This window comes from Musca autumnalis, unplaced genomic scaffold (genome assembly GCF_047663935.1).
Source record: "Musca autumnalis isolate F117 unplaced genomic scaffold, ASM4766393v1 scaffold_3, whole genome shotgun sequence".
NCBI lineage: Eukaryota > Metazoa > Arthropoda > Insecta > Diptera > Muscidae > Musca > Musca autumnalis.
The window spans coordinates 30,473,186-31,049,901 of NW_027411866.1; the positions used below are offsets into that span (position 1 = coordinate 30,473,186).

Below are 576,716 nucleotides of genomic sequence, written 5' to 3' on the forward strand. Positions count from 1 at the left end.
GAATACAGAGGAAGCAGCACCAGATAACAGAGGTATCTATGTACATATTTGCGTTTCTACATCTGTAGCAGCAACGTTTTTAGCAGATCCACATAAAAAATATTTGTTTTTCTTTACAAGGATCCATTTATTTTTTAACATTTTATTAATTTTGAAAACAAAAAAACAAAACATAAACAAAACTTGAAGTTTGTCACAATTGGCAATTTTGAAAGAAAGCGGGCATAGGTGTAGGGTTGATTTTCTATAGTTTTTATGAACCTGTTCTACCTTCCTTATTCTACCATGGGTGTATGTACACTTTTTCCCTATTAATTTTTTAGTTTTTATAGAATTTACCGTTATTCGTATTATGGAATATATTTTTGTTGTATGTAATATTGTTTATTAGGGATATGAGATAGAACTATGTACTTGGATTTTCATAAAAATGCTCCCTTACCCTTAAAACCCGAGATTTATAGGGTGTATGTAGACTTTTTTGGTTGACTGTATTTATTATATAAGCACAAATTTATTATACAAACACAAACTTAAAAAAGTTTTCATTAAATTCAATCACATTTCAGCTTAAAGGCCTGTGTACATAAGCTGCTCTGCCTGATTGCCTTGCTTTTCTGCTTCATTTTTGACATAATAAAAATAAAAGAATAAAGAAGGCCGAGGAAATTTCGAACTGGGTTGCCCTTTTCTTTTTTTATTCTTTTATCAGAAGTAAGCAAGGTAAGCAGGCAATGCATCTTATGTACGCAGGCCTTTACTTCCTTCGTTCTCAATTTAATCCAAGCGCATCTGATTTTGCTTCATCATCCAAAAGGTTTTTTATGCTGCCTTGCCATCACTAGTTCAGCTTTCGACATGAACTCCAACTCCGCTCCATTAAAAATTTCCGTCTTGTGAATTACCGCAAAAATGTTCGCAACTTTAGTTTTTATTTCTTTATTTTATAACAAATTCTCCGAAATGTATACACTCTTGTTTGTCTTTTGAAGAAATGTGTAGGGGTCAACCAACTGGTTTTTTCTGTAGGGATCTCTACAACAACTGCTTAAAAAATGTATCGAACGAAGTGCATTTTTCATAACTCTGTTGGACTACATCGAAAGATGTTGTGAAATCATAACTACAATTGCACAACTTCCAAATTTTTTTGCTGGGAGGGAGCGCGCAGCTAGGATGCACTCCATTTTCGATCCAAATCACAGTTTTTAATGAAGTGTTTTGGATTGAATTTAAAGGCACTCCTCGGATTGCATTTTTAGTCAGTCTAAAGATGCAATAAAAATGCAAGACATTGCGAAATATCCCAGAATAAAGAAAATGCATTTATTATTTATGTAAAACAATAGGTCTGTACGATAACCCAAAAGTTTGTACAAATTTGTAAAAACTTTTACAAAATGCTGTTCGATAACAAACTTGTAAAGTAAAAGAGAGCGAATTTGGAGAGAATTGTGAGGGAATTTTGGAGAGTTTTGGAGACTTTTGTTACTGAGAACTTACAAGCTTTTGCAAAAAAAAAAAATTCCTTGTAATAGCCCATTTAGATATGACTCCATTAGCCGGATTTAGCACATTATCAGGTTTTATTTGCTAAATCCAGCCAAAATCTACCAGATTTCTCATATAAAAATTAATACTCCTATTGAGTGGATTTCTTAAATCTGGCATAAATCCTCGTATACAACTCTGTTTTTTGCAACATGTTGCTAGAAAATACAAAAAGTTGCAAGCTGCCACAAGAAACAAGGTAGATGTATCGGTGAATTGCTACACTAAAAATAATTTAAAATGTAAACATTTGTAAACAAGGCGGAAAAAATAAATTTGTTTTGATGTACAAAGTTGATTTTAATCAACCAATACTAATATTTACGATGTTTAAACGATAAAAATAATTCGTTTATTTATTTTAGATGGGAAAACTGCAATAAAATAATTCTTTATTTGCTCTTTAGTTAGCATAATGTGCTGACATTTTCAGTATTAAACAATAAATTTGTAATTTGACGTCTGTTTTTTGAGACGAATTCAATTTACAAAAAAATCTTTTGACGTTTCAAATTCTATCAGATGGGCTGATGCATCTACCTTGGTAATTGTGCTATGAACAAAAAATAGCTGACTGCCATTTAAATCCTTCAAAATGTATATCTAAATGCAATGAGATTTGTACTAGATTTATTAAATCCAGCCGAGGATTTATGGCTAGTCTAAATGAGCTATAAGTTTACATTTACGAAATCTACTCGATTTCAACTGTCAATTCCATAGCTCAAACGTCAAATGAAATCTCATCTCGATTTCATTTGACGTTTAACCTATGGATTTGACAGTTGAAATCGAGTGGATTTCGTAAATGTAAACCAAGCATTAAATTCGAATGTTTTTCATTGAAAAAAATTGCATGAAATTATGCGTCTCTAGATCGACCTCCATGGTAGAGTAAAATCATAAAATTGCTGTAGTGGGGAATTCGATTTAAGAATACCTAATTTCTTGAATAATTTTAAATGAAATTCACGCTATTGTGGACCGGGACTTATACCCTGGTTACACTATTGAAGGTTAACCCACTGGGTTTAATAGATCCAGTGGGTTAATCTTTGCTGGTTACACTTAGCTTTTCGAGGATATAAACTGTCAGCTGATGATTGTTTACGTATACATACAAAATAACTAATAAAGTCGTGTGTTACACTTTTACAATTTCTCGTATGAGATATCGTCCCCTTTTGCTCATATCAGTATATTTTACACACAGGGATACAGTTTTGTATCATGGCATCAAGCGTACTTTTAGTTAAAAAAGTGCCTAATGAAAAAAATAAATAATTTTATGATTTTCAAATAACTTTAGATTTATTAACTCCATAAAATCTCATGCGACCAATCGTAAACGTGTAAAACACGACAAACTCTGTTGCAAAAACAGTTGCAACTTTTGCTACTTTTTGAGTAGAGTTGGATTTTTTTGCACAAATACCGAATACAACACTGTATTTTTGGTGGATTTGTGCCGGATTTAAAATAAACCCAGTCGTGAGAGGATTTAATTTTGTATGGGAAATCTGGTCATATTTGACCAGATTAAGCAATAAATCCTCATGAAGTGGGTTAACCCGGCAAAAAGCTGTAGTGTAAACGTACTATTATTAAAATAATTACAAGATAAAAAAAGAGAAGGAATAACTAAATAAATTATGGAAAACGACTTATTTTGTAAAATAATTTATTTTGTAGTTTCCCAGCAAAATTTTTTGGAAGTTGTGCAATTGGAGTTATGATTTCACAACATCTTTCGATGTAGTCCAACAGAGTTATGAAAAATGCACTCCGTTCGATATATTTTATAAGCAGCTGCTGTAGAGATCCCTACAGAAAAAAAACAGTTGGTTGATCCCTACACATTTCTTCAAAAGATAAACAAGAGTGTATACATTTCGAAGAATTTGTTATAAAATAAAGAAATAACAACTTAAGTTGCGAACATTTTTGCGGTAATTCACGAGACGGAAATTTTTAATGGAGTGGAATTTGAGTCCATGTCGAAAGCTGATCTAGTGATGGGAAGGCAACATACAAAAACTTTAGGATGATAAAAGAAAATCAGATGCGCTTGGATTAAATCGAGAACGGAGGAAGTAAGCTCAAATGGGATTGAATTTAATGGAAACTTTTTTTTAATTTGTGTTTATACATATAATAAAGTTCTTTGTGTTCTTATTTTACACAAATAATAAATGCATTTTATTTTTTAGACTGATTAAAAATGCAATCCGAAGAATGCATATAAATTCAATCAAAAGCACTGCATCTTAAGCCGTGATTTGGATCGAAAATGGAGTGCATCCTAGCTGTGTGCTGTGGAAGCAAAATGGAGTGCATCCTAGCTAAGCGCTCTCTTGTAAAATTCATAAGTGAATTTATAGGAAAAGATGTACTCCAACGGCAAATGTACCGTACACTTGTAATGATTCAACTGCATCCGCGGATGCAAACTTTTTGCTGGGATTATTTTTATAGCAATGGAAAATCAAACAAAATTCGTAAACAATCTTCGACTGTTAAATTAAATCTTATCCGCCAATCTTCTTGTTTGTCAAATCAGCTGACTTCTTGCAAGTTTTTGCAAATTGTTGTTCGATAACATTCTGCAAATTTCGAGAGAGTAAAATAAGTGGAGAGAAGTAACTGAGAACTTGCTAATAATACAAAGTACTTTATTATAGCATGTTCACACGAGCGTTTGAAGCACGTTGTTCGCTCACCGAACAACGTACACGAACTAGCCCGTTTCCACGACACGTTCTTAATTAATTTTGACAATCATTATTTTTTTCTGTTTCAAATTAAGTCTGTCTGGTTACTTTCCCAACAAGAACTTTCTCAGAGAGTAAGGGGTTTTTATTCTCTTTTGCTAGACAATTTTAAAAAGTAAACAGACACCTTCACATCAAGAACCAGCAAGCAATCAGCTGGCTTGCCAAAACAGAACAATTTGTCCGTCAATAAAGGAAGCAAACACGTTTTATTTTATTACAAATAAAAAAGAAAATGAAACAAAAAGTATTTTTCCACTTTACAAATTAGTTCTCCATAAAACAATACAATTAGACTATAGCTTTGTTCCTTTACTTTTTTAATGGCAAGCGTGGTAAAAGAGAAAAGTGTCAAAATTGCTCTCTCATTACCAGAAAAGTAAAGGAACGGAAAAATGGTAGATCTGGCAGCAATGTCAAAAAGAAACATAAAAAATCAATTTTTGTCTTTTATTTCACAGGTTTTAATTTAGTTTTGTCAGCGTTCGACTTTTTCTTCTGTTTTTCATCCATTTTCTTTTTCATTGTGAAATAATCGTCACACAAAAGTCGAAAAATCAGTTCTGCCATTTTTTACCTGCAGAAATTTTGCTGGTAGTCTGTGGTAGAAGAGAAAGCCATTTTCGCTCTCTCTCCACTCTCACTCTCTTAAAAATTTCTTCCAGTTTTGCCACTTTTCGGGGTTAAGGAACGCTTTGCAGGTTAAAAATGATAAAAATGGTAACCTCAGGTAAGTAAAGGAACACAGCTTATTTTCCACAATAAAATAGTTTTCATTTTCGAAAACATAAAGTTTTGACTGTCAGTTTTGCAAATAATCAGTTGCTTGCCAGTGCGGCCGTTCATTTTTGTCAGTCATCAGTCAACCACAAAATATTTTGTGGTTGCAGGACAGTTTGACATTTATCAATATTTCCGAAAAATCGACACTCAAAACTGATCGTGTGTACCCCGCTTAAATCAACCGAAAACTAAAAACAGATGATTGGGTGTTTTCAGCAAGAAGAAGAATTGCTAGTGCTTGCTAGAAGAAATTTGTCCAGCAAGAATTTGCAAACTCTCAGTGAAAGAACTGTCAAAATGTCTCTCTCGAATCGCTCTCTTTTGCTGGTTTTATGTGTTAACAGGCGACTTCCAGCAACAATTGGAATAAGTTTTAGCGTAACCAGACAGACCTATTGATTATACACATTTTTCCGTTACATTTTTTTAAATTTAAAAAAATATATTTTAAAATGGAAGAACTTGACAAAAAAAAAAGGTAAGTTCAAATACAGAAGAAAGAAAAAATGTGAAGAATAATTATTTATTCCTTTTAGGAAATCGAACAACTCCAAATAAATGGAATTTAACAAGCGAAAGAGTTTTGTTGGATATCTGGGATCTTTATATGAGCCAGCTACGTGGATGCCGTAAGAATAAACATTCTGCAGGAGATGGCCGCCGAACTTGTAAAACACACAGCGGCAGAACTAAAGACAAAAATGCACAATATGACAGCAAGATATAGGTTAGTATTTTATCAATCACCATGAAACAGTTAACTCATGCGCGATTGCTGTTATGGGCCCAAAAAGTTTGGGCCTTGTCAAAAGGGATAATTTTATGATAATTATACCTCGCAAACCGTTTCTGAGACAATGTCCATATTTACATTAGGCAATTTTCCTTGCGGTCGTATACCCAATGGAATTGACATTTGAAACCCGGTTATATGTAAACGTACTATTATAAGTGAGTTTACTATGATATAAATATGCTCTAAGAAATCAAATTTCTAAATATTTTGCGAAATATCAGCCTTATAAAATCCCCTTTGATAATAAGGCTCCAAAACAAGTGCATAAGTAAGGGAAAACGAGGAGAGATTTGTCTTTTCCTGTGTTTTCGTTCAAGATATTACGCATACGTTGACTTGCAAAACGTCAGTAGCAATGTATAAGTCAGTATTTTTGTTGCGTTTTGGAAGCTAGCCATACAACTTATATGAAAATAGGATATTATGAATGACTGTGGTATACATATGTATAACAATAATACCAACATAAATACATTGAAAGGGCTGTCATTATTACATCTGCGTTTTGGCCGCTAATTTGATCCGCTAGGGTCACAATATCTTCGGGGTAGTATCGATTTCCCTCAATTGATTCTAATGCTTGTATCCAATTGTCTTTAATAACATCATTGTGCTCGCTGAGAAAATTATGAAGGATTAAACCACTGCGTTTATATGCTTCAGCGCATTATCAATGCCTTTTCCGATTCGCCTGAAACGGGCTTTGAGGTGCCCAAAAGCATTAATTTATCACTTAATTTGAAAGCCGAGTCGCCTATGATAAAGGCAGGAACTTCAACACCTAAAATATTCCTTTGAACTGCCTTTAAATGACTGCATTCATTCAGCTGTTGCTTTAGAGAAGATGATTCAAATGTTTGGGAGTCATTACAGCGGCCATGGCTTCCACAGCTGACATAAATAAAACGACATCTGAAAGCAGTAAATTAATATTTGGAAAATATATGTATGTCATGTGTGAGCCCTTACCTGGCATTTACTGAAGCAAACAGTACAACTGAGTACCATCCTTTATAAATACTTAGTTTAAATTGCAAACTAAGTTGCTTAACTTACTTTAATTTTTTAATTAAGTTACCGAGGGCTCCTATACATTGGGGAAATCCCAGAATATCGAACTCTTGACATAGGGCCTCTACCTTTTCCCTTGTTAAGGGAAAATTTTTAAGATATTCTGGAGCTAAAATTTTCCAGACTTCATTGCAAAAGTCCAAAAGTATTTTGCAAACGGTACTCTTTGCAATGCCAAACATATTACCAATTGTTCTGTATTCAGCGGAAGATCCTAATGTATATAACGCAATGGTATTGCTTCACGCATTTTTGTGTCTGATTTCTGCAGTCCATTTAATAATTCGCATAATATGTTGAAAACTTCTCGACTGACCCGAAAGTTATTTTTGAAGGTTGATTCATCCGCCTTTTGACAATCTATCTCCCAAAAGTATTAAGATCGATACTAAAATTAAAATTACATACATATATTGGCGTCTATTTTCAGGATTAAATGCCTTATAGCACGGTTACACTAGTTTTTTGTCGGGTTAACCCGCTTTATGAGGATATATTTGACATTTGCGCTATGGAATTGACATTTGAAACCCAAACCCATTGGGTTAATCCGGTTAAGTGTAACCGGGGTATTAAGCCGAAGTTGCTCAAAAAAAAAAATGTTGTCCATATTTTTACAGACGACCAAGGCAATATGGATATAATTTTGAAATTTATATTGTTATACCCAAGACCACAAGGTCTGTCTGTCCGTGGTATATATATCAACATGATCCGGAACCGGTCCGGACTTAAGCCTTACCCTTTTCCAACACAATCTCTCGGAAGCGTACAGTATGTTGTATTCCAAGTTGCTCATCAGCGTTAGCAGTGTTCTTTTTTCGGAACTGGATTTCTTACATAATGAGAAAGCTCCAAGTCTCCTCCGGCTAATAATTAGTTTTCTTACGATCTCCTTTTCCATTTTGTGGTATAATTGATTTATTGTCCTCCTTGTCTCTTTTATCAAATATTTATTCCACTATCGCTGTAAAAAAGTACATTGTAAATCTTATATGCCATTTAGATATGACACCATTAGCCGGATTTAGCCCCTTATCAGGATTTATTTGCTAAATCCAGTCAAAATCTACCAGATTTCCCATACAAAAATAAATCCTTCTATTGAGTGGATTTGTTATAAATCTCGCATAAATCCTCGTATACAACTCTGTTTTTTGCAACATGTTGCTAGAAAATACAAAAAGTTGCAAGCTGGCACAAGAAATAAGGTAGATGCATCGGTGAATTGCTACACTAAAAATAATTTAAAATGTAATAATTTGTAAACAAGGCGGAAAAAATAAATTTGTTTTGATGTACAAAGTTGATTTTAATCAACCAAGACTAATATTTATGATGTCTAAACGATAAAATAATTCGTTTATTTATTTTAGATGGAAAAACTGCGATAAAATAATTCTTTATTTGCTCTTTAAGGGTTGTTTACACCATCTATCAATGTCGTATGAGATGTCAAATTTTCTACCTGCGAATGTTGTACACATAGTGTGACCACTATGAAAATTTTCATCTATCAAAATGATTTGGCAACTCATATGTAAATTTTTCATTTAGGGAGCGCTCTATTTGATACGGCATTCTTGTATGTAAACATAAATTTATCAGCTGTTTTCTGGCATTCTCAAAAAAAAAAAAGAAAAACAAAATCTTTTAAAAAAGAAAATGGAAATAAGTATATTTAAATATTTAGAAAAGTAAACAAAGGGTGTTTATAATGTAATTTTCAGATCGATTGGTCGAAAGAAGCAGTCTTGGAAATGATTGCTTTGTGGCAAAAACATAAATGCCTCTATAACCCCAAAAACCTATTCTACCACAACAAACATGCTAGATATTCATTTTCCTTCAACCAAAATTAAAATTTGCGCAAATTTGCAACTCAACAATAAATGTAAACAATGACAAAAACAGCTGTTTTTATATTTATAGGTTATGTCATACGAAAATAACACTTGTAGGTATGAACGCACAAATTGAAAGTTGTATGGATGACGTCAATTTTAACAAACATAGAGAATGTCGAATGGGTGAAAGAAATGACAGCTCATATGACATTGATAGATGGTGTAAACAGCCCTTTAGTTAGCATTAGTAGCATAAGCTGTGTTCCTTTACCACTTTTTACCACTTTTTACTCGAAAAGCGTTCCTTTACTTCAGGCACAATACAATTCATATGGGAGCAGTTTACAACTTATACTACTTTTGCCGGTTTTACCATTTTCAAAAGTAAAGGAACAGACCAATAATGTGCTAACATTTTCAGTATTAAATAATAAATTTGTAATTTGACGTGTGTTTTTTGAGACGAATTCAATTTACAAAAAATTCTTTTAACGTTTCAAATTCGTTCAGATGGGCTGATGCATCTACCTTGGTAATTGTGCTATGAACAAAAATCAGCTGACTGCCATTTAAATCCTCCAAAATGTATATCTAAATGCAATGAGATTTGTACTGGATTTATTAAATCTAGTCGAGGATTTATGGCTAGTCTAAATGACCTATTACCCTGCGTTTACAAATGACAGGACAGTTGACTTCACGTATTGATTGTCAAAATCGCACAACTTGCCTGTGTGACGTAGGCGTCCCGACAACTGCAAAAACAGTTGTAAAATTTTGAATGAAAATCGTCGATTTCTTTTTGTTTTCCGTCCAAATATTTTGTTTTTGCTCATGTTCTTTTGTTTTTAACACATTTCAATTGTTATCTCACTTATTTTTACAAAAATGTCAAAAATTTGTATTCCCTACTGTCTGTGAAAAAATGATGGACAGCTGGGAGACAAACGACAAATGTATGTATGTGTTAGTAAATCAGAGTTGTATTTGAAGACAAACTGTCTGGTGTAAACGCCTAGTTAGATAAAACAGACTCAAATCAATTAATACACACTTACGTTTATTATTCACAAATATCTTCTTTACTTAAAAATACATATTTATGTATATTTACATATGTTTACTTTTTATTTATTTTTTTTTTCTTTAAAACACACACGATAGGGGTTTTCGAGATTTTCGTTATTTTGCCGGCACCAAATTAGTTTATATTTTTCTTTTCAGTTGTTTTGACAGCTGTTCACTAAATATGTCAACATTTCGATAAATTCTCTCATTTGTTATTTGAATAATGTTTTTAAATTCCATTTTCAATTTCATTAAAATATTCACCAAAATAAGAGATATACGATTTCGATTTATGCCAAAACGAGTCGAATCGTTTTTCATCACATACCTGATATTTTATCGTCGTTCAGACAGTATTTCTACTCGAACAATGTAGAAAAATCATCGTACGTTCATAGAATTTTGTGTGGGGAATCAAGTAATTTATTCGTATTTGACTGCTAAACATAAATAACGAACGGACGTACACAAATATTTCACCTTTCTACCACAACAACGCTCTCTGAGCGTCCGTATTACCCAAATAAGTTGAGTATAAAATCACATTTAAAACACCAAATCCGCGACCAAAACTTATTTAAATGTTTTCATTCGTAAAATAAATAATTTTCCTTTGCAACTAATTGGATTTCAGATTTTGTTGGGATTTTGTTTTCAAAATACAAAACACACACATACATGCGTACAAAACGTTCTGTCATAATGTATGTTCGTTTACTCAAAATTTGTACAAATTGTTACTGAATGTAGTTCGTTTACTCTACAGTACAATAAAAAAGACCTTAGCCGATTACAAGAAGTTACTGAACTTGTACAAATTTGTACAAAAAGTATACGCTCGACGTATTTCGGTAGTTCTCATAAGAATACATGTGTTCTACTTTTTTCACCGCACACGCCCTGGGTATACGGACGTATATAGGTATGGGCCTGAGGTGTCAAACAACGAATAGAGAACGAACGACGTACTGTGGAAACGGGCTATTATATAAACACAAATTCAAAAAGTTTCCATTAAATTCACTCATGCTAAGTTTACATTTACGAAATCAACTCGATTTCAACTGTCAATTCCATAGCTCAAACGTCAAATGAAATCCAGATGAGATTAACCTATGGATTTGACAGCTGAAATCGAGAGGATTTCGTAAATGTAAACCCAGCATCACATTTGAGTTTACTTTCACCCATGATACAACAAGAAAGGTAGTTTCATGCTAACAACTGATTTCAATTTTTTTTTAAATTTTGAATGTGAAGTACATTCATTGTCAAACTGAATTTGACACAGAATATACATGTGTGTGCGTGCACAAATAAATATTAAAAATTCATTTGACAAGATGCTCGTTACAGCCATCTGCAATAAGAAGGCTTTTGAATCCATGTTGGTTCATAAAATTAAATCTGGTGAATGTTCCGTTTGTGCTGTTGTCATAGATAATTTCAACGAAGAATCCCAAGTTTGGATGACGTCATGAAAGCGGATAAGATGTGTTTTTATAGAAAGCGGATAATATGTGTTTTAATAAAAAACGGATAAGATGTGTTTTAATAGTTTGTACTTTAATGAGGTTGAGTTGATGATGTTATGCCAAGTTTACACTTGCGCTCCAAAATCCACTGGATTTCACGAAATCCTGAAATACACCCCGGTGTTTACACTTATTTTTTGTTGATTTCAAACATATCACAATGATCAAGGTAGATGCATATGCGCAGCTCATCGAACATTAATTTTCAAAACAAGTTATTGTAAATTGTATTAGTCATCAAAAATATACGACAATATATAACTTTACAACTTTATTTCGAAAATTATCGTAAAATTATCTATATATCGTATTAATTGTGTATGGTTCCAACAAATGGAAAAATAAAAAATGATTTTATCGTTGAAGCATCATAATAAATTTTGATCGATAACAGTTGTGTTCTTCTCCTGATTTCTGCCATACAATTTTGGCCTAGTAGAAACTAGCAGCAAGCATGATCATGGTATGATTGCTGATACGTTGATTTTGACATTTATGCTGGAGTTTTTGCAATTTCCGTCATTTTTCCGTTCCCGGAATTTTTAATAAATTTTTGACAATTCGCTTTTTTCTAACATTACCATTAAAAAAGTACGGGAACACAATGAAAAATAGCATTTAAGAAAAGTAATTTAATATTTTATTCACATTGTTTACAAATTTTGATACTAAAATTTTTTGTTGCAGCAATTGACCATCTACCTTGTTTATTGTGATACGTGAAAAGTGTTGCAACTTTAGGTACTTTTTTAGGCAAACACAGGGTTGTATATCATGTGTACTGTGATTTCGATGTTGATTTCGCTGAAATCACGAAATGAGATGATTTCATTTTTGTATGGGAAATCATGATAAATTTTGCATGATTCCGCGCGAAATCACGAAACGCCTTCGAAATCACGAAACGATGCCGAATGTAAACCAGACATTATTGTCAAAAAGACTAAACCGTATATATAACAGATTATGTTCTAAGGAGTTTTTATTAATAAATCACAACAAATTAACAATATTTTTTATCTATAACAAAGCTAATGATGTCGGGAACTGTCTGTTTTGGGAAAACTTTTCAATTTGGTGTACTTTTCAATTGGTATTATTTTCATTAAATCTATACATTTGTGACTTCGGTTAGAGCAAATCTATAAACTTTGCCAGGAACTACGTGGCTTGGTTGAGATACAAAGTCCACCAGCTTGGGATACATTTGACTTGGCCATTGTGAAAGTGGCCATGAATGTTTGTGTAGGTATTTGTTATTAAAACTATGATTGTTGTTGATTCGGAGCAATGTTGATAACAGGCGACTGCTGCTGTTCAAAAATTCATTCTCCTTCCATCATCAATGACTTCAGGAAAGGGACGCATTTGTTGTAAATACATTCGACGCTCTTGTAGGTAGGTCCTATTGTTATTGTGGTATATGTTCGAAATATCGTTGTTCATCATCATCTATATGTGTGGTATTGTTGAGACTAGTTGTTGTCTGGAAGTGGTTTTTATAACGAAGTCTTACCAGTCAGAGTATTAGCTGAAATATTCTATATTTCTTTATTTCACAACACGCAGAACCTAATCATAAAAAAATGTATAAATATTAGCTGTGTCTTTTTACGTGATAATCTATATATATAAAAGAGCTTAGTGATGACTGAGTGAGTGAGTTAGTGAGTGACATGTATATCATCGCCCAGACGAAACCGCTGAAGCTAGAAAGTTGAAATTTCGACTGTGGGTTGCTGTTGGTGTGTAGGAGTGAGATAAGGCTGGGTTTTTGGAAATTCGAACTAGAAGGGTACGAAAAGTACTAAAAGGTACTAAATATGGTACCCTTTGTATTAGGCAAACGGAAAGAGCTAGAATTCTGAAATTTGGAATGAGGGTAACTGATGGAGATTTAGAAAGATGTACCAAAGGGTTTTGGAAAATTCGACCTCTAAGTGTACGAAAAGTACAAAATTTAGTACCAATTGTGCATTTTGAACGGGTTTAGCTAGAAACTTGGAATTTGGTATGGAAATGAAGGTTGGGAAGTGGTGTTTATAAAAGGAAATGGTTTGTGAAATTCGTACTCATGTGTACGAAAAGTACTAAATGGTACTAAATTTAGTACAATTTGGATTTGGGTGAAAGGATAGAGCTGGAAATCTGAAATTTATAATTAAGATTACTGACGGAGTATAGGATTAAGGTATAGGGGTAGTTTTGGAAATTCGTACTTATGTGTACGAAAAGTACTAAATTTAGTACAACTTGGATTTGGGTGAAAGGATAGAGCTGGAAATCTGAAATTTGGATTTAAGATTACTGACGGAGTATAGGATTGAGATATAGGGGTAGTTTTGGAAATTCGTACTCATGTGTACGAAAAGTAGTAAATTTAGTACAACTTCGGTTTGGATGAACGGATAGAGCTAGAAACCTGAAATTTGGAATTAGGATTACTGACGGAGTATAGAATTGCGATATGGGGGTAGTTTTCGAAATTTGTACGACAAGTTCTAAATGGTACTAAATTTTGTACAACTTGGATTTGGGTGAACGGATAGAGCTGGAAACTTGAAATTTCGAATTAAGATAACTGTTGAAGTGTACGATTGATATATGGGGTAGTTTTAGTACTTATGTTTACGAAAAGTACTAAGTGGTACTAAATTTGGTACAATTTGGATTTGGTTGAATGAATAGAGCTGGAACCCAGCAATTTCGAACTTATTTCGTACTAAATATGGTATCAATGGTATTAGGCAAACGGGAAGGGTTAGAATTTGAAATTTGGAACGAAGGTCACTGATGATAAGTGTACTAAGTACTGAATGTTACTAAATTTGGTACCAATTGTATATTTTGAGCGGATATAGCTACAATCTTCAAATTTGGTATGGGAATCAAGGTTGGGAAGTGGTGTTGATATAAGGAAATGATTTTGGAAGTTCGTACTTATGTGTACGAGAAGTAATAAATGGTACTAAATTTGGTACAATTTGAATTTGGGTGAACAGATAGAGCCGAAAACCTGAAATTTGGAATTTAGATTACAGTCGTGAAATATGGAGGTAGTTTTGGAAATTCATACTTATGTGTACGAAAAGTACTTAATGGTACTAAATTTGGATTTGGATAGACCTGAAAAACTGAAATTTGGAATTAAGTTTACTGATGGAGTGAAGGACTGAGGTAATTTGGAAATTCGTACTTATGGGTACGAAAAGTACTAAACGGTACTAAATTTGGTGCAAATTGGATTTGGGTGATCGGATAGAGCTGGAATCCTGAAACTTTTAATTTATTTACTTTTGGAGTGTAGGATTGAGGTAATTTTAGTAATTCGTACTTATGTGTACGAAAAGTTGTATACGGTACTAAATTTGGTACAATTTTGGGTGAACGGATAGAGCTGGAATGCTGAAATTTGGAATTAAGATTACTGATGGAGTGAAGGACTGAGGTAGTTTTGGAAATTCATACTTATGGGTACGGAAAGTACTACATGGTACTAAATTTGGTACAATTTAGATTTGGGTGAACGGATAGAGCTGGAATCCTGAAATTTGGAATTGAGATTACTGTTGGACTGTAGGATTGAGTTAGTCTTGGAAATTCGTACTTATGGGTACGGAAAGTACTAAATGGTACTAACTTTGGTATAATTTAGATTTGAGCTGGAATCCAAATACATTTTAATACGATGTCGTTCTTAATTATATGACCGCCACTGTATGTATACGAAAAATACTAAATTGCGTTTGGGATTTAGTTTTGGATAAAAGGCAGTAGTTTTTTAACTTATATGTACATATTATAAGTACTGAATTTGGTACCAGTTTGGAGTGGCTTGAAGGGATAAAGGTGGAGTTTCGAATTGTTGTATGAGGGATGGTGTTGGTGTTTAGATAAGGATTTTTTGAAATGCATACAAATTCTGGCTGGCTGAATTATTGAGAAAGCTGGGATTATATAATTAGTGTGTGCAAAGTACAAAATTGCAATAAATTTGGTATTGGGCTAAGGAGTAGAAGTGGAATTCTGGTATATTATTTATTTGTCAGGTTCAATGTTAAAAGTGGTCGTACAATAAATGTACTAGAAGTATTAAGTGATACTAAATATTGAAGCACTGGTATTGAGTGAATCGATAAATAAAATTTTATTGTGAGGATCACTGTTGAGATTGGATGAGAATGTTTATTAAAATCCACCTTTAAATGTATGAAAGGTTTCTACAAGGGAGACTTCTCTCATATCAATGAGTGCACCCCGATTCACATTAGCTCAATGATATGGGACCTACTGGTTATCGCCGAGTCCGAACGGCTTGCCTTACGACACCTCTTGTAGAGAAGTTTTACATGGCTGAAATACTCAGGAAATGTCGCCAACATTACTGTGGGGTATTTTGCCACCGTCGAAAATTTGATGATGCCTGACCGGGGAATCGATCGGTTTTCTACATTTTGATATCACAAATTCCAAAATTCGGTTGGAAAATGTGGGTAAAATTTTCAAAGTACCCATACCGTTCTAATAAAACATGGACTGAAATTTAAAATGTAGGCCGCTGTTGAAGTTTAGAGTTCTTTTTTTGTGATTCGAACAAAACGTGTACGAAGTGTACTTGAAAGAAATTATATATCAATTCAAATAGGTATTAGTACATAAAACTTTTCAGTGATCACCATATTAAATATTGTTTATTTGAATATTATTACCTTTCCGCATACGAAGTAGCGGGCATTTTGCTAGTTAGTAATATTTATTACTAATGTTGCAGATTTTGACAGTTTTATAACTTAACAAGTAAAAAAGCATTAAGTTCGGCCGGGCCGAACTTTTCATACCCTCCACCATAAAATATTATGAACTAAAATGGAATAATTAGTTTTCATTCCTGTGCCCAACTTTAAATAAGTACGTTAAAATGTCAGATAATGTACATAAAATGCTTCATTATTATGGTGCCTATATCTAACTATGTATGTTGACAATTTTTGGTGGGCTAGAAATTGGAAGGTACCGTTATATAGGGGTTATAATAAAAAAACATGGACCTATGTTGACAGTTTTTGATGGGAGCCTTTAATGTCAAATAACTCCTAATTCGGTTAAAAATTGCAGCTAGAAACCTCAAAATACCAAAAATCGGTACATAACGTGGGAACTTCAAAAGTCGAAAATATGAACTTAAATGAACAATTTTTGTTGCAGAATTTTTGTTGGCTTTTAAATTTCAAATTACAGAAAGTTCGTCCAAAAATAAAGCTAAGGTAATTGTTGATGCAGATGTGTGGTGACCACTACAACCTTCAAATGTCAAATTACATTTTGTTCGGTTAAAAATTGTAGCTAAAATTGCAAAATTACTGAAAATTGGGAGAAACCGTTATATGGGAGCTATATCCGAACATGGACCTATGTTGACAATTTTTGATGGAGAGGTCTTGTGACCACTAAGAACATCAAATGTCAAATTACTGCTAGTTCGGTTTAATATTGTAGTTAAAATCATCAAATTACTGAAAATCGGGAGGTACTTTTATATGGGAGCTTTATCAATACATCGACCTTTCTTGACAATTTTTGGTGGAGAGGTGTGGTAACCACTAAAAATTTCAAATGTCAAATGTTCAAATTACAGATAATTCGGTTAAAACTTGTAGGAAAAATTCTCAAAATACCGAAAATCGGGAGGTACCGTTATATGGGGCTATACCAAAACATGGACCTATGTTCATAATTTTTTCGAATATAAGTTTTTTGGTCACTAAGAACCCTAAACATCAAATTATAGCTAATTCGGTCAAGAAATGTGGCTTAAAACGTCAAAATACTTGAAATCGGGCGGTAACGTTATATGAGGCTATTCCAAAACATGGACCTATGTCCACTAGTTTTGTTATATAAATTTATTGAATCAGTCTGAAAATGTAGGTAAAAACGTCAAAATACCGTAAATCGGGAGGTACCGTCATAGGTGGACTATACCAAAACGTGGACCTATGTCCACAACTTTTGTTATATAAGTTTATTGACACTTAAGAACTCTAAATGTCAAATTATAGCTACATCGGTCTGAAAATGTAGCTAAAAACGTCAAAATACCGTACATCGGGGGGTACCGTTATATGGAAGCTATACCAAAACGTGGACCTATGTCCACAAGTTTTGTTATATAAGTTTATTGACACTTAAGAACCCTAAATGTCAAATTATAGCTAAATCGGCCTGAAAAGGTAGCTAAAGACGTCAAAATACCGTAAATCGGGGGGGGTACCGTTATATGGGGGCTATACCAAAACGTGGACCTATGTCCACAACTTTTGTTATATAAGTTTATTGACACATAAGAACCCTAAATGTCAAATTATAGCTAAATCGGTCTGAAAATGTAGCTAAAAACGTCAAAATACCGTAAATCGGGGGGTACCGTTATATGGGGGCTATACCAAAACGTGGACCTATGTCCACAACTTTTGTTCTATAAGTTTATTGACACCTAAGAACTCTAAATGTCAAATTATAGCTAAAGAGGTCTGAAAATGTAGCTAAAAACGTCAAAATACCGTAAATCGGGGGGTACCGTTATATGGGGGCTATACCAAAACGTGGACCTATGTCCACAACTTTTGTTATGTAAGTTTATTGACACTTAAGAACCCTAAATGTCAAATTATAGCTAAATCGGTCTGAAAATGTAGCTAAAAACTTCAAAATACAGTAAATCGGGGGGTACCGTTATATGGGGGCTATACCAAAACGTGGACCTATGTCCACAAGTTTTCTTATATAAGTTTGCTGGCACTTAAGAACCCTAAATGTCAAATTATAGCTAAATCGGTCTGAAAATGTAGCTAAAGACGTCAAAATACCGTAAATCGGGGGGTACCGTTATATGGGGGCTATACCAAAACGTGGACCTATGTCCACAACTTTTGTTATATACGTTTATTGACACTTAAGAACCCTAAATGTCAAATTATAGCTCAATCGGTCTGAAAATGTAGCTAAAAACGTCAAAATGCCGTAAATCGGGGGGGTACCGTTATATGGGGGCTATACCAAAACGTGGACCGATATAGCCCATCATCGAACTAGACCTGCCTGCAAACAAAAGACGCATTTTCCCAAAATTTCAGCGTCCTATCTGTGGATGCTAGAGTGATTACCACAGACGGACGGACGGACGGACGTGCACAGATCGACTCAGAATTTTACCCTGATCAAGAATATATATACTTTATAGGGTCGCAAATGAGTATTTCAATGCGTTACAAACGGAAAAACAAACTTAATATACCCTCCATACTATGGTGGAGGGTATAAAAATTAGCTGAAAAAAAGTTTCAGTAACATTTAGTAAGTAAAAAGACACCCCTATTGTTTTGTTATGAAATGTCATGCCGTATTATTGTTGTTCTGTTTTTGACACGTTGAAGTACAGACATACAGAGTTGCTTTTGCATACATTTGACAGATGCGACTAGCTTTATTAATTCTACCTCGACTTTCGCCGTTCTCCAATTAATCCAAGGGCATCTGATTTTGCTTCATCATCCTAAAGGTTTTTTATGTTGCCTTCCCATCACTAGTTCAGCTTTCGACATGGAGTCCAACTGCATTCCTTTCCATTAAAAATGTCCGTCTCGTGAACTCCCGCAAAAATGTTCGCAACTTAAGTTTTTATTTCTTTATTTTATAATAAATTCTTAGAAATGTATACACTCTCTCATGGTATAAGTAAAGAGGTAGATTTAAATGAAAAAAATCTATAGAACCCTTGTTTTTCCTGAATTCCTAAAACTTCAAAATTAAGCAACAAGTGGGATTGTTTACAACACCAATTTTGAGCATTTTATAAAAATCGCGAAAAATGAACGAAGGACCAATGTTTCTCCGCATAATCAAGTTGTGGATATGATAAAATGTTTGTTTCAATGATAACCTGACGAATTATTTCCATACAAATGTTCCAAAAATAATTTTAAAAATCATTGAATTCGATTGTTTTTAAAATTGTTTGGCATTTTATTCAAACACCACACACACATACACAGTTTGTGTTTATTGTTTTGAAGTTTTAGGAATACTCGAATGAAAAAATTTAAATTGACATAAAGCTTTGGCTAACCTTTCTTATTAAACCATGCACTCTCTCTTATTTTTAGAATAAATGATTTCGCCAGCCAAAGATGTCAATATTAGCTTTGTTCCTTTCCAATTTTCGTCTTTTATTTCACAGTTTTTAATTTAGTTTTGTCAGCGTTCGACTTTTTCTTCTGTTTTTCGTCCAGTTTCGTCGTTAATCGTCAAACAAAAGTCGAAAAATCAGTTCTGCCATTTTTTACCTGCAGAAATTTTGCTGGTAGCCTGTGGTAGAAGAGAAAGCCATTTTCGCTCTCTCTCCACTCTCACTCTCTTAAAAATTGCTTCCAGTTTTGCCACTTTTCGGGGTTAAGGACCGCTTTGCAGGTTAAAAATGGTAACAAATGGTAGAAATGGTAACCTCAGGTAAGTAAAGGAACACAGCTATTATAAGATAGGAAAAGTCAATTGTGAAAAATTAACTGTAGAGGGAGTTAACCTCTGTTGCTACGATATCATAGCAACATTCTGTTATGCTAAGTTTACATTTACGAAATCCACTCGATTTCGTCTGTCAATTCCATAGCTCAAACGTCAAATGAAATCTCATCTGAAATCCACTGGATTTCATTTGACGTTTAACCTATGGATTTGACAGATGAAATCGAGTGGATTTCGTAAATGTAAACATAGCATTAAACGAAAACTGTTACTCATTGGAATATTGACAAGAAAAACATTAAAACTCAAATTTTACGGCGTTGACTTTTTTTTTTTTGTTAAATAAAAAATAAGAAATAGTGAAGAAATAAATTTCAGCCACAAAACACGACGTTAATGTTTTCTGCCGCGATAAATGGGAATCAAAAACGATTGGCATTGCTGTTATCAATTCCAGTGAGTTGTGTAGCCATCTGTAACCAAAATGTGGAACTATTAGCATATGTTTTTGGAAAATGCATTTCTTCCAGTCTTTACTTCTCTACGTTTTTGCGCCAGCGGTGGGTAGGCATCAACCAACTGTTTTTGTTTTATTTTTGTAGGGATCTCTAAAGCAGCTGCTTATAAATTGTATCCAAAGGAGTGGATTTTTCATAACTCCGTGTGGACTGCATCGAGGGATGTTGTGAAATCATAACTCCGCATGCACAACTTCCAAAATTTTTTGCTGGGTACATAAGCTGACTCGCCTCAAAAAATTTGTACAAATTGTTGAGTAAACGAACACACCTAATATTGAAATCTTTGCTCGCCTGATTGCTAGAGTTGTGTAGTTCCGGAACGAACTAGTTTCAATGAACTATTCCGGACAAGGAACTATTGGAACTGGAACTATTTTTATAGTTCCTATTGTTTCAGTTATGCATATAATTCCTTTCAATTATATAATTAATTTTTTTAATTTAATTCCACACTCACTTATCTTTCACGTTCGATTCCCTCATCATTCAGATGCGACCACATTGTTAAATAAACAAATAAACGTAAATCACATCCTCGTCACATCGCTGCAATTTTTTATTTTTATGTCAATTCATCCACCAAAAGATGAAAATAAAAAGAAAGATTAGTTAAACTACTTCACTCTCGGAACTATTTGGAACGAAGGAAATAAAAATATCGATACTATCGTCCTTTTGTGTCAACACACAGTGGAAAGAGGTGACAAAAATATGTGTGTTCGTTTACTTACAATTTCTACAAATTGTTACTGGATGTTGTTCGTTTACTCTACAGTACAATGCAAAAGACCTTAGTCGATTACAAGAAGTTACGGGACTTGTAGAAATTTGTACAAATTATTGAGTAAACGAACAGACCTAATATTTGCAGATCTTAAATTTCCAGTATTGGTTCCTGGTGAAGAAAACCCATTAAAAACGCAAAAGTCAACTTTGTAGGTCCGATTTTGGTTATAGTTCCCATATATAGGTTCCGCATGCTAGAGGTATTTTGAGCTGTTTAGACACATTTGCATCTACTAAATTTTACTATTTTTTCGATAACATAAAGCAAAAAATATTATCGTAGTAAACATTTGGTCCGTTCCAGAACTGCAAGAATCTACTAATTTTTACTATTTTTTCCAATAACATAAAGGAAACAATCTTATCTTGCAGGTTCTGGAACAGAGCAATTAGTAGCTTTTTGTTGGTTCTGGAACAGAGCAACGAATTATAAAGAACAAAAATTTTGTCGTAGTAAAAATTACCCATTCTTCGTCTGCTCTACTACTTTGAAAATCTGGATCTCAAAACACTGATATGCATTCTGATGTTGTCTTATAGTATGTTTATATTATAGTTTTTTACCGGGTTAACCTTCTTTATAAAAATTTGAAACCCAGTGGGTTTATTAAATCCGGTTATATGTAAACGTACTATTAGAAAACAATTGAATACTAACATTAGCTGTGTTCCTTTACTACCAATTTTACCATTTGTTACCATTTTTAAACTGCAAAGCGTTCCTTAACCCCGGAATGTGGCAAAACTGGAAGCAATTTTTAAGAGAGTAAGAGTGGAGAGAGAGCGAAAATGGCTTTCTCTTCTACCACAGGATACCAGCAAAATTTCTGCAGGTAAAAAATGGCAGAACTGATTTTTCGACTTTTGTTTGACGATTATTTCACAATGAAAAAGAAAATGGACGCAAAACAGAAGAAAAAGTCGAACGCTGATAAAACTAAATTAAAAACTGTGAAATAAAAGACGAAAATTGATTTTTTATGTTTCTTTTCGACATTGCTGCCAGACCAACCATTTTTCCGTTCCTTTATTTTTCTGGTAAAAATGTTCATGAGAGAGCAATTTTGAGCAATTTTGACACTTTTCTCTTTTACCACCCTTACCATTAAAAAAGTAAAGAAACAAAGCGATTTTGGTTTACATCATTGATGCTCAAAATAAAAAAGAGAGTAAAGTAGTGAGAGAAACACAACAAAGTTTGTATCAGCATTCATTGGTTGTTAGAACTGCAACCAGTAAACATGTGGCGGGTGTGTGTGGTTTTGTTCACTGTCCCCACTAAAATTATGCGTATATCCATGCACATGTTTACTTGTCGGCTGCTCAAAGACGACTGATTGTTATTCTCACATACGTTAACGTATATGGATGATCTTGGCTGGTTTACATCATGGATACTTCATGAATTCTAAATAAATACCATGGCGGAGTGATAAATACCCAAAAATACATTGTAAATTTAGCCAAATCAGTTTTGTCCGATAATATCGATTGAAAAAACTATCAATCGATAGTGACATTCAAAATAAAGTATCGATATTATCGATAGTGTCATCGATTGTTTGCCAGCTCTATTCATTTCTGACATAATAAAAATAAAAGAATAAAAAAGGCCGAGCAAATTTTGAACTGGGTTGCCCATTTCTTTTTTTTTCTTTTATCAGAAGCAAGCAAGGCAATCAGGCCAGGCAGCTTATGTACCCAGGCCTTTAATGATCTTTAGATTACTACTCGATAACACAGCGCCATTAAATCCCGTAGGCATAGTCCCCGCATGGAAATTTATGTCTTCACGCTGAGCAGACGAACGAAATATTTTTGTATAGAGGGCTTTGACATTACATATACAAACAGCAGGGGCTCAATTCTGTTTCTATGAAAAGTGAAATGAAAAACTTTATAAAGGAAAAAAAACTGTCAAATGAAAAAAATGTTAAAGGAAATATTTTTCATTTCAAATTTCAACAGAACAAGAATCCAGCCCCTGGTGTGATACGACTACTTGCTAATTGTGCCTTGATACAACCCTTCTCTGTATAAATTTACTAACAGCTGATAGAGTTGCCGTTGCCTAAAAAACACCAACTCAACACCAACACAAACTGTCAACAACGGCACCGCGTGAAAGTAATTTCTATTTTTGGTGTTTATTTGTTGCTGGAATTTATTTAGATTCAGCTATTATTAAAACTGGTAAAATAACTCGTCGCGCAGTGAGAATATCAAATAATCTAAACATTTTACAATTACTTGTACAAAAGCCCACTGAAAAAGTACAATTTAAGTGATAACGATGCCAAGCAACAAAAAGCACAATAAAAATAAACATAAAAACAATGCCGGTAGTAACAATCAAAACAATATCAATAACAGTCATGCTAGTCGCCAATTTGAACAGCCAAAGAAATTAAATTTATCCCAGCAAGCACGTACTGAATTACACGACTTAGTTGGCCTGCTGTTGAAGACAGTCTATGTGGAGACATCCAATCCAAAAGAAGAATGGGAACAATATTTAAAAATACAAGAAATACTAAAACGCATTCAGGAATTAGAGGAGCCTTTGAAAAAGCAATGCAGTTTGAATGTCAAGGCCAATCGTTTGGGAAGCATTGATAAATTCTATCAATGGGCCAAGGAAAATGGTTTACAATATGAAAATGTTGAAATTGCAGAATTTCCTGGTTACGACTTAGGTCTCAAGGCCACCAGAGATATAAAGAAAGATGAAATCCTTTTTGGGATACCCCACAAAATGGTACTGTCAGAGGAACATGAAGACTGTGCATTTGTACGAGATTTCTTCCAACCCTCCAATTTGAAACTGGCATTTTTATTAATGGTTGAAGCCCTTAAACCAAATAGTTTTTGGAAATCATATATTGATCTATTGCCGGAAACTTACAACACGGTATTGTATTTTACTGTTGAAGAAATGACTCAGCTAAAGGGTTCTAATGCCTTGGCTGCAGCTTTAAAACAATGCCGTTTGATAGCACGTCTTTATGCTGTCATCTATCACTGGCCATCTAGTCAAATACCTATGACTGATTTTAAGGAACTGTTTCACTATGATTTGTATAGGTAAGTGAAGGCTATTTGGAGTTGATTTGATGATCAATTACTTATGTTTTATGTAATCAACAGATGAGAATGTTAAGTGTTTATAACATGGAATGCTAGATTATTGAGTTTTATGGCAGGCAATTCCAATGTTTTGTCCATATACATATAAGTGACATAATGTAATTATGTAATTCATAATGACACAAATGTTTTCCAAATACCTCAGGTACTCATTACTGACATCAGTACATGATACAATAAGAAGGTAGCATTATCAGCCCAGCTGGAGCCCAGCTGATGGTAACATAGTGTGTCAATTGCATTGAATTTATGTCAAATTTTGACATCTTATGTTACTAAAAACGGCAGTTGCTGCTACCTTCTTATTGTATCATGCATCAGTACAACTAGAATGTTTAAATTTCATTACATTATGGATATATGATGGCTAGAAATAGAAACAAAATACAGTTGAAAGTGCGGAGCTTGTACGCCATTCTTCAGTGCAGAAGTATGTTACTGCCGCATGTTACAGCCCAAGTAATTACAAAATCCTCACCAAGATTCATACAAAGACTTCGGAACAAGTCTACTTGAGGAGTGGCATTTTGATCGTTTGGATTAAAGAAGTTACCTATTACTAAATCCAATACTGGCTGTACTTACAAAAACTACATCTTAGTTAACGTATGTAGAATAAACTTCCACCAAACAAAATATATTATATTAAGATCACCTAAAGAAAACCCGTAAGTATTAAACGTTTCAAAATGATCTGATTGGATCCCAATATCTGGACGATAGTGATCATAAAGCTTGTGTCATTTCTCAGCACTTCCCCATTAAAGATGTATGGAACAAAGAGGCCTACCTCTTGTGAAAATATCATGGCAATACGTGTGATGCCTTTTAGAACACCGTCAATTGCTGAATTAAAAAGCCGCTCGCTCATCTCTAAGCTTAATAAATTTCTTAACCCGGACAAAAATTTGTAACTCTATTAAAGCTTTCATGGCAATACGGTTGATGTCCTTAAACCTAAACATATGGGGATAAGTGCAAGCAAATTCCTCTCCTTTGGCATTCGGAAAATTTACCGAATTTTAAAATAGCTAAAAGTTCTGGTCCCGATTTGTAAAACAAATCATGGCAAAACGGATGATGGCCTAAACTTGAACTTGCCATAAATAGGTGAGAACTAATATAACAAATTTCGTTTCGCAGCACATGTACTTCCTCTTAAAATATGTATATCATTGTTTTCTTGCCGATCCAGTTGGTGCACTTTAGTTAAGGTTAGACTATATTATGTTGCCGTTCATTTTTGGCAGTCACTTCACTCGGAGATCAGTGGTCCATTATGCTCATCCTGAAAAGAGATAGAAAAGACAGGAAAGATGTAGGAGGGGATCAGTAGTGGAAATCGGTAACTCATTTTTCGAGCAACCGACAAATCTCGGTAAAATTGAAATACTTAAAATTTCGGCAATTAACGAACATTTCGATAAGTTAACAACCAAAATAAAGCTGCGGGCTCATGCCGCACTTTAGGACCTTGTTCCTACTTTTCAGTTTGTCGCAGATAGCAGTGGCGCACCATCGACCACGACCACGACATTCAACTCTCTTCTATACTGCGCCGTCCATGTGGCGAACAGAGTGGACGTAGATTTAGTGGCGGATATCTGCATATTCCTCGCGTGGAAAATGGTGGTAAGAACGGCTAAATAGGAGTTCAGTCTCTCACAGATGTCATCGGGGTAGGTACCTGACGTCAGGATCGTATAATCATCCGCATACGTTACGATCCTCTCAATGTTGTCGTGCTGTGCTGCCTACGGAATCCATGCTGATGATCGGTAACTGGATAGCTATGTCTGATACTGGGGTGGACAAAGGCTTCAATGGGCGAGAAAAAACAAAAGCGAAATCGGCTTGTACTATCCACTTTTGCTGGCATCCTTGCCTGGCTTCAGTAGCGGAACCACCTTGCCCATTTTCCAGACTTCGGGAACAATGAGGGTGGCTAGTGGCAAGTTGAGAACTTTAGTGAGATACTCCATTCCCGGTTCATACAACGCTTTGGATAATTTAGCGTTCCTGATAACATTCGCAACATCATCCATTGTAAGCTGTGGTGGTTCATCTTCGCCAGGAAGGTATCTGATGCGACGTGATACTCTTCTCTTCGCGAAAAAAGATCTACAGATCCCTGGAACGTGTAGACGTATTTTTCTTGAACATAAAAAAGTTTTCAAACTAAAGTTAATTTTCTGAGTCAGCAGGCATCGTAAATGCAATATATTGCAGAAATGATGCCTGCCAATTTACCGCCAGATATGGATTTGGATGTTGCTGAAGAGGAAGTAGCTACAACATCAAATTCGAAGGTGATTGCAGTTACAACAACAAACACAACAAGTGTTAGCCACAGTAACGATCGCAAAAGGCAACGTTTGGAGAATTTAAACATAGACATTGATATCTCTGAGCTGTCTAAACGGTTATCAGATCACAATCCTAAGGATGGAAATAAATATGGCATCTTAGGAGTATTGGCAGAGGCCGACATTGAGGAAACATCTCCCGCACAAAAGGATAAAATGTCAAACAACAACAACATCAACGCCAAGAACACAGAGCAAGGCAAATCAAGGACAAAATGGTGCCCGCCAATATTTGTTTATGATGTCAATATAAACATTCTTATTGACAAATTGAAGGAATCAATACCAGAGTCCTCCTTTAAAATAAAAAACGTTAATAAACGTAAAAGTAAAATTTATTTTACAGACTACGCGGTACATTCCTCAATGATGGCTATATTAAAAGACAAGAATATACACTCATATTCATTTACGCCTAAAGAGCTCAAACAAGTCTCAGTAATTCTGCGTGACGTACACCCAAACACAGACGTCAGTGATATAAAACAAGAATTGGATATTCTTACGCCAGATACGGTTGCAAACGTAACCAAATTCAAAACCCCAAGATCCATCAAGAAAAACACTGACACTGGTCTTTTTTTGGTATCTTTATTACCTGGAAAAAACATCGGCGATATTGCCCACATTCGTTTCATAAACCGACAATCTGTTTCATGGGAAAAACCTATAAAGAAAAACAGTGACATACAGTGTCGTAGTTGCCAGCGATGGGGGCATATTGCGCGGAATTGCAATTCTGCTTACACATGCGTCAAATGTAATCAGAAACACAGCCCGGGCGAATGTCAACGCACTCGTACGGATGATTCTGCCCCGTACTGCGCAAACAGCGAAGAAAATGGTCATCCTGCTAACTGGAAAGGTTGCCCAATGTATAAAAAATATATCGCGGGACGTCAAAAGAGAATTTCCAATGCAAAGGAAATCAATGCCGAAGCCAAAAACAACTTAAACAAAGCTCTGGGTTCATCTTTGGTAACCAGTAGTAAATCATTTGCCGGTTGTCTGAGACCAGCTCAAACAAATGTCCGTCAACAAAAACCCCCAGTGGTTGAAGAATTTCTTAAGTTGGCCAATCATTTCCTAGTTCCGGAAGAATTATCTTTAGAAGAAGAAATCAGTCAATTCCTTGTAGATTATGCTAAATTGTCTAAAAATGAAGCCAAGGCAGAGTTCTTGCGACTTTTTTACAAAATTAGACAGAACTATGGACCATAATTCCTTAAATATTATCACGTTCAATGTCAGGTCGTTGGTTGATAGAAGCCGGCAAATTGATCTATGCAGAATTTTATCGCAGAACAAAGTAGACGTCGCGTTTGTACAAGAATGCCACCTAAAAAAGAATAAAGTAATTAAAATACCAGGCTTTAACTTTATATATGACAACTCTCCTTTAGGCGTGGCTGTGATCATCAAAAAACCGATTCAGTATAACCGCATATTTCTCAATAACGTTGGATTTAGATCTTCTTTAGTCCAAATAGAGATAAATCTCAACAGCTCCACCAAGAAATACATTGTTGGGTCAATATACGTTCCTTGCAGCTCATCCACACAAAGTCTGGAAGCAGACCTAAACAAATTGGGTGATATGATCCTAAATTCAGATGGTTTTATTCTTGGAGGTGACTTCAACTCAAAGAGTCCGGTTTGGGGAGATAGCATGGAAAACTCAAACGGTCGTATATTTAGCAAATGGCTAGAAGACAATAGTCTAGATATTAAAAGAATATGCGATATTTCACCGTCTTACCCCAATGGCCCATCCTACCTGGACCATTTTTTACTAAGCTCCAATCTTACTGGGAGTAATATGATTAACTGTGTGGTGTCTACATTACCAACGTTCTCAGACCACTTTCCACTCAAATTAAAGTTGAATTTAAATCATTCTGGTTTCGTCTTGAGGCCACCACACGTCTACACTTCATACAAGAACACCAACTGGTCAAATTTTCGCCAAGATATGGATATTGCGTCGCAAAGGTTAATGCCTCCATCTAACATAAGCATGGAGAACGATCAAATTGATGCACTTATCAGTGATTTTAATGATTCTTTCGCAACAATACATGCGGAGCATACCACGAAGAATGAAGTCAAGGACTTTAAATTCCCGCTATCTGAAAGAACACGGAAACTGTATGAAATGAAACATTCCTGGCAAAAGGAGCTCAAAAAAATATTCCACAGGACAGGGAATAGAACCAGCCGTGAGTATTCTGTCCTATCAAAACAAATACAATTACTCAAAATAATTATAAAAGAATCTATTAACATTGAACAAGCAAGAAATTTCAGTAAGAGGTTAGAAAATATAAAACCAGGCCCTTCTGCCTTTAAAGAAATCTCACAAATAGCTGGAAGAGGGAAAAGGCCATACTGCAACACTCTCCATGATAATGAAGGAGTAATTTCCAATCCGACCGTAATTGCGGCACGATTCAAAACACACTACTCTTCAGTCTTCAGACATAGATCACCGATTCAACCAGTTGAAGATCTAGATTCCCGTGCAAATTCAATCATAAATTTGACACCTCGGCGTATCTATTCATTTAATGACCAGTTCAACGCCATTGCTAATCTGGATAACCATCATTTCACATCTACTGAAATAGTAAAACAATTAATTCAAGGTATAAACAGCAAAAAGTCCTGTGGAACTGATGAGATTTCCAACTTCATCATCAAAAAGTTCCCAGAAAATACATTGAAATTACTTACCCTTTTATTCAACAATTGTATTAACAATGGCTATTTTCCAATGGCGTGGAAAGTGGCGAAAATCATTCCAATAAAGAAGAAAGCCTCCAGCGAAACTGTATCGGACTTCCGTCCCATCTCTATGTTGTCAAATATTGGGAAAGTATACGAACGGGTGCTGAAAGAAAAAATTGAAAATGAATTTGTAGTTAATCCAATATCAAATTACCAATTTGGTTTCAAGCCAAATCACTCTACCCAACATGCTCTCATCAAATTCCACCAAGATATTACTACAAACCTAAGAAGCCAAACTTGCACAATTGCCATATCGCTGGACATTGCAAAAGCATTTGATTCAGTTTGTCATAGTGGAATATTGTATAAACTGGCTGATCTTGGAATAGATCCCTATTTATTAAAAATAGTTCATAGCTATTTGTCAGGCAGGACTTTTACTGTACAGATCCAAAATGCTTCCTCTGAGCTCGGCGTAGTAGAAAGTGGGGTTCCTCAAGGAAGCGTATTGGCACCGTTTCTCTTCAACCTCTTCTTAAATGATTTTCCTCATGTGATCCCAGACTCACAAGCGATTCTTTATGCGGACGACTGCCTCATATACGCACATGATGTCTCACCTGCTCAAGCTCTTCAAAAAGCCAAACATCATTTGAACATCATTCATGATTATTACAGAAAATGGGGGATTGAAATAAATGCAGCGAAATCAGAAGCAATATGCATAAGAAACGCCTCCGGCAAATGTCCAAAAAAGGTTGTACCAGAGAGTAAAGCACTTCGTCTATCGCTGGATGGAATCAACATACCATTTACAACAAGTCTCAAGTACCTGGGAATAAATTTCGATAAATTAATGAAATTTAACACACATGCACGGTCCACTTTATTAAAAGCAAAGCAAATAGCGGGATCATTTTCTCATCTTTTTAGCAGCAGTCATCTACCGCAAAAGACAAAACTTCTGCTATATAAGGTGGCTATAAGATCGGTATTGCTTTATGGATTTCCAATCTGGTTTACTATCTCACCGATAGTAGCCAAAGAATTGGAGATCTTTGAGCGTAGAGTCATTCGAAGATGTATAAACAAACATTATGTGAACCCTACTAAAAAATACTCCAATAACTTCATCTATGAACAATCTGGAATACAGCCCCTAGGTGTATATGCACTTCGCCTTCAAAAAATGTTCGTTGAAAAACTTGCCTGTCACGAAAATGATATATTAAAAGATATATATGACTCTGAAAATTCCATTTGTTGGTCTGAATCCGCATATCTGTCACCGGTGGGCATCGTGAATGAAACCGTCGACGTTGTTGATGATTACAACTTACCACTGTTCTACACCAGATCGACACCGTCCTCAAATAGAGGATGAAACTTATACAGCACTTTGTTATTCTACATACTCGTATACAACAGGCTTGTTATTTATTTACCTTTATATCATAGACTAATGAAGGTGTAGACGAAGAATTGTTCTCAGCATGTTAGTTAGTATGCTCTGTAATAGTTAGATGGCGTTAGTAGTATTTTTTTTTAACATTGAGCTAATACACGACATATTTGAGTGAAGACCATAGCATATCGAGAACATATTGAGTGGAAGGGCAACATCTATAAAAAATAAACACCTTAAAATTCTCTAACTATAGATTATTTTGTTTATGGAGCTACTACACGACATATTTGAGTGACAACTTCAGGATATCGAGAGCATATTGAATGGATGGGCGCCATCTATAACAAACAAGCACACTACAACTTTCTCTGTCTATACGATTAATTAGTCTATGCTTTATATCCAACGATTTTATGTTCAATCAGAAGTATTTGAACGCTCGAATCTTTATTCCATTTTATCTGTAATCATAACACTGTGATATTTACATTTTGATTAATGTTTTCGATTACCTTAATGTTATGCAAATTCTGTTACCATCGTATTTATCAGAACCCCATTTTTGTTATTTATTTTGTTAATTAGTTCTAGGCCTTTTATTTATTATTAAGCAGATCTGATGCTCTGCACGACAACGTAAAGGTTACGAGCAAGCCTTGGCTTAATTGTTTAACTAGAAACAAATTTCTTTGTATTTACTTATGTTTATTTTTGCAAGTAGCACATTACCTTCTTCACTGTAAATAGAATAAGACAACAACAGTTCTATGTTTTATCATATGTTAACATTCGTTATCATTTCACTTTGTAACACTGAAAAGAAGAAGACTCGAAATAAAATTTACTACTACTACTACTACTCTTCTCTTCGCCCTGTCACTCTCGAGGTGCTAGACAAACTGTCGATTGAAATAACTTGCGCACCTATTCGGGTCAGTCCTATCTTCCCTCCTTCCAGGGTTCGAGAGTGACTTAACCGTTTCCCACAATTCACTTATAGCGGCTCCAATGTTGCAACACTTCAGATGATTTAACCACTTGTTCCGCTTATGCTCGCCGACCAGCCTGTTAACTTCCAATCCCTGACTCTGGGGTCATTTGGGTTGGCTCAACGAAGCTCATCACGCTTATTTGCATATGTACTTATGTCCGTCTGTTCGCAACACACAGGTCGCATTCATTGTCCGATTCAGCTGAAAATTGGGGAATTTCATTTGTTTTAGCTATAGGAAACACGCTATTGCTTTTGCCTAAAATCGGTTTAGATTTGGTTATAGCTTCCATACATATTTTCGGCCGTAGAAAACTCGGAAAACTCCTTTTCTTAATATACGCAATAGGGTCTTTCATTTCCAAAGGGAATTTTTCCATCCCCCAGAACTTGACTTCCATTTTATGTTACAGTGTAATCAGTAGGATTTCCCATAGAGACCACAATGTCCTTCATAGGATTCTAACAGGTCCTTTAATAGAAGAAATGAATGAAGACAAGATGATAGGACCAGTAGACCTTTGGGGGAAAACCAGTAGGTTTTCTGACAGAAGTTTGCAGGACTTATATAGAAGACGTTAAAGGTACAATCACAATTCGATTGTCATAGAACTATACTTTCACTTGCAAAAATTTAACGGATCAATTGGGCCAAAAAATGGGAAGGACTAGACTTCAGAGGATAGTAAATATCCTGCCAATCGTCCTCTAACTTAATATAATATACCGTTTGCTTATATGTTTATACCCTCAGCATTTATGCTAACGAGGGTATACACACTTTCATACGGGCAAAATGTGCCTAATCGAAATAATGGTTTTAGACCCCAAGTATGTTTCAGACAATTTGGAGTTGATTTAGCCATGTCTGTCCGGCTGGCTGGAGTGCACGATAACTCTCGAACGGATCAACCGATACGATCCAATATTTGGCTTTTGTAATATGTATATAATATCCAAACTTAGTTCCAGTTCGAAGATGGGTTATATCGGTCCAGTCCTTCGGGTACCTCCCCCACAAAAGTTCGAAAATGTTCGGAAAATTTGTGCGCATGATAACTCTTGAAGGGAGTAACCGATGTGATCCATACTTTGCACGTCGTGAAATTTCTACCAGACATAGATGAGTTTCCAATATGGTGCACTCGCTCGGGTACCTCCCACACAAAATTTCGGAAAAGTTCAGTTGGGACCATCTCTCGAATCGCTTTGATTTTTGTTGTAACAACTTGTATTCACCGCCCCCATACGACGGTACAAGTTCCATCTGGGGCAATTCCATACTTCCTGAGAAAATAGCCTGAAAATTCTGTAAAGACCATAAATACATTCGAGCTCTCCTTAGATGAAGGTAAAGCCGACTGATACTTTTTACTTGGAATCTTTGCAAGATATAGACTCCGAAACCCTGGTTTTTACTCAAATCTTAACCCAACCAAATGAAATACAACTCCCCCAACAATTTTTTATTAAACATTTTTATTGAAAATTATTTTTGTTTTTATTCTACATTAAATGTAATCATAAGTGTTATATATTAATAATATATATATAAATATACATATAGTGTGTGTATAATATTTGTGGTTGTTGTTGTTGTTTTTGTTCTCGTACTTGTTACCATTGTGTGGGTTTTAGTTTTAAAAATCTATGAAAATGTTAATGGTAATTTTTTAAATAAAATTAGATTTCCAAAAAATAATTGAAATTATTTATATGAAGATAGAACGAACAATGACAAAAGCCATATAACAAATATAAACAACAAATGAACAAATTAAACTATAAAAAAAATTATAACAATTAAAAATAATAACAATAATTGATATATAATAACAAACAAAACAATACAATACGAAGTGATAAAAATAATAAATTGTTTTTTTTTTGTGTATTGAAAATATAATCTACCAAAATGGATTAGGGTATATAGAATTAGGTCAATTGGAAAATTTTGCCCCAATTTTATTTTGTTGGTCAAATCTAAAATTAATTGATATAAATTTATGAGTTGAGTCAGTGGTGATGATAGTGAGTCATACATAATTTCCATTTAAGTTAAAAAGAGTTTTTTTTCGTTTTTTATATAGTTTTTATTTTTTGTGTGTTTTTTCCCTTAGATTATTGTCACGAAAAATATCTTGTATGTGTGTATTTGTGGGTCTCTAAATTTTTTAACACAAATTTTATTTTAAAAATATTTTTTTTCTATTTATAATATTCTATAATTTGAATTTAATTGACACAGAAAGTTGTGCCCATTGTGTCCTTCGCTCTCTCTCTCTCTCCTTCTCACGTTCTGTGTAGTTAATTATGGAAACCCCTTTCGCAAAATCACCAAACTATTTTTAGGGATTCTGTGTTATTTTTTATAAACTCCAATGACAGAGATAGATATTGTTTCTAATCTTCTTTAGAATTAAAATAAATTATAAAGATTTGAAATATATTCAAATAATGTGGATAGCTTCGAGTTTCATCTAAAAATGCATTAACCGAATCAATACTCAGGTTATATAACGTTTGTGTAGAAAGCTCCTTAAGGAATGGACCTACACAGTCCCTCTTGGAATTGGATATAATTTTGGGAGTCATTCCTTTCGATAGTTTTCGTGCCAACCAACCACTTTAGTTAGTCACTGTAGAATTTTTTGGTCTTTTGGGTCACAATATAAGTAAGCATGGACTTGCAAAGGAAAAAACATTATATCGTTGTCCTATATAGTCCACCTTCGAATTTGTTTATTTTGAAAGAAAGTTTGGAAGTTTAGGCCAATGTCAGTCACTCTTTTCGATAGTTATGACGTCCAACAGTCATTTTAGTTAGTCACCGTTGACTTTTCAGAACCTTTGGGCCATTATATCAGAAGCATGGACTTGCAAACGGTACCTATGGTAAACATTTCGAACAGCTCCTCAACTGCTCTCAACCGAAAGTCAGGGAGGTCTATAGACCTCAAATGGTCTTTAGAATATCTTTAGAATACTTTAGTAGGTCTTTTGTTGTCTACAGAAGAACTCAGGTGGTCTGTTTAGAGGTCTTCTTTGTCTAAAGAATACCTCAAACAGTCTTCATTTGTCTATATAAGACTTCAACAGGTAGTTAGTCGTCTATAGAAAATCACCTCCTATAGTGGTATTCGATATAGACCCTGTTGAAACTTGTTGAAATTAACCCATACAGTTTACTTCAAAGAAAGCTTGGGCCAATGTCAGTAAGACCGACTTCCTTATTGTCAGTTGCTTTGTATTTGTGCATGAAACTAGGAGTTCTTCAATCGATTCCTCCACTACTGCAATTTCATAAAATTACTCCAGTATGGAACTCGATTTAAGAATACGGAAGTCAGCCTCACTCTCGATAGTTATGACGTCCACCAGTCATTTTAGTTAGCCACCGTTGCATTTTCAGAGCCTTTGGGCCATTATATCAGAAGCATGGACTTGCAAGCGGTACCTATGGTAAACATTTCGAACAGCTTCTCAACTACTCTCAACCAAAAGTTTCTTCTGTTAGGGAGGTCAATAGAATGCCTCAAGAGGTCTTATATTGTCTATAGGAGACTTCAAGTGGTCTAATTTTGTCATTAGAATACCTCAGGAGGTCGTTTGTTGTCTACAGAAGAACTAAGAAGGTCTGCAGTTGTCAATAGAGGCCTTCTTCTGTCTAAAGAATAACTCAAAAAGTCTTAAGCTGAAAACACATACAACGTTTGAGTAAAGTTTTGCTTTGGGCGTTGACAAAAAAACAACTACAACAGGGCGACGCCGACATCAAAGTCCGGCATTGATGTGTTTGCCGGCATATATTTCAAATGAATTTGAATTTTTCGGCATCATGCCCAACAGTGTAAAAACGGCCAAAACGACACCAAACTTTACTCAAACGTTGTATGCGTTTTCAGCTTTAATTTGTCTATATAAGACTTCAACAGTAGTGCGATTCTCTAACTCATTTTTTGAGTTACCGACAATTATCGGTAAAATTAAAATGCTTTTAATTTTGGTAATTACCGATGTTTTTCGGTAAGTTAGCGACGAATAAAAAGCAGTCATAAAGTTCTACAGATAGCAAGAGTGTTGTCAACTTTTCATTCATAATTTTGCGTTTTAATTTGACAGATTTTTGTCGTGAAAACACATCCAACGTTTGAGTAAAGTTTTGTGTTGGGCGTTGAGAAAAAAAAACCAACAACAGTGCGACGCCGACATCAAAATCCAGCGTTGATATGTTTGCCGGCATGTATTTCAAATGATTTTGAATTTTTCGGCAGTGAAAAACGGCCAAAACGACACAAAACTTTATCCACACGTTGGATGTGTTTCCAGCTTAACTCAAAAAATGAGTTAGAGAATCGCACTACAGGTCTTTAGTCGTCTATAGAAAATCACCTCCCTATAGTGGCATCTATAAATAACACTGTGCGAAAAAAATGGCAAGGAAAATCGAGTAGATTATGAAAGTAGCGCTAAAAATATGAGACACGTGTATCGGCCTTTTTTAAGTTTAAATCGGAAAGTAATCAAAGTAGACGAGGCAATTTCAGCCCATTTCTAGTTTTTTTTTCGAAATATTCGAGTTAAAATATCTTGGAATCTTTGCATTTTTGGTGTATAGTGTCTTTGGCAAATTTACTGAGGAGTATGTGGGAAATATTTTTGTTAAAGAATTTAACCCTCATGTGGTTCATCAAAGGAGTCTTTTTTGTCTTTTTTTTGAAAGTCTTTCAAAAACTCCCTTAAAAAAGTGGGCATATCAAATCCAAATATTATACAAAATTATTCGTCATAAAATAAAGCTTTCAGAATACACCAAATCTATAAATCTTATCCAATCGCCAGCAATCGTTAAAAATGAAAAACACGTTTTAGGGTTAAAGTCGGACTTCATCTGAGTTTATTCAAAACTGTCCCACAAAACATAATTTTAGAGAGATGACACTCAAAGACAAAAATAATCTTCGTCAAATTTCACTATGGGTTACCAAAGAAATATGAATTCATAATGAAAAAAAAACAACAATCACAACGACAATCTGGCTAAAAATTGTAAAATATGGCCCTAAAGCCTATGTCAAAAATAAGGTCTGATAAGAATGTTATATTTTATGGTTACGTATTTCTTTTATTCAGAGACTCATGGTGAAATTTGATTCGGAACATTTCTTTTTTTAACATTATCCCCAAAAAGTGAAGGATTTTTTTTACATTCTGATCCAGCATGGAATTATGTAAAATGAACAGTCCAAAATTAAAACAAATAATTTCATCCTAAATTATACAAATTTGTAATTTGATTTTTTTTTCCAAAAAAAAAAAAAAAAAATGGGCAGTATTTTCATGTTTATTCAGCAAAATTGATACAGATATTTTCATGATCTATAATGTAAATAGACATTTCATTTCTTTGGTGACCCATAGTGAAATTTTACGAAGATTATTTTTATACCCTCCACCATAGGATGGAGGGTATATTAAGTTTGTCATTTGGTTTGTAACACATCGAACTAATCACTTGCGACCCTATAAAGTATATATATTCTTGATCAGGATAAAATTCTAAGATGATCTAGCCATGTCCGTCTGTTGTAATCACTCTAGCGTCCGCAATAATTGAGATAGAGTGCTGAAATTTTGCACCCGAGGGTATTTTTTCCATAGGCAGGTCAAGTTCGAAGATGGGCTATATCTGTCCCCTCTTTGGTATAGCCCCCCTATAACGGTACCTCCGGATTTGAGGTATTTTGACGTTCTTCGCCACATTTTCAGACCGAATTAGCTATAATTTGGCACTTAGGGTTCCTAGAGATCATAGGGCATAGGTCCATGTTTTGGTATAGCCCCATATAATGGTACCTCCCGATTTTCGGTATTTTGAGAATTTTAGCCACAATTTTTAACCGAACTATCTGCAATTTGACATTTGAGGTTCTCAGTGATCATGAAACATCTCCACGAAACATCGTCAGTATAGGTCCATATTTTGTTATAGCCCCCATATATCGGTACTTCCCGATTTTGGGTTTTTTTAGAATTTTAGCTACAATTTTTAACCGAACTAGCTGTAATTTGCCTTTTAAGGTTCTCAGTTGTTATGAAATATCTCCACCAAACATCGTCAACATAGGTCCATGTTTTGGTATAGCCCCCATATAACGGTACCTCCCGATTTTCGGTATTTTGAGAATTTTAGCCACAATTTGTAACCGAACTATCTGCAATTTGACATTTGAGGTTCCCAGTGGTCATGAAACATCTCCACCAAACATCGTCAACATAGGTCCATGTTTTGGTATAGCCCCCATATAACGGTACCTCCCGATTTTCGGTATTTTGAGAATTTTAGCCACAATTTTTAACCGAACTATCTACAATTTGACATTTGAGGTTCTCAGTGGTCATGAAATATCTCCACGAAACATCGTCAACATAGGTCCATGTTTTGGTATAGCCCCCATATAACGGTACCTCCCGATTTTCGGTATATTGAGCATTTTAGCTACAGTTTTTAACCGAAATAGCTGTAATTTGACATTTGAGGTTCCCAGTGCTCATGAAACATTACCACCAAACATCGTCAACATAGGTCCATGTTTTGGTATGGCCCCCTTATAACCGTACCTCCCGATTTTCGATATTTTGAGCATTTTAGTTACAATTTTTAACCGAACTAGCTGTAATTTGACATTTGAGGTTCTCAGTGGCCATGGATCATCTCCACGAAACATCGTCAACATAGGTCCATGTTTTGGTATAGCCCACATATGACGGTATCACCCGATGTTCGGTATTTTGAGAATTTTAGCTGCAATTTTTAACCGAACTAGCTGTAATGGTCGGTATTTTGAGAATTTTAGCTACAATTTTGTCTATTCAAAAATAATTGTCAATATAGGTCCATGTTTTGGTATATCCCACCATATAACTGTACCTCCCGATTTTCGGGAATTTTCAGTGGTCACGAAATTTCTTCACTAAAATTCGTCAACATAGGTCCATTTTGGGGGTCTACATTGTTTTGATGAAACTACCCTCAATTTGACTCTTGAAGTTCCCTGCAGCTACATTAGATAACACTGTGCAACAAAATGGAGGTGAAAGTCTGGGAAAATTCCTCTTGGGTAAGAAAGGCCTCGGTGAGTATATTATGAACCCCGAAGGACAGATCCGCCGTGAGTCGAACTTCCGCGTTATGGCGTGATGAAATTTTTGTTAGAGAACCTGTAGGACATCAGGAATTAGCGTTATATATTTGTTCACTGTTTCTTAAGTGCTCTACAAAAACAACAAACAAATATATAATGCTAATTCAGCCATCATGAACAGGGTCTCTTGTAAAAACTTCATCACGCCATAACGCGGAAGTTCGACTCACGGAGCATCTGTCCTTGGGGTTTTTAACACACACCAAGGGCTTTCATCTCCAAGAGGAATTATCTTTGCCCCAACATTTGTGTTCACAGTGTAATTTAAGCAATATTGGGAGGCAGTAGCAGTCTATCCATTGACGAAAAGTCGTTACACCTAAAATTGTGAAAGGACCCTAATTATTCCATTTTAATTAAGACTATTTTATTGTGGAGTGTATAAAAAGTTCGGCCCGGCCGAACTTAACGACTTTTTACTTGTTGTCCTTGACGTCGTCTCTCTAAAATTATGTTTTGACTTTTGGTATTGAAAGCGGGCTATGTAGGTCTACGCTTTCGTATAGCCCCCATACAAAATGACGCGTCGTCGTTTTAAGGAATTTTTAAGATTTTTGTCCCATTTTACCACCGAATTGGTTGTAATTTGGTATTTTGTGTCTCCAGAGGCCAAAAAACATTCCTACCAAAGTTGGTTTATATAGGTCCACGTTTTGGTATTACCCCCATATAACGCCCCATATAAAGTACGCGTCATTTTAATATATTTTGAATGTATTAGTCTCATTTGACAACAGAATCGGTAGCAAATTTGTATTTTGCATTTCCAGAGGCTAAGAAACATTTCTACCATAAAATGTTTATATAGGTCCACGTTTTGATACAGCCCCCATAGGACGATATCTGCCAATTTTCGGTATTTTGAAGGTTGTGGCCACATTAATCCACCGAAATGACTGAAATTTGTGGTTGAGGGTATAAAAAGTTCTGCCCGACCGAACTTAACGCCTTTCCTACTTGTTAGCTCTACTTTCATAATTAAATCGGGTTTTCCTATCATTTTTAGAAAAATTGAAATTGTTTCAAAGTGTAATCCAAGGACCAAATTAACCCAAAGAAACCCCCATCTCTTTACTTTTTTGGAGTTTATAATTAATTCGACCAAGCCGAACCTGCTTATACCGCTTTCATTTATCTTTTGTAATAATATTTTCTATATTTTAAATCTTTTTTTTTATGTTAAAATCTACTAAACCTTGTTAAATTTGTATATTTATATTGTGTTGCTGTTGTTGTTGTTGAGTTTCAGAAAAAAATACCACAGAACAAAAAAACAATTCGTTTTTCATGTTTAGAGTTTGCAAAAATTTATCTCATGTTGTGTCATAACTTCCTACGGTTGTTGTTGCTGTTTTTTTCTAATTCCTATTTAAAATGAATTCCTTAGAGTATCGAAGAGATATTCTTGCACTTCAGGCGAATTGGCATCCATACTATTTATGTGTGTATTGGGAATGTTGTGGCCACTGGTCAATGAAAAACTCAGCGATGTCGTTGAACCTCTTAAATCATTGGCACTGGTTCTCCTCAGGTCCGTGAGATTACAATTGCTCAAAATGGCCAAATTTGTGGGCTGTTGATGCTGCTGCTGCTGTTGGTGGTTATGGTTGTTGTTCGGTGGTGCACGATGAAATAGCAAAGAACTTGGGCGCTGCTGCATATGCTGGGTGGTGGTTGTTTGTTGTAGTGGATTATATTTCCTACTACTTGCACGCAATAATTGTTGACCACCACCTACACCTGAATGTTGTGATGATGAGGATGAAGTTGCTGCCGGCGCCGCCGCTGAGGTACTTAGGGCCACCGTTGTTTGTGATGTACTGGGTGAGGGGGTATTTGGCACTCCGGTCGTTGTGGTTGTAATGGTGGCTGCCACTGATAGACCACTACCACCCAATAAACTATTCATTTCTCTCAGCGAAGGATGTCGTGTACATGAGGTGCTAGCCGTTGCATTGGCTCCACCAGCCAGCGATGCTGAGGCAGCTGTTGCTGTCGTCATGGCTATGGGTGGTAATTTACTTTTCATGGCATTATAGGATTTCATAATGTTCGACATGCGACTGTGTTTCTGTTTCCAACGACATACCGCAAAAATAACCATGAATGTAACAAGAGCTGTCATTACTATGGTGGCACTGGCCACAATGGCTGACTTAATACCGGCAGGCATATTTGCATAAAAGTTTTTCTGTTGATTGTCACCGGCCAAGGCACCAGCTGCCATTGGACTACGCTTGAAGCCGTGACCTGATAATTCCAGGTCAACTAAATCATGTGCCTGCTGTTGTTGTTGCTCTAAATTATCGCCTGCCGGAAGATTGTTTGCACCGGCAACACGTACTGCAGCCTGTACAGGAGATTGGGGCCTATAGTCGACATCAGAATTTGATGAATCTGCCGCATCGCCATCACCATCATCACTGTCACTGTCGTCGCTGTTAATCAAGACCAATTGATTTTCTCGAATTTCATAATCATCTTCATCGGAATTATTGTTCTCCAATAGCATTTTAGGTTGGGCTAAGTAGTAGGGTGCCTGTTTGGGGCTTTCCTTTTTCGTTGTTGTAGTTGAGGCCAAGGAGGCCAATGCTAGAGTTTTCCAAGAGGGAAAGAAACCCAGTGATTTATCAGAACGGTCGGGTAGCAGGGAAACTGCAAAGAAACATAAGAAAATTTAATTTTAGTAAGACTTAGTTTTATTAGATTGAAAAATCAGGAATTTATGACCTTCATACTACTTCCTAGGTAGTTATTTGACGTATTTATGTCTTTCAAATAGTTATAACCCCAATATTTGTGGCTATTCCATTTATCACTATTTTTTGTTTAGCCTTTTATGCATATCCACAAACTTATTTTTTTTCCGCTCTAAAAGTATGCCTATTAAACATAAATGGTCCTTCGAGATGACCTTAGATACGAGAAATACATGCATTGAGGTAATTTGGTTCTTCAAGTTGATAGTTTGGTGTTTCAAGTCATTCAAGTGGCCCTTGGGGCGTCATAATAGACTATTATAGGTGCTTTAAAGCATAAAGATCTCTCAATGTGATATAAAGAAAAGTAAATATATGTTCCTGGCACTTTGGTCCCCCTATTTTATTGTTTGGGTCTAGAAGAGTCATAAACGATCCCTCAAGGTGATATAAAGAAAAGGAAATATATGTTCCTGCGACTTTGATTCCTCTATTATATTGTTTGGATCTTGAAGAGTCATACAACTAGTGCTTTTAAGTAATAAAAGATTATCACAGGTCTAAAAGAAAGCCTATTAAAGATACTTGGTCCCTTGAGTCGATATAAAAAGAAATAATATCTGTACCGAACACATTCGTCCCTCGAGTTGATTGTTTAGGGCTTGGAGTCATATATATTGTCCTTCGAGATAATAAAAGATCGTTACAAGTCTAAAAGTGTATCAATAGAACGTAGTGGACCCGTAAAGGGAATTAGAAAAGAAAGAGAATATACAAAACAGTGTCGAGTTTGTTTTTTGTGACTTGGAGTTATATAAATGGTCCTTCGAGTTAACAGATGATCTTTTCAAGTCTAAAAATTTATGTATAAAACGCCGTAGAACCTTAGAAAGGACTTTAAAAGAATGGGTATATATGCAAGTTTGTCCCTCAAGTTGATTGTTTAGGGCTTATAGTCACATAAATGGCCCTTTAAGACAATAAAATGGAAGAAAAATGTACCAATAAAAGATAAATGGCCCCTCAGAGCGATATCGAAAGAAAGGGATTACATGTAGCTGACTAGTTGGTCATATAAATGGTCCTTCGAGGCAATAACAGACCATTAATGGAAGAAAGGTATGCCTAGAAAACATAAATAGCCCATCGAGGCGATATAAAATTGAAGGGAGTACATTTAACAGAATATTTGGTCCCTCAATTGATTGTTTAGAGATTGGAGTCATAGAAACGGTCCTTCGAGGCGGTAAAAGACAATTAATGGGAAAACTGTGCCCATAAAACATATATGGCTCCTCGAAAAAGAGAATACCTGTAACAGACTATTTGGTCTTGGAGTCATATAAATGGTCCTTCGAGGAAATAAAAGACCATTAAAGGACGAAAAGTATGACTGTGAGACATAAATGGCCCCTAGAGATGATATCAAATGGAAGGGATTAAATGTAACTGACTATTTGGTCATTCGAGTTGATTGTGTAGGGCTTGGAGTCATAAAATGGTCCTTCGAGGCAATAAACTACCATTAGTGGAAGAAAAGTATGCCTAGAGAACATGAATGGTCCCTCGAGGCGAAATAGAAAGAAAGGAAATACAGAATTTTTGGCCCTTTGAGTTGATTGTTTAGGGCTTGGAGTTATATAAATGGTTCTTCTAGGCAATAAAATTCCACTAATGGGACTTGATTGTGTAGGACTTGGAGTCATAAAATGGTCCTTCGAGGCAATAAACGACCATTAGTGGAAGAAAAGTATACCTAGAGAACATGAATGGTCCCTCGAGGCGAAATAGAAAGAAAGGAAATACGGAATTTTTGGCCCTTCGAGTTGATTGTTTAGGGCTTGGAGTCGTATAAATGGTCCTTCTAGGCAATAAAAGTCCACTAATGGGACTTGGAGTCATATAATAAATATAATATATTAATAAAATAAATAAAATAACCATTAATGGAAGAAAAGTTTGCCTAGAAAACGTAAATGGTCCCTCTAGGCGATATAAAAAGAAACTATTTGGTCCTTCGAGCTGTTTGTTTAGGGCTTGAGTCATATAAATGTCCTTCGAGGCAATAAAAGGCCATTATTAGAAGAAAAGTGTGCCTATGAGACATAAATGGCCCCCGAAGGAATATAAAAAGAAACTATTTGGTCCTTCGAGTTTATTGTGTAGTGATTAGAGTCATATAAATGGTTTTCTTGAGGCAATAAAATACCATTAATGGAGGAAAGGAATGTCTAAAGAACATAAATGGCCCCCCTAGGGGAAATAAAAATAAACTATTTCGTCCTTCGAGTTGATTGTTTAGGGCTAACAGAAAGGAAATATAATGTTATTGCTAGTTTGCGCTTCAGTCTGTCTACAAAGAACTCGCATCTGCTCACCTATGTACCTATATGCCACATTATCTAATATTAAGTCAGTACAGGTCTAGAAGCATGCCCAAAAATCAGGGAATACATGCTACAGACAATTCGTCGACTCTAGAGATTGGCTGCAGTTCATCTAAACAGACTTGCCTAGACTTGCCTTAGTTCTTCTAAAAACACGCGCTTTTGCTTGTCGATAAAGAGGCGCATTTGGTCGTCGATAAAGATGAGCTTCTGCTTGTCGATAAAGTGGTGCGTCTGGTCGTTGATAAAGACTGATGCTAGTCAATAAAGACGCGCTGTTCATCCATTATGAAGCACTACACGCACATATGTGCAAAAAATGTTATAATCTGTTTTAAGTTTTAAAGATACTTTGGGAAGTCTTTTATAGCATTGACGATCCGCGAATATCCTTCTTATTGTTAGAAGTCGTCAACGGGATTCCTTAATTATATAGATGTCACCAACGGACTTCTTCTATGTTAAATAAGTCGCCTACGGGAGTCTTTTATGTTACAGAAGTAGCCAGCAGATGTCTTCTATGCTGTAGAAGCCGCTATCGGGCCACCATTATTTTATAGAAGTCGCCAGGGGCGCCTTCGTTTCTATAGAAGTCCCCAACGGGAGTATTTACTTCTATAGAAGTCGCCAACGGGCTTCTTCTATAATATAGAAGTCGCCAACGGGCGTCTTCTATGCTATAGAAGTCGCCAAAGGGCGTCTTCTATGCTATAGAAGTCGCCAACGGGCGTCTTCTATGCTACAAAAGTGGCCAACGGGCGTCTTCTATACTATAGAAGTGGTCAACGGGCTTCTTCTGTACTATAGAAGTCGCCAACGGCCTTCTTCTCTACTATAGAAGTCTTCTATACTATAGAAGTCGCCAACGGGCTTCTTCTCTACTATAGAAGTCTTCTATACTATAGAAGTCGCCAACGGGCTTCTTCTATACTATAGAAGCCGCCAACGGGCTTCTTCTATACTATAGAAGTCGCCAACGGGCTTCTTCTATACTATAGAAGTCGCCAACGGGCTTCTTCTATACTATAGAAGTCGCCAACGGGCTTCTTCTATACTATAGAAGTCGCAAACGGGCTTCTTCTATACTATAGAAGTCGCCAACGGGCTTCTTCTATACTATAGTAGTCGCCAACGGGCTTCTTCTATACTATAGTAGTCGCCAACGGGCTTCTTCTATACTATAGAAGTCGCCAACGGGCTTCTTCTATACTATAGAAGTCGCCAACGAGCTTCTTCTATACTATAGTAGTCGCCAACGGGCTTCTTCTATACTGTAGAAGTCGCCAACGGGCTTCTTCTATACTATAGAAGTCGCCAACGGGCTTCTTCTATACTGTAGAAGTCGCCAACGTTCTTCTTTTATACTATAGAATTCGCCAACGGGCTTCTTCTATACTATAGAAGTCGCCAACGGGCTTCTTCTATTCTATAGAATTCGCCAACGGGCTTCTTCTATACTATAGAAGTCGCCTACGGGCGTCTTCTATTCTATAGAAGTCGCCTACGGGCGTCTTCTATTCTATAGAAGTCGCCTACGGGCGTCTTCTATTCTATAGAAGTCGCCTATTCTATAGAAGTCTATTCTATAGAAGTCGCCAACGGGCGTCTTCTATTCTATAGAAGTCGCCTACGGGCGTCTTCTATTCTATAGAAGTCGCCTACGGGCGTCTTCTATTCTATAGAAGTCGCCTACGGGCGTCTTCTATTCTATAGAAGTCGCCTACGGGCGTCTTCTATTCTATAGAAGTCGCCTACGGGCGTCTTCTATTCTATAGAAGTCGCCTACGGGCGTCTTCTATTCTATAGAAGTCGCCTACGGGCGTCTTCTATTCTATAGAAGTCGCCTACGGGCGTCTTCTATTCTATAGAAGTCGCCTACGGGCGTCTTCTATTCTATAGAAGTCGCCTACGGGCGTCTTCTATTCTATAGAAGTCGCCTACGGGCGTCTTCTATTCTATAGAAGTCGCCTACGGGCGTCTTCTATTCTATAGAAGTCGCCTACGGGCGTCTTCTATTCTATAGAAGTCGCCTACGGGCGTCTTCTATTCTATAGAAGTCGCCTACGGGCGTCTTCTATTCTATAGAAGTCGCCTACGGGCGTCTTCTATTCTATAGAAGTCGCCTACGGGCGTCTTCTATTCTATAGAAGTCGCCTACGGGCGTCTTCTATTCTATAGAAGTCGCCTACGGGCGTCTTCTATTCTATAGAAGTCGCCTACGGGCGTCTTCTATTCTATAGAAGTCGCCTACGGGCGTCTTGTATTCTGTAGTCGCCTATGGGCGTCTTCTTTTCTCTAGAAGTCGGCTATGGGCGTCTTGTATTGTATAGAAGTCGCCTATGGGCGTCTTCTATTCTATAGAAGTCGCTTACGGGCGTCTTCTATTCTATAGAAGTCGCCTACGGGCGTCTTCTATTCTACAGAAGTCGCCTACGGGCGTCTTCTATTCTATAGAAGTCGCCTACGGGCGTCTTCTATTCTATAGAAGTCGCCTACGGGCGTCTTCTATTCTATAGAAGTCGCCTACGGGCGTCTTCTATTCTATAGAAGTCGCCTACGGGCGTCTTCTATTCTATAGAAGTCGCCTACGGGCGTCTTCTATTCTATAGAAGTCGCCTACGGGCGTCTTCTATTCTATAGAAGTCGCCTACGGGCGTCTTGTATTCTGTAGTCGCCTATGGGCGTCTTCTTTTCTCTAGAAGTCGGCTATGGGCGTCTTGTATTGTATAGAAGTCGCCTATGGGCGTCTTCTATTCTATAGAAGTCGCTTACGGGCGTCTTCTGTGGTATAGAAGACGCCTATTGTCGATAGAAACGTGCCATATGATTCTATTCTATACATAGAAGTCGCCTATGAGCATCTTCTTAACATTCTATACCTACGTCGCCTACGGGCGTCTTCTATTCTATAGAAGTCGCCTACGGGCGTCTTCTATTCTATAGAAGTCGCCTACGGGCGTCTTCTATTCTATAGAAGTCGCCTACGGGCGTCTTCTATTCTATAGAAGTCGCCTACGGGCGTCTTCTATTCTATAGAAGTCGCCTACGGGCGTCTTCTGTTCTATAGAAGTCGCCTACGGGCGTCTTCTGTTCTATAGAAGTCGCCTACGGGCGTCTTCTGTTCTATAGAAGTCGCCTACGGGCGTCTTCTGTTCTATAGAAGTCGCCTACGGGCGTCTTCTGTTCTATAGAAGTCGCCTACGGGCGTCTTCTATTCTATAGAAGTCGCGTACGGTAGTCTTCTATTCTTATATTCCATAGAAGTCACCTACGGGCGTCTTATGCTCTATAGAAGACGCCTAGGGGCGTCTTATATTCTGTAGTAGTCGCCTATGGGCGTCTTCTTTTCTCTAGAAGTCGGCTATGGGCGTCTTGTATTGTATAGAAGTCGCCTATGGGCGTCTTCTATTCTATAGAAGTCGCTTACGGGCGTCTTCTGTGGTATAGAAGACGCCTATTGTCGATAGAAACGTGCCATATGATTCTATTCTATACATAGAAGTCGCCTATGAGCATCTTCTTAACATTCTATAGAAGTCTCCTATGGGGGGTCTTTATATGAAGGATCCGTACTGAAGTCGTCTGTGCTATAGAATATGCCTGTACCAGAGGCGGGCCTACGTCGCCTACGGGCGTCTTCTATTCTATAGAAGTCGCCTACGGGCGTCTTCTATTCTATAGAAGTCGCCTACGGGCGTCTTCTATTCTATAGAAGTCGCCTACTGGCGTTGTGGCCAACTATTGTCCAAACTAAGATACATTTGTTTGGTCCTTCGAGCCAAAGAATGAACTAATTTTCCCGTGTTAGTGTTTGCAGATGAGACTTTACTGACTAAGCGGTTATATCTCGCCTATAAAAACGGACTAAAACTTGTATATAAATATGTGCTCCTGTTCGTGTGTAAAGACTAAAGTATAGTACACATTGACAAGCAAAACTGACAGTCATCGAAGTCTATTTCGTGAATATCAAAGCCTAATTGAAAAATTTCGTTTATAATCTCTAAATAATACCGTAAATATTGTATTTCGAACGTTTTTATCTAAATAAAGGTTGTTATTTGCCGGAAAATTGTCCTTAAAGTACGTTGACTGTCAGTTTTGACTGTTAGTGTGTACTCCCTACTCATCAAGGCATATTTATAGAAGGTAGAAGTGACAATCAGCTGTACTCTTACTTTTTTTGTAAATTTAATTTTCAAAATGTAATAGGGTCTACTCAAGAAATTTGAAACATCGAAATTTGTTACCGTAAAATACTGTTTCTCTTCCTAAACGTGTAATAAAAATTACCTACGACAGTTCTGTAGTGGGATTCTGTAACTCATTTTTGCTGTTATCGATAATTGTCGGTAAAATTAAAATGCTTATAATTTCGATAATTAACGAAATTTTTCGGTAATTTAACGATAAATAAAAAGTAGTCGCTAGCCTCTACCGACACAAACAGTGATGCCAACGTTTCTTTATGTTCTTAGTCATAATTTTGTGATTTAATTTTACCGATTTTTGTCGGTAACAGCAAAAATGAGTTACATTTTTGGAACGACCCTATTATTCAATATTTTCTTTGACAATTAATTTTCAATAACAACCATGTTGTTTTTGTAAATTTGATAGTTGTTGGAATTCATGCATATACCTTCTATAAATTTACCTTGCTACTCATCAATAAAAAGAAGCTTATATTTGTCGATAAATACGGTCTTCTTTTGGTCGATAAAACCATGCTTCTTTTCGTCAGCAAAGACACGCTTTAGTTCGTCGATAAAAATGTGTTTAACCATGTTGCTAAAAACACGCCTGTTATTGTCGATAAAGCAGCGCTTTTATTCGTCGTTAAAGGCGCTCTCTGTTCGTCGAAAAACTTATAGAAAACAACATCGTTTATAGTTTGTACAGTTCCGATAAAAACCTTTTTTTAAAGGGCCCTAAAGTTAAAGTTTTTGGTCCTTCGAATCATATGAAAATAAAAAAAAAAAACTTACTTGCCTTAGTATTAGTGATTAGAAATCTTGAAGATGAGAGCTTACTGCTGCTTTAGCGGCTTCCAAATGTAGTTTAAAATTAATTTCGTTAATTTGGATTTTCGATGTTTAATTCGAATTTGCGTAAGCCAATATTTTTGTTTTGTTTTGACAACATTTGACAACCGCCTCAGCAGCAGCAGCATCAGCTCCCATGTGAAAGTTAATTAAAAAAGGAAAATTAAAGATCTCCCTCCAAAGACTCCCAAAATAACTTTCTTCCTCTTCTTTTCTTTTCCTGGCTTACTGCCTGTCCTCCCTAACTTTGGGATAACCACGATATAAATGTCTGGAAGAACCCCGTAATTGACGTCTGCGATCCACACGATTATTATAAAGATAACTGTTGGACGCACCTTTTTCAGTGAGGCCTTGAGGTGATGTTTTGCCATTCTTAAAGATCTCATCTGTGGGTTCGATGTCAATAATCGATGTAAAATAACTGGAACCTTGAGAATCGGTTTTTATATCATCCGGTTTGACACTTTTCAAATTCAATAAATTGAAATGGGGAAAATTTTCAAAGGCCGTAACAATATCCATGTTGTCCTGTAGCAAAACTTTCTTATCGGGATAATAGCGGGAGGGAGTTTGTACAATTGTGGCCAAGTGTAGTTGACTGGAACCTCGCTTGCGGTGTTCAATTAACTCATCCAATGTCATGTTACGTTGCTCGAGCACTTTAAAGAGTCTATTGCCCGAACGACGATCTTCAATTAGCTCCAAAAGATCTGTGCGATCATCAACATTATCATAATCGGGAATGATGTTGGAAGTTTGCTGGGTAGATGGCGGTATAGTTGTGGAGCTGGGTACTGTTGAGCTATACTGTTTCATTCGTGTGGTTATGGTAGAAGTTTCCAGCTGGTTGGAGTTTTTGGGCTTTACCGTTTCTTCAAAGAAATTTTCCAAATCATCATCTGCATCTTCCGCCGCCTCCTTGGAGGCATAGGTTTGCTTTTTGTAGGATTGTTCTTTTTCGATAAGATTTTTAAGCAATGTCTCTTGGATACGCTCTCGAATATCATCGGTGTTGAGATTCAAGTTGGCTCGTGGTGTTAAATTCATGGTGCTGCTGCTGGCGGTTGTTGTCGAAGTTTTGGTTGTAGTGGTTGTTGTCTGAGTTGTGGTAGTTGCCGGATTTACAAACGTTGTGGTGATTGGTGGCTGTGCGGTGGTACTGCTGGTGGTGGTAAAACGGTGTGAGGCTCTACTTGTGCCTCGCGTTGTTGAATGCATGCGGCGTGTTGAACTTAACTCCTTGAGGGAGTTTGCCCGCTCTCTCAAAGTGCTAAATTTGGTTATGGGCTTTGCTGTAATTTGTGTTGGTAGAGGTCGTCGTGTTGTGGTTGTGGTAGGTGGTGTTGTGGTTGTGTCCATTCTCCAGGTGGTAGATTCCCAGGTTTCCATGGTGGTTGTGCTATTTTCCAAATCGTCTTCATCAAAATCATCATCTTCATCCTCTTTTGAATTTGGTTCCATAGCCATGGTGGTGGTGGCATGTTCAGGTTCCGCACTAGCTGTGGCCTGGGAATTTTTCAGCAAGAAAGCTGGCCTCAAGGTAGATCTCTGATGCAGAAGTTTCTTGTATAAAGGTATGCGTGTTGTGGGTGCTGCCGTGGTGGTAGTTGTGGTGCTGGTGGTAGAGGGGCTTGGCTCCTTTTTCCTTGTTGTCAAGTGATCTACCAAGCCCACTTGGGAGCCCACAGGTCTAGAGGCAGAACCAAATAATTTTAATTTCTGCAAGGCCGTCAGTTTTGAATGTTCCTTGCCTTCATGGTCCCCGGCAGGTTTCACCGAAGGTGAACTCAATTTAAACTTGGGTTTGGCCGTATAACGAGAACCCTGATCTTTGGTAGAGTTGTGGCTGACTGTAGTGGCCGTGGTCTGCAGAGCTTGCAAGGCATTTTGTTTACCCTTGAGAAGATCATCGAGTGACAGATTCTTTTGTTGCAAAATTTCACTTAAACTTAAGCCACCGCTATTTTTCAAAATATTTTTGACATTTTCGGAATTTCGATTGCCCGAGGAGTGACCGTTTTCCTTGTTTGCAGATGTTCCAGTTTTGGTATTACGCAATTCATAAAGTTTTTGTTCTTTTTCCAAGGCCGAAAACGGTTCTCTGATGGTAGTGGGTTTCCTTCTTCTCCCAGCACCTCCACCCGCAGCTTGAGAAATTGCAGATCTTCTTTCTGCCACACCGCTTGGACTTACTAATGGCTTAAACTCATCTTCGGTATTTTCTTCACTTGATGGAACACGCCAATAAGGTGTGGGACGGGGTGCGATTGCTACTGTAGCCTCTTCTTCACTACCACCTTCATTTACCACCTGAGGTCTACGCTTGCGTTTGCGATTACCCGGTCGTCGTTTTACTGTTCCACTTCCAGCTCCTTCACTGCTTGGTTTGCCGTATTGCGGTTGTCCCCTCAAGGCATCAGCTTGAGGTACCATCTCATCCTGGACAATAAGAGAGGCGGCTGTCTGCAGCATCTGCAAAGAAACAGGGAAAACCTGTTGAACATTTTTTATCTTGAATTGAAATGGGTAATTTTTTCTAAATTTTGTCGATAACAAAATTTATTTTCAGAAAATGTTATCGATAATATTTTTTTTTTCTAAAAATAAGTGGTCGATAACATATTTTATATATAAAAAATGTAGATAACAACTATTCTATAACGAAAAGTTGTCGATAACAACTATTCGATATAGAAAAGTTGCCTATCAAAACTATTCCATAAAGAAAAGTTGTCGATAACAACTATTCTATAAAGAAAAGTTGTCGATAACAACTATTCTATATAGAAATGTTGTCGATAACAACTATTCTATATAGAAATGCTGTCGATAACAGCTATTCTATACAGAAAGGTTGTTGATAACAACTATTCTAGTCGACAACAACTATTCTATATTCTATAAAGAAAATTTGTCCTTAGCAACTACTCTATAAAAAAAAGTTGTCCATAACAACTATTCTATAAAGAAAAGTTGTCTATAACAACTATTCTATATAGAAATGTTGTCGATAACACCTGTTCTATACAGAAAGGTTGTCGATAACAACTATTCTAGTCGACAACAACTATTCTATATAGAAAAGTTGTCGATAACAGCTATTCTATATAGAACAGTTGTCGATAACAACTATTCTATATAGAACAGTTGTCGATAGAACAGATGTCGATAACAACTATTCTATTACGAAAAGTTGTCGATAACAATTTACGATATAGAAAAGTTGTCGATAACAACTATTCGATATAGAAAAGTTGCCTATCAAAACTATTCTATATAGAAAAGTTGTCCATAACAACTATTCTATATAGAAATGTTGTCGATAACAGCTATTCTAGTCGACAAAAACTATTCTATATAGAACAGTTGTCGATAACAACTATTCTATATAGAACAGTTGTCGATAACAACTATTCTATATAGAACAGTTGTGGATTACAACTATTCTATATAGAACAGTTGTGGATTACAACTATTCTATATAGAACAGTTGTCGATAACAACTATTCTATATAGAACAGTTGTCGATAACAACTATTCTATATAGAACAGTTGTCGATAACAACTATTCTATATAGAACAGCTGTCGATAACAACTATTCTATATAGAACAGTTGTCGATAACAACTATTCTATATAGAACAGCTGTCGATAACAACTATTCTATATAGAACAGTTGTCGATAACAACTATTCTATATAGAACAGTTGTCGATAACAACTATTCTATATAGAACAGTTGTCGATAACAACTATTCTATATAGAACAGTTGTCGATAACAACTATTCTATATAGAACAGTTGTCGATAACAACTATTCTATATAGAACAGTTGTCGATAACAACTATTCTATATAGAACAGTTGTCGATAACAACTATTCTATATAGAACAGTTGTCGATAACAACTATTCTATATAGAACAGTTGTCGATAACAACTATTCTATATAGAACAGTTGTCGATAACAACTATTCTATATAGAACAGTAGTCGATAACAACTATTCTATATAGAACAGTTGTCGATAACAACTATTCTATATAGAACAGTTGTCGATAACAACTATTCTATATAGAACAGTTGTCGATAACAACTATTCTATATAGAACAGTTGTCGATAACAACTGTATAGAAAAGCTTTCGATGACAGCTATTCGATGTAGAACAATGCTATCTAGAACTTTTATCGACAACAACCATTCTTTATAGAAAAGTTGTTGATAACAATATATATATATATGTTGTCGATACTTTATATGTAATGTTGCATGGAAAAGTTTTGCTAATAACGTTTTGTGCCATGTTTTCCTCTCTCCCTCTCGTTCTACCACCCAAATTACTTCTAAAAGTATGCAGGCCTTTTCAATTATTTACAGTTTTGATTACAATTTAACATCCGTTACATTTTTAAAAATACTTCCGTGATAATATTTAAGCGGAAAAACATGCACTCACACACATTTGACCACCATGCCAACAAACACACACACATTTACATACACATGTACGTATTGATATCCAATAATTCTATTGATTATAGGTTTGAATAAAATATTTTATTCAATTTTTGTTTTGTTGGGCAGTTGTAGGTCAACCCAAAATAAACGTTGTTCAAAATATTGTTCAAATATTATATCGATTCGCATGAAGAAGAATACAGTTTTGTAATAATAGCTATTTCAAGTGGCCCAATGGCATAAAATCATAATATTTATAACTTATTCAGGAAAATTCACATCCTTTGTCATGGAATTGAATCAATGGTACGTACCATTATCTATTGCTTGAATTCCCATTATCCAAAGCAATTTCAAATTGTGCTTTGAAAAAACAAAGCAATTATATGCCCAATATCATCATCAGGAGCATCATCGTTAGTGGTAGCAGCAGCACCAAGTAGGCCAGCATACTTGATGAAAATGTTGTTATGATAAATGAAATGAGAAACATAGAATTGAATAGACTTTGGCTGGGTATCATCAGTCAATGAATGTTAGTTGGATTGATGTGAGAATATTAAACAAAGATAGAAAATTGTATTTGTTTTGGCATCAGATGCAATCTAATTTCAATTTAACGAGATACAAACAGAGAAGAGCAAGTACATTATGACAAAGGAGGAGAGGATAATGAGAATTTGAGCACGACTATTAGGCAAAGAAAGTTGTTATCGATAAGTTTTTTTATGAGAAAAGCTTGCTATTGATTACTTTTCTATACAAAGGTTGTTAATGACATTTTTTTTTATAGAAATAGGTAGTTATCAAAATTGTTCCTATAGGAAAATGCTTTTATCGACAACTTTTCTTTAGAAAAAGTTTGTTATCGACAACTTTCCTACAGAAATAGATGGTTCTCGACAATTTTTCTATAGAAAAAGTTTGTTATCGACAACTTTTCTATAGATAAAGTTCGTTATCTACAACTTTTCTATAGAAAAAGTTTGTTATCGACAACTTTTCTACAGAAAAAGATTTTTATCGACAACTTTTCTACAGCAAATGATTTTTATCAACAAATTTTCTATAGAAAAAGTTTTTTTTTTTATTGAAAACTTGTCTATTGAAAAAGTATGTTAACGATAACTTTTCTGCAGAAGACGTTTGTTATTGACAATTCTCTATAGAAAAACATTTTATCGACAACTTTTCTATAGAAAAATTTTGTTATCGACAACTTTTGTATAGAAAAAGTTTGTTATCGACAAATTTTCTATAGAAATAGGTTTTTATCGACAACTTTTCTATAGAAAAAGTTTGTTATCGACAACTTCTCTAGAGAAAAACTTGTCATCAACAAGTTTTCTGTAGCAAAACTTTGTCATCGACAACTTTTCTTTATAAAATATTTGTTATCGACAACTTTTCAATAGAAAAAGTTTTTTATCGACAACTTTCTATAGAGAAGGTTTGTTATCGACAACCTTTTTATAGAAAAAGTTTGTTGTCGGCAACTTTTCTATAGAGAAAGTTTGTTATCGACAGGTTTTCCATAGAGAAAGTTTATTATCGACAACTTTTCTATAGAGAACGTTTGTTATTGACAATTTTTCTATAGAAAGTGTTTGTTATTAACAACCTTCCTACAGAAAAAGTTTGTCATCGACAATTTTTATAAAGAAAAAGTTTGTTATCGACAACTTTTCTATAGAAAAATTTCGTTATTGATAACTTTTCTATAGATAAAGTTTGTTATCGACAAATTTTCTATAGAAATAGGTTTTTATCGACAACTTTTCTATAGAAAAAGTTTGTTGTCGACAACTTCTCTATAGAAAAATTTAACTTAATTAACAATCATTCTATAGAAAAATTTGTTATCTACAACTTTTCTATAGAAAAAGTTTGTTATTAACAACCTTACTACAGAAAAAGTTTGTTATCTAAAACTTTTGCGTAGAAAAAGCTTGTAATCGACAATTTTTCTATTGAAAAATCATGTTATCGACAACTTTTCTATAGAAAAAGTTTGTTATCGACAACTTTTCTATAGAAAAACTTTGTTATCGACAACTTTTGTATAGAAAAAGTTTGTAATTGACAAATTTTCTATAGAAATAGGTTTTTATCGACAACTTTTCTATAGAAAAAGTTTATTATCGACAACTTCTCTATAGAAAAACTTTGTCATCAACAAGTTTTCTGTAGCACAACTTTGTCATCGACAACTTTTCTTTATAAAATATTTGTTATCGACAACTTTTCTATAGAAAAAGTTTGTTATCGACAACTTTTCTATAGAAAAAGTTTGTTATCGACAACTTTTCTATAGAAAAAGTTTGTTATCGACAACTTTTCTATAGAGAAGACTTGTTATCGACAACCTTTTTATAGAAAAAGTTTGTTGTCGGCAACTTTTCTATAGAGAAAGTTTGTTATCGACAGGTTTTCCATAGAGAAAGTTTATTATCGACAACTTTTCTATAGAGAACGTTTGTTATTGACAATTTTTCTATAGAAAGTGTTATTAACAACCTTCCTACAGAAAAAGTTTGTCATCGACAATTTTTATAAAGAAAAAGTTTGTTATCGACAACTTTTCTATAGAAAAATTTCGTTATTGATAACTTTTCTATAGATAAAGTTTGTTATCGACAAATTTTCTATAGAAAAAGTTTGTTATTAACAACCTTACTACAGAAAAAGTTTGTTATCTACAACTTTTGCGTAGAAAAAGCTTGTAATCGACAATTTTTCTATTGAAAAATCATGTTATCGACAACTTTTCTATAGAAAAAGTTTGTTATCGACAACTTTTCTATAGAAAAACTTTGTTATCGACAACTTTTGTATAGAAAAAGTTTGTAATTGACAAATTTTCTATAGAAATAGGTTTTTATCGACAACTTTTCTATAGAAAAAGTTTATTATCGACAACTTCTCTATAGAAAAACTTTGCCATCAACAAGTTTTCTGTAGCACAACTTTGTCATCGACAACTTTTCTTTATAAAATATTTGTTATCGACAACTTTTCTATAGAAAAAGTTTGTTATCGACAACTTTTCTATAGAAAAAGTTTGTTATCGACAACTTTTCTATAGAAAAAGTTTGTTATCGACAACTTTTCTATAGAAAAAGTTTGTTATCGTCAACTTTTCTATAGAAAAAGTTTGTTATCGACAACTTTTCTATAGAAAAAGTTTGTTATCGACAACTTTTCTATAGAGAAGACTTGTTATCGACAACCTTTTTATAGAAAAAGTTTGTTGTCGGCAACTTTTCTATAGAGAAAGTTTGTTATCGACAGGTTTTCCATAGAGAAAGTTTATTATCGACAACTTTTCTATAGAGAACGTTTGTTATTGACAATTTTTCTATAGAAAGTGTTTGTTATTAACAACCTTCCTACAGCAAAAGTTTGTCATCGACAATTTTTATAAAGAAAAAGTTTGTTATCGACAACTTTTCTATAGAAAAATTTTGTTATTGATAACTTTTCTATAGATAAATTTTGTTATCGACAAATTTTCTATAGAAATAGGTTTTTATCGACAACTTTTCTATAGAAAAAGTTTGTTGTCGACAACTTCTCTATAGAAAAATTTAACTTAATTAACAATCATTCTATAGAAAAATTTGTTATCTACAACTTTTCTATAGAAAAAGTTTGTTATTAACAACCTTCCTACAGAAAAAGTTTGTTATCTACAACTTTTGCATAGAAAAAGCTTGTAATCGACAATTTTTCTATAGAAAAATCATGTTATCGACAACTTTTCTATAGAAAAAGTTTGTTATCGACAACTTTTCTATAGAAAAACTTTGTTATCGACAACTTTTGTATAGAAAAAGTTTGTAATCGACAAATTTTCTATAGAAATAGGTTTTTATCGACAACTTTTCTATAGAAAAAGTTTATTATCGACAACTTCTCTATAGCAAAACTTTGTCATCAACAAGTTTTCTGTAGCACAACTTTGTCATCGACAACTTTTCTTTATAAAATATTTGTTATCGACAACTTTTCTATAGAAAAAGTTTGTTATCGACAACTTTTCTATAGAAAAAGTTTGTTATCGACAACTTTTTTATAGAAAAAGTTTGTTATCGACAACTTTTCTATAGAAAAAGTTTGTTATCGACAACTTTTCTATAGAGAAGGCTTGTTATCGACAACCTTTTTATAGAAAAAGTTTGTTGTCGACAACTTTTCTATAGAGAAAGTTTGTTATCGACAGGTTTTCCATAGAGAAAGTTTATTATCGACATCATTTCTATAGAGAACGTTTGTTATTGACAAATTTTCTATAGAGAAAGTTTGTCATCGACAACTTTTCTATAGAAAAAGTTTGTTATCGACAACTTTTCTATGGAAAAAGTTTGTTATTGACAACTTTTCTATAGAAAGAGTTTGTTATTAACAACCTTCCTACAGAAAAAGTTTGTCATCGACAATTTTTATAAGGAAAAAGTTTGTTATCGACAACTTTTGTATAGAAAAAGCTTGTTATCGACAATTTTTCTATAGAAAAAGCTTGTTATCGACAACTTTTGTATAAAAAAATTTTGTTATTAACAACCTACCTATAGAAAAATTTGTTATCGACAAATTTTCTATAGAAAATGTTTGTTATCGACAACATTTCTATAGAAAAAGTTTGTTATCGACAACTATTCTAAGGAAAAAGTTTGTTATTGATAACTTTTCTGTAGAAAAAGTTTGTTTTTAACAACCTTCCTATAAATAAATTTGTTATCGACGACTTTTCTTTAGAAAATTTTTGTTATCGACAACTTTTTTTTAAAAAATTTGTGCTATTGACAATTTTTTTGTTTACAAAATGTGTGTTATCGACAACTTATCTATAGAAAAAGTTTGTTATCGACAAATTCTCTTTAAAAAAAAGTTTGTTATCGAAATCTTTTCTATAGAATAGGTTTGTTATCGTCAACTTTTCTATAGATAAAGTTTGTTATCGACAACTTTTCTATAGAAAATGTTTGTTATCGAAAACTATTCTATAGAAGAAGTTTATTATCGAAAACTTTTCTATAGAAGACATTTGTTATCGAAAACTTTTCTGTAGAAAAAGTTTGTTAATGAAAACGTTTTTATAGAAAAAAGCTTGTTATCTACAACTTTTCTATAGAAAAATTTTGTTATCGACAACTTTTCTATAGAAAAAGTATATTATCGCCAACTTTTCTATAGATAAAGTTTGTTATCGACAACTTTTCAATAGAAAAAGTGTTTTATCGACAACTTTTTTTGTAGAACAAACGCGTTATCGACAAATTTTCTATAGAAAAAGTTTGTTATCGACAACTTTTCTATAGAAAAAGTTTGTTATCGACAACTTTTCTATAGAAAAAGTTTGTTATCGACAACTTTTCTATAGAAAAAGTATATTATGGCCAACTTTTCTATAGATAAAGTTTTTTAGCGACAACTTTTCTATAGAAAAAGTTTGTTATCGACAACTTTTCTATTGAAATTGGTTGTTATTGGGAACTTTTCTGTAGGAAAAATTGTTATCGTTAATTGTTCTCTCAGAACATTTGTATAATCGACAACTTTTCTACGAGACTATCAACAACAGTTCTTTAGTTAAGTTTTTTTAATAACTTTTCTTCCGACAATGTAAGTTATCGATAACATTTCTGTATAAAATAACTATTATCGACAGTATGTCCATATTTATATTAGGCAATTTTCCTTGCGGCAATTGTCAGTTTGTAGGTGAGAGATGGTGTTGTGAGGCAAAGGATTACAATATGCCTCACCTCTCTCTCTCCTTCAAACTGACAATTGCCGCAAGGAAAATTGCCTAATATAAATATGGACTATGTGTTTAGAAAAATGTTGTTATCGAAAACCTTTCTATAGAAAAACGTTATTATTTTTATAAATAAATAAAATATTAACAAACAATTTGTTACTGGCATCCCTTTAAGTAAAGAAAAGTTTGCTGTCAATTTCAAATGAAACTGCAAATAATTTCATTCACAGTACTTCAAACAAAGAATTTGAAACACACAAGAGAATGTAAAATAATTAATGTAAACAACACTAATTATGGTCATAATATTCCATCTCTATGATTCTAATGGACATAATGCCAATGTCAATGGTCCTGACTGGAGATGCAAAAGATTTGATAGTCTCTTATACTAAAAGTACACGGTAATGGACACTTGTAAGCATATTAAATGTTAAGTAGCCTCTTTGTGCTTTTTATTTTACGAAGTAAGAAAGCAAGAAGAAAATAAAACAAAAATGTAAGTTTGGAAGAAAATGTCATTATGACATTAAATTCAACTCGGGATTATTTTAAAACATGACATTAATTTTAAAAAAGAAATTATATTGTCAACTTTTTTATACAGAATTCATCTTATCGAATATATTTCTATTTGGAATAGATGTTTGTTATCGACAACTTTTCTATAGAAAAAGTTTGTTATCGACAACTTTTCTATAGAAAAAGTTTGTTATCGACAACTTTTCTATAGAAAAAGTTTGTTATCGTCAACTTTTCTATAGAAAAAGTTTGTTATCGACAACTTTTCTATAGAAAAAGTTTGTTATCGACAACTTTTCTATAGAGAAGACTTGTTATCGACAACCTTTTTATAGAAAAAGTTTGTTGTCGGCAACTTTTCTATAGAGAAAGTTTGTTATCGACAGGTTTTCCATAGAGAAAGTTTATTATCGACAACTTTTCTATAGAGAACGTTTGTTATTGACAATTTTTCTATAGAAAGTGTTTGTTATTAACAACCTTCCTACAGCAAAAGTTTGTCATCGACAATTTTTATAAAGAAAAAGTTTGTTATCGACAACTTTTCTATAGAAAAATTTTGTTATTGATAACTTTTCTATAGATAAATTTTGTTATCGACAAATTTTCTATAGAAATAGGTTTTTATCGACAACTTTTCTATAGAAAAAGTTTGTTGTCGACAACTTCTCTATAGAAAAATTTAACTTAATTAACAATCATTCTATAGAAAAATTTGTTATCTACAACTTTTCTATAGAAAAAGTTTGTTATTAACAACCTTCCTACAGAAAAAGTTTGTTATCTACAACTTTTGCATAGAAAAAGCTTGTAATCGACAATTTTTCTATAGAAAAATCATGTTATCGACAACTTTTCTATAGAAAAAGTTTGTTATCGACAACTTTTCTATAGAAAAACTTTGTTATCGACAACTTTTGTATAGAAAAAGTTTGTAATCGACAAATTTTCTATAGAAATAGGTTTTTATCGACAACTTTTCTATAGAAAAAGTTTATTATCGACAACTTCTCTATAGCAAAACTTTGTCATCAACAAGTTTTCTGTAGCACAACTTTGTCATCGACAACTTTTCTTTATAAAATATTTGTTATCGACAACTTTTCTATAGAAAAAGTTTGTTATCGACAACTTTTCTATAGAAAAAGTTTGTTATCGACAACTTTTTTATAGAAAAAGTTTGTTATCGACAACTTTTCTATAGAAAAAGTTTGTTATCGACAACTTTTCTATAGAGAAGGCTTGTTATCGACAACCTTTTTATAGAAAAAGTTTGTTGTCGACAACTTTTCTATAGAGAAAGTTTGTTATCGACAGGTTTTCCATAGAGAAAGTTTATTATCGACATCATTTCTATAGAGAACGTTTGTTATTGACAAATTTTCTATAGAGAAAGTTTGTCATCGACAACTTTTCTATAGAAAAAGTTTGTTATCGACAACTTTTCTATGGAAAAAGTTTGTTATTGACAACTTTTCTATAGAAAGAGTTTGTTATTAACAACCTTCCTACAGAAAAAGTTTGTCATCGACAATTTTTATAAGGAAAAAGTTTGTTATCGACAACTTTTGTATAGAAAAAGCTTGTTATCGACAATTTTTCTATAGAAAAAGCTTGTTATCGACAACTTTTGTATAAAAAAATTTTGTTATTAACAACCTACCTATAGAAAAATTTGTTATCGACAAATTTTCTATAGAAAATGTTTGTTATCGACAACATTTCTATAGAAAAAGTTTGTTATCGACAACTATTCTAAGGAAAAAGTTTGTTATTGATAACTTTTCTGTAGAAAAAGTTTGTTTTTAACAACCTTCCTATAAATAAATTTGTTATCGACGACTTTTCTTTAGAAAATTTTTGTTATCGACAACTTTTTTTTAAAAAATTTGTGCTATTGACAATTTTTTTGTTTACAAAATGTGTGTTATCGACAACTTATCTATAGAAAAAGTTTGTTATCGACAAATTCTCTTTAAAAAAAAGTTTGTTATCGAAATCTTTTCTATAGAATAGGTTTGTTATCGTCAACTTTTCTATAGATAAAGTTTGTTATCGACAACTTTTCTATAGAAAATGTTTGTTATCGAAAACTATTCTATAGAAGAAGTTTATTATCGAAAACTTTTCTATAGAAGACATTTGTTATCGAAAACTTTTCTGTAGAAAAAGTTTGTTAATGAAAACGTTTTTATAGAAAAAAGCTTGTTATCTACAACTTTTCTATAGAAAAATTTTGTTATCGACAACTTTTCTATAGAAAAAGTATATTATCGCCAACTTTTCTATAGATAAAGTTTGTTATCGACAACTTTTCAATAGAAAAAGTGTTTTATCGACAACTTTTTTTGTAGAACAAACGCGTTATCGACAAATTTTCTATAGAAAAAGTTTGTTATCGACAACTTTTCTATAGAAAAAGTTTGTTATCGACAACTTTTCTATAGAAAAAGTTTGTTATCGACAACTTTTCTATAGAAAAAGTATATTATGGCCAACTTTTCTATAGATAAAGTTTTTTAGCGACAACTTTTCTATAGAAAAAGTTTGTTATCGACAACTTTTCTATTGAAATTGGTTGTTATTGGGAACTTTTCTGTAGGAAAAATTGTTATCGTTAATTGTTCTCTCAGAACATTTGTATAATCGACAACTTTTCTACGAGACTATCAACAACAGTTCTTTAGTTAAGTTTTTTTAATAACTTTTCTTCCGACAATGTAAGTTATCGATAACATTTCTGTATAAAATAACTATTATCGACAGTATGTCCATATTTATATTAGGCAATTTTCCTTGCGGCAATTGTCAGTTTGTAGGTGAGAGATGGTGTTGTGAGGCAAAGGATTACAATATGCCTCACCTCTCTCTCTCCTTCAAACTGACAATTGCCGCAAGGAAAATTGCCTAATATAAATATGGACTATGTGTTTAGAAAAATGTTGTTATCGAAAACCTTTCTATAGAAAAACGTTATTATTTTTATAAATAAATAAAATATTAACAAACAATTTGTTACTGGCATCCCTTTAAGTAAAGAAAAGTTTGCTGTCAATTTCAAATGAAACTGCAAATAATTTCATTCACAGTACTTCAAACAAAGAATTTGAAACACACAAGAGAATGTAAAATAATTAATGTAAACAACACTAATTATGGTCATAATATTCCATCTCTATGATTCTAATGGACATAATGCCAATGTCAATGGTCCTGACTGGAGATGCAAAAGATTTGATAGTCTCTTATACTAAAAGTACACGGTAATGGACACTTGTAAGCATATTAAATGTTAAGTAGCCTCTTTGTGCTTTTTATTTTACGAAGTAAGAAAGCAAGAAGAAAATAAAACAAAAATGTAAGTTTGGAAGAAAATGTCATTATGACATTAAATTCAACTCGGGATTATTTTAAAACATGACATTAATTTTAAAAAAGAAATTATATTGTCAACTTTTTTATACAGAATTCATCTTATCGAATATATTTCTATTTGGAATAGATGTTATCGAAAATATTTCTACGTAGACTTGTTGTTATTGACAACGTTCTATTAAATGGTCTGTTCCAGTACTGCAAGAATCTACTAATTTTTACTATTTTTTTCGATAACATAAAGGAAAAAATGTTATCGTAAAAAATAGAAGCTTCCTGCAGGTTCTGGAATAGAGCAAAAATTATAAATGTCGTTGACTGTTTTTCCATGTCGAATAGCTGTCAATCGGAAGTAGAGGAAAGATGAGGACTCAGCTTTTTAGGTGCGCCATCTAGATGTCAATAGCTGAACATAACTGATATTCAACTTTTGGATTTGGTCTGTACTATAGCGTTGGCAACACTGTTGGTAACACATACTTTTGGTTTGTGTCTTCGCTATGCCGCTATATGTCGCACCTAAAAGCTGAGTCCTCATCTCTCCTCTACTATCGGACAGCATTTCTATGTTGAGTAGTTGTTATCGACAACATTTCTTAATTGTTATCGACACTTTCTCATACAAAAATGTCGTTATCGAACATTTTCCCATTAGAAATATTGTTATAGACAAACTGTTTTAAGTATAAATGTCGTTATCGATAATTTTCGATATCTAACCCATATATCGGTAAATGTATATTACAATTAGAAAGGTTTATATTGATTGCAATATACATTTACTGTTGTATGCTCTATGCTAATTACTTCGTATCCATTGTCATTCTACTTTAGCCATAAAATTAATTACCACTTTATGTTATCAATTATACAACTGTGCTTCTATTACAGTATGATTGTATGGAACGGAGAAGTCCTCATATTTATTTAAACCTTCTTCTGTAGATGTGAAGAAACACAGCTACACACACCTATTATTATCATCATCATGAAACCAAGGCACATTTATATAAGGTAGAAGTGACAATCAGCTGTATTTTTACTTTTTTTTTGTAAATTTGGTTTTAAAACTGTAACTGGTCTACTCATTAAATTTGAAACTTCGAAATTCGCCACCAAAAAATACTTCTTTTCATTGTAACCGTGTAGTAAAAATGACCTACGAAAGTTCTGAGTGCTTTATATTTACATTTTGATTCAAATTTTTTCTATTTTAGAGGATTTTCAAAATGTGTTTATATTTTTCTGAGAAAATTTTCAGAACGACCGTATTATTCAATATTTTCTTTGACAATTAATTTTCAATAACAATGTTGTTTTTGTAAATTTGTTAGTTGTTGTAATTGATGCATCTATCTTATATAAATGTGTCTTGCATGAAACCAAATATAAATTTAATAACTTTGCAAACCTTTGGTGTTGTCAGAGTAAACATTTTGAAATGAGGTGTTAATGAATGAATGCATTTTGTGATACATTTTCAATTTTCTCTTAATCAATACGAATTTACATTTTAATTGAAATTTTATCGAAATGTTTCTTTCTATTAGTTAACTTAATCTTAATGCAATCTCTGTCAATATTCGTAATGAAACCAAATTAATAATACAGAGAATTTACACCTTCGACACGGATTGTTTGTTGTGATAAAGAATGCACAACATTTGCCTTACTTTTAAGTAGGTGTTATCTCTAGAATATGTAAATTAAATGTAATTTGCATAATTGTGTTTGAGATACAGGCACGATAGATGAGTAAGAACGCATCAAAGACTTTTACATAATGAAAATTAGAAATACAAAAAATATAAATATAAAAGTTATTAACGATCTATATAGGAAAGTTGTTATCAATCGCATTTATATATAGAAAACATGTTATTGATGATTTGTTATCGCTGATTTGTCTATATAGAGAATTAGTTATCGATTATATTTCTATATAGAAAACCTGTTGTCGAAGAGTTTTCTATAATAAAAAGTAGTTGCGGATAATTTTTCTTTACGAAAATGTATAAAAAGTTTTATTCTGTTCTTTTCTGTATAGACGTTTTGTTATAGATAATTTTTTTACATAGAAAAGTTGTTATCGAAAAATTTTTAAATAGAATAATTGCTATCGACAACTTTTCGGTATGGATAGTTGCCATTGATATAGACAATATATCAAAACCTTCCCATATAGAATATTTGTTACCGACAACTTTTATATATAGAATAGTTGCTATCGACATCTTTTCTCTGTTGTTCAACTCTATACTCGTAGAACAGTTGATATCGGTAATTTTTCTCTTTATAACAGCTATTATACCGACAAATTTTCTATATGGAATTGTTGATAGTGACAACTTTTCTATAAAGAATGGATGTTCTGTATAAAATTGTTGTTACAGACTACTTTTCTCTATAGAATTGTTTTTAACAACAACTTTTAATATATAAGAGATGTTATCGATAATTTTTCTGTATGAAATAGTTGTTATAGACAATATTTCTATATGGAATAGGTGTAATCGACAACTTTTCTACATAGTAGTTGTTATCGACAACATTTCTACATTGTAGAATAGTTATCGGCAACTTTTCTATATACAACAGTTTTTAACGAAAAAATTTTCTACATAATAGTTGTTATCGACAACTGTTCTGTAGATAATATTTGTAATCGACAACTTTCCTATTTAGAATAGTTGTTATTGACAACTGTTCTGTATAGAATATTTGTTATCGTCAACTTTTCTATTTAGATTAATTGTTATCGACAACTTTTTTATGAAGAATTGTTGTTATCGGCACCTTTTCTATACAGAATCGTTGTTATCGATAACTTGTATATATTGAGTAGTTGTTATCGACAACTTTTCTATATAGAATAGTTGTTATAGACAGAATTTCTACATAGTATATTTCTATATAGAATAGTTGTTATCGACAACTTTTCTATATAATAGTTGTTATCGACAACATTTCTATACAGAATAGTTGTTAACGACAACTTTTCTATGTAGAATAATTTTTATCGACAACTTGTCTACATAGAGCAGCTATTGTCGACAACTTTTCTATATAGAATAGTTGTTATCTTGTGACTTTTCTATTTAGAATAGTTGTTATCGACAACTTTTCTGTATAGAAAAATTGATATCGGTAATTTTTCTATATAAAATAGTTGTTGTCGAAAACTTTTCTATATAGAGTTGTTAATTTTGAGAATGTTGCTATAAAGTATAGTTGTTATCGAAAACATTGATATAAGGAATTATTGTTTTCGACAAGTTTCCTATATAGAATCGTTGTTATCGACAAGTTTTCTATATAGAATAGTTGTTATCGACTGCAACTCTATTTCGTTGTTGTCAATGACGCTTCTATTCAGACTAATTGTTATCGATAAGTGTTCTATATAGAATCATTGTTATCGACAACTTTTCTATATAGAATATTTGTTATCGACAACTGTTCTGTATAGAATATTTGTAATCGACAAGTTTCCTATTTAGAAAAGTTGATATCGACAACTTTTCTATGTACAATAGTCGTTATCGACAACTTTTTTATGTACAATAGTTGTTATCGACAATTTTTCTTTATTTTTCTCTATATATGTAATAGTTGTTATCGACAACTGTTCTGTGAAGAATATTTTTTATGTAGAATAGGTGTTATCGACAACATTTCTATGAAGAATAGTTATATCCGCACCTTTTCTATATAGAATAGTTGTTATCGACAACCTTTCTATATAGAGTAGATGTTATCGACAAATTTTCTATATTGAATAGTTGTTATCGACAACTTTTCTATACTGAAGAGTTGTTATCGAAAACTTTTCTATATGGACTAGTTGTTATAGCTTCCATTTTTACATAGAGTAGTTGTTAGCGACATTTTTGTTACATACATATCGACAACTTTTCTATATAGAATAGAATGCATTTTTTATATAGAATAGTTGTTATCGGTATCTTTTTTTATAGAGTGGTTGTTATCGACAAATTTTCTAAATAGAAATAGTTTTTATCGTTGATAACAACTATTTTATTTAGAATAGTTGCTATAGATAACCTTTCTATACATAATAGTTGCTTATAACTTTTCTATCTATATTTTTCTGTTGCATATTGAATAGTTGTTATCGGAAATTTTTCTTTATAGAATAGTTGTTATCGACAAATTTTCTTTATAGATTAGTTGTTATCGACAACTTTTCTATATAGAATAGTTGTTATCGACAACTTTTCTATATAGCATAGTTGTTATCGACAACTTTTCTATATAGAATAGTTGTTATCGACAACTTTTCTATATAGAATAGTTGTTATCGACAACTTTTCTATATAGAATAGTTGTTATCGACAACTTTTCTATATAGAATAGTTGTTATCGACAACTTTTCTATATAGAATAGTTGTTATCGACAACTTTTTTATATAGAATATTCGTTTTTCGATATAGAAAAGTCGTTATCAACAAATTTTCTATATAGAAAAGTCGTTATCGTCAAATTTTCTATATAGAAAAGTCGTTATCTACAACTTTTTGTATATAGGAAAGTTGTTATCGACAACTTTTCTATATAGAAAAGTTTTTATTATCGACTACAAATCTATTTAGTTGTTGTCGATAACTTTTCCATTTAGAAAAGTTGTTATCGACAATTTTTCTGTATGAAAACTTTAATATCGGGAAATTTTCTCATGAGAATAGTCATTATCTGCATTTTTTTGTATAGAATAGTTGTTATCGGTATCTTTTTTTATAGAGTGGTTGTTATCGACAAATTTTCTAAATAGAAATAGTTTTTATCGTTGATAACAACTATTTTATTTAGAATAGTTGCTATAGATAACCTTTCTATACATAATAGTTGCTTATAACTTTTCTATCTATATTTTTCTGTTGCATATTGAATAGTTGTTATCGACAATTTTTTGATATATTATAGTTGTTACGGGTAGAATATTTTTTATCGACAATTTGTCTATATAGAATAGGTTTTATCGACAGCTTTTCTATATAGAATATTCGTTTTTCTATATAGAAAAGTCGTTATCTACAACTTTTTTTATATAGAAAAGTTGTTATCGACACCTTTTCTTTATAGAATAGTTGTTATCGACAAATTTTCTTTATAGATTAGTTGTTATCGACAACTTTTCTATATAGAATAGTTGTTATCGACAACTTTTCTATATAGAATAGTTGTTATCGACAACTTTTCTATATAGAATATTCGTTTTTCTATATAGAAAAGTCGTTATCGACAAATTTTCTATATAGAAAAGTCGTTATCTACATTTTTTATATAGAAAAGTTATTATCGACAACTTTTCTATATAGAATAGTTGTTATCGACATCTTTTCTTTATAGAATATTTGTTATCGACAAATTTCTTTATAGAATAGTTGTTATCGACAACTTTTCTATATAGAATAGTTGTTATCGACAGCTTTTCTATGTAGAATATTCGTTTTTCTATATAGAAAAGTCGTTATCGACAAATTTTCTATATAGAAAAGTCGTTATCGACAAATTTTCGATATAGAAAAGTCGTTATCGAAAAATTTTCTATATAGAAAAGTCTTTATCTACAACTTTTTTCTTTTTATTCTTTTCTGTATAGAATATTCGTTTTTCTATATAGAAAAGTCGTTATCTACAACTTTTCTGTATGGAATAGTCGTTATCGACCGCTGTACTATTTAGAATTGTTGTTATCGACAACTTTACTATTTTGTGTAGTTCTTAGAAACTTTTCTATATTTAATAGTAGTTATCGACAAACTTTCCATATATAACGTTTCTTTATAGAATAGTTGTTATCGACCACATTTCTATATAGTAAAGTTGTTATCGATAAATTTTCAATATAGTAAAGTTGTTTTCGCTAACTATTCTGACTATTTTCTACATACAATAGTTGTTATCGACAACTTTTCTAAATAGAATAATTGTTATCGATAAATGGTAGATTTCTCAAAAAATACATATGTTATAAATACTTCTCTCTAAAGTGCAGTACACATTGTCAGTTTTGAATGTCGATATTTCGCAATTATCGATAACTGTCAAACCGTCCAGCAACCACAAAACATTTTGTGGTTGCATGGTGAATGATGAAAATGAACGGCCACACTAGCAAGCAACAACAAAGCTGTCATTCAAAACTGACAATGTGTACCCAGATTAAAGAAAACCATTATATCTTCTCTGAAAATTTTGCCTTTTAGGGCGAAAATCATTTTTAATATTAATTTTTAATTAATTTCTCGATGGAATCGAGCTTAATGACCTGTAGTGGGATTCTCTAACACATTTTTTGAGTTACCGACAAAAATCTGTAAAATTGCAATGCTTATAAATTCGGAAATTAACGATATTTTTCGTTAAGTCAGCGACCAGCAGAAAGTAGTAAATTTCTACCGATAGCAACTGTGTTGCCAATTGTATTTTAACTTGTCATTCATAATTTTGCGTTTTAATTTTACCGATATTTATCGGTAACTGAAAAAATGAGTTAGAGAATCGCACTACTGACCAATGATGCAAGTGAAAAAGGAAAGCCAAAGGTATTAATTTTTAATTAATTTCTCATTGGAATCGAGCTTAATGACCAATGATGCAATTGGAAAAGGAAAGCCGAAGTCTTCTTCCCTTCTACCCCGTTTAGGTAGATTTAGGTTGTCATTTTCATAAAATATATGTCAAATAAATCGAGATAATGCACTTAACCATCGTATAAGTGTATAGTCTAAACTGAGTTTTTGTTTTACTACAATTTATTTTCGTTTTCCAGCAATCCTGTAAATATTGTGAGAAGAAGCCTCTTGATTACCATTGATGTGATTCCTCTTTCGTCCGCTCCGCTAAATTAGTAATTATTTTCATTACTCTTGAGAAAAAATTTCAACTGTTCTATAAATTATTGCTTTGTTTGTTTTGTTCCACTAGATCACAAACATTGCTTACTGTTGTATAACACAGAAATCTTGACATAATTCTCTTAAGAGACTGGGAACATTATGTTTGTTGTTTTTCATTGAATGGTAAATGGAATGAATGAAAACAACATTTATTTGTAGGAAAATTATATTGCAAATAATAACAAAGAGTGATGAAAAGGGCACATAAAAGTGGGAGTTATGGAAATCACGCTATACAACTTATTTTCTGAACTATATATAAAAACAACATCAATGTGTGTTATTTTTTTCCCCATTTACTCAGTTTTCCAATTTTCTACTAAAGTTATGGGGGTGTAAATGATTATTTGCTTTTTTATCAGGTTAAGAGTTGAATGTTGTGGCAGCATCAAAAATTTTTTTATTTGCCTCCTCCTTTACATGCAAATACTTGTATAAATTTCTTCTCCTCTTGTGAATGTGAATATTTTTTTTTGCCAGAATTACTGGTAATCAGAGTAATGCTTTTTGTTGTAGTTTAATGAATATAGGCCGTAATAAACTGTCAGATAACCACTTAAGGTTAAAGTGAAAGCCTAGAAAACCACCAACTAGCTCTTCTAATATTTATGTATTTGTTGTGAACATTGCTTCTGTGTTTTTGTATTAAACATAAATCAATGAGGGGTAGTAGTCAAACAGAATCGAATCAAAGACCTCAGATATATTTCATAATAAAACCTTTGAGCGACATTATTGTCTTCAAGCAGTCATTGATTATAGTAATAAATGGCTTTGATAAGTAATAGGTCTTGCTTTATTTCCAATATATGCCTTTACACACTGACGACAAGGAGCTTTGAGTACTTTGAATTGCAAATAAACCAGTTAAGTGATTTATATTATCATTGTCTATTAATGTGTGTCAATATTAATAAAAAAGAAGAAATACCAAAGGATGTTAATAGGGATAATAAAATAGTCATTTATATATCTAACTATGACAATTTGGTCGATAATTGTTCTCTATAGATTTAAAATGCAAGTTTTATTTATAGGAAAGTTGTCGATATCAAATTTTCCTCATATAAAAGTTGTCGAAAAAACTTTAATTTAATTAAATACATTCGGAAAAGAACATAGCTCTTTAAGCATTTGTATATTTTCAAGAATTTGTGTAATTCAAACAATATTATTCCTCGTTGTTTGTACTGTTAAATTGCTGTCTGTTTTCCCCCATACCGAATTGTTTGGTGGTTGGCTGTTAGTTGATGAAATCACTGCTGTAATTGTTGCTATTCTCTTCTATGTGTTGCCACTTTTACACTTCATCTATTGACTTAATAAAACAACAATATAAACAAAATAAAAAAACAATAACAAAGCAACCACTTTATAAAGATAAACTTTAGACAAACAAACAAGCGGTAGGATATGTATGTAAGCTACAAAGGCAACCATAAGAAACACCAATCATTGAAAACATACAGCGGTAACACAACTAAAAAGTACATAGATACACTTGTATGTACATATGTAATATAATGTATGCATGTATGCAATGTATCACTCACTTTATATCCACAGGAAATGCGTTGCTTTTTCAATGAACTTCGTGTTATTTCAATTTGTTGCTACTACTTTGCAACTAGACAAGTGTGCATGCACATCCATGGTGGTGGTAGTAGTAGTGGCAATAAAAACTATCAAATACAACTCTTCACTATTCATATCATTCTGTTGTGAAAAATTATAAACTATTCTCTTAATAGGTCTGTACGATAACTTTCCCAGCAATAATTACTCAGCAAGTTCCAGTAACTTCTCTCAGTGAATTTTACTCTCTCAAGCAAGAAAAATTGCAGAAAGTTATCGAACAACATTTTGTGAGAACTTGCAAGAAAGTCAGCTGTTTTCGAAAATGTATGAAACATTTGGTCTGTTCCAGTACTGCAAGAATCTACTATATTTTACTATTTTTTCGATAACATAAAGGAAAAAATATTATCGTAGTAAAAAGTAGTAGCTTCTTGCAGATTCTGGAACAGAGCAATTGATTTTGTTTCTTTTTATAGTTTAAACCAAATGGAACAAAAACATAAATTTTAAAATAGTATTTTACTTATTTAAAGCAATAATCCTATTCACAACGCTTTAGAATCTAAAAGAATGTGAAATTGTGAATGAATTTCGCTTAGTCAAAAATGTTAACATTTCTAGTTGTTTACATTGAACAGCTGATTAAAAATCAGCTGGCAAAAGTTAAACATTTTTACGGAACAAATTTTCCCAGCAAAAATTCACAAGTTCTCATTGGAAGAATTGTCAAAAAAATCTCTCTCAACTCGCTCTCTTTTCCTGGACAATTTTGTTATCGAACAACATTCAGTAAAATTTTTTACGAATTTGTACAAATTTTTAGGTTATCGTACAGATCTAATGTATACGCATTCACGCGTATACATTACGCACAGAGTAGTCATTCATTCACACACAAAGAAAATTAGTTATGATTCATATGCAAAGTTATTTGCTTTATGAACTTTTGCAATAGACTATACATACAAAAGTGAAAACAAAGATTGGTTTTACATAAAAACAGTTGTCGATGAAAATATCTCTATAGAAGTTGTGGATAACAACTTTTCGAAATAGATAAGCTACAGATAACAGTAAGTGTGTAAAGAAAATTTATCGATAACAATTATTTTATACAAAAAGCTTGATTTTAGTAACAGTTCTATATAGAAAAATTATCGATAACAACAGTTCTATATAGAAAAGTTATCGATAACCACAAAATAGTTGATGATTGAAAAAGTTGATCAATAACACATTTCTATCATGGCACAATTACCAAGGTATATTAAAATTTTGAATATGTTATGTTATAAATGTCTTTATGTTGTTGCGGGGAATTACTAGACAAATAATTTTTTCATAAAGGGATTAGACTTTTTATATTCGAACAGCTGGTGTGACACCACTACCTTGTCGATAACAACAATTTTATATATAAAAGTTGTCGATAACAACATTTCTATATAGAAAAGTTAACGGTAACTTGTATTTTATAATGGAAAGTTGTCAGTAACAACTATTCTATACAGATATTATATCGATAACAACTATTCTATATACAAAAGATGTCGATAACAATATTTCTATATAGAAAACTTTTAGATAACAACTATTCTTTAAGAAAATTTGTCGATAACAGCATTTCTATACAAAAAAAGTTGTCAATAATAAAATTTCTATAGAGAAAAGTTCTCGATAACAACACTTCTATATAGAAATGTTGTCAATAACAACACTTCTATATAGAAATATTGTCAATAACAACACTTCTATATGGAAAAGTTGCCGATAACAACTATTCTATATAGAACATTTTTCGATAATATCTATTTTATATAGAAAATATGTCGATAAAATTATTTTATATGGAAAATTTGTCGATAAAAGTTATTTTATATAGAACAATTTTCGATAACAAATATTCCATATAGAAAAAATGTCGATAACTACCGTTCGATATAGAAAAATTGTCGGTAATAACTATTCTTTTTCTCTTTGTCAATAACAAATTTTCTATATACAAAAATTTATCGATAGCAACTATTCTATGCTGTCGATAGCGTCTATTCATTATAGAAAATTTGTCGATAACAACTATTCTTTATAGAAATGTTGTCAATAGCAGCTACAAAATATTGATAAGTTGTCGATAACAAATATTCTATGTCGATAATAACTATTTTATATGGAAAATCTGTCTATAACAACTATTCTACATCGAAAAGATGTCGACAAAAATTATTCTATATAGAAGAGTTATCGATAACAAATATTCCATATTAAAAAGGTTCCGATAACAGATATTCTACGAAGAAAAATGATCGATAGTAACATTTCTATATAAAAAAATGTCGATAACAACATTTCTATATACAATGATTATCGATAACAACATTTTTATATACAATGGTTATCGATAACAGCTATTCTATATAGAAAAGTTGTATATAACAACTACTCTCGATAACAACACTTCTATATAGAAATATTGTCGATAACAACTATTCTATATAGAAAAGTTGTCGATAACAACTATTCTATATAGAAAAGTTGTCGATAACAACTATTCTATATAGAAAAGTTGTCGATAACAACTATTCTATATAGAAAAGTTGTCGATAACAACTATTCTATATAGAAAATATGTCGATAAAATTATTTTATATGGAAAATTTGTCGATAAAAGTTATTCTATGTAGAACAATTTTCGATAACAAATATTCCATATAGAAAAAATGTCGATAACTACCATTCGATATAGAAAAATTGTCGATAACAACTATTCTTTTTCTCTTTGTCAATAAAAAATTTTCTATATACAGAAATTTATCGATTTATCTCAATAACACATTGTCAATAACAACACTTCTATATGGAAAAGTTGCCGATAACAACTATTCTATATAGAACATTTTTCGATAATATCTATTCTACATAGAAAATATGTCGATAAAATTATTTTATATGTAAAATTTGTCGATAAAAGTTATTCTATGTAGAACAATTTTCGATAACAAATATTCCATATAGAAAAAATGTCGATAACTACCATTCGATATAGAAAAATTGTCGATAACAACTATTCTTTTTCTCTTTGTCAATAAAAAATTTTCTATATACAGAAATTTATCGATTTATCTCAATAACACATTGTCAATAACAACACTTCTATATGGAAAAGTTGCCGATAACAACTATTCTATATAGAACATTTTTCGATAATATCTATTCTACATAGAAAATATGTCGATAAAATTATTTTATATGGAAATTTTTTCGATAAAAGTTATTCTATGTAGAACAATTTTCGATAACAAATATTCCATATAGAAAAAATGTCGATAACTACCATTCGATATAGAAAAATTGTCGATAACAACTATTCTTTTTCTCTTTGTCAATAACAAATTTTCTATATACAACAATTTATCGATAGCAACTATTCTATGTTGTCGATAGCGACTATTCTTTATAGAAAATTTGTCGATAACAACTATTCAATATAGGAATGTTGTCAATAGCAGCTATTCAATATTGATAAGTTGTCGATAACAAATATTCTATATAGAAAATATGTCGATAACAACTATTCTATATAGAAAATATGTCGATAAAATTTATTCATTATGTAAAATTTGTCGATAACAACTATTTGATATAGAAAAAATTTTCGATAACAACCAGTCGATATAGAGAAATGACCGATAACAACTATTCTATGTACAAAATTTGTAGATAGCAAATGTTTTATAAAGAAAAGTTGTCGATAGCAAGTATTCCAAGTAGAAAAGTTGTCGATAGCGACTATTCCATATGACAAAATTGTCTTTAACAACTATTCTGTATTGAATTGTTGTCGATAACAGCTATTCTATATTTATAAGTTTTCGATAACAATTATTGTGTACTTATAATAACTATTAATAACTATTTTATATAGAAAAGTTCTCGATAACCACTATTCTATATGGCAAAATGGTCGAAAAAAATATTCTATATAGAAAAACTCTTGATATTCTGTATAGAAAAGTCGATAATAACTATTCTATATAGAAAAGATGTTGATAAAAAGTACTCTATTAAAAAGTTGTCGCTAAAAACTATTTTATATAGAAAAGTTCTCGATAACATCTATTCTATACAGAATGTTTGTCGATAACAACCATTCTATATAAAAAAAGTTTTCGATAACAATCATTCCATATAGAAATGTTTTATATAACAACTATTCTATATTGTTAAGTTGCCGATAACAATTATTCTGTATAGAAAAGTTGTCGATAACAAGTGTTCTATATAGAAAAATGGTCGATAATAACTATTCTTATATGTAAAATTTGTCGATACAACTATTGGATATAGAAAAGTTGTCGATAACAACTATTCTATATAGAAAAGTTGTCGATAATAACTATTGTATAAAGACAAGTTGTCAATAAAAACTATTTTATATAGAAAAGTTGTCGATAAAAACTATTCTATGTAGAAAAGTTGTCGATAACAACTATTCCATACAGAAAAGTTGTCGATAACAACTATTCCATATAGAAAAGTTGTCGATAACAACTATTCCATATAGAAAAGTTGTCGATAGCAACAATTCCATACATAAAAGTTGTCGATAACAACTATTTCATATAGAAAAGTTATCGATAAGAACTATTCTACAAAGAAAAGTTGACGATAATCACTGTTCTACATAGAAAAGCTACATAGAATTCACACCTATTCTATATAAAGGTTGTCGTTAACAAATATTCTCTTTAGAAAAGTCGTAGATAACTATTCTATATAGAAAAGTTGATAGCAAGTATTCTATATCGAAAATATGTCGATAACAACATTTCTATATAGAATCGTTTTTGATAACAACATTTCCATATAGAAACGTCAATCATTTCTATATGCAAAAGTTGTCGATAACAACATTTCTACCTAGAAAAGTTGGCGATAACAATTATTCGATATAGAAATTTTGTCGATAAGAATTATTCTATATAGAAAAGTTGTCAATAGCAACTATTATATATAGAAAAGCTGTCAATAACAACTATTTTATAAAGAATGGTTGTCGATAACAACTATTCTTTATACAATAACTACCGATAACTACCAATCTATATAAAAATTGTGGATAACAACCATTTTATATAAAACAAATTCGATAACAACAGTTTTATATATAAATTTTGACGATAACAATTATTTTATATAAAAAGTTGTCTAAAAAGAAAATTTTTCGATAGCAGTTGTTCCATATAGAAAATTTATTTTATTTTATGTAAGAAAGGAATTTATGACATTTATTATATATAAAAAGGTAGTCGATAACAACTATTCATTATAAAATCCTGTTGATAACAAGTTCTCTATAGAAAAGTCGGCGATAACAAGTTTTTTAAACAGTAAAGTTACTGATAATAAGTTTAACGTCACTTGCAGTTCATCATTCATATTAAAAATCAATACTTTGACCCATTTATGAGTTTGGTAGACGCCCCCATCACAATCGATTGGTTGTCATGACAGAATGGTAAATCATCTACACAACACTACTCACATGTATGTATACGATACCACCTCATTCAAAAGAGGTAAATTCGTATCTCTAACATGTTTACCATAACAGTTTAGCTTAAAGCAATTGACAAGTGACGGTTATCAGGTTAATAAACGCTCATGTTGAGGCAGAAAATTTTAGGGGGTGGTAAATTGGATTTATGGAATGGGTAAATTAATGCCATAAAATCGATAACTGATTGAGAAGACAACTACACCCTTAATTGTCTCCTTCAATGTGCATTCACCGCAAATGGTGGAGATAAGGATCTAAGCGCTTAAAATGTCAATAGCACAAGTAAAACTTAACTATACAGATTGACGTTCTTCTTCTTCTTCACAACCAGCTGTGTTCTAAGTTTTTTTATTTACCACCTAGGAGATTTGTAAATTAAACTTTCGTTACACTTAACTTCTTCCCAACCACAAGATAGCTATGTTACACATTAATGCTTTGCAGTTATGAGCTATGAAATGCAATTATGTTTGAGAGTCACGTAGTAATTTATCCTTCGGCATGTTCAACAGATATTCTTGTTCTTAAAACACGAAAATGCGACCCCGTTAACCGCACAAAACGAAAGATAGAGAGAAAGAAAGAGAGAAGATTTTTAAACCACTCAAGCCAACCCATCCAAACTTGCTAGCAACACGACATTACTAATTGATGAAGTAAGTTCAAGTGAATCTGTGGGATATGATACTGTTGTAATATTAGAATTTTTCCTTGCTGCCTTACCAACACTTGTTTTCCCCAGTGTCTGTGGATTTTTTCGCTCTGTTCTTCTTTTAGAAAATTCATCTTCCTCTGCATTCCATTCTCTAGTTCAGCTCATCTTCATGGGAGATTTTAGTTTGCATCATGCTTGTCTAAGCATGAGGGCCAAAGCAAGTAAGCGAGTAAAAGTTGTTGTAATTGAATAATCAGTATTTTAATAAAGTTTGCATCATAGTTTCCAAGTGGCGAAGTTAACTGCCATTTGAATGATTTCGTACGCGGTGTGCCACAAGAACTCAAAAGTTTTGCTTTACCTTGAAACGTTGTCGATAACATACATCTTTTAATTAAAACGATAACAGTCAGTGCTATGGCGAAGCTGTCGACTACAGCATTTTCATAAGGAAAAGTTTTTGTAACACAGCGAAATATTGCAGATAACAGATTTTCTGTATCAAAAATTTGTCGATTTGTCGCACTTTTGTGTATCGAAAAGCAATCGATAACAGTTTCTAAATTCTTTTTTACGGAGAAAAAAGGCATCGATAACAAAACTTTTCTCAACAAATCCTCGATAACAATTTTTATACCCTCCACCATAGTATGGAGGGTATATTAAGTTTGTCATTCTGTTTGTAACACATCGAACTAATCATTTGCGACCCTATAAAGTATATATATTCTTGATCAGGATAAAATTCTAAGACGATCTAGCCATGTCCGTCTGTCCGTCTGTCCGTCTGTCTGTCCGTCTGTTGTAATCACTCTAGCGTCCGCAATAATTGAGATAGAGTGCTGAAATTTTGCAACCGAGGGTCTTTTTTCCATAGGCAGGTCAAGTTCGAAGATGGGCTATATCGGTCCACTTTTTGGTATAGCCCCCATATAACAGTACCTCCGGATTTGAGGTATTTTGACGTTCTTCGACACATTTGCAGACCGAATTAGCTATAATTTGGGATTTAGGGTTCATAGTGATCAACAAACTTATATCCCAAAGGATATGGGCATAGGTCCATGTTTTGGTATAGTCCCCATATAACGGTACCTCCCGATTTTCGGTATTTTGAGAATTTTAACCACAATTTGTAACCGAAATATCTGCAATTTGACATTTGAGGTTCTCAGTGGTCATGACATATCTCCACCAAACATCGTCAACATAGGTTCATGTTTTGGTATAGCCCCCATATAACGGTACCTCCCGATTTTCGGTATTTTGAAAATTTTAGCCACAGTTTTTAACCGAACTAGCTGTAATTTGCCATTTGAGGTTCTCAGTGGTCATGAAACATCTCCACCAAGCATCGTCAACATAGGTCCATGTTTTGGTATAGCCCCCATATAACGGTACCTCCCGATTTTCGGTATTTTGAGAATTTTAACCACAATTTGTAACCGAAATATCTGCAATTTGACATTTGAGGTTCTCAGTGGTCATGACATATCTCCACCAAACATCGTCAACATAGGTTCATGTTTTGGTATAGTCCCCATATAACGGTACCTCCCGATTTTCGGTATTTTGAGAATTTTAGCTACAATTTTTAACCGAACTAGCTGTAATTTGCCATTTGTGGTTCTCAGTGGTCATGAAACATCTCCACCAATCATCGTCAGCATAGGTCCATGTTTTGGTATAGCCCCTATATAACGGTACCTCCCGATTTTCGGTATTTTGAGAATTTTAACCACAATTTGTAACCGAAATATCTGCAATTTGACATTTGAGGTTCTCAGTGGTCATGACATATCTCCACCAAACATCGTCAACATAGGTTCATGTTTTGGTATAGCCCCCATATAACGGTACCTCCCGATTTTCGGTATTTTGAAAATTTTAGCCACAATTTTTAACCGAACTAGCTGTAATTTGCCATTTGAGGTTCTCAGTGGTCATGAAACATCTCCACCAAGCATCGTCAACATAGGTCCATGTTTTGGTATAGCCCCCATATAACGGTACCTCCCGGTTTTCGGTATTTTGAGAATTTTAACCACAATTTGTAACCGAAATATCTGCAATTTCACATTTGAGGTTCTCAGTGGTCATGAAATATCTCCACCAAACATCGTCAACATAGGTTCATGTTTTGGTATAGCCCCCATATAACGGTACCTCCCAATTTTCGGTATTTTGAGAATTTTAGCTGCAATTTTTAACCGAACTAGCTGTAATGATCGGTATTTTGAGAATTTTAGGTACAATTTTGTCTATTCAAAAATAATCGTCAATATAGGTCCATGTTTGGGTATATCCCCCCATATAACTGTACCTCCCGATTTTCGGGAATTTTCAGTGGTCACGAAATTTCTTCACTAAAATTCGTCAACATGGGTCCATTTTTGAGGGTCTACATTGTTTTGATGAAACTACCCTCAATTTGACTCTTGAACTTCCCTGCAGCTATAAAACTTTTCCGCCAAAAAATTTAAAGATAGGTTGACTCTTTGATATAGCCCCGTAGGTGGTACCTTTCACCTAGCTGAACACATTTTTTTAGATTAGATTAGATAACACTGTGCAACAAAATGGAGGTGAAAGTCTGGGGCACGGAAAATTCCTCTTGGGGAAGAAAGGCCTTGGTGAGTATATTATGAACCCCGAAGGACAGATCCGCCGTGAGTCGAACTTCCGCGTTATGGCGTGATGAAATTTTTGTTAGAGACCCTGTGGGCCATCAGGAATTAGCGTTATATCTTTGTTCACTGTTGCTTAAGTGCTCTACAAAAACAACAAACAAAGATATATTGCTAATTCATGATGGCTTACAGGGTCTCTTGCAAAAACTTCATCACGCCATAACGCGGAAGTTCGAATCACGGCGCATCTGTCCTTCGGGGTTTTTAATATACACACACCAAGGGCTTTCATCTCCAAAAGGAATTATCTTTGTCCCAACATTTGTGTTCACAGTGTAATTTAAGCAATAGTGGGAGGCAGTAGGAGTCCATTGTCGAAAAGTTGTTCCACCTAAAATTGTAAAAGGACCCTAATTATTCCATTTTAATTAAGACTATTTTATGGTGGAGGGTATAAAAAGTTCGGCCCGGCCGAACTTAACGACTTTTTACTTGTTTTATATAGAAAAGTTTTCGATAACAAATTTTCTTTACAGGAACGTCGCTAAAAACAGCTAATTTATGTACAGAAGTTGGCGATAACAATTATTCTATCGATAACACCCATGCTATATAGAAAAGTTGTCGATAACAACTGTTGTATATAGAATATATGCCGATTAAAAATACTTTATAAGAAAAGTTGTCGATAACACCATTTCCGTATAGAAAATTTGTCGATAACAAATATTATCTATAGAAAAGTTGTCGATAACAAATTTTCTTTACAGGAACATCACCAAAAACAGCTAATTTATATACAGAAGTTGGCGATAACAATTATTCTATACAGGAACACTGACGATAACAACCATTCTATATAGAAAAGTTGTCGATAACAACTGTTGTATATAGAATATATAACGATTAAAAATACTTTAAAAGAAAAGTTGTCGATAACACCTTTTCCGTGTAGAAAATTTGTCGATAACAAATATTATCTATAGCAAAGTTGTCGATAACAACTATTATATATAGAAAGGTTGTAGGTGGCAATATTCTATATGTAAATGTTGTCGATTACAACTATTCTAAATAGAAAAGTTGTCGATAACAAGCATTCTATAAAGAAAAGTTGTCGATAAAAACTATTCTATATAGAAAAGTTGTCGATAAAAGCTATTCTATATAGAAACGATTTCGATAAAAACTATTTTACACACAAAATATGTCGATAACTCCTTTATTATATATTCAAAAGTTTTCTATAACAACTGTTCTATGTATAAAAGTTGTTGATAACAATAATTCTATATAAAAAAGTTGTCGATAACAACAATTCTTTATAGAAAATTTGTCGATAACAATAATTATATATAGAAAAATTGTCGATAACAAATATTGTATATAGGAAAGTTGTCGATAACAACAATGCTATATAGAAAAGTTTTCGATAACAACAATTCTTTATAGAAAAATCGACAAAAAACGACAATTATATTTAGAAACGTTGTCGATAATAATTACTGTATATGGATAAGTTATCTGTTACAAATAATTCTTACAGAAAAGTTGTCGATAACAACATTCCTATATGGAAAAGTTGTCGATAACAACATTTCTATATAGAAAAGTTGTCGATAACAAAATTTCTATACAGAAAAATGTCCATAAAAACTATTATATATAGAAATGTTCTTTTTTACGGAGAAAAGACATCGATAACAACATTTTTCTCAAAAAATCCTCGATAACAATTTTTTATATAGAAAATTTTTCGATAACAAATTGTAGGTGAAAATATTCTATATATAAAGGTTGTCGATCACAACTATTCTATATAGAAAAGTTATCGATAACAAATATAATATATAGAATAGTTGTCGATAACAACAATTCTATATAGAAAAGTTGTCGATATGGAAAAGTTGTCGATAACAACATTTCTATATAGAAAAGTCGTCGATAACAAAATTTCTATACAGATATTTATATATGGAAAAGTTGTCAATAACATTTCTGTAAAGAGAAATGTCGATAAAAACTATTATATTTAAAAATGTTGTAGGTGACAATATTCTATATAGAAAGGTTATCAGTAACAAATATTCTATATAGATATGTTGTCGATAACAACTATTCTGCATAGAAAAGTCGATAATAACAACTATTTCGTTTACAAAAGTTGTCGATAATAACTATTCCATATAGACAAATATTCGATACAAACTATTCTATATAGAAAAATTGCCGATAAAAACTATTCTATATAGAAAAGTTGTCGATAACAACTATTCTATACAGAAATTTGTCGATAACAACTATTCTATATAGAAAAGTTGACGATAACAACTATTCTATATAGAAAAGTTGACGATAACAACTATTCGATATAGAAAAGTTGACGATAACAACTGTTCTATATAGAAAACATGTCGATAACTACTATTCTATATAGAATAGCTGCCGATAACAACTTTTCTATGTAGAAAATTTATCGATAACAACTATTCCACATTGAAAAGTTGTTGATAACAACACTTCTACATAGAAAATTTGTCGATAACAACTATTCTATGTAGAAAAGTTGTCGATAAAAACTTTTCTATATAGAAAAGTTGTCGATGACGACTATTCCACATAATAAGTTATAGATAACAACACTTCTACATAGAAAATGTGTCAATATCAACTATTCTCTATAAAAAAGTTGTCGATAACAACTGTTCTATATAGAAAAGTTGACGATAACAACTATTCTATATAAAAAAGTTGACGATAACAACTATTCTATATAGAATAGCTGCCGATAACAACTATTCTATGTAGAAAAGTTATCGATAACAATTATTCTATGCAGAAAAGTTTTCAATTAACAACTATTCTATGCAGAACAGTTGTCGATAACAACTATTCTATGCAGAACAGTTGTCGATAACAACTATTCTATATAGTATAGTTATCGTTAACACTTCTTATATATAGAAAATTGTCGATAACAACTATTCTATATAGAAAAGTTGTTGAAAACAGCTACTCTATATAGAAATGTTGTCAATAGCTGCCATTCTATATAGGAAAGATGTCGATGCAATGTGGTTGCTTTAATTATTACATTACCTCTCGTTATTCAATGCTTCCAGCAAATGCCATGCCATTAAAATCCTTAGCATTTATAATTTAATTTAAGATTTAATTATGTTAACGTCACATTCAGGCAACTGGAAATGTGAACCAGTTATGACAACTGAGAAAGCAAGCATCCGTTCACATAACTCCTTGCAAGAATGTAGTAACTCAGTTGTTGTGTCTGTTATTGAGATAGTTGCCAAGCACAAGTCAACATAAGATAGGTTGGATTAAATATTTCTTCCAAAGTCTTTAGCCAGAATTTACAAGAAATGAAGGTAAGAAGATAGTGGGTGAAACATAACATAATAAAATCAAACTTTAAAATGTAAAGGAAAAGTATGCTCATTTTATTTTCTTCTCTTCTGCTATCTGGTTTCATTTAAATTTTTAAAGACTTTTTAAAGGAAAAACAACCAATTAAAAGTCCCAAATGTTATTTTTTCATTTTATGTCTAAGAATTACTTTTTCCTTTCTCTCTGCCCCTAGTACATTTGTCCCACTTTGTGTTTGTCTTTTTTATTTACTTTTAGATTTTCTCCATAATTAAATTTTGCCACACCGAAAAGGGAGCCAAAAATTTAATTTTGCTAAACTTTTACTTCATTTCGACCCCCACCATGACAACTTTGCGACAACTCCATTGTCACTTTTTCCGGCCTCGTTTTCTCAAATCTCCTTTTGCTCAGGTCAAATGGAAATTGTTAGTGATTGTTAGTCTTGCGAAACTATTAGGGGGAAGAGGTCATTAAATTTGTATTTTTGTTGTAGAAAAACTTGATGAATTTTTTAATGTGGGTCACTAGAAAAATGATTACGCAAAAACAGCTACCAGCCTCTTTCACTTACCCGCCACGTATAACCGGTAACTGCGATCTCCAACTGACATTTTGCGGTCTTGTAAAAATTGGCGAAAATGAGAATGTGGCATACCTTTTACTTATGTTGTTATGTACATAATTGTTGCATAGTTTAAGGCATGTTTTGTTGTGTGCTTCTTTGCGATAGGAAAACAAAAACTGTGGTGCCTTCTCGTCATGAAAAGAGTAGGTTAAGTGGTGGCAGACATTGGCCTTCTTTTGTTTGTTTGTTTTACGTTGCTTTCAATTGGGTGTTTTATTAAATGTTAAACAAAGTAAGGGATGTGAAATGTAGCTTAACTGTGGTAATTTTGACAAAGTTAACAAAACGAAAAGTTATCAATAAGAATTTTTTAAAGCGTCGGTGACAATTTTTCTGTAACGAAATTTTGTTGATAAAAAATTTTAAACGAAAAGTTGTCAATAAAAAATTTTTATAAGGAAAAGTTGTCGGTAATCACTTTTCTATAACGAAAAAAATGTTGATAACAAAATTTCTACAACATAAAGTTGACGATAACAATTCTTCTGTAACGAAAAGTTGTCGATAACAACTTTACTATATCGTAAAGTTTTACATACGAATTTTTCTATAATTAAAAGTTGTCGATAACAACATTTCTATAACGAAAAGTTGCCATAACAAATTTTCTATAATGTAATGTTGTCGATAACAACTTTTCTATAACGAACAGGAGTCGATAAAAAAAATTTCCATAACGAAAAGTTGTCAATAACAACTTTTCTATAACGAACAGGAGTCGATAAAAAATTGTCTATAACCAAAAGTTGTCGATAGAAAATTGTCTATAAGGAAAAGTTGTCGACAACAACTTTTCTATAAGGAAAAGTTGTCGACAACTACTTTTCGATGACGAACAATTGTCGATAACAACTTTTCCGAACTTTTTTATAACGAAAAGTTGTCAATAACAACTTTTCTATAAGAAAAAGTTGTCGATAACAACTCTTCTATAACGAAAAGTTGTCGATAACAACTTTTCTATAACGAAAAGTTGTCGATAACAACTTTTTATAACGAAAAGTTGTCGATAACAATTTTTCTATAAGGAAAAGTTGTCGATAACAACTTTTCTATAACGAACAGGAGTCGATAACGAAAAGTTGTCAATAACAACTTTTCTAACGAACAGGAGCCGATAAAAAATTTTCTATAACCAAAAGTTGTCGATAAAAAATTGTCTATAACGAAAAATTGTCGATAACAACTTTTCCAAAACGAAAAGTTGTCAATAGCAACTTTTTATAACGAAAAGTTGTCAATAACAACTTTTCTTTAAGAAAAAGTTGTCGATAACAACTCTTCTATAACGAAAAGTTGTCGATAACAACTTTTCTATAACGAAAAGTTGTCGATAACAACTTTTTATAACGAAAAGTTGTCGATAACAATTTTTCTATAAGGAAAAGTTGTCGATAACAACTTTTCTATAACGAACAGGAGTCGATAACGAAAAGTTGTCAATAACAACTTTTCTAATGAACAGGAGTCGATAAAAAATTTTCTATGGCGAATAGTTGTCAATAAAAAATTTTCTATAACGAAAAGTTGTCGATAACAACATTTCTATAACGAAAAGTTGTCGATAACAACTTTTCTATAACGAAAAGTTGTCAGTAACAACTTTTCTATAACGAAAAGTTGTTGATATCAACTTTTCTATAACGAAAAGTTATCGATAACAACTTTTATATAACGAAAAGTTGTCGATAACAACTTTTCTATAAGGAAAATTTGTCGATATCAACTTTTCTATAACGAAAAGTTATCGATAAAAACTTTTATATAACGAAAAGTTGTCGATAACAACTTTTCTATAACGAAAAGTTGTCGATAACAACATTTCTATAACGAAAAGTTGTCGATAACAACTTTTATATAACAAACAGTTGTCGATAACAACTTTTCTATAACGAAAAGTTGTCGATAACAACTTTTCTATAACTAAAAGTTGTCGATAACAACTTTTCTATAACGAAAAGTTTTCGATAACAACTTTTCTATAACGAAAAGTTTTCGATAACAACTTCTCTATAACGTTAAGTTGTCGATAATAACTTTTTTATAATGAAAAGTTGTCGATAACACATTCTCTATAACGTTAAGTTGTCGATAATAACTTTTTAAATAACGAAAAGTTGTCGATAACAACTTTTCTGTAACGTAAATTTGTCTATAACAACTTTTCTATAAAGAAAAGTTGTCGACAACAACTTTTCGATAACAACTTTTCTATAAGGAAAAGTTGTCGATAACAACTTTTCTATAACGAAAAGTTGTCGATAACAACTTTTCTATAACGAAAAGTTGTCGATAACAACATTTCGATAGCTAACATTTGCCAATAATCGATATCTTCACTTTTCTATTATGAAAAAGTTGTCGACATTAACTTTTCTATAAATAAAAGTTGTCGATAACAACCTTTTCATACAAAAAGTTCTTTCCATGTTCCGCAGAAGGACACTGATCTTAATTATGAGCATCATGATGTTATTTAGCAGCGTTTGTTTGTGGTTTAAGGATTAGTTGAATTTTCAAAGGATAGTTAAGCTCATTTGTAATGACACTATGGAGGGCTGTGGCCAGGAGGTGGATAACGACTTTTTGGCTGCTGATAAGAGTGGGCATTGCAGTACTAAAACTATAAATTCTTGACTATGAACTCGTCCATCATCATCATGCTAACCCATCATTGTTTAGCATGTTGATGACGAGTTTAAAACTTTTATTCATCGTTTGAGTGTTCATGAAAGGATGAAAATAGCGGCGATGTCGTTGCTGTTACAAATTTTTGTTGATGGCAACTTTTTCACCCCGTTTTCTTCCCTTGTAACATCATCACAGTCATCACTAGGCAGTCTTTTGATGACTGTTAACACTCAAGTTCTTGTTGTTGTTTATTTTATTACGATGTTTTGTTGGTCTCCAACTTACAACGTCTCATCCTTTTGAAATTTGTACGTCGAATATTGTGGTTGTATCTTAGAGCTATGCGCTCGCTCTTGTTTTTGTGACCTCAAAAGTATGGTTTTAAAAAACATTATTCAAGTGTAAAAAGTTGAAAAATTACAGCATAGTTTTAGGCATTTTTATGAACTCAACAACAACAAACACAACACTTTGATGGTTTTAACTTTCAAGTAAGACCGACAAAGTTTGCTTGTCAGCTTCAGCGAGAGAAAGAGGATAACGACCAAAAAACAAATTGTTTTGGTCTTAAGCGAATTTTGGATGGGGTAATTAATTTTAAATTGGGTTACGAAATGTGACCTCCCTTGGCAAAGGAATTTACAGTAATTTATTATTATTATTGGCTGAATAAGTTTCTGATTTGTTTTCGTTTGTTGTTTACTTTCAGATGGGCAGTTTCAACCGTCATGACCCGTGAAAATCTAATACCTCGCACCAAACCCAAGCGTGAGGGTGACTTATCGGATACAATAGCCGCCTTGATACCCTTCTGGGATATGGCCAATCATCGTGATGGCACCATTACAACTTTCTTTAATATGGAAACTCAACAGGTTGAGAGTAGCGCCCAGGAGGACTATAATAAGGGAGAGCAGATATTCATTTACTATGGTGATCGTACAAATTCGGATCTGATGATTCATAATGGGTGAGCAAGGTTTTATCTAAATAAATTCTTTCGAGTAATTGATATCGAAAAAAGGAACTATCGATAACACTTTTTCCATGGAAAGCTCGCTATCGATAGTGTTTTTTTTCATAGGAAAACTGTTATGGATAAAATTTTTCTAGTTGTCAACAAAAATTTTTCTATGTAGATACGTTGTTATCGACAACTTTTCTATATAGAATTATTGTTATCGACAGCTTTTCTATATAGAATAGTTGTTATCGATAACTTTTATATAAAAATGTTGTTATCGACAGCTTTTATATATAAAAATAGTTGTTATCGACAACTTCTTCCCCTAAAATAGTTGTTATCGACAACTTTTCTATGTATATAGAGTAGTTGTTATCTACAACTTTTCTATATAGAATATTTGTTATCTACACCTTTTCTATATAGAATAGTTGTTATCGAAAACTTTTCTATATAGAATAGTTGTTATCTACAACTTTATTATACAGAATAGTTGTTATCGACAACTATATTATATAGAATAGTTGTTATCGACAATTTTTATATAGAATAGCTGTTATCGAAAAATTTTCTATAGAGTATTGTTTTTATACACAATTTTCTATATTGAACACTTTTTTAAACAATTTTTCTGTAGAGAATTTTTGTTATCGATAGTTGTTCTATATAACAAATTTGTTATCGACAATTTTTCTATATAGAATAGTTATTTTCGACAACTTTTATATAGAGTAGTTCTTATCGACAACTTTTCTACATAGAATAGTTGTTATCGACAACTTTTCTACCTAGAATAGTTGTTATCGACAACATTTCTGTATAGAATAGTTGTTATCGACAACTTTTTTTAATAGAATAGTTGTTTTCGACAACTTTTCTATATAGAATAGTTGTTATCGACAACATTTCTGTATAGAATAGCTGTTATCGACAGCATTTCTATATAGAATAGCTGTTATCGACAGCATTTCTATATAGAATAGCTGTTATCGACAGCATTTCTATATAGAATAGTTCATAACGACAACTTTTCAATATCGGGCAGTTGTTATCGACAACTTTTCTACATAGAATAGTTGTTATCGACAACTTTTCTATATAGAATAGTTGTTATCGACTACTTTTCTATATAGAATAGTTGTTGCCGACAACTTTTCTATATAGAATAGTTGTTATCGACAACTTTTCTATATAGAATAGTTGTTATCGACATATTTTCTGTATAGAATAGTTGCTATAGACAACTTTTCTAAATAGAATAGTTATTATCGACATCTTTTCTATATAGAATAATTGTTATCGATAAATTTTCTCTATAAAAGAGTTGTTATCGACAACTTTTCTATATAGAATTTTCGTTATCGGCAACTTTTTTATATAGAGTATATTTATCTACAATTTTTTTATACAGAATACTCGTTATCTACAACTTCTCTATATAGAATAGTTGTTATCTATAACTTTTCTATTTAGAATAGTTGTTATCGACAACTTTTCTATATAGAAGTGTTGTTACTGACATCTTTTTTATGTAAAATAGTTGTTATCGACAACTTTTCTGTATAGAATAGTTGTTATCGTCAACTTTTCTGAATATAATAGTTGTTATCGACATACATATTTACTTTTTAGAATAGTTATTATCGAAATTTCTAGATATAATAGTTATCGGAAAATTTTCTATATAGAATAGTTGTCGACATTTTTTTAATAGAATAGTTGTTATCGAAAACTTTTCTATATAGAATAGTTTTTATCGACAACTTTTTTATTCGGAAACATTGTTGTCGGCAACTTTTCTGCATAGAATAGTTCATATTGAAAACTTTTCTATATAGAATAGTTGTTATCGACAACTTTTCGATATATAAATGTTGGTATCGACAACTTTTCTATATAGAAATTCTGTTATCGATAAAATTTCTATATTGAAATGTTATCGACAATTTTTATAGTGAAATTTTGCTATCTACAACGTTATAGAATAGTTGTTATTGACAACTTTTCTATATAGAATAGTAGTTATCGTCAACTTTTCTATTTAGAATAGTAGTTATCGTCAATCTGTGTTATCGATATATTCTTTATGTATTTTCTCATCAATTGCTTATTAATCTTGCTTTCGTCTTTCCGTTTTTCTTTTTCTTACAGTTTCATTAATCCCTCCAATCCCAAAGACAAGGTGTCGATTAAACTCGGCTTAAGTCCCTCAGATGTTTTATTCGAAAAACGTGCCAAACTTTTGGAACTGCTAAAGATACCAAAGAATAGCGAATTGAAAGTACTGCCATCACCAGATTTCATTTCACCTGAACTATTGGCATTTGTACGTGTTTTCAATATGAATGAAGAGCAGTTGGATCATTGGATAACATCAGAACGAGCTATGGATTTATTGCATATTGATTGCGCTTTGGAAACAACATTGGAAACGAAAACATGGCAATATCTGCAAACACGTTTGATGTTGCTGTTGCGTGTCTTCCCCCAAACACTGGAAGAAGATGAACAACAATTAGCCCTCGTAAAAGAACAAAAATTGGCAATGAGTTCAAGAGCAGCAATGATACTGGAATATCGTGTGCTTGAGAAACGTATATTGGCAGCGGCCCTTGATTATGCCAAACAAAGGACAAAAGCCTAAAAGAAGAAGAAGAGAGAAATAAACGAATGAACGCACAGCGACAACAAAGTAACTAAAGTATGCAGGTCGGTTTTTGAGGACTCGAACAACAACAACTATCACCTTTTTCCTGTGTTCGTTGTGATAGTTACCTTTAACAAAGTGAAAGTCCTTAAAAATGAGCTTGCAGTTTTGTCTGTCTGTGCGTGCCAGAGACCTACAAACAATTTTTTATTTTTTAAGTGTTTTTGTGTTCAATTTTTGCTTTATTTTGTGTTGGGTTTTTTGTGTTAAAGAACTCTGAGAAAAAAAGTCCTACGACAACCTGGTAGAGTGGCCATATTAACGGTTTCTGTTTCAGTTGTATTTTACTTTCTTTTTCCATGTTAAAATAATTCTTTATTATTTTATTTTCATGGTATTATATATAGTTTGCCAGAGGACATTGTAGAAGTGAATAAGAAGATGTCCAGCAAATGACATACCAACTAACTAACCAACCAAAGGACCCTTGACAAAAGTTTTTTTCTTTTCTATTTTGGAATTTCTCTCTCACATTTTCCCTTTTTCATTGTTCATGTTTAAAGTTGAAAACTGTTACCGCATTACACAGTTCAAAAAGTCAAAATCATTCGGTTTAACTTGTGCTTCTTCTTTTCTCAACTTCTCAAGAGAGGGTTTTTGTGTCATCGTTAAGTATTCTTTATGTTTTTATATAATTATGGTATTTCTTATACCATTTGCCGCTGCAGTTGTTACTCCCTGCTGCTTCTTTTGGTATAATTACTTATTATTTAAGCTTTCGGTTTCTTTCTGGGCCCTTATGACCAAGCTATTACCGTAGATTTACAGTTATGTGTTGTTTTTGTTTTCTTTCCTTACTTTGAAACAGTTGTGTTTTCCTCACAGTGCTAACAAAGATTGTTGTGTTAACAAATAATATGGAAGATAAAAAAAAACTAATTGATATTTTTATGAAAATATTTTGTACTAACCAAGAAATTGAAACAAACTCGAAATTGAATTTTATTTGTTAGTAATAAAAGAAACTTAATAAACATTTATAATTTATTTGAAATAATAAATATGATGAAGTTTTATTTTAAGTGTAGAAAGTTGTCGTCACCCTTTTTGGTACAGAAAGTTCGTTATTGTCAAGTTTTCTGTAAAGAAAGTGTTATCGACAACTATTCTTAGCATGGACATGAAAACTGCCGGTACAGACACATAATGTGTGGCTTGCTAGACAGTTTTTTGTGGCCTGCCATTTGTTAGGTTAAATAAACTACGTAATTGTGATGTAGGATAATCCTCCACGACATATTTGGGTGGTCCTAACACTCTTTAGCGTATGTTAGAAAATTATTCTCTCAGAACAGGCACATGATGTGTGGCATGCTGCAATATTTCTTTTGGCTTGCTATCTGCTACGTCAGTCTACTATTTGATCTTGTTGTAGAATTCCCCTTCGCGACGTATTGGCGTGATTTTTAAATTGCTATAGTTGAATTTTATTTTCGAACTAATAAATCCTCGTACATGAATAAAACTTATTCGACCAAACTGTTTACCATCGACAGCTCTCTACTGATGGTTTTCCCCATCCACCTCAAGGAGTTAGAAAAAATTCTGTATGTCTATGAACAATGCAGCTTCCTTAATCTAGTTCCAATAATTCTTGGGATTTAATAAAATTAATTCTCTAAAGGTACGTGCCCGTCTAAACGTTGCAAATAAAGTGCGAACAGACTCAACGCGGAAATTGGACATCGATAGGCTGCAAACACAACAGATAGCCACAGCATATTCCACTCAACTAGCCCAATTGCTTAACGCGAGCACTCCTTGTCCCGATAACATAACAACACAATGGCAACATATTGCCCACTCCATGCAAACAGCCGCAAAATCCATACTTGGATTCCAGAGACATCCACAAAGGAATTCATGGTATGACCAGGAGTGTCGTGCTGCTACCGCAGAGAAAAGAGAGCTACTTTGCAATCAGTAGCAACGCGTAGCGCACGAGAGAGATATCGGGAGAAAAGGAGAGAAGAGAAACGGCTTTTCCGCAAGAAAAAGAGAGAAATGGAAAAGCGGGAGTGTGAAAAAATCGAGATGTACAGGAGACAGAATTAAGTCCGAAAATTCTACCAAAGAGTGAAACATCAAACAGATGGCTTTGGTACAGGTACATCCTCCTGTAGAGACCAGCAAGGTAATCTGGTAACAGATACAGATAGCGTGCTCAGGATATGGAAGGAACATTTCTCCAATCTGCTGGTATCCAATAGTAGCGAAGACGATGATACCACAGATCCAATCCCAGAAGATGGTATAGAATGTATACCACCTGGCCAAGATGAGGTAAAAACAGCAATCAACCGGCTGAAGAATAATAAAGCAGCAGGAGCCGATGGCTTACAAGCCGAGCTGTTTAAAACTGGAGCGGACACGCTGATAAGGTGTATGCATCAGCTAGTTAGCACCATTTGGCAGGAAGAACGCGTACCCGACGATTGGAACCTGAGCATCCTGTGTCCCGTCCACAAGAAAGGAAATAAGACTGTATGCTCCAAATATAGGGGCATAAGTCTTCTCCCTATTGCCTATAAGATAGTGTCAGGGATATTGTGCGAACGACTAAAGCCAATGGTCAACGAAATAATTGGACCATATCAATGTGGCCTTAGACCTGCCAAGTCCACCATTGACCAGATATTTACCATGCGGCAAATCCTTGAGAAGACCCAAGAGAGAGACCTTTTTGTCGATTATAAAGCAGCATTCGACAGTCACCTCCGATCAAAGGTATTCCATGCAATGTCTGAATTTGGTATACCCGCAAAGCTCATCCGGCTTCATAAGATGACTTTAACTGATACTAGGTCATCAGCTAAATTGGAAAGAACCTCTCCGAAGAATTTTGTACCAAAAGAGGTTTCAGAAAAGGAGACAACCTTTCGTGTGACCTATTCAACATTTTGTTGGAAAAGGTAATACGAGATGCAAATGTCAAAAGAAATGGCACAATTTACACCAATAGCCACATGTTACTTGCGTATGCTGATGACATAGACATCATGGGACGATCAGTAAAGGAAGTAACTGATACCTTTAGGAAGGTCGAAGCAGAAAGTGGTCTGGCGTTAAACGGCGAAAAGACCAAATTGATGGTGTCGACGCGCAAAGCGTCCATAGAGCTCGGACCAACTGTGGAAGTTGGTACTTACAATTTTGAGGTAGTTAAAGACTTCGTCTATTGGCCAACAGATGCTACTATGGTCTAAGTAAGCAATTTATAAACAAAGCCACATTTCGTCAAACAAAAATAACACTATACAAAACGCTGATACTACCCGTGCTAATGTATGGCTCCGAAGCATGGGTACTTGCGCAAGCAGATAAGGCAGTGCTTGGTGTGTTTGAGAGGAAAATTCTTCGAAAGATCTACGGGCCGATTTGCGTTGACGGTGAATATCGACGTCGTATGAACCACGAGCTATATAAGCTATACAAAGACATGAATATAGTTAAACGTATCGAGATGCAACGATTGCGTTGGCTAGACCATATCATGAGAATGAGCGATGATGAACCCGCTAAAAAGGCGTATGAATACATGCCCCATGGCGGTGCACGCAGAATCGGCAGGCCTAAGCTTCGATGGAGCAAACAAGTGGATGAAGAAATGGAAAGGCGCGGTATTCCAAAAAGTCAAGCGAAAAACAGAGAGGAATGGAGATCTTTTCTTAGTTCGGTCTATGGAACAAATGTTCTGTAATGGGCCAACTAAGTAAGTAAGTAATCCTCTAATAATTTATCCTGACAAGGCGTTTAATATATATGCCCGTCTCCCTTATTGAAGTTTATTAGCCCGAACTAGGAGTCATGTACCCCAAATTAGTACGAATTGATCTCGTTTAAAGGTCACAAATCACTTGTCGTCATAGCTGGTGGGTTCAAAACTTCTTGAAGAAGCTTTATAAACTTTTGATATAGGGACCGATATCAACGTATCTTCAGTCCTTGGTTACCAATTATGTGGGCACAAATACCGTTTGAAACTAACTTCTGGTATATGGATAAGAGAAATTGTCGACCAAACTGTGGCAATTGAAAGCTCTTAATTTTTTGTCTAAGTTTTTTTCTAATGGTCCCGATTATAACGAATAATTTTTTTTACTGGTTACTGAGATAATGTAACAAAAGCACTAAGACCCTGGAGGATGCAAATATAATGACTACTGGTGAACACTGGATCGAGTATCAGGGGCCTAATTACGACATTCGATTCGATCGAGTATTTGCTAGTGAATGGAAAAATCGAACTATGAAAACCTATTCGCGCCACCAACCGTACATTTACGAACTTACAACAATGTCAAAAAGTTTTACAAAAATAAATAATTTCGTACATTTTTCTAGCACAACTTCATTCGAATGAACAATTGTTCAACGATTTCAACAAATATTTACATTTTCATTCATAATTTTGTTTTTTAGTTTTTGTTTTAAAATAAACGGATTTTTTCCGTCCGGTTTTCATAGTACGATTTGTTCATTCACCAGCAAATACTCGATCGAATCGAATGCCGTAATTAAGCCCCAGATTTGCTTCAGAGTATTAGTCCATACTTTTATTAAGATTGAAGATGGACTATATTGACCCACTCCTTCGGGCGCCTGCCCTACAAGAAACCAAAACCATAATGTTTTTCCAAAACTTGAATCAAGTTTAAAGATTAACAATATCGGACAACTTTACTTTAAAGTGCTGTTCGAAGATCGTTTTGAAATTTTCACCGAAAATTTTCTCGGTGGTGCTGATTGCAAGGATATAATTTTATTTCTTAAAAATTATACGGTGACCAACAAAAATGGATGGTGGACGGCACCATAACTATCGGAGCAGTGATTGTCATTTGTCCAACCTTTGCATATCGTAATATTTTTCTCAAAGATAAATCAAGTTCGAAAAAAGACTACATCGGACAACTGATTCGAGTGTCTCTACCAAAAAAAGTTAAAAAAATTTCCTTTCGTAGGAAATCCCTTCTTGCTGGTTCAAACCAATTGCTACAATGACCAACTAAAATGGCTGGTGAGCACGATAACAATCGAAAAGAGTGACTGACTTTGGTTTAACCTTTGCGCATAGTGTTACTTCTCTCAAACTTTAACCATGTTCGAAGTTAGACTATATTGTGCAAATCCTTCGAATATCTCCCTCTTAAAAGTTCAAAATTTTCGATTTAACCCTTTCGGCGCTTCTTTTTATACCCTCCACCATAGTATGGAGGGTATATTAAGTTTGTTTTTCTGTTTGTAACACATCGAGCTAATCATTTGCGACCCTATAAAGTATATGCACATATTCCGCAATAATTGAGATAGAATGCTAAAATGTTGCATCCGAGTGTAGACAGGTGAAGTTGGAAGATGGGCTATGTAGGTCCTCTCATAGAAGGGCAGGACGTCTCCTCATAGAAGGCCAGGATGTCTTCTCATAGAAGAGCAAAACGTCTTCTCATAGAAGAGCAGGACGTCTTCTCATAGAAGAGCAGAGGGTCCTCTCATAGAAGGACAGGACGTCTTCTCATAGAAGGGCATTAGGTCTTCTTATAGAAAAGCAAGAGTTCTTTATATAGAAGAGCAGGACGTTTTCTCATAGAAGAGCAGAAGACCTTCTTATAAAAAAAAACAGAAGGTCTTCTCATAGAAGAGCAGGAGCCATTCTTATAGAAAAGCATAAGGTCTTCCCATAGAAGAGCAGGAGGTCTACTTATAGAAGACATGAAGGATTTTTTATAGATGATTTGAAGGTCTTCTTTTATAAGATTTGGGGATCTTCTCATAGAAGAGCCGAAGGTCTTCCTATAGAATATCTGGAGGTCTTCTTTTAGAATATTGAAAGATTCTTATAGAAGACCTAGAATCTTCATATAGAAGATCTGAGGTCTTCTTAAAGAAAAGCTGTAGGACTTCTTATAGAAGACCTGACTGCCTTATAACAGATATGATGGACTTCTTATACAACACCTGAATGTCTTCCTATAGAAGGCCTGGAGGTCATCTTGTAAAAGACTTGGAGGTCATCTAATAGACGATCTGGAGGACTTATTTATTAAGGCAATGATAATCTACTAAATTAATTACAAAAAGTGAGCCAAGAAACTTCAGAGAAAAATACAAAATATTAAAAAAAAATTTACTTACTTAGCTGGCCCATTACAGAACATTTGTTCTATAGGCCGAACTAAGAAAAGATCTCCATTTCTCTCTGTCTATTGCTTCTCTTTCTGCAATACCGCGCCTTGTCATCTCTTTATCCATTTGTTTGCGCCATCTATTCTTTGGCCTGCCAATTCTGCGTGCACCGCCAAGCGGCACTTATTTAAACGCCTTTCAATACATTTAACTTCACCGTCAACGCAGATTGGTCCGTAGATCTTTCGAAGAATTTTTCTCTCAAACACACCAAGCACTGCCTTATCTGCTTGGGCAAGTACCCAGGCTTCGGAACCGTACATCAGCAAGGGTAGTATCAGTGTTTTGTAGAGCGTTATTTTTGTTTGACGAGATGTGGCTTTGTTTTTAAACTGCTTACTTAAGCCAAAGTAGCATCTGTTAGCCAATACAATTATTCTTTTTATTTTACAACTGATGTCGTTCGTTGTGTTTACGGAGGTGCCGAGATAGACGAAGTCTTTTACTACCTCAAAATTATAGGAACCAACGTCAACAGTTGGCCCGATCTCTATGGACGCATTGTGCGTCGACACCATCAACTTAGTCTTCCCGCCGTTTACCGCCAGACCCACTTTAGCAGATTCTCCTTCGACCTTCGAAAAGGTATCTGTTACTTCTATTACTGATCGTCCCATGATGTCTTCATCATCAGCAAAGCAAGTAACATGTGGCTATTGGTGTTGATTGTGCCACTTCTTTTGACGTTTGCCTCTCGAATAACCTTTTCCAGCAGGATGTTGAAGAGATCACACACACAGAGGCTGTCTTCTTTGCCTGAAACCTCTTTTGATACAAAATTCTTCGGAGAGGTTCTTTCCTATTTTAACTGAGGATCTCGTGTCAGTTAAAGTCATTTTACAAAGCCGAATGAGCTTTGCGGGGATACCAAATAATCGACAAAAATGTGGTAGGTGTCGATCTGCGTCTCGTGGGTCTTCTTCAGGATTTGCCGCAGGGTAAATATCTGGTCAATAGTGGACTTCCCAGGTCTAAAGCCGCATTGGTATGGCCCAATTATCTCGTTGACCATAGGCTTTAGTCGTTCGCACAATATCCCTGACACGATCTTTTAGGGAAACGGGAGTAGACTTACGATATGCCGTTATAGTTAGAGCATACAGTCTTATCTCCTTTCTTATGGACGGGGCACAGGATAATCAGGTACCAATCGTCGGGTACTCGTTTTTCCTGCCAGATAGTGCTAACTAGCTGATGAATACACCTTATCAGCGTGTCGCCTCCGGTTTTGAACAGCTCGGCTGGTAAGCCATCGGCTCCTGCTGCCTTATTATTCTTCAGCCGGTTTATTGCTGTCTTTACCTCAACTTGGCTGGGCGGTATACATTCAATACCATCTTCTGGGATTGGATCTGTGGCATCTTCGTCGTCTTCGCTGGATACCAACAGGTTTGAAAAATGCTCTTTCCATATCCTGAGTACACTATCTGTATCAGTTACCAAATTACCTTGCTGGTCTCTACAGGAGGATGTGCCTGTACACAAGCCATCAGTTTGATGCTTGACTCTTTGGTAGAATTTTCGGACTTCATCCTGGCTCCTGTACATCTCGATTTTTTCACACTCCCGCTTTTCCATCTCTCTCTTTTTCCTGCGGAAAAGACGTTTCTCCTCTCTCCTTTTCTCCCTGTATCTCTCTCGTGCGCTACGCGTTGCTACGGATTGTAAAGTAGCCCTATATGCCGCATTTTTCTCTTCGGTGGCAGCACGACACTCCTGATCATACCATGGATTCCTTGGTGGAGGTCTCTGGTATCCAAGTATGGATTTTGCGGCTGTTTGCATGGAGTGGGCAATGCTTTGCCATTGCGCTGATATGTTATCGGGATGAGGAGTGCGTTGATTAAGCAATTGGGCTAGTTGAGTGGAATATGCTGTGGCTATCTGTTGTGATTGCAGCTTACCGATGTCTAACTTGTCGTGTTGTGTCTGTTCGTACTTTGTTTGCTACGTTTAACCGGGTGCGTACCTTTGCTGCAACTAGGTAGTGGTCCGAATCTATGTTTGCTCCTAGGAACGAGTGCACATCCAAAACGCTCGATGAATGTCTTCCATCTATCACAACGTGATCAATTTGATTGAGACAAACCAGGTGCACTTATGGATGTCGAGATGTTTAAATCTGGTGCTGCTAACTACTATGTTTTTTTGCCGCTGCGAAGTCTCTTGCCATTGTCAGATGTATCATTGTGGAGGCTGAATTTTCCGACTGTTGGGACAAAGATATTCTCCTTTCCAATTTTGGCATTAAAATCGCCTAGAATAATTTTAATGTCATGGGCAGGACAACGTTCTTATGTTTCTTCTAAGCGTTCATAAAATATATCTTTGGTATGTTCGTCCTTGTCTTCAGTGGGAGCATGAGCGCAAATAAAGTTGATATTGAAGAATTTTGCTTTTATTTGAATTGTAGCAAGTCTTTCATTCACGAGTGTGAAGCTGGAGACCAGGTGTTTTAACCTCCGATCAAGTACAAATCCGCAACCAAACTCATGCTTTATGTCATGGCAGGTATAATACAGTGAGTCACCTTTAGGTGTTGTTGTGACGCCTTTCCCGTTCCATCGTATTTCCTGTATGGCAGTAATGTTGGCCCTGTACTTTTCAAGTACATTTGCCAATGCATAAACTGCACCTTCTCTATAAAGTGTGCGAACATTCCAGGTGCAGATTCGCAGATCATGGTCCTTAAACCGTTTGTGGCAGTAATGTTGGCCCTGTACTTTTCAAGTACATTTGCCAATGCGTAAACTGCACCTTCTCTATAAAGTGTGCGAACATTCCAGGTGCAGATTCGCAGATCATGGTCCTTAAAACGTTTGCGGGGTCGTCAACTTAAGAGGGATTTGTTTTTCTTTTCTTTTGTTTTTTCATAGTAGGCTGCATTTTCTAGGGGAGGGTTACTAACCCGGCGCCCAAACCCAAGTTTTTAACGTTCTTATGGGTGAACGCGCGGCACATGTTAGCTCACTACCTTTAACGGGTGTTAAAGGCAGCTCCCCAGGTGACATCACGGGGAGGTCAGTGTCCACTTGAGATGAGAGAGGGACCAAGATAAATCCTGGACTTTTGCCATATTAAAGCCGGTCAGGACCGTTCCTTGGTACCTCTCATCACCTACGTCATCTATTAAAAAAAGTACCCGTAAGTATTTTGCCTTAAAACGGGCTATGCCATAGAATCACCGAAAGGGTTAAAAGCGTTTACGAGCTGTTCAAATATCGTTTTGAAATTTTCACTGAAGGTAGTCTTTGTGATACTCATTACAACGATATAATTTTTTCCTGGATTAGTTCTGAGATTGTAGCCCGAAAGTCCTAAAAATGCTATGTTTAACATCATAAGAGGCTGACGGACACGATAATGTTCGTAATACCCATAGCACAAACGACTAAAAATTTACACTTGCAAAACTTTTCCAATCAAAACTTTAATGCTATCTTTACGAGTAGAAAACCTGAACGACAACAACAATCTTACACGAATAAAAATAATAACCATATTAGTGGTACTTAGACGATTATTATTTAATATGATAATTAAGTAAAGTTTTGGGGTTTTTCAAAACTTTCCACGTATCATGTAGTCGCTTGCCATGTCCCTACTGCTTAAGGTAGTGTTTTGCTTTTAATGATTATGGCTAAAAATGGCAAATAACAACAATATCAGCTGGGAATATTCACATAAAATTAATTAGTTTTTACACCGCGACTCTAAACTTAGGGACACAACATCCAATAAAAAGTAGTAGAGTAAAATTTCGTGGCCATAAACAAAAACAACGGTGAGTGTTTTAACAGCGCTGAGCTTTCGAACTCACCTCTGAAGGATGCACTTCAATATGGATTGGCAAAATGCCCAGTTGTGTGTATTACAGGGTGACCTTTCATGGGATGGTTAAATGTAAAGAATTATGTTGTGAGGGCAAGATTAAGAAGTTATATTTGTGAGCAGTTCGATTTTAATAGAAAGATTTAAAAGGGAAAAAATAAAATCCAAAAGTATGGCAAAAGAAGACCGCTCTGCAGCTACAAATTTATTTTTGGCCATAGAACTAGCTGCCCTAAGTATTCTATTGTAACTAAGTGCATAAAACAAATATTAATTTAATAAAATCAGAAATAAATTCACGGAAGGTCGGCGTTGCTTATCATTTCTGAATTTGTGTTGATTGAATTTACTCGCGGAGACACTGTACCACATTGTGCCTTATAAATCACCGGCACCGAATGGTATAATACCCACAATGCTACAGAATGTGACTGAGCCGGCGCTATCAATCCTTGTTTATTGTTATCGTACATATGTACCTGGTCTGTGGAAGGAGGTAAAGGTGACCTACATACATTCCCAAAGCGGGGAAGTCAAGTCACATTCTACCAAAGGACTACAGACCAATTAGTCTTTCTTCCTTTCTTTTAAAAACGTTAGAAACGTTACTGGATCTTGAAATTAGAACACAATTAAACCTCAATAACATCAGCAAATCACAACATGCCTACGCTAAAGGCGAATCAGTGGAGACTGCCCTGCATGAGGTGGTCGGGCATGTTGAGAAGCATATGGAAAATTCAGGCTTCACGCTGGCGGACTTCCTCGATATAGAGGGGGCTTTCAATAACATGAAGCTTGAATCAATCCACAATGCTCTCAGCAACACAGGCATTTCCTCCATCCTTGTGGAATGGATTGATGAGATGCTGAAAAGTAGAATCATCAACTCATGCATAGGAGAGAGTTCCGTGAGGAAATCGGTTAACAGAGGCACTTCGCAGGGAGGAGTTCTCTCACCCCTGTTATGGCTTCTGGTAATAAATGAAATACTTGTGTGCTTCGACCGGCTGAAGATCAAGGTGGTTGCCTATGCTGATGATGTGGTTGTGCTGATAAGTGGCAAATTCCTGCGAACCCTGTCTGAGCTCATGCAAAGAGCCTTAGTACAACTTGCAAACTGGGCCCAGAACAACGGTCTGGGAGTAAACACGGGAAAAACAGAGCTTGTACTATTCACTAAGAAACGCAAAATTCCCAATTTCGAGCCTCCAGTCCTGGACGGGGTGGCCCTGGAACTTTCTAAATACCTCGGCATAATTCTGGACCATCGCTTGTCATGGAAAAGAAATGTAGAGGAGCCAACGAAGAAGGGACTCATGGCACTCTACTCCTGTAAGAACTCCATTTAGAAAAGCTGGGGATTGAGACCACAGATCATACACTGGCTGTATGTAACCGTGGTCCTGCCCATACTTACCTATGGTGGACTGGTCTGGTGGCAAGCTCTTGGGAACAAAGCGTTACTCTCCAAATTATCAAGTGTACAAAGAACCGCGTCGCTGCCGATTACCCGATCGATTAAAAGCACTCCTCAAGCTGCTTTAAACGTCATCCTGGATCTCCAACCTTTGGATATCCTAATCCAGTTTCAGGCGGCGAGAACTGCTTTTAGACTCCGGGAGTCAGGGTGTTGGCGTGGTGCACACTTCGGACACTCAAATGTTCTAAAACTAATTGATAGTCGACTTGAGTTAGGTAACAATGGTTGCGTAAGCGACTATATGCCTACCTCCTTCAAGTTTGACTCCTTAACCGTTATCTTCCCAAGCAGAGACGCATATCTCCACTGGACGGTCTGGCAATTTACACAGACGGGTCCAAGATGGAAGAAGGTACTGGCGCTGGCGTCTACTGCGAGAATCCACTAATTAAGAACTCATACAAGCTCAACGATAACTGTAGTGTTTTTCAGGTGGAGATTCTTGCTATCAGGAAATCAGCTGAATTGGTGAAAGGGCTTGAAGGCAGCCTTACGGGACCGGTGACTATATATGTCGATAGTCAAGCGGCCCTCAAGGCTATCAAATTCAAGAGCTATTCTTGATTGTAGGAGAGCTTTTCAGGATATACACCATATCGTAAAGCTATGTTGGGTTCCGGGTCACAGCAACATTATGGGAAACGAGGTAGCAGATGAACTGGCTATAGGTGGCTCCAGGTCTATCGACTTATCAGTTGATGAAACCGTTCGACCACCGATGTGCCAATACATCGGCAAACTTCGGGAGATATTCAATGAGAGAGCACATCAAAGATGGCTATTGGAACCTGGTTGTAGGGTATCCAAGGCAATCTGGCCTGTGGTTTCTCGTCGAAGAACGACTTCCCTCCTCTCACTTGATAAGTTAGGGATGAAAATCGCGGTGGGACTTATAACAGGTCAATGCAGAGTTAGATCTCTAACTTCAAAATGGGACGACAGTGGCACTGACTACTGCAGACTATGTGAAGATGCGGAGGAGATTGAGATTGTCGAACATCTGCTTTGTAGGTGCCCCTTGTTGCAAACAAGGAGATACCGAACACTAGGTAGATATGAGATAAACACTCTGACCTTCCTGTCTAACATAGATCGCATCGTCCTACTCAACTTTGCCAAACATCTATCATGGCTTGGCAAATGTCCATAAAAACCAATAGTAATCAGACTCTTTTCACTCTTCCAGAACACTTTTATCTATACATTGGCATCACTCTCTACATCTCCATCCTATCTGTGCTGCACCATCAACTCAACATATCCTACACTCACCATCATCTCATCACCTCTACCCTATCATCCTCATCTCCTAAACTACATCAACACTCTAAATCTTCAGCAATAGCCCACACAGCATGAACACAATGGACCAACGGTCTCCGAGTGGAGCAGTCACCTTTACCACTAGATGGCTGCACATGCTTAAACCTAACCTAACATTGTGCTAGAAGTAATGCATTATTTTAAATTATTTTAGTATACTTTTAGAGTACACAATTACAAATGCTCTTCTTAGGCATGCAATACATTTTTTGTAAATTAAAACAAAATCACCCTATTTTTAGCTAAAAATATATCCCGAAAAAATAAACTTTTAACCGAAATGTGTTTAATGGTCATTCACATTTTCACGACAACACAATGTGGAAGAATAAAAAAAGAATCAGAATGACAAACATCATTTGCTGGAATGAGGCAAAGTAAACACCATAAAAAGCAATTGCTGAATGTTCGAACCACCAGTGAAAAGGAGGAAAACCTTAAAAATTGTAGGATTAAAATATTCAAAAAATTATTTTTTGTATGTGGTATGTTGTTGATGGCGTTGTTAATCCAATTCTAAGGCTCAAAATTCATGTTTCAGGCTCTAACAAAGTTGCAGGATGTGTGAATCATCAACGTATTTGCCACACATTAAATCGATTAAATTCATATAGTTTAGTTTCAGATTTTAGATGAAATGGGTGAAGCAGGGATGTGCTAACAAAAAGTGACGATTTCAGGAGTCAAATGCCAAACTGTTTTTAGATAAAAAAGATTAATATTGAAAAATGATTTATGGAATAGCGATCTGCCAAGAAATTGGTGTGTTGGAATAACCCCGGCAGACATTTTTATACCCTCCACCATATGGAGGGTATAATTAAATTTGTCATTCCGTTTGTAACACATCGAAATATTCGTCGAAGACCCTATCTATATATATAAATGAGCTTGGTGATAAGTGACTGACTGACTCATCATCAACACCCAGCCAAAACGGCTAAAATTTTACCAGTGGGTCACTGTTGATGCAAATGTGCGAGATACGGCCGGGTTTTAGAAAATTTGTCCTGGAACCACAAAAAATAACAACAACAAAAATCCTTATTTTTCATTATTATTACGAACTTATTCACTTAGTTGGCCCTCTGCAAGACATGTGTCAAATTAACAATGCTATAACTTCTTGATACCGTAAACGATCACACATAATTTCAATTTTTTTAGTTTACTTCTAGGCGCACTTATTTTATCGTAAACCACTAAATAATAGAAAGAAAAAGACAAACCGATCCTGATTTTGTTTTCACATAACAGGTGTCGCACAAAAGATTTTCATTCGTTAAAATCCAGTTAGATTAGATTTTCAATTTAAAATTAAAACAAAAATTCTTTCAATAAATGATGTTGGGTTTGTTGAACAAATGAGTTGCTATTGAAGACAACATTAGGGGAATAAATTCAGAAATCGGTCAGAAATAACAACAACTAAAAACTGTATGGACTTGACTTTTTGGTAATAACTAAATGTTTGCAAATCAATGAAAGTGCAATAAAATTGTGCATATTACCACGATTTATTTGCAATTAAGAATTTTATCGTATATGGAGATGTACAGTCATAACTATTCAATTTTCAATTTCAAAATCTGTAATTTGAAGAAATCGCTAAATAATTAATGAAATCAATAACAGGCCCCAAACCAGAGACAAAAGATTGGTTCTGTAATTGAAAACGATTTTGAAGTATGTGTGTTACGTGAAAAAGGCAGAAAAGTATTACATAACAAGTATTCATCACGAAGGGTTAGGAAAAAGTTCTCTCCCCGCAAAATATAAAGCAACGAATCAGATTTGCTACTAAGAAGATTTCAAGCCCGTTAAAGTACTTTGATGACGTTATATTTTCTGATGAGATGAAAATTATGTTGCACTATTACGACGGAACCCAAAAAATATGGCGCAACCCTCTCACAGGGCATAGACAAATGAAGTGTATAGACAAAGCATTACTCATGTTGAGTGCTGTCAACAGACTCAAACCAAAATACTCAACATTTTTCGAAGTCGATTTTTGAGAAAAATTGCAAGATTTTCTTTTATATCTGAGTATGTAGATTTGGTCAAAAACTAACCCCATACAGTTTTTGTTAGAACAAAAGTGTTTTTTAAAATTGTGTTTTTAATTGAGGTGTTCTGAAAACGAAATCGATGTTAACAAATGAATCGTATAGACAAAGGATTACTCATTCGATTTGTTCCTAGGTTTTACCATTTTTGAGATATAGTTTCAGTTTTAGGTTTTTTGTTAGGTTTTCGCGAGTTTGCTTGAAAACGGCAAGCATTGTCGAAATCGGACTAAAAAAATCTTATAGCTGTGAAAATTTCGTAATTTTTTCCTGGGTTGTACCATTTTTGCGATATATAAGTTAAAGTAGGGAAATTGCAGTCATGACATTGTTTCATATGGAGACGATACAGTCAGTGAATTGTCCTAATCTGAACATCTATATCTTAAAAATTGTAAAACTTACAAAAATATCATAAAGGACAACTTTGTAGAGAAATTTCGATGCTACAATAATTTCTTTATTCCATTTTGATGGGGCATGAAAACCTAAAAACCCCCCAAAAATGTGAACTTTGACCGTGATTTATTTAAAAAGCGCTCAGGCGATTTTTTTATTCCCAGGTGTAAGTTTCTTTCATTTAATGTTGTTTCAAGAGCACCGCATCATGTTATTTGCTGTTAACCGACCCAAACAAAAATACTCAACGTTTTTCGAAGGCGATTTAAAAAATAAATGCAATATTTTCATTTATACATTTATCTGAGGATGTAGATTTCTTGAGGAGCTTGAAATTTTACCAGTGGGTCACTGTTGATGCAAATGTGCGAGATAAGGCCGGGTTTTAGAAAATTCGTCCTGGAACCACAAAAATAACAACAACAAAAATCCTTATTTTTCATTATTATTACGTACTTATTCACTTAGTTGGCCCTCTGCAAGACATATGTCAAATTAACAATGTTATAACTTCTTGACATAATTTCAAATTTTGTAGTTTACTTCTAGGCGCACTGATTTGATCGTAAACCACTAAATAATAGAAAGACAAAGACAAACCGATCCTGGGGCTCAATTCTCTTTCTATGAAAATGTGAAATGAAAACTTTTATAAAGGAAAAAACTGTCAAATGAAAAAAATTATAAAGAAAATATTTTTCATTTCAAGTTTTCATAGAACAAGAATCCAGCCCCTGATTTTGTTTTCACATAACAGGTGTCGCACAAAATATTTTCATTCGTTAAAGTCCATTTAGAAAAAATGATTACAAACGATGCATTTGTAAAAATTTTGATTTTCAATTTAAAATTAAAACAAAAGTTCTTTCAATAAATAATGTTGGGTTTGTTGAACAAATGAGTTGCTGTTGAAGACAACATTAGGGAATAAATTCAGAAATCGGCCAGAAATAACAACAACTAAAAGGATTACTCATACGATTTGTTCCTGGGTTTTACCATTTTTGAGAGAAGTTCAGGTCACAGTTTTAGGGTTTTTGTTAGGTTTTCGCGAGTTTGTTTGAAAACGGCATGTATTGTCAAAATGGGACTTATAGCTGTGAAAATTTCGTAATTTTTTCCTAGGTTGTACCATTTTTGCGATATATAAGTTAAAGTAGGGAAATTGCAGTCATGATATTGTTTCATATGGAGACGATACAGTCAGTGAATTGTCCTAATCTGAACATCTATATCATAAAAATGGTTTTACCAATATCATAAAGGACAATTTTGTAGAGAATTTTCGATGCTACAACAATTTCTTTATTCCATTTTGATAGGGCGTGAAAACCTAAAAACCCCCAATAAATGTGAACTTTGACCGTGATTTATTTAAAAAGCGCTTAGGCGATTTTTTATTCCCAGGTGTAAGCTCCTTTCATTTAATGTTGGTTCAAGAGCACCGCATCATGTTATATGCTGTTAAGCGACCCAAACAAAAATACTTAACGTTTTTCGAAGGCGATTTAAAAAAATGCAATATTTTCATTTATACATTTATCTGAGGATGTAGATTTCGTCAAAAACTAACCACATACAGTTTTTGTTTGAACAAAATCTGATTACAATTCGTCGGTGTCATGCTTAAGTGTTCCATACGCCATTTTTGACTTTTTGAGTTACAGGTGGTTTCTAGGGTTTTCCGGTATGCTCTTTCTGAATTTCTAGTCGGCTTTCTCCTATCTGCTCTAGTTTCCGAGATATCCACGCCTCGACGGGAAAGCATTAACTTTTTTCAGTTATGAAATTATTATTTTAAAAACTTGCAAGTTTAAAAACACAATCAGAATTTTAATTTTTGAGTTAGAAGTATTTAGTTTTTTGAGGCAAAGATTGAAAATTGTTTTGTCACTTTGTTCCATGTGATTTACAATATTTCACATTTGTGTCATAAGAGCGGATATGGAACAAATCGACAAAAATTCTTTTTCTGAAAAAATCTCTATAACTTTTATATTCCAATATATATTCCTCTAAATTTTTGCAAATATGTTCTATATACTATTATTAATATTTCAAGTCAAAAATATAGATATTTGCTTTAGCCAGCTCCACACAGTTGTGACGCAAAGCTTTAAAATGCGATTATCTCAAAACAGGCAAATGGCGTATGGAACACTTAAGCATGACACCGACGAATTGTATTTTTAATTCAGTTGTTCTGTCAACAAACTCAATGTTAATAAAATTGGTGAGAGCAGTCCTTTGTCTATACAATCCGTTTTTCTGTGGCATGGGGTTGTATATAAAGCAAGGGCTTTGGTAAAACACGGATTTCGGAGGAAACATTGAACAATTATTTAATCGACAACGTCAAAATTGGGTTTTTGGACACTGAAAATTATAAATTATAATATAAACTCTACCAATACAAGACAGTCTAGACCAGTGTCGACCACAATATTTCCATCAATACTAAAGCATATGCCTATGCATGGGTGAAAAAAACAACAACCACATGAGAGAAGCAAATGCAAAAACAACTCAGTGGGCGCCCTCACTATACAAAAAAGCAAAGAAGCTCGCCCCTGGTCTAGACAGACGTAAATTGTATTTACGTAGGACTTGGTTGTTATACAACTACAACGAAGACATCGACACTAAAGTCCAAAGTCCAAATATTAACCCCATTGAAAATTTATGGATTCATCTGAAGACAGAAGTCGGGAATAAGACAGCCCACTAATATGATAGACTTAATAAAGATCAATGACGCAAATACCAATAAAATATGACATTTCGAATTGTATTTTTTTAAATCCCAGGGGTTTACAAGCTGTTATTGATACCCAAAGTAGGTATACGTTATATTAAGACCAACTTTTCCTGAAAGTCCCGATACGATAAATGTTATACAAATAACATTTAGATAACTAAAACAGTCAAATGTATTATACCTTATTTTTATTTGAAAATTTTGCCTATTAGGCGAAGGTTTTTTTTTATTAATTTTTTAATTAATTTCTCGTTAGAGACGAGCTTACTGACCAAGATGCTTTTTGAAAAAGGAAAGCCGACGATACGAACCCACACAATCACCACTGTGTGACATGAATGTTTCGCCTTTGGTTTAGGAAGGCTCCTCAGACACATCGACTGTGGGGCGGCTTCGCTATCCTCTAACTTATTTCCTCTTTCAAATGCAAGTTTTTTTTTTTTTTACAAAGTTGTATTTTTTGTTCAAATCTTTGTATGGCTTTCATGACAAACGCTTAGCGTAGCCTTTGAAAGTTATGAGTTTGGTTCTGAACATTAACACGCCGTGACAACACTTTTTTCCATGTGTTTTTCAAGGACGTGGATTCGAACCCCAGCCTGGCTCAAGCTGATTTTTTTTATTTTTATTTGCAAATTTTGCCTATTAGGCGAAGGTGATTTTTTTTATTAATTTTTTAATTAATTTCTCGTTAGAGACGAGCTTACTGACCAAGATGCTTTTTGAAAAAGGAAAGCCGACGATACGAACCCACACAATCACCATTGTGTGACATGCATGTTTCGCCTTTGGTTTAGGAAGGCTCCTCAGACACATCGACTGTGGGGCGGCTTCGCTATCCTCTAACTTATTTCCTCTTTCAAATGCAAGTTGTTTTTTTTTACCAAGTTGAATTTTTTTTTCAAATCTTTGTATGGCTTTCATGACAAACGCTTAGCGTAGCCTTTGAAAGTTATGAGTTTGGTTCTGAACATTAACACGCCGTGACAACACTTTTTTCCATGTGTTTTTCAAGGACGTGGATTCGAACCCCAGCCTGGCTCAAGCTGATTTTTTTATTTTTATTTGCAAATTTTGCCTATTAGGCGAAGGTCATTTTTTTATTAATTTTTTAATTAATTTCTCGTTAGAGACGAGCTTACTGACCAAGATGCTTTTTGAAAAAGGAAAGCCGACGATACGAACCCACACAATCACCACTGTGTGACATGCATGTTTCGCCTTTGGTTTAGGAAGGCTCTTCAGACACATCGACTGTGGGGCGGCTTCGCTATCCTCTAACTTATTTCCTCTTTCAAATGCAAGTTGTTTTTTTTTTACAAAGTTGAATTTTTTGTTCAAATCTTTGTATGGCTTTCATGACAAACGCTTAGCGTAGCCTTTGAAAGTTTATTATACATTTTTCGCAGAATACTTTCTTCGGACATTCTCAATATGTACATACAAAATGTATATGCAAAGTTTCAACACATATGTAAAAACATATCGTGTAAAGTATCCATTACATATGTATATAACACATATTTAAAATTACAACGAAAATAAATACAATCTGCAGAAAAATTGCAATTTTCAATACATTTACTATTCAGTGAAAAAAATCTGCGTTTTTGAATAATTGAATGATTATAGTATAGTAGATTACTATTAACGCCGAATATTTTAAGACAAAATAATTAATTAATGGCCTGTTTCTCTAAGATGATTCGAAATCAAATCCGTTCGAATTACTACCAATCAAACTCCTGTTGTTGTAGAAAATATTTGTTTGACTGAAAACAAACATGACTCATAAATTTTTATATATTTTTCAAAAAAAATGTTTGGTAGTAGTTTGAACGAATTTGTATATGTATCGTATTAATTAAAGTTTGTCGATTTTAGAATTTTTTGTTATACCCTACACCACACTGTGTTAAGGGATATTATCAATTTGTGCATTTGTATGTAACATGCAAAAGGAAACGAAATAGGTCAATGGTTCCTTTCGATGATCTACATAGCATCACATTCTGAGTTAATGCTCTTTTGTCGCATTTATTATCCTATCAATAAAGCAAAATTAACACAAATCGATTAATAGATTTATGTAGATCTATTTGAAAACCACAGGTATGATTTTTAGAAAGAATATGTGGCAAAACCTTAAACTGTCGTACTTTACTGGATAAAGAATTTGTAAATAGGAACGGGTGAAACTATACTCTGCATTTTAATTTATTTTGAAGCAATCCATATTTTAATAATTACACTTTCATGCCCTCTACATTTCAATAGTAACAATTTTCATAGTTTTGTACCTTTGTCATTGTGAGTTTGTAAATATTCCAATTTCCCATTGTGATTGATTCATTGTATTTTAAAGTTAACTGACAGAATGCAACTATGTAAATAATTTATTCTACTACTCTTGTAAAACAACCCATTAATTACTACTTTCGATATACCATTTTATGCAACTGTAAACTATTAACGCCCTACTATTTCTTCTCACGATTAGTACTTAGGCTAGAACAAAATTCAATAAAATCTCTCAGTTTGTGATCTACAATCTAACGCGTTACATAACCATCAGATAAGATCACAAGGGGTGATCTCCATTCTAACACGTTATGGTAACTATCAGATAAGATCACAATGAGACAATTTGTCCATCCGGCAGTCTACATCAATCATCACTTGTGTTTTCCTGAACAATCGACACCAGAGATTGTTATAATTTATTTATTATCCTCCTTTATATTCGTGTGAATTCTCCGCTAACGAAGTAGCGGGCACTTGCTATAAAGTATATATATTATTGATCAGCATAAAATTCTAAGTCGATCTAACCATGCCCGTCTGTCCCTCCGTCTGTCTGTTGAAATCAAAATACAGCTTGCAATTTTAAAGATAGAGAGTCAATATTTGGTGCAGAAGTTTTTATTACTAGCAGGGTGGTTGGTATTGAAAATGGGATATATCGGTCCACGTTTTGATATAGCCCCCATAGAACGGTACCTCCAGATTTTCGGTATTTTGAAGGTTTTAGCTTCATTATCACTTAGTCTACGTTGGTGGTATACAACTTTCCCCCAGAACTTTGTCGGTATCGGTCCATGCCTTCATATAGCCCCCATAGAACGGTACCTCCCGATTTTCGGTATTTTGAACGTTGTGGCCTCAATATTCCACCGAAATGGCTGAAATTTGGTATTTATACTTCGTTGGGGGTACTCAAACTTCTCCTTTAAATTTGTCGGTATAGGTCCACGCCTTCATATAGCCCCTATGGAAAGGTACCTCCCGTTTTTCCGTATTTTGAAGGTAGTGGCTTCAATATTCCACCAAACTGAAATTTGGTATTTAGTCTTAAATGTGATATAAAACTGTTCGCCAGAAATTTGTCTGTACAGGTCCACGCTTTCATATTGCCCCCTTAAAACGGTACATCTCGATTTTCGTAATACTGAAGATTGTGACGTCAATATCCCACCGAAATGGCTAAATTCGTTATTTAGTCTTCCAAGAGTTATAAAATATTCCAGAAGAGTATTATCAGTATAGGTGCACGTTTTCCTATATCCCCATAGAAGCGTACTTCTTGATTTTCGATATTTTTAAGTTTTAGCCACATTCTCTTACCGAAATATAGGAAATTTGGTTTTTAGTCTTCTTTGAGTCTAAATACTTTCCGTCAGAAATGTGTCCGTATTGATCGACGTTTTGAAATAGCCCCCATAGAACGGTGCCTCACATTGTTTTACCGAAATCGCTGAAATTTAGTATTAATTCTTCTTCATACACGAAAGGAAACTAATTATTCCATTTTACTTCAATGATTTTTTGGCCATTGTTCATGTTTCCGGTAAATACAACGGCTTATGAGCTAATTGAATGTGAAAGAAGCTGTACATACACATGAAATCGGACGGATTTATATCTTAGTAATATTAACTTATTTTAATAGTTCAGTATTGCTATAGACCGCTCGCTTTCTCTTCGAATTTCATAATAAACATTTACATAAATAGCGTGTTTTTTGGTTACTTTATGTTTGGTCCCAATCCCGTCACTTACTTACTTAGCTGGCCCATTACAGAACATTAGTTCGATAGACCGAACTAAGAAAAGATCTCCAATTGTTTAGTGCTTCGCTTTTTGGAATCCCGCGCCTTGTCATCTCTTCATCCACTTGTTTGCGCCATCTATTCTTTGGCCTGCCAATTCTGCGTGCACCGCCATGTGGCTCGAATTTATACGACTTTTTAGCGGGTTCATCATCGCTCATTCTTATTATATGACCTAGGCAACGCAATCGTTGCATCTCGATAGGTTTAACTATACTGATGTCGTTGTATAGCAGATACAGCTCGTGGTTCATACGACGTCGATATTCACCGTCAACGCAGATCGGTCCGTAGATCTTTCGAAGAATTTTTCTCTCAAACACTGCCTTATCTGCTTGCGCAAGTACCCAGGCTTCGGAATCATACATAGTATCAGTGTTTTGTAAAGCGTTATTTTTGTATGACGAGTTGTGGCTTTCTTTTTGAAGTGCTTACTTAAGCCAAAGTAGCATCTGTTGGCCAATGCAATTCTTCTTTTTATTTCACAACTGATGTCGTTTGTTTTGTTTACGGCGTTGCCGAGGTATACGAAGTCTTTTACTACCTCAAAATTATAGGAACCAACTTCAACAGTTGGTCCGATTTCAATGGACGCATTGCGCGTCGACACCATCAGCTTGGTCTTCTCGCCGTTTACCGCCAGACCTACTTTAGCAGATTCTCCTTCGACCTTCATAAAGGTATCGGTTACTTCTTTTACTGATCGTCCCATTATGTCTATATCATCAGCATAAGCAAGTAACATGTGGCTATTGGTGTAGATTGTGCCACATCTTTTGACGTATGCCTCTCGTATAAACTTTTCCAGAAGGATGTTGAAGAGATCACACGAAAGACTGTCTCCTTGCCTGAAACCTCTTTTGGTACAGAACTCTTCGGAGAGGTTCTTTCCTATTTTAACTGAAGATCTTGTGTCAGTTAGAGTCGTTTTACAAGGCCGAATGAGTTTGCGGGGATACCAAATTCAGACATGGCTTAGAATACCTTTGAACTCAGCGGGCTGTCGAAGGCTGCTTTATAATCGTCAAAAAGGTGGAAGGTGTCGATCTGCATCTCTTGGGTCTTCTCCAGGATTTGCCGCACGGTAAATATCTGGTCAATGGTGGACTTGCCAGTTCTAAAGCCGCGTTGGTAAGGTCCAATTATTTCATTGACCATGGGCTTAAGTCGTTCGCACAATATCCCTGACACGATCTTGTAGGCAATAGGGAGTAAACTTATGCCCCTATAGTTAGAGCATACAGTCTTATCTTCCTTCTTGTGGACGGGGCACAGGATACTCAGGTTCCAATCGTCGGCAATCGTTCTTCCTGCCAGATGGTGCTAACTAGCTGATGAATACACCTTATCAGCCTGTCGCCTCCGGTTTTGAACAGCTCGGCTGGTAAGCCATCGGCTCCTGCTGCCTTATTATTCTTCAGCCGATTTATTGCTGTCTTTACCTCATCTTGGCTGGGCGGTATACATTCAATACCATCTTCTGGGATTGGGACTGTGGTATCTTCGTCGTCTTCGCTGCTGTTGGATACCAACAGTTTTGAAAAATGTTCTTTCCATATCCTGAGTACATTATCTGTATCAGTTACCAAATTACCTTGCTGGTATCTACAGGAGGATGTGCCTGTACCAAAGCCATCAGTTTGATGCTTGACTCTTTGGTAGAATTTTCGGACTTCATTCTGTCTCCTGTACATCTCGATTTGTTCACACTCCCGCTTTTCCGTCTCTCTGTTTTTCCTGCGGAAAAGACGTTTCTCCTCTCTCCTTTTCTCCCGATACCTCTCTCGTGCTCTACGCGTTGCTACTGATTGTAAAGTAGCCCTATATGTCGCATTTTTTTCGTCGGTAGCAGCACGACACTCCTGGTCATACCATGGATTCCTTGGTGGAGGTCTCTGGTATCCAAGTACTGATTTTGCGGCTGTTTGCATGGAGTGGGCAATGTTTTGCCATTGTCCTGATGTGTTATCGGGCCAAGGAGTGCTCGCGTTAAGCAATTGGGCTAGTTGAGTGGAATATGCTGTGGCTATCTGTTGTGTTTGCAGCCTATCGATGTCCAACTTCCGCGTTGTGTCTGTTCGTGCTTTATTTGCAACGTTTAGACGGGTACGTACCTTTGCTGCAACAAGGTAGTGGTCCGAATCAATGTTTGCGCCTCGGAACGATCGTACATCCAACACGCTGGATGAATGTCTTCCATCTATTACAACATGATCAATTTGATTACTTGTTCTTTGATCTGGAGACAGCCAGGTGCCCTTATGAATATCGAGATGATTAAATCTGGTACTGCTAACTACCATGTTTTTTGCAGCTGCAAAGTCTATCAGCCTCATACCATTGTCAGATGTTTCACTGTGGAGACTGAATTTCCCGACTGTTGGGCCAAAGATATTCTCCTTTCCAATTTTGGCATTAAAATCGCCTAGAATGATTTTAATGTCATGGGCAGGGCAACGGTCGTATGTTTCTTCTAAGCGCTCGTAAAATATATCTTTGGTCTGTTCGTCCTTTTCTTCAGTGGGAGCATGAGCGCAAATAAAGCTGATGTTGAAGAATTTAGCTTTTATTCGAATTGCAGCAAGTCTTTCATTCACTGGGGTGAAGCTGGATACCAGATGTTTTAGTCTCCGACTAACTACGAATCCGCAACCAAACTCATGCTTTACGTCATGGCAGCTATAATACAGTGCGTCACCTTTAGGTGTTGTTGTGACGCCTTTCCCAATCCATCGTATTTCCTGTATGGCAGTAATATCGGCCTTGTACTTTTCAAGTACGTCTGCCAATGCGAAGACTGCACCTTCTCTATAAAGAGTGCGAACATTCCAGGTGCAGATTCGCAGATCATGGTCCTTAAAACGTTTGCGGGGTTCGTCAACTTTAGAGGGGTTTGTTTTTCTTTTCTTTCGTTTTTTCATAGTAGGATGTTTTTTCTAGGGGAGGGTTACTAACCCGACGCCCAAACCCAAGTTTTTAACGTTCTTATGGGTGAACGCCCAACAACATACCTCCATCATCTTTAAATCATCATCTCCATCATCTTTAAATAGCCTACACAGGATGAACACCATGGACCAACGGTCTCCGAGTGAAGCAGTCACCTATTCTAATAGAGGGCTGCGCATCCTTAAACCTAACTTAACCATCCATGTTCTGAACTATTTTTGTTAGGTATTTGAAAGATATTAGCCACATTTGTTGACATCTGAGGTTCCCAGCAATCGCAATACTTCTCTAATAAAAATTGTCAACATAGGTACTTGTAGGTATTTTGTAGATATTAGACACAGTTTTTGTAGTTGTAATTTTACATTTAAGGTTCTCAGTGGTCAAAAAAGTTCCCCACCAAAAATTGTCAACATAGGTCCATGTTCTGCTATAGCCCCATATAATGGTACCGGCGAATTTTATATTCACGTTTTGATATGACCCCAAAAAACCGATTTTAGTTTTTATCTACATTTTCGGGCAAGATTTGATGTCCGTGGTATTAATGGTTTCCAGCGGTTAAAAACTTCTCTATCAAAAATTTTGGACAAACTCATGTTATGGTATAGCCCCCATATAAAGGTACAGCCCTATTTCAGGTATATTTAAGTTTTTAGCTGACCGAATTAGTTAGAACTAGATATATGGTGCTCACAGTGGTCAAAAAACTTCTCCACCTAAAATTGCGGGCATTGGTACTTTCGTAACAGAAATAAAATTTATTATTCCATATAAATTCAGAATATTTAGTGGTGGTGGTTTGGCCAAATTTCTCCATGCTCTACTTTTCAGTGTCGTTTTAAATATACATATAAACTTCTTGCTAACTCCTTCCTCAGTTACATGTAAAAGTGCCAATTAACAACATGTCTGTCAAAGTACAAATTACTGTTTCACTTAAAAATTCTTTTCCACGTTTTTGCATTGTTTTTGTTAAGGTAATTTTAAGAAAAGATATTCCAACAAGTTTTTCCACTTTAACATGTTGCACACTTTAAAAACGAAATAAAATTTGTGTAACAACATAGCAAAGCGAAAGAAGCTGCGGGCTGAGGTTTCTGTGAAATATGTTCATTTATATGAAGTGAATGAAGGCGTATGCTAAATGAAGAATGTGGAAGAATAAAGGATATTTATCACAAAAACTTTTCGAAAATTATATTTTAAGTATTCCAGGGAGTTAGTCGGTCTATCTTGCCACGTCTCGTCTCAGACTGCGAATAGGGAAGTCGGCTATCTTGCCACGTCTCGTCTCAGACTGTGAATAGGTAAGTCGTATGAAGATAAAAAAATGTGCAAATACATTTTTTCCATAGAACAATTAAAGGTAACAATTTTTTTTTCAGTAGAAAAATTATCGATATGTCTTCCTAGGCAAGATTTCTCCATAGAAAGGCTTTCGATAACAACTTTTTTCATGGGAAAGTAACATTTTATTCAATAATTTTAATTCCCTGGCCCTACCATTGCCTTAAATTATTTTAATTTGCCACTTCCAAAAAACTGAATTCACTACCTTTTCCCTTCCCGTGCGGCTGTCGTTTCCAGTACAAAAAGGCCAAAGAGCAATGATGTGTCAAATTTTCATTCAAAATTTATTACCATTTAAAAGCATTTTCATGTGAAGACATTTGGCCAAATTTCATTGCTGTGAGTGGTTGAGCGAGGTTAAATAAATAAGTGTTGCAGCGTTTTACTTCACAAAGTTTGTAGCTTTGAAAGATGTCCTATAAACATTTAGCAGGTCGGTAGGAAAAAGAAAAGAGGCAATACGTTATTTCTCTCTTCCTCCTGTATGGCCAGAATTAGCTAACGCAAAAAAGCTAACTTATTTTTGTTTTGTGGTTTCAACTTGACTCGTGCCGGAATTTTTTAAATGATTTTGGAAAAATCGAAACATCAAGTGGAATCTAGGGAGGTAGTTGGAGAAGGTTTTTCCTTCTTTATTTAAATTATGATTTGTTTTATGGGCTTATGGGTCATGTCAATCAGTGGTGGGTATCAACATATTTTATGATTGCTTTGATATTGCTTGTAAACTCTTCTCATTCTTTGTGTTATTTGTTTTGTATTTTATGTTCACTGTTCCGCACAAGCATTGAAAGAAAATTGAATTTTTTTATTCCCTTGCCAAGACCAATTTTCCACAAGTTGTTTCCGGGAGAAAATGGTTTACATTGAAAAAAAAAATCCCAAAGTAAGGCCACAAACAATGTTGTGTCTTAAGTATCCGAATTTGTGGAAATATCCTCAAGTAAAAATTTTACTTGTTGTTTGTTTGAGAACTAAACACATTGATGTGTGATATTTGTAGGGGATAATTTCAACATCGTACCTTAAGGACATTGTAAGAAGAAACTTTGTTTTCACACCACATTTGTTAAAAAGAAAATGTTGAATGTTTGCATAAGAGATTTAAAATCAAACAGGATACGCTTTCTTCACGAGCCAATGTGATAGGGATTTGGAAAGATTTTTTTGTTTCCTTATAATGTGGTGTGAAATTTGTTAAACAAGAAAAGCTTAATGTTTCCTTAAGAGATTTGAAATCTGAAGGTTACGTGTTTTTCATAAGCGGTAGTTAAAGTGAAGATAGTTTTATTTAATTGTTTTTGTTTTTTTTTTAAATCCCCACATTTTTTGGTTTTCGTGATTTTGCTTGGAAACAACAATTCCTATCGAAATGGGACTAAAGAAAATGTGTTAGCTGTGAACATTTTCTAGAGGATTGACCGTTATGATTTGTTCCTAGTTTTTACCATTTATGGGATTTCGAAGTTCAGGTCACATTTTTGGTTTTTTTTTGTTAGGTTTTCACGATTTGCTTGGACACGGTAAGCCATATCGAAATGGAACTAGAGAAGATCTTATGGTTGTGAAAATTCTGTACAAGATTGGCTTTCGTAATATATTCGTAGATTGTACCATTTTTGAGATAGATAAGTTTAAGTTGGGAAATTGCAGTCATGACATTGTTTTATAAGGATTTGAACTTCTATATCTCAAAACCGGTAAAACCTAAGAAAATATCATAAAGGACAATCTTGTAGAGAATTTTCACTGCAACAACACTTTCTTTAGTTTCATTTTGATAGGTCTTGCAGTTTCCCACCAAAATCGTGAAAATCTAAAAAAAAAAACATAAAAATGTGAACTTTGACGCGATTTTTTTTTAAAGCGCTCAGCCGATTTTTTTTATTTTTCTTATCTATGAACATTGCAGTTTCAGAATCTGCAAAAATGTCCCAGGTGTAAGCACCTTCCTTTTTATATTGGTTTAACAGCACCGTTCTGCTTTTTATGTATAGTATGGAGGGTATATTATGTTTGTTTATACTCGTATATATTCATGATCAGAATAAAATTCTGAGTCGATCTAGCAATGTCCGTCTGTTGTAATTACTGTAGCATTTGCGATAAATGAGCTATAACGCTATATTTCGGCACACCAATATCATAAGCAGGTCAAGTGCGATTTTAGATATTTTGAGGAAATTAAATACATATAGCTAATTATGATCGTACACGCGGATTTTCAGTATTTTGTGGGTTTAAACTACATTTTTGGGCTGAACTACCCGTGATTTGACATTCAAGGTTGCCTGTAGTTATGAATCTTCTCTGATATAGCCTCTATATAATGGTACCTCTCGATTTTCGGCATTTTGGAGATTTTAAGTACATTTTTTGACTGAAGGAAACTTATCCACAAAAAATTTTTCAATATGGGACCGTGCTTTGGTATATCTCGCATATAGCGGGTGCCTTCCGATTTTAGGTATTTTGAGGATTTTAGCTAAAATTTTTAACCGAACTAGCTGTAATTCGACATTTGAGGTTCTTAGTGGTCAGAGCTGATCTCCACCAAAATTTGTCAGTATAGGACAATGTTTTGGTATAGCCCCCATACAACGAGTACCTCCCAATTTGCGGTAATTTGAGAATTTTAGCTACATTTTTTTACAAAAATCACCTTATTAGATATTTTAGGTTAGTAGTGGTCACATAAGATCTTCACTTAAAATTGTCAAGAAAGGACCATGTCTTTGTGCCTCCCGATTCTTTGGCATTTTCAGGAATTTAGCTACAATTTAAGGTTGTAAGTGTTGTTACTTCTCGATCAAAAATTGTCAATGTAGGTCCTTGTTTTAGAATGTACCCATAGAATTTAGATACATTTTTGACAGAACTATGTACCTGAAATTTGACTTTGAGAGCCTAGTGGTCACACAACTTCTACACTAAAAATTGGGTAGAAACTACCTACGGAGGCCTTCTATTCTATAGAAGCTTACTACGGAGGCCTTCTATTCTATAGAAGCCTCTTATGGAGGCCTTCTATTCTATAGAAGCCTCTTATGGAGGCCTCCTATTCTATAGAAGGCTCCTATGGAGGCCTTCAATTCTATTGAAGCCTCTTATGGAGGCCTTCTATTCTATATCAGCCTCTTATGGAGGCCTCCTATTCTATAGAAGGCTCCTATGGAGGCCTTCTATTCTATAGAAGCCTCTTATGGAGGCCTTCTATTCTATAGAAGGCTCCTATGGAGGCCTTCTATTCTATAGAAGGCTCCTATGGAGGCCTTCTATTCTATAGAAGGCTCCTATGGAGGCCTTCTATTCTATAGAAGGCTCCTATGGAGGCCTTCTATTCTATAGAAGGCTCCTATGGAGGCCTTCTATTCTATAGAAGGCTCCTATGGAGGCCTTCTATTCTATAAAAGGCTTCTATTTTATATAGAAGCCTCCTATGGAGTCCTTTTTTCTATAGAAGTCTCGTATGGAGGCCTTCTATTATATAGAAGCCTCCTATGGAGGCCTTCTATTCTATAGAAGCTTACTACAGAGGCCTTCTATTCAATAGAAGCCCTTTTATGGAGGCCTCCTATTCTATAGAAGCCTCTTATGAAGGCCTCCTATTCTATAGAAGGCTCCTATTCTATAGAAGCCTCTTATGGAGGCCTTCTATTCTATAGAAGCCTCCTATGGAGGCCTTCTATTCTATAGAAGGCTCTATGGAGGCCTTCTATTCTATAGAAGCCTCCTATGGAGGCTTTCATTTTAAAGAAGCCTCCTATGGAGGCCTTCTATTCCATACCAGCCCCCTATGGAGGCCTTCTATTCTAAAGAAGCCTCCTATGGATGACTTTTATTCTATAGAAGCCTCCTATAGTCCATAGAGGCCTTTTATCTTATAAAGGCTATCTACGAAGGCCTACTATGGAGGCCTCCTATTGTATAGAAGCCTCCTATTTTTTTTTTTGGTCGGGGAAAATCATCGAAAGACTCTGGCTACCTGGTTTATGATTTCGCCAGGTGTGCGAGACTTTAACACGCTAAAATAACCCCTTTACTCTGATCCACCATCCCTGCGTACCGCCGTACAGGCATTTCGTCGCAGGGGGGAATTTTCTATAGAACACTTCTATTTGTTATTCTTCTTCGAATATCGTCTTGCCTCCGTAATTCCAATATTATTGTCTTTACGTACTCACATACATACTCCCAATTGCTTAGAGACGTCATCATAATTTCGATTATGTTTTCTACACATATCTCACTACCAACTTGCCGCTCTAAATTTATCCTCTCTTCACTGAATCGCGGGCACAGAAAGAAAACGTGGTATGGGTCTTCTACATGTTCCACGCAGCAGGGACAATCAGGGGAGCAGTCAAGTCCAAAACGGTATAAATAGGACCTGAAACAGCCATGTTCGGAGAGAAATTGGGTGAGATAGAAGTTTAGATCTCCATGTCGCCTATTTGACCATGTGTCCACATTTCTTATCAGAGAATACGTCCATCCGCCTTTTGTAGATGCTGACCCCCTACTTTGCCATTCGGTAATGCTACGTCTTCTTGCGACGTCGGATTCATTATCTATTTCCTGTGAGCTTCTTGAGTTGTATACGTATTCTGATTCACTTGCAAGAATATCTATGGGAATCATAGCTGCGATAACATAGGCTGCATCGTCAGAAACAGTCCTATATGCACAGCATACACGTAGTGCTGCCAGTCTGTATACTGTACCAATCTTTTCGTAATAAGTGGCATACCTCAAGGATTTCGCCCATATTGGTGCTGCATAAAGAATAATATTTTTGGTAACTCCTGCCAGAATTTTTCTCTTTAAGTATCTCGGACCTCTTGTGTTTGGCATTATACGGCACAGCTCTTTACAAGTGTTTCCGGCTTTCGCCTTTACGTAATTCAAATGCTCCTTGAAAGATAAACGATTGTCTATAATAACGCCTAGGTATTTCAGGCTTTCCGCTGTTGTGATTGTACATTCTTCGATTTGAATATTTATCCTTTCTACAGTTCTGCGGCTTGTAATTAATACAGCTTCCGTTTTTTTGATCGGCTAATGCTAGGCCTTGTGAACACAGCCACGATTTAACCAACTGTATGCTGACTTCTGAGACATTTTTTGCTTCTTCGGTTGTTTTTGCAACTATAACTAGCGCAATATCATCTGCAAATCCAATAATATTTGCTTTCTCTGGGAGTTTTAGCTTTAAGGCACCATCATACATCACGTTCCACAGAAGAGGTCCAAGAACAGATCCTTGCGGTACTCCTCAAGATATTCGGTATTCTTTTAAACCCTCCTCAGTTTGGTATATTAGTATTCTGTTGCGGAAGTAGTCCTGGAGTATAGCCACAAGATATGCCGGGACGTTTAACCGTCTCAGAGCATTTAGAATATTCTCCCAGTTAGCTGTGTTAAAGGCATTTTTAACATCTAGTGTTATGACAACACAATACTCTTTTTTCCAGCTTTGGCCATTTATTGCTTCCCTTGCGATATCTGTTACCATTTTTATTGCATCGATTGTAGCGGGCGGTATGATGAAGGATTTTTCAAGGGCTTGCCGTTTTTGGGCAATAGGACTAGTCTTTGCCTTTTCCATAACGATGGAAAGGATCCATATTCTAAGCAGGAGTTCAGTAATTTAAGCATTTGTTCTCCACAGCAACTTATAATCTCTTTTAGAACGTAGTTGGGAATTCCATCGAGACCAGGCGCTTTAGAGTCATCGAATTTAGAGACGGCAATATTTATCTCCGCTGGTGTAACCGGGGGGTAAGCAAAATGTCCCCCAGGGTCAAAAGTTGCCCATGATGTTACAGCTTGGTGAGGAAAAAGGTGATTTACAATGTTATCTAATGTTTTAGCATCCGTAGGTGTACTTGAGCCGAAGCATTTCAGTTTCTTAGTCACAATCTTGTACGCGAGTCCAAACGGCTGGGATTCTACATCATCGCAAATAGCGAGAAAACACGATCTTTTGCTTGCATGAATGGCTTTTTGGAGGGCTTTCTTCTTCATCTTGAGAACCTGTCTATACGCTTCATTGTCTTCTCTATCACGCGTTCTTCCAAAACGTCTTCTAGCACGAAGACACTCTTTACGTAGTTCAGCTATTTCAGCGTTCCACCAATTTACTGGGGCTTTGTTGACACCCCGCTTCCTTTTTTGCATCGATGCGTTGCATGCTTGTGTTGCTCGAAGAATAAGCTCTTCCGCCATATTTTCGGGGGTTCCCTGCAGTTCTGTGTCTTCCATACATAGCGCAAATATGTCTTTATCGAATGAGCTTTTTTTCCAACCAGATATTTCAGGCGTTCGAACCGATCTGCTTACTGTTGCTTACTGTCGCGTCATTACGATTAATGATTATAGCCTGATGATCACTATAAGTGAACATATCACTGATTTGCCAGTTAAACTGATTGAAGATGTTAGTACTGACAAACGCAATGTCGATTATGGAACTCCCACCATTTCGACTGAATGTTGGATTACTCCCCGAATTCAAAATTCCACATCTAATTGGGCAAAGGATTCTAACAATATTCGGCCCCTTTCATTTGTTCTAGGGCAACCCCACTCTGTGGCCCAGGCACTAAAATCGCCCGCTATCAAAATTGACCCTCTGGATGCGGCATCATTTGTTAAGTCAGTTATAATTCTTCTGTAATCTTCAATATCATATCTTGGTGGTATGTAGCAGCTGTAGACTGTTAATCCGGCGAAAGTAGCGCGGACAAAACCAGTTGCAGAATTCAAAGCATTTTGTATTTGTTTGTTTAAGGACCAGATCGAGGTTGTGCCGGACTTATCACATAACCCACGGTGCTCTTGAATGTAATTTAAATGGAAGGTCCTTACACCTGGGAAGTTTTTGCGGATTCTGAAACTACAATGTTCATAGATGAGAAAAATCAAAAAACAAAAAAAAAAAATAGCGATTCAAGTTGACATTTTTAGGGGTTGTTTAGGTTTTTGCGATTTTGCTTGGAAACCGCAAGTACTATTAAAATGGGAATAAAGAAAATGTTGTAGCTATCAAAATTCTCTACAAGATTGAAGTTAATGACATTTTCGTATATAGAAGTTGATATTTTGAGATATAGAAGTTGAAATTGGGACAATTCAAATTCAATTTAATTCTGTATCGTCTCCTTATAAAACAATGTCATGATTTCAATTTCCCAACTTAAACTTATATATCTAAAAAATGGTACAACCTAGGAAAAATTACATAAGCCAGTCTTGTAGAGGAATTTTCACAGCCATAAGATTTTCTCAGGTTCTATGCCGATAAGACTTGACGTATTCAAGCAAAATCGCGAAACAATAACAAAAAAACCTAAAAATCTAAGATTCTTTATCTCAAAAATGGTACAGCCTGAGAACAAATCATAAACATCAATCCCGTAGAGAATTTTCACAGCTACAACATTTTCTGTAGCTTTATTTCGATTGGACTTGCGTGAAAACCTAAAAAACACCTAAAAATGTGAATTTTGACCGCGATTTATTTAAAAATCCCTACAGCGATTTTATTTTGTTGTTGGATTTTTCTCATCTATGAACATTGCTGTTTCAGAATTCACAAAAACTTCCCATGTGTAAGCGGTTTTCATTAAAAGTTAGTTAAGGCGCACCCTTCATGACATTATTTTATGAGGGGGCGACACAGTCAGTGCATTGTCCCAATTTGAACTTCAATATATCAAAAACGGTAAAACCTACGAAAATACCGTAAAGGTCACTCTTGTAGAGAATTTTCGTAGCTACAACATTTTCTTCAGTCTCATTTTTATAGGACATGCTGTTTCTAAGCAAAATCGTGAAAACCTAAACAACCCCTAAAAATGTCAACTTGAATCGCGATTTATTTAAAAAGCGCTCCGGCGATTTTTTTTGTTTTTTAATTTTTCTTATCTATGAACTATGTAGTTTCAGAATCCGCAAAAACTTCCCAGGTGTAAGCACCTTTCATTTATATTTGATTCAAGAGCACCGTGAACCAATTTACTGAGCTTATGTTCTTGTAGGGCTCGCTGATAATTGCTAGATCGACCTCTAGTTTCCGAACTGTCTGTTTTAACAAATCTTGGGCAGCTTCACAATGATTTAAATTTAATTGTATAAATTTCATTAAGATCCTCTAAGTTGGCGTAGAGCTTCCTTGTATTTCGGACACACAGTCGACCCAGTGATGTGGCTACGATCTGTTGATGGTTCATTGCATAGCATACACTTGGGGGGTTTTTACAATTAGCAACCTTGTGACCCGCTTCTCCACAGCAAATGCAGCGACCTGAGTTGTCGTTCGGGTTTTTACACCTAGCTGCCGTATGACCAAAATCCAGACATCTAAAACACCTCCTTGGTATCAATTTTTCGCGTATACGGCAGTCCGCCCATCCTATCCGTACTATTATTTTCTCTAAAATAATATTCGCAAGCAGAGAGCTTATGGAAACTGTAGCAGTTTGTGTACCTTGATATGCCTTTCGTATGGATTCCATTGCTGATGCTTTCAGTGCTTTAAAATCGTCCGAAACTTAGCTAATAGCCTGGAGAATATCATCTATAGTAGACACCCCATCAATATCTTTAATTTCCAGTTGCACTTTTTGGGTTAAGGCACGCACTTCAGCAGCTGGGCCTAATATATTTTCAATGGCTTCCCTAAATTCATTTGTGTTCTGATGTGCTGGTTTATTTAGCTCTGTTTTCCTAATTGCTTTCACATTTTGACCTAGGACAGCCAGCTTAGCTTCACTCTTCACTTGCCTCAGAATGTCTGAATATGAAGAATCTCTACAGGTTTTTATTATTAAAGCATCTGGTTTATTGGTTTTCCTTTTCCTTCTGGACCTTGGTTGGACTTCCGGAACATTTATTTTTAGGCGTGCCTTCACATGCATTGTTAGATGTCACCATCACAATTATCTTCCTAATGGGGAATCTACACCTCCCATATTTTCAACTCGTAGACCGAGCATCTTCCCAGTGGGGTTTCTTTTTGTTTCTTGGTTTTCTTCGTTCATTTTAGGTTTCGTGGTCCCAACTCAAAGCCGCTATCTCCGCTCGCAAAATGTGCAGTCACGTTAAGATCCCATGGGACCCTATTTCTAGGTCCATGGGAGGGTTGACGCGAGACCCTTATGAGATCTCCCGTTCAGAGCCAGATCCGTGTTAATCGGGAGTGTGCATCCGAACCTACACTGCCAACTTAATGGGACGAGCATTGGTGAATTTTGTAGAAGACTCTTTTCTGTGTAAATAGAGTCAGGTAGATTTCTTTGTAAGCATGTCGTCTAAGAATCTATGTCTAAAAATAATCAACTGTCGGCCATAAATAATGGAACAAATGTCGTACCCAAAATAGTAAAGATAGCGAAGGGTCGGTAATAAAATATGTATTTTCCATTATCGGCGCAACGTGTGTGTGCACGGCGTCATAATGTATTTATAGATGCAGCGTGCATTTCTAATGTGCGTCCAAACGGAATGTATGTGTATGTGTGTTATTATTAGATTTGTAAGATTTAGGTTTAAAATATTTTGTAGGAAATAAAGAGTCTCTCTAAAGCAACGAAGCGAACAACATCGTTCGCGCGCGTTTTCCTTTCTTCGGTTTCCTTAGGTTAAATTTAGTGATGAGATTAGGAGTCGGTCTCATCATTTGGTGACCCCAAAGTGATTGTTTCGTGTATAGTAAAGACACGAGATAGTTTCACGTGTAGTATAGCGACGTGATAGGCGCGTAGTGAAAAATAACTCGTTAGGCCTATCCGTGTTTAGTGTAGTGACGTGTTAGGCTCACATTTTTAAAAAAGAAAAGTGCTGTAGTTTTTCCGTCAGTGTGATAACGTATTAGACGCGTAGTGAAAAGTGACTACGTTAGGTTTAGTCGTTAGGTTATAGAAAGGCGCACAGTCGAAGCAAAGATTGTGTTAGGCCAATTTTTATAGCTACTAATAAAAAATAAATAAAGTGACAAAAAGTGTATTTCGTGAAAATGAATTTTCAAGATTTCATCCAACATCAAAGGGTGTTGGGCGAATACATTGTTTCGCTTTATTTAGAACTGAGCAAAATTGCTCAGAAAAGTGTAACCAGGGAAACAAGGGAAAAGTTGTTTAAAGTTGGTAGTTCCTTCACGGAATCCAGAAAGGATTTTTTAGACAATGATAGGGAGCTCCAGCATATGGGAAAATTTCCATATGAAATGCATAGCATATTCGCCTCAGGTGTGCGATATGCAATAAAAAAGTTCGACTATTTAGATCGTCAGATTAGAATAGATTTGGGCTTAGAATCAAATAGGGATTCGTCGGAGTTGCGAATTCTTTCTAGATATAAATATATAGCTGAGATGGACAGCTTAAGTCCATTGGAACAGTATGAAAAAAGAAACATACTGCGCCATTCAAAAACATTAAAAGGAGGTTTAATTAGAGAGTTTGAATATTCATTAAATGCGCTGGAGACTGAGATAAGGAATGAGTTTCTAAGTGTAGAAGATGTCAAAGACAGATATGATATTGCGTCATCAGTACTGATGCAATATTTGAATGAGTTTCCTAAAGAGGATAATCTCGTAGAGAATTTCAATTTTTTACAAATTTGTTACCGCATGGTGAGATTTGGGAAAATTTCTAGAGTAGCACCTAAAGAGGTGAAGGTAAAAGATTATGAAGAGATCAATGGCAAATGGGTTCCCAAGATAAATACTAGACAGGTAGATAGTAATTCAATTAGGAAAGTTGAAAATGTGACTATTCCTGAAATTAAGAAAATAGTAAAGTTTACAGGTAGTGTAGGGGAAACTACGGAAAGGAAAAACGAAAACGTTCGCGCTGATGTTTCGCTAAAGTTCGAAAGTGAAGTCAACCGACTGCGTGAGAAAAATGAGCAGTTGAAGGCCAGATTGGAGCAAACAACCAAGGACTGGCAAATTGCTGAGAAGAAGGCTCGTATGTACGAGTCACGAGCTGCTGATCTTAACGCCAAATACGATGCTGCGACTGCTTATACGAAGGAAGCCGGTGTTGAACTCTGTGAGGTGCATGCAGAATTGGAGCTTCTACGCAAACAAATTAAAGAGGATGCACAGGCACGTATTGAGTTGGAAGGCAACTTACAACATCTGCGTAACGAACTGACCTTCAAGGAAAAATTTCACTCAGAAGAAATTAATGAATTACGCACTGGTCTCTCTAAACAATATGAGACCATATTACAACAGTCGTTGCAAGAGTTGCGTGAACAACACGAAGGAAAAATGCGTAAAATGAAAATGCTGTACGAGCAAAAGATTAAGGATCTCCAAGCAGAAGCCAATCGTGAGTCCGTTGCAGCTTCAAGTGCTATCGAAGAATTAGATGTCTCTCATCAAAATATTGAAAGCCTGTATATTCGCATTAGTATGTTGGAATCTACAAATGCTGCATTGAATGGCCGAAATTGTGATTTGGAAAAATTGCTCGCCAATGAAAGAAGACGCCACGCTTCTGAGATTGCCAAAGTGGACGCCGAATTACAACAGCTACAAGAAAGTGTTGTCTACGAAAAACTATTGTATGACGAAGAAGTTAGTAGCCAAACGGAATGGGCTGTAACTAGCAAAGAATATGACATCGAAATTTCCAAAGGTGATCCTAAAGCAAGGGTACAACAGAAAGGTACCAATGAAGTGCAAAGCGATGACGGTGCTACCGTATCTCAAAGGTTTGTAACGGATACAGCACAAGAACCACCAACAAAAATAATGATGAAGCCACGAAAATGGAAAAGTGGAGAAAACATAAAGACAACACTATATAATGCCAATGAAGAAGTTGCCGGTGCAGATCGTGTCAAGCGTAGAATTATACATCATGTGTCCAATCATAGTATAATTAATGAAGAAAGTTCTAGTGCCGAGAAGAATCCTCCAAGAAGAAAATGGATTTACCACGTCTTTCATCGAGGGAAAAAAAGTCATCATCCATACTGGTTGCTGAAGGTGTTGGGTGCCATCACCTAGAATTAAGTCATTATAAGTCTTTATATGTTGTTTATTATTAACTTAGAAAATAAGTAATGAAAAATATTACATTATGATAAGGATTATGATAATATTCCTCTTTAGTAAAAAATAACATACATACATTTTAGTTAAAGAATTAGATTGCTTTAAGACCAGAAACTGTTTAGTTCTGTATCTAAATTAGTCTATGTAAATGGAGTCAGATAGCAAGCAAGAAAATGTTCAATGTCCTGTCCTAACAGTTAAAAGATTAGGATCTTTTAAGGCGGGGAGAATGGTGAATTTTGTAGAAGACTCTTTTCTGTGTAAATAGAGTCAGGTAGATTTCTTTGTAAGCATGTCGTCTAAGAATCTATGTCTAAAAATAATCAACTGTCGGCCATAAATAATGGAACAAATGTCGTACCCAAAATAGTAAAGATAGCGAAGGGTCGGTAATAAAATATGTATTTTCCATTATCGGCGCAACGTGTGTGTGCACGGCGTCATAATGTATTTATAGATGCAGCGTGCATTTCTAATGTGCGTCCAAACGGAATGTATGTGTATGTGTGTTATTATTAGATTTGTAAGATTTAGGTTTAAAATATTTTGTAGGAAATAAAGAGTCTCTCTAAAGCAACGAAGCGAACAACATCGTTCGCGCGCGTTTTCCTTTCTTCGGTTTCCTTAGGTTAAATTTAGTGATGAGATTAGGAGTCGGTCTCATCAAGCATTGAACGTACTTTGAGACTTGCCAAGTTTTAACGGGACGGAGGCAGCTGTGGCATTAGCCTGAAAGCCATTTCTGTAAGGTTCCACCCCGACATACTCAGGTTCCAGAATACCACAGCCGTCAGCCCAGGGTTCATCAATTCCAAATCGTAATCAAGATCGTGCTTGCTTGATCTTGATGCCTTTCTGCAGGATTTTAGTATCTTCCATGAATAGGGTTTGACTGGGGATAACCACGGAGTCGTCACCTACTTTCCTAACCTCTCTTGAGGCATTCCCTTATGGAGGCCTTCTATGCAACAGAAGGCCTAGGTACTTCTGTGGCCATATAATGTCTAAAGGGCTGTTAATTTTTCGGCGACCAACTGATATAACTAGTGGACGAAACATTTATCGAAAGGAATGACTTCCCAAAAAAGATCCAAATGGACAATGCGGTCCATTCCTTCAGGTACGTCCTCCTGAACCCTTTGGAGATTTACTTCAAATTCACAACTTTGTCGGGTCACAAAATTCTGAAAATCTTCTAAATACATAATTTTAGGAAAAAGAACTGCCAATAGAGGAACGTTTCAATTTACACAGGCTAAAGATGCATCTCTGTCGGCAAAGCCGACTGATACTTTGTAACTTGTTTCTGCATACATCCCTCGATAATTGCCCTAAAGTTTTAAAAAATTCACTCAAGAGGTGTTTGTGAAATATATTTTTATGAAGGATTATGAATTTGATTCGTTTATTTATTTGGAGCTATTATTGAAATAATTGGATACCTACTCCACAAGCGTCAAAAAATGTAGTCTAGAAACTTCTAAAACATCTTCTATTATCAAGGAAATGCAATTTCTTTTTTAAAATTAGGGATATGTTGTTGTTTTTGAGGTTATTTAGCTTTCTGTAATGCCGACTGCTTCTTTTTCTACTTGCTGAACGTTCGACGAAATTTGTGACAATTAAGGCATCTATGACTTGGCTTCCAGATAATTGCGAAAATACTCCTCAGCATAATGTTGGCGACATTTCATAAAATATTAATCGTGGTTAAATGGTTTATTTAAAATCCAATTAATTTATTAACAATTCATAAACAATTAAATCTCCTCCGGGTATTTTCAATTTATTGTAAAAGTGTATATTGAAATTCAATTCATTACTCGAAAATATGTTTTCAACAAAAACCTCTGACTTTGCATACATATCCAAAGCCCACCAAAATCCAAAGCCAAATGCCACAAAAACTCTGTCCACTTTAAAGCTTTAAAAAAAAATGATGTTCACCACAGAACCTGTGGAATAGTAATACCCTCATACACCTCTTCATGCCTTCCTCATTGTCATTACAAACACATAAAATCTGGGGCTTAAGGTTTGCCAAAAAAGAAAAAAAATATTTGTGTTTTTTCTGGGATGGTATTTTTTCTCAATATTGTTGAACAGCTTGAATGAAAAAAAAAAACGGAGAACCTCCCCAAATCGTAAATCGACAATCGAATAATAAAATTTGTTCCCAATAAACAAGTATGTAACTGTTTGTTTGAAGAGTGTGATGGTCCAAAGTTCAGGATTTCAGTTTTATTGTGCTTGTTTCTTCTTCCATTTTATTGGCAGTGACCATCTGCTTCAAATAAAAATAAAACAAGCCCTTCATTGTTCGAATTTAAGCTTAAACAATCATATGTTGCATGGAATAGGGTAATATGACTTTGGCAACAGAGAAGGTGTTTTCATGACTCAGTGGAGGTGTTTTTTAAGGACAAGTTTAAAGAAGATTTTTTCATAAAAACACAAGGTGACAAGTAAGACCAGAAGGACACCTTGTAGCAGTTAAAAATAAACGTATTCTCATAAAAGATCTAAAAAGAGTTTTGTAAGCAAAAATTCCTTGTAAATCTTACATTTTAGGTACTTAGTACCTTCAACAATATTACTTGCATCCTTACAAGGTACATTTATGTGAAAAATATTAACCCTCTAAAGTCTCAATGAAGGTACAAAGTAATTCCTTGGTTTAGTTTCGCGTACAACGTAGCGTATGATTAGTATCATCAGTTATACGCCACCTTTTATCCACAAAAATATTTTATTATTTAAATTCCCCTCACTACAATCCGTCTTCCCTATTAGTAAATACTAAACTTTATTTACATAAGGCTTAATCCTTGTATCCGGCGGAAATGTAAATTTTAAATATGTACATACAACATGTGTTATTTTTAAACTAAAAAACATGCTCATGAAATTCTTTGTTAAATGTAAGCAAAAAAATTTTCCTCTCATTCGCAATATTGAGTATGTTTTCTGAATTGTTTTGCGAAAGGGGAGGAAATGTTGTTCAAAAAATTTTGGCACCATTGTGTTTGTCAGTTCAATCTGTTGTCGTTTTAAGTGAATGATGAGCTTCATTCTCTGCGATATTATAAATAAATTACTGAACGTATTGGGGTGCAAGAGTCTATTTGTTTGCTTAAATTGGATCTTTTGTCGATGGGCGCTTAAAAAAGAAGTGGAAGTACATTTGTTTGTATATTGCTTTAAAGTAAATTTGTTATATATTGGAAAAAGTATTCGAAATACGTATAAATTACATATTTTTGGTTCATTGGTGTAATAAGCAAACCAAAAATGTTTGTAAATCAACGACAAATAACAGAGGAGAATGTTGGCCTTGTTTGCAAACACGATTGCTCGGGTTGTATGGGGAAAATTCACAATGAGATTTTTTTTTATTGGCCACACTTACATTTCGATCGAACGATTGATGTTTAAAAATATGTTTTGTTGAAGAAGATTTTCAAAGATAACTTAACTTCGGCGGAGTATATCCGCCAAAAAGGTAAGGAACTGATGAGAAACTGTGGAGAGCTTCGAAACTACAGTCTTCCCTGTCTTATCCCTTGGAGAACAATGCCAAATTTTCTCCATTAATGAAATAGTTCTTTTAGTAAAATAATAAAGCAAAAAATAAAAAAACAAGTAAAAAGTCGTTAAGTTCGACCGGGCCGAACTTTTTATACCCTCCACCATAAAAAAGTCTTAATTAAAATGGAATAATTAGGGTCCTTTCACAATTTTAGGTGTAACAAGTAGAGTATATATTAAAAACCGCGAAGGACAGATGCGCCGTGAGTCGAACTTTCGCGTTATGGCGTGATGAAGTTTTTGCAAGAGACCCTGTAAGCCATCATTAATTATCATTATATCTTTGTTTGTTGTTTTTGTAGAGCACTTAAGCAACAGTGAACAAATATATAACGCTAATTCCTGATGGCCCGCAGGGTCTCTAACAAATATTCCATCACGCCATAACGCGGAAGTTCGACCCACGTCTTTCGGGGTTCATAACATACTCACCAAGGCCTTTCTTCCCCAAGAGGAATTTTTCGTCCCCAGACTTTCACCTCCATTTTGTTGCACAGTGTTATCTAATCTAAAAAATGTGCTCAGATAGGTGAAAAGTACCACCTACGGGGCTATATCAAAGAGTCAACCTATCTTTAAATTTTTTGGCGGAAAAGTTTTATAGCTGCAGGGAACTTCAAGAGTCAAATTGAGGGTAGTTTCATCAAAACAATGTAGACCCTCAAAAATGGACCCATGTTGACGAATTTTAGTGAAGAAATTTCGTGACCACTGAAAATTCCCGAACATCGGGAGGTAAAGTTATATGGGGGAATATACCAAAACATGGACCTATATTGACGATTATTTTTGAATAGACAAAATTGTAGCTAAAATTCTCAAAATACCGACCATTACAGATAGTTCGGTTAAAAATTGCAGCTAAAATTCTCAAAATACCAAAAATCGGGAGATACCGTTATATGGGGGCTATACCAAAACATGGCTATACCATCGTTGGAGATGGTTTATGACCACTGAGAACCTCAAATGGCAAATTACAGCTAGTTCGGTTAAAAATTGTAGCTAAAATTCTTAAAATACCGAAAATCGGGAGGTACCGATATATGGGGTCTATACCAAAACATGGACCCATATTGACGATGTTTCGTGGAGATGTTTCATGACCACTAAGAACCTCAAATGCCAAATTACAGCTAGTTCGGTTAAAAATTGTAACTAAAATGCTCAAAATACCGAAAATCGGGAGGTACGTTTATAAGGGGGCCATACCAAAACATGGACCTATGTTGACGATGTTTCGTTGGAGATGTTTCATGACCACTGAGAACGTCAAGTGTCAAATTGCAGATAGTTCGGTTAAAAATTGTAGCTAAAACTCTCAAAATACCGAAAATCGGGAGGTACCGTTATATGGGGGCTATACCAAAACATGGACCTATGTTGACGATGTTTGGTGGAGATATTTCATGACCACTGAGAACCTCAAATGTCAAATTGCAGATAGTTCGGTTACAAATGGTGGCTAAAATTCTCAAAATACCGAAAATCGGGAGGTACCGTTATATGGGTGCTATACCAAAACATGGACCTATGTTGACGATGTTTGGTGGAGATATTTCGTGATCACTGAGAACCTTAAATGACAAATTACAGCTATTTCGTTTAAAAATTGTAACTAAAATGCTCAAAATACCGAAAATCGGGAGGTACGGTTATAAGGGGGCCATACCAAAACATGGGCCTATGTTGACGATGTTTGGTGGAGATGTTTCATGACCACTGAGAACCTCAAATGTCAAATTGCAGATAGTTCGGTTACAAATGGTGGCTAAAATTCTCAAAATACCGAAAATCGGGAGGTACGGTTATAAGGGGGCCATACCAAAACATGGACCTATGTTGACGATGTTTGGTGGAGATATTTCGTGACCATTGAGAACCTTAAATGACAAATTACAGCTAGTTCGGTTAAAAATTGTAGCTAAAACTCTCAAAATACCGAAAATCGGGAGGTACCGATATATGGGGGCTATACCAAAACATGGACCTATGTTGACGATGTGTCGTGGAGATGTTTCATGACCACTGAGAACCTCAAATGTCAAATTGCAGGTAGTTCGGTTAGAAATTGTGGCTAAAATTCTCAAAATACCGAAAATCGGGAGGTACCGTTATATGGGGACTATACCAAAACATGGACCTATGCCCATATCCTTTGGGATATAAGTTTGTTGATCACTAGGAGCCCTAAGTGCCAAATTATAGCTAATTCGGTTTGCAAATGTGGCGAAGAACGTCAAAATACGTCAAATCCGGAGGTTCCGTTATATGGGGGCTATACCAAAGAGTGGACCGATATGGCCCACCTTCGAACTTGACCTGCCTATGGAAAAAAGACCAACGGATGCAAAATTTCAGCACTCTATCTCAATTATTGCGGACGCTAGAGTGATTATAACAGACGGACAGACGGACATGGCTAGATCGTCTTAGAATTTTATCCTGATCAAGAATATATATACTTTATAGGGTCGCAAATGATTAGTTCGATGTGTTACAAACGGAATAACAAACTTAATATACCCTCCATAGTATGGTGGAGGGTATAAAAAAAAAAACTAGTGACACTGTCAAAGGCGGAGAAAGCTTTTTTTTAAAAACAAGTAAGAACGGCGTTAAGTTCTGCCGGGCCGAATTTTTTATACCCTCCACCACAAGTTGTATTGAAGTAAAATGGAATAATTAGTTTCCTTTCGTGTATGAAGGAGACTTAATACTAAATTTCAGCAATTTCGGTAAAATAATGTGAGGCACCATTCTATGGGGGCTATTTCAAAACGTCGATCTGTACCGACCAAAGATTATTAAATCAAAGAAGATTAAATACCAAATTTCCTATATTTCGGTAAGAGAATGTGGCTAAAACTTAAAAAATACCGAAAATCAAGAAGTACGCTTCTATGTGGATGTAGGAAGACGTGGACCTATACTGCTAATACGCTTCGGCAATATTTTATAACTCTTGGAAGACGAAATAACGAATTTCAGCCATTTCGGTTGGATATTGACGTCACAATCTTCAGTATTACGAAAATCGGGAGGTACCGTTCTATGGGGGCTATATCGAAATGTGGACATATACCGACGAATTTTAGTCAGAAATGGGGCAATATGAAAGCGTGGACCTGTACAGACAAATTTCTGGCGAATAGTTTTATATCAAATTGAAGACTAAATACCAAATTTCAGCCATTTTGGTGGAATATTGAAGACGCAGCCTTCAAAATACGAAAAATCTGGAGATACCGACAAATTTAAAGGGGAAGTTTGAGTACCCCCAACGAAGTCTAAATACCAAATTTCAGCTATTTCGGTGGCATATTGAGGTCACAACGTTAAAAATACCGAAAATCGGGAGGTACCGTTCTATGGAGCCTATATGAAGGCATGGACCGATAACGACTAAGTTCTGTGAGAAAGTTGTATACCACCAACGTAGACTAAGTACCAAATTTAAGCCATTTCGGTGTGATAATGAAGCTAAAACCTTCAAAATACCGAAAATCGGGAGGTACCGTTCTATGGGGGCTATATGAAGGTGTGGACCGGTACCGACTAAATTCTGGGGGAAAGTTGTATACCACCAACGTAGACTAAGTACCAAATTTCAGCCATTTCGGTGTGATAACGAAGCTAAAACCTTTAAAATACCGAAAATCGGGAGGTACCGTTCTATGGGGGCTATATGAAGGAGTGGACCGATACTGACAAAATTCTGGGGGAAAGTTTTATACCCCTAAAGAAGACTACGTACTAACTTTCAGCCATTTTGGTAGGATAATGAAGCTAAAACCTTAAAAATACCGAAAATCGGGAGGTACCGTTCTATGGGGGCTATATCAAAAGGTGGACCGATATATCCCATTTTCAATACCAACCATCCTGCAAGTAATAAAAACTTCTGTACCAAATTTTGACTTTCTATCTTTAAAATTGCTAGCTGTATCTTGATTTCAACAGACAGGCAGACGGACGGACGAACACACGGACATGGTCAAATCGACATAGAATTTTATGCTGATCAATAATATATTTATTGGGTCTCCGACGAATATTTCGATGTGTTACAAGCGGAATGACAAATTTAATTATACCCTCCATATGGTGGAGGGTATAAAAACAAGTCAAAAGTATCAATCGGATTTGCCCACAGAGATATACCCTCAGCCTGTGTGGATTCGTCTGCGAGATATATATAGATATTTTAGCGAATATTTTCGAACTTTTATGGAGGAGGTACCGGAAGGAGTGGACCTATAAGCACCACCTTTGAATTTCATCTAATATTCGAAGAAATATTACGATGTCCAAAGTGTGGACGAACGCAGTACTTGGTTCGAGCTCTCAATCCGCTACATGTAGTGCTATAGGGATTTTTTACATCTTTCGAACTGTTTTCTCAAGAAGTATGGACTTGCCCCTAAAAAAACGTTTACTGTCGTAATTGAGGAAGCGAATGCAAGTTGCTTCAACAAATATCAAAATGATTCGAGAGCAGGTCTTAAAGTGAATTTATCAAAAATTTTGTGTGGGAAGTACCCGAAGGAATAGACAAATATATATAAATATTCGAACCTGATCTATATCTGGTAGATACATTAGGATGGGTAAAGTATGGACCAAATTGGTCACTCCTTTGAAGAGTTATCGTGCGCACAATTTTTCCGAACATTTTTGAACTTTTGTGGGGGAGGTACTTGAAGGAGGCTTATTTTCGAACATAAACTAAGTTGGCACAAAATATTATGAAGGCCACAGTTTGGACCTAATCGGCAGATCCGTTCGAGAGTTATCTTGCGCTCCAACCACTACACACGGGGTCATAGGCATTTTTTACAACTTTCAGGCTATTTTCTCAAGAAGTGTGGACTTACCCCTGATGATTTTTGTACCGTCGTATGGGGGGCAGTGAATACACGTTGGCACAACAAAAATCGAAGCGATTCGAGAGCAGTCCCTAAACTGAACTTTTCCGAAATTTTGTGTGGGAGGTACCCGAAGGAGTGGACCGATTGAGTCCCTATTGGAACCTCATCTAAGTCTGGAAGGAATTTCACAATGTGCAAAATATGGGCCAAATCGGATACTCCCTTCAAGAGTTACCGTGCACGCAAATTTTCCGACCATTTTCGAACTTTTGTGGGGAGTTACCGGAAGGAGTGGACCGATATAACTCATCTTCGAACTTAAACTAAGTTTGGACAAAATATTGCGAAAGCCAAATTTTAAACCGCATCGGTTGATCCGTTCGAGAGTTATCGTGCGCTCCAGCCAGCCAGACAGACGGACGGACATGGCTAAATCAACTCCAAATTGTCTGAAACACATTTCGTCCAAACATACTTGGGGTCTAAAACCATTATATCGATGTGGCACATTTTGTGTATATACCCTCGTTAGCATAAATGCTGAGGGTATAAAAATGGGATTGAGACAGACAATTTTAAAAGAAGAAAAAAATAAAAACAGAACATTTTTAGAGCTAATGCATCGTTAAGTTCGATCGCGTCGAACTTTTTATGAAATATTCTTAACCAAAATGGAATAACTTGTTTCCTTTCGAACTTGTTTCCTTTTTAAGCACGTATAACCCCGATAATTTCTTCAATCAAAACATGGACCTACTGGTAACTTCAACTTCAATGTCAAATTACCGCTATTTTGCTCAAATAATGTAGCTAAAATCCTCAAAAGAACCTTAAAATAGCGGGTACCGTTATGTGGGGACACCAAAACAAGAACCTATGTGATTACTTGGAACCTTAAATATGAAATTACAGATAGTTCGGTCAAAAATGTAGTTATATGGGAGCTGTACCAAAACATGGACCTGTGTTGACTTGAAAATCTTTGATGGAGAAGTTTTGTGACCACTGGGAACCTGAAGTGTCAATTAACAAGTGGTTTGTTAAAAAAATTTATCTAAAATACCCACAATACATAAAATCGGAAGATACAGTTATATAGTGTCTATACCAAAACATGGACCTGTGTTGATAATTATCGGTGTAGAAGTTTTGCGACCATTGGGAACATCAAATGTAAAGTTAGCGCTATTTTGGTAAAAAATTAGCAAAAATTCTCCAAATATCGAAAATCGGGAGGTACCGTTATATGGGGGCTGTACCAAAACATGGGCCTATGTTCCCAATCTTTGGTGAAAAAGTTTTGTGTTCATTGGGAACATTAAATGTCAAATTACACGTAGATCAGTCAAAAATCTTAACTAAACTCCGCAAAATACCTAAAACCGGGAGCTACTGTTATAAGGGGACATATGTTAAGAGTTTTTGGTGGAACGGTATTGTGATTACTTCAGCCCAAGCACCATAGAACCGATTGCTGAAATCGGTACCAACTAAGATTATGAACACGCATTAATTACTTCAGGCCAATTACTATCGGGCATGCATATTACCTTAAATTTTTCCTTGATATTTTGCCTGTTAGGCTGAAGATCATTTTAATGTTAATTATAAACTCAGCATTTATGCTAACGGGTGTATATCACTTTCATACGGGCAAAATGTGCCTCATCGAAGTAATGGGTTTAGACCCCAAGTATGTTTGGACGAAATCCGTTCCAGGCAATTTGGATTCGTTTTATCAATCTCCGTCCGTCTGTCTGTCTGTCTGGCTGGAGCGCACGAAAACTCTCGAACGGATTAACCGATTCGGTCCAAACTTTAGCTTTCGTAATATTTTGTTCAAACTTGATTTAAATTCAAAGATGGACCATATCGTAGCACTCCTTCAGGTACCTCACCAACAAAAGTTCGGAAAAATTGTGCGTTGTGACCTATTTGATCCATACTTTACACATCGGATATGGGGTTTCGGATACGTTCACTTTAAGACCTGCTCTCGAATCACTTTGATTTTTGTTGAAGCAACTGGCACTCGCTGCCTCACATACGACGGTAAAAGCTTTTTCAGGGGCAAGTTCATACTTCTTGAGAAAACAGCCCGAAAGGTGTAAAAAAACCCTTTTGCGCAATATGTAGTGGTTGAAAAGCACGAAAATTTCGAACTGATCAACTGATTTGGTCCAAAATTTGGCCTTCGTCATATTTTGTCCAAACTTAATTTCAGTTGGAAGATGGATAATACCGTTCCACAAATTCCGGTACTTTCCTCCAATATTTAAAAAATTGCTCTAAAATGGTATGCACGATATCTCTTGAACGGGGCAACCAATTTGGCCCAAACTTTGGATCTCCTACTATTTTTTTCCAAATTTTGTTAAACTAAAATGACCCATATCGGTCCTCTCCTTACGGTACCTACCCAAAAAGGTTCTGTTCGAAGATCCTTTGGAAATGTTTACCGATGCTGTTCGTTGTGTTTACAGCCATATTATGTTTTCCGTGAACGAGTCCATGCTTTTGGCAAACTGGTCCAAAAGTTATACGATGATAAAAAGGCTGTTTGCGCCGAAATTGCGTGAAAATAAAAGTAAAATAAAACACGAACGTTTTCGATATTAATTCAAAACCAAAGCAGTTGCTTTATTGAGGGAAATAAGTAAAAATATATTTACAAGAGAAATAGGGAGAGATTGAGAAGTTAGATTACCTGGTTTCGTTGGTAGGCGAGAGATGAGTCAGAATAATAATAATATTGAAAAGTGGCGTTGGCGGTAATTCGATACTCGTTAGAATCTGCATTTTGACAGTTCAGTTGTAATAAAATAGGATTAAAATTAATTCACATAGGCTGAGGGTATATCTCTGTCGGCAATGCCGACTGATACTTTTTTACTAGTTTATTTTACCTTCTACATTTTGGTTTTGAATATTTTTGAAAACAAATTGCATATCCATATATTTTGACATGTTTTTTCTTCAAATCAAATTAGAAAACTAGCATTACACTGTGCAAGATTTTCAAGGTAATTTTGTGCAAATATAGACAAAAACGCTCTTTGAATTTTGTTTTGTTAGATCGGGTTCGGATTTTATGGCCCTATCTAAACATGGCTAAATATTGACTTTTTAAAGGAAATGGGGGCTATATCTTTGAAACCAATACGAATCTTTCCATGACATCCGCAGCAAACTTGTAGATAAGAACAAGAAGAATGTATTTGGGAACATAATGAACACGAATAACCTCAAATTTTATAATATATCTAAAATTTTCGTGATTTGTATATATTTCTCAGCGTATCTCCGAAACCGTCAAATTTTTCTTAATGTTATCTTTGGGGAATATTTGCTGGAAAGTAATACACAACTCTTCAGAACATATCATTGTTGTAAAATTCCTCTATCGCGTTGTTTCTATCATATTTTTCAACGACAGTTTGATAAATATATCAAAAATACATTGAAATTTCAAATATGAGGAATGAACAGCCTGTGTGAACGTTGTTTGAAATAGGTTTTTACAAAGTATGATATAAAATACCGCCTAAAAAACATGAAATAAGTGTTTTAAAGTTTCAGAATGCTCTAAAGAATTGCTGAGGACATTATTTGGAACATTTTTGCTAAATGCTACTTTGTTCATCTCTCAATAGTTTGGCAGTTACTGACCATAATTCCAGAAATTATGTAATCTTTCCTATATTATATCAATTTTGATGCGCTATAGCGGTTTTATGTAGTTCGTCTGTTCGACATATAATTTCTACTACTTTAGGACTACAATATTGTAGAAGACCGCAAAGTAAAATTCTTATTAGTTTCCGAAATAAAGCACGGATCAATTGAAAAATGGGTCGTTTTAGCCCGGTATAGATGAGGCCATAAAATCCAAACCCGATCTAAAAACACGAAACCCAACTAAGGGTTTTGTAGTCTTCATATGTACTTTCAGAAAATGCCCACTAGAAGTTGTTTGCATTTTCAGTGTTGCACAGTGTTAGTAAAAGTTCAAAAATCGACTTTTTGTCTAAAAGCCTGGTCGAATTTTTAGTAGATAAGGTGTTTCACCACTTGGACCCCTAAATGCTAAATTAAAGGTAATAGGGTCAGAAAAGGTAGGTAAAAACTTCAAAATACCTGAAATCTGTCTATACCGTTATATGGAGGCTATACCAAAACATGGACCAATGTTGTCCTTTTTTGTTGGATAATATTTGTGACCGTTGGGAAACTCAAAAGTTACTGATAGACGATAATAATTTAGAATGATGAAAAATATATTCACTAAAAAATCCACGTTTGTTGGTCTGATGGAAAAAAAAAATATTATTTAAAAATCCACGTTTGTTGGTCTGATGAAAAAAAATATGCTTTAAAAATCAACGTTTGTCGATCTAATGAAAAAAATATTCTTTAAAAATCCACGTTTGTTGGTCTGATGAATAAATATTTTTTAAAAAATGTACGTTTGTTGGACCGATGAAAAAATATTCTTATAAGAATCCACGTTTGTTGGTCTGATGAAAAAATATTCTTATAAGAATCCACGTTTGTTGGTCTGATGAAAAAGTATTCTATAAAAAATCCACGTTTGTTGGTCTGGTGAAAAAAATATTCTTTAAAAAATCAACGTTTGTTGCTCTTATGAAAAAAATATTCTTGAAAAAATCCACGTTTGTTGGTCTGATGAAAAAATATTTTTTAAAAAATTCACGTTTGTTGGTCTGATAAAAAATATTCTTTAAACAATCCACGTTTGTTGGTCAGATGAAAAAATATTCTTTAAAAAATCCGCGCTTGTTGGTGGGATGAAAAAATATTCTTTAAAACATCCACGTTTATTGGTGTGATTAAAAAATTTTCTTTATAAAATTCACGTGTGTTGACCTGATGAAAAAATATTCTATAAAAAGTCCACGTTTGTTGGTCTGATGAAAAAATATTCTTTAAAAAATCTACGTTTGTTGGTCTGATGAATAAATATTTTTTAAAAAATTTACGTTTGTTGGACCGATGAAAAAATATTCTTATAAGAATCCACGTTTGCTGGTCTGATGAAAAAATATTCTTTAAAAAATCCACGTTTGTTGGTCTGGCGAAAAAAAATATTCTTTAAAAAATCAACGTTTGTTGCTATAATGAAAAAAATATTCTTTAAAAAATCAACGTTTGTTGCTATAATGAAAAAAATATTCTTTAAAAAATCAACGTTTGTTGCTATAATGAAAAAAATATTCTTTAAAAAATCAACGTTTGTTGCTATAATGAAAAAAATATTCTTTAAAAAATCAACGTTTGTTGCTATAATGAAAAAAATTTCTTGAAAAAATCCAAGTTGGTTGGTCTGATGAAAAAATATTCTTTAAAAAATCCACGTTTATTGGTCTGATAAAAATATTCTTTAAACAATCCACGTTTGTTGGTCTGATGAAAAAATATTCTTTAAAAAATCCGCGCTTGTTGGTGTGATGAAAAAATATTCTTTAAAACATCCACGTGTGTTGGTGTGATTAAAAAATTTTCTTTATAAAATCCACGTGTGTTGACCTGATGAAAAAATATTCTATAAAAAAATCTACGTTGGTTGGTCTGATGAAAAAATATTCTTTAAAAAATCCACGTTTGTTGGTCTGTAGAAAAATTTAGTTTAAACCCCTTAAAATACCGAAAATCGGGAGATACTGACATATGGGGCCTGTACCGAAACATGGACCTCTATTAGCAATTTTTGGTGGAGCGGTTTTGTAACTTCTGGAAACTTTAAATGTTAAATTACAGCCACTTCGATTAAGAAATTAGCTTATATCCTCAAATAATTATAATCTGGAGGTACCGTTATATGGGGGCTATACCAAAGCGTAGGTAAAAATACAGTCAGTGTAGCGTTCTGGCTCAATCATTGTGGACTCTAGAGTGTTGATAAATGGGTTAAAAGCGTATTTATACACAGCCGGAAAAAAATATTTTCAAAGTGCGGCGAATTAATTCACTTGACATTAAATCTCAGTTTAGCCGAAAGGTCCAGTTTTACTCGAACACGATTGCCGACGATCCAACAGTATTATGTTATTCTTCGAAAGTTGTTTAGATTCTACCAACTTGCAAAGAATAATACCATACGTGATATGGATATGGAGAAAAAAACATTCAAATTATAATTGTAATATGAACATCATGAGCTCGTTGCGCCTTAATTAACTTTAAATGATAGGTGCTTACACCTGAGAAGTTTTTGCGGATTCTGAAACTACAATATTGACAGATGAGTAAAAATCAAAAGAGTTGAAGAGAGCTCTTGGTAGAAGTTACCACAACTATATTTCAATTCCCTGAAGATGATTGGAGAGTCCAATCGAAATATTGGAAAATAAAGCTTCAAAATCAGAAAATTGGAATTTTATTTATGAAAAGCCTACAGCCAAACAATTCTCAACAACAAATAAAAAACGCCAGAAGGATTTTCGAATAAATAGCGGCAAAAGTTCACATTTTTAGGTTTTTTTTTTTTAGATTTTAACGTCTTTGCTTGGAAACCGCAAGTCTTATTGTAATGTGACTAAAATGTTGTAGCAGTGAAAATTCTATAGAAGATTGACCTAACTTTAAATGAAAACCGCTTACACCTTGGAAATTTTTGTGGATTCTGGAACAGCAATGTTCATAGATGAGAAAAATCTAAAAACAAGAAAAATTCGCTGGAGGGATTTTTTAATAAATTGCGGTCAAAGTTTACATTTTTAGGATTATTGCACAGTGGATCCACCTATTGGCCAAAGATAAAAAAATGAATGTCAAAATTTTGGTTCAACATCTGGCAACTCTGACAGCTATGACATGGACCTTTTTAACAATATATTCATTTTTGTTTCATTCGAATGCGATCTTCTTAAGAATAGCTTCGAATGTCGGAACATTTGGCTAATATTTTTTGTTGTGAGTACAACCTATATTTTAAGTGCAAGTAAATATATTCAAAATATCGCGAAACTAATACGTATACCAACATATTATAGTGAATTTTGAAGGAGGAGGTAATAGCTTAATTTTTATTAAAGAATAGTGTCTTAGCGTGTTGTGGAATTGTAGTTAGCTGCATATTTTCTTAGTGTATTTTGTAATGCCAATTCGATCATATACTTAAATTTGATCTAAGGTTTTAGTCATGATGCCCACCAGTGCCCACCTCGGGAATAATTTTCCAAAGTAGGTCATGGGTTTAAGATTATTCAGTATTAAAACCAGCTGCCATCTAGTGCCAGACTATAAATGGTGGGTCGCTGACTAAAGCTGCCCTAGAAAAGGGGTTTCTATGGATATATTAGCGTATAATTCTGTTATCTGACCACGTACGTTAACATAATTGGCATCAGTGGCAAGATGAAGAAATCTTCTTCCAAATTAGTCTTACGTTGGGAGTATGTGCCTTCCAGGAAGAACGCTATAAGATCTATATTAACAATTTTACAAATTTTTAGACAAAAATATTGATTTTTTTAATCCGCTAAATTGGTTGGATTTTATGTGGTTTTGGAGATTGTTTTGTTTCCCCAAGCTTATTTTTGCATAATAAGATAATCAGGACCTTTGTTCATGTCATTTTGTATTAACAGCATAAAACAATTCTTACCGTATACCCCCTCCAGAGGGGAGAGGGGGAGAATGTCACGCTCGTGGTTTCCTAAAACACTCTTCGCAGTAGCACAAAGCTGTAACCGGCGCATTGCCTTGATTTTTATACCCTCCACCATGGTATAGAGGGTATATTAAGTTTGTTTTTCCGTATGTAACGCATTGAAATACTCATGTGCGACCCTATAAAGTCTGAGTCGATCTGTGCACGTCCGTCCGTCTGTGGTAATCACTCTAGCATCCACAAAAATGGAGATAGGACGCTGAAATTTAGCTATAATTTGACATTTAGGGTTCTTAATGGTCAATAAACTTATATAACAAAACTTGTGGACATAGGTCCACGTTTTGGTATAGCCCCCATATAACGGTACCCCCCGATTTACGGTATTTTGACGTTTTTACCTACATTTTCAGACCGATTTAGCTATAATTTGACATTTAGGGTTCTTAAGTGTCAATAAACTTATATAACAAAACTTGTGGACATAGGTCCAGGTTTTGGTATAGCCCCCATATAACGGTACCCCCGATTTACGGTATTTTGACGTTTTTAGCTACATTTTCAGACCGATGTAGCTATAATTTGACATTTAGGGTTCCTAAATGTCAATAAACTTATATAACAAAACTTGTGGACATAGGTCCAGGTTTTGGTATAGCCCCCATATAGCGCTACCGCCCGATTTTTAAATTCACAGTTCTAGACCGAATTAGCTATAATTTGATATTTAGGGTTCTTAGTGACCAAAAAACTTATATTCGAAATAATTATGAACGTAAGTCCATGTTTGGGTATAGCCCTATATAACGGTACCTCGGTATAACGGATTTCGGTGTCCCCATATAACGGATTTTCGGTATTTTGAGAATTTTACCTACAAGTTTTAACCGAATTATCTGTAATTTGAACATTTGACATTTGAAATTCTTAGTGGTCACCACACCGCGCAGTAATTTGAGATTTGAAGTTCTTAGTGGTCACAACACCTCTCCATAAAAAATTGTCAACATAGGTCCATGTTCGGATATAGCTCCCATATAACAGTACCTCCCAATTTTCAGTAATTGGCAATTTTAGCTAAAATTTTTAACCGAACTAACTGTAATTTGACATTTGAAGGTTGTAGTGGTCACCACACATCTGCATCAACAATTTTTAACATAGCCCCAATATAACGATACTTCCCGATTTTCGGTACTTTGAGGATTTTACTTAAAATGTTTAACCGTGTTTTGGTATAGCCCCAAAACAAACCTCCCGATTTTCCGCACCTTAGCTTTATTTTTTGGACGAACTTTCTGTAATTTGAAATTTAAAAGCCAACAAAAATTGTTCATTTAAGTTCATATTTTCGTATAGCCCACATACCTCCGAACTAGCTGTTAATGACATTTGAAGTTCCCACATTATGTACCGATTTTCGGTATTTTGAGGATTCTAGCTACAATTTTTAACCTAATTAGGAGTTATTTGACATTAAAGGCTCCCATCAAACACTGTCAACATAGGTCCATGTTTTATTATAACCCCTATATAACGGTACCTCCCAATTTCTAGCCCACCAAAAATTGTCAACATACATAGTTAGATATAGGCACCATAAAAAAGGGCCTATCGAATAAAACATTTTATGTACATTATCTAACGTACCCACATAAAGTTGGGGACAGGAATGAAAACTAATTATTCCAATTTAGTTCAGAATATTTTATGGTGGAGGGTATGAAAAGTTCGGCCCGGCCGAACTTAACGCTTTTTTACTTGTTACACTCTAAATACTTTTGGCCACTTTCTCCATACAAGTGGATCCACTGTGTATTGTAGGTTTTCAGGATTTTGCTTGGAAGCGGCTCAATATTATTGTTGTTAATATTCTTCTTATTGTTAATACCTTTTCATATTTACGGATAATTTGAGGGAAGCCTTACCTGAAAATATATAAACAAATAAAATAATTTATTATAATATGTCAATAGTTGTATGTATATGCTAAAATATGAAGGAACTAGTTTTTGTTTCTAGTGTATATCATAATAAACTAATAACCATTAACGATTTGTTCAATTTATCTAATTATTCATTGGAATTTTTACAACTTTGTGCATAATGGAACTATTCTGTTGTTCACCAATGCGTATAATTGTTGTTAGTAATCATATGTCCCCTTAAGTTAGAAAAATAGAGATAGCGTATGATTGTTGTCAGTACTAATACGCTCAAATATATTTGAGTACCTCGCACCAGTTGTGGAATTGTTAGTGGTATAATTAAAACTCAAAATTATTTATGAAAACTAATACAAAAATAAAAGTTAATAACACTCTTGCTATGGGTAGGACTTAGCGACAACTTTATTTTACGGATTTTTGTCGTTAACAAAAAAAAAAAAAAAAAAAAAAAAAAAAAACAAGTAAAAAAGCATTAAGTTCGGCCGGGCCGAACTTTTTATACCCTCCACCATAAAATATTCTGAACTAAAATGGAATAATTGGTTTTCATTCCTGTCCCCAACTTTAAGTGGGTACGTTAAAATGTCAGATAATGTTCATAAAATGCTTCATTCGGAAGGCCCTTTTTTATGGTGGCTATATCTAACTATGTATGTTGACAATTTTTGGTGGGCTAGAAATTGGGAGGTACCGTTATATAGGGTTTATAATAAAACATGGGCCTATGTTGACAGTTTTTTAATGTAGCCTTTAATGTCAAATAACTCCTAAATCGGTTAAAAATTTTAACTAGAATCCTCAAAATACCGAAAATCGGTACATAACGTGGGAACTTCAAATGTCATTAACAGCTAGTTCGGAGGTATGTGGGCTATACGAAAATATGAACTTAAATGAACAATTTTTGTTGCAGAATTTTTCTTGGCATTTAAATTTCAAATTACAGAAAGTTCGTCCAAAAAATAAAGCTAAGGTACGGAAAATCGGGAGGTTTGTTTTGGGGCTATACCAAAACATGGACTTATGCGGTTAAACATTTTAAATCCTCAAAGTACAGAAAATCGGGAAGTATCGTTATATTGGGGCTATGTTGAAAATTGTTGATGCAGATGTGTGGTGACCACTACAACCTTCAAATGTCAAATTACAGTTAGTTCGGTTAAAAATTTTAGCTAAAATTGCCAATTACTGAAAATTGGGAGGTACCGTTATATGGGAGCTATATCCGAACATGGACCTGTGTTCACAATTTTTTTATGGAGAGGTGTTGTGACCACTAAGAACTTCAAATGTCAAATTACTGCTAGTTCGGTTTAATATTGTAGCTAAAATCATCAAATTACCGAAAATCGGGAGGTACTTTTATATGGAAGCTTCATCAATACATTGACCTTTCTTGACAATTTTTGGTGGAGAGGTGTGGTGACCACTAAGAATTTCAAATGTCAAATGTTCAAATTACAGATAATTCGATTAAAACTAATAGGTAAAATGCTAAAAATACCGAAAATCCGTTATATGGGTTACCGAAATCCGTTATACCGAGGTACCGTTATATGGCGCTATACCAAAACATGGACCTACGGTCATAATTATTCCAAATATAAGTTTTTTGGTCACTAAGAACCCTAAATACCAAATTATGGCTAAATCGGTCTGAAAAAGTGAATTTGAACATCAAAATACCTGAAATCGGGCGGTAACATTGTATGGGGGTATTCCAAAACATGGACATATGTCCACATGTTATATAAGTTTATTGACATTTAAGAACCCTAAATGTCAATTTATAGCAAATCGGTCTGAAAATGTAACTAAAAACGTCAAAATGCCATAAATCGGGTTACCGTTATATGGGGGCTATACCAAAACGTGTACCTATGTCCACAACTTTTGTTATATAAGTTTATTTACACTTAAGAACCCTAAATGCCAAATTATAGCTAAATCGGTCTGAAAATGTATCTAAAAAGTGCAAAATACCGTAAATCGGGGGGTACCGTTGTATGGGGGCTATACCAAAACGTGGACCTATGTCCACAACTTTTGTTATATAAATTTATTGACACTTAAGAACCCTAAATATCAAATTATAGCTAAATCGGTCTGAAAATGTAGCTAAAAACGGCAAAATACTGTAAATCGGGGGGTACCGTTATATGGGGGCTATACCAAAACGTGGACCGATATAGCCCATCATCGAACTTGACCTGCCTGCAAACAAAAGACGCATTTTCCCAAGCGTTCTATCTCCATTTTTGTGGATGCTAGAGTGATTACCACAGACGGACGGACGGACGGACGTGCTCGAACCGACTCAGAATTTTACCCTGATCAAGAATATATATACTTTATAGGGTCGCAAATGAGTATTTCAATGCGTTACAAACGGAAAAACAAACTTAATATACCCTCCATAATATGGTGTAGGGTATAAAAATTAAATTGGAATGGGAATGCTTGCTTGTTTAAAATCTAACTAATTGCAATAGATAACTTGCAATAGTGACCCAAAATTATTTATGAAAACTAATTAATGTATACAATTTATTATCGGTAGGACATAGCGACGACTTTAATTTACCGATTTTTGCCGGAAACAAAAAATATAGATTAGAGAGTACCACTACAAATATGTAAATTTATATCGCTAAGAATTTCTCACTTCAAATATATTTCTCTACAAAAAATTTCCTCTCTTTACACATACACATGCCCTATACCCTTCATGAAGATACTAAAATTCTATTCTGAAAGTATTCATCCGGAAGAATCTAACATCCTTCGAGAATGTTTCTTATCTTCAGATTATGTTAAATTTAAAAGTAAAAATCAAATTGAAATGGGGATCATCATGCTTGTTTTTTCTAATGTTAATTTTAAATCTTGGAAGACACTAGTATACTAGTGTTTGTCCTTTAAAATCTAACTAATTGCAATAGATTACTTATACTAATGACAGTGGTGTAGATTACCACCCCTTCCGCTGGTCACTTTTAAATAAAATATTTGTTTCGTCATAATTTATTTATTCACTTAATTGAATTTGGCACATTCAAATCAATTTTCATGTCATTGAATTTCATTGCATCGATTGCCTATAGAATAACATGTCATTGATTAATGACATTAATCGCGAACATCAAACAGGCTATAAAAATGGGGAAAATAGATAACATAAATTGTCGAATTCGTTGAAAAAAAATCAAATTTATCTATTGCTTGTGAATGGTTAGAAATTCAGTTTTGGGTTGCATGTTATTCAATCAGCTAGACAGCTGACAGCCGAAAAACGGCTTAGTAAAATAAAATCAATATTTATAGATTTAGGTATAAGCGAATAAAAAATTTTAAATTTTTAGGATAAAAATAGCTAAAATTTTAAAATGTAAACAAAAGATTTCAAATGTAAAGTTTCTCAGCATTTAACAAAATATATTGTATCCTGTGGCGTATAATTTGTTTTAATTTTTTATTCAATCTATTCACGTAACAATCATACGCTTCAGTGTCCAGTGTAAATGAAGTGTAGAATAATCGGCTTATTGTTTTCTTCTGCTTTTTTTGTTTTATATGTAATTGGAAAACTATTAAATATTGGTTTTCCTGCAGTTTCTGTTCACTTATTTTATTCATTTTATTCCAACTAAATGGCATCAGCATGCACAAACATGGAGACGTTAATTGAACAAATTTATAGTTTCAGGGTTGACAGGATGTCGATGGGCCATAGAATTGCAAATAATAGAAGTAAAGAAAAAATTTTATGGCTGCGGATTAGTTTTAGAATAAATAAAAAGAGCTATGCAATGGTCAACTCAATCAATTGCAGGTGGAGTTAGGCAGGGCGATAGAAATGTACATTCAATAGACATTAATTGAGCGAAGCAGGACATGTGTGTGAACAGCATTAAGAAATTTTGGAATAGTTAATTTAAATTTTAAAATAAATATCCAAGTCTACTGGTTTGCATGCTTACGAAAAAGATATTCTTTAACAAATTTTAGATTGTTGGTCTGATGGATTACTTTAAATTTCCATTATTGGTAGGAGGTTTTAGGAAAAATATTCTTTAAAAAATCCACGTTTTGTGGTCTGATGAAAAAGTATTCTATAAAAAGTCCACTTTTGTTGGTCTGATGAAAAAGTATTCTTTAAAAAGTCCACGTTTTGTGGTCTGATAAAAAAGTATTCTATAAAAAGTCCACGTTTGTTGGTCTAATGAAAGAATATTCTTTAAAAAATCCACGTTTGTTGGTCTAATGAAAGAATATTCTTTAAAAAATCCACGTTTGTTGGTCTAATGAAAGAATATTCTTTAAAAAATCCACGTTTGTTGGTCTGATGAAAATTTATTCTTTAAAAAATCCACGTTGGTTGGTCTAATGAGAAAATATTCTTTAAAAAATCCACGTTTGTTGGTCTAATGAGAAAATATTCTTTAAAAAATCCACGTTTGTTGGTCTAATGAGAAAATATTCTTTAAAAAATCCACGTTTGTTGGTCTAATGAGAAAATATTCTTTAAAAAATCCACGTTTGTTGGTCTAATGAGAAAATATTCTTTAAAAAAATCCACGATTGTTGGTCTAATGAGAAAATATTCTTTAAAAAATCCACGATTGTTGGTCTGACGAAAAATATTCTTTAAAAAATCCACGTTTGTTGGTCTAATGAGAAAATATTCTTTAAAAAATCCACGTTTGTTGGTCTAATGAGAAAATATTCTTTAAAAAAATCCACGTTTGTTGGTATAATGAGAAAATATTCTTTAAAAAATCCACGTTTGTTGGTCTAATGAGAAAATATTCTTTAAAAAATCCACGTTTGTTGGTCTAATGAGAAAATATTCTTTAAAAAATCCACGTTTGTTGGTCTAATGAGAAAATATTCTTTAAAAAAATCCACGTTTGTTGGTATAATGAGAAAATATTCTTTAAAAAATCCACGTTTGTTGGTCTAATGAGAAAATATTCTTTAAAAAATCCACGTTTGTTGGTCTAATGAGAAAATATTCTTTAAAAAATCCACGTTTGTTGGTCTAATGAGAAAATATTCTTTAAAAAATCCACGTTTGTTGGTCTAATGAGAAAATATTCTTTAAAAAATCCACGTTTGTTGGTCTAATGAGAAAATATTCTTTAAAAAATCCACGTTTGTTGGTCTAATGAGAAAATATTCTTTAAAAAATCCACGTTTGTTGGTCTAATGAGAAAATATTCTTTAAAAAATCCACGTTTGTTGGTCTAATGAGAAAATATTCTTTAAAAAATCCACGTTTGTTGGTCTAATGAGAAAATATTCTTTAAAAAATCCACGTTTGTTGGTCTAATGAGAAAATATTCTTTAAAAAATCCACGTTTGTTGGTCTAATGAGAAAATATTCTTTAAAAAATCCACGTTTGTTGGTCTAATGAGAAAATATTCTTTAAAAAATCCACGTTTGTTGGTCTAATGAGAAAATATTCTTTAAAAAATCCACGTTTGTTGGTCTAATGAGAAAATATTCTTTAAAAAAATCCACGATTGTTGGTCTAATGAGAAAATATTCTTTAAAAAATCCACGATTGTTGGTCTGACGAAAAATATTCTTTAAAAAATCCACGTTTGTTGGTCTAATGAGAAAATATTCTTTAAAAAATCCACGTTTGTTGGTCTAATGAGAAAATATTCTTTAAAAAAATCCACGTTTGTTGGTATAATGAGAAAATATTCTTTAAAAAATCCACGTTTGTTGGTCTAATGAGAAAATATTCTTTAAAAAATCCACGTTTGTTGGTCTAATGAGAAAATATTCTTTAAAAAATCCACGTTTGTTGGTCTAATGAGAAAATATTCTTTAAAAAAATCCACGTTTGTTGGTATAATGAGAAAATATTCTTTAAAAAATCCACGTTTGTTGGTCTAATGAGAAAATATTCTTTAAAAAATCCACGTTTGTTGGTCTAATGAGAAAATATTCTTTAAAAAATCCACGTTTGTTGGTCTAATGAGAAAATATTCTTTAAAAAATCCACGTTTGTTGGTCTAATGAGAAAATATTCTTTAAAAAATCCACGTTTGTTGGTCTAATGAGAAAATATTCTTTAAAAAATCCAAGTTTGTTTGTCTAATGCGAATATATTCTTTAAAAAATCCACGTTTGTTGGTCTAATGAGAAAATATTCTTTAAAAAATCCACGTTTGTTGGTCTAATGAGAAAATATTCTTTAAAAAATCCACGTTTGTTGGTCTAATGAGAAAATATTCTTTAAAAAATCCACGTTTGTTGGTCTAATGAGAAAATATTCTTTAAAAAATCCACGTTTGTTGGTCTAATGAGAAAATATTCTTTAAAAAATCCACGTTTGTTGGTCTAATGAGAAAATATTCTATAAAAAATCCACGTTTGTTGGTCTAATGAGAAAATATTCTTTAAAAAATCCACGATTGTTGGTCTGACGAAAAATATTCTTTAAAAAATCCACGTTTGTTGGTCTAATGAGAAAATATTCTTTAAAAAATCCACGTTTGTTGGTCTAATGAGAAAATATTCTTTAAAAAATCCACGTTTGTTGGTCTAATGAGAAAATATTCTTTAAAAAATCCACGTTTGTTGGTCTAATGAGAAAATATTCTTTAAAAAATCCACGTTTGTTGGTCTAATGAGAAAATATTCTTTAAAAAATCCACGTTTGTTTGTCTAATGCGAATATATTCTTTAAAAAATCCGCGTTTGTTGGTCTAATGAGAAAATATTCTTTAAAAAATCCACGTTTGTTGGTCTAATGAGAAAATATTCTTTATAAAATCCACGTTTGTTGGTCTAATGAGAAAATATTCTTTAAAAAATCCACGTTTGTTGGTCTAATGAGAAAATATTCTTTAAAAAATCCACGTTTGTTGGTCTAATGAGAAAATATTCTTTAAAAAATCCACGTTTGTTTGTCTAATGCGAATATATTCTTTAAAAAATCCGCGTTTGTTGGTCTAATGAGAAAATATTCTTTAAAAAATCCACGTTTGTTGGTCTAATGAGAAAATATTCTTTAAAAAATCCACGTTTGTTTGTCTAATGCGAATATATTCTTTAAAAAATCCGCGTTTGTTGGTCTAATGAGAAAATATTCTTTAAAAAATCCAAGTTTGTTTGTCTAATGCGAATATATTCTTTAAAAAATCCACGTTTGTTGGTCTAATGAGAAAATATTCTTTAAAAAATCCACGTTTGTTGGTCTAATGAGAAAATATTCTTTAAAAAATCCACGTTTGTTGGTCTAATGAGAAAATATTCTTTAAAAAATCCACGTTTGTTGGTCTAATGAGAAAATATTCTTTAAAAAATCCACGTTTGTTGGTCTAATGAGAAAATATTCTTTAAAAAATCCACGTTTGTTGGTCTAATGAGAAAATATTCTTTAAAAAATCCACGTTTGTTGGTCTAATGAGAAAATATTCTTTAAAAAATCCACGTTTGTTGGTCTAATGAGAAAATATTCTTTAAAAAATCCACGTTTGTTGGTCTAATGAGAAAATATTCTATAAAAAATCCACGATTGTTGGTCTGACGAAAAATATTCTATAAAAAATCCACGATTGTTGGTCTGACGAAAAATATTCTTTAAAAAATCCACGTTTGTTGGTCTAATGAGAAAATATTCTTTAAAAAATCCACGTTTGTTGGTCTAATGAGAAAATATTCTTTAAAAAATCCACGTTTGTTGGTCTAATGAGAAAATATTCTTTAAAAAATCCACGTTTGTTGGTCTAATGAGAAAATATTCTTTAAAAAATCCACGTTTGTTGGTCTAATGAGAAAATATTCTTTAAAAAATCCACGTTTGTTGGTCTAATGAGAAAATATTCTTTAAAAAATCCACGTTTGTTGGTCTAATGAGAAAATATTCTTTAAAAAATCCACGTTTGTTGGTCTAATGAGAAAATATTCTTTAAAAAATCCACGTTTGTTGGTCTAATGAGAAAATATTCTTTAAAAAATCCACGTTTGTTTGTCTAATGCGAATATATTCTTTAAAAAATCCGCGTTTGTTGGTCTAATGAGAAAATATTCTTTAAAAAATCCACGTTTGTTGGTCTAATGAGAAAATATTCTTTATAAAATCCACGTTTGTTGGTCTAATGAGAAAATATTCTTTAAAAAATCCACGTTTGTTGGTCTAATGAGAAAATATTCTTTAAAAAATCCACGTTTGTTGGTCTAATGAGAAAATATTCTTTAAAAAATCCACGTTTGTTGGTCTAATGAGAAAATATTCTTTAAAAAATCCACGTTTGTTGGTCTAATGAGAAAATATTCTATAAAAAATCCACGTTTGTTGGTCTAATGAGAAAATATTCTTTAAAAAATCCACGTTTGTTGGTCTAATGAGAAAATATTCTTTAAAAAATCCACGTTTGTTGGTCTAATGAGAAAATATTCTTTAAAAAATCCACGTTTGTTGGTCTAATGAGAAAATATTCTATAAAAAATCCACGTTTGTTGGTCTAATGAGAAAATATTCTTTAAAAAATCCACGTTTGTTGGTCTAATGAGAAAATATTCTTTAAAAAATCCACGTTTGTTGGTCTAATGAGAAAATATTCTTTAAAAAATCCACGTTTGTTGGTCTAATGAGAAAATATTCTTTAAAAAATCCACGTTTGTTTGTCTAATGCGAATATATTCTTTAAAAAATCCGCGTTTGTTGGTCTAATGAGAAAATATTCTTTAAAAAATCCACGTTTGTTGGTCTAATGAGAAAATATTCTTTATAAAATCCACGTTTGTTGGTCTAATGAGAAAATATTCTTTAAAAAATCCACGTTTGTTGGTCTAATGAGAAAATATTCTTTAAAAAATCCACGTTTGTTGGTCTAATGAGAAAATATTCTTTAAAAAATCCACGTTTGTTGGTCTAATGAGAAAATATTCTTTAAAAAATCCACGTTTGTTGGTCTAATGAGAAAATATTCTATAAAAAATCCACGTTTGTTGGTCTAATGAGAAAATATTCTTTAAAAAATCCACGATTGTTGGTCTGACGAAAAATATTCTTTAAAAAATCCACGTTTGTTGGTCTAATGAGAAAATATTCTTTAAAAAATCCACGTTTGTTGGTCTAATGAGAAAATATTCTTTAAAAAATCCACGTTTGTTGGTCTAATGAGAAAATATTCTTTAAAAAATCCACGTTTGTTGGTCTAATGAGAAAATATTCTTTAAAAAATCCACGTTTGTTGGTCTAATGAGAAAATATTCTTTAAAAAATCCACGTTTGTTGGTCTAATGAGAAAATATTCTTTAAAAAATCCACGTTTGTTGGTCTAATGAGAAAATATTCTTTAAAAAATCCACGTTTGTTGGTCTAATGAGAAAATATTCTTTAAAAAATCCACGTTTGTTTGTCTAATGCGAATATATTCTTTAAAAAATCCGCGTTTGTTGGTCTAATGAGAAAATATTCTTTAAAAAATCCACGTTTGTTGGTCTAATGAGAAAATATTCTTTATAAAATCCACGTTTGTTGGTCTAATGAGAAAATATTCTTTAAAAAATCCACGTTTGTTGGTCTAATGAGAAAATATTCTTTAAAAAATCCACGTTGGTTGGTCTAATGAGAAAATATTCTTTAAAAAATCCACGTTTGTTGGTCTAATGAGAAAATATTCTTTATAAAATCCACGTTTGTTGGTCTAATGAGAAAATATTCTTTAAAAAATCCACGTTTGTTGGTCTAATGAGAAAATATTCTTTAAAAAATCCACGTTTGTTGGTCTAATGAGAAAATATTCTTTAAAAAATCCACGTTTGTTGGTCTAATGAGAAAATATTCTTTAAAAAATCCACGTTTGTTGGTCTAATGAGAAAATATTCTTTAAAAAATCCACGTTTGTTTGTCTAATGCGAATATATTCTTTAAAAAATCCGCGTTTGTTGGTCTAATGAGAAAATATTCTTTAAAAAATCCAAGTTTGTTTGTCTAATGCGAATATATTCTTTAAAAAATCCACGTTTGTTGGTCTAATGAGAAAATATTCTTTAAAAAATCCACGTTTGTTGGTCTAATGAGAAAATATTCTTTAAAAAACCACGTTTGTTGGTCTAATGAGAAAATATTCTTTAAAAAATCCACGTTTGTTGGTCTAATGAGAAAATATTCTTTAAAAAATCCACGTTTGTTGGTCTAATGAGAAAATATTCTTTAAAAAATCCACGTTTGTTGGTCTAATGAGAAAATATTCTTTAAAAAATCCACGTTTGTTGGTCTAATGAGAAAATATTCTTTAAAAAATCCACGTTTGTTGGTCTAATGAGAAAATATTCTTTAAAAAATCCACGTTTGTTTGTCTAATAAAGAAATATTCTTTAAAAAATCCACGGCTTTTTGTCCGATGAAAAAGTATGCTTTAAAAAATCCACGGCTTTTGGTCTGATGAAAAACTATTCTTTAAAAAATCCACGTTTGTTGTTCTAATGAAACAATTTTCTTTAACAAATCCACTTTTGTTGGTCTTATGACTGATGGAAAAATAATTTAGTAAAAAATAGTTTGATAATGCCAATTAATGGTTTACATCCACTACTATATTTAAATTAAAATAATGTATACGCCATAGGGTTCGGAGGATGTGGATAGAAAGTACGTCTCAATATTTAAAAAATATTTTATAATTTGCAAGAAAACATTTTCACTTTTTATCCAATCCTCATAATTCATTTTTTCCTGTTAAATACTTTTGGGCATCTATACAAAAATTACAACCATTTACCAATAGTTTAACTTAATCAATATTGTTTTTGTTATATCCAAGTAAATAAAACTTAAATCCATTTAAAGCCGCAAAGTCAGGTAGGTTAAGCAAAAAATGTCATTATTGTATAGCTGAAACTTGTGGTTTGTTGATATCAATATTATGTGTGTCCACTCATACATATGTCGGTATGTATTAACAATATGACGCACTCAAGGTATTTTGCATTGAATATTCATGGAATATTTCCTATATCGACATCTCCAAATAATAGTATGCTAAGTCTAAAAAGTGAGTTTTGCAGGAGAAGCTCTCAATGTTTGGAAGTTTTTTTGAACTTCAGTACTATGCTAAGTCAATATTTGTTTATAACTTCTGTTCGGATTGACCGATCATTACCAAAATTAGACAGAATTTAAGTTAAAGGACGTTCGACACCTCCAAATAATAGTTTGCTAATTCTGGAAAGCGAGTTTTGCAGGACAAGCTCTAAAAGTTTGGAAATTTCTTTGACCTTCAGTACTATGCTAAGTAAATATTTGTTCATAACTTCTGTTCGGATTGTCCGATCATTACCAAAATTTGACAGAATTTAAGTTAAAGGACGTTAAATATAAAAATGTAAAGAACTTGAAAACATGCTAAGTCGACTTAGCATACTATTATTTGGAGGCGTCGATATGTTATAAACAAATTGCTAACACACTTTTGTTGCTTTCGTTATGACCCATGTTTAATAGCGTTTTTTCCGCTATAATAAATTTCGCAATGTAAGTAAATAAGTCCCATGCTTAATAGGGGATATCATGTGTTGCTGTTCCTTTTTTGTTGTTATTTGATAAATATGAAAGAAATATCAGTCATCTGTACAATGTACATCCACCAGTATGAAATGGAAAATGGAATTTGCTAAAATAAAGCACATTGACGAGATTTTGTGTTGATCGTAAATAAGATTGAATGACATACATATGTTTATAAACGGAAAATATTAAATATATTAGTTATTTACAGTGATCAACAATTTGCCAGGGAGGATTTGCATATGTTAACTATTATTAGGAGAAACAATTGCAAATTATGTAGCTAAACAAATATTGACCCCTTATGAAACAAGTAAAAAGGAATCAGTCGGCTTTGCCGGCAGAGATATATCCTCAGCCTATGTGAATTGGTACTTTCATCTACGGACAGATCGAAAGTATTTAGGGTCTTTTTAGAATTTTGTGGCACTTTTTGGACATTTGAACTTGCCGACAAAAATGTGGATTAGGATAAAAAATCAAAAGTTTTGCGGAAGGAATGGACCGATATAGTGCATTACGGAAGTGGATATTATTTTCAGAGTCATATATTTTCGATAGATATCGCGCCCACTAGTCATTTCAGTGGGTTGGACCAGTATGCCAGGAAGCATGGACTTGTTCACGAAAAACATAATATGGCTGTAAACAGGACCACTAAGAACATCATCGGTATAAATTTCCAAAGGATCTCCGAACAGGCCCTAAACTGGACACAATTGTTGAACTTTTGTGGGGGAGGTATCCTTAGGAGAGGACCGATATAGCCCATTTTAGTAGTTAAACTAAGTTTGGACAAAATATGACGAAGGGATGAAGAGTTATAGTGCTCTGCAGCTACTACATATGGTGTCATAGGGTTTTTTCCAAACACTACTCACGGTGTCATAGGGTTTTTTTAACCTTTCGTGTTTTTTTTTTCTCAAGAAGTATGGTTTTGCCCCTGAAGAAACGTGTACCGCCGTATGGAGGGCCGTGAATACAAGTTGTTACAACAAAAATCAAAACGATTCCAGAGCAGGTCCTAAACTGAACTTTTCCTAAATTTTGTGTGGGAGGTACCCGAAAGCGTGGGCCGATTGAGTCCATATTGGAACCTCATCTAAGTCTGGTAGAAATTTTACGATGTGCAAAGTATGGACCAAATCGGTTACTCCGATTTGTGTGGGAGGTACCCGAAAGCGTGGACCAATTGAGTCCATATTCGAACCTCATCTAAGTCTGGTAGAAATTTTACGATGTGCAAAGTATGGACCAAATCGGTTACTCCCATCAAGATTCATCGTGCGCACAAATTTTCCGAACATTTTCGAACTTTTGTGGGGGAGGTTCCGGAAGAAGTGGACCGATATAAACCATCTTCGAACTTAAACTAAGTTTAGGGAAAATATTAAGATACCTAAAATTTGGTTCGAATCGGTTGACCCGTTCGAGAGTGATCGTGCTGATCGTGCTTACCAGCCAGCCCAGACAGACAAATTGTCTGAAACCCATTTCGTCCAAACATACTTGGGATCTAGAATCATTATTTCGATGAGGAACATTTTGCCCGTATGAAAGTGTATATACCCTCGTTAGCATAAATGCTGAGGGTATAAAAATATTAAATCATGAAATTAATAAATATTACAAAATGGACGTATAATTTATATTAATAGCTATACGCTCCAGTATAATTTACATATCGTCTGCTCCGTCGGAAAAGGTCTTAAGTCCCCTTTTTTGGAAATCGCGTTTTTGTTACAGAATCATAGTACAAGTCAAAACACGTCGTATGATACAAAGAAAGTGGTAGAATGTCGCGGTTTTCTATAGGTTCTGCCCTTGTCGGAAAAGGTCAAAAGTCCACAAAACGTACAAATTTGAGTACGAAAAGGTTGTAAGTCCACAGGAAAATGTATATTTTAAAAAAATACTACAGCTAATGTAGTTCAGATATAATGTTTTACGTCATCTATGGTTGGGGTACAATGCAAAGAACTAGCTTACACCTATGGATTATAATTGGATGATATTTGGCGGAGCCAGTGGACCAAACTTTTGAACAAAAATCTGATCATTTCTATATTGCAACGAAAATTTACATTTGAAATCTATTTTCCTCTATAAGAAAACTAATTATGAAAGATGGACTTCTGGCCTTTTCATTGATACTAAGTAGGATGCTGTATGTGTTCAAATACCTCACATTTTGAAACATTTTTAAAAAATTTAAATTTATATGAATTTGGAATGGAATTAGACGACGGTGAAATGAGTCTTTGCTTTTCACAGTGATTCTGAAAGCTCTGATGATGAACTTCCTAAACGCAGGAAGAGATTTCATGCTGAAGATTCTACATGGTTTGTAGACAAAAACAAAAGATGCAGGGAGTTGGGACAGAAATTCTTGGGAAGACAAACAAAGGACACTATTCAGGATTACAATGTAGCAAAGAAACTACGTACATTAACCCTTTCGGTGCTTCTTTTTTGTTTTTGATCTGAAAAATAAATTTTTCCAATTTTATATATACTTAAGCCCACTATATAAATAATCAAAACTAATTTTTTAACATTTTGTTTGGAAAAGTGGTTTTTGGACACTATGCCATATGGCATAGAATGTATTTAAAGGGAAAAAAACCAAAACTAAAATATTCACGTTTTTAATTAAATTTCATCTTATAGAAGACCAGGAGGCTTTAAATAAGAGGAAGAGGTCTTCCTATAGAAGAGCAGGACGTCTTCCCATAAAAGAGCAGAAGGTCCTCTCATAGAAGGGCAGGATGTCTTCTCCTGGAAGAACAAAATGTCGTCTCATAGAAGGACAGGATGTTTTCACATAGAAGAGCAGGACTTTTGCATATAGAAGGGCAGGAGGCCTTCTTATAGAAGAGCAGGAGGTCTTCTTATAGTAGAGCAAGAGGTCTTCTTATAGAAGAACAGGAGGTCCTCTCCTTGAAGAGCAGGAGGTTCTCTTCTTGATGAGCAGGACGTTTGCATATAGAAGGGCAGGACGTCTTCTGATAGAAGAGCAGGACGTCTTTTCATATAAGAGCAGGACGTTTGCATATAGAAGGGCAGGAGGTCTTCTTACAGAAGAGAAGGAGGACTTCTTATACAAGAGCAGGAGGTCTGCTCATAGAGGAGCAGGGCGTCTTCTCGTAGAAGAGAAGGACGTTTGCATATAGAATGGCAGGAGGTATTCTTATAGAAGAGAAGGAGGTCTTCTTATATAAGAGCAGGATGTCTGCTCATAGAAGAGCAGGACGTCTTTTCATAGAAGAGCAGGGCGTTTGCATATAGAAGACGGGAGGTATTCTTATAGAAGAGAAGGAGGTCTTCTTATACAAGAGCAGGAGGTCTGCTCATAGAAGAGAAGGACGTCTTCTCGTAGAAGAGAAGGACGTTTGCATATAGAAGGGCAGGAGGTATTCTTATAGAAGAGAAGGAGGTCTTATATAAGAGCAGGAGGTCTGCTCATAGAAGAGCAGGACGTCTTCTCATAGAAGAGCAGGAGACCTTCTTACAAAAAACCAGATGGTCTTCTCATAGAAGAGCAGGGGCCCTTCTTATAGAAAAGCATTAGATCTTCTCATTGAAGACCAGGAGGTCCACTTATAGAAGACATGAAGGTTTTTCATAGAATATCTGGTGGTATACTATTAGAAGATTTGGGGGCCTTCACATAGAAGGTCTTCTTAAAGAATATCTGGAGGTCTTATTTTAGAACATTTAAAGCCTCTTATAGAAGACCTAGGGTCTTCTTATTGAAAACCTAGGGTCTTCATATAGAAAAGCTAGGGTCTTCTTATAGAAAACCTAGGGTCTTCCTATAGAAAACCTAGGGTCTTCTTATAGAAAACCTAGGGTCTTCTTATAGAAAACCTTGGGTCTTCTTATAGAAAACCTAGGGTCTTCTTATGGAAGATTTGAGGTCTTCTTATAGAAAAACTGGAGGACATCTTATAGAAGACCTGAATGTCTTCATATAGCAGATCTGAAGGACTTCTTATAGGACACCTGAATGTCATCCTATAGAAGGGCTGGAGGTCAGCTTGCAGAAGACGTGGGGGCCATCTTATATAATATCTGGAGGAGTTGTTTTAGAAAATCTGCAAGAATTGTTATACATCATCTGGAGGTTTTCCTATGGTGGATCTGGAGGTTTCCTTATAGAAGACCTGGAAGTCTTCGTATAGAAGACCTGGAGGTCTACTTATACAAGATCTGGAGGTCTTCTTATAGAAGACCTGGAGGTCTATTTATACAAGATCTGAAGGTCTTCTTATAGAAGATCTAGGGGTTTTACAATAGAAGATCTGGGAGTCAAACAAAGTGAAACATTTCCGTTGGGAAAAATCTATGCATAGTATGAAATATAAAAAATCTGGCAGCTTCATTGAACTATATTTCGAATCTTTTTTTTCGTTTTAATTATTAAGGCAATGTTTATCTACTGAATTGAGTACAAAAAGTTAACAAAAAAAATATTTTTGTTAATCTATATATATAAAAAAGGATGATGTTAGTTACTACGCTTATAACTCAAGAACCGCTGAACAGATTTGGACAATTCGCACCAATTTGGAATGGTCTCATGGCAGAAAAGGATAAAACCTAAAAAAATCGCGAAAATCTGCTAAAAATTTGCAAAAATATTTTTTGAAGAAAGTCAATTTTCCACACATTTCTATTGAGCTTTTGCGTTTGGAGGATATCGTGACATTATTTTTGGACAGAGTTTGGCGAAAATTGTAGATGCACCAATAGTAAATGACGTTTTTGTGCTTCTGTTGTGTAATTTTTTTAAATAAAAATCAAATTTCGTTCGTTGGTAATGGTATCAGTTGAGAACGGCTGGACCGATTTGGATAATTCTTTTTGTGAAATGTTCGCCATGACCCGACTTAGGTTTTATGCAAGACCGCTTTTACGACCACTTTTTTCAATTTTCACTTTTATTCTTTTCTACAAAAACCACTGAACTGATTTTCCTGAAATTGTCATGGAATGTACAGGGAGGGCCTTCCGTGAAAATAGGCTACATAATTTGTTCAATTTCGAATGGGGCGGGGAACTTCCCCTATACCCTATTTCTTAAAAATTTCTATATTTACAATAATTACGAATGTATCTGTTTGAAAATTAATTTGCGTTGTGTCTCCGACCTTACCTACTTATTCGGAACCAAAAACTTGACCACGCCCACTTTTTAAAATATGTTACATCTATCCCTATACCCTATTTCTTAAAAATTCCTATATTTACAATAATTACGAATGTATCGGTTTGAAAATTAATTTGCGTTGTGTCTCCGACCTTACCTACTTATTTGGAACCAAAAACTTGACCACACCCACTTTTTAAAATAAGTTACATCTAGAAAACTACCAGAGGGGGGCCTGTACCTCCCCTATGCGATATTTTAAAAAAAGGCTATATTTGCAAATATTACGAATGTATCGGTTTAAAATTTACGAATTAATCTACAAGCCAGGTACTTCTTTGGGGCTAAAGACCCGATCACGCCTGCTTTTTTTTAAATATTGTGTATCTCCAATACTACTGAACCAATTTCAATGAAATTTGCAGCAAAAGCTCAATGGTTGCCGATGTTATGTATATTTTATGAATTTCGGAAGGCTTGGGGAAGGTACCCCACAGCCTTTTTAAACGCTATATGTGTAAGCCAAACCTATGGTTATATCAGTTTCAGCATAAATTTTAGGAGCCAACGCACAGTAGAAAAAAGTACCGATTTAGCGCGCCAAAAATAAAAATCAATATTTTATCGTATGTTTATCCATGGTTTGGATAATTTTCGTTCAAAAAGGATCATTTTAATTCATTTATTAATATATATGGCAATTTTTATTATATAATACATAAAATATACGAAAATTTATCTTATTTCTGAAATTATGGTCAGTAGCAGCTAAACTATTGTCACTACAAACAAGTAACCTTTAGCAAAAATTTTTAAAATAATGTGCACAGTAATTCTTTAGATAATTCTGAAACTGTGAAATATTTATTTCATGTTGTTTAGGCGGTATTTCATATCATAGTTTATGCAAAACATATTTCAAGCTATGTTCAAGGCTGTTTATTTTCATATTTGGGATATCAATGCATTGTTGATATATTTATCAAATTGTTTTTGACAAATGTGCCAAAAACAGCGTGATATAGGCATTTTACAAGAATAGAATGCTCTGAAGAGTTATTAATTACAGTAAAGCGGATATTTTTTCTACACGAAAGTCAGCGAAAAATGTAACAGTTTTGGAGATATGGTGCGAAATATACAAAATAATGGCATAATTGACATTTTTTCTAAAAATGATGATAAAAAAATTTGTTGCAGTTTGTTGCAGCTAAAATTTTGCAAAGTTGTTAAGAACTATGTGTACTAAAAATAAAATAAAAAATCTAGGCGCCATCCTGCGACACTCCCTAGTTATAGCTTTTACAAAGTACTCAAGTTGAAAAAAAAATCGGATGTCACATGTTTTAAGTGTAAAATCCAAGTTAAAATAAATAACATCTTATATGCAATATATTTTAATTCACCTGTCTTCAATAAATATTTAATACAATAAAGCTTTGAAAATACTTTGTAGGAAGACTGCAAGAGACGATCGCCAATTTACTACCAAAATATATTATGAAAACCAGTTCATAAATTTTCAACGAAAAATGAACCGTTATTCCGCTCTGACTGATGGAAAACAAATTATTTTAACTTCCGTTAGATTCCGTGGACACCTTAGATCAATACTGCACTAATAATTTTTAAATTGACGAATGTGATTTTTTTCACTTTTGGCGTGCTAGATCGGTATTTTTTTCCACTGTGCAACGGGGTTGTGTGTATACTAGGTATATATTTGGAGTCAAATTACCGGACCACGCCCACTTTTTAAATATGTTATATATTGAAAACTAATGATCACGCCCATTCTTTTCCATACATTTTTTTGAGAACTACTGCAATTTTCAGAATATGTTCAGGAATGTCCCGTGGTCCAAAATGCCCTTTATTTATAGACGAATTTCCAGGGGTTATTGTTTTACAATCGCTATATTTGCTAAACTTATGAGTGCATCGGCTTGCAAATTAATTTTCGAGACAACGGTGGTTGCGCCTCCGACCAAGAAAAACAATATATTTACAAATTTCCTTTCAGCCATGAAAAACTAAAACATATAAGTCTCAATAAGCGGGAGAATTCGACTTAACCATTATTTTAACATTTATAATTAGATCGCTTTAGTAAAAAGACAGGGGACATGGACGATAATAAAACCTAAACAGCATCAATGGGCGAAAAAATTCGGCAAAGTCCGTATGAGAATAGAAAGGTTACATACAAAATCGGTAGATACATTTAAAATCATTCTCTGTTTGACAATGGACCGGCGAAGTGAGGTAGAAAATACCAATTTTTTAATAGTCAAGCATAAAGTCCTTAAAAAGTTGTCATTATAACTCATTACGACGGGCCAGCAACGCGGACCGGGGTCTGCTAGTAAAATATATAAAACTAGGGGACCCGGCGAACTTCGTCTCGCAGTTTGTTAGGTACAGAACTTGATGGCTTTGGTTCAAACCTATAATACTATTACTTCTATCACCTTGTTCAATGGCAAATATTTCTTTGTTTTGAACTGTTTAGGACGATCTTTGAAGCAGATGCACATTAGACAATTGTACTTTCGACAATTGTCAGTTTGACGAAGAGAGAAGGAACTGAGAGGCAAGGTGTTGCTATTTTCCTCGACTCTCTCTCCTATAAACTGCCAATAGCCGCGAAAAAATTAGGCAACTGTAAATTTGCGGGACTAAGATATATTTTTTAAACAAATAACACGTTTTGCGATGTAAATAAAAATATTTGGTAGCACAGTTGAAGCAAAATATTAGGTCTGTACGATAACCCAAAAATTTGTGCAAATTCGTACAAATTTTTACTGAATGCTGTTCGATAACAAAATTATCCAGCAAAAGAAAGCGAGTTTGGAGAGATTTTTGGAGAGTTTTGTAACTGAGAACTTGCAAATTTTTGCTGGGAAAATTTGTCCCGCAAATTTGCAAGTCTGATCAGCTGGCTTTTAATCACCCGTTCAATGTAAACAACTCGAAATGTTAGCATTTTTGACCAAGAAAATTTCACAATTGCACATTTTCTTTAGATTCTTAATCGTTGTAGTAGGATTAAAGCATTAAATAAGTAAACTGCAATTTTAAAATTTATGTTTTTGTTCCGTTTGGTTTAAAATATGAAAAAACAAATTTCATACATTTTCGGAAACAGCTGACTTTCTAGCAAGTTTTTGCAAAATGGTGTTCGATAACTTTTTGCAATTTTTCTTGCTTGAGAGAGAAAAATTCAATGAGAGAGGTTGCTGGAACTGACTGAGTAATTATTGCTGGGAAAGTTATCGTACACACCTAATATCATAACGCCCCTATTCGTTTCATAATCGATGGTTTTCTGCAATTCTTGTTTTCTCCGCTGAACACGATATTTCACTCAATTAATTGAATACGAAGGAAGGAATGCGATCGTAGGAATTTGAATTTAATGCTTAATATATATAGCAGAGGGATCCGATCGTTATCAGGTAACCACCTTCGTCTGCTTTTTTTTCTGACTTCTCTGTTTAACATGATCTCCCAAATTCTACTTGCATTGCAAGTTCGGAATTAGATGCAATTGCACGGATAAATGCGGTAATTGAATTTTGACTGAGACTGTACAATCCAGTTCTTGGTACATTGATCCTTGTTAGAAGAGCTATTCCATTAGTTGCCGTTCTTTGTGTGTTTCGGATGCTTGAAGTCTTGTCACACTAACACGTGACTGTTGTCGGTTACTTCGTCAACCTATATTTAATTTCGACGTAAATAACATATTCAAATTAATATCACAAACTAATTAACGTTTAATAAGTATTTACCTACTTATGTCGCCGATAAAGAATATTTGTCAGATAATTCGACCAAAAAATCGCCAGTGCCTCCGATTTTATTTTTTTTTCCAATTTTGTACCTTTTTCCCCATAACTGTGTAAACCACTTTCGGCGTTACCATCTTCATCTTTTCAATCGGAATCTGACCGAAACCACCACTAATCTTTACAAACTCTAAACTAAGCCCTCTCCTTTTAACCATTTTTCGCTGTTAATTTCCTAAAAAGACACTTGAAAATAAATGAAAGTCGCTTTGATTGTGAATAAAAAATTCTATACAAATTTACAAAACAGAGGCATACAATGGACCCTCACAGTTAGTGCATATACGATTTTCGCCAAAAACTGTCCAAATAAGTGTCAAGGTATACTCCAAACGTGAAGCTCGATAGAAATTTGTGGAAAACTTGACATTCTAGAAAAAATATTTTTGCAAATTTTTCGCGATTTTTTTAGGTTTTATCCTTTTCTGCCATGAGACCATTCCGAATTGGTGCAAATTGTCAAAATCTGTTCAGCCGTTCTTGAGTTATAAGCGTAGTAACTAACATCATCCTTTTTTATATATATAGATTATAAGATGATATTTTCATGCAAATTTTAAATCGAACGAGGAGCGCTTGCTCTTTGAGACATAACAATGTATAGGGTCCACCAATCAAAAAATTTTGTCGAATTATTTTTAGATAACACTTCAGGAAAAATACAAAATTATTAAAAAAAGAGTGCCCATAAGTATTTTGCCTTAAAACGGGCTTCAAAAACTGGTTATGCCATATGGCATAGAATCACCGAAAGGGTTAAAGGATCGTTATTTGTGCAAAAAAAGAATCTCCGGGAAATGTTCGCAAATCTCCGATGAAAATAGAATAGACATTATTAAATGATTTTGGAGAATGAAATGGGAGGAAAAAAGGATGCATGTAAAAACATTAATCCAATATGTTCCAACATCAAGGATCAGAAATAGAAAACAGAATAATAAATCCAGAAGAGCACGAAGTATCCAATACAATCTAAAAGTAAACAATACGAGTTTGCAAAAATGTTTTTAAATACGTTGAATATTGGTGAACGAGCTATCACAGTATGGTCGCGCTTACATTGAAAAACAAAAGTGGTTAAAAAATGGATGCCTAATACAGCGTCGGCAATGTCTCAACTCGTTTTGTTGATTCCGTGTCTAAAATGGGGTCACACTATTGGACAACCAAAAATATTTTTTGTCTGAATGGGGTTTCTGCACAAAACAGAAGATTAAACCACTTTGCAGGACCACATTTTTTGAGATGTTTAAATCAAAAAATTAGCATTGTCTACCCCAAAAAGAGACCAATGTGAAATTTTTGCTCGATATTTAGTTGGAAATCTCGGACAAGAAGAATATAACATTCACGAAAAAAGAAGGTGCCAGAAAAGAAGAACTTAAAGGTAAGGAAGAAGGAATTCAAGCAGTGCTAATGGCTCCAAAATCGCAGGTCAGCAGCTTATATTATCGATCAAAGCTACAAATTCATAATTTAGTTTTTTACAACTTAAAACTCAAAAGGTCTATTGTTTTCTGTGGGATGAGGCGGAAGGAGGTTTGAGTGCAGAAGAGTTTGCAAGCATATGGACTTTTTTATTGAGGAAAAAGTTCTGCCTGACAATAAAAATCCTACAAAAATAATATTTTACAGTGATGGTTGTACATACCAAAATCGCAACTGCATAATGAGCAACGCATTGCTTAATGTATCAATTAAACATAGTATTATTATTGAACAAAAAATTCTAGAAATCGGCCACACCTAAATGAAAACAGATAGTGTCCACTCCTCAATAGAACGCGCCTTGAAAAATAAAGATATTGATGTTTTATCCCAATGTATTGGTATTTGCAAAGCAGCCCGCCGTAATCCCGAGCCGGTTATGTAAACGTTTCATTCGACCTGGTCGTGGAAAAGGCGATGCTAAAGTAACGCCAAATGGGGATACATTTTTTAAGCTCAACTTTTCGGATCAGTGGAAGACTTTACCTCAAAAAATTAATAATGGAATAACTGCATTGGAGTTTTTGAACCTACCTCAATTATACAGTGAGAAAAAAATAATAACTGCTAAGAAATATGAAGATCTACAATATTTAAAACAAACACTACCTCTACCTCACCACAAATTTTACGATAATTTGCCAAAAGAGTAGCTTAATCAGAATATGCATTTATATTATTTTTGAAATTCTTAAAATGTTAGATTTGTAACCGCTTAATTTTTTTTGATCATACTAATTTGTTTTGTTTTTACCATTCTGACGACACAAGTAAGCATTTTTAATAAACAAACTATGTATATAGAGTAAATGTTTTATTTCATGAAATTCATATTGAAGGAAAAGGTCGTAATTCGCAGCAATAATACAAAAACTGTATAAAGGTCGTAAGTACAGCGTGTCTTAAAGGAATAAATAATAAATAATAATAGGAATTATAATAATCATGTTTTATATTAAATATTTCATCCAAAAGTTTTGGTCTATTAAACCCGCTAATAATTATCTGATAATCAAATCATTCTTAAAATTTCGCGCCGATCGGAATATTACTGCGATCTACAAGACAGCTACAAAGTCGGGTAAAAATTGTGAGTTTGGTCTATTTCACAACTTACAATCATAACTAGACATCGGATTTTTGCCTATTTTTGAAAAATATAATGTAAATAATTCGTTTATTAAACAATAGAACGTGGAGCTTTGTATGTATTATTGTTTATTTTCAATATGACATCGAATTTCTATCATTGAAACGATATAATTCTATATATTGGCTGAAATGTCAAAAATATGCAAAAATCCGATGTCTAATCATAACTAACATCTAATGGGGTCACTTCTGGTCGGAACACGACCTCTCCACAAAATTTCGTGATGATCGGTCCATGGAGGCCTGGAGTTTTGTTAATGGCTAGCTCGACGAATACTTCGCGATGTTACACGAATATTGGACAAAACAAACTTATAATACCCTTTCCACCTTGTTGTGTAAAGTATAAATATTTTATTTAAAAAAATCCGTAAATTTTATGAAATGTCGTAAGTCCCTACAAAAATAAAAAAACTGTACAAGGGAAAGGTCGTAAGTCCAAAGACATCCAATTATCTCCAAAACGTAATTTTATGAAACAAAGTACAGGTATTGAAGGGGAATAAATAAACGAAGAATACTGTCTTTACCAACATAATAAAATCTTTAATACCGAAGGCGCTGGAATGGTTTTTCTTCCGACGGAGCAGACGATATAATGATTGTACCTCATGATTTTTACCAATGACTATGACATTAATATACGTGGATTATTTTAATAAAACTCTTTTCATCAGTGCAATCGTGGTCTTATGTCGTTCTGACCGGGTTTTTTGAGCTGAAATTACATTGAAATTAATAATTGTATGAATTTTGACATCACTCATACGCACCTGAGCCAATACATTTTATTGATGTTTCTGGTGGGCGATTTAAGAGAATTAAAAATTCAGATGGAAGATACATCTTAAGACTGTCTTTACTTTTAATTATCCTTTGTAGTTTTTAAGCATTTTTGCTTTTTAGTGACAGATTTAATATGCGTATGATTGATGATAGAAATCATACGCCCCATGAACCTAGATAAGATAAATCCATTAAGAAACTGTCTGGAAGCAATTTTAATGCAAATAAAAACAACGTTGTTGACACAAGTCTCTATCTCTCTCACTCCCTCTAAAACAGAAGCGTTTCTATAATACATTCGAAGACATTAGTATACAGTAATCCATAAAGATAGAATATTTCTTTTATATTCCTAAGTACTTGAAAGCAAAACAATATTGAAGTGCTATCATCATATTCCATATCCATATCCTCTTTGCTGTTTTAAAATGGAAAAAATAATGGATATGGCTTGAACAAATATTGCAATCAAGAAAATACACCCAAGATAAAGGCCTGGGAACTTAAAATGTAAAATAATATCAAATATCAATAAAACATCAAATGTAAGACAACAACAAATCATCTGCTGAAGGCATTACAAAGCGGACAAGTTGTAAAAAAGGGGGAATATAATTTTCACATATCTGTTTACATTATTGTCAGGATTTATTTGCATATCATAGAGAAGGAATAACACAACAATTGTATAAAAGAAAAAAAAAACAATACTTGTGAATATAAAATATAGTGACACATGAATACAAATGAATTTTTTGCGAACCCCATCAAGGAGACAACAAATGGAAATGGATATGAAGAAACACAAAAAAACAACAATAGAAGTGCAATAAAGAGTAGAAATGTACATGAAATATGAATAAAATGCTTATGCAAATTTGACCAGTTGTCATGTGCACATGTACAGTAGTAGAGGTTGTTGTAATGTGATGTCACCAATACCATGTTATAAGAAATAAAATGAAAGGGACAACTAAGAAATGCATGATAAATTTATATATAATGAAGTGTTCAACAAAACTGAAATAAGATTGCGTAGCGCTTTCGAAGAACTGCGAGCCCTTTGAAATGGTTGTTGAAGGACGTTTAATAACTTCAACATTATCGCTTTGTCACGTTAAAAAATGCGCCTCATTCAAATAATGGTTTTACACCCCAAATGGTTTTATACCCTCCACCATAGTATGGTGGTATAGCCCCCATATAACGGTACCTCCCGATTTTAGGTACATATTATGGCTGCATTTTTTCATGAACTAGATGTAATTTGACATTAGAAGTTCCGGGTGAGAACAAAACTATCCCAACCAAAAAATGTAAACATAGGTCAATTTTTTGTTAGAAGCCCAATATAACGGTACCTTTCGATTTTCGTTATTTTGGTGATTTTAGTTCCATTTTTTGGTTGAGCTACCAGTTATCTGACATTTGAGATTCTTAGTGGTCACAAAACTTATCTACCAAAAATTTCGAACATAGGTCCATGTTTTGGTAGGCCCGATAGTATGATCCGATTTTAGGTGTTTTGAGGAGTTTAGCTACATTTGTTGACCGAACTATCTTTAATTCAACACGTGAGGATCTTATTTACTTAGTTACTTAGCTGACTCATTACAGAACATTTGTTCCATAGACCGAACTAAGAAAAGATCTCCAATCCTCTCTGTTTTTCGCTTCGCTTTTTGGAATACTGCGCCATTTCTTCATCCACTTGTATGCTCCATCGAAGCTTAGGCCTACCGATTATGCGTGCACCGCCATGTGGCATGTATTCATACGCCTTTTTAGCGGGTTCATCATCGCTCATTCTTATGATATGGCCTAGCCAACGCAATCAATGCATCTCGATACGTTTAACTACATTCATGTCTTTGTATAGCTGATACAGCTCGTGGTTCATACGACGTCGATATTCACCGTCAACGCAAATCGGTCCGTAGATCTTTCGAAGAATTTTCCTCTCAAACGCACCAAGCACTGCCTTATCTGCTAGCGCAAGTACCCATGCTTTGGATCCATACATTAGCACGGGTATTATCAGCGTTTTGTATAGTGTTATTTTTGTTTGACGAGATGTGGCTTTGTTTTTAAATTGCTTACTCAAACCAAAGTAGCATCTGTTGGCCAATACAATTCTTCTTCTTATTTCACAACTGATGTTGTTTGTTGTGTTTATGCCAGTGCCGAGGTAGACGAAGTCTTTTACTACCTCAATATTATAGGAACCAACTTCCACAGTCGGTCCGAGCTCAATGGCCGAATTGCGCGTCGACACCATCATGTTGGTCTTCTCACCGTTTACCGCCAGACCCACTTTAGCAGATTCTCCTTCGACCTTCATAAAGGTATCAGTTACTTCTTTTACTGATCGTCCCATGATGTCTATATCATCAACATAAGCAAGTAACATTGGTGTAGCTGTGCCACTTCTTTTGACGTTTGCCACTCGTATAAACTTTTCCAGCAGGATGTTGAAGAGATCACACGAAAGGCTGTCTCCTTGTCTGTAACCTCTTTTGGTACCAAACTCTTCGGAGAGGTTCTTTCCAATTTTAAATGAAGATCTTGTGTCAAAGTTATTTTACAAAGCCGAATGAGCTTTGCGGGGATACCAAATTCAGACATGGCTTGGAATAGCTTTGAACGTAGCGGGCTGTCGAAGGCTGCTTTATAATCGGCAAAAAGGTGGTAGGTGTCGATCTGCATCTCTTGGGTTTTCTCCAGGATTTGCCGCATGGTAAATATCTGGTCAATGGTGGACTTGCCAGGTCTAAAGCCGCATTGGTATGGTCCAATTATTTCGTTGTTCCATAAAGGAATTTTGATTTGCTAAAAGCTAATTCCCAGGGGCAGTGGTGTAGGGTATCACATGGTCGGCCCTGTTCGACTATAACCTTTGCTTACTTGTTTTTTGTGTTTTCGTGTTTTTTGCGACCTTGATTAGGATCAAATTTCGAGTCAATCTGCCCTTGTACATCTGCCCGTTTTTTGTAATCACTCTAGCGTACATGATAATTGAGCTAGAATGCTATATTTTTGCACCCGAGTGTCTTTTTTTTCCATAGTTCGAAAATGGACTATATCTACGCTTTGGTATAGCCTCCATATAACGGTACCTCCCGATTTTAGGTACATATTTTGAGGATTTTAGGTACTAGATGTAATTTGATATTTGAGGTTCCCAGTGATCACAAAATTTCCCCACAAAAAATTATTAACATACATGGTGTTCTTGAATCAAATTTAAATGGAAGGTGCTTACACCTGGGAAGTTTTTGAGGATTCTGAAACTACAAAGTTCATAGATGAGAAAAATCAAAAAACAAAAAAAAAAAAAAAAAAAAAAAATCGCCGGAGCGCTTTTTAAATAAATCGCGATTCATGTTGACATTTTTAGGGGTTGTTTAGGTTTCTGCGATTTTGCTTGGAAACCGCAAGTCCTATCAAAATGGGAATAAAGAAAATGTTGTAGCTATGAAAATTCTTTACAAGATTGGCCTTAATGATATTTTCGTAGGTTTTACAACTTTTGAGATATAGAAGTTGACACATTCAAATACAATTCAATTCAATTCTGTATCGTCTCCTTATAAAACAATGCCATGACTGCAATTTCCTAACTTAAACTTATATATCTAAAGAATGGTACAACCTAGGAAAAATTTCATAAGCCAGTCTTGTAGAGAATTTTCACAGCTATAAGGTTTTCTCAGGTCCCGTGCCGATAAGACTTGCAGTATTCAAGCAAAATCGCGAAACCCTAACAAAAAACCCTAAAAATGTAAACTTTGCTTCTTTATCTCAAAAATGGTACAGCCTGAGAAGAAATCATAAACGTCAATCCTGTAGAGAATTTTCACAGCTACAACATTTTCTTTAGCTCCATTTCGATTGGACTTGCGGTTTCCAAGCAAAATCGTGAAAACTTAAAAAACACGTAAAAATGTGAATTTTGACCGCGATTTATTTAAAAATCCCTACAGCGATTTTTTCTTGTTTTTGGATTTTTCTCATCTATGAACATTGCTGTTCTAGAATTCAAAAAAAATTTCCCTGTGTAAGCGGTTTTCATTAAAAGTTAGTTAAGGAGCACCCCTCATGACATTGTTTTATAAGGGGGCGATACTGTCAGTGCATTGCACAGTGGGCAATTTTACAAAAAACCTGGCCAAAACTCTAAAATTGAATGGATTCAAGCCTAACCTTGGTTTCTTATGTTTTTCGGGTCGCTGATTTCATTTTTCGTATTTTTTAACCCTTAGACTGTCATTGAGGGGGTCTTTCTGGTCCCTTCTCCTATTAAATGAGTTCGTATCGGATCAAAATATTCTACAAATTTATTTTTTGAAATTTTGCCTGTTAGGGCGAAGATCATTTTTTTTTTTTTTTTTAATGATTTTATTAATTTTCTCGTTCAAATTTGTTCGCCATCAAATTTTACTATAGGTCCCGGAATACACTAAAACTCTATATCTTACCTAAATTCCAGAAATATGCAAAATTGAAAAAAAAAATTAGGGTTAAGGTCGTACTTCTTGTGAATTTAGATAAAATTGTGATACAAAACATCATTTTGGAATAATGGCGTCAAAGACAATAATGTTCTTCGTTAAATTCCACTATATGTCACCAATGAATTACAATTTGTGTAAGAAAAGACATGCAAGTATGATATTGAAGTTTCAAATTTTATTCCATATTATATATATATTATATATTCCATAAAAACGAAATGGGCAGGATGTTTCGATGTAATTTGGTAAAAAACTCTTCCCTTTTTATGAAATGATAAGTTACATAGCCCAACTCGATCTTACTCATAACTATTTTCATCGCTTTTTGTGAAAATTTATCTTAAAAAAAATGAACAAGTACAAATATCAATTATTGAAAACGCGCACTTCATTCGCGACACTGAACGTTTTGAATACGTTTCGCATACCTTTAATTACAATTACAAAAAAAATAAAACAAACCGCTGTTTATTTTTGATATTATAAGATTTTAATAAACAACTTAAATATTGAGAAAATGTTTTTTTCTAAATGGGGTCACTTTGGCCCCCTTTTATACCCACTTACTAAACAATAAACGTATATATTTTTGCACAACTACACGCAGTGGACTCCTGTAAACAATATTTGACACTATTTAGGGTAAATTGATGCAATGGTTTTTTCGATTTTTGGCCAGGTTTTTTGGGAAATTGGCCACTGTGCATTGTCCCAAGTTGAACTTCAATATCTCAAAAATGGTAAAAACTACGAAAATGCCGGAAAGGTCAATCTTGTAGAGAATTTTCATAGCTACAAAATTTTCTTTAGTCTCATTTTGATAGGACTTGCGGTTTCTAAGCAAAATAGTGAAAACCTAAACAACCCATAAAAATGTCAACTTGAATCGCGATTTATTTAAAAACCGCTCCGGCGATTTTCGATTGGACTTGTGGTTTCCAAGCAAAATCGTGAAAACCTAAAAAACACGTAAAAATGTGAATTTTGACCGCGATTTATTTAAAAATCCCTACAGCGATTTTTTCTTGTTTTTTGATTTTTCTCATCTATGAACATTGTACTTTCAGAATCCGCAAAAACTTCCCAGGTGTAAGCACCTTCCATTTAAATTTGATTCAAGAGCACCGTGCATATATAAATTTTATTTAGAAGCCCGATATAACGGTACCTTACGATTTTCATAGTTTGGTGATTTTAGTTCCATTTTTTGGTCGAACTCTGACATCTGAGATTCCAAGTGGTCACAAAAATTATCCACCAAAAAATAAAACTAATTATTAAATTTTAGTTCAGAATATTTTATGGTGGAGGGTATAAAAAGTTCAGCCCGGCTGAACTGAATGTTTTTATACTTGTTCTGCTTAATCTGACTCTGGGTCTATATCCAGCTCTAAGAATGTGGCTGCGCCGATTTATTGTGACCACATAGCTACTGGAGTTAGTTGATTAGGTCTTGTAGAACAGTTGAAAATGTGCCGCTGTCCAGATGATATCAATCCTTGCCCTATAGGAATTTAGACGCTTCACTCTTCCGAAGGTAGTTGGGTTAAAACTACTCTAGTTTGTCATGGCAGCTGACACTTCTCAGCCGCAATAGATGGTAGATGTTCTCCAAGAAACACATTCACACGATTGTGGTTTAACAGTAACACCCGAGTAAATACTGTAACGATATCATTATCATTCTTTAGCTGTAGAGGAATAATCTTTGTCTCCTCATGTAGATGGTCCACTGAAGACATGAAGAGTCACCCTGTTGCATTCTGCATTCTGATAGGATTGAATATTTTTCCACGGCGTTGCATTTATATTCGAGGACCGCAATGGTGTCGCATAGCTTACCACGGACCAAACTAACGCGTTATATGTTGTCAACAAGGTTTCTTTATCTACACCCCAAGTGCTACCAACTAGGGATTTGATGGCTTAGTTCTAACGTCTTAGCTTGTCGCACATAGATGTGGTATGGGCGGAAGACCTGAACATGCTGTTAGATGCGACCCCTAGAATCTTCGGGTAGTTGGTGGTCGGAATTCTACTACAATAGACCGTGACTTTCAACTTAGTGCTCATCACCATAGCAGTCCATGTGGTGAAAAGAGTGGCCGTAGATTTAGTGGCGGATAGTTGCATATTCTTCGCGTCGAAACAAGTGGTTAGGTCAGTCAAATACGAGTTCGGCCTTTCACTCGACTAATATGATTGGAGATGGCGTGCTGCTTTCGGGATCCATAAAAATTTTTCGGCAACTGGATGCTGCTTCTCACGCTGAAAAGGTGTAAATCCTACGGGGGCTACAAAATTGAAATCAGCCTGTACGATTCACCTGTGCTGGAATCTTTGCCTGACTTCAATAGCTCATTTTCAAGACTTCTGGAACAAGGTGGGTGGCTTACGATAGTTTGAGAACTTTGGTGAGATAATCTAGTCCCGGCTTAGCCAGCTGTTTCAGCATTACCATTGAGATTCTATCAGGGTCCTGCGTTTTGGATGCTTTTTCGATACCGATGTCATTCGCAACATCATTCATTGTAAATTGCGGTGGTTCCTCTTCGGCAGGAACATATCTAATACGACGTATTACTCTTCTCTTCGCCCTGTCATACCCATGGTGTTCGAAAAAGTGTCGATTAAAATGACTTGATCACCTTTTCGGATCAGTCAGCGTAACGTCGCCAAACGTGCCTGAGTTAATATCTTCCTTCTTTTTAGCGTTCGAGAGTAACTTTAGCATTGTTCACACTTAACCTCTTGTTCCGCTTATGTTCACCGATCAACCCCTTAATTCCCAGTGACTCAACGAAGCTCATCACGCTCATATGCTAATCACATCGCCTCAGCTGCAGGGTATTCGTCCTTCTACCCGAACGTCAGAACATTTGGGCAGATTTCTGAAGTAGTGATTAGTAAACTTTCTGAAACTGGGCCAATTGGCCTTCCCATGACTGAGTTCCTATCTTCCTTCTTTTTGGCGTTTGATAGTGACTTAAGCATTGTTCACACTTAACCACTTGTTTCGCTTATGCTCACCGATCAACCCCTTAATTCCTAGTGACTCAACGAAGCTCATCCCGCTCATATGCTAACCACATCGCCTCAGCTGCAGGGTATTCGTCCTTCTACCCGAACATCAGAACATTTGGGCAGATTTCTGAAGTGGTGATTAGTAAACTTTCTGAAAGTGGACCAATTGGCCTTCCCATTATTCTTATGATTCAAATCTCCATGATTGATGAAAGTACGAAGATCAGAGGTGATGAAATCGAGTGGGTCTGCTGATGGAGACAATTATGGGGAGATGGTCTGACCCAAGAAATACGACGAGTTGCCAGGTGATGTCATTTGCCAGACCAGGTGACACGATGGTTGTGTCTAACGAACTGTGACACTCTCCGTTAATTGTTGTAGGGGCGTCCCCACTGACCGTGTAAAACGTAAGGCTATCAATATGCTCACCCAGTACTATAAAACTCTGGTCTTTCCGAGGACCCGTTGTCACAACTCACGATGAGCTCAAAAGTCTAGCAAGACCAGTCGGTTATGACCCTTCAAAAGTGGGTTAATGTTTGGCCTATAATCTGGAGTACATCTTTTTATACCCTCCACCATAGTATGGAGGGTATATTATCTGTTGCAAACACTCGGTCATTCTAGCGCCCGAAATAATTGAGACAGAACGCTATATTTTTGCACCCGAGTGTGTTTTTTGCATAGGCAGGTCAAGTTCTAAGATAGGTTATATCGGCCCACGTTTTGGTGTAGCCAACCCCATATAAGGGCACCTCGCGATTTTCGGTATTTTGTGTGTGTTTAGTTACATTTTTTGGCCGAAATACGTGTAATTTAACATTTGAGGTTCCCAGTGGTCACAAAACACCTCCGCTAAAAAAAGTTAGCATAGGTCCATGTTTCGCTATAACCCTTATATAACGGAACCTCCCGATTTTTGGTATTTTGAGGATTTTAGCTAAATTTTTTGACCTTTGAGGCACACAAAATATCAACATAGATCCATGTTTCGGTATAGCCCCATATAACGGTACCTTGCGACGTTCGGTATTTTGAGGGGTTTAGACCCATTTTTTTACCAAACTACCTGTAATTGGATTTTTTAGGTTCTCAGAGGCCACCAAAAGTTGTTAACATAGGTCTATGTTTTGGTATAGCCCCCATATAACTATACCACCTAATTTTCAGTATTTTGAGGATTTTAGCTACCTGTTTTTGTAACGTGGTTTTGTCGTCGGCTGGGGTAGACTTAGTCGTGTCCAGGGTCGTCATAAGGGCCCACTAAACCTTACGGAATAATAAGACGAATAATCTCCCTTTCGGATATTTATTGTTATAAAACTAATTTATAATCTACTGATGTTTAAATACGATAAGAAGGATAATTGGCTGGGGAATCGGCAACTTGGATTCAGTAAATTGTTTGATGATGATCGGGAACTCGGTGATTCGCCGTTCGGTAGTAGGCGATCTGGAGATAATCGGGAACTCGATGATTCGCTGTTCGGCGACGATTTGAAGATAATCGGGAACTCGGTGATTCGTGTTGTAGATGTTCGGCCACTCGGGGTTCGTATGTGTTCGGCCACTCGGTGATTCGTGTTGTAGATATTCGTCCACTCGGGGTTCGTATGTGTTCGGCCACTCGGTGATTCGTGTTGTAGATATTCTTCCACTCGTTGTTCGTATGTGTTCGGCCACTCGGTGATTCGTGTTGTAGATATTCGTCCACTCGTTGTTCGTATGTGTTCGGCCACTCGGTGATTCGGTGTTTAGGGTTCAGTGTTCGGTCATTCGGTGATTCGTGTCGTAGATGTGTGGCCACTCGGAGTTCGTATGTGTTCGGCCACTCGATTATTCGGTGTTAGGGGTTCGGCCACTGATGATCGGTGTTCGGCTACTCGGGGATTCGGGTTGTAGGTGTTCGACCACTCGGTGATTTGGTGCTGTAGCTTTTCGGCCACTCGGGGATTCGGTGTTCGGCTACTCGGTGATTCTGCACTCGGCTCGGCTGTTCGTGTTGTCGTTCGTTAGTGTTAGTTCTACGTTAGCCTCTACGGTATTCTACGAGTACTGACTAGTGGAACAACACCCGAAGGTGGAGTGGAACAACACCCGAGGGTGGAGTGGAACAACACCCGAAGGTGGAGTGGAACAACACCCGAAGGTGGAGTGGAACAACACCCGAAGGTGGAGTGGAACAACACCCGAAGGTGGAGTGAATGTATTAGCCACCGCGCAAAGGGGTAGCTCTCAAAAATACTTCCCAACCTCTCTACACTCCCGTGTCGGTTGGCGGACCACGAACACACAACTGTACTCAAGCCCGTATGGCTGACTCCCTGCAGTAGCAAGCCTACCAGTCCCTTCACAAACTGAAATACTTAAGTGAACGGTTGCACAAAGCGATTGAGAAGTATTCCGTTGTTGTAATGCTGGTGATTTATTACATTGCATTATAACGCATCGTTTCCATAGTAGCGTCAGGTGTTTTATCAGTGTGGATGGCATTGAGCTGTTTCATAGTGGGGACGTAATAATGTTGGTATTATGTTCGTGATCATTTTGTCACGTTACATTTTGACAGAAGTACCTGTAATTTAACATAGGTCCAAGTTTTGGTATAGCCCCATATAACGGTACTTCCCCATTTTCCATATTTTGTGGGTTTTAGCAAAATTTTTTGATATAACTACCTGTAATTTTACGTTTGAGGTTCCTAGAGGTTCCCATCAAAAATGTTTAACATAGGTCCATTTTTTGGTATAGCCCTCATATAACTGTACCTCCCGGTTTTCGGTATTTTGAGGGGGTTAGCTAAAATTTTTCACCTAACATTGGCTCATGAAACATCTGCACCAAAAATTGTCAATATAGTCCATGTTTTGAAATAGCCTTAGCTTAGTTTTTTTTTGGTTTTTAGCCACAATTTTTAACCGAACTCACTTAATTTGCCATTTGAGGTTCTCAGTGATCACCAGACGTATCCACCAATAATTGTCAACATAGGTCCACACTTTGATATAGCCCTCATATAAAGGTGGCGCCCGATACAATAAATTTTTTAATATATTTGCTGACCTTATATAGGCCTTTGGGTTTCCGTGGAAGAAAAATTTACTAAAATGTATTTCCTTGTGGAGGGTATAAAAAGTTCGGCCCGGCCGAAGATAACGTTTTTTTACTTGTTATAATTAATAATTAAACAAATAATTTATATTTAATATCCAGACAAATTTATTCACATACGTAAAACAATCGGAGGCAAGAAATAACATAACAAAAACATTTTTAACGAGCACCGCTATGGACGCTATCCCAATTAAGACATTAAAATTTACCTAGAATATTTTGACAATATAGGGTTAAATGTCGCAAAACGCAGCTTAATTGTTTGTCAGCCCATATTCATAGCTGACGTGGCTATCACTATATGCAATGAAATACTCATAACTAGACAGCGGAATCATATGCAAATGCATATATGGTTAGGATGGTCGTAAAGAAAATCTGAATTAGACCCAGAAATTTTTGCATATTTGGCATATCGTGCACATTTTGACATATTTTTACATATTTGCATAAAATGAGCATATGCAAAACCATTTGCAAACATACATTCAATGATTTGTGGTCTAAATATCCCACCGAAATGGCTGAAATTTGGTATTAAATCTTCGTTAGGGGTATGCAACTTCACAACTGAAATCTGTCCATAGGTCAACGTTTCCATATAGTACCCACAGCACAGTATCTACCGATATTCGGTATTTTGAAAGTTGTAGCCTCAATATCCCACCGAAATGACTGAAAATTGGGATTTAGTCTTCGTTGGGGGTATAAAACATTCCACCAGAAATGTGTGGGCATAGGTCCACGTCTTCTTATAGCCCCCATAGAACGGTACCTCCGGATTTCTGGTATTTTGAAGGTTGTGCCCTCAATATCCCTCCGAAATGGCTGAAATTTGGTATTAAGTAGTCCTTGGGGGTAAAAAACTTTCCGCCTAAAAATGGTCGGTTTAGGTTCAGGCCTTCATGTAGCCCCCATAGAACGATACCTCCCGATTTTTGGTACCATGAAGGTTGTGGCTGTTTCGGAAAAGTGCGGTTTAGGACATTCTCTCGAATCGCTTTGATTTTTGCTGCAGCAACTTGTATTCACGATCGCTCATACGGCGGAACAATTTTCATCAAGGGCAAAACCATACTTCTGAGCAAATAGCCTGAAAGGTGCAAAAAAACCCCATGACACCGAGTGTAGTGGTTGGAGCGCAAGATAACTCTCGAACGGATCTACCGATTCGATCCAAAATTTGACCCACCTAATATTTTGTCCAAACTTAGTTTAAGTTCGAAGATGGGTTATATCAGTCCACTCCTTCCAGTACCTCCCCCACAAAAGTTCAAAAATGTTCGGAAAAATTGTGCGCACGATAACTCTTGAATGGAGTGACCGATTGGTCCATACATTCCTAATATGTGTAGTGGTTGAAGCGCAAGATAACTCTGGAACAGATCAACCGGTTTGGTCCAAAATTTGGTCTTCGTCATATTTTGTCCAAAACTTAGTTTCAGTTCAAAGATGGGCAATATCGGTATTTCCCCCAATATTTAAAAAATGTCACTAAAACGGTATGCACGATATATCTTGAACGAGGCAACCAATTTGGTCCAAATTTTTGATCTTCTAATATTTTGTCCCAATATAGTTTAACTTCTAAAATGGCCCATATCGGTCCTCTCCGTAGGGTACCTCCCCCACAAAAGTTCAAAATTTATGTCTAAGTGCAGTTTAAGGTCTGTTCGAAGACCCTTGGGAAATGTATACCGATTCGTTGTGGTCCCGTTTACAGCAAGATTATGTTTTTCGTGGACAAGTCCATGCTTCCTGGCATACTGATCCAAAATTTATACTATGACCCACTAAAGTGACTAGTGAGCGCTATATCAATCGAAAAAATATGACCCCCAAAATAAGATTAACTTCCATAATAGACTATGACGATCCATTCCTTCAAGTACCTCCTCCGCAATATTTTGAACTTTAATCCTAATCCACATTTTTGTCGGCAAGTTCAAATGTCCAAAAAGAGCCACAAAATTATGTACGTAGATGAAAGTTTCGATTCATATAGGCTAAGTGTATATCTCTGTCGCAAAGTCGACTGATACTTTTTCTTGTTTATTAGATAAATGATAAAAAAATACAAAGCAAGATTTTTTCTATTTGGATCAATATTAAAGAAGTTATGAGTATTTCTTTGCGGAAGAATACGATTGTTTCAAGGCGCAAAATTTCTGGAACCTTCAGTCAAAAAAAAAAAAAAAAAAAAAAAAAAAATCTGCAATAATACTAAGAGCAGCATAAATACAGCAAAAAATAATGGAAAACAAAAACCTCATTTTGAAAAAGTTTCCAATTTCAATCAAAAATCCCCATATGTTTGTTTTGAAGTTGATCGTTCTGCTACACAAATATGAAAATACCTCTATCCGTTTAAAAGTGACAGAATTCTGACCAATAAAATACGATTCTGAACACGTGGTTTTTGGAAATCACTGGTCTGGGAATCGAATCCGGGCATTCTGGCTAGGAGCTTAACATTGCACTACGGTGTCTTAGCATTTCTACAAAGCTCATACAGATTTGTAAGATTTTGTTAGACTATACTCAATCTTTTGTGAACATAGATAAGAACTTCTGTGAACAGTTCAGTACTAAACGAGGACTGAGACAAGGAGACAGTATTTATTGCTAGCTTTTCCACATCCAGTTGTGCAAGAGGTGAACATAATGGACAAAATTATGCTCCAGCTAGAAAGTTTTTTTTATACCCTCCACCATAGTATGGAGGGTATATTATGTTTGTTTTTTTCGTTTGTAACGCATTGAAATACTCATTTGCGACCCTATAAAGTATATATATTCTTGATCAGGGTAAAATTCTGAGTCGATCTATGCACGTCCGTCCGTCCGTCCGTCTGTGGTAATCACTCTAGCATCCACAAAAATGGAGATAGAACGCTGAAATTTTGGGAAAGTGCGTCTTTTGTTTGCAGGCAGGTCAAGTTCGATGATGGGCTATATCGGTCCACGTTTTGGTATAGCCCCCATATAACGGTACCCCCGATTTACGGTATTTTGCCGTTTTTAGCTACATTTTCAGACCGATTTAGCTATAATTTGACATTTAGGGTTTTTAAGTGTCAATAAACTTATATAACAAAAGTTGTGGACATAGGTTCACGTTTTGGTATAGCCCCCATATAACGGTACCCCCCGATTTACGGTATTTTGACGTTTTTAGCTACATTTTCAGACCGATTAAGCTATAATTTGACATTTAGGGTTTTTATGTGTCACTAAATTTATGTAACAAAAGTTGTGGACATAGGTCCACGTTTTGGTATAGCCCCCATATAACGGTACCCCCCGATTTACGGTATTTTGCCGTTTTTAGCTACATTTTCAGACCGATTTAGCTATAATTTGACATTTAGGGTTCTTAAGTGTCAATAAATTTATATAACAAAAGTTGTGGACATCGGTCCACGTTTTGGTATAGCCCCCATATAACGGTACCCCCCGAATTACGGTATTTAGCCGTTATTAGCTACATTTTCAGACCTATTTAGCTATAATTTGACATTTAGGGTTCTTAAGTGTCAATAAACTTATATAACAAAAGTTGTGGACATAGGTCCACGTTCTGGTATAGCCCCCATATAACGGTACCCCCCGATTTACGGTATTTTGCTGTTTTTAGCTACATTTTCAGACCGATTTAGCTATAATTTGACATTTAGGGTTCTTAAGTGTCAAATAATGTATATAACAAAAGTTGTGGACATCGGTCCACGTTTTGGTATAGCCCCCATATAACGGTACCCCCCGATTTACGGTATTTTGCTGTTTTTAGCTACATTTTCAGACCGATTTTGCTATAATTTGACATTAAGGGTTCTTAAGTGTCAATAAATTTATATAACAAAAGTTGTGGACATCGGTCCACGTTTTGGAATAGCCCTCATATAACGGTACCCCCCGATTTACGGTATTTTGCTGTTTTTAGCTACATTTTCAGACCGATTTAGCTATAATTTGACATTTAGGGTTCTTAATTGTCAGTAAACTTATATAACAAAAGTTGTGGACATAGGTCCACGTTCTGGTATAGCCCCCATATAACGGTACCCCCCGAATTACGCTATTTAGCCGTTTTTAGCTACATTTTCAGACCGATATAGCTATAATTTGACATTTAGGGTTCTTTAGTGTCAATAAATTTATATAACAAAAGTTGTGGACATCGGTCCACGTTTTGGTATAGCCCCCATATAACGGTACCCCCCGATTTACGGTATTTTGCTGTTTTTAGCTACATTTTCCTACCGATTTAGCTATAATATGACATTTAGGGTTCTTAAGTGTCAATAAACCTATATAACAAAGGTTGTGGACATAGGTCAACGTTTTGGTATAGCCCCCATATAACGGTACCCCCGATTTATGGCATTTGACGTTTTTAGTTACATTTTCAGACCGATTTAGCTATAAATTGACATTTAGGGTTCTTAAATGTCAATAAACTTCAATAACTAGTAGACATAGGTCCATGTTTTGGAATAGCCCCCATATAACGTTACCGCACGATTTTAGGTATTTTGACGTTTAAATTCACATTTCTAGACCGAATTAGCTATCTATATATATAAATGAGCTTGGTGATAAGTGATTGACTGACTGACTGACTCATCATCAACGCCCAGCCAAAACGGCTAAAGCTAGGAGCTTGAAATTTTACCAGTGGGTCACTGTTGATGCAAATGTGCGAGATAAGGCCGGGTTTTAGAAAATTCGTCCTGGAACCACAAAAAATAACAACAACAAAAAATCCTTATTTTTCATTACTATTACGTACTTATTTACTTAGTTGGCCCTCTGCAAGACATGTGTCAAATTAACAATGCTATAACTTCATGATACCGTAAACGATCACACATAATTTCAAATTTTGTAGTTTACTTCTAGGCGCTCTTATTTTATCGTAAACCACTAAATAATGGAAAGACAAGACATTTGTTATCTTCCATTGCAACAGATGTCGCAGTTGGTGATAATGGTTTAAACAGGTGTCGCACAAAACATTTTCATTCGTTAAAATACAGTTAGAAAAGATGATTACAAATGATGCATTTGTAAAAATTTTGATTTTCAATTTAAAATTAAAACAAAAATTCTTTCAATAAATGATGTTGGGTTTGTTGAACAAATGAGTTGCTGTTGAAGACAACATTAGGGGAATAAATTCAGAAATCGGCCAGAAATAACAACAACTAAAAACTTTATGGACCTCACTTTTTGGTAATAACTAAATGTTTGCAAATCAATGAAAGTGCAATAAAATTGTGCATATTACCACGATTTATTTGCAATTAAGAATTTTATCGTATATGGAGATGTACAGTCATAACTATTCAATTTCAAAATCTGTAATTTGAAGAAATCGCTAAATAATTAATGAAATCAATAATAGGCCCCAGGAATATAGGAATTTGGTATGGAAATCAAGGTTGGGAAGTGGTGCTTCTAAAAGGAAATGGTTGGAAAATTACAAATCATGTGTACGAAAAGTACTAAATGGTACTAAATTTAGTACAATTTAGATTTGGTTGAACGTAAAGAGCTGGAAACCTGAAATTTGGAATTAAGGTTACTGTTGTAGTGTAGGATTGAGATATGAGGGTAGTTTTGGAAATTCGTGCTTATGTGTACGAAAAGTACTAAATAGTACTAAATTTGGTACAATAGGGATTTGGGTGAACGGATAGAGCTGGAATCCTGATATTTGGAATTGAGATTACTGTTGGAGTGTAAGATTGAAGAACTTTTGGAAATTCGTACTTATGTGTATGAAAAGTACTAAATGGTACTAAATATGATACAATGGGGATTGGATCGGATAATAGCTGGAATCTCGAAATTTGGAATTGAGATTACTGGTGGGGTGTAGGATTGAGGTAGTTTTGAAAATTCGTACTTATGGGTACGAAAAGTACTAAATGGTACTAAATTTAGTAAAATTTGGATTTGAATGAACGGATAGAGCTGGAAACCTGAAATTTGGAATTAATATTACTGTTGAAATGTAGGATTGAGATATGAGGGTGGTTTTGGAAATTAGTACTTATGTGTACTGAAAGTACTAAATGGAACTAAATTTTGTATAATGGGGATTTGGGTGAACGGATAGCGCTGGAATCTCGAAATTTGGAACTGAGATTACTGGTGGAGTTTAGAATTGTGGAAGTTTTGGATATTCGTACATAGGGTACGAAAAATACTAAATAGCACTAAATTTGGTACAGTTTCGATTTGGGTGAACGGATAGAGCTTGATTCCTCAAATTTGGACTGAGGATCACTGATGAAGAGTAAGAAAGATGCACCAAAGGGTTTTTGGAAACTTGAGTGTACGAAAAGTACTAAATGGTACTAAATTTAGTACAATTTGGATTTGGGTGAACGGATAGAGCTGGATTCCTGAAATTTGGAATTGATATTACTGTTGGAGTGTAGGACTGGGGAAGTTTTGGAAATTCTTACTTATGTGAATGAAAAGTACTAAATGGTACTAAATTTGGGACAATGGGGATTTGGGTGAACGGATATAGTTGGAATCTCGAAATTTGGAATTGAGATTACTGGTGGGGTGTAGAATTGAGGTAGTTTTGAAAATTCGTACTTATGGGTACGAAAAGTACTAAATGGTACTAAATTTAGTACAATTTGGATTTGGGTGAACGTATGTATGTAGCTGGAAACCTGAAATTTGGAATTAAGATTACTGTGAAGTGTAGGACTGAGATATGAGGGTGGTTTTGGAAATTCGTACTTATGTGTTCGAAAAGTACTAAATTTGGTACAATAGGGATTCGAGTGAACGGACAGAGCTGGAATCCTGAAATTTGAAATTGAGATTATTGTTGGAGCATAGGATTGGGGAAATTTTGGAAATTCGTATTTATGTGTACGAAAAGTACTAAATGGTACTAAATTTATTACAATTTGGATTTGGGTGAACGGATAAAACTGGAATCCTGAATTTTAAGTATTTTAATTTTATTTATTTTAATTTAAAGTATGAATTTTAGTAAACGGAAAGAGTTAGAATTTGCAACCCGTTCGCGGCAGGCTATAGATGTAGAATTTGGATTTGGGTGACGGATAGTGTTTGAGTCCTGAAATTTGAAATTAGGATTACTATTGGAGTGTAGGACTGAGGTAGTAAGGGTACGGAAATTACTAAGTGGTACTACCTGTGGTACAATTTGGATTTGGGGGAACGGATAGAGCTGGAATCCTGGAATTTGGTCAGACTGCTGTTGGAGTATAGGATTGAGATGGAAGTAGTTTGTGAAATTCGTACTTATGGGTACGAAATGTACCAAATGGTACAACTTGGATTTGAGTGCACGGATAGTGCTGGAATCCTGTTATTTGGAATTATTGTTACTGTTGAAGTGAAGGATTAAGGTTGTTTTGGAAAATCGAATTGTACAGAATTTGGTACAATTTGTTTTTGTGTAAAGGGGTTTTTGGAAATTCGTCGTAGAAAGGTACGAAAAGTGCTAAAGTGTACTAAATATGGAATCCATTGTATTAGGCAAACGCGAAGAGCTAGAATTCTAAAATTTTGAACGAGTGGTCATTGATGGAGTGTTAGGAAGATGTACCAAAGGGTATTTAGAAACTCGACCTATAAGTGTACGAAAAGTACTAAAAGTTCCTAAATTTGGAGCCAATTGCATATTTTTAATGGATAAAGCTAGAATCTTCAAATTTGGTATGGGAATCAAGGTTGGGAAATGGCGTTGAAATAAGGAAATGGCTTTGGAAGTTCGTATTTATGATTACGAGCAGTACTAAATTTGGATTTGGGTGAACGGATAGAGCTGGAATCCTAAAGTTTTGAATTAAGATTACTGTAGGGGTGTAGGATTGAGATAGTTTTGGAAATTCGCACCTTTGGGTACGAAAAGTACTAAATGGTACTAAATTTGGTACAATTTGGATTTGGATGAACGGATAGAGCTGGAATTCTGAAATTTGGAACTAAGATTACTGCCGGACAGTAGAATTGAGGTAGTTTTGGAAATTCGTACTTATGGGTACAGAAAGCACTAAATTTGGTACAATTTGACTTTTAGTAAACGGATAGTGTTGGAATTAGGAATTAAGATTACTGTAGGAGTGTAGTATTGAGGAAATTTTGAAAAGTCGTACGTATGGGTACGAGAAGTACTAAATGGTACTAAATATGGTACAATATGGATTTGGGTGAACGGGTAGAGCTGGAATCCTGAAATTTTTGTTTGGGAAAGAAATGGTACTAAATTTGATACAATTTGGATTCGGGTGAATTAATAGAGCTGGAATCCTGAAATTTGGAATTAAGATTACAGTCGAAGAGTAGGATTCAGGTTGTTTTGAAAAAGCAAACTTATGGTTACACTAAATGGTACTAAATTTAGTAAATGTAGGTGAACAGATAGCGGTGGAATCCTGCAATTTGAAAGTATGATTATTGTAGCCCTGTTGCGTTGAGGAAGTTTTGAAAATTGGTACGAAAATTCTAAATTGTTCTAAATTTAGTACAATTTTAATTTGGTTTAACGGATAGAGTTTGAATCCTGAAATTTGGAAGTAAGATTACTACTAAAGTGAAGGATTGAGATAGTTTTGGAAAATCTTACTTATGGGTACGAAGAGTTCGACTTGATACTAAGTTTGGTACAATTTGGAATTGGACGAATTTAACGGATAGAGTTTGAATCCTGAAATTCTGAAGTAAGATTACTACTAATGTGAAGGATTGAGGTAGTTTTGGAAAATCTTACTTATGGGTACGAAGAGTTCGACTTGATACTAAGTTTGGTACAATTTGAAATTGGACGAACGGATACAGCTGGAATCTTGAGATCTGTAATTATTATGGAATTTACTGTAATTATTTTGTATTAATGTCCGTGTATGGCTGAGATATGTCGTCGAAATACGTACCATAAGTATACGAAAATTACTTAATGGTACTCAATTTGTTTTTGGGTGTAGGGACAGTGCTGGAATTTTTATTTTTTGGAGTTAGGGTGTGTATTGGTGTGCAACGTTGATCTCGCTTTTAATGTGTAAGGGTGAGATACGGCTGATCTTTTTGAAAATCGAACTTAAGGGGTACGTACAGTACTAAGATAAAAATAAATATTTATTAAAATTGGTATTAGTGCGACCAAATTTTCAGTGTTTGTCATTTCCATATTATATATTGTTTATTTGTTTTTTTATATCCTTTCCGCATACGAAGTAGCGGGCATTTTGCTAGTAATTTCATATTTATGGTTCTTAGTGACCAAAAAACTTATATTCGAAATAATTATGAACGTAGGTCCATGTTTTGGTATAGCCCCATACAACGGTACCTCCCGATTTTCGGTAGTTTGAGAATTTTACCTACAAGTTTTACCGAAATATCTGTAATGTGAACATTTGACAGTTGAAATTCTTAGTGGTCACCACACCTCTCCACCAAAAATTGTCAAGAAAGGTCGATGTATTGATAAAGCCCCCATGTAACGGTACTTCCCGATTTTCAGTAATTTGATGATTTTAGCTACAATACTAAACCGAACTAGCAGTAATTTGACATTTGAAGTTCTTAGTGGTCACAACACCTCTCCATCAAAAATTGTCAACATAACTCCATGTTCGCATATAGCTCCCATATAACGGTACCTCCCAATTTTCAAAAATTTGGCAATTTTAGCTACAATTTTTAACCGAACTAACTGTAATTTGACATTTGAAGGTTGTAGTGGTCACCACACATCTGCAATTTTCATCATCAACAATTTTCAACATAGCCCCAATATAACGATACTTCCCGATTTTCGGAACTTTGAGGATTTTACTTAAAATGTTTAACCGAACGTAGGTCCATGTTTTGGTATAGCCCCAAAACAAACCTCCCGATTTTCCGTACCTTAGCTTTATTTTTTGGACGAACTTTTTGTAATTTGAAATTTAAAATCCAACAAAAATTGTTCATTTAAGTTCATATTTTCGTATAGTCCACATACCCCCGAACTAGCTGTTAATGACATTTGAAGTTCCCACGTTATGTACCGATTTTCGGTATTTTGAGGATTCTAGCTACAATTTTTAACCGAATTAGGAGTTATTTGACATTAAAGGCTCCCATCAAAAACTGTCAACATAGGTCCATGTTTTATAATAACCTCTATATAACGGCACCTCCCAATTTCTAGCCCACCAAAAATTGTCAACATACATAGTTAGATATAGGCACCATAAAAAAGGGCCTCCCGAATGAAGCATTTTATGTACATTATCTGACATTTTGACGTACCCACTTAAAGTTGGGGACAGGAATGAAAACTAATTATTCCATTTTAGTTCAGAATATTTTATGGTGAAGGGTATGAAAAGTTCGGCCCGGCCAAACTTAACGCTTTTTTACTTGTTTATTTTTTATTTCAAATATTTATTATAATAAAAAATTACAATAAAATTATATAAAAATAGCACTAGCATCTAAGGCTATCGGCTAAAGAAAGGCATAATATGGTGATGGAGCGTATGTCTGATGTCGATATTCATTCGCACCATTATGTCAAAAGAGAATATCTGATTTATTTTCAAAATATGTGAATGATAATAACTAATAATAATAATTTTTTTCTAAACTAAATTTTGATTGGAAAATATTGTTACCACGTGTTCCATATTCTTCGAAAAATATACGTTTTTTCCATAACACCTATTACAGGCTAGAAATATACTGCATTTTAAATAGTTCCAAAGCAAAAATTGTCCATTGTTGCTTATACTATAGAGTTTTGTAATCTAGTTCATAGTTCACTGTACTAGTTGCAAAGCGTATGAGAAACATCATTAAATCTAACGTGAGATAGTAAGTATACGCACTTTTGTTCATAAAAATTATGTAGCCCATTGGAACTGCGTAGTGAACTAGATAGTTCCATATAGTTCATTTGGCACAACTCTAGTAGTATACTGGGTTATACTTAGGCTGACTTCCCAGAGTTTCTTTTACTGCCGGCAAGCAAGCCAATAAGAGAACATTTTAAGGAAGAGTGTTTTTAATGACGAACAAACCCAGAGCATAGAATTTATAGAAGTACTATTTGACGAAAAACAGTGGCCTTACGGAATATTTTTTAACCATGCTCATTCTTTTAATTGTTTAATTTAACACATACCTTCAGACTAATTCATTGTTGTCTAGTCTCCTAATTCTAATAGCTATTGTTGTTGTTGGTTCTTTAACGATAATTGAATCACTAATCCCAAAAACAATAAAACCATAGAATCGTATTGCCACTTTTTTAGTTTGAATTTGAATTGAATTTATTCATTGTAAATATTTAAATGTTAATATTTGTGTTTTAGAACAACCATTGAATTGAAGCATTAAAGGAATACCACTGTAGAAAAAAATCCTGCAAAACTAATTGTAATAACTAAAAGGCAAATTAAACTTTTACAAATATACACAAATAAATTGTAAATTTATAGGATTTACTGTTAAATTACAAATGAATAAATATATGTCCGAGTGTATGGAGTGATGTTAAGCTAATGATATCGATAATTGTTAATATTGCAAATTGTAAAAAAATATAATAAACTGTTACATAGAAACAAATCTGAAGTATGTTTTACACATAAACTAGATACAATGATGGGGTTTCTACCCAAGGATTATATGAATTACACATTCTATAAGACATACATTAAAAATAATTAATTAATAGAAAATAAAACATATGTAATATTACTTATACTCTTCAATGCATTTTTACCTAAATGTTACTATAAATCAACAAAATGTACTTATCGATTTAACTTTACGTCAACGCACATAGATAAAAATTGTAAAAGTTGTCACTATTAAAACACCCACATAAACTGAGTACTGAAATAATTTAGCCCAACATGATCTTCACTTTTCAGTATTTTACATACGCATAACAAAACTCTTATCCCCCTTTGACAGCAATATTGTAGACAAACATTTCCGCAAAATGTATGTTTAATATTTTTAAATAAATGCTGGTACATTTTGGTGTGTATTGTTTCTCTAAACAAAATTTAATGATTGTTAGTTGCAGCCAGTCTATCAAAATCCTAACAATTCATTCAACCGGAAAAAGTCATCAAATTCTGTTGTCAGTTTATGATGTGTTGTAATTTTGAATGTTTCTGAATTTCCAGTTGTCATTTAACGCTTAAGTGCACACTTAAAAGGGAGACAATTAGATTTTAATGTTGATTTTTGTTTGACATAAAACAATGAATGAAGTTTTGAAAGGCTTAGGCAACTACTAAGAAAGTATCAGTCAGAAATACCCTCAGACACCCTCAGACACACCAAACACAATAATTGTGCCGTATATAAATTACTAGCTGAACCCGGCGCGCTTTGCTGCCCCGACTACGATAAAATATAATGGAATGCCATAATTATATTAACGTTTTTAATATTTTAACGAATAAATATAGGAGATATGAAGGAGTTATATACCTATTCCGGGTTGTTATGAAGCTACTATGGTATTTTTTTAAGTTTCAGGAGGTAACACTCCTTCGAAAGCCTTTCCGCCTATAAGTATTCCTAATGACTTAGATATATCATAATAAAACATAAATCTTAAGAAGTCTCTCAAAGATATGATACTTAACAGCCTTGGTCAATTCCTTCCCAACTATAAGTACTTCTGTAAATAATGATGACTTTTACTGACTGCTAAGTCTTCAAAATTTCATTGAAATTGAACATACGTAACAAAAACATTAAATCGACCGAAAATATATATGGGTAGCTATATTCCTATATGAACCGTTCTCGATATAATTTGTCATATTTATTTTTAGACCAAATCTCGTCTTACATTCACATTTTGTGCATAAAATACGGAAAATCAGCCGAAAATATATATGGGAGATATATTCTAATCTAAACCGATTTCGATATAATTTGTCCCATTTATTTATAGAACGAATTGCGTCACGCTTTCTAAATTTCAGTGAAATTGGATATATGTAGTGTGTCCAAATCTGAACCGGTCTCGATATAATTTGGCACATTTATATTTGGAACAAATTTCAGCGACATTGGACACATATAGCGTGTTTAGAGCATCAAATACAGAAAATCGGCCTAAAATATAGATAGGAGCAATATCCAAATCTGAACCGATTTCGATATAATTTGGCACATTTATGTCTAGACCAAATCCCGTTACGCATTCCAAATTTCATCGAAATTGGACATAAATAGGGAGTATGGTTCATAAAATACAGGAAATTGGCAGAAAATATATACAGGAGCTATATCCAAATCTGAACCGATTTCGATATAATTTGGCACATTTATTTCTAGACCAAGTTCTGTAACACATTCCAAATTTCAGCGAAATTGGACATATATAGCGTGCTTGGTGCATAAACTACAGGAAATCGGCCGAAAATATATATGGGAGCTATATTCAAATCTGAACCGATCTCTATATAAATAAGCACATTTATTTCTGGAACAAATTCCGTCAGACCCTCCAAATTTCAGCGAAATTGAACATATACAGCGTGTTTGGTGCATCAAATGCGGAAAATCGGCCGAAAATATATATGGGAGCTATATCCAAATCTGAACCGATTTCTATATAATTCGGCACATTTATGTCTAGACCAAATTCCGATTGGTGCATAAAATACAGGAAATCGGCGAAAATATATATGTGAGCTATATTCAAATCTGAACCGATCTATATATAATTTACCACGTTTATTTCTAAAACTAATTCCGTCAGACCCTCCAAATTTCGACGAAATTGGACATACATATATTGCGTGTTTGGTGCATAAAATAAGGAAATCGGTCGAAAATATATGTGTATGGGAGCTATATCCAAATCTGAACCAATCTCAATATAATCTGGCACATTTATTTCTAGAACAAATTCCGTGAGAAATTCAAAATTTCAGCGAAATTAGACATATATAGCGTGTTTGGTGCATAAAATAAGGAAGTCGACCGAAAATATATGTGTATGGGAGCTATATCCAAATCTGAATCGATTTTGATATAATTGGGCACGTTTATTTCCAGACCAAGTTCCGTCATACGTTTCAAATTTCATCGAAATTGGACATAAATAGCATGTTTGGTACATAAAATAAGGAAATCGGCCGAAAATATATGTATGTGGGAGCTATATCCAAATCTGAACCGATTTGAATATAATCTGGTAAATTTATTTCTACATCAAATTCCGTCACGCATACAAAATTTGTAGATTGTATCTGTAACAGTTCTAAAGATATTTGCATACAAAATATAAATTTTTTGGAGGTACCTCCGGTTTTGATACTATATCTCCAGATCAACGCGAAATTTCAAAAAATGATATAGCCTATTTTTATTCCAGTCCATGTAGCAATGTACCCTAAACATTTCAGTAAGATCTATTCAGCGGTTTTCGAGTCTATAAGGAACAAACAAACAAACAGACAAACAAATTTCAATTTTATATACATATATAGATATTGATTTTGTATCACGAGTTTGCTTTAAAATCAGTAGGTACCGTAATGTGAGGCTGTACCAAATCATTGACATAGACCAAACATTTTTGGTAACCAAACTTCCTCATAAAGGACTCGAAATATTAAATTACGTTATAATAAGTTTGAAAGAATTTTTTGAAGAAGTTTTAGAGTTATCTAGCACAATAGCCGGCAGGGTTTTGGAGCTTTTGGCCCATTATCTTAGGAAGTATTGACATACTCCGGAAGAAATGTGTCATTGTAAATGAGGCCGCTCCAACAACCTACTGAATAAGAATCAAGACGATGCGAGAGGAGCTCTTAAACTTCACTTTATCCGAATTTTGTGTGGGAGGTACCGGAAGGATTGGACCGATATAGTCTATATTTCAATCCCATACATGACTGGATGAAATAATAGGATGTGCAAAGCCTGCATCAATCAGAAACTTCCTGCGAGAATTATCTTGCGGATTTGCCATTTTGGTTGGTGCTGTCAGGGTTTCTTTTAGGCGAATATCTCAGGAAGTATGGACTTCCTCAAGAAAAAAAATTGTCCCGTCGTAAAGGGAGCCGCAAGGACAACTTACTGAAAAAATGCAAAACCATCCGAGAGGAGCTCTTGAACTTCACTTTATACGAATTTTGTGTGGGAGGTACCCGAAGGAGTGGACCGATATAGTTCATATTCGAACCCGATCTATATCTGGAAGGAATAATATGATGTACAAAGTTTTGACCAAATCAATTGTTCCCTTCGAGAGTTATCGTTAAGACTATTTTACAGAAAAATTTTGAACTTTTGTGGGGGAGGTACCAAAAGGAGTGGACCGAAATGGCCGATCTTCGAACTTAAACTAAGTTTGGACAAAATATTACGATACCCAAAATTTGGTTCGAGTCGGTTAATCTGTTCGAGAATTATCGTTCGCACCAGCCAGACAGACAGACATTTTTATACCCTCAGCATTTATGCTAACGAGGGTATATGAGGAAAAGTCAAAATTTTTTAGTTTCCATGAAGCCAAGGTTTGCACTATGATAATACGCGAACTATTGTAGTACAAAGCTCAAAAATTTAGCAAAAAAAATTTAATTTACGTGGTAGTTACGACCGCGTAAAGGAAAAGACATAGGTAAAAACACGTTGAAGCTAAACAGGTTTTTTACATTGCTATTCGATTTCTGATTAAACCATTCAAATGACGGACATCTGTCCAAAGTAAAAGTAGGAGAATACAAAATGAAGATTACACTTCTAATGTATCACTTTCCAAAATTTCCACTGCATCCACCTTTTACGGATGCTGACATTTTGAAGCCGGATTTCAGGTGTTTTTTGTATTTTTTATGTAACTGGGACGCGCATTCTGATATTTCGAAAAACCAATTATAGGATTAAAGAACTCCCGATTTCGCATAATCTGATATGTATATTGAGTATGTAGCCCACACAGCAGCAGAGTAATCTACTGCCAAAGGCCAAAATTTAGGTCGATATTTTTTCTAAAAAAACCTATTTTTTGGGTACAGTATTTACAATATCGTTTTGAGTGTGCTGGTATCCCGCGATATTTTAGTTTTTCGACGATCCGGATCATATGAATCAACGATCGTAAAAATCCATCTCCTAGAACTGCGGCAATGGCTACTGCAAAAATTGAAAAATTTGCGAAAAATGTTTTTCAAAATATAGCTGACTAATTCGCGTTTTATGTGGATCGTTTCCATTTAAATGAAGAAAGTGAATCATCACTCGCGTTTGTGCGAAAACAGCGGTTTGAAAAATTTAGTGGCATGGGAGCTGTATCCGATTTATCAAAAAAATACTGTGTGATGCTACATCCACGGTTCTTGATGGATTTTATTGAAATATGTTTAGATCGATGTATTTTTTCACGGTTGATAGTGAAATCGGATGCGCATAAAAAGTGTATGCACTGTGTGCAAAATATAAGCGTTATACAGTTTGTTGCACACTAAACTGCAGACGATGCTACATCTTAGCGGCCAAAGTAAATCCTGGCAAATGGGTACAAATTAAAAGAGAAGAATTCGCTGTATTGGTAAACCGCATGCGCATCAAGTGATTTTGAGGATTTCGCGATTTACACGCATTTCAAAATGAACATTACCCGATACAATTTTATTTCAAGATTATACCCCATTTAAAGGAACCCAACATTTATTTGAAAGATATCCATATCTTCTGCTAGACGTTAGCGTGTTTCCGAGAAGTGATTAGAATAAAAAATGTGATTTATTGCGTGAAATTTAACTAAAATAGAAGAAAAACTCCGACCTACTTTTCTTACATTTTGTTGAACTAACTCACAAAATAAATTTTAATAAATATTTTCTCTTACAAAAATTTTATAAATTTCCTCAATATATTTTTTGTTTTTTGCTATAATATGCAAACCGCTAAACGGTTTTGTATAGTTTTGGTTTCATTTGAATCTTCGCGATGTTTAGATTACGAATAAATTTTTTTAAATATCTTTAGGATGCGTAAACAGCTTGAATTTTATTAAAACAAGTTGGAAAGTACCAATTTTTTTAACTCTTTCTCAATTTCCGCGAAAACTTAAAACTTTTTCACTAATGTTATGGGGCCTCAGTAATCATATATTACATAGGGAGCCCCTAATTAAGAGAGTTTCTCAATATAATGATTAGAGTGTTTTAAAGATTTTTTTCTTTTTATCAGAATTGAAACCGCCATAACTTTTGCGCGCAACAACCAAAATTTGTATCTCGAACAGATTTAAGAATGGGATTTTTTTCCCAATCTATGTACCAAAAATCTTTCATGTAGCTTAAAAAAATTTTAATTTTTTTTTTATGGAAAACTAAAAAATTTTGTCTTTTCTTCATATACACTTTCATACGGGCAAAATGTGCCTCATCGAAATAATGGTTTTAGACCCCAAGTATGTTTGGACGAAATGTATTTCAGACAATTTTGAGTCGATTGACCAATGTCCGTCGGTCTGTCTGGCTGGCTGGAGCGCACGATAACTCTCGAACGGATGAACCGATTCGGTTCAAATTTTGGCTTTCGTAATGTTTTGCCCAAACTTAGTTTAAGTTCGAAGATGGGCTATATCGATCCGTTCCTTCCGGGTCAGTTTAGGGCCAGCTTTCGAATCGCTTCGATTTTTGTTTTAGCAACTTGTATTCACTGCCCCCATACGACGGTACAAATTTCATTAGGGGCAAGTCCATACTTCCTGAGAAAATAGCATGAAAGTTACAAAAAACCCCTATGACACCGTGTGAGGTGGTTGGAGCGCAAGATAACTCTAGAACGCATCTGCCGATTCGGTCCAACATTTGGTCCAACATATTTTGTCTAAAGTTAAAGTTAGTTTATGTTCGAAGATAGACCAGATCGGTCCACTCCTTCAGGTACCCCCCCACCCCCCCCCCACAAAAGTTCTAAAATGTTCGGAAAATTCTTCGTACGGTAACTCTTAAAGGGAGTGGGCTAATTGGTCCATACTTTACACATCCTAATATATCTACCAGATATAGATCAGGTTCAAATATGGACTATATTTGTCCACTCCATCCGGTACCTCCCACACAAAATTTTGGATAAGTTCACTTTAAGACCTGATATCGAATCACTTTGATTTTTGTTGAAGCAACTTGCCTCAATTACGTTGGTTAACGTTGAGCTGTAACTCGTTGAGTTTTAGAGATATCAGCATGAAAATTTGACACAAGATAAAGTAGAAGTCGTAGAAAAACAGAAATTGCTAACTCAGAAAACGCGTTTTTAAGTTATGCCACTCTTTGAGTAAATGAGCGATATGTAGTGGTTGGAGATCCACTTTCATAATGGTCAATGTCGATCCATTCCTTTTAGTATCTCCTCTTCAAAACTTTTGATATTTAATCCTAATAAACATTTTTGTCGGTTCAAATGCCTAATATTTTTAAAACCACCTAAATACATACGTTTTTTGGAAAAAAATAAAATGGTTTCAATATACACAGGCTGAGGGTATATCTCTGTCGGCAAAGCCGACTGATACTTTTTTACTTGTTCGTATTAAAGTGTATATACCCTTTCTATCCTAAAGGCTGAGGGTATAAAAATAATGCCGTGTAAGAAAATGAGTCAAATAATGAGCTTCCATTAAATTATATGATACTAGCAAAGTGCCTGCTACTGCGTTAAATATACAAAACAAATTAACAATATATAATATAGAATGGTGAAAACATTTTGTGTACTAATACGTACCACTTTAGTTCGATTTTCGTCACGCCTACACATCAAGAGCAATCCACATTTTTTGAGATATTTTAATTGAGGTTCTCAGCGCAAATACGGCCTAACCCAACAACCGCCATCCTCATTTCCAGCTCTATCTGTTCCCCTAAAACCAATTATAGAACTATTAAGTACTTTACATGTAAATACATAAATACGAACCTCCTCCTATTATTTCAAAATTCCCTTTACATAATAACAAATTGTACCAAATCCTGTGCCATTGACAACTTTTCGTATATTTATGGCACATATTTCTTAAATCGGACGTTATAAGCAAATGATAACAGTAATCTTAATTCCAAATCTCACGAATCCAGATCTATCCGTTCATCCAATACAAAATTGTACCATACATGGAACCATTTCGTACCCCTAAGTGTACCTAATTCCACATTTTAGGATTCGAGCGCTATAATTTCACCCAAATCCTAATTGTACAAAATGTAGTACTTTTTGTAAGCATAAGTAAGCAATTCCAAAACTAAGTACGCATTTCCAAAACTAACCCCAACAGTAATATTAACTCCAAAATTCAAGGTTCCAGCTCTAACCGTTTGCTCAAATCCAACTTGTGCCAAATATACTACCGTTTAGTACTTTTCGTACATATAAGTACGAATTTCAAAAACTTCCTCAATCCTACATCCCAACAGTAATCTTAATTCCAAACTTCAAGATTCCAGCTCTAGCCGTTCGCTCAAATCCAAATTGAACCAAATTTAGTACTTTTCGTACTCATAAGTACGAATTTCCAAAACTTCTTTCATATCTCAATCCTACACTCCAACAGTAATATTAATTCCAAATTTCTTGATTCCAGCTCTACCCGTTCGCTCAAATCCAAGTTGTACCAAATTAAGTACCGTTTAGTACTTTTCGTACATATAAGTACGAATTTCCAAAACTTCCTCAATCCTACATCCCAACAGTAATCTTAAATCCAAACTTCAAGATTCCAGCTCTAGCCGTTCGCTTAAATCCAAATTGTACCAAATTTAGTACCTATCGTACTCATAAGTAAGAATTTCAAAAACTACTTCCATATCTCAATCCTACACTCCTACAGTAATCTTAATTCCAAATTTCTTGATTCCAACTCTATCCATTCGCTCAAATACAAATTTAGTAATTTTCCTACCCATAACTAAAAATTTCCAAAATTTTATCAATCCTACAATTCAACAGGTATTTTAATTCCAAACTTGAGGATGGCAGCTACATCAGATCACCGAAATCCAAATTGTACCAAATTTAGTACCATTAAGTACTTTTCGTACCCATAAGTACAAATTTTCAAAACTACCACAGTGCTATGTTCAAACAATAAGCATAATTCCGAATTACAGGATTCCAGATATATCCGATAACTCAAATCCTAATTTGGTACCATTTAGTACTATTCGTATCCATAGTACGAATTTCTAAACCTACCTCTATCAACACTCCAACATCAATTTTAATTCCGAATTTCACGATTCCAAATGTATTCCATCATTGAAATCTAAATTGTACCAAATTTAGTACTTTTCCTACCCATAACTAAAAATTTCCAAAACTTTATCAATCCTACACTCCAATAGTACTCCTTATTTCAAATCTCGGAATTTCAGCTATATCCGTTCACCCAAATCCAAATTGTACCACATTTGGTACTATTTAGTACTATTCGTACCCAAGAGTACGAATAACCACAACTACCTCAATCCTACACGCCAACAGTAATCTTAATTCCAAATTTCAGAATTACAGTTGCATCAGATTACCGTAATCAAAATTGTACCAAATTTAGTACAATTTAGTACTTTTTTCCCCTTAGGTCCGAATTTCCAAACCTACCTCTATCCAGCACTCCAAAAGTAATCTTAATTTCGAATTTGAGGATTCCAAATGTATCTGATCACCCAAATCCAAATTGTACCAAATTTGGTACCATTTAGTACTTTTCGTTGCCATAAGTACGATCCCATAAGTATCCCAATCCCACACTCCAATAGTAATCTTAATTCCAAATTTCACTATTCCAGCTCTATCCGATCACTTAAATTCATATTGTACCAAATTTGGTACCATTTAGTACTTTTCGTACCCAAAAGTACGAATTTCCAAAATACCTCTATCCTACACCCCGACTGTTATCCTAATTCTAAATTTCAGGATTCCAGCTGCATCCGTTCCCCCAAATCCAAGTTGTACCTTATTTGGTACTATTTAGTACCTTTCGTACCCATATGTACGAATTTCGAAAACTACCTCCATATCTCAAACCTATGCTCCAACAGTAATAGTAATTCCAAATTTCAGAATTCCAACTTTATCGGTTCGCCCAAATTAAAATTGTACCAAATTTAGTACCATTTAGTACTATTCGTACACAAGAGTACACGTTTTCAAAACCACCTCCTTTATCAACTCATCTTCTAAACCTTGATTTTCATTCCAAATTTCAAGATTTTAGCTATATCCGTTCACGTAATACCAAATAGTACTAAATTTAGTAACTTTTAGTACACTTATAGTTCGAATTTCCAAAAACCATTTGGTACACCTTTCTAAATCTCCATCAGTGAACCTCATTCCAAAATTCAGAATTCTAGCTCTTCGCGTTTGCCTAATACAAAGGGTACCATATTTAGTACCTTTTAGTACTTTTAGTACAGTTCTAGTTCGAATTTCCAAAAATCCAGCCTTATCTGACACCTTCGGACCAAGAGTGACCCTCACACAAAATTTCAAGATTCTAGCTTTAGCCGTTTAGTCTGGGCGTTGATTATCAGTCAGTCAGTTAGTGAGTCAGTGAATCAGTGAGTCAGTGAGTCATCATTACTGAACTCTTTTATAAGTATAGATGTTTCATTTTAGTTTGAACAATTAACATTGCCGTTTGTGTGTCTATCGAAGCCAAAGAATATTGTAGTGTAATCATAAAGAACAGATATCCAAGAGAGAGCTTCTACTAAATATAATATATCATTTATAAAGAATATAAATAATAATATAATATTTTGCTATAAATAATATAATATTTTGCTATTTTTATTTAATATTTTGCCTTCCCCGGGCCGAACTTAACGCTTTTTTACTTGTTATAATTAATTATACGTCATATTAGTTCATTATCTATTTGTATAAAAATTTAACAAATAATTTATATTTAATATCCAGACAAATTTATTCACGTACATTAGACATTATTAAATATTTATTAATTTAAAAGTCTGTACGAGCGTCAAAATCTCATTAAACAGCGTAGCCATATAAATATTAATAAACTTTATTTACTTTAAATTATGCACGAACTCACACAATTACCAAGCAAATAACGTCACTATCTGCCCGTAATGCAGTGGTGTAGGAATTTGCACATGTGTAAACATATTTGGGTACAACTATAACATGATAAATTATGTAAAGGTCCTTAACAGCAATTATAATAAGCCAGAAAACAAAAAAAGGAACATGTCAGAGTTATGCTGTCAAATAGCAAGAACAGACGCAGGAGCGTAATGAATAGTTTCAGATATGAGGAAATATAGAAGGAGTAAATGACAAAGCCAATTAATGTGGTTCGTGGTTTTTATTCAATGATTTGATGTCATTGGTGATATGCACCACAATCTTAAACAACAATTTTTGGTCCATTATCTGATTTTAATTCGGAGTTTTCTCATAATCCTTTTATGCGAAAACTGTCTGTACCATATGTTCCCACAATTGTGATAATGATGTGGATACATTCACAGTACTATCCCCTCAACAAAATACAGCTCTTGGCAATTAATCATGGAATCACAATATTGTAAAATGTTCATTATATGAGCAGGTTGTATAACAACAAAATTATGTGCATACGGATCAACATCCCCAAAGGATAATAAAGTTATTGCAAATGTCTAAGTGTAATAATTAAAGGTTTAAATATCAATAATAAATACCTTGTAATTAATTATAATTTGGAAGAGTTCTGAGGACGGAGAGAATGTTACAAAAAATAAAAAAATCAATGAGTGTTCAATTTTGTTTTAAATAATATTTGACCGCCTTTATATTGCTGAAAAGCACTCAGAAAATTTAATGGGGAAGGTAAGATATTAAATAAAAATGCTAAATATTTAAATTGTGTATCTTCGTATCCTTTATATATGTTATATAATATTCAGTCGAAGCTCTCTCTTGGACCTTGAAAAAACAATGTCCTTTATGATTACATTACAATATTCTTTGGCTTAGATAGGCACACAAAATATATTTAAACCGCAATGTTAAGTTAATTATTCAAACTAAAATGAAACATATCCTATAATTTTATGTTGGTTCATAAGTTGCCTCATTTCCTTACATGGCATTATTTTTGCATAAGCCTTTCAAAACTTCATTCATTGTTTTATGTCAGCCAAAAATTAACATTAAAATCTAATTGTCCCCCTTGTTAATGCTCACTTAAGCGTTAAATAACAACCGGAAAGTCAGAAACATTCAAAATTACAACACATCATAAACTGACAACAGAATTTGATGACTTTTTCCGGTTCAACGAATTGTTAGGATTTTGATAGACAGGCTGCAACTAACAATCATTAAATTTTGTTTAGAGGAACAATACACAACACAATTTACCAACATTTATTCAAAAATATTAAACAAACATTTTGCGGAAATGTTTGTCTACAATATTGCTGTCAAAGGGGGATAAGAGTTTTGTTATGCGTTTGTACGAGTATTTGTTAAAATACTGAAAAAAAACTTTTTGAATGTGCATCTATGTTATTCGATAAGTACATTAATTAGTACATAAGTTATTCGATAAGTACATTTTGTTGATTTATCGTAACATTTAGGTAAAAATGCATTGAAGAGTAAAAGTAATATTACATATGTTTTATTTTCTATTAACTACTTACTTACTTAACTGGCCCATTACAGAACATTTGTTCTATAGGCCGAACTAAGAAGAGATCTCCACTCCTCTCTATTTGTTGCTTCGCACTCTGGAATACCGCGCCTTTTCATCTCATCATCCACTTGTTTGCGCCATCTATTCCTTGGCCTGCCAATTCTGCGTGCACCGCCATGTGGCATGTATTCATACGCCTTTTTAGCGGGTTCATCATCGCTCATTCTTATGATATGGCTTAGCCAACGCAATCGCTGCATCTCGATACGTTTAACTATATTGATGTCGTTGTATAGCAGATACAGCTCGTGGTTCATGCGACATCGATATTCACCGTCAACGCAGATTGGTCCGTAGATCTTTCGAAGAATTTTTCTCTCAAACACAACAAGCACTGCCATGTCTGATTGCGCAAGTACCCAGGCTTCGGAGTCATACATCAGCACGGGTAGTATTTGTAAAGTGTTGTTTTTGTTTGACGAGATGTGGCTTTGTTTTTAAATTGCTTACTTAGACCATAGTAGCATCTGTTGGCCAATACAATTCTTCTTCTTATTTCACAACTGATGTTGTTTGTTGTGTTTACGGAGGTGCTGAGGTAGACGAAGTCTTTTACTACCTAAATATTATAGGAACCAACATCCACAGTCGGTCCGAGCTCAATGGATGCATTGCGCGTCGACACCATCAACTTGGTCTTCTCACCGTTTACCGCCAGACCCACTTTAGCAGATTCTCCTTCGACCTTTATAAAGGTATCAGTTACTTCTTTTACTGATCGCCCCATGATGTCTATATCATCAGCGTAAGCAGTAACATGTGACTATTGGTGTAGATTGTGCCACTTCTTTTGGGGGCAAACGTCTCTCGTATAACCTTTTCTAGCAGGATGTTGAAGAGGTCACACGAAAGGCTGTCTCCTTGTCTGAAACCTCTTTTGGTACCAAACTCTTCGGAGAGGTTCTTTCCTATTTTCACTGAGGACCTCGTGTCAGTTAAAGTCATTTTACAAAGCCGGATGAGCTTTGCGGGGATACCAAATTCAGACATGGCTTGTAATACCTTTGAACGCAGCGGGCTGTCGAAGGCTGATTTATAATCGACAAAAAGGTGGTAGGTGTCGATCTGCATCTCTTGGGTATTCTCCAGGATTTGCCGCGGTGTAAATATCTGGTCAATGGTGGACTTGCCAGGTCTAAAGCCGCATTGGTATGGTCCAATTATCTCGTTGACCATAGGATTTAGTCGTTCGCACAATATCCCTGACACGATCTTGTAGGCAATAGGGAGTAGACTTATGCCCCTATAGTTAGAGCATACAGTCTTATCTCCCTTCTTGTGGACGGGGCACAGGATACTCAGGTTCCAATCGTCGGGTACGCGTTATTCCTGCCAGATGGTGCTAAGTAGCTGATGCATACACCTTATCAGCGCGTCGCCTCCGGTTTTAAACAGTTCGGCTGGTAGGCCATCAGCTCCTGCTGCCTTATTATTCTTCAGCCGGTTTATTGCTGTCTTTACCTTATCTTAGCCGGGTGGTATACATTCAATACCATCATCTGGGATTGGGTCTGTGGTATCTTCGTCGACTTCGCTACTATTGGATACCAACAGTTTGGAAAAATGTTCTTTCCATATCCTGAGTACACTATCTGTATCAGTTACCAAATTACCTTGCTGGTCTCTACAGGAGGATGTGCCTGTACCAAAGCCATCAGTTTGATGCTGGACTCTTTGGTAGAATTTTCGGACTTCATTATGGCTCCTGTACATCTCGATTTTTTTCACACTCCCGCTTTTCCTCTCTCCTTTTCTCCCTGTATCTCTCTCGTGCGCTACGCGTTGCTACGGATTGTAAAGTAGCCCTATATGCCGCATTTTTCTCTTCCGTGGCAGCACGACACTCCTCATCATACCATGGATTCCTTGGTGGAGGTCTCTGGTATCCAAGTATGGATTTTGCGGCTGTTTGCATGGAGTGGGAAATGCTTTGCCATTGCGCTGATATGTTATGGGGATGAGGAGTGTTTTGATTAAGCAATTGGGCTAGTTGAGTGGAATATGCTGTGGCTATCTGTTGTGATTGCAGCTTACCGATGTCTAACTTTCGTGTTGTGTCTGTTCGTACTTTGTTTGCTACGTTTAATCTGGTACGTACCTTTGCTGCAACAAGGTAGTGGTCCTAATCTATGTTTGCACCTCGAAACGATCGTACATCCAACACGCTTGATGCATGTCTTACATTTATCACAACGTGATCAATTTGATTTCTTGTTCTTTGATCTGGCGACAGCCAGGTGCCCTTATGAATATCGAGATGCTCAAATCTGGTATTGCTAACTACCATGTTTCTTGCAGCTGCAAAGTCTATCAGCCTCATACCATTGTCAGATATTTCACTGTGAAGACTGAATTTCCCGACTGTTGGGCCAAAGATATTCTCATTTCCAATTTTGGCATTAAAATCGCCTAGAATGATTTTAATGTCATGGGCAGGGCAACGGTCATATGTTTCTTCTAAGCGCTCGTAAAATATATCTTTGGTCTGTTCGTCCTTTTCTTCAGTGGGAGCATGAGCGCAGATAAAGCTGATGTTGAAGAATTTAGCTTTTATTCGAATTGCAGCAAGTCTTTCATTCACTGGGGTGAAGCTGGATACCAGATGTTTTAGTCTCCGACTAACTACGAATCCACAACCACACTCATGCTTTACGTCATGGCAGCTATAATACAGTGACGACCTTTAGGTGTTGTTGTGATTCTCAAAATACCGAAAATCGGCAGGTACCGTTATATGGGGGCTATACCAAAACATGGACCTATGTTGACGATGTTAGGTGGAGATGTTCCATGACCACTAAGAACCTCAAATGGCAAATTACAGCTAGTCCGGTTAAAAATTTTAGCTAAAATTCTCAAAATACCGAAAATCGGGAGGTACCGATATATGTATGGGGGCTATACCAAAAAAATGGACCTATGTTGACGATGTTTCGTTGAGAAGTTTCATGACCACTGTGAACCTCAAATGTCAAATTACAGATAGTTCGGTTAAAAATTGTAGCTAAAAGTCTCAAAATTCCGAAAATCGGGAGGTACGGTTATAAGGGGGCCATACCAAAACATGGACCTATGTTGACGATGTTTGGTGGAGATGTTTCATGACCACTGAGAATCTCAAATGTCAAATTGCAGATAGTTCGGTTACAAATTGTGGCTAAAATTCTCAAAATACCGAAAATCGGGAGGTACCGTTAAATGGGGGCTATACCAAAACATGGACCTATGTTGATGATTTTTGGTGGAGATATTTCATGACGACTGAGAACCTTAAATGGCAAATTACAGCTAGTTCGGTTAACAATTGTAGCTAAAATTCTCAAAATACCGAAAATCGGGAGGTACCGATATATGGGGGCTATACCAAAACATGGACCTATGTTGACGACGTTTCGTTGAGATGTTTCATGACCACTGTGAACCTCAAATGTCAAATCACAGATAGTTCGGTTAAAAATTGCAGCTAACAGTCTCAAAATACCGAAAATCGGGAGGTACCGTTATATGGGGACTACACCTAAACATGGACCTGTGTTGACGATGTTTCGTGGAGATGTTTCACGACCACTGAGAACCTAAAATGTCAAATTGCAGATAGTTCGTTTAAAAATTGTGGCTAAAATTCTCAAAATAGGGAGGTACCGTTATATGGGGACTGTACCTAAACATGAACCTATGTCCATATCCTTTGGGCTATAGGTTTGCTGATCATTAGGAACCCTTGGCGCCAAATTATAGCTGATTCGGTCTGCAAATATGGCAAAGAACGTCAAGATACCTCAAATCCGGAGTTTTGCGGAGGAAATACTTAAAGGAATGGATCGACATTGACCGTTATGGAAATGGATCTCCAGCCACAACATATGGTGCCATAGGGGGTTTTTACACTATTCGGGCTGTTTGCTCAAGAAGTATGGACTTGTCCCTAAAAAAACTTTTACCATCGTAATTGAAGCAGCGAATGCAAGTTGCTTCAACAAAAATCAAAGTGATTCGAGAGCAGGTCTTAAAGTGAACTTATCCGAAAGTTTGTGTGGGAGGTACCGGATGGAGTTAACAAATATAGTCCATATTTGAACCTGATCTATATCTGGTAGATACATTAGGATGTGTAAAATGTAGACCAATTCGGCCACTCCCTTCAAGAGTTACCGTACGAACAATTTTTCCGAACATTTTTGAACTTTTGTGAGGGAGGTACCCGAAGGAGTGGACCGATATGGCTTATCTTCAAACTTAAACTATGTTAGGAGAAAATATTACTATGGCAAAATTTGGGACCGAATCGACAGATCCGTTCGAGAGTTATCTTGCGCTCCAACCACATTACACGGTGTCATAGGGGTTTTTTCAACTTTCAGTCTATTTTCTCAGGAAGTATAGACTTGCCCCTGATGAAACTTGTACCGTCGTATGGAGGGCAGTGGATACAAGTTGCTAAAACCAAAGCGATTCGAGAGATGGCCCTAAACTGCACTTTTCCGAAATTTTGTGTGGGAGGTACCCGAAGGAGTGGACCGATTGAGTCCATATTGAAACCTTATCTAAGTCTGGTACACATTTCACGATGGGCAAAGTATGGACCAAATCGGTTACTCCCTTCAAGAGTTATCGTGCACACAGGGTATAACTAACAAGTAAGAACGGCGTTAAGTTCGGCCGGGCCGAAATTGTTATACCCTCCACCACAAGTTGTATTGAAGTAAAAAGGAATAATTAGTTTCCTTTCGTGTATGAAGCAATTTCGGTAAAACAATGTGTGGCACCATTCTATGGGGGCTATTTCAAAACGTCGATCTATACCGACAAATTTCTGACGGAAAGCTTTTAGGCTCAAAGAAGACTAAATACCAAAATTCCTATATTTCGGTAAGAGAATGTGGCTAAAACTAAAAAATACCGAAAATCGAGAAGTAAGCTTCTATGGGGATATAGGAAGGCGTGGACCTATACTGATAATACTCTTCTGGAATATTTTATAACTCTTGGAAGACGAAATAACGAATTTCAGCCATTTCGGTTGGATATTGACGTCACAATCTTCAGTATTACGAAAATCCGGAGGTACCGTTCGATGGGTGCTATATCGAAACGTGGACCTATACCGACGAATTTTAGTCAGAAATGGGGCCATATAAAAGCGTGGACCTGTACAGACATACTTCTGGCGAACAGTTCTATATCACATTGAAGACTAAATACCAAATTTCAGCCATTTTGGTGGAATATTGAAGACTCAACCTTCAAAATACGAAAAATCGGGAGGTACCTTTCCATGTGGGCTATATGAAGGCGTGGACCTATACCGACAAATTTAAAGGGGAAGTTTGAGTACCTCCCCCCCCAACGAAGTCTAAATACCAAATTTCAGCCATTTCGGTGGAATATTGAGGCCACAACGTTCAAAATACCGAAAATCGGGAGGTACCGTTCTATGGGGGTTATATGAAGGAAAGTTTTATACTAAATTTCAGCCATTTTGGTAGGATAATGAAGCTAAAACCTTCAAAATACCGAAAATCGCGAGGTACCGTTCTATGGGGGCTATATAAAGATGTTCACCGATACCGACAAAATTCTAGGGGAAAGTTTTATACCCCTAAAGAAGACTACGCACCAAATTTCAGCCATTTTGGTAGGATAATGAAGCTAAAATCTTAATAATATTGAATCTCTATCTTTAAAATTGCGAACTGTATCTTGATTTCAACAGACAGACGGACGGACGGACAGACGGACATGGTTAAATCGACGAATATTTCGATGTGTTACAAACGGTATAAAAATGTGCCGTTTAATGACCATTAATCGGTCAAAAAAATTTTAAGGAAAATTCTCTTATTTGAAGACTGAATACAAAATTTCTGTAATTTTTGGTGGATAATGTGGCTAAAACCTTAAAAACCCGAAAATTGGGCGGTACAGTTCCACCGGGGTTATATCAAAACGTGAACCAATACCAACAATTCTCTGTAAAAATATTTCGCAAGACCTGGCGAAGACTAAATACCAAATATCAGCTACATCGGTTGTTTAATGTGGCTAAAACCTTGAAAATACCGAGAATCGGGCGATACCGTTCTATTGGAGCTATATCAAAACGTGGACCTATGTACATAATTTTTATCAGAAAAGTTTTTTGGTCCATTGGGAACCCGCAATGCAAAATTTCGGCGTATTTGGGCGTGAAAGTTGTTTGTAAAGTGAAAACCTCGCATCTCAAAATTCAACCAATTTGGTTGATAAGTTTAGCAAGGGGACTATCCCAAAACGTGGACCGACCTTCCCAATTTTTTGCTCTCGACATTATCAGTGAACTATAAGTATTTATACCAAAATTCATCTGCCAACGCCAACTCCTTTAAATTTGGCCACCTTTTATTTGAACTCGCGACATAGTGCAGCGTTTTTTGAGGTTATGCGCCATTATCTCGGGAACTATGGACTTGCCCTCGAAAAAAATGACAATGACGTAAAGGGAGCCGCATGAACATCCTGCTTCAAAAAATTTCATAACGATTCGTAAACTGCACTTATTTCAAATTTTGTGTGGGAGGTACCTGAAAGAGTGTACCGTTTGTTTCAATTCGGTTATTCCCTTCGAGAGTTATCGTGCGCACAAGTTTTGCGAAAATTTTTGAACATTTGTGGGGAAGGTACCTGAAGGAGTGGACCTATATGGTCCATCTTCGAACTTAAGTCAAATCTGGACAAAATATTTCGATACCCAAAATTTGAACCGAATCGTTTGATCCGTTCGAGAGTTATCGTGCGCACCAGCCTGCCAGCCAGACAGACGGACGGACATTGCTAGATCTACTCAAAATTGTCTGAAACGGATATCGTACAAACATACTTGGGGTCTAAAACCATTATTTCGATGAGGCACATTTCGTTTCGTTTTTTAAATGTTTTATTAAAACAACTTTAATTTATTAGTGGGAAAAATTGGCGATGTTTACCAAGGGGTAAGGCAGGGAAGACTATACTTTCAGATCTCGCCACAGATCTTCATCAGTTCCTTTGCTTCTTGTTTTTCAACAAGAAACTTTTTATTGCCAAGTGTCAATTGCTCGCTCAAATAGATACGTGCGCAAAGAAACACTCTGATCGAGAATTTCTTTGGCACTACCTCAACTCGAGCAACTTCACTTGCAAACAAAACCAAATCTTTCCCACTGCTACGCGTTCGTTGATTCTCAACGAAAAAACGCATAACTAATTTGTTGGTATTGCATACTACAGCAATAAACAACATTTCGACGGTGCCCGGTCTAACAATTAGGAGGGTTGGCGTTTTTTATTTGGGATGACGACTTTTATTTTGTTCTTCAAAATAGTCAGGCTTAATCTCATAGTTGTTGTTTTAATATTTTATTAAAACAACTTTAATTTATTAGTTGGAAAAATTTTTCAATTTTATATAAATTTTTCATAATTTGTAATGAATTAACATTAATCGTACTCGCACGTTCACGCATTTTGCTTGGTTTTATTGCCTGTTGCACTTGCTAATTGGTTGGGTATTGAAATTGTTAGCAGAAATAAATTCCCTCAGTTGCTACATTGTTGTTAGACGTATGTATATGTTTCTTACCTCTTACATATCCTCACTTGGAAAAGGCGTTAAAAATTACGATTAATAATTTGCTCAAGTCCTCCGACAGCCCTTTTAGTTAACACCTCTCATACCCATTTTCATAATAAAATGACTTCAGCATGTTTTTTTATACTGTGGCTAAAGTAATGTCCCCTTTGCTTAAGTTATTTCCGTTTCCTGTTTTTTTACTTTACAAAAATTCTCTTCTCAAAATAAAGTCCAGTGCAGCTCATGCTGTTTCTATGTTCAGATAGCAGAAAGAGCAGTTAAAACTTTAACTAAACATAAAAATACAAACAGAAAGGGAAACATAAGCAACAACAGCAGTGGACTTCTTAAATGTTTTGAAAGAAGAGTAAGCAGAGTGCTAGAATGCAACAGACACAACACAAAAGCTTCCCTTTGGATATTATTTGTTAAATACACCAATCCCTTTCATCAAATGCAATGACTTTTTTCTTGTTTTCATTGCTGGCAAAAATGCCACCAAAGGCATTTTTTTTGTTGTTGAAGCAAAAATCTTGGCATATTTTTTCAATTATTTATTGCATAAAACGAATGTTCAAATGAATTTAACCCTTTGGTATTGCATTACGCTTGTTTGTTAGAAGTGCAATCTGTAGGAGTAGTCTTGGGCGCACGCGTTGTATATCGAAGAAATTAACAGTTTGTTAACTTAAAGCCGAGACGTAGTGATGAAGTACTAAAAGACAGCTCGAAGCCAAAATATTTTAGATTTCTCTACCCACCAACACTTGCTTATAAATATTAATCTGAAAAATTTCCTTTTTTTTTGTTTTGTAACCTTAACTTTAATCTGATACACAAAAGGGAGAAAGAGAGAGATTAAAAAATTAGAATAAAGTACAGTTTATTTAGCAATTAATGTTGTCTTAATGAACCATTATTTTTTTTGTGCTGAAGAAAGTTAAAAGAAATACATGAAAGGGGAAATTCTTTGAGGTTACAAAACTTTTCCCCGGAAATTTGTCAGGGTAGTACCAGTTTTGATATAGCCTCTATAGAACGGTATCTGCCGATTTTCGGTCTTAGCCCCATAATCTTACCGAAATAACAGATGTTTGGTATTTAGTCCTCTTTTGGTGCTATAAAGCTTTCTCACTGAAAACTGTTGGTACAAGTCCGTCTACGTTTTGATATAGCCCCCATAGAAAGGTACCTCCTGATTTTCGATATTTTATAGGTTTTTCATCATTATAAGAGCGAAATGGCTGAAAATTTGTATCCTGCTTTCTGTGGGGCTACCAAACTTTCCCCCAGAAATTTGGCAGTACAGGTCCACGTTTTGATATGGTCCCCATAGAACAATGTCTCCTCGCTTTGTACCTCCTTTCTGATTTTAGTTATATTGAAGGCCTTAGATACATTCTTTCACCAAAATGGCTGAAATTTTTTATATAGTCTACTTTGGATCTAAAAAAATTCGTCCAGAAATTTGTCAGTATTTCGAAGGTTGTACCCTAGACTGACCCAAAGTTGAACCAATAAAAATGTTTGATATAGGTCCACGTTTGGGTATAGCTCCCTAAGACCGATACCTCCCGATGCCGACAATTTTAAGATTATTGTTTGCTATTGGACTAGATCGTACAATTGGTTGCCCGATAGCCTTAAAGACAATATTGGTATATATTTATTTTAGATTTAAAATATTCTCTGTGGACTGGTACTGTAAAATTTTAATTTCAAGTTAAAAATGTTTGCCTGTGGTTAGAAACTCCAAAAAACGTGAATCAATTATTTACTGTTTAATGCCGTTTTGGTCGTATGTTTAATAAAATGATTTTTTCATAATATACATATGTATATGAGTGGTGGGAATAAATAAAATTTATTAAAATTTTTCATGTACTCTCGAGTTCTGTTAAAGCATTTTAGTTAGGTCTATTGCCTGTTGTATTTGTTGAGTGGCTTGTTGTTAACAGATCAAGCAATTACAAATTTATTTCTTTTCACATTGCTTTTAGAAATATGTGTGTTACCTATTACATATCCTTTTTTAGAAAGAGCATTAAAAATTACGACTATTAATTCGCACAAGTCTTTCGACAGCCCTTTACTTAACACCTCTAATACCCATTTGGCTAATGCAATGATTTCAACTTACTTCTTTACTGAAATAATTTCCCATTTGTTTAAGTTATTTCCGTTTCCTGTTTTTGCTTTAGAAAAATACTGTTCGCAAAATAAAATCCAGTGCAATCCATGCTGTTCTTTTGTGGGATAGCAGAAAAAGCACTTAAAACTTTAACTAAACGCAAAAAACAAACAGAAACGGAAATACAAACAACAACAGCAGTGGACAATTGGTGCCTTAGAATTAAAAGTGGATAAGCTGGCTATCCTTGTAGTTATTTCCTTCTTTACTTCGTGCAAGACTGCAACATGTCCAACACAAAAGTTTCCCTTTGGATATAATTTGTTAACTACACCAATCCCTTTCATCAAATGCAATGACGTTTTTGTCTTCATAGCTGGCAAAAGAAACTACAAACGGCATTTTGTTGTTGTTGTCTGAGCAAAAATCTTGGCATACTTTTTTCAATTTTTTATAGCATAAAACGAATGCTCAAATGAATTTAACCCTTTCGTATTGCATTACGTTTCCATTGCTGACTCGCTTGCTTTGCTAGAAGTGCAGTCTACATAGTCTCTGGGTAAATGCGTTTTATAAAGAACAACTTAACAGTTCGTTAACTTAAAGCCGAGACGTAGTGAAGAAGTACTAAAAGACAGCTCGTAGCCAAAGTATTTTAGATTTCTTTGCCCACCAACACATGCTCATAAAAATTAATCTGAGAAATTTAGTTTTGTTTTTTTTAACCATAATCTCAAGTGATAAAATAGTGTGAGAAAGAGAGAGAGAGAAATGGAAAAATCATTAGAGTAAAGAATAGTTCATTTGGAAATTCATGTTGTCTTATGAACCATTATTTTTTGTCCTGAAGGAAGTAGAAAAAATACATAATACGAGAAAAATAAATAACAAACTTGTCAATGACTGCAGTAATTGATTAAAAAACTATGTTTAGAAAATAAGAACTACAAACAAGTAAAAAAACGTTAAGTTCGGCAGGGCCGAACTTTTCATACCCTCCACCATAAAATATTCTGAACTAAAATGGAAAAATTAGTTTTCATTCCAACTTCTAGTGAGTACGTTAAAATGCTAGATAATGTACATAAAATGGTTCCTTCGGGATGCCCGTTTTATGGTGCCTATATCTAACTTTGTATGTTGACAATTTTTGATGGGCTATAAATTGGGTGGTGCCGTTATATAGGGGTTATAATAAAACATGGACCTATGTTGACAGAAAAGAAAAACAAACCCCTTTAAAGTTGACGAACTCCGCAAACGTATTAAGGACCATGATCTGCGAATCTGCACCTGGAATGTTCGCACTCTTTATAGAGAAGGTGCAGTCTTCGCATTGGCAGACGTACTTGAAAAGTACAAGACCGATATTACTGCCATACAGGAAATACGATGGATTGGGAAAGGCGTCACAACAACACCTAAAGGTGACGTACTGTATTATAGCTGCGTGTATTTGGTTGCGGATTCGTAGTTAGTCGGAGACTAAAACATCTGGTATCCAGCTTCACCCCAGTGAATGGAAGACTTGCTGCAATTCGAATAAAAGCTAAATTCTTCAACATCACCTTTATTTGCGCTCATGCTCCCACTGAAGAAAAGGACGAACAGACCAAAGATATATTTTACAAGCGCTAAGAAGAAACATATGACCGTTGCCCTGCCCATGACATTAGAATTATACTAGGCGATTTTAATGCCAAAATTGGAAAGGAGAATCTTTGGCCCAACAGTCGGGAAATTCAGTCTCCACAGTGAAACATCTGACAATGGTATGAGGCTGATAGACTTTGCAGCTGCAAAAAACATGGTAGTTGGCAGTACCAGATTTAATAATCTCGATATTCATAAGGGCACCTGGCCGTCTCCAGATCAAAGAACAAGTAATCAAATTGATCATGTTGTGATAGATGGAAGACATTCATCGAGCGTGTTGGATGTACAATCGTTCCGAGGCGCAAACATTGATTCGGACCACTACCTTGTTGCAGCAAAGGTACGTACCCGTCTAAACGTTGCAAATAAAGCACGAACAGACACAACGCGGAAGTTGGACATCGATAGGCTGCAAACACAACAGATAGCCACAGCATATTCCACTCAACTAGCCCAATTGCTTAACGCGAGCACTCCTTGTCCCGATAACATATCAACACAATGGCAACATATTGCCCACTCCATGCAAACAACCGCAAAATCCATACTTCCAGAGACCTCCACAAAGGAATTCATGGCATGACCAGGAGTGTCGCGCTGCTACCGAAGAGAAAAATGCGGCATATAGGGCTACTTTACAATCCGTAGCAACGCGTAGCGCACGAGAGAGATACAGGGAGAAAAGGAGAGAGGAGGAACGTCTTTTCCGCAGGAAAAAGAGAGAGAGAGAGACGGAAAAGCGGGAGTGTGAAAAAATCGAGATGTACAGGAGCCAGAATGAAGTCAGAAAATTCTACCAAAGAGTCAAGCATCAAACTGATGGCTTTGGTACAGGCATATCCTCCTGTAGAGACCAGCAAGGTAATTTGGTAACTGATACAGATAGTGTGCTAAGAATATGGAAAGAGCATTTTTCCAAACTGTTGGTATCCAATAGTAGCGAAGTCGACGAAGATACCACAGACCCAACCCCAGAAGATGGTATAGAATGTATACCACCCGCCCAAGATGAGGTAAAAACAGCAATCAACCGGCTGAAGAATAATAAGGCAGCAGGAGCTGATGGCCTACCAGCCGAGCTGTTTAAAACCGGAGGCGACGCGCTGATAAGGTGTATGCATCAGCTACTTAGCACCATCTGCAGGAAGAACGCGTACCCGACGATTGGAACCTGAGCATCCTATGTCCCGTCCACAAGAAAGGAGGTAAGACTGTTTGCTCCAACTATAGAGGCATAAGTCTTCTCCCTATTGCCTATAAGATAGTGTCAGGGATATTGTGCGAACGACTAAAGCCAATGGTCAACGAAATAATTGGACCATACCAATGTGGCTTTAGACCTGGCAAGTCCACCATTGACCAGATATTTACCCTGCGGCAAATCCTAGAGAAGACCCAAGAGATGCAGATCGACACATATCACCTTTGTCGATTATAAAGCAGCATTCGACAGTCCCCTCCGATCAAAGGTATTCCATGCAATGTCTGAATTTGGTATCCCCACAAAGCTCATCCGGCTTTGTAAGATGACTTTAACCGATACTAGGTCCTCAGTTAAAATTGGAAAAAACCTCTCAGAAGAATTTTGTACCAAAAGAGGTTTCAGACAAGGAGATAGCCTATCTTGTGACCTATTCAACATTTTGCTGGAAAAGGTAATACGAGATGCAAATGTCGAAAGAAATGGCACAATTTACACCAATAGCCACATGTTACTTGCCTATGCTGATGACATGGAAATCATGGGACGATCAGTAAAGGAAGTAACTGATACCTTTAGGAAGGTCGAAGCAGAATCTGCGAAAGTGGGTCTGGCGGTAAACGGCGAAAAGACCAAATTGATGGTGTCGACGCGCAAAGCGTTCATAGAGCTCGGACCAACTGTGGAAGTTGGTACCTACAATTTTGAGGTAGTTAAAGACTTCGTCTACCTCGGCATTGCCATAAACACAACAAACAACATCAGTTGTGAAATAAGAAGAAGAATTGTATTGGCCAACAGATGCCACTTTGGTTTAAGTAAGCAGTTTAAAAACAAAGCCACGTCTCGTCAAACAAAAATAAGGCTCTACAAAACACTGATACTACCCGTGCTGATGTATGGCACCGAAGCCTGGGTACCTGTGCAAGCAGACATGGCAGTGCTTGGTGTATTTGAGAAAAAAATACTTCGAAAGATCTACGGACCAATCTGCGTTGACGGTGAATATCGACGTCGCATGAACCACGAGCTGTATCTGCTATACAACGACATAAATATAATTAAATGTATTGAGATGCAACGATTTCGTTGGCTAGGCCATATCATAAGAATGAGCGGTGATGAACCCGCTAAAAATTCGTATAAATACGGACCGCTTGGCGGTGCACACAGAATTGGCAGACCAAGGAATAGATGGCGCAAACAAGTGGATGATGAGATGAAAAGGGGCTGTCCAGAGTCCAGTCCAGAGTGCGAAGCAACAAATGGAGAGAAATGGAGATCTTTTCTTAGTTCGGCCTATGGAACAAATGTTCTGTAATGGGCCAGCTAAGTAAAGGGTGTTTTTTAAGCTAGATAGAACTTTATATTGTAAAAAGTAACACAAAAAATTAAATTTTGATGAAACTTTTTTTTATTTGTTTCAGTGTACTCTGACAAATCATCATAAATAGACTCACGCTTGAACAACGCTACGAAATTATCCAAATTTACTTTGAAAATCAGTCGTCGATTCGCGCAACTTATAGACGACTTCGTCATTCGTATGGCGTACATAATCGTCCATCTGAACAAGCCATTCGTCGAACTGTGGATAGATTTCGTACCACATACTCTCTAGAGGATTCAATAACACCAGCACGTCGAAGGAATGTGCGTACTGAAGACAATATCGCCGCTGTAAACGAAAGTGTGGAAGAAAATCCAAATTTATCGATTCGTCGTCGGTCGCAGGAATTGGGGCTCTGTCCGTCCACTACGTGGAAAATTTTGCGCAAAGATCTCGGCCTACACCCGTATAAGATCCAGCTGGTGCAGGAATTGAAGCCACGAGACCATTATATGCGTCGTTCTTTTGCCGATTGGGCTCTAGAGCAGTTGGCAAATGACCCGTTGTTTTACCGCAAAATTGTGTTCAGCGATGAGGCGCATTTTTGACTTAACGGGTTTGTTAATAAGCAAAATTGCCGCATATGGAGTGAGACCAATCCACAAGAGACCCTACAGACTCCATTACATCCAGAAAAATGCACCGTATAGTGCGGTTTTCACGCTGGTGGCATCATCGGACCTTATTTCTTCAAAAATGAGGCCGGAGCTCGCGTTACGGTCAATGGAGATCGTTACCGCACCATGATCAATGATTTTTTGTTTGAAAATATGGATGACATTGATCCGGAGGAGATGTGGTTTCGACAGGATGGCGCTACGTGCCATACGGCGAACGCAACCATCGACTTATTGAAATCAAAATTTGGCGATAAGTTGATTTCGGGAAGTGGACCTGGCAATTGGCCTCCAAGGTCGTGCGATTTGACACCTCTCGATTACTTCCTATGGGGCTACGTCACTGGTTTATGCTGATAAACCAGCAACAATTGATGCCTTGGAGGCCAGCATTGTTCATGTTATTCGTGACATACGGCCAGCAGTGCTCGAAAAAGTAGCCAAAAATTGGACGTCCAGAATGCACTTCATCAAGAACAGCCGCGGTGCCCATATGCCCGAAATCATGTTAATGTCACGTATTGATCTTTCGAATAAAAAAAATTGATTACAATTTAATTTTTATACCCTCCACCATAGTATGGAGGGTATATTAAGTTTGTTTTTCCGTTTGTAACGCATTGAAATACTCATTTGCGACCCTATAAAGTATATATATTCTTGATCAGGGTAAAATTCTAAGTCGATCTGAGCACGTCCGTCCTCTAGCATCCACAAAAAATGGAGATAGGATGGGCTATATCGGAAGAGCATTTTTCCAAACTGTTGGTATCCAATAGTAGCGAAGTCGACGAAGATACCACAGACCCAACCCCAGAAGATGGTATAGAATGTATACCACCCGCCCAAGATGAGGTAAAAACAGCAATCAACCGGCTGAAGAATAATAAGGCAGCAGGAGCTGATGGCCTACCAGCCGAGCTGTTTAAAACCGGAGGCGACGCGCTGATAAGGTGTATGCATCAGCTACTTAGCACCATCTGCAGGAAGAACGCGTACCCGACGATTGGAACCTGAGCATCCTATGTCCCGTCCACAAGAAAGGAGGTAAGACTGTTTGCTCCAACTATAGAGGCATAAGTCTTCTCCCTATTGCCTATAAGATAGTGTCAGGGATATTGTGCGAACGACTAAAGCCAATGGTCAACGAAATAATTGGACCATACCAATGTGGCTTTAGACCTGGCAAGTCCACCATTGACCAGATATTTACCCTGCGGCAAATCCTAGAGAAGACCCAAGAGATGCAGATCGACACATATCACCTTTGTCGATTATAAAGCAGCATTCGACAGTCCCCTCCGATCAAAGGTATTCCATGCAATGTCTGAATTTGGTATCCCCACAAAGCTCATCCGGCTTTGTAAGATGACTTTAACCGATACTAGGTCCTCAGTTAAAATTGGAAAAAACCTCTCAGAAGAATTTTGTACCAAAAGAGGTTTCAGACAAGGAGATAGCCTATCTTGTGACCTATTCAACATTTTGCTGGAAAAGGTAATACGAGATGCAAATGTCGAAAGAAATGGCACAATTTACACCAATAGCCACATGTTACTTGCCTATGCTGATGACATGGAAATCATGGGACGATCAGTAAAGGAAGTAACTGATACCTTTAGGAAGGTCGAAGCAGAATCTGCGAAAGTGGGTCTGGCGGTAAACGGCGAAAAGACCAAATTGATGGTGTCGACGCGCAAAGCGTTCATAGAGCTCGGACCAACTGTGGAAGTTGGTACCTACAATTTTGAGGTAGTTAAAGACTTCGTCTACCTCGGCATTGCCATAAACACAACAAACAACATCAGTTGTGAAATAAGAAGAAGAATTGTATTGGCCAACAGATGCCACTTTGGTTTAAGTAAGCAGTTTAAAAACAAAGCCACGTCTCGTCAAACAAAAATAAGGCTCTACAAAACACTGATACTACCCGTGCTGATGTATGGCACCGAAGCCTGGGTACCTGTGCAAGCAGACATGGCAGTGCTTGGTGTATTTGAGAAAAAAATACTTCGAAAGATCTACGGACCAATCTGCGTTGACGGTGAATATCGACGTCGCATGAACCACGAGCTGTATCTGCTATACAACGACATAAATATAATTAAATGTATTGAGATGCAACGATTTCGTTGGCTAGGCCATATCATAAGAATGAGCGGTGATGAACCCGCTAAAAATTCGTATAAATACGGACCGCTTGGCGGTGCACACAGAATTGGCAGACCAAGGAATAGATGGCGCAAACAAGTGGATGATGAGATGAAAAGGGGCTGTCCAGAGTCCAGTCCAGAGTGCGAAGCAACAAATGGAGAGAAATGGAGATCTTTTCTTAGTTCGGCCTATGGAACAAATGTTCTGTAATGGGCCAGCTAAGTAAAGGGTGTTTTTTAAGCTAGATAGAACTTTATATTGTAAAAAGTAACACAAAAAATTAAATTTTGATGAAACTTTTTTTTATTTGTTTCAGTGTACTCTGACAAATCATCATAAATAGACTCACGCTTGAACAACGCTACGAAATTATCCAAATTTACTTTGAAAATCAGTCGTCGATTCGCGCAACTTATAGACGACTTCGTCATTCGTATGGCGTACATAATCGTCCATCTGAACAAGCCATTCGTCGAACTGTGGATAGATTTCGTACCACATACTCTCTAGAGGATTCAATAACACCAGCACGTCGAAGGAATGTGCGTACTGAAGACAATATCGCCGCTGTAAACGAAAGTGTGGAAGAAAATCCAAATTTATCGATTCGTCGTCGGTCGCAGGAATTGGGGCTCTGTCCGTCCACTACGTGGAAAATTTTGCGCAAAGATCTCGGCCTACACCCGTATAAGATCCAGCTGGTGCAGGAATTGAAGCCACGAGACCATTATATGCGTCGTTCTTTTGCCGATTGGGCTCTAGAGCAGTTGGCAAATGACCCGTTGTTTTACCGCAAAATTGTGTTCAGCGATGAGGCGCATTTTTGACTTAACGGGTTTGTTAATAAGCAAAATTGCCGCATATGGAGTGAGACCAATCCACAAGAGACCCTACAGACTCCATTACATCCAGAAAAATGCACCGTATAGTGCGGTTTTCACGCTGGTGGCATCATCGGACCTTATTTCTTCAAAAATGAGGCCGGAGCTCGCGTTACGGTCAATGGAGATCGTTACCGCACCATGATCAATGATTTTTTGTTTGAAAATATGGATGACATTGATCCGGAGGAGATGTGGTTTCGACAGGATGGCGCTACGTGCCATACGGCGAACGCAACCATCGACTTATTGAAATCAAAATTTGGCGATAAGTTGATTTCGGGAAGTGGACCTGGCAATTGGCCTCCAAGGTCGTGCGATTTGACACCTCTCGATTACTTCCTATGGGGCTACGTCACTGGTTTATGCTGATAAACCAGCAACAATTGATGCCTTGGAGGCCAGCATTGTTCATGTTATTCGTGACATACGGCCAGCAGTGCTCGAAAAAGTAGCCAAAAATTGGACGTCCAGAATGCACTTCATCAAGAACAGCCGCGGTGCCCATATGCCCGAAATCATGTTAATGTCACGTATTGATCTTTCGAATAAAAAAAATTGATTACAATTTAATTTTTATACCCTCCACCATAGTATGGAGGGTATATTAAGTTTGTTTTTCCGTTTGTAACGCATTGAAATACTCATTTGCGACCCTATAAAGTATATATATTCTTGATCAGGGTAAAATTCTAAGTCGATCTGAGCACGTCCGTCCTCTAGCATCCACAAAAAATGGAGATAGGATGGGCTATATCGGTCCACGTTTTGGTATAGCCCCCATATAACGGTACCCCCCGATTTACGGTATTTTGACGTTTTTAGCTACATTTTCAGACCGATTTGGCTATAATTTGACATTTAGGGTTCTTAAGTGTCAATAAACATACATAACAAAACTTGTGGACATAGGTCCACGTTTTGGTATAGCCCCCATATAACGGTACCCCCCGATTTGCGGTATTTTGACGTTTGTAGCTACATTTTTAGACGGATTTAGCTATAATTTGACATTTAGGGTTGCTAAGTATCAATAAACTTATATAACAAAAGTTGTGGACATAGGTCCACGTTTTGGTATAGCCCCCTTATAACGGTATCCCCCGATATACGGTATTTTGACGTTTTTAGCTACATTATCAGACCGATGTAGCTATAATTTGACATTTAGGGTTCTTAAATGCCAATAAACTTATATCACAAAAGTTGTAGACATAGGTCCACGTTTTGGTATAGCCCCCATATAACGGTACCCCTCGATTTACGGTACTTAGACGGTTTTAGCTACATTTTCAGACCGACTTAGCTATATTTTGACATTTAGGGTTCTTAAGTGTCATTAAACTTATTTAACAAAACTTGTGGACATAGGTCCACGTTTTGGTATAGCCCCCATATAACGGTACCCCCCGATTTGCGGTATTTTGACGTTTGTAGCTACATTTTCAGACCGATTTAGCTATAATTTAACATTTAGGGTTCTTAAGTGTCAACAAACTTATATAACAAAATGTGTGGACATAGGTCCACGTTTTGGTATAGCCCCCATATAACGGTAGCCCCCGAATTACGGTATTTTGACGTTTGTAGCTACATTTTCAGACCGACTTAGCTATATTTTGACATTTAGGGTTCTTAAGTGTCAACAAACTTATATAACAAAATGTGTGGACATAGGTCCACGTTTTGGTATAGCCCCCATATAACGGTACCCCCCGATTTGCGGTATTTTGACGTTTGTAGCTACATTTTCAGACCGATTTAGCTATAATTTAACATTTAGGGTTCTTAAGTGTCAACAAACTTATATAACAAAATGTGTGGACATAGGTCCACGTTTTGGTATAGCCCCCATATAACGGTAGCCCCCGAATTACGGTATTTTGACGTTTTTAGCTACATTTTCAGACCGATATAGCTATAGGTTGACATTTAGGGACACTAGGTGTCAATAATATTATAAAATAAAAGTTGTGGACATAGGTCCACGTTTTGGTATAGCCCCCATATAACGGTACCCCCCGATTTGCGGTATTTTGACGTTTGTAGCTACATTTTCAGACCGATTTAGCTATAATTTAACATTTAGGGTTCTTAAGTGTCAACAAACTTATATAACAAAATGTGTGGACATAGGTCCACGTTTTGGTATAGCCCCCATATAACGGTACCCCCCCATTTACGGTATTTTGACGTTTGTAGCTACATTTTCAGACCGATGTAGCTATAATTTGACATTTACGGACACTAGGTGTCAATAATCTTATAAAATAAAAGTTGTGGACATAGGTCCACGTTTTGGTATAGCCCCCATATAACGGTACCCCCCGATTTACGGTATTTCGCCGTTTTTAGCTACATTTTCAGACCGATTTAGCTATAATTTGACATTTAGAGTTCTTAAGTGTCAATAAACTTATATAATAAAATTTGTGGACATAGGTCCACGTTTTGGTATAGTCCCCATATAACGGTACCCCCCGATTTACGGTATTTTGACGTTTTTAGCTACATTTTCAGACCGATTTAGCTCTTATTTGACATTTAGGGCTCTTAAGCGTCACTAAACATATATAACAAAACTTGTGGACATAGGTCTACGTTTTGATATAGCCCCCATATAACGGTACCCCCCGATTTACGGTATTTTGACGTTTTTAGCTACATTTTCAGACCGATTTAGCTATAAATTGATATTTAGGGTTCTTAAGTGTCAATAAACTTATATAACAAAACTAGTGGACATAGATCAATCTTTTGGAATAGCCCCCATATAACGTTACCGCCCGATTTCAGGTATTTTGACGATTTAAGTCGCATTTCTAGACCGAATTAGCTATAATTTGATATTTAGCGCTCTTAGTGACCAAAAATTAATTAATAATTATATAATTATATAATAATTATGAACGTAGGTCCATGTTTTGGTATAGCCCCATATAACGGTACCTCGGTATAACGGATTTCGGTATCCCCATATAACCGATTTTCGGTATTTTGAGAATTTTACCTACAAGTTTTAACCGAATTATCTGCAATTTGTACATTTGACATTTGAAATTCTTAGTGGTCACCACACCTCTCCACCAAAAATTGTCAAGAAAGGTCGATGTATTGATAAAGCTCCCATATAAAAGTTCCTCCCGATTTTCAGTAATTTGATGATTTTAACTACAATATTAAACCGAACTAGCAGTAATTTGACATTTGAAGTTCTTAGAGGTCACAACACCTCTCCATAAAAAATTGTCAACATAGATCCATGTTCGGATATAGCTCCCATATAACGGTACCTCCCAATTTTCAGTAATTGGCAATTTTAGCTAAAATTTTTAACCGAACTAACTGTAATTTGACATTTGAAGGTTGTAGTTGTCACCACACTTCCCGATTTTCGGTACTTTGAGGATTTTACTTAAAATGTTTAACCGAACGTAGGCCCATATTTTGGTATAGCCCCAAAAGAAAACTGCCGATTTTCCGTACGTTAGCTTTATTTTTTGGACGAACTTTCTGTAATTTGAAATTTAAAAGCCAACAAAAATTGTTCATTTGAGTTCATATTATCGTATAGCCCACATACCTGTTAATGACATTTGAAGTTCCCACATTATGTACCGATTTTCGGTATTTTGAGGATTCTAGCTAACCCCTATATAGACCCTATATAACGGTACCTCCTAATTTCTATCCCACCAAAAATTTTCAACATACATAGTTAGATATAGGCACCATAAAAAAGGTCCTACCGAATGAATCATTTTATGTACATTATCTGACATTTTAACGTACCCACTTAAAGTTGGGGACAGGAATGAAAACTAATTATTCCATTTTAGTTCAGAATATTTTATGGTGGAGGGTATGAAAAGTTCGGCCCGGCCGAACTTAACGCTTTTTGACTTGTTTGTGTTATTTTTTACAATTTCAAGTTCTATCGGACTTAAAAAAACACCCTTTAGTTAATATCTAATTTCATGTTGAATTTTCTAATATTGACCTATTGTTTGTTGGCAGCTCCAGGTCGGAAAAATAGATGAAAATAAAAGGCGTCTGTATGAAATGTTCACTAACATTGCCATTATTTTAGTGTCCAAAGAAAAAGTCTCGGGGCAGGAAAACCTAGGTTCACTATAATTCATCCTCTTACATTTTCCATAATATTATAAATCCAAGATATGTTTTATTTTCTGTTAAAAAAAAACTTTCTCCGCCTTTGACAATGTCACTTGTCGAATTTTAATTAAATGCTCTGATTGCAGTTTCATGTTGGTGTTTTAAACATTTGAATAAATTTAAATTATTAAGGTACATTATGTGGGAACAACAACTGTCACATCTTGTGACATATGAATGACAATTAATTATTTATGCAAATATGTATACATTATTAATCAAACATAAATATTCATGTAAAATGGAAAATAATATATTTGTATATGTTTTAATTTATACTTGCTATAGAATATTTTATTTGAACTTTAATTTTGACACACATAAGAAAGTTTAACGGTGGTAAGCCCAATGAGGTGAAGTGCATATGTTCAATATGCAAGTTTTATATTTATCCGCCCTTGGGCACATTTTTAACTGATATAAATAATACTTATTTTTATGATATCTCATTTAAGTAAGCGCGGGGATCAAATGTTTTATATTTGCTATAAAATTAGACATAGACATTCTTCAAATCAATATACATACTACGTTTCACCGTTCGTTAGAAGTAAAGGGCTGGATAATCCTTATGATAAAATGAATAAATGTCGTATATCTCACCAAACTGCAAGTTTTGTTCAGACGTTCGAATTAAATTTTTGTTTCAGATATATGCAAATTTAGATATTAACTAGCTGAACCCGGTGCGCTTTGCTGCCCCGACTACGATAAAATATAATGGAATGCATTAAAGTTTTTAATATTTTAACGAATAAATATAGGAGATATGAAGGCGATATATACCTCTTCTGGGTTGTTATGGAGCTACTACGGTATTTTTGTATGTTTCAGGAGGTAACACTCCTCCGAAAGCCTTTCCGCCTATAAGTATTCCTAATGATTTAGATATATCATAATAAAACATAAATCTTAAGAAGTCTCTCAAAGATATTATACTTAATAGATGTAGCCTTGGTCAATTCCTTTCCAACTATAAGTACTTGTGTATATAATGATGACTTCTACTGACTGCTAAGTCTACAAAATTTCATTGAAATTGAACATACGTAACAATAACATGAAATCGTAACAATATATGAACCGATCTCGATATAATTTGTCAAATTTATTTTTAGACCAAATCCCGTCTCACATTCCAAATTTCATTGAAATTGAACATACATAGCGTGTTTTGTGCATAAAATACAGAAAATCAGCCGAAAATATGTATGGGAGCTGTATTCAAATTTGAACCGATTTCGATATAATTTGTCCCATTTAATTCTAGAACGAATTCCGTTCCAAATTTCAGTGAAATTGGGCATACATAGTGTGCCCAAATCTGAACCGGTCTCGATATAATTTGACAAATTTATTTTTGAAACAAATTCCGTTAGACATCCCAAATTTCAGCGACATTGGACGCATATTGCGTGTTTGATGCATCAAATACAGAAAATCGGGCGAAAATATATATAGGAGCAATATCCAAATCTGAACCAATTTCGATACAATTTGGAACATTTATTTCTAGACCAAGTTCTGTAACATATTTCAAATTTCAGCGAAATTGGACATATATAGCGTACTTGGTGCATCAAATACAGGAAATCGGCTGAAAATATATATGGGAGCTATATCCAAATTTGAACCGATTTCGATATAATTTGGCACATTTATTTCTAGACCAAGTTCTGTAACACATTCCAAATTTCAGCGAATTTGGACATATATAGCGGGTTTGTTGCATCAAATATGGAAAATCGGCCGAAAATATATATTGAAATATACATATATATCGGAGCTATATTCAAACCTGAACCGATTTCGATATAATTTGTTCCATTTACTTCTAGAATTAATTCCGTCACGCTTTCCAAATTTCAGTGAAATTGGACATACATAGTGTGACCAAATCTGAACCGGTCTCGATATAATTTGGCACATTTATTTTTGGAACGAATTCCGTCAGACATCCCAAACTTCAGCGACATTGGGCACATATAGCGTGTTTAATGTATCAAATACAGAAAATCGGCCCAAAATATATATAGGAGCAATATCCAAATCTGAACCGATTTCAATATAATTTAGCACATTTATGTCTAGACCGAATCCCGTTATGCATTCCAAATATATAGCGAGTTTGGTGTATAAAATACAGGAAATCGGCCGAAAATATATATGGGAGCTACATCCAAATCTGAACCGATTTCGATATAAATTGGCACATGTATTTCTAGACCAAGTTCAGTCACACGTTCCAAATTTTATTGAAATTGGATATAATTTCGATATAAATTGGCACATATATTTCTGGGCCAATATCCATCACACATTTCCAATTTCAGCGCAATTGGATATATATAGCGTGCTTGGTGCATAAAATACAGGAAATCGGCCGAAAATATATATGGGAGCAATATTCAAATCTGAACCGATCGCGATATAATTTAGCACATTTATTTCTAGAACAAATTTCGTCAAACCCTTCAAATTTCAGCGAAATTGGACAAACATAGCGTGTTTGGTGCATCAAATGTGGAAAATCGGCCGAAAATATATATTGGAGCTATATCTAAATCTGAACCGATTTCGATATAACTCGGCACATTTATGTCTAGACCAAATTCCGTTAAACATTCCTAATTTCAGCGAAATTGGACATATATAGCGTGTTTGGTGCATCAAATGCGGAAGATCTGCCGAAAATATATATGGGAGCTATATCCAAATCTGAACCGATTTCGATATAATTTGGCACATTTATTTCTAGACCAAGTTCTGTAACGCATTCCAAATTTCAGTGAATTTGGACATATATAGTGTGTTTGGTGCATCAAATACATGAAATCGGCAGAAAATATATAAAGGAGCTATATCCAAATCTGAACCAATTTCAAAATAAATTGGCACATATATATCTAGGCCAATATCCATCACACATTCTAAATTTCAGCGAAATTGGACATATATAGCGTGATTGGTGCATAAAATAAGGAAATTGGCCGAAAATATATGTAGATGGGAGCTATATCCAAATCGGAACTAAACTCGAAATAATTTAGCACATTTATTTCTAAAACAAATTCCGCCACACATTCCAAATTTCATTGAAATTGGACATAAATAGCATGCTTGGTACATTAAATAAGGAAATCGGCCGAAAATATATGTATGTGGGAGCTATATCCAAATCTGAACCGATTTGAATATAATGTAGTAAATTTATTTCTACATCAAATTCCGTCACACATACAAAATTTGGAGATTGTATCTGTAATAGTTCTAAAGATATTTGCATACAAAATCTAAATTTTTTGGAGGTACCTCCGGTTTTGATTCTATATCTCCAGATCAACGCGAAATTTCAAAAAATTATATAGCCTATTTTCATTCCAGGCCATGTAGCAATGTACCCTAAACATTTCAGTAAGATCTGTTCAGCGGTTTTCGAGTCTATAAGGCACAAACAAACGTACAAACAAATTTCAATTTTATATATAGATGAATACTTGTACTTTCTGTTCCTTGATCTTTTCAAAATTAAATAAATCCTCAACACGTTTTTTCTCTTTCAACTATTGATGTCCTTGGAGAGAGATCTCCTTCTCATTCCTAAATGATTTCATTCAATTGCATAGTTTTCCTTTTCCTTTCCCAAATATTTTAAGTGCCACAATTAACCCCAGAAAAAATAAATAAAACAAAACAAAAACATTTTGTGTTTTTCTGTTTGTATACATTGTAACCAAACTGAGATTGGTTGATGAAGTAGTCAAAAGGAAAAAGTCAAAACAAAAATGAAATTGGACATCATTAAGATGTTAATTTATTTTGTTGTGGGATTGAATGAGAAATACAACAAAGATGGTTACAAAAATGGTTATTCATTACTGAAAAAAGAAGCAATCTTTATAAGTGGATATTGTTCAAAATTTCATTCTTAAATATTTGTTAATTAATATGTGACAGTTTTCTCTTCGGTATAACTAGAGAAAATACTATAACTAACTACAGGAACTTTTCAGTAAGGTAGAAGGTTCATGGGATGTGCATGAAAATTATCTGGAGCATTATGATTTATAACTAACTCTTGTACCCGCCACACACTCGTATTTATACCCGCTTGCTTATGCATAGACTGTTCCAGCACTAGATTTGGGTAATTTAGTTCCTTGTACTAATTCCAAAACGTATGAGTAAAGTCATAAAATATAACGTCATAATGTAAAGTCATAAAATATAAAGTTCATTTGGCACAACTTTAACCAGCACCCTTCATCTGGGAGGTTCTCCAATGTTCAAATGAGATACAGATGCACATATTCTGAACTTATACTTACTTAGTTGGCCCATTACAGAACATTTGTTCCATAGGCCGAACCAAGAAAAGATCTCCATTTCTCTCTGTTTATTGCTTCGCTTTCTGGAATACCGCGCCTTTTCATCTCTTCGTGCACTTGTTTGCGCCTGCCAATTTTACGTGCACCGCCTACCGGCCCGTATTTATACGCCTTTTTTGCGGGTTCATCATCGCTCATTCATCTGATATAGCCTAGCCAACGCAATCGTTGCATCTCGATACGTTTAACTATATTGATGTCGTTGTATAGCAGATACAGCTCGTGATTCATGCGACATCAATATTCACCATCAACGCAGATTGGTCCGTGGATCTTTCGAAGAATTTTTCTCTCAAACACACCAAGCACTGCCTTGTCTGCTTGCGCAAGTACCCAGGCTTCGGAGCCATACATCAGCACGGGTAGTATCAGTGTTTTGTAGAGCATTATTTTTGTTTGACGAGATGTGGCTTTGCTTTTAAACTGCTTACTTAAACCAAAGTAGCATCTGTTGGCCAATACAGTTCTTCTTTTTATTTCACAACATATGTGGTTTGTTGTGTTGTGTCAACGGTTGTTCCGAGTTCAATGGACGCATTGCTTGTCGACACCATCAACTTGGTCTTCCCGCCGTTCACCGCCAGTCCCACTTTAGCAGATTCTCTTTCGACCTTCATAAAGGTATCAGTTACTTCTGTTACTGATCGTCCCATGATGTCTATATCACCAGCATAAGCAAGTAACATGTGACTATTGGTGTAGATTGTGCCACTTCTTTTGACGTTTGCCTCTCGTATAACCTTTTCCAGCAGGATGTGGAAGAGATCACACGAATGGCTGTCTCCTTGCCAGAAACCTCTTTTGGTACAAAACTCTTCGGTGAGGTTCTTTCCTATTTTAAGTGAGGATCTCGTGTCGGTTAAAGTCATTTTACAAAGCCGAATGCTCTTTTCGGGGATACCAAATTCAGGCATGGCTTGGAATACCTTTGAACGCAGCGGGCTGTCAAAGGCTGCTTTTTAATCGACAAAAAGGTGGTAGATGCCGATCTGCATCTCTTGGTCTTCTCCAGGATGTGCCACAGGGTAAATATCTGGTCAATGGTGGAGTTGCCAGGTCTAAAGCCGCATTGGTATGTCCCAATTATCTCGTTGACCGTAGACTTTAGTCGTTCGCACAATATCCCTGACACGAACTTGTAGGCAATCGGGAGTAGACGAATGCCCCTATAGTTAGACCATACAGTCTTATCACCTTTCACAGGATACTCAGGTTCCAATCGTCGGGTACTCGTTCTTCCTGCCAGATGGTGCTAACTAGCTGATGAGTACACCTCATCAGCGTGCCGACTCCGGTTTTGATCAGCTCGTGTGGTAAGCCATCAGCTCCTGCTGCCTTATTATTCTTCAGCTGGTTTATTGCTGTCTTGGCCGGGTGGTATACATTCAATACCATCTTCTGGGATTGGATCTGTGGTATCTTCGTCGACTTCGCTACTATTGGATACCAACAGTTTGTAAAAATGTTCTTTCCATATCCTTAGCACACTATCTGTTTCGGTTACCAGATTACCTTGCTGGTCTCTACATGAGGATGTGCCAATTCACTCTTTGGTAGCATTTTCGGACTTCATTCTGTCTCCTGTACATCTCGATTTGTTCACACTCCCGCTTTTCCGTCTCTCTCTCTTTTTCCTGCGGAAAAGACGTTTCTCCTCTCTCCTTTTCTCACGATATCTCTCTCGAGCGCTACGCGTTGCTACGGATTGTAAGTAGCCCTATATGCCGCATTTTTCTCTTCGGTAGCAACACGACACTCCTGGTCATACCATGGATTCGTTGGTGGAGGTCTCAGGTATCCAAGTTTGGATTTTGCGGCTGTTTGCATGGAGTGGGCAATATTTTGTCATTGTGCTGATATGTTATCGAGACGAGGAGTGCTTTGATTAAGCAATTGGGCTAGTTGAGTTGAATATACTGTGGCTATCTGTTGTAATTGCAGCTTACCCAAGTCTAACTTTCGTGTTGTGTCTGTTCGCACTTTGTTTGCTACGTTTAACCGGGTGCGTACCTTTGCTGCAACAAAGTAGTGGTCCGAGTTTATGTTTGCTCCTCGGAACGAACGCACTTCCAACAGGCTCGATGAATGTCTTCCATCTGTCTCAACGTGATCTGATCTGGAGACAGCCAGGTGCCCTTATGGATGTCGAGCTGTTGAAATCTGGTGCTGCTCACTACCATGTTTTTTGCCGCTGCGAAGTCTATCAGCCTCATACCATTGTCAGATGTTTGTCTGTGGAGACTGAATTTTCCGACTGTAGGCCCAAGATATTTTCCTTTCCAATTTTGGCATTAAAATTGCCTAGAATAATTGTAATGTTATCGGCAGGGCAACGGTCATATGTTTCTTCTAAGCGCTCGTAAAATATATCTTTAGTCAGTTCGTCCTTATCTTCAGTGGGTGCATGAGCGCAAATAAAGTTGATGTTGAAGAATTTTGCTTTTATTCGAATTGTAGCAAGTCTTTCATTCACTGGTGTGAAGCTGGAGACCAGGTGTTTTAACCTCCGACCAATTGCAAATCCGCAACCAAACTCATGCTTTATGTCATGGCAGCTATAATACAGTGCGTCACCTTTAGGTGTTGTTGTGACGCCTTTCCCATTCCATCGTATTTCCTGTATGGCAGTAATGTCGGTCTTGTACTTTTCAAGTACATCTGCCAATGCGTAAACTGCACCTTCTCTATAAAGAGTGCGAACATTCCAGGTGCAGATTCTCAGATCATTGTCCTTAAACCGTTTACGCGAGTCATCAACTTTAGAGGGATTTGTTTTTTCTTTTCTTTTGTTTTTTCATAGTAGGCTGCTTTTTTCTAGGGGATAGTTACTAACCCGGCGCCCAAGTTTTTAACGTTCTTATGGGTGAACGCACAGCACAGTTAGTTAGTGTCAGACAGTCAGTGTTCACTTGAAATGAAAGAGGGACCAAGATAAATCCTGGACTTTTCCATATTAAAGCCAGTCAGCACCGTTCCTTGGTATCTTTCATCCCCTAGGTCACCCATTCTGAACTTATATTGAATAATTTTTTAATAGTTTTTGAAAACTAAGAACCCAAATATTAAATTTCAGCAAATTTTTTCAGCTGGAAACTTGAAAATATCTGAAATCGTTCGGTACAGTTATATGGAGGTTAAACCACCACGTGCGGCTATGTCCACAATTTTTGGTGCAGAAGTTTCTTGACCACTTCGAATACTAAATGCCAAATTACATTAAATTTGGATGTAAATACCATGGTATTGTTTTATGGGGCCATACCAAAACCAGGACCTATGTCTGCAATTTTTTTGTGGAGAAAATTTTTAACCCCTTTGAATCTTAAATGCCAAATGACATCCAACTACTTGAAATTTGGCGGTACCGCTTCGATCCCGTAATGCCAAATTACCAATTATTATCCAATTTCGATGTAAATACTTCAAATCGGTCGGTACATTGATATTATTATTGATACTATTCAAAAACGTGGACCTATGTAAACCATTTTTAGTGAAGACCACTATGAATTATGAATGTCAAATTACATGCGAATTGTACCGGTATCTATATGGGGCCTATTCCAAAACGTGGACCTTAGTTTACAATTTTCGGAGGAGAAATTTCGTGGCCACTGTAAATTCTGAATACTAAATTAGGCCTAAATTGAAGAGAAAACGTTGATAAAAATTTCAAAATACTTTAACGTTTTTTTACTTTGAAACCTAATTACAGCAAATTCGGACAGATAATGTACATAAAACCATCATAATAATTGAAATCGCGTGGATGGATATGTTATCTGGGGCCTATACCAAAACCTGGTCATTTCTCCAACGTTTTTAGTGTAGTAGTTTTACGACCACTAAGTACCACAAATGTTAAATTATAGATACTTCGGTCTAAAATGTTGCTAGCTACTTCAGAAATACTTGAAATCTGAAGGTACCGTTATATGGGGATTATTCCAAAACATTAATCTATGTCCACAGTACGGTTTTTGGCAGACATTATGTGGGGCCTATTCCAAAACGACTGATGGCAATAATTATACGGTATGATTTACCAAAAACTTGAATTTAAATAAATAAAAATACAGAGTTTCATTTTTCATTCTGTACTTTTTATAGAGATGATAATGGTTGAATTTATTGTTGATTCTATTATCACCTCAAGAAATTAACAAAAAATCCTAAAGAACACATAATAAGCATCCTCATCCTTCTTTTTGGCTATCAATGATGCAATTCAATCTGAAGCCATTAATCTTTTCTTCAATTCGTTTAGCCCTTATTTCGTTTTTAATTTTTCTTTCAGCAAAGTCAACTAACGTTGAATTTTCCTGACTTTTCGTAGTCATTCATGTATTGTCCATTTTGTAGAGAAACAAATTTGCAGTTCTTTTGCAGCTCTAAACAAACTTTTGTCATAGAATATAATATAGAGTTTTCGAATGGAAACTATTGTTAAAGATGAATTAACTTTTGTTATATGTATTTCGTTTTGTTATCGTTCTTTTTCCTGAATGCAAAACACAATGTCCGAAATGATGGATTAGGATATTTATGTAAAATCATAGTAAAATGAGAAAAGGGAAACTTTCTTTCGTTGATGCCATTAAATAGCGTTAAGGATATTCAGCAAAAATTTTCTTTTTTTTAACATTATCAAAAAATATAGGTACGCATTATTTAACTATATTGAATCTCACCTCTTAAACATGTATTTTTATTCCATACAATTTAGTGACTTCTTGCATAGTAGGCGTAGGGTTGATGTCACTATTCATACGCCATGGCGTACGAAACCTATGATACGCTATCTATGAGCTAATATATCTATATTTTCCATAGAATATTACTCCAATTTACAATAGACCAATAAACATGGAATTACTTTGAGGATTTATTTGAACGAATAACAAACGAATGAACGTGAATTCTCTTACGAATAATTTTCCAGTGGCAGCAAGCGTTTGCATTTCCATTACATTACATATGATGCGGGGTAGTATATTGTTGATTCTTTTTACTACAACCTCTGTTTTTTGCTTCAATTATACAAAAACATAAATAAAAACAATTTCCACATCATAATTTAGAAACTTTGTTCCCAATAGAAGTCATGTTAAAATGTTGTTGTTTTTAACACTTACTTTTTCGAAAAATTTATGGAACATAAAAACAAAACAAACAACAGGATTAACATAAAACAAAAACAAAACAATTTTTGGTTTCGTTTACGAATACACCGTACTGAAGCAGTTGTTGTTGGAATATTCTAGCCAAACTTTTTTATTTAGAACATACAAAGGAGAGAAGGCAAGGTGATATGGCAGATTATCCCAAGAATGTTGGCTTGTATGTTATGCCTCAAATATTTCTATTGCCTCTGGTTTCACCATAACCACCATTCAAATCCTCCTTTATACACATTGTTATTCATTTCCCTATTTGTTTGTAGAACAATTCTAGGCAGAAAGAAAGAGGTCAACAACTTTTGTTTCCAACCAACAAAAAATATCGGTGCTTGTTTAAGGTTGTTGTTCTTTTTTTGGTTGTTTATTATTTATCACATGACGTAAAAAGTCACAAAATTTATATTGGTGAAAAAATTGTTGAAAAAAACACAATAGATATCTTGACTCACATCCGTTTCCTTTGTTTCTTATCCGGGTTTCCGAAAAAGTTGGAGACCTAAAGCCACTTTCTGTATGGTCGACTAGACTACTATCTTTATTTCCGGAACTTCTTGACGTTTCCTTATAGGAAACCGTGAGAAGCTGGCGGAAGTGAAGGATAAAACCTTTTGCAACAAGTAAGAAAGTATCAGTCAGCTGTGCTGACGGAGATATACCCTCAGCCACTGACCAAAAAAAAAACAAGTAAGAACGGCATTAAGTTCGGCCGGGCCGAACTTGTTATACCCTCCACCACAAGTTGTATTGAAGTAAAATGGAATAATTAGTTTCCTTTCGTGTATGAAGAAGACTTAATACTAAATTTCAGCAATTTCGGTAAAGCAATGTGAGACACCATTCTATGGGGGCTATTTCAAAACGTCGATCTATACCGACAAATTTCTGACGGAAAGTTTTTAGGCTCAAAGAAGACTAAATACCAAATTACCTATATTTCGGTAAGAGAATGTGGCTAAAACTAAAAAAATACCGAAAATTAATAAGTATGCTTCTATAGGGATATAGGAAGACGTGGACCTATACTGATAATACTCTTCTGGAATATTTTATAACTCTTGGAAGACGTTTCAGCCATTTCGGTTGGATATTGACGTCACAATCTTCAGTATTACGAAAATCGGGAGGTAACGTTCTATGAGGGCTATATCGAAACGTGGACCTATACCGACGAATTTTAGTCAGAAATGGGGCAATATGAAAGCGTGGACCTGTACAGACATATTTCTGGCGAACAGTTTTATATCACAAGACACAACCTTCAAAATACGAAAAATCGGGAGGTACCTTTCCATGGGGGCTATATTAAGGCGTGGACCTATACCGAAAATTTTAAAGGGGAAGTTTGAGTACCCCCAACTAAGTCTAAATACCAAATTTCAGCCATTTCGGTGGAATATTGAGGCCACAACGTTCAAAATACCGAACATCGGGAGGTACCGTTCTATGAAGGCATGAACCGATACCGACAAAATTCTGGGGGAAAGTTTTATACCCCGAAAGAAGACTACGTACCAAATTTCAGCCATTTTGGTAGGATAATGAGGCTAAAACCTTAAAAATACTGAAAATCGGGAGGTAACGTTCTATGGGGGCTATATGAAGGTGCGGACCGATACCGACAAAATTCTGGGGGAAAGTTTTATACCACTAAAGAAGACTACGTACCAAATTTCAGCCATTTTGGTAGGATAATGAAGCTAAAGCCTTAAAAATACCGAAAATCGGGAGGTTCCGTTCTATGGGGGCTATATCAAAACGTTGACCGATATATCCCATTTTCAATACCAACCATCCTGCAAGTAATAAAAACTTCTGTACCAAATTTTGACTCTCTTTCTTTAAAATTGCGAGCTGTATCTTGATTTCAACAGACAGACGGACGGACGGGCGGACGGACAGACGGACATGGTCAAATCGACATAGAATTTTATGCTGATCAATAATATATATACTTTATAGGGTCTCCGACGAATATTTCGATGTGTTACAAACGGAATGACAAATTTAATTATACCCTCCATATGGTGGAGGGTATAAAAAAACACGAAACCAAACCAAACACAATAATTATGCCACTATCTTAGGAAGTATTGACTTACTCCGGAAAAAAATGTACCGTTGTAAATGAGGCCGGTCGAACAACCTACTGAAGAAAGAATCAAAGCGATGCGAGAGAAGCTTTTAAACTTCACTTTATCCGAATTTTGTGTGGGAGGTATCCGAAGAAGTGGACCGATATATTCCATATTCCAACCTGATACATGACTGGATGACATAATACGATGTGCTTTGTAAGAATCAGAAACAATCTTGCAGATTTGTTATTTTAGTTGGTGCCGACAGAGTTTCTTGGAGCTTTTAGGCCAATATCTCAGGAAGGATGGCCTTGCGCATGAAACAAATTGTACCGTCGTAGAGGGAGGCGCTATGGAATCTTATGAAAATAATTTCAATTTATGAAAACAATTTCAAAACGATCCGAGAGGAGCTCTTAAACTTCACTTTATCCAAATTTAATGTGGGAGGTACACGAAGCAGTGGACTGATACAGTCCATATTCCAACCTGAAAAATGACTGCATGAAGTAATACGATGTGCAAAGTCTGCACCAATCAGAAACTTCATGCGAGAATTATTTTGCGTATTTGGTATTTTGGTTGGTGCCGTCAGGGTTTCTTGAAGCTTTCTGGACAATATCTCAGGAAGTGTGGACTTCCGCAAGAAAAAAAAAATTGTGCCGTCGTTACTGAAAAAATGTCAAACAAAAAAAAGCGAGGGGAGCTCTTAATTTAATTTATCCGAATTTTGTATGGGAGGTACTGTAACGTGCTTTTCTCGTCGGCTGGGGTAATTTCAGTCGCATCCGGGGTCTCCATAAGGCAGCAAATAAATGAGCAAACACTGTTGTCAGTCCATGGTTTTTCATTTAGTGAGGGGAGAGAGAAGCTCTCCTTGCTTGCTCGCGAGTAAAGAGGTGCCGCATTCTGCCATAAGGACCCACTAAACCTTACGACATGAGAAGACTAGTATTCTTCCTTTCCTGGCGGCTAAATCGGGGATTTATTGAATAAATACTAATTTACAATCTACTTGTGTTTAAATGTTTAAATTTAATGGGTATATATTTAGATTAATAGTTGGCGTAAGGATTATGCAGACTAGCTGGGATTTGGCAGTTGAGAGCTCGTGTTGAGTTACCGGGTTCTTCTTCGATGGAAACGGCGTTGTTTGTGTTCAGGTCTGAATGATCGAGAAGATGATGAATTCGGTGTTCGGCTGCAGATGATCGGGAAAACAATGTATACGGTGTTCGACTGCAGATGTTCGGGAAGACGATGGGTTCGGTTGCTGATGATCGGGGACACGACGGGGTTCGGGTATTAGTCTAATTTCTACCATGCGCTACTGGTTTCTAACTACGGAACAGTTGACCCGAAGGCCCTGTGGAACTGCTGACCCGAAGGCCCAGTGGAACAGTTGACCGGACTTCGAATTTAAACTAAGTTTGGACAATATATTACTATACCCAAAATTTGGTTTGAATCGGTTGATCCGTTCGAGAGTTATCGTGCGCACCAGCCAGACGAACAGACAGACAGGCGGACATGGCTAAATCGACTCCAAATTGCCTGAAACGAATTTCATCCAAACATAGTTGGGGTCTAAAACCGTTATTTCGATGAGGCACATTTTTTGAGTGTATATACCCTTTCTAGCCTAAAGGCTGAGGGTAGACCAAAAAACACACACACACCATAACACGAACTGAGAGAGAAAGGAAATATACATTCAAGTGGAAGTGAAAACTTTTCAAGATATTACTGTTACCCAATGATGACAATGCTCATGGTGAGTTGAGAAAAAAAAAACATGTAAAAAGTCGTTAAGTTCGACCGGGCCGAACTTTTTATACCCTCCACCATAAAATAGTCTTAATTAAAATAGAATAATTAGGGTCCTCTTACAATTTTAGGTGGAACAACTTTTCCACAATGGATAGACTCCTACTGTCTCCCACTATTGCTTAAATTACACTGTGAATACAAATGTTGGGGCAGAGATAATTCCTTTTGGAGATGAAAGCCCTTGGTGTGTGTATATTAGAAACCCAGAAGGACAGATGCGCCGTGAGTCGAACTTCCGCGTTATGGCGTGATGAAGTTTTTGCAAGAGACCCTGTAAGCCATCATGAATTAGCATTATATCCTTGCTTGTTGTTTTTGTAGAGCACTTAAGCAACAGTGAACAAAGATATAATGCTAATTCCTGATGGCCCACAGGGTCTCTAACAAAAATTTCATCACACCATAACGCGGAAGTTCGACTCACGGCGGATCTGTCCTTCGGGGTTCATAATATACTCACCAAGGCCTTTCTTCCCCAAGAGGAATTTTTCGTGCCCCAGACTTTCACCTCCATTTTGTTGCACAGTGTTATCTAATCTAATCTAAAAAAATGTGTTCAGCTAGGCGAAAGGTACCACCTACGGGGCTATATCAAAGAGTCAACCTATCTTTAAATTTTTTGGCGGAAAAGTTTTATAGCTGCAGGGAACTTCAAGAGTTAAATTGAGGGTAGTTTCATCAAAACAATGTAGACCCTCAAAAATGGACCCATGTTGACGAATTTTAGTGAAGAAATTTCGTGACCACTGAAAATTCCCGAAAATCGGGAGGTACAGTTATATGGGGGGATATACTAAAACATGGACCTATATTGACGATTATTTTTGAATAGACAAAATTTTAGCTAAAATTCTCAATATACCGATCATTATAGCTAAAATTCTCAAAATACCGAAAATGGGGGCTATACCAAAACATGGACCTATGTTGACGATGTTTCGTTGGAGATGTTTTATGACCACTGAGAACTTCAAATGTCAAATTATGGCTATTTTGGTTAAAAACTGTAGCTAAAATTCTCAAAATACCGAAAATTGGGAGGTACCGTTATATGGGGGCTATACCAAAACATGGACCTATGTTGACGATGTTTGGTGGGGATGTTTCATGACCACTGAGAACCTCAAATGGCAAATTACAGCTAGTTCGGTTAAAAATTGTAGCTAAAAATCTCAAAATAGCGAAAATCAGGAGGTACCGTTATATGGGGGCTATACCAAAACATGGACCTATGTTGACGATATTTCGTGGAGATGTTTCATACCAAAAAGTGGACCGATATAGCCCATCTTCGAACTTGACCTGGCTATGGAAAAAAGACCCTCGGGTGCAAAATTTCAGCACTCTATCTCAATTATTGCGGACGCTAGAGTGATTACAACAGACGGACAGACAGACGGACATGGCTAGATCGTCTTAGAATTTTATCCTGATCAAGAATATATATACTTTATAGGGTCGCAAATGATTAGTTCGATGTGTTACAAACAGAATGACAAACTTAATATACCCTCCATACTATGGTGGAGGGTATAAAAGTAGGGAAGAAAAATATTAAAAAATATAACCCACATAAAAATTGAAGGAAACCCGATTAGAGGAAGAAAAGTGTTAATTAACATGGCGTGACAACATCATGGAATGGGCTGATATTTGAGATGTTACAAATCTATTAAGCATGGCGAGAGACAGAGAGAGATTTGCGGATTTGCTAAATAACACTGTGAACCGAAATTTTGGGGGGTGGAAAATTCCTATTGGAGATGAAAGCCCTTAGTGAGTATATACAGAACCCCGAAGGACAGATTCGCCGTGAGTCGAACTTTCGCGATATGGCGTGATGAATATTTTGCTGGAGACCCTAAAAGCCATCTGGAATCAGCGTTATATCTTTGTTCGCTGTTATTTAAGCTTATATATAAGATGACATGTCTTCAGTCAAATCAAATGAGGATTTTTTTCGTAGAACGTTTCGACCTTCTAACTCGCTTCCTTCAATGTCCTTTTCGTCCTTTATTTCAAGAACCGTAATAAAAGTTGCACAGGATGACATTTTTCAGCTTCGGAATATTCTACAAAAATGTCGCTCGGAAGATTTTAGGTACGGTTCCCAAAGACATAAAATCGATAAAATCTTGTTTAAGCGGTCGTTTTTCACTTTTACCCGAATCTTGCTCAGACAGCCCTATATCTATTTATTTCAATATATTATTGTTAACCTATTGATGGGCTAGAATTCTCGGAGTCGCTAAAACAGTTGGATCTCGTTTTGCTAAGCACGTTAATTTCATTATTTTTTGAAATAAAGATCCGGATATCCGAATTATGGAACCGGTTATTCTGATATTAAAACCGAATTTTATCCGGTTTTTATAAACCGATTAACCGTATATGTATATCATTAGAAAGCTATTAAGATTGTCAATCAGATATGATTAATATGCATTAGACATTTTAAGCGGCTTTGGTGCTGGAACCAAAAACCGTATTTTTGAACCGTTTCTTAACATTTGTGAGGATACATATCTGTGCATGGAAAAATTAATATCATGGCCTGGGGGGTGGAAAATTCTTTTTGGAGGTGAAAGCCCTTGTTGAGGACATACAGAACCCTGAAGGGCAGATCCGCCGTGAGTCGAACCTTTGAGTTATGGCGGGTTGAATTCTGGGATGGTGTCCCATTATTGCAAGTGTAAAAAGTTACGTAACTGAATTTCAAGTGGGTTTAGGGTTCTACTGGGACAATATGTGCTATGTCTGCGAAAGACTATTTTCGTGATGTGCCCTAAGCAAATCGGCTGGGGTTTTTTTGTTTTAATATTTTAACCCCGAAATTGTATCTTTCCTTTTCTTTAAAGTATATTTTTACAACTTTTTCAACAACAAGGACATAAACAACAGCAGGATAAGAGTAAGACACTAAATGTTCTACAGAAATCGTCTTAAATCGATTTGACTTAGCACATACTGTCCCAGTAGAACCCTAAACCCACTTGAAATTCAGTTACGTAACTTTTTACACTTGCAATAATGGGACACCATCCCAGAATTCAACCCGCCATAACTCAAAGGTTCGACTCACGGCGGATCTGCCCTTCAGGGTTCTGTATGTCCTCAACAAGGGCTTTCACCTCCAAAAAGAATTTTCCACCCCCCAGGCCATGATATTAATTTTTTCCATGCACAGAAATGTATCCTCACAAACGTTAAGAAACGGTTCAAAAATACGGTTTTTTGGTTCCAGCACAAAAGCCGCTTAAAATGTCTAATGCATATTAATCATATCTGATTGACAATCTTAATAGCTTTCTAATGATATACATATACGGTTAATCGGTTCATAAAAACCGGATAAAATTCGGTTTTAATATCAGAATAACCGTTCCATAATTCGGATATCCGGATCTTTATTTCAAAAAATAATGAAATTAACGTGCTTAGCAAAACGAGATCCAACTATTTTAGCGACTCCGAGAATTCTAGCCAATCAATAGATTAACAATAATATATTGAAATAAGTAGATATAGGGCTGTCTGAGCAAGATTCAGGTAAAAGTGAAAAACGACCGCTTAAACAAGATTTTATCGATTTTATGTCTTTGGGAACCGTACCTAAAATCTTCCGAGCGACATTTTTGTAGAATATTCCGAAGCTGAAAAATGTCATCCTGTGCAACTTTTATTACGGTTCTTGAAATAAAGGACGAAAAGGACATTGAAGGAAGCGAGTTAGAAGGTCGAAATGTTCTACGAAAAAAATTCTCATTTAATTTGACTGAAGACATGTCATCTTATATATAAGCTTAAACAACAGCGAACAAAGATATAACGCTGATTCCAGATGGCTTTTAGGGTCTCCAGCAAAATATTCATCACGCCATATCGCGAAAGTTCGACTCACGGCGAATCTGTCCTTCGGGGTTCTGTATATACTCACTAAGGGCTTTCATCTCCAATAGGAATTTTCCACCCCCCAGACTTTGAGCTCCATTTTGTTGCACAGTGTAATTTATGAAAACAAACAATATATACATATGTAAAATGTAACTAAATTGTATTGGTAGTTAAAAATGTTTTTTCAAAATTCACGTTTGCAGCTCTGGATGTTCTTTATAAAATCCAAATTTGAAGGGTCTGGTGGTGCATTAAACAAATATTTCTTAAAATATCTACCTTCATTGCTCTGGGAGTCCATTAAAAATTTACTTCAAAAATCCGTTTACTGCTCTAGCGGTTCATTAAAAGCACTTTTTTAAATTCATTATTAGTGCACTGGTGGCCCTTAAAAATATTGTTTAAAAAAACATACTTCAACTGACCTGGTGGTCTTTAAAAAATTTCTGCTTATTGGCCTGCTGTTCTATTAAAAAATATTCTTTAAACAAGTAAGAACGGCGTGTATGTAGTTTGGCTTGTTACACCCTCCACCGCGAGGTGTATTGAAGTAAAATGTAAAAACCAAATTCCCGCAATTTCTGTAAAACAATGTGGCTAACTTTCAAAATACCGAAATTTGGGAGGTACCGTTCAATGGGCTCTATATAAAGGCGTAGACCTAAACAGTCAAATTTCGGGGTAAATACCACCAACGAAGGTTAAATACCAAATTTCAGACATTTCTGTGGAATATTGAATCCACAACCTTCAAAATACCGAAAATTGTGATGTACCGTTCTATGGGGCCTATATGAAGGCGTGGACTATATCGACACATTTAAAGGGGAAAGTTGAATACCCCCAATGAAGACTAAATACCAAATTTCAGTCATTTCAGTCTAATATTTAAGCCATAACCTTCAAAATACCAAACATCGGAAGGTACCGTTCTATGGGGGCTATATGAAGGCGTCGTCCTAAACCTACAAAATTCTGAGGAAAAGTTTTGCAACGAAGACTAAGTACCAAATGTCAGTCATTTCGGTGTGCTAATGAAGCTAAAACCTTCAAAATACCGAAAATCGGGAGGTACCGTTCCATGGGGTCTATATGAAGGCGTGGACCTATACCGACAAAATTCTAGGGGAAGGTTTTATACCCGCAGCGAAGAGTAAGTACCAAATTTCAGCCAATTCGGTGTGATAGTGAAGCTAAAACCTTCAAAATACCGAAAATCGGGTAGTACTGTTCTATGTGGGCTACATTAAAACGTGGACCGCTATAGACCATTTGCAATACCAAACATCCAAGGAGTAATAGAAACTTCAATACTAAATTACAAAGCTCACAGTAATTTTGATAGAAATTTTGGGATTTTTTGTTTGTCTGTTATTGATGACGTATGATTGACGACACAAATCATACGCCCCCTCAATACACTTAAATGAAGTTGAAAAAAGAATTATATTTTAAAATTGTTTACATATCTAAACCCGTATTTAAAGTAGCAACAAAAATGTGTGTATACATCTTTCGGGTTCTTATTGTACTTAATTGATATCAAAACAAAACTGAGACCTCACAACACTAACTTAACAGTCATGCTCAAAGCTCAATGGTGATGTACATATGTAGCAGATTTGACCTTATCAAGATGAACATTTTTTTTTCTTGTTCACACACACACACAAAACTTGGTCATAAACAACTATACAATTCCGAACTCTATCTTGTATTTGCAAATAATTTTGTGCCCACTATCAAATATTTGCCTTAATGTGGAGTTCAATTTTCAAACTTCTGTTTAGGAAAGATGAAAAAATTCTTTACCATAGACAATTCATTGTATTTTCTCAAAAATATGCAGCAGATGGATATCCTATGGCCTTTTGAAGACAAATTGTTTACAATTTCTTAAACAGAGTGTCGGGGCAATTATGTAAGTGTGTCCATTTTCGAATATAAAGCTTGTTGAAAATGGTGAAGAATTGTGATGAGATTAAGGAATGACTAAAGAGTTAAAGAGGAATGACTAAAGAAGTATCGCCCAGGAATAAATATGTAGTAATTATACAAAACATTTTACCAATTTTCACACAAAGCTGTTTGTCCATTTTTTATATTTATAATTTTTAGTCATAAAAGATCTGATCTAAATAAATTGGTAAGTACCCGTACAATATATGATCAAATAATCATGTGCCCGAATAATTGTTTACTTGCAAAAGTAATTGTTAAAATGAAAATAAAATTCAAATAAAAGTGATCGATAGTTGCAAAAGTTTACATATTTAAAAAACAGTACTATTCAAATCGTAATAAAACAAAAGAAAAATTTATTTTGTGTTTGGAAACCTGTTTGGAAAGCTGAACCAGCCGAGTGACATCGATATAGTGCTTGTTCCAGAACCAGTTTTTTCCAGAACCTACTACGATACAAATTTTTTATATCGAAAAACATAGTCAAAATTAGTAGATTCTTATAAAAAGCACCGATTTAAAAATATTATGTTGCCTGGGCCATGTCAACAGGATGGATAAAGATGCCATCGCTGGAAAGGCATTTGAATACGAGCCATTTGACCCCCCAAGGGAAGGCCAAAACTCTGAAAGACCAAATTGGTGATGACATCATAAACATTATTTTTTTATTTTTAATTCAGATTTATTTACATTCATTAAATACAAATTTTGAAATCGCTCCGCGCCTCTGATGGCAATATTGGAGCGAATAGGCAACCAAAAATAATACTAGAAACAAATACTGTTATACAATATAACTAATATTTTTAAATGTTACTATTGTTAAACTTAAATAAAAACAAATATAAATATAAAAGATTTTTTAAAGTGTTATCAATATAGAAAAATAAGAAATATCATAGAAGTAATTCCATATTTGAGAGAAGAAATTCCATAACTCTAGTTTTAAAGATAGACAATGTGTTACTGTTTCTTATACTCAACGGTAAACAATTGTATTCGATACTGCCGGTGTAGTCAATTCATTGTTTGGTGATTTCAAGACGGCATCTAGCAACTCTCAAGTTTGTAGACTTCCTGGTATTAAACGTGTTTGAATTAACAAGGATGGGTACAGAATCTATTCCAATATTATGAGCAGATTTATACACACGAATTAGAAGTTGTTTTTGTATAATCCGCGGATAGGTAAAATAGTTTTTGCATAATCTTTGTACAGGGATATAGTGTTATGACGGATATCAAGATTATACACACATTTAGGAGCTTGTAAAGATTTTAACTCAGAAGTCATTTTGTTAGCGTAGGCAATCGCCAAATATTCAAGATGACTATGGATTAATGCCTGATAAATCATTTGTAACTACATTGAGCTTTCTTCTAAATTTGTACTATACTCCAAGTGCCGAAGACAGCTTCGATTTTAAAAAACGAATGTGGTCATCCCAATTTAAATTGCCCTGAAGTCTTATACCCAAATAAGTAAGACTAGACACTTCACTTATCCAATCACCATTGACCAAAATTCTAAAACTGTCACTTAAACTTGGGGAAGACGGACGAAATCGTATTAAATTAGTCTTCTTCGGGTTAAGCACAAGTCCATTTAACCTAGCAAATTCACAAATTAATTCAGCATCCCTCTCCAACATTAATTTAAGGTCAGAATCACATTTATAAGGATAAACAAGTAAAAAAGCGTTAAGTTCGGCCGGGCCGAACTTTTCATACCCTCCACCATAAAATATTCTGAACTAAAATGGAATAATTAGTTTTCATTCCTGTCCCCAACTTTAAGTGGGTACGTTAAAATGTCAGATAATGTACATAAAATGTTTCATTCGGTAGGCCCTTTTTTATGGTGCCTATATCTAACTATGTATGTTGACAATTTTTGGTGGGCTAGAAATTGGGAGGTACCGTAATATAGGGGTTATAATAAAACATGGACCTATGTTGACAGTTTTTGATGGGAGCCTTTAATATCAAATAACTCCTAATTCGGTTAAAAATTGTAGCTAGTTCGGAGGTATGTGGGCTATACGAAAATATGAACTTAAATGAAAAATTTTTGTTGGCTTTTAAATTTCAAATTACAGAAAGTTTGTCCAAAAAATAAAGCTAAGGTACGGAAAATCGGCAGGTTTGTTTTGGGGCTATACCAAAACATGGACCTTGAACATTTTAAGTAAAATCCTCAAATTACCGAAAATCGGGAAGTATCGTTATATTGGTGCTACGTTGAAAATTGTTGATGCAGATGTGTGGTGACCACTACAACCTTCAAATGTCAAATTACAGTTAGTTCGGTTAAAAATTTTAGCTAAAATTGCCAACTACTGAAAATTGGGAGGTACCGTTATATGGGAGCTATATCCGAACATGGACCTATCTTGACAATTTTTTATGGAGAGGTGTTGTGACCACTAAGAACTTCAAATGTCAAATTACTGCTAGTTCGGTTTAATATTGTACTTAAAATCATCAAATTACTGAAAATCGGGAGGTACTTTTATATTGGAGCTTTATCAATACATCTACCTTTCTTGACAATTTTTGGTGGAGAGGTGTGGTGACCACTAAGAATTTCAAATGTCAAATGTTCAAATTACAGATAATTCGGTTAAAACTTCTAGGTAAAATTCTCAAAATACCGAAAATCCGTTATATGGGGATACCGAAATCCGTTATACCGAGGTACCGTTATATGGGGCTATACCAAAACATGGACCTACGTTCATAATTATTTCGAATATAAGTTTTTTGGTCACTAAGAACCCTAAATATCAAATTATAGCTAATTCGGTCTAGAAATGTGAATTTAAACCTCAAAATACCTGAAATCGGGCGTTAACGTTATATGGGGGCTATTCCAAAACATGGTCTATGTCCACTAGTTATATAAGTTTATTGACATTTAAGAACCCTAAATGTCAATTTATAGCTAAATCGTTCTGTAAATGTAACTAAAAACGTCAAAATGACATAAATCTGGGGTACCGTTATATGGGGGCTATACCAAAACGTGGACCTACATATGTCCACAACTTTCGTTATATAAGTTTATTTACACTTAAGAACCCTAAGTGTCAAATTATAGCTAAATCGGTCTGAAAATGTAGCTAAAAACGTCAAAATACCGTAGATCGGGGGGTACCATTATATGGGGGCTATACCAAAACGTGGACCTATGTCCATAACTTTTGTTATTTAAGTTTATTGACACTTAAGGACCCTAATGTCAAATTATAGTTACATCGGTCTGAAAATGTAGCTACAAACGTCAAAATACCGTAAATCGGGGGGTACCGTTATATGGGGGCTATACCAAAACGTGGACCTATGTCCACAAGTTTTGTTGTATAAATTCATTGACACTTAAGAACCCTAAATGTCAAAATTTTGCTAAATCGGTCTGAAAATGTAGCTAAAAACGTCAAAATACCGTAGATCGGGGGGGTACCATTATATGGGGGCTATACCAAAACGTGGACCTATGTCCATAACTTTTGTTATATAGGTTTATTGACACTTAAGGACCCTAAATGTCAAATTATAGTTACATCGGTCTGAAAATGTAGCTAAAAACGTCAAAATACCGTAAATCGGGGGGTACCGTTGTATGGGGGCTATACCAAAACGTGGACCTATGTCCACAAGTTTTGTTGTATAAGTTTATTGACACTTATGAACCCTAAATGTCAAATTTTTGCTAAATCGGTCGGAAAATGTAGCTAAAAACGTCAAAATACCGTAAATCGGGGGGTACCGTTATATGGAGGCTATACCAAAACGTGGACCTATGTCCACAACTTTTGTTATATAAGTTTATTGTTACATAGGAACCCTAAATGTCAAATTATAGCTACATCGGTCTGAAAATGTAGCTAAAAACGTCATAATACCGTAGATCGGGGGGGTACCATTATATGGGGGCTATACCAAAACGTGGACCTATGTCCATAACTTTTGTTATATAAGTTTACTGACACTTAAGAACCCTAAATGTCAAATTATAGCTAAATCGGTCTGAAAATGTAGCTAAAAACGTCAAAATACCGTAAATCGGGGGGTACCGTTATATGGGGGCTATACCAAAACGTGGACCTATGTACACAAGTTTTGTTATATAAGTTTATTGACACTTAAGAACCCTAAATGTCAAATTATAGCTTAATCGGTCTGAAAATGTAGCTAAAAACGTCAGAATACCTTAAATCGGGGGGTACCGTTATATGGGGGCTATACCAAAACGTGGACCTATGTCCACAAGTTTTGTTATATAAGTTTACTGACACTTAAGAACCCTAAATGTCAAATTATAGCTAAATCGGTCTGAAAAGGTAGCTAAAAACGTCAAAGTACCGTAAATCGGGGGGTACCGTTATATGGGGGCTATACCAAAACGTGGACCGATATAGCCCATCATCGAACTTGACCTGCCTGCAAACAAAAGACGCATTTTCCCAAAATTTCAGCGTCCTATCTCCATTTTTGTGGATGCTAGAGTGATTACCACAGACGGACGGACGGACGGACGTGCACAGATAGACTCAGAATTTTACCCTGATCAAGAATATATATACTTTATAGGGTCGCAAATGAGTATTTCAATGCGTTACAAACGGAAAAACAAACTTAATATACCCTCCATACTATGGTGGAGGGTATAAAAATCGCCACCAATTTTTTGGATCTGTTCCAATTTGTAGTAAATTGCTCTCAAAATAATTGAGCATAGAATTTCGCAGTGCTATTTTTATGATTTTGCTGATTCTTTTTAATCTCTCATTAATGAGTACCCGATTCTTCGATTTTCTTCTCCTTTGCAACAACTTTTGCTTTTCTTCCATCAACAACACCAAATTACGATTGACCCAAGGGGCTACATTAAACCTACACTGCCTGGAGTATTTTGAAAATGATTTTTTGAGTCTACAGCATCATTAATTACAAAAATAAGACCTGATGTCATAACTGATGGATCCGAACTACCAAGTAAACTTGTAACTTTTTGCGACAGAACCAGTTGAATATTATTGTAATCTAAAAATACCTTAGACACCTCATAGAAACTCTTAGCCACAAAGTCCAACTTTAGTCTTAAACAAACAAAATTGTGATCACTCAGTTCATTTTGTACCGACGCCACAAAATAATTGCCATATATATTTGTAAAAATATTGTCAATGCAAGTTCTACTACTCGGCCTTGTAATCAAATTGTGACAACATACTATTCGAATGAAGACCAGCTATTAGGTCAATATTTGAGCCACCCATTACTATTGATGGGCCAACCCCTAATTGTGGTAATCGTTCATCCATTATATTTAAAAAAACAAGAAATGCTACACTTAGGAGACCTATAAAATGATGTTAATTTTGGCATCTTACCATTCACCTTTATATTGTGTACTTTCAAAATGACTATATTCACAAAATCGACTGTTTCAGAAAGCTGTAGAGAAAATTCAAAACAATCTCGAATAAACACAGAAACACCGCCATAACCATCCTCTCTACAACAATGGACAACCTTATAATGCGGTATGGAATACAGTTGTAAACAGTCTTTACTAAACCAAGTTTCATTAACCGAAACAATATCCGGCAAATTTGGCATGCTAGCAAGGAGTGATTTAAATTCATGGAATTTATTCAATAAGGAAATACTTCTAACATTTATTGTGACAAAATTAATAAATTTACCAATAGAATTGTTTAAAAAATGTGAATACAAATTTAAATTATTAAAGCAGATACTCATTATGAGATATATAGGAATTTATAGATATAAAAACAAAACAAGTATGATTATTTCTTTATATTCTGCGAACTCACAGACGGCTCATCATCATCACTACTCAAATCAGCATTAATTGGCCTTTGTGTGCTACTCCTCGATGTTGAGTTATAAGTGGCTGCTTCTAACAGTAGATTATCAACATCGCCTTCGCATTTCAAAATTTTCGCACGAGATTTTTCATTTTTCTTGACAAAAATATTTCCATTTTTATGAAATACGAAGTTATATCCAACCTTTTTCAAAGCCTTAGCGTAGTTGAACAGAGAATAGGTTTCGGAGCATAGCAAATCATTAACTAACATTTTATTTGTTTGATCATTTGAACCTAGAGCAGGTTTGGCTTTCATTAAAATGGATTTCGATTTAGTTTTAGCAAACTTTACTATCATACTTTTGCCATTCGTTTGATTGCAGGGCTTGTTAATGAAAAAGGCATCATCTATATCTTCAGCTGTTATGACCACACCCATTGTCTTGGATAAATCCAATACAGTATCAGCAGCCGTTTTATCATAATCGCCCTGAACACCAATAATAATACAGTATTTTTTGACTCTTTCATTGTTCAAAAATTTAACAGATGTTTTTAAATTGACTAACTCCTGTTTCAAAACACTGTTCTCATTCCTCATTACATCCAATTCCTTTTTGTTTTCACTCATTGCTTTCAAAACAATGTCATATTGAGACGATAAAAACTCAATCGATTTTTTTATATCGGTCAGCTGATCTAACTTTTCTCTTATGATCTTCAATTCTCCTTTTATTGAACTGTCATCTGGTCTGTTCCTGTACTTTTAAAAATGGTAACAGTGGCAAAAAATGGTAAAAGTGGTGAACTGGTCTCATATAAATTGTATGCTTTTTAAAGTAAAGGAACACTTTGCAGGTTAAAAATGGTAAGAAATGGTAACCTCAGGCACGTAAAGGAACAGAACTATCATTTCCCTTGCATATGAAACACATGTACTTAAGGGGTGTTTACACTATCTATCAATGTCATATGAGCTGTCACTTCTTTTATCCATTCGACATCCTTTATGTTTGTCAAAGTCCATACCACTTTTAGTTTTTGCGTTCAAACTAGCATACAATTTCATAGACCAAAAAATATAAATCACGCAAATATCACAATTTATATTGTTAAAAACTTTAATCGCACTCACATTTTCGTTTTCTTTACCTATTTCCTTAATTTTTTGGTAAAATTGTTTTCTTCTAACAATTAATTTCTCAACTGCATACGAAAATACATGACCGAATGTAGCATTCCCTAAATGAAAAATGTACATATGAGTTGCCACATCATTTTGATAGATGGAAATTTTCATAGTGGTCACACTATGTGTACAACATTCACAGGTAACAAATTTGACATCTCATATGACATTCATAGATAGTGTAAACAACCCTTTAGCCGACTTATCATCCAATATTCTCTGTATTTCTCGTTTATTATGTTTCGCGCATTGTGCATGCATCGACTTCTTACAATTATCGCATGCGATAATATCGTCGTCCTCTTCATTAGGGATGTCCACGTCGGCACGTTGTCGTAACAACAGAGAATAACGAATTCAAATGAGAGCATGTCAGCCGTTGTTTAACAAAGGGACATTACTCTCCCAACAATTCTCTCTCATTTATTTTGCTCATCAATGCTCTTAATCCAAAGGCAATTTGCATTGCTGGTACAGATCTTTGTCTACATTTATGCTTTTACGATTTCTTCCGGGCATGTTTATTTCAATTCTCACAACTTGTAATTTAGTTTGTCTCTCACTACTGAGCAAATAACAATCACACAACCGGCAAAATCGTTGATTATTTTATATTTTTTTGTAGAGCGACGGAGTTAGTTGCAAAACAGATGTGAACACGACCAGGGTTGGCAAATGTTATTGTCATCCAAAATTTTAGAAGCAAAGTAAATGATCTGTGCGTTTGGAAATCTATTCTTAGTTTGGCTTATGGAACAAAACGTTCTGTTTAGAAAAGAAACCAAGTATAAATGAGTATTATAAGTATTACGGAATAACTTGTTTAATAACAATAAATTATTACTAGATTTCTTAAATGATGAATCTGGCGCTGACAGTCTTATGCTATCATTGATTGCAAGCAGACGTGTTTTCTCCCGTTACGTAGTTCTGTTTACTACAACAACAAACTCACACTTTGTGTTCAATAACATTTAACTTGTCAGACAATAACAATTGTTAGTGGTTCATTAAATGCACTCACTAAAAAGAAAAAAATTATCAGGCAGAGCGCCGAAAGAAAAATGTAAAACGAGTGAGAACAGATTTAAAATATTGGAATCATTATACAACGATGACGATAATGATACTTTCAGTGAAGAAGAGAGTGAAGTACGCGAGTACAAAATTGTTGTTCCACCAATTGTTGTGGATGCTGCTCATAACTTTCTCAGTGTTTACAAACTAATTGGTACGTCGTATGAATTTAAGAGAATGTCCATCGGTACAAAAATTATGTCACCAACAACAACACTATTCGAAGATGCTAAAAAGAAACTTGTCGAGTCTGGCTACACCTTTTACTCCCATGAGTGCAAAGACACAAAGATATTTAAATTGGTTCTCTATGGTCTCCCTCAAATTAGTACCAATGAAATCAAAGATGAACTCAAACACTCATTTAACATAAGTGTTGTCAATATCAAAGAAATTAAGACTTCTCGTACTTCTGAAAGCGATGCAATTTATATGATCGAGTTCGATCGAACTATAAACACAAAAGCTCAAATACTGAAGATTAAACGAGTGTGCAAAATCCACGTTTATTGGAGAAAGCCTCTAAAAGGTAATAAAGGGCCTACCCAATGCACCAAATGTGCAATGTATGGTCATGGAGCCAAAAATTGTTTCAGAAAAAGTGCATGTATTGCCTGTGGGGGTAATCATGATGTATCCATCTGTCAAATAGATAAAACACCCCAAGACAGCCCCGCCGCATACAAATGTTTTAATTGTATTAAAAAAAATTTGAAAAACAACAATCACCGAGCTGACGATCCTCGCTGCCCCTGCCGAAAAGAATATCTAGCCATTCGCGAAAGCTTTACTACCAAATATTCCAACAAAAGGCGCCCAGTACCTGCAGTTTTCGATGCAGACGTGAACGACTTTCCCAATTTAAAAAATGCACCATTTGTATCAAATAATTCCAATACACGTATTCCGGAAAACTCATATTCCAGAACAAATGAATCATCCGCTCAAAAAGCGTCATCGACAGACGAACTTTTCAGTATAGACGAACTATTCCAAATCTTTTCAAAATCGATCTCAGATCTACGAAACTGTAGAACAAAGTTGGAACAACTAAATGTTATAATGTCAATGCTCAAATATGCAATATAATTATATACAAAAAAGTCTTAAAGTAATGCACTGGAATTGTCAAGGCATTACTAACTACTCTCAGTGCACTGAACTTCAAAATTTTTTAAAAGAAAAATCCATTGATATCCTCTTATTAAACGAAACGTTCCTTAAACCAAACCACATCCTAAAGATACCAGAATACAAAGTGCACAGAAAAGATAGAAGTTCTCATGGAGGCGGTGTTGCTATAATTATTAAATCCTCATTGAAGTACAATATTAAGTCATCATACCCAACGAAGATACTCGAAAACATATGCGTCACCGTCGAGTTCCTAAACTCCAAAGTCAAATTCATATCAGCGTATTGTCCTCGGTACACCCCTCATTTTGTCCATGATCTTGATATGATAACAGCATCAACTGACGATTTCTTCATCTTAGGCGACCTGAATGCACATCATCCTAGCTGGAACTGCACTAAAACCGATACTGCTGGCAACGCTCTGTTTACTCATCAAAATAATAACAACTACTATATCTATTATCCACCTAATCCCACCAGATTTCCCCAAAATCTCACCTACAGACAGGCTTCAACTATTGACCTTCTACTAACAAACTCCACATTACAATTTACGGAATTGGAAACTTTTCCTCATACCTTAAGTTCGGATCATGTCCCAGTAATTTTTTCTATTAATGAAGATATAAACTACACCGAAAAAACTTTTCTAGATTTCCGTAATGCTAATTGGAATAGTTTAAAACGTAATTTAAACTCAAAAATATCGTCTTCCTCAATTCTTAATGAAAACATATCATTTTCGAATATAGAAGATTCAATAAAAGAATTTTCAGATATAATAATAAATGCATGTATTGATTCAATTCCCATCAAAAACCAAAAAACCTATAACAACAATTTGAATGAAGTATGTAGATATCTGATTTCCACAAGAAACCAATACAAGCGAAGATTTCAACGTTGTGTTGATTTTAATGCCAAAACTACCCTAAAAGCTATTATTAGGGAGCTTAATAAACTTATTTCTTTTAATATAAACAAGGAAAGAAATGTTCAATGGTCAAAATTCTTGTCTACTTTGCCTACTGGGAGCAAAAAATTCTGGAAAATCACTAAGAAAATCAAAGGAAAAAATAATTCAATGAAACATTTAGTAGTTAATAACAAAGAGGTGTATTCTAATAAAGATAAAGCTAATGTTATCGCCGATCATTTCGAAAAGGCACATTTAATTACGTTAAACGCATCTAGTTCAATAGATAACAAAGCTAATGATGTTTTCAATATTTTGGAAAACGACACTACCCAAAACACTAATGCCCACACTATGACATCTTTGGAAGAAATAACGTCTCTAATTTCCTGTCTGAAAAATGCAAAAACACCAGGATTAGATCAAATAAACAACATAGTGTTAAAAAATCTACCTCACACCGCTCTAAATTACTTACTAAGAACATACAATTTTTGTATTTCCAATTCATATTTCCCGAGCGCCTTTAAATTAGCTAAAGTTATCCCAATCCCAAAAAAGGGCAAAGATGAAAGTCTTCCTTCCAGTTACCGACCAATAAGCTTATTAAGTTCTTTAGGCAAAATCTATGAAAAAATTATATATCGTAGGCTTCAAAATTTTGTAGAAGATAACAATCTTATTCATACATTTCAATTCGGGTTCAGACCCGAACACTCCACCGCCCATCAAATTAAGAGAGTAGTTAATATTATAAAATCAAATAAAAGCCGAAGGTACTCTACTGGTGTCCTTTTGCTTGATGTAGAAAAAGCATTTGACTCTATTTGGCACAAAGGGCTTATTTTCAAGCTTCATAAAATGAATATTCCGTTATATCTCACTAAACTGGTAAAAAATTTTCTTAAAAACAGACAGTTTGTTGTCGACGTTGGAGGAAGCCAATCCTCATTGCGTAACATCCCTGCTGGGGTTCCCCAGGGTTCAGTACTGTCACCTTTATTATATTCTCTTTTCATCTCTGATTTCAAAATTTCCAACGGCAACGATGTAGCATTTTATGCAGACGATAGCGCAATAATATGCCATGGTAAAGTGTCAAACTCGATTGTTAAGAAAATGCAAACCGCCCTTCTATCAGCCTCCAAGTATTTCTCGAAATGGAAAATAAAAATTAATGAGGAGAAATCTCAAGCCATAATATTTCCTTACAACAAGTCTCCCAAAAGGATTCCCAACAGGAAACTTAGAATACAAGGCAATGATCTTGAGTTTGCCAAATCGATTAACTATTTAGGTATTACATTAGATCAAAAATTAAATTTTAAAGAACACTTGGAAAGCGCGTTCCTCAAGGCTGTTAGGTGTGGAAGATCCTTATTTCCCTTATTAAATAGGAAGTCTAAATTGAATAATAAAAATAAACTACTTCTATATAAAATGTGTATAAGGCCAATTTTAACCTACGGCTGCCAAATTTGGTATGATTGTGCCAAAACCCATCTGAAAAAGTTGCAAATTATTCAGAACAAAAATCTGAAAATCATTTTCAATCTCCCAAGAAGATACTCTACTGTTGAACTTCATTCAAAGGCCCAGATAAAGATGATAATTAATTTTATAAACGATATGGCGCTGTCATTTGAAGATAAATGCAGAAGGTCAAAGTATGCCCATCTGAGAGGTTTGATGTGATAGCATCTATTTTTTGCTATACTATTAGTTATAGCATTCAATAGATGTTGTCTTAAAGCTTCTCTACAAATTTTTGTGATATTAAATTATAGGTTTTTTACTATCTTTTTCCTATTAAACTGACATATATATTTTAATAAGTATTTAGTAATAATCAATATGTTATGGTTTGTTGAAATATCTTTAAGATAGAAACTCAATACACTGTATAAAAAATGTAATGACTTAATGATAGAAAATAAATAATAAAAAAAATCTGGCGCTGAGATTAGTATAAAACAAAAACAAACATTGTTCCACAACATCCCATACGGGACAAGGGAGACTTCTCTCTGAGATTAGTATATTGGTATTTAATTCACCGAATGTTGAGAAATACGGAACGCAAGTTTAAAGAAATATATTGCAGACATCGAATGAGACAAATATGAATTTGGCAAATCTATATAATATTAAATCTTGAAAATTAAATAAAAAATAAAGAAAAATAACATATGACACAGAACTGGTGCAAGATGCTATGACAAAAAACTGGTGCGAAATGAATTGGGGAAAATGTGTGTCACTCCCTTGTGAATTTCGCCGATGACAAGTCACTTCCACCCATGATTCAACACATGATTTCCCAGCAAAATTTATTTGAAGTTGTTCCTTGTGAAGTAGTGATTGAATAGCTTTTTTTGAAGCAGTCCACGCAGAGTCATGAAAAATGCAGTCCGTTCTTCACATTTTGACAATGTCCGATTTGAATCCATTTCATAAATTTTTCACATTTTAGAAATTTCAAAATTTTGCAAAAAAAACTTAAAAAGACAAAGAACATAATTTGTTTCTTGTTAATTATTATAACAGCAATATGTTTGCATCCATAAAAAGTAATTTGTATACAAAAAATAATAAAAGTGATTTCGAACTACATCTTTGTTTGTAGCCAAAGAAGTAGTTGAATCATATGTTGTTGTGATTTATTCACTACAAAGAACTAATGCAAAATGTGTGCTTAAAAAGTAAATTAGACAGTATCCTCACTGCACCATGCCTCTTGTAAAAATCATGACTTTTTTCACGTAAAAAGATGTAGTCCGAAATCACTTGCACTCATGATTTAACTACTTCTTTGGCTACAAACATTTTGCTGGGTTGTCATCGAACATTTTGCTTCCATTGGATTTTCTTTAAAAAGCCTGTCTATCACTTTAAACACAGACTTTCGCTTTTAATGTCCTAGGTACTCTACACATACTTTCTGTTTTTATCCTAACAATGAAATACATCTACACTCACTGAATGATATGCATTGAACTCAAAACCTCAGTGTATTTGTTCCAAATGAGAATTTAGTACAATCTTGTGAAAACTATGAGTTATATTTGTGAAAGTCTTGTCCATGTGCAACATTAGTTTGGCAACTGCAGTTGTATTGCCCATAAGCGATGGAAAGGCAAGACTGAAGGGAAATTGAGCTCTTCACTGCACAATGTCATGCCAAGAGGTTTCAATTTTGAGGCATTTATGAGTTCATGTTAGAGGAAAAATAATGACCATAAAATTACAATTTTGCATATTAGACTGCTTAGAAATGTGTAAGGAGGAAATCGAATTAGGGTAAAAATACTTTTGCCTATAGAAAAATCCAGAAAGTTGTTAGTATGCCTCTGGAAGAGCTCACATTTTTTTGCTTTTTTAACAAGTAGAATATTTTCTCATGAACTGCCATACCGATAAAGGCGAATAAAGTGTTTGATGCTAAGTCGGCAATAAAAACTTACCTAAGCTCCATGAACATTTTTAATTAAATTGTTATCAATCATTTGTCACCTATTATTCAAAATAAGTCATTATCATCAATCAAACGCAGCAATCGTCTTTGAAAGCAAATCACAATTATCTAAGATGCCAATTGATAATCATATTCTGGAGCCATATCCTTACCCACAAATGTAATTTCCATCACTTAATCGGCTACATTAATGTCAATCAATTTTCACTAGCTGAAGTTTACCACTTCATTGTTTTCAAGTTTCTGCTTCTTTCTTCAATCCTCTGGCACACTTAACCTGCCAATGTTAATTCAATGTCTGTGTGAAATCTTCTTTTAAGTGGAGTAGCTGCATTTGTAAAACCCGTATCCGATGTAAATAGAAAAACTCAACAAGGTGTATCACTTGACATAGCGGACTATGACGGTGGCGATGATGAAGCTAAGACATCAAAGTGATGGGTTTGTCACAGCTTTGTATGTAGTTGGCCTTTGCCGTATATAAGCTTGTCCATGTGATAGAAGAGGTGTTTGGAAAGGATGATTATGTGCTAAGGTGGGCACATACTCACACACATAAAAAGGAACATAAACAACCAAACTTGGTGACTTTAACCTCAAAAGCAGCTGATTTACAATTCAAAGAAAAGTCGAAGTAGAAAAAAATTAATTTAAGGCACAGATGTAAAAACATTTAAGTGTATGTTAGGTCATGCTTAGATTAGATGAAACAATAATTTAAAGATTTTGAACTCTAATTTTTATTGACAATGGATCAAGTTCAAAGCGCCAATGAAATGTGCATATATTTTTCGTAGTACGTATTGATGTCGTATGATTAATGACAATAATTATACGCTGATGGTTCTATTTGGTATAATTGGAGACACTAAATTCAATTTATCGATAAAAAATATTTTTCGTTTTCCTATATGCTCTGTTCAAAAAAGAGGCAAAGCGCTATGTATTTTTAATAAGTTAGTTATACATCTGGCTTCAAAGTTTCAAACGTACAGCGTGTCTTCGAATTTTATACCATGTTAGTCCGCAATAGATCTGATTTTGCAAAACAGATTGATCCATTGTTCATATTTGTTGACTACATGGACCCCTTCGACAGTTATATTATACATAAAAGCTTAAGAAAAGAAATGAAAGGGAAAAGAGAGGCAAAAAATAAAAAAGGATGTAATGAAAATGTGTATGAAGTAATTGAGTAAGAAGTTTCAAAAAAGGAGAATAGTTTTAAGCGAGAAAAGTTTGGGTGGTGATGGTTTGAAGAAAATTAGAAATACGGTTCACGTGTTCAGGTTCCGTTGTCCCAGCCATTTCAGATTTCTAATGTTGTTGAAGCTAACAACAGGTTTCACAGTTGAGTAGGAGGTGGAAAGTGAACACCCAGTAATCTATGCCGCCTACGAGCCAAAGCTGGACATCGACACAGGTGCTGCTCGACGTCTCCGTCTCCGTCTTCGTCTCCGTCTCCTCCTCATCCTCACAGAGTCTGCAATGGTCAGTAACGTTATTATCCCATTTGATGGCAAAGGCCCTGATATATCAGTGTCCAGTGATAACCGTCATTACTCTAACTTCAGCTTTACTCAGGTTCAACAGAGAATTCGTTCTTTTGACTGACAGAGACGGCCACATGGATCTTGACACAATGCACCTAGGATCATTATGCCATAATTCACTGGTCCTTTCGTCAGAGAACGTTTCGATACTTTGTAAAAAGTGAAAAATGGATGATTTGATGGAGTTAGCGATTGCTAGATCTGTAGACTGTGATCCTCGTCTAGCTAATTCGTATGCTTTTTCATTACCCATGTAGTCGCAGTGTCCTACATAAAAGGTTTTCAAGCCATGTTTTGTTTTCGTGTAGACCGAATGAGATGTCTAAAGATAGGTTAGGTTAGGTTTAAGGATGCGCAGCCCTCTGTTAGAATAGGTGACTGCTTCACTCGGAGACCGTTGGTCCATTGTGTTCATCCTGTGTAGGCTATTTAAAGATGATGGAGACGATGATTTAAAGATGATGGAGGTGTGTTGTTGAGATGATTTAAGATGAAGGAGATGATAGAGTGTTGATGCAGCTTGATGAGATGAGGATGATAGGATGAGATGATGGTAAGTGTGGGAGATGTAGAGATTGACGCCAAGGAGTTATCTCTCGCATTTGTGTCACTGCTTCCCCAGTGAAAGTGGTGGGCATTGGCAGCACATCCAAGGACGACCCAGCCTATACTCCCTAGTTCATCCACTAGATCCTGAGTGACCTTGCCTGGTGGTTCGGGGTCTTCATAAGGCAGGTAAATCGGAGACAAAACTAAGGGTTTGCTCCGACCTTCTTCCATCCGTACCGTGGTTATTTCACCTCTACTGTAATTGGACAGAAGGATTAGGTTAAGATTCTTTTTAGCAATTATACATGTCCTCACCTGATCCTCATTCGAGGCTGCGGAAATAGTATAGTTCTTGCCACTAAGCCCACTCGCCTCATTTTTATATAAATAAGGTTCCTGGACTGGGGCGATATCGATGTCTTGAGTCGAGAGGTTTTTCAGTAGTTCAGCAGCAGCAGCAGCAGCTTTGCAATGATGCAGGTTAATCTGCACAAAGCTAAGCTTTTGCCGCTTCCTACCTACTGGTGCTTTGGTGGGATTCGGAAACATAATCGTCCTAATCCAAAGTTCAGCATCCCTCCTCGACACCTTAGAAAATCTGCCGATTCCTTGTTCTCACAGCTAATTACCTTGACTCAATTGTAAAGAGCAGACTGGCCTAGCCGTACATTTGCCTGTTCTACCACGTCCGAGAGGAGGATGTCCCGAAGACGACCCTCAACTAGCAACCAACGACAGTCAATGATACGCCCATTGGTGTCAGCCCTGTCTATGATTGCCAGCCGGATCTCACCCGGGACAATCCGTTGAGCAGCGATGTCATCCTTCTTCGGGTGTGACAAGCAAGGAGTCTTCAAAGCTGTAGGCTTCGCGTTATCCTTGCTGACCTTCGTGGACGAGGAGGCAATCTCCAGACCGCTAGGTCCGGGACTTCCCTTACTCGTCTTCACAGACGAGCTTGGATTATGCAAAACACTAGTTTCCGAGTTGTTCCTACTCGTCTTTGTGGGCGAGCAGGAAGTCTACAGAGCACTAAGTTCGCCTTATTCTCATTCGCCTTTACAGATGAGCATGGAGTCTGCAGAGCATTTAGTTCCGCGGTATCCTTACTCACCTTTCCAGACGTAAAAGGCTTCAGAGAGGAAGCACTTGATGAACAGGCTTTAACCTCTTCAGTAGTGATCCCCTCACTAGCCTTCCTCGTCACCGAAGAAAACGATGCCGACGGATAGACCGACCGTGTCAACGTAGACTTCTTCGCTGAAGGAGGTTGTTCCTCGGAAGACCTCATCCACTCATCCACCTCATCCGAGGTCCACTTTCCTTGGAGGAAGCCAATGCCGTCACTGACCCATCACTTTTCCGCCCGCTCGTGTTACCACTTGTGTAGGATGGTATCTTCTTTTTCATCAGCCGACTCACCTCTATCACCCTTTGTTGGGGTTCGGAAGTTGGGCGAGCTACAGAATCAGTCGGTACCTTCCCAGAGGATTTGGTCAACTTCTTCTTCCTTTTTGGCTTCTTCTCAGCCTTCTTTGAGGGCTGCGACGTTGCCGCATTGGAAGAAGGGGAGTCCTTATCATAGCTGAGGTCTCCTCCCATCGTCACCTCTTTGGAGGTTTCAATGGGGGTTACTCCCGCTTTTGACGTAGGGATTTCACTGACACGCACTTTCCTTTTTGGCACGTGAGGATGTTCTCTTTCAAAATTTCCCCACGTACTTGAGGTTAGATCATTTGAAATTCCCTTATGCTGAGGGTATTGGGGTCCTTATTGGCATACCGATTGCAATACCGATTGCCCTTCGGTATGATTTTCTGTCTCTTGTTTCCTTGGCTTTTGCAGAAGTGGAGGTCTGTGGATTCAGCAAATCGTCCATCTTTTCGACAGGTTCTTCGCTCACGCAGAGGGATGCTTTCCTCCTAAATGTAAAGGGGACGCTTTCCTCAATTAAATTGAGGAGTACAAGGCACTGTCTGATCAAACTGTCGTTAATATGGTCCAGTTCCGGAGTGTCGTCCCCGCCTATATTACCAGTCCGATTTGTAGCCGAGTTAGAGTTGCTGGCCGTAACGTTAGGGGAATCGTTGTCAATGTCCATATTCGTAATTGTTAGGGATAATGAGGAGTTGCACTTGTGAGTTTGAAGACTGAGGGTGCCAAGGCATCCACACCTACATCAGTCGAAGGTTCATTTTGAGGTTTTTGGTTGTTTGTTTTTTTGTTTAAATTTCGAATGTCCATGAGATATTGAGTTGTAGAGAAGCTGAGGTCTACCGCGACATAGCCTCCTTACCACGGCAAGGGCATGCCAATTACTCGTATAGACGCCCAGGTATCAACGAGGCTCCGTTAAAATACAGTTGGTACCCTAAGTGCAAACCTTGAGAACACCGATGGGCGTGGTCGCTTAACACCCCGGTGTTAGGGGATCTCAGCAATTTTTGATTTGGTAGGAGATTACTACCAAATATGTGTCACACATTCCAGAGATACACTGTTGGTGTTCAGTGCACTGTATTGGCTGTGGCAACTTGTTGTGTTGATGTACCGGTAAAACCTTCGTCTGATCATGAAGATGGTATACCTGTGTCATGAGGAGGCGCCCTCCTACTCAGGGGCATTCTGGCAGTTTAATATACTACTGCCTTGAGCTAACATTTGCATACCACGCTGGCGCCACCTAGATTACCAAAGGCCTATTGCTTTATAAAAGGTCAACAAAGTCTGCTGGCCAGCTACTTGATAACATAGATCCTACTTCTGATCTTTTCGTTTGCGCGGACGATTTAAACATGCTGTGAAATGTTACACCAAACATCTTTAGGTAATAAGTGTTTGGAATCAGGGCACCATCGACCTATATGTTTAGGGGGGCCTCGTTTCACCTGTCTAGTTGATGAACAGTGTGACAGTGTATTTTTCTGCGGATATTTTCATATTCATCAAATGGAAATACTGCACTAAGTCAGCTATGTAGACATTTATTCTATTGCATATATTATCGGCAATAAGATCCGACGCCAAGATCGTACACTCTTCGGAAATATTACGATCTCTGTGAAGTCTGGAGATTATGGAATTCAGAAAGGTGGAGGTTAAACAGTTTCCGAAATATCATGCCGCCTTGAGGAACTTCCTGTTTCACTCTACGGGTCTTGGAGTTCTTATTTCTGGATTCTACAAACGACTGGCTTTCACACATATAGTTCATTATCCAACGTTTCAAACACGGCTGGCCTAGCTAGGCATGATTGACGGTATCGAAGGCATTCGATAAGTCAACTGTTCGATGTTGGGCAACTGGGAAACTGCCGCTCATGACGGGGAGGAGTAGTGCCTCTACATTCACCTCTACTGGCATCCTTACCTGTGGCTAAGGATATATTGAGAACACTTTTTTAATCGACTCCCGGTTCATGATTTTACGTCCCATCATTCTAATTTGCTACGTTCCTAGTCTCTGCAGGAAAATTTTGTCTGATTTCGGGAATTCGACCAGTTGGTATGTAGGGAGAAGGTATGTATGAGCTTTTCCATGGTTCAGACAATTACGGCTGTCAGAGGTTATAAATCCGGGTGGTGTGTTTACGGAGACGATGCTTTGAAGTCCCCTAGATCTGATGAGCTTTGAAATCCCCTAGCACCATACGGTAATTGCCCTCCAAAAGCGAACTAATATATGTAGATCATATGTACATTAGAGTGACAAAAAAAGTAAAATTTTTGGATTTCCTAATCCCATCGGATTTTCAAAATTTTTGTAGAAATCGTTTTTTAGCCACAATAATGAACTTGTAAAGTTTTTTCATCGATCGGACCATAATTGTGCCATTTAGTCGACTATAGAGGCTCCTTCAAGTCAACTATAAAGGCTAAGTATAGTCCCTGTTGCTTAGCATGTAGCTTATACTGTCCCGAAGGGCTTGGACAAAGTGAAAAAACGTTTAAGATCGGATAAGTGTTACATATCACCTTCCCACGGTATTTATTTAAACAGACTTTAGCGTTCCGTTTGGGAATTTCTTCTAATTCGTGGTACCGAAAATCTTTTCTCTCTTCATCAAATTCTGCCTAAGAAGTTTTTTTATTTGAAATCTCCCAAAAGGGATTTTTCTATATTTTATGAAGACCCACAAACTATGTACATGTATGTATGTATGTCCATGCAAACATATCATACTCATGTTATATATCATTTTGTAAATTTACCACATTTGTATTCCAAAAGTGCTGTGAAATTTTTTTTACCACCGAATTCAAATTGACAAGAACGCAACATTGTTCAAACATATTTGCAAACTACATCGGGAAATACCAAAGCAATTTATAACAGATGTACAAACAATGGGTTTACATTGCTTCACGGACAGTTGGAACATGAATGGCTATGCGACAGACTAGATGCTGTGTTTTTTCTCTGCATACAATTCGTAGTGGTGTTGATTTCAATTGCCTGTGTGTTACGCAATTTGCAAATTGGGGGCTGGATTTTCATTATTGTCTCATAGTGGCTAAACCGAAAAGCACAACACATTAAATGAGATATTTTCAGGAGATACAAAAAGATAGCAAACATACTAACTGCAAAATTCTCTTCTTCCTCATTGACATAGCCACCAACATGTCATTGGCTAAGACCGCCACCATGTACATGCTTGATAACATGCTCATATAGAAGGTTCCACAACTGGAGGTCATTATTGTAATTAGAACATTAACACAATATGTGTTGAGAATTGTGCCGACCACAATTCCTAGCATGCTATAGACAGGCGGCTGGGGACAATGATATTAAAAAATGTGACACAAAGCAACTGCATTTGCAAATAACATTGCAGTCTATTAAAATGTATAATCAGCTGCAGACGATCTTGAAAATATGCAGTTTTCCAAATACACGCCTAAAAGTAGGCCATAATGTTATGCTTTGAGGGTTCGACATTGTACATTTGTTTGTCAAATGAAACTCTTATGAGATAAGCTTTGTGACAAATGAGGACTTTTTGATTGAACTTTGAAAAACAATGGTTCTTTTCTACCTTGAACACAGAAGTTCAGTGGTTTACTGCTCGACAAGAATTTTACATTTGTTTGATGTTGGCCAAACCCCTGATTGTAATGATGGTTAAATATCCAGAGCAGATTCAGTAATGAAGGTTTCGCTTTACATGGAGTCGTACTAAGATCGAGTAGTATTCAGACTCACAGATATGAGAGAAGAGCCCATTCCGTCCCTGGACATGTTACACAATGTTTCTTCTTACGACATGCATTTTTCCCTTAGTTTATTTAAACTCTTTCTTTGCATACCTTAAAAAATTGCACTCCTTAATTATACAAATGAAAGGATTTAACTCCTCCAACAACTTTTTCGATAGTTACTAAATGTTGAATCGATTTCCTATTTTCATTATTTTTCTTCTACATTCCATTTACGTCTTTCATCATCCTCTTTCTTTTAGTTTTTTTGCGGTTTGGTCATAATCTGCTAACTTTGTTCGTATTGATTCTCTTTTTGTTCTTTGCAAATGTCCTAATCTCTGATAACTTCAATACAAACAAGTAGTGCTAATGTGTGTCTTTCTATCTGTCATTGGTATTGCTATGCAGTGTTGCTGTTCGAAAAACATTTTTCGTACCAAAATTTTCATAAAAATCTGCCCAAAACGGCCGAACATTTAAAATGCAACAATAACATATACAGTTGTTTTAAATACAGTTTATTAGGCTTAAATAAAAATAACAAAATATAACACAGGACTTCAAGACTTTATTTAAAAGAAAAGAACTTAAGTAATTCAGTAGTGGAATTCTGTAACTCATTTTTTGAGTTACACTGTACGACACGAAAAAAAATAAACAGCATTCTGACACCGCAGCGTGATAGAAGACGAAAAATAAGAAGACACGTGTCTCGGCGTTTTTCCCTGTTACTTCGAATTTCGCGGTTATGGGCCCCCAAAGACCTGAGGCCTTGATGTCAAAAAGGACCATTTTGTCAGGCTCATATCTTCTAAACCGCTAAGAATTTTGGTTTACTCAAACAACCAACTACAAAAATGTACCTAAGATCTCAGTTAACAACTTTCTAGAACATATGAACATTCTAGGAGCCATTCCATTAGTTTTACCCATTCTTTCTTGGTCAGGTCCGTAAATAACAAACCTTTCAAATTTTCTAAAGTGTTGAACAGTTTGTTATTTCCAGACCTGAGCATTAACCATAATATAACTGCTAGTGAATTTTGAACATGAAGGACCGTTCCTAGAATGTTCATATGTTCTAGAAAGTTGTTAACTGAGATTTTAGGTACATTTTTGTAGTTGCTTGTATTCTTGAATTTTGATCGGTTTGATATCTGTAGGCCAAAATCTGAGAAAAAATTATAACGGAAACTTGACCTTAACGATTTTGACCTTGAAGATAAGGTTGAATGGTTTTTATGTCTTCACAATTATTATTCTTTAAGATGAGAGCTACAACTTTGCCTCCACGAGTAAACCAAAATTCTTAGCGGTTTAGAAGATATGAGCCGGACAAAATGGTTCGGTATCTATGGACCAGAATCGGAGAAAAAAGTATAAAAATCGAATATTTTCTAAAGTTTTTTGCTATTTTGACCTTTAAGAACAGTTCGTAGTGGGCTCTGATGTTCCACAAAGTTGTATACTGATATATTCGCTAAATTATTGTGGTTGAATGTTTTCTTGAATTTTGAATGGTTTAATTTCTATGGAGCAGAAACCGAAAAAAGAAAATAAAAATTGCATTTGTTTTGCTATTTTGACCTTTAAGAACCATTTCTACAGGAAGTTGTTTATTGAGATCTAAGGTACATTTTTGTAGTTGGTTGTTTGATTCAATTTTGATCGGTTTGATATCTGTAGGCCAAAATCTGAGAAAAAATTAAAACGGAAACTTGACCTTAACGATTTTGACCTTAAAGATAAGGTTGAATGGATTTTATGTCTTCACAATTATTATTCTTTAAGATGAGAGCTACAACTTTGCCTCCACGGGTAAACCAAAATTCTTAGCGGTTTAGAAGATATGAGCCTGACAAAATGGTCGTTTTTGACATCAAGGCCTCAGGTTTTTGGGGGCCCATAACCGCGAAATTCGAAGTAACAGGGAAAAACGCCGAGACACGCGTCTTCTTATTTTCCGTCTTCCATTACGCTGCGGTGTCAGAATATTGTTAATTTTCCATGACACAAAAAATTACACACAGTGTTACCGACAAAAATCGGTAACATGAAAATGCAAAATTATGACTGAAAAGTATCAATAACAGTTGTCAACACGGTTGCTATCGGTAGGATTTAGCAACAGCTTTATTTAGTTTGTTAACTTTCCGAAAAATGCCGTTAATTATCGAAATTTTAAGCAATTCAATCTTACCGATATTTGTCGGTAACTCGAAAAATGAGTTACAGAATTCCACTACAGGTGTGTATTAACTATTAATATTATTAATAAAATATATGTATATACATACATATGGGTATATATGAGTGAAATTTGACACTTTTTCAAACCACTTTTTAAAAAGGGTTAAATTTCACTCATAAATCCCCACTGTTACAAAGATACCGCGCCTTGAAAAAGACGAATAAATATAAACAGATTCATGAATATCAGTAAACCTATTTTTGCTTTAAAGATGAGGCATTTGTAAATAAAGGAATCAGTTCATATTTTACAATATAAATTTATGAACATATATACGATGTCTATGTTTCATTAAAAATTTATTTATATTTATTGCTTTATGAATTAGGTTCATAAAATGCAAAAATCTGATCATTGGAAACAGTTTTTGAACAATATTCATAAATTGAATGAATTTTGTTCTATTTCTATTTGCAAAAAAACCAAATGGGTCAGAGAAACGACTGGATTCGAGGGACGAAAATTACCAAGTGCGAAAATGAATGTAAATTAGGGCGCCCCAAAAAGCGACAAATTTGTTTTTTTGAAACTCCTACCCAAGGCATATAGAAGGTCGGCTATTCAGAGTTCTGTTAACAACTTTTGACAACAAACATAATAGATTTTATATTATTGTGATTTGAGTTTCTTTGTGTTTTAAATCACAATAATGATTTTGACAGCACATATAACAATCAGGTGTGCTTAGTGTCCAACTGTATAAACTGCGCTCCTAACCCTAATTTTTTCCATTTGATCCAAAAACACTATGTATAAAATTGTATGGTTATCGGTTAACGATCCCGAGCGATCTTTGTTTCCATAGTAGTTTGTATAGGCCCAAAGGTGAGTTTTCAATGCTCTAAAGCAGTGTTCACCAACAACTACAAATGCAACCGCTCCATTTGTGTTGGGCACACACACGAGATTATCTATCCCCCTCTAGATAAACATCGTGTGCGTTAATTCATTGCTAAAACAAAGAAGATTATCGGTGGTGAGTGTAACGTTCAAACTCACCACAATTGAGATTGTGTGTGTTCACGCAGACACAATTTAAACTGTGGCGAGTTTCAACGTTACTCTCACCACCGATCATCTTCTTTGTTTTAGCAATGAGTTAACGCACACGATGTTTATCTAGAGCGGTGTTAATCACCACTGGGCTCGCGAGCCGTGTCTGTGTGAACACACACAATCTCAATTGTGGTGAGTTTGAACCCAAAGGTCAAAAACCTTCTGGTTGGTTCAGGAATTGGTTGTAAATTGCCATTTGGAGTTCTCAATTATCAAAAAACTTCTGCGCCAAAAATTGCGATACCTCCCGATTTCAGATATTTTGAAGATTTTATCAACATTTTCGGCCTGAATTGGTTGTAATTTGCCATTTGGAGTTCTTAGTGGTCAAAAAACGTCTCCGACTGGTATCGTGGACAGGAAAGGAAACAAATTATTTCATTTGAGGTCAGAATATTTCATGGTAGGGGATATAATAAAGTTCGGTGCGACCGAACTTTACATTTTCACTTGTTTTTCATATCATATGTAGCATCACACATATATCAAAAATATACAAATGTAAAAAATACATTCATACGTAGATCCCAAAACAAAAATGTCTAAATCTTTATAGAAAAAAACCAAAACAAACAATAAAAACACAAAACAAAGAAGAAACTTAGAATACAGTAATACGGCATATTCACTAAAACGACCAGAGGCATCGTCAGTATTTTTAATGTCGCACACGGAAATGCAAATATATGCAGCTGGAAGCAAATTTTTTTGTAAATTTGACACTATTTCGAACATTCTTCAAAAAATTTGGAGAGTGGCGGAGGATGGCGAAGTTAGTAAAACTCAACTTAAATTTTTAGGATTTGGAAAAAAAAATCCACAAAAAAGTATTGTAAACAAGTAAGAAAAGTCTATAGTCGGACGGAGCCGACCATGGGATACCCTATACCACTATCCCTGGACAATCGCTCTCCACGGAACTTCTTTTCAATGATTGTGAAACTTTAATTATCAAATATCAGAGGTGTAATGTATAATACTTATGACCAAAACCAAAAAGTTATCTAGCATGACAAAGACATTTTTGTTGCAGGAAAGGAAAATTTAGTTCACACAAACTAAAATGTAATGAAACCCACTTATGTAGTACTACTACTTCCGTTGTTTAACCGCTACGTTATTGAAATTTTTACCAATTTCACACAAAAGTTTTAGTCCATTTAACCCGCTATGTATTATCTGATCTTCACGTTGGTTTGTACGCTTCTTCTTCATCATAAACTCAAATTTTGTTTAAAATTTTGCGGGTTATTATTTTGACCTACAGACCCGCTACAAATTGGTTAAAATTTTGTTTTTGGTCCATTTCATCAACGATCATCACCAAAAACTAATCATTTCTATTCTGGCCCGAACCCAACTTCCTTCAAAAATTCGCTACAATCGGTCCATAATTGCGTCCTTAAGCTTGTTTACAATTTTTGATGGACGGACACACATCGCTAAATCGTTTTATCTCGTCGAGATATGAATTTTGGCATACCAAATAAGGGGTCAACGACGAATATTTCGTGGTGTTACATAAACTTTTGGAGAGACAATATGTAGCATGGAATAAAAATGTGGTTCTCTACACAGAACCCATTATATATTAGGCAGTAGGCCCGTTATCTAGCAAACACATTATTGCAATTTACATCAGAGGGAAGGTCAGTAGTTTTTTCCATATGTAGGCTACTTTGCGAAATATATATGTCCTCAAGGAATTAAAATATCGACCAAAAATAAAATTTTTATATTTTTCATAGAAAAGTAATGGTTCATTTGACCCGCTAAAGAATATCAGATCATCATTCAAAATTGAAGGCATCTTTTTCGACCTATACTCTTACCCGGTGCAAAATTTCGTGACTATTGATGTGTAATTGCGACTTCTAGCGAGTTTATTATTACACTACAAACAAATAACGGAATATATTAGGCTTTAACTCTGTTATCTGATCATGCACACCAACATAATTGGCATCAATTGAAAGGTCAAGCGTTCCACTTTCAAGTATATCTCACTTGTCCGGAATGTCACTTCCAGGAATTAAGATATAAGCTGTATAATAAAAATTTTCACGATTTTCACACAAAAGTTTTGGTCCATTTAACCCTCTAAATGTTATCCGATCGCCATCTCAAATTGCAAGCTTCTCCTTTGTGATATACTCTTACCTTATTTAAAATTACGAGTTGATCGGACTATTATTGAGACCTACAGAGCCGCTAGAAAATTGGATAAATATTATGTTTTTGGTCCATTTCACCCGCTAAATATTTCACGATCACCACCAATAAGAATAGGGATCTATTCTGATCTGAACCCGACCTCCGTACAAAATTTCGTGACGATCGGTCCATAATTGCGGCCTGGAGCGTGTTTACAATTTATAATGGACAGACGGACGGACACACATCTCAAAATCGCTTTATCTCGTCGAGATATGAAGATTGGTATACCACATTGGGGGTCTCCGACGAATATTTCGCGGTGTTACATGAATTTTTACCAAAACAAACTTATAATACCCTTTTCCACATTGTGGTATAGTGTATAATGATTTGAATCGAATAAAAATTTACAAAATATGGAAAAATTTTTATGCGATTTAGATCAGTTGCATATGTTGTGTATTTTCAATATTTTTCATAATTGTTGTTGTATAACGATTGAAGCATTAAACTATAAATAATTGCAAAAAATATACCTAATTTTACTTTCACAAAAATATTTTAGAGAAATTTTTCTAAAACGTGCAATTTTGTTGCAAATGTATTGACCACCACTGTATGTCCAATTTGAATAAAATCTGTAATGAGTGACGGAATTTGGTCGAGATATAAATGTGCCAAATTATATTGAAATTGGTAGAGATTTGGATATAGCTCCTATGTATATTTTAAATATTCACAGTAGTATATGGTATCATATTGTCGGGCCAGCCCGACTTGGATCCTTTTCTTACTTTTTATCTATTAAACAATTTATAAGCAAACATTTACAACAACAGGGAAGAAGCAACATGTAATTCTGTGCCACTAAATAAATTCGACGGTCGCTAATAATGAAATGCTGACTGCGGAATGTATCTGAAAATTTCGTTACCACCAAATATTATGAACTTCGGTCGTAGGTTAAACGATGGCCACATTGCGTGAACTATTATCAATTGTTTAAGTATCATGAAAAATATACTTCAAAGGTTAATATTTGATATTTTATAAAATATTTTTTTTTAATTATTAACATGAAAACGGACCATAATGGATTTGGGCCGACCATCGGCCCAAATTATTTTTTCCGACCAAATTTGGTCCGAAATGCCCAAAACGGCAACGCTGTTACAATGTGTTATTTTCTCTAGCCATAGGCAGTTTGTGATTGATGAAAGCCTTTGTGTTAATTTCATCCTGTGTTAAGTGGTAAAAGTAGAGAGAGTGTGATACAGTACAAAAGGCGACATTTGTATACTTTCTTAATTAAAGATCGTTTCATTGTCATAGGATGTTAAATGACAGTGTAGCGCTGTACAGTGGTAGTGGTATCTATTGACCACAAAATAAAAACAACTAAGAATAGCGTAAAGTTCGGCCGGACCGGACTTTTTGGAACAATTAGTCCCTTTCGTTTCTGAAAGTACTGAGTTCTTCCGCAACGCAAGGCTTTTTCCTAAGTGTAATATGCTAACTGAAGGCAACCCAAACTGGCAAAATAGAGATATTTTGGTGGAAAAATATAGCTAACGGCGGTTAGGTACTTACTTACTTAGCTGGCCCATTACAGAACATTTGTTCCATAGACCGAACTAAGAAAAGATCTCCAATTCTCTCTATTTGTTGCTTCGCACTCTGGAATACCGCGCCTTGTCATCTCATCATCCACTTGTTTGCGCCATCTATTCTTTGGCCTGCCAATTCTGCGTGCACCGCCATGTGGCTCGAATTTATACGCCATTTTAGCGGGTTCATCATCGCTCAATCTTATTATATGGCCTAGCCAACGGCGGTTAGGTAATGTGGCTAAAACCACCAAAATAGCGAAAATCGACAGGTATTTTCTATAGGGGATATATCAAAACGTGAATCTGTACCAACCATTCTCAGGCGAAATATTTTGTATCTACAACGAGGACCAAATACCCAGTTTCAGCAAATTCGGTTAGTTAGTGTACGAAAATCGGGATGTACCTTCATTGTGGGCTCGATCAAAACGGTGACCTATACCAACAATTATTGGATTTTTACCCCATTTCTTTAGGTTAATGGGGCTAAAACCTTGAAAATACCGAAACTCGGGAGGTATCATTTCATGGGGGCTATATCAAAACGTGGACCCATATTGGCAAATTTCCCATTTTCAATACCAAACATTCTAAAAACCCACAATACACTTGCCCAAAGTTTTATTTACATACTTTAATCCGTTCGGGCGGTACAGTTATTTGCACAGGCGCACAGTGGATCCACTTGTATGGTTTAGAGTGTAAAAATCAAGCCAATGAGCCGGTTACAGCTTTGTGCTGCTGCGAAGAGTGTTTTAAGAAACCACGAGCGTAACATTCTCCCCGCCTTCCCCTCTGGAGGGGGTATACGGTAAGAATTGTTTTATGCTGTTAATACAAAATGGCATGAACAAAGGTCCCGATTATCTTATGATGCAAAAATAGGCTTGGGGAAACAAAACAATTTCCAAAACAACATAAAATCCAACCAATTTAGCGGATTAAACAAAATAAACATTTTTGTCTGAAAATTTGTAAAATGTTTAATATAGATCTTATAGCGTTCTTCCTGGAAGGCACGAACCGCCAACGTAAGACAAATTTGGAAGAAGATTTCATCATCTTGCCACTGATACCAATTATGATAATGTACGTTGTCAGATAACAGAGTTATACGCTAATTTATCCATAGAAACCCTATTCTAGGGCAGCTTTAGTTGGCGGCCCACCATTTATAGTCTGGCGCTAGATGGCAGCTGATTTTAATACTGAATAATCTTAAACCCATGAACTACTTTGAAAAATTATTCTCGAGGTGGACACTGGTGGGCATCATGACTAAAACCTTAGGTCAAATTTAATTATATGATCGAATTGGCATTACAAGATACCCTAAGAAAATATGCAGCTAACTACAATTCCACAACACGCTAAAACACCACTTTTTAATGAAAAATTGAGCTATTACCTCCTCCTTCAAAATACACTATAATATTTTGCAATACGTATTAGTTTCGCGATAATTTGAATATATTTACTTGCACTTAAAATATAGGTTGTACTCACAACAAAAAATATTAGTCAAATGTTCCGACTTTTGAAGCTATTCTTAAGAAGATCGCGTTCGAATGAAACAAAAATTAATATATTTTTAAAAAGACCCATGTTATAGCTGTCAGAGTTGCCAGGTGTTGTACCAAAATGTTGACATTCATTTTTCTATTTTTAGCCAATGGGTGGATCCACTGTGAGGCGGACGGAAATGGTTGGATATTGCACTCTCGGATCGTTGTGACATTTTTTTGCAGGTTGTCCTTCCGGCCCCTTTACGACGGTACAATTTTTTTCTGGGGCAAGTCCATACTTCCTGAGTTAATGGACTAAAAGCTCCAAGTAGCCTTGACGCCACCAACTAAGATGGCAAGATAACTCTCGTAGGGAGTTTTTGATTGGTTCAGGATTTGCACATCGTATTATTTTATCCAGTTGGAATATGGATTACATCGGTCCAGTCCTTCGGGTGCCTCCTACACAAAATTTGGGAAAATGCAGTTTAACAGCACCTTTCGGATCGTTTTGAATTTATTTCCAAAAATTCTTCTTGTGGGCCAAATCCATACTTGCTGCATGTCCATACTTGTTTCTTTTCATTTTCCGAGGCTGAGAGTATATCTCTATTGGCACTGCTAACTGATACTTTCTTACTTTTTATACCCTCCACCATAGGATGGGGGTATATTAAGTTTATCACTACGTTTGTGACTACTCGAAATAATCATTGTAGACCCCACAGACTATATATATTCTTGATCAGCGTGCAATTGTACATCGATATAGCCATGTCCGTCCGTCCGTCCGTCTGTGGAAATCACTCTAGCGCCCGAACGGATTGACGTAGGTGGATGAAGTTTTGGGAAAATCTATTATTTGTACGTAGGACTTTTGGTATTGAAAGCAGGCTATGTAGGTCCACGCTTTCGTATAGCCCCCATACAAAATGACGCGTGACGCGTCGTCGTTTTAAGGAATGTTTAAGATATTTGTCCCATTTTACCACCGAATTAGTTGTAACTTTGTATTTTGTGTCTCCAGAGGCCAAAAAACATTCCTACCAAAGTTGGTTTATATAGGTCCACGTTTTGGTATAGCCCCCATGTAACGCCCCATATAAAGTACGCGCCATTTTAATATATTTTGCATGTATTAGTCCCATTTGACAACAGAATCGGTTGTAACTTTGTATTTTGTGTTTCCAGAGGCTAAGAAATATTTCTACCATAAAATGTTTATATAGGTCCACGTTTTGATATAGCCCCCATAGGACGATATCTCCCGATTTTCGGTATTTTGAATGGTTTGGCCTCATTATCACACCGAGATGGCTGAAATTTGGTATTTAGTCTTCGTTGGGGGTATAGAACTTCCCCCAGAAATTTGTAGGTATAGGTCCACACCATCATATAGCCCCCATAGAACGGTACCTTCCGATTTTCGGTATTTTGTGGCCACATTAATCCACCGAAATGGCTGAAATTTGTGGTGGAGGGTATAAAAAGTTCGGCCCGACCGAACTTAACGCTTTTCCTACTTGTTAACAACTGAATTTTGCAAAACGCCTGAGAACTTTTTTTAACTAGGAGTTCTTTCAAATACTGCATATGACAGTATGTATAAATGTTTATATGAAAAACACTCTCATAAAACAAATACATTTGATTGCTCTCAAGTTCTGTTAAATTAAAAAAAAAAATACTTCATACAACTTATTATGCAGTTTTTTTTTGCATTTAACCTTTTATTTCTTCTAAACTATCATCTTTCTTAGATGTTTTCTTTATTATTATCTATTGCTTCCCTAAAGGATTCGAGTAAGTTTTTATAAAAAAAATCTTTTGCTATATAAAAAAATCGTACTTGGCAATTAAGCAGAATTTTGTGTTTGCTAAGATAAGACAATATTGAATAAAAAATAAATTGAAAATTTAATTGAAAAAATAAATGAAATATTTACATCATCTCCCCATTTATTTCCAAACATTCAATCAAGTGTGGATTTGTTTTCAATTTGATGTATGAGGATAAAGGGAAGAAATTTCATTTGCAAAGAATTATTCCTTAAAATTAGGTCATGTGGATTAAGGACATAACTTTTTTGCAGTTTTTACAACACAGGGTCTCTAATAAAAATTCCATCACGCCATAACGCGGAAGTTCGGCTCACGGTGGATCTGTCCTTCGGGGTTCATAATATACTCACCAAGGCCTTTCTTTCCCAAGAGGAATTTTTCGTGCCCAGACTTTCACCTCCATTTTGTTGCACAATGTTATCTAATCTAAAAAATGTGCTCAGCTAGGTGAAAGGTACCACCTACGGGGCTATATCAAAGAGTCAACCTATATTTAAATTTTTTGGCGGAAAAGTTTTATAGCTTCAGGGAACTTCAAGAGTCAAATTGAGGGTAGTTTCATCAAAACAATGTAAACCCTCAAAAAATGGACCCATGTTGACGAATTTTAGTGAAGAAATTTCGAGACCACTGAAATAGGGAGGTACCGTTATATGGGGGCTATACCAAAACATGGACCTATGTTGACGATGTATCGTTTGAGATGGTTTATGACCACTGAGAACCTCAAATGGCAAATTACAGCTAGTTCGGTTTAAAATTGCAACTAAAATTCTCAAAATACCGAAAATCGGGAGATACCGTTATATGGGGGCTATACCAAAACATGGACCTATGTTGACGATGTTTCGTTGGAGATGTTTTATGTCCACTGAGAACTTTAAATGTCAAATTACAGCTATTTCGGTTAAAAACTGTAGCTAAAATTCTGAAAATACCGAAAATAGGGAGGTACCGATATATGCGGTCTATACCAAAACATGGACCCATATTGACGATGTTTCGTGGAGATGTTTCATGACCACTAAGGACCTCAAATGTCAAATGACAGTTAGTTCGGTTAAAAATTGTAACTAAAATTCTCAAAATACCGAAAATCGGGAGGTACGTTTATAAGGGGGCCATACCAAAACATGGACCTATGTTGACGATGTATCGTTGGAGATGGTTAATGACCACTGAGAACCTCAAATGGCAAATTACAGCTAGTTCGGTTAAAAATTGTAGCTAAAATTCTTAAAATACCGAAAATCGCTAGGTACCGATATATGGGGTCTATACCAAAACATGACCTATGTTGACGATGTTTGGTGGAGATATTTCGTGACCACTGAGAACCTCAAATGACAAATTACAGCTAGTTCGGTTAAAAATTGTAGCTAAAACTCTCAAAATACCGAAAATCGGGAGGTACCGTTATATGGGGACTATACCAAAACATGGACCTATGCCCATATCCTTTGAGGTATAAGTTTGTTGATCACTAGGAACCCTAAGTGCCAAATTATAGCTAATTCGGTCTGCAAATGTGGCGAAGAACGTCAAAATACGTCAAATCCGGAGGTACCGTTATATGGGGGCTATACAAAAGAGTGGACCGATATAGCCCATCTTCGAACTTGACCTGCCTATGGAAAAAAACCCTCGGGCGTAAAATTTCAGCACTCTATCTCAATTATTGCGGACGCTAGAGTGATTACAACAGACGGGCAGACGGACATGGCTAGATCGTCTTAGAATTTTATCCCGATCAAGAATATATATACTTTATAGGGTCGCAAATGATTAGTTCGATGTGTTACAAACGGAATGACAAACTTAATATACCCTCCATAGTATGGTGGAGGGTATAAAAATAGTACATCAGAACATCTGCAAGATTTTTTTTTTAATTTCTATTACAGTATAGTCTCGATAATCCGGACAACGCGGTAAACCGGTTTTTGAATAATAAGCTTATATGAAGTGAAGAATAAAGTGTACTTTAAAGCGAACATTTAGCAATTTTTTAGTTTGGTTGGTGATTGCCGTTAAATCAGTGAATTCGATTAGTTTGCATGTAGGTATTGCTTACCGAAGATTACATTTATATACGGTATCAAAAGATAGCTGATTTTCTCTGAATTTATTTCTATACCCCTCAATTGATTCGTGCCGATTTGGCCAAGTCGGTCTCAATGCCGTTTTCATATCCCTTCATATGTTACACCACCAACCTCTTGTGAATTGTATTCGTTTATATTTATTTTCTTACAATATTTGCATATCCTTTTTTCGTTAATTAATATCCGTATATCCGTTGCAATTATTAATTAAATTAAATTAATTAAAACAACACCATCTTCTTGTAAGTTGTATTCGTTTATATTTATTTTCTTACAATATGTTCGTATCCATTTTTCGTTAATATGTATCCGTATATCCGTTGCAATTCTTAATTAAATTCCAGAACAATTTTGTTTATACATAAATAGCTTTAAATGAGATTTTATCCTTAAATTTTTTCATAAGCAGGCTGTTGCGGCATTAAGGACATCAGGAAAGTAAGACATTGGGTTTAAACGTAGCCTAGATTTTATTGATTGTGACATATTAAGAGTTTCTGTTTTTTTTTTTCAGTTCACTGGTTTCTCCATAAATTTGTTAATGTGTTTTATACCATAAAACATAATTGAAATGTACTTATTACAACTTACCGATAAAACACAAGTTACAGTAGGATGTATTTGAAAAATTTACCTGCAAAATAAAGAAATATGTGTTTAAATAAGTTCGTAATAAAAATTTATTTTTCATTTGTCACTAAGAAAGTCGTTTTACAAAAGATCAAAATGTTTATTTAACTGATAACAACAAATTGTCTGTTTTGATATTCTTTGTATGTTTAACTCTTAAAACGATGAACATAAATTTGGAATTTACAAACACCTGAATGCGTTGTATCGATAAAAGTTTATTCAAATTCTTACACTCATTCCCACAAAGATACTAGAATTAGTACTCGATGACTTTCATCAATCAACTAACCACCAATGGTTTGTGGACGACACAAGGAGATGAATTAAATTACCTTTAGATCTCCATACTTGATTATAAAGTGGGTAGAAAGAGACAAAGTTTGTTAGGTTGTATAGAGTACATCCATTGCAAAACCACAAAATCCACAATGTCATTTGTGAACTAACCGGAAGAGGAATAAATCAATGAAAGAACAGTTGGTCATAGAAACTATAAAACGTAAAGCAGTATACGAGGGGCACTAAAATTTTTCTGGCCTAGGCAACGCGCAGTGTCGCCAGGAGTCATTTGACATTTTTTTTCTGGAAAGTTTGACAGTTTTTAGCCTAGGTGTACTCAGGACAGTTTGACATACGACCATGTGCTGGCTTGTTTATAGTGGCTTGATTGAGACACCTCCAAAACATGTTTTTTGAGCGCTTTACAGCATCTACTGGCGACGAAAATCGTTGACCACGCTTTTTTTCTTGATGTGCTGGATTCAGATGAAGTCATTGGATCCCCAGTCAGGGATATACAGCGCATGACCCATCAATTCCATGTTTTGTCCGGTCAAACAGGCGCTGCACATTGGTCGAAACCACTGATCTAGCGGCGCGAAAGTAAAAAAAATCGAACTATAAAATTGCGAAATATTTTCCATTGTATCGATTACAGACACTTTGCAGACAAATATTTTATTTTTTTCATTTTTGTTGTTGTAAATATTCACTCAGTTATTAACTATCAAATACAAGAGTTTTTTAATTAATTCTCTTTCGAGTTGAGCTGTAAGTTTTTGTTGCATCAGATTTTAAAAAATTGTTGCAAAAAATTAACTTCATATTTGTTTAAATGTTAAATAAATTCGTAATGAAAATGGACAAGATATATTTTTAATTAATAGCAGAGGGTGTGATTTCAATTATACAAATTAATTTGGATCTGGAGGTACTTATTTATATAGCAATAAATTTTCAAAAAATTCAATTTTTTTATTGTTTTCATGGGTTGTACGCGCTTGTTCCATAGAGAACATCTTGTAACCTTGGCCGAACTTAGGTCCGATTATTTTTTGGGGAATGAATTTGGACTCTCTGGATACTGAATATCCACATTCGGGCTGCAAATATTTGCAAATCTTTTGATGACTGCACCTTTAAAATAAGGGATTTTTCATGAAATTCATACAAATTTAGCTGTGCATTTGTATGGGAGCTAAATCAAACAAGTAAAAAAGAGTCAGTCGGCTTTGCCGACTGATATATACCCTCAGCCAATGTGCAGTGAAACTTTCACCTACGGACAGATCGAATGTATTTAAGGTCTTTTCAGAATGTTGTGGCCCTTTTGCGACACTTGAACTTGCCGACAAAAATGTGGATTAGGAACTAACTGCACTAAGACAGAAATGTTGAACTTTTGTAGGGCAGGTACCCTTAGGCAGGACCGATATGGGCCACTTTAGAAGTTAAACTAAATTTTGATAAAATATTAGGAGATCCAAATTGTAGACAAAATTGGTTGCCCCATTCAAGTGATATCGTCCTAGAAGTTGTGGACCGGTATTGCCCCATGAAACTAAGTTTGGATATAATATCACGAAGACCAAATCGGTTGAACAGTTCGAGAGTTATAGGGATTTTTGTAACCTTTCGGGCTGTTTTCCTAAGAAATATGGACATGTCCCTGAAAAAACTTTTACCGTCGTAATGGAGGAAGCGAATGCAAATCGCTTCAACAAAAATGAAAGTGAACTTATCCGAAATTGTGTGTGAGAGGTACCAGAAGGAGTAGACAAATATAGTCCATATTCGAACCTGATCTATATCTGGTAGATATATTAGGATGTGCAAAGTATGGATTACATCGGTCACTCCCCTTAAGAGTTATCGTGCGCACATTTTTTCCGAACATTTTTGAACTCTTGTGGGGGAGGTACCTGAAGGAGTGGACCGATATGGCTTATCTTCGAACTTAAACTATGTTTGGACACAATATTACAATATTATCGTGCGCACATTTTTTCCGAACATTTTTGAACTCTTGTGGGGGAGGTACCTGAAGGAGTGGACCGATATGGCTTATCTTCGAACTTAAACTATGTTTGGACACAATATTACGGAGGCCAAAATTTGGACCGAATCGGCACATCCGTTCGAGAGTTATCTTGCGCTCCATCCACTGGGGGCTTTTTGCATCTTTCAGGCTATTTTCTCAAGAAGAATGGACTTGCCCCTGATGAAACTTGTACCGCCGTATGGTGGGCAACGAATAAAAGTTGTTGCAACAAAAATCAAAGCGATTCGAGAGCAGGTCCTAAGCTGAACTTATCTGAAATTCTGTGTGGGAGGTACCCGAAGGAGTGGACCGATTGAGTCCATTTTGGAATTTCATCTAAGTTTAGTAGAAATTTCACGATGTGCAAAGTATGGATCAAATCGGGTACTTCCTTCAAGAGTTATCGTGCGCTCAAATTTTCCGAACATTTTCGAACTTTTGTGGGGGAGGTACCGGAAGGAGTGGGATCGATATAGCCCATCTTCGAACTTAAACTAAGTTTGTACAAAATATTACGAAAGTCAAATTTAGGACCGAATCGGCAGATCCGTTCGAGAGTTATCTTGCGCTCCAATCACTTACACGGTGTCATAGGGTTTTTTGTAACTTTCAGGCGCATTTTCTCAGGAAGTATGGACTTGCCCCTAATGAAACTTACAGCGTCGTATAGAGGACAGCGAATACAAATTGCGTAAACAAAAATCAAAGCGATTCGAGACCAGGTCTTAAACTGAACTTTTCCGAAATTTTGTGTGGGAGGTACCCGAAGGAGTGGACAGATTGAGTCCATATTAGAACCTCACCTAAGTTTGGTAGAAATTACACGATGTGCAAAGTATGGACCAAATCGGTTATTCCCTACAAGAGTTATCGTGCGCACAAGTTTTCCGAAATTTTTTGAACATTTGTGGGGGAGGTACCTGAAGGAGTGGACCTATATGGCCCATCTTCGAACTTAAATCGAATCTGGACAAAATATTTCTATACCCAAAATTTGAACCGAATCGATTGATCCGTTCGAGAGTTATCGTGCGCACCAGCCAGCCAGACAGACAGACGGACAGACGGACGGACATTGCTAGATCTACTCAAAATTGTCTGAAACGGATATCGTACAAACATACTTGGGGTCTAAAACCATTATTTCGATGAGGCACATTTTTGGTCGTATCAAAGTGTAAATTGGGAAAGTCATGCCCGGTGAACTTTTGTATGGGAAAAGTCATGCCCGGTGAACTCTTCAGCCTAACGGCTGAGGGTATAAAAATGAACCTATCTTGAGAAATGTTTGCAAGGAGGAGTTCTACCCCCGGAGACACTATAATACCATATTTATTATAGCTAAATATGTTATTAAATATGGGATAACAAGTACAAATTCAACGAATCGGGGGTACCATAAAAGGAGCTACATCGAAAAATAAATCCGTATTGAAAATGTTTTGCAAGAAGATTTTATAAGCAGTGAGAACCCGGAATGCAAAATTACAGCCAAGTTGAATTAAAAATGTAGTCATGATATTCAAAATACCTTAAATTGGGAGGTACGGTAACATGGGGGCTATATCAAAACGTGCACCTATGTTCATAATTTTTGGTGGAAATATTTTGTGACCACTAGGAACCCTAAGTACCAAATTACTGCTAATTTGCTACGAAATTGTGGCTTAAATCGTCAAAATACCGAACATTGGAAGGTACCGTTTTATGGAGGCTATACCAAAACATTAGCCGATATTGTTCATATTTGGCCCATTATTACCCACAGGTACAAGCTGAGTTTGTGCAAAATTTCAGTGACGTATTCCAATTCGTTTGCAAGTTATGAATTTCGCACCGCTAGATCAGTGCTTTCGACCACCTTGCGCTGGTTTGAATCGATGTGTGAGAGCTCGCATTGTCATGATGTCACGATTAGATTTCTTTTGTTCGTTTTTCGAATTTCTCAGGAGACTTCAGGCAAACAAATTGTAGTGTAACACTCAGAATTAACCGTCCTACATATCTCAAACCGTATAGTCGCCACCCGGTCAGTTTTGTCTTCGTTGGATTGGACTCGCTTTCGAAGGCCCAAATGGTCGATTCCTGTTTTGATTTGGGCTCCTTAGCATAGATCCAAGATTCGTCGTTTTTGACGATCTTACAAATTTCGTTTGAAGCACCGCGATAGTTTTTATACACAATTTTTTGTACAAATCCACAAGAGCCTTTTTATGAGCGATTGACCAATTTTGCTGGATACAGCGAGAAAAATCCATTTTTGCGGCCAGGTGTTCACGCAATATCAAAGCGTAGTTGCTGGAAGAAATGCCCAAAGATGCCTTTATCTCACGCTATATATAGCATGGCAATCTTGCATTATCTGTTCACGCACGGCTTAATGTTTTTCTGGCACAACGGCCGATTTTGGGCGATCCTGATGATCTTCGTTTTTTTGCGAGTGTCTGCCACGATTGAACTCATAAGCCAACTTTTTATAGTGATATAGGATGGCCCTTTATCGACATACACAGATTAAATTTGATCGATCCACTCTTGCCGTGATTATTCATGTCGAAATTTGTGAGAAATTATAGGTCGAAAATGTTCACAAGTAAATTCCATTTTTTTGCAAAGCGATTTTTTCAAGTCACTGTAAACAATACAACACATGGTCGTATGTCAAACTGTCCTGCGTACGCTGGCACAACGGCCGATTTTGGTCGACCCTCACGACCTTCGTTTTTTGCGAGTGTCGGCCACGATTGAATTCATAAGCCAACTTTTTATAGTGATATAGGATGGCCCTTTATCGACATACACAGATTTAATTTGATCGATCCACTCTTGCCGTGATTATTCATGTCGAAATTTGTGAGAAATTATAGGTCGAAAATGTTCACAAGTAAATGCCATATTTTTTTTTGCAAAATAATTTTTTTTTAAGTCACTGTAAACAACAAAACACATGGTCGTATGTCAAACTGTCCTGCGTACGCTTAGGCTAAAACTGTCAAAGTTTCCAAAAAATGTCAAATGGCGCCTGGCGACCCAGCGTTTTGCCTAGGCAAGAAGGTTTTGAGGGCCCCTCGTATAACCGCAAAGTAGCCTACATATGAAAAAAGAGCTACTGACGCTTCCCCTGATGCAAATTGCGATAATGTGTCTGCTAGATAACGGGCTACTCCTTAATATACAATCCCTTGTCCCAATCCCAGAGAATGCATCCTTTTGCAATTTAATTGCAATGGACTCCGAGGTAAGATCGAGGAAATAGTAGATTTCATGAGTCGGAAGAACATCAAGTTTGCGGTGGTGCAAGAAACCAAGCTGAACGACAACCACAGCTTAGAGCATTGTGATGGTTACAATGTGCTAAGGAAAGATCGCACCAGAAGTGGTGGTTGGGATTAGTTTTCCTCTTGCACCAGACTGTCCATTATAGACCTATCTCGCTTGAGCCTGTCTCTAATGACCCGTACATGGAAGGTATGGGGGTAGCAGTCAGGTGTGGAACTGCCAAGATAGAGTTGCTGAACGTATACATCCCGCCGAGAAATAGCTGTATCTCAGATTATAGGCCTGACACTAGCCCGCTCTTGGACGGTTATAATCGTCTGGTCCTGGGGGACTTTAATGCGCATCATGAGATGTGGCATGCGGCCCTCGGAAACGACCAGAGAGGTATAGCGATGGATTAGCAGATTGCACGGTCAATGAGGACGCTCCTACCAGAATTAGAGGAGAGTGTCACAGTTCGCCAGACATAACCATCGTGTCACCTGGTCTGACAAATGACGTTACTTGGCAACCCGTCATTTCCCTTGGATCAGACCATCTCCCCATAATTGTCTCCATTAGCAGACCACCCGACTTCATCACCTCTGAAAGCCGCACATTCGTCAATCATAAGAAATTAGATTGGCAGAGTTTCACAGAGTTCACCAATCACCGCTTCAGAGAATTGCCCAATCGTTTTGATGTTCGGGTAGCGGAAAGGGCTTTCCAGCAGAGGCAACGGGATTGGCAAATGAGCGCGATGAGCTTCGTCGTGTCAACCCCAATATCCCCAAAGTCAGGGAGCTGACACTGGAAGTTAACAGGTTGATCGCAGAACATAAGCGGAACAAATGGTTAAATCATCTGAAGAGCTGCAACATTGGAGCCGGTATAGGTGAATTGTGGGCAACGGTTAAGTCACTCTCGAACCCTGGAAGAAAAGAAGATAGGACCTCAGTCACGTTTGCCCACGTTACGTTGACTGACCCGAAGAGGTGCGCAAGTAATTTCAATCGACAGCTTGTCGAGCACCCCCAGAGTGATAGGGCGAAGAGAAGAGTACGAGTATTACGTGGCATCAGATCTCTTCCTGCCGAAGATGAACCACCACAATTTACAATGGATGATGTTGCCAATGCCATCACAAACGCTAAAGCATCCAAAGCGTTGGGACCTGATGGAATCTCCATGGTAATGCTGAAGCAGCTGGATGAGCCGGGACTGGAGTATCTCACTAAAGATCTCAACTTGTCGCTAGCCACCCTCGATGTTCCCGATGGTCCCACTACGGAAGCCAGGCAAGGATGCCAGCAAAAGTGAATCGTACAGGCCGATTTTGCTTTTGTCGCCCGTAGCTAAGACACTTGAGGCCTTACTCCTCCCCAGTACCAGAATTAGCTATCAAGTTGCCGATCATCAGCATGGATTCCGTAAGCAGCACAGTACGACAACAGCGCTGCACGCCATTACCACATATATCTGTCAAGGACTCAACCAGAGACGACCTGCGATAGAACAGTGATGGTGGCGCATGACTTATCAAAAGCCTTTGATACAGTCAGGCACTCCACGCTGTTTGAGGGCATTGAGCAGACAACCCTCCGTTGGATAGTCAATTATATGTGTGGACGCCAGTCAAACGTGGAATTCAGTAACAAGAATTCCAAACCACGTAGAGTGAAACTGGGAGTTCGCCAAGGTTGTGTGATATCTCCGGAACTGTTTAACCTCTACCTCTCCTGTATTCCGCCCACTCCAGACGGCATCGAGATCGTAACGTATGCGGATGATTGCACGATCCTGGCGTCGGGTACCTATCCTGATGACATCTGTGAGAGACTGAACAACTATTTAATCGATCTTATCACCTTTTTCCATTCAAGGAATATGCAGATTTCCGCCACAAAATCACCACATGGACAGCGCAGTTTGGACGTGAGTTGAATGTCGTGGTCGACGGTAGCAGAATTCCGACCACAAACTGCCCTAAAATTCTAGGGGTCACATTCGAAACTACATTCACGTCGTGCGCACACGCCACAGCTATATGCGACAAGCTGAAAAGTATGAACAAGGTCCTCAAGTCCCTAGCCGGCAGCACTTGGGGTGCAGGTCAAGAAACCTTCTTGACCACATATAACGCGATAGGTCGGTCTGTGGTAAGATATGCGGCTTCAGTCTGGTCCCCGAGATTATGTGATACGAATTGGAAAAAGATTCAAACTTGCCAGAATGCCGTCCTGAGAACAGCAACAGGGTGCCTCCTCAAATCTTCAGTGGACCATCTACATGAGGAGGCAAAGATTCTTCCAGTAAAGCAACACAATGAGATGCTTTCGTTGCAGTACCTGCTTGGATGTTACCGTGTGAGCCATCCCAATCACCATCTTGTGGGTAGGCCCGACACATTCAGGCAGATCAGGAAGGATATCCATGCTCTAGAGGGAAAGGTCCAACGATACAGGAGAGAAGCCCTAGATCAACAAGCATATCAAGCAGGCTTCAATAGCATTGACACGGACGCATTTGCCAAGGCCTTAAGCAATTATAGTGTGAATAAAGTACTCGGAGTACATCCCCCATCGATCGCAGCTGAGGAGCGTCAGCTGCCACGACAAACCAGAGTAGTTTTGGGTCAACTACTCGCCTAAATTCTTATTGGGCGGATATCGATCGTGCCTTGCAAGACATCTGCCCAGTATGCGGCATGGGCCCGCACGACACAGAACACCTTTTCAACTGCCCCGCCAAACCTACCCATCTAACTCCAGTGGATCTGTGGCTACATCCCATCGAAGGTGCCATTTTTCTGGAACTGGAGATAGACCCAGAGCCAGATTGAACAGAGGAACGAACATACAAACATACTAAAAAAAACACTGTTACAACCACAACTCCTTAATATGTAGTGGGTTTTTTGAGAGAACCACAGTATCCTCCCATGCTGCAAATTGTCTCTATCATGACATAGAAATTCCCAGTTGTGGCATTATTGCAAATTACGTGGAGCCTCAGCGTATTAATTGTCCAATTGGATTTCTATACATATGTATATTACAGCATGGTGTCGCTTGGCCACTTTTTGCAAAATGTACTCGGTGTAGCTGTAGTTAATTGTTTTTAATATTAGTTTTGGGGAAGGCGAAGGCACCCACAGCCTCCTGACGAATAATTGAATATGAATTTTTCCGGCCAGGCAATATAAAATTTTTAGTGCTGGCAAAATACCCCTCAGTAATGTTGGCAACATTTCCTGAGTATTTCAGCCATGAACAACTTCTTTACATGTGGAGTCTTAGGACACGGTAGAATCCACAAGTTATTTCTTACAATAAGTTTATTTGTAAAATAAAGGAATTTTGATGTACTAGTAGATAATTGCAGGGGTAGTGGTGGACTTTAAAATATTCAATTTTCACATATTACTTTTAAATCTCCTTTATGGTATTTGATGCTGTTAATAATAAATTCGCTTATATTTAAATCCCCATGTTCACCCATCTCTTGAATAAAGGCAAACAATTCCGTGTAAATTTGACATAATTCCCGTTTACCAATCAGTTATGGTGGAATGAATAATAACACCAACAGAAGATTTCCATTTACACATTTTTATGGCATTGCCATCGTAACGACGAAAATCGATAAAATTAATTATGGAATTAATTGAATAAGAACGATATAGAGGAAAAACGATGTTATGTTCCGGAGAACAGAATTGTTTTCACCCTATAGAAGAACAGCCTAGTTCGAGATAATGTTTCCTAAGAAGATCTAATTGACTCCCATGAATACTAAAATTAAACAAGTAAGAATGGCGGTAAGTTCGACCAGGCCGAACTTGTTATAGCCTTCACCACGAGTTGTATTGTAGTAAAATGGAACAAATAGTTTCCTTTCGTTTATGAAGAAAACTAAATATCAAATTTCAGCAAGTTCGGTAAAACAATGTGGCTAAACTTCAAAATACAGATATTCGGGAGGACCGTTCTATGTGGGCTATATCAAAACGTCGATATATACCTTTTCTGGCGCAAAGTTTTTAGACTCAAAAAATACTAAATACCTAATTTCCGATATTTCAGTAAAACCTTCAAAATACTGAAAATCAGGAGGTACGCATCTATGGGGGATATAGGAACCCGCGAACCTATACTTATAATTCTTTTCTGGATTATTTTATAACCTCATGAAAGACTCCATACTTACTTAGCTGGCCCATTACAGAACATTTGTTCCATAGACCGAACTAAGAAGAGATCTCCAATTCTCTCTATTTGTTGCTTCGCACTCTGGAATACCGCGCCTTTTCAACTCATCATCCACTTGTTTGCGCCATCTATTCGTTGGCCTGCCAATTCTGCGTGCACCGCCAAGCGGTCCGTATTTATACGCCTTTTTAGCGGGTTCATCATCGCTCATTCTTATGATATGGCCTAGCCAACGCAATCGCTGCATCTCGATACGTTTAACAATATTGATGTCGTTGTATAGCAGATACAGCTAGTGGTTCATGCGACGTCGATATTCACCGTCAACGCAGGTTGGTCCGTAGATCTTTCGAAGAATTTTTCTCTCACACACTAAGCACTGCCATGTCTGCTTGCGCAAGTACCCAGGCTTCGGAGCCATACATCAGCACGGGTAGTATCAGTGTTTTGTAGAGCGTTATTTTTGTTTGACGAGATGTGGCTTTGTTTTTAAACTACTTACTTAAACCAAAGTAGCATCTGTTGGCTAATACAATTGTTCTTTTTATTTCACAACTAATGTCGTTTGTTGTGTTTACGGAGGTGCCGAGATAGACGAAGTCTTTTACTACCTCAATATTATAGGAACCAACATAGACAGTCGGTCCGAGCTCAATGCACGCATTGCGCGCCGATACCATCAACTTGGTCTTCTCACCGTTTACAGCCAGACCCACTTTAGCAGATTCTCCTTCGACCTTCATAAAGGTATCAGTTACTTCTTTTACTGATCGGCCCATGATGTCTATATCATCAGCATAAGCAAGTAACATGTGACTATTGGTGTAGATTGTGCCACTTCTTTTGACATTTGCCTCTCGTATAACCTTTTCTAGCAGGATGTTGAAGGGATCACACGAAAGGCTGTCTCCTTGTCTGAAACCTCTTTTGGTACCAAACTCTTCGGAGAGGTTCTTTCTTATTGTAACTGAGGACCTCGTGTCAGTTAAAGTCATTTTACAATGCCGGATGAGCTTTGCGGGGATACCAAATTCAGAAGCCATGCCAAAGGTCTGGAGTAACTTTGAACGCAGCAGGCTGTTGAAGGCTGCTTCATTATACACAAAAAGGTGGTAGATGTCGATCTGCATCTCTTGAATCTTCTCCAGGATTTGCCGCAGGGTAAATATTTGGTCAATGGTGGACGTGCCAGGTCTAAAGCCGCATTGGTATGGACCAATTATCTAGTTGACCATAGGCTTTAGTCGTTCGCACAATATCCCTGACACGACCTTGTAGGCAATAGGGAGTAGACTTATGCCCCTATAGTTAGAGCATACAGTCTTATCTCACACAGGATACTCAGGTTCCAATCGTCGGGTACTCGTTCTTCCTGCCAGATGGTGCTAACTAGCTGATGAATACATCTTATCAGCGTGTTGCCTCCGGTTTTGAACAGCTCGGCTGGTAAGCCATCGGCTCCTGCTGCCTTATTATTCTTCAGTCGATTTATTACTGTCTTTACCTCATCTTGGCTGGGCGGTATACATTCAAAACCATCTTCTGGGATTGGGACTGTGGTATCTTCTTCGTCTTCGCTGCTATTGGACACCAACAGTTTTGAAAAATTTTCTTTCCATATCCTGAGTGCACTATCTGTATCAGTTACCAAATTACCTTGCTGGTCTATACTGGAGGATGTGCCTGTACCAAAGCCATCAGTTTGATGCTTGACTCTTTGGTAGAATTTTCGGACTTCATTCTGGCTCCTGTACATCTCGATTTTTTCACACTCCCGCTTTTGCATCTCTCTCTTTTTCCTGCGGAAAAGACGTTTCTCCTCTCTCCTTTTCTCCCTGTATCTCTCTCGTGCGCTACGCGTTGCTACCGATTGTAAAGTAGCCCTATATGCCGCATTTTTCTCTTCGGTGGCAGCACGACACTCCTGATCATACCATGGATTCCTTGATGGAGGTCTCTGGTATCCTAGTATGGATTTTGCGGCTGTTCGCATGGAGTGGGCAATGCTTTGCAATTGCGCTGAAATGTTATCGAGAGTTGAGTGGAATAAGATGTGGCTATCTGTCGTGATTGCAGCTTACCGATGTCTAACTTTCGTGTTGTGTCTGTTCGTACTTTGTTTGCTACGTTTAAGCGGGTGCGTACCTTTGCTGCAACAAGGTAGTGGTCCGAATCAATGTTTGCGCCTCGGAACGATCGTACATCCAACACGCTCGATGAATGTCTTCCATCTATCACAACATGATCAATTTGATTTCTTGTTTTCTGATCTGGAGACAGCCAGGAGCCCTTATGAACATCGAGATGATTAAATCTGGTACTGCTAACTACCATGTTTTTTGCAGCTGCAAAGTCTATCAGCCTCATACCATTGTCAGATGTTTCACTGTGGAGACTGAATTACTCGACTGTTGGGCCAAAGATATTCTCCTTTCCAATTTTGGCATTAAAATCGCCTAGAATGATTTTAATATCATGGGCAGGGCAACGGTCATATGTTGCTTCTAAGCGCTCGTAAAATATATCTTTGGTCTGTTCGTCCTTTTCTTCAGTGGGAGCATGAGCGCAGATAAAGCTGATGTTGAAGAGTTTAGCTTTTATTCGAATTGCAGCAAGTCTTTCATTCACTGGGGTGAAGCTTGATACCAGATGTTTTGGCCTCCGACTAACTACGAATCCGCAACCAAACTCATGCTTTACGTCATGGCAGCTATAATACAGTGCGTCACCTTTAGGTGTTGTTGTGACGCCTTTCCCAATCCATCGTATTTCCTATATGGCAGTAATATCGGCATTGTACTTTTCAAGTACGTCTGCCAATGCGAAGACTGCACCTTCTCTATAAAGGGTGCGAACATTCCAGATGCAGATTCGCAGCCCCCCCTATGGGGGCTATATCAAAACGTGGACCGATAGAGCCCATTTGCAATACCGAACATCCTAGGAGTAATAGAAACTTCTATACCAAATTACAAAGGTCTATCTTAAATATTGCGAGCTGTATCTTGATTTCAACAGAGGGAAGCGAAGACGGACATGGGTACATCGACTTAGAATTTTATCCTGATCAAGAATATATGTATATACTTTATAGTGTCTCTCCATATTATGGTGGAGGGTATAAAAATCAACATTTATAGGTTTCTTGCTTAAAAGAGAAATATTTTTGAAATGTCCAGTCCTATCAATCAGTTAAAAAAACAAACATATTTATACGACATCTCTCATATGAAGGAGTGCTAGTTCTACTGCAATTTTTTATTTCATAATTTGGGATTTCATTCTTTTAATTCAGTTCACTATACTCAAGCAAAAGACAAAACATGGGACACAACATATTGCATCCTATCCACAAATTTATTTTTGGTCTGTAATATCGGATTTCGTTTTTATCGCCGAGTCGGAATGTTGTGTCAATTGAGAACATTCGCATAGAAGTCTTAAATGACTGATATACTCAGGAAAAGTAAGCCAACCTTCCGCTAATCTAAAATTATTTGATGAAATCTTCGGTTGACTTTCTAGATACTACTTCCCTGACAACAACTATATTCAAGAAGATGTGAACAATGACCACAAGTGTCTTGCTCGCAGAAATTAAATCTGTTTGACCACTTATAAAACGATCGATCGGTTGGTGGTTAACTAAGAAGCTTTAAAAAAAAAATTTCTGCAAATATCCATGTGTGTTACCGTGGTGTAATGGTATTCACACCCGGTTTGCACGCTGAAGGTCGTGGGTTGCATTCCCCGGCCAGGCAACATCAAACATTTTTCAACGGTGGCAAAATACCCTCAGTAATATTGGCGACACTTCCCCTGGGTATTTCAGCCATGTAAAACTTCTCTGCATGTGGTGCCTTAGGACATGCCATTCGGACTCGGAGATAAACTGTAGGTCCCATATCATTGAGCTAATATGAGTCCGGGATGCACTCATTGATATGAGAGAAGTCTCCCTTGTCCCTTCCGGGATCTTTGTGGAACAATTATATTATATCCATGTCTTTAAGAAAAAACCCCTAGTGGTATTCTTTAAGAAGACCTAAAACAAGAAATTCGTACCGAACGGAATACCGAACTAAATATTTCCATATTTTTATACCCTCCAGCATAGGAAGGGGGGTGGGGGGTATAGTAAGTTTGTCATTCCGTTTGTAACTACTCGAAATAATCATTGTAGACCCCCCAAACTATATATATTCTTTATCAGCGTGTAATTCTACATCGATATAGCCATGTCTGTCCTTCTGTCGAAATCACTCAAGCTTCCGAACGGATTGAAAAAGGTGGATGAAATTTTGGCAAAATCTATTATATGTATGTAGGACTTTTGGTATTGAAAGCGGGTTATATAGGTGCACGTTTTCGTATAGCCCCCATACAAAGTGACGCGTCGTCGTTTTAAGGAAATTTTAGAATATTTGTCCCATTTGACCACCGAATTGGTTGTAATTTGGTATTTTGTGTCTCCAGAGGCTAAAAAATATTTCTACCAATTTTTTTAAATAGGTCCACGTTTTGGTATAGCCCCCATATAAGGCTCCATATATAGTACGCGTCATTTTAAGATATTTTGAAGGTATTGGTCCCATTTGAGCACCGAATTGGTGGTAATTTGGTATTATGTGTCTCCAGAGGCTAAACAACATTTCTACCAAAGTTTGTTTATATAGGTCCACGTTTTGGTAGAGCCCCCATATATAGTACGCATCACTTTAGTCCCATTTGACCACAGAATCGGTTTTAAGTTTGAATTTTGTGTTTCCACAGGCTAAGAAATATTTCTACCATAAAATGTTTATATAGTTCAAGGTTTTGACATAGACTCCCTAGAAGGATATCTCCCGATTTTCAGTATTTTGAAGGTTTTAGCCTTATTATCGCAGCGAAATGGCTGAAATTTGGTATTTAGTCTTCGTTGGGTGTATAGGTCCACGCCTTCATATAGCCCCCATAGGACGGTACCTCCCGATTTTCGGTATTTTGAAGGCTGTGGCCTCAATATTCCACCGAAATGACTGAAATTTTGTGGTTAGTCTCCATTTGGGGTACAAAACATTCCATATGTAATTTGTCGGTATAGGTCCACGCCTTCATAGGACGGTACCTCCCGATTTTCGGTATTTTGAAGGTTGTGGCCTTAATATTCCACCGAAATGGCTGGAATTTGGTGCTTAGTCTTCATTTGGGGTATAAAACATTCCATATGAAATTTATCGGTATAGGTCACACGCCCTCATATAGTCCCCATAGGACGATATCTCCCAATTTTCGGTGTTTTTGAAGGTTTTAGCTATACTATACTACCCGTTTTGAAGGGTTTAGCCTCATTATAACACCGAAATGGCTAATAATTGGTACATAGTCTTCGTTGTAGGTATACAACTTTCCACCTGAAATTAGTCGGTATAGGTCGACGTCTTCATATATGTAGCTCCCATAGAACGGCATCGCCCGATTTTCGGTATTTTGAAGGTTTTAACCTCATTATTTCACCGAAGTGGCTGACATTTGGTATTTAGTCTTTTTCCGGGCTACAACAATTTCCCTCAGAAATTGAAAGTTGTGGCCACCGATATGACTGAAATTTAGTATTTAAATTGCCATGGGTGTATAAAATATTGCAGAAGAGAATTATCAGTGTAAGCCTTTTTCTTCAAATAACCCCATAGAAGTGTACTTTCCGATTTTCGGTATTTTAAGCTTCTGTCATCCATCAAAACGGATGAAATTTAATATTTTATCTCCGTTGGTGGTATAAAACTTCCCACCTGGAAATTCCCGGTATTGTTCCATGTTGTTATATACCCCCATAGAAAGATCCCTCCAAATTTTCGGTATTTTGAAAGTTTTAGCCACAAAATTCATTGGGAATAACTGAAATTTGGTATTTAATCTTCGTTGGAGTTACAAAACTTTCCTCCAGAAATTTATCTGTACAGGTTAACGTTTTATACAGCCTCCATAGAATGGCGTTCCCGATGTTCTTAACTATCCAAATCCAGAATATCTAGTTGGTATTACCCAATTTTATGTATTTCGCTCAATTCGTAAACTTGAAAATATTAGTCCATGTTTTGGAAAGAACAAAAATGGCACCCCATATGAGCTGTTTTGAAGGGAGTATTATCAGTTGTGATATATGTACTACTCTTGCAATAAAAGGAAGAGTTTAGTACTTTCATAAACGAAATAAAACTAATTGTTCCTATTCACTTCAATACAGTTCGTGGTGGAGGGTATAAAAAGTTCGGCCCGGTCGAACTTAACGCTTTTCTTACTTGTTTGTAATCTGAATGCCAATTAAGCAGATTTTTACATTTGCGGTATGAAAGACATTAAAGTTATGACTGTGTTAATGACCTCAGATGATGGCAATGTGAGCAAGATTTAATTCGTGTGGAAGTAGATTGTGTAAATACAAATGTTTAATTTTTTATTCGAAGCCGATATGGAGAAATATTTATCGTACTGTTGTTTGCAGAATAAAACAAACATGTGTTAGCGTTCCCACATACAACGGAAGGATGTAATGTACATTTGCAGGCAAACAGATATTGGTGTTAACTTTTTAACGACTATATAGTAGGTTAAGGTATTCCAATACATTTTTGCTATTTATAGTTGTGTGGGATCTTCAAAATAAATTCTTTATACATTTCACTGTTATAGCTGAGTTGAAAATATTCCTAAAATATTAAGTTTTTTGTTCATTTGTCCTCGAAAATATCTATTTAAAAATTGTCTACAGTCCTTCGTTCATTAGACAGCTCTAGCTAATTTTACTTACTTACTTAGCTGGCCCATTACAGAACATTTGTTCTATAGGCCGAACTAAGAAAATATCTCCAATTCTCTCTATTTGTTGCTTCGCTTTCTGGAATACCGCGCCTTTTCATCTCATCATCCAATTGTTTGCGCCATCTATTCCTTGGCCTGCCAATTCTGCGTGCACCGCCAAGCGGTCCGTGTTTATACCCCTTGTTCGCGGGTTCATCATCGCTCATTCTTATGATATGGCCTAGCCAACGCAATCGCTGCATCTCGATACGTTTAACAATATTGATGTCGTTGTATAGCAGATACAGCTAGTGGTTCATGCGACGTCGATATTCACCGTCAACGCAGATTGGTCCGTAGATCTTTCGAAGAATTTTTCTCTCAAACACACCAAGCACTGCCATGTCTGCTTGCGCAGGTACCCAGGCTTCGGAGCCTGGCTTTGTTTTTAAACTACTTACTTAAACCAAAGTAGCATCTGTTGGCCAATACAATACTTATTTTTATTTCACAACTGATGTCGTTTGTTGTGTTTACGGAGGTGCCGAGGTAGACGAAGTCTTTTACTACCTCAATATTATAGGAACCAACTTCCATAGTCGGTCCGAGCTCAATGGACGCATTGCGCGTCGACACCATCAACTTGGTCTTCTCACCGTTTACCGCCAGACCCACTTTAACAGATTCTCCTTCGACCGTCATAAAGGTATCAGTTACTTCTTTTACTGATCGGCCTATGATGTCTATATCATCAGCATAAGCAAGTAACATATGACTATTGGTGTAGATTGTGCCACTTCTTTTGACGTTTGCCTCTCGTATAACCTTTTCCAGCAGGATGTTAAAGAGATCACACGAAAGGCTGTCTTATTGTCTGAAACCTCTTTTTGTACCAAACTCTTCGGAGAGGTTCTTTCCTATTTTAACTGAGAACCTCGTGTCAGTTAAAGTCATTTTGCAGAGCCGGATGAGCTTTGCGGGGATACCAAATTCAGACATGGCTTGGAATACCTTTGAACGTAGCGGGCTGTCGAAGGCTGCTTTATAATCGACAAAAAGGTGGTAGGTGTCGATCTGCATCTCTTGGGTCTTCTCAATAGTGGACTTGCCGGGTCTAAAGCCGCATTGGTATGGTCCAATTATCTCGTTGACCATAGGCTTTAGTCGTTCGCACAATATCCCTGACACGATCTTGTAGACAATAGGGAGTAGACTTATGCCCCTATAGTTAGAGCATACAGTCTTATCTTCCTTCTTGTGGACGGGGCACAGGATACTCAGGTTCCAATCGTCGGGTACTCGTTCTTCCTGCCAGATGGTGCTAACTAGCTGATGAATACACCTTATCAGCATGTCGCCTCCGGTTTTGTACAGCTCGGCTGGTAAGCCATCGGCTCCTGCTGCCTTATTATTCTTCAGCCGATTTATTGCTGTTCTTACCTCATCTTGGCTGGGCGGTATACATTCAATACCATCTTCTGGGATTGGGACTGTGGTATCTTCGTCGTCTTCGCTGTTATTGGACACCAACAGTTTTGAAAAATGTTCTTTCCATATCCTGAGTGCACTATCTGTATCAGTTACCAAATTACCTTGCTGGTCTCTACAGGAGGATGTGCCTGTACCAAAGCCATCAGTTTGATGCTTGACTCTTTGGTAGAATTTTCGGACTTCATTCTGGCTCCTGTACATCTCGATTTTTTCACACTCCCGCTTTTCCATCTCTCTCTCTTTTTCCTGCGGAAAAGACGTTTCTCCTCTCTCCTTTTCTCCCGGTATCTCTCTCGTGCGCTACGCGTTGCTACGGATTGTAAAGTAGCCCTATATGCCGCATTTTTCTCTTCGGTAGCGCACGACACTCCAAGTATGGATTTTGCGGCTGTTTGCATGGAGTGGGCAATGATTTGCCATTGCGCTGATATGTTATCGGGATGAGGAGTGCTTTGATAAGGCAATTGGGCTAGTTGAGTGGAATATGCTGTGGCTATCTCTTGTGATTGCAGCTTATCGATGTCTAACTTTCGTGTTGTGTCTGTTCGTACTTTGTTTGCTACGTTTAAGCGGGTGCGTACCTTTACTGCAACAAGGTAGTGGTCCGAATCAATGTTTGCGCCTCGGAACGATCGTACATCCAACACGCTCGATAAATGTCTTCCAGCTATCACAACATGATCGATTTGATTTCTTGTTTTCTGATCTGGAGACAGCCAGGTGCCCTTATGAATGTCGAGATGATTAAATCTGGTACTGCTAACTACCATGTTTTTTGCAGCTGCAAAGTCTATCAGCCTCATACCATTGTCAGATGTTTCACTGTGGAGACTGAATTTCCCGACTGTTGGGCCAAAGATATTCTCCTTTCCAATTTTGGCATTAAAATCGCCTATAATGATTTTATTGTCATGGGCAGGGCAACAGTCATATGTTTCTTCTAAGCGCTCGTAAAATATAACTTTGGTCTGTTCGTCCTTTTCTTCAGTGGGAGCATGAGCGCAAATAAAGCTGATGTTGAAGAATTTAGCTTTTATTCGAATTGCAGCAAGTCTTTCATTCACAGGGGTGAAGCTGGATACCAGATGTTTTAGTCTCCGACTAACTACGAATCCGCAATCAAACTCATGCCTTACGTCATGGCAGCTATAATACAGTGCGTCACCTTTAGGTGTTGTTGTGACGCCTTTCCCAATCCATCGTATTTCCTGTATGGCAGTAATATCGGCCTCGTACTTTTCAAGTACGTCTGCCAATGCGAAGACAGCACCTTCTCTATAAAGAGTGCGAACATTCCAGGTGCAGATTCGCAGATCATGGTCCTTAAAACGTTTGCGGGGTTCGTCAACTTTAGAGGGGTTTGTTTTCCTTTTCTTTCGTTTTTTCATAGTGGGCTGTTTTTTCTAGGGGAGGGTTACTAACCCGACGCCCAAACCCAAGTTTTTAACATTCTTATGGGTGAACGCGCGGCACATGTTAGCTCACTACCTTTAACGGGTGTTAAAGGCAGTTCCCCAGGTGACACCACGGGGAGGTCAGTGTCCACTTGAGATGAAAGAGAGACCAAGATAAATCCTGGGCTTTGCCATGTTTAAACCGGTTAGGACCGTTCCTTGGTATCTTCCATCCCCTACGTCAACCAAACTCAACCCAAATCGAAAATTCAATTTACATAAATAGAAAATCTGTTCATATAACCAAGTTGTCATATAAATGCCAACATTGGAATTATTTGCAGCTGTGGTTTTCCGCTAGTTTGTTTTTCAGCTGCAGTTGCTTCAGCGAGCAACAGCCGATTGTTGACATAAGAAAACAGCATTTAAATAAATACATATCAATTAAAATTGATTTTAAGCTGATACAAGAGCAGTAAATCCTACTCTAATAGAAGCGAAGCAGGCACTCAGACATAAACATTTAAGAAAATATTTACGTGAGAATTAAAATCCGTATCAGGATAATTGAACCAGAAATATCAAGAAATTAACGGATTGAATAAATGAAATTAGTAGAGAATGGAGGCTAACATACGGAAATTGAAAATCAGTATCATCACAGGATGATTCTTTTCACAGTCTCAAAAATACAGATAAAAATCCCCGCAGAATGAATTTACCACAAACTCAGATCTCTAGCATATTAAATACTGCGTAAAAACTCTGGATTTACTACTTCTAATAGGATGTGTAAAGGATGGACCAAATCGGTCACTCCCTTCAAGAGTTATCGTGCGCACAAATTTTCCGAACATTTTTGAACTTTTGTGGGGGAGGTACCGGAAAGAGTGGACCGATATGGCTTATCTTCGAACTTATACGAAGTTTGGACAAAATAATACGAAGGCCAAATTTTGGCCGAAACGGCAGATCGGTTCAAAAGTTATCTTGATGGTGGCAGGATGGTATCAACTATGCGTTTCTTGTATCTTTGGAAAGAGGCAAAGCTGTTCTAGATACCCAAAGCGTGTAAAACGATACACGTATTACCTAAAGGCTATAGACCAATTAGTCTTTCTTCCACTCTGTTAAAGAGAATATAAAGGATACTGGAACTTCTTAAAAACCAGTTAATCTCAGCACGCTTACATCAAGGGCAAGTCGGGAGAAACAGCTTTATATGAGGTGGTTGGGCACGTTGAGAATGATATGGAAAATTAAAAATTTACTTTGACGACCTTTATCGATATTGAGGGGGCTTGAATCCATCCGTAACACCCTCAGCAATACAGGAACTTCCTCCACCCCAATGGAATGGATTGATAAAACCTTGTGAAAACTGTTAACAGAGACAATTCGCACGAGTGGAGGGTTCTCTCACGCTTTCATTGGATATGGTTTCTTTGTGAAAACTGTTAAAAGAGGTACTTCGCACGAGTGGGGGATTCTCTAACCCTAACATTGGCTTCTGGTAATAACCGAAATGCTTACGTGTTCGAGCAAATGAAAACTAAGGTGGTAGCTTATGCTGATGATGTAGTAGACACTGATAAGTGCTACATTTTTACCAACCTTGGCTGACTTTACGCAATGTGGTCTGATTCAACTGACAAACTGGTTAATGGGCTTGGAGTGCAGCAGGACTGTCCAACCTATACATCAAGTGTGAAAAGGGCAGCGTCAATTCTGATCAGATACGGAGCAATCAAAAACTCTACTCGAGCGGTATTGGACGTTATCCCGGATCTCTACCCCTGGATATCATGGTCCAGTTTCAAGTAGCGAGAACGGCTTCGATTTTCACAGTTCGAAGATAGACAATGTCGCCCCAATCCTTTAGGTACATCCTCAAAAAAATCGTCTTTGCGGTCTCTACAGGCAGTAGAGCATTTAAGATATTCTCTAGCAGACAAAAAAAACCTTTTAATGTATTCTCTAGTAGACATAAAACCCTTTAAGCTCTTCTGTAGTAGACAGAATCCCGTTTAGGGTCTTCCCCAGTAGACAGAAGACCTTTTATGGTCTTCTTTAGTAGACAGAAGAACTTTTAAGGTCTTCTCTAGAAGACCAAAAACGTTTTAAAGTCTTCTCACGTAGACAGAAAACCTTTTAAGGTCATCTGTAGCAGGCAGAAGAACTTTAAGGTCTTCTCTAGAAGACAGAATTTTTGAAGTCCTTCTCCAGTAGACGGTTGCCCTTTTAAGGCCTCCGATAGTAGACAGAATAGCTTTTAAGGTAATCTCTAGTAGACAAAAAAAAAACGTTCAAGGGCTTCTCTGGTAGACAGAAGATCTTCTAAGATTTTCAATAGTAGACAGAAGGCATTTTAAGGTCTTCTATAATAGAAAGAAGCCCTTTTAAGGTATTCTCTAATAGACAGAAGACTTTTTAAGGTGTTCTCTAGTAGCCGGAAGACCTTTTATGGTATTCTCTAATATGGATGGAAGACCTTCTAGGGTGTTCTCTAATAGACGAAAACCCTTTTAAGGATATCTAGTAGACAGAAGACCTTATAAGGGCTTCTATAGCAGACAGAAGTTCTTCTGAGGTCCTCTATAGTCGACAGAAACCCCCTTTAAGATCTTTGTTAGCTGTCGGAAAAGCATACTGATTCTTGTTTACTTGTTTGCAAATGCAGTTATGCAATGTTTATGGTATTCAATTGAGCAACCCAATATTTCAATATTTAATTCTGGATATTAAAATAGCACAATACCAGCTTTAACGCATTCATTCAACCACCATAATGTTTTTCAACTGGGCATTCGTAAGTAAACCAAATATTATTTCCCCCGCACGGTAACCAAATAAAACGATTAGTATGTGCCGGATTATTTAATATTTATTGTACGTAGGTATTTTATGCGACGAAATTTGCAATTTGTTGATTACAGTCTACAGCCAAATTGCTGAAGGTCAATTTTAATATACATACAATTAGTGCCAACATTTGTAAACTACGATTTCACTTAGTCACAAATGCTTAAAAGCCACAGCAGCCGAAATAAAAACAACAATATAATTATGCAATGCCTATTTTTAGGGATTTGTTGTATTTCACGTTGCATATGTATGTGTTTTGGGGCTAATGCTTATTTTGTTGCCTACATTTAGGAGCTTTAGGAGTACTCCACGCCTGTCACTTCAGGCCACGTCGGTGTCATGCTTAAGTGTTCCATACGCCATTTGCCTGATCCGAGAAATGTTTGAGTCCATATAACCTAAAATTGGTGCAAAAACCAATACGAAGGGTACTCCTTCTGGCCTAGGCAAATCGCAGTGTCGCCAGGTGTCATTTAAAATTTTTTTTGGAAAGTTTGACAGTTTATAGCCTAAGCGTACTCAGGTCAGTTTGACATATGACCATGTGCTGGGTTGTTTACAATGGCTTGATTGAGACACCTCCAAAACATGGTTTTTGAACGCTTTTACAACATCTTCTGGCGACGAAAATCGTTGACCACGCCTTTTTTTCTTGATTTGCTGGAGTCAGATGAAGTCATTGCATCCCCAGTCGGGGCTGTACGGCGTATGGCCTATCAATTCAATGTTTTGTCCGGTCAATCAGGCTCTTGTTTGAATCGATGTGTGAGAGCTCGCATTGTCATGATGCAGAACAATTCGTCTTCTCTTGTTCCTTTTTTCGAATTTCTCAATCAGGCAAACAAATTGTAGTGTAATGCTTAGAATTAACCGTCCTTTATTTCTCAAGCCTTAGAGTCGCCACACGGTCAGTATTAACGAAGAGACAGGCGAACATTTGCTTCGAAGGTCTATTTCCATGAACAACTCTGGTTGGATTTGGCTCGCTTTCGGAGACCCAAACGGTCGATTCCTGTTTTATATCGGGCTTCTAAGCATAAATCCAAGATTCGGCAGCTGTGATGATCTTATAAATGCCGTTTGAAGCACCGCGAGTGTTTTTGTGCACACTAATCCACGAGATCCTTTTTTTGAGCGATTGACCAATTTTGCTGAATCTAGCGAGAAAAATCCATTTTTGCGGCCAGGTGTTCATGCAATATCGAATGTTAGTTGGTGGAATCAATACCCAAGGATGTCTCTATCTGACGGTATTTAACATGGCGATCTCGCATTATCCGTTCACGCACGGCTTAATTCTTTTCTGGCACAACTGCCGTTTTTGGACGACCTTCAGGACCTTCGTGTTTTAGCCAGTTGAATTCATTAAACCAGTTTTTCATATTCCTATAGGATGGTCCTTTATCGGCATACAAAGATTTAATTTGATCGATACATGCTTGCGGTGATTATCTACGTCAAAATTTGTGAAAAATTCTTGGAAATGTTCACAAGCAAATTCAAGTTTTGCAAAGTGATTTTTTCAAGTCACTGTAAACAACACATAACATGGTCGTACGACAAACTGTCCTGAGTAAGTCTAGGCTAAAAACTGTCAAACTATCAAAAAAAAAAAAAAAAAAAATTGCGCCTGACTATACGCGGTGTTGCCTAGGCCAGGTAGTTTTCGTGCAGCCATCGTATAAGCAAGTAGTCATATCAGTGCCAACTTTTGAATTATTTGAAGCTGTGGTTTTCCTCTAGTTTGTTTTTCACCTGCAATTGAGTCTGAATGAATAGGTTGATAGAAGAACTCATTGAGGGTAAATTCAGATCGCTGGGAACGATAAATGAAAAATTAAAACTAATTCGGCCAGAAAATGTAGCTAAAAATACCTGCAATCGGGAGGTACCGTTATATGGGGGCTATTCAAAAATGTGGACGTATAACCCCACTAGGGATAACAATCTTGGCGCGATGCGGGGGCTTAAGGTCTTAGTTTCCACACTCAACACCCTGGAAGTGTTTAGTTGGGGAACTGTGACCGACCAAAGGTTATCCAAGTAGCGGTCTCCTACTTATTAGAGACCCCCTAACGCCGGGGTGTCAGGCGCCGTGCCCATCGGTTTATTAAGGTTTGCAGTTAGGATACCAACTGTATTAGAACGGAGCCTCGTTGATACCTGGGCATCTCAACGCAGTAATGGCTTAGTTGTCATGTCCTTGCCATGGTACAGGAGGGCTATGCCATGGTGGACCTCACTTCCCCCAATAAATCTATGACGCATGGAGAACAAAAATTTAAACAAAAAAAAAATAACTAAAACAAATTCGATTGATGACAACACTGCAATGCCTAAGGATAACTCTTCAAATTCAAAATCTTGTACCAAGTCTGGGGCAACCCAGCCAACGGTTGACGGGACGGTAGTGTCGGGAGGGGACGGACCTATTCTAGGAGCTGTCACTGACAGTTTGGCTGAACAAAGCCGGAAACTCCTGGAGCGTCTTAGTCAGAATGGCTATTCTCCTGGAGCGGAGGACGGCTCATCGGATGACGAAATGAACACCACAGTCATTCCAGCGACTGTAGTTAACATGAGTCGGCCTCGACCTCAGTGGAAGTAGCCACCTGTTTGAACTCTGGACCAACTGATGCACAGGCTCACAAGGACTGGCTGCTGTTGAGGAAGGAGCTCCGACCAAAATACCGGCCGGAAAAGCTCCCACCACCTCAGATAGCCCTGCTAGTCAATGGGCCAAAAAGAGGAGGGCGTACCACAGAGCAATGCACTTCCTCAGGAAGTTCATTGAGAGGGAACCCTCATCTATTACGCTGAGAGAATGCAAGCTGATCAAGATTAACCTCAAAGTAGTGAGAAAGATCGAAAGATCTCACCCTCACTTACCCACTTACCTGGGGGAGCACCTACCAAACCCAATCCATCTCCGCCAAAAAGCGCGGTGAAGAGAGACAGGTCAATGGAGGAGCCACTCCCCAGTGCTAAGAGACCCACTTCAGGTCAACAACCCAATATTCATACCTCCCTAGCCAGTTGCCCTAAGACTCAGAACAGGAAGGATTCCGCAGCCAGTTCAGCCTCACAAGCTAACTTAGGCCACAAGGAATCTTCCAGTTCTCATCTCAAGACCAACAGCAGGGGAAAAAGAACAAGCAGACCGATGGTGCCGGGTGAGTTACGAGCAGCGGTCATCGATAAATCTGACCCTGATTGGATAATCAGAGAGGATCGATAGCTTCTTATCGAAACTCGCCTGCGTGACATCGTGTTCGCAGGAGAAAGGGAACCTCCTAAACACACCCAATTTGGCAGTGCCGCTCCATACAGAGGCGTTAGGGTCATCTGTTGTGAAAATAGGGAATCTCTGGATTTCCTCACTTGCACGATAGAGGGTCTTGGCGAACTCTGGGAGGGATGTCAATTGGCAGTCGTTGGTGTCGATGAGGTCCCTTTCAGAAGAGTGTTGTCAGCTTGGGTGCCACCTCCACCTGTGGATCCCGCACGCATACTGACCATACTCGGCAGACAAAACCCCAATCTTCAGACCAGCACATGGAATCTGGTCAGCCACAATCCGGAAAATGGAGGTGTTGCCATCATGGTGTCGAGAGGGCAAACTACACTTTGGTCTAGGATGGATCAGATTCCGCCTAGGACGAAAGTAGTGGAGGAACGGAAGCAGTAGCCGCTTCGCATAATGCAGATAAATCTGCATCACTGCAAAGCGGCTGCTGCTGAACTTCTTCTAGCCCTCAAGAAGTCTGAAGTTGACATCGTTTTAATCCAGGAGCCCTATTTATACAAAAATAAGGTTGCTGGGTTAAACGATAGCAACTACACCACCTTCGTCACATCCAACGGGGACAAGGTAAGAACCTGTGTAGTTGCTAAGAAGAGTCTTAAACTAATATTTCTCTCTAATTTTTGCGGAGGTGATATTACGGCTGTAAGTATGGAATGCAGCTCCCAGGGAGCCACCATATTCTCGTCCATATACATGCCATTCGAGAGCCCTGACCCACCGGGTAATGACGTGGAGAAGCTTGTCAAAGAGATGGGTAGCACTTGCCTCATCATCCTAGGATGTGATGCCAATGCTCACCATTTCCACTGGGGCAGCAGAGACACAAATGCCAGAGGTGAGTCCGTATTCGATTTTATCTTAAAATATAATCTCAGAATATGCAACAGGGGAAACGAATACACTTTTCAAAATAGAATCAGGGGGGAGGTTATGGACATAACCCTCATTAATAAAGACGAATCTATTATCAGTGACTGGAGGGTTTCGGAAGAATGCTCCTTTTCGGATCATCGGAAGATATTCTTCCAAGTCTCTGTTAATGGTATTCGACAGCCACCATTTAGAAATCCACGGAAAACCGACTGGAACAAATTCAATGAACTAGTAAGCTCCAAGCTGGGAGTATCACGATACCCCCAAACAGCCACAGAGGTTAATAGTGCAGTGAAGCACGTGACAGAGGTTTTGGTGGACAGCTATGAGACTGCCTGCCCACTCACTTACCCAGGCAGAAGATGTCAACCGGTCTGGTGATCGAAAGATCTGGCTTATCTTAGGAAGACTAGCAGAAGGCTCTATAACAAAGCCAAAAAAACGAAGTTGTCCACAGATTGGGAGAACTACAAAGTATCTTTCAATAAGTACAACAGCGAAATAAAGAAGGCTAAACGCAGATCATGGGTCTGCTTTAGCGAGTCTATAGAGGGAGTAAAGGATGTAGCCAGGTTTCGTAGAGTACTGTCGAAGGACCCTAAATTACACTTGCGCCACCCCTTGCGTACGTCTTTGGGAGGTAGTGTTACATTAGGGCTATATTAAAATGTGGACTTATGTTCACAGGTAGTACGGTCAATCAAATGTAGCTAATAACTTCAAAATCAGGAGGTGATGTTATATAAAGACTATACCAAAACATGGGTATATTTTGACAATTTTTGGTGTAGAATTTTTGTGACCAATGGGAACCCCAAATAACAACTAGTTCAGGTTAAATATGCAGCTGAAATTCCAAAAAATACCTAAAATCCGGAGGTTCCGTTATATGGGTGCTATACCAAAACGTGGGCTATATACGAACTTGGCCTGCCTATTGAAAAATACACTCGGGTGCAAAAATATAGCGTTCTAGCTTAATTATGTCGGATATGGCTAGATCGACTCAGAATTTTATCCTTTAAGGCCTTCTCTAGTTTAAAGAAGACCATTTAAGGTCTTCTCTAATAGCCAGAAGACCTTTTATCGTATTCTCAAGTTGACGGAAGACTTTTTTAGGTCGACAGAAAAGGTTTTCTCTAATAGACAGAAATATTTTAAGGTCTTCAGGGGGCCTATTCTGTAACTTTTTAACAACTTTACTCATTGCTTATTCTACAACAATTTCATTTGTTTGTTTTGTAGTTGTTACAAAAACAAAAGAAATTTTAACAATATCGATAGTTGTTAAAAGTTACAGAATAGGCATACAGTAGACCTTATAAGGTCTTCTATAATAGACAGAAGTCCCTTTATTCTTAGGTAGGCACCAGACCCTTTAATATCTTCCCTATTGTACAGACAGGTCTTCTTTAGTAGACGGAAGCCCTTTAAGGACTTCTCGAATAGACAGAATACCTTTCCAACTACCAGAGAAGACCTGTCTACTAGTGAAGACCTTAACTAGTAGACAGGTCTTTTCTGGTAGGTAGAAGACTTTTTAGGTCGACTAAAAACCTTTTAGGGGTTTCTCTAGTAGACAGACCATCTTTGAAAGGCTTCTACAATAGACATAAGATCTCTTAAGGTCTTCCATAGTAAACAACACATCTTTTAAAGTATTCTAAAGTCGACAGAAAGTTTTATTTAAGATCTTTTATGGGTGGCAAAGCAGACTGGTTCTTTTTTAGTCGTTTACGAATCCAGTTATGTAATGCTTATGGTATTCAATTGAGCAACCCAATATTTCAATATTTAATTTCACATATTAAAATATCTCAATACCAGTTTTCATCCAGGCATTTAATGAACTGGGCATTCATATGTAAAAAAATCATTTCCTCCCACACGATGACCAAATAAAACGATTAGTATTTGCCGGATTATTTAACATATATTATACGTAGATATTTTAGGGAACGAAATTTGCAATTTTGTGATTGCAGTTAGCAGCCAACGTGCTGAAGGACAATTTTAATATAGTTGCACAAAATTAGTGCCAACATATGCAAACTACTTAGTCCCCAAATGCTCAAAAGCCACATCAGCCGAAATGAAAACAACAAAATGATTATGCAATGGCTATTTTTATAGATTTTGTTTAATTTCACGTATGCTTTTTGGAGGCGAATGTTTAATTCATTGCCTATACTTAGGCGCATTGGGGGTACTCCATATCTGTCACTTGGCAATTTATGCGAATATTTTCTAACAATGAGAAAATTAATAAAATGGAAAACAAAACAATAAACACATTAGTAAATGTTTCTGTTGCGAGAATTTTAAATTCGGTAATGATTTATGTTTTTTTATAGGCGAACCTAATGTATTACAATAAGAAGAACTAAATGACATTCTTTTATGAAACCATTAAAACTGGACTTGTAAAAGAAGACTTAGTCGACTATTGCATAAAGGACTTCTATCAGAGGAGCTGATGATCTCCTATCAGAGAAACTTACTTACTTAGCTGGCCCATTACAGAACATTTGTTCCATAGACCGAACTAAGAAAAGATCTCCAATTCTCTCTGTTTAGTGCTTCGCTTTTTGGAATACCGCGCCTTGTAATCTCTTCATCCACTTGTTTGCACCATCTATTCTTTGGCCTCCAATTCTGCGTGCACCGCCATGTGGCTCGAATTTATACACCTTTTTAGGGGGTTTATAATCGCTCATTCATATTATATGGCCTAGCCAACGCAATCGCTGCATCTCGATACGTTTAACAATATTGATGTCGTTGTACAGCAGATACAGCTCGTGGTTCATACGACGTCGATATTCACCGTCAACGCAGATCGGTCCGTAGATCTTCCGAAGAATATTTTCTCTCAAACACGCCAAGCACTGCCTTATCTGCTTGCGCAAGTACCCAGGCTTCGGAGCCATACATTAGCACGGGTAGTATCAGCGTTTTGTAAAGCGTTATTTTTGTTTGATGAGTTGTGGCTTTGTTTTTAAAGTGCTCACTTAAGCTAAAGTAGCATCTGTTGGCCAATACAATTCCTCTTTTTATTTCACAACTGAAGTCGTTTGTTGTGTTTACGGCGGTGCCGGGGTAGACGAAGTCTTTTACTACCTCAAAATTATAGGAACCAACTTCAACAGTTGGTCCGATCTCAATGGACGCATTGTGCATCCACACCATCAGCTTGGTCTTCTCGCCGTTTACCGCCAGACCCACTTTAGTTGATTCTCCTTCGACCTTCATAAAGGTATCGGTTGCTTCTTTTACTGATCGTCCCATGATGTCTATATCATCAGCATAAGCAGGTAACTGTGGCTATTGGTGTAGATTGTGCCTCTCGTATAACCTTTTCTAGCAGGATGTTGAAAAGATCACACGAAAGGGTGTCTCCTTGCCTGAAACTCCTTTTGGTACAAAACTCTTCGGAGAGGTGCTTTTCTATTTTAACTCAAGATCTTGTGTCAGTTAGAGTCTTTTTACAAAGCCGAATAAGCTTTGCGGGGTACCAAATTCAGATATTGCTTGGAATACCTTTGAACGTAGCGGGCTGTCGAAGGCTGCTTTATAATCGACAAAAAGGTGGTAGGTGTCGATCTGCATCTCTTAGGTCTTCTCCAGGATTTGCCGCAGGGTAAATATCGGGTCAATGGTGGACTTGCCAGGTCTAGAGCCTCATTGGTAGGGTCCAATTATTTCGTTGACCATGGGCTTTAGTCGTTCGCACAATATCCCTGACACTATCTTGTAGGCGATAGGGAGAAGACTATAGTTGGACGGGACATAGGATGCTCAGATTCCAATCGTCTTGTACTCGTTCTTCCTGTCACATGGAGCTAACTAGCTGATGCATATACCTTATCAGCGTGTCGCCTCCGGTTTTAAACAGCTCGGCTGGTAGGCCATCAGCTCCTGCTGCCTTATCATTCTTCAGCCGTTTAATTGCGGTCTTTACCTCTTCTTGGCCGGGTGGTATACATTCAATACCATCTTCTGGGATTGGATCTGTGGTATCTTCGTCGACTTCGCTACTATTGGATACCAACAGTTTGGAAAAATGCTCTTTCCATATCCTTAGCACACTATCTGTATCAGTTACCAGATTACCTTGCTGTTCTCTACAGGAGGATGTGCCAGTTCCAAAGCGATCAGTTTGATGTTTCACTCTTCGGTAGAATTTTCGGACTTCATTCTGTCTCCTGTACACCTCGATTTGTTCACACTCCCGCTTTTCCATCTCTCTTTTTTTGCTGCAGAAAAGACGTTTCTCCTCTCTCCTTTTCTCCCGATACCTCTCTCGTGCGCTACGCGTTGCTACTGATTGTAAAGTAGCGCTATATGCCACATTTTTCTCTTCGGTAGCAGCACGACAGTCCTGGTCATACCATGGATTCCTTGATGGAGGTCTCTGGTATCCAAGTATGGATTTTGTGGCTGTTTGCATGGAGTGGGCAATATTTTGCCATTTTGCTGATATGTTATCGGGACGAGGAGTTCTTTGATAAAGCAGTTGGGCCAGTTGAGTGGAATATGCTGTGGCTATCTGTTGTGATTGCAGCTTACCGATGTCCAACTTTCGTGTTGTGTCTGTTCGCACTTTGTTTGTTGGTTTAATCTGGTACGTACCTTTGCTGCAACAAGGTAGTGGTCCGAGTCTATGTTTGCACCTCGGAAAGATCGTACATCCAACACACTTGATGCATGTCTTCCATCTATCAAAACGTGATCAATTTGATTTCTTGTTCTTTGATCTGGCGACATCCAGGTGCCCTTATGAATATCGAGATGCTTAAATCTGGTACTGCTAACTACCATGTTTCTTGCAGCTGCAAAGTCTATCAGCCTCATACCATTGTCAGATGTTTCACTGTGGAGACTGAAATTCCCGACTGTTGGGCCAAAGATATTCTCCTTTCCAATTTTGGCATTAAAATCGCCTAGTATTATTTTAATGTCATGGGCAGGGCAACGGTCATAAGTTTCTTCTAGGCGCTCGAAAAAAATATATCTTAGGCTGTTCGTCCTTTTCTTCAGTGGGAGCATGAGCGCAAATAATGCTGATGTTGAATATTTTAGCTTTTATTCGAATTGCAGCAAGTCTTTCATTCCCTGGGGTGAATCTGGATACCAGACGTGTTAGTCTCCGACTAACTACAAATCCGCAACCAAACTCATGCTTTGTGTCATGGCAGCTATAGTACAGTGCGTCCGTCACCTTTAGGTGTTGTTGTGACGCCTTTCCCAATCCATTGTATTTCCTGTATGGTGGTAATGTAGGCCTTGTACTTTTCAAGTACATCTGCCAATGCGTAAACTGCACCTTCTCTATAAAGAGTGCGAACATTAAAGGTGCATATTCGCAAATCATGGTCGTTAAAACGTTTGCGGGGTTCGTCAACTTTAGAGGGGTTTGTTTTCCTTTTCTTTCGTTTTTTCATAGTAGGCTGCTTTTTCTAGGGGAGGGTTACTAACCCGACTCCCAAATCCAAGTCTTTAACGTTCTTATGGGAGAACGCGCGGCACATGTTAGCTCTCTACCTTTAACGAGTGTTAAAGGCAGTTCCCCAGGTGACACCACGGGGAGGTCAGTGTCCACTTGAGATGAAAGATTGATCAAGATAAATCCTGGGCTTTGCCATGTTAAAGCCGGTCAGGACCGTTCCTTGGTATCTTCCAGCCCCTACGTCAATCAGAGAAACTAGAAGCCTTCTATTTTTATAAGACAAATACAATTTATTTAGAAGACCAGAAGACCAAAAATTTTGATTTGTAACGATGCAATTCCATGATTTTAATTGACGGTCAAGATCGTATTTTGACAATGTTCAAGAAAATGAAATTAACATATTTAGATGGAATTTTTCCAACATTGGACTGAAGAATCAAGTACAGATTAATTCCCAACCATAGTTATTGGAAAAAGTAGTGAAGCAGTAACAATATTAAACATTTGTTTTTATTCTCGCAATTTTTCCATTAATAAGTTTGAACATTTTTACAAGTTTTTGTGTACGAGAATACACATTGTTTTTATATTATTCTCCCCCAGAAATATTAAAATGTTTTCGCTTATTAAATTAATATTTTATTCGAATTAAAAACCAAAAATTAACATTTTATTAATTTATAATTTGGCAACCTCGAACATTGTTAGCCACAATTTTTTTCATTTCATTAAAATTTGTTTTTAACAAAAACAACATTCCTCCGCACTATAAACGCTCTTATTGACCATAGCAATTCATTTGTTTGTGGGCATACTTGTAGGCTTTTAATTAAAATGTTATTACCACGCAGCCAACATATATAGCAAGTAAACTTTTGGAATTATTTTGTTTTTGCAGGTAATTGCAAAAGCAAACTTTTATTTGAGGTTTTGGTTTTAAATAAATCATTTTTGCGAGGGAAATTTTCATCATCTTCACAGTCTGATACACAGCAAATTGAGGGCAAATTAATTATTTTCTTCGTTTTTGTTGGTGATTTTAAAACACATTATAATTTTGGAAATATTTCGGTCAATTCTTTTCACCAAAACCAATGAAACTAAATGGTGATAAAAAAGAAAATAAATATATAATTAAAAAAAAATAAAGTAACAGTGTTTTATTTATAAATGCACTTAAAAGTTGAAAATAAATTTTCATGATGGAATCTCTCAAATAAAACGCTTGCATTTGAAAAAATTGTGACAATATTTAACGGCAAGCGTTTTATTTAAGAGATTCCATCATGAAAAATTATTTTCAACTTTTAAGTGCATTTATAAATAAAACACTGTTACTTTATTTTTTTAATTATATATTTATTTTCTAGTTTTTAGTGCATTTAAAAATAGAACACTGAAACTTATTAATTTTATAATTATTTTTAATTTTTTTGTAAGTAGATTTTTAAGATTTTCAATTTTATTTGTATATACTTGAGATTATAAATGATATTTAATGATGGTGCCCATATAGCGGTACCACCCGATTTAAGTTGTTTTGAGGATTTTGTCTTCATTTTTAATCCGAATTGGCAGTAACTTGGCGTTTCGAGTTCCCAGTTGTACAGAAACTTTCCCACCAAAATTGTGTACATGGGTCAGATTTTGAAAAAAGTATTTATTTTTTTACCGTTTGTGTGATTGTGTGTATGGATGTGTGTAGTAGTGAACAGGTTAGACTGAATGTGGAAAAGGCAAGTTGAGAAGGGGAAGTTCGGAGAAGGTTGTTTGGAAGTTCGGAGGGGGGTGGAAGTTCCGTAATATGGGGGCTATACCAACACCTGGACCTATGTCACAATTTTTGGTGAAGAAATTTCTGTTCCACTGGGATCTCCAAATGCCAAGTTACACGCAATTCGGTATAAAAATGAAGATAAAATCCTTAAAACACTTGAAATCGGGCGGTACCGCTATATGGGGGCTATACCAAAACCTGGACCTATGTCCATAATTTTTAATGGGTACATTTCTGTACCACTGGAAACCCTAGTTGTCATAAAACAGCCAATACGGGCTTAAAATGACGATAAAATACCTTAAATCGAGTGGTACCGCTGGATGGGAGCTACAGGAAAAAATGGACCCATATTGGTTTTGGTTACATATTCATGTATTGTCATCCAAATCTGAAAAGTGTACAAAGTTTTAGTTCGATTGGTCAGCTACAACCGTGTGAAAAATGAGTAACCAGATTTGAAAAGCAAATTAGATAAAAAACTGTAAAACAGTGTAAAAATGGACCAATATTGGTTTTGATTTCATATTTATGTATTGTCATCCATATTTGAAAAGTGTGCAAAGTTTTAGTTCGCTTGGTCAATTACAACTATGTTAAAAATGAGTTACCAGAATTGAAAAGCATGTAAAATTGAACACTGTACAACACTGTAAAAATGGACCAATATTGGTTTTGATTTCATATTCATGTATTGTCATCCAAATCTGAAAAGTTTGCAAAGTTTTAGTTCGATTGGTCAACTGCAACTGTGTGAAAAATGAGTTACCAGATTTGAAAAGCAAAATACCGGAAATCGGGTGGTACCGTTATATGGGGGCTATAGGAAAAAATGGACACATATTGATTTTGGTTTCATATTCACGCATTGCCATTTAAATCTGAAAAGTGTGCAAAGTTTTACTTCGATTGGTCAACTGCAACCGTTTTAAAAATCAGTTACCAGATTTGAAAAGGGGGTTAAGTTAGACACCGTAAAAACATTGTAAGAATGGACCAATATTGGTTTTGATTTCATATTCATTTATTGTCATCCAAATCTGAAATGTGTACAAATTTTAAGTTCGATTGGTCAACAGCAACTGTGTGAAAATATAGTTACCAGATTTGAAAAGCAAATTAGATAAAACACTGTAAAACAGTGTAAAAATGGGCCAATATTGGTTTTGATTTCATATTCGTGTATTGTCATCCAAATCAGAAAAGTGTGCAAAGTTTTGGTTCGATTGGTCAACTGCAACCGTGTTAAAAATGAGTTACCAGATTTGAACTAAACACACACCAAGGCAAGTTAAATAAAACACTGTAATAATAACAAGTAAAAAAGTATCAGTCGGCTTTGCCGACAGAGATATACCCTCAGCATGTGTATATTGAAACAATTTTTTCCAAAAAACGCATGTATTTAGGGAGTTTTAAAAATTTTGGGCGTTTGAACTGACAAAAATGTTGATTAGGATTTAATATCAAAAGTTTTGCGGAGGAGATACTAAAAAGAATGGATCTCCAGCCACTACATATGGTACCATAGGGGTTTTTTAGAACTTCAGGGATGTTTGCTCAAGAAGTATGAAATTTCCCCTGAAACAACTTTTACTATCGCAATTGAGGTAGCAATGCAAGCTGCTTCAACAAAAACCTGATCTATATCTGGTAGATATATTAGGATGTGTAAAGTATGGACCAATTCAGCCACTCTCATCAAGAGTTATCGTACGCACAATTTTTCCGAACATTTTTGAACTTTTGTGGGGGAGGTACCTGAAGGAGTGGACCGATATGGCTTATCTTCGAACTTAAACTATGTTTGGACAAAATATTACTAAGGCCAAACTTTGGACCGAATCGGCAGACCTGTTCGAGAGTTATTTTGCCCTCCAACCTCCTCACACGGTGTCATAGGGGTTTTTTGCAACTTTCAGGCTATTTTCTCAGGAAGTATGGACTTGCCCCTGATGAAACTTATACCGTCGTATGGAGGGCAGTGAATACAAGTTGCTAAAGCAATGTTGCTAAAGCAAAATCAAAGCGATTCGAGAGATGTTCCTAAACTGAACTTTTCCAAAATTTTGTGTGGAAGGTACCCGATGGAGTGGACCGATTGAGTCCATATTAAAACCTGATCTAAGTCTGGTACACGCTCCACGATGGGCAAAGTATGGACCAAATCGGTTACACCCTTCAAGAGTTATCGTGCGTACAAATTTTCCGAACATTTTCGAACTTTTGTGGGGGAGGTACCGGAAGGAGTGGACCGATATAGCTCATCTTCGAACTTAAACTAAGTTTGGACAAAATATTACGAAAGCCAAAATTTGAACCGAATCGGTTCATCCCTTCGAGAGTTATCGTGCGCTCCAGCCAGCCAGACAGACAGACAGACGGACGGACATTGCTCAATCGACTCCAAATTGTCTGAAACACATTTCGTCCAAACATACTTGGGGTCTAAAACCATTATTTCGATGAGGCACATTTTGCCCGTATGAAAGTGTATATACCCTTCATAGCCTAAAGGCTGAGGGTATAAAAAGGTAACACGTTGTATATAAAATAAACGGATTAGAAAATAAAATTATCTAAAAAACCTTGGAAAATAAGGATAAGGGACAGTCGGTAGAGTAGTATACCCCGAACCCGTAATTATGTAATATATGGCTATTTATAGCAATTCGTGTGTTAAGTATTATGAGATACTGGCATGCACTGTGGACAGGCAAACAACGTGATAAAAAAAATAAGAAGATACTGGTCCCGACGTTTTTCCTTATCATTTGCACTTTCGCTGTTATGGACCCCCAAAGACTTGAGGCCTTGATGTCAAAAGGGATAATTTTGTTGGGTTCATATCTTGTAAACCGCTAGCTCTTGTCTTGGGCGAAACGAAATTAAAAATAATATTTTTTTAAAATAGTGAACTGTTGAAATCGAAATTTCGATTTTAATGAAAACAATTAAAAATTCATTATATTCGGCCAGGCTGAAAGCTGTAACCCTCCACCATAAATTATTCCGGTAACTGAATGGAATTATTAGTTTCCTTTCCTGTCCACAATTTGAATTGCAAACATTTTTAAATCACGGATACACACCCCAAATGCTAAGTTAGGTTAGAAAATATATCTTCAATCAGGTGACACCTTTATGTGGAGGCCATATCAAAGCGTGGATCTATGTTGAACATTTTTGGTAGAGAAAAAACTGGGAACATCAAATCAAATTACACATACAGCCCTCTACAAACGTAAATTCCTCAAAACATCTAAAATTGGGAGGTATTGTTATATGCGGTCTAGACCCAAATATGGGCCTAATCTGACAATTAATCGCGAAGAAGTTAGTAGTAGTTAGTAGTAGGATAGTTCGGTTATAAATTTTAGCTAAAATCCTTAAAATACTAAAAATCAAGAGGTACCGTTAGATGGGGCCTATACCTATGCTGACAATGTTTAGTGAAGAAGTTTTGTGACCACTGACAACCTTAAGTATCAAACAAGTAAAAAGTCGTTAAGTTCGGCCGGGCCGAACTTTTTATACCCTCCACCATAAAATAGTCTTAATTAAAATGGAATAATTAGGGTCCTTTCACAATTTTAGGTGGAACAACTTTTCGACAATGGATATCGTCACCATAAATGCCGGAAGACGTAACCCACAAAACGCAAACTTTACAGGAGAAGCAAAAAACGTTATAAAATTAAAAACTGTTTTATGGAATATTAATCTTATGAAGGCGACTATATGCGATATTATCGATCATATACGAAGGGTATTAAGTAGTGAAACCAAAACCGCTGGAGTGCTTAGTTTTGAGATCCTCCATTACAACAAAATCTGCATTATTATCGCATTTTTCGAAATGCTTTTTCTTGAATAGGATCGTTGTTTTTGAACGTAGAAGCTTAAAATTTTGCCAGAGCATGTATTTTAGCTTTATGTATCAGATTACGTCAAAAAACGAATTTCGATTTTCATGTCGGTTACGTCTTCGGGCATTTATGATGACGATATACTTGTTTGCGGCGTTGCCTTATTTTAGTATGTACCCTAATGACACTTGCCGGCGGCTTTATGGAATTCAACGGCGGCGTAGTTGCAGATGGTACGGCTGCGTAGTTTGGCCTTAAAAGAAAATGTAAATACTCACGCACACTTACGCATATTCCATAAAGCCACCGGTAAATTCCAATCAGCAAGATGTAAATAAGAAAAGAAGAGGTAAATAAGAAATGCAAAAAACCAAAGTTAGGCTTTTCGCTGAGACAAAACTTCACTTCGTTAACAGCCTTCAAATCGTACGTACAAAAAACAACCCGTGGCCAGTGACAAACATATACACAAGTAAAAACAACATCTAACATTAAAACAAGTACAAGTATTTACAAAGTGACATTTTTACACATAATACAAATCACAACAATTGTAAATTATTTTGCCTAACCTAAATTAAAACCAAAATTGTGCTAAATTAAACCTAAAATTGTGCTAAATTAAACCTAAAATTGTGCTACTTAAAACTAAAATTGAGCTACCTAAAACTTGAATAAAAACCTAGTTAAAACCTACAAAAAATCTAAAAATATTGTGAATTTGCCTAGTTTAAAACCATATGAATTTGCTAAATTAAGATATTGTGAATATTCCTCTCTAAACCTACTGTGAATTTTGCTACTTATGAAATCTAAATTGAAAATTTAACTATCTAAAATATTTGTGAATTTACCTACCTTAAAACTAAAGAAGTTAAAGCTAAAATCCTACATCTACTATTGCACTATATATAACCTAAAACTAAAACTTAACCTAGTGAACATAAAACTTACCTTAATGTACATAAACCCTAGTTAACCTATTTTACACTATCCTACAAATTAAAGAATTATTCTAACCTAATATTTTATAAATAAAGTGTAAATTTGAATTTGAAAAGAAACCTAAATTGGATTATTATTTGGTGGAAAATAAGTTGATGTGCTAAACATTTTGGTCCAATCGAGCCAGATAAAAGTGGTGTTTTTTTAATAATTAAAAAACAAAAATTTTTACAAAAAACAAAAAATCATAAACAACGTGAGTACAAATAACAAAAAGTACAAGATCGGGTAAAAGAATAAAAGAAAAAAGGCAAACTACAAAAAAGTGAACACATAAAAATTACATAGAAAGTGAGCACATAACAAGAATTACATATTTACAAAGTGAAACAGTTACAAGTGTACATAGTGAACGATACAAAAAAAAAGTAGAAAAACAAAATTACACTAAAGAACAAAAAGTGAACAGTGGGTACAACATAAAAAAGTCTTTGGTTTTTAAACAAAAATTAAAAAATAATTTTTACAAATACAACAACAACAAAATCAAAACGGTTCGGTACGTGAAACAAAAAACTAAAAATCAACAATCAACAGCAGTACAACAACAACAAGGAAACATCAAGAGGACGGACAAAAAGGACTACCCAGCAAACAAAACCCAACCAAAACAGGAAAAGTATAAAATTCTTCAAAGTGAGTACCCCGTTTTCATGTTTTTTGGAGCACAACCAATCAAAAGGATATTGGGTGCAAAAAATAGACCCTAACGGCCTAAAAATTGCATAGACCCCTATAGACTTGGATTGTGAAGTGCTACAGTGGATCGGAGGAAATTTTGACACCTTATGCAGTGAAACTAATATGCCCATGACTCGAGGACAGTTTTCACTTGCATAACCTAAAAATTTGACACAAACAAAACGAGCAGGGAGCTCAAAATCGCCATTGCTTTTGATACATACCAGAAATTCTCCGTTAAATCACGCTGAATCTTGGAAAAATCTTTACAAAAAAAATATATTTAACTGGAAATTCCGCCATATTACATACATACATAATTAGTAAACGTGCAGTTTACATAAAGAAACACATATACGTCGCTACATATATACATTGCTACACATATACATTGCTACATATATACATCGCTACATATATACATGCATATTTAAAAAACAAGGCGCCATTTTTAAATTTAATAGCGTCTGGTGGACAGACGAATTTTACCGTTGATTAAAAAACACATTACGAAACAAAAAGAGTCTGGTGGACTGCCAGAAGAAATACTTAACCTAAAAAGCTATTGTTTGAAATTTTGGAGGCAATATACAAGCGTCTGTTACACTAACCTACAATTCGTCGATAAATTTGAAAAACATTTTTGTGAAATAAAAGTCTGGTGCACAGACTGATGCTTACTTACATCGACATTTTTAACAATATTTTTTTTTGGCAAAACACAGTCTGGTGGACAGACAGAGAACAAGCGCCTATAATTACAACATATATATAACTTTTATAATTTAATCAAATTTTACCAACTTTTCAGCAAAATTTCTGTGACCCAAAATATCTTCAGCGAGTTATTGCTGAAGTATTTTGCTGGTATATTTTTGTGCATAACCACTTGGTGGTGAAAATTAAATTTTTTGGGATATATTTTTCTTCATTTTTTTTGGGATTTTCTTTGACATTTTTGACCCAAATCATAACGTTGTTAAAATTTCACTGTGATTTTTGGATAAACTCAAGCGGTTTTTAAAATATTTGTTGACTCAGACAAATATTTTGACTCGATTCAACTAAACTATTGATTAAAGGAAAATTGATGTCATATGCAATTTAAAATCCTCCTTCAAAAGGATATTAAGCGATTTTATTAACTTCCTGAGACACTTAGAAAACGGACGGACATCTCTTGGAACTTTTATCCACAACCCAGCATACATTTTCACAACCGTTCAAGTTTTTTTTGGATAACTTTTTGAAATTTGAAAGAGAATTTTCTGTTGCAATTACATCTTGTCTATTGGATTTATTTTTGTTGGATACTCAAACGGAATAGCCATATACACGTTTTCTCATATTGACTCGTAAACAAGTTTACTGATTTTTTGGAAATTCTTTTGCGTTTTTGGAATCAAGCAAGTTTTTATATACTTTTTTGACACTTTTTTGCTTTCATTGGCGTCTTTTGTGAAGTTTACATTCAAATTTGCCCTCAGTTTGGATAAAAATTTTTGTAGTTTATCGGAAAGTTTTTCCTCACTTACACCTTACTGTTATTGATCTCGTGTGACCCGGCGTATTTGCTTCCTCATTATACGGAATTGAATTCAATCAAAAGCATTTTTCTTTTTTTTGGAAAAATACTAATTTTCACCAAGCACTGGATTGAAAAACTGAACAACAGTCAAGGAAATTGCGAAAATTATTTGAGCTTTTTTCAAATATTTTATGGAATTTTCGTCTATTTTTTGATTAACAAGGGAAGTTTTATCTGAATAAATCCAAAATTCGTTGTCGACGATATTTTTTGAAGGAAAACGCTTTCTTAATTTTTGTTTTTCAAAGATTTTGTAAAGCTTAAATCCTGAACAAAGTAATTCCTTCTCATTTGGGATACTTTCGTAATTTTGCTACCTACAAAATTAAAGAAAAGCTAAGACTCAAACTACAAGATGGATAAAACATTGTGCGACAAATTTGCGAATGGCGTTAACGATCTTTTGGACTTCATTTCGATATTTTCAATAACCAATCCAGAGGATACTTGGAGACAACTCGCTTAGGATTGAATTCAGCATGGGAACAAGTAAAAAGGAGTTATATGGAATGCCGAGATCACGAGCCAGCCGAAGCCGAAAAGGTGATTGATAAAAACAAATTGAGGAAAAAGTATATGGAAGCGATGGACGCGTACAAGAAAGCTCTAAGTCAAATCAATATACAATTAAGAGATGCACTTGATAAACAGGCTTTGGAAAAAACCAAAAGAGAGTCAATGGCCATGATCCCACAAGGAAAAGAGGAAGATGTCAAATCAATATCACGTTTGCCGCCATGTGACACCGACATATTCAAGGGAGGTTATAGCGATTGGCCCACATTTAGGGATTTATTCACGGCAATCTATATAAAAGGATCAAAATTAAGCAATGTGGAAAAATTATTTCATCTCAAACAAAAAACAGCTGGCGAAGCAAGAGAAATTATTAGCCATGTGCCATTAACCAATGATGGTTTTGAGTTAGCGTGGAGAAACCTTACGGATCGATATGAGAACAAAAGGATGCAGGTTAATGAACAAATCAAATGTCTTTTTAATTTGCCTGGAGTATCAAACGACTCAAGTTACACGATTCAAAAATTACAAAGAACGGTAAATAGCTGTATACAAACACTGGAGATGCTTGAAGTGAACGTAAAAGGATGGGATCCATTATTGATATACCTTTGTTCTTCAAAATTACCAAGAAATTTTCTAGAGGAGTTCGAGAAATCTCTTAGCAATTGCAAAATTCTTCCAAAATGGGAACAATTTGACGAGTTCCTGACAAATAAATTCAAAACTATGGAATCAGTTGGGAATATAAAGCCTTCTACATCAAAATTTGTTCAGCCGAATAAGCCTACGCACAATAAACCTAGATTTTTGAATACTTTTCAAACAAATACTTCAAGGAATCCGAGTAATCTTGGAGGAAGACCCAATTCACAACAGAATCAACAAAAGAAAACACAAAATAGCAATCAAAATGGACAATCATGTCAAGTTTGCAAATCAAATCATTTCATAAGAGATTGTTCGGAGTTTCTGAAGAAGAACATCAATGATAGAATTCATATTGTGAAGACGTCACATTTGTGTTATAATTGCCTGTCATCTAGCCATGGAGTTAAAGATTGCAAAAGTCGCTTTGGTTGTCGTACTTGTACCTTGAGACATCATACTTTGCTACACAAGGGAACGGAAACCCAGTCAACAAATTCATACCTAGCTCAGGTGGGGACACAACCTAGTACTAGTGTCGCCGCTACTACCACTCAATTACAGTCCACTACAAACCTTGAACCAAATACAATTACAACCTTGACTCTCCAAGATACTCAAGTTAATCAACAACAATCTGGAGGAACTCTACTTTTCACAGCCATGGTACAAATAGAAACCAAAGGACAATTATACGATGCAAGAGCACTAATCGACTCAGGATCACAGTCAACCTTTATTTCGGAAAAACTGAAGAATTTTTTGAAGCTGCCTACAAGAAGCAATTTAGTACACGTCACTGGTCTCAGTCAATTTGTTTCCGAAACTTCAACAAAATCCTGCCTATTTACTATGCGTTCAAAATACGATCCTAAGTTTAGACTGGAAGTGTGGGCTCCAGTTTTAAAAACATTACCTTCGAATTTGCCACCACAAAACTTAGATCAAAATCAACTTAGAGATGTTACATCATTAGAACTGGCTGACCCGAAGTTCTACGTCAGTCAACCCATCGATTTACTTATTGGAATGGACATAGGACCATTAATATTCACAATTGGGACTCCAATGAAAACTTTTGGAACAATATTAACACAAAAAACGAAGTTTGGATGGATTGTTGGAGGACCCATTCCTGGGAATGCGATTCGAAGTAAACAAATTTCAATGCTTGCGACCACATCTATTGAGAAAATACTTACACAATTTTGGGAGGTGGAAGAGACCCCTAAAAAAGTTTTACGGTCAGAAGAAGACCACTTTTGCGAAAGGAATTTCATGGAAACTACAAAACGAAATCAAGAAGGAAGATACATTGTGACTCTCCCATTCAAAAAATGCGAAGAACTAGGAAATTCAAGGAATATTGCATTAGCGCAATTCTACAGGATGGAGAGAAAACTTTTGAAAACACCAGATATTAAAGAACTATATGACACTTCAATACTGGAGTACCTTGAACTTGGTCATATGCGAAAAGTTGCTACGAACGAGATTAATGATATGCCCAATTACTATCTGCCACATCATGCAGTTATAAAACCAGATAGACTTACTACAAAATTGAGAGTCGTGTTCAACGCTTCTTGTCCAACATCGAACAAAACAAGTTTAAATGACATACTTTTTCCTGGACCCATTCTGCAGCAGGATTTAGTATTACAGATTCTCAAGTGGAGATTTTTCAAGTATGTGTTTAATGCCGACATCACAAAGATGTACAGGCAAATATTGCTGGACAAAAGTCAAACAAGATATCAAAGAATACTCTTCAGGAAAAGGCCATCTGACCCAGTTGAAGACTATGAGTTGCTGACTGTGACATTTGGAGTGAATTGTGCTCCGTTTTTGGCATTAAGAACCCTCATAAAATTGGCAGAGGATGTTAAAGACTTGTATCCAAGAGCTTCAAAAATTATACTCAACAACTTATATGTAGATGATGTACTGGCTGGAGGCCATACGCTTGAAGATTCGATAAAATCTAGAAAGGAATTAGTCGCAGCCTTAGACTCTGCTGGATTTACGCTTATGAAATGGGCCTCAAACGATCACAAGGTGATTAAAGATATTCCGGAAGAAAATTTATTGCCGGTAAACTGGTTAGATATTTCGGAAGATGCTTCTACGAAAACCTTGGGTGTACGATGGAATATATCTGGGGATTTCTTCTCATTCACGCCTCCGATTATGGAAAAACAAGATAGATACACAAAAAGAGAAGTGTTATCAACCATAGCCAAGTTATTTGACCCATGCGGATGGCTAGCACCAGTCGTGGTCGTAGCAAAACTGATAATGCAGCAGATCTGGCTGGACAAAATAGATTGGGACGACACATTGAAGCCAATCACACAGATTAATTGGAAAAACTTTGTAAAAAATAGCCAAAGTATCGATGTACTCAAAGTTCCAAGATGGATCAATTTTACTTTGACAAGTTCTGTGGAAATTCACGGCTTCTGTGACGCTTCGGAAAGCGCATATGGGGCTGCGATCTACATCCGAGTGGAAAATACCGACTCAAGTACACATACATTCCTGCTAGCAGCAAAGACTCGGGTAGCTCCGATTAAAAAACTCTCGATACCACGACTTGAATTATGCGGAGCAGTTCTTCTTTCGAAATTGGCAGTTTCAATCATGAATAATCTGCAAATATCCAACTATTCTACACAATTTTGGACTGACTCTACCATTGTTTTGGCATGGTTAAAAAAGCCTCCTTGCCATTGGAGCACTTTTGTCGGAAATAGAGTTTCGGAAATTTCTGAGAATGTCGGTCAAGAAAACTGGAGACACATTGACTCTGAAAGTAACCCCGCTGATATAGCGAGTCGAGGATGTTCACCTACTGAACTAAAAGACAATAATCTCTGGTGGTATGGACCTAACTGGTTAAGAATGCCCAAAGATCGTTGGCCATCACATCAAGTTACAAATGATACCAACTTGGAAGCGAAAGCTGTTAAAGCCCTCACACTTGTGCAAGAAAAGGATGACCCTTTGAAAAATTTCTCTTCATTGGCAAAAGTCTATCGTTCATATGCATATGCTTTGCGATTTTGGAAGAACACTGGACAAAATCGACAACATCTTAGAGCACTATCTACGGATCTTTCACCCACAGAAATCCAGGATGGAAAACGCTCGAGTATAGTACAAACTCAAAAATTTTTTTACCCAAATGAATACGAATCATTGGAAAAAAAGACTCGAATCTCTCCCACAAGCCCACTTCTGACCTTGAATCCTTTCCTAGACTCGAGAGGAATTATGAGAACCAACGGAAGATTAGTACAATCGGGTGTTCTGACATATAGTGAACGCCATCCAATAATACTCCCGCATGGAGCAATCTTCAGTAAGTTGCTTGTGGACTTTATTCATAAAATTACATTGCACGGAGGCAATCAGTTGATGATCCGAGTGATAAGATCTGAATTCTGGATATTCGGACTCAAGTCGCTGGTCAAAAAGACTATTCGGAATTGCAAAGTATGCATTATTCACAAAAAGAAGACTCAAGATCAAATAATGGCCTCACTTCCACCAGAACGAACTTTCTTGTCGAGACCATTCACAAACACAGGAGTTGACTTTGCGGGACCCTTCAATATTAAGAGCTATTCGGGAAGGGCCTGCTTCCTCACTAAAGGATATGTTTGCCTTTTTGTCTGCTTCGCGACTAAAGCTATACACTTAGAACCAACGAGCGACTTATCATCTTATGCTTTCCTTGCCGCATTTGCCAGATTTATAGGCCGCCGTGGTTGCCCATCTTGTATTTATTCAGATAATGGGACAAATTTTGTTGGTGCGGTCGACTTACTAAAAAGAGATCGGGTAGCCTTTATGAAGAACTTACAAAACAGCACAGTACAAAGTCATTGTCATCAAAATTTGAATTGGAAATTTATTCCGCCTGGCGCTCCTCACATGGGTGGGTTGTGGGAGGCCGGAGTAAAATCATTTAAACTCCATTTAAAGAAAAGTATACCCAAAATGAATTTCACTTTCGAAGAGTTTACTACTATATTAACTCGCATCGAAGCTTGTTTGAATTCGCGACCCTTGAGTCCGGCAAGCGACGACCCCACTGATTTTACACCCTTAACACCTGGTCACTTTTTAATAGGCACGTCCATTTTAGCTCCTGCGGAGCCCGACATATCCGATACTGATCTTAGTTTGGTTAATCGTTGGAAAAAGCTCAAGATTATTTCGCAATATTTCTGTAACAGATGGAAAGTCGAGTATCTCCATGAACTTCACAGAAGAACCAAATGGAAGTATGAGAAAGAAAATATTAAAGAAGGAGATTTAGTTGTGATAAGAGATGATAGATTAGCCCCCCAAGAATGGAAAATGGGTCGTATTGAGAAAACATACCCCGGTTCTGATCAAAATGTTAGGGTTGTGGATGTACGGACTTCGGGTGGCATAATTAGTAGACCAATTGCAAAAGTTGTCAAACTTTTCTCCGACTGACTAGTCGGTTACGTACTCACCCAAAAACACGGTACTCACATCTCTTTCGTTACAGATATGGCAGCTTACCTTGGCAACCAACGGCAAGTCGCTGTGAGAAATGATCGCCCCGGTCGTCGGAACGAACACCCAGAAAGCCCAGAAAGAAGCAGGTCCAATCAGAGGCGAGCTGACCGGGAAGAGAGGAGGGGTCGCCCAAGTCACTGGCAGTATTCCTGCGGGCTCTGCCAGCAGGACCATGCCCTTAGCTCCTGCCGGCGTTTCCTAGATCAGTCCCCTTACCAGAGGTACGAGACAATCGAGAGAAGGAGTTATTGCCGAAATTGTCTCGCCCGCAGTCATTTGGCACCTGACTGCCCCTCTCTTGTGGGTTGCCGCCGTTGCGACTACCGTCACCACACATTGATCCATGGAGCCCCGCAATTAGAAGACCCTCTCCGACCGGTGCCAACCGAAGACAATAGGCCGTTCGCTTGGGACTTGGTAATGGTCCCCACGGCAAGGATAAGGATCACGGCGGAGAGCATGGAGAGCTGGAAAACGGTACGGGCGCTATTGAGTCAATCCAGCTCCATGTCAAGAATTTCGTATGCCTTTTTCCAAAGATTGGGCTTGCGGTCGTTTCGGTACCAGGGGCAGCGGTTCACCAGTTTTAAAATACAGCCCAGAAACCCCCACAGCAACTGGTCTCTGCAAGTTAACGCTCGTGTCACCGAAGATTTACCCACCAGACCATACAATGAAGCCATAATTGAAGACCCAACCCGCAATTTTGCCAAAAATCAGCTGGCTGATGTTGACCCCCGCTCCAATTCTGCGATAGAGGTTGAGCTGGGAGCCGATGTATATTCCACCATCATCAAAAGTACCCGAACAGCGACCGGCCTAGGCGATGTATATGGTTACCAGACCACACTGGGCATCGTATTTTCCGGGCCCATACGCAACTTGCCAGTCGATGATTAAAATCGGAGGAGATACACTGGTCACGGGGTGGGAGGATGTTTGCGGCGTTGCCTTATTTTAGTATGTACCCTAATGACACTTGCCGGCGGCTTTATGGAATTCAACGGCGGCGTAGTTGCAGATGGTACGGCTGCGTAGTTTGGCCTTAAAAGAAAATGTAAATACTCACGCACACTTACGCATATTCCATAAAGCCACCGGTAAATTCCAATCAGCAAGATGTAAATAAGAAAAGAAGAGGTAAATAAGAAATGCAAAAAACCAAAGTTAGGCTTTTCGCTGAGACAAAACTTCACTTCGTTAACAGCCTTCAAATCGTACGTACAAAAAACAACCCGTGGCCAGTGACAAACATATACACAAGTAAAAACAACATCTAACATTAAAACAAGTACAAGTATTTACAAAGTGACATTTTTACACATAATACAAATCACAACAATTGTAAATTATTTTGCCTAACCTAAATTAAAACCAAAATTGTGCTAAATTAAACCTAAAATTGTGCTAAATTAAACCTAAAATTGTGCTACTTAAAACTAAAATTGAGCTACCTAAAACTTGAATAAAAACCTAGTTAAAACCTACAAAAAATCTAAAAATATTGTGAATTTGCCTAGTTTAAAACCATATGAATTTGCTAAATTAAGATATTGTGAATATTCCTCTCTAAACCTACTGTGAATTTTGCTACTTATGAAATCTAAATTGAAAATTTAACTATCTAAAATATTTGTGAATTTACCTACCTTAAAACTAAAGAAGTTAAAGCTAAAATCCTACATCTACTATTGCACTATATATAACCTAAAACTAAAACTTAACCTAGTGAACATAAAACTTACCTTAATGTACATAAACCCTAGTTAACCTATTTTACACTATCCTACAAATTAAAGAATTATTCTAACCTAATATTTTATAAATAAAGTGTAAATTTGAATTTGAAAAGAAACCTAAATTGGATTATTATTTGGTGGAAAATAAGTTGATGTGCTAAACAATACTCCTACTGCCTTCCACTATTGCTTAAATTACACTGTGAGCACAAATGTTGGGGCAGAGATATTTCCTTTTGAAGATGAAAGCCCTTGGTGTGTGTATATTAAAAACCCCGTAGGACAGATGCGCCGTGAGTCGAACTTCTGCGTTATGGCGTGATGAAGCTTTTGCACGAGACCCTGTAAGCCATCATGAATTAGCATTATATCTTTGTTTGTTGTTTTTGTAGAGCACTCAAGCAACAGTGAACAAAGATATAACGCTAATTCCTGCTGGCCCACAGGGTCTCTAACAAAAATTTCATCACGCCATAACGCGGAAGTTCGACTCACGGCGGATCTGTCCTTCGGGGTTCATAATATACTCACCAAGGCCTTTCTTCCCCAAGAGGAATTTTCCGTGCCTCAGACTTTCACCTCCATTTTGTTGCACAGTGTTATCTGATCTAATCTAAAAAATGTGTTCAGCTAGGTGAAAGGTACCACTAACGGGGCTATATCAAAGAGTCAAACTATCTCTAAATTTTTTGGCGGAAAAGTTTTATAGCTGCAAGGAACTTCAAGAGCCAAATTGAGGGTAGTTTCATCAAAACAATGTAGACCCTCCAAAATGGATCAATGTTGACGAATTTTAGTGAAGAAATTTCGTGACCACTGAAAATTCATGAAAATCAGGAGGGATATACCATAGCATGGACCTATATTGACGATTATTTTTGAATAGACAAAATTGTAGCTAAAATTCTCAAAATACCGATCATTACAGCTAGTTCGGTTAAAAAATCCTCAAAATACCGAAAATCGGGAGACATCGTTATATGGGGGCTATACCAAAACATGGACCTATGTTGACAATGTTTGGTGGAGATGTTTCATGGCCACTGAGAACCTCAAATGTCAAATTACAGCTAGTTCGGTTAAAAATTGTAACTAAAATGCTAAAAATACCGAAAATCGGGAGGTACGGTTATAAGGGGCCATACCGAGACATGGACCTATGTTGACGATGTTTCGTGGAGATGTTTCATGACCACTGAGAACCTCAAATGTCAAATTGCAGATAGTTCGGTTAAAAATTGTGGCTACAATTCTCAAAATACCGAAAATCGGGAGGCTTTTGCACGAGACCCTGTAAGCCATCATGAATTAGCATTATATCTTTGTTTGTTGTTTTTGTAGAGCACTCAAGCAACAGTGAACAAAGATATAACGCTAATTCCTGCTGGCCCACAGGGTCTCTAACAAAAATTTCATCACGCCATAACGCGGAAGTTCGACTCACGGCGGATCTGTCCTTCGGGGTTCATAATATACTCACCAAGGCCTTTCTTCCCCAAGAGGAATTTTCCGTGCCTCAGACTTTCACCTCCATTTTGTTGCACAGTGTTATCTGATCTAATCTAAAAAATGTGTTCAGCTAGGTGAAAGGTACCACTAACGGGGCTATATCAAAGAGTCAAACTATCTCTAAATTTTTTGGCGGAAAAGTTTTATAGCTGCAAGGAACTTCAAGAGCCAAATTGAGGGTAGTTTCATCAAAACAATGTAGACCCTCCAAAATGGATCAATGTTGACGAATTTTAGTGAAGAAATTTCGTGACCACTGAAAATTCATGAAAATCAGGAGGGATATACCATAGCATGGACCTATATTGACGATTATTTTTGAATAGACAAAATTGTAGCTAAAATTCTCAAAATACCGATCATTACAGCTAGTTCGGTTAAAAAATCCTCAAAATACCGAAAATCGGGAGACATCGTTATATGGGGGCTATACCAAAACATGGACCTATGTTGACAATGTTTGGTGGAGATGTTTCATGGCCACTGAGAACCTCAAATGTCAAATTACAGCTAGTTCGGTTAAAAATTGTAACTAAAATGCTAAAAATACCGAAAATCGGGAGGTACGGTTATAAGGGGCCATACCGAGACATGGACCTATGTTGACGATGTTTCGTGGAGATGTTTCATGACCACTGAGAACCTCAAATGTCAAATTGCAGATAGTTCGGTTAAAAATTGTGGCTACAATTCTCAAAATACCGAAAATCGGGAGGTACCGATATATGGGGGCTATACCAAAACATGGACCTACGTTGACGATGTTTGGTGGAGATATTTCATGGCCACTGAGAACCTCAAATGGCAAATTACAGCTAGTTCGGTTAAAATTTGTAGCTAAAATTCTCAAAATACCGAAAGTCGGGAGGTACCGATATATGGGGGCTATACCAAAACATTGACCTATGTTGACGATGTTTCGTGGAGATGTTTCATGACCACTGAGAACATCAAATTTCCAATTGCAGATAGTTCGGTTAAAAATTGTGGCTAAAATTCTCAAAATACTGAAAATCGGGAGGTACCGTTATATGGGGACTATACCAAAACATGGACCTATGCCCATATCCTTAGGGATATAAGTTTGTTGATCACTAGGAACCCTAAGTGCCAAATTATATCTAATTCGGTCTGCAAATGTGGCGAAGAACGTCAAAATACCTCAAATCCGGAGATACCGTTATATGGGGGCTATACCAAATAGTGAACCGATATAGCCCATCTTCGAACTTGGCCTGCCTATGGAAAAAAGACCCTCGGATGCAAAATTTCAGCACTCTATCTCAATTATTGCGGACGCTAGAGTGATTACAACAGACGGACAGACGGACATGGCTAGATCGTCTTAGAATTTTATCCTGATCAAGAATATATATACTTTATAGGGTCGCAAATGATTACTTCGATGTGTTACAAACGGAATGACAAACTTAATATATCCTCCATACTATGGTGGAGGGTATAATTACAGGTAGTAAGGTTCAAAATTGTAGCTAAAATCCCCAAAATACCGAAAAACGGTAGGTATCGTTATATATGGCCTATACCAAAACATGAACCTATATTTACAACTTTTGGCGGAGTAGTGTTGTGACCAATAAGTACGTTAAATGTCAAATTGCAGCTACTTCTGGTAAAAATTGTAGCTAAGCTCCTCAAAAAAACGAAAATAGGGGGTACCGTTATGTGGGGGCTATACGAAAACATTGACCTATGTTGACGATTTTTGGTGGAGAAATTTCGTGATTTCAAATGTCTAATTACAGCTAGTTCGGTAAACAATTTTAGCTAACATTTTTAAATGAACGAAAATCGGGGGTACCGTTATATGGGAGCTATACCAAAACCTAGACGATTTGTTGAAGATTTTTGGTGGAGAATTTTCATGGCCGCAGAGAACCTCAAATGTCAAATGGCTAGTTCGGTTTAAAGTCCACTCCAAATACCTTAAATCAAAACGTGGAGCGATATAACCCATCTTCGAACTTGACCGCTATAATGATTGCAACAGACCGACAGACGGATATAGCTAGTCTTACAAATTTATCTTGGGTCGCAAATGATTATTTCAATGCGTTTCAGAATAAATCTTTTAGTAATGTTGCATATATAGAGAAATGATGTACTACATACTACAAAAGGTATACAATATCATTAATGTTTGAACAATGATATACATTTGTGGGTTATTATTAAATTAATGATATTACCATATGCTTCCTTAATCATAAGTCATTACTATTATTACATATAAGATATTTATACCCTCAGCCTTTAGGCTAAAGAGGGTATTTACACTTTGATACGACCAAAAATGTGCCTCATCGAAATAATGGTTTTAGACCCCAAGTATGTTTGTACGATATCCGTTTCAGACAATTTTGAGTAGATCTAGCAATGTCCGTCCGTCTGTCTGTCCGTCTGTCTGTCTGTCTGTCTGGCTGGCTGGTGCGCACGATAACTCTCGAACGGATCAATCGATTCGGTTCAAATTTTGGGTATCGAAATATTTTGTCCAGATTCGCTTTGATTTTTGTTTACGCAAGTTGTATTCGCTGTCCTCTATACAACGCTGTAAGTTTCATTAGGGGCAAGTCCATACTTCCTGAGAAAATGGGCCTGAAAGTTACAAAAAACCCTATGACACCGTGTTAGTGGTTGGAGTGCAAGATAACTCTTTAACGGATCTGCCGATTCGGTCCAAAATTTGGCTTTCATAATATTTTGTCCAAACTTAGTTTAAGTTCGAAGATGGGCTATATCGATCCACTCCCTCCAGTACCTCCCCCACAAAAGTTCGATAATGTTCGGAAAATTTGAGCGCACGATAACTCTTGAAGGAAGTAACCGATTTGATCCATACTTTGCACATCGTGAAATTTCTACTAAACTTAGATGAAATTCCAAAATGGACTCAATCGGTCCACTCCTTCGGGTACCTCCCACACAAAATTTCAGATAAGTTCAGATTAGGACCTGCTCTCGAATCGCTTTAATTTTTGTTGCAACAACTTGTATTCGTTGCCCACCATACGGCGGTACAAGTTTAATCAGGGGCAAGTCCATTCTTCTTGAGAAAATAGCCTGAAAGATGCAAAAAGTCCCTATAACACCGTGTGTAGTGGATGGAGCGCAAGATAACTCTCGAACGGATGTGCCGATTCGGTCCAAATTTTGGGCTCTGTAATATTGCGTCCAAACATAGTTTAAGTTGGAAAAAGTTCAAAAATGTTCGGAAAAATTGTGCGCACGATAACTCTTAAGGGGAGTGACCGATTTAATCCATACTTTGCACATCCTAATATATCTACCAGATATATATCAGGTTCGAATATGATCTATATTTGTCTACTCCTTCTGGTACCTCTCATACACAATTTCGGATAAGTTCACTTTCATTTTTGTTGAAGCGATTTGCATTCGCTTCCTCCATTACGACGGTAAAAGTTTTTTCAGGGGCATGTCCATATTTCTTAGGAAAACAGCCCGAAAGGTTACAAAAATCCCTAAAACTCTCGAACTGTTCAACCGATTTGGTCAAACATTTGGTCTTCGCCATATTATATCCAAACTTAGTTTCATGGGGCAATACCGGTCCACAACTTCTAGGACGATATCACTTGAATGGGGCAATCAATTTGGTCTACAATTTGGATCTCCTAATATTTTGTCAAAATTTAATTTAACTTCTAAAATGGCCCATATCGGTCCTCCCTAAAGGTACCTCCCCCACAAAGGTTCAACATTTGTGTCTTAGTGAAGTTAACTACTAATCCACATTTATGTCGACAAGTTCAAATGTCGCAAAAGGGTCACAAAATTCTGAAGAGACCTTAAATACATACATGAAAGTTTCACTTCACATTGGCTGAGGGTATATATCTGTCGGCAAAGCCGACTGACTCTTTTTTACTTGTTTTAGGGCATTTCATTAATACGTTGCATATCAAAGATTAATTTAATATTTTGTGGTAAAGTTGGAATGAATAGACTGGTATTATTCTGTGAAGTGGAGCAAAATGTTTGTAGTATCCTCAATAACGTACATGGGTATTTGTATGAATGTATGCCAAGAAATGCGTAAGTAATTATATGTAATACTTAATAATACTAATGAAATTCTTAAAATGACCTCAAACAATATGGTTATTTAAATTAATACTAAATCATTCAAATGTTACAAATTTTAGGCTATTTATGTATATATGTATGTATATACATAATTAATGAATATCTTAAGGGATAAGAAATAAGACATACTTTTTTGGAGAATGAAGACCAAGGCATTTAATTTCTAATTGTTGTTATTTCTTTATTTCATAATAGTCTATAGAACAATGTTCCATACAGACTAGGATTAAAAATACAAGTAAAAAAGCGTTAAGTTCGGCCGGGCCGAACTTTTCATACCCTCCACCATAAAATATTCTGAACTAAAATGGAATAATTAGTTTTCATTCCTGTCCCCAACTGTAAGTGGGTACGTTAAAATGTCAGATAATGTACATAAAATGCTTCATTTGGGAGGCCCTTTTTTATGGTGCCTATATCTAACTATGTATGTTGACAATTTTCGGTGGGCGAGAAATTGGGAGGTACCGTTATATATAACATGGACCTGCATAAAACCTATGTTGACAGTTTTTGATGGGAGCCTTTAATGTCAAATAACTCCTAATTCGGTTAAAAATTGTAGCTAGAATCCTCGAAATGCCGAAAATCGGTACATAACGTGGGAACTTCAAATGTCATTAACAGCTAGTTCGGAGGTATGTGGGCTATACGAAAATATGAACTTAAATGAACAATTTTTGTTGTAGAATTTTTGTTGGCATTTAAATTTCAAATTACACTATGCAACACTGAAAATGCAAACAACTTCTAGTACGCATTTTTTGAAAGTACATATTTAGACTACAAAAACCCTAGTAGGGTTTTGTCCTGTCAGATCCAGTTCGGATTTTATGACCTCATCTAAACCGGGCTAAATCTACACTTTTTTTGCATTTATCAGGCCTTTATCTCAGAAACGAATAGGAATTTGGCCTTGCTGTCTTTAGCAATATTGTAGCCCTAAACCAGTAGAACTTATCTTTTGAAAAAACCACATAAGAAAAACTCCATCTAGTGCATCAAAATCTATAAAATATAGAAAATTTTACAGAATTGCTGAAATTCTGGTCATTATCGGCTAAATTATTGGGAGTTGAACCAAGTAACCTTTTGCAAAAATCTTCCAAATAAAGTTCTCAACAATTCTTTAGAACATTCCGAAACTCTAAAATGCTTACTTCATGTTGTTTCAGCGGTATTTTGCATCATATCTTTTACAACACGTATTTCAAACATAGTTCACACCAACAGTTTATTCTCGCATTTCGGATTTAACTACATTATTGTCATTTTTATTAAATCGTCGTTGAAAAATGTACTGAAAACAACGGCATAGAGGCATTTTACAACAATGACATGTTCTGCAGAGTTGTGTATTACATTCCAGAGAATATTTTTCCAAAAGAAAATATTCAGAAAAACTTAACGGTTTTGGAGATATGGTGCGAAATGTATAAAAATTGTGGATTTTTGCATATATTTTGAAATTTGAGGTAATAAATGTAGTTTTTCGAGTTCACTATTTCTCCAAATATTTTATTCCTGTCCTTATCTACAAATTTGCTTCAGAGGTCAGAGGAAGATTCGCATTGGTTTCAGAGATGTAGCCCCGAATTTCTTTAAAAACTCAATATTTAACCATGTTTAGATGGGGCCATAAAATCCGAGCTGGATCTGACACAACAAAACCCAAGTAGGGTTTCTTGTCGTTTGGGTCTGTACTTTCAAAAAATCCTCAGTTCGAAGTGTTTGCACAAGATCACCTTAAAAATGTTGCACAGTGTTACAGAAAGTTCGTCCAAAAAATAAAGCTAATGTACGGAAAATCGGGAGGTTTGTTTTGGGGCTATACCAAAACATGGACTTATGTGGTTAAACATTTTAAGTAAAATCCTCAAAGTACAGAAAATCGGGAAGTATCGTTATATTGGGGCTATGTTGAAAATTGTTGATGCAGATGTGTTGTGACCACTACAAACTTCAAATGTCAAATTACAGTTAGTTCCACCACTACAAACTTCAAATAACAAATTACAGTTAGTTCGGTTACAAATTGTAGCTAAAATTGCCAATTACTGAAAATTGGGAGGTCTCGTTATATGGGAGCTATATCCGAACATGGACCTATGTTGACAATTCTTTATTGAGAGGTGTTGTGACCACTAAGAACTTCAAATGTCAAATTACTGCTAGTTCGGTTTAATATTGTAGCTAAAATCATCAAATTACTGAAAATCGGGAGGTACTTTTATATGGGAGCTTTATCAATACATCGACCTTTCTTGACAATTTTTGGTGGAGACCACACCTCTCCACCAAGAATTGTCACTAAGAATTTCAAATGTTCAAATTACAGATAATTCGGTTAAAACTTGTAGGTAAAATGCTAAAAATACCGAAAATCCGTTATACCGAGGTACCGTTATATGGGGCTATACCAAAACATGGACCTACGGTCATAATTATTTCGAATATAAGTTTTTTGGTCACTAAGAACCCTAAATACCAAATTATAGCTAAATCGGCCTGAAAATGTGAATTTAAACGTCAAAATACCTGAAATCGGTCGGTAACATTGTATGGGGGTTATTCCAAAACATGGACCTATGTCCACATGTTATATAAGTTTATTGACATTTAAGAACCCTAAATGTCAATTTATAGCTAAATCGGTCTGAAAATGTAGCTGAAAACGTCAAAATACCGTAAATCGGGGGTATCGTTTTATGGGGGCTATACCAAAACATGGACCTGTGTCCACAACTTTTGTTATATAAGTTTATTGACACTTAAGAACCCTCAATGCCAAATTATAGCTAAATCGGTCTGAAAATTTAGCTAAAACGTCAAAATACCGTAAATCGGGGGTACCGTTATATGGGGGCTATACCAAAACGTGGACCTATGTCCACAATTTTTGTTATGTAAGTTTATTGTCAAATTATAGCTACATCGGCCTGAAAATGTAGCTAAAAACATCAAAATACAGTAAATCGGTGGGTACCGTTATATGGGGGCTATACCAAAACGGGGACCGATATAGCCCATCATCGAACTTGACCTGCCTGCAAACAAAAGACGCATTTTCTTAAAATTTCAGCGTCCTATCTCAATTTTTGTGGATGCTAGAGTGATTACCACAGACGGACGGACGGACATGCACAGATCGACTCAGAATTTTACCCTGATCAAGTATATATATATACTTTATAGGGTCGCAAATGAGTATTTCATTGCGTTACAAACGGAAAAACAAACTTAATATACCCTCCATACTATGGTGGAGGGTATAAAAATGATATGTACATATTATTTACCTATTATATACATACATAAGAAAGGGAATTACAATAAAACACTACATAAACATTAAAACATTACATATTTTCAAAATATTACCCTCGCCTATTTTTCTGTTATCTAACAAATATTATCTATACATATTCGATATTTACTGACCTAATCCTTATTAATACTAAGGTAATGCTTTATTGTGACTTCGAACAATGATGTTATTTGAACTAACACTAAGACACATAAATGTTGAATAGTTTTATGGACTTTATAAAATAAATAAATACTTAATGAATGCATATTTTAGGGATACTAGATTATAATGCAAACGTAAATATTGCATACTTATTGGGAGACCAAAAAAATATCATCAATAAATAACAAAGCCATTTAAAAATACACATATTTTCACAATATCCTCTGGGTCCAACAATTCCCTGAACATTCCATTGCTAGCTAACTAATTTCATCTAATGCCCATTTTTTAAATATTTATCTATCAATATGCATTTTACTTGTTTTCATTAGAATTTTAAGGCATCTTTGTGGTATGCAGCATGTATTGCTAACGAATTAAACCTCACTGGGAATTTTCAATTGAGAATTTGTGCAAATAGAGTGCAAATTTGAATGATGAAATAATAATAAGTTTGAAATGAAACTATCAACGTAATTAACATATGGGTATGACGAAGTATGAATGAACACAACGGCAGTGACAAGCAATCAGAGAAATTGGAAAAGTGGGGCAATTGTAATTTATTGAGTTACGATTAATATGTAGACAAAGTAAACAAATCGAAGGATTTTTTTTAGATAATTGAAAATTATAAAAAAAATGAATTGTCAAAAATTTAAGTCGGTGGTAATATCATGTAAGAAAAATGTCATATAAAGCAGTTTCACCGTTGCTCCTACTAGAAAGTTCGAGGAAGATATATATTTTTACGGAATTAGGGTTTGAATTTAATCCTGTGTAGATGTTGTTTTATTCCCCGATACGATTTGTACCAGATAAAACAGGGTTCGTTTTAGATTACGATTCTACAATGCTTTTTTGACTTTACTTCAGTTATTAACACAAGACTTCACTTCAGTTGGTTTTCACTTTACTTGTTTACTTACACTTACAGATTAAAATCGCGTTCAATTCACAACTAACTCCTAATCAGCTTCTTTTTCCCTATTTATATGTGCCCGCTGCTACATAGACTGTTCTAGTCCCCTTGATCTGGGAGTTTCTACAATGTTCAGACGAAACGCTAACTAGAGTTGCGTCGTTCATGAACGAACCGGCTCAAAGGAACGATTCCGTGAAAAGAACGAACGGATCCGTATCCAGCTTATTCTTTTATATCGTTCATTTAGATCCCCGATGGACGAGTCATTGCTGCTTACAAAATTAGCAGCATTGGTTTTGCAGTCAAACTCTAAACAAACGCTGCGTTAGCGCAAGCAGCACAAATTTCCACACAAAACAAACAATGATTCAGAGAGCTACTCTCGCTCAGTAACTCACCTCATTCAGTACCACATCTCGGTCATATCTTTCTTTTGCATCATTAGTTCATCTGGTTCTTTCATATCAAAACCACCACCGCTACGTTCAGAAACAAAACCACCCCCATTATGCGTAACACAACAGTTGTGTCATTCGTGACCGAACATTATCAAAAGAACGATTCGTTGAAAAGAACGACGGAGTCATATGCAGCAGAGAACGAACGACTTCAAAAGAAAATAATACATTCAAATGTATTGTTGAACGAAAAAGAGCCAACGAACGAAGTAAACGACCCGGATCTGTTTGGTGAACGGAATGAAAAAGATTGATCCGCTCAATGAACGAGATTGCCCAACACTATCGCTAACCAATTGGCAAATACACACATGTACGCACATACAAACTGACCGGTGAGTGTTTGCAACGTAGGGGTGGTTTTAGTAAATAAGGGAGAGCAGAAGGGGTTACAATGCAGAAGCATAATCGAATAGTCAAAGTAAATAGAAAGAAAGAGTACAACAACAATAGCTAATTAAACAGTGTACATTAAGACTAAGCGATTGAATGGAATGGAAGTGCATGAAAAATGTCTATTGGACAAAATGTGTGAAGGGATCTTCGTGGACTATATATTGAAAGCCAATTAGAAATATTTTTCGCTGCCCTCACCAAAATTTTTTTATTTGTTGCTAAACAAGAGGAGAAAATAATGAAGAAAAACAAGTAAAAAAGTATCTGTCGGCTTTTCCGACAGAGATATACCCTCAGCCTGTGTATATTGAAACAATTTTTTCACAAAATACGTATGTATTTAGCGGGTTTTAAATTTTTTGGGCGTTTGAAAAATGTTGTTTAGGATTAAAGATCAAAAGTTTTGCGGAGGAGATACTAACACGAATGCATCGACATTGACCGTTATGAAAGTGGATCTCCAGCCACAACATATGTATGCTGCCATAGTGGTTTTTTTACGCTATTCGGGCTGTTTGCTTAAGATGTATGGACTTGTGCCTAACAAAACTTTAACCATCGTAATTGAGGCAGCGAATGTAAGATGGTTCAACAAAAATCAAAGTGTTTTGAGAGCAGGTCTTAAAGTGAACTTATCCGAAGTTTTGTGTGGGAGGTACCGGATGGAGTGGACAAATATAGTCCATATTTCAACCTGATCTACATCTGGTAGATATATTAGGATGTGTGATGTATAGACCAATTCGGCCACTTCCTTCAAGAGTTACCGTACGAACAATTTTTCTGAACATTTTTGAACTTTTGTGGGGGAGGTACCTGAAGGAGTGGACCGATATGGCTTATCTTCAAACTTAAACTATGTTTGGACAAAATATTACTAAGGCCAAATTTTGGACCGAATCGGCAGATCCGTTTTAGAGTTATCTTTCGCTCCAACCACCTCACACGGTGTCATAGGGTTTTTTTTGCAACTTGCAAGTGTGGACTAGCCCCTGATGAAACTTGTACCTTTGTATGGAGGGCAGTGAATACAAATTGCTAAAACAAAAATCAAAGTCATTCGAAAGATGGTCCTAAACTGAATTTTTCCGAAATTTTGTGTGGGAGGTACCAGAAGGAGTGGACCGATTGGTCCCATATTGAAACCTTATCTAAGTCCGGTACACATTTTACGATGGGCAAAGTATGGACCAAATCGGTTGCTCCCTTCAAGAGTTATCGTGCGCACAAATTTCTCGAACATTTTCGAACTTTTGTGGGGGAGGTACCGGAAGGAGTGGACTGATATAGCCCATCTTCGAACTTAAACTAAGTTTGGCTAAAATATTACGAAAGCCAAAATTTTAACCGAATGGGTTTATCCGTTCAAGAGTTATCGTGCACTCCAACCAGCCATACGAACAGACATTGCTCAATCGACTCCAAATTGTCTGAAACACATTTCGTCCAAACATACTTGGGGTGTAAAACCATTATTTCGATGAGGCCTTGTTAGCATAAATGCTGAGGGTATAATTAAATGTCGTTCTTGGTAATGGCATCAATTGAAAACGGCTGGACCAATAGGCTACAAATTTTGTTGAATTTCGGAAGGGGCGGGGTACTTCACCTGTACCCTATGATAACTAATATATAAAAGACAATGTGTGTATGTTTGTATGTTCCGTATAGACTCAAAAACGGCTGAACCGATTTTCTTGAAAATTTCAGGGAATGTACAAGAAACACCGGTGGTGAAATAGGCTATATATTTTGTTTAATTTTATAAAAACTCTATTTTATCACGCCCACTATTTTAAAACGTTACGTACCCAAAACTACTGAACCAATTTTCCTGAAAATTTCAGAGAATGTACAGGGAGGACCCGTGGTTAAAATAGGCTATACATTGTGTTGAATTTCGGAGTGGTTTGGTACCTCCACTATGTCTGATTTAATAAAACCTGTATATTAGCACAAATGAAAAGAGTGATTGAATTAATTCTTCCGAACAACCACCCTCTGAACTACCCCGTTCCGAACCACCCTGCTGCGGACTTGCACTCTCCGAACCACCCCGCTCCGAACTTCCACCCTCCGAACGGCCCCGCCCCGAACTTCCACCTTCCGATCCACCGTGCTCCCACCTTCCACCCTGCTGCGGACTTCCACCCTCCGAACCAAACCGCATTGATCCACCCCGCTCGGAATTTCCACCATCCGAAGGCAACATATCGATAGCTATAGCTTCATCAGGTATATAAGATGTACATTACAAGAAGGTGGAAGGACGACACAGTTGGCCCTTAAGCCACTGAACATTCATGTGAATGAAGGGCACATATGCAATATTAAATATAAGTTATCACCTGAAACGAATTTACAATGGCACATAATAATTTAAGAACCAATTCACCTTTGATTTCCGACAAACACTTCCAGTTATACTATTCCAGCAGATTAAAAAAATGCGTGCCTCAAGTCGTTAGCTTTTTGGCGGTATGTTAAAATTACATATCGACACAAACAAATCTGAAGATTTTTTATTTATAATCACTTGCAGATCCCGGCTAATTAGCGATGCAATAAAAATACAATCGCTGACTTAAGGTAACATAAAACTGTTTCAAGGGCCAGCAACGCGGACCGGGTCGGCTAGTTTCTTAATAAAAATTACGTTACAATTCAAATTCTTAAATTAACAGAAATTCGTCTGAATTAACATAAAACTTTTAGTTATTTTCGTAACAATATGTATATTAGCGTAAGTTTGATATTTTTACCCAAGAATTTTGTGCAACTGGCAGGCATATTATAACAGATCTAAACATGTCATAGAGTCATTATTATCAGAAACTTTTTGTATTTATTTTCTACGAATGTTTTACTATTTCTTCCTTTTCCTGTTGGGATTTATCTCCCACTTTACTCTGAAGCCCTGACGCCACACAAAAAACTTTGTGTCTTTTCTGTCAACTAAAATTTATATCGGAGAAATTCCACAGAAAAGTACACATATCAACTTAAAGAAAAGTAGTACAAATGTCAATTAATATCCTGACATTTTGTAACAGAAACATACTTTTATGTGAAATCTTTGCCAATATTCATACAAACGCATACATATACTCGTACATGAACAGACACACCTGCATTAAGGAAATGAAATAACCTTGTACCTGTACACGAAGGAAAAAGTATAACGAACTCAATATCGTAAATCTGTGGCACTTTACTTCATTTGCATACAATTTAAAATTGAAAAAGACATAGAGTTGGAGGCACATACAAAGAGAGAGTGAGAGATAAATAGATAGAGGATAAAAGAAAGTGCAAAACATAAATAATAAACAGTGGCATTAATATTTGTTTAAATGATGATAAAAAATTTTATGCATTCTTCGTGGAACCGGTTCAAAATCAATTTAAGGGGATTGGATAGCATACTTCAAAAAATATGATATTTGTTTCATAATAGCTTTTAGATTATAATTATTGTTTTTAGTTTATTTACCCACTGTGCTTCATCACAATGACAGACATAAATTCAATAAGGTAAAGAGATTCGGTAACAATGTAGTTATAACTGCTACAAGTTAACGGGAGTACAGATTGACATACAAATTGTAACAATTAAATTTAAGATTGTATGCTGGAATGGTTCTAAAAGTAAATATCGATTGTAGGTTAGAAATAAATACAACAATTTTAATTATTTTTAAAATATCGATCGGGTAAAAAACGTTGTAGATCAAGTAAATTTCAATTCCTCAATTTTTTGTTCAAACCTCAAACATAACATTATTGGTATATCATTCCATTGACAAGATTTTAGATTAATATCGAATTTTTCCTGTGGTTTTTTCCACCTTTGCGAACTGAAGTGCTACAATCTTTAAAACACCAAAATTAGTTCTATGGTGTCATGCCAAAATTATATACATTACTGTAACGACACCTATTGGCTCCGTTTGCTGAGGCTAGCTCGCGGTGGCCAGAGTTCGTCACAGAAATTTATTTCTGTCAGTGACAGGAGTAAGGAAAGATACAGTGTTATTTGTAAAGAAGGGTTATCCCGCTTTATTTAGAGGATTTTTATTACGTCGCGTTAGTTTCCAAGACCTGGGTCGGTCCTCGTGTTAACCAATAAGATTCTCCGTCACGGCGGCTTTAGCGCGGTAGCTCCAGAAGTCCGTCCGTCGGTAGACCTGCACAGAATCAGGACGGACTTGTATACCAGTGGCGTTGGACAACTCACTGGTCGTCGGGCGGCTTCCCTAACGTGCTCGGTGTGTTGTATTCCCGGACAACGACTCCCTGCTCTGAGGCGTCACCGGGATTCCCTGGTGGACAATGCTCTTCTGGTGGCGTGTGACAACTCACCAGACTCCTTGCTCGCGGCTCTGTGGCGTCACGATGATTCGCTGGTGGCGTGTAACAACTCACCAGGCTTCCTGCTCCGTGGCGTTACAATGATTTCCTGGTGGCGTGTAACAACCCACAAGGCTTCCTGCTCAGAATCAGGACGGGTATGGGTTCCAGTGGCGTGGTACAACTCACTGGGCTAGCAACCGGCTACTCAATGTGGTTGGAGGTGGCGTTTCAACTCACCCTTCGATCCTAGTGGCCTTGATGTTTCATGTAGCGAAAATGTCACCAGTCGGTAGTCGTTCGAAGTTCACAGTTGGTGTTCACTCTACTCACCTGGGTTCTCTGATTGACTGTCTCACTTGAAGCTAGACTCCTGCTGACGTAGACTCCACGTACTGACACCTTTTATAGTGCGATGTAAGCAACCCCACCTACCTTATCCACTTGCATGTTGTTGCTCGTTGTTCACTTCGCGGGAATGCACAAAGGTTCTCCGTGCATGCATCGTGCTGTTGGTTGTCTACAATTAAGTTGGGTCGGAATGCACAAAGGTTCTCCGTGCATGCATCGTGTTGTTGGTTGTTTACAACCAAGTGGAGTCGGCATGCACAAAGGTTCACCGTGCATACATCGTGTTGTTGGTTGTTTACACCCAAGTGGTGTCGGAATGCATCCTCCGCAGGCGCATTGTTGCTACTTGTTTACGCGCATAAACCGAGTTGTTTACTTGCAAGTGCATTCGCTAGCAATGCAGTCGCCAATAGAAACCTATGGACGTACGTTTTGTTGCTAGTTGTTTACTTGCAAGTGCATTCGTTTGCAATGCAGTCGCCACTAGAAACCCTATAGACGTGTGTTTTGTTGCTACATGTTTACAACGATCAACTCATTTGAATATCGTTGGACGTTGTTTTTAAAGAAGTCTACACAACGGTAAGTTGTTTTGATCCTTTAGAGGACGAAAACAACTTCGAGGGCCATTTGAATAATTGAGAGAAACATGGCATTTCGGTAATTCAATATATGTTCACTTATATTATAAAATATTCATTTGCAATTCAATGCTTAAAGCTATAATAATATCGATAAGGTACCACCCTGTAGTACCAGTTTGTGTAGGCGGAAACGAGCCAGCGACTTCCGGCGTCACACCCAAAAAAATAAAAAAATTTTTGTCCGAATTTTCACGAAAATTCTGTAAAAGCCCCATTTATTGTCCAAGCGATTGATTTTAATTGAACCGGTAATCAGTATTGACGCAGTCCTTTGCACAGTAACCCTTTATTCCCAACCACTTACCACAAACAGGAAAACGCACATACATAGGCCAAAAGTTGCTCAAAACTCAAAATATAAAAATTGCGTTTTTGGTAAACAATAACCTAACTCTTTTCCACATTCGCTGTGACCATCCCCAACTTTCTGCGTTTAACCAATCCAATGTACATGTTCGAATACTATAAAATTAGGTGAACATTAAAATAAAAATATTTTAGCGAACATTTATATGTTTCAAGGTTTTTTGATTTTATATATTCTCCGTACAAGATAAGCTTATAAAAATTCCAAAATGTTTAGCATCTTCACTCTTTACGTGGTACTTCTCTTCTTTCATGCATAATTTTTATGATGACTCAAATTTCAAAAATGAAAAAGTTCATGATGCGAACCTTTTTGCGCACCATAATTACTTTTGGTGATTTATGCGCTTAAATCTCGAACATCAAATTCAAAATTAACACACATATTCAAACGCAGTGTTCGAAAAAAAATATGAATGGTATAATTAAATTTGTCATTCCGTTTGTAACACATCGAAATATTCATCGGAGACCCCACAAAGTATATATATTCTTGATCAGGGTAAAATTCTAAGTCGATATAACCATCCGTCTGTCCGTCCGTCCGTCGCAATTTTTAAGATAGAGAGTTGTAATTTTGTGTAGAAGTTTCTATTACTCCTTGGATGTTTGGTATTGCAAATTTGCTATATCGGTCCACGTTTTGATATAGCCCCATAGAACGGTACCACCCGATTTTCGGTATTTTGAAGGTTTCAGCCCCATTATCACACCGAAATGGCTGAACTTTTATATTTAGCCTTCGTTGGGGTTAAAAAACTTTCGCCCAGAAATTTTTCGGTATAGGTCCACGCCTTCATATTGCCCCCATAGAACGGTACCTCCCAATTTTCGGTATTTTGAAGGTTGTGGCCTCAGTATTACACCGAAATGGCTGAAATTTGGTATTTAGTCTTTGTTAGAGGAAAAGGCCTTTCTGACTGAAATCCGTCGGTATAGGTCCACATTTCGATGTAGCTCCAAAGAACGGTTCCTCCCCATTTTCGTAATTCTGAAGGTTGTGACGTCATTATTCAACCGAAAGAGTGAAATTCGTTATTTAGTCTTCCGTGGGGTTACTTAATATTCCTGAAAAGAATTAACAGTATAGGTCCTCGGGTCCCTATATCCCCCATAAAAAACGTACCTCTTGATTTTGGTATTTTAAAGGTTTTACCGGATTATTGGAAATTTGGTATTTAGTCTTCTTTGAGTCTAAAAACTTTACGCCTGAAATTTGTAGTTATAGATCGACTTTTTGATATAGGTTCAAGGAGCGTTGTCTCCGGAATTTCGGTATTTTTAAGGTTAGCCACGTTGTTTTACCGAACTTGCTGAAATTTTGTATTTAGTCTTCTTTATAAACGAAAGGAAACTAATTGTTCCATTTTGCTTCAATACAACTCGTGGTGGAGGGTATAACAAGTTCGGCCTGGCCGAACTTAACGACGTTCTTACTTGTTACTTGTAAAAATTGTCTAATTATTTAACTAAGGAACAAACAATATTTTAACAAGTAAAAAAAGTATCAGTCGGCTTGGCCGACAGAGATATACCCTCAGCCTGTGTATATTGAAACAATTTTTTCCCGAATTTTGTTTGGGAGGTACTGGATGAAGTGGACAAATATAGTCCATATTTGAACCTGATCTATATCTGGCAGATATATTAAGATGTGTAAAGTATGGACCAATTCGGCCACTCCCTTCAAAAGTTACCGTAAGAACAATTTTTCCGAACATTTTTGAAATTTTGTGGGGGAGGTACCTGAAGGAGTGGACCGATATGGCTTATCTTCGAACTTAAACTATGTTTGGACAAAATATTACTAAGGCCAAATTTTGGACCCAATCTGCAGATCCGTTGGAGAGTTATCTTGCGCTCCAACCACCTCACATTGTGTCATAGGGGTTTTTTGCAACTTTCAGGCTATTTTCTCAAGAAGTATGGACTTGCCCCTGATGAAACTTATACCGTCGTATGGAGGGCAGTGAATACAAGTTGCTAAAACAAAAATCAAAGCGATTCGAGAGATGACCCTAAACTGAACTTTTCCGAAATTTTGTGTTGGAGCTACCCGAAGGAGTAGACCGATTGAGCCCATATTAAAACCTTATCTAAGTCTGGTACACATTTCACGATGGGCAAAGTATGGACCAAATCGGTTACTCCCTTCAAGAGTTATCGTGCGCACAAATTTTCCGAACATTTTGTGGGGGAGGTACCGGAAGGAGTGAACCGATATAGCCCATCTTCGAACTTAAACTAAGTTTGGGTAAAATATTACGAAAGCTCAAATTTGAACCGAATCGGTTAATCCGTTCGAGAGTTATCTTGCGCTCCAGCCAGCCAGACGAACAGACGGACGGACATTGCTCAGATTTGGATGACAATACATGAATATGGGACCAACTTTTCCTACAGCCCCCATATAGCGGAACCACCCGATTTCAGGTATTTTGAGGATTTTATCTTCATTTTTGCCCGAATTAGCTGTCATGTGGCATTTCCGATGGTACAGAAACTTCTCCATCAAAAATTGTTGACATTGGTCCAGGTTTTAGTATAGCCCCCATATAGTGGTACCATCCGATTTCAAGTATAATGAGGATTTTATCTTCATTTTGAGGCCGAATTGGCTGTAACTTGGCATTTGGAGGTCCCAATGGTACAGAAACTTCTCCATCAAAAATTGTTGACATAGGTCCAGGTTTTGATATAGCCCCCATATAGTGGTACCACTCGATTTCAAGTGTTTTAAGGATTTTATCTTCATTTTTAGCCAGAATTGGCTGTAAGTTGGCATTTGGGGTCCCCAATGGTACAGAAACTTCTCCATCAAAAATTGTTGACATTGGTCCAGGTTTTGGTATAGCCCCCATATAGTTGTACCACCCGATTTCAAGTGTTTTATGGATTTTATCTTCATTTTTTAGCCAGAATTGGCTGTAACTTGGCATTTGGAATGCTACAGAAACTTCGCCACCAAAAATGATGGACATAAGTCCAGGTTTTGGTATAGCCTTTATATAGCGGTACTACACGATTTCAGGCATTGTAAAGTTTTTTATCTAAATTTTCGGCCTAAATTGACTATAATTTTGTTCTCAGTGTTCTCTTTGCACACTTTTCAGATTTGGATGACAATACATGAATATGGGACCAACTTTTCCTACAGCCCCCATATAGCGGAACCACCCGATTTCGGGTATTTTGAGGATTTTATATTCATTTTTGCCCGAATTAGCTGTCATGTGACATTTCCGATGGTACAGACATTTCCACACCAAAAATTATGAACATAGATCCAGGTTTTGGTAGGGCCCCCACATAGTGGTACCATCCGATTTCAAGTATTATGAGGACTTTATCTTCATTTTGAGGCCGAATTGGCTGTAACTTGGCATTTGGAGGTCCCAATGGTACAGGAACTTCTCCATCAAAAATTTTTGACATAGGTCCAGGTTTTGAAATAGCCCCCATATAGTGGTACCACGCGATTTCAAGTGTTTTAAGGATTTTATCTTCATTTTTAGCCAGAATTGGCTGCAAGTTGGCATTTGGAATGCTACAGAAACTTCCCCACCAAAAATGATGGACATAAGTCCAGGTTTCAGGCATTTTAAAGTTTTTTATCTAAATTTTCGGCCTAAATTGACTATAATTTTGTTCTCAGTGGTAAAAAAAATGTATTTACTAAAAAGTTAAAAATAAAATATAATTTAAAAAAATTAAGTTTCAGGGTTTTATTTAGAAATGCACTTAAACTAGGAAATAATTTGTCACTTAGACTCAATAAATATATTCTTTCTCATGATGGAATCTCTCAAATAAACCGCTTGCATTTAAATTATAAATAGTGGCAAAATTAAACGGCAAGCGTTTTATTTGAGAGATTCCATAATGAGAAAGAATATATTTATTGAGGCTAAGCGACAAATTATTTTCAAGTTTTAAGTGCATTTCTAAATAAAACACTGACCCCCATTATCATAAGTCTTCTTTTGTTATAGTTTGGATTTTCCGAAAGGTTTTATAGCGTTCCGGTTAACTTAAAGTTAAAAGTGATGATTGAATTTCAACAGGAGCTTCAAGTCATTAACTTTCAATGTGAAAAATATATTTTTAATGCCTCCAAATTAGTTTATTTTGCATTTCCAAATCCATCAGATAGTAAAAGAACACATGTAATATTGGCCCTGAAACTTATTTTTTTTAATTATATATTATTTTATTGGAACTCCTACACCCTCATTTTTGGTAGATGGGTCAAATTTGCATTTTCACGAAATTTCTCTAAAAGCCACATCATAATGTGGCCAATCAAGTGATTGTAATTGAACCGGTAATCAGTATTGACGTAGTTCTTTGCCCAGTAAGCCTTTATTCCCAAATGTTTGCCACCAACATGACAACAGTTACGTAAAGTCAATGTATGACTTGTGGTCTCAGTCCACAACTTTTCCCAGTTGAGTTCTTGCAGGAGTAGAGTGCAATAAGTGTAGATTACAAAATTTGGTTCCAACAATAAGCACAATTATTTAAACATAAACACTGATTTATTTCCACACTTTTCGATCTGATCACAGCAAACGTCTTAAACAAACTGTTGGTTAAAAAATAAATGCTTCTTGCGAACAAAACATTTTTTTCTTTCTCTCTTTTTTTTGTTAGGTTCATAAAAACAACAAACCAAAGTTCTAGTATACATACAAACATTCGCCGTGGCAACAAGGAGATAAATAAACTAAACACCACACACACATTCCCTCCATGTTGCAAAAATGTCATACCCATGCTTTGAAATAAACACAGCAACGACACACACAAACACAGCACATTGTTGTAGCGGAAAATCTCTCTATGCCATAAAAAGTTATTTTCTCTCGCTCTTGAGGGCGAGAACATGTGACAAACGTTGAAAACCATTATAACAACAAATATTGGTTAAAACAACTTAAACAAATTTCAATGAATTATTTATTTGAACTCGTTTATCGGTAGCTTTTTCATGTTTGATAAATATTTTCCCAATATGTTTGAAATATTTTATCGACATTCAACAAAAATATGGCGATGAAGCTTTTAATCAACATTTTCGGGGTGTCTTTTTTTCTGTGTGGGCATCCCATTCCGTACTGAGTTTCACCTTACCGGCTTTATTGTAGGATTTCCGAGCTACTATATGAAGATTGGCTAATTGTCTATTCCACCAAACCGGTTGGGATGTATTCCCAGGATAGGTGATTGGACAGGAATCGTCATAGCAAGACAGGAGAGTATTGTTTAAGCTCCCCCGACTTCCTCCTACTGCTTCCGCACAATTTTAAAGCCGTCAGCGCTTGAATTTGCCCCAGTTTATTTTCCTGGAATTTCTATGGGGACTCTGTATTACTACAAATATAGAGTTTTGGAAAAATATTATCCTGCTACAATTTTCAGATACCCTACAATTCTTTATATCGAGCGGTCTATGTTGGTGGGGGTCTTAGCGATAACGTCCCCCTTTAGTCTGTTTTGAAAAGTTGGGGTGTTACCCTGTTACATATCCTTAAATTATTTGAAAAATAAAGTTGGCCCATAGGTCCACGTTTTGAAATAGCCCCCACACAACGGTACCAACCGATTTCAGGTATATCGAAGTTTTTATCGACTAGGATGTAGTTTGGTATTTATAGTTTCTAGTTGTCAAGAAACGTCTCTACTAAAACTGGACGTAGGTCCACGTTTGGGAATACTTCCCTCATAACGGTACTTGTCGATTTTAGATATTTTGAAGTTTTAATATACATTTTCGGCCAAAATTTGATGTAATTGATAATTAGGTAGTGGTTACCACAAATTGTGGATATTGGTACTTTCGTAACAGAAAGAAAACTAATTATTTTATTTTAGTTTAGAATATTTAATGATGGTGAGTATAAAAATTCGGCCCGGCCGAATTTATCGTTGTTTACTTTTTTATTTTAGTGCTCCAAATACTCGCTCGTATTCCATTCGCGAGTGAAACTCTCCAACAAGTTGAGGTGGGGAAAATGCCCCATCACCTCACCCAAAGAAAAACTTACCTCATCCTCAAACTTACCTCATCGCAGCTCTGGTTTATTTTCAGAACGCTATATATGTATATAGTTTATCACTGTGCCAGGTTTCCTAAAGAATATAGGACAGTTTTACCTAACTTTTGTCTGGATTGTCCAGTCACGTAGGTTCTGCATGTGTTTTAAGGTTGTAAGGTCATATTGAACATATTCAATTTGTCAGACTACTCTACTAAGCCTAGAAATCATAACTTTTCAATTAAGCGGGTAGATGTGTCCAATTGCTGACGAAAGTTTTATTGGTTTTTGTATTGTAACAATTGTTATTCCTCTATTATTTTCATAATAGCTATAACCTCTTTAACTAGTGCATCAGAACTACTCTTTGTTTCTCTGAGCATCCCAACACATTAAAAGTAGGATACTTTGACAAACAGAGAATAGGACAAAAGTTGTTATGCAGCGTTTGTTACTAGGATATAAAACAAATGTTTTTGTAGCTAGCATAATGCTATTGTATAATTCCGCCTCAGGATTTACGCAATGCTGTGAGAAATTTGAAATGGGTATTGTTTGTCTTTGGATAACAATTACACTGGGATACCGTTGTTAGTGTAGGTGGAGGTGTTGTTACATAGTATGGTGGGTTTTGTGTGTAAATAGCAGATTAACATCTAATAAATAAAAACAAATACGCGCTACATTAGTTATTATTATTATTTTTAGTATTATTTTTATTATTATTATTATTATTATTATTATTATTATTATTATTATTATTATTATTATTATTATTATTATTATTATTATTATTATTATTATTATTATTATTTTATTTATGTAGATTAGCTGCGAATCAAACAAGCAGTCCCAGACCATTCAGCGGTGAAAGCCGATGCCACAAAAAGGCATCAACGTCCGATACAGCTTTTCACGACATGGCGAATGGAAGCCGCCATCCAAGTAAGCATCCATCCACATGGGGTGCTCTACAGGTAGAGCAAACAGGGGAGTGATGCCTCCGTGGTTGCCCAATCGAACGCTGACGACATCGCTATGAACATGGACACCGATCCGGATACTTTATGGCAAGACTGCTTCGGGCTGGCAGACACGGCATTATGTTACCTCAGTAGGTGAGAGTGACATCTCACCGAAATGGCTTTCAGGTTAATGTCGGGCCTGTCTTCCGTCCCAACAATACCTTGTCTAGGACTCAGGAAACGCTCCTTACCTCGTCGTCATTTAGTTGGCCTTGCAGGTTCAGTTGATGTAATCCTGATTAATGCTGATCTGGCTCTGAACACAAGTGCTCATATGGTATTGTGTCAACCCTCGCGAGGGCCTCACTGCTCGCAAAGGCACCCTCGGGGTCAAACAAAGGCAACTGCATTACGAGTAAGGATAACGGCTCTGAGTTGGGACCCCCCTTACCTGATGATTAATAATGAAACCCCCAAAACTATCGAAGAAGGAGGAAACGCTTTTCGAACGAGTTCGAAAACCAAAAGAACTCCAGTGAACTCCCATGAAGAAGTTAACAGAGTGGAAGTAACGGAGACGCCAACGGTGATGGAAAATCCACAATCTAACGCCGACGCAGCACGAAGAGGAAGATCAGCACTGATCTACAATTCTCCTATGCAGAAGAAGAAGCGCTCGCGAAGTGCCATAGTGTGCTTCGGAAAATGAGAGAAGCTTCCGCAAAACAACGCAACATAAGCAGAGACGTCCAAAACGGCGTTAACGAACTAGCCGAGCTATTAGATGTTATTGGTGAACAGAAGAAAAAGGCCGAAAAAGAGATAGATTCTGTGAAGGCTCAAAATTCCGCAACATGCCTAAATACGCCAATACCACAAGCATTTTGAGAAGCGAAGTGCAACCAGCCCAGTTGAAACTAACCCGGAGAAAAAACACAAACAGAAAGCAGAAGAAAATCCCCTAAAAGCAGTGTAGAACCGAACCCAAACAGAGGACGAAACTGAATGGGAAAAATACAGGCAGGAGGAGGAAGCCACGTGCGAAGAGACCAAAGGAGAAGCCAGATGTTAAGAACGCTTAGGGAAAAGGTGAACCCCGAAAGCACAGACGTGGCAGTTCAATCCGTCCGCAAGACAAAGACTGGCGCCATACTCCTTGTGATGGAAAAAGGAGGAAACAAAGAGCAGTTTCGCGAGACAATTGTAGGGTCACTAGAGGAAGAAGCCGTTGTGAGAAGCGTGAAGACGATGGCCACTATTGAAATTCAAAATCTCGACGCTCTCACCACCGAAAGGGAGGTGATGGATGCTATAAAAAAATATTATTATTATTATTATTATTATTATTATTATTATTATTATTATTATTATTATTATTATTATTATTATTATTATTATTTTCTTTGGGATGGCGACTTCTATCTTCCTTTTTTAACAGCTTTAATTTATTAGTGGGAAAAATTGGCTATGTTTACCAAAGGGTTAGACAGGGAAGAATATACAGTGTCGGCCAAAACTAAAGCACCCTCTCAGTACATTTTTTTAAAATGATATTTTTTTTAAGAAAACAATGTTATAATTTTATTTTATATTTTTCTTTTTATGTAATTATATCTTTATTATTGAAAAAAAAAACAAATATAAGGAATAAACAAAAGTTAAAATTAAAAAATAATTTAAGCGGACAAAACTGAAGCACCCCCATTTTGAGGTACAACAAAAACTATTGCGAACAATATTTCGTTGCGTATCATCTATTCTGGATGGCACAAGCACATATTTTAGGTATTGAGGATACTAAATTATTAATTATTGCAGGCGAAATAATTAATTTTCGGAACATTTATACCGGAACATTTATATACAATATACCGAAAAACGGGAGGTACCGTATATTGGGACTATACCCAAACGTAGACCAGGTCCACAATTTTTTTTGGAAATATTTTGTGACCACTAGGAACCCAAAGCACCAAATTACAGCTAATTTAGTACAAAAATGTGGTTTAAATACTCAAAATACCGAGGATCGGAAGGTACCGCTATAAGGGAGCTATACAATAACATTGACCGATATTGTTCATATTCATCCAAAAATGATGCTACAGCATCTTCCGGTCAAATACAAAATCGCTTAGATTTAAAAAATTATCAAAAGAACAATTCACAGAAGAACGGTAGACATCGGCTTATTCAGTCGACTACCAGCAAAAAAACGTTCAATATCGACAAAAAATGAAAAAGCCATACTGGATGGAAATCGCCAAGACGCATTTGAAGTGGAGTGTAAACAATTAAGGACTGTGATGTTTTCCGATGAATCTACGTTTAATTTCAAGGGTTCAGAATTCAAAGGCGTAGACCAAATGGGTACGGTAAAATCCTATGTAAATATTGCAAAGACACTGTAAAACATGGAGGCGGAACATAATGGTCTGAGATTTTTTTCGGGCCAAGGGATTGGACCAATTCATAAAATTAATGGAATTATGGATCGTTTCGAGTATCGTAATGTATTAAAAGGGGTGATGTTGTCTTATGCTGATAAATAGATTGGTAAATGTGCTTGGAATCTTTAAAATATGTTATATTGGCCGGTACCGCACAATGGGGGCTATACCTATACGCGAACAGATATTGACAATATTTTTGACATATGTTCTCCATCCACTGAAACCCCAATATACCAATTTGCAGCAAAATCGGTTGAAAAATGAACCTAATACTTAAAAACGGTCACCACCGATATGTGGGGGCTATAGGAAACCGCAGGTCTATGTGGCCCATATTTATCCACATACGACACTCAACTATAAGAAACATTTTTGGAAAATTTTAGTAACCTACGTTCTTTACATTAAAAGTTATGAGTAAAGTTCCACTAAAGTGCCCATATTTCGCACTGTGCGACGACCAGCAAAAAACCTTTCATATTGACAAAAAATGAAGGAGCCAGACTGGAATTCGCCAAGACCCATTTATACTGGATTTTAAAAAATGGAGGACTGTGCTCTTTTTCGATGAATCTATGTTTAGTTTAAAGTATTCAGATGGTAAAAGGCGTGGACCAAATGGGCAACGGTTAAATCCTAAATATTGCAAAGACACTGTAAAACATGGAGGCGGAACATAATGGTCTGGGTTTTTTTCTCGGTGCAAGTGATTAGACCAATTCATAAAATTAATGGAATTATGGATAGTTTCGAGTTGCGTAATGTATTAAGAGGCGTGTTTTATGCTGAAGAATAGATGCCACTTAGATGGACCTTCCAGGAAGATAACGAGCCAAATCATGTACCGAAAGTGGTTAAGGAGTGATTCCAAAACAATTCGACAGAAGTTCTCCATTGACCTGCCCAATCCCCCGATCTTAGCTCTCGATTGGGACTTGTGGGAGATCGTTAACTCAAAAATTAACAAAAAAATAATTACTAATTTAATATCCTCTTTGCTTAAAAAACGTGCTTGTGTCATCCAGAATTGAGCATACGCAACGAAATATTGGTTTCAATAATTTTTGTTGTACCTCAAATTAGGGGGTGCTTTAGTTTTGTCCCCTTATATTTGCAACCTAAAATGTTTTTTTTTTTTAATTTTAACTTTTGTTCATTAAATTTTGAATTCCTTATTTTTGTGTTTTCCAATAATAAAGATATAAATAAATAAAACGAAAAATAAAAAATAAATTTATAACTTTATTTTCTTAAAAAATTATCATTTTAGAATGCAAAGGCGTGGACCAAATGGCAACGGTAAAATCCTATGTAAATATTGCAAAGACACTGTAAAACATGGAGGCGGAACATAATGGTCTGAGATTTTTTTCGGGCCAAGGGATTGGACCAATTCATAAAATTAATGGAATTATGGATCGTTTCGAGTATCGTAATGTTTTAAAAGGCGTGATGTTGTCTTATGCTGATAAATAGATTGGTAAATGTGCTTGGAATCTTTAAAATATGTTATATTGGCCGGTACCGCACAATGGGGGCTATACCTATACGCGAACAGATATTGACAATATTTTTGACATATGTTCTGCATCCACTGAAACCCCATTATACTAATTTGCTGCAAAATAGGTTGAAAAATGAACCTAATACTTAAAAACGGTCACCACCGATATGTGGGGGCTATAGTAAACTGCAGGTCTATGTGGCTCATATTTATCCACATACGACCCTCAACTATAAGAAACATTTTTGGAAAATTTTAGTAACCTAACATTAAAAGTTATGAGTAAAGTTCCACTAAAGTGCCCATATTTCGCACTGTGCGACGACCAGCAAAAAACCTTTCATATTGACAAAAAATGAAGGAGCCAGACTGGAATTCGCCAAGACCCATTTATACTGGATTTTAAAAAATGGAGGACTGTGCTCTTTTTCGATGAATCTATGTTTAGTTTAAAGTATTCAGATGGTAAAAGGCGTGGACCAAATGGGCAACGGTTAAATCCTAAATATTGCAAAGACACTGTAAAACATGGAGGCGGAACATAATGGTCTGGGTTTTTTTCTCGGTGCAAGTGATTAGACCAATTCATAAAATTAATGGAATTATGGATAGTTTCGAGTTGCGTAATGTATTAAGAGGCGTGTTTTATGCTGAAGAATAGATGCCACTTAGATGGACCTTCCAGGAAGATAACGAGCCAAATCATGTACCGAAAGTGGTTAAGGAGTGATTCCAAAACAATTCGACAGAAGTTCTCCATTGACCTGCCCAATCCCCCGATCTTAGCTCTCGATTGGGACTTGTGGGAGATCGTTAACTCAAAAATTAACCAAAAAATAATTACTAATTTAATATCCTCTTTGCTTAAAAAACGTGCTTGTGTCATCCAGAATTGAGCATACGCAACGAAATATTGGTTTCAATAATTTTTGTTGTACCTCAAATTAGGGGGTGCTTTAGTTTTGTCCCCTTATATTTGCAACCTAAAATGTTTTTTTTTTTGAATTTTAACTTTTGTTCATTAAATTTTGAATTCCTTATTTTTGTGTTTTCCAATAATAAAGATATAAATAAATAAAACGAAAAATAAAAAATAAATTTATAACTTTATTTTCTTAAAAAATTATCATTTTATAAAAATGTACTGAGGGGGTGCTCTAGTTTTGGCCGACACTGTAGTTTCGGATCTCGCCACAGGTCCTCATCAGTTCCTTTGTTTCTTGTTTTTCAACATGAAACTTTTTATACCCAAGTGTCAATTGCTCGCTGAAATTGTTTTTGTTTGCAAGTGAAGTTACTCGAGTTTATGTAGTGCAAAGAAATTCTTTGGACACGAATATATTTCAGCGAGCAATTGACACTTGGGAATCCAAAGTTTCTTGTTGACATTTTCGGTTATTTGTTTATTCTAAATGAACCGGAAATAGCTCTAACAAATATGCGTGGTTACAATGCGAAATGTCTTTAGTATGTACTAATATTCATTTGAATTTGATTTTTTTTTTTTGTTAATATTTTCAAAGGTCTCTCTTGTGGCCAACAAAAACTGTCTTGTTTATCTTTCGCAATAATTTTAAACTGCTAAACGACCTTCCCGTAAAACGTTTTACCTTTATTTGTTAAAAAGATTTTTTATAGATAGCAAAAATATCATATTTCAATGTCCTGCTTAACATAACTTCGAGATAAAGCAAAGTTACTAGACTACGTGGGTGTTGTGTTATGCCCAAGAGAGACATCTTTCATAATGCGGTTAAAAACATAACCATACAGCGCATTTCATTTTCATTATGATGATAAAACAAATAAACAAGAAATGGCGTTTCAATAGGTGACCAAAGAAGATATGGTGGTTTAGCGTTTGCGGTGTGTATATCTTTAACAGTGAACCAAATTACTTCAATAACAAATCCAATCAACACAGTCTACAATAATAAAATCCATAACATAAGAGTAATTCAATATTTACATATTTCCGGGCCATTATAACATATGGAGGACATATTTAGCGTTGTAAAAGGACCACAAAAGCTACGTCCAGTAAATACCTGGACAAACTGCACTTCTGTTCGGAAAAGTGTTCCTAAATATTGGGACATCTAAGGGTATGTTGGCTTCCTCTCGAAAAAGATCTTGTAGTCATAATCACAAGGATTTCCCGCTGTTAACATTTCAACACGATCCGAGAAGTGGCCTTAAGCTTTATTTAAGCGCAAAAGTGTTGAGATTTTGTGGGAGAAGGTACCTGAAGGAATGGGTCAAAATTGTCTTTCTTAGAACTTGATTTAATTTTTCGTGTCACTCGGGTAATCCATTTTAGTTTGGTCAACGTAAGATTTTTAGAGGGGATGGAAGATACCAAGCAACGGTCTTGACCGACTTTAACATGGCAAAGCCCAGGATTTATCTTGATCCCTCTTTCATCCCAAGTGGACACTGACCTCCCCGTGGTGTCACCTGGGGAACTGCCTTTAACACCCGTTAAAGGTAGTGAGCTAACATGTGCCACGCGTTCACCCATAAGAACGTTAAAAACTTGGGTTTGGGCGTCAGGTTAGTAACCCCCCCTTAAAAAAAACAGCCTACTATGAAAAAACGAAAGAAAATAAAAACAAACCCCTCTAAAGTTGACGAACCCCGCAAACGTTTTAAGGACCATGATCTGCGAATCTGCACTTGGAATGTTCGCACTCTTTATAAAGAAGGTGCAGTCTTCGCATTGGCAGACGTACTTGAAAAGTACAAGGCCGATATTACTGCTATACAGAAAATACGATGGATTGGGAATGGCGTCACAACAACACCTAAAGGTGACGCACTGTATTATAGCTGCCATGACGTAAAGCATGAGTTTGGTTGTGGATTCGTAGTTAGTCGGAGACTAAAACATCTGGTATCCAGCTTCACCCCAGTGAATGAAAGACTTGCTGCAATTCGAATAAAAGCTAAATTCTTCAACATCAGCTTTATTTGCGCTCATGCTCCCACTGAAGAAAAGGACGAACGGACCAAAGATATATTTTAGGAGCGCTTAGAAGAAACAAATGCCAAAATTGGAAAGGAGAATATCTTTTGCCCAACAGTCGGGAAATTCAGTCTCCACAGTGAAACATCTGACAATGGTATGAGGCTGATAGACTTTGCAGCTGCAAAAAACATGGTAGTTAGCAGTACCAGATTTAATCATTTCGATATTCATAAGGGCACATGGCTGTCTCCAGATCAGAAAACAAGAAACCAACTTGATCATGTTGTGATAGATGGAAGACATTCATCGAGCGTGTTGGATGTACGATCGTTCCGAGGCGCAAACATTGATTCGGACCACTACCTTGTTGCAGCAAAGGTACGCACCCGCTTAAACGTAGCAAACGAAGTACGAACGAACACAACACGAAAGTTAGACATCGGTAAGCTGCAATCACAACAGATAGCCACAGCATATTCCACTCAACTAGCCCAATTGCTTAATCAAAGCACTCCTCATCCCGATAACATATCAGCGCAATGGCAAAGCATTGCCCACTCCATGCAAACAGCCGCAAAATCCATACTTGGATACCAGAGACATCCACCAAGGAATCCATGGTATGATGACGAGTGTCGTGCTGCCACCGAAGAGAAAAATGCGGCATATAGGGCTACTTTACAACGCGTAGCGCACAAGAGAGATACAGGGAGAAAAGGAGAGAGGAGAAACGTCTTTTCCCCAGGAAAAAGAGAGAGATGGAAAAGCGGGAGTGTGAAAAAATAGATGTACAGGAGCCAGAATGAAGTTCGAAAATTCTACCAAAGAGTCAAGCATCAAACTGATGGCTTTGGTACAGGCACATCCTCATGTAGAGACAAGCAAGGTAATTTGGTAACTGATACAGATAGTGTACTCAGGATATGGAAAGAACATTTTTCGAATCTGTTGGTATCCAATAGCAGCGAAGACGACGAAGATACCACAGTCCCAATCCCAGAAGATGGTATTGAATGTATACCGCCCAATCAAGATGAGGTAAAGACAGCAATAAATCGGCTGAAGAATAATAAGGCAGCAGGGGCCGATGGCTTACCAGCCGAGCTATTCAAAACCGGAGGAGACACGCTGATAAGGTGTATTCATCAGCTAGTTAGCACCATCTGGCAGGAAAAACGAATACCCGACGATTGGAACCTGAGTATCCTGTGCCCCGTCCACAAGAAGGGAGATAAGACTGTATGCTCTAACTATAGGGGCATAAGTCTACTTCCTATTGCCTACAAGATCGTGTCAGGGATATTGTGCGAACGACTAAAGCCTATGGTCAACGAGTTAATTGGACCATACCAATGCCGCTTTAGACCTGGCAAGTCCACCCAAGAGATGCAGATCGACACCTTCCACCTTTTTGTCGATTATAAAGCAGCCTTCGACAGCCCGCTGCGTTCAAAGGTATTCCAAGCCATGTCTGAATTTGTCATCCCCGCAAAGCTCATCTGGCTTTGAAAAATGACTTTAACTGACACGAGGTCCTCAGTTAAAATAGGAAAGAACCTCTCCGAAGAGTTAGGTACCAAAAGAGGTTTCAGACAAGGAGACAGCCTTTCGTGTGACCTCTTCAACATCCTGCTGGAAAAGGTTATACGAGAGGCAAACGTCAAAAGAAGTGGCACAATCTACACCAATAGTCACATGTTACTTGCTTATGCTGATGATATAGACATCATGGGCCGATCAGTAAAAGAAGTAACTGATACCTTTATAAAGGTCGAAGTAGAATCTGCTAAAGTGGGTCTGGCGGTAAACGATGAGAAGACCAAGTTGATGGTGTCGACGCGCAATGCGTCCATTGAGCTCGGACCGACTGTGGAAGTTGGTTCCTATAATATTGAGGTAGTAAAAGAATTCGTCTACCTCGGCACCTCCGTAAACACAACAAACGACATCAGTTGTGAAATAAAAAGAAAAATTGTATTGGCCAACAGATGCTACTTTGGTTTAAGTAAGCAGTTTAAAAACAAAGCCACATCTCGTCAAACAAAAATAACGCTCTACAAAACACTGATACTACCCGTGCTGATGTATGGCTCCGAAGCCTGGGTACTTGCGCAAGCAGACATGGCAGTGCTTGGTGTGTTTGAGAGAAAAAATCTTCGAAAGATCTACGAACCAATCTGCGTTGACGGTGAATATCGACGTCGCATGAACCACGAGTTGTATCTGCTATACAACGACATCAATATTGTTAATCGTATCGAGATGCAGCGATTGCGTTGGCTAGGCCATATCATAAGAATGAGCGATGATGAACCCGCTAAAAAGGCGTATAAATACGGACCGCTTGGCGGTGCACGCAGAATTGGCAGGCCAAGGAATAGATGGCGCAAACAAGTGGATGATGAGATGAAAAGGCGCGGTATTCCAGAGTGCGAAGCAACAAATAGGGAGGAATGGAGATCTCTTCTTAGTTCGGCGTATAGAACAAATGTTCTGTAATGGGCCAGCTAAGTAAGTAAGTAAGATTTTTACAGCATTGTTTATAATTTGTGATTGCAAACTAGTAAAGGGTCTATTTATGCCTTCAGTGATGGTCATCAGATTGGTTCTATAAACCGGAAAATGTCGTTTTTCATTGTCCTGTGTAACATGGATCTAGGTAAAGCAAAAGTACTAGAAGACTATGATAGCAAGTAGTTCACAAATGAGTTGTGCTTTGTTTAAAAATAACCAAAGGGCATTAATGTCCATTAATATATTGTTTTAAAAAGAACAATAGCGATGCCTGTTTTTTTAACTTTGCATAGGAAAGCGGCGAAAGAGTAGACATAAAGGATATGATCAGATTGTTTAGATAAATGTATGTACCTTTTAGTTGAAAGATTGGCTAAAATTTAAGACTCAAGCTCTTTTCTATTAAATATTTTAAGGTTGTTTTTTTTTAAATATGATTTTTTTTAAGAAAATATATCACCATTAAAATATTCTATTAAACAAATCTCACAGGTAATAATAAAACATCAAATAAATATTACTCTTTACCATTTCATAATCGCTTTCAAATTCTCCATTCTCACTTTCGTTACGTGGCAACAGATAGGATTTGCATACATAATTTCCACTACTGCTGAGAATTTCTTGAGCCTTTTACACATGCTACTTTAGTTATTAAATTTAAGCTGTATGCTTCTTCGCCACTGCACTCAATTTAATTTTACTTTTGCTAATGATGCGCTTAATTTTGTGCCTCATTAATCGTTGGTTTTGCATGCATAGAAAATAACGAAGCATATTTATAGTTGTGTTGAGGTTTGATGAGGAGGAGGATGAAAATATAACTAACAGCTTATACTCGTAATGCACTTGAGTTAACACTTTTGTAATGAAGAAAGGAACAGCGAAAAATCTTATGACAAATTGTGGAATTTTAAGAAGAAATCACATACTCTCAAAGTAAAGTACATAGATATAATAATCGTGTGGTAAACATTTTCACGACATTAAAGTTTGGGTTGTTTCAACCATGAAAAGTATTTGAAAACCCTCTTTACAACATTTATTCAAAGGATCGAAACTACTCGCAAAGTAACAATATTTCTTTTTCATTCGCAAATTGCATATGCAAAATAATTTCACGGTATATATGTATAAGAGGAAAAGATGTAATATACATCTTATTGAGATGTGCTTTACTACAAATATAAAATAGTTGAATTACAACTCAACTGACGTTCGTAAGGGATTGGAACTACTATCCAATTTAAAAAATAATTTCAAAATGCGTATTTCTTCTTATGTTTATCCTTCGCCTCCAAGTAGTATTGATGTTAATGAATCATGCTTCTTTGTCCTGTCTATTATAATAATGGAGATGAAAGCCCATTTGCGGTTAATGTTTTAAACCGCATAATAAATGATATTTCCCTAGCGGATGGTACTACACCCACATAGTACAAACAGAGCGAAACTCTGTTAAAATATATGCGTTACATTGTTGTCTTGTACTTTTGCTTTATCTCGCGTTCATGTTACACAGGACATTAAAATATGACATTTTTGTCGCATAGTTATATCTAAAGAAAAAATCTGAAATTCAGCCAAAGGCGTAAAGTTATACATGTTGCGAAAAGATAATGTGGCATTGAAAGGGGCCAATTTAAAAATAGCCATACTTAAAGCTTTATTATTCCCTTTGTTTATATCTGTACAAATTCATATTTTACCTTATTGTCTTTATTTTACCTTAATCCTTTTTATACCCTCCACCATAGTATGGAGGGTATATTAAGTTTGTTTTTCCGTTTGTAACGCATTGAAATACTCATTTGCGACCCTATAAAGTATATATATTCTTGATCAGGGTAAAATTCTAAGTCGATCTGAGCACGTCCGTCCGTCCGTCCGTCCGTCCGTCCGTCCGTCTGTGGTAATCACTCTAGCATCCACAAAAATGGAGATAGGACGCTGAAATTTTGGGAAAATGCGTCTTTTGTTTGCAGGCAGGTCAAGTTCGATGATGGGCTATATCGGTCCACGTTTTGGTATAGCCCCCATATAACGGTACCCCCCGATTTACGGTATTTTGACGTTTTTAGCTACATTTTCAGACCGATTTGGCTATAATTTGACATTTAGGGTTCTTAAGTGTCAATAAACATATATAACAAAACTTGTGGACATAGGTCTACGTTTTGGTATAGCCCCCATATAACGGTACACCCAGATTTGCGGTACTTTGACGTTTTTAGCTACATTTTCAGACCAATGTAGCTATAATTTGACATTTAGGGTTCTTAAGTATCAATAAACTTATATAACAAAAGTTGTGGACATAGGTCCACGTTTTGGTATAGCCCCCATATAACGGTACCCCCCGATTTGCGGTATTTTGACGTTTTTAGCTACATTTTCTGACCGATGTAGCTATAATTTGACATTTACGGTTCTTAAATGTCAATAAACTTATATAACAAAAGTTATGGACATAGGTCCACGTTTTGGTATAGCCCCCATATAACGGTACCCCCCGATTTACGGTATTTTGACGGTTTTAGCTACATTTTCAGACCGACTTAGCTATAATTTGACATTTAGGGTTCTTAAATGTCAAAAAACTTATATAACAAAATTTGTGGACATAGGTCCACGTTTTGGTATAGCCCCCATATAACGGTAGCCCCCGATTTACGGTATTTTGACGTTTTTAGCTACATTTTCAGACCGATGTAGCTATAATTTGACAGTTAGGGTTCTTAAATGTCACTAAACTTATATAACTAGTGGACATAGGTACACGTTTTGGTATAGCCCCCATATAAAGGTACCCCCCGATTTACGGTATTTTGACATTTTTAGCTACATTTTCAGACCGATTTGGCTATAATTTGACATTTAGGGTTCTTAAGTGTCAGTAAACATATATAACAAAAGTTGTGGACATAGGTCCACGTTTTGGTATAGCCCCCATATAACGGTACCCCCCGATTTACGGTATTTTGACGTTTTTAGCTACATTTTCAGACCGATATAGCTATAATTTGACATTTTGGGTTCTTAAGTGTAACTAAACTTATATAACAAAAGTTGTGGACCTAGGTCCACGTTTTGGTATAGCCCACATATAACGGTACCCCCGATTTACTGCATTTTGACGTTTTTATATACATTTTCAGACCAATTTGGCTATAATTTGACATTTAGGGTTCTTAAACAATAAACATATATAACAAAACTTGTGGACATAGGTCCACGTTTTGGTATAGCCCCCATATAACGGTACCCCCCGATTTGCGGTATTTTGACGTTTTTAGCTACATTTTTAGACCGATTTAGCTATAATTTGACATTTAGGGTTCTTAAGTATCAATAAACTTATATAACAAAAGTTGTGGACATAGGTCCACGTTTTGGTATAGCCCCCATATAACGGTACCCCCCGATATACGGTATTTTGACGTTTTTAGCTACATTATCAGACCGATGTAGCTATAATTTGACATTTAGGGTTCTTAAGTGTTAATAAACTTATATATTAGAAGTTGTGGACACAGGTCATCGTTTTGGTATAGCCCCCATATAACGGTACCCCCCGATTTGCGATATTTTGACGTTTTTAGCTACATTTTCAGACCGATGTAGCTATAATTTGACAATTAGGGTTCTTAAATGTCAATAAACTTATATAAGAAAAGTTGTGGACATAGGTCCACGTTTTGGTATAGCCCCCATATAACGGTACCCCCCGATTTGCGGTAATTTGACGTTTTTAGCTGCATTTTCAGACCGATGTACCTATAATTTGACTTTTAGGGTTCTTAAATGTCAATAAACTTATATAACAAAAGTTGCGGACATAGGTCCACATTTTGGTTTAGCCCCCATATAACGTTACCGCCCGATTTCAGTTATCTTGAGAATTTTACCAACAAGTTTTAACCGAATTGTCTGTAATTTGAACATTTGAAATTCTTAGTGGTCACCACATCTCTCCACCAAAAATTGTCAAGAAAGCCACCATATAACGGTACCTCCCGATTTTCAGTAATTTGATGATTTTAGCTACAATATTAAACCGAACTAGCAGTAATTTGACATTTGAAGTTCTTAGTGGTCACAACACCTCTCCATCAAAAATTGTCAACATAGGTCCATGTTCGGATATAGCTCCCATGTAACGGTACCTCCCAACTTTCAGTAATTCAGAAATAACTGTAATTTGACATTTGAAGGTTGTAGTGGTCACCACACATCTGCATCAACAATTTTCAACATAGCCCCAATATAACGATACTTCCCGATTTTCGGTACTTTGAGGATTTTACTTAAAATGTTTAACCAACGTAGGTCCATGTTTTTGTATAGCCCCAAAACAAACCTCCCGATTTTCCGTACCTTAGCTTTATTTTTTGGACGAACTTTCTGTAATTTGAAATTTAAAAGTCAACAAAAATTCTGCAACAAAAATTGTTCATTTAAGTTCATATTTTCGTATAGCCCAGATACCTCCGAACTAGCTGTTAATGACATTTGAAGTTCCCACGTTATGTACCGATTTTCGATATTTTGAGGATTCTAGCTAAATTTTTTAACCGAATTAGGAGTTATTTGACATTAAAGGCTCCCATCAAAAACTCTCAACATAGGCCCATGTTTTATTATAACCCCTATAAAACAGTACCTCCCAATTTCTAGCCCACCAAAAATTGTCAACAGTTAGATATAGGCACCATAAAAAAGGGCCTCCTGAATGAAGCATTTTATGTTCATTATCTGACATTTTAACGTACTCACTTAAAGTTGGGGACAGGAATGAATATTTTATGGTGGAGGGTATGAAAAGTTCGGCCCGGCCGAACTTAATGCTTTTTCACTTGTTTTTTTTTTTAACTTTGCATAGGAAAGCGGCCACATGGGTGCCACCGTGGTGCAATGGTATGCACGCCCGCCTTGCACGCAGAAGGTCTGTGGTTCGATTCCCCGGCCAGGCAACATCAAACATTTTTCAACGGTGGAAAAATACCCCTCAGTAATGTTGGCGACATTTCCTGAGTATTTCAGCCTTGAAAAACTTCTCTACAAGTGGTGTCTTAAGGCACGCCGTTCGGACTCGGCGATAAACAGTAGGTCCCATATCATTGAGCTTAATATGAATCGGGGTGCACTCATTGATATGAGAGAAGTCTCCCTTGTCCCGTATGGGATGTTGTGGAACAATGTTTTTTTTTTTTTTATAGGAAAGCGGCGAAAGAGTAGATATAAAGGATATGATCAGATTGTTTAGATAAACGTATGTAAATACATAGTTGAAAGATTGGCTAAAATTTCAGACACAAGCTCTTTTCTATTAAATATTTTAAGGTTGTTTTTTTTTTAAATATAATTTTTTTAAGAAAATATATCACCATTAAAATATTCTATTCAATTCTCACTTTCGTTACGTAGCAACAGATAGGATTTGCATACATAATTTCCACTACTGCTGAGAATTTCTTGAGCTTTTTACACATGCTACTTTAGTTATTAAATTTAAGCTGTATGTTTCTTCGCCACTGCACTCAATTTCATTTTACTTTTACTAATGATGCGCTTAATTTTGTGCCTCATTAATCGTTGGTTTTGCATGCATAGGAAATAACGAAGCATATTTAAAGATGTGTTGAGGTTTGATAAGTAGGAGGATGAAAATATAACGAACAGCTTATAATGCACTTGAGTTAACACATTTGTAATGAAGAAAGGAACAGCGAAAAATCTTTTGAAAAATTGTGGAATTTTAAGAAGAAATCACATACTCTCAAACTAAAGTACATAGATATAATAATCGTATGGTAAACATTTTCACGACATTAAAGGTTTGAAATAGTAATTATTTTCACGACATTAAAGGTTTGAAACAACTTATGAAAAATAGTTGAAAACAACAAAGTAACAATATTTCTTATTCATTCGCAAATTGCATATGCAAAATAATTTCACGGTATATATGTATAAGAGGAAAAGATGTAATATACATCTTATTGAGGAGTGCTTTACTACAAATATAAAATAGTTGAATTACAACTCAACTGACGTTCGTAATGGATTGGAACTGCTATCCAATTTAAATATTAATTTCAAAATGCGTATTTCTTATTATGTTCATCCTTCGCCTACAAGTTGTACTGATGTTAATGAATCATGCTTCTTTGTCCTGTCTATTATAATAATGGAGATGAAAGCCCATTTGTGGTTAATGTTTTAAACCGCATAATAAATGATATTTCCCTAGCGGATGGTACTACATCCACATAGTACAAACAGAGCGAAACTCTGTTAAAATATATGCGTTACATTGTTGTCTTGTACCTTTGCTTTATCTCGCGTTCATGTTACACAGGACATTAAAATATGACATTTTTGTCGCATAGTTATATCTAAAGAAAAAATCTGAAATTCAGCCAAAGGCGTAAAGTTAAACATGTTGCGTAATTGTCTTTCATACGCATTGCAAGGGGCCAATTTAAAAATAGCCATACTTAAAGCTTTATTACTCCTTATATGTATATCTGTATAAATTCATATTTTACCTTATTGTCTTTATTTTACCTTAATCCGTTTTTAAGCTTTATAAAGTCAGCTGCATCTAGTAGATATACATCATTGTAAGATCTTAACCACTTATTTCCACAGAAGTCCTAACTGTATACCTAAATATGTACGTCTGAACGATGAAGTATATCACTTGTTATTTTGCATTTCATAGATAAACTGGCTTAGATTTATCCAAACTCTGTGAAAATACTGCGGTAAAATTAAACAACAATATTATGCGGGAATCTAGAATAGAAAACAACAACTACAATAATGCTTTGGTGCAACATAGCATTGTTATATTTTTTGTTGCTATCTTTTAACATTGTTGGCCAACGATGAAGGGAGACTTTTGGAACACTAGTTGCATAGCAATTATGAATAAAATCCACAAGAAAAATATTGCAGCAACGCAACAATACAAATTCCTTGTAAAGCAAAGGAAGAATAGGAGGAAATAAAAATATATGAAAATATTTTAGCATTGTTGACACATTTTCCGACTGCACTAATAGACAGTGGGCCCCATTGTGCAAAAATGAAAATTATTTATTACACTAACTATTAGAAAATACAAGGGAGACTTCTCTCATATCAATGAGTGCACCCCGATTCATATTAGCTCAATGATATGGGACCTACTGTTTATCGCCGAGTCCGAACGGCGTGCCTTACGACACCACTTGTAGAGTAGTTTTACATGGCTGAAATAATCAGGAAATGTCGCCAACATTACTGAGGGGTATTTTGCCACCGTTGAAAATTTGATGTTGCCTGTCCGGGGAATCGAACCCACAAGGCGGGTGTGCATACCATTGCACCACAGTGGCACCCTTGTCCCGTCTGGGATGTTTGTGGAACAATTATTATAGTAGTAAATACAAAGTTAATAAGGATAGCATTGGCTACTAGGACCAATGAAATGAAAAATGAAAATGTAAGTCACAAATTATTTTAAAATATCATAAAACCTGTTTGACGCAAACTGAATCCAAGATCTCAGTTTAAGTTGAAATCATTATTTTGTGAAATCATTGGGTATATTATTTCAACAATATATTTCAGTTGGAACTAAGGTTTTAGTCGCGCTAACCACCGATGCCTTTATGAAATCCAGCTGTAAAAATCTGTCTGATATTGAATAAGAATTAAGGTAAAGAAATATCTTTGTTGATGTCTGGTCTCTTGAGAATTCTGAATTTTAGCTCTAACTGCTGTAAAAATCACTTCTTTGCTATTGCCATTGGGCCTTTTGTGCAGTTTACGTTTACAAAACGTTGTGTTCCACTAAAGTAGCCATTCTTAGCAAGTCTCAATTTTTTTCGAAGTACAGAAGGAAATCTGTAGCTTCTGAAAAATTTTGTTTCGTCTAAATATATTTGCATTTCTATATTCCACATCTGAACCTGTTTTATTTGGAACAAATCGTATCGGGGAATAAAGCAACGTCTACACGGATATTATTTAAACCTAATTCCGTAACAATTGGTGTCAGGAAGTGAGATTACGATAATCCTACAATGAAGTTTAAGGAACTGCGAGTGGAAGACTTGAAGAAGGAGCTCAGTAAATTGGAGTTGTCATCGACAGGCAATAAGGCTGAACTACAAAAATGCCTGTTGGAAGAGTTCGAGCGCCGTGGAATGAACATCGACGCATATGAGTTCGACAGTAAGGATGGAGTCGAGTTATCTGAATTGGGCGAATCCATCGTTGAGGAAGCTTCGTCGGTAGCTGGGTGATGGTGTGACGATTTGAAATCAATGCTGGCTATGATTATGCAGGAATGGAATAAGAAAATTCCAAAATGATGGAGAAATTACATGGTAAAAAAACAAGTAAAAAAACATTAAGTTCGGCCGGGCCGAACTTTTCATACCCTCCACCATAAAATATTCATTCCTGTCCCCAACTTTAAGTGAGTACGTTAAAATGTCAGATAATGTACATAAAATGCTTCATTCGGGAGGCCCTTTTTTATGGTGCCTATATCTAACTGTTGACAATTTTTGGTGGGCTAGAAATTGGGAGGTACTGTTATATAGGGGTTATAATAAAACATGGGCCTAGGTTGACAGTTTTTGATGGGAGCTTTTAATGTCAAATAATTCCTAATTCGTACATAATCGGTACATAACGTGGGAACTTCAAATGTCATTAACAGCTAGTTCGAAAGTATCTGGGCTATACGAAAATATGAACTTAAACGAACAATTTTTGTTGCAGAATTTTTGTTGACTTTTAAATTTCAAATTACAGAAAGTTCGTCCAAAAAAATCCTTAGAATATCGGGAGGTTTGTTTTGGGGCTATACAAAAACATTGACCTACGTTCGGTTAAACATTTTAAGTAAAATCCTCAAAGTACCGAAAATCGGGAAGTATCGTTATATTGGGGTTATGTTGAAAATTGTTGATGTAGATGTGTGGTGACCACTGCAACCTTCAAATGCCAAATTACAGTTAGTTCTGTTAAAAATTGTAGCTAAAATTGCCAAATTACTGAAAATTGGGAGGTACCGTTACATGGGAGCTATATCCGAACATGGACCTATGTTGACAATTTTTGATGGAGAGGTGTTGTCACCACTAAGAACTTCAAATATCAAATTACTGCTAGTTCGGTTTAATATTGTAGCTAAAATCATCAAATTACTGAAAATCGGGAGGTACCGTTATATGGGGGCTTTCTGACAATTTTTGGTGGAGAGGTGTGGTGACCACTAAGAATTTCAAATGTCAAATGTTCAAATTACAGATAATTCGGTTAAGACTTGTTGGTAAAATTCTCAAAATACCTGAAATCGGGCGGTAACATTATATGGGGGCTATTCCAAAACATGGACCTATGTCCACTAGTTATATAAGTTTATTGACATTTAAGAACCCTAAATGTCAATTGATAGCTAAATCGGTCTGAAAATGTAGATGAAAACGTCAAAATGCCGTAAATCGGGGGTACCGTTATATGGGGGCTATACCAAAACGTGGACCTAGGTCCACAACTTTTGTTATATAAGTTTAGTTACACTTAAGAACCGTAAATGTCAAATTATAGCTATATCGGTCTGAAAATGTAGCTAAAAATGTAAAAATACCGTAAATCGGGGGTACCGTTATATGGGGGCTATACCAAAACGTGGACCTATGTCCACAACTTTTGTTATATAAGTTTATTGACATTTAGGAACCCTAAATGTCAAATTATAGCTAAATCGGTCTGAAAATGTAGCTAAAAACGTCAAAATACCGTAAATCGGGGGCTACCGTTATATGGGGGCTATACCAAAACGTGAACCTATGTCCACAAGTTTTGTCACATAAGATTATTGACATTTAAGAACTTCAAATGTCAAATTATAGCTTCATCGGTCTGAAAATGTAGCTAAAAACGTCAAAATACCGTAAATCAGGGGGTACCGTTATATGGGGGCTATACCAAAACGTGAACCTATGTCCACAAATTTTGTTATATAAGTTTATTGATACCTAAAAACCCTAAATGTCTAATTATAGCGAAATCGGTCTAAAAATGTAGCTAAAAACGTCAAAACACCGCAAATCGGGGGGTACCGTTATATGGGGGCTATACCTAAACGTGGACCTATTTCCACACGTTTTGTTATATATTTTTATTAACATTTAAGAACCCTAAATGTCAAATTATAGCCAAATCGGTCTGAAAATGTAGCTAAAACCGTCAAAATACCGCAAATCGGGGGGGGGGGGGGGGGGGGGTACCGTTATATGGGGGCTATACCAAAACGTGGACCTATGTCCACAACTTCTAATATATAAGTTTATTAACACTTAAGAACCCTAAATGTCAAATTATAGCTACATCGGTCTGATAATGTAGCTAAAAACGTCAAAATACCGTATATCGGGGGTACCGTTATATGGGGGCTATACCAAAACGTAGACCTATTGATACTTAAGAACCCTAAATGTCAAATTATAGCTAAATCGGTCTAAAAATGTAGCTAAAAACGTCAAAATACCGCAAATCGGGGGGTACCGTTATATGGGGGCTATACCAAAACGTGGACCTATGTCCACAAGTTTTTGTTATATATGTTTATTGAGACTTAAGAACCCTAAATGTCAAATTATAGCCAAATCGGTTTGAAAATGTAGCTAAAAACGCCAAAATACCGTAAATCGGGGGGTACCGTTATATGGGGGCTATACCAAAACGTGGGACCGATATAGCCCATCATCGAACTTGACCTGCCTGCAAACAAAGACGCATTTTCCCAAATTTCAGCGTTCTATCTCCATTTTTGTGGATGCTAGAGTGATTACCACAGACGTACGGACAGACGGACGTGCACAGATCGACTCAGAATTTTACCCTGATCAAGAATATATATACTTTATAGGGTCGCAAATGAGTATTTCAATGCGTTACAAACGGAAAAACAAACTTAATATACCCTCCATACTATGGTGGAGGGTATAAAAACGCCTGTTGGAAGAGTTCGAGCGCCGTGGAATGAACATCGACGCATATGAGATCGACAGCAAGGAAATGAAGGCAGAAAATTGTAGAATGGTTGAAGAAAATTCCAGTAAAATGTTAGAAGAGATGTCCAGAAAAAGTGAAGAAAATTCCAGAAAATTACAGGAAAAGTTTGAAGAGAACTCTAGAAAAATCGCCGAAAACTTAATGGCATAGAAATTCTGGGATGTTTGGAGAAAATTCAAGAATCTTAAAAGAGGAGTTGGAAGAGAATTCTAGAAAAATTAACGAGAAACTCGAGATCATCACGTTAGTGATTGAAAAGAGGGTACAAAGAGTTTGATAAACGAGTTGGATAAAAAGATTTTGTCTGTTGACGAGAAAATGTCGAAACTGAAAATCAAAGGCGGTCCAGTGAGAGCTACTGATAGCACGTTAAAAATCAAGACTCTTGTTTTCGACGGCTCTACCTCCTTCAATGTGTTCAAATTACAGTTCGAGACAGTGGCTGCTAGAGATTCGTGGAACTACAACAACAAGGCTGTATCACTACTTATGGCATTGCAGGGCGATGCTTCTGACGTATTACAGAGCATTCCTGCCGCTTCTAGGAACAAGTATGGAGATATAATGACAGCACTTGAACGTAAGTACGGTAGCGAACATAAGTAAGAGATCTACCGAATGGAACTGAGGGGAAGAGTCCAGAAGCCAAATGAGACCTTACAAGATTTTGCGGCTGAAGTAGAGCGGTTGGCGCAGTTGGCATATCCAGGAGAGACACATCCATTGTTGGACCGCATAAAGATTGAAATATTTGCTAGCGGTATTCGTGATCCAGAGATAAAATTTGCGACATATGCGGCACCGATGGGAACATTTGCAGAGACCGTGTCATTTGCGCTGGCCCATGAAACCGCGAGGTGAAACCTCAAGCTTACAACGTGCGGAGGCTGGAAGTTGAGGACAATTACCAGAAAGTTGTCAACCTGATGAAGGATGCAATAATGCGGGTAATAGACAAAATGAAACGAGGTGCTGGCAGAACGAAAAATACTTGTTATAACTGTCGAAAGGCTGGACACATTGCACGGGAAAGCACATTGCGAAAACCAAGGCCCAGATCCGCCTCACCGCCTTCGAAAAGCGACGACCAATCGGTGGCAAGGAATCTGGAAAGAGAGACATCAGGTGAATCAAATAAAGAGAATTCCACGAATTACGAAAGGCCGCTGGCAGAGGAAGAAAACGATAGTGCCACAATCTCTATAGCCATAGTCTAACAGAAGAAACACAACTTAACGGTTTAACGGTGTATTGCGTACCTTGACATTGGACATCGGTGCAACAAAGTCCATTATTAGACCGGACTTGGTAAAAGCGAATGCATTGCCGTTAAATGGAGTCAAATTGCGGAGGCCCACAGGCGAGACTGCAACAGTACATGGAAAGGCCTACCAAAGGCTAAGTATAGGAAGAAAATCGGTAAATTTAGATTTTATAGTGGCCGATATTGTGAACGAAGTTATACTTGGTGTAGACTTCATGATTGCCTTCGACATCAACCTGGACATAAAACACCGTGTGATGACAATGTCGAAATACCAATTAATGTGGGCTACAACGAGAAGAAAATCAAGCATCAACTAAGGGCAGAATCTGATGAGATGGCTGCAGATGTCCGTGCGCTGAAGGTGGAAGCTGCCGACAATTAGTCCGTAGGAAAGCGGAAAATCCCGCAACGAGAAGGAAAAAGCGAAGATGTACGTCGAGGAAAGGTCCACTGGAAATGCCGAAAAGCTGCCGTACAGCAAGGAATGACAAGTCCGATGAAGACCAGGTGGCACTTAGGAGGGTGACCACGAAGAAAGAAGACATAACGTTGCAATTACTGGAGAGAAAACAACGACGTCCAGAGGAGGGAAAGTCCAAAGCAGATGGCTAAGAGGATACATCTAAATCGGTTGCCACCACTACGGAACGAAGACTGTGCCCACTCAGGAGGAACAGGCTTAAGCGGGAGGCAGTGTTACCAATGCTCATACCACCGAGAGGGAACTGTGCCTATTCGGGACGAACAGGCTTAAGCGGGAGGCAATGTTACGAATGTAACTGATAGGTTTAAGTTAATTTAGTGTAATTTCAGTTAATTTAAAAATTTGAATTGTAATGTAAAGTTTTATTACGCAGTTACTTTGTTTTGTTATTTTGACAACAACTACAACGTAGAATTTTCTTAATCATTCCAGTAGGCCTATTCTGTAACTTTTATCGATTGAAAAGTTGTTAAAATTTCTTTTGTTTTTGTAACAACAACAACTGCGTTCTTACTTTACATGTTGTTGATGTTCTTTGTTGTACTTTCTTTATGTTTGTTTTTGTAATTACGTTATTAGTGTGCTTGTCCACTTGTATTGATCTTCGCCCATGTATGTGAGTATGGTTGTTTGCTTAGTGCGATTGTGCGTCTGTGTGTTTGTTGCACAGAGGGTTACCAGATGTTCTCTGAATAATTCCCGAACAAGGAGATTTTGGGATGAATACAGGAGGGATCAGCAACAGCGAGTTAGTTGTGATTTAGACTTTAAACAGAACAGTTGGTTAAAGAAGAAGCTGCGTACTAACTAGAGACAAGCTGTGTGCTCAGTAATTAAAGTCGGTTCCGAATAAGTGTAATAAAGTAAATAAAGCGTTGTAGAAACGTAATCTAAAACGAACCCTGTTTTATTTGGTACGGGGAATAAAACAACGTCTACACAGGGATTAGTTAAACCTCCTTTGGACATTTTTACTGAAGGTTTTCTTAGCGATATTATGTTTTTCGTAGGCAAGTATGGTAAAAAAGCTCTATCTATCGATATCCCCCCATATTTTTGAGCTTTCGAAAAACCTCCTAAATACATAAGTTTTTTTTTTTTGGAAAAACTTTATTTCAATCCGCACACTGACACTTTTTTACTTGTTGTTGTATAAGTTTCGTGGATGCAGGGAACCTCATACGAGTAGATCAGTCAACAAATGTAGCTAAAATACCGAAAATCGGGAGGTACCATTATATGGGGGCAATAGCAAAACGTGGGTAGACCTGCCTACAGAAAAAATACACTCAGTTGCAAAAATATAGCATTCTACCTTAATTATTGTAGACGCTAGGGTGATTACAACAGACGGACATGGCTAGATCGACTCAGCATTTCATCCTGATAATGATTATTTCAACGATTTAAAAGCGGAAAAACTAACTTTATATACCTCTATATTATGGAGGAGGGTAAAAAATGTGGGGAGTACGGTTACATGGACCATGCAGCAAGACCTACATATACAGTTTTCGAACATAAATTTGGTTTGGTTTTTTGAATTTTTGCTCTAATTGCGACGCGCAACTGGATTTATCCAAAAATTTATTATGTCATGGTAGAACTCGCTATTTCGCATTTTTTCAATGTATAACTTAGACGTGTAACCCTCAAAGAATCACAGCAATCTGCATTCAAATTCGAAATTTTTGTGCGTACATTTTTCTAAGAAACCTGTTTTTTTGGGTTCAAAATTTGCAAATGTCATTCGATGTCCGTGGAAACCCGCGTAAATTTGGTTTTTTAAATCCTTCCACTAGAGCGGCGGATGTGATACCCCTCAAATTTCGAAAATCTGGAAAAAATGGGTTTGAAAATGTGGCGTGTTAAAACGCATTTTCGAAGTGTCATTCCAAATCAAATAAATAGAGAGCTACGTTTGTTTAAATTGTACGAAAACAGATATTTAAAAACTATTGCGAATCCGAAGATATAAAAGATTTTTTCTAAAAATTTAGTGCGATGCTATAGAGCCACGGTTCTTGATGGATCGCACTAAAACGACATTGAATGATGTATTTTTTAATGGTGATCATTGAAATCGTATGCGCATAAATAATTATGGGTATTTTACAGTTTTTTGCACCCAAACATGCAACTGGTGCTACATCGTGGTCGGCAAATAGAATTTCACAAAATATATGTCAAATAAAGGGAATTGATTCGCTGTGCTGGAAAATCGGATGTCATTTTTACTGTTACGCTGTTTATAGCTGTTTCAAGTGTTGTAATATGTGATATAACTTTATTTTAATTTTATGTCTCAATTGGAAATCCTTCTGATTAAACATATTGATCTAAAAATGTTCGCCAATAGGAAAACTACAAGCCAACATTTGGGTGCAACAGAATATCTTCACATTGTTTCTTCAACTTTTCCTATAATACCATAAAAAGTGAAATTATAGTAATATGATTTTTATTCTTTTCTTCATATTTTCTTCTTATTTTGAAAATAACGTGAATAACGATCCAACCCTCAAGACTTATACCCTAGACAGACGGCGGCGTTAATTTGAATTAGGAACAGCATTTATTTTTACCCTGACAGACGACAAATTCTGCATTTACGAAACAGCTGATTGCTGGTTAACATGTATCTTGTTGTTGTTTGAACTGCAAAATTTTGGTTGTACTGCATTATCTGTTTTTGCACTGCAATATCGGCCTTTGTTCTCTGTGCAAATCAATAGAATTTCCTACAGTATTGCCATATTAAAATTTAGTAAATGCAGATTAAATACTGTTCTATCTTCTGCATTAGGAATGTGGATAATGCACGAATTAATGTGCATTAAGGGAGTTAATGCAAATTAACGCTGCCGTCTGTCTAGGGTATTAGGCTTCATTTTATTTCTCACAGTGTCTGGACGCTGTTGTAATTTTTTATATATTTTTTGTAAATATAAATATCTTTTATTAAAAAAAAAAGAAATTTCATTTTTGGCGAATTTATTGAGATATTTCAGAAGTATTTTTCCATCATCGCACTATAGGTCAAACGGGCCATTTTATTGACCAAAAGTCTTAAAGTTAAAACAAGTATTCGGTTTAAGTTAATATAGCGTTTTTAGATTCAGGGAGAAAAATGAAACAACGTGGGCCAAAAAAATTAACCCTTTATGGACCAAATACACAACTGGTACCTTAACCCTTTGGGGGCAAAAACTGGAAGGTCTGTTATTTGTCTACAGAATTGAAGGCATCGACATCCGATAAGTTCAGAAGCTTTTTTGGAGTGTTTCGTTTTAGTTTTAATGTGAATATGCCTTAAAATTATTACCTTGAAAATCCCACAATATGATGTGACATATTTTGACTATAACTATATATATTTATAAAAGATTTGTAAATAATTTGACTTTAGAACACAGTAGAATGCTGTAGACTCCAATTTGGCTAACATTATTTGGTAAGAGGTTTAACCCTGACTTCAAAAAAAATCAATTTTATATAAAAAAAGTTGTATAATTCTTGTCGAGCAAATTTACGCAAAATCACATAAAACTTTCTGCATTCGGCACGAGTTAATGAACCAATTTCAATTTTCACTTTCATTGCCGAACGTTGCCGAGACTTTAAAAGCGTACATAACCTCAAAATATTCTACTTTCTTCGAAAATTCAAAGTTAACACCCATTTAATAACTATTTATACACATAAATGATGATAGGAGGGCATTTTTGATAAATATATATCGAATACTAACCAAATCGTTACTTACGCTAATATTGTGATTTTGTTTCACCCTGAACGTATACAAGTAAACATATTTCGTTAACAAGTTTTTAAAGATATTTGGATAATACATATTTGGCAGCCTGCCATGTAACGGTATAATTTCTCATACAAAAACAAAATTTATTTTTATTATATTTGAAGTGTTTTTTACAAGAAAGTAACACAAAATAAGTGAAAATACAAAGTGCGAAATCTGACTTTTGGCCAGTAAAATGGGCTGTTTGACCTATAGTGCATCGTAAAGGATACAAACTCTTTAAACGGTAATCTATATATAAAAGAACAGTGAGGTGAGTGATTCACTGCCTGACTGACTGACTGATACATCAATGGCGAAACGGCTTAAGCTAGAATCTTGAAATTTTGGGTGTGGGTTGCTGTTGGTGTGAGGGGTGAGATAAGGCTGGGTTTTTGGAAATTCGACCTAGAAGTGTACGAAAAGTACTAACAGGTACTAAATATGGTACCCTTTTTATTAGGCAACCGGGAAGAGCTAGAATTGTGAAATTTGCTATGAGGGTCTCTGATGAGGAGTTAGAAAGATGTACCAAAGGGTTTTTGGAAATTCTAACTATAAGTGAACGAAAAGTACCAAGTGGTACTAAATTTAGTACAATTTGGATTTGGGTGGACGGATAGAGCTGGAATCCTGAAATTTGGAATGAGAGTCGCTGATGAAGAGTAACAATGAAAGGTTTTTGGAAATTCGAACTATAAGGGTACGAAAAGTACTAAGTGGTACTAAATTTAGTACAATTTGGATTTGCGTGAACGGATAGAGTTGGAATCCTGAAATTTGGAATGAGGGTCATTGATGGAGAGTAACAAAGAAAGGTTATTGATAATTCGAACTATAAGTGCACGAAAAGTACCAAATGTGACATACTAAATTTAGTACAATTTGGATTGGGTGAACGGATTGAGGTGGAATCCTGAAATTTGGAATGAGGGTGAACGGATAGAGCTGGAATCCTGAAATTTGGAATGAGGGTCATTGATGGAGAGTAACAAAGAAAGGTTTTTGATAACTCAAACTATAAGTGCACGAAAAGTACCAAATGGTACATACTAAATTTAGTACAATTTGGATTTGGGTGAATGGATTGAGCTGGAATCCTGAAATTTAGAATGAGGGTCACTGATGGAGAGTAACAAAGAAAACTTTTTGGAAATTCGAACTGTAAGTGCACGAAAATTACTAAATGGTACTAAATTTAGTACAATTTGGATTCTATGAGCGTACGAGAAGTACTAAATGGTACTAAATTTAGTACAATTTGGATTTGGATGAACGGATAGAGCTAGAATCTTGAAATTTGAAATAAGGGGTCACTGATGGAGAGTAACAAAGAAAGGTTTTTGGAAATTCGAACTATAAGTGTATGAAAAGTACTAAATTTAGTACAGTTTCGATTTGGGTTAACGAATAGAACTGGAATCCTGAAATTTGGAATGATAAAGAGAAAGAAAGATGTACCAAAGGTCGAAAAGTCCTAAATGGTAGTTAGTTTAGTATGATTTGGATTTGCGTGAACGGATAGAGCTGGAATCCTGAAATTTGGAATAAGTAGAATTGAGATATGGAGGTAACTTTGGAAAATCATACTAATGTGCACGAAGCAATACTAAATGGTACTAAATTCGATACAATTTGTATTTGCGTGAACAGATTATTGTTGAAGTGTAGGATTGCGGTAACTTTGGAAATTCGTACTTATGGAAAGGTGCTAAATGAAACTACATTGCCCATAATTTGGATTTATGTGAACGAAAAGAGCTGAGATATGAAAGTATTTTTGGAAAGACGTGTTCGAAGAGTGGTAAATGGTACAAAATTTGGTACCTTTTGGTATTTGCTATATGGTACAGAATTTTGTACAATTTGTGATTTTGTAAAGGGGTAGAACTGGAATTTTTAAATTTGAAATTCGGTATTGGATTTGAAATTCGGTATTAGATTAGCAATTGTTGTTTAGAGGTAGGTTTTGAAAATTCGCAGTTATTTATGCAAATAGTACTATAATTGATTTCAGCGGAACATATATAGCTGGAAAAGTGAATTGAGTTCGGGATATATGTTGAATATAAGAAAGTAAGTTTTTAAACGTTTAATTGTGTGTACGAAAAGTTTGGTAACATGTTGGTACCAAACCCATTTTGGTATTGTGTAAACGGTTAAAGTGAGAAATACCTACTATAGGTGAACAAAAAGTACTAAATGGTACTAAATTTGGTGTTGGGTGTAGGAATAAAGCTTGGATTATATGTATAATTTGGACAAAAAATACAAAAAATACGAAATGGAAAAAAATTTCTTATGAAGATCACTCAGAAATTTGAGATAAATTTCGGAGTTTGAAAAATTGTACTGAATATTGTTCCATTGATTTTATGTTAACGCGAAGGCGTTTCTAAATAATGTACTGGAATTATGTAGTCAAACGTGAAGTATCTTTTCAAAAAATGTTTTTTGTGTGTTAATTCGAAAACGTGGTCCAATCCGACAATTTTGTTAACTAAAAGGTTTTTATCCCCTGATAATAAAAAGGCCTAAATTCGTACTGGGAGGGAATGCTGTGGGTAAAACTAGAAGTCAAGTCTGAAATTTGCAATATGAGTCGCTGTTGGTGTATGTCTGTGATATGAGGTCGTAGTTTTGGAAATTCGTAGCGGGCATTTGCTAGTAGTATATAACAGCTTATTATATTAAGTCATGATATAGCATTTTGTCTAATTACTAAAATTAAAACGGCTATATCTTTTACGCGCAGCGATCAAAGTTAGTTACACAAGAATATTTGGAATGACGATTTTTTTCTTAATCTATGCACCAAAAATCATTGATGTAGCATCAAAAATTTTTTTCATTTTTTTGAAATGGAAAATAAAATTTGGAAATATTTCGTGATATATGGGGGCTATATCCAAATCTGAACCGCTGTGGACCAAAGTTGAAAATTTTCATTCCTATGCCAACATAAGTTCTTGTGCAAACTACTTCTATTTTTGTCCACTTTTGTATGGAAGCGGCAACACTGTGCGACGTGACCAAGCGGTAACCTGTGGGGACAATTTACAGCCTGTTTCTGTATGTCGACACACACATTTTCGTTTCGACATACAGAAACAGGCTGTTATTAATGTTTAATTTACGTATGTTTGGGTATAAACAGTAGGATTGTCTGATCGACTGCAATTGACTTATGAGCTAAGGAAGTCACTTGTCGTAACACAATTTTAAAAAAGTTCCCCCAAATTTAATTAACATAATTTTCTTAATTTATTACTTTGTCACTTATTTATACAATCTTCATAAACAGAAGTCTTTAGTTAATAACCACTCCCACACAAATTTGTGGTTTCTTTTAAAAGTGAAAAATCATAATTTATTTCTCTAATTAGAATTTTTATTTAATTCGTTGGCTTTTATTAATTATGGCGTCCTTATCTTCGGCCACCAAGCCAATTGTTTGGTAGGCGCACACATAAAATAGGGATGGCGTGGGAAGAGGGTAAGGACAATATTTAATTTATCTGGTAAAATGAAAAATGCTTTATGATGTTGATGCCAACCATCATTGTTGTGTCGACTAACAAATTTTGCCATCATATTTCTTAATATTTACCCGGCACAAGGCTCTCTGTAGGGTTCTGTTGACAATTCTCTTGATGTTGTCACAATATTTTGACAAGGCCTATTTTCTTGTCGCACTCACATCATGGTGGCGTGGCATAGTTTGCTTGCCAAAAATTGCTATCTGTACATAGTGGGGTTGACAAGGAGGTGAGAGGTTGTAGGGAATTGTATGGGGAAGCCGAAACTACTAATTTTCAATTGTTTACTTTTATTCCTAATGTTATCCTTTATGAGAGCTTCTGTTTTGTTTTCCTTAATCCTTTAGATTTATTGTTTCTTACAAGATCTAATACAAGTGGCTCTAATAAAGACAGATAATATCAAAAAGAACAGTTTGGGTGACTTATCCTTGTATTTGAAGATAATCGCAGATTTGTACATATGTATGTACAAATATACTGTTTAACGTCGTAAATACCACAGGCAATATATTTTAATATCCTTTGAAAAATTCTTCGCTACTTTTTATCCTGCCAATCAGTCATGCCAAGAATTCCATTGAAGCACAAAGTGTAACAGCAACCATTGGGAAATGTTTGCTTCGCATAAAAAACCAAACAACAAAATAAGAAATAAAAGAAAAAGCCTTTTGAGGTAGGCTTTATTTTGGTTATGGCCTGAAAAGTCAGCACACACGCAACCAAAAACACACTGCAAAAATTAAAACAGCAAAAAGTTGGCCAGAAACATTTCCCATTGCGGTGCCTTTGGGAAAAAAATAATTGAGAGGTATGGGTGTGTGAAAAAATTCTACGGTGTCATTTTGACATGTGACACTCAACAGCAATAACGATGATAACCTTATTGATTGAAATTTCAACTGATATTTTGTTTATTATTTTTTGGGGAATTAATAACAGGCTTTTAGCGGAATAGTTCAAGTGGAAATGAAGATGTCTTTCTACAGTATTCATACTACAAATGAATACAAAGTGACGAGGTTAAAATGTATATATGGCGAATAACAAAATTCCTTTACAATTCCATTTGAAAAAAATTAAAATTTTTTTTTACGAGCACATCTACGATTTTTGGTACAGAGGTAAAGGAAAAAAATCCGGTTTCAAATCTGCTCGCGTTCACGAAATTGGCCAATGCGCGTAAAAGTTATAGCGGTTTTTATTCTCATATAAAGAAAAAATATTTAAAAATATCTCTTTTGTTGTTATGAGAAAATCTATTCGTAGATGTTTAAATAGTTATTAAATTTATTATTATTTTCGCGGAAAGTCAACAAATAATAAAAAAATTTTGAAGTAAATCCAAATTATCCTGTCCCAGAATCCGTACAAACCCTCAAAAAATAAATTAAAGAATACATGCGGAATCTAGACAATGCGTAGAAAAATATGATACCAAATTTATAGAGATTGGGTACATAAATTGCATATTATAGCAACATCACAAGAGAAAAACTTATTGTTGGAAAATATTGTTGCAAATATTTTTTTGGTTTGATTCTAAAAATTAGAAAAAAATATTTGGGAGTGCACAAACTATTTTGCTAAAATCCCATAGAATAATGAATGTATACAGTTAAAACTTCATCAAAACATATGGTTTACCATCGCAAGAGTTTAACTGATTACTGTGATAAATTATAAGGGTAGGAAATTAAGAGTAATATTGAAATTACAATCATTCAATTAATATTATAATTAAAAAGCCTGTTATTCGCGAATTAGTTAAAGTCGGTTGATGCGCATCCGTTTTTGGATACAGCGAATCAATCTCTGTCAAAATTTATGCATATTTCGATGTTTCCCTCAGGGGCCATTGTGTGCCGCCAGTTGCATCATACACTGCAAAAAACCTTAAAGTGGGTAAAAGTCGCGCAATGTGCATACGATTTTGATGCGCATCCGGTTTCGTCAGCGCCTATCAAAAATACGTCCAAATATACCAATTTTAATTAGATTCTTCAAGAACCGCGGATGTGCCTCCACATTCTGTTCTTGGTGAAAAACCCATATTACACGCGAATCTCTGTAATTTATGACACGCGTTTTCGCAAATATTATAATCGCGTATAAAGGATTCCATTTACGTAAAAAAAATTTCAGGAAAATGGCGGTTTAGTACGCGGATTTGTCGAAATAATTTTTTGCTGCTTTTCCTATTTTCAGGGTATCTATATCCGCGGTTTTAGTGGATGGATTCGATCGCGGAAGGTCTCATTAGATCCGTCGCGTAAAAAAACTAAATTCACGCGGGGTACAAAGGAAATTGAATGGCACTTGTAAATTTTAAACGCAAAAAATAGGTTTTTTTAAAAAAAATCACGCATCAAATATTGGCCTTTAGACTCCAATTTCTAGGATGCTGTAAGGAGCACACTCATGAGATATGCATTAAACGACGTAGAATCACGAGTTTTATAATCCTAATGTGAGTTTTGAATATTATCTTGTTGCGCGTCCGAATTATTAAAACAATTCAAAATACCCCGAAATTCCGGCTTCAAAATGTCAGCATCAATTTTAGGTGGATGCAGTGGATATATCGAAAAATGATACACTAGTATCATATTGCCCATGAAGTATTCTTTGAGCATATGTCTATAAAATGTAAGGTTAAGCCTAAAATCGGAAGGGAGCATAAAAAAACTTGTTGGCTTCAACCCATTTTTACCTATTTTTCTACATTGATGCCAACACAGCTTCCACGTAAATTAATTTTAATGGTCGACCTTATGGGATTCCTCCTAAAACACTTCAGTTTAAAGAATGTATATCATACTATATAGAATATGTTAACAGTTCGCGAATTCTGAAAGGGTGAAACTCGGATTCATCGATTGTAAAAAATTTTTGTTTTTCGCCATATGTACATGTATAAGATATTGTGATGTTTATTTTCAACACAATTGTGCGCAGTAGGTGCGACAAAAAGGCGCGGTATTCCAGAGTACAAAGCAACAAATAGAGAGGAATGGAGATCTCTTCTTAGTTCGGCCTATAGAACAAATGTTCTGTAATGGGCCAGCTAAGTAAGTAAGTAAGGTGCGACAAAAATCATGTCATTTTTATACCCTCCACCATAGTATGGAGGGTATATTAAGTTTGTCATTCCGTTTGTAACACATCGAACTAATCATTTGCGACCCTATAAAGTATACATATTCTTGATCAGGATAAAATTCTAAGACGATCTAGCCATGTTCGTCTGTTGTAATCACTCTAGCGTCCACAATAATTGAGATAGAGTGCTGAAATTCTGCACTCGAGGGTCTTTTTTCCATAGGCAGGTCAAGTTCGAAGATGGGCTATATCGGTCCACTCTTTGGTATAGCCCCCATATAACGGTACCTCCGGATTTGAGTTATTTTGATGTTATTCGCCACATTTGCAGACCGAATTAGCTATAATTTGGCACTTAGGGTTCCTAGTGATCAACAAACTTATATCCCAAAGGATATGGACATAGGTCCATGTTGTGGTATAGTCCCCATATAGCGGTTCCTCCCGATTTTCGGTATTTTGAGAATTTTAGCCACAATTTTTAACCGAACTATCTACAATTTGACATTTGAGGTTATCAGTGGTCATGAAACATCTCCACGAAACATCGTCAACATAGGTCCATGTTTTGGTATAGCCCCCATATATCGGTACCTCCCGATTTTCGGTATTTTGAGAATTTTAGCTACAATTTTTAACCGAACTAGCTGTAACTTGCCATTTGAGTTTCTCAGTTGTCACGAAATATCTCCACCAAACATCGTCAACATAGATCCATGTTTTGGTATAGCCCCCATATAACGGTACCTCCCGATTTTCGGTATTTTGAGAATTATAGCCACAATTTGTAACCGAACTATCGGCAATTTGACATTTGAAGTTCTCAGTGGTCATGAAACATCTCCACCAAACATCGTCAACATAGGTCCATGTTTTGGTATGGCCCCCTTATAAACGTACCTCCCGATTTTCGGTATTTTGAGCATTTTAGTTACAATTTTTAACCGAACTAGCTGTAATTTGACATTTGAGCTTCTGAGTGGTCCCTAAACATCTCCATTAAACATCGTCAACAGAGATCCATGTTTTGGTATAGCCCCCATATAACGGTACCTCCCGATTCTCAGTATTTCGAGAATTTTAGTTACAATTTTTAACCGAACTAGCTGTAATTTGACATTTGAGGTTCTCAGTGGTCAAGAAATATCTCCACGAAACATCGTCAACATAGGTCCATGTTTTGGTATAGCCCCCATACAACGGTACTTCCCGATTTTCGGTATTTTGAGAATTATAGTTACAATGTTTAACCGAACTAGATGTAATTTGCCATTTGAGGTTCTCAGTGATCAAGAAACATCTCCACGAAACATCGTCAACATAGGTCCATGTTTTGGTATAGCCCCCATATAACGGTACTTCCCGATTTTCGGTATTTTGAGAATTTTAGCTACTGTTTTTAACCGAAATAGCTGTAATTTGACATTTGAAGTTCTCAGTGGTCATAAAACATCTCTAACGAAACATCGTCAACATAGGTCCATGTTTTGGTATAGCCCCCATATAACGGTATCTCCCGATTTTCGGTATTTTGAGAATTTTAGCTGCTATTTTTAACCAAACTAGCTGTAATGATCGGTATTTTGAGAATTTTAGCTACAATTTTGTCTATTCAAAAATATATAACCTCCCAATTTTCGGGAATTTTCAGTGGTCACGAAATTTCTTTACTAAAATTCGTCAACATGGGTCCATTTTTGAGGGTCCACATTGTTTTGATGAAACTACCCTCAATTTGACTCTTGAAGTTCCCTGCAGCTATAAAACTTTTCCGCCAAAAAATTTTAAGATAGATTGGCTCTTTGATATAGCCCCGTAGGTGGTACCTTTCACCTAGCTGAACACATTTTTTAGATTAGATTAGATAACACTGTGCAACAAAATGGAGGTAAAAGTCTGGGGCACGGAAAAGTCCTCTTGGGGAAGAAAGGCCTTGGTGAGTATATTATGAACCCCGAAGGACAGATCCGATGTGAGTCGAACTTCAGCGTTATGGCGTGATGAAATTTTTGTTAGAGACCCTGTGGGCCATCAGAAATTAGCTTTATATCTTTGTTCACTGTTGCTTAAGTGCTCTACAAAAACAAAAAACTAAGATATAATGCTAAGTCATGATGGCTTACAGGGTCTCTTGCAATAACATCATCACGACATAACGCGGAAGTTCGACTCACGGCGCATCTGTCCTTCGGGGTTTTTAATATACTCACCATTGTCGAAAAGTTGTTACACCTAAAATTGTGAAAGGACCCTAATTATTCCATTTTAATTAAGACTTTTTTATGGTGGAGGGTATAAAAAGTTCGGCCCGGTCGAACTTAACGACTTTTTACTTGTTAAAACTCAAGATATTTTTGCCACCACATGACTAATTTTGGAGAAACAATTTATTTTAGGATGAGAAAAAATAAGAAAATTTCCGAAACAGTGGACTGTTATTCACGCGTTAATTAACCTTGAATAATTAAGTAAATCTCCTAAGCTTCGTTTTCCCACTTCTAAAAATTCCTCTAAATTGGCAGGATTACCTCATATTTTATTTATAATATTGGTATATGTATAGATTTCCTTAAGAAGTATCTTTCTGCTTTTCCGACATATATATACCTTAAATCTGTGTGAATTGAAACTTTCATCTATCGACAATATCGAATTCAATACCGGCTACGCAACCGGAATCATTTTCCGCAATAATTATGTGTAATGGGTTGATTGTTTTGGCCCTTTTTTGAGATATGAACTAGCCGACAAAAATATATTTGGATTAGAGCTCAAAAGTGTTACGGAGGAGGTACCTGAAGGAATGCACCGGCATAATCCATTTTGAAAGTGGATCTTATTTTGGGTGACATTTCTTTTCGATAGACAGCGCGCCCTCCCGCCATTCCAGTTGGTCACCGTATAATTTAGAGGTTTTGGATCACTATGTCAGGAAGTATGGATTTGTCCACGACTTGCCTACGAAAAATATAATATCGCTCTAAACAGGACCACAAGGAGTAAGATCGATATACATTTCTAAAGGATCCTCGAGCAGACCCTAAACTGAACATAAACAAAATGTTGAACTTTTATGGGGGAGGTGCCAGAAGGTGTGGACCAATATTGCCCATCTTCGGACATAAAGTAAGTTCGGACAAAATATTACGAATACCCTAGATAGAAGGCAACTTATTTGCATTAAGATGTGCATTTAATTTCACCCTGACAGACGACAATTTCTGCATTTATCAATCAGCTGATTGTTGGTTATCATGTATTTTGTTGTTTGCACTGCAAATTTTTGATTGCACTGCATTATCATTTTGCACTGCAATATCCATTCCTTGTTACTCAGTGCAAATCAATAGAATATTGCTACAGTATTGCCATATTAAAATTAGTAAATGCAGTTTAAATTCAGTTCGATTTTGTGCATTAAGAATGTGGATATTGCACGATTTATTTTGAATTAAGGCAGTTAATGCAAATTAACGCTGTCGTCTGTCTAGGGTAGAAGGCCATGTTTTCGACCGAATTGGCTGATCCGTTCGAGATTTATCTAGCGCTCAGCCAGTACACATGATGCCAGAAGGGTTTTTACACCTTGAAGATACTTGTACCGTCGTAATGGATGCAGCGAATACAAGTTGTTACAAAGAAGATCAACGCGATTTGAGAGCTGCACTTATCCGAAATTTTGTGTGGGAAGTACCCGAAAGAGTGGACCGATATAATCCATATTCGAATCTGATCTATGTCTCGCAGATATATTATGATGTGCAAAGTATGGACTAAATCAGTTACTACCTTCGAGAGTTATCGTGCACACCATTTTAGCGAAATATTTTGAACTTTGGTGGGGGTGAAGCTTCGAAATATGCATATAAAGGGTGATCCAACTAGATGTACTTCTCTCAATAGTCTTTTTGTGTGAGTCAATAGTCTTCACGTGTTAGTCGTGTCATGGATCATGTTATTTTTGTTAAGTATTGTTTGGCACTTTATCTTGGAAAGACTTACGATTGAACAATGGTTGCAAATCGTTCAACTTTATTACGAAAATTCGCTTTTGAGGAATGTGTTTCGAGCCAAATTTTGTTCAGCGATGAGGCTCATATCTGGCTTAATAGGTATGTAAACAAGGAAAGTTGCCGCATTTAGGTTAAGAGCAACCTAAAGAGATTTAAGATGTGCCACTTCATCCAGAAAAACAACGGCTTCGTGTGATTTGTCCGCTGGTAGAACCATCAGCTCATTTTTCTTCAAAAATGATGTCAGTGAGAACGTAAACTTTAATGGCGACCATGATAACCGCATATTTGATGCTTGAAAATGAAACTCGTGATCCCGGCTATATTTTGGTTTTAACAAGGAGATGCTTCTTCCCCACATGATATCAACCAATGGATTTATTAAGAGAACACTGCGATGAGTAGACAATTTCAGGTTTTTTGACGGTCGTTTGGCCACCATGATCGTGTGATATCACACTGTTAGACTTTTTCCTATGGGGATATGTAAAGTCTAAAATGTATGCGGACAACCCAGCTTCAATTCAGGCCTTGGTGAAAAAAATCACACATGTAATTCGTCAGTTACCAGTTGAAATATTCGAACGATTCAGCGAAAATTGGACAGACCGTCTAAGACGTAGACGTGGCCAAAAATTGATAGACATAAACTTAAAAAAAAATAAATGCCAAATAATGTTCTTTACAATGATAATGAACATTTCCCATTCAATTAGAATTATCTGTGTTTTTCCTTTAAAAAAGTTAGGAACCTCTAGTTGGATCACCCTATATACATATATTTAAATAGATTGATTAGCTACATATATCCAAAAGCGGATGCACATGATCTGATATTAACTAATTCGCGAATAACAGGCTTTTAATTTTAATATTTTTTGAGTGCATTTAATTTCAATATTACTCTTAATTTCCTATCCTTATAAGTTATCACATTAAGCAACCAATAGCCTGTTTCTATTACAACTTTGTATCGGGTTAACCTTCTTTATGATGTACAGTGGCGGCCAGCTAATTAGGGACAATAAATTCAGTTTAATAGTTTACTCGACTTCATTTAAAAATGTGAAGATTTTGATTAAATAAATTTTCTATATCGACGCCTCCAAACAATAGTATGCTAAGTCGACTTAGCATGTTTTCAAGTTCTTTACATTTTTATATTTAACGTCCTTTAACTTAAATTCTGTCAAATTTTGGTAATGATCGGACAATCCGAACAGAAGTTATAAACAAATGTTTACTTAGTACTATGAAGGTCAAAGAAATTTCCAAACTTTTAGAGTTTGTCCTGCAAAACTCGCTTTTCAGAATTAGCAAACTATTATTTGGAGGTGTCGAACGTCCTTTAACTTAAATTCTGTCTAATTTTGGTAATGATCGGTCAATCCGAACGGAAGTTATAAACAAATATTGACTTAGCATAGTACTGATGTTCAAAAACATTTCCAAACTTTGAGAGCTTCTCCTGCAAAACTCACTTTTTAGACTTAGCATACTATTATTTGGAGGTGTCGATATAAGGTATTGCTTTTCTAAAAATGGTCCGTATTAGCCTGGCCAGCTAATTAGGGACATTAGTAGTAAAATCTATTTTAATGTTAACTGATGCACATGTTTGTACAACAATTGCTTGTATAAATTATTTATAGTGTATTCTACCAATTTTATGCTCTACGCCCACCGCAAGTCCTTAAATGGCCAAAGTATTACTATAATCCCTAATAATGTGCTTTATGCCTCATTTTCCGTTAATGTACCAAACAAAATGATATTTATTTGACTCTTAATAACAAAAGTTATATTTTTAGTAACCCCAGACAACATTCCAAGCCATACCCTGCAAATACTGCTCCATACTGGATGTATATTTCTCCGTAAATAACTTATTAACCAGTTTGGGTCATTAGGCTGATGCACAATTTTTACAAAGGCTGAAAAACACCCAACATTGATGAAAGCCCCATGAATCCTTGTGTTAGCTTTTGTATGGAACAAAGTACATTTTCACATCGAAACCAATCAGTACTACTCATTTTTGCGGGAAAAGAAGTTTATACTGCTGAAAAATTATCCGGTGCATATAAACAAAAAGTTGATTTAATTGTATAGTTTTAAAATGGCACACACAAATTTTCTTCCATGCCGAAAAACTCCAGTTGCTGAAATAAATGTAAAATATTTTTAACACATTATGTCAGCATGTTCTCGGGGGAGCCTGTTACCCCTAGAGGACTCGTCCCCCGGTGGCGGATAGGGGAATGCTTCCCAGATATGGGTGGTAAGAGGGAAATCAAATACCTCTCGCGGACCAACAGCGTCTGTACTCTAGGAAGAGCGGCTGAAATCAAGACGGTAAACTTAAAACCCATCAAAAGATAAGGGGAAATCGCTGATGTATTTATCCCTTGAAAACCATATAACAATGAATGCAGAACAAAACACACACATAAAACACATAAAACTAGCACGTCAGTCAAATAAAGCACGAAAAATTGACATCGGAAAACTCGAAAATCCTATAATAAGGTCTGACGTTTCTTCTCAAGTCAACACAGAATTAATCAATATCAACAGGAATGAAGTGTGAAGATCACAATTAATTCAATTGCACGTAACACGCTTGGAAACTACACAAACCAAAGAGTAAAAGTTGGATGACTGAAGAGATACTTCAACTGATGGATGAGCGTAGAAAATACAAAAATAGTAACTACGAGATGTATTGGGAAATCAACAGGGAAATTTAAAGGGAAGTGAGTATAGCCAAAAATAACCAACTGAACAGTCAATGCCAAGAAATTGAACGACTGATGACACTGCACGACGACTTCCAGTTACACAAGAAAATGTAAAAAGCAGCCGGCATTTACAGAAATACGAATTCGTCTGTCTTTTACAACAATAATAATGAATTCAGAGACTCTACCAGATCGGATTATTACAACCGGATATCACAGCAAATGACAGGCGAGGCAATCACAAACAGTGAAGTTGAAGATGCATTAAAATCCCTCCGAGAACGAAAAGCCGCGGGTCCTGATGAAGTACCTGCCGAAATACTAAAAATGATAAATGGTGACAATGTAGACCTGCTGACAAAACTATTTAACTACATATATGACACCGGACAATACCCCCAGGATTGGCTGTAGTCCACATTTATAACCATCCCAAAAAAATCTCAACCGAAAAAATGCAACGATTACCGACCAATCAGCCTACATAAATAGTCCGGTCAAAATAGACATGCCTATAAGGGGGAAATAGCAAAAATTCCCACAAAGCTGAATTTTGGTGGAGAGCTAAGGTTGGCCATTAGAAGCAACGTCCTAAAAGTCCCCATCGATCCCATGTGTACAAAACAAGTTATTCGCGGTCAAAGGTCATTTTTGGAGGCATTATTCAGTTTTTTTAATTTTTCTCAAAAACGGTAAGACTTAGCAAAAGCCGGCTAAAGTAAAAGTTGTAGATTCAATAATTGTCTACAAGAGTGGTCTTTATGATTCTTAAAAAAGACTTACCATTTTCGAGATATCGCGATCTAAAGGTCAAATAAAAAATTAGCCGCGTAAGTACATTGTTAGGCGAACCGGTTAAAGTAACGACACTATGTGTTAGATACTTGCGTAAGCTTTCAAACGATATCCACTTTGCAGTAATCGGTTCAGTAGAACCGGGCCTAACCCTGTTTTTAAATTTGGCCTTTCTGGTCGAATAACCGGGAACCGGATCCGCGACCGTTGAAAATTATACATTTCCGTAATCAGCGCAACAAACCCTACCTTCGGACAAAACTTGAAAAAAATCGGAGAGTTTTCGTTGGGGTCGTTCCCATTGGGCTTTCGATTATACATGTGGGTTAAATGGGCTATTTTTGCATAAAATGACTCTAACATTGAATAACTCTACTAAACAGACTCCGATTTTGTTGGAATTTTTTTTAGAAGATAGCTATAATTTCGTGCTTCAAGAAAATATATATTTTTTGGGGAACAGACCCGATTACTACGCTTATTTTAGCCGGTTCGTCTGAATATGTGCATATTTCCCTTATAAGTGCATAAAAATCATGTGTTTTTTAGAACAGCTATATCTCAAGAATGGTTCCTTCTAGGAAAAAATTATAAAGGTCAAACTTGTAGATAATTTTTCTGTCTACAATATTTACTTTAGTCACTTTTTGATTAGATCAACCGTTTTCAAAAAATAAATCCAAAAACCTAAAAACCCTTAAAATTTGACCTTTGACCCCGAATAATTTTTTTTGCACACATGGGATCGATGGGGACTTTTAGGACATTGCTTCTAATGGCAAACGCTAGCTCTCCACCAAAATTCAGCTCTGTGGGAATTTTTTGCTATTTCAATGTCTATTTTGATCGGACTAAAACGGATATATGAAAACTGCGAAAAGGAAATGGGTGAAACACAATTTGGCTTCAAAGAAGCAAAAGGAACGCGTGAAGCACTATTCTGCGTACAAGTGTTGGTTCAAAAATGTAGAGATGTCAATAAGGACATATTTATGTGCTTTATAGACTACGAGAAAGCATTTGACACCGTACAGCATGACAAGCTCATGAATATTCTGCCGTCAATTGGAATAAGCGAGAAAGAAATTAGATGCATTAAAAGTCTGTATTGGCATCAAAATGCACATGTTAACAAGTAAGAAAGTATCAGTCAGCTGAGCCGACAGAGATATACCCTCAGCCACGTACCCGAAGAAAAAAAGTTAACACAATACTTCTGTAGGTTTTTTAGCTGTTGGGAAGATTTTCCAGGAAGGAAAGGGCCGCAAAAAACTACATGTTGCAACAAAATTCAGAATGACCCAAGACGAGTGCATTTTTTCCAAACTTTGGGTAGGGTGTACCCATAGGAGTGATCCGATGTAGTACATATTCGGACCTAATACAAATCTGTAGGAAATATTTTTTTCTTTATTAGTCTATAGATATTTTCCTTACAGACTATATAATTAAATATGTTGTACTTAATTTTCTGAGTTTAAATATATTACAATTTTACTTTTCAATTTACAAAGTTTGAGCTAAATCGATTTCTCTCTTAAAGGGTTATTTTACACATTAGCCAGTTTAGGTGGTGCCGGTAGGATTTTCTGGACCTTTTTGGGTCATTATCTCAGAATGTATGGACTTTCCTACGAAAAAAATTATAACGTCGTAACAGGGGCCGCAAGTGCAACCTGCTGCGTCACAAATTAATAAGATCAGAGAGGAGTTGTTAAACTATACTTTTTCCAAATTTTGTGTGGGAGGTACTCAAATGAGTGGACCGATATAGTCCGTATTAGAACTCGAGCTATGCCTGAAAGTAATATTACCAATAGCAAAGTTTGGCCCAATTCGGTTATTCCCTCCTAGAGTTATCATGCCCACAATCTTGGCGAATGGTCTATCTTCGAATTTAAAATAAGTTTGGACAAAATATTGAAAGACCCAAAATTTTAACCAAACATGTTGATCCGTTCGAGAGTTATCGTGCACTCCAACTACGACACATGGTATTATATGGGTTGTTTGCAGTTTTCGTGCTGATTTCTGCGGATATATGGACTTGCTCCTGAAAAAAATTATATCGTCGTAATGGGGGTAGTAAATACAAGTGGCTGCAACAAAAATCAAAGCGATTCGAGAGCAGGCCTTAAACTGCACTTAAGCAAAATTTTGTGTGGGAGGTACCAGAAAGAGTGAACCAATAGGGTCCATATTGGAACCAAGGCACATAGAGAAGGTAGCCGATTCGGCGAATTGCTACAACAAAGCAACTTTTGTCGTAACATAATATGTCAACATTTGTAAAGAAAATCAATTCGCCTTGGCTCTTAAATTTGCAGCGAATTTGCTTTGACCAATCAGAACAAGATGTTTGTTTACATTTCACAATTACAACAATTTGTTTTGACATTTCATGTTCAATCAGCTGGCGTGAGTCGGCTACCTTATTTAATTTGCCTTGATTGGAACCACATCTATGTCTGGTAGAAATGTCACGATGTGCAAAGTATGGACTAATTCGGTTACTCCCTTCAAGAGTGCGGACAATTTTTCCGAAGATTTTTGAACTTTTGTGGGGGAGGTACCTGAAGGAGTGGACCGATATGACCCATCTTCGAACTTAAATCAAATCTGGACAAAATATTTCGATACCCAAAATTTGAACCGAATCGATTGATCCGTTCGAGAGTTATCGTGCGCACCAGCCAGCCAGACAGACAGACAGACGGGCAGACAGTCAGACGGACGGACATTGCTGGATCGACTCAAAATTGTCTGAAACGGATATCGTACAAACATACTTGGGGTCTAAAACCATTATTTCGATGAGGCACATTTTTGGCCGTATCAAAGTGTAAATACCCTCTTTAGCCTAAAGGCTGAGGGTATAATATCAATGGAGAAATGACGGAAGAAATATCTATATCCAAAGCAGTAAGACAGGGCTGTACACTGTCCCCACGGTTGTTTAATATTTATTCCGAAAAAAAAATTCAAGGGATCAATTAACAACGTCCAAGAAGGAGTCCTAATAAATAATGAATACGAAACAATATCAGACACGCTGACGATACTACCCTAATAGCATACAGCTTATCGGGTCAACACCAATAAAACAAAATATATGATAATAAGCAGGAAAAATAATTTTGAAAACATGAATATAATAATTCACAACACTCCACTCGAGAGAGTGTCGAGCTTCAAATATCTCGGGTTTTCAATAAATGATCAGTGGGATAACTCCAAAGAAATTAAATGCCGGATAGAAATGACAAGAGACGCCTTTCACAAATACAAAAGAGTATTAACAAGCCTTGATATTAACATTGCAACAAAGACAAGGTTCATAAAGGCCTACATATGCCCAGTTTTGTTATATTCTGTGGAAGTATGGACTTTAAAAGCGCTTAGAAGCCTTCGAAATGTGGATATATCGAAGAATTCTTAAAATACCGTGGATAGCTCACGTATCAAATGACGAAGTTCTACGAAGATTGAACAAAACAAGAGAACTCTTCGATCACATAAAAAGGAGAAAAATTTCATATATCGGACACATAATGCGAAACCCAAAATACCGCATCCTGCAAAGAATTCTACAAGCCAAAATAGAAGGTAAACGTATCAGAGGAAGACAAGAGATGTCCTGGCTTCAAAATATTCAAAAATTGACGGAATTTCGAAATGCAGAAAATTTAATAAGTGTCGCAAGAAACACAGATTTTTATTCATATTTTGTCAATAATATATAAAGAAAACTATACATGAAATGTAATATTATGTGAACAGATTTGAAACCAGAATATTTTCTTTAATCTCTATAACAAAATTCGTTGATGTGCTCGCAAAAAAAAAATTATTTTTTTTTTCAAATGGAGTTGCAAAAGAAGTTTAGTTTCACCATATGCAGTTATATTTGACATGTGGAATGTTATTGAAGAGCTTATCACAGTTAACCGATTTATTTTTATCCACTTTACTTTACATATGTCTGTTTGTATTTTAACTTATTATAAATATTATTTAATAGAACTTCTAAAACAGGTTTCTTACTCACCTGAGTGGGTTCAACTGATAAATACGTCTGCTGCTGTTGTCGCTGTTCCAGTTGTTGTTCTTGTTGATGTTGTTGTTGATCGGCTAATAAATCCAATGCCGTTGGCGATGGTATCTCATGCAACAGATGCGATTGTTGCGGCTGTTGTAAATCCAAATGCTGCTGTTGCTGATAGTGTTGATGATAATATTGTTGTTGTTGTTTCATATGCTGTTGATATTCGAATTTATCCTTTTGTTGCATTTGATATTGAAGTTGTTGTTTATAATTGTTCTGCTGCGGTGATTGTTGGTGTTGTTGTTGCATTTGCAATTGCAGCTGCTGTTGTTGCTGCTGCTGTTGTTTAGTAAGAGGTACTGCAACAATACAAGTGGCCAGCCAACAAAAGCCAATGACCAGAATCAAGGAGATTTTCCTTGTCATCATTGTGGCAGATTGTGTTGTGCGGTGACAACAGAGTAGCGGGAAAACAGGTTTTTAAAGAATTTTTCACAGATATGTTTTGAAAATTTATTTTATGCGTTTTTAATGTTTATTTTGTTCCAAATTTTTGTTTCTTGTTGGCACCAAGTGTCTATTTGATGACTAATGTTTCTTTTCTTGGTTGGCTGTTTTTTTACATAATTTTCTTGAAATGTTTGTTGCAAAACATAATTACTGCTAACTGCTAGAAAATGAGTGGAAAAATTAAAAAACTTGGCAAATTTGTAGGCAAAAAATTAACAAATTAATAAAAACTGAAAGTTTTTAATGGTATAGTCTTTGCATGTCTAAAGACTTATACAGTTTTCATCATCATCATCACCATCAACATCATCACCTTCAACATCTTTAGTTACTTTGCTGCCTTCATCTCAATTTGTGTGTGTTTTGCCTTCAGTTCTGGCAAAACTTGATTTCACAATAAGAAGTTGTTTCACATGAAATAGCAGAACTCAAGGAGAGGAAGAAGAAGTTGCAGCAGATACCCATTGTTTGCAAAGAGCATTAAAACAACAAAGTGGAGGGAAAAACTAAAAACAAAGCGTGCCACATGCCATCATAATCGTTGAAGTGTACCAAGTTTAATTACATTCGGTGGCATATCTCTGAAGATTTGTTGCATACATCTTGCTGTTGTTGTCAGTTTATGACTGTTTTTAAGTTTTTGTGCCTCTGGCTGGGAAGTTAGTTATGAAAAATGAAATTGTTTTGCTAGTTTATCACTTATCAGGAAATAGACCACAGAAAATTATTATAATATTTTGAGCAAAATCAATTTTAATTTGCAATAATGGTTGATAAAGTTTCAGATGGTATTAGATTTAGGTTAAATAAAAAAAACGAGTAAAAAGTCGTTAAGTTCGGCCGGGCCGAACTTTTTATACCCTCCACCATAAAATAGTCTTAATTAAAATGGAATAATTAGGGTCCTTTCACAATTTTAGGTGGAACAACTTTTCGACAATGGATAGACTCCTACTGCCTCGCACTATTGCTTAAATTACACTGTGAACACAAATGTTGGGACAGAGATAATTCCTTTTGGAGATGAAAGCCCTTGGTGTGTGTATATTAAAAACCCCGAAGGACAGATGCGCCGTGAGTCGAACTTCCGCGTTATGGCGTGATGAAGTTTTTGCAAGAGACCCTGTAAGCCATCATGAATTAGCATTATATCATTGTTTGTTGTTTTTGTAGAGCACTTAAGCAACAGTGAACAAAGATATAACGCTAATTCCTGATGGCCCACAGGGTCTCTAACAAAAATTTCGTCACGCCATAACGCGGAAGTTCGACTCACGCGGATCTGTGCTTCGGGGTTCATAATATACTCACCAAGGCCTTTCTTTCCCAAGAGGAATTTTCCGTGCCCCAGTCTTTCACCTCCATTTCTTTGCACAGTGTTATCTATTCTAATCTAAAAAAATGTGTTCAGCTAGGTGAAAGGTACCACCTACGGAGCTATATCAACGAGTCAACCTATCTTTAAATTTTTTGGCGGAAAAGTTTTATAGCTGCAGGGAACTTCAAGAGTCAAATTGAGGGTAGTTTCATCAAAACAATGTAGACCCTCAAAAATGGACCCATGTTGACGAATTTTAGTGAAGAAATTTCGTGACCACTGAAAATTCCCGAAAATCGGGAGGTACATGAGGGGATATACCAAAACTTCTATATTGACGAATATTTTTAAATATACAAAATTGTAGCTAAAATTCTCAAAATACCGATCATTACAGCTAGTACGGTTAAAAATTGCTGCTAAAATTCTCAAAATACCGAAAATCGGGATATACCGTTATATGGGGGCTATACCAAAACATGGACCTATGTTGACGATGTTTCGTTGGAGACCACTGAGAACTTCAAATGTCAAATTACAGCTATTTCGGTTAAATACTGTAGCTAAAATTCTCAAAATACCGAAAATCGGGAGGTACCGTTATATGGGGGCTATACCAAAACATGGACCTATGTTGACGATGTTTGGTGGAGATGTTTCGTGACCACTGAGAACCTCAAATGTCAAATTGCAGATAGTTCGGTTAAAAATTGTGGCTAAAATTCTCAAAATACCGAAAATCGGGAGGTACCGTTATATGGGGACTATACCAAAACATGGACCTATGTTGACGATGTTTGGTGGAGATATTTCATGACCAATGAGAACCTCAAATGTCAAATTGCAGATAGTTCGGTTACAAATTGTGGTTAAAATTCTCAAAATACCGAAAATCGGGAGGTACCGTTATATGGGGGCTATACCAAAACATGGACCTATGTTGACGATGTTTGGTGGAGATATTTCATGACCAATGAGAACCTCAGATGTCAAATTGCAGATAGTTCGGTTACAAATTGTGGTTAAAATTCTCAAAATACCGAAAATCGGGAGGTACCGTTATATGGGGGCTATACCAAAACATGGACCTATGTTGACGATACTTCGTGGAGATATTTCATGACCACTGTGAACCTCAAATGTCAAATTACAGCTAGTTCGGTTAAAAATTGTAAATAAAATGCTCAAAATACCGAAAATCGGGAGGTACCGTTATAGGGGGCTATACCAAAACATGGACCTATGTTGACGATGTTTCGTGGAGATGTTTCATTACCACTGAGAACCTCAAATGTCAAATTGCAGATAGTTCGGTTAAAAATTGTGGCTAAAATTCTCAAAATACCGAAAATCGGGAGGTACCGTTACATGGGGACTATACCAAAACATTAACCTATGCCCATATCCTTTGGGATATAAGTTTGTTGATCACTAGGAACTCTAAGTGCCAAATTATAGCTAATTCGGTCTGCAAATGTGGCGAAGAACGTCAAAATACCTCAAATTCGGAGGTACCGTTATATGGGGGCTATACCAAAGAGTGGACCGATATAGCCCATCTTCGAACTTGACCTGCCTATGGAAAAAACACCCACGGGTGCAAAATTTCAGCACTCTATCTCAATAATTGCGGACGCTAGAGTGATTACAACAGACGGACGGACAGACGGACATGGCTAGATCGTCTTAGAATTTTATCCTGATCAAGAATATATATACTTTATAGGGTCGCAAATGATTAGTTCGATGTGTTACAAACAGAATGACAAACTTAATATACCCTCCATACTATGTGGAGGGTATAAAAACAAGCGTGGCCGGCTCTTTATGCCTTCGTAATAATTGCAAATATAGAGTTTTTAAAATATCGCATAGGGGAGATACCGCGCTCCCTCTGAAATTCAATGAAATATGTAGCCTGTATCGGGGGCCATCCCTGTACATTTCCTGACCATTTCAAGAAAAGCGGTTCAGTAATTTTGTAGATGTACATATTTTAAAAAGTGGGCATAGTAAAGTCTTTGGTCCTCAAAAAGGTAGGTTAAGTCGGAGACACAACCACAATTGTCGCGCAAATTAATTTCCAAACCAATACATTTGTAATTATTGTAAATATAGCACTTTTGAAGAAATAGGGCATATGGAAAGTACCCCGTCCCTTCCGAATTCAACAAATTATGTAGCCTATTTTCATCGGGGGCCATCCCTGTATACTCCATGAGAATTTCAGGGAAATCAGTTCAGTAGTTTTTGTAGAAAAGATTAAAGTTGACAAAAGTGGGCTTGGCCTCATTATTTTTTGCATAAAAACCTAAGTTGGGTTATGGCGAACATTTCAAAAAAAGAATTATCCAAATCGGTCCATTACCAACGAACGATGTTTGATTTTTATTTATAAAGATTAATATTTCGCCCTATTCCCACCACAAAAAGAAATCCTTATTCCTGTGGCATAAAAATACGGAAAATTAAAAAAGAAAAACATTTCATCCAAAATATAAAACTTTTGGACTGTAAGTGTGCAGTACATCTACGCTCTACGAAGTTCATTGTAGCAGTAAATGAACGTTAAATATTAAATGAATGAATTTTTAAGGAAGTATTTGAGTGAACGATATGTATCATTTATATACTTGTATGTTTGTGTGTGTACGAGTATTTGCATGCTGGTTGGCAGAAGTGGAGCGTTGTCGTTCACTGGGTTTGTTGGCCACCCATATGGACTGTGTTGGATAAAGATGTTATTTGGTGAGAATGTGTGTTAACAAAAGTATACTTAAAACTTGAAAATGATTAATGTTTAAATGAGTTTTAAAAAGAACCAAACATTGAGACAATAGGGTGGTACTACTAGGGAATCGTATAATTAAAAAAGTAAATAGAAACCACTATAATAAATAGAAAGGATTTGCATCATGTTGGAGTTATCCTACAGAGGATCACTCAATTTAAAAATGTCGAAAAGGAGTCCTTTCAACACCTACTATACACCAATATTTCAGTGATTTAGAGTCTGCAGGAGATAAAGTTTCTTTTTTAGAAATAATGTCAAATAATTTTAACAACAACTAATGTCTTATAACTCCAAAAATTATTAAACAATGAGCGTATTTTAAGCATAACATCATCAACATCTCATGTAGTTTGAAGTCATCTACTTCAACAATACTTATTTTCCATCATTTTTACATTGTTTCCCTGTATAACATATTTTTCTCTGTCAATAACATCTTAATATACATCCTTCCCACCTTCCAGTAACATTCATTAAATGAGCACAAAACCACATGGTAATGTAAAATTCAAAATGATTTTTTCAACATTTACAAAGAGCAATTCCTTTGCTTCGCGTTAACTGCTTGTGGCGGAGGGAAGTGACAAGAAAAATGGCCAAAACAAACACTAAAATGAAAAATATGGCGGGGAAAAGGCGCGAATGTTCGTCTATATTCCGTCAATTTCAGTGTGGCTGTGAGAAGCCCATCCCAGCAGTAACAACATCGCAGCATTCATATTTCAGCAAACATTGGCAATGGAAAGATTTCCATTTGTTTGCAGCACTTTTATGAGCATTACACGCGATATATGCAGGGCAATCTCATATACGCCTTACACCACACACACCCATCATGATTAAACATTCGCTGTAAAACAGTTAAGCAATGCTGCGCTTGGGGAAGAGTACAGCAACAGAAGATAAACATGAAACGTTTTAAACGTTTTCTAAATTTCACTTTTGCAATTCGAGTGTCATTGCGTGTGTCTCGAGGTGGCTGTGTTTGTAAAGAAACACGAGCAAAATGAACGATGCAACCATCAGTCAAATAAGCTCAAGCTTCAATTTCAAATGAAGACCAAAAATGTTTTATTTTTTCTCGTGGTCCATCGTCATTCACAGTGGGTGGAAAAAATTGAAAATGGAAAATAGAGTCGATACGAAACAAATAGCCCGTTGATGCTTTCTAGAGAGCCTCTGAGGCTCAATTCTTGTTCTATGAATATTTTAAATGAAAACTTTTTTAAAGGAAATAAATGTCAAATGAAAAATTTTATAAAGAAAATATTTTTCATTTCAAATTTTCATACAAAGACATAAATACAACTAAGACATGACAAAATGCATGCAACAAAAAAATGTTTACGAAACTTTGTATAGAAACATTGCCCTTAACAGGTTGCAGTTAATTCAAAATCGCAACCAAGGAGGAACATTTCATGTAATGGTATCAGAAACGAAATTTATGAATTCAAGGATCTATTCAAGAATAATTCTATGTCAATTGGATCGCTAAATTCGGTTAAATACTTAAAAATGTATAAAAGAAAAAAATGTTATATCACCATATCGTGATATAACATTATGTTAAATTCAAAAGCCATTCACTGAAGAATGATAGCAAAAAAATGTCTTATCTTGTTGTATTTATGTCTTTGTTTCATAGAACAAGTATCCAGCCCCAGGTATGCATTAGAAAATATTAGCTGGATAAAATGTCCTATGGGGATAAAATGTTATCGAGAAATATTCCCACAGAAAAGGTTATCCGGACAATATTTTCTATAGAAAAACATTAGAAAGATAATATTTTCTATAAGAAAATGTTCTACAAGGAAATGTTATTTAAATAAAATTTTCCATAGGAATTTTTAATTTTGATAATATCTTCTATAGGAAAATGCTATTTAGACATATGTTAACTGGATTATTGTACCCTTAGCCGATTCGGTTCAAAATTTGTCCTTCGAAATATTTTGTCCAAACATAGTTTAGGATCGAAGATAAGCTATCCTTCAGGTACCTCCCCCAAAAAAGTCCAAAAATGTTCTGAAAACTTGTGCGAACGATTACTCTGGTAGAGAGTATCCGATTTGGTCCGTACATCATAATATTTCTACGAGATATAGAGCAGGTTGGAATATGGACTACATATGTCAACTCCTTCGTACCTCCCACAAAAAAATTTCGAAAAAAATGCAATTTAAGGCCTTCTCTCGAATCGCATTTATCTTTGTTGTAATAACTTGCATTCGCCGCAAGTTTTTTAGGCGCAAATGCATACTTGCTGAGAAAATAGCCCCAAAGCTATAAAAACCCCTATGAAACCATGTAAAGTGGCTGAATAAAGCGCACGATAACTCTCGAACGGATCAGCCGATTCGGCTCAAAATTTGGCTTTCATAATATTTTTTCAATCGCTGTTTAATTTCGAAGATGGGCACTATCGGTGCGCAATTTCCGATACCTCCCCCCAAAAGTTAAAAAACTGTCAGTAAAAAACTACGCGCTACATCTGTTGAACGGAGCAACCGTCCAAACTTTGTCAAATGTAGTTTAACTTCAGAAATGGTCCATATCTGGATTATACTTTCTATAGCAAAATGTTATCTGGATAATTTTTTCTATAGGAAAATCTTATCCGGATAATATTTTCTATGGGAAGATGTTATTTCGATAATATTTGCTATAGGAAATTTTTATCTGGATAATACTTTCTATAGGAAAATATTATCTGGATAATATATTCTATAGCTAAATGTTATCTGGATAATGTTTTCTCTAGGAAAATGTTAACTGAATAATATTTTCTCCAGGAAAATGTTATTTGGATAATATTTTCTCTAGGAAAATGTTATCTGGATAATATTTTCTATAGGAAAATGTTATCTGGATAATATTTTCTATAGTAAAATATTATCTGGATAATATATTCTATAGATAAATGTTATCTGGATAATGTTTTCTATAGTAAAATGTTATCTGGATAATATTTTCTATAGGAAAATGTCATCAGAATAATATTTTCTATAGGAAAATGTTATCTGGATAATATTTTCTCTAGAAAAATGTTATCTGGATAATATTTTCTTTGGGAAAATGTGATCTGGATAATATTTTCTATGGGAAAATGTTATCTGGATAATATATTCTATAGGCAAATGTTATCTGGATAATATTTTCTATAGGAAAATGTTTTCTGGGTAATATATTCTATAGGCCAATGTTATTTGGATAATATTTTCTATAGGAAAATGTTATCTGGATAATATTTTCTATAGGAAAATGTTATCTGGATAATATTTTCTATAGGAAAATGGTATCTGGATAATATTTTCTATACGAAAATGTTATCGTGATAATATTTTCTATAGGAAAATATAATCTGGATATTGTATTCTATGGCTAAATGTTATCTTGATAATCTATTCTGTAGCAAATGTTATCTGGATAATATTTTCTATAGGAAAATGTTATCTGAATAATATTTTCTATAGGAAAATGTTATCTGGATAATATTTTCTATAGGAAAAAGTTATCTGGATAATATTTTCTATAGGAAAATGTTATCTGGATGATATTTCTCTAGGAAAATGTTATCTGGATAATATGTTCTCTAGGAAAATGCCATCTGGATGATATTTTCTATGTTATCTGGATAATATTTTCTATAGGAAAATGTTATCTGGTTAATATTTTCTATAGGAAAATGTGATCTGGATAATATATTCTTTAGGAAAATGTTATCTGGATAATATTTTCTATAGGAAAATGTTATCTGGATAATATTTTCTTTAGAAAAATGTTATCTGGATAATATTTTCTATAGGAAAATGTTATCTGGATAATATTTTCTTTAGGAAAATGTTATCTGGATAATATTTTCTATAGCAAAATGTTATCTGGATAATATTTTCTATGGGAAAATGTTATCTGGATAATATTTTCTATAGGAAAATGTTATCTGGATAATATTTTCTATAGGAAAATGTTATCTGGATGATATTTTCTCTAGGAAAATGTTATCTGGATAATATATTCTCTAGGACAATGTCATCTGGATAATATTATCTATAGGAATATGTTATCTGGATAATATATTCTAAAGGCAAATGTTATCTGGATAATATTAGCTGTAGGAAAATGTTATCTGGATGATATTTTCTCTATGAAAATGTTATCTGTATAATATGTTCTCTAGGAAAATGTCATCTGGATAATATTTTCAATAATAGAATGTTATCTGGATAATATTTTCTATAGGAAAATGTTATCTGGATAATATTTTCTACAGGAAAATGTTATCTGGATGATATTTTCTATAGGAAAATGTGGTCTGGATAATATATTCTATAGCTAAATGTTATCTGGATAATATTTTCTATAGGAAAATGTTATCTGGATAATATTTTCTTTAGGAAAATGTTATCTGGATAATATTTTCTTTAGGAAAATGTTATCTGGATAATATTTTCTATAGGAAAATGTTATCTGGATAATATTTTCTATAGAAAAATGTTATCTGGATAATATTTTCTAAAGGAAAATGTTATCTGGATAATATATTCTATAGCTAAATGTTATCTGGATAATATTTTCTATAGGAAAATGTTATCTGGATAATATTTTCTTTAGGCAAATGTTATCTGGATAATATTTTCTATAGGAAAATGTTATCTGGATAATATTTTCTCTAGGAAAATGTTATCTGGATAATATATTCTCTAGGACAATGTCATCTGGATAATTTTTTCTATAGGAAAATGTTATCTGGATAATATATTCTAAAGGCAAATGTTATCTGGATAATATTAGCTATAGGAAAATGTTATCTGGATGATATTTTCTCTATGAAAATGTTATCTGTATAATATGTTCTCTAGGAAAATGTCATCTGGATAATATTTTCAATAATAGAATGTTATCTGGATAATATTTTCTATAGGAAAATGTTATCTGGATAATACTTTCTATAGGAAAAAGTTATATGGATAATATTTTCTATAGGAAAATGTTATCTGGATGATATTTCTCTAGGAAAATGTTATCTGGATAATATTTTCTATAGGAAAATGTTATCTGGATAATATTTTCTATAGGAAAATGTTATCTGGATTATATTTTCTATAGGAAAATGTTATCTGGATAATATTTTCTTTAGGAAAATGTTATCTGGATAATATTTTCTATAGGAAAATGTTATCTGGATTATACTTCCTATAGGAAAATGTTATCTGGATAATATTTTCTATAGCAAAATGTTATCTGGATAATATTTTCTATGGGAAAATGTTATCTGGATAATATTTTCTATAGGAAAATGTTATCTGGATAATATTTTCTATAGGAAAATGTTATCTGGATAATATTTTCTATAGGAAAATGTTATCTCGATAATATATTCTATAGACAAATGTTATCTGGATAATATTTTCTATAGGAAAATGTTATCTGGATGATATTTTCTCTAGGAAAATGTTATCTGGATAATATATTCTCTAGGACAATGTCATCTGGATAATATTATCTATAGGAATATGTTATCTGGATAATATATTCTAAAGGCAAATGTTATCTGGATAATATTAGCTGTAGGAAAATGTTATCTGGATGATATTTTCTCTATGAAAATGTTATCTGTATAATATGTTCTCTAGGAAAATGTCATCTGGATAATATTTTCAATAATAGAATGTTATCTGGATAATATTTTCTATAGGAAAATGTTATCTGGATAATACTTTCTATAGGAAAAAGTTATCTGATTAATATTTTCTACAGGAAAATGTTATCTGGATGATATTTTCTATAGGAAAATGTGATCTGGATAATATATTCTATAGCTAAATGTTATCTGGATAATATTTTCTATAGGAAAATGTTATCTGGATAATATTTTCTTTAGGAAAATGCTATCTGGATAATAATTTCTATAGGAAAATGTTATCTGGATAATATTTTCTATAGAAAAATGTTATCTGGATAATATTTTCTAAAGGAAAATGTTATCTGGATAATATATTCTATAGCTAAATGTTATCTGGATAATATTTTCTATAGGAAAATGTTATCTGGATAATATTTTCTTTAGGCAAATGTTATCTGGATAATATTTTCTATAGGAAAATGTTATCTGGATAATATTTTCTCTAGGAAAATGTTATCTGGATAATATATTCTCTAGGACAATGTCATCTGGATAATTTTTTCTATAGGAAAATGTTATCTGGATAATATATTCTAAAGGCAAATGTTATCTGGATAATATTAGCTATAGGAAAATGTTATCTGGATGATATTTTCTCTATGAAAATGTTATCTGTATAATATGTTCTCTAGGAAAATGTCATCTGGATAATATTTTCAATAATAGAATGTTATCTGGATAATATTTTCTATAGGAAAATGTTATCTGGATAATACTTTCTATAGGAAAAAGTTATATGGATAATATTTTCTATAGGAAAATGTTATGTGGATGATATTTCTCTAGGAAAATGTTATCTGGATAATATTTTCTATAGGAAAATGTTATCTGGATAATATTTTCTATAGGAAAATGTTATCTGGATTATATTTTCTATAGGAAAATGTTATCTGGATAATATTTTCTTTAGGAAAATGTTATCTGGATAATATTTTCTATAGGAAAATGTTATCTGGATTATACTTCCTATAGGAAAATGTTATCTGGATAATACTTTCTATAGGAAAATGTTATCTGGATAATACTTCCTATAGGAAAATATGATCTGGACAATATATTCTATAGCAAAATGTTATCTGAATAATATTTTCTATAGGAAAATGTTATCTGGATAATATTTTCTATAGGAAAATGTTATCTGGATAATATTTTCTATAGGAAAATGTTATCTGGATAATATTTTCTATAGGAAAATGTTATCTAGATAATATTTTCTATAGGAAAATGTTATCTGGATAATATTTTCTATAGGAAAATGTTATCTGGATAATATTTTCTTAAGGAAAATGTTATCTGGATAATATTTTCCATAGCAAAATGTTTTCTGGATAATATTTTCTCTAGGAAAATGTTATCTGGATAATATTTTCTCTAGGAAATTTTTATCTGGATAATATATTTTTTAGGAAAATGTTATCTGAATAATATTTTCTATAGGAAAATGTTATCTGGATAATATTTTCTATAGAAAATGTTACCTGGATAATACTTTCTATAGGAAAATGTATTTTGGATAATATTTTCTATAGGAAAATGTTATCTGGATAATATTTTCTATAGGAAAATGTTATCTGGATAATATTTTCCATAGGAAAATGTTTTCTGGATAATATTTTCTCTAGGAAAATGTTATCTGGATAATATTTTCTCTAGGAAATTTTTATCTAGATAATATTTTTTATAGGAAAATGTTATCTGAATAATATTTTCTATAGGAAAATGTTATTGGAATAATATTTTCTATAGGAAAATGTTATCTGGATAATATTTTCTATAGGAAAATGTTACCTGGATAATACTTTCTATAGGAAAATGTATTTTGGATAATATTTTCTATAGGAAAATGTTATCTGGATAATATTTTCTCTAGGAAAATGTTATCTGGATAATATTTTCTATAGGAAAATGTTATCTGGATAATATTTTCTATAGAAAAATGTTATCTGAATAATATTTTCTGTAGGAAAATGTTATCTGGATAATATTTTCTATAGGAAAATGTTATCTGAATAATATTTTCTGTGGGAAAATGTTATATGAATAATATTTTCTATAGGAAAATGTTATCTAGATAAAATTTTCTATAGGAAAATGTTATCTGGATAACATTTTCTATAGGAAAATGTTATCTGGATAATATTTTCTCTATTAAAATGTTATCTGGATAATTTTCTATAGGAAAATCTTATCCGGATAATTTTCTATAGGAAAATCTTATCCGGATAATATATTCTATAGGAAGATTTTATTTGGATAATATATTCTATAGTTAAATGTTATCTGGATAATAAATTCTATAGGCAAATGTTATCTGGATAATATTTTCTATAGGAAAATGTTATCTGGATAATATTTTCTATAGGAAAATATTATCTGGATAATATTTTCTATAGAAAAATGTTATCTGGATAATATTTTCTATAGGAAAATATTATCTGGATAATATTTTCTATAGAAAAATGTTATCTGGATAATATATTCTATAGGCAAATGTTATCTGGATAATATTTTCTGTAGGAAAATGTTATCTGGATAATATTTTCTATAGGAAAATGTTATCTGAATAATATTTTCTATAGGAAAATGTTATCTGGATAGTACTTTCTATAGGAAAATGTTATCTGGATAATACTTTCTATAGGAAAATGTTATCTGGATGATATTTTCTCTAGGAAAATGTTATCAGGATAATATGTTCTCTAGGAAAATGTCATCTGGATAATATTTTCTATAGGAAAATGTTATCTTGATAATACTTCCTATAGGAAAATGTTATCTGGATAAAATTTTCTATAGGAAAATGTTATCTGGATAATATTTTCTATAGGAAAATGTTATCTGGATAATATTTTCTATAGGAAAATGTTATCTGGATAATATTTTCTATAGGAAAATGTTATCTGGATAATATTTTCTCTAGAAAAATGTTATCTGGATAATATTTTCTCTAGGAAAATGTTATCTGGTTAATATTTTCTATAAGAAAATGTTATCTGGATAATATTTTCTATAGGAAAATGTTATCAGGATAAATTTCTGCAGGTAAATGTTATCAGGATAAATTTCTATGGGAAGATGTTATCTGGATAATACTTTCTATAGGAAACTGTTATCTGGATAATATTTTTTCTAGAAAAATGTTATCTGGATAATATTTTCTCCAGAAAAATGTTATCTGGATAATATTTTCTATAGGAAAATGTTATCTGAATAATATATTCTATAGCTAAATGTTATCTGGATAATATATTCTATAGGCAAATGTTATCTGAATATTATTTTCTCTAGGAAAATGTTATCTGGATAATATTTTCTCTAGGAAAATGTTATGTGGATAATATTTTCAATAGGAAAATGTTATCTGGATAATATTTTCTATTGGAAAGTGTTATCTGGATAATATTTTCTATAGGAAAATGTTATCTGGATAATATTTTCTATAGGAAAATATTATCTGGATAATATTTTCTATGGGAAAATGTTATCTGGATATTATTTTCTATAGGAAAATATTATCTGGATAATATTTTCTATAGGAAAATGTTATCTGGATAATACTTCCTATAGCAAAATGTTATCTGGATAATACTTTCTATAGGAAAATGTTATCTGGATAATATTTTCTATTGAAAAATGTTATCTGGATAATATATTCTATGTCTAAATGTTATCTGGATAATATATTCTATAGGCAAATGTTATCTGGATAATATTTTTATAGGAAAATGTTATCTGAGTAATATTTTCTAAAGGAAAATGTCATCTGGATAATATTTTCTATAGGAAAATATTATCTGGATAATATTTTCTATAGGAAAATGTTATCTGGATAATACTTCCTATAGGAAAATGTTATCTGGATAATACTTTCTATAGGAAAATGTTATCTGGATAATACTTCCTATAGGAAAATGTCATCTGGATAACATTTTCTATAGGAAAATGTTATCTGGATAATATTTTCTATAGGTAAAGGTTATCTGAATAATATTTTCTATAGGAAAATGTTATCTGGATAATATTTTCTATAGGAAAATGTTATCTGGATAATATTTTCTATAGGAAAATGTTATCTGGATAATATTTTCTATAGGAAAAGGTTATCTGGATAATGTTTTCTCTAGGAAAATGTTATCTGGATAATATTTTCTCTAGGAAACTGTTATCTGGATAATATTTTCTCTAGGAAAATGTTATCTGCATAATATATTCTATAGGCAAATGTTATCTGGATAATATTTTCTATAGGAAAATTTTATCTGGATAATATATTCTATAGGCAAATGTTATCTGGATAATATTTTCTATAGGAAAATGTTATCTGAATAATATTTTCTATAGGAAAATGTTATCTGGATAATATTTTCTATAGGAAAATGTTATCTGAATAATATATTCTATAGCTAAATGTTATCTGGATAATATATTCTATAGGCAAATGTTATCTGGATAATATTTTCTATAGGAAAATGTTATCTGAATAATATTTTCTATAGGAAAATGTTATCTGGATAATATTTTCTATAGGAAAATGTTATCTGTATAATATTTTCTATAGGAAAATGTTATCTGGATAATATTTTCTATAGGAAAATGTTATCTGGATAATATTTTCTATAGGAAAATGTTATCTAGATAATATTTTCTATAGGAAAATTTTATCAGGATAATATTTTCTATAGGAAAATTTTATCTGGATAATATTTTCTATAGGAAAATGTTATCTGGATAATATTTTCTATAGGAAAATGTTATCTGGATAATATTTTCTATAGGAAAATGTTATCTGGATAATATTCTCTATAGGATAATATTAACTGGATAATATAATCCATAGGAAATATTATCTGGAAATTACGTTAGGTTAAGTCCTTGAAATGTTACGTTATCTTGCAGAAAGTGCTTCAAAATCACAGGAATATTATGCGTAAACTATAATAAAAACTAATATTATATTTTGTCCCACAGTTCTACCACATCCTACACCAAAACTTACCAATTAGCCCCTCTGTTAGATGCAACATATGTAAAAGAATTACTTGCTGCACCACTTGTTCAGTGTCTATGGTGAATGTGTAGCAGCACCAACAACGCTTTAGTGTAGCTGGAGGTGAGGCGTCTGGGCACATTCGCATTATGAATGCAACCAGTAATGGGAAAAATTGAATAGAAATACTATATTTGGAAGAAAATAAAAAGCAACAAGAGATTGTGGTTGTTCACAACTTAACCATGTACATATGTATGTATATTTAATATGTATGTTCAGATGTATGTATGCAATCCTAAGTCATCTACTTAACTATAACTGTAAGAGGAAAGTGATTTATAATGAGGAATTATAAAATATTTTTTTTAATGAATTCAGTTAAGTATCAGTGGAAGTCTAGATTAGATTCAAAGACTTATTGCCAAGAAGCCTGTTTGATGGTGATTAATTTCAACAAGAATTTTGTGTAGAGGTTTAAAATGTACTAAGTATTAATATTTTTGTATGTATGAATAATGTATACACCTACTATAATCTTCATTGGCAATTTCATACAATTAGATATAAAAGGGTATTAGCTTAATGGCAAATCTATTACTACTTGTTTTGTATACATTGAGAAAATTTGGATTTTTACTAAGTTCAGTAGATCGATATGAATTTTTAAGACCCTAGCACCTTCATAGCTCCTTAATTTACCATATTGTTGTAATGAAAATAATTATATTTTCCACATCATTAATTTTTTCCATACATAAAAATAAATAGCAACAAAACATTTTCCGCATATTATGTATTCATGCATGCTAGTTTGTTTGTCTTCATTTACATGGTTTAACAATATTTAAGTCGATTTTTCATTTCACATTATTGTGTTGTGGAGTCAGGAAAAAATCTGCAGTTCATTTAGATTACATTATTAAAAAAAAAAACAAAAAAAAAAAACTATAACAGGTTATGGATAATCATTATCAGAAAGGGGTTTCTCCACGTAATGATAAAAATTAAAAAATAAATAAATTTTAACATTTCCAGACATACCGAAGGAACGTGTTTAGGGATTTTTATGCACTTAAAGTATCAATATTTTGAAAAAGATGACGATGATAAAAGCAAAAGTTTGTTTCCAAATGCTGTTGAGGTTGTGTAACATTTGTACCTAAAATAATAAATAAATTGAAATAAATATTAAGGACCTGTTTTACTAAGACGATTCGAATTCAAATTCGTTTGATTCGTTTTTGTTGTCAAACAAACTAAAACAACAAATATTCTATATTGAGAAAAATGTATGATTTAAAAGAAAATTTTGTTGTCGTACCCTAGATTTTTCAACTGTCCATAGGGGAAAGTCTTGGGGAAAAATTTATAATTTAAAAGACAATTTTGGTCAATTTAGAACTTTAAAATTTTCCGTAGTCTAGATGTGACGTAGGGGATAATGTGACGTAGGGGATGTTGACCGGTTTTAATATGGCAAAGCCCAGGATTTATCTTGGTCACTCATTCATCTCAAGTGGACACTGACCTCCCCGTGGTGTCTCCTGTGGAGCTGCCTTTAACATCCGTCGAAGGTAGTGAGCTAACATGTGCCGCGCGTTCACCCATAAGAACGTTAAAAACATGGGTTGGGCGTTGGACTAGTAACTCACCCCGTCAAAACACCGCTACTATGAAAAAAAAACAAAGAAAAAGAAGAAAAACAAACCCCTCTAAAGTTGACGAACCCCGCAAACGTTTTAAGGACCATGATCTGCGAATCTGCACCTGGAATGTCAGGACTCTCATCGAACATCGATTCGTACCATTTCCTTTTAGCAGCAAAGGTACGCACTCGCCTTAATGTTGCGGCAAAAGTGCGATCTAACACAGGACGGAAGCAGGATGTCGAGAAGCTGCAAACACAGCAGATAGCACAAGCCTATCCCGCTCAACTGACTCACATGCTTGAAGACGGAACTGCTTGTCCCGATAATGTGGAAGCGCGGTGGCAAAGAATAGCCCACTCACTTTAAACTGCCGCAAAATCTTCAAATGTCAATTTACAGCTATTTCGGTAAAAAAACTGTAGCTAACATTCTCAAAATACCGAAAATCGGGAGGTACCGTTATATGGGGGCTATACCAAACCATGGACCTATGTTGACGATGTTTAGTGTAGATGTTTCATGACCACTGAAAACCTCAAATGGCAAATTACATCTAGTTCGGTTAAAAATTGTAGCTAGAATTCTCAAAATACCGAAAATCGGGATGTACCGATATATGGGGGCTATACCAAAACATGGACCTATGTTGACGATGTTTCGTGGAGATGTTTCATGACCACTGAGAACCTCAAATGTCAAATAACAGCTAGTTCGGTTAAAAATTGTAACTAAAATGCTCAAAATACCGAAAATCGGGAGGTACGGTCATAAGGGGGCCATACCAAAACATAGACTTATGTTGGCGATGTTTGGTGGAGATGTTTCATGACCACTGAGAACCTCAAATGTCAAATTGCAGATAGTTCGGTTACAAATTGTGGCCAAAATTCTCAAAATACCGAAAATCGGGAGGTACCGCTATATGGGGGCTATACCAAAACATGGACCTATGTTGACGATGTTTGGCGGAGATGTTTCATGACCACTGAGAACCACAAATGTCAAATTGCAGGTAGTTTGGTTAAAAATTGTGGCTAAAATTCTCAAAATACCGAAAATCGGGAGGTACCGTTATATGGGGGCTATACCAAAACATGGACCTATGTTGACGATGTTTGGTGGAGTTGTTTCTTGACCACTGAGAACCTCAAATGTCAAATTGCAGGTAGTTTGGTTAAAAATTGTGGCTAAAATTCTCAAATACCGAAAATCGGGAGGTACCGTTATATGGGGACTATACCAAAACATGGACCTATGCCCATATCGTTTGGGATATAAGTTTGTTGATCATTAGGAACCCTAAGTGCCAAATTATAGCTAATTCGGTCTGCAAATGTGGCGAGGAACGTTAAAATACCTTAAATCCGTAGGTACCGTTTTATGGGGGCTATACCAAAGAGTGGACCGATGAAGGGAATCTGGTAACTAATACAGATAGCGTACAGAAAAGAACGCGGCATACAGAGCAACCCTGCATTCAGTAGCAACACGAAGCGCGAAAGAAAAAATTTCAGAAGAAAAAAATGGCAAGAAAAACGTGAGCGTGAGAAACTCGAGATATTCCGTAGCCAGAATGAAGTCAGTAAATTTTAGGCCGCCTTCGACAGCCCAATTCGATCAAAGGTGTTTCAAGCCATGTCTCAGTTTGGTATCCCTGCAAAACTTATACGATTATGAAGGATGACATTGGCTAATACAAGATCAGCTGTTTAATGTAGGAAAGAACCTCTCGGAACCTTTTGAAACAAAACGAGGTTTCAGGCAAAGTGACAGCCTATCGTGTGACCTATTTAACACTCTATTGGAAAAACTCATACGAGAAGCGTATGTATATACCGATAGAGATAAAAATAGCACTATATACAATAAGGATATAATGTTACTGGCCTACGCAGACGATATTGATATAATAGGTCGATCAACTCGATCCGTAACAGCCACCTTGGTGAAAATTGAAAAAGAGTCTGCCAGTCAACGGCGATAAGACAAAGTGTATGGTGTCAACACGCAAGACGTCCAGTAGACTCGGACCAACTGTTGATGTTCAGAACTACAATTTTGAGGTAGTAAATGACTTTATTTACCTCGGTACCGCCATAAATAAAACGAACAACATCAGTTTTGAAATCAAAATTAGAATAATATTGGCCATCAGATGCTACTTTTGTCTAAGTAAACAGTTTAAAAGTAAAACCACCTCTCGTCAAACAAAACTTACACTCTACCAGACAATGATACTACCCGTACCTGTGTATGGATCTGTGTGTGTTTGAGAGAACAATTCTTCGAAAGATTTATGGACCAATATGCGTTGACGGTGAATACCGACGTCGCACAGTGTTGCCGCGTGGACAAAAATAAACAAGTAAAAAAGCATTAAGTTCGGCCTGGCCGAACTTTTCATACCCTCCACCATAAAATATTCATTCCTGTCCCCAACTTTAAGTGAGTACGTTAAAATGTCAGATAATGTACATAAAATGCTTCATTCGGAAGGCCCTTTTTTATGGTGCCTATATCTAACTGTTGACAATTTTTGGTGGGCTAGAAATTGAGAGGTACCGTTATATAGGGGTTATAATAAAATATGGGCCTATGTTGACAGTTTTTGATGGGAGCCTTTAATGTCAAATAACTCCTAATTCGGTTAAAAAATTCAGCTAGAATCCTCAAAATATCGAAAATCGGTACATAACGTGGGAACTTCAAATGTCATTAACAGCTAGTTCGGAGCTATCTGGACTATACGAAAATATGAACTTAAATGAAAAATTTTTGTTGCAGAATTTTTGTTGACTTTTAAATTTCAAATTACAGAAAGTTCGTCCAAAAAATAAAGCTAAGGTACGGAAAATCGGGAGGTTTGTTTTGGGGCTATACAAAAACACGTTCGGTTAAACATTTTAAATAAAATCCTCAAAGTACCGAAAATCGGGAAGTATCGTTATATTGGTGCTATGTTGAAAATTGTTGATGCAGATGTGTGGTGACCACTACAACCTTCAAATGTCAAATTACAGTTAGTTCTGTTAAAAATTGTAGCTAAAATTGCCAAATTACTGAAAATTGGGAGGTACCGTTACATGGGAGCTATATCCGAACATGGACCTATGCTGACAATTTTTGATGGAGAGGTGTTGTGACCACTAAAAACTTCAAATGCCAAATTACTGCTAGTTCGGTTTAATATTGTAGCTTAAATCATCAAATTACTGAAAATCGGGAGGTACCGTTATATGGGGGCTTTCTTGACAATTTTTGGTGGAGAGGTGTGGTGACCACTAAGAATTTCAAATGTCAAATGTTCAAATTACAGATAATTCGGTTAAAACTTGTTGGTAAAATTCTCAAAATACCTGAAATCGGGCGGTAACGTTATATGGGGGCTATTCCAAACCATGGACCTATGTCCACTAGTTATATAAGTTTATTGACATTTAAGAACCCTAAATGTCAAATTATAGCTAATCCGGTCTGCAAATGTAGCTACAAACGTCAAAATACCGCAAATCGGGGGGTACCGTTATATGGGGGCTATACCAAAACGTGGACCTAGGTCCACAACTTTTGTTATATAAGTCTAGTTACACTTAAGAACCCTAAATGTCAAATTATAGCTATATCGGTCTGAAAATGTAGCTAAAAACGTCAAAATACCGTAAATCGGGGGGTACCATTATATGGGGGCTATACCAAAACGTGGACCTATGTCCACAACTTTTGTTATATAAGTTTATTGATACTTAAGAACCCTTAATGTCAAATTATAGCTAAATCGGTCTGAAAATGTAGCTAAAACCGTCAAAATACCGTAAATCGGGGGGTACCGTTATATGGAGGCTATACCAAAACGTGGACCTATGTCCACAACTTTTGTTATATAAGTTTACTGACATTTAAGAACCCTGAATGTCAAATTATAGCTACATCGGTCTGAAAATGTAGCTAAAAACGTCAAAGTACCGTAAATCGGGGGCAACCGTTATATGGGGGCTATACCAAAACGTGGACCTATGTCCACAAATTTTGTTATATAAGTTTATTGACACTTAAGAACCCTAAATGTCAAATTATAGCTAAATCGGTCTGAAAATGCAGCTACAAACGTCAAAATACCGCAAATCGGGGGTACCGTTATATGGGGGCTTTACCAAAACGTGGACCTAGGTCCACAACTTTTGTTATATAGGTTTATTTACACTTAAGAACCCTAAATGTCAAATAATAGCCAAATCGGTCTGAAAATGTAGCTAAAAACGTCAAAATACCGCAAATCGGGGGGTACCGTTATATGGGGGCTATACCAAAACGTGGACCTATGTCCACAACTTTTGTTATATAAGTTTATTGACATTTAAGAACCCTAAATGTCAAATTATAGCTACATCGGTCTGAAAATGTATTTAAAAACGTCAAAATACCGCAAATCGGGGGGGGGGGGGGGGGGGGGGGGGGGGGGGGTAGGGGGTACCGTTATATGGGGGCTATACCAAAACGTGGACCTATGTCCAGAACTTTTGTTATATATGTTTATTGATACCTAAGAACCCTAAATGTTAAATTATAGCTACATTGGTCTGATAATGTAGATAAAAACGTCAAAATACCATATATCGGGGGGTACCGTTATATGGGTGCTATACCAAAACGTGGATCTATGTCCACAACTTTTGTTATATAAGTTTATTGATACTTAAGAACCCTAAATGTCAAATAATAGCAAAATCGGTCTGAAAATGTAGCTAAAAACGTCAAAATACCGCAAATCGGGGGGTACCGTTATATGGGGGCTATACCAAAACGTGGACCTATGTCCACCAGTTTTGTTATATGTATTTATTGACACTTAAGAACCCTAAATGTCAAATTATAGCCAAATCGGTCTGAAAATTTAGCTAAAAACGTCAAAATACCGTAAATCGGGGGGTACCGTTATATGGGGGCTACACCAAAACGTGGACCGATATAGCCCATCATCGAACTTGACCTGCCTGCAAACAAAAGACGCATTTTCCCAAAATTTCAGCGTCCTATCTCCATTTTTGTGGATGCTAGAGTGATTACCACGGACGGACGGACGTGCTCAGATCGACTTAGAATTTTACCCTGATCAAGAATATATATACTTTATAGGGTCGCAAATGAGTATTTCAATGCGTTACAAACGGAAAAACAAACTTAATATACCCTCCATACTATGGTGGAGGGTATAAAAAATGTGATTTTAACTTTTCATATGTCTATGTTTTTTCCTTACAGTAAACACATCCGATACAAGGAATCTGAAAGAATTTTGTCGATATGTGCATCCATAATGAAGTTATACCTCTTTAAATATGAAAACTATTTCCCACAAATATTTGAGGAATGTTTGCACAAGTACTTATGAGGGCACATGCCTAAGAAAACGTCCCATGTTAAATTTGAAGACTATTCATCAATAATTGTTCGATTTATAGAAAAATCGGGGAAAGATATATATAGGAGCTATATCCAAACGAAAATCGGTGAAACTACTCAGGAGCCTAAGAAAATATCACATATTAAATTTGAAGGCTATTCGATTAAAATTGACCGAGTTATAGCAAAATCGGGGAAAGATATATATGGGGGCTATATCCAAATCGGAACCGATATGGACCAAAGTTGATATTTTTCATTACTTTGCCCTCATATTATATTACTTGTGCAAAAATGCATCAATTTAGGTCAACGCCTTCTATTTTTGTCCACATTTGTATGGAAGCGGCAACACTGTGCGTCGTATCAACCACGAGCTATACCAGCCGACCGACATTGATATAGTAAAACGTAGTGAACTACAACGATTGCGTTGGCTTGGCCATGTCAGCAGGATTGATAAAGATGCCCCCGCCAAAAAGGCATTTGAATACGAGCCACTCGACGGTATACGCCCCAAGGGAAGGCCAAAACTCCGATGGAAAGACCAAGTTGAAGAAGATATCACAAAACGTGGTATCCAAAATTGGAGAAGTAAAGTAAAAGCTCGGTGCGTTCGGAAATTTATTCTTAATTCGGCTGATGGAACAAGACGTTCTGTTAAATATAAAAGCCATCTAAGTAAGTAAGTAGATGTTTAATGTAAAAAATGCAAAAAAAAATTAGCCCTACAGAACCGGTTTGTCAAGATGCTAAGGACCATATCTGTGGACCCAGAGAAGGTATTACAATATATAGCACTATTTTGGAAAGGCTAAAGGGTGAGATATAATCTGGCATACATTAAGCAGTCACCCATAATAGCCCCCTTTTTTACTTTTTGAGGGTTTTATGGAAAAACCCGGATCCAAAAATCGGTTTGTGGGAACACCTGAAATTAACACCATCATATGATCCCTGTTGGATAGGTATTTCCATATGCTTTCCAATGATACCCATTTAGCATTCGGTTCAGTAGAGCCGCGTCTAACCCGGGTTTTGTACCCGGACTTTCGGGTCCAATAACCGGGTAACCGGGTCCGTTCCCCAAGAAAATTATACATTTCCGTGATAAGCGCGACAATATCTACCTCTAGAAAAAATTAAAAAAAAACCGGAGAGTTTTTACTGTACTAGAGTTGTTCCGAACTTGCAAGTATTTTTTTTTTCTTGCGAAGTTATAGAACAGACCTAATATTTATTAAATGTTGTTTAAACAATTTTTTAGCAACTTTTCAGTTACACAACTGTCAAAATCTGAAACATTTGTAATAATTGGTGTGTCTTTTTACTTACTAAATGTTGCTGAAACAATTTTTCAGCAGGTTTTTCTTTATACAAAATTCGAAATATTTGTAATAATAAGGTTTGTCCTCATACTTACTAAATGTTACTGACACACTTTTCCTTTATACAACTGTCAAAATTCGAAACATTTGTAATACTTATGCCGGTCCGTGTACTCGATAATTTGTAATAATTATTACAAATGATTTGAATTTTGACAGTTGTATAAGGGAAAATTAGCTAAAAAAAGTATTTCAGCAACATTTAGTAAGTAAAAAGACATACCTAATATTACAAATTATGTTTGTCCCGTACTTACTACATGTTGCTGAAACACATTTTCAGCAACTTTTTCTTTATACAACAGTCAAATTTCGAAACATTTGTAATAATTATTACAAATTATCGAGTACACAGACAGGCATATTAGAGGTGTTTTTTACTTACTAAATGTTGAGGAAACATTTTTTTCAGTAACTTTTTCTTTATACAACTGTCACGTAAAAACACACACCTATTATTACAAACTAGCAGATCCCGATTCACGTTGCTGGCCCGTCGTAATGAGTTTAATGACAACTTTTTATGGACTTTATGCTTGACCATACTAAAATAGGTATTTTCTACCTCACTTCTTCGGTCCATTTTCAAATCGAGGAAGAGTTTAAATTTATCAACAGATTTCGTCTGTAGCCCATCTTTTCTCCTACGGACTTTGTCGGATTTTTTCGCCCATTGATGCTGTTTAGGATTTATTATCGTCCATGTCCCCTCGCCTGTCTTTATCATAAAGCGATTTAATTACACTGTGCGACAACAAAAAAAATGACGAGGAAAATCGAGTAGATTATGAAAGTAGAGCTAAAATTATGAGACTCGTGTATCGGCGTTTTAAAAGTTTACGTCGGAAAGTAACCAAAATAGGCGGGGCAAGTTCCGCCCATTTTTAATTTTTTCGAAATATTCGAGTTAAGATATCTTTGAATCCTTGCATTTTAGGTAAATAGTGTCTTTGGCAACTTTAAAGAGGAGTATGTGGGCAATATTTTTGTTAAAAATTTTAACAATCATGCGGTTCATCAAAGGGGTCTTTTTTGTCCTTTTTTTCAAAAATCTTTCAAAATCTCCTTAAAAATGTGATTGTATCAAATCCAAATATTCTACAAAATTGTTCGCCATAAAATTTTACTATAGGTCTCAGAATAAACCAAATCTGTAACTCTTGCCAATCGCCAGAAATTAACACTAGCATTTGACATAAATAGCTGTATCATGAATGACCATAACGAACCCATTTACGATATAGTAATTTATGTCAATTTCTAAGGTTTATTCCGTAAATGCCATCAAAATAGGAGTTATGTAAAATTAGAAGTCCATATTAAAACATGTAATTTTAAGGAATTAGTATACATAGATATATGGTTTATTTTGAAACTCATAGTGAAATTTTATGTCGAATTTTTCATCCTTTGACACTTTTCATGAATAAGCAAGTTTCATATTACTTCCAGATACCAACTCGAAAAAAGAAGGAAACATTTTTCATCAAAAAAATTGGGAAATATTTTCATGTTTTTTTCAGCAAAATTGAAACTGATATTTTATGATATAAAATATAAATAGACATATCATTTCTTTGGTGACCCATAGTGAAATTTGACGAAGAATATTTTTGTCTCTGACATCATCTCTCTAAAATTATGTTTTGTGGGACAATTTTGAATGAACTCAGATGAAGTCCGACTTTAACCCTAAAACGTTTTTTTCATTTTTAGAGATTTCTGGCGATTAGACAAGAGTTACAGATTTGGTGTATTCTGAGAACTAGAGTAAAATTTTATGGCGAACATTTTTGTAGAATATTTGGATTTGATACAATCACATTTTTAAGGAGTTTTTGAAAGATTTTTGAAAAAAGGACAAAAAAGACCCCTTTGATGAACGGCATGAGGGTTAAAATTTTTTACAAAAATATTGCCTTTATAATCCTCTGTAAAGTTGCCAAAGACACTATTTACCTTAAATGCAAGGATTCAAAGATATCTTAACTCGAATATTTCGAAAAAATTAAAAATGGGCGGAACTTGCCCCGCCTATTTTGGTTCCTTTCCGACGTAAACTTTTAAAACGCCGATACACGTGTTTCATATTTATACCCTACACCACTATGTGGAAAGGGTATTATAAGTTTGTTTTGGGAAAAATTCATGTAACACCGCGAAATATTCGTCGGAGACCCCCAATGTGGTATACCAATCTTCATATCTCGCCGAGATAAAGCGATTATGAGATGTGTGTCCGTCCGTCCGTCCGTCCGTGTGTCCGTCTGTCCATTATAAATTGTAATCAAACTCCAGGCCGCAATTATGGACCGATCGTCACGAAATTTGGTATGGAGGTCGGTTTCACATCAGAATAGATCGCTATTTTAATTGGTGATGATCGTGAAATATTTAGCGGGTGAAATGGACCAAACACATAATTTTTATCCGATTTTGTAGCTGCTCTGTTGGTCGCAATAATAGTCCGATCGCCTCGAAATTTTAAATAAGGTAAGAGTATATGGCAAAGAAGAAGCATGCAATTTGGGATGTCGATCAGATAATATTTAGAGGGTTAAATGGACCACAAATTTTGTGTGAAAATTTTTAATAAACAGCTTATATCTTTGCTTCTGTAAGACACATTCCCCACTTGTGAGTTATATTTGGAAGACGATCTCTTGACCTTTCAATTGATGTCAATTATGTTGATGTACGTGAGCAGATAACAGAGTTACAGCATAATATATGCAGTTTTTTGTTTGTAGTGTAAACATAAACCCGCTAGAGGTCGCAATTATAGCTCAATAGTCACGAAATTTTGCACGAGGTAAGAGTTTAGGTTGAAGAAAATGCCTATAATTTTGCATGATGATCTGATATTATTTAGCGGTTGACATAGACCATTACTTTTGTTGAAAAATATACAAATTTTATTTTTGGTCCATATTTTCATTCCTGGAGGGCATATACCGGCAAAGTAGCCTATATATGGAAAAATAACTACTGACCTTTCCCCTGATGCATATTGCAATAAGGTGTCAGCTAGATAACGCACCTACTGCCTGATATATAATTAGTTTTGTGAAGAGAACCACAATTTCCTCCCATGCTACAAATTGTCTCTATCATGACAGAGAAATTTTCAGTTCAGTTATCAAATTGTTGTTTCAAAAAAATGTGTGAACTAATAACTGGCAAAGTGAGCAATCGATTTGCTCCAAACTTTCCATATATTATTATTCCTTCCAGATATAGATCGGATAAGACTGTATCGGTCCTTAGGGTACCTCCCACACAAAATTCGGAAAAGGGAAATTTAAGAGTCCTCTCGAATCGTTTTGATTTTTTTTCAGCAGATTGTACTTGCACCGCAAATCCGCAAGTTAACTCTCAAGGGGATTTTCTAATTAGTCGAAACTTTACACATCGTATTATTTCATCCAGTCATTTGTCAGGTCGGAATATGGACTATATCGGTTCGTCCTTCGAGTACCTCCCACACAAAATATTTGGGAAAAGTACAGTTTGAGGACTCGTATCGAATCTATTTGATTATTATTTTCTTTTTTTGGAGAAGAAGAAGGTTCTTTTTACGGTCGCAACCAACATTGTCTCGAAAATTAATTTGCAAGCCAATGCCTTCATAATTTTAGCAAACATAGCGATTATGAAACAATAGGCCCCCAAATTCGTCAGTAAATATATAACGACATTTGATTTTTATTTATAAAGATATAGCGTTTTTAAAGAAATGGGGTATAGGGGAAGTACCCCACCCCTTCTAAAATTCAACAAAATATACAGCCTATTTCCACCGGGGGCCATCGCTGTACATTCCCTGACAATTTCAGGAAAATCAGCTCAGTAGTTTTTGTAGAAAATACTAAAATTGAAAATTGGGCGTGGTAAAATTTTCTTTGCATAAAAACCTAAGTTGCATAAAAACCAAGATTATCGAGTACACGGACAGGCATAATTATTATAAATTATCGAGTACGCAAACACACTTATTAAATTAATTACCACCAAATATGAAAGATACCTCTGTTCGTTGTTTACTCCATAATTTCTGCAAATCCAGTAACTTCTTGTAAAGGATTTAATTGATTACATTTCAACAAAATCCCAAATACAATAAGAAAACAACAAATCTCAATAACCAGATAAACATGCAAGCATCTATTTTTGAGTCATATCAATGTAGGAAAAATATTATATAAATTCGGCCACCTCTATAAACAATACCTGTGTATTCGGTTAACATTACAGATTTTGTTAAACAAACCTCGTTAATATCATGCTCCTAAGCATAACATAAATTGATCTATCTAAAACCTTACCATATCATATTCTTTCATATTCCAATTTTTCATAAAGTGTTGTTGTTATTTTAAATGTATAAAAGCAAGACAAAAATATTACATATGATTGAAAAATATTGCAATTTAAAGAACTTCATGCTGAAGAAGAAATTGGAGTTGAATGAAAAAAATACATACAAGCATAAAGTATGAATAAAATTTATGGCAAACTGAGCTTCAAAATATGGTTTTAGAATTGGGCAGAGAACTGTGAGGCACAAGCACTGCTATTGCTTGCATGCTACACTCTAATGCAACTCACTCCATTTTGGACATAATTCTCCGATGTATTGCAATCTCGTAAAGTATTTTTGTGGCGGTATGCCACACACATCAGCAGCATCGTCTTCATCAGTTTGCGAGGGTTTTTATATTGTGTTATCTGCAGGGTTTCGGAGTCGGAGTCTACGAGCCGGTGTCGAACAACTTTGCTGGAGTCGGAGTTTGAGCCACAAAAATAATAACTCGACTCTGACTCCGGTCGAATTTTTTACATTATAGAAATATAACACTAAATTCGGCACACCAAATGTTTTTCAAAAAACTTTATTTATTTGAAAGGAAATCTATAAGAAAAGATATAAGCGAACGGTAGTTAGAGGACGATTCACAGGATATTTACTATCCTTTGAAGTCTAGACTTTTCCAACTCTATTTGGATTGCAAAATTCATTTGGAAAATACTTTTGGTCCAATTGATCCCTTAGTTTTTTACAAGCAAAATTAAAGATCTATAACAAGCGAGTTATAATTGAAGATTTTACGTCTTCTATATAAGTCCTGCGAAGTCTTCTATCAGAAGACCTACTGATTTTCTCACAAAGGTCTAATGGTTTTTTCATCTTGTCTTTTGTGAGAAATCATCCTTGTCTTCTATTAAAGGACCTGTTGGACTACGTCGAAAGAGATTGTGGTCTCTTCGTATATCCTACTGATTACACCAAATGGAAATCAAATGGGTGAAAAATTCCCTTTGGGAATGAAAGTCAATATTGAGTGTATTAAGCAACCCAAAGGGTCCCATAACTGATATTTCTGAGTTGTTACGTAATGAGTTTTTTAATTGGGGCCCCAATAACGCTTGAAAAAAATGCTTTATAGCTTTGTTTGACGATATTGTTTCATCATTTAGAGATGACATGATTTCAGTTAAATAGAATGAGGAATATTTTTGTAGAATATTTTTACCTTATAGCTCAGTTCCTTCCATGTCCGTTTTGTTCTTGAACTGAAAAAGAAAACAAGTGAAAAAGTATCATTCGGCTTTGCCGACAGAGGTATTATACCCAGCCTGTGTATATTGAAAAAATTTTTAATAAACAAGTAAAAAGTCGTTAAGTTCGGCCGGGCCGAACTTTTTATACCCTCCACCATAAAATAGTCTTAATTAAAATGGAATAATTAGGGTCCTTTTACAATTTTTGGTGGAACAACTTTTCGATAATGGTTAGACTCCTACTGCCTCCCGCTATTGATTAAATTACACTGTGAACACAAATGTTGGGACAGAGATAATTCCTTTTGGAGATGAAATCCCTTGGTGTGTGTATATTAAAAACCCCGAAGGACAGATGCGCCGTGATTCGAACTTCCGCGTTATGGCGTGATGAAGTTTTTGCAAGAGACCCTGTAAGCCATCATGAATTAGCATTATATCTTTGTTTGTTGTTTTTGTATAGCACTTAAGCAACAGTAAACAAATATATAACGCTAATTCCTGATGGCCTACAAGGTCTCTAACAAAAATTTCATCACGACATAAAGCGGAGGTTCGACTCACGACGGATCTGTCCTTCGGGGTTCATAATATACTAGCCACGGCCTTTCTTCCCCAAGAGGGAAGAAAGCCGTGCCCCAGGCTTTCACTTCCATTTTGTTGCATTTTGCTATCTGATCTAATCTAAAAAAATGTGTTCAGCTAGGTGAAAGGTACCACCTACGGGGCTATATCAAAGAGTCAACCTATCTTTAAATTTTTTGGCGGAAAAGTTTTATAGCTGCAGGGAACTTCAAGAGTCAAATTGAGGGTAGTTTGATCAAAACAATGTAGACCCTCAAAAATGGACCCATGTTGACGAATTTTAGTGACCACTGAAAATTCCCGAAAATCGGGAGGTACAGTTATATGGGCCGATATACCAAAACATGGACCTATATTGACGATTATTTTTGAATAGACAAAATTGTAGCTAAAATTTTCAAAATACCGATCATTACAGCTAGTTCGGTTAAAAATTGCAGCTAAAATGCTCAAAATACCGAAAATCGGGAGATACCGTTATATGGGGGCTATACCAAAACATGGACCTATGTTGACGATGCTTGGTGGAGATATTTCATGACCACTGGGAACCTCTAATGTCAAATTACAGCTAGTTCGGTTAAAAACTGTAGCTAAAATTCTCAAAATACCGAAAATCGGGAGGTACCGATATATGGGGGCTATACCAAAACATGGACCTATGTTGACGATGTTTAGTGGAGATGTTTCATGACCACTGAGAACCTCAAATGTCAAATTGCAGATATTTCGGTTACAAATTGTGGCTAAAATTCTCAAAATACCGAAAATCGGGAGGTACCGTTATATGGGAGCTATACCAAAACATGGACCTAGGTTGACGATGCTTGGTGGAGATATTTCATGACCACTGAGAACCTCAAATGGCAAATTACAGCTAGTTCGGTTAAAAATGGCAGCTAAAATGCTCAAAATACCGAAAATCGGGAGATACCGTTATATGGGGTCTATACCAAAACATGGACCTATGTTGACGATGTTTGGTGGAGATGTTTCATGACCACTGAGAACCTCAAATGTCAAATTGCAGATATTTCGGTTACAAATTGTGGCTAAAATTCTCAAAATACCGAAAATCGGGAGGTACCGTTATATGGGAGCTATACCAAAACATGGACCTATGTTGACGATGCTTGGTGGAGATATTTCATGACCACTGAGAACCTCTAATGGCAAATTACAGCTAGTTCGGTTAAAAATTTTAGCTAAAATTCTCAAAATACCGAAAATCGGGAGGTACCGTTATATGGGGGCTATACCAAAAAATGGACCTATGTTGACGATGTTTGGTGAAGATGTTTCATGACCGCTGAGAACCTCAAATGTCAAATTGCAGATATTTCGGTTACAAATTGTGGCTAAAATTCTCAATATACCGAAAATCGGGAGGTACCGTTATATGGGAGCTATACCAAAGCATGGACCTATGTTGACGATGCTTGGTGGAGATATTTCATGACCACTGAGAACTTCAAATGGCAAATTACAGCTAGTTCGGTTAAAAATTTTAGCTAAAATTCTCAAAATACCGAAAATCGGGAGGTACCGTTATATGGGGGCTATACCAAAACATGGATTGATGTTGACGATGTTTCGTGGAAATGTTTCATGACCACTGAGAACCTCAAATGTCAAATTGCAGATAGTTCGGTTAAAAATTGTGGCTAAAATTCTCAAAATACCGAAAATCGGGAGGTACCGTTATATGAGGACTATACCAAAACATGGAGCTATGCCCATATTCTTTGGGATATAAGTTTGTTGATCACTAGGAACCCTAAGTGCCAAATTATAGCTAATTCGGTCTGCAAATGTGGCGAAGAACGTCAAAATACCTCAAATCCGGAGGTACCGTTATATGGGGGCTATACCAAAAAGTGGACCGATATAGCCCATCTTCGAACTTGACCTGCCTATGGAAAAAAGACCCTCGGGTGCCAAATTTCAGCACTCTATCTCAATTATTGCGGACGCTAGAGTGATTACAACAGACGGACAGACGGACAGACGGACAGACGGACATGGCTAGATCGTCTTAGAATTTTATCCTGATCAAGAATATATATACTTTATAGGGTCGCAAATGATTAGTTCGATGTGTTACAAACAGAATGACAAACTTAATATACCCTCCATACTATGGTGGAGGGTATAAAAACGTATGTATTTAGGAGGTTTTTAAAATTTTGGGCGTTAGAACCGACAAAAATGTTGATTAAAGATCAAAAGTTTTGCGAATGAGATACTAACAAGAATGGATCTCCAGCAACTACATGTGGTGCCATAGAGGGTTTTTACACCCTTCAGGCTGTTTGCTCAAGAAGTATGGACTTGCCCCCGAAAAAACATTTACCATCGTAATTGAGGCAGCGAATGCAAGTTGCATCAACAAAAATCAAAGTGATTCCATATCAGGTCTTAAAGTGAACTTATCCGAAATTTTGTGTGGGAGGTACCGGATGGATTCGACAAATATAGTCCATATTTGAACCTGATCTATATCTGTTAGATATATTAGGACGTGTAAAGTATTGACCAATTCGGTCACTCCCTTCAAGAGTTACCGTACGAACAATTTTTCCGAACATTTTTGAACTTTTGTGGGAGAGGTACCTGCAGGAGTGGATCGGTATGGCTTATCTTCGAACTTAAACTATATTTTGACAGATTATTACTATGGCCAAATTTTGGACCGAATCGGCAGATCCATTCTACAGTTATCTTGCGCTCCAACCACCTCACACGATGTCATCGGGTTTTTTTAGCAACTTTCAGGTTATTTTCTCAGGAAGTATGGACCTGCCCTTATGAAACTTGTATCGTCGTATGTGGGGCAGTGAATACAAGTTGCTAAAACAAAAATCAAAGCGATTCGAGAGATGACCCTAAACTGAACTTTTCCGAAATTTTGTGTGGTAGGTACCCGAAGGAGTGGACCGATTGAGCCCATATTGAAACCTTATCTAAGTCTGGTACACATTTCACGATGGGCAAAGTATGGACCAAATCGGTTACTCCCTTCATGAGTTATCCTGCGCACAAATTTTCCGAACATTTTCGAACTTTTGTGGGGGAGGTACCGGAAGGAGTGGACCGATATAGCCCATCTTCGAACTTGAACTAAGTTTGGGCAAAATATTACGAAAGCCAAAACTTGAACCGAATCGGTTCACCCGTTCGAGAGTTATCGTGCGCTCCAGCCAGCCAAACAGACAGACGGACGGACATTGCTCAATCGACTCCAAATTGTCTAAAACACATTTCGTCCAAACATACTTGGGATCTAAAACCATTATTTCGATGAGGGACATTTTGCGCGTATGAAAGTGTATATACCCTCGTTAGCATAAATGCTGAGGGTATAAACATGACATGATTTACATGAAAAAATTCCAAAAAAAAATCCACGTTTTGATTGTCCTTTATTAATTTTACCCGTATTGTATCGAGCCAAAAATACCTCGACTCCGAAAACCTGGTTATTTCTATACTACACATGCAGTACAGCAGCCGTACGAAAATACAAGGGAGGCGTTTAGATAAAACAACGAACAAGCGAAACTTGGTGTAAGGAAAACAAAACAAAAAACAAGGAACTAGGATAGCAGATGCACAGTTTTTCATATTTCATATAGAAATATCGTTTATGTCACATACGATAAGAACGTACACATTTTTAGTTTGTAGATCCGACAGACTTGCTGCTTAGACAAAGGGTTTCTATGATAACAAACCCAAATGATGTGGATTTTTTGGCAATGTTTTTTAAGTGGCAACAGGCAATATTTGTGCAAGTGTTTTATTACAATTTTATAAAAGGGCCCATAAACTGGGATTTTAGAGAAATAAAATATATGGGGAATTCTGAATGAAATCGGACACTTTTTCAAGATGATTTGATTTCCTCTATTTTATTTTATTTTATTTTATTTTATTTTTTTTTTTTGATTTCCTTATTTGGTGATGCTGCTCTTCAACAAAACATTTTAGTATATTTTCAGTTTTTTGTTACTAACGGTTCCAGAGCTATCGCGCCTTGAAAATTCAAATTCTGTAAAAACTACATATGTGCAAAGACATACTCATAACTTCTTTAATATTGGTCCAAATAGAATTTTTTTTGTTGTTTTATCAGCTATCTAATAAAAAATAGAAAAAAAATTTGCATAGTGGTCTTGAATGAAATTCTCGCGATTTAAAATTTATAATCATTTTTACCATGATTGTACTCTTCAATTTTCTTGAATTTTTTTTTGTATTAAACTACAAATATTTACATAAATTTTAAGTCCTATTTGATAGTTCGTCTTCGTTGGGGGTATTCAACTTTCTCCTCTAAATATGTCGGCATAGGTCCACGCCTTCATATACCCCCATAGAACGGTAGCTCCCAGTTTTCGGTATTTTGAAAGTTACACACATTGTTTTACCGAAATTGCTGGAATTTGTCTTCTTTATAAACATTTAAAACAATAATAATTTTTCAAGAACATTCAGATACAAAATTAACACACCAAAAATGTTTTTTATACAAAATTTAATGTCTGTGGCGTCGTTAACGACAGGGAAAATATGGTCAGTTACAAACATCAAACAAACACAGACACATTTATACATATTCATGTACACTCAAGGAGGCGTTCGATATCTGCATTATTGTTGTTTTTTTTTTTTTTTTTTTTGCTTTCCATCTAGTAGTAAAAACGGAAACGGAAATTCAATGGAATAGCTATGAGTTTTTTGTATCTTCTACTTCCTTCGTTACTTTTTGCGATATTGCGTAGATGTGCTTTGAGTGTGTGTATGTTCTAGCCACTTTTTCAATAAAAGCTTATATTAAATTTCGCTTAAACCCCTTATTGAATTTGTCAAATAATATAAGACGATCTTTGGTTTTTGCTATCAAAAGGACATTTTGGTTAAGTGGGTGTTTTTATGAGGAGACTTTCATTAAATTGAAAATTGAAGCAATCCATATTTCAATAATTACACTTTAATGCCCTCTACATTTCAATAGTAACAATATTCATAGTTTTGTACCTTTGTCATTGTGAGTTTGTAAATATTCCAATTCCCCATTGTGATTGATTCATTGTATTTTAAAGTTAACTGACAGAATGCAACTATGTAAATAATTTATTCTACTACTCTTGTAAAACAACCCATTAATTACTACTTTCGATATACCATTTTATGCAACTGTAAACTATTAACGCCCTACTATTTCTTCTCACGATTAGTACTTAGGCTAGAACAAAATTCAATAAAATCGCTCAGTTTGTGATCTACATTCTAACGCGTTACATAACCATCAGATAAGATCACAAGGGGTGATCTCCATTCTAACACGTTATGGTAACTATCAGATAAGATCACAGTGAGACAATTTGTCCGTCCGGCAGTATACATCAATCCTCACTTGTGTTTTCCTGAACAATCTAAACCAGATTGTTATAATGGCGCCCAACTCGTGGCCATGTATCGCGACCACACCAACCATAATCTGTGAGTAATAGCCGAGGACAACAACAACAAAATCAATAGCACAGCGTAATTCTTGGAGCGATCAGTTGCCGCATTCGTATCCAAAGATGACCCACAAGAAGAAAATGCCTGTTGGAAAAGAAGATTGATGAATCAACAACTATGTGCGTGTACGATGTATGAGTTTTACTCCAGGGTGAGGTAAACATACATCCACCTCTGCTGTCAGTTATTCATCTTTACTCCTGCAAAATGAACCGCGAACCATGTTGAGAAAAAGAAGGTTGATGAATCACCAACAATGTACGTGTACGATGCAGTTTTACTCCAGGGGGAGGCAAAATACATCCACCTCTACCGTTAGTTAGTCACCTTTACTCCAGGGGGAGGTTCCGCAGAAAGTCTTCAACGCCATCTTTATGCAATTACTACAGCCTTATTGCTACAATAGCAGTTTCAAGATCCGATTGTTCCTGATTCAGTCCATCCTAAGCAGAAGCAACAATCCTGATGCATGTTACAATAGAAGTTCAACAATCCGTAATTTCTGATGCTTCATCGGGACGCTTTCAGCATCAGAGGGGGAGACTGAAGCAATCCATATTTCAATAATTACACTTTAATGCCCTCTACATTTCAATAGTAACAATATTCATAGTTTTGTACCTTTGTCATTGTGAGTTTGTAAATATTCCAATTCCCCATTGTGATTGATTCATTGTATTTTAAAGTTAACTGACAGAATGCAACTATGTAAATAATTTATTCTACTACTCTTGTAAAACAACCCATTAATTACTACTTTCGATATACCATTTTATGCAACTGTAAACTATTAACGCCCTACTATTTCTTCTCACGATTAGTACTTAGGCTAGAACAAAATTCAATAAAATCGCTCAGTTTGTGATCTACATTCTAACGCGTTACATAACCATCAGATAAGATCACAAGGGGTGATCTCCATTCTAACACGTTATGGTAACTATCAGATAAGATCACAGTGAGACAATTTGTCCGTCCGGCAGTATACATCAATCCTCACTTGTGTTTTCCTGAACAATCTAAACCAGATTGTTATAAAATTTTATATTATAGGGATTTTCAATTTCACATAAAATTAACTTGTGGTATATGGAAGGAATATGTTTTTTGTTAACATTTTAAGAACATTACAATTTATTTTGGAACAAATGGTTGTCACCCCTCAGATAATCAGACAGATAATGCATGAACATGGTGCAAAAGCCATTTAAAAAGTAGGCAACACCGAAAAAGGTTTTGATAGTTTACGTATTTAAGTCAGCAACTCCTACATATAGTCTTTATGATAGTCTTCGCTTCAGGTATTTCCAAAGAATTTCCTATATACAAAATTAGAGAAAATTCAGGTATATACAGGGGAGAACTTGGTGCAATGGTGGGCAAGCCAGCTTTGCGCGCTGAATAGTGGCAAAATACCCTCAGCGTAATGTTCGCTTACATTCCATACATGTTTTTTAGCTATTCTTTACATGTGATGCCTAAAGACACGCCGCTCGGAATCGGCGATAAAAAGTAGGTTAAATATTCATGAGGTAGTATCAATCATTGACATGAGATAAGTTACCCATATGTCCTCCAAGAATTTTGTCGGAACTATTGTGAAAACTTTGCTACAGTTGGTGTCGGTCTATCTTCTTTACATGGTGGTCCCATATCATTGATCTAAATATACATTGTCATCTAAGGGATATCCGTGGGAAATAGTTTTTTAACCAGTATGAAACAAAAAGAGGAATAGAAATAAATAATCAAATTGTAATTTCGGCTTACAATTTTTCCCACTATATGTAACAGGTATCAGAAACCTAAACAGAATTAACACTCAATTATCCAACATTTAATGTTCGTCGCGAAATGTCGTTCAACTTTGTATCATAGTTTTTATACCCTCCACCATAGTATGGAGGGTATATTAAGTTTGTTTTTCCGTTTGTAACGCATTGAAATACTCATTTGCGACCCTATAAAGTATATATATTCTTGATCAGGGTAAAATTCTAAGTCGATCTGAGCACGTCCGTCCGTCCGTCTGTGGTAATCACTCTAGCATCCACAAAAATGGAGATAGGACGCTGAAATTTTGGGAAAATGCGTCTTTTGTTTGCAGGCAGGTCAAGTTCGATGATGGGCTATATCGGTCCACGTTTTGGTATAGCCCCCATATAACGGTACCCCCGATTTGCGGTATTTTGACGTTTTTAGCTACATTTTTAGACCGATTTTGCTATAATTTTACATTTAGGGTTCTTAAGTATCAATAAACTTATATAACAAAAGTTGTGGACATAGGTCCACGTTTTGGTATAGCCCCCATATAACGGTACCCTCCGATTTGCGGTATTTTGACGTTTTTAGCTACATTTTTACACCGATTTAGCTATAATTTGACATTAAGGGTTCTTAAGTATCAATAAACTTATATAACAAAAGTTGTGGACATAGGTCCACGTTTTGGTATAGCCCCCCTATAACGGTACACCCCGATTTACGGTATTTTGACGTTGTTAGCTACATTTTCAGACCGATGTAGCTATAATTTGACATTTAGGGTTCTTAAATGTCAATAAACTTATATAACAGAAGTTGTGGACATAGGTCCACGTTTTGGTATAGCCCCCCTATAACGGTACACCCCGATTTACGGTATTTTGACGTTGTTAGCTACATTTTCAGACCGATGTAGCTATAATTTGACATTTAGGGTTCTTAAGTGTTAATAAACTTATATATTAGAAGTTGTGGACATAGGTCCACGTTTTGGTATAGCCCCCATATAACGGTACCCCCCGATTTGCGGTATTTTGACGTTTTTAGCTACATTTTCAGACCGATGTAGCTATAATTTGACATTTAGGGTTCTTAAATGTCAATAAACTTATATAACAAAAGTTGTGGACATAGGTCCACGTTTTGGTATAGCCCCCATATAACGGTACCCCCCGATTTACGGTATTTTGACGGTTTTAGCTACATTTTCAGACCGATTTGGCTATAATTTGACATTTACGGTTCTTAAGTGTCAATAAATATATGTAACAAAATTTGTGGACATAGGTCCACGTTTTGGTATAGCCCCCATATAACGGTAACCCCCGATTTGCGGTATTTTGACGTTTTTAGCTAAATTTTTAGACGAATTTAGCTATAATTTGACATTTAGGGTTCTTAAGTATCAATAAACATATATAACAAAAGTTGTGGACATAGGTCCTCGTTTTGGTATAGCCCTCATATAACGGTACCCCCCGATTTGCGGTATTTTGACGTTTTTAGCTATATTTTCAGACCGATGTAGCTATAATTTGACATTTAGGGTTCTTAAGTGCCATTAAACTTATTTAACAAAACTTGTGGACAAAACGTGGGTATAGCCCCCATATAACGGTACCCCCGATTTACGGTATTTTGACGGTTTTACATTTAGGGTTCTTAAGTGACATTTAGGGTTCTTAAGTGTTAATAAACTTATATATTAGAAGTTGTGGACATAGGTCCACGTTTTGGTATAGCCCCCATATAACGGTACCCCCCGATTTGCGGTATTTTGACGTTTTTAGCTACATTTTTACACCGATTTAGCTATAATTTAACATTTAGGGTTCTTAAGTGTCAATAAACTTATATAACAAAATTTGTGAACATAGGTCCACGTTTTGGTATAGCCCCCATATAACGGTAACCCCCGATTTGCGGTATTTTGACGTTTTTAGCTAAATTTTTAGACGAATTTAGCTATAATTTGACATTTAGGGTTCTTAAGTATCAATAAACATATGTAACAAAAGTTATGGACATAGGTCCTCGTTTTGGTATAGCCCCCATATAACGTTACCGCCCGATTTCAGGTATTTTGAGAATTTTATCAAAAAGTTTTAACCGAATTATCTGTAATTTGAACATTTGACATTTGAAATTCTTAGTGGTCACCACACCTCTCCACCAAAAATTGTCAAGAAAGCCCCCATATAACGGTACCTCCCGATTTTCAGTAATTTGATGATTTTAGCTACAATATTAAACCGAACTAGCAGTAATTTGACATTTGAAGTTCTTAGTGGTCACAACACCTCTCCATCAAAAATTGTTAACATAGGTCCATGTTCGGATATTGCTCCCATGTAACGGTACCTCCCAATTTTCAGTAATTTGTCAATTTTAGCTACAATTTTTAACAGAACTAACTGTAATTTGACATTTGAAGGTTGTAGTGGTCACCACACATCTGCATCAACAATTTTCAACATAGCCCCAATATAACGATACTTCCCGATTTTCGGTACTTTGAGGATTTTATTTAAAATGTTTAACCGAACGTAGGTCCATGTTTTTGTATAGCCCCAAAACAAACCTCCCGATTTTCCGTACCTTAGCTTTATTTTTTGGACGAACTTTCTGTAATTTGAAATTTAAAAGTCAACAAAAATTCTGCAACAAAAATTGTTCATTTAAGTTCATATTTTCGTATAGCCCAGATATCTCCGAACTAGCTGTTAATGACATTTGAAGTTCCCACGTTATGTACCGATTTTCGATATTTTGAGGATTCTAGCTAAATTTTTTAACCGAATTAGGAGTTATTTGACATTAAAGGCTCCCATCAAAAACTGTCAACATAGGCCCATGTTTTATTATAACCCCTATATAACAGTACCTCCCAATTTCTAGCCCACCAAAAATTGTCAACAGTTAGATATAGGCACCATAAAAAGGGCCTCCCGAATGAAGTATTTTATGTACATTATCTGACATTTTAACGTACTCACTTAAAGTTGGGGACAGGAATGAATATTTTATGGTGGAGGGTATGAAAAGTTCGGCCCGGCCGAACTTAATGCTTTTTTACTTGTTTACATTGCTTTTAGGCAAACTATAATTTTTATTTGTAGGCCACAACAAAAGGGGAGGCCTAAAACTAATACCAACATATGTTATTATTTATTTCTTCCAAATGATTCTAGACAAATGACTAAGAACTCATAAATCATGCATAACACCCGAAACGAAACTAAAACAAGTAAAAAATCGTTAAGTTCGGCCGGGCCGAACTTTTCATACCCTCCACCATAAAATATTCTGAACTAAAATGGAATAATTAGTTTTCATTCCTGTCCCCAACTGTAAGTGGGTACGTTAAAATGTCAGATAATGTACATAAAATGCTTCATTTGGGAGGCCCTTTTTTATGGTGCCTATATCTAACTATGTATGTTGACAATTTTCGGTGGGGAGAAATTGGGAGGTACCGTTATATATAACATGGACCTGGATAAAACATGGACCTATGTTGACAGTTTTTGATGGGAGCCTTTAATGTCAAATAACTCCTAATTCGGTTAAAAATTGTAGCTAGAATCCTCGAAATACCGAAAATCGGTACATAACGTGGGAACTTCAAATGTCATTAACAGCTTGCTCGGAGGTATGTGGGCTATACGAAAATATGAACTTAAATGAACAATTTTTGTTGGCATTTAAATTTCAAATTACAGAAAGTTCGTCCAAAAAATAAAGCTAAGGTACGGAAAATCGGGATGTTTGTTTTGGGGCTATACCAAAACATGGACTTATGTGGTTAAACATTTTAAGTAAAATCCTCAAAGTACAGAAAATCCGGAAATATCGTTATATCGGGGCTATGTTGAAAATTGTTGATGCAGATGTGGGGTGACCACTACAAACTTCAAATGTCAAATTACAGTTAGTTCGGTTAAAAATTGTAGCTAAAATTGCCAATTACTGAAAATTGGGAGGTACCGTTATATGGGAGCTATATCCGAACATGGACCTATTTTGACAATTCTTTATGGAGAGGTGTTGTGACCACTAAGAACTTCAAATGTCAAATTACTGCTAGTTCGGTTTAATATTGTAGCTAAAATCATCAAATTACTGAAAATCGGGAGGTACTTTTATATGGGAGCTTTATCAATACATCGACCTTTCTTGACAATTTTTGGTGGATAGGTGTGGTGACCACTAAGAATTTCAAATGTCAAATGTTCAAATTACAGATAATTCGGTTAAAACTTTTAGTAAAATGCTAAAAAAACCGAAAATCCGTTATATGGGATACCGAAATCCGTTATACCGAGGTACCGTTATATGGGGCTATACCAAAACATGGACCTACAGCCCATCATCGAACTTGACCTGCCTGCAAACAAAAGACGCATTTTCCCAAAATTTCAGACAATTTTGGTGGAGAGGTGTGGTGACCACTAAGAACTTCAAATGTCAAATGTTCAAATTACAGCTAATTCGGTTAAAACTTGTAGGTAAAAATGTCAAAATACCGAAAATCAGTAGGTACCGTTATATGGGGCTATACAAAAACATTTACCTATGTTCATAAATTTTTCGAATATAAGTTTTTTGGTCACTAAGAAGCCTAAATATCAAATTATAGCTAATTCGGTCTAGAAATGCGAATTAAATCGTCAAAATACCTGAAATCGGGCGGTAACGTTATATGGGGGCTATACCAAAACATGGACCTATGTCCACAACTTTTGTTATATAAGTTTATTGACACTTAAAAACCCGAAATGTCAAATTATAGCTAAATCGGACTGAAAATGTAGCTAAAAGCGGCAAAATACCGTAAATCGGGGGGTACCGTTATATGGGGGCTATACCAAAACGTGGACCGATATAGCCCATCATCGAACTTGACCTGCCTGCAAACAAAAGACGCATTTTCCCAAAATTTCAGCGTTCTATCTCCATTTTTGTGGATGCTAGAGGGATTACCACAGACGGACGGACGGACGTGCACAGATCGACTCAGAATTTTACCATAATCAAGAATATATATACTTTATAGGGTCGCAAATGAGTATTTCAATGCGTTACAAACGGAAAAACAAACTTAATATACCCTCCATACTATGGTGGAGGGTATAAAAATAGCAAACGCATTTAGAAATAGCTTTTGGTGACTTTATCCGATTCAATCAATGAAAGGATCAATATTTCAAGGTATTACAGTACTTATAATCAAAGGTAGCAGGATTTTGCTTGGAGATCGCAAGTCGTACCGAAGGAGAACTAAGAATATTGTAGCGGTGAAAATTTTTTACAACATTTTCTGTTGTCGCATTTCGATAGGGTTTGCGGTTTCCATGCAAAATCCTAAAAAATCTAAAAATGGCAATTTATTAAAAATTTCTCCACCGATTTTTTCTTGTTTTTGGATTTTCCTCATCTATGAAAAAATTGCTGAGATTGTAGAGATTTTTCACAGATACAACATTTGCTCTAATCCCATTTCAATAGTGCTTGCAGTTTCCAAGCAAAATCGTTAAAACCTAAAAATGTGAGCTTTGATCGAGATTAATTTAAAAGGCGCTCCGGCGATTTTTTGTTTGTTTTTATTTTATTTTATTTTTCTCATCTATGAACATTGTAGTTTCAGAATCCGCAAACCTTCTCAAGTGTAAGCACCTTCCATATAAAGTTGGTTCACGCGCACCGTGATGTTAGACTGTAGTTCCTTTATCTAACTGCTTCATTGGTATAATTTGCATTAAGTGAGAGGTTGGTTTTCAAGTTTAGTTTTCGTAAGTTGTCTGAATATTCCGCAAAAAATTAAATTACTGATTAAAAATTAAATTTGGATATTTTTCTCACAAAAGTTATGGTCAATTCTACACGCTACATACTATTCGGTCATTAGCAACAATTATTGACACTATCCTTGACCAAAACTAATACCTCGTGCAAACATTTGTCAGTGTTGAACTGTAACAGCGACCTCTAGCGTGATTAAGGTTACACTACCCACAAAACTGAGGGATCCATGTATATACTAGGCTGTAACTCTGTTATCTGACCATGTACATCAACATAATTAGCACAAATGGAAAGGTCAAGCGTTCCTCTTCTAAATATAACTTACATGGGATAAACATAGTTTCCAGGAATAAAGATATAAGCTCTGTTCCAGAACAAAAAGTTTTTAAAATTTTTACAACATTTACGCATTTTGCGTTCCCGTACAAAAAATTTATATGAAAATAGTTTACGACTTTTACCACTTTATAAAGTACGGGAACAGGCCAATAGTTATTTCACTCAAAACTTTACAAATTTTCACACAAAAGTTCTGGTCCATTTAACCCGCTAAATATTATCTGATCATCACATTAAATTGCAAGCTACTTCTCTGTCGTAAACCGAACCTTACATAAAAACCTTACATAAAAAATCGCGTCTATCAGTCGACCATTGTGACCTACTGAACCGCTACTGCAATCCCACGGCAGCGGGTTCTTTCGTACCGTATTGACCCGGAACAACACAAAACCAATGTTCCGGCCAGCGGCTGCCACCTCAGTGTGTACATGTTCGTATTTGTTTCGTTTTTCTGTGTTGGCAGCAGCATATCCCGGAATGCCTGCTCCGAATTCTATTGGTCCGAGCCGGGACGGAGGAAAACCCAGGACCAATATATCTGTGCTCAGTTTGTCACATTCGCATCTTCACCCACATCCAACCTTCGGTGAGATGCAATAGATGTCAGGAGTGGGTGCATCTAAGGGGTTGCTCTGGACTCGTCCACGTGAGGGACTACGACAGGGACTATGTTGCTGCATGCTGTGTGAACACAGTTCCCAGTGAGTCGTCGTCGGATTACGAGACTCCCTCGTCGTCTGATTACGAAACTCCCCCGCAGTCCCCTCGACAACAACCTCACACGCAGCCTTTAACACCAGCCGTTGTTGTCCCAATCCCCGAAAATGCAGCCTTTTTGCAATTGAATTGCAATGGACTCCGAGGTAAGATCGAGGAGATAGTAGATTTTATGAGTCGGAAGAACATCAAGGTCGCGGCGGTGCAGGAAACCAAGCTGAACAATAACCACAGCTTAGAGCATTGTGATGGTTACAATGTTCTAAGTAAAGATCGCACCAGAAGTGGAGGTGGGGGATTGGCTTTCCTATTGCACCAGTCTGTCCAATACAGACCTATCTCGCTTGAGCCTGTCTCTAATGACCCATACATGGAATGTAGCAGTCAGGTGTGGAGCTGCCGAGATAGAGTTGCTGAATGTATACATCCCGCCGAGAAATAGCTGTATCCCTGATTATAGGCCTGACATTAGCCCGCTCTTGCAAGGTCATAATCGTCTGGTTCTGGGGGATTTTAATGCACATCATGAGATGTGGCATTCGGCCCTCGGAAACGACCAGAGAGGTACAGCGCTGGCTGAGCAGATTTATAGCTCTACATTTTGCACGGTCAATGAGGACGCCCCTACCAAAATTAGAGGAGAGTGTCACAGTTCACCTGACATAACCATCGTGTCACCTGGTCTGACAAATGACGTTACCTGGCAACCCGTCATTTCCCTTGGATCAGACCATCTCCCCATATTTGTCTCCATTAGCAGACCACCCGATTTCATCACCTCTGAACGCCGCACGTTCGTCAATCATAAAAAAGCTGATTGGCCGATTTTCAGAGAGTTCACCAATCACCGCTTCAGAGAATTGCCCAATCCTTCTGCAGCCGCTCGCCATATCCCTGCTGGTCGAATACCCGAAGTAAGACCAAATTTCCCAGCAGAGGCGACGGGATTAGCAAACGAGCGTGATGAGCTTCGTCGTATCAACCCCAATGACCCCAGAGTCAGGGAGCTGACACTGGAAGTTAACAGGCTGGTCGGCGAGCATAAGCGGAACAAATGGTTAAATCATCTGAAGAGCTGCAACATTGGAGCCGGTATAGGTGAATTGTGGGCAACGGTTAAGTCACTCTCGAACCCTGGAAGAAGGGAAGATAGGACTTCAGTCACGTTTGCCGACGTTACGTTGACTGACCCGAAGAGGTGCGCAAGTAATTTCAATCGACAGTTTGTCGAGCATCCCGAGAGTGACAGGGCGAAGAGAAGAGTATTACGTCGTATCAGATCTCTTCCTGCCGAGGATGAACCACCACAATTTACAATGGATGATGTTGCCAAGGGAGAAGTCTCCCTTGTCCCGTATGGGATGTTGTGGAACAATGTTTTGATGTTGCCAATGCCATCAGGAACGCTAAATCATCCAAAGCGTTGGGCCCTGATGGAATCTTCATGGTAATGTTGAAGCAGCTGGATGAGCCGGGAGTCGAGTATTTCACCAAAGTCTTCAACTTGTCGCTAGCCACCCTCGTTGTTCCCGAAGTCTGGAAAATGGGCAGGGTGGTCCCACTACGGGAGCCAGGCAAGGATGCCAGCAAAAGAGAATCGTACAGACCGATTTCGCTTTTTTCGCCCGTAGCAAAGACACTTGAGGCCTTGATCCTCCCCAGTATCAGAAACAGCTATCAAGTTGCCGATCATCAACATGGATTCTGTAAGCAGCACAGCACGACAGCAGCGCTGCACGCCATTGCCACATATATCTGTAAAGGACTCAACCAGAGACGGCCGTGCGATAGAACAGTGATGGTGGCTCTTGACTTATCAAAAGCCTTTGATACAGTCAGGCACTCCACGCTGTTTGAGGACATTGAGCAGACAACCCTCCGGCCAAGCTTGAAACGTTGGATAGTCAACTATATGTGTGGACGCCAGTCGTACGTGGAATTCAGGAATAAGAAGTCCAAACCCCGTAGAGTGAAACAGGGAGTTCCCAAAGGTGGGGTGATATCTCCGGAACTGTTTAACCTCTACCTCTCCTCCAGACGGCATTGAGATCGTGACGTATTCGGATGATTGCACGATCTTGGCGTCGGGTACCTATCCTGATGACATCTGTGAGAGACTGAACAACTATTTAACTGATCTTACCACCTTTTTCCATTCGAGGAATATGCAAATTTCCCCCACAAAATCTACAGCCACTCTGTTCACCACATGGGCAGCGCAGCTTGGACGTGAGTTGAATGTCGTGGTCGACGGTAGCAGAATTCCGACCACAAACTGCCCTAAAATTTTAGGGGTCACATTCGACACTACATTCACGTCGTGCGCACACGCCACAGCTATCTGCGACAAATTTCTTGAAGGTTGGCCCATAAATGCGGCCTGTAGCGTGATTACCATTTTTAATCGACGGACGGACACACATCTCAAAATGGAGGTCTACGACGAATATTTCGCGGTGTTACATTAATTTTTCGCAAAAGAAACATATAATACCCTCTCCACATTGTGGTGTAGGGTATAAACATCAAGTCAAAGTTCGAAAAAATGAGATGCCTAAATTTTACGTTATAAAAAATTAACGTCTATGGCGTTTTTAACGACGTGGAAAATATGGTCAGTTATTAGTACCAAAAAAAAACCACACACACTTCTACATACATATGCACACCACCCTTACATTGAGGCATTTGGATATTGCCATGATTTGCTGTGCTTGCCAACCAGGATTTTAATAAAAATGGAAACGGAAATTCAATAGAATATCTATGAGTTTTTGAATCTTCTTCTGCTTCCGTCTTCACTTTTTTATCGCAACCAAACCCCAATTTTGCTTAGATGTTGTACGAGTATGTGTATGTAAATGTGTATGTTTATACCGTTCTTTTTCAATAAATGGTAACATTAAATTTCACTGAAAACTCCTTATTGAATTTGTCAAATAATATAAGACGATTTTTGGTTTCATCTGTCAAAAGTGGTTGTTTTATGCGAAAATGTTCATTTACCTGAATTTTTTATATAATATAGCTTTTCATTTCCGCATAAAATAATATGGATTCAGACAAATAAATAAAAATGGATAAAAAAACTTTACAAAACAAACCTTTTAATCAACGATTGTAGACAATTGACGTGCCCCACGGTGCATATGTTTATAATTCCCACGACTGTATCTATTTTATTATTTTTTGGTTTTTAGTACATTTATCTTAAACATTGCAATGTATGTTTAACATAAAACCGTTTAACTTAAAAAGTTTTTTTACCTATTTTTATTTTCTAGTTTTTAGTTTTTATTTCGCATTCTGTTTAATTCATTTAGTGCTTCATTATTGCAATGTTTCTTGCCCATTAGTTTATTGCAGTCCCACTCCTCCATACGTAGTCCCTGCAAAGATCTTACTCTACTAAGAGCCACGTAGGCTTGACCCTCTTCAAACAGTTTCGCACCTAAGTATACGACTGCGTGATCCACAGTGCTGCCCTGCATTTTATGTATTGTAGAAGCCCATGATAGTATTAAAGGCAACACACATCTGTGTGCATCGCTCCGTTGTTTTGTTAACCTGGCTTCAGTTTCTTCAGGTGTTTCTGACGCTATCATCTGTGTGTATCGCTCACGTTGCTTTGTTAACCTGGCTTCATATTCTTCAGGCGTTTCCTGACGCCGTCATTTGTGTATATCGCTGACGTTGCTTTTTTAACCTAGCCTCATATTGCTCAGGTGTTTTTGACGCTAATTGTTCCCGTCGTTTCTGTAATCGACTATTTCTATCACCTTCACTTTCTTTAGCTCGTTTTTATACTTTTCTTTCGCTTTTTGAAGCCTTCGTTTACGTTGTGTTGCAGTTTCTGTTTTATTTGTGTTTGTATTTTTTATATTTTTTTACCATTTTGTTCCCACGAGTAATGGACATTTAAACGGTCGACCCCCCCAGAGGTCCAATAAAGGGGCAAGGCTATGTACAACAATATGCGCCTGAGTCTTGTTGGGAAAACGCTAACGACATATCATTTTTATCCACCCTAATGCCATACAGTTCTCGGCGCGTTTTAACCTTTCACCTTAACTTGGGTGGTGTACCGCTAACGACGTATCATTTTTGCCACCCTAACGCCACACAGTCCTCAAACACGATAAAAAATCTTGACTTGGGTGGTGGATTCAGGCTGGATTAATCAGATACCTAAAATACAGATGCAATTTCTAAATTTAAATCTTAATTATACGCCATTTAGTGGCTGCGCCCATCTTAAATATTGAGGTTGTATAGTGCACTGTATTCTTCTTGTCAAGCCCTTTTATTTGATACCCATATTGGTGGGATTGATAATAAATTGTTATCAGCCATTTGGTAGCGGCGGCGGGCATCTTAGATTTCAATTTTGCATAGTAAATTGTATTATACTTGTTGAGACCTTTCATTTGATACCCATGTTGATGGGATTAATAAAACCTAAGTTATCCGCCATTTTGTAGAGGCCCCCCATCTTGGATTTTAATTTTATATAGTACATTGTATTCTACTGGTTGAGCACTTTCATTTGATACCCATATTGATGGGATTGATAAAACCTACGTTATCCGCCATTTTGTAGAGACCGCCATCTTGGATTTCAATTTTTTATAGTATATTGTATTCTGCTTGTTGAGCCCTTTCATTTGATACTTATGTTGATGGGATTGATAAAACCTAAGTTATCCGCCATTTTGTAGCGGCCGCCATTTTTTATAGTATATTGTATTCTGCTTGTTGAGCCCTTTCATTTGATACCCATATTGATGGGATTGATAAAACCTAAGTTATCCGCCATTTTGTAGCGGCCGCCATCTTGGATTTCAATTTTTTATAGTATATTGTATTCTGCTTGTTGAGCCCTTTCATTTGATACCCATATTGATGGGATTGATAAAACCTACGTTATTCGCCATTTTGTAGCGGCCGCCATCTTGGATTTCAATTTTTTTATAGTATATTGTATTCTGCTTGTTGAGCCCTTTCATTTGATACTTATGTTGATGGGATTGATAAAACCTAAGTTATCCGCCATTTTGTAGCGGCCGCCATTTTTTATAGTATATTGTATTCTGCTTGTTGAGCCCTTTCATTTGATACCCATATTGATGGGATTGATAAAACCTAAGTTATCCGCCATTTTGGTAGCGGCCGCCATCTTGGATTTCAATTTTTTTATAGTATATTGTATTCTGCTTGTTGAGCCCTTTCATTTGATACCCATATTGATGGGAGTGATAAAACCTACGTTATCCGCCATTTTGTAGCGGCGGTTATCTTGAATTTATAATGATAATGAATAAACATAATTGTATTGTCACCAAAATCCAAAGTGTATACAAAATTTCAGATTAATCGGTTGACAGGAAGAGGGTCAAATTTGAATTACTAAATTTGACCCAAGAATAAATAATAAAACAAACGGGGTGAGCTAAATAAAACCATTTAAAAACATATTAGTTTGGATTTCATAAGTACTCTTTAGTCTTATAAAACTTCTCCCAGGCGGACTCGGCGAAAACAAGAATGTTCCATATCATTGATCTAAATACAGAATGCAGCCATTGATGTGAGAGAAGTATCCCCTTGTCATCTAAAGGAATTTCGTGGGAAATAGTTTTATACCTTATATCACACAGCAGTCAAACTAATGTGAAACAAGTGAATAGTGAAGAGAAATAGTTTTTACCTGATATCACACAGCAGCGAAACAAGTGAATGGTAAAGAAAGAATCCACAATCAGCCAACTTTGGTCAAATTCTTATTTCCGTTTTCAATTTGCATTTCTCACTCAGAACTGTTATCAGACAGAATCTGCACTCAATTATCCAACATTCAATATTCGACATGAAATGTTATTCAACTTTGTCCTACAGTTTGTTTTGCTCAATTTCTTACATTGCTTTTGGGCAAAATGCAGTTTTTATTTGTAGGCCACACAAGCTGCGAGACCGAGAGACAGACTATCTTTACAACCCAAAACTAATACCAACATATGTCATCATTTATTTTCTCCAAACGAATCTTGACAAATGGTTAAGAACTCATAAATCATTCATAACACCCGAAACGAAACTAGGAAAAAACTGTGTGTATCCCTTAGCTTTTGGGAGAGAGCTATGAAAATCAAATAAAATGCAACCAAACGGAAATTCATAGCACAGACATAGACAAGAGCACCTAAGGCAACAGGAAAGAGGCCAAAGACCAATGACAACAATAACAAACACATACACAAAAAAGAAGTGTCATCTACGACATAAAACGGAAGTAGAAATCTCTTGTTGTAAAAGTTAGTGCCACAACTAGGGTTTTGGGTTTTCCCGGTTTTTATCATTCCCTGGAAACGGGAATCAAAAAATCGCAATTCCCGGGAATCCGGGATTTCCCGGGAAATTTGAAAATACGAGAGTGGATCAATATTTTAGTGATTTTTTTATCTTCCCATAGTAATTTATATAAAATACAATATTTTCAAAGAGTTGCGGTCTCAAAAATGGATGACACGTTTGCGCTCTATCGATTAAAAACGAAAAAATATGCAAAAATTCACCATGTTGCCCGGATTTTGGCCATTATTCAAAGCTAATGAAATCGCTCTATGAAAAATGGACCTCCAAAATCGTATGTTTTATTCTTATGCTTAAGATTGTATCAGTCAGCTGTGCCGACTGGGATATTCCCTCAGCCTCGGACCTAAAAAAAAAGAAGCAAACACAGTACTTCTGACGTTTCTAGGAGCTTTTTGAGTTTTTGAGCCAATTTCTTAGGAAGAATGGATTTGCCCCCAAAAAATTGTACCGTTTTAACTAGGGCCGCACACAAAACATGTTGCTGAACCGATATAGTCCATATTCCAACCTGATACATGACTAGATGAAATAATACGATATGCAAAGTTAGGACCAATCAGAAACATCCTGCAAGAGTTATCTTGCCAATTTTCCATTTTAATTGTTGCCGTCGAGGTTTCTTGGAGCTTTTAAGACATTATCACTTTAAGACATTTGTATCGTCGTAAAAGGGGCAGTAAAGACAAATTGCTGAGAAAAAAATCAAATCAATCCAAGAGGAAATCAAAAACTTCACTTTTTCCGATTTTTGTGTGGAACGAAAAATTATGACCGATTCGGTTATTCCCTTCGAGAGTTATCGTGCGCACCAGCCAGCAAACCGGACCCTCTTTAGCCCAATGGCTGAGGGTATAAATATGGGACTTTAAAATAGAAAATATTCTTTCGCGCTTAAATATTACAGAATAAAAATCCGTCGTTATAGACCATGTTTTTGGTGTGCATTAATTTAATATTAGTTGTGATAAATGTAAAAAGATATTTCCCGATTTCCCGGGAAATATGATTTTGTTTCCCGGGAAAATCCCGTAACCAAAAAACCGAGAATTCCCGGGAATTCCCGGTGCGGGATTTCCCTACCCAAAATCCTAGCCACAACAATTACAAAGACAACAAGTAAAAAAGCGTCATACCCTCCACCATAAAATATTCTGAACTAAAATGGAATAATTAGTTGTCATTCCTGTACCCAACATTAAGTGGGTACGTTAAAATGTCAGATAATGTACATAAAATGTTTCATTTGGTAGGCCCTTTTTTATGGTGCCTATATCTAACTATGTATGTTGACAATTTTTGGTGGGCTAGAAATTGGGAGGTACCGTTATATAGGGGTTATAATAAAACATAGACCTATGTTGACATATTTTAATGGGACCCTTTTTAATGTCAAATAACTCCTAATTCGGTTAAAAATTGTAGCTAGAATCGTCAAAATACCGAAAATCGGTACATAACGTGGGAACTTCAAATGTCATTAACAGCTAGTTCGGAGGTATGTGGGCTATACGAAAATATGAACTTAAATGAACAATTTTTGTTGGCTTTTAAATTTCAAATTACAGAAAGTTCGTCCAAAAAATAAAGCTAAGGTACGGAAAATCGGGAGGTTTGTTTTGGGGCTATACCAAAACATGGACCTACGTTCGGTACCGAAAATAGGGAAGTATCGTTATATTGGGGCTATTTTGAAAATTGTTGATGCAGATGTGTGGTGACCACTACAACCTTTAAATGTCAAATTACAGTTAGTTCGGTTAAAAATTTTAGCTAAAATTGCCAATTACTGAAAATTGGGAGGTACCGTTATATGGGAGCTATATGCGAACATGGACCTATGTTGAAAATTTTTTATGGAGAGGTGTTGTGACCACTAAGAACTTCAAATGTCAAATTACTGCTAGTTCGGTTTAATATTGTAGTAAAAATCATCAAATTACTGAGCATCGGGAGGTACTTTTATATGGGAGCTTTATCAATACATCGACGATGTGGTAACCACTAAGAATTTCAAATGTTCAAATTACAGATAATTCGGTTAAAACTTGTAGGTAAAATTCTCAAAATACCGAAAATCCGTTATATGGGAATACCGAAATCCGTTATACCGAGGTACCGTTATATGGGGCTATACCAAAACATGGACCTACGTTCATAATTATTTCGAATATAAGTTTTTTTGGTCACTAAGAACCCTAAATATCAAATTATAGCTAATTCAGTCTAGAAATGTGAATTTAAACGTCAAAATAACTGAAATCGGGCGGTAACGTTATATGGGGGCTATTCCAAAACATGGACTTATGTCCACTAGTTATATAAGTTTATTGATATTTAAGAACCCTAAATGTCAATTTATAGCTAAATCGGTCTGAAGATGTAGCTAAAAGCATCAAAATACCGTAAATCGGGGGATACCGTTATATGGGGGCTATACCAAAACGTGGACCTATGTCCACAACTTTTGTTATATAAGTTTATTGACACTTAAGAACCCTAAATGTCGAGCTATAGCTAAATTGGTCCCCGTAAATCGGGGGGTACCGTTATATGGGGGCTACACCAAAACGTGGATCGATATAGCCCATCATCGAACTTGACCTGCCTGCAAACAAAAGAAGCTTTTTCCAAAAATTTCAGCGTTCTATCTCTATTTTTGTGGATGCTAGAGTGATTACCATAGACGGACGGACGGACGTGCATAGATCGACTCAGAATTTTACCCTGATCAAGAATATCTATACTTTATAGGGTCGCAAATGAGTATTTCAATACGTTACAAACGGAATGACAAACTTAACATACCCTCCATACTATGGTGGAGGGTATAAAAACTGTCAAAATTATTGAAATCATAAACTGAAAGTTTCTACAAAATGAAAGCAAATTATGAAAATTGGGCGAGAAAAGTGTTAGAATTTTTGTAGTCATTAAGATATTAGCAGTTAATTATGAAACCATGCAATTTATTATTTGGGTTTGGAATATTCAGAAGATTGTTATATATTGCAGTCGACGGTAGATGATGTAGGACATTAAAAAGTACCACATCACAACGAGGATTGTGGGAGTGTGCAGCTAAGGAGCACAGAACTGGTAGCACAGAATTGATTTCCGAGGCTATCAAAAGCATTCCTCAGAATGCTCTGACCGTGATTTTGGATCTACCATAAATATTTTGCAACTGGGTTTCGGGAGTCGGGAGCGTATTATGCTTTTCACACTGAGCATGGAACAGTCTTAAACATCACTTTACGTACTTTAGTGATTTTAAGTCAGAAACACTTGTTAGAAAATCTTTCATCTTTAAAATGAGGTCAGATAGTGGGTACAATAAAAACGTGGATCTATATTGACAATTTTCTTCAAGGACGTTCTTTACCCATTAGAAACTAATTCGATTGAATACTGAATATGTGCTAGGTTTTAAAGAACTACCTTAAATAACTACAGAGATTTCAACGGACAATCGGAAATGGCTGCATCGATAGAAAAGTAGATAGCTCTCAAAATTTTATGATTTTGGTTCCACAAGAATCAGAATTTTTTGCATTGGCTCTAACGGGTGAGCCGATCTTTTCTTCAGCATTTGAACAAATTCCATCGATCCAATATACATATAAATTTATTTTATTAACCTAAATATGTTTAAAATCATCATAAGTTTCGTATTTATAACTGGTCTGATTTTGTCGTAGACTCGAAACAACGACCAAGTCATGTCAAATGGAAATGACTTGCTTAGGATCTGAAAATTAATAGAATTTTTGGGGGTCACGCTTTTATAAAATTCACAAATGTTAGCATCTTTGGCAACTAACATTTTGATGAGTATATATTCTCCATCCAACAGCAATGCCCACAATATAATTTCGATTAAGAAATCGTTTTTCATTTCAGTAATTTAATTTATTTTAATTTAGGTCTCATCATTCTATAGCCACGGTGCTCTTGAACCAACTTTAAATTAAAGGAGCTTACACCTGGAAAGTTTTTGCGTATTCTGAAACTAAAATGTTCATAGATGAGAAAAACAAAAAAAAAATCGCCGGATCGATTTTGAAATAAATCTCGACCAAAGTACAATTTTTTTGGGGTTTTTTAGATTTTTACGATTTTGCTGGGAAACCTATTTAAATGGAATTAAAGAAAATGCTGTAGCAAAGAAAATTCTCTTCAATATTGTCCTTTATAATATTTTCGTAGGTTTTACCATTTTTATGATATAGAAGTTCAAATTGGGACAATTCATTGACTCTATCGCCTCCTTATAAATAGACATCGGATTTTAGCATGTTTTTTATTTCTTATCCGATTGGACTCAAATTTTGGATCTAGGCGTTTTGAGGGTCAAATTTTCGATATTTGGGGTCATATCAAAAATATGCAAAAAATATGCAAAAAATATGCAAAATATATGCAAAAAATATGCAAAATATATGCAAAAAATATGCAAAATATGCAAAAAATATGCTAAATATGCAAGTGTTTTTTTGACAAAAATCGACAATTAAATTTGGAAAATCATCAAAAAAGCACTCTAAATTAAGTTTTTTGACGCTTAACATAGTTTTTTGCAGATTATTATGTTATTGAGTCTCTCCAGATATTCCGCCACAGAAATAAATCTAGACTAACAAGACTTAAATCAGTTTTCACAAGGTGAGAAAATGTCAAATAACCCAGCATTCCTATTACAACATAATTTGCTTCCTATACAAATGTAGATAGATAATGGAACAAAAACTCAATCAGAAATGTCAAAATCAACATGTCCAAATATGGCGATAGTTTCTAATCGGCCAAAATAGTCTAGCAGAAAAACAAAGGAGCTAGAGTTATTTTTGTTTAGATAAAAGCGCAATTCTTTCTAGTTTTTGGAAAAAGGGTTCGCTTTTTAGCGCAAAATGGGAAAAAGTACTAAAGTACCATTTACGATTCCAGGTTCTGGAATATAACTATAATTAGAAGTATACGTTTTGAATATCCATATATTAGATTTGAATATATTTTATAGTGTTTAGTCCTATATTTGTGGTCAAAAACTTCTTTGGAAAAATGTTCTAACTGCCGATTTAGTATTGAGACATGGTTTTAGTTTAATGCACTAAAAATACTTAATTTTATATGTATATTGTAAGCATACAACCGCTTAATGCAGAATTGGGAAATGTTCACTCCTCGGCGAAAAGTAATGCATTATTTTTAGATTCACTTTTGGCAGTTTTGTTGAGATGTGTATTATTTTATTGTTGTAAAATAATTTCAGCTAAATCTCGGGTTTTGTTGTTTTCAAATTTTTAAAAACAACATGTTTTATTTAATGTTGTATGTAGTTAAAATTGATGCCTCACACACACAGAAAACCCACACAATAGCGTGGTAGTGGTAAAATAAGTCAAACCCTTGGAATTATCTTTAACATGGCAAAACCACTCACATATTTCTGCTAGAAAAGCATTTGGAATGCTAAAAAAATATAGTTCTTTCATTCCTGCTACAGGAAAACAATTTTGATTACACAGTCGAAAAGAAAATATACAATTAATTAACTTATACCTGAGCGAGTACTCGATAATTTGAACTATTTATTACAAATGTTTCGAATTTGGACAGTTGTTTAATGGAGGAGTTGCTGTAAAAATAGTTTCAGCAACATTTAGAAAAAATTATCGAGTAAAAGGATATAACACCTTTTATAACACATTGGTCTTGTTGTCTAGGATATAAATAAATATATTAAGAAAAATATTCACCGCAATATTGTCATTAAAGTTGCCAAATGCACTATACACCTAAAAGGCATTGCATTCAGTTTTCTTCAAAACGAATTTTGGTCCAATCAGAATTTTCGTATCTTTATTAATAAAAAATATGCAAATATGCAAAATCCGATGTCTACTTATAAAACAATGTCATATGAAAAATCCAAAAACAAAAAAAAAAAGAAAAAAAAAAAACGCTGGAGGGTTTTTAAATAAATTGCGGCCAAAGTTCACATTTTTAGGTTAATTTTAGGTTTTCGCAATTTTGCTTACAAATCGCAAGTCTTATGGAAATGGGATTAGAGAAAATGTTGTAGCTGTGAAAATTCTTTACAAGATTGACCTTTATGACTTTTTCCTAGGTTTTACCATTTTTGTGATATAGAAGTTCAGTAGTGCGATTCTGTGACTTTTTATACCCTCAGCCTTTAGACTAAAGAGGGTATTTACACTTTGATACGACCAAAAATGTGCCTCATCGAAATAATGGTTTTAGACCCCAAGTATGTTTGTACGATATCCGTTTCAGACAATTTCGAGTAGATCTAGCAATGTCCGTCCGTCTGTCTGTCCGTCTGTCTGTCTGGCTGGGTGGTGCGCACGATAACTTTCGAACGGATGAATAGATTCGGTTCAAATTTAGGGTAACGAAATATTTTGTCCAGATTTGATTTAAGTTCGAAGATGGGCCATATAGGTCCACTCCTTCAGTTTAGTGACACCTCACGAATCGTTATGAAATTTTTTGTAACAGGATATCCCTGCGGTCCATAGTTCCCGAGATAATGGCGCATAACCTCAAAAAAACGCTGCACCATGTCGCGAGTTCAAATAAACGGTGGCCAAATATAAAAGGAGTTGGCGTTGGCAGATGAATTTTGGTATAAATACTTATAGTTCACTGACAATGTCGAGAGCAAAAAAATGGGAAGGTCGGTCCACGTTTTGGGATAGTCCCCCTTCAACGGTACTTCTTAATGTTTCGATATTTTGAATATTTTAGCTAAACTTATCAACCAAATTGGTTGAATTTCGAGATGCGGGATTTTCACTTTACAAAAAACTTTTCCGATAAAAATTATGGACATATGTCCACGTTTTGATATAGACCCCATATAACGGTACCTCCCGATTTTCGGAATTTTGAAGATTTTACATGTGTTTCACGCCCAAATACGCCGAAATTTTGCATTGAGGGTTCCCAATGGACCAACAAACTTTTCTGATAAAAGTTATGTACATAGGTCCACGTTTTGATATAGCTCCAATAGAACGGTATCGCGCGATTTTCAAGGTCTTATCCACATTAAACAACCATTTATGCTAACGAGGGTATATACACTTTCATACGGGCAAAATGTGCCTCATCGAAATAATGGTTTTAGACCCCAAGTATGTTTGGACGAAATGTGTTTCAGACAATTTGAAGTCGATTGAGCAATGTCCGTCCGTCTGTCTGTCTGGCTGGAGCGCACGATAACTCTCGAACGGATGAACCGATTCGGTTCAAATTTTGCCTTTCGTAATATTTTGTCCAAACTTGGTTTAAGTTCGAAGATGGGCTATATCGGTCCACTCCTTCCGGTACCTCCCCCACAAAAGTTCGAAAATGTTTGGAAAGTTTGTTCGCACGATAACTCTTGAAGGGAGTAACCGATTTGGTCCATACTTTGCCCATCCTGAAATGTGTACAAGACTTAGATAAGGTTTCAATATGGGCTCAATCGGTCTACTCCTTCGGGTACCTCCCACACAAAATTTCGGAAAAGTTCAGTTTAGAGCCATCTCTCGAATCGCTTTGATTTTCGTTTTAGCAACTTGTATTCACTGCCCCCCATACGACGGTACAAGTTTCATCAGGGGCAAGTCCATACTTCCTGAGAAAATGGCCTGAAATTTGCAAAAAGCTCCTATGACACCGTGTGAGGTGGTTGGAGCGCAAGATAACTCTCGAACGGATCTGCCGATTCGGTCCAAAATTTGGCCTTAGTAATATTTTGTCCAAACATAGTTTAAGTTCGAAGATAAGCCATATCGGTCCACTCCTTTAGGTACTTCACCCACAAAAGTTCAAAAATGTTCGGAAAAATTTTTCGTACGGTAACTCTTGAAGGGAGTGGCTGAATTGGGCCATACTTTACACACCCTAATATATCTTCCAGATATAGATCAGGTTCAAATATGGACTATATTTGTTCACTCCGTCCGGTACATCTCACACAAAATTTCGGATAAGTTCACTTTAAGACCTGTTCTCGACTCACTTTGATTTTTGTTGAAGCAACTTGCATTCGCTGCCTCAATTACGATGGTAAATGTTTTTTCAGGGGCAAGTCCATACTTCTTGTGCAAACAGCCCGAAGAGTGTAAAAACCCCCTATGGCACCATATGTTGTGGCTGTAGATCCACTTCCATAACGGTCAATGTCGATCCATGCCTTTTAGTATCTCCTGCGCAAAACTTTTGATCTTTAATCCTAATCAACATTTTTGTCGGTTCAAACGTCCAATATTTTTAAAATCCCCTAAATACATATTTTTTTTTTTTGAATAGATTGTTTTAATACATACAGGCTGAGGGTATATCTCTGTCGGCAAAGCCGACTGACCCTTTTATACTTGTTATATAGCCCACATAGGATGGTACCGCACGATTGTGGTTATTTGGAAGATTATAACCGCATTATCGAACTCAAATGGCTGAAAATTTGCATTTAGTCTTCATTGGGATATAAAATATTCCAACAGTGAATTGTCATGTTTAAAAAAAACATGTATTAAACAGTTTATTTTGAGACGCATCACCGCATTAATTTTTCTACATCCACCCATGTCGTGGGATCCGTAGGACGGACTTTTTCATTTTGTAATTTCGTATCCGTTATGTCGTGTTCAATTTCAAGTGATACGGGATCTTATTTAACAATATGTTTCCCATAATCGTAGTTTTATTTGAACAAAACATAAAAAAGCTTTCATCCCGAATTGGCTCATTTCCTAAAAATTTATATGAAATCAAAAGTCGCAGGTAAAAACTTCAGATGTTATTCTAGACAAGGTACATAATAAATAAAAAGAAAAATTAAAGCTAAACTCTACCAATTTCCATACTAAACCTCTATTTTAAGTGAAGAAATTAAAAAGATGGGCCTTACATTTGTTTACGCCGAAACATCTAATTTAAAATAACTTATGGGTTAAAAAACTTTTTAAATTATTTAAATACCATTATCGTATATCAAAAATACTAAAGATTACGCAATAATATATTCACAGAATCCACACGTCTATCGCAATTTTACTGCTAAAAAAGGTCATCGTTGACGTTGTAACAATTTCAATTTTAAATGTACCGTTATTCCGTTCTGACTAACTATTCCTGATTATTATATATGCCTTTAATTGCAGTCGACACTCTAGTTCAATACTGTACTAACGTTTCATAGTTTTTTTCAAGTCCATTTTTTGATTTTCTGCACTCTACATCAGTATTTGTTCCCATTGTGCGGTGAGCGTCGAACACACTACTCTCGAATTTGTAGTCGGACACACACGCTCTCTGCAACCGTACTTATTTCTTAGTAAGGAGTAAAATAAGTAGTTTTTTCTTGTAAAATTTTTAAAAAATAACCCATTATTTTTCAAATTCTGGTAATGTAGAAGGTAGCTTGTTTACAATGCTTTGTAATGGGTTACATAATGATTAACGGAAACAAATTTTGATTTCGCTTTGGAGCACTGTTGGCGTTTTTATTTGTGATGGCAGCTTCTATACTCTTCCAAAATAGTCAGATTTAAACTTAATGAGACTTTTTTTGTTTTTAATAATCTCTTTAACAAAATTGTTTATACCCAAGTATCAATGGTTCGCTCGAATAAAGAACACGTTTTAGTGACGGAGAAAAAAAGAATATCTCAATAAAGAAATGTATAATCCCAATTCCAATGAATTGTTGGATATACGACTAATATAAAACCAACTATGTTGAAAAGGTCTAATAATTATGGTGATAATGGGGGTTACCAATAATTGGGGATTTAAATAAATATTATGCATAACGGTGCTTTTAAATATAAGGCATTTTGGATTTTTAGTTATTTTGGTATGAGGGTCTCAAAAAAACATTCTGGCCTAGGCAACACGCAGTGTCGCCAGGTGTCATTTAAATTTTTTTGGAAATTTTGACAGTGTTTAGTCTAAGCGTACTCAGGACAGTTCCACATACGACCATATGTTGAGTTGTATACAGTGACTTGAAAAAATCACTTTGCAAAAAAATGGAATTTACTTGTGAACATTTTCGTCCGATAATTTTTCACAAATTCCGACGTGAATAATCAGGACAAGAGTGCATCGATCAAATTAAATGTTTGTGGGTCGATAAAGGACCATCCTATAGCACTATGAAAAACTGGTTTAATGAATTCAATCGTGGCCGACACTCGCCAAAAAACGAAGTTCGTGCGGGTCGGCCGACACTCGCCAAAAAACGAAGTTAGTGAGGGTCGTCCAAAAACGGGCGTTTTGCCAGAAAAAATTAAGCCGTGTGTGAACGGATAATAAAAGAACGCAGTGCTATATACCGTGAAATAGAGGCATCCTTGGGCACTTATTCCACCAACTAACATTTGATATTGCATGAACACTTGGCGGCAAAAATGGGGATTTTTACGTTGGATCCCCTGCCGATCGGTGCATGATATTTCGAAACGAGTAAGAACGGCGTTAAGTTCGGCCGGGCCGAACTTGTTATACCCTCCACCACAAGTTGTATTGAAGTAAAATGGAATAGTTTCCTTTCGTGTATGAAGAAGACTTAATACTAAATTTCATCAATTTCGGTAAAACAATATGAGGCACCGTTCTATGGGGGCTATTTCAAAACGTCGATCTATACCGACAAATTTCTAACAGAAAGTTTTTAGACTCAAAGTATACTAAATACCAAATTTCCTATATTTCGGTAAGAGAAAGTGGCTAAAACTTAAAAAATACCGAAAATCAAGAAGTACGCTTCTATGGTTATATAGGAAGACGTGGACCTATACTGATAATACTCTTCTGGAATATTTTATAACTCTTGGAAGACTAAATAACGAATTTCAGCCATTTCGGTGGGATATTGACGTCACAATCTTCAGTATTACGAAAATCCGGAGGTACCGTTCTAAGGGGGCTATATCCAAACGTGGACCTATACCGACGAATTTTAGTCGGAAATGGGCAATGTGAAAGCGTGGACCTGTACAGACAAATTTCTGGCGAACAGTTTTATATCGCATTGAAGACTAAATACCAAATTTCAGCCATTTTGGTGGAATATTGAAGCCACAACCTTCAAAACACGGAAAATCGGGAGGTACCTTTCCATGGGCCTATATTAAGGCGTGGACCTATACCAAAAAATGTAAAGGGGAAGTTTGAGTACCCCCAACGAAGTCTAAATACCAAATTTCAGCAATTTCGGTGGAACATTGAGGCCACAAGGTTCAAAATACCGAACATCGGGAGGTACCGTTCTATGAAGGCATGGTCCGATACCGACAAAGTTCTGGGAGAAAGTTTTGTACCACCAACGTAGACTAAGTACCAAATTTCAGCCATTTCGGTGTGATAATGAAGCTAAAACCTTCAAAATACCGAAAATCGGGAGGTACTGTTCTATGGGGGCTATATGAAGGCGTGGACCGATACCGACAAAACTCTGGGGGAAAGTTTTATACCCCTAAAGAAGACTACGTACCAAATTTCAGCCATTTTGGTAGGATAATGAAGCTAAAACCTTAAAAATACCGAAAATCGGGAGGTACTGTTCTATGGGGGCTATATCAAAACGTGGACCGATATATCCCATTTTCAATACCAACCATCCTGCAAGTAATAAAAACTTCTGTACCAAATATTGACTCTCTATCTTTAAAATTGCGAGCTGTATCTTGATTTCAACAGACAGACGGACATGGTTAAATCGACATAGAATTTCATGCTGATCAATAATATATGTATGTACTTTATAGGGTCTCCGATGAATATTTCGATGTGTTACAAACGGAACGACATATTTAATTATACCCCCCATATGGTGGAGGGTGTAAATACGATCGCGGCACTTCAGCAGACGTTTATAAGACGGATCCAGGTAACGAATCATGGAACCATGCGTATGAACCCGAAAAATAGCAGCAAGAGCCAGTAGATACTGTAACAAGTAAAAAGTCGTTAAGTTCGGCCGGGCCGAATGGAATAACTAAGGTCCTTTCACAATTTTAGGTGGAACAACTTTTCGACAATGGATAAACTCCTACTGCCTCCCACTATTGCTTAAATTACACTGTGAACACAAATGTTGGGCAGTGATAATTCCTTGTGGAGATGAAAGTCTTTGGTGTGTGTATATTAAAAACCCCGAAGGAGAGATGCGCCGTGAGTCGAACTGCCGCGTTATGGACGTTAGAGACCCTGTAAGCCATCATGAATTAGCATTATATCTTTGTTTGTTGTTTTTGTAGATCACTAAAGCAACAGTGAACAAAGATATAACGCTAATTCCTGATGGCTCACAGGGTCTCTAACAAAAATTTAATCACGCCATAACGCGGAAGTTCGACTCACGGCGGATCTGTCCTTCGGGGTTCATCATATACTCACCAAGGCCTTTCATTCCCAAGAGGAATTTTCCGTGCTCCAGCCTTTCACCTCCATTTTGTTGCACAGTGTTATCTAATCTAATCTAAAAAAATATGTTCAGCTAGGCTAAAGGTACCACCTACGGGGCTATATCAAAGAGTCATCCTATCTTTAAATTTTTTTGGAGGAAAAGGTTTATAGCTGCAGGGAACTTCAAGAGTCAAATTGAGGGTAGTTTCATCAAAATAATGTAGACCCTCAAAAATGGACCCATGTTAACGAATTTTAGTGAAGAAATTTCGTGACCACTGAAAATTCCCGAAAATCGGGAGGTACAGTTATATGGGAGGATATAGCAAAACATGGACGTATGTATATTGACGATTATTTTTGAATAGACAAAATTGTAGCTAAAATTCCCAAAATACCGATCATTACAGCTAGTTCGGTTAAAAATTGCAGCTAAAATTCTCAAAATATCGAAAATCGGGAAATACCGTTATATGGGGGTTATACCAAAACATGGACCTATGTTGACGATGTTTCGTTGAAGATGTTTATGACCACTGAGAACTTCAAATGTCAAATTACAGCTATTTCGGTTAAAAACTGTAGCTAAAATTCTCAAAATACCGAAAATCGGAAGGTACCGATATATGGGGGCTATACCAAAACATGGACCTATGTTGACGATGTTTCGTGGAGATATTTCTTGACCACTGAGAACCTTAAATGTCAAATTACAGCTAGTTCGGTCAAAAATTGTAACTAAAATGCTCAAATACCGAAAATCGGGAGGTACCGTTATATGGGGGCTATACCAAAACATGGACCTATGTTGACGATGTTTGGCGGATATGTTTCATGACCACTGAGAACCTAAAATGTCAAATTGCAGATAGTTCGGTTACAAATTGTGGCTAAAATTCTCAAAATACCGAAAATCGGGAGGTAACGTTATATGGGGGCTATACCAAAACATGGACCTTTGTTGACGATGTTTCGTGGAGATATTTCGTGACCACTGAGAACCTCAAATGTCAAATTGCAGATTGTTCGGTTAAAAATTGTGGCTAAAATTCTCAAAATACCGAAAATCGGGAGGTACCGTTATATGGGGGCTATACCAAAACATGAACCTATGTTGACGATGTTTGGTGGAGATATTTCATGACCACTGAGAACCTCAAATGCCAAATTGCAGATAGTTCAGTTATAAATTGTGGCTAAAATTCTCAAAATACCGAAAATCGGGAGGTACCGTTATATGGGGGCTATACCAAAACATGAACCTATGTTGACGATGTTTGGTGGAGATATTTCGTGACCACTGAGAACCTCAAATGTCAAATTGCAGATATTTCGGTTACAAATTGTGGTTAAAATTCTCAAAATACCGAAAATCGGGAGGTACCGTTATATGGGGGCTATACCAAAACATGGACCTATGTTGACGATGCTTGGTGGAGATGTTTCATGACCACTGAGAACCTCAAATAGCAAATTACAGCTACTTCGGTTAAAAATTGTAGCTAAAATTCTCAAAATACCGAAAATCGGGAGGTACCGTTATATGGGGGCTATACCAAAACATGGACCTATGTTGACGATGTTTCGTGGAGATATTTCATGACGACTGAGAACCTCAAATGTCAAATTACAGATAGTTCGGTTAAACATTGTGGCTAAAATTCTCAAAATACCGAAAATCGGGAGGTACCGTTATATGGGGACTATACCAAAACATGGACCTTTGATGACGATGTTTCGTGGAGATATTTCATGACCACTGAGAACCTCAAATGTCAAATTGCAGATTGTTCGGTTAAAAATTGTGGCTAAAATTCTCAAAATACCGAAAATCGGGAGGTACCGTTATATGGGGGCTACACCAAAACATGAACCTATGTTGACGATGTTTGGTGGAGATATTTCATGACCACTGAGAACCTCAAATGTCAAATTGCAGATAGTTCAGTTATAAATTGTGGCTAAAATTCTCAAAATACCGAAAATCGGGAGGTACCGTTATATGGGGGCTATACCAAAACATGAACCTATGTTGACGATGTTTGGTGGAGATATTTCATGACCACTGAGAACCTCAAATGTCAAATTGCAGATATTTCGGTTACAAATTGTGGTTAAAATTCTCAAAATACCGAAAATCGGGAGGTACCGTTATATGGGGGCTATACCAAAACATGGACCTATGTTGACGATGCTTGGGGGAGATGTTTCATGACCACTGAGAACCTCAAATGGCAAATTACAGCTACTTCGGTTAAAAATTGTAGCTAAAATTCTCAAAATACCGAAAATCGGGAGGTACCGTTATATGGGGTCTATACCAAAACATGGACCTTTGTTGACGATGTTTCGTGGAGATATTTCGTGACCACTGAGAACCTCAAATGTCAAATTGCAGATTGTTCGGTTAAAAATTGTGGCTAAAATTCTCAAAATACCGAAAATCGGGAGGTACCGTTATATGGGGGCTATACCAAAACATGAACCTATGTTGACGATGTTTGGTGGAGATATTTCATGACCACTGAGAACCTCAAATGTCAAATTGCAGATATTTCGGTTACAAATTGTGGTTAAAATTCTCAAAATACCGAAAATCGGGAGGTACCGTTATATGGGGGCTATACCAAAACATGGACCTATGTTGACGATGCTTGGTGGAGATGTTTCATGACCACTGAGAACCTCAAATAGCAAATTACAGCTACTTCGGTTAAAAATTGTAGCTAAAATTCTCAAAATACCGAAAATCGGGAGGTACCGTTATATGGGGGCTATACCAAAACATGGACCTATGCCCATATCCTTTGGGATATAAGTTTGTTGATCACTAGGAACCCTAAGTGCCAAATTATAGCTAATTCGGTCTGCAAATGTGGCGAAGAACGTCAAAATACCTACGTAAAATAATTATATGTGCAAACTAATATTGTTATATTTATCGTCGAAAACAAAATATATTTCCAATATTATTTTTACATTGCAGTTAGTGCTTACGATTGCTTTTAAAATATAAAAGAAAATTGCGCTCTTATTAATTTCATATTAGAGAAAAATAATTTATAAACAATTTGTCATAGAAAATAATTATATGTGCAATAACGAAATTGTTTAGAAAATTCATAATAATGAACAAAATTGTTGTACATATAACATGATAGTGTATTGTCCTTGTGGATTAGGACTTGTTGTAGCCTTCGTCTCATAGAACCGACTAGGTTTCTTAAGGTGTTAGTGGTGATATACTCCCATTCCGCCAATAATGCACATTTCAATTATTTCAGCGTCGTGCACTCCTTTGACATCGCGAAAACTTTGGCGGATAGTATGCCCCGAAGGTCTTCAATGGGTTTGTGGCCATGAGTTATAGCTGGCCACTCCAATAACCGTACATTTCGTGGCTTTAAAAACTCATTTGTAGGTCCAAAAGGGTGATTCGGGGCAATATCCTGCTGGAAAGTCCAATTTTATCCGTACAGTTCTCCAGCAAAATCTATTAAGTTGTTCTCTAACAACTAAATTTATGTTTCGGCACTCATTTTTGTCGGAACAAACCTTAAAGTAGACTTTCGTCGATGTTAAATGTTCCCTTTATGACATGACAGACGCGAATGTTTTATAATTCTCATATAATTATTTTTTATTGGTTTGTAAATTAAAATCGAATGTCTCAACTAACGGGATTACAAATTAAATCCAATTACGGTATTACCACTAAGCAAAAAGTGAGAGGACATAAGCAAGATTTAGAAAAAAATTGAAATTGAATACCCTTAGAATTTATTTGAGAATTGGGAAGTTTTCAAGGAGTATCTCTTATGGTATGCGCTGCATTCAGAGCTGGACGACAGTCTACTTTATATTTTGTTCCGTTAAAAATGAGTGCCGAAACATAAATTTAGTTGTTAGAGAACAACTTAATAGATTTTGCTGGAGAACTGTACGGATAAAATTGGACATTCCAGCAGGATATTGCCCCGAATCACCCTTTTGGACCTACAAATGAGTTTTTAAAGCCACGAAATGTACGGTTATTGGAGTGGCCAGCTATAACTCATGGCCACAAACCCATTGAAGACCTTCGGGGCATACTATCCGAAAAAGTTTTCGCGAAGTCAAAGCAGTGCACGATGCTGAAAGAATTGAAATTTACACTATTGTCGGAATGGGAGTATATCACCATTAACACCTTAAGAAACCTAGTCGGTTCTATGAGACGAAGGCTACAACAAGTCCTAATCGACAAGGACAATACAATATCATGTTAAATGTACAACAATTTCGTTCATTATTTTGAATTTTTTAAAAATTTTCGTTATTGCACATATAATTATTTTCTATGACAAATTGTTTATAAATTATTTTTCTCTAATATGAAATTAATAAGAGCGCAATTTTCTTTTATATTTTAAAAGCAATCGTAAGAACTAACTACAATGTAAAAATAATATTGGAAATATATTTTGTTTTCGACGATAAATATCACAATATTAGTTTGCACATATAATTATTTTACGTAGGTACCTCAAATCCGGAGGTACCGTTATACGGAGGCTATACCAAAGAGTGGACCGATATAGCCCATCTTCGAACTTGACCTGCCTATGGAAAAAGACCCTCGGGTGCAAAATTTCAGCACTCTATCTTAATTATTACGGACGCTAGAGTGATTACAACAGACGGACAGACAGACGGACATGGCTAGATCGTCTTAGAATTTTATCCTGATCAAGAATACTATATCTACTTTATAGGGTCGCAAATGATTATTTCGATGTGTTACAAACGGAATGACAAACTTAATATACCCTCCATACTATGGTGGAGGGTATAAAAATGGTCAAAACCAATGTGTCTCAATAAAGGCACTGTAAACAACCCCACACAAGGTCTTATGTCAAACTGTCCAGAGTAATATTAGGTTAAAAACTGCAAACTTTCAAAAAAAAAAAAAAAAAAAAAAAATTCAAATGACGCCTGGCTAGGAGTGTTGCCTAGGTCAGAAGGTTTTTAGTGACCCTCGTATCAAGATAAAAATTTCAAATAATTTTAACACTGTATGGTCTTAACAATTGATATAATTCACTATACGATTCATCTATTAACGTCCTAATTTTTTCAGATATTTATTCCACCTCTTTTAATTCCACTACATCCGTCCAGACCATACTTGGCCGGGAAACGTCTATGTTGTTTAAATTTTAATTCATAACACGCAAAAACCAACTTCAAACTTTCCATTAAATTTTTTATCAATCAGTTTTAATTTTTTCTATTCTGCTGAAAAAATGCGAAAACTAACAGAAAAACAAACAACACAGACAGCTTGCCAGTCATCCAGTAAAGTTTATGACCATAATTTAAAAAATACCAGCCATATTAGAGCAGCAGCAGTAAAAGCAGGCGAAAAAGATGGTTATGGCAATGATGATGTTGACGATAACAATGATGAACACTGATGATTGTTTTCCTTTTTGGCCAAATGCTTACACTCTTTTTCTGCTTTCAAACACTTTTTCCAACGCTTAACACAATCTATCGTAGTAATATTGGGTGTGCGTGTTTTGTAGAGCTTTAGTTGTTGTTGTTTTTTTTTCTTCGTTCGACTTGATTTTAACACAACACTTTGATTCCGTTTATATTTGGTTGGTTAATTGCTTAGGATGTTGTCCAATTACATGTGCATTTGTTGTTGTTTTTAGACTACTTTGATGTTGTTGTTAATTTTCTTTCGTTTAAGAAAACTCAAGAAATCTACAAATGCATGCGATCACGTATAACTTTCGCTGCTAAAATTCAGTAGAAGATATGATGGATTTTAACAAGAGGCTTTAGTCAATCATTCGTAGCAGGAGGCATCAAAAATACTCTTATTGGCTGATTAAACGATGAGAAGGAATTATCCCAAGCGATATTTGATACAGTGAAAAATTAAAAATATTTTCTTTCACATTATAAAACAATTTTTATTATTTCTTCTGCATATCTTTCTATGCTTAAAAATCACTTTTAAACTCGCAACGTATTATTTTCAGTTAAATTAATTTATTTTTTATTTCATTAAATTTTTTCATTATTTTTTTTACTTTATTTTTTTATTTTTGTTTAGTCAACATTTTTTGCAAAATATTTTAAAATCTTGCCAAATATTATTTGTGTACTATTTTTTGTTAAAAACGCCTTCAAAATATTTATTTCAATTTTTCATATTTTTCTTTACATAGCTGGATGTTTTATATTGCAAACCTTTATTTTTTCATCAACGAAAATTTATTCCACTTCACGCCAATTATTATTTCCACTTGTTATTTTTGTTTTCAATATATTTCTTCCACTTTTTCTTTATATTTCTAGATATCACTTAAAATCTTGGCAAATATTATTTATTTATTTTTTGTTGTTAAAAACGCCTTTAAAATATTTATTTCAGTTTTTCATATTTTTCTTCACATTTCTAGATGTTTTATATTGCAACACTTTATTTTGTTTTTTTGTACCAACGTAAAATTCTTTCACTTCACTCCCGTAAAACCGTTCAAAAAGCACAAAACTTATTTAACCGCTTCAAACTTATTTACACATCAAGCGCCAAATTGCAACTAAATTGTACAAATTAACGGCTTTACAGCATCTAAAGTCTTTGGTGTTGCAGCCAACGTTGCAACGTTTGATACAACACAACGGACATATTCAGCAAACGAACATTGACTAACGTTGTTTCAGGTGATGCCCCAACAAAACATAACAACGACAGCATGCCACAACATTTTCTCATACTGCTGCTTCAATGTTGTTGAAGCAATTTTCGTTGTAACATTTTCCATTTTCCCGCAATGAAGTTCGCATAAAACTCATGCACCTGTCTGGTTTGCTTTATGCCATGCCAAGTTGTCTGCTACTAACAGAGCTTTTATTAGTGTTAACTGTTGCTAACATCTCACAAAAATCCTGTTAGTGGGTTTTTTTTTATTTGTAAGATGTAGCAGTAGAAAAGTTATCGTCCCAGCAAAATGTTTGTAGCCAAAGAAGTAGATGAATCATGAGTTCAAGTGATTTCGGACTACATCTTTTTATGTGAAAGAAGTCATGATTTTTACAAGGGCGTGGTGCTGCGAGGATACAGACATAGTCTTAATAGTTTTTGGCATTTTAAAATGAGTTGAACGTTGAACAGACACACTCAGTGAGTTAATTCCTTGGTCTATAATACAATTTGTCTACGGTTACAACGAATGAAGTTCCAATGTATCCGCCTCGTTTGCTTTATGCAATGTCAAATGTTCGCTAATAACAGATCTGTGTTTGCTAACATTTTCTGCAGATTTCTAACATTTGATAAAAATTATGTTAATGGTTTGAGGTGAATTTTCTTATTATTCCAGTCGTACTTTAGTTGTGCTATTTTAGTGCTATTTTGAGTATAGTCTTATTATTATTGAATATTATAACGAATATTTCAAAATAATTAAACAAATATTTTATTTTTACTTTTATTTGATTAAGAAATTTGATGGACCTTTTGTTATTATGTCTTCCGAAATAGTATTAGATGCAAATCAGTTAGAAGTAGAACTTGTTGAGGTATTTGGTATTTAGTCTTTTTAGAGTCTAAAAACTATCCGAAGTTTTGATATAGCCCCCATAGAATGGTACCTCCCTAATTTCGGTATTTTTAAATTGCTAAAATTTGGTATTTAGTCTTCTTCATAAACGAAATAGAACTAATTGTTTCATTTTATTTCTATAAAACTCGTGGTGGAGGGTATAACAAGTTCGGCCCGGTCGAAGTTAACGCCGTTCTTTTAGTTAACATGGTATGTTTGTTGTGCAAAGATTGTTAGAAATCACTTTGACCTGCTTTTATACCCACAAACAACAAAACAAGAAACATATATCACGAATATTGTCAATTATTTCATATTCCATTTCAGAAAAAAATGATAAATTTTTTTCGCGCTACATCAACGATTTTTATACCCTCCACCATAGTATGGAGGGTATATTAAGTTTTTTTTTTTCCCGTTTGTAACGCATTGAAATACTCATTTGCGACCCTATAAAGTATATATATTCTTGATCAGGGTAAAATTCTAAGTCGATCTGAGCACGTCCGTCCGTCCGTCCGTCCGTCTGTGGTAATCACTCTAGCATCCACAAAAATAGAGATATGACGCTGAAATTTTGGGAAAATGCGTCTTTTGTTTGCAGGCAGGTCAAGTTCGATGATGGGCTATATCGGTCCACGTTTTGGTATAGCCCCCATATAACGGTACCCCCGATTTACGGTATTTTGACGTTTTTAGCTACATTTTCAGACCGATTTGGCTATAATTTGACAAATAGGGTTCTTAAGTATAAATAAACATATATAACAAAACTTGTGGACATAGGTCCACGTTTTGGTATAGCCCCCATATAACGGTACCCCTCGATTTGCGGTATTTTGACGTTTTTAGCTACATTTTCAGACCGATTTGGCTATAATTTGACATTTAGGGTTCTTAAGTGTTAATAAACATATATAACAAAACTTGTGGACATAGGTCCACGTTTCGGTATAGCCCCCATATAACGGTACCCCCCGATTTGCGGTATTTTGACGTTTTTAGCTACATTTTTAGACCGATTTAGCTATAATTTGACATTTAGGGTTCCTAAGTATCAATAAACTTATATAACAAAAGTTGTGGACATAGGTCCACGTTTTGGTATAGCCCCCATATAACGGTACCTCCCGATATACGGTATTTTGACGTTTTTAGCTACATTTTCAGACCGTCTTAGCTATATTTTGACATTTAGGGTTATTAAGTGTCATTTAACTTATTTAACAAAACTTGTGGACATAGGTCCACGTTTTGGTATAGCCCCCATATAACGGTACCCCCGATTTACGGTATTTTGACGTTTTTAGCTACATTTTTAGACCGATATAGCTATAATTTGACATTTAGGGTTCATATGTGTAACTAAACTTATATAACAAAAGTTGGGGACTTAGGTCCACGTTTTGGTATAGCCCCCATATAACAGCACGTTTTGGTTTAGCCCCCATAAAACGGTACCCCCGATTTACTGTATTTTGACGGTTTTAGCTACATTTCCAGACCGATTTAGCTTATGTGACAAAACTTGTGGACATAGGTCCACATTTTGGTATAGCCCCCATATAACGGTACCCCCCCCCCCCCCCCCCCCCCCCCCCCCCCCCCCGATTTACGGCATTTTGACGTTTTTATCTACATTTTCAGACCGATTTAGCTATCAATTGACATTTAGGGTTCTTAAATTTCAATAAACTTATATAACTAGTGGACATAGGTCCATGTTTTGGAATAGCTCCCATATAACGTTACCGCCCGATTTCAGGTATTTTGAGAATTTTACCAACAAGTTTTAACCGAATTATCTGTAATTTGAACATTTGACATTTGAAATTCTTAGTGGTCACAACACCTCTCCATCAAAAATTGTCAACATAGGTCCATGTTCGGATATAGCTCCCATGTAACGGTACCTCCCAATTTTCAGTAATTTTGCAATTTTAGCTACAAATTTTAACCGAACTAACTGTAATTTGACATTTGAAGGTTGTAGTGGTCACCACACATCTACATCAACAATTTTCAACGTAGCCCCAATATAACGATACTTCCCGACTTTCGGTACTTTGAGAATTTTACTTAAAATGTTTAACCGAACGTAGGTCCATGTTTTGGTATAGCCCCAAAACAAACCTCCTGATTTTCCGTACCTTAGCTTTATTTTTTGGACGAAATTTCTGTAATTTGAAATTTAAAAGCCAACAAAAATTGTTCATTTATGTTCATATTTTTGTATAGCCCACATACCTCCGAACTAGCTGTTAATGACATTTGAAGTTCCCACGTTATGTACCGATTTTCGGTATTTTGAGGATTCTAGCTACAATTTTAAACAGAATTAGGAGTTATTTGACATTAAAGGCTCCCATGAAAAACTGTCAGCATAGGTCCATGTTTTATTATAACCCCTATATAACGGTATCTCCCAATTTCTAGCCCACCAAAAGTTGTCAACATACATAGTTAGATATAGGCACCATAAAAAGGGCCTCCCGAATGAAGCATTTTATGTACATTATCTGACATTTTAACGTACCCACTTAAAGTTGGGGACAGGAATGAAAACTAATTATTCCATTTTAGTTCAGAATATTTTATGGTGGAGGGTATGAAAAGTTCGGCCCGGCCGAACTTAACGCTTTTGTACTTGTTTTTACTTTTATTTGATGGACCTTTAATTATTATGTCTTCCGAAAGAGTATTAGATGCAAATCAGTTAGAATTAGAACTTGTTGAGCTGTAACTATCGATTTGAAGTGTCTACTTAGAAGAGTTTTTAACATTAACATTGAATAGATTTTGATGTAACTGTGAGTTTCTCTCGAAAAAATATCGTTGTAATCAGAATCACAATGTCTACCTTCGATGAAAATTCCAAAACAATTTTCGGATAAAGCTTAAACTGCACTTAAGCGAAAATGTTAAAATCTGGAATGATTTTTTCGATATGCATAGTCTATTTATATTCTTGATCAGCATAAAATATAACGATGTCCATCTAATATTAAAGATAGAGCTTTCGGTAAAAAAGCGTTTAAATTAATCTTAAGATATCTTCTATTGAAAATGATCTATATTGGTCCATGTTTTGATATACCCCCATAGAACGGTACCGACCGATTTTTATACTCTCCACCATAATATAAAGGGTGTAATTAAATTTGTCATTCCGTTTGTAACACATCGAAATATTCATCGGAGACTCTATAAAGTATATATTCTTGATCAGGGTAGAATTCCAAGTCGATATTACCATGTCCGTCTGTCTGTCCGTTGAAATCAAGATACAGCTAGCAATTTTTACGACTGTAATTTGGTATAGAAGTTTTTTTACTTCTAGGATGTTTGGTTGCAAATGGGCTATATCGGTCCACGTTTTGATATAGCCCCCATAGAACGGTACCACCCGATTTTCGGTATTTTGAGGGTTTTAGCGTCATTATCACACCGAAATGTCTTAAATTTGTTACTTAGTCTTCGTTGGGGGTATAAAACTTTCCCCCAGAATTTTGTCGGTATAGGTCCACGCCTTCATATAACCCACATAGAACGGTACCTCCCGATTTGAAGTATTTTGAAGTTTGTGGCCTCAATATGAAATGTGGCTGAAATGTGGTATTTGGTCTTCATTTGGGGTATAGAACTTTCCAAATGAAATTTGTCGGTAAAGGTCCATGCCTTCATATAGGCCCCATACAACGGTACCTCCGTATTTCTGGTATTTTGAAGTTTTCGTCATCAATATTCAACAGAGAGTGTTGAAATTTGTTATTTAGTCTTCATTATACCCTACACCACTATGTGGGGAGGGTATTATAAGTTGGTTTTGGCCAAAAAGTTTGTAACGTATCGAAATGATGGTCGTAGACCCATACTTATACATATATACCAAAATGAATGTCTCGATGAGCTGAGTCGATCTATGTGTGTCCGTCCGTCCGTTTGTATTGATTTTGGTGATGGTCGGATAATATTTAGGGGTCGGAGTGGGCAAAAAATTTTTTGGAGAAAGAAACAATGTTTTTTCCAAACCGAATATCTCAGTTTCTATAGGGGGTATAACAAAAGCAAAACCTGACAATGAAAGTAGAAAATATCACCTTTTTAGCGATGTTAAGTAGGTTTTCGTAGGTGGCCAAACAACGAAGATATCGCAATAGCCGCTAATAAAACAAAACTTTTCATTTTTGGGATTTTAATAATAATGACGAATATCACAGCATTGGTTGGGGACCTTCCACAAACAAAGTCCGACTATGAAAGTAGAAAATCCCATCTTTACAATTATGTAAAGCATGTTGGCGTATATGGCCAAATAACGGAGATATCGCAATAGTCGGTAATACATCCTATTTTTTAATTGTTTGTAATCACGCTACACGTCGTAATTTTGATTGGTTCGTCACGAAATCTTGAGTGTTAATGGGGGTCCCACAGAGGAAAAAGCCTATTGTTTTCGGTAATCTTCAGAATTATTCAGGGGTCGGAATATGATGGTTGATGGTTGGCGTACATCCCACTTTTCCATTTTTATACCCTACACCACACAGTGGTAAGGGCTATTATGTCTTTGTGCATTTGTATGTAACATACAAAAGGAAACGAAATAGACCCACAGTTCCTTTTGGGGATATACATATAATCACTTTCTGAGTCGATTTATGCATGTCCGTCCGTCTGTCCATGTATTTTTGTTCGCAACATACAGGTCGCAGTTTTTGTCCGATTCAGCTGAAAATTGGGGACTACAACTTTTTTAGCCATAGGAAGAACGCTATTGCTTTTGGTGAAAATCGGTTCAGATTTGGATATAGCTCCCATATATATTTTCGCCCGATTTCACGTATTTGCTGCACCAAACACGCTATATACGTCCAATTTTGATGAAATTTTGAATGTGTGACTGAATTTTGTCTACAAATAAGTGTGCAAAATTATATTGAAATCGGTCCGGATTTGGATATAGCTCCCATATATATTTTCGGCCGATTTCACGTATTTCCTGTACCACACACGCTATATATGTCCGATTTCGATGAAATTTGGAATGTGTGACTGAATTCTGTCTAGAAATAAATGAGCCAAATTATATCGAAATCGTTTCAGATTTGGATATAACTCTCATATATATGTTCGCCCGATTTCACGTATTTGCTGCACCAAACACGCTATACATTTCCGATTTCGATGAAATTTAGAATGTGTGACTGAATTCAGTAGAAATAAATGCGCCAAATTATATCGAAATCGATTCAGATTTGGATATAGCTCCGATTTATATTTTACATATTCACAGTGGTGTAGGGTATCATATAGTCGGCCCCGCCCGACTTTGATACTTTCCTTACTGGTTTTATTTGAGTTATTCTGACGATGCACTTAAATGCGTTTCAATAAAATTGACCTGTATTAATGAAGACATTCAGAGCAAAGGCGCTAAGCTATTCCAATTTTTATAACCTCAACATTTATGCTAACGAGGGTATATACACATTCATACGGGCAAAATGTGCCTCATCGAAATAATGGTTTTAGACCCCAAGTATGTTTGGACGAAATGTGTTTCAGACAATTTGGAGTTGATTTAGCCATGTCCGTCTGTCTGGCTGGCTGGTGCGCACGATAACTCTCGAACGGAGCAACCAATTCGGTTCAAAATTTAGCTTTCGTAATATTTTGCCCAAACTTAGTTTAAGTTCGAAGATGGGTTATATCGGTCCACTCCTTCCGGTACCTCCCCCACAAAAGTTCGAAAATGTTCGGAAAATTTGTGCGCACGATAACTCTTGAAGGGAGTAACCATTTTGGCCCATACTTTGTACATCGTGAAAGTTCTATCAGACTTAGAAGAAGTTTAAATATGGATTCAATCGGTCCACTCCTTCGGGTACCTCCCATACAAAATTTCGGAAAAGTTCAGTTTAGGACCTGCTCTCGAATCGCTTTGATTTTTGTTGTAGCAACTTGTATTGGCTGTCCCCCATACGACGGTACAAGTTTCATAAGGGGCAAGTCCATACTTCGTGAGAAAATAGCCTGAAAGGTGCACTACACCGTGTGTAGTGGTTGGAGTGCAAGATAAATCTCGAACGGATCTGCCAATTCGGTCCAAAATTTGGCGTTCGTAATATTTTGTCCAAACATAGTTTAAGTTCGAAGATAAACCATGTCGGTCCACTCCTTCAGGTACCTCCCTCATAAAAATTCAAAAATCTTCGGAAAAAAATTCGCACGATAACTCTTGAAGGGAGTGACTGATGTAATCCATACTCTGCACATCCTAATATATCTACCAGATATAGATCCGGTTCCAATATGGACTATATTTGTGCACTCCTTTGGGTACCTCCCACACAAAATTTCGGATAAATTCACTTTAAGACATGCTATCGAATCACTTTGATTTTTGTTGAAGCGATTTGCATTCGCTACCTCCAGTACGACGGTAAAAGTTTTTTTCAGGAGCAGGTCCATATTTCTTGGGAAAACATCCTGAAGGGTGTAAAAAGCCCTATGTCACCATATGTGGCTCTCGAACTGTTCTACCGATTTGGTGCAACATTTGGTCTTCGTCATATTTTCTCCAAACATAGTTTCATGGGGCAATACCGCTCCCCAAATTCCGGTATATATATTTAAAAAATGTCACTAAAATGTTAGGACGATATCACTTGAATGGCGCAACCAATTTGGTCCAAACTTTGGATCTCCTAATATTTTGTCAATATTTAGTTTAACTTCTAAAATGGCCCATATCTGTCCTCCCTAAGGGTACCTCCCTCACAAAAGTTCAACATTTGTGTTAATTCCTAATCCACATTTTTGTCGACAAGTTCAAATGTTGAAAAAGGGCCACAAAATTCTGAAGAGACGCTAAATACATTTTATCTGTCCGTAGATGAAAGTTTCAATTCACATTGGCTGAGGGTATATCTGTGTCGGCAAAGCCGACTGACACTTTTTTACTTGTAATATTTTGAATTTTACCGCTCAAAAGCTTATGCACAGGGGAAGTGGTGTGGGGTATCACATAGTCGGTCCCGACCCGACTATAGCCTTGGCTCACTTGTTATAAAACTTTCCATATTAAATTTGTCGGTATAGTTCCACGCCTTTATATAGCATACCTCCGGATTTGCGGTATTTTGAAGTTTGTGGCAACAATATTCCACCGAAATTGTTGAAATTTGGTATTTGATGTTCAGCTTCACCGAAATGGCTGAAATTTGGTAATTATTCTACGTTGGAGGTTATAGCTTTTCGACTGAATTTCGTTATTTAGTCTTCCATGGGGTTATCAGTATAGGTCCAAGTCTTCCTATATCCCCCATAGAAGCGTACCTCTTGCTTTTCGTTATTTTAAAAGTTTAAGCCACATTATCTTACCGAAATATCGGATGTTTGGTATTTAGTCTTCTTAGAGTCTAAAAACTATCCAAAGTTTTGATATAGCACCTATAGAACGGTACCTCACTAATTTCGGTATTTTTAAATTGCTAAAATTTGATATTTAGTCTTCTGCATAAACGAAAAGAACTAATTGTTCCATTTTATTTCTTTAAAACTTGTGGTGGAGGGTATAACAAGTTCCCCCCGGCCGAACTTAACGCCGTTCTTTTTTATACCCTCCACCATAGTATGGAGGGTATATTAAGTTTGTTTTTCCGTTTGTAACGCATTGAAATACTCATTTGCGACCCTATAAAGTATATATATTCTTGATCAGGGTAAAATTCTGAGTCGATGTGTGCACGTCCGTCCGTCCGTCTGTGGTAATCACTCTAGCATCCACAAAAATGAAGATAGAACGCTGAAATTTTGGGAAAATGCGTCTTTTGTTTGCAGGCAGGTCAAGTTCGATGATGGGCTATATCGGTCCACGTTTTGGTATAGCCCCCATATAACGGTACCCCCCGATTTACGGTATTTTGCCGTTTTTAGCTACATTTTCAGACCGATTAAGCTATAATTTGACATTTAGGGTTTTTAAGTGTCAATAAACTTATATAACAAAAGTTGTGGACATAGGTGCACGTTTAGGTATAGCCCCCATATAACGGTACACCCCGATTTACGGTATTATGCCGTTTTTAGCTACATTTTCAGACCGATTTAGCTATAATTTGACATTTAGGGTTCTTAAGTGTCAATAAACTTATATAACAAAAGTTGTGGACATAGGTCCATGTTTTGGTATAGCCCCCATGTAACGGTACCCCCCGATTTACGGTATTTTGACGTTTTTAGCTACATTTTCAGACCGATGTAGCTATAATTTGACATTTAGGGTTCTTAAGTGTCCATAAACTTATATAACAAATGTTGTGGACATAGGTCTACGTTTTGGTACAGCCCCCATATAACGGTACCCCCGATTTACGGTATTTTGACGTTTTTAGCTACATTTTCAGACCGATGTAGCTATAATTTGACATTTAGGGTTCATAAATGTCAATAAATTTATTTAACAAAAGTTGTGGACATAGGTCCACGTTTTGGTATAGCCCCCATATAACGGTACCCCCCGATTTACGGTATTTTTACGGTTTTAGCTACATTTTCAGACCGATTTAGCTATAATTTGACATTTGAAGTTCTTAAATGTCAATAAACTTATGTGACAAAACGTGCGAACATAGGTCCACGTTTTGGTATAGCCCCCATACAAAATTACGTCGTCGTTTTAAGGAATTTTTAAGATATTTGGCCAATTTTATTACCTAATTGTTTGTAATTTGGTACTTTGTGTCTCCAGAGGCCAAAAAATATTCCTACCAAAGTTGAGTTATATAGGTCTACGTTTTAGTATAGCCCCCATATAAGGCCCCATATAAAGTACGCGTCATTTTAATATATTCTTAAATGTCAATAAACTTATATAAATAGTGGACAAAAGTCCACGTTTTGGAATAGCCCCCATATAACGTTACCGCCCGATTTCTGGTATTTTGAGAATTTTACCAACAAGTTTTAACCGAATTATCTGTAATTTGAACATTTGACATTTGAAATTCTTAGTGGTCGCAACACCTCTCCATCAAAAATTATCAACATAGGTCCATGTTCGGATATAGCTCCCATGTAACGGTACCTACCAATTTTCAGTAATTTGGCAATTTTAGCTACAATTTTTAACAGAACTAACTGTAATTTGACAATTGAAGGTTGTAGTGGTCACCACACATCTGCATCAACAATTTTCAACATAGCCCCAATATAACGATACTTCCCGATTTTCGGTACTTTGAGGATTTTACTTAAAATGTTTGACCGAATGTAGGTCCATGTTTTTGTATAGCCCCAAAACAAACCTCCCGATTTTCCGTACCTTAGCTTTATTTTTTGGACGAACTTTCTGTAATTTGAAATTTAAAAGTCAACAAAAATTGTTTATTTAAGTTCATATTTTCGTAAAGCCCACATACCTACGAACTAGCTGTTAATGACATTTGAAGTACCCACGTTATGTGCAGATTTTCGGTATTTTGAGGATTTTTAACCGAATTAGGAGTTATTTGACATTAAAGGCTCCCATCAAAAACTGTCAACATAGGTCCATGTTTTATTATAACCCCTTTATAACGTACCTCCCAATTTCTCGCCCACCAAAAATTGTCAACATACATAGTTAGATATAGGCACCATAAAAAAGGGCCTCCCGAATGAAGCATTTTATGTACATTATCTGACATTTTAACGTACCCACTTAAAGTTGGGGACAGGAATGAAAACTAATTATTCCATTTTAGTTTAGAATATTTTATGGTGGAGGGTATGTAAAGTTCGGCCCGGCCGAACTTAACGCTTTTTTACTTGTTTTTTTTTTTTTTTTTGAGGTGTTTTTGTTGTGCGAAGATCGTTAGAAATCACTTTGACCTGCTTTTATATCCACAAACAATAAACATATATATTTTATATAACTACACACAGTGGGATCCTATAAACAACATTTTACACTATTTATACTATTTATTTTTCGGAAAATTGGTCACTGTGCATGGTTACATACAGCCATTCGGTCTTGGCCACCAAGTTTTAGCAAAGGAGTTCTTACAGAAATATAGCACGATTAGACCATTATTTGATGATCTGAAAAACTATTGCAATTTATTATATAAAGTACTATAAATTTGGGTATTTGGATTAAGAGAAATACGTCAACTGAAACTGTTTTTAAACGATGTCCTTCAAAATCAAACATAATGACAAAATGAATGGTTATTTAGTACATGCTAATGATTATCTTTACAATGTTTTAAGTGTTCACGCCTGCTAAGTTTGCTTTTATAATTTAACAGTCTGTTAACATTTAACAGAGTGAATGCATATTGAGAAGGGAAAATAAAATATGGACCTGCGCATCAGCAAAAATTTTTACTGGATTCATTCTTACCACCCTCTCTTTCTTTTTCCATATTCCTGTGTTTTTTCAGTGTCAACATATTTTAACACAGATAGCTGTCAGCTAACAAACTGTTTGGTATAATGGGGTACTTTTTCGGTTACTTCCTTTTGTTGCAGTTTTTGCCGGTTTTTGTTTCTTGTTATTCGTTATCCTTTTAAGCCCCCTGCTTTGTTGTTAATTTTGTTTTTCGCTTATAAATTCTGTTGACTTTGCTGTTACAAAGTGAAAATGCGACACATTGTTTGATATATTTACAAGCCTGTGAATTAGTGTGTCCTGCAGAGAATGTTATGTGTATATGTCAGTTTATATGTATGTATGCATGTGTTATATGAAGCAACGAATTGTAAATGTTGTCCTGGCACTCAGCCGGTGTTCACGCCAAAACTCTTGTCCTACCTCAACTTGGCATGTATTGTGACTATAGTAAATAATGGTGGTATCATAGAAAAAATAGTATGACACTAAATTTAGCGTGGAGGGTTGCCACTTTAATGAACATTTTAACTACACAATTTTAAATCAGAAACTAAATAATCGTTTATAAAGATATTTTTATGGCATGTGAACAGAGAACAATGTGAGATCTGAGAAGTCACAAATGATCTCCCCCACAGCTTCCAGCCTGATATCATAGGAAATCCCTAAATAAAAGTATTTACTTTCTTTCCTCCTATCTCGTTGAAAACAGTAACTTGTAAGCACTAAGTGATTGCTGAAAATAGTTTTTCTTCAGAGAGTTAGTACGTTTTGCAAGAGCATAGGAAATGTTGTAACCCCATCCCAAATGAGCATTTTTGAACAAATAGATGTGTGGGAGGTAATTGAGGTTTCTTGGCTTTTGTGCACATTTTAGAAATGATGTCTGCTACTCTTGCAAATGCATCGGAATGATGTTAGCAAAACAAACTAAGCAACCGGCTTTTTGTGCCATGGTCATTGATATTTTTTACCACTACAGTGCACTGCTGGCATTGTATGACTTTTTTATTTTTCTTCTACATTTTGTTCCGTTGCTTGATACTGCTGTCTGGCTAATATGTACTGAAGAAATCATGATAAATCAGTTTTCCTTTTCTTTTGCAAGTTCTTTGAGTCTCATGCTACTGATTACTTTTGTTGGTTGTTGATTGTACTCGTCTATGGGATACTGATATTGTCATTCACGTTGCCAACAAATTGAAAAGTTGGCTGCAAAAGATGTCAAATGTTACACAAGATGTTGGAAATGTTAATTAATCTGGAGAAAAAAATGTTTTTTTTTTTGTGTCAAAAATCTATATTTTCTAAACGGATAAATATAGAGCTATGAAATTTGGAGGAGATGTTTATCAGACATAGATTTTTTATTCCACGTATTACATAATGACGTAGGGGATGGAAGATACCAAGCAACGGTCCTGACCGGCTTTAACATGGCAAAGCCCAGGATTTATCTTGATCCCTCTTTCATCTCAAGTGGACACTGACCTCCCCGTGGTGTCACATGGGGAACTGCCTTTAACACCCGTTAAAGGTAGTGAGCTAACATGTGCCGCGCGTTCACCCATAAGAACGTTAAAAACTTGGGTTTGGGCGTCGGGTTAGTAACCCTCCCCTAGAAAAACAGCCTACTATGAAAAAACGAAAGAAACGAAAAACAAGTAAAAAATCGTTAAGTTCGGCCGGGCCGAACTTTTTATACCCTCCACCATGAAATAGTCTAAATTAAAATGGGATAATTAGGGTCCTTTCACATTTTTAGGTGGAACAACTTTTCGACAATGGATAGACTCCTACTGCCTCCCACTATTGCTTAAATTACACTGTGAACACAAATGTTGGGGCAGAGATAATTCCTTTTGGAGATGAAAGCCCTTGCTGTGTGTATATTAAAAACCCCGAAGGACAGATGCGCCGTGAGTCGAACTTCCGCATTCTGGCGTGATGAAATTTTTGCAAGAGACTCTGTAAGCCATCATGAATTAGCATTATATCTTTGTTTGTTGTTTTTGTAGAGCACTTAAGCAACAGTGAACAAAGATATAACGCTAATTCCTGATGGCCCACAGGGTCTCTAACAAAAATTTCATCACGCCATAACGCGGAAGTTCGACTCACGGCGCATCTGTCCTTCGGGGTTCATAATATACTCACTAAGGCCTTTCTTCCCCAAGAGGAATTTGCCGTGCCCCAGACATTCACCTCCATTTTGTTACACAGTGTTATCTAATCTAATATAAAAAATGTGTTCAGCTAGGTGAAAGGTACCACCTACGGGGCTATATCAAAGAGTCAACCGATCTTTAAATTTTTTGGCGGAAATGTTTATAGCTGCAGGGTACTTCAAGAGTCAAATTGAGGGTAGTTTCATCAAAACAATGTAGACCCTCAAAAATGGACCCATGTTGACGAATTTTAGTGAAGAAATTTCGTGACCACTGAAAATTCCCGAAAATCGGGAGGTACAGTTATATGGGGGGATATACCAAAACATGGACCTATGTATATTGACGATTGTTTTTGAATAGACAAAATTGCATCTAAAATTCTCAAAATACCGATCATTACAGCTAGTTCGGTTAAAATTGCAGCTAAAATTCTCAAAATACCGAAAATCGGGCAATACCGTTATATGGGGGCTATACCAAAACATGCACCTATGTTGACGATGTTTCGTTGGAGATGCTTTATGACCACTGAGAACTTCAAATGTCAAATCACAGCTATTTCGGTTAAAAACTTTAGCTAAAATTCTCAAAATACCGAAAATCGGGAGTTACCGCTATATGGGGGCTATACCAAACCATGGACCTATGTTGACGATGTGTGGTGGAGATGTTTCATGACCACTGAGAACCTCAAATGGCAAATTACAGCTAATTCGGTTAAAAATTGTAGCTAAAATTCTCAAAATACCGAAAATCGGGAGGTACGGTTATATGGGGGCTATACCAAAACATGGACCTATGTTGACGATGTTTAGTGGAGATGTTTCATGACCACTGAGAACCTCAAATGGCAAATTACAGCTAGGTCGGTTAAAAATTGTAACAAAAATGCTCAAAATACCGAAAATCGGGAGGTACGGTTATATGGGGGTTATACCAAAACATGGACCTCTGTTGACGATGTTCAGTGGAGATGTTTCATGACCACTGAGAACCTCAAATGGCAAATTACAGCTAATTCGGTTAAAAATTGTAGCTGAATTTCTCAAAATACCGAAAATCGGGAGGTACGGTTATATGGGGGCTATACCAAAACATGGACCTATGTTGACGATGTTTAGTGAAGATGTTTCATGACCACTGAGAACCTCAAATGGCAAATTACATCTAATTCGGTTAAAAATTGTGGCTAACATTCTCAAAATACCGAAAATCGGGAGGTACCGTTATATGGGGGCTATACCAAAACATGAACCTATGTCCATATCTTTTGGAATATAAGTTTGTTGATCACTAGGAACCCTAAGTGCCAAATTATAGCTAATTCGGTCTGCAAATGTGGCAAATAACGTCAAAATACCTCAAATCCGAAGGTACCGTTATATGGGGGTTATACCAAAGAGTGGACCGATATAGCCCATCTTCGAACTTGACCTGCCTATGGAAAAAAGAGCCTCAGGTGCAAAATTTCAGCACTCTATCTCAATTATTGCGGACGCTAGAGTGATTACAACAGACGGACAGACGGACGGACAGACGGACATGGCTAGATCGTCTTAGAATTTTATCCTGATCAAGAATATATATACTTTATAGGGTCGCAAATGATTAGTTCGATGTGTTACAAACGGAATGACAAACTTAATATACCCTCCATACTATGGTGGAGGGTATAAAAAATCCCTCAAAAGTTGACGACCCCCGCAAACGTTTTAAGGACCATGATCTGCGAATCTGCACCTGGAATGTTCGCACTCTTTATAGATAAGGTGAAGTTTACGCATTGGCAGATGTACTTGAAAAGTACAAGGCCGACATAACTGCCATACAGGAAATACGATGGAATGGGAAAGGCGTCACAACAACACCTAAAGGTGACGCGCTGTATTATAGCTGCCATGACACAAAGCATGAGTTTGGTTGCAGATTTGTAGTTTGTAGACTTTGCAGCTGCAAGAAACTTGGTAGTTAGCAGTACCAGATTTAAGCATCTCGATATTCATAAGGGCACCTGGCTGTCGCCAGATCAAAGTACAAGAAATCAAATTGATCACGTTGTGATAGAGGTGCAAACATAGAGGTGCAAACATAGACTCGGACCACTACCTTGTTGCGGCAAAGGTACGCACCCGGTTAAACGTAGCAAACAAAGTGCGAACAGACACAACACGGAAGTTTGACATCGGTAAGCTGCAATCGCAACAGATAGCCACAGCATATTCCACTCAACTGGCCCAACTGCTTAATCAAAGCACTCCTCGTCCCGATAACATATCAGGACAATGGCAAAACATTGCCCACTCCATGCAAACAGCCGCAAAATCAGTACTTGGATACCAGAGACCTTCACCAAGGAATCCATGGTATGACCAGGAGTGTCGTGTTGCTACCGAAGAGAAAAATGCGGCATATAGGGCTACTTTACAATTAGTAGCAACGCGTAGCGCTCGAGAGAGGTATAGGGAGAAAAGGAGAGAGGAGAAACGCCTTTTCCGCAGGAAAAAAGAGAGATGGAAAAGCGGGAGTGTGAACAAATCGAGATGTACAGGAGACAGAATGAAGCCCGAAAATTCTACCAAAGAGTGAAACATCAAACTGATGACTTTGGAACTGGCACATCCTCCTGTAGAGACCAGCAAGGTAATCTGGTAGCTGATACAGATAGTGTGCTAAGGATATGGAAAGAGCATTTTTCCAAACTGTTGGTATCCAATAGTAGCGGAGTCGACGAAGATACCACAGATCGAATCCAAGAAGACGGTATTGAATGTATACCACCCGGCCAAGATGAGATAAAGACAGCAATAAACCGGCTGAATAATAATAAGGCAGCAGGAGCTGATGGCCTACAAGCCGATATGTTTAAAACCGGAGGCGACACGCTGATAAGGTGTATGCATCAGCTAGTTAGCACCATCTGGCAGGAAGAACAAGTACCCGACGATTGGAACCTGAGCATCCTGTGTCCCGTCCATAAGAAAGGAGATAAGACTTTATGCTCCAACTACAGGGGCATAACTCTTCTCGCTATCGCATACAAGGATATTGTGCGAACGACTAAAGCCCATGGTCAACGAAATAATTGGACCATACCAATGCGGCTTTAGACCTGGCAAGTCCACCATTGACCAGATATTTACCCTGCGCCAAATCCTGGAGAAGACCCAAGTGATTCAGATCGACACCTACCACATTTTTGTCGATTATAAAGCAGCCTTCGACAGCCCGTTACGTTCAAAGGTATTCCAAGCAATGTCTGAATTTCGTATCCCCGCAAAGCTCATTCGGCTTTGTAAAATGACTCTAACTGACACAAGATCTTCAGTTAAAATAGGAAAGAACCTCTCCGAGGAGTTTTGTACCAAAAGAGGTTTCAGGCAAGGAGACAGCCTCTCGTGTGATCTCTTCAACATCCTGCTGGAAAAGGTTATTCGAGAGTCAAACGTCAAAAGAAGTGGCACAATCTACACCAATAGCCACATATTACTTGCTTATGGTGATGATATAGACATCATGGGACGATCAGTAAAAGAAGTAACAGATACCTTTATGAAGGTCGAAAGAGAATCTGCTAAAGTGTGTCTCTCGGTAAACGGCGGGAAGACTAAATTGATGGTGTCGACGCGCAATGCGTCCATAGAGATCGGGCCAACTGTTGACGTTGGTTCCTATAATATTGAGGTAGTAAAAGACTTCGTCTACCTCGGCCCTGCCGTAAACACAACAAACAACATCAGTTGTGAAATAAAAAGAAGAATTGTATTGGCTAACAGATGCTGCTTTGGCTTAAGTAAGCAGTTTAAAAACAAAGCCACATCTCGTCAAACAAAAATAACGCTTTACAAAACACTGATACTACCCGTGCTGATGTATGGTTCCGAAGCCTGGGTACTTGCGCAAGCAGATAAGACAGTGTTTGGTGTGTTTGAGAGAAAAATTCTTCGAAAGATCTAAGGACCAAACTGCGTTGACGGTGAATATCGACGTCGCATGAACCACGAGCTATATATTCTATAAAACGACATTATTATAGTTAAACGTATTGAGATGCAACGATTGCGTTGGCTAGGCCATATCATAAGAATGGGCGATGATGAACCCGCTAAAAAGGCGTATAAATATGAGCCGCATGGCGGTGCACGCAGAATTGGCAGGCTAAAGAATAGATGGCGCAAACAATTGGATGAAGAGATGACAAGGCGCGGTTTTCCAGAAAGAGAAGCAATAGACAGAGAGAAATGGAAATCTTTTCTTAGCTCGGCCTATAAAGCAAATGTTCTGTAATGGGCCAGCTAAGTAAGTAAGTAATTATTCCTTCATGTGAAATTCTTGGAAATTTTCGAATTTTTTTTTGAATTTTTGGCATAAAATATTAAATTTGCCTGCACTGTCCTTCGCAGAAAATTGTAATAAAGATTAATTTAAGGAATAATTTTTATTAAGGACCATTTCCTCAAGAACCGATAGACAAATAAATAGGAATTTAGGAATTTTTTCGGTGTAACATCGTGGCAATAAATTGATTGCTAATAATAATATTCAAAGTTTTGAGGATAATAAACAGGGATTTCTTAAAAATATTTTTTATGATTTTCTGAGCCTTTGGAACTCTCACATTGCACAAAGGTTTATTGTTGATCCATATTAGTGGAAGACAATATCCCACTTTGCGTTTATGGAAACTTTAGTATTTTGACATACATTGTAATGGAAAAAGTGACAACTGCTATTTAAATATTTACCCATAAACAAGTTATTTACTATTTTCCCCGCAATGCAAAGAGTCATAGGCTACTGTATTTAAGCCTCAAGATTTTACAAATTTACCTTACACAAAACGGCATAAGAGTTCGATTTGTGTGTTGCTTTACTTTATAATTCATAGTGATCGACCAACAACTCGACTTGTTATGAACAAGCAACAATTTTTGTCTCATAACTAACTGTCTTCACATGTGAACATACTGAAAGGCCTACCATAAATGGTTTGTTTAGTGGTCGCAGTATAATTTTGTTTTTCTTTTCGTTTTTAATAATAAATATAGTTCACCTAGTTTTGTTTTCACGGCAACAGCTTGCATTGCGTTGCAGTCAGTGATTGCAACAGGTTTTCCCAGCCAGTTACGTTTGTTTGTTTAGCTATTTGCAGATTTGGTAAGTTAAACACATATTGGTGAAAGGAGGCAGAAGATATGTATGTATGTACCGTACATATAGTAGAAAATCATGTTGTCATGGTTTAGCGGATCTAGCAGATGTCTATTTTTGGTGAAATGACATCGAATGCAAAGAGGATTTGACGCACAGATTAACATGGTTATCACGAATAGAGTGAATAAAATAGTTTAATTATTTTATTTGCCTTATAAATTCTAACTGTTTTAAAGTAAAATAACATTATATATCAACTGGTATTCGTATTCATTGCTTTGTCCGTTATAGCAATGTTTTACTGTTTAACTTTCTGTGATTTGATCAATTTCATCCACATTACTATAATCAAAATCAACTTCTATGGCAGAATAAACCGACTCAACAGGGAATAAACAATTTTTTATTTATTACAGTTATTTGAATTTATTGATATCTATAATGAGCGAAATTTCACTTTTATGTTTTACGGTTTCTGATGTGACTTGAACGCATTGCTTTCGATTTTCGTTTAGAAGAAAGTATTGATGAAAGTAAAACGGTAGAATGTATAAGGTGGCGCAAACGTGAATTTCGTCGCAGATTTCCTGGCCGTCCAACGCCTACTGGTGAAACACTGCGACGTTTAGCCGCTCGCCTCTAAGAGACTGGCACAACACGAGATGCTGCCAGGCGTGGCAGACCCCGGAGTATCCGTTCTGCAGAAAATATTGCTGCTGTAGCCGAGGATGTCATGGAAGCGCCGTCCACATAAACCAGACGACGATTTGCGCTGCCCAGCAAGATCGCCTGATTTGACCGCTCCAGACTTCTTTTTGTGGGGCTTTTTGAAGTCGCGGGTTTATGTCAACAAGCCTCAGACTCTTTCAGATCTTAAAGACAATATCCGTCAAGAATGTGAGGACCTATCGCCGGAAGTTTTGACCAAAGTGATGGAAAATGACAATAAACTGTGGCGGCGGCCATTTATCTGACATCATATTCTCGACTTGATGTAAAACAAGTAAGCAAAGGCTATAGTCGGACGGGGCCGACCATGTGATACCCTACACCACAACCTGTAGGAATTAGCTATGTGCAACCGCCTTGCATGCTGAATGTCCGGGTTCGATTCCCATCAAATTGTCTACGGTGGCAAAATACCCCTTGGTAATGTTGGCTATATTTCCTGAGTATTTCAGCCATGAAAAACGTCTCTACAAGTGGCAACTTAGGACACGCCGTTCGGACTCGGCGATAAAAACTAAGTCACATATCAATAAGTTAATATGAATCAATTGATGTAAGAGAGGCCTCCTTTGTCTTCACTGAGATGTTTGTGGAAAAATGTATAAATTATATATTTCTAAATAATATTCCAAAATTGGAAAATTCACATTGATTAGCCCCTCCTGCTCCGAGTTTGCTTCAAAATACGTGAAATCTGTAGGTATCGTAATATAAGGGCTATACCAAATCAATTTTAGTAAGCTAAATTCTGAGTTTTGGAAATATTTGAGAATTATTTTTTCAGATTTGTAATTTTAGTTGGAACCGGCAGGGGTTTTTGGAACTTCTGGACTATTATCTCAGGAAGTATGACTTACCCCGGGAAAGGGACCAGAATAGGGACCGTAAAAAGAACCTTCTTCTTCTCCAAAAAAAGAAAATAATAATCAAATAGATTCGATACGAGTCCTCAAACTGTACTTTTCCCAAATTTTGTGTGGGAGGTACTCGAAGGACGGACCGATATAGTCCATATTCCGACCTGACAAATGACTGGATGAAATAATACGATGTGTAAAGTTTCGAATAATTAGAAAATCCCCTTGAGAGTTAACTTGCGGATTTGCGGTGCAAGTACAATCTGCTGAAAAAAAATCAAAACGATTCGAGAGGACTCTTAAATTTCCCTTTTCCGAATTTTGTGTGGGAGGTACCCTAAGGACCGATACAGTCTTATCAGATCTATATCTGGAAGGAATAATAATATATGGAAAGTTTGGAGCAAATCGATTGCTCACTTTGCCAGTTATTAGTTCACACAATTTTTTGAAACAACAATTTGATAACTGAACTGAAAATTTCTCTGTCATGATAGAGACAATTTGTAGCATGGGAGGAAATTGTGGTTCTCTTCACAAAACTAATTATATATCAGGCAGTAGGTGCGTTATCTAGCTGACACCTTATTGCAATATGCATCAGGGGAAAGATCAGTAGTTATTTTTCCATATATAGGCTACTTTGCCGGTATATGCCCTCCAGGAATTAAAATATGGACCAAAAATAAAATTTGTATATTTTTCAACAAAAGTAATGGTCTATGTCAACCGCTAAATAATATCAGATCATCATGCAAAATTATAGGCATTTTCTTCAACCTAAACTCTTACCTCGTGCAAAATTTCGTGACTATTGAGCTATAATTGCGACCTCTAGCGGGTTTATGATTACACTACAAAAAAAAACTGGATATATTATGCTGTAACTCTGTTATCTGATCACGTACATCAACATAATTGACATCAATTGAAAGGTCAAGAGATCGTCTTCCAAATATAACTCACGAGTGGGGAATGTGTCTTTCAGAAGCAAAGATATAAGCTGTTTATTAAAAATTTTCAAAATTTTCACACAAAACCCTCTAAATATTATCTGATCGACATCCCAAATTGCAAGCTTCTTCTTTGCCATATACTCTTACCTTATTTAAAATTTCGAGGCGATCGGACTATTATTGCGACCAACAGAGCAGCTACAAAATCGGATAAAAATTATGTGTTTGGTCCATTTCACCCGCTAAATATTTCACGATCATCACCAATTAAAATAGCGATCTATTCTGATGTGAAACCGACCTCCATACCAAATTTCGTGACGATCGGTCCATAATTGCGGCCTGGAGCGTGTTTACAATTTATAATGGACAGACGGACGGACGGACGGACTGACGGACGGACACACATCTCAAAATCGCTTTATCTCGTCGAGATATGAAAAATGGTATACCACATTGGGGGTCTCCGACGAATATTTCGCGGTGTTACATGAATTTTTACCAAAACAAACTTATAATACCCTTTTCCACATTGTGGTATAGGGTATAATTAAAAGACCAAATAAAAATAATCCACAAGAAGAATCAAAGTTTTTCATTTTTTTTAAATTACAGCCAAACAAGTTAAAAAATTATCAGTTGGCTTTGCCGACAGAGATATACCCTCAGCCTATGTAAATTTTAACTTTCATATACGGACAGATCGAATGTATTTAAGTCTTTTCAGAATTTTGTGGCACTTTTTGGACATTTGAACTTGCCGACAAAAATGTGGATTAGGATTAAAGTTCAAAAGTTTTGCGGAGGAGGGAATGGACCGACATAGTGCATTACGGAAGTGGATCTTATTTTGAGAGTCATATCTTTTCGATAGATATTGCGCCCACTAGTCATTTCAGTGGGGTATCGTACACCTGTTGGACCAATATACCAGGAAGCATAGACTTGTCTACGGAAAACATAATATGACGGTAAACAGAACATCATCGGTATAAATTTCCAAAGGATCTCCGAACATACCCTAAACTGCACTTGGACACAAATGTTGAACTTTAGTGGTTGAGGTCTCCTAAGGAGAGGACCGATATGGGCCCTTTCAGAAGTTAAACTAAGTTTGAACAAAATAAGACAAAGGCAAAATTTTGGACCAAATCAGTTTGAGAATTATTGTGCTCTCCAGCTACTACATATAGTGTTATAGGGGGTTTTTTTAAACGTTCAGGCTGTTTTCCCAAGAAGTATGGACTTGCCACTGAAAACACTTTTACCGTCGTAATTGACACAGTTGCTTCAACAGAAATCAAAGTTAGTCAAGAGCAGGTCTTAAAGTGAACTTATCCGAAATTTTGTGTGAGAGGTACTCGATGGAATGGACAAATATAGTCCATATTCAAACCTGATCTATATCTGGTAGATATATTAGGATACGTAAAGTATGCACCAAATCGGTCCTTCCCTTCAAGAGTTATCGTGCTCACATTTTTTCCGAACATTTTTGAACTTTTGTGGGGGAGGTACCTGAACGAGTGAACCGATATGGCTTATCTTCGAACTTAAACTTAGTTTGGACAAAATATTATGAAGGCCAAATTTTGGATCGAATCGGCAGATCCGTTCGAGAGTTATCTTACTACTACACACGGTGTCATAGGGGTTTTTTGAAACTTTCATGCTATTTTCTCAGGAAGTATGGTTTTGCCACTGATGAAACTTGTACCGCCGTATGGGGGGCCGTGAATACAAGTTGTTACAACAAAAATCAAAACGATTCGAGAGTAGGTCCTAAACTGAACTTTTCCGAAATGTTGTGTGGGAGGTACCCGAATGGAGAAACTGAGTCCATATTGGAACCTCATCTAAGTTTGGTAGAAATTTCATGATGTGCAAAGTATGGACCAAATTGGTTTCTCCCTTCAAGAGTTATCGTGCGCACAAATTTTCCGAACATTTTCGAACTTTTTTGGGGGAGGTACCGGAAGGAGTGGACCGATATAACCCATCTTCGAACTTAAACTAAGTTTGGACAAAATATTGCGAAAGCCAAATTTTGGAACAATTCGGTTCATCCGTTCGAGAGTTATCGTGCGCTCCAGCCAGCCAGACAGACGGACGGACATTGCTAAATCGACTCCAAACTGTCTGAAACACATTTCGTCCAAGCATACTTGGAGGCTAAAACCGTTATTTCGATGATGCACATTTTGCCCGGAAGAAAGTGTATATACCCTCGTTAGCATAAATGCTGAGGGTATAAAAAACATCGGAAATTTATTTTTGCGCCACCTTGTAATTGTGAGAATTTGACACAAAATTGTTGAGAATATCCCTAAAATGATTCCAAAGAATAAATACGTAATTAAAAAACAAGACCTCTATAAAAAAATTTGTGTCGAGTGGTACATAACTTGATTATTATCACGAAATGTGAAGAATGGTATATCAAGAGGGGACCCAGGGCGACTATTTCGCATTTGTGTATTTTTGGGTAACAAATTATATAATACCCTTTTCACATTGCACAGTGCGAAATATGAGCACTTTAGAGGAACTTTACTAATAACTTTAAGTGGAAAGGACGTAGGTTAACCAAATTTTGCAAAAATGTTTATTGTTAAATGGGTAGTGTAGTCTTAATATGGGCCACATAGAGCCGTGGTTTCCGGTAGCGCTCATTTAACGGCAGCGGCCGGTTTTACGTTTTACATTCATTTTGCAATCGTTTCTGCTGCAAATTGGTATATAGAGTTTTTAGCGGATAGAAATCTTGCACGATGGGGCCAATAGCAGGTTTTCGAGGCAAAAAGTCAATTTTTGAAGTGAACAATTTGAAAAAAATAATAACGGATTTCGATTACCAACACTCTGAATCACTAAAAATAAAAAATAAATTAATCTGGTAACATCACATTGCGACATACTGATCTGGTAATAGTGACATATTTTCTTATGCATAATTTATCCGACATTCATTATAAATAAGTAGTGAAAGCATTTTAGGCGCCAAAAAGAACATTTCAACATTTTTATTTTTTTTAAACATGGAAAGCTCTTCAAATAATAAAAGTGTTATGTGTGGTAAACGTATTTATACCCTACACCACTATGTGGAAAGGGTATTATAAGTTTGTTTTGGTAAATATTCATGTAACACCGCGAAATATTCGTCGGAGACCCCCAATGTGGTATACCAATCTTCATATCTCGGCGAGATAAAGCGATTTTGAGATGTGTGTCCGTCCGTCCGTCCGTGTGTCCATCTGTCCATTATAAATTGTAATCAAACTCCAGGCCGCAATTATGGACCGATCGTAACGAAACTTGGTATGAAGGTCGGTTTCACATCAGAATAGATCGCTATTTTAATTGTAGCCTACAAATGGAACAATAACAACTGGCCTATCCCCTGATGAAAATTGCAATAATGTGTCTGCTGGAAAACGGGCCTACTGCCTAATATATAATGGGTTTTGTGTAGAGAACCACAATTTTCTCTCATGCTACAAATTGTCTTTATCATGACAGAGAAATTTTCAGTTCTGTTATCAAATTGGACTTTTTATACAAATATTGCACCATGGGGTCGCCTCGCCTATACCTATACCTACCTCAGGATTTAGGGTAAAGGGGATACAAACAAAATACGACCAAAGATGTGTCTCATCGAAATAATAGTTTTAGACCCCAAGTATGTTTGGACGAAATTCGTTTCAGACAATTTGGAGTCTATTTAGCCCTGTCCGTTCATCCGTCTTTCTTAATGTCTCGCTGGCTGGTGCGCATAACTCTCGAACGGATCTACCGATTAGAACCAAATTTTATACATCGTAATATTTTGCCCAAACTTTGTTTAAGTTCGAATGTAGGCTATGTCGGTCCACACCTCCTCGAAAACAGTTCAAAATTGTTTTCGAAAAATTGTGTGAACGATAATTGGCGAAGTTAGAAATCGGTTTGCTCCAAATTTTCTATATATTATTATTCCTTCCAGATATGGATCGGATAAGCCTATATCGGTCCACACCTTAAGGTACCTCCCACACAAAATTCGGAAAGGGAAATATAGGAGTCCTCTCGAATAGTTTTGAATTTTTTCAGCAGATTTTACTTGCGCCGCAAATCCGTAAGATAACTCTCAAGGGGATTCTCAGATTGGTCGAAACTTTACACATCGTATTATTTCATCCAGTCACGATTCAGGTTGGAATATGGACTATATCGGTCCGTCCTTCGAGTACCTCCCACACAAAATTTGGGAACAGTGCAGTTTGAGGACCCGTATCGGATCTATTTGATTATATTTTTTTTTTTTGAAGAAGGTTCTTGTCGCGGTCCCTTTTCTGGTCCCTTTTACGGGGTAATTCATACTTCCTGAGATAATAGCCCAGAAGTTCCAAAAATCCCTGCCGGCTCCAACTAAAATTACAAATCTGATAAAAAAAATTCTCAAACTTTTCCAAAACTCAGAAGTTAGCTTACTAATATTAATTTGGTATACCCTCATATTATGATACCTACAGATTCCACGTATTTTGAAGCAAACTCGTGTTACAAAATAAAAATATTTTTCTACGGCAGAGGCTAGGGTATATCACCGTTAGCGCAGCTGACTTATACTATCTTCTTTGCTGTGTAATTGAATATGATTAATTTGGGGATTTATAAATTTGTTTGCATGCCAAATTTTTGAAATTGTATTCATTAGGCGTGTCCTAAGTTGCCACTAGAAGAGACGTTTTTCATGGCTGAAATACTCAAGAAATGTCGCCAACATTACTAAGGGGTATTTTGACACCGTTGACAATTTGATGCAAATCGAACCCGGACATTCAGCGTGCAAGGCGGTTGCACATAGCCAATTCCTACAGGTTTTGGTGTAGGGTATCACATGGTCGGCTCTGTCCGACTATAACCTTTGCTTACTTGTTTTGAGTTAAGATGTTATGTCTTTTTTGAAGTATTGTGCTTTGTTATCCATGTGTTCTCTGTAGTATAACTTTTGAGATCTAGGTAGATCTAGCATAGTATATATATGTGGTGAAACGTATTAATGTGTAGTATCATTTTGTGAAAAAATTAAAAACCCATTAATGTTATCAATTGGATTTCGGAAAAATTTAATAGACGTATATATGGTAACATGGGGCGGCTTCGCCACTGGGGCGCCTTCGCCAGCGCCGATTTTCTTGATAATTATAACTGCTACAGAAATGCCGTTAAAGGGAAAATTGTGAGTTTAACGAAGATCTTTCATCTCCCAAAAATTGGCATTTCTATCAAATGTATGATTGCTGATGCACGCAGTTTCATGTTTTTGGGGTATTGCGAAAAATATTCATGGTAGGTATATTTTGTGATATCTTGTATACGTTTTGTGATATCAAAATTATATTTTATACCATTAATAGACAACTACTGAAGAATATAAATCCAAATAATTTGCATGATAAAAGTAATTATAAGTGTCAATATATTCATATTATGAACTATGTAGGGGGTGGGGCGGCTACGCCATGATAGGGGTGTTGTGGGTTAATGTGAGAAATATGTCAGGTTTAACTTAAATTGTTTATGCTATTGATATACCACGCTATAATGTGAAGTTGAAATCAAATATTGTGCTAAACCTATCTAATTTGGCAAAAATTTCATTTTTATGCATAAATTCAAGTTACCTACTTCAATTAACGGCTAGAATATGCTTCTTTTTGTAAATTTTAGAATCATTTTTGATTCTTAAATAGAAAACATGTTCCTTTTATGCATAATGTTGATATTTGAGGAGGAAGTATGGTAAATGCCAGTTTTAGAGTCCGTTGATATATGTCCTATGTCGATGGCGAAGCTACCCCATTGGTGGGGAGGCTACGCCACTTTTTAGACATTTTGTAAATTCTCAAAAATTATATTTTAAAAACAAAATTATAATCATTTATATATCAAAACTTATAGTCAAGATATGCTAATATTCTTACCAAAAATAATATTTGGAAAAACTTTAACAGTATCGGCATGAGAACATTTTGAACAAAAACGTGGCGAAGGCGCCCCATGTTACCATATATATTTATATTTATAATGATATAAAATTTCAAAGATATCGCAGACAAACTTGGCTTTTGTGGCAGAATCTTAGCCGATTTTTACTAAATTTGGAACCTTTTTTATTAACTTATAACAGACCGCAGACAAATCCATGAAATTTGAACATATGTATATAAGGGAGCTATTTCTATATCTGAACCGATTTCGATATAACTTGACAAACTTATTTGTAGTCCGAATTCCGTAACTTTTCCCAAATTTTATTGTAATTTGATGGAATGTGCATGCCTGAAATCGGGTGAACATATATATGGGAGCTATATCCAATTCTGAACCGATTTCAATATCATTTGCCAAAAATGTTTCTAGACCAAAATCCGTCACACATTTCAAATTTCATCAAGATTGGACATACATAGCGGGATTGGTGCACAAAATCTGAACCGATTTCAATATAACTTGGCAAACTTATTTGTAGTCCTGATTCCGTGGTTTTTTCCAAATCGCATAAAAATTGGGCAGAATTTGTGTGTTTCGTCCATCAATTGCTTGAAATCGGGCGAACATATATACGGGATCTATATGTATATATGAACCGATATGAACCAAATTTGGCATATTAGTTTCTAAGCCTATTATAAACATCTGTACAAAATTTGGAAGGTCTAGCTTATCCCAGTGATTTTTTGCCTCGCAAACCTGTCATTGGCCCCCTCGTGCATTGAACGGTTTCGACCGATAGGCCATATTTTAAAGCTTCCAGACAGACACATTTTCCCACGTATTTGGTTGTATTTTGTCGTTTTATGTTCTTCGTAGATAGGAAATCTCTGTGCAAAATATTAGCAACGTAAGTTCACGTTTTGATATAGCCCCGATATGGCGTGTTCTCTATTTGAGGTATTATCTAGGTTAAAGGGATTTTGGTGCAATTATAAATTTGTGAATTTAGCGAATGTTTGCTATTTTTCAATGGAAAAAAAACCCTCTTAACACAATAAACATAGGCATAAGTCTACAACACATCGCATATAAAGCGTTATAAAGCGTATTGTGTGAACGGCTAAAACCTATGGTTAATGGAATAATCTGTCATACCAATGCGGTTTTAGACCTGGGAAATCTACGGTAAACAAAAAAGTCACCCCACGTCAAATCCTCGAGAAGACCAATGAAAATCAGATCGATATATACCACCTGTTCGTCGACTATAAAGTCGCCTTCGACAGCCCAATAAGGTATTCCTGCAAAATAAATAAGGTTATGCGTTAACAGTCTTCTATGTGACCTATTTAACATCATTCTAGAAAAATTTTAAAAATTGCACTACATACGACTAAGAAGTAATATTACTGACCTACACAGATCCGCAACAGCCACCTTTTAGTAAAAATTTAGATGGATGTAATTAATGACTTTATTTACCTCGGGACCACCATAAATAAAACCAGAAATGAAAGGATCAAAGTCTGGTGGGGCCGACTATATGATACCCTACAGCACTGTATACATGTACAATATGATATTTGGTAAATGCTTGAACACCAAAATTACTTACATATTTTTATGTGTTTCTTTTTCATTTCCTACATGTAGTTGTGGGGTTGTCAGTCGTTGGCCGCAATAATATTCTTCCAGTCCATACGGTTTAGTAATTGACATAATTATTTAATCCATTGATAGCAAGCTTTGTTTTCTTCCAAAATTTGCCAAATTATAATAAAATAATAAAATGAAAATTTTATAAGTGTAGAAAATCATCCATAATCCAAGCAGTTAAAATTGATCCTTAGTATCTTCAAATGGACAGTTACCCAGACACTGATTTTGAACATACCTATTTAAACCACATTTACTAAAACGACAACATTCCAACGTTCATTAAACACAACTCCAGCAAATTCATGTTTGGAGTATTAATTAACGGAAAAACTGAATTAAAACCATACCACATCCTATGGTCTACTTTTCCTTTCATTTCCATAAATGTTTTGTTGACGTTTGATGAGTTGTTTTTCTTTAGTTTATTTGTTTGTTTTTTATAACTGACCATTTAATGTGGTATAAATAATTAGTTTATAAAGGAGAGTGGAAATTATTTTCTACTAATGATGTTTTTTTATATGGTTTATTTTGCTATATTAGCGTGAGGTAAGGTAATGCAGTATTTAAAGTAACAGCTAAATCTACGTATTTTATTTCTTAACTCTTTAGCCAGGGCCTATTTCACAACGAATTCTTATTCCGAGATGTTTTTTTATAATTTATGTTATACTAGCTGAACCCGGTGCGCTTCGCAACCCCGAATACATACATATCGTCATCATAAATGCCTAAAGTCGTAAGTAACAATTTCATAAGTTTACAGGAGAAGCAAAATGAAAAAACGGTTTTATGGAATATTAATCTTATGAAGGCGAGTATGTGGGATATTACCAATCATATACGAATGGGAGTAAGTAGTAAAACCAAAACCGCGGAAACGCTTAGTTTTGGGATCTGTCATTACAACTAAATCTGCAATGTTATCCCATTTTCCGATATGTATTTTAGTCTTATGTAGCAGATTCAATCAAAAAACGAATTTTGATTTTTTGCAGATACGACTTTTGGTATTTATGATGACGATATATTAATTGCATTAATTTTTAATGTCACCAGTTATTTTGGATGTCAATGAGATGTAGTAGTTTGTGTTGCAGGAAGTCACAATTACATTAAAATTGGACATACATAGCGCGTTTCATACATAAAATACATGAAATCGGCCGAAATTACTTACTTACTTAGCTGGCCCATTACAGAACATCCATAGACCGAACTAAGAAAAGATCTTCAATTCTCTCCGTTTCCTTTCCTTTCGTAGATTCTCCTTCGACCTTCCTAAAGGTATCAGTTACTTCCTTTCCTGATCGTCCCATGATGTCTATATCATCAGCATAAGCAAGTAACATGTGTCTATTGGTGTAGATTGTGCCATTTCCTTTGAAATTTGCATCTCGTATTACCTTTCCCAGCAAAATGTTGAATAGGTTACACGGAAGGCTGGCTCCTTGTCTGAAACCTCTTTTGGTACTGAACTGTTTGGAGAGGTTCTTTCCAATTTTAACTGATTACCTAGTGTCAGTTAAAGTCATCTTACAAAGCCGGATGAGCTTTGCGGGGATACCAAATTCAGACACTTGCATGGAAAACCTTTAATCGGAGGGGACTGTCCAATTATTTCGTTGACCATTGGCTTTAGTCGTTCGCACAATATTCCTGACACTATCTTATAGGCAATAGGGAGAAGACTTATACCCCTATAGTTAGGGCATACAGTCTTATCTCCTTTCTTGTGGACGGGACACAGGATGCTCAGGTTCCAATCGTCGGGTACGCGTTCTTCCTGCCAGATGGTGCTAACTTGCTAATGCACACACCTTATCAGCGCATCGCCTCCGGTTTTAAACAGCTCGGCTGGTAAGCCATCGGCTCCTGCTGCTTTATTATTCTTCAGCCGGTTGATTGCTGCTTTCGCGTCATCTTGGACGGCTGGTATATGTTCTATACCATCTTCTGAGATTGGATCTGTAGTATCATCGTCTTTACTACTATTGGGTACCAGCAGATTGGAAAAATGTTCCTTACATATCCTGAGCACGCTCTCGGTATCTGTTACCAGATTACCTTGCTGGTCTCTACAGGAGGATGTGCCTGTACCAAAGCCATCTGTTTGATGTTTCACTCTCTGGTAGTGTTTTCGGACTTCATTCTGGTTCCTGTACATCTCGATTTTTTCACACTCCCGCTTTTGCATTTCTCTCTTTTTCATGCGGAAAAAAAGGAGGTCTCTGGTATCCAAGTATGGATTTTGCGGCTTTTTGCATGGAGTGGGCAATATATTAACATTGTGTTGTTATGTTATAGGGACAAGGAATGCTCCTATTAAGCAATTGGGCTAGTTGCGTGGAATATGCCGTGGCTATCTGTTGTGTTTGCAGCCTACCGACGTCCAAATTCCGCGTTGTGTCTGTTCGTGCTTTATTTGCAACGTTTAGGCGGGTACGTACCTTTGCTGCAACAAGGTAGTAGTCCAAATCAATGTTTGCACCTCAGAACGATCGTACATCCAACACGTTCGATGAATGTCTTCCATCTATCACAACATGATAAATTTGATTACTTGTTCTTTGGTTTGGAGACAGGCAGGTGCCCTTATGAATATCGAGATGATTAAATCTGGTACTGTTAACTACCATGTTTTTTTGCAGCTGCAAAGTCTATCAGCCTCATATCATTGTCAGATATTTCACTGTGGAGACTGAATTTCCCGACTGTTGGGCCAAAGATATTCTCCTTTCCAATTTTGGCATTAAAATCGCCTAGAATGATTTTAATGTCATGGGCAGGGCAACGGTCCTATGTTTCTTCTAAGCGCTCGTAAAATAAATCTTTGATCTGTTCGTCCTTTTCTTCAGTGGGAGCGCACAGTGTCACGAGCGTGGCCAAAAATGGTAAAAACTAAATACTGCGTTGAACAAATTTATTGATGGGGAGTGATAGAAAACATATTAATTAAGAAGAATATGAATTTTGGTACTGATACGTGAAGTAGTTTTTGCTATAATAGGATTTAAATCCGACAATTTTAGTTAATACGTATTTTTGTGTTTATACCCTACACCACTATGTGGGGAGGGTATTATAAGTTGGTTTTGGCCAAAAAGTTTGTAACGCATCGAAATAATGGTCGTAGACCCATACTTATATATACCAAAATGAATGTCTCGACGAGCTGCGTCGATCTGGCTATGTGTGTCCGTCCGTCAGTCCGTCCGTCAGTCCGTCTGTCCGTCTGTCCGTCTGTCCATCTAAACCTTGTAATCACGCTACAGGTCGCAATTTTGATCGGATCGTCACGAAATTTTGGATGTTGATGGGGGTCCCGGAGAGGAAGAAGCCTATTGATTTCGGTGATGGTCGGATAATATTTAGGGGTAGGAATGGGCAAAAATCTTATGTGGATAAAAAGACAACGTTTTTTCCAAAGCGAATATCTCAGCTTCTATATGGGGTATACCAAAAGCAAAACCTGACAATAAAAGTAGAAAATATCACCTTTCTAATGATGTAAAGTAGGTTCTCGTAGGTGATCAAACAACGAAGATATCACAATAGTCGCAAATAACACCCAAATTTTCATTTTTGCGATTTTAATTATAATGACGATTATCACAGCTTTGGTTGGGGACTTTCCAAAAGCAAAGCCTGGCTATGAAAGTAGAAGATCCCATCTTTACAATGATGTAAACTAAGTCGGCGTAGGTGACCAAATAACGGAGATTTCGCAATAGTCGGTAATACATCCTATTTTTCCACTTTTTTGGAAATCACGCTACAGGTCGCAATTTTGATCGGATCGTCACGAAATTTTGAGGGTTAATGGGGTTCACACAGATAAAGAAGCCTATTGGTTTTGGTGATGGTCGGATAATATTTAGGGGTCGTAATGGGCAAAAACCTTATTTGGAGAAAAAGACAACGTTTTATTTCTAAGCGAATATCTCAGCTTCAATATGGGGTATACCAAAAGCAGAACCTGGCCATGAAAGTAGAAAATATCGCCTTTCTAATGATGTAAAGCAGGTTCTCGTAGGTAATCAAACAACGAAGATATCGCAATAGCCGCTAATAGAACACAACTTTTAATTTTTGCGATTTTAATAATAATGACGAATGTCACAGCTTTGGTTCGGGACCTTCCAAAAGCAAAAAAAACCAATCATTACAATGATGTAAAGCAGGTTGTCGAAGGTATCCAAATAACGGAGATATCGCAATAGTCGGTAATACATCCCATTTTTCCACTTTTTTGGAAATCACGCTACAGGTCGCAATTTTAATTGGATCATCACGAAATTTTGGGTGTTATTGGGGCTCCCACAGAGGAAAAAACCTTTTGATTTTTGATAATGATCGGATATTATTCAGGAAAAAAAATATTTGGAAAAAAGACCAACGTTTTATTTCAAAATTAATATCTCCCTTCTGTAGGAGGTATATCGAAAGCAAAACCTGGCAAGGAAAGTAGAAAATATCACCTTTACAATGATGTGAAGTAGGTTGTCATAGATGGTCAAACAACAGAGATATCGCAATAGTCGGTAATGCATCCCTTTTTCCATTTTTGTGCAATCACACAACGAAATTTTGATCGGATCCTCACGAAATTTTGGGGGTTGATGGGGGTCTAACAGAGAAAGAAGCCTATTGATGATTGCATACATCCCACTTTTCCATTTTTTATTTGGGTTGTACTGCCGATGCACTTAAATGCGTTTAAAAAAATTTACCTGTGTTAATGAAGACATTCAGAGCAAAGGCGCTAAGCTATCCCAATTGTAATATTTTGAATTTTATTAGTCAAAAGCTTATGAACAGGGGTAGTGGTGTAGGGTATCACATAGTAGGCCCCTACCCGACTATAGCCTTGGCTCACTGGTTTTTTTTTCTAAAATTAATAAATTATATTATGCGTTAATATTTAAAATTTAAAAGGAACGGTCGCTGCAGAAATGGTTCCGAAGTTCTCTTGGGATGTAATAAACTTGGCTACACTTTTGTTTCCATGTAAATATTAATCATATGACGTTTACATTTACCCAAACATGTATCACTAAGTTTATTAATTTTCTGAAGCAAATTTTAAATTGAGTGGAGTGGGGAAAAAATTGTATAAAAGTGTATATCGATACTTTTTGCTGTATGAGTAGTAAAAAGTGAGTTCTTTAAACATATAAAGGTCATAGCTGCAGAGGTTTGCAGACGAATGTGTCATTACTCTTTTTCAGCGACCACCTCACTGAGAGGATACCCCCTTTTTTAACAAATCGTTTTGCGGTGTTGGCTATAGCGCGAAAACGAATGAACCGATCATCATATGTTTTTATGCGCTTATTAAGTACCTAATAATTTTGCTTTAAAACAAGAGAATTTTAAAAATATCAATTTTTAAAAAAATTGTGAACAGCGAAAATAGAAATTCGATTTTTTACAAAAAATTTGCCGTTTTTTGACCACTAATTGGTCAAAAAAATGTTTTAAAGGAAATTTCTCATATATAAAGACAATAGTTTGATATATTCAATATGCTCACAAACAATATGAAGACTAAACACCAAATTTCCGTCATATCGGGTGGATATTGAGGCCACAACACTCAAAATACCGAAAATGAGTAGGTACGGTTCTATGGGGGCTATAGGAAGACGAGGACCTATACCGACATATTTCTGATGGAAGGTTATAAGTCCCCCAACGGAGACTGAATACCAATTTTCAGCCATTTAGGTGTGATAATCAGGCTAAAACCTCCAAAATACCGAAAATCGGGAGGTACCGTCCTATGGGGTCTATATGAAGGCGTGGACCTACGCAGACAAATTTCAAGGTGAAGGTATAATGCCCCCTACGAAGACTAAATACCAAATTTCAGCAACTTCGGTGTAATAATGAGGCTAAAATCTTCAAAATACCGATAATCGGGAGGTACCGTTGTATGGGGGCTATATCAAAACGTGGACCTAAGACCACAATTCTCTGTTGGAATGTTTGATACCTCTGCCGAAGACTAACTACAAAATTTGAATACTCTTGGTTGGTCATTGTGTCTAAAACATTCAAAATACCGAAAATCGGGAGGTACGGTTCTATGGGGGCTATTTCAAAACGTGGACCGACCAACCCAATTTTTTGTCCTGAAGATTGTAAGTCAATAATAGGTACGTGTACCAAAATTGATGCACCTACGACAACTCCTTCTATTTTTGGCCACAGTTAATATGAACTCGCGACATTGTTGTTGCAGAATTTAGCTTTTATTCGAATTGCAGCAAGTCTTTCATTCACTGGAGTGAAGCTGGATACCAGATGTTTTAGCCTACCAAACTCATGCTTTACGTCATGACAGCTATAATTATATATACTTATTTCTAGACCAAATTCCGTCACACATTCGAAATTTTCTTGAAATTGAACATACATAGCGTGCTTAGTGAAAAAATACAGGAAATCGCCCGAAAATATATGTATATGGGAGCTTTATCCAAATCTGAACCGATTCCAATATAATTTGGGATACTTATTTCTAGACCGATTTGCGTCACACATTCCAAATTTCATTGAAATTGAACATACATAGAGTGTTTGGCGCATCAAATACCTGAAATCGACCAAAATACATATATTTGCGATTTAAATCCAAATCTGTACCGATTTCTATGTAACTAGACCCATGTATTTCTGGACTAAATTCCATCACATTATCCAAATTTTATTGAAATTGGACATACATAGCGTGTTTGGTGTATCAAATATGGGACCTATATCCAAATCTGAACCGATTTCATTATAATTGGGAAAGCTTATTTCTTGACCAAATTCAGTTAAAAATTCCAAATTTAATTGAAATTGGAAATAAATAACGTGTTTCGTGCATCAAATACATGAAATCGACCTAAAATATATATTGGAGCTATATCCAAATCTCTCTCCCTAACCCCAACCTGCTTGTTTTGTATAAGATGACGTGCAAGTACTTCCCGCTTATTTGGACAAAATTTGGAGACTATTGGTCTGTTACTTTACTTTTGAAAATGGTAAAACCGGCAAAAGTAGTAAAAAGTTATAAACTGCTCCTATATGAATTGTATTGTGTCTGAATTAAAGGAACGCTTTTCGAGTAAAAAGTGGTAAAAATTGAAGATTCTTGCACGTAAAGGAACAGAGCTTATATGTGTTACCGTTCTATAGATATTCGCATATGAAATTTACATTTTTTGGAGGTACCTCCAATTCTGATGCCATATCTCCAGATTTCCGCGGAATTTCAAAAATCTATATAGCCTATGTTGGGTGCCACCGTGGTGCAATGGTCTGCACGCCCGCCTTGCACGCAGAAGGTCGTGGGTTCGATTCCCCGGCCAGGCAACAACAAACATTTTTCAACGGTGGCAAAATACCCCTCAGTAATGTTGGCGACATTTCCTGAGTATTTCAGCCTTGAAAAACTTCTCCACAAGTGGTGTCGGACTCGGCGATAAACAGTATGTCCCATATCATTGAGCTAAATATGAATCGGGGTGCACTCATTGATATGAGAGAAGTCTCCCTTGTCCCGTATGGGATGTTGTGGAACAATGTTTTTTTTATATAGCCTATGTTACTTTCATGCAATGTTGGAATATAGTCTCAAAATTTCAGGAAAATCTGTTCAGCTGTTTTTGAGTTATTAAGACACAAACAAATAAACATACAAACATTTTTCTATTTTATATATATTGCTTTAATACAAATTTTGTTTATTTTTTGCGGTTTTGATCTTATTAATAATGTTAACGTATTCCTTTAATGAGAGGCGGATAGTATTATACTGTTATTTTCTACCAAAATTTCCCTCTCTTTTGGTTTTAAAAAATTAAAACTCGTTGATGAAAACATATTTCTATTGTTATTTTAAAACGAATTATACTTCTATTGTGTGTGGCGTTTATTGTTCTTTCAAAACCATAGCAAATTAATTTATACTCTGTCTAAAAAATAAAAGGATTGTAATGCTAAAAACTTCCCAAAGTGAGAAGCATAGTAGACCAACTACATTCCAACGCCAAGCAAAAATATTTGCAAACTAAAACAAAAGACTTTTCAAACAACGAATTAGCGGCAGCACTTAAAGTTTTTGGCAAACATAGGGTTTCCATCGATTGTTAGCTTTTGGACGTTGTGGCGTCGCTAACCAGCATAAAAACTCCGCTGAAGTGCAAAACATTGACGCCGCAACATTCTCAAAGTAGATTGCTTTAGGAAATAACTATAAAAAACCTTCGTCCATTATTATCTTTTTGAGAAATTTTCAGCTTTGTTTTAATTTAATTTATGACTTATTTTTGCAGATGATGATGAATAATTAAATAATCAGCGAAAGATTTCAGAAAATAAAGTTTCACCGGAATGCAGATGTTTATCGAAATAATTGCTTGACGTTTTGGGTTTCCAAATTAAAAAAAAATTAAAGGACCCTCATTCGCGGTCTTGTTGTAAATTAAAATAATATCACATTTTGCTTTTCATCAAAAAATCCCTTATAAATATTTTAATATGGGTTAAAATTTAACCCAAGCAGCCATGATTGAACGTCCACAATGGCGTGTCCTCAATGGCGGTTTTGTAAGGTTTTATGGCATGTCTTTTGTTTTTATTATTTACATAATTGTTTCATACTTTAAGGCTTGTTTGTCCTTATTTTCGTTGTAATGTTTTAATGCTAACTCGATAAGGCAGAGCTGATGGCAGACATTGTTATTTTGTTGTGGGCTCATTGGTAAATGTTTCGCCAAACAGAAATATTGCTCAAAAGAATGAAAATTTTAAATGCTAGGGGCAATTGTTTAAAGAAGTTTTTGTAATTTTCCGATGTGGCAAATGAGCATAAACGGATATAACTTCATTAAATTGTAAAATTTTTTTGGATACTTTCTTTTTAAGTGAACAGTCATTATAAAAATTTCAATTAACCAAAACATGTAATGATTTATTTTATGTCACTTTTTTATAAGGAATAGAAAATTTCTGATTACCAATTAGGCTATTGACAACAGGGCGAGTATTTAGAGCCTTCAAAATGCCAAATCTTTCGAACCCATTAGAACTCATATAGGGACGATAAGTGAACTCTGAAATCTGAGAAAGCTCAGGCACAATGACGACACCTTATCGATTATGAACTCCAAGTTCAACGAGAAATGTAGACATATGGATAGCGAAGTTCGTTGGCATAGTTCAAATGAATATGACTTCCCAAGCTGTAACACCAAATTTCTATATTCTGGCAATTTCTATATCCTATTGGCAGTCTTATGTCGTGGACTCGGTTTTTGGACAGTATCATCACAGTCCGCTTTAAATGTGGAGTAAGAAATTTTAATATTAGGGTTTTGGGAAATGGAAATGACAAAATCGCCTTTCCTGGAAATCCCGGATTTCCCGGGAAATTTCTTTTAAAATACGAGGGTGGGTCAATGTTTCTTTGATTTTCCATATTTCTTTCCACATCGTTATATGAAATACATCACCGGTCCCATCTTGTACCATTTTTTAGAGGTCCAGAGCTAAATGTTCAGCGACTTCCGTACCGAAAAATTGCTGCCGGGATTTCTACCTATCGAACAAAAACGAAAACAAGTAAGGAAGTATCAGTCAGCTGATAAAAAAACAACAAAAACAAACCACACCCAGTAATAATGTCGTATATAAAATATATTGATTTTGTATAGCAAGTTTGCTTTCAAATCTGTAGGTACCGTAATGTGGGGCTATACCAAATCATTGACATATACCAAACATTTTTAGTAACCAAACTTCTGCATTGAGGACTCAAAATATTAAATTACGTTAAACTAAGTTTGGAAGAAATTTTTGAAATGTTTTAAAGTTATCCGTTGTAAATAAGGCCGCTAGAACAACCTACTGAAATAGAATCAAAACGATACGAGACGAACTCTTAAAATTCACTTTTTACGACTTTTGTTTGGGATGTACCCAAGAAGTGAACCAATATAGTCAGTATTCCAACCTGACACATAACTGGATGAAATAATACAATGTGCAAAGTCTGCACCAATCAGAAATTTCCTGCTAGAATTATCTTGCGGACTTGTCATTATGGTTGATACCGTCAGCGTTTCTTGGAGCTTCTATGCCTATATTTCAGGAAGTATGGACTTGCGCAAGAAAAAAATTATACCGTCGTAAAGGAAGCCGCAAGGACAACCTACTGAAAAAACTTTCAAAACTGTCCGAGAGGAGCTCTTAAACTTCACTTTATCCGTGCCCGGAAGTGTCTGAAGGAGTGAACCGATAAATTCGAACCCGATCTATATCAGGAAGAAATAATACTTACTTACTTAGCTGGCCAATTACAGAACATTTGTTCCATAGACCGAACTATGAAAAGATCTCCAATTCTCTCTGTTTAGTGCTTCGCTTTCTGGAATACTGCGCCTTGTCTTCTCTTCATCCACTTGTTTGCGCCATCTATTCTTTGGGCTGCCAATTCTGCGAGCACCACCATCAGGCATGTATTTATACGCCTTTTTAGCGGGTTCATCATAGCTCATTCTTATTATATGGCCTAGCCAACGCAATAGCTGCATAACGATACGTTTAACTATATTGAAGTCGTTGTGTAGCAGATACAGTTCGTGGTTCAAACACGCCAAGCACTGCCTTATCTGCTTGCGCAAGTACCCAGGCTTCGGAACCATACACCAGCGCGGGTAGTATTAGTGTTTTGTAAAGCTTTATTTTTGTTTGACGAGTTGTGGTTTTGTTTTTGAAGTGCTTACTTAAGCCAAAGTAGCATCTGTTGGCCAATGCAATTCTTCTTTTTATTTCACAACTGATGTCGTTTGTTGTGTTTACGGCGGCGCCGAGGTATACGAAGTCTTTTACTACCTCAAAATTATAGGAACCAACTTCAACAATTGGTCCGATCTTAATGAATGCGCAACGACACCATCAACTTGGTCTTCTCGCCGTTTACCGCCAGACCCACTTTAGCAGATTCTCCTTCGACCTTCATAAAGGTATCGGTTACATCTTTTACTGATCGTCCCATGATGTCTATATCATCAGCTTAAGCAAGTAACATGTTGCTATTGGTGTAGATTGTGCCACTTCTTTTGACGTTTGCTTCTCGTATAACCTTTTACAGACATGGCTTGGAATACATTTGAACGTAGCGGGCTGTCGAAGGCTACTTTATAATCGACAAAAAGGTGGTAGGTGTCGATCTGCATCTCTTGGGTTTCTCCAGGATTTGCCGCAGGGTAAATATCTGGTCAATGGTGGACTTGCTAGGTCTAAAGCCGCATTGGTATGGTCCAATTATTTCGTTGACTATGGGCTTTAGTCGTTCGCACAATATCCCTGACGCTATCTTGTAGGCGATAGGGAGAAGACTTATGCCCGTATAGTTGGAGTATAAAGTCCTATCTCCTTTCTTATGGACGGGACACAGGATGCTCAGGTTCCAATAGTCGGGTACGCGTTATTCCTTCCAGATGGAGCTAACTAGCTGATGCATACACCTTATCAGCGTGTCGCCTCCGGTAGGCCATCAGCTCCTTCTGCCTTATTATTATTCAGCCGGTTTATTGGTGTCTTTCCCTCATCTTGGCCCTGTGGTATACATTCAATACCATTTTCTGGGATTGGATCTGTGGTATCTTCGTCGACTTCGCTACTATTGGATACCAACAGTTTGGAAAAATGCTCTTTCCATATCCTTAGCACACTATCTGTATCAGTTACCAGATTACCTTGCTGGTCTCTACAGGAGGATGTGCCAGTTCCAAAGCCATCAGTTTGATGTTTCATTCCTTGGTAGAATTTTCGGACTTCATTCTGTCTCCTGTACATCTAGATTTGTTCACACTCCCGCCTTTCCATCTCTCTCTTTTTCCTGCGGAAAAGACGTTTCTCCTCTCTCCTTTTCTCCCGATACCTCTCTCGTGCGCTACGCGTTGCTAATGATTGTAAAGTAGCCCTATATGCCGAATTTTTCTCTTCGGTAGCAGCACGACATACCATGGATTCCTTGGTGGAGGTCTCTGGTATCCAAGTATGGATCTTGCGGCTGTTTGCATAGAGTGGGCAATACTTTGCCATTGCGCTGATATATTATCGCGATGAGGAGTGCTTCGATTAAGCAATTGGGCTAGTTGTGTGGAATATGCTGTGGCTATCTGTTGTGATTGCAGCTTACCGATGTCCAACTTCCGTGGTGTGTCTGTTCGCACCTTGTTTGCTACGTTTAATCTGGTACGTACCTTTGCTTTCTAGCCTAAAGGCTGATGCTATAAACATTATGGAGCATACATGGATATGGTAACGAATTGGCGGCATGTTCTCCGGATTTAGCACACAATTAGAATTTCCATTATTCAAAACTAAAGGAATCGCTCGATTGAGATTTGGCTAAAAATCATATTTTATGGACCTCGAAAATCCTATGTTTTGGAATTGAACTTAATGGCGGAACTCACTGAAAATTTGACTGGGAGAAATTATATTTCATATGGTGGAAAAATACCGGAATTTTTGATCCACCCTCCTATTTTCATAAATAAAAATTTAAATAAAATTAAAAGATGTCTTTTTTGTGTGTCGAAATGCAAAAAATATATATTCTTATGTTTGAAATTAATTAAGATATGAAACTTAAAAATAGAAAATATTCTTTCGCACTTATATGAACCAGGATGTGGACTTCAATTATTTCCAAATTTATTTTGTTTTTCGGGACTTATTGCCAAATTTATTTCATTTTCCGGGAAATATGATTTTGTTTCCTGAGAAAAATCCAGTAGCCAAGATACCAAGAAATCCCCGGAATTCCCGGTGTAGGTGATCTGCGTTATTAAACCATATAATCGGCAGACATGGATTAGGAACGCTTTAAGATAATGGATAATTGTTCGTGGACTTCTGCAACGAAACAAGAATGGTTATTGGTGGGACCCTGTTGCAACATAAAGAAATTCTTTTTGGCATCTGTATATGTTTTAAGATGTGGTGGTGATATGACCAAGCCATAGATCGCTATTTGGTAGTATCTAAACTGCGCCACCTAACTGCTAGCAGAGAGAAAGATGGCCAGCTAAAAAGTACGCAGAAGCTTGCAGTAATCCGCATTAATATAAACTCTATAAAACAAACTTTGGGAAGACCGTTGCAAAGAATGACATTAACCAGGCATATACATACATACATATTCATGAAATGCGAAAAGTACTCTATGTCCATAGATCAAAGGCAGACAACACTGAATGATGGAATAAACATGGGACACTATTGAAAGTTGAAAAACGTCTGGAGTTAAAGTCGAAAATATATTTGGGCGAAAACATAAGTCCGGTAACATTAGCTCAATGCAAGCCGAAATTACGACGCTCCTTTAAATAGTACGGAGTTCCGTCACATTGAAAAAATTTCGAATGAAGGAGAAAAACAGCTAGTCTAGGTGACTCCCGTAATAAGTTTACGATCTTCTTCCATTGATATCTGAAGAATTGCTAAGAAAGGAAACTTGAAGAATGTGTAAATTGGCATGGCATTTGTTTGCTACCAACTATAGCGAAAATAATGGCCAAAATTTTCTTCAACTGCACCAGTAGGATTAATAAACTCAATCGCTGTTTTATTCGAATTTAATTTGAGCTACATCCAGTTCATTCACTATGCGCCAGTTTCAGAAAATTAGAAGTCTATTTAGCAATGTGCGTCTGCCTGTGTAACTGTCTACCAAGCTGTTGCTCAAGAATTTGTTCAAACAGGGGACATCGAAATATTTCTGTCAAAATTAGATCGATTTTTGAAAATATGTATATGAGGAAAAGTCAAAATTTTTTAGTTTCCATGAAGCCAAGGTTTGCGCTATTATAATACGCGAACTATTGTAGTTTGCCAGTAACTATGACTATTGCTGGATTAATTTAGATGTTTTTGTACAAAGCTCAAAAATTTAGCAAAAAAATTTAATTTACGTGGTAGTTACGACCGCGTAAAGGAAAAAACATAGGTAAAACACGTTGAAGCTAAACAGGTTTTTTACGTTGCTATTCGATTTCTGATTGAACCATTCAAATGACGGACATCTGTCCAAAGTAAAAGTTGGCGAATACAAAATGAAGATTACACTTCTAATGTATCACTTTCAAAAATTTCCACTGCATCCACCTTTTATGGATGCTGACATTTTGAAGCCGGATTTCAGGTGTTTTTTGTATTTTTTATGTAACTGGGACGCGCATTCGGATATTTCGAAAAACCAATTATAGGACTAAAGAACTCGCGATTTCGCATAATCTGATATGTATATTAAGTATGTAGCCCACACAGCAGCAGAGTAATCTACTGCCAAAGGCCAAAATTTAGTGCGATATTTTTTCTAAAAAACCTATTTTTTGGGTACAGTATTTACAATATCGTTTTGAGTGTGCTGGTACCCCGCGATATTTTAGTTTTTCGACGATCCGGATCATATGAATCACAGATCATAAAAATCCATCTACTAGAACGGCGGAAATGGCTACTGCAAAAATTAAAAAATTTGCGAAAAATGTTTTTCAAAATATCGCTGACTAATTCGCGTTTTATGTGAATCGTTTCCATTTCAATGAAGAAAGTGAATCATCACTCGCGTTTGTGCGAAAACAGCGGTTTGAAAAATTTAGTGGCGTGGGAGCTGTATCCGATTTATCCAAAAAATACTGTGTGATGCTACATCCACGGTTCTTGATGGATTTTATTGAAATATGTTAAGATCGATGTATTTTTTCACGGTTGATAGTGAAATCGGATGCGCATAAAAAGTGTATGCACTTTGTGCAAAATATAAGCGTTATAAAGATTGTTGCACACTAAACTACAGACGATGCTACATCTTAGCGACTAAAGTAAATCCTGGCAAATGTGTACAAATTAAAAGAGAAGAATTCGCTGTATTGGTAAACCGCATGCGCATCAAGTGATTTTGAGGATTTCGCGATTTACACGCATTTCAAAATGAACATTACCCGATACAATTTTATTTCAAGATTATACCCCATTTAAAGGAACCCAACATTTATTTGAAAGATATCCATATCTTCTGCTAGATGTTAGCGTGTTTTCGAGAAGTGATTAGAATAAAAAATGTGATTTATTGCGTGAAATTTAACTAAAATAGAAGAAAAACTCCGACCTATTTTTCTTACATTTTGTTCAACTAACTCACAAAAAAAAATTTGAAAAATATTTTCTCTTACAAAAATTTTATAAATTTCCTCAATATATTTTTTTGTTTTCGCCATAATATGAAAACCACTAAACGGATTTGTATAGTTTTGGTTTCATTTGAATCTTCGCGATGTATAGATTACGTACATATTTTTTATATATTTTTCAGAGGCATAAGCAGGTTGAATTTTATTAAAACAAGTTGCAAACTACCAATTGTTTGGAATTCTTTCCTAATTTCCGCGAAAATGCACAACTTTTTCACTAAAGTTATGGGACCTCAGTAAACATATAGTATGTAGGGAGCCCCTAATTAAGAGAGTTTCCCAATATAATGATTAGAGTCTTTTAAAGATTTTTTCTTTTTATCAGAATTGAAACCGCTATAACTTTTGCGCGCAACAACCAAAATTAGTATCACGAACAGATTTAAGAATGACATTTTTTCCCAATCTACGTACCAAAAATCTTTCATGTAGCTTAAAAAATTTTTTTTAATTTTTTTTTTATGGAAAACTAAAAAATTTTGTCTTTTCTTCATATACTCTCAAACTACTTCTATCACCTACTCCGCAAAATTAAAAATTTTCGCTTAAGTGCAATTAAAGGATTGCTCTCGGAACTTTATTAAAATGTTCTTTAAGAACCTGCTTTTTCGTGGCGAAGTCCATACTTTCTGATATAACGACAGAAGGCTCTACAAATTCGTACGGATACTAGTTACAATCGCTGGTGAGTACGATAACGCTTCGTAGGAGTACCCTGCACAGAAAAAAAATTGTAGCCATTTGATAAAGAAATTCAAAGATTAAAAAAAAATTATCAATTTACCGGCAATAAAAAAATTGTCATATTGACAAAATTGGATAAAATTTTGTGATCACAAAGTAAAAATACATGTTGATAAAATAAAATTGTAATATTGATTAAAATATTTATCGATTTTTTATTTTGAACTGATAAAACATTTCACATATTGACAAAAATATTTATCAAAATATTCCACATTTTGCTTGATAAAAACGAAATAATTTCTTGATTAAAAAATTGTTGAATGCATTTTTTCCAATCAATAAAAAAATATTCATATATACAATTATTATTATTATTTTTTATTTATTTATTTTTTTTTGGTTAAATACAAACCCAAACTCCACAAAAAAAGAGACATACACACATTTATAAATGGTGGTGGTTATTTTTTTATTATTTGAAATGCCAAGAACAAAAGCAACACCAAACGCATAGGTACATAAAAAATAACAGATGAAAGAAAGAAAAACGGAATGGAATAATTAATAACAGAAGTACATAATTATTTAGTGCCACACATTAATTTTAATATAAGTAAACAAATAAATCACTTTTAAATATAAAATACAGGGAACACATTCGTCTGCCACATTGAAAATCATCAGCGGAAAATGGGTATCTGTAATGTGAGAAATAGTACATCCATATATATTTCAAATATATAAAATGTTTTGATGTTATTACCAATATCACATGGGGTTGCTTCTTTCTCCAATAAAATATTCTTATTATCCTTTTTCATATTCGTGAATTCAATTATAAAATGTATTGGCCATTTAATTTACTTGAAAAGCAGCTTTACTTTAAGAAAACACACAAACACAGATTTATGCACTACCGATCCACATACAACGACTGCTTTAAACGAACTGCCAAACTAAACCAAACTGATGGTTAAACAAGTAAAAAAGCATTAAGTTCGGCCGGGCCGAACTTTTCATACCCTCCACCATAAAATATTCATTCCTGTCCCCAACTTTAAGTGAGTACGTTAAAATGTCAGATAATGTACATGTACATGTACTTCATTCGGGAGGCCCTTTTTTATGGTGGCTATATCTAACTGTTGACAATTTTTGGTGGGCTAGAAATTGGGAGATACTGTTATATAGGGGTTATAATAAAACATGGGCCTATGTTGACAGTTTTTGAAGGGAGCCTTTAATGTCAAATAACTCCTAATTCGGTTAAAAATTGCAGCTAGAATACTCAAAATACCGAAAATTTGTACATAACATGGGAATTTCAAATGTCATTAACAGCTAGTTCGCAGGTATGTGGGCTATACGAAAATATGAACTTAATTGAACAATTTTTGTTGCAGAATTTTTGTTGACTTCTAACTTTCAAATTACAGAAAGTTCGTTCAAAAAATAAAGCTAAGGTACGGAAAATCGGGAGGTTTGTTTTGGGGCTATACAAAAACATGGACCTACGTTCGGTTAAACATTTTAAGTAAAATCCTCAAAGTACCGAAAATCGGAAGTATCGTTATATTGGGGCTATGTTAAAAATTGTTGATGCAGATGTGTGGTGACCACTACAACCTTCAAATGTCAAATTACAGTTAGTTCTGTTAAAAATTGTAGCTAAAATTGCCAAATTATTGAAAATTGGGAGGTACCGTTACATGGGAGCTATATCCGAACATGGACCTATGTTGACAATTTTTGATGGAGAGGTGTTGCGACCACTAAGAACTTCAAATGTCAAATTACTGCTAGTTCGGTTTAGTATTGTAGCTAAAATCATCAAATTACTGAAAATCGGGAGCTACTGTTATATGGGGGCTTTCTTGACAATTTTTGGTGGAGAGGTGTGGTGACCACTAAGAATTTCAAATGTCAAATGTTCAAATTACAGATAATTCGGTTAAAACTTGTTGGTAAAATTCTCAAAATACCTGAAATCGGGCGGTAACGTTATATGGGGGCTATTCCAAAACATGGACCTATGTCCACTAGTTATATAAGTTTATTGACATTTAAGAACCCTAAATGTCAATTGATTGCTAAATCGGTCTGAAAATGTAGATAAAAACGTCAAAATGCCGTAAATCGGGGGTACCGTTATATGGGGGCTATACCAAAACTTGGACCTAGGTCCACAACTTTTGTTATATAAGTTTAGTTACACTTAAGAACCCTAAATGTCAAATTATAGCTATATCGGTCTGAAAATGTAGCTAAAAACGTCAAAATACCGTTAATCGGGGGGTACCGTTATATGGGGGCTATACCAAAGCGTGGACCTAGGTCCACAACTTTTGTTATATAAGTTTATTGACACTTAAGAACCCTAAATGTCAAATTAGAGCTAAATCGGTCTGAAAATGTAGCTACAAACGTCAAAATACCGCAAATCGGGGGGTACCGTTATATGGGGGCTATACCAAAACGTGGACCTATGTCCACCACTTTTGTTATAAAAGTTTTTTGATACCTAAGAACCCTAAATGTCAAATTATAGCTAAATCGGTCCAAAAATTTAGCTAAAAACGTCAAAATACCGCAAATCGGGGGGTACCGTTATATGGGGGCTATACCAAGACGTGGACCTATGTCCACAAGTTTTGTTAAATAAGTTTAATGACACTAAAGAACCCTAAATGTCAAAATATAGCTAAGTCGGTCTGAAAATGTAGCTAAAACCGTCAAAATACCGTAAATCGGGGGGTACCGTTATATGGGGGCTATACCAAAACGTGGACCTATGTCCACAACTTTTGTTATATAAGTTTATTGACATTTAAGAACCCTAAATGTCAAATTATAGCTACATCGGTCTGAAAATGTAGCTAAAACCGTCAAAATACCGTATATCGGGGGGTACCGTTATATGGGAGCTATACCAAAACGTGGACCTATGTCCACCACTTTTGTTATATAAGTTTTTTGATACTTAAGAACCCTAAATGTCAAATTATAGCTAAATCGGTCTAAAAATGTAGCTAAAAACGTCAAAATACCGCAAATCGGGGGGTACCGTTATATGGGGGCGATACCAAAACGTGGACCTATGTCAACAAGTTTTGTTATATATGTTTATTGACACTTAAGAACCCTAAATGTCAAATTATAGCCAAATCGGTCTGAAAATGTAGCTAAAAACGTCAAAATACCGTAAATCGGGGGGTACCGTTATATGGGGGCTATACCAAAACGTGGACCGATATAGCCCATCATCGAACTTGACCTGCCTGCAAACAAAAGACGCTTTTCCCCAAAATTTCAGCGTCCTATCTCCATTTTTGTGGATGCTAGAGTGATTACCACAGACGGACGGACGGACGGACGGACGGACGTGCTCAGATCGACTTAGAATTTTACCCTGATCAAGAATATATATACTTTATAGGGTCGCAAATGAGTATTTCAATGCGTTACAAACGGAAAAACAAACTTAATATACCCTCCATACTATGGTGGAGGGTATAAAAATGTTATCTGCCTTCCTAAACCACCAAGCAGAAAAAAACGTGAGAACTCGTACCGTTTTTATACCCTCCACCATAGTATCATTTGCGACCCTATAAAGTATATATATTCTTGATCAGGATAAAATTCTAAGACGATCTAGCCATGTTCGTCTGTCTGTCCGTCTGTTGTAATCACTCTAGCGTCCGCAATAATTGAGATAGAGTGCTGAAATTTTGCACCCGAGAGTCTTTTTTCCATAGGCAGGTCAATTTCGAAGATGGGCTATATCGGTCCACTCTTTGGTATAGCCCCCATATAACGGTACCTCCGGATTTGAGGTATTTTGACGTTATTCGCCACATTTGCAGACCGAATTAGCTATAATTTGGCACTTAGGGTTCCTAGTGATCAACAAACCTATATCTCAAAGGATATGGGCATAGGTCCATGTTTTGGTATAGTCCCCACATAACGGTACCGCCCGATTTTCGTTATTTTGAGAATATTAGCCACAATTTTTAACCGAACTATCTGCAATTTGACATTTGAGGTTCTCAGTGGTCATGAAACATCTCCACCAAACATCGTCAACATAGGTCCATGTTTTGGTATAGCCCCCATATATCGGTACCTCCCGATTTTCGGTATTTTGAGAATTTTAGCTACAATTTTTAACCGAACTAGCTGTAATTTGCCATTTGAGGTTCTCAGTAGTCATGAAATATCTCCACCACACATCGTCAACATAGGTCCATGTTTTGGTATAGCCCCCATATACCGGTACCACTCGATTTTCGGTATTTTGAGAATTATAGCCACAATTTGTAGCCGAACTATCTGCAATTCGACATTTGAGGTTCTCAGTGGTCGTGAAACATCTCCACCAAACATCGTCAACATAGGTCCATGTTTTGGTATGGCCCCCTTACAACCGTACCTCCCGATTTTCGGTATTTTAAGAATTTTAGCTACAATTTTTAATCGAACTAGCTGTAATTTGCTATTTGAGGTTCTCAGTGGTCATAAAACATCTCCACCAAACATCGTCAACATAGGTCCATGTTTTGGTATAGCCCCCATATAGCGGTACCTCCCGATTTTCGGTATTTTGAGAATTTTAGCTACAGTTTTTAACCGAAATGGCTGTAATTTGACATTTGAAGTTCTCAGTGGTCATGAAACATCTCCACCAAACATCGTTAACATAGGTCCATGTTTTGGTATGGCCCCCTTATAACCGTACCTCCCGATTTTCGGTATTTTGAGAATTTTAGCTACCATTTTTAATCGAACTGGCTGTAATTTGTCATTTGAGGTTCTCAGTGGTCATGATACATCTCCACCAAACATCGTCAACATAGGTTCATGTTTTGGTATAGCCCCCATATAGCGGCATCTCCCGATTTTCAGTATGTTGAGAATTTTAGCTGCAATTTTTAACCGAACTAGCTGTAATGATCGGTATTTTGAGAATTTTAGCTACAATTTTGTCTATTCAAAAATAATCGTCAATATAGGTCCATGTTTTGGTATATCCCCCCATATAACTGTACCTCCCGATTTTCGGGAATTTTCAGTGGTCACTAAATTTCTTCACTATAATTCGTCAACATGGGTCCATTTTTGAGGGTCTACATTGTTTTTAAGAAACTACCCCCAATTTGACTCTTGAAGTTCCCTGCAGCTATAAAACTTTTCCACCTAGCTGAACACATTTTATTAGACTAGATTAGATAACACTGTGCAACAAAATGGAGGTGAAAGTCTGGGGCACGGAAAATTCCTCTTGGGGAAGAAAGGACTTGGTGAGTATATTATGAACCCCGAAGGACAGATGCGCCGTGAGTCGAACTTCCGCGTTATGGCGTGATGAAATTTTTGTTATAGACCCTGTGGGCCATCAGGAATTAGCGTTATATCTTTGTTCACTGTTGCTTAAGTGCTCTACAAAACCAACAAACAAAGATATAATTCTAATTCATGATGGCTTACAGGGTCTCTTGCAAAAACTTCATCACGCCATAACGCGGAAGTTCGACTCACGGCGCATCTGTCCTTCGGGGTTTTTAAATAATCACACACCAAGGGCTTTAATCTCCAAAAGGAATTATCTCTGCCCCAACATTTGTGTTCACAGTGTAATTTAAGCAATAGTGGGAGGCAGTTGGAGTCTATCCATTGTCGAAAAGTTGTTACACCTAAAATTGTGAAAGGACCCTAATTATTCCATTTTAATTAAGACTATTTTATGGTGGAGAGTATAAAAAATTCGGCCCGGCCGAACTTAACGTTTTTTTACTTGTTTTCTTTCCCTCTTCGTTTGTTAGGTTCATAAAAATCAGCAACAAAAAACAGTAACAAACTTACATACAAGCCTTCACCCGAGCACAAATAAATAAACAAGCCAAATGCCACACAAACGCTCCATCCCTTCATGCCGCAAAAATTCCATGACCATGCTTTGAAATATACATAGCAACGACACTCGCATCTCAAGAAAAAAAAAACACAGCACATTGTTGTAGCGCTCTTTTTATGCCCTAAAAATGTTGTTTCTCTCGCTCTTGAGAGAACATGCGACAAACGTTGAAAACCATTTTAAATACAGAAATTTATTAATAACCATAAACAAATTTCAATAAATAATTTGTTTGAAATCGTTTATTGATCTCTTTTTAGTAACATTTTCATGTTTGATAAACATTTTCCCTATATATTCGTAATATTTTATCGCCATTCGACAAAAATATGGTGATAAAGCTTTTAATCAAAATTTTCTGGGTGGCTTTTTTTTCTGCGTATGTGAATTGAACAATTACACTGAAGGAGAAATGCTTCGTTGTATCAATGAACGGGTTTCATTGATTATTTTTCATTGATTATTTTTTATTGATGCTATGAAACGTTCCATTAATATAACGAAATGTTTCTTTCATGCTATGAAATCACTAATACTATCTTATTTAATATTATCTTATGTATAGGTATTATCACCCTATTTGCATTTGTATTCTTTCTAAATCTGTTAATTTATAAGATTTGTCTTTTAATTATTTTGTCTTTTTAAACAAATTATATTTTTGACAATCCCAAACAGAACACATACATATGTATATTGGCTACATACATATGTATGGAGTCACATACATAAATATGTATGCATTATTATTTACAAAAACTAGCAAAAGCGGCACCAACTATACACAAATTCGCTACTGTCGCCGATTGACGTTGGTATACATAAATATTCATTCGCATTAAAATGAATGCTATTTGCAAAACAACCACCGTTTTCTTAGCTACATCAAACGATTTTCAAGAACTTTGTTTTAGTTTGCGCTATACCACAATCAAGTGTGGATGAAAAAAAGTAATTTTACGTCTGGTGTTTTCAGCTTTAAAAGGTGTGATGCGTTTAATATAAAAAGAAAATGTAGATATTGTTTTTTATGTGTTCAGTTGTTCTTTTAAGTGAATTTTTATTTATATTTATTCTTCGTAATGGAAGCATTCAATAGAAAATCTAAAGATGAGTGGAATGGCGGAGAAAATTTTATCATTGACCAACGAAGCACCTCAAATTTAGAAAAAGGAAATCTTGTATCCTAACAGCGTGGAAGTACACATTGAATTGCCCATAGTTTGCTGTAGAACGGTAAAAATTAAAGGTAAGTTAATGTTTAGAAATGAAAAAGTTTCATTGCATTAATGGAAAAGTTTCATTGCATCAATGAAGAAGTTTCATTGCATCAATGAAGGATATTCATTACATTATTTAACAAATTTGATAATTTTAATTCAATGAAACTCTATGAAACTTTTTTCATTTATTCAATGAAACTCTACGTTGGTTCAAAATCAATGACAAATTTCATTGATACAACGTAGGATTTCATTCATATTACGTAGCTTTTTCTTCCAGTGTAAGACAATAACTTGTATTTTTCCACCTTCCACAAATTTTTGCAACTTCTCGTTTACTTATTTGCAGTTTCCTTCATTGATTTTTTTGTTTTTATTAAAAACTATTTTCTTGACACTTTATATTCTCCTGGTACGGCAACACCCAAATTGATAGTCAGCTAAACCTTTCGTGTGATCTTCAGACCATTTAGCAGAAAATTGTACATACTTTTGTGCAAATCATATGATTTCTTGAATGCCATCTTTTCAGTTGCTGTGTCTTAAATTCCTCAATTAAATTTTAGTAAGTAGCTCATGAAATGCACATTTTCACCCTTTCCATTTAATTTGCAGTTACTTAAAATACAATTGTGCCAATTTCTGTTTGACTGTTGGCGCACATAGTCCAGACTACGTGCCAACGACAACTGCTACATAAATAACCAATCCCGTAAATTGTAGCAGTTTTGAAAAAGAACATAACGTTCAAATGATTTATGTGAAATTTGCGCATAAACATGCCTTAAAGTGTCAAATAGGAAAGTCGTGAACTCCAAACAATGTCATATGCAGTTATGGCAAACATGTTATTGGTGATTGGACAGAGAGAGGACAAATAAATAGTGAATATAGTATAATTGGCTCCGTATAGTCTAATTAGTAAATACGAATTATAAAGCTCGTGGATATATTTTTATTTTTCAAAATGTATAGCCGCAATTCTTCTTCACTTTATGGCCTGTATTTTTATACCCTACACTACTATGTGGAAAGTGTAATCATGTAACACCGCGAAATATTCGTCGTAGACCCCCAATGTTGTACACCAAGCTTCATATCTCGACGAGATAAAGCGATTTTGAGATGTGTGTCCGTCCGTCCGTCTGTCCATTATAAAGTGTAATCAAACTTCAGACCGTAATTATGGACCGATCTAAATTTTGCATGGCGGTTGGGTTCAGACAAGAATAGACACCTATTGTTATTGGTGATGATAGTGAAATATTTAGCGCGTGAGATGAAATTTTAAATAAGGTAAGAGTATGTTACAAAGAAGAAGTTTGCAATTTGAGATGGTGATCAGATAAGATTAACCCTCGGGACCAAAACTTTTGTGTGAAAATTGTGAAATTTTTTATATACAGTATTTATCTTTAATCAAATACAAATTTGCATAGGGGAATCAATCGGTCTTCTCCGCTTTTACTAATTGTATCTCTTATGTTCATTTTTTAATTTTTTATTTTACCAGATTAACAATAACCTCAAAACTATAATATTAAGGCTGGCTCCTCAATAAAATATATAAACAAAATTAATGCAATTTAATTTAGAACAAAGTTTAAGCCATTAAAAATATTTCAACTTATTACTGTGATACAACAACAATTATAAAACAAAATGGGTATACCAATGGAATTGACTTCTTAGAGAGCCGATCTTAACAAAACACAAGATGTGGAGGCTTCAACAAGGGCTAGGCACAAGACTAGTGTCTTTGAAGCTGTGCTTCATTTATTTAAGGGCAGTGTCGGAGCTGGCCTCTTTGCCATGGGTGGCAAATGGTGGCATTATCGGGGCCACAGTAGTTCTGTGACCCATTATTGCAGTGATTTGTGTCCACTGTGAACAAATGTTAATTAAAGGTTCCATTTTGGCTGTGGAACGCAATAAATCGGCCACATTTTATGATTATCCCAATACAATTGAAAAGTGGTTTGAAGCTGGTCCAAAACCATTTCGTCGTCTCTCGAAACTAATGAAACTGATTATGGAAAAATTTTTGTTTGTCACACAGTTTGGATTTTGTTCAATCTATTTTGTTTTTATCCTTCACAGTTATGGCATTGAAATTAGCCTAAGTTTAACGATGTTAATATGCCTACTGCCTGCGATGATACCCTCACTGATGACAAATTTTAAATACATCTGTCTGGTATCGGCATTTGCCAATTTCGCCTTACTTTTTGGTTTTGTGGCCACATTATGCTTGGCCTTCCTGGATGGTGCAATACTCTCGCCGACAGATCGCACCATGTTTAACTTTGGCCCCCCGTTGTCACGGTTCTTTGGTACGGCTCTCTTCTCCTATGAAAGTATTGCCTTGATTTTACCTATTCGCAACTCCATGAAAAAAAAACCCAAGAAGTTTAATCAACGTTTTGGAGTTTTGAATATTTCAATGTTTATCATCACACTGCTCTTTACCTTTACCGGTTTTCTTTAGCTCAGAAAATGGGGTGAGAATGTGCAGGGCAGTGAAACTTTGATTTTGAATCCTGATGATAAATTGTCAAGATAGCTGCAGCTTTGGGGGTCTTCTTTGGCTATCCCATACAGTATGGCTGTGGCCCAAAGGAGATCCATAACGGTACAGGTTATGTTCCGTTTTGTAATGATTATGTTGACATTTGGCGTTGCCTTGTTGGTACCCAAATTGCATTTATTCATCTCATTGATTGGTGCCCTTTGCTCCACCTCTTTGGCCTTTGGAGCGGGCCAAACACCCAAAAAGTTGGGTACCTGGGTCTACTTGAAGAACATGGTCATATTGATTATTGCCCTATTGCACGCAGAGAAGAGATATTATAGTGGCAATCATATTCTAAGAACAAAATAGTGTATTGTAAAAATCTGAAAATATGTATTTTTGTTTCAACCATATATTTTGTGTCAGGCACCATAATGACACAAAATATATTGTTGTACCAACAATATATATTTTCAGATTTTTACAATATACTATTTTGTTCATAGAATAAGATTGCTCCTACAATATCTCTTCACTGCGTGTGGGTATTGTGAGCGGAACCTTTGAAAGTATTCATGAAATTATCAAAGCATTTTATAAAGATTAAATCAACGTAAGGCCACAAGAGGCAGGCAGGCATTTAGCCAAGTCTATCATAACCATAAAATAATGTTGTATGTATGTTTTTTAAATTGTATAATTGTAATTTATTTGTAAATAATATTTAAGCTAGTAATTTAAACAACAACCAAATCCATTACTTCATTGTCGAGAATCAACTTCATGTTATTATTATTTTTCCTGTTAAAACAAAAACAAATCTCACCTTTGTTATTATTATTAGTGTTATTTTTTAATTATTCTTTTATGATTTATGTAAATTTCTTTGTACAACAACAACAAAACAAATGTAATGAAACCCACACTACACTTGCCATACTAAAAACAAAAGGTTATAAGAAAGCTATTTGTTTTGTAATTAAATAAAGCAAAAAAAAAACTATTCCAATAGCAAAAAAAAATCTTGGAAGACACATTCCGGCAAGTAAGCAATGTTTGGAAAATGAACTCTTGACCTTTAGATTAGATAACAGAATTACATCCTAATATATCCAGTTATTTCTTTGTAGTATAATCATAAACACGCTAGAAGTCGCAATTATAGCTCAATAGTCACGAAATTTTGCACGAGGTTAGAGTTTAGGTCGAAGAACATGCTTGCAATTTTGCATAATGATCTGATATTATTTAGCGGGTCAAATGGACCATTACTTTGGTATGAAAAATATCAAAATTTTATTTTTGGTCCATATTTTAATTTCTGGAGGGCATATACCGGCAAAGTAGCCTACATATGGAAAAAGAAGTACTGACCTTTCCCTTGATAGAAATTGCAAATAATGTATCTGCTACATAACGAGCCTGCTGCCTATTATATAATGGGTTTTGATGCTGCAAATTTAAAATAATAGTCTGATCGGCACGAAATTCTAAGTAAGGTTTGGGTTTATGACGAAGAAGAAACTTGCAATTAAACATGATGATCCGATAATAATTAGCGGGTTTAATGGACCACAACTTCTGTTTAAAATTTGTTTTAGATCCTGAACGACAACGTGAGTTACATTTAGAAGACGATCTTTTAACCTTTCTATTGATGTCAATTATGTTGATGTACGTGGTCGGATAACTGAGTTACACCCTATTATTTAAAAGGGTCCCACAGTTTTAATTGTGTGCAGTGTAATTACATTCACGCCAAATGTCGCAGTTATAGTTAAAAACTGCCAAATTTATGCACGAGGTAAGGGTTTTGGTCAATAAAGATGCCAATATTTTTGAAAAATGATCGGATAATATTTAGCGGGTAAAATTCACCAAAACTTTTGTTTTGGCTCCACATTTTAATTTCTGGGGGAAATATTCTGACAAATTACGAAAACGAAACTAGAAAAGCAATTCGTGACCTCTCTCTTGATGCAAATTACATATATCAATGTAGCGGTTACATAACGGAAGCAATGTCTAACATATAAATGGGTTTCTTTATTGTTTTGGTTTGCTTGTAACGAACTACATTTAGTTGCTATGCTACAAAATGTCTAGCGAAATTCCCAAAATTTAAATTGATGCAAATTGAAATGATATACTAACATTTTCATTTTTTCATTTATTTTAAGATACTTTGTTTAATAATTTTTTTTTTTAATTCTTCTTCTTCTTTATTGATTAAATATGATATTTTTCATTGTTTACAATTCATATAAAATAATTTACATATATTTAATATCAATTAAAAAGAAGTTTTAAAAATTTTTACGACAATGTTTAAAGACACGTCTGTCGTTTAATAAAATAAAAATAAATAAATATATATTTTTACTTAATTTTAATTAAATTCATTTAACAGAAGGTTGCGGTATTTGTAGCTTGTTTCCATGTAATTTACTAGATTTCCCCAGTCGTCATCATCTTCACCGTTCAGTATATTGATTATCTCAGCCTCATGTAGTATTGGTTTTTGAAATGACATCATTCTAAATTCGCGCAGAACAGGGCAAGTTCCTAGGAAATGTTGCATTGTTTCAATCACATTCAAATTGCATAGTTTGCAGTCTCTAGATGATGTGTCTGACTCATGTTTATTATATCCCAAATAGACCATTCCACTGCGGGCCCTAAATATCCAAACTATTTGTTCGAACGTGTATTTCCTCTCATTTAGGTAAAGATAGGCTCTATCAGGATTTAAATATTTATATATGCGAAGGCTTTGGCAATTTTGTTGTCTGCATAATCGTTCCTCACTCAATCGTAATTTTATGTTAGCGATTAAATTTGTGCAGAAAATATCCCAGTTATTTGAGGACGGGATCGAGTGTGGCCAGGATGTGTTGAACTTTTGGGCCAGTTCTTTTAATTTTTTTGCCCAAAAAGTGTTGTTTTGAAACGTGAGTTCTGATAGCTGTTTCGGTAGCCTCTTGTGTGAGTAACGGAACATGATTTTGCCTAAATATTTTAGATGAAGTCCCAGAGTATATATGTGTGCATCCTCCACACCTGTTTCCAACATCAACACATAGTTTGGGGTAAAGCTCGGTACATGTAATATTCGCTTTAGAAAGTATTTTTGTAACATGTTTATCTCATCGAAGTACGAGAAACCCCACACTTGCGCCGCATAGCTTTGTATGGATCTACAGACAGCTAGGAATAGTTTCCATTTGGTATTCATTTGTATATCTGTTCTGCCTACAAATTGGTTCCATGTGGCATTGATTGCAATCTTCGCTTCATTTGTTCTATTTTGCACATGTTTGAGGAATTTCATCTTTGGTGTGAACGTAACTCTTAAATACTTAAATTCGTTGGAGATCTTTATTTCATTTCCTTTAAAAGTCCATTTTTCATTTTTACTTAGTCTTCCTCCGTTTCTAAACACCATGATTTCGGATTTAGTTAAGTTAACTTCCAAGCTCCATAAATCGCAATAGGTTTCCAATTTATCTATCATAGATTGTAGTACTTTTATATCATCTGCGAGGATAACAATGTCGTCAGCATATAATAATATCCTGATGTTAATGTTGTGCACAAACAGTCCACCGTCTATATAATCATGCAGGTCATTTACGTATAAAGCAAACAACAATGGCGATAGAAGGCATCCTTGTTTTACTCCCTTCGTTGTATCAAAGTAATCGGAGAGCTCTCTTCCATTCCAAACTGCAGATTGGGTATTATTATATATATTTTCTATTAATGTGACCAATTTATTCGATACGCCTATATAGAAAAGTTTGTAAATGAATGCTTGCCTCGATATATTATCAAACGCTGCTCGAAAATCAACAAAAAATGAGTACACCTTTTTCTTTTCCTTCAGTTTAAGTGATACGATTGAAGCCAGATTGAAAATATTATCAGCAGTCGAATAATTTTTTCGGAAACCAGCCTGATATTCCGTAAGGATTTCATGATTTTCAACCCAATTATATAACCTTTCATTGATTAGTCCCATGAATACTTTAGCTACGCAATTCATGAAGGATATGCCTCTGTAGTTTGATGGTTGATTTAGATCACCTTTTTTGTGTATGGGGAAAATTATTGTTTTAGAAAATAAAGGGTCAATTTGTCCATTCGTGAATATTTTGTTGTATACCTTCAACAATTGGGTGTGTAATTCATTTGTTCCATTTATGAAGAATTCATACGGAATCCTATCCTCACCAGGGGCTTTGTTGTTTTTAACTGTTGACAACATTTTATTTAAATCATGTATAGTAAACGGTCTATCCAAGTCCATATCCTCTTTAAAGGAGGGTGCATAATAAATGATCGTGCTTTCATCGCTGCTGTTTAATAAACCTTCATAGTAACATTTAAAGTCTTCTGGTGCAATATTCGTTCCTACGAGTTTATTCTGATTACGTATTTCTCGGGCCATTTTCCACCATTCTTTAGAACTTTTTATATTGTTGAGTTTATTTGCGATTGTATTATAATACATAGTTTTACTGTCGTTACATACACTTCTATATAGCTTTTGTGCGGTTATGTACCTAGTCTTATCTTCTGCTTTGTTTGATTTTCTGTAAATTTTTAGAAGTTTGAAGCTTTTTATTCGTGCTTTATTGCAGTTTGTATTGTACCATTTCTGTTTCTTTTCAAACGACTTTTTGAGGAGGATTTCTTTATAATTTCGCATATATCCGTAAGGCTTAGTTCATCATTAATGATATGTCGCATGTTTTCATTCAATTTTCTCTGATATACGCACTTCTCTTCCTCCTTCCACATCAGCTTTGGTAATAGTGCCATACATTCACTGTTTTCAGGTTCGGTTTTAAAGTTCATTCTTACAACAATTGGAAAATGGTCTGACCATACCTTGTCTTCAACTTTAAATTCATCAATGTTTCCTAGAACTTCTTTAGACACGGCGCATATGTCGTTTACCGATTCACCCAAAGTTGATACGTATGTAAAGTTTCCCATTTGATCTCCCTTAGTAATACCATTTAAAATCAGCATATTAAAATCTTCGCATAGTTGTATAAATTGGGTTCCTTTGTGGTTAATGGTTTTATCTTTGGATTTTCTGGTGGCATATCCCGAATAAAATCTTTCTTTATATATTCCATCAATATTTTGATTCGCTTCGCCTATTCTTACATTAAAGTCGCCTATAATTATGGGATTCGGCATATCTTCTGTTTGGAGGTACTCTTTTAGTTTCATAAAATCGTTATCCCAGGTAGCAGGCCTTAGATATTGCGAGAGAAGACTGCAGACATTTTCTTTGCTGTTCAGTTTAATATAAGAATTCAACTCCAAGTCTATTATTCTACACGAAACGCCACAATTCTTCAAAGTCTTGCTTATTCCAATTAATCGGCTTCCAATCGCTCTACCAAATCTGTGTATGCGTACAGCTGGATCAAAATATAGATCAAATCCGGTGAAATATGCTTTTGCTCTTTCATTTTTCTCATTTTCTAAGTGTGTTTCTAATAGGATAAATATTTCAAATTGGGTGATGTATTTGAAGAAAGTTGGATATATGTATTTATTTTCTAAACCATTAATATTGTATGACAAAATTGAGATAGTATGTGATTTTATTTTTTGATCAATATCTATTAGTTTTTTGATGGTGTATTTGTATGTATTTGTTCATAATCTAAGGAGAGTGATTTTATTTCTTCTCCATATAATTCAATAAGTACTTTCTCTCCATCAGCATTGCCGCAAACAAGTTTATTTTCAAAACTCCATTTAAACCAACGATCGTTTATTCTCAGTTTATCTTCTCTTACAGATACTTTATGCTTCTTACTGAGAGTTAAGATTTGTTTCTTGAGCAATAAAAATGTTTTTTTGTGTTCTTGCTTGTTAGGTATCATATCTCTTTCAATATACACATTTGAGCCAACTAATTTGTTTGTGTTTCGAAAAACTTCTTGGATTGCTTCCTCATTTTCAAGCTGTACTGTGACTGCCATTTTGCCGTTACGTTCAAACACTTTGTAGGCCTGTTTAACATTAACTCTGGTTTTTAAAGTTTCTATAAAAAGTTTCTTCACCTCGGCCATTGCGTTTCTAGCATTTGGTAGCCCTTTAATAAAGATTTTATTAGACCTGGTGTGATTTTGCAACCATGTAATATCTTTTTTAAATTTAATATTTTCTTGTTGCACTTTGTTTAATTCTTCCTTGAGCATCTGGTTCTCCACTTTTAACACACTTATCTCTCCGCTAATTGAATTTAAATCGGCTTTTATTTCCTCTATGTCGGATTTTGTGGCTAGAGTTTTTAGTTTTTCATCCAAATTTGAGTTGATTGTATCTCTAATTAGGTCTATTAATGCTGTTGAGTCCATATTTGACGTTACCTCTTTGTTCACTGGTGATAATACTTCTGTGTGTTTACGTTTTGGTGTTTGAGTGTCGTTATTCATAGTCCCGACCCCTGGATTGTTAATGAATGGCAATGCTGTTGATAGCAATATTTGTCTATCGATAAATTATTTATCGATTGTTGACATAGGCAAACTTGGTTGGAGGGAGCCAGCTGATAAGTTTATTTTGTTGTGGAAGTGTTTATTATTTTTGTTTACTCGTTGTTTCAACGTTTTGAGTGAAAATATTTGATGGATTTGTGATTAATTAAAATATTAATTATTTCTCACCAAAAACCCTTATGTGTAACTTCGTGATATTGTTCTGGAGAAGGTACGGATGGGCTACGAGTTGGATTCCAAGATGATGTGGTAAGTTTGTTTATTACCGGCTTTTGGCCAAAAAAAGTGGGAGCAGCTTTTATACACAACCGTCTGTTACAATTACTCGTTATCGTCTTTGATATACTAGTCTTGACATGTTTGTGCTACCTTTGGTCAAAAGTAATGTAATACCTAAAACATTTCTCGTTTTTTCATTGGATGATTGGGTAAAAATCAGCGAAAACTACTTCTAACTGCTGAAACGGTATATGTGTCCATTATAAAATAAAGAAAGTAACACCTAACGTTTCCAGTAATGAAGGTGTATGTATTTGCTATATCTCTGGCATGTTATCGTGTATGTCAACTTATGTATGTATGACCGGACGTAAAAAATATGTCACAATCATATAAAATTAATTCAGTGGAAAACTAGTGCCGAGGGGAAGTGGTGTAGGGTATCACATGGTCGGTCCCGTCCGACTATAATCCTCTCTTACTTGTTTCATTTGCAACTGTCCTTGGGAAACCATTCAAGTAAGGAGTACACTTTAACGTAGGGGTTTCCTAAGCTTTAACAAACTATTTGCATATACTTCCCACGAAGATCCTAGAAGGAACAATGCAATAATTCTCCCATATCAACAAGTGAAATTCAATTCTATTCTCTTCTTAATGAACATATTAATCAGTTATAAGCAACTTTTACATGTCTAAGGAATTATATCCGGTATTACGAAAAAGGTTTTAACTGCCACTAGTAATGTGATGTTGTCTTACAGGAGTTTCAAACTATCGATCTTCTACGTACAATGCAGGTGTTATGGATTTAATGGGTGGCAGCTCATAGTGACGAGCTGGTAATGACATGCTGGCAGGTTATACACACGATTATAGTCAATGAATCATTTCGAAGCGTGCAATTCATCTGCAAGCAATAACTATTTATGCTATCATAGATATTTTTGTATATTAAGAGTCTTTGTGATGAATTTTGTCTTCTATTTGTGTCAGTGAATTATTTAACAAGTCTGCATAAACTGACGTCCCTGATGTTCGTGTACATCCTTCTCATTGACAAGTATTAAATTTAAATTTGCCATACCATCTTTTACCTGAAATTTTAACATCATTGTCTTCAATGGTGCCAACTGTGACATCATTTAGTTGCACAACATGTAAACACAGCAGACGAGGTGAGCTATATTTTAGCCATATAACAAGCAATATACATGAACGTCTGGACAATGTTTAAAGAAACATGTCATCAGATTGATTATATAGATTGATATTATCGACATGATGTCATTTTGCGAACTATATAAGCAAAAGGACCACAGCAAGAATAATATACAGGAGTTTAATCAAACTATTTATGTTTGTATTATTTCATCACAGCTCCATCCCTTCTCTTCTCTACAGAGTAACTGGTGTAATGAGCTATAAAATTACTTTATGTGATTCGGCACATAGCCAAGGCATTTAGTAATAGAGCACGACCAACATTTTAACACCTTTTGTGGCACCTACCATGCTTAAGCATCGTTGGAAGTTCTCTTTCAATACTAACACCCTATCGGTGTCCTTAATCTTCTTTACCTGGTTTGATTGTTGGTTTTTCTAGTGCCAAACAAGTGTTTTCTAAGTGGTTTCTTACTTTGTTTTTCTTGAAAAGTGATTGCAACCTCAGGCTTAGCTGGCAACTTTAGGAAGGCGATATTCTGTTATTATGAGAAATGTGCTTAAATAAATAACAAAAGAAAGACGTCTAGGCAGGATGAAATAAATGCAATATTTGGGGGATTGGATTTGAAACCAAAAGGCAAAGGAAAAATAAAGACACTAGGGCCACATTGTTTTGTCTGAGTAACTAACACTCACAACTTTTTTACTAATTGATGACGAGAATCATAACTAGGGCAACACAGTAGACTCATAAACGATAGTTGTGTCCAAATTATTATTTTCCCAGTTCTCAAGTTGAATAATAAATTCAAAAAAGTTGTGGAAATTTGTATATATAATTGTTCCACAAACATCCCAGAAGGGACAAGGGAGACTTCTCTCATATCAATGAGTGCACCCCGATTCATAGTATTAGTTCAATGATATGGGACCTACAGTTTATCGTCGAGTCCGAACGCTGTGTCCTAAGACACCACTTGTAGAGACGTTTTTCATGGCTGAAATACTCAGAAATTGTAGCTAACATTACTAAGGGGTATTTTGCCACCGTAGACAATTTGATGAGAATCGAACCCGGACCCGGCGGTTGCACATAACTAATTCCTACAGGTTGTGGTGTAGGGTATCACATGGTCGGCCGTGTCCGACTATAGGCTTTGCTTACTTGTTATACTCTACTCCACAATGTGGGAAGGGTATTATAAGTTTTATTTGCTACAAAAATTAACACCGCGAAATATCCGTCGTAGACCCCCAATGTGGTATACCATCATATCTCAACGAGATAAAGCGATACAGCGATGTGTGTCCGTCCGTGTGTCCGCCTGTCCATTATAAATTGTAATCAAACTCCAGGCCGCAATTATGGACCGATCGCCACGAAATTTGGTATGGGGGTCGGTTCGCTATGGTGTTTAGCGAGTGATAATATTTCCAGTAAATAAAACATATTAATATATATTAACTATAATGATTACGACTGTCACACATGCAAAAACAACTTATTCATAAATTCTTAGTCCTGAATTTGGCAAAAAAGTCTTTCCATTTCTTATTATGTATCATAACCTACACCACAATGTGTTGAGGGCATTCTGTTTGTTTTACCAAACAAAAAAATCATATAACACCTTAAAATATTGGTTCCAGACACACATTTGGTGGTACCGATCTTCATATAATTTGTATAGAATACAAAATTTAGCTCTTGGATCTTCTAGTAATGACAATGTACAAAATGCTATGTACAATATATGACCGGACGGCAGAAACAAGTCGCACTTATGAAAAAGAAATTCCGCGGAGATATAGTGCCCATATATAGTGTTGTAGGGTATCACATGGTCAGTCCCGTCAGTCTATAGTCGTTTCTTACTTGTTTAAGAAATATATTTTTCAATCCGATAAATTGTCATTATAGCTTTGTTCCTTTACCTTTTTAATGGTAACAAGTAAAAAGTCGTTAAGTTCGGCCGGGCCGAACTTTTTATACCCTCCACCATAAAATAGTCTTAATTAAAATGGAATAATTAGGGTCCTTTCTCAATTTTAGGCGGAACAACTTTTCGACAATACTACCTCCCACTATTGCTTAAATTCCACTGTGAACACAAATGTTGGGGCAGAGATTATTCCCTTTGGAGATGAAAGCCCTTGGTGTGTGTATATTAAAAACCCCGAAGGACAGATGCGCCGTGAGTCGAACTTCCGCGTTATGGCGTGATGAAGTTTTTGCAAGAGACCCTGTATGCCTTCATGAATTAGCATTATATCTTTGTTTGTTGTTTTTGTAAAGCACTTAAGCAACAGTGAACAAAGATATAACGCTAATTCCTGATGGCCCACAGGGTCTCTAACAAAAATTTCATCACGCCATAACGCGGAAGTTCGACTCACGGCGGATCTGTCCTTCGGGGTTCATAATATACTCACCAAGGCCTTTCTTCCCCAAGAGGAATTTTCCGTGCCCCAGACTTTCACCTCCATTTTGTTGCACAGTGTTATCTGATCAAATCTAAAAAAATGTGTTCAGCTACGTGAAAGGTACCACCTACGGGCCTATATCAAAGAGTCAACCTATCTTTAAATTTTTTGGCGGAAAAGTTTTATAGCTGCAGGGAACTTCAAGAGTCAAATTGAGGGTAGTTTCATCAAAACAATGTAGACCCTCAAAAATGGGTCATAATATGAATATATTGACATTTATAATTACTTTTATCATGCAAATTATTTGGATTTATATTCTTCTGTAGTTGTCTATTAACGGTATAAAATATAATTTTGATATCACAAAAGGTATACAAGATATCACAAAATATACCTACCATGAATATTTTTCGCAATACCCCAAAAACATGAAACCGCGTGCATCAGCAATCATATCGTCTGCTCCGTCGGAAAAGGTCGTAAGTCCACTTTTATTGGAAATCGCGTTTTTGTTACAGGATGATAGTACAAGTCAAAACACGTCGTATGATACAAAGGAAATGGTAGTATGTCGCGTTTTTCTATATGTTTTACCCCTGTCGGAAAAGGTCGTAAGTCCACAAAACGTACAAATTTGAGTACGAAAATGTCGTAAGTCCACAGGAAAATGTATACTTTAAAAGAATACTACAGCTAATGTAGTTCAGATATAATGTTTAAAGTCATCCATGGTTAGGGTACAATATAAAGAACTAGCCTACACCTTTGGATGATAATCGGATGATATTTGGCGGAGCCTGTGGACCAAACTTTTGAACAAAAATGTGATAATTTTTACATTACAACGAAAATTTACATTCGAAATCTATTTTTCCCTATAAGCTAACTGATTATAAAAGGTGGACTTTTGGCCTATTCATTGATACAAATTGGGATGCTGTATGTGTTCAAATACCTCATATATTGAAAAAATTGTAAAAGAAAATCTCAATTTTTACAGTTTATACTGTCGTATATTTTACTTAACTTTATCAACTGGTAATTTGTGGTTTCTCTAGGGACATTTTTCACATAACGATATTAGTTTGTATTCTGTATTCAATAAAGTAATACCTTCTAACGGACGGGAAAGTGCAATGTTTATATTATTAATGTTTATATTATTATGTTATTAAACTAAGAATACATCATGGTTTTTGCTAACAAAGAGCAGTATGAATTTTGAATGGAATTAGACGATGGTGTCATGGGTCTAGTGCCCTATGGTTTTCACAGTGATTCTGAAAGCTCTGATGATAAATTTCCTAAACGCAGGAAGACATTTCATGCTGAAGATTCTACATGGTTTGCAGACAAAAACAAAAGATGCAGGGAGTTGGGGCAGAAATACTTGGGAAGACAAAAAAGGACACTATTTGGGATTACAATGTAGCTAAGAAACCACGTACATTAACGGAATTAATCATGAAATTATTAATTGAAATAAATGAAATATTAATTGAAGGAAAAGGTCGTAAAGCAAAAATACAAGGTCGTAAGTACAACGTGTCATGTTTATATTAAATATTAGCAGAACCGGTCCATGTTGCTGGCCTTGAAACAGTTTATGTTACCTTTTCTAACCTTCAAAATACCGAAATTCGGGAGGGACCGTTCTATGGGACTATATAAAGGCGTGTACCTATATATTCCAAATTTCAGACTTTTCGGAGGAATATTAAGGCCACACCTTCAAAATACCGGAAATCGGGAGGTACCGTTCTGTGGGGGTTACATAAAGGCGTGGACCTATACAGACAACATTCTTGGAGAAAGTTGTATACCCGCAACGAAGACTAAATACCAAATTTCAGCCATTTTGATGAGATAATGAAGCTAAATCATTGAAAAAAGTCGATATGCAATTTTAACATACCGCCAAATAACTGATGCCGACTGTGTCCACCTTTATATAATGTATCTTATATACCTGATGAAACTATAGCTATCGATATGTTGCCTTCTAATCTAAACACTTGATTTCCAATAAGACCAAAGCTTAGTTATGCATAACATCTGGTATTTCAATTAATTTGTAGCATATTTAAAAAGGTGGGAATGGTCGGGTCTTATTGCTAAAATATGTACCCAGGATTGGGGAAACGGAATCGTTCGTAAGTTTTATATATACAGCGCATTTAAAAAAAAGGGCACTGGTGCAACCCTCTCCTCCGAAATTCAACAAAATATATAGCCTACTTCAACCAAGATACATCCCTGTGCATAATCTGAAAATTACATGGAATTCAACAACCGTTGTCTCGCAAATTAATTTTCTGACCGTTACTTTCATAACTTTGGCAAAAAAGCGTTTTCTTAAATAGGGCCTGCCCCCGCCCCTCCGAAATTCAAAAAATATAAAACCCAATTTCAAAAAAAATATCGGTTCAGCCGTTTTTGAGTCTATGCGGAACATACATACATTGTCTTTTATATATAAAACTAGCGGACCCAGCGAACTTCGTCTCGCTATTAAGGAATAAAATTTCATACAAAAACTCAATTTTCGATTTTTCCAATTTTCCGACTTTTCCAGAGAGATTTTCCAAAATTTTCTTCCGTAAAGACCTTCTCCTCGAAAATACGAATAACTGACAAACAATTTTACAGAAATCGGCCTAGCCGTTCTATTAAGAATTACTATACATTTTTTACACCGTTTTTATTTATATAGATTTCACCCAAAAGTTTTGGTCCATTAAACCCGCTAATAATTATCTCATCAACATGTTAAATTGCAAGCTTTTTCCTTGTCTTAAATTCAATTCATTCCTAAAATTTTGCCGATCGGAATATTACTGCGATCTACAGGACAGCTACAAAGTCGGATTTGGTCCATTTCACACCTTTCAATCATAACCAACATCTAATGGGGTCACTTCTGGTCGGAACCCGACCTCTCCACAAAATTTCGTTACGATCGGTCCAAAATTGAGGCCTGGAGTTTTATTACAATTGTTAATGGCTGGACGGACACACATAGCTAGATCGCTTTATCTCGTCAAGATATGAAAAAATAGCAAAGGAAGGAGGTCTACGACGAATACTTCGCGATGTTACACGAATATTGGACAACACAAACTTATAATACCCTTTCCACATTGCTTTGTAAAGTATAAATATTTTATTTTAAAAACGTCCGTAAATTGTAGGAAAAGGTTGTATGTCCCTACAAAAATACAAAACTGTACAAGGAAAAGGTCGTAAGTCCAAAGACATACAATTATCTCCTAAACGCGACGGAGTTTTATCAAACAAAGTACAGGTATTGAAGCAGAATAAATAAACGAAGAATACTGCCTTTACCACCATAATAAAATCTTTAATACAGAAAGCGCTGGAATGTTTTTTCTTCCTCCTGAAAAATTTATTGAGAGGGACTTACGACCTTTTCCGACGGAGCAGACGATATATTTGATAGAAATGCCAATTTTTGGGAGATGAAAGATCTTCGTTAAACTCACAATTTTGCCTTTAACGGCATTTCTGTAGCAGTTATAATTATGAAGAAAATCGGCGCTGGCGAAGGCGCCCCAGTGGCGAAGCCGCCCCATGTTACCATATACCAAAACATGGACCTATATTGACGATTATTTTTGAATAGACAAAATTGTAGCTAAAATTCTCAAAATACCGATCATTACAGCTAATTCGGTTAAAAATTGCAGCTAAAATTCTCAAAATGCCGAAAATCGGGAGATACCGTTATATGGGGGCTATACCAAAATATGGACCTATGTTGACGATGTTTCGTTGGAGATATTTTATGAACACTGAGAACTTCAAATGTCAAATTACAGCTATTTCGGTTAAAAACTGTAGCTAAAATTCTCAAAATACGGAAATTGGGAGGTACCGTTATATGGGGGCTATACCAAAACATGGACCTATGTTGACGATGTTTGGTGGAGATGTTTCATGACCACTGAGAAGCTCAAATGTCAAATTGCAGATATTTCGGTTACATATTGTGGCTAAAATTCTCAAAATACCCAAAATCGGGATGTACCGTTATATGGGGGCTATACCAAAACATGGACCTATGTTGACGATGCATGGTGGAGATATTTCATGACCACTGAGAACCTCAAATGGCAAATTACAGCTAGTTCGGTTAAAAATTGTAGCTAAAATTCTCAAAATACCGAAAATCGGGAGGTACCGTTTTATGGGGGCTATACCAAAACATGGACCTATGTTGACGATGTTTGGTGGAGATGTTTCATGACCACTGAGAACCTCAAATGTCAAATTGCAGATAGTTTGGTTAAAAATTGTGGCTAAAATTCTCAAAATACCGAAAATCGGGAGGTACCGTTATATGGGGACTATACCAAAACATTGACCTATGCCCATATCCTTTGGGATATAAGTTTGTTGATCACTAGGAACCCTAAGTGCCAAATTATAGCTAATTCGGTCTGCAAATGTGGCGAAGAACGTCAAAATACCTTAAATCCGGAGGTACCGTTATATGGGGGCTATACCAAAAAGTGGACCGATATAGCCCATCTTCGAACTTGGCCTGCCTGTGGAAAAAAGACCCTCGGGTGCAAAATTTCAGCACTCTATCTCAATTATTGCGGACGCTAGAGTGATTACAACAGACGGACAGACAGACGGACATGGCTAGATCGTCTTAGAATTTTATCCTGATCAAGAATATATATACTTTATAGGGTCGCAAATGATTAGTTCGATGTGTTACAAACAGAATGACAAACTTAATATACCCTCCATACTATGGTGGAGGGTATAAAAAGCTTGGGCAAAATATTACGAAGTATAAAACTTGGTTCTAATCTGTAAATCCGTTCGAGATTTATCGTGCACACCAGCCAGCTAGACATTAAGAGAGACAGATGAACGGACAGGGCTAAATAGACTCTAAATTGTCTGAAACGAATTTCGTCCAAATATACATGGGGTCTAAAACCTATATTTCGATGAGACACATCTTTGGTCGTATTTTGTTTGTATCCCCTTTACCCTAAATTCTGAGGTATAACATAGGTGGCGAAGCGACCTCATGTTGCAATATTTGTATAAAAATCCAATTTGACAACTGAACTGAAAATTTCTCTGTCATGAGAGAGACAATTTGTAGCATGGGAGGAAATTGTGGTTCTCTACACAAAACACATTATATATTAGGCAGTAAGCCCGTTATCTAGCAGACACATTATTGCAATTTGCATCAGGGGAAAGGTCAGTAGTTATTATTTCTACTTTACCGGTATATGCCCTTCAGGAATTAAAATATGGACCAAAAATAAAATTTGTATATTTTTCATACAAAAGTAATGGTCTATGTCAACCGTTAAATAATATCAGATAATCATGCAAAATTATAGGCATTTTCTTCAACCTAAACTCTTACTTCGTGCAAAATTTCGTGACTATTGAGCTATAATTGCGACCTCTAGCCGGTTTATGATTACACTACAAACAAAAAGCTGGATATATTGGGCTGTAACTCTGTTATCTGATCACGTACATCAACATAATTGACATCAATTAAAAGGTCAAGAGATCGTCTTCCAAATATAAGTCACGAGGGGGAAGGTGTCTTTCAGGAACAAAGATATAAGCTGTTTATTAAAATTTTTCACAATTTTCACACAAAAGTTGTGGTCCATTTAACCCTCTAAATATTATCTGATCGCCATCTCAAATTGCAAGCTTCTTCTTTGTCATATACTCTTACCTTATTTAAAATTTCGAGGCGATCGGACTATTATTGCGACCTACAGAGCAGCTACAAAATCTGATAAAAATTATGTTTTTGGTCCATTTCACCCGCTAAATATTTCACGATCATCACCAATGAAAATAGCGATCTATTCTGATGTGAAACCGACCTCCATACCAAATTTCGTGACGATCGGTCCATAATTGCGGCCTGGAGTTTGATTACAATTTATAATGGACAGACGGACACACGGACGGACGGACGGACACACATCTCAAAATCGCTTTATCTCGCCGAGATATGAAGATTGGTATACTACATTGGGGGTCTCCGACGAATATTTGGCGGTGTTACATGAATTTTTCCCAAAACAAACTTATAATACCCTTTCCACATAGTGGCGTAGGGTATAATAACGATATTAAATTCAGTCTTCAGCAGATCACCTTCAAAATATCACCTTTAAATAGGATATGGGTCTATTTCTAAGACTCTGTTATTTTAGTTTGTGCCTTTGAATTCCGACATAAGTTTTGAAAGGGTTTCAAAAAAACATTTTTGTTTGTAACATCTTCTGAGTAAATAAATTTTTGAAGAGTCGTCATTATATATGGCAGATGTGAAAACTTTGTCATCGATGGCAAATAATTAATGAATATCTTCTACGTGTTGGGAGAAATTAGAACGAAGATAAATGTCTTCAGAAACTTTTAAAGGTCCATTAACAATACCGCAAGATGAAGAAAATTATCAATTACAGAAGACGTTACATTTTTTCATGATTCATCTAACACTAACACGGCATCAAACACATTTAATTTCGTAACAGGATAGTGGATATTTGCTTACCCGGCAATGCTATTTTAATGATTTTATTCCACCTTGGTCCATGGGTTGTAGAACAGATGTGACATTGGGTTGCAAACATTCAAGCTTAATTGACTTGAGACCGCCATCTTCGAACATGTTGTGCATAAGTTTGGTATTTTGTTGTTGTTTGAGTTTGAAAAAATATACATACAACAAATTTTTAAGAAACAATTTCCTTCTTCGTATGATTCGACGTTATAAACGATAGCAAAATTCAAATATTTCACAAAAAATCGACGTTACAACCGATATGACGCTATAAGCGATGACGTTATAAGCGATATTTATTTGTGTGGAATATAAAGGGCAGAAATTCGGGACTTTTAGATTTCGTCGCTATAAGGGATATGACGTTATAAACGACGACGTTATAAGCGATTTCGACTGTACTTCTTTTGTGTTTCTTTCAAAGCCATAGCAAATTAATGTATACTCTGTCTAATAAAAATAAAAAGATCGCATGGCTGCATACCAGACAAACTACATTCCAGAAACAAGAAAAAAATGTTTGCAAACTAAAACAAATGCCGCTTTCGTTTAAACAAAGAATTTTTGGCAGCACTTAAAGTTTGTGGACAAACAGAGGGTTTCTGTTTTTGTTAGCTGAAAACTCCGCTAAAATGTTGAACAATGCTATCGCCATATTTTCAAAGTAAATTGCTTTAGGAAATAACTACAAAAGAACCTCCTTTCTTTATTATATTTCTGATTTTTTGAGGCTTTCTGCTGTGTTCTAATTTAATTTCATTTATGACTTGATTTTGCAGATGATAATGGATAATTAAATAACTAGTGAAAGGATTTCAGAAAATAAAATTTCACCTGAGTACAGGTGTTTATTGAAATAATTGCTTGATTTTTTGGGTATGTATTTAACAGGTAAATTTTCAGTTAACAATTTATAACTAAAGTGGATTTCAAGAGTTTTAGAAGGATAGACATTTGTCTACTTATAATATAAATTGGGCCCTCCCGATGTATCTCTTCTCCTATTTGTGTCAGTGAAATAGTTAGTTAACAATTCTGTATTCTGTTCTTTCAGCATCTCTTCTCAATTCAAGTCTTTCTACGGTTCTAATTCAGATATGGAGAGGGCAATTACAACGAACATTTTCGATACATGACACCAGAGTGTTGGAAATTGAATTTCAATTTAAAATTCTTATCTGCGATGTTGTTGTCTTCATTGTTGGGACTGATAATATGTACTGCTGTATCTACCAAAACTTGCTAAAATGATAGCTTGGCAAACAGCTATGGATTCAATTGAAGGAAATGGAAATTTGGGAGTCATCAATGCAAAGTAAATGAGCGAAGGTAGGTACGAAGGTATGACAAAATGTTCATATGAATTTACCTCTTTTAGCTTTGAAGTGCACGTGACTGAATTGCTTCATATAAGTGCGATAAATGAGTTGTTCAGTGCACACAACGATTAACTGCATAAAACAAAAAGTTGAGAAAAACAATGATGAAGTTTATGCTTGCCATTCTATATTTGTCATTGTTTATTTGTAATTTAAAGGTGCTAATCTTTATAATTCAGGGAGGATATTTTAATATAAAAAGTTATGATAATATTAAGTGCTTTGACACTTAAATTTAAGATTTTTCAAAAAGTGGACTTAATCGATGTGTGCACTGAACGACTCATTTATCGCACTTATATGAAGCTAAATATACAGCCAATGAAGTGAGTGCGAGTCAAATGAATTCATTTCTTATGGATGAACATTTACGAAAGAACATTTAAATTGGCTGTTGTAGACAGCTTATTGCAATTAAGTATTTAAAGGATTGAAATAAATAAAATGGAAGAAAAGAAGAACATTTAAATTTTCTTTTCCAGAAACTTGTAAACACATTAACAATTTGTGAACAGCCTTTAGGCATTAAACTAGCAATATATAGCTCTGGGTAATGTTTAAGGAAAAATTTCATGATGTAATTTTGTGAACTATGAAATTTAGAGCCAATAACCACGAGCATGATATAAGGGAGTTTAATGAAACAATTGATTGCTTTATTATTATATCACAATCATTCCATACTTTTTCTAGTGATTAATCGGTGCAATGAACTATAAAATGTCTCTATGTGATTCGGCACCTAGCCAAGACATTATGTAATTGAAGCACGACCAACATTTTAACACCGTTTTTGACACTTTCCATGATGCTTAAGCATTGTTGAAAGTTCTCTTTCAGTTCTAACACTCTGTCGGTGTCCTTAATCTTCTTGACCCAGATTGGTTGTTGGTTTTCTTTGGGCAAAACTAGTGTTTCCTAAAGGGGTGTTTACATTAGCTGTTGGTGTGATACCACTGACCGTCGATAGCTCAGGGATGAAAAGAGAAGAAATAAAAGACAAACACGAGTGTATCAGTTTCAAATATTTTCAATGTTTATTGTTGGTATAGGGTTTCTGCGAACGAGAAACATTACCTTTTGTATGACTCGACAACGAAATTATTGCAATAGGAGTGTGACTCCTTCGAAAGTTAAATAGCAAGTGTCGTTGCCGGTGGGCAGAATAACGTTCACAAGGCCGTGACCACGGTTGCCGCTGTGTAAAAAAATTGTCTACCAAAATTTTCCGAAAATGTTACCAACAAATTAAATTTACCATTTCGTTTGTTACACATCTAACTATGCATCGGAAACCTTGTAAAATGTATATATTCTACATCAAGGCATATTTATATAAGGTAAATGCATGAATTACAACATCTAACAAATTTACAAAAACAACATTGTTTTTATTGAAAATTTAATTACAAAGAAAATACTCGTATTAAAACAACAAACCATAAATACATAAATTTTGAAAATACTCTAAAATAGAACAAATTTGAATCAAGATTTAAATATAAAGCATACAGAAGTGTCACAGGTAATTGTTATTACACGTCTACGATGAAAAGAACTATTTTATGGTAGCAAATTTCGATGTTTCAAACTTCATGAGTAGACCCTATTCATTTTGAAAACCAAAGTTACAAAAAAGTAAAAATACAGCTGATTGTCACTTCTTACTTACTTACTTACTTACCTGGCCCATTACAGAACATCTGTTCCATAGACCGAACTAAGAAAATATCTCCAATTCTCTCTGTTTCGTGCTTCGCTTTTTGGAATACCGCGCCTTGTCATCTCATCATCCACTTGTTTGCTTCATCTATTCTTTGGCCTGCCAATTCTGCGTGCACCGCCATGCGGTTCGAATTTATGCGCCTTTTTAGCGGGTTCATCATCGCTCATTCTTATAATATGGCAACCGCTGCATCTCGATTAGGCCGGGGCGATTTGAAAACCTTACTGAGCCCTTCGCGTTTCTGATTCCTGGGATTGAACTGAGCAAAAAACTCCACTGGACCATATATCTACCGTGAAAATCGAGCCTCCCGATTTTGACTTTAAGTTTTTTATTGACGTTTTTTGTATATTTTGGCATATAACAGCCAAACCATTGAGGTTTTCGATCCAACACAAATACAAAAATTGTAGCCAAGACAGCAATTAAGAACTCTCTAATACATCGCGAAAGCATTGGAACGCTCCTTCAGACAGTTTTGGCCTTAAGAATGTGCAAACTTTTCGGAAAATGTCGATAAATGACATTGTGCTATAAAAGTTGACCCGAAAAATATTCAAGTGTTCGGATGCAAAATTATATCGTGTTGGGTTCCATGGACAACGACAATGCCTTTAGTTCGTTTGGGTCACTTCGTTTTATTTTTTATAACGGTAAAAGTAGTGAATATCTGGGTTTCTTACATTTTCAAATTTAAACGGACATATCTTATTTTTTTCACAACGGATTTCCAGTGATCCTTCTTTCTTTTAAAGGGATGAATAATAACTTTAGAACAAGTTATTATTTGTTTAAATCGGTTAACAAATGGCTAAGTTATAGTGGTTTAAGTCTGAAAACCCCCACAAAAAAACTATAACTAAATTTCTCATAATTTTCAAAAATATAGTGTTTTTTTGTTTTGTTCAATAATTATTTTCAAAATTATGAGAAATTCAGTTATAGTTTTTTTGAGGGGGTTTTCAGACTTAAACCACTATAACCCAAACGAACTAAAGGCACATACGTTGTCCATGGATCCCAACACCATGAAATTTTGCATCAGAACGCTTGAATATTTTTCTGGTCAACTTTTGTAGCTCAGTGTCTTTTATCGACATTTTTCGAGAAGTTTGCACCTTCTGAAGCCCAAAACTGCCTGAAGGAGCGTTCCAATTTTCAATTACTGTCTTGTCTACAATTTTTGTCTTTGTGTTGAATCGAAAATCTCAATGGTTTGGCTGTTATATGCCAAAATATCCAAAAAACGTCAATAAAAAACTTAAAGTGAAAATCGGGAGGCTCGATTTTCACGGTAGATATATGGTCCAGTGGAGTTTTTTGCTCAGTTCAATCCCAGGAATCAGAAACGCGAAGGGCTCATTAAGGTTTTTTTCCTTCCACACAAATCGCCCCACCCTAATCTCGATACGTTTAACTATATTGATGTCGTTGTATAGCAGATACAGCTCGTGGTTCATACGACGTCGATATTCACCGTCAACGCAGATTGGTCCGTAGATCCTTCGAAGAAATTTTCTCTCAAACACGACAAGCACTGCCTTATCTGCTTGCGTAAGTACCCAGGCTTCGGAACCATACATCAGCACGGGTAGTATCAGTGTTTTGTAAAGCGTTATTTTTGTTTGACGAGTTGTGGCTTTGTTTTTAAACTGCTTACTTAAGCCAAAGTAGCATCTGTTGGCCAATACAATTCTTCTTTTTATTTCACAACTGATGTCGTTTGTTGTGTTTACGGCGGTGCAGAGGTATACGAAGTCTTTTACTACCTCAAAATTATAGGAACCAACCTCAACAGTTGGTCCGATCTCAATGGACGCATTGCGCGTCGATACCATCAGCTTGGTCTTCTCGCCGTTTAGCGCCAGACCCACTTTAGCAGATTCTCCTTCGACCTTCATAAAGGTATCGGTTACTTCTTTTACTGATCGCTATATCATCAGCATAAGCAAGTAACATGTGGCTATTGGTGTAGATTGTGCCACTTCTTTTGACGCTTGCCTCTCGTATAACCTTTTCTAGCAGGATGTTGAAGAGGTCACACGAAAGGCTGTCTCCTTGCCTGAAACCTCTTTTGGTACAAAACTCTTCGGAGAGGTTCTTTCCTATTTTAACTGAAGATCTTGTGTCAGTTAGAGTCATTTTACAAAGCCGAATGACCTTTGCAGGGATACCAAATTCAGACATTGCTTGGAATACCTTTAAACGTAGCGGGCTGTCGAAGGCTGCTTTATAATCGACAAAAAGGTGGTAGGTGTCGATCTGCATCTCTTGGGTCTTCACCAGGATTTGGCGCAGGGTAAATATCTGGTCAATGGTGGACTTGCCAGGTCTAAAGCCACATTGGTATGGTCCAATTATTTCGTTGACCATGGGCTTTAGTCGTTCGCACAATATCCCTGATACTATCTTGTATGCTATAGGGAGAAGACTTATGTCCCTATAGTTGGAGCATAAAGTCTTATCTCCTTTCTTATGGACGGGACACAGGATGCTCAGGTTCCAATCGTCGGGTACCCGTTCTTCCTGCCAGATAGAGCTAACTAGCTGACGTATACACCTTATCAGCGTGTCGCCTCCGGTTTTAAACAGCTCGGCTGGTAGGCCATCAGCTCCTGCTGCCTTATTATTCTTCAGCCGGTTTATTGCTGTCTTTACCTCATCTTGGCCGGGTGGTATACATTCAATACCATCTTCTTGGATTGGATCTGTGTTTATCTTCGTCAACTTCGCTACTATTGGATACCAACAGTTTGAAAAAGTGATCTCTCCATATCCTTAGCACACTATCTGTATCAGTTACCAGATTACCTTGCTGGTCTCTACAGGAGGATGTGCCAGTTCCAAAGCCATCAGTTTGATGTTTCACTCTTTGGTAGAATTTTCGGACTTCATTCTGTCTCCTGTACATCTCGATTTGTTCACACTCCCGTTTTTCCATCTCCCTCTTTTTTCCGCGAAATAGGTGTTTCTCCTCTCTCCTTTTCTCCCGATACCTCTCTCGTGCCCTACGCGTTGCTACTGATTGTAAAGTAGCCCTATATGCCGCATTTTTCTCTTCGGTAGCAGCACGACACTCCTGGTCATACCATGGATTCCTTGGTGGAGGTCTCTGGTATCCAAGTACCGATTTTGCGGCTGTTTGCATGGAGTGGGCAATGTTTTGCCATTGTCCTGATATGTTATCGGGACGAGGAGTGCATTGATTAAGCAGTTGGGCCAGTTGAGTGGAATATACTGTGGTTATCTGTTGTGATTGCAGCTTGCCGATGTCCAACTTCCGTGTTGTGTCTGTTCGCACTTTGTTTGCTACGTTTAATCTGGTAAGTACCGCAACAAGGTAGTGGTCCGAGTCTATGTTTGCACCTCGGAACGATCGTACATCCAACACCCTTGATGCATGTCTTCCATCTATCACAACGTGATCAATTTGATTTCTTGTTCTTTGATCTGGCGACAGCCAGGTGCCCTTATGAATATCGAGATGCTTAAATCTGGTACTGCTAACTACCATGTTTTTTGCAGCTGCAAAGTCTATCAGCCTCATACCATTGTCAGATGTTTCGCTGTGGAGACTGAATTTCCCGACTATTGGGCCAAAGATATTCTCCTTTCCAATTTTGGCATTAAAATCGCCTAGAATAATTTTAATGTCATGGGCAGGGCAACGGTCATAAGTTTCTTCTAAGCGCTCGTAAAAAATATCTTTGGTCTGTTCGTCCTTGTATTCAGTGGGAGCATGAGCGCAAATAAAGCTGATGTTGAAGATTTTTGCTTTTAATCGAATTGTCACTTCTACCTTATATAAATGTGCCTTGTTCTAGATCAGTGATGGCCAAAAACACACATTTGCAGATTATAACTTGCGCTAGTGTGAGTGGAGACGTATACAATGCGTTAACCGAACGAATGTGTTTACAGTGTACGTGTGTGTCGTATGCCCGCGGGCATAGGAAAGTTGTTGTTGGTGGCCATCACTGTTCTAGATTAACATAAAATATAGAAATCAAAATAGATATTAATTATTCTCGCTTGTAGGGTTGCATGGATCCATTATATACATTTTCTTTTAAATGCCACGGCAACAAAATTTGCTAAAATTGTAAACCGAATATTTTTGACTGTAAACCCCATAGAACGTACCTCCCGTTTTTTCGACATTTTAAGGTTATAGCCACAGTATCTATATGATATGGCTGAAATTTAGTATTTACGAGGGAGGTAGAAGAAGCCTGCCTTAAAAAAACAGGTAGAATAGGTGCCTAACCGATGTGAAGAAAGACCCTTACTATGATATTTGCATATCCGTTGTCCAATTTGACGCACATTGCAATGCGGAAAATAATAAAAGAAAAGCAAAAAAAAAAAAAACTTAAAAAAGTTACCAAACCAAAATCGAAGTTACCAAGTTACCAAATTTGGTAATATTCTACCAACTGTGGCAACCGTGGCCGTGACATCAACTACGACTGCAGCATTGTAAAGCGCCCCTCTGCATCCGAATTGAGCGAATAAAGCTTTCCAGGAGAGGTAGTAGAAAAGAGCGAAACTCTCTTCTACAATCCGAACTAGGCGAATACGGCTTCTGGAAGAAGTGCAGAGAAGATATCCCCATAGGGCTCGTAAGAGCGGCCAAATGCTGCAGAAGGGGAAACAAAGTATCGAACGTATACATTGGCGTAACCAATCGAACTTATACACTCGCCATCAATTTCAAATGACCCGAAATAAAAACATGGCGTAAGGAATATCCCCAATATTGCACACAATAGCGACTGTATAAAGATGGAAAATTTCAGATCATATGACATAGATGGCTTGTGTAAACACCCCTTAAGTTTTTTCTGACTTTGTTTTTCTTGGCATGATATTTGCAAGTTCTACCTTAGCTGGAAACTTGAGGAAAGTGATATTTTGTTATTACAAGAAATGTGCTTAAATAAATAACAAAAGGAAGACATGTAGACATAGGGAGAGGAAAAGAGAAATGGTAAGACACATACAATTTTAAGGTGGTTTGGGTTTGAAACCTCATTGTTTTGTTGAGTTACACATACATTTTTACTAATTGTGGACGAGCTACAACAAACCAAAGGAACACAATAGACTCATAAAAGATAGTTGTGGCCTGGAAAATATCATTCGTACTACGAGACACGTAGAACAACTTGTTAGCCTATTTTTTCACAGTTCTAAAGACAGGAACTAGCAGGAGGTAAGAAAGGAAACCCCAACTGGGTTTTGGTTACTGTAGTAAAGAACAGAAAATGTCCTATATTCAAGATAGGGACACATACTTGACACAAATATTCTTATACAAGCCCATGAGAGTAAAGGGAACAAATCACCACTAACACTCACATTGAGGGAATATTGCAGTGGAAATAAAAAACTTTGTTTTCGTTTAACATGTTTCTATTTTTAAACGGTTTTATTTAACTCAGCCTGTTTGTTTTATTCTTGGGTCAAATTTAGTACATCAAATTTCACCCTCTTCCTGTCAACCGATTAACCTGAAATTTTGTATACACTTTGGACTTTGGGGGCAATACAATTATGTTTATTCATTATCACTATAAATTCAAGATGGCGGCCTCTACAAAATGGCGGATAACGTAGGTTTTATCAATTCCATCAATATGGGTATCAAATGAAAGTGCTCAACCAGTAGAATACAATGTACTATATAAAATTAAAATCCAAGATGGCGGCCCCTACAAAATGGCGAATTACTTACAGCGAATCACATTAAAAGTATCCACATCAATTTCTTTTATTAAAACTGCTTTTGCGATGAGACAATTAATAATGCCGACTTCATTCTTTTTTCTTTACATTATTTTTATATGTCTTGACCTAAATATTATAAAATAAAATTAACGAAATTCTGATGAATTTAGATAATAAATTAAAAATTGTTAATATCATCGATTTTTATCTCACAGTGAAAATATCCACTCCAAAAGTAAAAATTGTAAACATCACCGATTTTTATCTCACAGTGAAAAGTATCCACTCTAAAAGAATGCGAAATAAAAACTAAAAACTAGAAAATAAAAATAGGTAAAAAAAACTTTTTATGTTAAACGGTTTTATGTTAAACATACATTGCAATGTTTAAGATAAATGTACTAAAAACCAAAAAATAATAAAATAGATACAGTCGTGGGAATTATAAACATATGCATAGACTAGACTAAAATAAAACCGTGGGGCACGTCAATTGTCTACAATCGTTGATTAAAATGTTTGTTTTGTAATGATACACTATAATTAGGCAGTTGTTCAACCGACAACGATGGACGTGTGATAAGTAGGGCTAGAATGTGCCCCACGGTTTTATTTTAGTCTAGTCTATGCATATGTTTATAATTCCCACGACTGTATCTATTTTATTATTTTTTGGTTTTTAGTACATTTATCTTAAACATTGCAATGTATGTTTAACATAAAACCGTTTAACATAAAAAGTTTTTTTACCTATTTTTATTGTATATTTTCTTTATGTTAAAAATTAATTCAAAAATTTTGTGGAAAATGTTTTGAGAAACAACATCAAAAAATAAGACGAAAGAAGTTACGTGGTTTCTCATAGAATCACCGTAATTGTGTTTATTTAGTATTGTCAAAAGTTCAATTCGGAACATTTTCTGCAACATTTTCCTACTGAAGTGGGTGTTATATGGTACTTTGAATTCTCAATGCCTAGAATGAAAAACGAGTCATTTGGTCCATGTTTTGGTATATACCCCATGCGACGGTACTTACTTATACAAGAATGACTTTCATTTGATATTCCGGGCTCTGATTGGGTAGAAAATATCGGGGTTTTATTGATGATAAATAAACACTGCTTAAAATAAAGTGATATTCATCATTTAACGTATACGGCATCCTCCTAGGAATAGACCTTGACGTGAATATGGAGATTTGTATATTCATACATTAAAGGAAGATAAATAATTCATGTTACTTTAAAACAATTCGTGGTGTAGGGTATAAAAAGTTCAGCTCGGCCGAACTTAATGCCGTTATCGCTTGTTATTTGGTACAAAAGTCTTTAACCTTTGACTTAACAAGTTTATCAATTTCCATTTGAGACCACTGTCCATTAACTAACACTAACTGCCATTAGAGAAAACAGCAGTTCAAAGTTAAATAGTTACAAAGTAGACAACAACAACCTTCAAGCTACACAAGAAACTAGAACGAACATTCTTTCCGAATAGCATGCGGGTGCATAACCTATGACTAACTTTTGAACAGGACTTCATACTGTTTGTCTTTTAGTTGGAAATTGTATCCATTTGATATTTCGAATGTTATGTTTTTAGGTTTTTGACTTTTGAATTTGTTTGTTCTTTAGAATGGGATTAGTAAACACTAACCGAAAAATTCTATGCACGTATTTAGTTTGTGTTTTTTACATTTCAAATTTGTTCTAAATAAAATTTTATTAAAATGAAAGCAAATATTAGTTGGATTCAACGAGCAAGGGCCAATAAACCTAGATTTAATCAGGCTTTTTAAGGACCAAACGTAAAAAAGACATAAAATTTGGATTTTTAAGAATCCTTTTTAAAGGCCCAACAGACCAATAAGCCTGGACTTAAAAACAGAAAGGAGAAGTAGAATCCTTAAATTTTGTTAAATGCAACTTGGATTTGTCGAGTATGCAATTTTAAAGAACAGAAGACCAATAAACCTTTATATTTTTACTTTATACCAAAAGAAGACAATTTTTTCAAGGCCTAACAGATTGCAAAACTGATAAAAAACTGAACGTTTGACAGAATGAAAGGAAAATGATTATTACAATTTCTTTTAATCTATTTGCATATACAGTCTTTGAACAAGCAAAATTTTTATTGACATCGAAATTATATTCTTGTTTTAAATTGAAAAATTAATATTTAAAATATAACTCAACCTTTAATATATAAGATACGGAGAAGTACTTTGAAGTACTATCGAGATTTTAATAGTTAATGAACTGTATGATGTGCAGATACATATGCATACACTCACACTTATATATTTTAACCCCTATGTAAGCAGAAATTTCTATGATTTAAGGAGTTATAGTCACTTGCAATTTTTTTGATTTTCTCTTGTATGAACATTGTAGTTTCAGAATCCGCAAAAACTTTGCAGGTGTAAGCACTAGGCCGGGGCGATTTGTGTGGAAGGAAAAAAACTTAATAGGCCCTTCGCGTTTCTGATTCCTGTGATTGGATTTTTTATTGAAGTTTTTTGGGTATTTTGGCATATAACAGCCAAACCATTAAGATTTGCGATCCAACACAAAGACCAAAATTGTAGCCAACACAATAATTAAGAACTCTCTAGTACATCGCAAAAGTTTTGGTCTTGAGAAAGTGCACATTTTTCGGAAAATATCGATAAATGACACCGTGCTACAAAAGTTTACCAAAAAAATATTCAGGCGTTCTGTTACAAAATTCTATCGTGTTGATGTCCATGGACAACGAAAATACCTTTGGTTCGTTTGGGTCACTTCGTTTTATTATTTTATAACGGTAAAAGTAGTGAGAATCTGTGTTGGATCGCAAATCTCAATGGTTTGGCTGTTATATGCCAAAATATCCAAAAACGTCAATAAAAAACTTCAAGTCAAAATCGGAAGGACTTTTTGCGAAATGGCAGAAATTTAGTATTTAGTCTACGTGAGAGGTAAAAACCTTTCCGACTGTAATTCGTCGATATAGCCCCCATAGTACGGTAACTTCCGATTTTAGTAATTCTGAGGGTTGTGACGTCAATATCCCACTGAAATGACTGAAATTTGTTATTTAGTCTTCCATGGGGTTATAAAATATTCCAGAAGATATTTATCAGTATAGGTCCATGTTTTGCTATATCCTCCATAGATACGTACCTTTTGATTTTCGGTATATTCAAGGTTTCAGCTACATTATATTTACCGAAATATCAGAAATTTGGTATTTAGCCTTCTTTGAGTCTAAAAACTTTCCCTCAGAAATTTGTCGGTATAGGTCCAAGCTCCCATAGAACGGTAGCTCACTAATTTCGCTAATAATTAAGAACTCTCTAGTACATCGCAAAAGTTTTGGTCTTGAGAAAGTGCACATTTTTCGGAAAATATCGATAAATGACACCGTGCTACAAAAGTTTACCAAAAAAATATTCAGGCGTTCTGTTACAAAATTCTATCGTGTTGATGTCCATGGACAACGAAAATACCTTTGGTTCGTTTGGGTCACTTCGTTTTATTATTTTATAACGGTAAAAGTAGTGAGAATCTGTGTTGGATCGCAAATCTCAATGGTTTGGCTGTTATATGCCAAAATATCCAAAAACGTCAATAAAAAACTTCAAGTCAAAATCGGAAGGACTTTTTGCTCAGTTCAATCCAAGGAATCAGAAAGGTTTTCAAATCGACCTGGCCTAGTAAGCACCTTTCATTTAAGGTAAGTTAAGGCTCACCGTGTATAACTATGACCATCTGTACGTCCGTCCGTTCGTCCGTCTGTTGAAATCAAGATTGATATAGCCCCCATAGAACGGTACTACCCGATTTTCACTATTTTGAAGGTTTTACCTTAATTGTCATACCGAAATGACTGAAATTTGGTACTTATTCTTCGTTGGGGTATAAAACTTTCCCAGAGAATTTTGTCGGTATAGGCCCACGTCTTCATATAGCCCCCATAGAACAGTACCTCCCGATTTTCTGTATTTTGAAGGTTGCGGCCACAATAAAGCACAAATTGGCTGAAATTTTGTATCTAGTAGGCGTTTACACATAGACAGTATTGGCAAGACAATAGCATTTTTACCAACACATTCATACATTTTCACCAATACATTCATACATACAAACCATTTTCACCAATACATTCATACTTTTCTCTATAAATATTCAAAAATTTATAAATGTATTTGTGAAAATGGTTTGTATTTTTGCTATTGTGTTGCCAATGCTGGCTTTTGTAAACGTCGGGTTAGTCTTCATTTTGAGTATAAAACTTTTCATGTAAAATTTGTCGGTATAGGTCCGCGCCTTCATATAGCCCCGGATTTCCTGTATTTTGAAGCTTGTGGCATCAATATTCCACCGTAGTTGTCAAAATTTGTTAATTAGTGTTCGTTTGGGGTATAAAGCTTTCCATATTAAATTTGTCGGTATAAGTCCACGCGTTCATATAGTTCCCATAGAACAATACCTCCCGATTTTCGGGTTTTTGACTGCTGTGGCCTCAATATTCCTTCGAAATGGCTGAAATTTAGTGCTTAGTCTTCGTTGGGGGCATAAAACTTTTCCCCAGAATTTTTTCGGTATAGGTTCACGCTTTTATATAGTCCCCATAGAACGGTACCTCCGGATTTCCGGTATTTTGAAGTTTGTGGCAGCAATATTCCACCGAAATTGCTGAAATTTGGTATTTAGTCTTTATGTGGTGTATAAAACTCTCCATATAAAACTTGTTGGTGTAGGTCCACACCTTCATATAGCCCCATAGAACGGTACCTCCCGTTTTTCGGTTAGGGTACAAAACTTTCCACCTGAAATTTTTAGGTGTAGATCCACGCCTCTATATTGCCCTTATAGTACATAGGTACATTCCGATTTTCGGTTTTTTGAATTTTTGTGGCCTCAACCTTCAAAATACCGAATATAAGACCGCGAAATGGCAGAAATTTAGTATTTAGTCTACGTGAGAGGTAAAAACCTTTCCGACTGTAATTCGTCGATATAGCCCCCATAGTACGGTAACTTCCGATTTTAGTAATTCTGAGGGTTGTAACGTCAATATCCCACTGAAATGACTGAAATTTGTTATTTAGTCTTCCATGGGGTTATAAAATATTCCAGAAGATATTTATCAGTATAGGTCCACGTTTTGCTATATCCTCCATAGATACGTACCTTTTGATTTTCGGTATATTCAAGGTTTTAGCCACATTATATTTACCGATATATCAGAAATTTGGTATTTTGCCTTCTTTGAGTATAAAAACTTTCCGTCAGAAATTTGTCGGTATAGATCGAAGTTTTGATATAGCCCATAGAACGGTAGCTCACTAATTTCGGTATTTTGAAATTGCTGAAATTTGATATTTAGTCGTATTCATAAACGAATGGAAACTAATTGTTTTATATTTACAACTCGTGGTGGAGGGTATAACAAGTTCGGCCCGGCCGAAATGGAATTTTTGAATGCCTTGCCCACGGTTGCTCGAAAACGTATGATCCGATCTTCATATGTTTTTGTGGGATTATTATGCATATGAAAAGCTTGTTATTAAGCGAGAGATTAAAAAAAAAACATTTTTTTGCGGATTTATGGTGAAAAAACTACAATTTTTTTAGTTAAAATTGAATTTTTGACTTTAACAGTTCACTATTTTTTTAAGAAATTGATATTATTAATTCCAATTCTCTTAGGGACAAGATAATAAGGTTATTAATGATCCCACAGAAATGTAATATAGCATATTATGCTTATCGAGATTTTATTCGGAAATAGTGAAAACACGGTTATAACAAGAATTGTAAGGATCGAATTAATTTTTACGAACATCCATCCTCCTAACCTCTACCTCTGAAATCCCCCTCTCCGAACCACAATCCTCCGAACTTCCACCCTGCGAACCACTCCCCTTCGATCCAACCACCCCACTCCGAATTCTCACTCTCGGTACTTCCTCCCTGCGAACCACTCCATTCCGAACTTCCAACGTCAGAACCACCCAATTCCGTACATTCAACCTCCGAACCACTACCTTCGAACTTGCACCCTGCGAACCACCCCACAAATTGATGTATCTCGATAAAACTAAACTCTATTTCAGAGTTTATTATACCCCCACCACAGTATGGAGGGTATATTAAGTTTGTTTTTCCGTTTGTAACGCATTGAAATACTCATTTGCGACCCTATAAAGTATATATATTCTTGATCAGGGTAAAATTCTGAGTCGATCTTTGCATGTCCGACCGTCCGTCCGTCCGTCTGTGGTAATCACTCTAGCATCCACAAAAATGGAGATAGAACGCTGAAATATTGGGAAAATGCGTCTTTTGTTTGCAGGCAGGTCAGGTTCTATGATGGGATATATCGGTCCACGTTTTGGTATAGCCCCCATATAACGGTACCCTCCGATTTACGGTATTTTGATGTTTTTAGCTACATTTCCAGGCCGATTTAGCTATAATTTGACATTTAGGGTTCTTTAGTGCCAATAAACTTATATAAGAAAACTTGTGGACATAGGTCCACGTTTTGGTATAGTCCCCATATAACGGTACCCCCCGATTTTCGGTGTTTTACCGTTTTTAGCTACATTTTCAGACAGATTTAGCTATAATTTGACATTTAAGGCTCTTAAGCAACACTAAACTTATATAACAAAACTTGTGGACATAGGTCCACGTTTTGATGTAGCCCCCATATAATGGTACCCCCAATTTACGGAATTTTGACGTTTTTAGCCACATTTTCAAACCGATTTAACTATAATTTGAGATTTAGCGTTCTTAAGTGTCAATAAACTTATATAACAAAACTTGTGGACATAGGTCCACGTTCTGGAATAGCCCCCATATAACGGTACCCCCGATTTACGGTATTTTGACGTTTTTAGCTACATTATCAGACCGATTTAGCTATAAATTGACATTTAGGGTTCTTAAATGTCAATAAACTTATATAACTAGTGGATATAGGTCCATGTTTTGGAATAGCCCCCATATAACGTTACCGCCCGATTTCAGGTATTTTGACATTTTATGTCACATTTCTAGACCTAATTAGCTCCCGATTTTCGGTATTTTGAGAATTTTACCTACAAGTTTTAACCGAATTGTCTGTAATTTGAACATTTGACATTTGAAATTCTTAGTGATCACCACATCTCTCCACCAAAAATTGTCAAGAAAGGTCGATGTATTGATAAAGCCCCCATATAAAAGTACCTCCCGATTTTCAGTAATTTGATGATTTTAGCTACAATATTAAACCGAACTAGCAGTAATTTGACATTTGAAGTTCTTAGTGGTCACAACACCTCTCCATCAAAAATTGTCAACATAGGTCCATGTTCGGATATAGCTCCCATATAACGGTACCTCCCAATTTTCAGTAATTTGCTCAGCCCTGATAAAATGTTCTGTGGATAGAGAACTGAGAGACTTAGCAAGATGGCGGAAAATTAAGCAAGAGAGCACAACAACTTTGCCACATAACTCCGAACTAGCTGTTAATGACATTTGAAGTTCCCACGTTATGTACTGATTTTCGGTATTTTGAGGATTCTAGCCTTAACCGATATAGGAGTTATTTGACATTAAAGGCTCCCATCAAAAACTGTCAACATAGGTCCATATTTTATTATAACCCCTATATAACGGTACCTCCCAATTTCTAGCCCACAAAAAATTGTCAACATACATAGTTAGATATAGGCACCATAAAAAGAGCCTCCCGAATGAAGCATTTTATGTACATTATCTGACATTTTAACGTACCCACTTAAAGTTGGGGACAGGAATGAAAACTAATTATGCAATTTTAGTTCAGAATGTTTTATGGTGGAGGGTATGAAAAGTTCGGCCCGGCCGAACTTAACGCTTTTTTACATGTTTTTATTTTACTTTATTTGACTTTATTTTGCTTTATTTTATATTATTTTATTTCATTTTATTTTAATACAATTTTCTGTTCATTTTTGTACTCGCTTCCCAATTTATCATTGCCAAGTAGAAAATAATGCAAAGATGATAAAATCAGCGCTGAGAACGCCTGTGTGCTAGCACAGAAGCAAGTTGTAGGGATTTTCTTATTGTTTATTGATACCTTCAAAAATATCAACGTTTATACATGTTTTTTTTTAAAAATGTTTCATGGATCATTTTAGGAAACATTTATGTTACAAATGAATTAAATAAAAAAGGAATAGAACATCAAGAAAAATTTAATATTAATTCTCTCTTAAATACTCTCTTTTATTATTTTGCTCAGCCCTGATAAAATGTTCTGTGGCAAGAAAACTGAGAGACTTAGCAAGATGGCGAAAATTAAGCAAGAGAGCACAACAACTTTGCTAAAGAGAACAGTGATAGAAAAATTTGCAAAATTCTGTGGAACAAAAAAAACACACTTTTCAAAATAACTAATTTTTGATAAGTGCAAAGTGAAAATCGATATGTTGTTTCGTGGAACTATAACACAAAATAATTTTTAATTTTAATTGCTAATTAAAGTTAAATATTTACAAATGTATTGATGTCATAATGTCAACGTTTGTCGTTCATTGCATAATAGTTCAATGCATTTAAGATTGTCTCATATGACCATACGTTTTATGTTAAATTTTTTTATTGGGATAAGATGTGGTTTTGATTAATTAATGAAATGTCGTAAAATCAACCACAATCTCTTAGTTGAGGGCCTTTATTTATGATTATCGTTTTATAGAAATGCTAGTTAAATATATAAATTTTTAACAAAATGAGTATTTTTACATATTTTAAAATATATTTGAAATGGCTTTGCAGACATTTTTAAAATATTTAGAAGAACCAAACCATTTTCAGTTGCTCATAGAGAGTTGTAATATCTATACGAACTCAAGACAGAAATAATAATAAACAGGCAGAGTAACAATAATAACAAAACACTATACATATTTTCCGATAAAGAATAAAAAGAAGATATTAGTTTGGAGGAAAAAGGAAAGTTAATCGACACGTAGTTTTACATCAGACAACACGGACTGAAAAAAACATGATAGACCCTTAAAACGGTGTAAGTGATCCAAACAATGCGATCAGTTATACAGCACAGACAACAAGCTAAATACTAAACCAAATTAAAATCTTAGGTCTCTTTATAACGCTCTTCTTAGGAAACAGTCGCATTTGGATGACTTTCGTCACCAACGGGAACCGCATGTTTGAATGAGACCTAAATACAAAATTTCCAGAAATGATGATCAACTGTGGCAATATACAGCGGAGTCTCCGATTTGTGTTTAGAATTACCCAGTAGAATACAACTGTTTTGTTGGATAACCAGTTCCTCTTAACAGTTTTTCTCTTGATAATTTCTCTTAATAAGGCAAGCCAGGCATATCTACTACTGCATTTTCTTCTCTCATTACTTCATCGCCTATATTGTTTATGTCTTGGTATATGTAATAAAAAGTACATCGTATGTAATGTGTGTCTCCTGAAAATCACAAGTGAAAAGAGAAAGAAAGATTTATGTCTCAAATTGCCAGGAGTAAAACACAAAAATGCCACAAAATGTCCTGTAGAAATGATGACAACTTAAGCCATAGCCTGTACGATGTCAAGGATCTTGCAATGACATACATTGGAGTAAGAATTCAAGAAATTAAAAAAAAGAAAAATCTTGAACAGCTAAGCAGACAAGTGAATGAGAACGAAGTAAAGTGGAGGACAGGATAACAAATTGCTAGGTGAAAGCAAACATTGACGCTTTAAGTGTTTTTGTAACAGCTGGGCATTAGTCTTTGTTTTGGTAAATAGAAAATAAAGTTAAAGATTTTTTAAATATACTAAAGTGGAAAAATTTGTCAAAGACAATTACAATTATCGTATTTAAGGAAACTGATGGATATTAAACGAAACAAAGCAGTAATATATCAAGTATATCACAGCGCACCTTAACTAACTTTAAATGAAAGGTGCTTACACCTGGAAAGTTTTTGCGGATTCTGAAAATACAATGCTCATGGGTGAGAAAAATCAAAAAACAAAAAATCGACGAAGGGATTTTCAAATAAATCGCGATCGAAGTTCGCGTTTTGAGGGGTTTATTAGGTTTTCACGAGTTTGCTTCGAAACCGCAAGTTCTATCGAAACGACATTAAAGAAAATGTTGTAGCAGTTTCTTTACAAGATTGACTTTTATGACTTTTTCCTAAGTTTTACCATTTTTGAGATATAGAAGTTCAAATTTCGCCTCCTATAAAGCAATGTTATGAAGGGTGCACCTTAACTAGCTTTAAATGAAAGCCGCTTACACCTGGGAAGTTTTTGCTACAACTATTTCTTTAGTCGCATTCCGATACGGCTTGCCGCTTCCAAGGAAAATCGTAAAAACTCCAAATAAACCAAAAAATGTGAATTTTGACCGCGATTTATTTAAAAATGTCTCCACTGATTTTTTCTTGTTTTTGGATTTTTCTCATCTACGAACATTGCTGTTTCAGAATCCGCAAAAGCTTCCTAAGTGTAAGCGGTTTTCATTGAAAGTTAATTATAGTGCACCCTGCATGACATGGTTTTATAAGGAGGCGATACAGTCAGTGCATTGTCCCAATTTGAACTTCTATATCTCAAAAATGTTCACAACTACGAGAATACCATTAAGGTGAATCTTGTAAAGAATTTTCACTGCTACAACATTTTCTCAAATCCTATTTCGATATAGCTTACGGTTTTCGAGCAAAATCGTGAAAACCTAAAAATGTGAAATTTGGCCACAATTTATTTGAAAATCCGTCCGGCGATTTTTTGTTTTTTGATTTTTCTCATCTATGAACATTGTAGTTTCAGAATCCACAAAAATTTCCCAGGTGTAAGCACCTTTCATTTAAAACTAGTTACGGCGCATCGTGATATATAATAATACATTTATCTACCCTTGGCGAATGATGAACATTACATGTTGACATCACTAATTCGCCATACCGAACATTTGTTGAAAACACATTCTTTATGAGAGAAGGGAATTTTTAGATTGATTATATTCTCAGAGACCAATGTATGTTACCAAATACCTTTTTAATGTTTTTTATACCCTCCACCATAGTATGGAGGGTATATTAAGTTTGTTTTTTCGTTTGTAACGCATTGAAATACTCATTTGCGACCCTATAAAGTATATATATTCTTGATCAGGGTAAAATTCTGAGTCGATCTTTGCACGTCCGTACGTCCGTCCGTCCGTCTGTGGTAATCACTCTAGCATCCACAAAAATGGAGATAGGACACTGAAATTTTGGGAAAATGCGTCTTTTGTTTGCAGGCAGGTCAAGTTCGATGATGAGCTATATCGGTCCACGTTTTGGTATAGCCCCCATATAACGGTACCCCCCGATTAACGGTATTTTGACGTTTTTAGCTACATTTTTAGACCGATTTAGCTATAATTTCTTAAGTATCAATAAATTTATATAACAACAGTTGTGGACATAGGTCCACGTTTTTGTATAGCCTCCATATAACGGTACCCCCCGATTTACGGTATTTTGACGTTTTTAGCTACATTTTCAGACCGATTTAGCTATAATTTGACATTTGTGGTTCTTAAGTGCCAATAAACTTATATAAGAAAACTTGTGGACATAGGTCCACGTTTTGGTATAACCCCCATATAACGGTACCCTCCGATTTACGGTATTTTGACGCTTTTAGCTACATTTTCAGACCGATGTAGCTATAATTTGACATTTAGGGTCCTTAAGTGTCAGTAAACCTATATAACAAAAGTTGTGGACATAGGTCCACGTTTTGGTATAGCCCCCATATAACGTTACCGCCCGATTTCAGGTATTTTGACGATTTAAGTCGCATTTCTAGATCGAATTAGCTATAATTTGATATTTAGGGTTCTAGTGACCAAAAAACTTATATTCGAAATAATTATGAACGTAGGTCCATGTTTTCGTATAGCCTCATATAACGGTACCTCGGTATAACGAATTTCGGTATCCCCATATAACGGATTTTCGGTATTTTGAGAATTTTATCTATAAGTTTTAACCGAATTATCTGTAATTTGAACATTTGACATTTGAAATTTTTAGTGGTCACCACATCTCTCCACCAAAAATTGTCAAGAAAGGTCAATGTATTGATAAAGCTCCCATATAAAAGTACCTCCCGATTTTCAGTAATTTGATGATTTTAGCTACAATATTATACCGAACTAGCAGTAATTTGACATTTGAAGTTCTTAGTGGTCACAACACCTCTCCATAAAAAAATTGTCAACATAGGTTCATGTTCGGATATAGCTCCCATATAACGGTACCTCCCAATTTTCAGTAATTGGCTAAAATTTTTAACCGAACTAACTGTAATTTGACATTTGAAGTTCTTAGTGGTCACAACACCTCTTCATAAAAATTTGTCAACATAGGTCCATGTTCGGATATAGCTCCCATATAACGGTACCTCCCAATTTTCAGTAATTGGCAATTTTAGCTAAAATTTTTAACCGAACTAACTGTAATTTGGCATTTGAAGGTTGTAGTGGTCACCACACATCTGCCTCAACAATTTTCAACATAGCCTCAATATAACGATACTTACCGATTTTCGGTACTTTGAGGATTTTACTTAAAATGTTTAACAGAACGTAGATCCATGTTTTGGTATAGCCCCAAAACAAACTTCCCGATTTTCCGTACCTTAGCTTTATTTTTTGGACAAACTTTCTGTAATTTGAAATTTAAAAGCCAACGAAAATTGTTCATTTATGTTCATATTTTCGTATAGCCCACATACCTCCGAACTAGCTGTTAATGACATTTGAAGTTCCCACGTTAGTTACAATTTTTAACCGAATTAGGACTTATTTGACATTAAAGGCTCCCATCAAAAACTATCGACATAGGTCCAAGTTTTATTATAACCTCTATATAACGGTACCTCCCAATTTCTAGCCCACCAAAAATTGTCAACATACATAGTTAGATATAGGCACCATAAAAAAGGGCCTACCGAATAAAATATTTTATGTACATTATCTGACATTTTAACGTACCCACTTAAACTTGGGGACAGGAATGACAACTAATTATTCCATTATAGTTCAGAATATTTTATGGTGGAGGGTATGAAAAGTTTGGCCCGGACGAACTTAACGCTTTTTTACTTGTTAAAATATAAATTCCAACCTTAACTTTGAACTCTCCAAAATAAACCTCTGAGCACAATAATTATTTTACTGCGTTGTTTCTTCCTCTTTCGTGTTCTTCCTATTCTTCTGCGGGAAGTAATCAACATCATCAGTATCTTTTCATCAACATTGTTCGAAATTAAGAAATATTTGAATTAAGTGACTACAACAAAGAGTAAATGAAGGAATGCACGTTCATACTTTGTTGTTGCACGAAGTCGTGTCACTTGGTTTCAAGGATTCACACAATCTGTATATGCTTTTGTCAAGGCAAATGACGTTGTAACAATTGAAATATTTAAACGATTTTTATTATTTTTAAATCCTCATGGTATGTTAGTCATGATTGTGCAAACTATTTTGCGGTAGGGTAGGAAAATACATTAAATCAGATATGGGTGGCATTTGTTATTCGTTTCGTACGTAGATTTGTATCGTACATAGAGTATGGTATCGAGAATTAATGTTATATGTATGCATGTAGTTGCTTATGTACATAGTATACATTTTTTAACCATTTATTTTTACGTAAATCCTTAAAAAACTAATTTTTAAGTATATTTTTCTAAAGGCTGTAATGCTTTCATAGGTTTACTTCATAACTGTTTTTGAAAGAGATGCATTGTTAATACCTTAAACAAACGATTTTTCAAATAAATATTTGCTCATATAATAACAGACCTTAAACATGGATTGTTATAGTCTACACACACAAATGTATTAAAAAACATAGAATTAGGATGGGAGTTATGTGCCAAGCTATAAAATCATTGAAAATGCCCCAAAATATAATGCTGAATTATGCAAAAAATATTTCAATCATTCTTTATTGCAGTATATGATATAAAATACTAGTTCTACTAATTGTGATTGTGTGTTGTATGCCAAATGTTACCGCAATTGTGGTTGTTTATATTTTTGCAACATGTTTTTGCTGCAAAAGTTTATTGTAGAAAAAAAATATTTCACATGTTTGAGGCTACTTAATTAACATAAATAAATAAAACATCTGTATGATGTTTGTTTATGATGATGTCAATTGTCCTTAGTTACATATGTCGTTGACTAGATGCAAAATCACACAAACAGATTTCTTCAATGGAATAGTTTAGAGTAAAATATTTGATTTGTTTATTCATTTTATATTTATTACACTCTTTCAAAACAGATTGTAGTAAATATTTTGAATAGTAACCTAATTAACTCAAACACTAACTCGAACATAAAATAATCGAAGACATTTTCTATACAAAAGCCTTGAAAATGTTGCAAACGATAACGCCGTTTTAGTACGAAAAAAAAAGAATTTCTTTCAACCCATAACGGCAAAGAATATTTAAAAGAACAACGGTTTGGTGGGGCAGGTGCAAAAATTGGCAAAAGAAACAATATTGCACAGAGAACTGTGAAATTCTGCATTTGTATAGTTATTACAAACTTTTATTTGGTGTCAATGTAGTTAAATATCACACAGCAGCATCCAGTGGGTGAAATTTGTGGCAATGAAATTTTACTGTCATACCATTCTTTTATATTACGTCCACATTGTTAATCAGGAAACATGAAACAACGAATTTGGTATAGTGGGTCAAATTTCAAATGTTGTTACTCATATCTCTCTAATTTTAGTGCATTTTTTCATTGACGTATTTTGAGAAAAATTTTATTCCAAATAAGGCTCCAATACATCAGCTTTGTTATACAGGCGTTATATATTTATGCCCAGCAAAATGCTTGTAGCCAAAGAAGTAGCTGAATCAATTGATTTCGGACTACATTTTTACGTGAAAGAAGTCATGATATTTACAAGAGCATTTTTCGATTCATTTAAAAATTGATTTTCACTGATTTGAAAACATCAGACCCTTTGGAAAAATTATTTAAAAGAGTTCTGGTAAGTTTTAATTCATATATATTGTCATATTATTGTCAATATTTTGTTTGATCAAAAACAGAAATCAATCAAATATGTGTGCTTTTTAAAAAAAAAAAAAAAAACAAAAGTTTGGTATTAGTTCGAGCAAATTTGAATTGAATTCATGAATTCTTATTGATATTAAATTATAATGACTATAAAAATCAATGGTATATCTCAAATATATCATTATAAAATGCGATTGAGATCAAATAAAAATCAGATAAGGTATGACTTTTTATGCAAAACAAAAAAATATATATAATAATAATAGCTTTATTACACAAAATACCTAAAAATATTTTAAGAAGTGTATTTTACTCACTTACATAGGTTTATGGAAAACCGTGCTTGAGATGCAAAATAGACAACTTCTTCGCTGCACCATGCCCTTGCAAAAATCCCGACTTCTTTCACGTAATAGGATATAGTCACTTGCACTTGGTTACAAACAAAAATGTAGTCCGTAGTCAGTTGCACTCATAGAAATATCTTGCTGAGTACTTAAAATAACAAACAAATGAGCCAAGGCTATAGTCGGGTCGGGGCCGACTATGTGATACCCTACACCACTACCCCTGTGCATAAGCTTTTGACTGGTAAAATTCAAAATATTAAAATTGGCATAGCTTAGCGCCTTTGCTCTGAATGTCTTCATTAATACAAGTCAATTTTGTAGAAACGCATTTAAGTGCATCGCCAGTACAACTCAAATAAAACAAGTAAAAAGTCGTTAAGTTTGGGCGGGCCGAACTTTTTATACCCTCCACCATAAAATAGTCTTAATTAAAATGGAATAATAAGGGTCCTTTCACAATTTTCGGTGGAACAACTTTTCGACAATGGATAGAAGCCTACTGCCTCCCACTATTGCTTAATTTACACTGTGAACACAAATGTTGGGGCAGAGATAATTCCTTTTGGAGATGAAAGCCATTGATGTGTGTATATTAAAAACCCCGCCGTGAGTCGAACTTCCGTGTTATGGCGTGATGAAGTTTTTGCAAGAGACCCTGTAAGCCATCATGAATTAGCATTATATCTTCGTTTGTTGTTTTTGTAGAGCACTTAAACAACAGTGAACAAAGGTATAACGATACTTCCTGATTGCCCACAGGGTCTCTAACAAAAATTTTATCACGCCATAACGCGGAAGTTCGACTCACGACGGATCAGTCCTTCGGGTTTCATAATATACTAACCAAGGACTTTCTTCCCCAAGAGGAATTTTCCGTGCCCCAGATTTTCACCTCCATTTTGTTGCACAGTGTTATCTAATCAAATCTAAAAAATGTGTTCAGCTAGGTGAAAGGTACCACCTACGGGACTATATCAAAAAGTCAACCTATCTTTAAATTTTTTGGCGGAAAAGTTTTATAGCTGCAGGAAACTTCAAGAGTCAAATTGAGGGTAGTTTCATCAAAACAATGTAGACCCTCAAAAATGGACCCATGTTGACGAATTTTAGTGAAGAAAGTTCGTGACCACTGAAAATTCCCGAAAATCGGGAGGTACAGTTATATGGGGGATAAACCAAAGCATGGACCTTTATTGACAATTATTTTTGAATAGACAAAATTGTAGCTAAAATTCTCAAAATACAGATCATTACAGCTAGTTCGGTTAAAAATTGCAGCTAAAATTCTCAAAATACCGAAAATCGGGAGACATAGTTAGATGGGGGCTATACGAAAACTTGGACCTATGTTGACGATGTTTAGTTGGAGATATTTTATGACCCCTGAGAACTTCAAATGTCAAATTACAGCTATCTCTATAAAAAACTGTAGCTAAAATTCTAAAAATACCGAAAATCGGGAGGTACCGTTATATGGGGGCTATACCAAAACATGGACCTATGTTGACGATGTTTGGTCGAGATATTTCATGACCACTGAGAACCTTAAATGGCAAATTACAGCTAGTTCGGTTACAAATTGTAGCTAAAATTCTCAAAATACCGAAAATCGGGAGGTACCGATATATGGGGGCTATACCAAAACATGGACCTATGTTTAAGATGTTTCGTGGAGATGCTTCATGGTCACTGAGAACCTCAAATGTCAAATTACAGCTAGTTCGGTTGAAAATTGTAACTAAAATGGTCAAAATACCAAAAAGCGGGAGGTACGGTTATAAGGGGGCCATACCGAAACATGGACCTATGTTGACGATGTTTGTTCGAGATATTTCATGACCACTGAGAACCTTAAATGGCAAATTACAGCTAGTTCGGTTAAAAATTGTAGCTAAAATTCTCAAAATACCGAAAATCGGGAGGTACCGATATATGGGGGCTATACCAAAAAATGAACCTATGTTTAAGATGTTTCGTGGAGATGCTTCATGGTCACTGAGAACCTCAAATGTCAAATTACAGCTAGTTCGGTTGAAAATTGTAACTAAAATGGTCAAAATACCAAAAATCGGGAGGTACGGTTATAAGGGGGCCATACCGAAACATGGACCTATGTTGACGATGTTTGGTGGAGATCTTGCATGACCACTGAGAACTTCAAATGGCAAATTAAAGCTTGTTCGGTTAAAAATTGCAGCTTAAAATTCTCAAAATACCGAAAATCGGGAGGTACCGATATATGGGGGCTATACCAAAACATGGAACTATGTTCAAGATGTTTCGTGGAGATGCTTCATGACCACTGAGAACTTCAAATGTCAAATTACAGCTAGTTCGGTTGACAATTGTAACTAAAATGGTCAAAATACCAAAAATAGGGAGGTACGGTTATAAGGGGGCCATACCGAAACATGGACCTATGTTGACGATGTTTGGTGGAGATGTTTCATGACCACTGAGAACCTCAAATATCAAATTACAGCTAGTTCGGTTAAAATTTGTAGCTAAAATTCTCAAAATACCGAAAATCGGGAGGTACCGATATATGGGGGCTATACCAAAACATGGACCTATGTTGACGATGTTTCGTGGAGATGTTTCATGACCATGTGGCTAAAATTCTCAAAATACCGAAAATCGGGAGGTACCGTTATATGGGGACTATACCAAAACATGGACCTATGCCCATATCCTTTGGGATATAAGTTTGTTGATCACAAGGAACCCTAAGTGCCAAATTATTGCTAATTCGGTGTGCAAATGTGGCGAAGAACGTCAAAATACCTCAAATCCGGAGGTACCGTTATATGGGGGCTATACCAAATAGTGGACCGATATAGCCCATCTTCGAACTTGACCTGCCTATGGAAAAAAGACCTTCGGGTGCAAAATTTCAGCACTCTATCTCAATTATTGCGGACGCTAGAGTGATTACAACAGACGGACGGACAGACGGACATGGCTAGATCGTCTTAGAATTTTATCCTGATCAAGAATATATATACTTTATAGGGTCGCAAATGATTTCTTCGATGTGTTACAAACGGAATGACAAACTTAATATACCCTCCATACTATGGTGGAGGGTATAAAAATGGAAAAGTGGGATGTACGCCAACCATCAATAGGCTTTTTTCTCTGTGAGACCCCCATCAACCCCCAAAATTTCGTGAGGATCCGATCAAAATTCCGACCTGTAGTGTGATTGCACAAAAAATGGAAAAAGGGATGCATTACCGACTATTGCAAATCTCTGTTGCTTGACCACCTATGACAACCTACTTCACATCGTGGTAAAGGCGATATTTTCTACTTTCCTTGCCAGGTTTTGGTTTCGATATACCTCTTACAGAAGAGATATATTCGCTTTGAAGTTAATCGTTGGCCTTTTTTTTCCAAATAAGTTTTTTTTTCAAATTCCGACCACTGAATAATATCCGACCATTACCAAAATCAATAGGTTTTTTTTCCTCTGTGGGACCCCCCAAATTTCGTGACGATCCAATCAAAATTGCGATGTGTAGCGTAATTACAAAAAAAAAAGGATGTATTACCGACTATAGCGATATCTCCGTTATTTGGCCACATACGCCAGCCTTTCTATTTTCATAGTCAGACTTCGCTTTTGGAAGATCCCTAACCAAAGCTGTTATATTCGTCATTATTATTAAAATCGCAAAAATAAATAGTTGTGTTGTATCAGCGGCTATTGCGATATCTTCGTTTTTCGACCACCTACGACAACCTACATTACATCGCTGCAAAGGTGATATTTTCTACTTTCATTAGCAGGTGCTTTAGATATACTCCATATAGAAGCGGAGATATTCGCTTTGAAATAAAATGTTGACTTTTTCTCCAAATAAGTTTTTTGCCCATTCCGACCCCATATTTTCACTTTGAAGTGAAAGGAGAGAGGAAAGACACACATTTATTCTTTTCTTTCAAAAACGTTACAAACACTTCTTTATTGATTAATACTAAAATACACTTAACATAACACTATAATGAACACTATTATGATGCGTGGCTGGATTCGGCTGGAACGCAGTTTGAGCTTGACAAGGGTAGATACTGATGGCAGGGCGTTTAGCACGGCAGCGAGCGGTGGATGTTGACGGAGAGGAATATTGACGACAGGATAGTTGGTGATGACTGCTGCGACGGATTCGGCACGACGATGACCAAAGGACGTAGGCGTCAACGTGGCACCACACCGGTGGATATAGGTATCTAAAGCCAGGGGCACGGCAATCCCACTCCTGACTCCAAACACTCTGACACAAAATATTTCTAAAGCCAAGGGCACGTTATAAACCCCACTTGACTCTAAACACAACACTACACAATATGCCTAAAGCCAAGGGCACGTTATAAACCCCACTTGGCTCTTAACAACAACACAACACAATGTGCCTAAAGCCAAGGGTACGTTATAAAACCCACTTGACTCTAAACACCAACACAACACAATATGCCTAAAGCCAAGGGCACGTTATAAACCCCACTTGCCAGGTTTTGCTTGAGATATACCTCTTATAGAAGAGAGATATTCGCTTTGAAGTTAATTGTTGGCCTTTTCTCCAAATAAGTTTTTTTTTAAAATTCCGACCACTGAATAATATCCGACTATTACCAAAATCAATAGGTTTTTTTTTTCCTCTGTGGGACCCCCCAAATTTCGTGACGATCCAATCAAAATTTGCGATGTGTAGCGTGATTACAAAAAAAAAAAAAAATGGGATGTATTACCGACTATAGCGATATCTCCGTCATTTGGCCACATACGCCAACCTTTCTATTTGGGATGTATTACTGGCTATAGCGATATCTCCGTTATTTGGCCACATACGCCAACCTTTCTATTTTCATAGTCAGACTTCGCTTTTGGAAGATCCCTAACCAAAGCTGTTATATTCGTCATTATTATTAAAATCGCAAAAATAAATAGTTGTGTTGTATCAGCGGCTATTGCGATATCGTCGTTTTTCGACCACCTACGACAACCTACATCACATCGCTGCAAAGGTGATATTTTTTACTTTCATTAGCAGGTGCTTTAGATATACTCCATATAGAAGCGGAGATATTCGCTTTGAAATAAAATGTTGACTTTTTCTCCAAATAAGTTTTTTGCCCATTCCGACCCCATATTTTCACTTTGAAGTGAAAGGAGAGAGGAAAGACACACATTTATTCTTTTCTTTCAAAAACGTTACAAACACTTCTTTATTGATTAATACTAAAATACACTTAACATAACACTATAATGAACACTATTATGATGCGTGGCTGGATTCGGCTGGAACGCAGTTTGAGCTTGACAAGGGTAGATACTGATGGCAGGGCGTTTAGCACGGCAGCGAGCGGTGGATGTTGACGGAGAGGAATATTGACGACAGGATAGTTGGTGATGACTGCTGCGACGGATTCGGCACGACGATGACCAAAGGACGTAGGCGTCAACGTGGCACCACACCGGTGGATATAGGTATCTAAAGCCAGGGGCACGGCAATCCCACTCCTGACTCCAAACACTCTGACACAAAATATTTCTAAAGCCAAGGGCACGTTATAAACCCCACTTGACTCTAAACACAACACTACACAATATGCCTAAAGCCAAGGGCACGTTATAAACCCCACTTGGCTCTTAACAACAACACAACACAATGTGCCTAAAGCCAAGGGTACGTTATAAAACCCACTTGACTCTAAACACCAACACAACACAATATACCTAAAGCCAAGGGCACGTTATAAACCCCACTTGCCAGGTTTTGCTTGAGATATACCTCTTATAGAAGAGAGATATTCGCTTTGAAGTTAATTGTTGGCCTTTTCTCCAAATAAGTTTTTTTTTTCAAATTCCGACCACTGAATAATATCCGACTATTACCAAAATCAATAGGTTTTTTTTTTCCTCTGTGGGACCCCCCAAATTTCGTGACGATCCAATCAAAATTTGCGATGTGTAGCGTGATTACAAAAAAAAAAAAATGGGATGTATTACCGACTATAGCGATATCTCCGTCATTTGGCCACATACGCCAACCTTTCTATTTGGGATGTATTACTGGCTATAGCGATATCTCCGTTATTTGGCCACATACGCCAACCTTTCTATTTTCATAGTCAGACTTCGCTTTTGGAAGATCCCTAACCAAAGCTGTTATATTCGTCATTATTATTAAAATCGCAAAAATAAATAGTTGTGTTGTATCAGCGGCTATTGCGATATCGTCGTTTTTCGACCACCTACGACAACCTACATCACATCGCTGCAAAGGTGATATTTTTTACTTTCATTAGCAGGTGCTTTAGATATACTCCATATAGAAGCGGAGATATTCGCTTTGAAATAAAATGTTGACTTTTTCTCCAAATAAGTTTTTTGCCCATTCCGACCCCATATTTTCACTTTGAAGTGAAAGGAGAGAGGAAAGACACACATTTATTCTTTTCTTTCAAAAACGTTACAAACACTTCTTTATTGATTAATACTAAAATACACTTAACATAACACTATAATGAACACTATTATGATGCGTGGCTGGAACGCAGTTTGAGCCTGACAAGGGTAGATACTGATGGCAGGGCGTTTAGCACGGCAGCGAGCGGTGGATGTTGACGGAGAGGAATATTGACGACAGGATAGTTGGTGATGACTGCTGTGACGGATTCGGCACGACGATGACCAAAGGACGTAGGCGTCAACGTGGCACCACACCGGTGGATATAGGTATCTAAAGCCAGGGGCACGGCAATCCCCCTCCTGACTCCAAACACTCTGACACAAAATATGTCTAAAGCCAAGGGCACGTTATAAACCCCACTTGACTCTAACCACAACACTACACAATACGCCTAAAGCCAAGGGCAGGTTATAAACCCCACTTGACTCTAAACAACAACACAACACAATGTGCCTAAAGCCAAGGGCACGTTATAAACCCCACTTGACTCTAAACACCAACACAACACAATATGCCTAAAGCCAAGGGCACGTTACCAACCCCACTTGACTCTAAACACAACACTACACAAGATATGCATAAAGCCAAGGGCACGTTATAAACCCCACATGACTCTAAACAACAACACAACACAATCTTTTGATCGTTACAATATTATTCGACCATCACCAAAATCAATAGGCTTCTTCACCTCCGGGACCTTCATCAAAACCCAAAATTTGATGAAGATCGGATTAAAATTGCGACCTGTAGCGTGATTACAAGGTTTAGATGGACAGACGGACGGACACACATAGCCAGATCCAGGGACGTACCCAGGGTTTCTGAGATATTTGTTCGACCATGCTTTGACATAGCCCAAACATGAGTTTTGTAGTCTCAAACAGTCTGCAAGAAGGATTCGGAGTCTATGGGTCGTAGTCTGTATCGTCCGATTTTAAATTTCTGAAGTTTTTAATTGTCTTGTACAGACTCCATCACTTCTAGTAAAGAAGCAAGTTTGGCGTTTTTATGACATAAAATAATATTTTATTCTTAGGTTATCGACACAATATCTAGGTATAGAAGTCCAAGATGCACTCTCGGATTCGAGTTATTCTTCTTTTTCGAGGTATACCTTCCAACACATTTAACCCGTGTATAACTTTATTTGTCCTACTCGCGAATAGAGTTATTAAAAGAATTAACAAAATCTAATATAAGATCTTCGAAATACTGAAAATTTTACGATATCAAAAACAACTCCAATTCTCTGCGGTTGTAAAATTAAAAACTTTGATGTGGTTTATTTTCAATTCTATATATCCGAGGACTTATATTTTATACTCTGTAAAAATTAAAATTGTACTCTAAACACTACTGAATTTATGTACTTTGTGTCAATATTTCATATAAAATCAACTTACAAACCCTTTAAAATAGCTTCAGGCAACGCTGCATAACATTTCAAATTTTCATGATTTTTGGTCAAGTTGGACCCCCTTCCCCCGAAATGAAATCCTGCGTACGTCCCTGCTCCCCACATGGTGGTGTAGGGTATAAGAACAAATTGTTTATTAAGAATTTTATTTGCAAACATTATTATAAACGTAAAGATTTCTAAAATGTGAAATTTCATGAAATGAATTCAAACGAACATTTTCAAATTGTGACGAACGCAATTTTCGTTACTCTTTGTGGACTGCTTCAAAATAAGCTATCCAATCACTACTCCACATAGAAAAACTTCAAAAAAATGTTGCTGGGTGTAGTCTTCAGAAGAGTTATGGTTTCCATGTGTAACCCAAACTTATTAATTTAATTCAATAGATATTTGATTCAACCCTTCATTTATTTCCATATTAAACTTGTTCGTTTAGCTAGGGTGGACATAACAAATAGCAAACAAATTCTCACATCATTGTTTAGCATTTTTAATTTTTTTGTAAAGTCTATGTATAATTAGAAAGTTATTGATTGCTTATCAATAATGCAACTGCTTTTAAATACAATTACATCTCTTTGTTCGATGCAACATATTTTTATTGTTTTTTTTTTTTTTTTTTTAAATCCTAATGATATGTTAGTCGTGATTATGCAAAACATTTTGAGGTAGGTTATGAAAATACATTAATTCATGTATGGGTTGACATTTATTATTCGGTTTATATATAGATTTGCATTGGTTACGAGTATGGTAGCCAGAATTAATGTAATATGCATGTATGTACGTAGTTGCTTGTGTACATAGTATACATATTTAGTAATATATTTTACATAAATCATCCAAAAATTAATTTATATGTATATATTTCTAAAGGCTATTAATTATACTTCCAAAGATGTACTTCTTGATTGTTTTTCAAATATATATTTTTTGATATAAGACTTTAATAGTACGTTTATATTTAACCGGATTTAAAAAACCCACTGGGTTTCAAATGTCAATTCCATTGCTTATATTTCAAATAAGTCCTCATAAAGAAGGTTAACCCTGCAAAATGCTATAATATAAACATGGCCTTAAACTGGATTTTTATCGACAACACACAAAAATGTACAAAAAAACAAGTAAGCAAAGGCTATAGTCGGACGGGGCCGACCATGTGATACCCTACACCACAACCTGTAGGAATTAGCTATGTGCAACCGCCTTGCACGCTGAATGTCCGGGTTCGATTCCCATCGAATTGTCTACGGTGGCAAAATACCCCTTAGTAATGTTGGCGATATTTCCTGTGTATTTCAGCCATGAAAAACGTCTGTACAAGTGGCAACTTAGGACACGCCGTTCGGACTCAGCGATAAAAACTAGGTCACATATCAATAACTTAATATGAATGCATTGATATAGGAGAAGCCTCCCTTGTCTTTACTGGGATGTTTGTGGAAAAATATATAAATTATACATTTCCAAATAATATTCGAAAATTGGAAAATTCACATTAATTAGCCCCTCCTGCTATATCTTCAAATTGTCGTTGAATATAAGGTTTCTTTTTGGAATAGACCTAAAATAAATACATGTATACCACGCAATTTGGTATATTTGATAATTGGGAAAATTGCGAGTTTATTGAAGATCTATCGTTCAAAATTGTGCACTTGTACCTCACATATGCATATATATAGGCATATATTTTGATATCTAAAATATATTTTATACCGGTAAAAATAACTAACAATGAATAGAAATTCAAACATTTTGAATTCAAACAAATTTATATGGTAATATTCAAAAAAGTTTTTCAATCGTTGAAGTTGAGGTTCACCATTTAATAAGTCGCGAACTGTTAATATATTTTATAAAATATGAATATATTTATATTAATTGAAGTGTTTTAGCCACGATCTCATAATATGGACCATAACAAATAATTTTCGTAGAAGCTGCGTTGGTGGTAATATTAAAAAATGGGTAAAAATGTGTTGAAGTTTACAAGTTTTTTTGTGTTCTTTCTTGATTTCTGGTCAAACCACGCAAAATTCAGATATAAGCTCAAAGAAAGAATTGAAGAATACCCCTTGGGCAACATGGTTCTAATGTATTACTTTTCGATATATACACTGCATCCCCCTGAAATCGATGCTGACATTTTGAAGTTTTGAAAACTGGGTTTTTCGAATTTTTCTTATAAATAGTGGGTGCAACTAGATAATAATCCAAACTAGTTTATAGGATTGTAGAACTCGCGATTCCACGTCGTTCGATGTATATCTCATGAGTGTATATCTCATGTATATCTCTCCGTACAGCTTCCTAGTAATACGAGTCCAAAGGCGAAAATTTGGTGCGTAAATTTTCTGAAAAACCCTATTTTTTGGCTTTAAAATTTACAACTGTCGTACAGGTACCCCTGAACCCCACGTGATTTTAGTTTTTTTACGTGCCGGATCTAATGAGCTCTTCCGCGGTCGAATCCATCCACTAAAACGTCGGATATAGATACCTTGAAAATAGGAAAATCTGCAAAAATATATTTTGACAATTCCGCGAATTGAACCGCGATTTTCTTTGATTATTTTTGCATAAATGTAATCCTTTATACGCGATTATAATATTTGCCAAAAAGGTGTGTCACAAATTACAAAGATTCAGGAGTAATATCCCTATTTATCCCAAAATAGAATGCGGTGGCACATCCGCAGTTCTTGACGAATCTGTCTAAAAAAATTTATAATACGTCAGTATTTTTAATAGGGAGCCATTTTGCTTATCACAGAAAGAAAATATACTTTCACGATCACTAATTACTTTTCTCGTAGAAGTTTAAGCAAAATACTTCAGAATTTGGATCGAAATTTAGCGAAATAATAGAATAACTCCCAACATTTATTTTTCAAATTTTTCGTATTTAACCAAAAATATATTTTTGAAATAATTTCCAACAATAAGTTTCCGTTCTTTATTGTTGCTGTAATATGCAAGTTATAAACGCGATCTTTATAATTTTGGTCTCACATTTTTCTACGCGTTGTCTAGATTCTGTACGTATTTTTAAATTATTTTTTTAGAGATTTTTGGACTCTGATTTAGAATAAATAAAATTTATTCCAAGATTTCTTCAATATTTTTTGATTTTCCGCGAAAATAAAAATAAATTTAGTAACTATTTTTGCATCTACGGATAGATATCAAATGCTGCTAACGATTCATATAACATGTTCATATTACAACACAATAGGAGTTTTTAAATATTCTTTTCTTTACAAGAGAGTAAAACCGCATATAACTTTTGAGTGCAGCATCCAATTTTGTGAACGCGAACAGATTTGAAACCACGATTTTTCGTAACCCATGTACCAAAAATGGCGGATGTGCTCGCCAAAAAAGTTTTTAATTTTTTTTTCTATGTAATTGTAAAGGAAATTTGAAATTTACCATATATCCCAAAATTATTCATATTCAATTATACAGCACAGAAGATAGTATAAGTCAGCTGCGCTAACTGTGATATACCTTCAGCCTCTAAAAATATATTTATATATTTATATATTTATATATTTATATATTTATATATTTATATATTTATATATTTATATATTTATATATTTATATATTTATATATTTATATATTTATATATTTATATATTTATATATTTATATATTTATATATTTATATATTTATATATTTATATTTATTTAGTAATATGGGGCTATACCAAATCAATTTTAGTAAGCTAAATTCCGAGTTTTAGAAATATTTGAGAATTATTTTTTCAGATTTGTAAGTTTAGTTTTTCGAACTTCTGGGAAAGGGACCAGAATAGGGATCGAAAAAAACCTTCTTAAAAAAAGAAAATATTAATAATCAAATAGATCGGATACGGGTACTCAAACTGCACTTTTCCCAAATTTTGTGTGGGAGGTACTCGAAGGACTGACCGATATAGTCCATATTCCGACCTGACACATGACTGGATGAAATAATACGATGTGCAAAGTTTGGACCAATCAGAAAATCCCCTTGAGAGTTAACTTGCGGATTTGCGGCGCAAGTACAATCATCTGAAAAAAAATTCAAAACCATTAGTGAGGACTCTTAAATTTCCCTTTTCAGAATTTTGTGTGGGAGGTACCCTAAGGACCGACATAGTCTTATCCGATCTTTATCTGGAAGGAATAATAATATATGGAAAGTTTGGAGCAAATCGATTGCTCACTTCGCCAGTTATCGTTCACACAATTTTTTCGAAAACAATTTTGAACTTTTTTGGGGGAGGTGTGGACCGACATAGCCTACATTCTAACTTAAACAAAGTTTGTAGGAAATTTGATTCTAATCGGTAGATCCGTTCGAGAGGTATCGTGCGCACCAATGTTGCAAGATTTGTATAAAAATTCAATTTGACAACTGAACTGAAAATTTCTCTGTCATGATAGAGACAATTTGTAGCATGGGAGGAAATTGTGAATCTCTACACAAAACACATTATGTACAAGGCAGTAGGTGCGTTATCTAGCAGACATGTTATTGCAATTTGCATCAGGGGAAAGATCAGTAGTTATTTTTCCATATGTAGGCTACTTTGCCGATATATGCCCTCCAGGAATGAAAATATTGACCAAAAATAAATTTTTATATTTTTCTCATACAAAAGTAATGATCTATGTCAACCGCTAAATAATATCAGATCATCGTGTAAAATTATAGGCATTTTCTTCTACCTAAACTCTTACCTCGTGCAAAATTTCGTGACTATTGAGCTATAATTGCGACCTTTAGCGGGTTTATGATTACACTACAAACAAAAAACTGTATATGTTAGGCTGTAACTCTGTTGTCTGATCACGTACATCAACATAATTGACATCAATTGAAAGGTCAAGAGATCGTCTTCCAAATATAACTCACGAGTGGGGAATGTGTCTTTTAGGAACAAAGATATAAGCTGTTTATTGAAAATTTTCACAATTGTCACACAAAAGTTGTGGTCCATTTAACCCTCTAAATATTATCTGATCCCCATCTCAAATTGCAAGCTTCATCTTTGTCATATACTCTTAACTTATTTAAAATTTCGAAGCGATCGGACTATTATTGCGACCAACAGAGCAGCTACAAAATCGGATAAAAATTATGTTTTTGGTCCATTTCACCCGCTAAATATTTCACGATCATCACCAATTAAAATAGCGATCTATTCTGATGTGAAACCGACCTCCATACCAAATTTCGTGACGATCGGTCCATAACTGCGCCCTGGAGTTTGATTACAATTTATAATGGACAGACGGACACACGGACGGACGGACGGACGGACACACATCTCAAAATTGCTTTATCTCGCCGAGATATGAAGATTGGTATACAACATTGGGGGTCTCCGACGAATATTTCGCGGTGTTACATGAATTTTTCCCAAAACAAACTTATAATACCCTTTCCACATAGTGGTGTAGGGTATAATTATTAATTAGAATGTGGTTTAAGTGTCAAACTATCAAATCATTGAAAATGGTCCAAGCCTGTCAAACATAATGTGGAATTTTTCAAAAATTTCAGTTATGCTTTATTGTGGTATATGATTAAAATACTAACTCTGCTAATTATGATTGCGTGTTGTACGCCAAATGTTTCCGCAATTGTGGTTGGTTTTATATTTCTGCAACATGTTTTTGCTGTAAAAGTTTATCCTAGAAAAAATATGTCAAATGTTTGTGGCTTTTTTTATTAACATTAATAAATGAAACATCTGTATGATGTTCTGTCACATTTTGTACAGATGCAATTACTGTTGTTGGTCAACAACTACCATTTTTAAGTTGTTGGTTTTAAAATGAGAATCAAAACGAAGGTAAATTAGTGCTATAATTTCAACCAGTTAAAATGAAAGTGCGTTGTACTGCAATTAACGAGTGCAAGCTCGAAAAGAACAAGTAATAGACACAGGAATTGGGGATTCTGAAATATTGTTCTGGACTATATTTTAAATAATAGCACTAGGGTAAATGAGGTTCCCAACAAATGAGGAAATTACGTTAAAAATTCGTTTCGACCTACACATACATGAATCATAACTTTTGCTACACCATCATCCATTAAACCTTTACAGTTTTGTTTATTTCTCCTTGAATATTTACATTTTACCTACCGAATTTAGTTTGCATAGGAATACAAAATGTTTCCCAATTTTCCAAACTTTTTTATAGACTGCCAATGA

At 35.8% G+C, this 576,716-nt stretch overlaps 2 protein-coding genes and 1 pseudogene across 3 annotated transcripts; 2 read left to right on the top strand and 1 right to left on the bottom strand.

Moving 5' to 3' along the window:
* Positions 1 to 23,334: 23,334 nt before the first annotated feature.
* Positions 23,335 to 92,006, top strand: LOC141396601 (actin-histidine N-methyltransferase-like). The gene is made up of 3 exons (XM_073972178.1): positions 23,335 to 24,333; positions 88,044 to 88,304; positions 90,450 to 92,006. The coding sequence occupies exons 1-3, from the start codon at positions 23,543 to 23,545 to the stop codon at positions 90,940 to 90,942; spliced, it is 1,545 nt and encodes a 514-aa protein (XP_073828279.1). The 5' UTR covers positions 23,335 to 23,542; the 3' UTR covers positions 90,943 to 92,006.
* Positions 38,440 to 466,872, bottom strand: LOC141396600 (uncharacterized). 2 transcript variants are annotated; one of them, XM_073972176.1, is made up of 4 exons: positions 465,762 to 466,872; positions 397,435 to 398,101; positions 49,566 to 51,702; positions 38,440 to 41,751 (listed from the first exon to the last, which is right to left on the bottom strand). In XM_073972176.1, the coding sequence occupies exons 2-4, from the start codon at positions 397,858 to 397,860 to the stop codon at positions 40,466 to 40,468; spliced, it is 3,849 nt and encodes a 1,282-aa protein (XP_073828277.1). In that variant the 5' UTR covers positions 397,861 to 398,101; positions 465,762 to 466,872; the 3' UTR covers positions 38,440 to 40,465. The 2 variants fall into 2 exon arrangements, with proteins under 2 accessions (XP_073828277.1, XP_073828278.1); XM_073972177.1 differs by lacking the exons at positions 397,435 to 398,101; positions 465,762 to 466,872 and adding an exon at positions 78,130 to 78,248.
* Positions 466,873 to 504,329: 37,457 nt separating this feature from the next.
* LOC141398120 (neutral amino acid uniporter 4-like) lies at positions 504,330 to 521,976 on the top strand (annotated as a pseudogene).
* The last annotated feature ends 54,740 nt before the right edge of the window (positions 521,977 to 576,716 follow it).

Coding starts and splice junctions, on each gene's coding strand:
- LOC141396600 (XM_073972176.1), bottom strand. CDS start 397,860: ATGATGACAAGGAAAATCTCCTTGATTCTGGTCATTGGCTTTTGTTGG. Junction 51,703..397,434: donor TATCAGTTGAACCCACTCAG/GTGAGTAAGAAA, acceptor GTTTCTTTGCAG/ATGCTGCAGACAGCCGCCTC. Junction 41,752..49,565: donor TCAAGGCCTCACTGAAAAAG/GTGCGTCCAACA, acceptor GTTTCTTTGCAG/TTTCCCTGCTACCCGACCGT.
- LOC141396601 (XM_073972178.1), top strand. CDS start 23,543: ATGCCAAGCAACAAAAAGCACAATAAAAATAAACATAAAAACAATGCC. Junction 24,334..88,043: donor TTTCACTATGATTTGTATAG/GTAAGTGAAGGC, acceptor GTTTACTTTCAG/ATGGGCAGTTTCAACCGTCA. Junction 88,305..90,449: donor GATCTGATGATTCATAATGG/GTGAGCAAGGTT, acceptor TTTTTCTTACAG/TTTCATTAATCCCTCCAATC.